This window comes from Urocampus carinirostris, chromosome 15 (genome assembly GCF_059441175.1).
Source record: "Urocampus carinirostris isolate Australia breed hairy pipefish chromosome 15, RoL_Ucar_1.0, whole genome shotgun sequence".
Lineage (NCBI taxonomy): Eukaryota > Metazoa > Chordata > Actinopteri > Syngnathiformes > Syngnathidae > Urocampus > Urocampus carinirostris.
This window is the reverse complement of record NC_142363.1, coordinates 3129989-3694296: the sequence shown is the minus strand read 5'-3', so window position 1 is coordinate 3694296 and position 564308 is coordinate 3129989. Positions and strand designations below refer to the sequence as shown.

Genomic DNA, 564308 nt, shown 5'->3' with positions numbered 1-564308 from the left:
CCTCCGGCCAATGACCTGGTAACTTCCCAATAAATCTGTGGGCTGGCTCAGCTCTTATTTAGTGCAGATCAGGGACGATTTAGGTTCAAAGTTTTGGGGGTGCTGAGCACCAACAGTGTCTGGCTGGTTAATGGTTTTTTTGTTTGGTTATTTTTTCTCCCCTTTTAATAGGTGATAAATGATAAAATAATACAGAAATAATCTCGACCTGTATTCTCATACACAAGCTGTTTTGTTCCCAGAAAGATACGAAATCATTATCATAAAAAATTGTATCAATTCATAACTTTTTAAAATTGTAAATGATTCATAGATTCATCAAAACATGGTGATAATGTGGGCAACTGATGAGGAGAAAATACATAATTCCCAGAATACATCTTAAATTTCATTTTGGATGTGACCTTTTCAAGAGGTGCTAAGAATAAGATGGATTGAACCATTTCAAGGCATAAGACAGAAAGTATGTGGCGCAACAAGGGTTGCTGACTAGTTAAAATGTTATATTTTGGGATTCATGTTGTGTAATCCGTATTTGACTGTTGGGGGAAGTTTATGATTATTTTTCAGGGTATTGAGTTGTGCAGTCCCCTCTTAATGTTTCCTCGAGTTGAGCTTTTCCTTGCCCTCATGTAGGTTTTAGATTAAGGGATGGTATAATAATAGCCTGCAATTTTCAATACTCTGTGGTCTGTGCAGCCCTTTGAGACTCTTTGTGATGAAGGGCTATACAAATAAACATGACTTGACTTGACTTGTATAGCATAAAAGGTAAGAGAAGTACCAGTATATCACCACTAGATTGCAAAGGCTCACAAGTCAGAGAAGGGTGCTTGGGCCAAGTGTCACGGGACCTCACGTGATTAAGTGAGACTTGCTCAACAAATGAACCTTAATGCCAGCAATTAAATTGTGTCGTGTGAGACTGACATTTATCATCCATTTTGCTGGTGAGATGTATATACTGGTAACACACTTACTGTGGGGATGGTAATATGTGAAAATATGTGTGGAAAGGTTGTTTGTGATGTCTGTAAACTTTACAAAAAGTGAAGTAGTAAGAGTGAGTTAGCCATTAGCATAAGCAACGAATAGGGCCTCGGGTGAGGTTTGTTATGCTCGACTGGGTTAAGAGTCTACTGTGATGTTAATTTGTATATTTTGATACTGAAGGATTTCATACATTTAACTATAAAGGATTTTATACGAGTGAATACAAGTTACATTTATTGAGTGCAATGAAGATTTTCACAGAGTAAAAAAGTATTCGGTTCAATGAGCAGTGAAAGTTCAGGGCACCCTGATCTGGTAGGAAATGTTGTTTACAGGAATGGCGGGAACAGGACGGGAGGCTGATAAGATAATCGTCACTTCCTGACGCAGAGGGGCCCTGATGACGTATGTTTGGACCATTCCAGACATCAAGGCGAGGTGGTGGAGCACACGAGGGGGCTTCCCTGGCACGCCCATGGGTGGAGCCTGCACACCAGCTTGCGGAAAGAAGTCGGCCGAGAGAAAAAGGCTGAGAACGAGAGAGGAGGCTTCACAGAGACTTGAGTGACACTAATTCGGCTAATTCGGCCATATTCGTTCGTTAAATTGTTTAAGAAATTAAATCTGCCCCGGTGTGGGAATGCCCTAGGGATACAGTGTTTTGCCCAAGGACACCCACACATATAACACGGAGGAGCCGGGAATCGATCCTGCGATCTCTTGATCCCAAGACGAGCGCTCTACCTCCTGAGCTAGGTAGGATACTTAAAAAAATGTCCCCTAAGCAAAGCACTGATCTCTGCCCATTTGTTGATGACAATGTAATTGTCTATATGTAACGGGTGTAATAATAACTTTTGTTTTATTGAAATTCCTGCTGAAATATGTGTATAGTTTTTGGTAAATGTCCTGCAATGATGAGTCCAACAGTGCCATCTGCTGGTATGGGGTGGGGTTTGGTTTTGGCTTCTAACATGTGACCAGGAGGCGGGGTTTGTTGTTAGTCTTACGAGAGAGAACTACAAAGGTAAGACCTATCTTTTGGTGCTCCACAAAAGAAGTTAATTTTAAACATTATAACCCCAGCTGACAAATCTCTCACCATGCATAGTAATGTGATTGATATTGTCAAGCTGTTTAGGTTTTTTTTCGTTTTGTTTCTGTTTTACTAAATTATGAATTCCCCTTGTAGAGATCAAAGAGATCAAAGCCAGCAGAAAAAGCTAATGTTGTGACTCATCCATTTGCAGGTAAATTGTACCCATTTTTATACTCATTATTGTTTTTATTCCTATTTTTTCATATACATTAAAAAGGGATGATGTTGGTTAAAATTCAGACTAAAGAAAAAACATGTTGAATTCATTGTAAACATTAAAAATCCACTATACGATCTCTTGTTAAAAGTATCTTGTTAAAATGTAAAGATGTAAAAATGTATTGCGATATTCTAAAATGTATTTTCTGTAAAGTGAAAAGAAAGCTCTTTGATATGGTTTGTTGTTAGTCTTACGAGAGAGAACTACAAAGAGATCAAAGAGATCAAAGCCAACAGAAAAAGCTAATGTTGTGACTCATCCATTTGCAGAAACTGTAATAATAAAAACCTCATCATCCAGTCCAGCGTGAATGTGGATCTTTGGTGGGACACGTACACGGCGGTTACATATAGACATAAGAATTTCCTTTTCAGTGTACATCAGCATAAAGACCGTGAGCTTCTTAGCCTGGTTTTCTCACATTTCAAAGTAGAGAGCTCCTCTCACATGCAGAAAAGGGTGAACAGGAACTTATATGCCAGGCCAATTACATTGTAGGCATCTGTAAGGAGGTTATTTAGTGATAGGATCTACTTTTATTCTTCTTTCTTTTTTGTGTCCTTTTTTCTCCTTTTGTTTCATTTTTCATTGTTGACTTTTTTTTCTTTTAAACTTTATTTGTCACCCAAAGGTAATTTTGTGTACAATGTTACATGCTAGTTTTTAATATGGGGATAAAAGCAACAAAAACAATCTGAAGAGGCTTTTGAGAGCCGAGAGCGCCAGCTCTTTTTAGTAAGCCTAGTCGAAACGCCACTTTTGAAAAAGAAACACAATTCTGATCACTACGAGCTGATTGAAAGTATTCGGTAATATGCAGTTTAACGCTAAATTCTGCCAACAAGTAGCACAACACACAACCTGGAACACACAGATGACGAGCAAAAATTGCAAGATGGGTGAAATGAACTATAACAGTCCTTCTATTTACGCACTTATTTTTCTGTTACTGTATTTTTGGCTCCACCTAGCAGCTTTCTTCCTTCCACCGTACCTGAATCAAATCATTTGCGCTATACTGAGTCAATTTCCCCCCTACAGAAGAGTGGTAGTGAGCCAACCAACTTAAAATTCTAAATTCAATTATTCTCTTGTTCGTCCCGATTGGTCACTCCGGCAGTGGTCCCTTGTTGTGAATGAGCAAGTGAGTTGTACTGAATGTCTCTGTGTGCCCTGCGACTGGCTGGCAACCATTTCAGGGTGTCTCTTGCCCACTGTCTGAATATAGCTGTGATGTGCTCCAGCACCTCCAGTGACCCTACTGAGGATAAGTGGTGAAAAAAAAATGATGGATGGATCGTTTGTTCTAGTGTTTGGACTTTTACGATTCAGTATTTTAACATAAACTCAATGTTTTGACGTTGACGTTTGTGGCCACATGAGGTCAGCAACGGTATTCAATGTTGCCTTACAAGTGAAAGACTGTACTTATTTTAATTTTTATTTTACAAATAAACAGGCAGTGTTTCACATTTTTAAGGGTCCAAGTATACTACTTGATTTTTTTAGGCAAAAGTTTACTATACAATTATGTATTTAGACTGGTAATGAAAATCAAGGTAAAACGTGTTTTCTTCTCCAACTGGTAACATATTCATGTCCCCTGAATGAAACTCGAGACTTTTCTGCATTCTAGCGGCGGTTTTTGATACTACATGAATGTTGTTTCAAAGCAGAAGCAGGTTCCACACAGAGGTACTTGGTTTCCTTTGTCTTAACTTGAGTGTTTTCTTGTGAGAAATCCAAAAGGAAAATATTACACTGTTCAAAAATGGTTCCTATATAAAGTGTATAAAGTTGTCTTAAGCATAGAGGGATATTGTTTAATTTGTTAACCTTCGTTCACTATTATCTCAGAGCTAGGCGAAGACAGTAAAAACAAGAAATACCGGAGCACTTTGCACCGTACACTTTTTGGCGAGTAATATCAGAAGCTGTCTTGAAAACAACTGCTGATGCTGCATAAAGCTAAAAGGTTAATGACATGCACGGATAAACAAAGGATGGTGCTAAAGCTTTAAGCCATTTGCTCTTTTTTTTCTCTTTTTTTCCCTCATTTTCCGCTTCCCCCCAAGTTATTATTTGAACAGTTCAAAGAGGTAAAAGCTGGTAGAGAAGATCTAAAAAGAAATGTGTGAATAATTGACACGTTGATTCTGCTTGTTTTTGTTTTTAATATTGGACACCTGCAAAGGAGATTGCATAGGATTCCAGTTCGTTATTTTGACTATGGTAGCTCATTGTTGGCTAATTTTGATTAGTGTTGTTCGTTGTTTTGACTATTATGCATTGCATCATTTACGGGTGGCATGGCAGCTGCGTGGTTAGCGCATTTGTGGCACAGTTCTGAGGTCATAGATTCAAATACAAAAACACAGTCTTGGCAAAGTTCAGGAGATCCAGTATAGATTTATGACAGGTATACACAGGCAAGAGATCGGAAACACGAGCCAGCAGCTTTTGCTATTAGCACAGACCATAAATACTTGGTTCCTGATTAAATTCGGGTGCTTTTCCAGCAAAGCAAATTTTATGATTCTAGCATGCATGGTTACAAAGTTATTGTCATCATTAGATTATGTTGTTTTTGAGCATTTCAGGCTGAGAAACGCAAAATAAAGCGCTATTTAGGCTGCCAGTCACACTTTTTTAAAAGTTTGCATAAAAAACTTTAACTTAGGGGCCGGTCACACAGCCGTTTGCGGCTGAATCGCGGCTAAAATTTTGCGGGTTTTTTTTGCCCGTGGTTGCCCGGGATGGAAAATGCACAAAATTGGCTAACCCGCTGTTCATCGGTGGTATGCCCGCAAAACAGACGCCGGCGACTGTTCCGCTTCCTCATCGCGTCATTTCTGCGTCATTTTCTCGTGTGGACCATGGGTATAAAAGCTCCCGAGCCGGTGTTGTGCCCAAATCCGACTCCTACGCAACACCCACACCGCCCCACCCCCTCGCGTGACTTTTTCATCCACGTTAACAAATGCATTTTGTAGAATACGATCGCACTTTATTGTTTAGATAAACGCGTTATATGGACTAGGATCTCCCAATTGTTATAATTAGCTCGCTTTATAGTTTTAATAAGCGTTTTATATAGAATACGATCGCTTTCGTTGGAAGCGCAGCAAAATGCACGTTCACGCGAGGGGGGGAGGATTTACTGTTCGATTACGTTCACAACAAAATCAAAGACGGGGTGGATTAAGTTGTATTACATTTCCAACAAATGCAAGACGATGTGGTTGTAGTTATATATTCGCCATTACAAGGGTGATTGTTCTATCTTCTTTATTCATTATCCAATATCGATCAGTTCTTAATACGCTACAGAGCTTAGGAGCCGGTACTCTTACTCTCAACCAAACGGCCAAGCTAAGGTTCCAGAATTAAAGCCTTGTTGCGAATGCACCGAAAGATTTATTCGAAATGAAGAGAAACTACGCTGACGGGGATCCATGTTCACCCCCTTGACGTCACGAGCACAAATGACGTGTGATCGGCAAATCGCGCTGTATATACGCGGAGAAAGGCGTTTGACTGTCACACGCGTAACACGCTAATTTCACGTAATAACACCGCGATACAGGCGCAGAACATGCTATTACCATGCTCCACCCACGATTACCCGCTGAAATTTCCCGTCCTACCCATGTGTAACCACGCCCTGGCCGCGGCCAGAGCACGTCGTTCCGCGTCATTTCCGCGTCATTACTTCGTGTTGACCACGTGTGCAGCATGCGGTTTAACACGTGCTCAAACTTTTGAGCAGCTCAAAAGTTTTGAACGCGGCCAACCACGTGAAAATTTCCGACCGCGAGTAAAGCACTGCTCTATCTCGTCTATATGGCGGTCTCAAAACGTCCAACAGCGCCCAACAGCATCTGCTTCCCGGCCAGTAATTTCAGGACGTGGTTCAGTCTCCCATCCAAGTACCGTGGTCCTGAAATTGTGTACTATGAATAATGAACTGTGGTTATGACCTTAGCTTGGCCTTTTGGCTGAGAGTAAGTGTCCCGGCTCCTAGGCTTTGTAGCGTATTATGAACTGACAGGTAACGGATAATGGATAATGAATAACGAAGATAGAACAATAACCCTTAAAAACCCCAAAACCCCCACGTGGTTCAGTCTCAATACGCTCGTGAAAGGCTGTGTACCCGCGCCCTGCCACCCGCGCGCGAATTTCCGACCTCGTGTTAAGCACCGCTGTATCTCGTCTGAATGGCGAACTCAATGCGTCCAATAGCGTCCGCCTCAAAGGCAGAAATTTCTGGCTGTGATTCAGCCGTAAATGTCTGTGTGACCGGCCCCTTAGGTACAGTTGCCTTTGTTTGATATTACAGAGGTCAAATGTTCCCTGTAGTTTTTCACCAGGTTTGCACACAGTGCAGGAGGGATCTTGGCCCACTCCTCCACACAGATTTTCTGTAGATCAGTCAGGTTTCTGGGCTGTACCTGAGAAACACAGAGTTTGAGCTCCCTCCGAAGATTATCGATTCGGTTCAGGTCTGGAAACTAGCTGGGCCATGCTAGAACATTGATATGCTTCTTACGGAGCCACTCCTTGGTTTTCCTGGCTGTGTGCATCGGGTCATTGTCGTGTTGGAAGACCCAGCCATGACCCGTCTTCAAGCTCTGACTGAGGGAAGGAGGTTGTTCCCCCAAATCTCACAATATACAGCCCCATACAACCCCAGTCATCCTCTCTTTAATGCAGTGCACTCACCCTGTCCTATGTGCAGAAAAATACCCCCAAAGCATGATGCTACTACCCCCATCCTCCACAGTAGGGATGGTTTTCTTTGGATTGTACTCTTCATTCTTCTTCCTCCCTAACACACTTTGTGGAATTATGACCAAAAAGTTCTATTTTGGTCTAATCTGACCACAAGACTTTCTCCCATGACTCTTCTGTATCATCCAAATGGTCATATGCAAACTTAAGATGGGCCTTGACATGTGCTGGTTTAAGCAGGGGAACCTTTCGTGCCATGCATGATTTTAAATCATGATGTCTTAGTGTATTACCTACAGTAACCTTGGAAACTGTGGTCCCAGCTCTTTTCAGGTCATTGACCAACTCCTCTCTTGTAGCTGTGAGCTGATTCCTCACCTTTCTTAGAATCCATAAGACCCCACAAAATGATATCTTGCATGGGCCGCCCCTCCGAGATTGATCGTCATGTTTAGCTTCTTCCATTTTCTAATGATTGCTACAACAGTGGACATTTTTTCACCAAGTGGATTGGCAATTGCTTCGTAGCCCTTTCCAGCCTTGTGGAGGTGTACACTTTTGTCTCTGGTGTCTTTGGACATTCTTTTGTCTTTTCCATGTTACAAGTTAGTCTTACTGATTGTATGGGGTTGACAGGTGTTTTATGCCGCCAATGACCTCAAACAGGTGCATCTGATTCAGGAGGATACACAGAGTGCAGGTGGACTTCTAATTGGCGGTGTAACAGGTCTTTCAGGGTCAGAATTGTAGACGATACACAAGTGTTCAAATACTTATTTGCAGCTGTATAACACAAATAAATTGTTAAAAAAAATCATACATTGTGACTTCTGGATTTTTCTTTTTAGTTTGTTTCTCTCAGAGTGGACATGCACCGTTGATGAAAAATTCAGACCCTCCATGATTTCCAAGTGGGAGAAATAGCAAAATAGCTGGTCGTTCAAATACTTATTTTCTTCACTGTATTTATATAATTTTCCGTTGAATTAAAATGGTAAAGAGTTTTTGTCAACTTTTAAACATATACCCGAATTTATTCCCACTAAAAATGAGAGCTTGCTGCTGTTCCATTCATTCAAATTCCTCTTCCTAAGTGGGCCGGCTTTGGGTATAAAACTCCCGGGCTGAAAAAGGGGCCCACTGTGGCCCTGGGCACAAGTGTACTGGAGCTCATCCCAGTGGGCACTGCACACCCTGGACCAGCTGCCAGCGAAGCACAGGGAACACGCATACAGACAATTATTAACTCAATCACTCATTCCTAAGGACAATCAATCTGCACTGCATATTTTTGGGAGGTAGAACATAAACCAGAGTGCCCAGAGAAAAGTCACTGAGGTTGGAGGAAACATGAACACTCTACACAAGAAACCTTGTAGGTGGAATTGAACCTAGGACCTCTGATTTGGTAGGTAAATGTGCTAACCAGTCATCTACTTTGCCCTGTACAAAGAATGAAATATATTTTCAAACAAATTCCTTCAAATCTCGACAATATTTAACTTGTTATTGCATTTGTTAAAAAAAAAAAAAGAGTGCTAAAAAGCACAGGGAAGATTGCAATCTACGGAAACTCTAAGTGACCAAACCGCACCGTTTTCCTTTTCATTCTTTGGCCAAGCCTTTTGCTAGTTTTGACTTTTTTGGGGGGGTACCCGTAGCAGAAAGATGACAAACAAGTATGCCAACCACCTTCTGGCAAGACTCATGTTATGTAAAGAGATGTAAATTTCTCGACATACAAATATGTATTTTTTTAAACTCACGTTAATATCAAAGTTAGTGTATTTTTGATTAATATTTAAATCAACATTTTTTCATTGAATGAAGTTTATTTTACGACTAGGATGTACTGAATATTACTGTCCTTTTTAAAGGCAATCTTTCAATGATGGCCACTTTAGGCATTTGATAACAGTATCGGTTACCACTGCAAATACGGACGTCTCAAAGCAACTGTGTGTATTATTTAGAGCCTTCCATTGGTAGGAAATATTTCATTCATTAAAAAAACAATAGTGATTTAATAAAATAAGCAAAATACATGAACTATGATATAAATATGTATTTTTTTTAAATACCAGTAGGTCAGGAAAATTTGCTTGTGGCTTGCAAAACTATTTGGCCCTCTTGAACTTTGCGACCTTTTGCCACATTTCAGACTTCAAACATAAATGTATAAAACTGTAATTTCTTGTGAAGTATCAACAATAAGTGGAACACAATCGTGAAGTGGAACACACTTTATTGGATATTTTAAACTTTTTTGACAAATAAACCACCTTTTGAGAGGATCATCAAAACAGCCCAGAGAATCGTCGGCTGCACTCTGCCCAGTCTGGAGGACATTGCCTGCTCTCGCTACCTCAGCAGAGCAGAAAACATCATCAAGGACTTTTCTCACCCCGGCCACCATCTCTTCGACCTGCTGCCTTCCGGCAAGCGCTACAGGTCACACAAAGCAAAAACGAACAGACTCAGAGACAGTTTCTTCCCCACAGCCATTACCACCCTAAACAGACACCGCACAAAAAACTAAAACTGTTGCAAAAAACTACCTCACACGTATGTAAATGGTACTCACGTACATGCTGTCTGCACTATGCTTGTTCACTGCTCAAACAGACACCGCACAAAAAACTGAAAACTCGTGCCAACACTACCTCATACGAATATAATGTTACTCATGTCTTGTTCTTGCACATGCCGACTGCACTACTTTTAATGCTCAAATTGCACAATGTCTGACCATTTCCTGTTTCTGCACTATGATGTCTATGTTTGCACCAATGCATATGCTGACTATTTTTGCACTATGATGACTTTGCACCAAATGCAATATTGCACAACCGTTACGATACCAACGTTATCACGACAACACTGTATGTAACATCCCACATGCCGACATTTCTTGTGTAAATACCATGTAAATTGTAACTATAGCCTTATCCCCCTTGTCTTATAACATTATCTTCTCTGTTCCTTTATCTTCTTGCTCATACCTCACTATGTATGTGTAAAACTGGAGTGTCATGCCCAATTTCGTTGTCACAATATGTTAGCCCATTTGTAGCAATGACAATAAAGGTATATTCTATTCTATTCTATTCTATTCTATTGATGCGATTACAGCTGCAAGTCGCTTGGGGTATATATTTGCCCATTCCTCCTTGCAAAACAGCTCAAGCTCTGTAAGGTTCGATGTTTAGAGGGAGCTGACATAATCGTTTGATATCTTGCTACTATGGGTACCCAAAAAAGACAAAAAGCTTGCGAAAGGCTGGGCAAAAAACTTAAGGAAAATAGTGCAGTTTGGTCAAGTTGAGTATCTTTCGTTTTTATCTTTCATCGTGATTTTTAGCAATTGCTTTCGTTGCTCTACACCAGGGCTCGCTGACTTTTTTCAATTTGAGAGCTACTTATTGTTACTAATTAGCACAAAGGACTCCCAGTTGTATATGCATTTCTAAAATGTTAACATATCATGTTATAACTATGCTTGTTACTACAGTATGTTGTCACCAGGCTATATATTGGAAGTAGGGATAAATAGACTCAGTCAACCACATTTTACTAGAAAATCACAATAACCCAGCACTGGTGAGATATTTTCAGAACAGGCCTGCGAGCACCACAGCTGTGCTTGGGTGGCATACTGGTTCCTGCGGCCAACGTGTTGGAGATTCATGCTCTACACCAGTGTTTTTCAACCAGTGAGACCTTGTCTAGTGTGCCGCTGGAATTTGCCCAATTTTATCTTTCAAAAAAATCATGACATTATTCTGTATTTTTGCTTTCTTCAGACGAGGAACTGTAATAGTCATCCATATCTGTAGGTGGCAGTAGATTTTTATATACTTTTTATATACTAATTATCTGCTCATGAGGTTGCACCGTACATTTAATAACTGAATTTGTTTAACAAAGCGGTTTAAGATTTTACTGTAAAAAAAAAAATACGTCACAAAATTCTTTTTTATTTTAAGTATTAATTTATTTTTATATACTAATTACCTACTTATGAGGTAGTACAGGAAATATTTGACATAACTTCATTTTCAAACATTTTCGACGGACGGTGTGGCTTGGAACTTTTTTAAAAATAAAAGTCTGCCTTGGTTCAAAAAGGGTTGAAAAAAACACTGCTCTACACGACACAGCAAGATCTAGTGGACACATTTCACACATGATCCGCTTAAAAATGGTTAGTATTGGCACCTATACTCACGATGGGTTCTTGCATACCTATACTTGTTAAATTTGACAATTTATAAAATGTTTACTTTCATGTGAATGTTATGCTGACCCCTAAATATCTGCAATAAGGAACTCGTTTTTTTTGTCATTTAATAAAGGTCCAGAAAAGCAAAGGAGAAATGTATTGAAGACCAACGCTCAGTGTTATAAGATTGCTTCAACAAGATAAATTCAATGAAAGCCTTCCAGATTGTCAAAGACCTCACGCAAACAACACTGGCAAAAGTCAGGAGCATTCAGGATGAGGCTTAATGAAGAAAACGAGATCATGAATAGATGGACAGAATACTGTTTCAAACTCTCCAACCATCCAACTCAGGATGACCCTAAGGTCCTTACAAACTCCAACACTCGGTAAAGTGACTAAAGAGATGAAGTAGAGGCAGTTAATAACTTGCTGAAGAATGGAAAGTCTTCAAGAATCGACAACATCCCATCAAAACTCTACGTAATGGTGGTAAACAAACTGTAGTCATCTTGAAAAATATGTGCAAAGGGATCTGGCAAACGGTACAGTGGCCGTGTGCATGGACAAAACTGCTAGTAATTATGCTGTCAAACAAAGGAAACCTCAAACTATGGTCCAACTACAGAACATCAGTGTCATTGGCTATACATGTAAATTATGCTGAAGGTCCTTCTGAACAGACTGAAACAGTGCGGTACTGATCAATGTTACAATTGGAGCATGGTTTCAGTTGGTGTGGGACCAGGCTGCATGACCGTAGCCCTGGACCAACATTAAAGTACAGACAGCATCGGAGGACACAACGGAACTGATTTCCGTTTTGCTGATGATATTGTCGGACTGGCATGAGAAGAACAGGAACTCAGAGATCTGATCAAACGCCTGGACAAAGCCTCAACCCAGTACAAGATGGAAATCACCAAAGAAAAGCAAACAAAATTAATGACCAACAACCCCCAAGGTATCACCCAAACATCACCATTAACCACCAAGAACGAATAATGCAGTGGTATGGTCACATCACAAGATCATCAAGACTATCAAAGATCATTCTCCAAGGCATAGTCCAAGGGTGCAGGAGGTGAACAAGACAGAATAAAAACTGGGCCAACATCAACAACATGGGGTGGCAGTAGCTCAGGAGGTAGAGCGCTCGTCTTGGGATCAAGAGATCGGAGTTCGAATCCCGGCTCCTCCTTGCTACATGTCGAAGTGTCCTTGGGTAAGACACTGAACCCCTAATGCCCCCAATAAGCAGGTTAGCGCCTTACATGGCTGCACGGCCGCTATTTGGAAATGTGAAGCACACTGTGAAGCGCTTTGGGAAGTCTTGACTTGAAAGGCGCTATATAAATGCAGATCATTTCATTTCACATCAAGAATTGGACTGGTTCCAAATTTGCAAGAATCCAAACTCAGGCCAGGAACTGCAAGAAGTGACGACAACTGTCCAAAGTTGGGTCCTAAGTGGTGCCGGATGACCAAGGCATTGAGGGATCCAAGAACTGTATATAATAAACTAAAATTTCTAATTTAGTTAATTTGTCATAAATAACCAGGTAGTTATCTTGAGTAACATTCAGCCCACCACAGTAAACATGCATAAAAGCAACCACAAAAAATACTATGTCCTGAATATGAAAAACTTTGCCTGCTGACCAATAGTGAATGCCGTGAATGCAGTCATTGGGCAGAAGCTGCGATCCTGTTACCAAATATGGCCATCTGTTCACAGGAAACAACGTTTGCGTGATTACACAATGTGAGCAAATGTGGTGGGCAAGCGATATGATGTCAAGTTCCTCCTCTCTTTCATCTGTTGTTCGACATTGTTGAAATAGCATCTGACAAATCGATCGGCCCAAAGTCGAGCGTCATCGCGTCCATTTTTAGACTCACTTGGCCCCTAAGGTCCTGCTTTTTCTCATTCCCTGGGCCCGAGTCGCCCACGCCATCCCTCAGATGGCAGCTTTTAGACTGCGGCTTCCACTCTTCTCTCACCCACTGACCCACTGGCTTAAAGTGTGGGGAGGCCATCTTTGTTGGAGAGATTACATTTAGTCTTCTTGGTTTCACTGATTCATAGAGGTGATACAAAGCACAAGCTCAAATATGTTATTGTAATTCTTTTTCCATGTCCTCGCTCCCATTGCTGAGAAACATCCATTTATTTATTTTTTGCTTGTCTTTTTAGTTTCTTTACAAGAACATCTCCATGGATACCAACCAGATCCTTTATTCTTGAATAGTCCTCAATGGCTTTGGATTCATTATTCTAAAAAAAGGTCTTAATTGGCATTAAAATGTCTTTAATCCAATTTTCGAGAGTCTTAAAAATAAAGACATTTTGTAAATAAAGGCTATATTAATAAATTTGGCTTGACTTGAACACTATCCATAAGATTTATATTTGTTTGAACTAAAAATATTTAGTAAGATTTATTAATTTTCTTTTTTATTAGTTCACCAATACACATTGCAACCTTGGTCCAAGACGTTTACTTTATTGTCTAGACGATGGGAAAGCGTAAATTTAATGAGAAGTGGCTTTTTGCCATGGCTACTAGCTGTGCCAGGTAATGTATACGAAGCAGAATTTATTGCATGCAAAAGTATTTGTCTTTTTCTATTTTGTCTGTTTCAATTGTGTTTTTATTTATTATTTGTCTCAAAATTTATTTAAAAAGACATCAAAAAGTCTTTAAAAGTCTTGAATTTAGCTTGCCTTAACTGTAGGAAGTGCAGTTAGGGGCGGCAGGAGGGCAGAGGGGCAGAAAACATGCAATTCAAAACATATTAAGTGGTTATATTTATTTAGTTCTCGAAGATGGAGAGTGACCTCATGCTTGTCATTGCATTTCTCTTTTAGTGTAGAAAGAAAATTGTAAAAGTAAGAAAAGGGCTGTTTCAAATACTGTGCAAACACCTACCGAAATACCAAAAAAGATGAGAAAAAAAGAGTGTGTTCGAGTCCAAGATATGCATTTTTGGGAATTAATTATCAAAATGTACCGTTTACCAAATTCTTCGAATTAGTTATTTGACTCCATTAGCCAAACACAACCTACATTCATCCAACAATGTATGCACGCTCGTTTCTTGAGAGAAAAAATGACCAGAAGGATCACACAGAGCAGATGTTTATTTTTCCTAACAAAAGAACTACGTGTACTCAGGAGACGGCCGAAGAAGTGACATTGGAGTGTGTGTGAAGCCATCTTCTGAAGTCCTTTAGCTTTCTCCTATTGGCCCACGTCTCCCCGCAAGATGGCGTCCTGGTTCCTCCCAAGCGGTTGTTTGCACCCAACGTTCTCACAACACAGCGCCTTGATGTCTAGTTTTCCCAAAACAACATCGCCTGCCGTCCTGCATCAGCAAATCCACGAGTCCTGTTATCAAAATTCCCTAGACAAAATATTATGCATTTTGAACAGCCTGCCCTGACCTTGTACATTGACCTAAAGCCCACTCAGTGAAAATCTTCATTGCATTAAACTGAGTCAATCGTATAAAATCCTTTATAGTCAAATGTATAAAATCCTTTAGCATGATGAAGAAACTGACTGATGCTGCGATCATGACTTTAAGCCAGGAGACGGCGGCCCAGAGTAACACATTTTCAAATTCTGGACAGTACCTTTAAAGGGACAGCATGTAAACTGTAGTTCCTCTAGTGGTACAAAAAGACTTCAATCAGTAAAAAACATGTATTTGAATAACAGGCGAAAATACATTAACTATCATTTTGATACTGATTTTTATAAATTGGAATTGGTCAAGAAAATGTATTTCTTTGACATAGCAGAATTCAAAACCTAGTTGTCGCTGTGCTTATTTGGCACTGGTTTTTGTTAGCAGCAGACAACACAGTGCTATTTAGTGGTCACATATTACACAAAGGTAAGACAATAAACCTTTTTATGCTACAGTTTGTATATTGCTTTATTGATCTGCAAATGAGATTATGAAAAATATATACGTTCACGTGACAGTTCAGATCGACCATTTAATTTATTCCTTTTTGAAACTATGCACATGAAGAGTAAAAGACTGCAGGGGCAGCACTGTCTAACTTGCCAACGCTGACTATTTGATTTATCAAACTTCTAATGCAGTTCATTATGGCAAAAGTTCACGACCTTTTTTTCACCAGAATGTAAAAACTTTTGCGTGATGTGCCTTCAATATTGCTTTGAAAAAATAAGCAAAAAATACACAAACTATCATATAAATGTGCACGTGTATGTCAAGAAATTTGCATTTGTTTTATATAACATGGGTCTCTTATGATTGCTTGTTGTAAGGGTACAACCAAAAACCTTGTGAAAGGCTGGTTAAAAAAATGAGAATAATTGTGAAATTTTGTCACTCTGTGTCTCGTTAGCATACCATTTTGTCGAAGTGTCCTTGGGTAAGACACTGAACCCCTAATGACCCCAATAAGCAGGTTAGCGCCTTACATGGCTGCACGGCCGCTATTGGGAAATGTGAAGCACACTGTAAAGCGCTTTGGGAAGTCTTGACCTGAAAAGCACTATATACTGTAAATGCGGATCATTTCATCTTTAACCAGCTCGATAGCCTAGATACCAGCTCGGTAGCCTAGATGGTAGGGCGCCCGCTCCGAGACTGGGAGGCTGCTGGTTCAAGCCTTGGCCGAGTCATACCTAAGACTTACAACATTGGTACTCATTGCCTCCCTGCTTGGCGCTCGGCATTAAGGGTTGGAATTGGGGGGATTTGGTCACCTAATGACTAAAATGGCTGCGCCCTGTATGCTGCGGCTGCATCGGCTCGCTTTAACTGTACGGGTCAGGTGAATCGACATTTCGTTCTGTGTGCATGATTACAAAGAATGACAATAAAAGTAAATTATATTCTATTCACTACACAATACATTAAGTTGTTCCTTTAAGTAAAGCTAGCTGCTAATATTGTGCCAGTTGCAGCCAGCAACCTTAAAGCAATGACAATACAGATAATAAAGCTACAGCTAACGTCTAAAGGTAAATATATTCTCACAACTTCGAGTAATTGTTTTTGCTTTGTATTATGTGCTTCAATTTTCAATTTTGCAATGCTTTTAGTTGAGGAGCTGCCTTAGTGACGATAGCCACAATTATTCAGGTAATGGTAATGGTCTGCATAGTACCCCAATAAGCAGGCAGGCGCTTTGCATTGCTGTCACCGCAATCGATGTGTGAGTGTGTGTGTGTGTGATTGGATAACTGACAGGTTTTTTGTTTGCAAAAGTGGGCTAAATATACTGCCCCCCCCAAAAAAAAATAAACATTTCTATCATTCAACTAAAATATTGAAAAAAATATATATAGTTGGATAGAAGGGCAGCACGGCAGCGCAGTGGTTAGCGCCTGTGTGGCACATATCTGAGGTCATGGGATCAAACCTTTCTGTGTGGAGTTTGCATGTTCTCCCCATGCTTGCGTGGGTTTCCTCCGGACACTCCGGTTGCCTCCCACTTTCTAAAAACATGCATGTCAGGTTAATTGGCCGGTCCAAATTGTCCCTAGGTGTGAATGAGTGAGTGAGTTGTCTGTCTCTGACTGCCCTGCAATTGTCTTAGCCAGTTCAGGGTGTCCCCTACCCACTGCCCGATGATTGCTGGGATGGGCTCCAGCACCCCCGCGACCCTACTGAGGATAAGCGGTGTGGCTAATGAGATGAGATGAGATGTCCAAACACATTATTTTGTAGTATACATTTTTTGTTCTGGTCACTTTATATATTCACACATTTGAAGAATCTAAAATTAAAAACTATAGAAAATGGGGGGACGCAGTGGTTAGCGCATGTGCGGCACAGTTCATGTCATGGGTGATGAGATGGCTGAAATGGGCTCCAACACGCCCGCGACCCTACTGAGGATAAGCGGTGAAGATAATGGATGGATAGTTAGATATAAATACAAAAAGTACAAACATTGACTAAGTATAAATGACACTTTCTTCAAGGACAGTTAAAAGAAATGTGCACCGACGTATATATAGAATGAGGCACATACCCTAGGAATTAGCAGTTTTCTTTTAATTATAAAACCATCTCTAAAAGATTTTTGGGGTGTTTTTAGTGGCATTTGTTTTATATTTGAGTCACGTCTCGACATGAAGAAATCAGTAGTGACGCTCTTAGTGATGGTGAATTGACGTCCCTAAGTACTCAACCTTGATTTATGTCACTGCAGTCAATTTCAAAAGTGAAATTAAAGTGCAATTACTGTCTGGCTGCTTTATTAGTGCACTCCAGTGTGGTTATCATCAATTGACGCGAATGACCTCAAAGAGAGCAAAAGATTTTCAGGGCAATTTGGAGGCTTTTTATTTGCTGAGAATTATGAGACGGGATGCAATTTATTTCATGAAACAAAATCATGTGGTTGCATTTACGACAAAAGGAATCTGTCTTCACGCCGTGAGCCGGACTGATCGAATGTTAAAAATGGAGTACGCTACTAATGCTGGTTGCTAATGTCGTTCAAGTCACAGCTAGCGACCCCCCCCTACAGCAATACTAGACAATACTGAAACTAACAGCTAACTCCTAAATATAAATATGTGCTTATGTGCTGTTGACAGTAATAGATCAAAGTAAAATAATATTTTATAAACGATAGGATGCAATAATTTTTAATTTCCTAACATTTTAATTGAAAAACGTGAGATACCAATCAGTTCAAGTTGTTGATGCTAACACAGTTTGTGGCAGCGTCTATGATGTCAGCTGCTCAAGTAAAGCTAGTTTTGCTACTCGCAGCTAGCGACCCCTAAAGCAATGACAATACAGATACCAAAGCTAAATATGTTTTGCGCATCATTAGTCCACTTAATTGTGGTTAGCATCAATTAACTCTAATCAAAAGAGAGCAAAATATTTTCTGGGCAATTTGAAGGTTCTTTATTTTTCTGAAAATTGTGAAATGAGGTACATACTTATTTGAAAAGCAATTTATTTTATGAAACAACATCACATGGCTGCATTTAAAAAAAAAATCTAGATTTAATCCGAGGGCTGAACGGATAGAAAGTTAAAAATGAAAAACGTTGCTAATGCCAATTGCTAATGTGTAAATCACACCTAGCGATCCCTAAAGCAATTCTAAACAATACTAAAGCTAACAGCTAACCGCTAAAGCTAATTATTCTGCTCAGTTCTGGCTGACGGCAGCCAACAATCAAAGTAAAATAATACTTGAAATAAGAAAAAAAAAATTTCTTTGCAGTACATTTGTTTTAAATTGACCAATGCTACTTGTTAATGATAGTTGCAAGTGCTAATACAGCCAGTGACAGTGTCTGTGATGTCAGCTGCTTAAGTAAAGCTATTTGCTAATGTTGCGCTAGTTGCTGCAAGCGAACCCCAAAAGCAATGACAATACAGATGTCAATGCTAACAGCTAATTGCTAACTCTACTGTTTATTTATTTACACTTCGTTTCCATAACTTTGTGCGAAGAAACATTATTCAGTTGTCACATTGACTGTTATAGTTTTTAAGAGCAATATCCTGGTTCAAGTACAATATTCCGGCTGTGTTCGGTTCTTATTTAAGATGTAAATACTGGTCTCTATATTGTATATTTTTTGCCAAAGAACAGGATATTGATAATGAAAAATGTATGTTCCTTCAAAATTATAAGACTGATCATTATTCTAATAGATCATTTGGCGGCCTTTATTGGAAGCCTAAGGTAATTGCAATTGGCAATAAGAAGTCTTAAAACAATTCCCTTCTAAACACAATACAAATACCGTTGCTACAGATAATGCTGACAATGTCCGTATATTAAATGATCAGTATGCCAGTGTTTTTGGCCGTGACAATGGGGTTTCACCCGACTTTCCCAGCAGAACTTCAGCTGTTCTAAATTCTGTGGAACTTTCAAAGGAGTTAATTCATAGATACTTGATAAAACTTCCCAGCAAATTTTCAGCCGGCCCTGACAAAATTCCAAATTTCTTGCTTAAAAAGCTAGCTGACTTTTTATGTGAACCATTATTTTACCTGTTCTCTAGATCTTTTGAGGATTCACAGCTGCCTGAGGACTGGCTTAGTGCTATTGTCATACCGATTTTCAAAGGGGGGAGCACAACAAGTGCAGCCAACTATAGACCAGTTAGCTTGACTAGCTGCGTCTGTAAAGTGTTTGAGAAAATTATCTCAGATGCCATATGGAAATGTATACAGGAGCACAATCTTTTTACGTTTAAACAACATGGGTTTAGGTCCGGACATTCTACCATGACTAACTTAATAGCTCATTTGAATAATATTACCAGTATGTTTTTTGTTCACAATATGGCTGGTCATGTTGTTTACTTAGACTTTTGCAAGGCTTTTGATAAAGTGTCTCATAACAAGCTTTTACAAAAACTGAAATGCTATGGTATTAGGGGAAAACTGCTTGAATGGATAACAGCATATTTGTCAAATCGTAAACAATGCGTAAAAATTGATGATGTTCTTTCAGCGTGGTCGGAAGTTTGTAGTGGGGTACCGCAGGGCTCAGTACTAGGACCATTATTATTTCTGTTTTTTGTGAACGACCTACCTGAGGCCATTCAAAGTAGTGACATCTCAATTTTTTCCGATGATGCTAAACTGTCGGCTTTCTTACCAAAAACCCAGGTGACAGGAACAATTGATTCTCTCCAAAATGACATTAAATCAGTTTTTCTTTGGTCCGAAAAGTGGCAACTGCAATTGTCATCTCATAAATGCTTAGCACAGTCGTTTTTACATGGTTCTGTTCGGCTGTATAACATTAATGATCATGATTTGCATGTTGTTACTGAACATAAGGATCTGGGTGTCACTCTTACTTCAAACTTAAAGTTTATCACGCATATCGCCAAAATTACCAACAAAGCCAATAACATAGCATCAAACATTTACAGAAACTTTTACAACAAGAACCCAGCATTCTTAGTTCGAATGTTTTGCGTTTATGTTGGACCCGGGTTAGAATATAACAGCGTTGTGTGGAACCCTTACTTACTCAAGGACATTAACCTACTGGAAGGAGTTCAACGACGGTATACGAAGCGGATACCTGGGATGCACAGCTTGTCATATCCGGAAAGACTACAAAGACTGAACTTGGGCTTTTTGGAGCTCCGTAGAATTCGATTTGATTTAATTTTTGTGTTCAAAGTACTGCATGGAATGATCGATGTGCCTTTTGATCAATTTTTTGAGTTCTGTCGTGTTGATGGTTTACGTGGTCACAGATATAAGTTACGGGTGCCTAGACCTACCAGCAACTTGCACGGAAACTTTATTTCTTTCAGGATACCAAAAATTTGGAATTTTTTGCCTGACCGGGTTATTAGTGCAAATACGGTGCAAACCTTTAAGCAAAGGTTGGCAGAAACAGATCTGTCAAATTTCCTTAGGGGAGGGGGCGTAAGGTGACCATATTTGGCCATGCTCACTCTCAGCATTAGTTTTTCTTTTTGCGTCATGTTTTGATTAATGTATCCAACAATACCTTCAATAAACATTTCATTTCATTTCATTTCATTTCACTACAGTACATCAGTGGTCAGAAACCACCAGTCCATGGGTCGATTGGTACTGGGCCACACAGAACTAAATACAATTTGCCATATTTTAGAAAAACGTTACATTAATTCCCGGCTCTTCCGAATTAAATGTCAAAGTGTCCTTGGGCAAGTCACTAAACCCCTAATGCCACAGATGAGCAGGTATGCATGGTCGTCGCCGCTATCGGTGTATGAGTGTATGTCTGAATGGGTGTGAAGCACATTACTTTTGGAGGTCTTCAGTGAATTGAAAAGCACTATATAAATGCAGACTGTTTACCATTTACCAACTGGAGTGCAACTGTAATCTTGTTGTCAAATACAATGATAAAAGGTCATTCTGAGTCTGATGTTCCGTCCCAAACAGCTTTGCTAAAAATGAGAAAAAAAACAGATAGGTGGGATGGAGAAAAATTTACAAGGGCTCTTTGAACTCAGTTGTACATTGTTAACGCATGTTTTATCGAGAACATATTCTACCATCAACTTTTGAAGTACAGCTCAAACGACGCACCCCACCCATCCATCCATCCGTTATCTGAACCGCTTAACTTAAGTAGGGTCCAAGGGGCGCTAGAGCCCATCTGAGTTATCTTCAGGCAGTGGGCAGGGGACACCCTGAGTCGCAAGGCATATAGAGAAAGACAACTCACTCGTTCATTCACACCTAGGGACAATTTGAACCGGCCAATTAACCGGACATGCATGTTTTTGGTATGTGGGAGGAAACCGGAGTAAACACACGCAAGCACAGGGAGAACATGCAGACTCCACACGGATATGCTGCAGTAGCTGGACTTGAGCCCTAAACCTCTGCACCGTAGGGCTGCACGCCAACCACCCAACCGCCGTGCCGCGACGCACCCCACATTTAACTAAAACCAGATCAATGGATTTTTCAGTGAGAACTTGCTGCCGATAAAGCATAAAAAACAACAGAGGGCAGCAGTGTCTCGTAGAAGGAGGCGATCATCTCAACTGGGAACGGGGGTGATGGGCGCATTATAGCAAATGCATAGTAGGATCACGACTATTATTACCCCATAATATTTTTTACACAGCACTAATGCAGGTTCAAAATAATCACAGTCACATCCAACAGCAGTTTATAGCAGGCTTCATTATTCAAAACAATAGAGAGCAGGGGCGTTACCAGTGAGGGTTCGTGGGTGGACATTACCTACCCACGAACACGCTGTTTGAAGATGTTGCTGGATGCGCTGTTGGTTATGTGTAACGTGCATAAATGCTGTGCAAATATATTTTCAGGGAAATAATAATGGTGCACCCCTCTCCTCCCATGCATTTCTAAAAAGTTTAAATTGTTTGTATTTTCCCCTTTTTTTTTTTTTTTTTTTTTTTTTATTTATTATTTTTTAATGTTTCCAGTGTTTTTCAGGGATGTGTTTTACGATTAGCTTTCTAAAACCCTGTTTAATTTATTCTTGTACTTTGTCTTTTAGTTGTTGCTGTACTTAAAAGTCAATACATTTTTAATTTAAATGTTTGTTCTTTCACGCAGGGATTCCAGTTACTTGACTGTAGCTTAGTATAAAAAGTTTCGAAGTTTACATGATTTTCTTCTTTTTTCTTTTTTTCCTTTTCCCTTTCGTTTATTTTTTCCCTAGCTTTGTACTTGTTTGTTTCGCTTTTTTTCTTCCTTTTTTCTTCTTTTGCTCTTCATTTTCTTTTCTTTTTTCCTTTTTTGTTAAATTTTTTGTACATCCACTTTTCTTTGGTCAGGCAAAGCGTATTTGTGGGTAGGTTTTGCCCATGTCTGGTCCCCTGTGGCAACGCCCCTGCTGAGCACCGTTCACAGGCCAACCTGAATGGATTCAATGGCGGCAGGTGGGCTACCATGTGCCACTTCCTCTTTCTCCTTTATGTCCTCTTTCTCCAGTCTTTCCTCTCTTGGTGCTTGCATAATTGCTGACGTTGCCTAGCGACCGGAAGCATGGAAACAGACGGTGCAGAGCTGGACTAAGCTAAATTGTCGGGGAGGGTAGCTGAATCAATCCAAACGTCTATATAAATACTAATCAATCACTTAAATCGGATCGCTACTTTTGTCCTGGGATTGATACTTCACTCCCCCGCCAATTTCTACCAAACCCCCCTTCTCTATGTAGGTAGGACAGCCCTTCTCTTTTTCACCTAGGACCCCAGGCCAATCTCTAAATTTATGCCTGTGTGAATGACAGGCACACATTTAGCACCTCTTTCTACATGGCCTGCTGTTGCATTATGTCTGGCTGGCAGAAGATGGGGCCTAATCTCTGCCCCAACCTCTACGAGAAGCTAAAATTGACAGAGGCAAACCAAAAGCGCAGAAAAGGAAAATGCCAGGTGTCATTTAAAACTCGAATTAGAATTGTGTTTTTAGTCATTGACATCAAAGTTGTATGCAACGAGATCAGACCGGGCACTCCAGGGTAAAACATGTAATACATACATTTTTCAACCTATGGGTTATTTATTTTTTTTTTTTTTTACGTGTGATTATATGACATTTCATGTGATTCTGCTAATCATTTAAATCAATATTGTTATTTAAACAAATGCAGGTTATTTTTTTACCACGAAGAGGAACTGGATAATACATACTCCTTAACCCCTTTAACGTTTTGACGGCCCGCCAGTGGGCCGCTGGACTTTTGGTTAACAAATACGTATCTGTACAATGTCACCAGTCACTGAAATACGTCATGCCACATTCAAAAAAAAGCTTAAACTCTTGGGTATCAAGATATTTCAAATGCATCATCACAAAAACATCACGATCTGTTGGAAACAAGATACCTAAAACTATAAAGCCGGCATAACTCAACCATTATGTCACCTGGTCATCATCAAATTCATGGAATGTATGCAAAAATGGCTTTGGACAATGCAGAAAAATCCAACCGTGTAAAACATTTTCTCTAAAACACACGACAATGGCGACAGATTAAAAAAAAAAAATCTGCCTGAAAGTATGTCTGCCTCGTCCAACATTCCTTCTTGTCATTCATTTTTTCGCTCCAAAACTTTCCTTTGAAAATAAACAGACTCGTAAAATTATTTCCAATATGGTAGTTAGCCTTTGACCTTTCGTTTAACACTACTTTCGGCCAATAGGAAGGAAATGTTTATCGTTGAAGGTATTGTTGGATACATTAATCAAAACATGACACAAAGAAAAAAAAAAAAGAAAAAAAAACTAATGCTGAGAGTGAGCATGGCCAAATATGGTCACCTTACGCCCGCTCCCCTAAGGAAATTTGACAGATCTGTTTCTGCCAACCTTTGCTTAAAGGTTTGCACCGTATTTGCACTAATAACCCGGTCAGGCAAAACATTCCAAATTTTTGGTATCCTGAAAGAAATAAAGTTTCCGTGCAAGTTGCTGGTAGGTCTAGGCACCCGTAACTTATATCTGTGACCACGTAAACCATCAACACGACAGAACTCAAAAAATTGATCAAAAGGCACATCGATCATTCCATGCAGTACTTTGAACACAAAAATTAAATCAAATCGAATTCTACGGAGCTCCAAAAAGCCCAAGTTCAGTCTTTGTAGTCTTTCCGGATATGACAAGCTGTGCATCCCAGGTATCCGCTTCGTATACCGTCGTTGAACTCCTTCCAGTAGGTTAATGTCCTTGAGTAAGTAAGGGTTCCACACAACGCTGTTATATTCTAACCCGGGTCTAACATAAACGCAAAACATTCAAACTAAGAATGCTGGGTTCTTGTTGTAAAAGTGTCTGTAAATGTTTGATGCTATGTTATTGGCTTTGTTGGTAATTTTGGCGATATGCGTGATAAACTTTAAGTTTGAAGTAAGAGTGACACCCAGATCCTTATGTTCAGTAACAACATGCAAATCATGATCATAAATAGATAGATAGATAGATAGATAGATAGATAGATACTTCATTCATCCCCTAAGGGAAATTCACATTTCCAGCAGCATCCCTGAGCCGAGAACAACACAATAACAAAGCCAAAAGAATACAATATACAAATACCCAGTGTGATGTGCAAATGCCCACCCCAGCATGTTATATAGAGTAACTAAATAGTGCCACACAGAATACACAATGCAGTAAGATTCGGTAATATCCAATGTAGGTGGTGTGGTTCAATGTGGGCCTTTACTCTGCCGGGTGGAGTTAAAGAGCCTCATGGCATGAGGAAGAAAAGATCTCTTCAGTCTGTCCGTAGTACAAGACAGTGACAGCAGTCTGTCACTGAAACTGCTCTTCTGTCCGGAGATAATGCTGTGAAGCGGATGCGATGGATTGTCCATGATTGACCTCAGCTTTTTCAGTGCCTGTCTCTCAGCTACTGTTGTTAGGCTGTCCAGCTCTTTGCCCACAACAGAGCTCGCTTTCCTAGCCAGTTTATTGAGACGAGAGGCATCCTTCTTCTTGACGCTGCCTCCCCAACACGCTGTCGCATAGAAGAGGGCGCTTGCCACTACTGTCTCATACTGTTATACAGCGGAACAGAACCATGTAAAAAAGACTGTGCTAAGCATTTATGAGATGACAATTGCAGTTGCCACTTTTCGGACCAAAGAAATACTGATTTAATCTCATTTTGGAGAGAATCAATTGTTCCTGTCACCTGGGTTTTTGGTAAGAAAGCCGACAGTTTAGCATCACCGGCAAAAATTGAGATGTCACTACTTTGAATGGCCTCGCAGGCTTTTTTTCACGATCTACAGAACAAAATAGCCTATACGGGCTAAAAAGGGAGATCACCTTCAGGAGGTCCTAATCAATGTTCCCTCTAAGCTGCGCGCGTGTGCAATGCGCACCGCCCGCACATTCTCAGCGCACAAGAAAATCTATCCAGCGCAATGTTCCCCCTAAGCTGCGTGTGTGCGCAATTGCGCACCACCCAAAGCTTTTCCGCGCACAAGAAAATCTAGCCAGCTCACAAAAATCAGGCCTCGAAATTGCTATTTAAGAAGCGAATTAAGTCAAAGTTACAGTGCATGAAGGTAAAAATACAAGGGTTCCTCTGACGTTGTGTTCTAAATGCGGTATTTTGAAGTCAAGGTCGAAGTAAAACGAAGTAAAGTCAGTAGAGTTTTTCGAGAAACTAACTAAAAGGAACCGACTCTTTTCGGGTCCTAAACGGCTCTTCAGGTTGTTTTTGCTTCTTTCATCCCTATATGACCAAATATTATGTAAAATTATGCACAAAATGACTTAAAGGAAGGGGGAACAGAACAAAAAAGAAAATAATGCAAAAATGAAAAAGTAGTGAAACGCTGAGATAAAAAACAAAAGGAAGAGAAAAAAGAAGGAAAAATTCAGAAAAAAGCCAGAATAAAAGAAAAGAAAGAAACCAAAAAAAAGTAAATAGAGAACAAAAAGAAAAACAGTAACAGCTAGGAAAAAAATAAACACAATGAGATTTTTTTTAAAGGAATGAAAAAAAAATAGAAAAAAACAGGGACAAAGAAGAAAATGTTTGTGTTGCATTAAAATAATTTTACTTCCTCTACTACTTAATTGTACTTCCTCTACGAAATGTGATCAAATACAGTTGTGTATCATGCAACCGACTAAATAAGCCCCCACAAATGTTAGTATTATGCTACAAAAGATACCAGGAAAAAAAAGAATTGGAAATCTTGTGAAAGAATTGTTGTAAAAACAAATGACGTTTGTAGGCCGTACAACCTTTCCAATAATACATTAGTCAATTAATTCAAAAGTGACATTTTTTTTTGCATTGCCGGAAACTCAGCTAAATGTAACGTGATGTCAAGACATGTTTGATAATGACTTTGTTGCCACACTTGGGATTGCTGTTGCTCACTGTTGTTTCAAGCGTTGCTCCACTTTGTGTGAACGCTCAGACCCGTAGAAAATTAGAGGGAACATTGGTCCTAATATTTTCAGCCAGTAGTAACCGATTCGCATGATTATTGACACATTGGTTAGCCAATGAAATTTCCAACGTAAATGTCAACAATTTTTCGATGTGTATTCAAATCACAGCTGAAGTGAAATATGCGCAAAGCAATTCATTTTCACTCGTCATTTTTACGCGCCATTATTACGTGTAAATGGCCACTTATGGAAACGCCTAAACCTCCATCCATCCATTATCTGCACCGCTTATCCTCAGTAGGGTCGCGGGGATGCTGGAGCCCATCCCAGCTATCTTCGGGCAGTGGGCAGGGGACACCCTGAAGTGGTTGCCAGCCAGTCGCAGGGCACACAGGGACAGACATACCTAGGGACAATTTGAACCGGCCAATTAACCTGACATGCATGTTTTTGGAATGTGGGAGGAAACCGGAGTGCCTGGAGGAAACCCACGCAAGCGAGAGGAGAACATGCAAACTCCACACAGGAGGTTCGATTTCATGACCTCAGAACTGTGCCGCACACCCGCTAACCACTGCGCCGCCATGCTGCCACACCTAAACCTATCCTTGGAAAATTGTGTGAAATCCCATTTTTAGATTTTCAGATTGTGGTCAAATTTAACTTAGTACCAGGTAAGGGTTCAAGCTATTGTCTCACCTGTTTTCCAGCCAAGATGCCCATGCTACACTTACCGGCAGGCATTTAATGGAAAAAAAAACATCAGGCGAGAATAAAAACCTTCTATTTCTGTGTGTTCCAACTCAGATTACTTTATGTTACTAGAATTTACAGAGATTAGCACTTGCAGGTTAGGACAAAACCTCAGAGTCTAACCTTTCAAAAGAGACCAAAACTGTCAACATTCTCCAAATGGTTCAAGGACAGCATTCAGTTTACTTTGGGTAGGTCTTGGATTGGAATTGTAGGAGAATTTTACAGGAACGATATAATGCGTATTTTGTAAATTAACAAAATGAGCTAAAATCTGCTACAATAATAGGAAAAAGATATAGCAATATAGTTTTTTTTTGTGTATATCCCAAGCAATATTTTACTCCACTTTTTTGGGGGTCTGTAGGTTTTCTCTATTTTGTCTTTTTCCCCAGTCCAATTATCAGCAAGCATGCTGGCATCCATAATTGGTCTCCCTTATAATTATAATGAATTTTTAATTTCCACATTTTCCTTTCCGATCAACACTTTTTATAAACTTCCTTCATTACAAAAGGTGAAGAGCAAATCACGTTGGTTGCGTCACAAAATTTTATGAACCCTATCCAAATTGCACAATCGCATATTGCAATTTCCTTTTTGTAGCTTTTCCATGGAAATACTACGTACCACACAGTTTCTGTTGTTATTAGTTTGCTCACAGAGGTTAATAGCAAGGCACGGTTTAGGTGGGAGTAAGCGCTCCTTGTCCCCATATGTGTAGTAGGAGGAGAATAACACTGTTGATGCTAACGCAATATTTGTTGTGCACACAAATAATACAAGACACTTCATTAATTCTTGTAATTGGTGGTTTGGGTAGTTTTACATGCCTGACCCCCCCATCCCCTATAAATTGTTATTTAAGAATAAATTAATATTTGGAGGAGCAATCCTGCCATATGCGGCAATAAATGCATGAATAAATAAATATCTTAAACTATATGCAATGTAAACAAATGAGCACATGAATATTTTAAAAAAAGATGAAATAAATGCAACATATTTATTTATGCATGCATTTTTTCATATATTTTGTTGTTTTTTTTGTAGTGAATTGCTTTGAGTATTTTGACATTAATTGCTTTGTATATTTCGTCATGCATTATGTTCTGTGTTCATTTATTTTGTCATGTACAGTGGAACCTCGGTTTTTGAACGCCTCTCAGTTCGAACAAATCGGTTCTCGACCAAAAATTTCGAGAAATTCTTGCTTCGCTTTTCGTTCAAAAAATCGGAGTTCAAACGCTGGTACGCTAGGGTGCGATGCTGAGCGGCGTACGGGTTTAGATTTCCCCCACCCCTTGTGAAGAACTGTTATGACGTGCGCGCTTCTTTTTGCTTTCGCTTTAGATATCGGTGAACGGAGTGTTTTAGAAGAAGAAGAAGAAGAAGAATTTACTTTAATTGTCATTCTTTGTAAATATGCACACAGAACGAAATGTCGATACACCTGACCCGTACAGTTAAACTGTAGCGTAGCCCGTAATTATGCCTCCAAAGAAGGTTGGTGCAAGCAGCAAAGTTGCTACAGGTGAAAAAAAGAAGGGTAGTGCGTACAACTATTGCATTTAAGAAAAAAATAATAGCAAAATATGAAGGTGTGCGAGTTTTCGATCTTGCTATACATACAGCATGGCTTCTGCTGAGCACCACAAAGGTAAGAAATCCTATTCATAATTATTTTCTTTATCCTTTAACCGCTCACCACTTTTTGTGGAGACCCAGGTGCTAAATGACGTGTAAACGACCTGATTTTTTTTATTTTTACACGTTCAAGTTAGCGTAATCTTTCATACGGAAGATTAGCCTGGGTTAGCTTTATGTTTACATTAAACATTCAAGGTAAACATTCAGACAAATTAAAACGATTTTACATTACTTTTAATGGGAAAAACGATTTTCGGTGATCGAACAAATCGGTTTTCGAACAGGGTTCTGGAACGGATTGTGGTCGAGAACCGATGTTCCACTGTATTGAATCAAGTTTTTGTTGTGTATTTTGTCATGTATTTGTCTATATTTTGTCGTGTATTTTGTCATGTATTTCCTTTGAGTATATCGTCGAGTATTTTGTCAAGGATTTTGTCATGTATTTGTTACGTATCATGTAATGTATTTTGTCCTTTTTTTCTGTATAAATGTTGTCATATATCTCGTTGTTTACTTTGTTTAGTATGTTGTTGTGTATTTTGTCATGAATTATGTCACATATTTTGTTGTGTATTTTGTTGTTTTTTTGGTCACGTTTTTGTCACGAATTATGTTCACATATTTTGTCACATATTTTGTTACGTTTACTGTCACATATTTATTTCTGTATTTTTATCGCCCTGTACTTTGTTGTGTTGCTTGTTGTGTATGTTTTCATGTACTTTGCCATGTACGGTATTTGTTTGTGTACTTTGTCATGTATTGTATTTTGTCTTTTATTTTCTCATGTATTTTCTCATATATTTTGTCGTATAACATGCTCTCACACATACCCTGCTATCACTGTGTCACAGTCATTGAGAGTATAGTTGTGCACAGAGGTGGTGTTGTAAAAGGATAGTGGGATGTTTGGATGTGTTCTAAGGGATGGGAAGGGCACCTGTTTGATACGGCAGGGGTAAACCAGTGAAAGCTGTTCGGGCCCTGCTGCTGAACAGAACAGTGTGTTGTGTCACCCTGACCCGAGTGACATGGCCGCTTTCTTGTGTGCCGTTCATCTGGAGGGACGAAAGCATGACCAACTTAGGTGCCGATGTGCCTAACTTGTTTGGGTGTTTGGGCATTTGCGTTTGCCATGGTCCTAAAATGTTTGTGTATGTTTTTTGCTACTTTTCCCCTTTTTATTTTCTTTGTTTTTGTATGTGTTTGTCTTGGTGTTGGTCACCCCTCTCGAGGGATATGATCAGGGTAGATAATTAGATAGATAGATAGACATTTACTCCGTTACATTTAATTGAGTAAGTTTTGAGACATTTTGTACTTTTAGTAGTATTTTTAAATCCCCATACTTTTACTTTTACTTGAGTAATTTTTTTTTAAAAAGTACTTTTACTCCCCTACATTAGGCAACATTGAAGCAGTTACTTCATTACTTAATAAATCCCCTCCAGGTCAGTAAGCGTCTGGCTGTCTCTGATATGGCGCTTTTATTTTGACTCAGAAATCCGCCAGGCACTACCATGTTGGGGCGGTAGTAGCTCAGGAGGTAGAGCGATCGTTTTAGCATTAAGGGATCCCAGTACGAATCCCGGCTTGTCCGTGTTACATGTCGAAGTGTCCTTGGGTAAAACACTGAACCCCCAATGCCCCCAATAAGCAGGTTAGCGCCTTACATGGCTGCACAGATCACGGCCGCTATTGGGAAATGTGAAGCACAATGTAAAGCGCTTTGGGAAGTCATTGACTTGAAAAGCGCTATATAAATGCAGATCATTTCAATTTCATTTCATTTCAATGTTTAACCAATTAATTGTAGCAGCCTCTTCACATGACCATTTTCGACTTCAGCGGGGAAAAAGTTGTCTACAGATGAAACATATCAAAAATGTAGCTTAGCAATACCGACTATGAAAAGACAGAAGAGGAGGAGCACCCCTGGCCTCTCATCAAAAGCATGTTCCCCTTAAAAAGGTTGCCAAACACCAGCGACAATGTGCAATGTCTCCTTTGATCGAGTTCATGGGCTCACTTGTTGTTCTGCTCGCAGAGCCTGTTAACATAAGTATTAGGGCTTTAAATGAGCTATTTGGTGTTACATGTGCTCAAGTTATTTATTTGATTTATACTATTTTTACTTTATTTTTTATTAAATCACTTGATTTTACGTTGAATATTTTCATCTACTTTTAAATAAAATGTATTTTTTGTTGATTGGATGGACTTTTTTTCCACCAATTACTTTTTTACTTTTACACAAGTAAGTATTTGGATGACTACTTTTACTTTTACTTGAGTGATATTATTCCGAAGTAACAGTACTTTTACGTGAGTAAAAATTTTGACTCTACCTACCTCTGGTTGTGCATGTGTGGGAGTAGGATGTTATATTTGAGAGTATAGTAGTATATGTGAGGAAGTATAGTATAGAATTTACTTTTATTGTCATTCTCTGTAACCATGCACACACAACGAAATGTCGATACACCTGACCCGTACAGTTAAACTGTAGCGCGCCGATGCAGCTGCAGCCAAACAAGGCGCCGCCATTTTAGACCCCACTGCTGTCTTGGGAGTCATTAGGTGACCAAACCCCCCAATTCCAACCCTTAATGCCGAGCGCCAAGCAGGGAGGCATTGAGTACCAATGTTGTAAGTATGACTCGGCCGAGGCTTGAACCAGCGACCTCCCAGTCTCGGAGCGGGCGCCCTACCATCCAGGCTACCGAGCTGGTATAGTATAGTAGTTTTTATGAAATAATATAATAAATCTGAAAGACAATGGTGCGCTACCAAGCTTGAGGTTTTCCGTCAAACCTGGTGTGACAACTTGTTAAAGTATAAAGCAGCCCTTGCCTCTGCAAAATCAGCCTATTTTTTGAAGGTGATTGAGGCACAAAAGAATAACTCCACACTGTAGCATCGCTAACAAGGCAACATATTATTCCAGATAGTTCTACCCATTCAGCCCATGACTTTATGGTCTTCTTTAATAAGAAGATTCAACGCTTATGGGAAGAAATTTCTAAAGACAATGTTAATACATCACTTATTAACGAAATCTATAGATGTGCGACATGGTGGCTGTCCAGGGATTTTTTTTCCCGATTTAGTGATCTGTCTCTTGATAATCTTAAACAGTTGGTGAATACGGCCAAACATGCTACTTGCCTGTTTGACCCGCTTCAGGGTTCGCTAATTAAAGGTCTTTTTGGGGTCCTTGGACCTTCATTTCAAAATATTATAAACATATCACTCTCCTCTGGTGTAGTTCCAGCAGATTTTAAGTCGGCTGTTATCAAACCTACACTGAAACGACCCATCCTTGATCCAGAAAGCTTATGTAATTATAGACCTGTGTCAAATCTACTGTTTCTTTCTAAAGTACTTGTAAAAGTAGTGGCACAGCAGCTGAATGATTTTATGTCCGAGAACAATCTTTTTAAATCCATGCAATCAGGATTCAGGGCTAACCACTAAACTGAGACAGCACTGATTAAGGTAATCAATGATCTCCTACTGGCAATGGACTCTAGCGCTTCATCACTTTTGCTGCTGCTGGACCTTAGTGCTGCCTTTGACACTGCGGACCATAATATCTTACTAGAACGGTTAGAAAAATTAATTGGTCTCTCAGGAACCGTCCTCTTATGGTTCAGATCCTACCTCTCAGATAGGACGCACTGTGTTAAATATAGTGAAATGACATCTGAGCCGTTTAGTGTTACCTGTGGTGTTCCACAAGGCTCAGTACTTGCCTCCCTTCTTTTCAGCATTTACATGCTTCCATTCGGTGATATCATTCGCAAGTATAATATCAGTTTCATTGCTAGGCAGATGACACTCAACTATATCTTGCTAAAATTCGCCCTATGCTGTCTCAGTCAGATGCGGGGATTATAATTCATTGCGTTTGTTACTCTCCGGTGTCCCGAAGTCTAAAATGAAGAGCCTTCATATGGCACAAAATGCTTCAGTGAGGCTTTTAACAAGGACAAAAAAAGTTTGATCACATTACCCCGATTTTAGCTAACATGCATTGGCTCCCTGTTAGCTTAAGATGTGATTTTAAGGTTCTGTTGGTAGTATACAAAATCATACATGGACTTGCTCCCTTATATCTTTCAGATATAATTTCCCCCTATGTTCCGGTCCGGAGCCTTCGCTCTGAAATTCCTGGTCCACTAGTGATCCCAAGAGCCAAGAAGAGATCCGGTGTCAGGATTACCAGAACAGAGCAGGAGACCCCAGAGCATTCGTACAATTCTTTATTTGGGGAAGCGTAAAGGGTTAGCGGGAGACGCGATGACCATCGAACGTCAGCAGCAACGCCGTGAAGACAACTTCGGAACCCGTAGCCAATCGTAGCGTGGGACAGAAGCAGGTCGAGTTTACCGGGACTGGAGAGAAGATCGTAGCGTGGGACGGAAGCAGGTCTGATCGGAGGCAGGCTGTATCAGGTAAACAGGTCAAGAAGGCACAGGTAATCGAGAGAGTCATACGGGGTACAGAAGTAATCCTCAGACGAAGAGGTCTCGGCGTAGCGTGCTTAAAAAGGGAACATAAACCAATCAGGAAGCGCATTCCAGTGCGCCAGATGATTACCCCAGGTGGCTCTACTTAGGTAATCACAACATCCGGAGGTTCGAGAGCATTCTCCATTCGGGCCCCAGTGCTGTGGAATACTCTTACCCCTGAGATTCGATCCGCAACCTCAGTGGAAATGTTTAAATCTAAGCTTAAAACACACTTCTCTTCCATAGCATATAAACAACCTATATTTTTTGTTGACAATATCTGTGTATCTGTGTATTATTTGCCCTCATGTAGGATTTAGATCAGGTGATGGTGTCATAATAGTCCGTGGTTTGCAATAATATGTGGTCTGTGCAGCCCTTTGAGACTCTTTCTGATTAAGGGCTATACAAATAAACATGACTTGACTTGACTATTGTTTGTGCATGGGTTTGACTGTGCATGTATGTACATAAGTAGTGTAGGGTTATATGATTTACCTCTCAAATGGCTTCTCATACACCCCCAAACCCTCACACACACACACATCATTATGGCACTATAAGTAGTCCCTTTTTCACCAAACCTTTAGTGTTGTCAAGTTAAGTTGTTTATCTGTATAGCCCTTAATCACAAGGAGTCTCATAGGGATGCACAGACCACAGACTATTGCAAACTACAGACTATTATTACGCCCTTCCCTGATCTAAAAACAACATGAGAACAAGGAAAAATTCAAAAACCTCAACATGAGGAAAATGAAGAAACCTTGAGAAGGGACTGCACATGAGGTAATCGCACTTCCAGGATGACCAGGCTGCAATGGATGTTGCAATTGCAAACAACAAAATAAAAAAATAAATATTAAATAATTAAAGTGTAATATAAAATAAAATTAAAATAAAAAGTATGACCAGGTGGCATGGATGTAGCATTAACAAACAATACACAGATATTGTCACCATGAAACATAGGTAATTCATAAGCCTTAGAATATAAGTGTGATTTAAGCCTAAATTTCAACAAAATGTCTGTCTTCACTTGTGTGTCTGTTCCAAGTATACTGCATACCACACTCTCCACCATTCACATTCCTCATTCCATCCAATCTCACTTTATTCTCGATGTGACCCCATCATGCAACGACCCCTCCTCCTTTCTCCCCTTTTCTCTATTGTCCTCCATCTCCAACTCTAGTGCATGCACAGCGGATGGTGGCAGCCCACTCAGTCCTCTCAGGGAGCAGAAGCTTTATCCCTTCCCACTCGGGCTTTGCGTCATGGAACACAGAGAAATAGAGACAGATGGGAGGAGGAAATATTAGTTGACGGTTTTATAATGTGTCCCTGAGGACGTCTACATTAGAGGAAGGACAAAAAATATTTTGTATGTCTGCCATTTTTTATGTTTTGGCAGACATCGTTATCAAATTTGTGGTGACACAAAAAAAAATATTTAAAAATAATATTTTACACATTGGCCGAATCCCATTTCCAACAGTGTACTTTTCTTTGTGCTGGGTGCTGATACCAGCATTTCCCAAGGCATCATTATTCTCCTATACCAATAAAAAGTATCGTATTGGTGCTGAATTACTGTCAAGGATCCCTTAACCACCCGGGTCGTTGGAACACCACTGAGGATGCCACTCTGGACTGATTTCTTCACTGCTGTCAGTTCTTGGCCTGTTTTGGGGTCGTGGCAAAATTATTACTGGTCAAATCCTTGAAGTTGTCAGCAAAGTTCTTCTTCTGTCTTCATCTCCACCTGCCCCGTTGGACTGTGCCCTGGAGAATCCTGTCCTGAGGATCTTGTGTAGTGACCACACCACTGCAGTTCTTGTCTGCGCGCAGTTAGAGCAGTTCTTTGTATGGTCGGCTGTGCCCTCTAATGGTGTTGCGCACTGTTTATTTTGTCACAAGGGCTATGTAGCTGATGCCTAAAAGTTTACTTTAGCATTGTTTCTCCATTGTCAGGATTTTCCCCTTCAGCTGTGTTCGAGAGTCCACCTTGGGATTGTTGGTCATTTCTTTGGTTACTCTGCGTTGATTTCTATCTAATACTGGGTTTATGCATTGTACAGGCAATTCACCAGATCTGATATCCTGTTGTCCTCCTACCATTCCAGCAATTTCAGCAGCAAAACAGAAAATAGCGAGGTTGTGTCCCCTAATGCGGACCTAACCTTTGAGGGTCCAGGGCTTCGGTCTGATGCATGAGGTCTGTGCCTTCTTGATCTTCTCGTGGCAAAAGAGGAAGTTCATCATGACCAGATTCTGATCGCTTCCCACATCAACTCCTGGATATGAGTGGGTGCCTGCTGGCTTTAATCCACTTTAGAATCATTGTAGGATCATAATGTATGCGACCTGAATGTGGTGGACTCCATCTGGGTGGTGCCATGTTCACTTTCTGGAGTTTTTGTGGTTCTCCAAGTGCGTTTGCCAGGATCAAGTCGATACCAGCCTTTTTAAGGTATCTTTACCCACAGTTACGAATAATAGGTGTTTCTATTGTTCCAGATTACAGCTTTTTTTCAAGGTATCAGTGCTGTCCCTCAACAAATGCAGGTATCAGTAGCTGTGCTGATAGATAAAAGAACAGAATTGTCCTCATTCATTTGTTTCTGAAAGGCAAAGTCAAGTCAAGTCAAGTCACATTTATTTACATAGCCCTTAATCACAAAAATGTCTCAAAGGACTGCACAGGATTACAATTGCACCATTACCTGATCTTAAACCAACATGCCAAAAGCCTCTTTAAGCACAATAAATCTGCAAAGTAGGCAAAATAATGGATGAGAATCATTTTCATTTTTTAATATGATCATTTGAAATATTTAAAAAAACAGTGATATAAATGACAGCATAATCGTATACATGGACAGCGACGTACATTTTAGCTACCTGCAATTTTTTGGGAGGGGGAGTATCTATTAGACTATTGGACAGTTATTTTCATAAAATGCCCAAGGACTTAAGTAACACAGACAGCGGCGACCAGATAATGAAAGCGGTGTATTTGAGTCGGATCACGGGGCTTATGCTTCGGTTGGTAACCATAGAAACTAGTATCTGTCAGGAAACGGACCGGGAAGCAGGAAGTCGGAACTCATATGCGTAGATGATCTGTCACTTTAATTAGGAAATAAAAGTTGTCCAACACACAAACGGACCAAAGACGAAACAAAACAGGTTCAAAGGCAATCCAAATTACAAACTAGGCATTACACAGATCAAACAGGCATGAACAGGTCTTCAACAAGGTAAAGCAATGGTCTGGCCACAGGCAGTCCCAAAAGGAGCGTTTAAGTACCCCACAAACAATCAGTTCAATGCGTCTCAGCCGGTGTCAAGCTGGATGCCATGACAACTGTGCAGGGCATGACAGAACCCCCCCTTAAAGGGACAGCTCCTGAGGTCCCAAAAGGAAACAAATACCTTGCCCCCCAGAATGGGTCGACGCTCCCGATGAGGGCAACCCCACTCCACCTTCCGAAAACGCAGGAACGGAGAGAGGCAGGAGCGGAAGAAGACGAGTTCGGCTGGCGATCGGCGGAGTCGGGCTGGCGATCGGCGGAGTCGGACTGGCGATCGGCGGAGTCGGACTGGCGATCAGCGGAGTCGGACTGGCGATCGGCGGAGTCGGACTGGCAAGCAGGGGAGTCGGACAGGCAAGCAGGGGAGTCGGACAGGCAAGCAGGAGAGTCAGACAGGCAAGCAAGGGAGTCAGACAGGCAAGCAGGGGGGGGTCAGGCAGGCAAGCAGGGGGGTCAAACAGGCAAGCAGGGGGGTCAGACAGGCAAGCAGGAGAGTCAGACGGGCAAGCAGGAGAGTCAGACAGGCAAGCAGGAGAGTCAGACCGATGACGGGCATGGAAGGTTGGCCGACAGGTGCGGCGTTGAGGGCGACAGGCGCGGCGTTGAGGGCGACAGGCGCGGCGTTGAGGGCGACAGGCGCGGCGTTGAGGGCGACAGGCGCGCCGTTGAGGCCGACAGGCGCGGCGCTGAGACCGACAGGAACCTCAGATAGCTCGGCGCCAAGTGTTCCCGGGAACCCCATTCGAGGCACAGCAATGGCCACGACAGGCGGGGCCGTGGTTCGAGTGGGCAGGGAAGGTGACGTCGCGGCCAGAGAAGGAGCCGCGGAAGGCGGGGCCGTTGCCGATAGGAGCTCATTCAGCAGACGAGACAGGGACTCAGTCCACTGAGCTAATTGCTCCATCTGTCGTTGCATGCGTTTGGCTTGCTCGGCCAGACCATTCTGTCAGGAAACAGACCGGGAAGCAGGAAGTCGGAACTCATATGCATAGACAATCTGTCACTTTAATTAGGAAATAAAAGTTGTCCAACACACAAACGGACCAAAGACAAAACAAAACAGGTTCAAAGGCAATCACAATTACAAACCAGGCATTACACAGATCAAACAGGCATGAACAGGTCTTCAACAAGGTAAAGCAATGGTCTGGCCACGGGCAGTCCCAAAAGGAGCGTTTAAGTACTCCACAAACAATCAGTTCAATGCGTCTCAGCTGGTGTCAAGGGGCGGGGCTAGCTGGATGCCATGACAACCGTGCAGGACATGACAGTATCTGTCTCATGTGTGGGAGCAAACCCCCAACCCTAAAACGGCTTGGAGAGAAATGGGCATCGCCAGGCTGTACTTGCCCAAAACACACAATAGGAAGTGGTGCCTCAACAACCCAGGCAATTAAGAGATCCATGAACTGTAAACTGTACCTTATTATTACTATTTTATTATTATTATTTTTATTAGTGTTGTTTTTGTTGTTTTTATTACAGTTAAAATTATTATCTTTTTTTAACTCAAAGATTATTATCATTGCGACCGTTTTTTTTTTTTTTTAATTTTGTTGTATTTTTCTTTGTTTATCTTTCTTTTTAATCATGTTGCAACAAACGTTACATCACAGAATGAACACATCACCTGAAAAGAAAGAAGGGATGACACGTTGAAGCCAAATGCTTATAAGAGACCCGTCCCCAAAATGACTTTGGACGCTTCTTCAATCAATCATGTAAAAAAATTATCATAGCCTACATGATTATAACAATCATTGGGTAATCCCTTAGAAAATAACCACTCCATTGAATCCCGATAAATAAAGTATTTTACAATTTCTAAGAAATGATTCTTTTCTCATCATATTCCTCCTCACGTTCTAAGAATTCCATCACGATGTTGCACACACCAATGTTGCTTCGATGAGCATACTGTACTGACAGGTTAAGATCAGTATTTTATCTTCTAGGGAGGCCAGTTCACGCTCAACACAAGGCCTGCTTCTGCCAAGCACCCACACTCGGTGACACAATCCAACCTCACCCCAAAAACAACAAGCTTGTCTAACCTTATCTTCAATTTTGTTTACAAAATTCTGTACAGCTTTTGTTTGTGTTTTTAAAGAAGCTATCTTGTTAATGTCCTTGAAACAAACATTTAGGCCCAATCCCATTCCTCTCACATGGCCCTGAGAACCCTCCAGTGAGGTTCCTCCATAGTGAAGTCCCCTCGGTCAGTTGAGTGCAAAGTGAAGATTTTCCCTTAAGAAATTGGACGGGACTTGCAAGGTTCCACCCCAGTCCAGTAGATGGCCGTGATACGAATTGGCTGTAGACCTCAGTGACGTATTGGCCTACCTCACATGTAAACAACTCGAGTCTCAACCTGCGGTGTGGCAATTGGAGAGTCCGTGCAACTTTAAAAATGCCCGCTAAAGCTGTGTTATTACCGATTGTCTGGAAGCTCATCACATTTTCCGTGTCTCCAATCAACGGAGGAGAAATGCGCGATATTGAAGACGGCAGATTTAAATAAAAAGAGTTGTCATTGGATATACAAAAATATCATTTCTAAATTTTTTTCATGATGCATACATCACAGTAGAAGCTGTCTTTTTCTTTTCTATGCCCACATTTATGTCTAAATTGTTTATCTTATCTGTTGTGTTCCAGAGTGGCCGTCCCATAAGCATGGACAGGTTGGACAGGAATGTTCCCATCCTGTGCTTATGGTTCGATGTGGAGTCAGAACTCATTCAAGACTTAAGGTTGAGCAAGAAGGGCATGTGGGCCCTGCAGGAGCTGCTGAAGAGGGAACAGGACCATGGCTGGAGGTCCTGTTCTACGTGTACTGGCTGGCCCACGGTCTGTCCTACCGTGTGGTGTCACGGGTCTTCAGTGTTCCCAGGTCCACCGTACACATAATTGTCCACAGTTAATATGGAATAAATTGCCCAAAGGCCATGTTTCAGGCTCTGGAAGTCAGACCCACATTTGCATCCTGTGCTTTTCTGCATTATTATTCAATAAGCGTCTTTATTTTGAGTAACACCTTGGTGGTTAATTTCATAATGATGTGAGATTCTGTGTGTGAACTATGTGACTGTTGGACAGAAAACAACTACAAATCACTCTGGGTTAAATAATAGTTTACTTTCAGAATAGCAAACTCACATTGGGCCGAAATACATAATAGTAAATAAATAATGTGTCACAAAATGTAACAAAAATATACCAATACTTCCATAAAACTGGAAAACACAAACTGGAACTTCATTGAGTTCTTAATAAAATAAAATATTTTCCTTTTATAAAACAAAGGGAAATATTGCAGAGACGTCACTGTTCGGGAAATTTGTCCACGAGCTTCCCAAAAAGGATCAGGAACTGCTCAGTTTTGGCTTCAGTTTCCTTGTACCTTTTCTTCACTCTGGCAGACTCCTCTTTCAAAAAGTCAAGGACTGTATCATGCTTCCTTTTTTTTCCAGGGGGTTTGGGGTCGGATTGGAAGATGCCGACGACGTGCCTGGTGGTGTGGATGGTGTGGTAATAATAATGCATTTTATTTAAAAGCGCCTTTCAGGCCACCCAAGGACACTGTACGGACAATGAAAAAATACAATTTAAAAAGTTGTAAGCGAAATAATAAATAAAAACAAGACATAAAATCATAAAAACACAGAGAGGTGTGCAGTTTTGGAGGTCCGGAGGTAGATTGTTCCAAAGCTTTGGAGCAGCGCGACTGAAGGCTCTGGGGTACACCTGTGGTGACTAGGCTGTGATGGTGGCCAGCTCTTCCACGGGACGTTCTACAGTGGCCTTTAGGTTGGGTGGAAAAAACAAGAATTACTTAATGCTGGTGTATTGTACAAAAACAACTATGCATAGGATGCTCAACAAGTTGACGAAATTATAGGATGTGTTCTGGATAATTATTTGAAGTGAATAGATACACAAACCTGACATGTTATTCTTATGGCTGTAAGAGCCTTCTATTGGCCAGCATCACATATGCTTTAGAATTGTCTCCACATTTGGACAACATTTTGAGAAGGTAATTAGTTTATTTAATATGTGTTTACAGAGAAGGCAGTGGACTATGTCATAGTTATTAGTTTCATCTGTATTTCCACGTGAAATTCGGAGACATTACTCATGATGCATAATGAAAACTAATGCATTCTGATCTCACATGAAAGAATCATATTGTAAATAAAACATGAGACCCGAAATTGTGTGCAGTAAAAAGGCGCATATATCCAGAACGTTATTGTGATTGTGCTGCTTTAGCGACTGGCCATGTAGATGTAAAAGCAAGACTCGTTAAAGATAAAAACAGGGATAGGCTGAACCGTGATTTTCTGCAGTTATCCAACTCTACGGTTTGTAGTGTGAAGATTTTTTTGCGGCTCCCTCGGTAGATTTGTGCACAGGATAAAGTAGCGGTTTTGCAATGTTCATGTTTCAATACGGAAATACGATTTTCTATTGCATTTATGTCTAACTAAGATATCTCAATATATTTCATTGCAAATACATGCGTAGTTGTGGAAAACTGCTTACATTTGTGCAGTTCCTTTCCAGCAATGTTTGTTGATATTGAGAATTCGCAAAGCCTTTTGGGTAGTCACTTCGCTCCAAGTGAGGTACCGGCTGAGTCCCATTCTTCGCACTTTCACTCGCTATGTGCCCTAGTCACTCGGTTTTGCGCGTTCACGTGAAAATGGGGTGTGTCCCGATACTCTCAAGACCAAAGGAGAAGTGCCCTCAAACCATGTCATAACCACTTCAGACCTAGGGAGCTCCCTACCTCACTTGGCGGTGAAGTGACTACCCAGAAGGCTTTGCGAATTCTCAATATCAACAAACATGCCCGGAAAGGAACTGCACAAATGTAAGTAGTTTTCCACAACCACGCATGTATTTGCAACAAAATGTATTGAGATATCTTAGTTAGACGTAAATGCAATAGAAAATCGTATTTTCGCGTTAAAACATGAACATTGCAAAATCGCTACTTTACGAAGTGCACAAATTTACCAAGGGAGCTGCCAAAAAAGAATATTTACGCTACAAACTGTAAAGTAGGATAACTGTGCAGAAAATCACGGTTCAGCCCATCCCTGTTTGTATCTTAAACGAGTCGTGCTTTTACATCTACATGGCCAGTCGCTAAAGGAGCATAGTCAGAATAACGTTCTGGACATAAGCGCTTGTTTACTGCACACAATTTCGGGTGTCATGTTTTATTTACAATATGATTCTTTCATGTGAGATCAGAATGCATTAGTTTTCATCATGCATTATGAGTAATGTCTCCGAATTTCACGTGGAAATACAGTTGAAACAAATTACTATCACACAGTCCACTGCCTTCTCTGTAAACACATATTAAGTAAACTAATTACCTTCTCAAAATGTTGTCCAAATGTGGAGACAATTCTAAAGCATATGTGATGCTGGCCAATAGAAGGCTCTTACAGCCATAAGAATAACATGTCAATTTTGTGTACCGGTATCTATTCACTATCAAATAATTATCCAGAACACATCCTATAATTTCTCACATCAACTTGTTGAGCATCCTATACACAGTTGTTTTTGTGCAATACACAAGCATTAAGTAATTCTTGTTTTTTCCACCCAACCTAAAGGCCAATGTAGAACGTCCCGTGGAAGAGCTGGCCACCATCACAGCTACCACGCCATCCACACCGACGGGCACGTCGTTGGCATCTTCTAATCCGGCGCCAAACTCCAAATCACCCAGAAAAAAAAGGAAGCACGATACACTCCTTGACTTTTTGAAAGACGAGTCTGCCGGAGTGACGAAAAGGCTCGAGGAAACTGTGGCCAAAACTGAGCGGTTCCCGTCCTTTTTGGGAAGCTCGTGGACAAATTTCCAGAACAGTGACATCTCTGCAATGTTTCCCTTTTTTTTATAAAAGGAAAATATTTTATTTTATTAAGAACTCAATGAAGTTCCAGTTTGTGTTTTCCAGCTTTATGGAAGTATTGGTATATTTTTGTTACAATTTGTGACACATTATTTATTTACTATTATGTATTTCGGCCCAATGTGATTTTGTTTTTCTGAAAGTAAACTATTATTTAAACTGGAGTGATTTGTAGTTGTTTTCTGTCCAACAGTCACATAGTTCACACACAGTATCTCACATGATTATGAAATAAACCACCAAGGTGTTACTCAAAATAAAGATGTTTATTGAATAGTAATGCAGAAAAGCACGGAATGCAAATGTGGGTCTGACTTCCAAAGTCTAAAACATGGCTTTTGGGCAATTTATTCCATATTAACTGTGGACAATTCCGTGTATGGTGGACCTGGGAACCCTGAAGACCCGTGACACCACACGGTAGGACAGACCGTGGGCCAGCCAGTACAGGCCCTCCAGCCATGGCCCTGTTCCCTCTTTAGCAGCTCCTGCAGGGCCCACATGCCCTTCTTGCTCAACCTTAAGTCCTGAATGAGTTTTGACTTCACATCGAACCATAAACACAGGATGGGAAAATTCCTGTCCAACCTGTCCACGCTTATGGGACAGCCACTCTGGAACACAATAGATAACAATTTAGACATAAATGTGGGCATAGATGATGTAAGCATCATGAAAAAATGTTGAAATGACCTTTTTTATATCCAATGACAACTCTATTGAATTAAATTCCTTATGAACTAAGGTTTTTGGGTCGTACAGGGAAGTTTGGTGACGATATTATGTCAGCTTAAGGGTCAGGTGGACTGTTCTTGTGTTTGTTTACTTTTCATCATGTCACACACTAAAGACCCCTACTATATGTCATAAAATGGCATTAAGATACTAATAAGTAGATTGCCATTTATGTCTACACAAACATAAGGTATTATGTGATCGTGCATTGTATGTTAACTTTTACTGTATTTGACCGAACGGGTCATTTTTTTTAATGAGTGTACGTACCTTGTAAAGATGAATCAGCACTACATAGCGCCGAAGCTGTCTTCAGTATAGCACATTTCTCCTCCGTTGATTGGAGACACGGAAAAGATGATGAGCTTTCAGGCAATCGGTAATAACACAGCTGTAGCGGGCATTTTTAACGTTGCACGAACTCTCCAGCTGACACACCACAGGATGAGACTCGAGTTGTTTACATGTGACGTAGACCAATACGTCACTGAGGTCTACAGCCAATTCGTATTACGGCCATCTACTGGACTGGGGTGGAACCTTGCAAGTGTCGTCCAATTTCTTAGGGGACAATCTCCACTTTGCACTCCACTCACGGAGGGCACTTCCCTATCGAGGGACCTCACCGGAGGGTTCTCAGGGCCAAGTGAGAGGAATGGGATTGGGCCACCGACCTCCCTCGATCTGAAGTGTTATGTCATGGGTTGAGGGCACTTCTCCCTCGGTCTTGAGAGTATTGGGACACATCCCATTTTTTTTGTTCTATCCCCCCTCCCTTTAAGTCATTTTGTGCATACTTTTACATAATATTTGGTCATATAGGGATGAAAGAAGCAAAAACAACCTGAAGAGCCTTTTAGTGAGCCGAGCCGAAGAAGCCGGTTCTCGAAAAACTCAACTGACTTTACTCAACTTCGTTCTACTTCAACCTTGACTTCAAAATACCGCATTTAGAACACAACGTCAGGGGAACCCTTGTATTTTTACCTTCATGCACTGTAACTTTGACTTAATTCGCTTCTTAATTAGCAATTTCGAGCCCAGATTTTTGTGAGCTGGCTATATTTTCTTTTGCACGGAAAAGCTCTGCGTGGTGCACAATGGGAACATTGCGCTGGATAGATTTTCTTGTGCGCTGAGAATGTGCGGGCAGTGCGCGATTGCGCACGTGCGCAGCTTAGAGGGAACATTGGTCACATGTGAGGTTCATTATGACTTGAATATTGACGTTAAGAATATTATTTTCACTTATTTGTTAATTATACGTTTACATTTTCATCAACACACTCATTTGTTGATTATACATTTCAGTTACATGTCAGTTAGATTTCATCATCACAATATCACATAAAAAGTCTCATAAAAGTCGTATAGGCTATATATATATATATATATATATATATATATATATATATATAATATATATATATATATATATATATATATATATATATATATATATATATATATATATATATATATATATATATATATATATATATATAATGAAATGAAATGTTTATTGAAGGTATTGTTGGATACATTAATCAAAACATGACAAAACTAATGCTGAGAGTGAGCATGGCCAAATATGGTCACCTTACGCCCCCTCCCCTAAGGAAATTTGACAGATCTGTTTCTGCCAACCTTTGCTTAAAGGTTTGCACCGTATTTGCACTAATAACCCGGTCAGGCAAAACATTCCAAATTTTTGGTATCCTGAAAGAAATAAAGTTTCCGTGCAAGTTGCTGGTAGGTCTAGGCACCCGTAACTTATATCTGTGACCACGTAAACCATCAACACGACAGAACTCAAAAAATTGATCAAAAGGCACATCGATCATTCCATGCAGTACTTTGAACACAAAAATTAAATCAAATCGAATTGTACGGAGCTCCAAAAAGTCCAAGTTCAGTCTTTGTAGTCTTTCCGGATATGACAAGCTGTGCATCCCAGGTATCCGCTTTGTATACCGTCGTTGAACTCCTTCCAGTAGGTTAATGTCCTTGAGTAAGTAAGGGTTCCACACAACGCTGTTATATTCTAACCCGGGTCCAACATAAACGCAAAACATTCGAACTAAGAATGCTGGGTTCTTGTTGTAAAAGTTTCTGTAAATGTTTGATGCTATGTTATTGGCTTTGTTGGTAATTTTGGCGATATGCGTGATAAACTTTAAGTTTGAAGTAAGAGTGACACCCAGATCCTTATGTTCAGTAACAACATGCAAATCATGATCATTAATGTTATACAGCCGAACAGAACCATGTAAAAACGACTGTGCTAAGCATTTATGAGATGACAATTGCAGTTGCCACTTTTCGGACCAAAGAAAAACTGATTTAATGTCATTTTGGAGAGAATCAATTGTTCCTGTCACCTGGGTTTTTGGTAAGAAAGCCGACAGTTTAGCATCATCGGAAAAAATTGAGATGTCACTACTTTGAATGGCCTCAGGTAGGTCGTTCACAAAAAACAGAAATAATAATGGTCCTAGTACTGAGCCCTGCGGTACCCCACTACAAACTTCCGACCACGCTGAAAGAACATCATCAATTTTTACGCATTGTTTACGATTTGACAAATATGCTGTTATCCATTCAAGCAGTTTTCCCCTAATACCATAGCATTTCAGTTTTTGTAAAAGCTTGTTATGAGACACTTTATCAAAAGCCTTGCAAAAGTCTAAGTAAACAACATGACCAGCCATATTGTGAACAAAAAACATACTGGTAATATTATTCAAATGAGCTATTAAGTTAGTCATGGTAGAATGTCCGGACCTAAACCCATGTTGTTTAAACGTAAAAAGATTGTGCTCCTGTATAAATTTCCATATGGCATCTGAGATAATTTTCTCAAACACTTTACAGACGCAGCTAGTCAAGCTAACTGGTCTATAGTTGGCTGCACTTGTTGTGCTCCCCCCTTTAAAAATCGGTATGACAATAGCACTAAGCCAGTCCTCAGGCAGCTGTGAATCCTCAAAAGATCTAGAGAACAGGTAAAATAATGGTTCACATAAAAAGTCAGCTAGCTTTTTAAGCAAGAAAATTGGAATTTTTAAGGGCCGGCTGAAAATTTGCTGGGAAGTTTTATCAAGTATCTATGAATTAACTCCTTTGAAAGTTCCACAGAATTTAGAACAGCTGAAGTTCTGCTGGGAAAGTCGGGTGAAACCCCATTGTCACGACCAAAAACACTGGCATACTGATCATTTAATATACGGACATTGTCAGCATTATCTGTAGCAACGGTACCGTCAGATGCCTTCAGGTTGGGAATAGATGCCCTAGAAATTAGTTTACGGTTGATGTATGAAAAGAATTTACGAGTATTATTAGCCTCTAAAACTTTATTTTCCTCAGCCACCCTTTCCCGCCTGATGGCCCTCCGCAGTTCCCTTGAAGCATCTTGATAACTTTCCAAGTATGCCAACTGATCACGTTTATAAAGCTTGTGAATAAACTGCTTTCGCCTATGCAATTCAGCTATATCACGGTTGACGTGAGGTGTAACAGCAACTGAGGGTACGTATACAGATATCAAAGTGTAAACAACAGATTTAAATATTGCCCACATTTCTTCAATATTCCCACAATTATCAAATAAGAGGTACCAGTTGACACTAGACAGAAAGTATCTCATGCCATGTAGATCACAGTCTTTAAAATTTATGTAGTTCTGAGCAGCGGTATCTTTTTTAAGAGCCAGGTTAAGTTGGAAAGTAACAGAATCGTGATCACTGGTAGAGAAACTCGGCCCAACGTCAATGTTTTAAATCAGATATCTGTCAGTGGAAAACACAAGGTCTAATACGTTGGACCCCCTGGTTGGTTTATCGACATGCTGAAAGAAACCTGCATTTGAAACCAAGTTTTTGAACATTGAAGTTAGATTAGTATCAGAATTTTGAAGAAAACTGTGGTGAAGGTCAGGAAAGTTAAAATCACCCATAAGTAGAATTTGCAATTTAGTATCAAAAATAGAATTCAGATGTTCGAACATAGCGACGTTGGCCTGAAAAGAGCTCAGACCAGAGCGATATACAAGCACTATTCTCAGCTTCACCCCAGAAATAAGAATATCACATCTCAATAACTCAATTCTATCGAATTGATAATTAGCGACAGAAAACACAGTTATACCATGAGAAACCATGAGCAGAACTCCTCCATGTTGGGCATTTTTACGGTCAGTTCTAATGAACTGATATTTCTCTATAGTTGGCCCTGTGTCACCAGCAGAGTACCAAGTTTCTGTAATTGCCAAAATATCAGGGGTGTAGAAATTGATGTACGAGACCAAGTCATCTGCCTTAGAAGTCAAACATTGGGCATTAATGAGATGAATCAAGGGGCTGTTCAATAAAGGCGAAGGCGCCCTTAGGCATTTCCCGGCTTGACAATAATTTTCCCGTCCCGTATAATAATGTTTACTTCACCTTCGTCCCGACGGCACTTAAGTTCGTCCTGTAGTTCCCTGTCTCGTTCCCTTTCTTTTGGTGTCATATCTGGACGAACAAATCCAGAAGACAACGTCGGGAAGGTACTTTTCACCCGATTGAATCCACGGAGAAACGCCAGCCTTGATCTTGTATTCCAGGATCGGATCTTCACAATCCTGGGTTTACCATCATTCCTCAGCCTTCCATCACGAAAAACTTCCAGAATGTCCTGTTTCTCTACTCCCGGGACTGCTTCGGCGACTTCCTGAAAGAGCTGGGTATCCTGGACAGCTTCCCCATTTTCTCGATGTGTCTTTGCTCCAACCACCACGAGATTATGCGTCCTAGCCTCCTTTGCTAGCATTTCCTCCATTAGGCTAGTCGACATTCTGGCAACTTCTGGCATCATCTGCGTCATGATCTCTCGGACCAAAGTTGGTACCATGGCCTTCACGGTTTCACGGACAGTGGAGACCAAATCAGCAGAGTTCAGGGCACCGCACGGCCCAGACGACCCGGATAGAGGTACCGGAGTGCTATCCACGTAGGTGAACACCGTTCCAGAGCTACTCAGAGAGGCGTAAGAATCCTTATCATCAGCGGATAAGCCGGGGACGCAGGACTTGCAGATGTAAGTAGCTTGCTTATCCTGTATCGCGAGGCTTAGGTCCTGAACTGACAGTCCAGAGCACTCATAGTGTATATAGAGTTTGCAGTGACTGCACTGGATCATTGCTCCATGGTCCATGGCACCGCAAAAACATGGTTTAGAAACTGCCTTTCTAGGCGCCATATCAAATAAATCAAAAACTCAGTTCAATTATTGAGTAAAACAGAACAAAAACTTCGACTCGACTTCAAAATACGGCATTTTCGGACCCGCCGCATTTTCGCGCGCTTGCGTGCCACTTCTGCTTCCGTATGTATATATATATATATATATATATATATATATATATATATATATATATATATATATATATATATATATATATATATATATATATATATATATATATATATATATATAATATATAATATATAATCTACATGCTACATCCCTCTCTCACCTGGATAGGGCTAAGGGGGCTGTGAGGATTACATTTTGGGACTTTTACAGTGCCTCCAATACCATACAGCCCCTGCTACTGAGTAGGAAACTGACAGAGATGGGAGTTAGCGCACACCTTGTAGAATGGATTACGGACTACCTGACAGGCAGACCCCAGTATGTGAAACCGGCGGGGCTGTACGTCGGACACTGTGGTTAGCAGCACAGGATCTCCGCAGGGGACCGTGCTCTCTCCGTTCCTATTCACTCTGTATACATCGGACTTTCAGTACAACTCTGAGTCCTGCCACGTGCAAAAGTTTGCTGATGACACTGCGATTGTGGGATGTATCAGAAGTGGGCAGGAGGAAGAGTACAGGAAATTGATTCAGGACTTTGTCCAATGGAGCGACGCAAACCACCTGCGCCTAAACACCACCAAGACCAGGGAGATGGTGGTGGACTTCAGGAGAACTAAAACTCACCCGGTTCCTGTAACCATCAAAGGAGAAGGTGTAGAATTTGTCCAGAACTACAAATACCTGGGTGTGCAGCTGGATAACAAACTGGACTGGACTGCCAACACAGAAGCTCTATGTAGAAAAAGGTCAAAGCCGACTTTACTTCCTCAGAAGGCTGGCCTCCTTCAACATCTGCAAAAAGCTCCTGAAAATATTCTATTAGACTGTTGTGGTAAGCGCCCTCTTCTATGCGGCAGCGTGTTGGGGAGGCAGCGTCAAGAAGGATGCCTCTCGTCTCAATAAACTGGTGAGGAAAGCGAGCTTTGTTGTGGGCACAGAGCTGGACAGCCTGACAACATTAGCTGAGAGACGGGCACTGAAAAAGCTGCGGTCAATCATGGACAATTCATCTCATCCACTACTCAGCATTATATCCAGACAGAAGAGCAGCTTTAGCGACAGACTGCTGTCACTGTCTTGTACCACGGACAGACTGAAGAGACCTTTTCTTCCTCATGCCATGAGGCTCTTTAACTCCACCCTGCTGAGTAAAGGCCCACATTAAACCACACCCCATACATTGCATATTACCGTACTTTTATTGCAGTGTGTATTCTATGTAGCACTATTTAAATAATCTATACAACACGCTACAGTGGTTATTAGCATGTCACATTGGGTATTTGTATATTGTATTCCTTTTGATTTATTATTGTATTGTTCTCAGCGAAGAGATGCTGCTGGAAATGTGAATTTCCCTGCGGGGATGAATAAAGTATCTATCTATCTATCTATCTATCTATCTATCTATCTATCTATCTATCTATCTATCTATCTATCTATCTATCTGTATATATATATATATATATATATATATATATATATATATATATATATATATATATATATATATATATATATATATATATATATATATATATATATATATATATACATATATATATATATATCCATGGGCAGCCCGGCAGCGCAGTGGTTAGCGCATGTGTGGCACAGTTCTGAGGTCATAAGATCGAACCTTCCTGCGTGGAGTTTGCATGTTCTCCCCGTGCTTGCGTGGGTGTCCTCTGGGCACTACGGTTTCCTCCCACATTCCAAAAAAAACATGCATGTCAGGATAATGTGCCGGTACAAATTTTCCTTAGGTTTGAATTACCAAGTGAGTTGTCTGTCCCTGTTTGCCCTATGACTGGCTGGCAACCAGTTCAGGGTGTCCCCTGCTAACTGCCCAAAGATAGCTGGGATGGGCTCTAGCACTCCTGCGACCCTGCTGAGGATAAGCGGTGCAGCTAATGGATGGATGGATGGATTATATATCATATAAAAAGAAAAAACAGTATACTTAACCACATCAAACTATTACCATTAACATTATTATAAAAGTTGAGCATTTTGTCAGATTTTCATGCACAACATACGGTTATTAAGGCATTCTTAGCATATAAAAGAAAACTAGGAAGAGCTTCATTCTGAAAGCATTGCTGTAACCATAGCAATCTAATGCGCATCATTAAATGACGTCACAGGTGACACAAATGCTCGCATTTACGCAAGCGAAAAGGACAAGTCACAATTTTCTTCCCGCTCTCCTTTGAATGCAAGTAAGGATTGCGCAAGGAATGTGGGTCAAATGAAATTTTCTGAATGTATATGTTTTGTACAATGCAAAATTAAATGGTTTTTAAATCATCATGCTGGATTTACATGTACAAAAGACATGCACATTTTTGCAGATTGAAAACAAGTGATTGGCTTTCAAAAAGGGAATAAATATAAAATGAATATCCCGTAATAGAAAACACGCTTTGTTCTGTCCGGTCTACTCAACTTGTTCCGCTCTCCGACCATGCTTCATTCTCCCGTCCCGGCTACCCGACTTGTTCCGATCCATGACCACACTTCGTTTTCCTGTCTTACCCGACTTGCCACCTGTCACCGGCCGCTAGGGCTTCCTGCTCCTCCTTCCCAGCGAGAGCCAGATTGCTGTCTTTTTCCTATCGCCCTGACTTCCCTGATCCTCTGACAAAGCATTGTGTTAAACGTTACGTACGCATTTGGGTCCTCTGCTTGTTCCGGTTGTGACAGGGGAAGGTACACTTTTTGAATGTGACTACTGCATTACTTAAATTGCTTGAATCTAGAGTTATGGTGTGACCTATAAACATCAAGTTGTAATATTTAAACTTGTCACTGCATAATTAGTCATGGTTGTATGAGTTTTCAGCAATTAACTTTTTTTCAATTTCATTCATTTGTACATCCTTCATTCAGTCATAAATAATGAACCTCATGATTACTTATAGAGTGTTATTCATTTTCATTATTCATTTTGAGATATAATCACTTGACTCCTTGATACATCCATTTATTCAGTTTTTACTCAGTCTTGACAGGGTTTCACATGGTGTTAGTAGTTAAAAAAGTCTTTATGTTTAATCAGTACCAGTAGGGTGCAGTCTGCAAAAAGGACTGGTGTGAAGCTGGGATTTGGGAGATTTTCCAGTGACTTAAGTTAAGTTTATGTCGTAGCCTGCGCAGTTTCTCTGGTATGCAAATGATTGCCAGCCATTTTGAAATTGCACTCGTGAAAGCACACATTCTTGTTCTTTACTCACGGGACTGATAAAAGAAAGATAAAAGCAGATAGGTGCAATGGAGAGAAAAAAGCACAAAGGCTCTTTGAACTCAGTTGGGTATTGTTAACACATACTTAATAGAGAAAAATGAAACTTTTTAAGGAGACCTCACACTACGCACCCCACCTTTTAGGGTTAGGGACACTACGGAATATTTGACCATTAGATGTCGCTGTATTTTCTATCGTATACCATTTTGCTTTAATTCAGAGTGTTTGAAACTAATTTGAGGAAAGTGTAAATTTATAGACAAATAAAAGATGAAATATAAGACAAGCATGCAGATGTTCCATAGTTACCGCAATCCATTTAGAAATGCACTTCATTACTGCTATTTAAATTTTGTTTTGTTTTTTTAAATTGGATATACATGCATTATCTTTTTTCCGCGGTATGGGACTGTATTAAAAGATGTTTACCCTCCTGGTCTGGCCCTTCTACCAAATTTTTGAAACCGATTTGGCCCTCCACTCAAGATGTTGCCCACCCTTGCTATTATTCCTTTATTTTGTATTATATTTATGTGCTAAGAACCACCCTTTAATGTCCCTTAGTCTCACTATGGCCACCCGCTTAATAAACTTTCCTTGCTCCCTCCCCTGGAAAGAAATATATATATATAAAAAAAAAAAAACTGAAACCCACAACATTTTCAATGGTAATCTACAGTATTGCAGAGAAAAATCTTGTGCTTCACCCAACGGGCTCATACAAGTGCATCGAGAGTGATGCTCAGGCTGGTAAATACTGGGGTGAGACAAAAAATGGATTCCTGTATATATCTTGCCTTTTTTTGAGCGATAGGTTTTTATACATTTCCTGGGAAAATGAATTCAAATGTCAATAGCAAAATTGCACATATGTTGTATTTCATTACCTTAAACCAGGGGTGTCAAACTCATTTTAGCTGGGGGCCACATGTTAGAAGAAAAAATCTAACGGAGGGCCGCCCGAGTAGATTTAATAGAAAGAAAAAAAGAACAAAAGAAAGAAAGAAAGAAAAAAGAAAGAAAGAAAGAGAAAGAGAAAGAGAGAAAAAGAGAGAGAAAAAGAAAAAAATAAGAGAGAAAGAGAAAGAGAGAGGAGCAAAAACAATAGATAGAGAAAGAGCGTGACAAAAAGAGAGAGAAAGTGACAAAAGTTAGAAAAAATAAGAGAAAAAGAGAAAGTGAGAGAGAGAGAGAGAGAGAGAGAGAGAGAGAGAGAGAGAGAGAGAGAGAGAGAGAGAGAGAGAGAGAGAGAGAGAGAGAGAGAGAGAGAGAGAGTGAGAAGGAAAAATACAGCTCCAGTTGCTTTGCAAGTGGCGCTTTGCTTCTGCGGCATCAAGGGGACATATTTAAAACTGCAGCTAATATTTATCCCGTGCTTCTCTCAACGTTGTCTCACATGCTGGAATCTAAACCTTAGGTGGACCTGATCTGGCCCGGAGGCCACATGTGCCTCAAAGCTTCAACTCGGACAGCAATGCTTTCAATTTGATATCTTACTGTTGTGCCTTTTTTTGTTTTAAAGGATTTAGTTTATTTTAGCATTTTGCAGTGTTAACTGTTAATAGGGTCATTAAAGGACCATATTTGTGTTAGTTGACATTTCAGTTTATTAAGGCTCCAAACCTGTCTCACAATGTACATGTTATGTTCTTATTGTCTCGGTTGAAATAAATGTCAGGCTCCGTACAGACTGACACAGATCGATGTGGATTGTTTGAAAATGATTCACAGTTTATTGTCCTAGTGTATGATTTAAGTTGCTTGTTTTTTAGGGGGAAACAATGAAATTGCAATCAACATTTGTAGCTTCCCAAAGATAGTGAGGGGCTAACTTTGCCAAGCCTAGGAATACCTTAACTCGGCACAAATTGGACCACTGATTTATTGGTGTTAAGATAGTTATGTTGCAAAATGGAAAAGTATAGAATTAGGGACAGCAAAGACAGAGGTACAAAATTTAATAGCACATACAAAAAAATTCAAAATGTAGCTAGGAGAAATAACTAATACTGTAATACATTAGGAATATGGAAAAAGATAGTTGGTAACTATAATGTGTAAAGGGAGGAAATAATTCTGAGCTTCTTTGATGACATATTTATTCCTGGACAGAATGACAAAGGGTTCCAACAATGGACATGCAAAGGTAGTACAGCAATATGTATGATTGTTGAACATGGCAAGCTGCAGACTTGTGTGGAATTGAAAAACGAATTCGGGTTACAGGAAAGTGACTACTTTTGTTACCTTCAATTAAGACTACTATCAAAAAGAAATAAAACTGGGGACAAGTCATAAAGCCATAAACATTTTTGAAGGAGCCTATAAAGGTAAAACTTTTGGAGCAATTTCCAATTTATATGAATGTTTGATGGCATGTCGTGGGCATTCATCACTCTATATTAAAAGGAAATGGGAAAAGGAGATAGATCCAAGATTAAGAGAAGATTAGTGGTGGAATAGTAGTAAAATACAATGCATATCCACTAGCTTCCGGAATCTGAGGAATTTCAACTGCAGGTTGAACAACATGCTGGAGAACAAGTGGAGAGGTAGACATTGACCACTTATGCATATATTTTGGCTTTACCCAAGAATACAAGATTACTGTGACAAATTATGGTTTGTTTAAAAGACAATATTGGGATATGGGATACCTAACACATTCAAGGTGCTCTATTAAGGCCATCTTACAGGGAAAAATGTTACAGAGAAAGAATGAATACCTGAGTAAACATTTACTGACAGCTAGCATAAAAGTAATAAGATTATGGCACAAACAAGATCTTCCCACCGTTGAGCAGAGGATGTGCACCGTGGAGGAAATATTTGTAATGGAGAGGACCGCATTTTGAATAAGAATACAGGAAACCCAATTCATGAAAAAATGGGAAAAATTGATACACTACAAGAATGACGTATTATTATACAAAATCATACATGGACTTTCCCCCTCATATCCTTCGGATCTGATTTCCCCCTATGTTCCGGCCCAAAGCCTTCGTTCTGAGAGTGCCGGTCTTCTGGTGATCCCAAGAGCCAAGAAGTGTTCCGCAGGTTCGAGAGCGTTCTCCATCTTGGCACCGATTCTGTGGAATGCTCTTCCCCCTAAGATCCGATCTGCAACCTCAGTGGAAATGTTTAAATCTAAGCTTAAAACTCACTTCTACTCTATAGCATATGAATAACCTAAACTGCTTATTTGTAATAACCTGTGAAGCCCTTTGAGACGCTTTGTGATTAAGGGCTATACAAATAAAAATGACTTGACTTGACTTGACTTAAACATAGAAGAGATTCCCCAACACTGCAATGTATTTTTTTATCTATTTAGTTTTAGCAACAAAAACCAAATTCTGCAAACAAGAAAACCAATGTATTTACATTTGGGGCCAAGGGAGTACGGTGGGAGTAATAATAACTTTTATTTTATTGAAATTCCTGCTAAAATATGTGTAGTTTTTGGTAAATGTCCTGCAATGCTGAGTCCAACAGTGCCATCTGCTGGTATGGGGTGGGGTTTGGTTTTGGCTTCTAACATGTGACCAGGAGGCGGGGTTTTTTCAGTTTTACCAGAGTACTACAAAGGTAAGACATATCTTTTGGTGCTCCACAAAATAAGTTAATTTTAAACTTTATAACCCCAGCTGACAAATCTCTCACCATGCATAGTAATGTGATTGATATTGTCAAGCTGTTTAGGTTTATTTTCGTTTTGTTTCTGTTTTACTAAATATTAATTCCCCTTGTAGAGATCAAAGAGATCAGACCCAGCAGAAAAAGCTAATGTTGTGACTCATCCATTTGCAGGTAAATTGTACCCATTTTTATACTCATTATTGTTTTTATTCCTATTTTTCATATACATTAAAAAAGGATGATGTTGGTTAAAATTCAGAGTAAAGAAAAACATGTTGAATTCATTGTAAACGTTAAAAATCCACTATACAATCTCTTGTTAAAAGTATCTTGTTAAAATGCAAAGATTTATAAATGTATTGTGATATTCTAAAATGTATTTTCTGTAAAGTGAAAAGACAGCTCTTTGATATGCTTTGTTGTCAGTTTTACCAGAGTACTACAAAGAGATCAAAGAGATCAGACCCAGCAGAAAAAGCTAATGTTGTGACTCATCCATTTGCAGAACTGTAATAATAAAAACCTCATCATCCAGTCCAGCGTGAATGTGGATCTTTGGTGGGACACGTACAACGCGGTTACATTGGTGCCGTGACCCGTGACTTCTATCAAACTCGCCGAACCGAGGACTGTCCTACCTGCCACATGAGCTCACAGTATTTGAAATTTTAGTTACATGAGCGATATTGTTTAGCTCATTACAGTGCAGTGTCACAGTGATACGAAGGCTGCTGATTTATTTTGTGATTTTGACTTATTTACATTTTTTTCTGTTAATCTTTGAAACATGTTTAATCAGAGCAATGTGTTAGCTCCACAATTTGACACACCTATTCACTTTGGCAGGGGCACGGGCATGTTTACCCCCATCCCCTCTGATAATAGTTCTACCCCAGGTGGTGCTACACATAGAGTAGAGGCAAGTTCCAGTGTGAGCACCCATAATGCAGCTGACCAACATGCTAGCCTACCTTCACCTCAGGTCAGACCCACATCTACGCCAAATTCCACGAGTGAAAATTCTGAGGGTTTAGCTGATCACATGACAAATATTATTCAGGAGATAGGACATAAATTGGCTGATAGCATATTCTCAAATATACAGTCACATAATATAGTAGCTCCTAACGCTGCTGCCACACAAGATGTAGCAAACAGATTGAGTCAGGTGGTTACGCAGAGAAAGGTTAAGGAACCGCCGTCATTTATTGGGGATGGCTCAGACTCAATAACAATACATGAGTGGGAAGATCTAATGAGGACATTTATAAAAAGGAGTGATGTGAGACTTGAAGAGCAAGCAGAGGAAATCCTTATACATTTGAGAGGAAAAGCTAAAGATGTAGTTAGGTTTAGCATTAGAAACAGTAATATAGACGTCTATACCCGCCCTGACATGATTTATAGTCTTCTCAGGAAATACTTTAGCTGTACCAAGTACTCTGCTGTCCCTTTAGCTGACTTTTATTCAACTTTGCCCAAAGACCAGGAAGACCCCTATGACTACTGGCTGAGACTAAACAGAGCAGCTGACCTTGCCTCTGAGTGCTTGAGAGAGCAGGGCAAAACATTTGACAACCCTGAAATAGAGGTTACTCGCATGTTTATTAGGAACTGCCCATGCAAGGAACTGGCACTCACTTACAGATCAAAAACTATCGAAAAGTGGTCAGCATGTGAGGTACTAGAGGTGCTGAATGAATACCACGCTGAGAAGAGCTACAAAGCAGATTCCCTACAACAACCTGCGAATAGAGCGGAAATTGCCGTACACAAAGCTGAGGTGAACCATGGTCCAACCCTCGTGCACGAGCCACCTCAGACTTCGAGCCCACAGTATGTCTCTCTAACGGACGTTATTAGTATGTTGGAGAAAGTTCTGATACGTGTTACCTCGAACCAGTTTCAAGAGAGAGGGGGAGCTCCAACCAGGCGACCTGGAGCCAGAATAAATGGTTTCACTGCCAAGCCATGTATCATTTGCAAAGAAGTCGAACACAGTGCTCTCTCTCATTGCCGAGACAAGAACCTTTGCTTTCACTGCCATGCCCCAGGGCATTCTCGACGTGATTGTCCAGTGACGAAAGTTGTCCCGCTGCCTCAGGGAAACTAACTGATCTGCGCTTAGGGGAGAACAGTGCAGATCAACTGAGTATACCTCCCACCACTAATGTGAAGCCTGACATGCAAGACAATAAATCAATTTATGAGTTGTATAGCAACAAGATACCTCCATCGAAGAAGCTGATCTTTCAGGGGTTTCAAAAAATAGCGGAGACTGACGAACTGTTTTACACACCTGTACTTGTGCAAGAAGGCCCCACTTTCAGAGCGCTGTTGGACAGCGGGTCGATGGCTTGTACAGTAAGTGAGGACACAGCTAAGTACCTCCTGCAGCAATTCCCTGATATGATGAGTTACACGGCCGATGATTATGTCATTGTAGGCTGCGGTGGACACCAAGTTTCTCCCAGAGATATGTACGACATTCACGTCACAGTTTACGGGTGCCAAATGATAATACCAGTAATGGTGGTGCCAGGCCAGACAGAACAGATGATCCTTGGCAGCAATGCCATCAAATATATTTTGACTCAATTGAAAAGTACTGATGGCTATTGGAGATTAGTTTCCACTCCTGACAACGGTCTGTCCGATAACCACAGTCAATTCCTGTCAATGCTTTCCAACACAGAGAGATGGAGAGGTGATTGCATTCCAGACAAGGTAGGGACAGTAAAGATCAAGAGTTGCGTGACGCTGAATCCACGGACCGAGTACGTTATTTGGGGCAAGTTACCTGAGTTGGCCGGGGCATCGGCGGGCAGCACAGTGGTCGTTGAGCCAACCCAATCTAAGGCTGCGCCCAGACAAGTCCTTGTCGGACGAGTTGTTACTCCACTCTGGGGAGATGGATGGGTGCCTGTTAAAGTCTTTAATCCCACGGACAGAGTTGTGGTGCTGAGAAGAAACAGGAAAATTGCAGATGTGTCTCCTTGTATCGCAGCGGAAGACCTGCCCAATGCAGAGGAGGTCAAGTGCAACGTGCAGAGTGTACAGAGCAAAGAGGTCCGACCCAGGTCAGAAGAGGACATGATGCGTGCATTGGAAGCTCTGGGACTGCAAGACATTGACCTGAAGTCATGTGAGGTTTCGCTGCAGTGTAAAGACAAGCTCCTTCATATCATCGAACAATTCGAGTCAATCTTTTCTCGCCATAAGATGGACTGTGGAGAGGCCAAAGAGTTTGTACATCGTATCCATCTTGTTGATGATAAGCCGTTCCGTCTACCCTACAGACGTATACCACCAAGTCAGTATGAAAAACTGAGGACGACTCTGAACGAGATGGAAGAGAAAGGAATTATTCAGAAGTCGACTAGCGACTATGCATCTGCGCTTGTTCTCATATGGAAGCGGAATGGAGAACTAAGGGTATGTACTGATTTCAGAAGGCTTAATGCAAGAACCATAAAGGATGCCTACCCACTACCGCATCAAGCTGATGCTTTGGCCGCACTTGGGGGAAATGCCTTTTTCTCCACAATGGATCTGACGTCAGGCTACTACAATGTCCCCTTGCACCCTGACGACAAAAAGTACACGGCATTCTCCTCACCATTCGGCCTTCACGAGTACAACCGGCTCCCTCAGGGACTTTGCAACAGCCCAGCAACATTTATGAGGATGATGATGTCAATATTTGGTGATCAGAATTTCATGAGCCTATTATGTTACCTCGACGATCTGATGGTGTTTGCCCCCACAGAGGAAGTTGCACTCCAACGCCTGCAGATGGTGTTTACTCGCCTTAAGGAACACAACCTCAAGCTCGCACCCAAAAAGTGTTTTTTCCTCAGACGGACTGTGAAATTTCTTGGGCATGTCATCAGTGAGGATGGAATTCGGACTGACCCCGAGAAAGTGAGAGCGATAAATGACGTACAAGTCGCTGATCTAATGGAGTCGGATGGCAAGACGCCATGCCCTAGTAAAATCAGATCTTTTCTAGGCATGGTGATGTATTTCCAAAGCTTCATTGAAGCATGTTCTGCGAAGGCAAAACCTCTGTTCAGGCTCACATCTGAATCTGGTGACAAGCATAAGCGCAAGAGAGCCCGCAAGAAAGGTCAAGTGAAGCTGACGCCTGCAGATTGGTCCGATGCATGCCAGAACGCCTTTGAAACACTGAAGCACGACCTCGTGACAGGTGTCACTCTGGCCCACCCAGATTTTGATGCGCCGTTTATTCTGGCTGTCGACGCATCCTTTGATGGGATTGGAGCAGTCCTGTCACAGCTGCCACCTGGTGGAAAAGTAGCCAGACCAGTCGCCTTTGCAAGTAAGACGCTCTCTCACTCCCAGCTCAACTACCCTGCACACAGGCTCGAATTTCTTGCCTTGAAATGGGCGGTATGTGATAAATTCAGCCATTGGTTGAAAGGAAGACACTTTACCACGTGGACCGACAATAACCCACTTACATACATTTTGACCAAACCAAGACTTGATGCGTGTGAACAGCGGTGGGTAGCGAAGCTAGCTGCATACAATTTTGACCTGAAGTACATTCCCGGCCCAAAGAACATCGTAGCCGACGCTCTGAGCCGTGAGCCATTTGTACGGTCATGTGTGGGTCATCGCCTTGTTACCGAGCCCTATACTTCTCTCTTGGACCAAGTCAACAGGGTGAACAACAGTACTGTGCAAGAGGTGTTCAGAGTATCCAACAATTGTCACGCTGTTGTAGACGAGAGTGCTGGGACATCAGACGAGTCAGTAAAAAGGGCAATTCCATCAGGCTCCAATGGTTCTGTGACATCAGAAGAGGTTGCTGCTGTCTTCAGTGCTCAGTCCACTGGTGGCGTGGGTCAAGTGATGGGAACAGATGCCAACTTCAATCTTCTGCAGAAGGGAGATCAGTCAACGGCACTCCCACAGAGTCAGCTTGTTGGTTTACAAGAACAGGACAACACAATAAGCAGAACCATGTACTTTGTGCATAGACACAAGAGACCTACCAGGCGTGAGAGAGCTGTCGAGTCGCCTAGTGTGATGAAACTACTGAAGCATTGGAGCAGACTCACCATACAGAATGGCATGCTCTACAAAATAAGGAAAGATCCTCACATGGCCAAGAAAATCTTCCAGTTTGTGGTGCCTGATTCATTGAAACAGAAAGTCCTTCAAGGTTTACATGACTCAGCAGGTCACCAAGGCCAGAACCGTACTTTGTCTCTGGTGAGGCAACGATTCTTCTGGAATGGCATGGAACGTGATGTTGTGAATTATGTCAAATCCTGTCAGCGCTGTGTAGTAGGGAAAACACCGGAACCACACAACCGTGCACCACTCAAGAACATAGTCACCTCTGAGCCTATGGAGTTGGTCTGTATAGACTTTTGGACTGCTGAGCAAGAGAACAAGTCTGTAGATGTCCTGGTCGTAACTGATCATTTCTCCAAGATGGCGCACGCCTTCCCTTGCAGAAATCAAACCGCCAAACAAGTTGCTCGCCGTCTGTGGCAGGATTTCTTCCTTGTCTATGGTTTCCCACGGCGTATCCACTCTGATCAGGGAGCTAATTTTGATAGCAAACTGATCAAAGAGCTTCTAGAGATGGCAGGGGTGCAGAAATCCCATACCACTCCGTACCACCCCATGGGAAATGGTATCGCAGAACGATTCAACCGAACATTGGGAGATATGATCAGAACCCTTCCCCCTCAGTCCAAAGCAAAGTGGCCACAAATGCTGCAGCAGCTCACATTCTGCTATAACTGCACAGAGCATGAGACAACAGGGTTTGCACCGTTTTACCTAGTGTTTGGTAGGATCCCTCGTCTCCCTGTCCATGTCATGTTTCAACATGCTAATACCAATGATGCTGTTGTCAGCTACTCCGACTTTGTACGCCATCTGAAGAAAGATCTACATGAAGCTGCTCAAATTGTACAGAGGAATACTCTCAGAGAACAGACTCGTCATGCCAAGCTGTACAACCGTAGGGCCAAAGGATCACCTCTCGTCGTGGGAGACCGGGTGTTGATCGCCAACAGAGGTGTCCCGGGGAAACGCAAAGTTGCAGATAAGTGGGAGTCAACCCCGTATGAAGTCATATCAGTCAAGCCTGATCTCAATGTCTACAGAGTCAGGGATTGTCTGAGAAGGTAGTTCACAGGAATTTGCTGCTCTCTGTTAGCTTCTTGCCCTGTGAGGATGATCTGGCCAGCGAATCTGAACACTCAGAGTCTGACGCTGCTATGCATGGAAGTGATGTATGCCCTGATTTACCTGACGCGGTTGAAGACAGTGATGTCCGTACAGTAAACTGGGTGATACAGGCAGGTGAAGAGCAAGTTCATCCAGAGGTAGAGGATAACTCACTAGACAGCAGATCTGATGCCCAGTCCGACTCTCGCAGTGTTGATACATCCAGTCGAGGAAGTCAGCACATCCCCGAACAAGATGTTGACCATACTTCAAGTGACAATACGGAAAGCCCATCACAGTGCTCTGAAAACATGATCCCTTTGGGTATGGGTCTCCCAGACGAGACCCCATTGAACACTGACCATCTGGACGCAGACTCCCCTGATACTGACTGTTTAGACTTGACTGCCCCAGACCTTCAAGCTCAGGTTATTTGTGCTCAACCTAACCGTTATGGTCTTAGGGTCCGCCAGTCCATCAGGCCTCCTAGTCGTCTTATTTGTCAGATGAATGACCATGTGGTAGGTGACAATCCTCTGTCCGCAATATCTGCAAGTTCCTAGTTTAAGTTCAGTAGAGATGCACTTTCAGTTTGAGTAACAAAGCTTGAGTAAGAAACAAGAATTGTGCCTATGTGAGCACTTACAACTACAGGAACAATGTTTGATATTTCAGAGATGTAACAGGCATCTTTGAGTCTGTGCTTAGTTAGGAGTTTGATCGCCTCCTTTCTTTTCACACTCCTTTTTGGGAGAGTTTTAGAACTGACATGCACTTCAGTTTGTTCCTTGTAATACTGTACCAGTTTTCGTGTCCTCTTTTTCATCAGTATTTGCCTTTTTGGCATGTGATTTTTTTTTTCTGTTTAGTGTAGCACTCCCATATTTAGCAGAATTTCAGGGGGGTGTATGTAACGGGTGTAATAATAACTTTTATTTTATTGAAATTCCTGCTAAAATATGTGTAGTTTTTGGTAAATGTCCTGCAATGCTGAGTCCAACAGTGCCATCTGCTGGTATGGGGTGGGGTTTGGTTTTGGCTTCTAACATGTGACCAGGAGGCGGGGTTTTTTCAGTTTTACCAGAGTACTACAAAGGTAAGACATATCTTTTGGTGCTCCACAAAATAAGTTAATTTTAAACTTTATAACCCCAGCTGACAAATCTCTCACCATGCATAGTAATGTGATTGATATTGTCAAGCTGTTTAGGTTTATTTTCGTTTTGTTTCTGTTTTACTAAATATTAATTCCCCTTGTAGAGATCAAAGAGATCAGACCCAGCAGAAAAAGCTAATGTTGTGACTCATCCATTTGCAGGTAAATTGTACCCATTTTTATACTCATTATTGTTTTTATTCCTATTTTTCATATACATTAAAAAAGGATAATGTTGGTTAAAATTCAGAGTAAAGAAAAACATGTTGAATTCATTGTAAACGTTAAAAATCCACTATACGATCTCTTGTTAAAAGTATCTTGTTAAAATGCAAAGATTTATAAATGTATTGTGATATTCTAAAATGTATTTTCTGTAAAGTGAAAAGACAGCTCTTTGATATGCTTTGTTGTCAGTTTTACCAGAGTACTACAAAGAGATCAAAGAGATCAGACCCAGCAGAAAAAGCTAATGTTGTGACTCATCCATTTGCAGAACTGTAATAATAAAAACCTCATCATCCAGTCCAGCGTGAATGTGGATCTTTGGTGGGACACGTACAACGCGGTTACATTTACATTTGGGGCCGAGGGAGTACGGTGGGAGTCAGAAGAGAGTGCTTGTGCTCTGTGCTTAGCCTTGCCCATCTCTACCGCTCACCCATTCAAATTGCTCTGGGTTCTGTGGGGACATATAGGGGTTGTTTGTTGTGTAGGTTATCATCATAAAGTGTCTCAACGGTGAACATGCAAACATAGATTATTTAATGAGCCTCCAAATTGTTAGGGAAAAAACTACATTACAAATGTATCGTTTACCAAATTGTTCGAATTAGTTATCTAACTCCATTAACCAAACACAAACTTCATTCTCCTAACAATGCATGCTCTTTTCTTAATTTAGGGAAAATATTGACAAGAGACCGGCATTTCCATACAGGGGCGGGTTTATTTTCTTAAAGTATTTTACTAAGTGAATTCCATCAAATTAGCCGAATTATTGTTGCTCGAGGCTTCCTCGAGCCTCTTTTTTCGATTGTCCCTCTCATTCTCCGATCTGATCTTCTGTCTTCTGTCTCTGAAGTTCTTTTTCACAAGCTGGAGCATTGGCTCCTCCCTCATGGGCTGGCCAGGAACTCCCCACGTGGCCCCCACCTAGTCGCCACCTCGTCTGACCGGTGCATCACGAAGGTGCCAGCTTCACCACCTCCTCGCCGAAAGGTACCGCCATGTCTAAAGGAAACTCATATCAGCTAAAAACAATGCCAAGCGTTTATCAAAACAAGGCCTAAGTCCTTCATCAGCGCCCCATTATCAAAATTCCCCAGCCAAAACATTCCACACTTGGAACGGCGCGACCTGTCATCGAACTTCAGCCTCTTCTGTGAAAAATCTTCAATGCATTCAATAACTGTAATTTGTGTATAAAATCCCTTATAGTCAAATATTACAATATAAAATCCTTCAATATAAAAGATTCCTTAGCAATGTAGAGCCAAAACGGGGTATTTTGTTGTGACACCTCGACTGTAAACCGTGGTAAAAAATGTGCAATATATATACTGGACAGCAATACCAGGCGGGCTAATCGGGAAGAACAGTAGATTTCCCGAAGGGGAAGCTCATATCAAAGTTGAATTTGGGCTGGCTTGATCAGTAAAATAATTTGAACAAGTATCTAAACTTAATTGCGCATTCATTCTCTAATCAACTATTTGGCCCAATTCAGGGTTGTTGTGAGGGTCAAACAGAGTTCCCGAATGTTTGATCTTACATTACACAGTCCAGCGTTTTTCCGAATTGCTCAGTCCAAGTACTGTTATCATTAATTTTACTCATCTTGCACTTTTTGGCTGGCATCTGTGTGTCCTCGATCGTGTGTTGTGCAACGTGTTTGCAGAAATTAGTAGTTAACTGCATTTACCTAGTAGCTCCTCTCACTTTAAATTAAGCTTGTGGTAAAGGGAATTCTGTCTTTTTTTCAAGAAGCCGTTATTTTCACCCAAAGGCTTCTTTAGTTGGTTTTTGTTGCTTTTATCGTCTATCTACTATCTACCCTGGTCATATCCCTCGAGAGGGGTGACTGACAGCAAGACAAACACATACACACACACAAAAACTATCCCACTATCCTTTCACAACACCTCTCCACTCATTCCTATCACCAACAAGAGCTCTAGCTTCCACTACATTGAGACCTCTGTCCTGCAGTGCACTCATAACACCATCCATCCATGTCAATCGCGGCCTTCCTCTTGGTCTCCTTCCATTTACTTCTGCTCTGTAGATCCTCTTCAACATTTGCTCCTCGTCCATGTGTCCAAACCAAGCGAGTACTCTCATATCTACATGAATGCTCAGTTCCACTACTACTCCAGTTCTGTCTCTCACAATTTCATTTCTCAATCCATCCAATCTTGACACTTTTTGCTTGGGGTTGTCCATCGATTCGATGATGACCATCTTCTTTTAATTGTGAGTCTGCTGATGTTTGAAGAGTCCGATCCTGGATCCACAGATGCGGCCACAGACAGAGCATGTGAAGGGGGTGATGGGGGGAGCAGGGGCGGCCCGGCAAGCATGTCTCCTTGCACGCTTTGCTGCACGGTGTTGCATGCGCTGTTCCTCCATGTAATCCACTCCCTGTGAGCAGTGGGAGCGCCAGAGGTCTCGGCAGGAAGCAAGTTCCTCCAGTGAGGAAGGGTTTATCCGACATCTCTTCAGGATGTTCTTCATTTGGTCTTTGAACCGCTTCTTCTGCCCACCAGCACTACGTTGGCCTAGATGTAACTGACCATAGAGGATACGGCGTGGCAGTCTGTGGCTGGGCATTCGAACAACATGCCCCAGCCACCTAAGTTGGCGTTGGGCCATAATGGATTCCATGCTGCAGCTGCCTGCCCTCTCCAACACCTCTGTGTGCGGCACTCTATCCCTCCATGTGATGCCAAGGATCTTCTGAAGACATCTTACATGGAAGGTCTCGAGGCTCTTCAGATGGCGGCTGTAGATAGTCCATGCCTCACATCCATACAGTAATGTAGTGATGCATACAGCTCTGTAGACCAGCATTTTGGTGTGGAGTCTAAGGTTGTTGTTTTGAAAGACCCTTCTCCTTAGTCGACCGAAAGATGCTGATGCTTGCTTGAGACGGCTCTGGATCTCATCATCCAATGAGCAGGTGTCAGACACTATGCTCCCCAGATATTTGAAGGTGGGCACCATGAGCAGGTGTTGCCCTGCTGCAGTGAGGATTATTGGATTTGGTAAGAGGTCAGCACTGGACTGACAGAGTACCTCTGTCTTCTGGGTGTTGATCGTCAGTCCCATTCTGGTGTATGCAGTTACAGCTGCCGAGAGAATGTTTTGCAGAGCCTCCGGTGTATGGGCAACCAGGGCACAGTCATCAGCATACTGTAGCTCAATGATGGTCTCTGAAGTCAGTTTGGTAGTTGCCTGTAGCCTCCTGATGTTAAACAGGTTACCATCAAACCTGAAGTTGATGGTAACTCCAGCCTGCTTCTCCATCCTTCTACGTAGCAGTGTTGTAACACAGACGAGGAAGATGTTGAAGAGAACTGGAGCCAGCACACAGCCTTGCCTCACTCCAGTTTTGACGCCAAAGGGCTCTGAGCTGTGTCTTCCAACTACCACTCTGGCTGTCATCCCTGAATGGAACTGTGCAAGAATGGTGAGAAACTTGGGTGGACACCCAAATCTCTTCAGGACTTGCCACAGTAGGTCCCTGTTCACTGTGTCAAATGCGTTTGAGAGATCGACAAAGGCGATGAACAAGTCCTTGTGCTGCTCCCGGCATTTCTCTTGGAGCTGACGTGTCACAAAGATCATGTCGACTGTTCCCCTGTCCTTTCGAAAACCACACTGTGACTCTGGGATGACGCGTTCCGATATTTTGAAGATGAGTCTGCGGAGCATGACCTTGGCAAGGACCTTTCCAGCAGTGGCCAACAAAGAGATACCCCTACTGTTGGAGCAGATGGATTTATCTCCTTTATTCTTGAAGATGGTCACAATGTTCGCATCTTTCCACAGTTGCGGGACACACTCTCGTCTCCACACCTCTGAAATGTATTGAAACAGTGTCCGTGTACAGAGGTAGCCTCCTACCTTGAGAAGTTCAGCTGGGATGTTGTCAGGTCCAGGGGATTTATTGTTTTTCAGGGTTTTGACTGCATGCAGGATTTCATTGAAAGTTGGCGGGAGGTCGAGGTCTGGCAATGTAGGATGTTCAGGGAGCTCTGAAAGGACAGTTGGGTCCACTGGGGTGGGCTGGTTGAGCAGGGTGTTGAAATGCTCAGCCCACCGCTCCACTATCATAGCCTGATCCTTGATTAGAGATGTTCCATCAGCAGATCTAACAGGTGCCAGGGAGCAGTTTCTGGGGCCATAGATGGTTTTTACTGCATCATAGAAACTGTGCATATCGCTTCTATCAGCGTGAGACTGGATTTCATTGGCTTTTGAGATCCACCACTCATCTTGCAGTTTTCTGAGAGTTCTCTGGGCCTCGGAACGAAGGGCTTGCCATAGCTTTTTATGGAATTGAGATTGTGGGTTGTTCAGGGGTGCTCTGTGCGCCTTGTGCATTCTGTCCAGGAGGGTTGAGATCTCTCCGGCATTCTGGTCAAACCAGTCTTGGTGTTTTTTAGTTTTAAAACCAACGGTTTGGGCTGCAGTGTCAAAGAGGGTGGTAGATATATAGGTCCACTTCTCATCCATCCCAGCCTCTGACATGACCAGCTGCTCAATGTTTGCCAGCCTCTCAGCTAGAGAGCAACGGAAGTTGTCAAGGGTGTCGCTACTGGAGAGTTTGGCACAGTTGAGTGTCTTCCTCTTTGAACCACCCTGACGTGCTAGGGGCAGGACATGCATTCTGACCTTTGTCAGAATCATGCGGTGGTCGGTCCAACAGTCTGCCCCACGCATAGCTCTTGTAATGAGCACGTCCTTCAGGTCAGCCCTCCTCACAATCGCGTAGTCGATCAGGTGCCAGTGTTTGGACCTGGGATGCATCCAGGATGCCTTATATTTATTCTTTTGTTGGAAGATGGTGTTTGTGATGGTAAGGTTATGTTCCGCGCACAGACTAAGAAGTCTCATGCCATTGGAATTAACTTTTCCAATGCCATGGGCACCAATCACACCATTCCAGTTTTGCAAGTTCTTTCCGACTCTTGCATTGAAATCACCAAGCAGCATGATTTTGTCATTCCTCGGGATGTGACTGAGGATGTCATCGAGTGCCTAGTAGAAGCGATCCTTCTCTTCATCATTCGATGGCAGTGTTGGTGCATAGGCACTAACTAATGTAACATGTCTGCATTTTGCAAGTGGGATGCGAAGAGTCATTAGTCTTTCACTGACACCCACTGGTGACTCTGTGAGCTTCAGCAGTAGGGTGTTCTTAATTGCAAAACCAACTCCGTGAAGATGGTGTCCGCCCATGGGGTATCCCTTCCAAAAGAATGTATAACCCTCCCCCTCTTCATTGAGTGAGCCTTCCTCAAGGAGTCTGGTCTCGCTGAGCGCTGCCACATCCACATTATATCGCTTCAGCTCATTGGCAATGAGTGCTGTTCTGCGCTGTGGTCTGTCCAAACTGGTGTCCAGGAGTGTCCTTATGTTCCATGCTGCAATTCTAAATGCTATTGTTTTTCGACCGCATAGTGGAATGTCCCGACAGGCGCGGTTTCCTGTCCGGGTACTGTGCTGAGTGGGCAATCTTTAGGCCACCTTTTCTAGGCCTTTCCCTAATTGGGGTGAGCAGTGCGGCCACTAAATAGTGCTGCTCAGACGCACAGGGGTCTGCCGGAAACAGCTGCCACTCAATCCCAGCTGCTAACGACCCTTGCCCTGTGCCGCTGACGTGCAGAGTTCCAGCTAAGAGCTTCCAGCTCATTCAAACCTGCTCCCGTCACTGGATACTCCATCGCCGCCAGACTTTTGTGGTCGGAGACTCAGGTAAAAGAGGATACCTGCGCAATGATGGTTTTTAAAGTGGCGTAAGGGGTGCGCTTTCCCCAACGCCACTATCTTGATTGTAAAGAAGATGGTTCCAGTGGCAAGGGAGACCCTAGACGACCGGCATCTTCCTACAACTGCAGGCGGCTGCCGGAATCCAGGTCTGTGGGAAACCGCCTCAAAGCGTGCCGCCACCAGCTTTTAGGATCACTCTTAGTCTGGACTCTACCCTTCGACCTGTTCGGCTTGGGTAACCCTGCCAGGAGTACGAGACTCCCGCCGACATAGCTCTAGGGGTCATGGAGACGCACAAAGTGCCCCACCACGATAAGGTGGTGATCCGTCGGGACACTGACACTTTTAACATACACCTCAAACACTTCATCTCAAAAACATTTAATTTCCTTCTCAAATCTGCGTTCAGGCTCCAAGTCTCTTTTATACACATGTTAAAAAAGTATTATGTTACATTATGCACAAAATTACTTTTAAAGCTACAACCGGAATAAGTACAACAATGAAAAAAGAAACAATAGAAGAAAAAAATAAAGGCAAAAAGAAAGAAAAAGAAGAAACAATAATAAGGGAAGAAAAAGGAAGTAAGAACCTAGGACAGGGGTCAGGAACCTTTTTTGCTGAAAGAGCCGAAAAAACCCAAATTTTAAAATCTAATCCTAGGAGAGCCATATGTATATTTTAATACCAAAAACAGCTAAATGGAAGAGGAAAATCAACGAGTTTATAGTATAATAAGACAGAATTTATTTTGAACAACATTGTAAGTTAATAACAAAAACTAACAATTATTTATAATTATAACAATCAACTGGTCTGCAGGCTAAGGTTTTATTCATATCTGTCCATGTTTACTTGCCCGCTCTGCTTGTTCACCGCTGTCTGAGGCCCTCAGGTCAGCAATTTCTTATCTAAATCGAAGAAGACCAACAATATATATATATTATAATAAGACTCTGTTATAACACGTTGTTCAAAATAAAATTAAAGGTATTTATTGATAAAAAAAGTACTTCTGACTTACTATTAATGCGACTTTTGGTGTTGCATGGTTTTGCTGATGGCTTTGTAGTCCGGTTGGTAGGTGGTGAGGTTCAGCTTCATGCAGGCGTTTAGGCTTCCATCTTTTAAGCGTGATCGCAGGTTGGTTTTGATGTGTTTTAGGTGTGAGAACGACTGTTCGCATGCATACGTAGATCCAAACATGGTCAATACAGCAAGACTCACACGCTGCAGTGTTTTGTACGTGACGGGAAGCGCGTTCCAGGTTTTGACAATCAGCTGGTCTGCGCGCTGAAGTCTGTCCATGTCTGTCCATTTGTGTTTGCCTGCCAGCTCTGCTTGTTCTCGTGCAAGGGTTTCCAAATCTTCATTCAGTGACTTGAACTTATTAACCCACATGTCTGTGGCCTTCAGGTCAGCAACTTCTACTTCAAAATCTCTGACAGAGACATTGGGGATGAAACTCAGGTTTACTTTGTCCAAATCACACTCGTGCGGATGAGTGATGAATTGAAAAAGACTAGTGTGCTCACGAAAGTCCCCAAAGCGTGCTTTGAATGACGTCAGGAGAGAAGATGTGAAAACTGCGAGCTGATGGAGATCAAAATGTTCAGGGGAGTCACTTGCTGTGCACTCATCTTTAAATACTTTCAGTTTTTCAAAGTGTAGTAAACGACCAGTCTCAATATCCGCAGTAAAGATTTCCAGCTTGTTTTGAAATGCAAAGACTGCCTGTTGAAGGGATAAGACTGTATTTCCAATGCCTTGCATTTTCACATTGAGATGGTTCAGATGTCCAGTCATGTCCACAAGATAATAAAACTTGAGGAGCCACTCAGTGTCCGCTAGCTGGGGATACTCAATGCCTTTCATTTGAAGAAAAGTCCGTATTTCGCTCAGGCAAGCTGCAAAACGGCTAAGCACCTTCCCTCTTGACAGCCAACGCACATTACTGTGCAAAACAAGACCGGGATAATTATTCTCCACTTCATCCAACAGTGCTTTAAACTGGCGATCGTTTAAAGCTCGGGCAACAATAAAGTTGACCACCCGAATGACCAGTGACATCACGTCATCAAGCTGCTTGTCACACATTTGCGCACAAAGTGCCTCCTGATGTAGAATACAGTGGAAGCTGAGGATGGGTCTGTTCTGCTCACGAAGCAGCGCTACAAATCCTCTGTTTTTCCCCACCATGCACGGAGCACCATCGGTACACACAGAAAAAAGTTTATCCATTGGTAGATTCTTTTCATTTGCAAACTCCATGAAAGACTTGAATAAATCCTCTCCTCTCGTCGTCCCTTTTAGTGGCAAAACGGCAAGACTTTCCTCACGCAGCGAGTCACCGTCAACATGGCGTGCAATAATACTGAACTGGGATAAATGACTGACATCTGTTGATTCACCCAAAGCGAGGGAAAAAAACTCTGCTGCATTTATGTCATTCACTTGTTTTTTCTCCACTTGTTTCGACATCATGATGGCACGATCGTGCACAGTTCTTGCTGAAAGAGGCATATCTTTTATCCGTTTGATTATTTTATCTTTATCCTTAAAGTCGTCAAAAAGCTCGTTGGCCACATCAAGCATGAATGATTTGGCATAATCGCCATCTGTAAACGGCTTCCCACTCCTCACAATTGCTAAAGAACCAGCAAAGCTAGCAGAGTTAAAATCACCTTGTTTGGCCCATACACGGAGCTGCTGCTGACTCGCCTGGACTGTAGAAAGTAGTTCTTGACAGGCCTTCTTTCTCTTGTCTCCCACTGGATATTTCGCTGAAAATGTGGCATGGCGTGTGTCGAAGTGTCTCTTTATATTTGACCGTTTCATCGAGGAAATGTTATCATTGCATATAAGACACACTGCACAACCTGCTCTCTCAATAAAGGCAAATTGCTCTGTCCATTCCTGCTGAAACGTACGGTAATCTTCATCGCTTTTCCTTTTCGTCATCTTGATTAGAAGGGTTCACCCTGCATAAAAAAAGCTAACCAAAAACGAAAGGAAATATTTCTTCTTTGCTTCAAAATGACTTGTGCAGATTGTTGTAAATTATCAATTAAAATTAGACTTTCCGGGTAGCGGACCTTCCCGCTCACCGGAGAACAGATTGGCTCTTCGCTGCGTGCCTGAACGAAAAGTTGCAGGTGAAAATATATATAAATTAAAATGTGTGTATTTATTTATTTATTTTTGACATGTTTTTTTCTGACTTTATTATTATTATTAATTATTTTGCTAAAGTAACATTATTAGTAAAATTTGTTTCGTTCAGAAATTTTCAGAGAGCCAGATGCCGTCATCAAAAGAGCCATATATGGCTCGCGAGCCATAGGTTCCCGACCCCTGACCTAGGAGAATCAAAAGGATACAAGGAAAATGAGAAAAAACAAGGAAAGAAAAGCAGGAAAAATAGAAATAAGAGCAAAAATGCTAGTAGAAAAAGTAAAAGGCTGGGAAAAAGAAACAAAAAGAAAACGAATAAGATGAAAAAAGGAGGTCATCTCACAATACAACCTACTCACAGATGCCTACTATGTCATTGTCCTTGCATATAAGTCTCTGTTGAACCTTTCCTGTACTCCGGTTGCAAGTGACCAGAGCTTCTCTGATTTAGAATGTGTAAAAACTAAGCCAAGAAGCTCACTGTCTTCATGCTGATGTATACTGAAAAGGACTTTCTCATGTCTATAGACAATGATGTTGCCATTAGCAAATTTGCAGGGAGCAGTTTTTTGCTTAGGTGGATTTTGATGTTTTAAGTAGCGTACATGGTGCAGTGGCTAGTTCATTTGCCTGACACTAAATGTCACTGCTTTGAGACCGGGTGGAAACACATGTTGGCCTGGAGAGGAATAGGCACCACAAGGCTGTACTCGCTAAAGACACACCACATGAAATGGTGCCCCCTATGAACCTAGTGGTTAAGGGATCCACTCAACCAAACAACCAACCAATAAACCAACCAACCAACTAAAATGTATGTAGTGAAGCTACTTCATAAGAGTTATAAAAGTTTTGTGTAAAGCCTAACAATCTGTTGGAAAAGGCAAATGCAGTTTTGATCTTTAATGACTGATACTGTACAGAGGTAACAATGTTTTAATATTTATAAGGATATTTATATAATTTTCCTTTTGGATTAAAATGGTAAAGTGTTTTCTGATAACTTAACATATACCTACATTTCTTCCCAATAAAAAGGGGTCATAAGAGCTCGCTGCTGTTCCATTCGATCAAATTCTACCTCTGTCAGAGACCAGAACAAGCACTCGGATCCAATAGCGTCAGTTTTATAATTTATTTGGACAAGGGTCGGTGGAGCAGGCTTGGGACGTCGTCTCTTGGTGGCAGAAAGTCTCTTTGGATGGAATGGCAGCTCCGTGGTGAAACGCGTGACGAGTAACGTAGCAGGTAAGTCGGTGGCCGGGGCGGGAGAGTAGATCGTAAACTTGTAACAGAAAAGGGTCAGGCAACGAAAAGCAGGCTTGGAATACACAAAGGGGTCGTGGGTACCTTGAATGTTGGAGGCTCACTCATGGAAATGAGGAGTACACTCGAACGTTCATCTCTGGACGCTGACAGCTTAAGTAGAAAGCTTCCACCAATCAGGAAAGCGCGTTCCAGCACGCCAGCTGATTACCTCAGGTGGCTCCATTTAGGTAATCACGACAGAACCCTCCCCCCTCAAGGGACGGCTCCAGAAGTCCCCCAGGGAAAAAAATAATCCAAAACACGTCACATGGAAACACCGGTAATCCGAGGGAACAAAAAGTCACAGGCCAGTTACGAATAATCCCCCAAAACCCAAAATACATCACCAATAATACAAAATAGAGGGTCCGGAGGTCGTCCGATGAACCCCAGAAGGTCAACATCACACCAGCGATCCCCGGGGACGGATAATAAATCCGTTAGCAGCGCACAAAAAAAAAATCCACAGGTAAACTGAGAACAAATAGCACAGTACCTCAGAATTCTTCCGAATGGATAGACACCCCTTCGTCCGCATCTGAAGGGGCGGTAGCGGGTGGGTCCGCAGGTGGAAGAGTAGCAGCGCCGGACCCACGACGACGACCACGGCGCGGCGCTGGTTGGTCTGGATGTAGTCGATGGAACTCTGCCACAAGAGATCGGTCCAGGATCTGCCTGCTGGGAACCCATGATCTCTCCTCCGGACCATATCTTTCCCAATCGACCAAGTACTGGAAGCCCCGACCCCTGCGTCGGGAGCGGAGCAGGCGGCACACTGTATAGATAGGCTCCCCGTCCAAGGAGCGTGGAGCCGGGGGAGGAGGTGGAATGGGTGCCAACGGGCTCTGGCTGACGGGCTTGATCCGGGAGACATGAAACGTGGGGTGCACTCTCATAGATCTTGGTAGACGGAGACGGACTGCTGAGGAGTTGATAATTCTTACAATAGGAAACGGGCCAAGATACCGAGGAGCCAGTTTCCTCGACTCAACCTTCAGTGGTAGATCAGCGGATGCAAGCCACACCTTCTGGCCCACCTGGTAATTCGGAGCAGGGCTCCTCCGTCGATTTGCCCCGACTGAATGTGCCTTGCCTGCCCGAAGGAGTGTGGCCCGAGCACGAGCCCAGGTTTGCCGACAGCGGCGTGCGTTCGCCGTAGCTGACGGGCAGTTAACTTCCTCTTCTTGACTAGGGAACATAGGGGGTTGGTAGCCATATACGCACTGGAAGGGGGACATTCCCGTGGAGGAGCTAACCAAGGAGTTGTGAGCATACTCCACCCATGCCAATTGCCGAGCCCAAGACAACGGTTCACTAGAGACCATACAGCGAAGTGCCGTTTCCAGATCTTGGTTCACTCGCTCAGACTGACCGTTGGATTGAGGGTGGAACCCCGTTGAGAGGCTGACTGAGGCACCCAACAGACGACAGAACTCCTTCCAAAACGCGGACGAGAATTGGGGGCCCCGGTCAGAAACAATGTCCAGAGGGATGCCATGGAGGCGGAACACGTGTTGCTGGACTATCAATGCAGTTTCCTTGGCGGAGGGGAGCTTCGGTAGTGCCACGAAATGGACCATCTTACTGAACCGGTCCACGATAGTGAGTACAGTCGTCATCCCCTCGGATACTGGCAACCCCGTCACAAAGTCCAAGGAGATGTGGGACCATGGCCGGCGGGGAACCGGGAGTGGATGTAACAGACCGGCCGGACGTTGGTGGGATGCTTTGTTCTGGGCGCACACTTGACAGGCGGAGACATATTCCCGAACGTCCTTGGCCATGGAAGGCCACCAGAAACGTCGGGACAAGAAACTGTGAGTCCGAGCCGACCCCGGATGGCAAGAAAAGTGAGAATTGTGCCTCCATTGGAGGACCTCGGACCGTAAGGGTTCGGAGACGAATAGTCGACCCTCGGGACAGGAGCTGGGACCCGCCTGATCGGGTAGTGCCTCTCTGACTCGGGACTCGATATACCAGGAAACTGCCGCCACCATACGGGAAGCCGGAAGGACCGTTGTGGGACCCTGAGGTATTTCATTGGAATTCTGGAATTGCCGGGAGAGCGCGTCGGGCTTCACATTACGAGATCCGGGTCTGTAGGACAGAGTAAAGTTAAAGCGGGTGAAAAACAGGGCCCAACGTGACTGGCGAGGGTTGAGCCGCTTGGCCGATCTAATATATTCTAAATTCTTGTGGTCAGTCCAAACTATGAACGGCACCATTACCCCCTCCAACCAATGCCGCCATTCTTCCAGGGCTAGCTTGACGGCCAACAACTCACGATCCCCCACGTCGTAGTTGCGTTCGGCCGGGGACAACCGTCGGGAAAAGTAGGCGCACGGGTGCATCCTCTGGTCCTTGTCAGACCGCTGGGACAAGACGGCACCCACTCCCACATCTGAGGCGTCCACCTCCACAACCAGTTGGCGTGCGGGGTCAGGTACCTGGAGTATGGGGGCCGTAGAGAAATGATTCTTTAAACAGTTGAAGGCTGCATTAGCCTCGGAAGACCACCGGAATGGCTCTTTAGGGCTGGTAAGAAACGTGAGGGGAGCTGCCACCATACTGTAGTTCCTGATGAACCTCCGGTAGAAGTTGGCAAAACCAAGGAATTGTTGGAGTTTTTTGCGAGACTCAGGGACAGGCCAAGAGATGACTGCTGATACCTTGGCCGGATCCATCTGAAGGGTCCCCTCCGCCACGATGTAGCCCAGGAACGAAACTGTCTTGGCATGAAACTCGCACTTCTCCGCTTTAACAAATAAAGAGTTCTCTAGGAGACGACGGAGAACCAGCTGGACATGTTTTCGGTGTTTCTCGAGGGACTTTGAGAAAATTAAAATATCGTCCAGATACACAAAAACAAAACGATTAAGCACATCTCGTAAAATGTCATTTATCAAAGATTGGAAAACGGCTGGAGCATTGGTTAATCCGAACGGCATTACCAGGTACTCGTAGTGACCGGTGGGTGTGTTGAATGCTGTCTTCCACTCATCCCCCTCCCGGATACGGACTAAGTGGTAGGCGTTGCGCAGATCAAGCTTAGTGAAGATCGTGGCCCCCTGTAGAAGTTCAAATGCAGAGGCAAGGGATAGCGATTTTTAACCGTGATTTCATTAAGGCCTCGATAATCTATACAGGGCCGGAGTGACCCGTCCTTCTTTCCCACAAAGAAGAACCCCGCCCCCGCTGGAGAAGAGGAGGGTCGAATAATACCAGCCGCCAAGGCATCGGAAATGTACTCCTCCATGGCCTTCCTCTCGGGAATGGACAGGGAGTAGAGACGGCCCCGAGGAGGAACGGACCCTGGCAGAAGATCAATCGCGCAGTCATAAGGTCTATGAGGGGGCAGGGAAGAGGCCTTAGCTTTACTGAAGACCTCCCGTAGGTGGTGGTAACAGGCTGGGACCTTGGACAAATTAGGTGGGGCCCTCGTGGAAGCAGGGTGATCCGGGTAAGGAGCGGCTCGCAGGCAGGTTTGGTGACAGTCCATGCCCCATTCTAGTATCGACCCAGTGCGCCAGTCGAAATGGGGGTTGTGTTGCACCAACCAAGGATGACCCAGAACAAGGGGTTGGCTAGGGGAGTGAAGTAAATGGAATCTGATCTTCTCTCTGTGATTTCCAGACAACTGTAGTTCTATGGGTTCAGTTATTTGGGATACGGTGCCTAACAGGTGACCATCCAAAGCCCGAGCTGATACCGGATTAGGAAGGGTTTTAACAGGTATCCCCATCTTGTGTGCGAGTGACAGATCCAGGATATTGGCTTCGGCGCCAGAATCGATCAGGGCATGTAAGGGCTGAGATGAACCGGAAAGAATGAGATTTGCTCGGAGAACAGGTCTATCAGTCTTGGGGAACGAAACTAAAGCCGAGCTCAATCGGACGTCCCCTATGTCCGACGAGCGTTGGCTTTTAACGGGCAATTGACCACCCTATGTCCCTGGCCGCCGCAGTAAAAACATAGCCGTTCGGAACGCCTTCGCTGGCGCTCTTCGACGGAGAGAGAGGTGCGGTCCACCTCCATCATCTCATGAGGTGTGGTAGAAGTGGTTGGGGGGTTCGGTACCTTACTCACGTCTTGACTTTGCCTGGTGATGAATTGGCTGGGATCTTCTCTCTCTCGGCGTCTTGCCTGGACCCTACGGTCGATCCGGGCGGTCAATTCGATAGCGTCGTCAAGTGTTACCGGAGGAGCGTGGGATACCAATTCATCCTTGAGATAACCGGACAAGCTATGGAGGTAGGCGTCGACCAGCGCCTCTTCGTTCCAGTGACTCTGGGCTGCTAGTGTGCGGAAGTCAATGGCATAGTCGGCAATGGAGCGTCTCCCCTGGCGGATGTTCAAGATTGAACGGGCAGCATCGACCGATGAGGAACCAGAATCAAATACTTTAATCATTTCCTGGCTTAGCAAACTAAAAGAGGTGCATGCTGTCGCCCCTCGTTCGTATTCTGCCGTTCCCCAAAGGCGGGCTCTTCCAGTCAAATGATTTATTACATAAGCCACCTTCGTCTTTTCGTTTACAAAGGTGCGCGGCTGTAGATCAAAAATTAGTCGGCAATTTATGAGGAAGGGGCGGATCTGGGCGGGCTCTCCACTGAATTTCTCTGGCGAACCTACTCGTGGTTCAACACTGCCGGTGCCGGCCTGATCGAAAAGAGGCGGAGCCGGATCTTGTGGTCGGGCTGCCAGGGAAGTGTCGCACTGTTGCTCGAAAAATTGTTGGTGACGTTGTACTTGCCGGACCAGTGTGGACACGTCATGGGCCATCTGTTGTACCGCGCCTTCGGTGTGCAGTAAGCGCTGTAGCGCGCATTGCTGCTCGGCGTTTCCGCATTCCTCGGAGGTGGGAAAAAACGTTGCTGGATCCATTTTTTGGTTCGAGTGTTCTGTCAGAGACCAGAACAAGCACTCGGATCCAATAGCGTCAGTTTTATAATTTATTTGGACAAGGGTCGGTGGAGCAGGCTTGGGACGTCGTCTCTTGGTGGCAGAAAGTCTCTTTGGACGGAATGGCAGCTCCGTGGTGAAACGCGTGACGAGTAACGTAGCAGGTAAGTCGGTGGCCGGAGCGGGAGAGTAGATCGTAAACTTGTAACAGAAAAGGGTCAGGCAACAAGAAGCAGGCTTGGAATACACAAAGGGGTCGTGGGTACCTTGAATGTTGGAGGCTCACTCATGGAAACGAGGAGTACACTCGAACGTCCATCTCTGGACGCTGACAGCTTAAGTAGAAAGCTTCCACCAATCAGGAAAGCGCGTTCCAGCACGCCAGCTGATTACCTCAGGTGGCTCCAGTTAGGTAATCACGACAACCTCTATACCTAAGTGAGCCGGTGTTGTGCCCAAATCCGACTCCTCTGCAGATTCCTCCCCCCCTCGCGTGAACGCGCATTCTGCTATTCTGCTGCGCTTCCAACAAAAGCGATCATATTCTATATAAAACGCTTATTAAAACAATAAAGCGAGCTAATTATAACAATTGGGAGATCCTAGTCTATATTATGCGTTTATTTAAACAATAAAGCGCGATATAACGCGTTTATTTAAACAATAAAGCGCGAAGCGCGATCGTATTCTACAAATTGCGTTTGTTGACGCGGATGCAAAAGTCACCAATGTCAATGTACGCTATGATTTCCGCGATCACAACTAATTGTACACAAATAATATTTATTTGATTTACTATAATATCCGTATGTAATGTCTTTTTTATTGTGAATGAAACCCTGGTTGCATTGGATCCCGCGGTGTAAACAAATTGTTGTTTTGTTTTTTTCATTTAAAATCGGACTTCCCTGTCTATACTGTTTGCAAAATAAGACACGCTTTAAACCTTATTATGCTCTTTGGTTTTGGGATCCAACTACAGAGGAATACCTCCACTTTGCGATGTGTTACTGAATAGGTGTTCGACCAATCTAGTTCGTTTTTATTACTACTATTAATAATAATAATAGTAGTAGTATGAGAAACGTCTGAAAGTTTTCAAATTCACTGTGCTGACATATTGATGCCACAGAAGGTTACTCTACAAGTTACAAGTCTGTATCTCCAACAGAGTCTGTTTTAGCAGGGAGGGGGGAGGATTTGGGCAGGCAAAATCCTCCCCCCCCTGCTAACTCCTGAATAAAAACTCCAAGTGACCCCAAATTCACTGTGATGACTTATTAATGCCACAGAAGGTTACTCTACAAGTTACAAGTCTGTATCTCCAACAGAGTCTGTTTTAGCAGGGGGGGGGGGGAGGATTTGGGCAGGCAAAATCCTCCCCCCCCTGCTAACTCCTGAATAAAAACTCCAAGTGACCCCAAATTCACTGTGATGACTTATTAATGCCACAGAAGGTTACTCCACAAGTTACAAGTATGTATCTCCAACAGAGTCTGTTTTAGCAGGGGGGGGGGGGGGGGAAGAGAATTTTGGCAGGCAAAATCCTCCCCCCCCTGCTAACTCCTGAATAAAAACTCCAAGTGACCCCAAATTCACTGTGCTGACTTATTAATGCCACAGAAGGTTACTCTACAAGTTACAAGTCTGTATCTCTAACAGAGTCTGTTTTAGCAGGGGGGGAGGATTTGGGCAGGCATTTTAATGCTGTTTGCATTAAATAGACAATTTATTGACTATAAAGTTGTGATATTGTACTTGGAATCTTTGAACCAATCCTTGTAATTTTTTAGAAAACTTCCAAAAAAAATTGTGTTAGCAGGTCAGATTTGACCTGTTATTCAAAACAGCCTGAAATTACTTTCAAATTAGTTACCTTTCAACATGTTTTCACCTCAGAGTTAACTTAAGATGTATTCATATCTATTGAAATATTTCACAAATTAAAATATGTTTGGCGCAATAGGTAGGGCGTGGGTCGTGATGAGAATAATATCACAGGTATAACACTTAACTGGTCCAGGACTACTTTCTGCGGATGAATATATGTCACGCATCAACCCCTTACCATTTAAAGTAATGTGCGTAAACTATTTTGTTTTTCTATGTACCACTCGTTTTATAATAAGATGTCTTAAAATCCACTGATAACATTTCCAAAAGTGAAGTGATAAAAATAGTGATTTTGTATTATATGCCATACAAAAGAATATTATAATACAGTACACCTTTTACGCACAGGAGTGATGCGTGACATATATTCATCCGCGAAACGTAGTCCTGGCCCAGTTAAGTGTTGTACCTGTGATATTATTCTCATCGCGACCCACGCCCTACCTATTGCGCCAAACATATTTTAATTTGTGAAATATTTCAATAGATATGAATACATCTTAAGTTAACTCTGAGGTGAAAACATGTTGAAAGGTAACTAATTTGAAAGTAATTTCAGGCTGATTTGAATAACAGGTAAAATCTGACCTGCTAACACAATTTTTTTTTGAAGTTTTCTAAAAAATTACAAGGATTGGTTCAAAGATTCCAAGTACAATATAACAACTTTATAGTCAATAAATTGTCTATTTAATGCAAACAGCATTAAAATGCCTGCCCAAATCCTCCCCCCCTGCTAAAACAGACTCTGTTAGAGATACAGACTTTAGTCCTTTGAGACATTTTTGTGATTAAGGGCTATATAAATAAATTTGACTTGACTTGACTTGTAACTTCTAGAGTAACCTTCTGTGGCATTAATGAGTCAGCACAGTGAATTTGGGGTCGTTTGGAGTTTTTATTCAGGAGTTAGCAGGGGGGGAGGATTTGGGCAGGCATTTCATTTTGCCTGCCCAAATCCTCCCCCCCCCCTGCTAAAACAGACTCTGTTGGAGATACAGACTTGTAACTTGTAGAGTAACCTTCTGTGGCATTAATAAGTCAGCACAGTGAATTTGGGGTCACTTGGAGTTTTTATTCAGGAGTTAGCAGGGGGGGGAGGATTTTGCCTGCCCAAATCCTCCCCCCCCTGCTAAAACAGACTCTGTTGGAGATACAGACTTGTAACTTGTAGAGTAACCTTCTGTAGCATTAATAAGTCAGCACAGTGAATTTGGGATCGTTTGGAGTTTTTATTCAGGAGTTAGCAGGGGGGGGGGATTTTGCCTGCCCAATTCCCCCACCCCCCCACCCCCCTGCTAAAACAGACTCTGTTGGAGATACAGACTTGTAACTTGTAGAGTAACCTTCTGTGGCATCAATATGTCAGCACAGTGAATTTGAAAACGTTCAGACGTTTCTCATACTATTACTATTATTATTATTAATAGTAGTAATAAAAACGAACGAGATTGGTCGAACACCTATTCAGTAACACATCGCAAAGTGGAGGTATTCCTCTGTAGTTGGATCCCAAAACCAAAGAGCATAATAAGGTTTAAAGCGTGTCTTATTTTGCAAACAGTATAGGCAGGGAAGTCCGATTTTAAATGGAAAAAAAAACAATTTGTTTACACCGCGGGATCCAATGCAACCAGGGTTTCATTCACAATAAAAAAGACATTACATACGGATATTATAGTAAATCAAATAAATATTATTTGTGTACAATTAGTTGTGATCGCGGAAATCATAGCGTACATTGACATTGGTGACTTTTGCATCCGCGTTAACAAACGCAATTTGTAGAATACGATCGCGCTTCGCGCTTTATTGTTTAAATAAACGCGTTATATCGCGCTTTATTGTTTAAATAAACGCGTTATATAGACTAGGATCTCCCAATTGTTATAATTAGCTCGCTTTATTGTTTTAATAAGCGTTTTATATAGAATATGATCGCTTTTGTTGGAAGCGCAGCAGAATAGCAGAATGCGCGTTCACGCGAGGGGGGGAGGAATCTGCAGAGGAGTCGGATGGCTCCGCTGCGCTTGCATTTTAATTGGCTTAGCTCTCACAAAGTAAAGGACGGCAAAGAGAAGATTTGTTTGGTCTGAGTTTTGGCTCTAAGCCAGATGTACTTATGAAAAGAGCTATATATGGCTCGCGAGCCAAAGGTTGCTGACCTCTGCCATAGAAGATAGCGCTTTTCAAATACAATAAAAGTGGCGTGAAGTGGCAGAAGGAAAGCACGGCTAACGTCCGGAGAGCTTTTTGAGTGCTGAATAAGTATGGAGGAGGAGGAGGAGAGTTGCAAGTGGTTGCAAGCCTAATTTTCAGAATTAACTCACAATGACGCAAGCTCCTTCACACATCCTGACAGCTGCCTGGTTCGTGCTCATTTCAAAACCGTCAGTGCCACTCACTCAGCACATGGTCGTATTTGAACACTTTTGATAAGGCTTAGTATTTTTTCTTTACACATTTTGATCACATGTATGCCGCAACATCTATCAATAGCAGATCAGGATACCAAAGGTCAAGTGACTAATTAGTTTCTTTTCCTTTTGGTTGACTATTCCTCTGGTCTTGACTGTGGAATAATACACTTTAAAAATCAACATGTACCTGTAGTACATACCTATGGATTTGGGATACCCATAATTGGAGAACATCTAAGTTGTGTTATTTTTGCTTATTTGATGAACCCACTTGTCATGCATTTGAATTATATTGGTGTAATAATAGTCTGTAGTTTGCAGCCCTTTGAGACTTCTTGTGCTTTTCTATAGAAATTAACATGACTTGACGTGAGCTACTTTTATTTCCGAATTAATGCAAAGAACACCCAGTGGCCTTTTGCATTTCTAAAATAGCTAGATGTCTTGCTAATTAGCGGAAAAGGTAGCTTGATGTTTAGCCAGAAAGGAACAGGTAAAACACTTAAAAGGAGCTTCATAACTAGCTTAAAGAGTAAAATTCCATCTAAAAAGCCAAATGAAAAGCTAAAAAAGGCTTGGATATTAGCTAGATAGCAGGCAAAAAATGTAAAAAGCTACCTAGATAACTTGCTAAAAATTTAAAAGGTAGAAAGATGACTGGCTACAAAGCTAAAAAGGGAGTGTTGGTGTAGACATTCCGTGTTATGCTGTGTCTTGTTTCCGTTACCAGACAGAGTATTTGGACGAAGGAAAAATAAAGCTAAAGAAGGCAGTTTAGTTGAGGACATTTATTTCAAACTTACAAAATAAAATAAAACAGAGTGAACCTCGGGCCAATTGTCCAGGAGAGCAGTCTCCTTCCAAAAAGCATGCAAGACTATTTCCCCCTCTGTCTTATAGGAAAAAGGCGTAGATTAGACAAATGGAAAACTTGAACTGCAAAGAAAAGACGTTTCATATTCACAAACAGACCTTTGTTGAAATTGTATCTAACTGACTTTTGCAGGTGTTCTGATAACGTATTCCAGACTCAAAGTCCCCAATTATTGGAATCATTGGAACTTCAAGTAAACACAAGAAGTGAATACCTTATTCAAATATGTGGATACGCATAAGGTGCCTTTATAACAACAAAATTGATAATGTGATTGTCAGAAGTAATGATGTGCTGATTGAAAAACAAAACAAATATAGCTGAAAACTCATGCGATAGTGACAACATACTTAGTGACACATTTTAAGAATCTAAAAGTAGCCACATAGCTAACTGAAAAAAATGCATTTTTTTCTCATTTGCTTTCTAAAACCGATGAATTGTTATTTAGTTTGTTGTATTTCCTGTAAGACAAATCAATAAAAATGTCATGTATGGCGCCGTTGCCATGGCGCCCAGCTGGCCCCGCCCGCCTTGCATTGAGTGATTGCTTCTTGACAGTATTTAAACACGTTCCTTTGAAGGGTGAGTTGCTGGATCGTTTGTAATACCTGTTAAACTTTGGTGAGACTTCTGTGAGATGTCTGCAATTTCTGTTTAATTCTGAGAAATACCTAGTCTGTAAATCTGCCTGCGTTTGATCCTGTTTTGTTTTCGGTCTGATCCATTTGTTTTTGGACATTCTTTTCTTTTGAGTGGATTTCTAATCCACTCCTGCGACCATCGATTCCCGGATCGATTGTGCGCCCTCCTCCTCTCCCCCAATAAATTGTGAGTACGTCTACATGATCCTTATTTCCTGTTCCCCGCTCCGCTACGTGACAAAAAAGATAAATAAATAAATGTGTTTGATACATAAATAGATTCTTATTCTACTCACTTAAATCATTGCTTAAAAAAATTACCAACACTTAAATAGAGTGTTTTTATAATAGAATATAGAGTGTTTTTAAAATAGAATTTATTTATTTGAGTTATTACTATGTTGTTGCTACATCACCAGGTTAACTATTAAAAAAATGTTTAAATCGACCGAGTGGTCAACTCATAAACACATCATTTAACTAGAAATTTACAATGACCCAGCACCGATGAGTTATTTTTACAATAGGTCCACGGGCACCTCAACTGTTGTCAGGGGCACCCTGGTGCCCAGAGGCACCACGTTGTAAACCCCTGCTTTATGCGCCAACAAAATGCTGTGTAATATTTAGTGCTTCCTAGTGGTACAAAATAACTTCGTTAGAAAAAAAACATCAATTTGAATATTAGGCAAGAACACATGAACTATGATACCGCGGTTAATTTTATTGAAAAAAAAAATGGTCGAGAAATTTGTATTTCTTTTACACAATTGAATCCACACTTAGGTCGCCGCCATGTTTGTCCAGCATCCTGCCACCATGCTGTGGCACTGTGGCAATTAGTAGCACTGGCCTTTGCTCACACCAGACAACACAGTGCCATCTAGTGATGAAATATTAGTGTCGGGCACGTCACTTAGTAAAAATTAATAAGGCAGTGTTTCAGTCTTTGAGGGGACTACAAACTTTGCTTGTCATCCGGTGTGTTTGGTTTGGGAAAGCCCTTATTCTTTTACTTGCTGTGACATTGTCTATAGAAGTTTTAAGACAAGAAAATACAGATTATGATTTTCAATTACCTTCTAGCAAGTCTCTAGAAACTAGAGTTGAGGGAGAACGCCTTCAGGCTATGCTTGCATTTTCCTTGTCAAAGGCTTTTATTTTCCATTCTGAGGTGTGTATATCTAGAATTGTTTTCCTCACGTTCACCTTTTCAACACCAATTTAATTACAGGACTAGTTCAGAAAATTTGAATATTATGATAACGTTTTTTATTTTTTGTCATGCTATTAAAAACAAAACCAAATTTGACATTCTGGATTCATCGCACATCAAATGAAATATTGCAAGTCTACTATTGTTTTAATATTGCTGATTATGGTATACAGCTTAAAAAAACCCTGAAATATCTCACCTCATGAAGCCACTGTTCACAGACCTGTCTTAGAAATGAGCTGCAATAGCCGTATTATCATGATCAAGCCACTTCTGAATTCAAGACAATGGAATGCTTCGGCTATGAAAAAGAAGCACTAGACAGCTGCAGAATGTTCCAAAGTCCTCTTTTCAGATGAAAGCAAGTCTTGTATTCCATTCAAAATCAAGGTGGTATAGTCTGGAAAAGGCTGGAGAGGAGCAAAAATGAAGTTGCTTGAAATCCTTTGTGAAGATCCAACAGTCAGTAATGGTTTGGGGAGCAATGTGAGCCGCTGTGTTTTATCAAGTCCAGAGTAAATGCAGTTGTGAACTAAGATATTTTAGAGCGCTACATGCTTCATTCCGCCAAGAAGCTCTCTGGCAGGGTTAGGGAACCGTTTTGACCCAAGGAGCCATCATAGCAAAATATACATTTTATTATATATTTTTGGGAGACAACCACATATATTTCAAGACTAAATTTAACAAAACCACCAAACCCTCTATTCAGACATAAGGCAATTATGTCACAGACCAGGAACGGAGACAGGACCTAATAGTATTCGTTTTACTCAGTTTTTATTAAGAAAGAGAGCAGTGCTTGCATCCACGATCCGATGATCGTCGGTCACGGGTAGCAGATGGCAGGAACGCGGAAGTGGCACTTCCGTGTCGAGTAAGAGTAGTCGTTGACAGCGAGAAAACAGGTCGATGGTCAGGACGGGTAGCAAAACAGAAACGGGTCCAGAAAAAGGTCGGCAACAGGTATCAGGCAGGAAATCAGGGCAGGATAATGTCGGAGAGTACAAAAAAGCTTGCCTAGCTGAGAGCATAGGTTCGCAGACGGTCTGACGGTTTGAAAGGAGACCAACAGCCAATCAGGTCCCGTGGCTGTTGGCGCCAATCAGTAATCACGACAAATTATTCTGCTCATTTTATTTCACTGAGTGATGTTTAATAATTTGATAAAAATTAGGAAATAAGAGTAATGGCAGAGCCCGCGTCCCATATCATCTAATATACCATTTTAAACTTGTGTTCCTCCCACAGTTACTTTAGATCATTGAAGCTCATTTGACTTTTTTTTGTAAGTAATATTTTCAAAAGAAGATGGAAAAAGTTATTTTGCAAAAATGTCACAAAATACTACAAATGAAAAGTTTCCGGCTGTAGAGTTATTCTTTTCAGCGTGTTGGGCGCGTGCAAGAGGGAAGGAAGAGTGCTTTGTGTGCAGAGAATCTGCCCACCACTCACCCAATCAACTTTGCCCATTCATACCGCTCACCCAATCAAAATGCACTGTGTTCTTGGCTGGCGTTTTGGGGAGTTTAACGTTTTTTCTGTGGGTTATCATCATAAGTTGTCTTAACAGATGAATTAAATTGTTAAATGAGCTTTCATAAAAATGATTTTTGGCGTCATACAGCTCAAACGGTGTCTGACACTTTGACTATAGACTTTAGTAGAAACTATGCCCTTTATAAAATGGACCGAACCAATTTATGAAGCGTCACTGCATTGGCTTTGCACGTATGTGTCGGTGGATTTGTTCAGACCAAAAACAATCGACTTTGGCCTGGACGGATCTATTGACAATAACAAAGATGTTATATAACGAAATTGTGAATATGCTTGATTGCTATTAAGATTTTCGAGAAGGGTTGTTCAAACCTCACATTGTGTTTGCTGTTAAACGTCATGTTGAAATATAATATTGTGAATGTGCTTGATTGCTGTTGAGATTGTTAAGATTGTTTTATGTTATTAGTGTCAATAAATTTGTTCAAACCAAAAAAAAAAAAAAAAAAAACTGTCGAGGGCAGATCAAAATTTTCATCTGTAAATTGTCTCCTGGCCATAAAAACCACAGTACCTCTACTTACAAGTTTAATTCACTCTGAGAGTAGCTTTGTTATCTGAAAACTCAAAAGTACAGTCTTATATTTTTTTGATAAAACACAAAAGAGCATCAGAATATGAAACAAATACACGTTAAAATTAGATTACCGCACAATAAACATAGAACGAGAGGCATATAATATAAAAACCAAAACAAAAATAAAGGAAATAATAAAAATATTTATTTACCTTTTTGCCTCGCGTTTATTGAAAATAGTATCCTATAACGTGCTCTTGAAGGCTTTTTAAAATCCGTCGGAAACGCGCGAGCAAATCCTGAGACTTCATGGAGTTTGCTAAAATGTCTTTAATTTTGGCTGATTGAATAATGGCTGCGTCCTCTTCCCCGCTATCATGCCAAAAACCCTACCCCTCCTTGTCACTGAACTATTAACTTTGACGGTGACATGACGAGCATGCTGGTAGCATGCATGTAAACCGGGTTGCCAGGCAGATTTAGAGTGATAGCCTTTTCTTTACGTCCGGGAAACTCTGGGAGTCCCGAACAGCAGCACATACTGTACTGTATCTTTGACCTCGTAACTAGAGGCAGCTTGAGGCAATATTTTCTCGTTCATATACTTCGTAAACCTGAAACATTTGTATGTAGGGACATTTGTAAGTAGAGGTACCACTGCATGGCCTGCAAGCCATAGGTTAGGACCCCTTATCCATGGAATGGGTGATTTTATTTTCCAGCATGATCTAGCACCTGCCCATCGTACCAAAAATGTCAGTCACTGGTGTACTGAGCATGGCATAACTGTCCCTGATGGGCCTGCCAATTCCCTGGACATGAACACCATTAAGAATTTGTGGGGTATTGTAAAGAAGAAGTTGGAAGACACCAGGCCCAACAATTTAAATGAGCTCAAGAATGGCATTAGAGTATTCTTGGTATAAATTACTCCTTAACAATGCTAGCAGGGGTTCCCACAGCTTAAGGCAAGTTACATTCAAGACTTTCCAAGACATTTTGAATGCCTTTTTAAACCAAAGAAAATGTTCTTGCACACAATACTTTGTGCCTCATACACATTTGCTGTAATCGCTTTTAGATATGGCGAAAACATTCGTTGGACAGCAATTTCACATTGTATTGACAATTTCTCATGGTCCAAAGTAAAATGTATATGTCCGAAGTTGCAATGTGTATTGTGGGTTGATCTAAGACATGCGTCTGTTCTAAAATGCTCAACTGAGACCACATCAACGTTTTGATAATTCTGTTATTGTGATCACACCATGTTTGCGACCAAGCTAAATTGGTAAATGGTTTAAAAAGACATCCATCCATTATCTGCACCGCTTATCCTCAGTAGGGTTGAGGGGTTCTGGAGCCAATTCCAGCTATCTTCGGGCAGTGGGCAGGGGACACCCTGAACTGGTTGCTGGCCAGACAGCAACCAGTTCAGGGTTGCTGGGACAGACAATTTGCTCACTCATTCACACCTAGGAGCAATTTGGACCGTCCAATTAACCTGATATGCGTGTTTTTGGAATGTTGGAGGAAACCAGAGTGCCCGGAGGAAAACAATGCAAGCACGGGGAGAACATGCAAACTCCACACAGGGGGTTCAATCTCATGACCTCAGAACTGTACTGCTCACATGCTAACCACTGCGCCGCTGTGCTGCCCCGTTTTAAAAAGACAATTAATGAATATTACTGAATGTTTTTAGTTCAAGAAACATAAACCGTATGTGGTCAGTTTTTAAGACTTTTGAATATTGTATTCAAGACATTTGAATGCAGATTAAGGCCTTATTTTTAGAATAATTAATTGAATGCCTTTTAAGACTTTTCAGGGATCCGCGGGAACCCTGGCTGGCTTATTGCCTCCGTGGTAAGCTGCATTAATGTAGTAATCCGTGCAAAAGTATTTGCAACCAAGTACTCTGTGCATTATTGAACATTTTCAAATGGTTGATTTTGCTTTGCTGTTATATCCTTTTTACTTGGTCTGAGGATAACATTTTTGAATTTGTAAGCCATAAGAAGCAATATTAAAATAATGAATGGCTTACATCACGGCGATTTTAGCTTTAGGGTTTTGTAGGTGCTGAGCATCCAGAATGTCTTATCTCTCTCTCTCCCGTTACACCAACAACCATATACAAACATAGTTCAGTCATCAATAATGTTAATCCAGTTATTTAACTATGTAATGAATAATAAACATTAAATAAATAATCTACTTCTGTGTTATCAAAAACAAGCTTTTTTATTACCTCGAAGATGATAATTCAACGTCATAAAATCAAATGGACTGAACCATTTCAAGGCAGTGGAGTATTTCCAATGCTGTGTTGTTTCCTTTTTTTCCTTTTTGATGATATCATACTCAAGCATATCCTGTACTTTATTATGGAAAATAGTTTTTAAAATGCTACACCTTTTGGGGATGCTTGGGTTGACTTTGGGGGTGATTAAGAGTCCCCCAAAACGGGCTGGTTACGTCCAAGGCTTCCAACATTCCGTTGATTTCTAATTAATCAAGAATGTATGACGTATTTATCCTTTTTCAAACGCAAAACAGAAAAAAAGAACTTTATCGCAATTTTTTAATTTTCAAATACTTTGACGAAAGGCAGCACGGCGGCGCAGTGGTTAGCGCTTGTGCGGCACAGTTCATGTCATGGGAACCTGTCGTGGGTTCAAATCCAGCTCCAGACTTTCTGTGCGGAGTTTGTATGTTCTCCCCGTGCTTGCGTGGGTTTCCTCCGGGCACTCCGGTTTCCTCCCACATTCCAAAAACATGCATTTCAGGTGAATTGGCCGGTCCAAATTGTCCCTAGGTGTGAATGAGCGAATGAGTTGTCTGTCCCTGTGTTCCCTGCGATTGGCTGGCAACCAGTTCAGGGTGTCCCCTGCCCACTGCCCGAAGATGGCTGGGATGGGCTCCAGCCCCCCCGCGACCCTAATGAGGATAAGCGGTACGGCTAATGAGATGAGATGAGATACTTTGACGAAATACTTTTTTTTAATTATAGTTGAGACGATGCATATTCCCCCCTTACAGTGAAAGAAAAACAAACACTTATTATTTCTACTTCATAACTATAACGATAAGGTGGGTTCATTTCTGGTTGAAACAAAATAAGGAAAAATACATGTGACTATAAAATACATTAGCGGAAATAACCGTGAGGTCACCCGGAAGTTTATGTTTCAATGTGACTTGCGAGTCGGCTGACGCTACAAATCATAAAGTAATAAATGCTACGCATTTAATTCCTATTTTCAAGTTTTCTTTCTCCGCGGAAAAAATGCTTCTCACCTCCGTTAACTGTAAGTATCAATGCCCGTTTTCCTGATGTTAAAGCTGTGGATAAACACACGTTGTTTTTATTTTATGGGGGAATAGTGTTATCTTCATAGCATAGTGCACTAGTACTACTACTAGTAGTAGTAGTAGTACTGAATGCTTTGAATGTTTACCTTATTTAAGCGTGAATGTCTTTCGCTTTATGCATTAATTGAAGGTTTGCGTTTTGAATAGAGATTTGTTGTTTGGAAAGAAGCTCTATGAATAGTCTGTAAATAACCATTTTCATCATCGATTGCTACCATCTTAATTGTTGCGAACTGGGTATTTATACTGTGTTCAGACCTCTGTTGTGTAAATTTAAATATATTCATTTGCACATGGATAATTGCACTACTTTCTATGTTACATTTAAATTCAATCTTACTTTTACTTTAACGACTCCATGCCCTTACAAACTGTTTTATTTTCCCTTACAAAATACAAAAAAATCTTACTCCATATTTTTTTTCAAACCTGTTTATTTATGTAGTTTAACATGTTATATTGTACTAGTGTTTCGTTATATCATTCTGTACATATTCTATTAGAAAAAAATCAGGAACAATTGTTATCAGTGTATCTAAAATATCCATTAATAACACTTTACATTTAAATTTGTAAATAAATATATTTTTTGGAGGAAAACAATAGTTGGCATTTCTATTTTGTAAACCAAACCACAATATCAATCATTGATGCTTGTATTTTAAATTGCAAACAGACTATTTAACAGGGACAGAAAAGTATTAAAGCCTTGTGAAGTGATCGACAACTGTTGGAGATTTGTTGTGCTCTGCGATAAAATGGCAAAGCATCACTTCTGCAGCTGTTGAGGAGTCTTCTAGTGTATTGCCTAATTTCGCCCAACCGCCCCCCCATTGCACCCCCCCCCCGCGTTAACGTGCATTCTGCTGCGCTATATAATGAGCTTATTAAAACAAATAAAGCTATTGTCGGAAGCGCAGCAGAATGCACGTTTACGCGATGGGGGAGGATTTTGCAGGGGAGTTGAAATTAGGCAGTACAGCGGCAGACGCATGTGCACAGTAGCATCAAACGCTCGCTTCGTTTGCAACGAAAAAAACGATACAGAGAATAGAGGCTGCCGCGGCGAACTGACTTGATTGATTTGCCGTTTCGTGATAGTTGGTGTATACCGGATGGTAACCATAATTGACAAATTTTCATTTCTCCGTACAGATTTTCTTGTACGTCGTACACGTCTTAAAATGCATAATAAACGTACTTTGTACGGCAAAAACGTACAGGTTGACAGGTATGCATTAAATTCTATGTGTATATGTGCACTTCATGACACTCTGTGTAATGACAATACGGAGATCGCTTCAATTTGAGTTGCTTTAAGCATTTGATTATTTGTTTTTCAGTGGCAAAGGCGAAATCAAAGTAAGGGACAAACGATGTGCAAGATTTTTGTTCCTTTTTTCTGGAGCAAGCCAGCAAGGTAAATGTTTTGTGCTTTGCCAGGGCCATCCTTGTGCAGATGATGAGCGCTGCTGGGACTGGCTACTGCTTCAACACTAAGAGAAACCGTCTGCGTGACAAATTGGTGCTACGCAAACATGATCCGTTTGGTAAGATTTGGCTGTGTTACACATGGAGGTGAAATAGAACGATTTTTTTGTTTAGTGTTTGTTCAGCTCAGCACACTGCAGCTGCTGGTGACCTACAAAGCCACACGGAGAGCATTCTGGCATACATCGCAATGCTTGGTATGCTGGAACCAACACAGTAGTGGACGGATGAAACACTGTCATCGTCAAAGCCCAGAAAATCATTGGCTGCTCTCTACCCAGTATGAAAGACATTGCCAGTTTATGATACCTCAGCATAGTATTCTTAAGTTGGCCACCACTTATTTGACCTGTTGACTTCTGGTGAAAGCTAAAGGTCCCTCAAAAATAAAGACTAACGGGCTCAGAAATGGTTTCTTAACCAGGGCCATCGCAACCCTAAACAACTTTGTAAGACTGTCAGTTGTATTGAAAAATGTCTCGAAGCACTACTTTGTGAATATTTTTGCCTATGTATCGTGACATTCTTTTTATCTTATTTTTTCATTTAAATCTTTATTACGTGTTTATCCTAGAGTGCCATGTCTAATCTTGCTATAAACAATGTTGTTATCAATGACAATAAAGACAAGTCAAATTATTGAAGTTCATTATTTAATGTGTAAAAGTGAGTTAGTTGATGTGAAAGACCTAAGCCTTTTTTTAAGGATTATAATTATTATTTTGAATGAATGAATGAAAACTTTATTCGAACATTAAAATAAAAACAGAGCAAAAACAATAACTCAACAACAAAATAATATTACATAATATGTTCGAAAGGGGTAGTCAGAAGCAAATGCTTATATTCCCTACACATTTTCATTGATAAAAACATAGTGAACATTGTTTACAACAATTTTAGAGATGGCACTTGAGAATAAATACAAAAAAAAACATAGATGGTAAAAAATATACAAGGTAGTGCATGCAGACTGGTTGTGAGTGCATCGTAACAATAGTGCAATTGAAAAGTTCTGCAATAACATAAAAGCAACATAATACCAATATTAGTCATACAATGAGATATGAATACTCATTTTCTATAGATAAGCAATATATATACATCTTTTCAGTCTTGTGAGCTTGTTTAGGGTGCCGATGGCCCTGGGGAAGAAACTGTAAACTTGTTAGTCCTTGTTTTAGGCGACCTGTAGTGTCTACCATACAATGTTGTTGGCCCTGCTGCCATGTTGTGATCAATGTCCTCCAGACTGGGCATAGAGCAGCCAATGATTTCCTGGGCTGTGTTGATGACAATGTATGTTTTTTTCTGTTTGCTGCCGTGCTGCCACCATACCATACTATGGCTATCTAATAGGATACAAACTGCTTTTGTCTGTTTTTCCTGAGCGCTCTCAGGAAGTGCAGTCGTTGCCTGGTCTTCCACAACCACAGCTCTGGTGTTGGCGTTTTATTCCCATTTTTTGAGCTTTCTCCGTCCATATAGAACCAATTTGGCAGTATGCTAATGCTGGAGAGCAAGGCTAAAAGGGATCTATTTTCTCAGGAGCAGCAAGTTGCTTCTTGTTTTACTGTCTATGCATAGCTTGATCTTTCACACATAATAAGTGCCTGTTATTTGGTTTGACATATAGCAAAATTTTGAATAAGAACTGCCAAATATAGTCTATTAAGCACTGGCATAAACAAAACAAAGTATCAAAGAAACAAATGTTTTGCTGTTCTAAGGTAGGCTAGATGGATTACAATAAATTCCAGACTATGAGCGCACCTGGTCAAAAGCTGCATGTGCAATCTTAGGGAGGAACTGAACTTTGTGTCTGTACACGCCACACCAGATTTTAGGCCACAGGCTCAAACAGCCATAAAAAATACCCATTCACATCTATTTCTTACAAAAGTCAATTCCATTGAAGTTGGGAAAAAGTTTAAAATGTCAGTAAAATTAGAATAGAATGACTTGCAAACCTTTTCTAACCCATATTTAAATGAATACACCACAAAGACAAGATTATCCATGTTCAAACTCATAAACTTTATTTCCATAAGCAAATAATGATAAACTTAGAATTTTATAATTGCAACAAGTGCCAAAGTAGTTGGGAAAGGGGCTTCTTCACCATTGTGTTACATCACCTTTCCTTTTAATAACACTCAATAAACGTTTAGGAAGTGAGGAGACTAGTTGTTGAATCGTTGATAGTGGAATCCTTTCCCATTCTTGCTTTATGTACAGCTTCAGCTGTTCAACAGTCCGGGGTCTCCTTTGTCTTATTCTGCGCTTTATAATGCGCCACACATTTTCAATGGGAGACAGGTCAGGACTGCAGGCAGGCCAGTCAAGCACCCGCACCCTCTTACTACGAAGCCACGCTGTCGTGAGACGTGCAGTGTGTGGCTTGGCATTATCCTGCTGGAAGAAGCAAGGGCGCCCATGGTAAAGATTCTGTTTGGATGGCAACATACTTTGTTCCAAAACCTGAATGTACTTTTCTGCATTAATGGTGCCTTCACAGATGTGCAGGTTACCCATTCCTTGGCCACTCATGCACCCCCATACCATCACAGATGCTGGCTTTTGCACTTTGCGTGCATAACAGTCTGGGTGGTTCTGTTCTTCTTTGGACCGGAGGACACGACGTCCACAATTTCCAAACACAATTTGGAAAACTGACTCATCAGACCACAGAACACTTTTCCACTTTGTATCAGTCCATTTTAGATGGGCTCGGGCCCAGAGAACCCTGCGGCGTTTCTGGATGTTGTTGATGAATGGCTTACGCTTTGCAACATAAAGTTTTAACCCACACTTACGGATATAGCGTCGAACTGTATTGACTGACAGTGGTTTTCCAAAGTGTTCCTGAGCCCATGTGGTGATGTCCTTTACACATTGATGTCGGTTCTTAATGCAGTACCGCTTGAGGGCTCGGAGGTCACGGGCATTCAATAATGGTTTACGGCCATGCCGTTTACGCACAGTGATTTCTCCAGATTCCCTGAACCTTTTCACAATATTATGGACTGTAGATGATGATATCCCTAAATTCCTTGCAATTGTACTTTGAGGAATGTTGTTTTTAAACTGTTCAACAATTTGCTCACGCAGTTGTTCACAAAGAGGTGAACCTCGCCCCATCCTTGCATGTGAATGACTTAGCTTGTTCGGGTCTCCCTTTTTTATACCCAGTAACAACTCTCACCTGTTGCTAATTCATCTGTTCACCTGCAAATAGTTGGTTGATTTCCATTCATCCACTTTCTGAGTAGTTATTGACACCTGTCCCAACTATTTTGGCACGTGTTGCTGTCATCAAATTACAGAGTTGATGATTTTCTCCCAAAACAATAAAGTTTATGAGTGAAGACAATAAATATGTTGTCTTTGCTGTGCATTCATTTAAATATGGGTTGAAAAGAATTTGCAATTTACTTGGATCAATTTTTATTTGCAATTAACACACTTTCCCAACTTCATTGGAATTGAGTTTTGTATATTAAAAAAAAAATCATCAGAGAAATGTAAAGAAAAGTAGCACATTGTGCCACCGTTAAGACACCCATCTGTGGACTTTTTCCAGAGCTGTCAATCAACTAGCGCAGCAGTCTATTCATTAAATTGGCATTAACATGCACAGGAGTGCAACAATCACATTCTCAAAACTAGATGTACTGTACTGACTATAATTCAGAAGCCTGTACGATCACAACAGTCTGTACACTTGATGTGCCATACAACTGATCTTAAGCTCTCCCATCCCTTGCGCACATAACAAAGTCGTAGAGAAGACCAAATATTGCTACTACTGCATGAAAAAAATCACTTTACATTAAAGCTGATTATTATAAAAACTATTGTCAGCAGGTGATTAATTATTGGGTATATTTTCCTATTGGGCTGAAAACTGACGTTATATTAAGCTGTTATCAGTCCGATAACTGTCAGCCTGATAATTATCGTGTACCCCTCCTTAGTTGTTAGTGTCAGCATGTATGATGATTGGAAAAGAAAAATGTATTGTAAGCCACAGTGTTTAACTCAATTAATGCCAGAGGTTTCTCTTAAATGGGAAGAGCCCGTGCCAGCCAATTTTTGCCATTATGACTCATTTTTTTAAGGCCTACAAAAAATTAGTTCTGTGGATAAATATGCATTTTTAAAAATTTGTTATACCTCCAACATCTAAACAATGCTTTCGATAAACACAAGAGCACTTAGCAAGAGCACTGAACTTATTCATGAACTTTAGAAAAACCTTAGGTTTCCAGTGTTTAAGTCACCGTGGCGAGCGCGTTCCTGCGGATATACAGTATTTGCTACTCTTACCACACTGCTCCACTAAGCCCATACTCGCCATACGGGGCCGCCTACTCACTTCAATTGCTGGATATAGAAAGCAAAACTAGGAAGTAAGGGGCTCCCTTGATGTCTGGACAAAGATCTGATCAAAGCCACTCTTGCCATCTAACTGTGATTTTTTTCCTACTGAAATTATCCCCAGAGCCTTGATATTTACTGATGAGTTGCATCCGACTTTACATTAAAATATCTTAAAGAATAAAAAAGTTTTGGCATTGGGGACAATGCTTCTGAAAACTTTATGTATACGTTATGGCACTGAATGAATTTAAATATAGAAATAAAGTACTATAGTAAGGAATTGACGGTACCGCGCTTAAAAAATAAGACATTTGACTGAAATTCCCTTTCTCTTAGTTTCTTTGAACCGTCCAATGTGTTTTTATAATCCAAAATTTCAAAATGTGTTTTTTTGCTGCAGTGAACAAGCACGTCCTATTCTTTGAGAAGAAGAAGATCCGATCTGTGTAAAGTGGACATCAGCACATGGACAATAAAAGTGCAAAAAGGCCTGGCATCTTAGTTCACAAAAGAATAAACAACCAAGGCGAAAAAGTGAACAACTTCTATTGTCAAATAAATTATTATTTATCAACAGGTCCATTTTGTTTTGATTCCTTGATGTTCATAACATAAATCATGATAAGTTCATTGTCAGTTGTTTGTACACATTATTAAACTCAAATACCTTTAAAAACAAATGCTTGTGTGCATTACTTCATCTTTGTGTTTCCAGCAATTTGTTACAGTTAATGGATGTACTGTATGTTTTGCAGTATAAGGCGCACCAGATTGTAAGGCGCATAGATTCAAAACTACTGTAAGAGCTACCATAGTTAGTCGTGTATAAACTTGCCCATTTTATATATTTACAGTATAGATTAGTTCAATGCTTAAACATTTGAAATATTGTCACTGACCAAGATTGCAGTATATTGCATGCAACAGGAATTAAACATGGGTTGCTGCGGTGAGATTGCCGAAAACTATTGGCTAGGCCAGGGGTTTCCAACCTTTTTCAAACTGAGAGTTTTTGCTACTATTTAGCACAAAGGGCCCCATGCTTGTAATGCATTTCTAAAATATAGGTTTCGTACGAGTGCTTGAAATCCATGAAAATGTTTGAATTATCAAGTCAAGTTTATTTGTATAGCCCTTAATCACAAAGAGTTTCAAAGGGCTGCACAGATCAAAGACTATTGCAAACCACAGACTATTATGACACCATCACCTGATCTAAAACCTACATGAGGGCAAATAATACAGATATTGTCAACATCATGTTGTTTTCAAAATTTGAAGAGTGCTAGAATTTTGGGTGAAGTTCTTGTAAATGCTTAAAATTGTTTCTTTCCCCGCATTCTGACTCGATAAACTACACATTAAATGAAGACAAGTAAAACAAGTCTGCTGTCAATGCTCTATTGCAATTCAAACAGATGAGTCCATCATGAATGAATCCATAGTTCTCCGCTTTGATGTAGTAAAGTAATGTATTATGTTAATACTACTGGAGAAAATGGCCATTAAAGTCCTTAAAAGTGCTTTAATTTCACTAAGAAAAAGCTGCACGGACCCTGAAAATAATGTCATAATGTAAAACGTCTTTGTGTTGTTACTATGGTATTACTATGTTTTTACCAGGTTCATTATTGGAAGAAGGGTTAAATATTCTCAGTCAACCACTAAAAAATGTATATATTTTGCAAGAAAATCACAATGATTCAGAACAGGATCAGCTATGGGCACCGCATTGGAGACCCCTGGACTAGACCATCAGTGATTTCAGACGACAAGGCATTGGATTTTATATCATTAAAGACTATTTTTACTCACTACCTGAAATGAATGTTGGAGAATGGGGAAACAAAGTTGTCCTTAAAGATATGAAAAACGGTTTGTATGGGTGCTCAAAATCCTTGAAAATGCTTGAATTTTAACGTGTTTTTCTAGGTTTGAAGTCATTTAATTTCGGGAGAAGTGCTTGTGAATGCTTGAAATTGTTGCCATGTTTCTAAACAGTCTGACTCGATAGATCAGTTAATCACATGTATCAAACAAGAGGCCCGCGGGCAAAATGTGGCCAGACACATCATTTTATGTGGTCAGTGCTAGTAGACGCTCAAGAGAAAAATGATTGCCAATCGATGACATGCAGTTTTACTTATTTCTTCAAGATGTCACCAAAGCCACTCCCAAATCTACTGAATACCATTAGTAGACCAGAGAACGTTGTTGAAACATCATTTTATTTTTAATTAGAAGAAGCCACAGATGCACTGTTTAAAGTAAAATAAAAAATAAAAAATAGCACCTCTTTGTAGAAGTATTAAAAAGCTTTATCTTTCTATAATATATAGGAAATCTGACAGAGGATCCCATTATCAGGTAAAAATAAAAAAATTAAAAGCAGTACAACATTTTAATCATCAAATCAATAGTTTAAAGGAGTGTGTGCTATTTTTCTTACGTTCCTCAAATTGAATAAAGAGTAGTAGAAATAAATTCAAATGTTGTTCAGCTATTTTTATTTTAATAAATGCACAGATGATAAGCACTACAAGAGATTAAATCTTAGTGAAGTCAAGAAAAATAATTGAGGAAATGAAACCTCAATAATCGTATACAAATCAAATCTTACATCCCTGAATCAGTTGTGAGTCTCCAAAAAGACCCCCAGCCCTCCAGCTAAGGCACTCTTTAATGCCACAGACTAGTCTGGCCCCGTTAGAATGTTTTTTTTACCAATTGGACCAAGAGCTAAATGAGTTTGACACCACTAAATTAAATGAAGGAAAATAAAAATGTCTGCTTTCCTTGGATCCCACCCACTTAAGATACATTGTTAGTGTTGGTGGCCTCAGTAGTAATAAAAATGATAGCACGAATAAATACATATTTTTATTAATTCATTCTTCTTTTAATGGTGCTGGAGAAATTGGAGATGGCTTTGAAAGTCCTTAAAAAGTGCTTAGATTAGGCTATGAAGAAGGTCTACAAACCCTGAAATAAATGTAATAGAATGGCGAGGGAAACTTCGGTGTATCTGATGACGAATCGGACTTTGCGGTTAAATCTTTCAGGGCGACTTTCTGTTTTCTCCATTCTCTAACATTTTATTCTGGCACTCTGAGTAAAAATAGTGTGATCATGAGATTAAATCGAATGCTTTTTCATACGTTATATAAGATTTCACCGCTCTCACCGCCTTTGCCAGGTTCAATTCTCATTGGGAACAATGTTTTGCAATTTTGGTCAAAGACATTATTACACAAACACGGTGGTATACCGTAAAACCTTGTGTAGTATCGCACACCAATAAATACTGTGTGCATTTTAAAACGTATCCACACATAAGGCGCACTTTCAATTTCTGGCCAATTTGGAGTTTTTAGGTGCGCCTTGTAGTCAGAAAAATACAGTATAATTGCCATTAATTTCTTGATCAGATGGCTCAAAATCACCACATTTAATAGAAGATCAAATTCACATGTCTTGTGAGACCCGAGTGGAATGGTTAACCCTTCTCAGAAGAGTTCAGTTGGCAAGTCGTTTTTGTGCGGGTACGAAGATTGCGTCCCCATGGACTGCACGCTCACTCTTGCCACCTGACCTGCTCTCCGGGCTGCCTCCTCCATTTGCATTGTGGAATACCGAGCCATGTAGTATGCCAGTGCTCCAATGAAGCTGTCTCCGGCACCCTGGAAACAAGATGTACACTTTATTTTAATTCTGAGTACTGTTAAAAAAACAAATCATCCTTTTTGTGTACTGAAGAATTTTATACATTTTATAAAGGATATTATGAAATTAACTACATAATAAGTACATGTACTCAGTTTGATGCAGTAGAGAGATTTACTGACTGTTTTTCTTCATGATACATTAGGTTAGGCTGTCTGGAATGCATCAGACGTATTTTGATAACAGAATTCCTGTGAGTGCTGACGGGAGAAGGCCAGACGCACAAGAACGTCAGGCATTGTTTTGATAAGCTCTGCTGTTGTGAGTTTTTCAGACATCGCGGCGCCCTTCGGCAAGGAGGTAGTGAGGCTGGCATCTGGCTCATGGGAGGAGTCGGCACGCCCATGGGAGGAGTCAGCACGCCCATGGGAGGACCCGGCACACCAGCTGGTGAAAAGACGTGGGCAGAGGAACTTCAGGAGATCGGAGGACAATCGAGAGAGGGGCTCGACGAAGAGCGACACTAATTAGGCTAATTCGATGGAATTCACTTAGTTAAATACTTAAAGAAATTAAATCTGCCCCCGTGTGGAAATGCCGGTCTTTTGCCCATATTTTCCCGAAAAGAAACGAGCATGCATTGTTGGGTAAATAAAGGTTATGTTTAGTTAATGGAGTCAGATAACTAATTCGAACAATTTGGTAAACGATACATTTTTAATAGTTTAATTCCCAACAGTACATACAGTGTAAATGGACGTAACAATTGGGATTCACTTGTGGATGGGTTAATTCAGGAGTAACTGAGCATTTTCCTCATAAGGCACACAAAAGCGCTTTACAATGTATTCCACACTTACATATTTACACACACTGACACACAGATGAATGCAACAACATTAACTGCCCGTTAGAATATATTTATTTTTTAACTAAATGTGACGTACAGTCAGATAGTTTGCCTGTTACAGTGATTCCTAGTGAGCTAAAGCTGACTCCTGTCACATAGGCACGAGTTGCTTCTGTTAACCATGGCAGTTTAATACAGCAAATGAGCACTCAGGTACCAGTACTTGCGAGTGGCACGAAAGTTAACACCCGTCCACGCCAACACGCCTTGTCTTAATTTATTGAAAGTAACGTACCGCTTTGGAACATCAGTAACAGAAACAGCGTTGTAATGGCGGAAACATTATGAGTTTGTTTACCTTGTTACCTAAAAATAACTGTTACATAATGACTTTATTTATAACAGCGTTATACCCAACACTGATAATATGAGACTTTGACTTTATAGAGTCAATTCTCGCCAATTGACAGGTATCATACTGAACTTTTTTGCAGCAGTAAGAAAAAAAACAAATTCTTTTAAATACCATACAATACATCTTGCATTGTGACTTCTGAAGTTTTGTTTTTAATGAAGTTCGACCTGGATAAAGAGCCCTTTTCTGTGTTTGTAAACAAGTGTGACATAGCTTAGTTGTGCATGCATGGTTGAGGCAGAACGGTGGAATTCAAGTCAGTTTATACCAGCCCATTGACAGAAAAACCGCCAAACACACTCTCCAAGAAAAGCTAATTTTTTGGCACATTTTATCTCACTGTGGGACTTTTGATGATTTCATCAAATGTATTAAATAATAATGCCAGAGCCTGTTTCCCATACAAAAAAATATATCACTTTGAACTTGTGTCCCTCCCACAGTTACTAAAGATTGCCAAGGCTCATTTTGACCTTCATTTTTCTCATACCTAATGAAGGTGCAAGCAGAGTTCTTTTGTAAAAATTTCACAAACGAAAAGCTTTCCGATGTATTTTCCTTCAGCGCAGAGGGCGCATGTGAGAAAGAGAGGAGTGTGTTGTGTAGGCAGAGGTCCGCCCACCCCTACCACTCATCCGATCAAATTGCTCTTTGTGGTTGGCTGGCGTTTTAAGGGTATTTTTCATTTGATCTCTAAATTAATATTATTAAAATTAGAATTGTCTTAAGAAATATAAATTTGGCTGGAGAGCCATTACCTTCTTCACACGTGCTCGCTGCCATCTAGAATCAAGTGTTAATCAATAAATTAAATGAAATGATCTGCATTTATATAGCGCTTTGCAAGTCAATGAAGACTTCCCAAAGCGCTTTACAATGTGCTTCACATTTACCCATTCACACACACTCACACACAAATAGCGGCCGTGCAGGCATGCAAGGCGCCAACCTGCTTACTGGGGGCATTAGGGGTTCAGTGTCTTACCCAAGGACACTTCGACATGTAACACGGAGGAGCCGGGATTCGAACCTGCGATCTCTTGATCCCAAGAGGAGCTCTACCTCCTGAGCTAATGCCGCTAATAGTGTCTCAACAGTGAAAATACGGGGCGGCAGTAGTTCAGGAGGTAAAGCGCTCGTCTTGGGATCAAGAAGTTACAAGTTCGATTCCCGGCTCCTCTGTGTTATATGTCGAAATTGCCTTGGTGTGTGAATGGGTAAGAGTGAAGCACATTGTAAAGTGCTTTGGGAGTTCTTCATTGACTCAAAAAGCGCTATATAAACGCAGACCATTTACACTTATATAAATACAGACCATTTACATTATTTAATGAGCTTCCATATACAGGATTCATTGGCGATGTAAAGCCAAAACGAGGTCTGTTGATGTGACACCAAACTGTAAACTGAAGTTGAAACTGTGCAGTTTATGTACTGTACCGAACCAAATGTATTTTTAGCACTGCTTCGGCAAGCACGCATCAAATTCGATTTCTGCGCTCAACAGGATTGAAACGGCGGTGCGGTGATATATAACCCTCAATAATGACACTCACTGTCTTTCATTGTCTCACTCACTATCAAGTGAATTTTCGTTTTGTGTTCAAGCACATTAGTGTGTTCATCAACTTTTAAAGAGGTTTTTAACCTTTGGGGCTTTGAACGTATGCTTGTCACCAACAGTTCCTATTTGGGTCAACTTGTACGGAAAAATAGAGTAGAACAAATTATCTATTGATAGAGAGGGGATGTGCTGTCTTTCTGGTGGGGGTTAGGGTTCTTAGGGGTTGTAATGATGGGAAAAGGCACAATGGCATGTTGTGACCTGCTTGTGTGAAACTGGAAATAAACCCCCCTCCCATTCCTCTCTCCCTTCCTCCATCTAATTTATCACAATTCCACTGGATTACTCATCACTTTGGCTTTCGAAAGATAACGCAGTCTCTAGTCTGGCATGCTCTGGCTCTGACCCGAGTTGTTTACATCACATTTTTTCGGATCATGTGACCATTCAAAATAACGATTACAAAGACGAGCACATATTCACTAACTACTGAAAGAAATTGCAAATGATGGCTGTGTTGCGTAAAATATGAGCCCTATATTCCTAGACAACAGCTCCAGGGCAACCATACTGTGAAGAATAGTGATAGACCGCAAAAGAGACGTAAGACCTCGTCTTTCAGTGTAGCAGTGTTACCTCGCACAACCACCCTTTCTCAAACCACTGCGTAACCCTTTCAAGGCCTCAAAAATAAAGACATTGTCTGTCTGGTGCGGATGATTCAACGACTAAAAACAGAACCGAGTATTAGAGGTCAGGGGTTGGGGACACGCCCCCCCCAATATTGCGACATAGACGTGAGACATCCTCTTTCTGTGTTTTTGTGATTAGCTAGCTTGCACTAGCTTTTTATTGCAATGGTGCGGTTGGATCACTTTGAGTCTCCGTAGTTTGTATTCTCCCTTGTGCTTTGTCGCACTTGTTTTCAGTTGCACTACACAATTCGGTAACATCTAGCGATCAAATATTACACAGTGTTCCCTCTAAGCTGCCCGCGTGCGCAATTGCGCACTGCTCGCACATTCTCTGCGCACAAGAAAATCTAGCCGGCGCACAAAAATGAGGGCTCAAAATTACTAATTAAGAAGCGACTTAAGTCAAAGTTACAGTCCATGAAGGTAAAAATACACGGCTTCCCCTGACGTTGTGTCCTAAATGCGGTATTTTGAAGTCGAGTCAGAGTAGAACGAAGTTGAGTAAAGTTAGTAGAGTTGGTCGAGAACCGGCTTCTTCGGCTCTGCTCACCAAAAGGAACCGGCTCTTTCGGGTCCTAAACGGCTCTTCAAGTTGTTTTTGCTTCTTTAATCCCAACATGACCAAATATTATGTAAAAATATGCACAAAATGACTTAAAAGAAGGGGGGAATAGAACAAAAAATAAAAAAATACCAAAGTGAAAAAGTAGTGAAAAGCTGAGAAAAAAGAAACAAAAGGAAGAGAAAAAAAGAAGGAAAAATTGAGAAAAAAGCCAGAAAAAAAGAAAAGAAAGAAATGTAGGAAAAAAGTAAACAACAACAACAAAAAGAAAAAAGTAACAGCTCCGAAAAAATAAACACAATGAGATTTATTTAAAGGAATTAAAAAAAAAAGTAGAAAAAAACCACGGAAAAAAATAAGAAAAAGTTTGCGTTGCATTCAAATAATTTCCAATTATATCAAGTGAATCTTGTTGCCAACATTGTACTTACACTAAAAAATGTGATTAAGTACAGTTCTGTACCGACTAAATAAGCCCCCCAAAATGTTAATATTATGCGACAAAATATATCAGAAAACAAAAATAAATGGATATCTTGTGAAAGAATTTTAAGAACAGACGACGTTTGTAGGCCGTACAACCTTTGCAATAGTATATGAGTCAATTCATTCAAAAGAGAAAAATAATTTTGCATTGCCGGAAACTCAGCAAAATGTAACTTGATGTCAAGTTTTGGACATGTTTGATAATTAATTATCTTGCCACACTTGGGATTATGGTTGCTCACTGTTGTTTCAAGCGTTGCTCACCGACCCGTGGAAAATTCGAGGGAACATTGCACACGGTCCTTTTAATGTAAGCGCAGCCCACGCAAATTATGGATTCCCTTATCAGATTTTTTTTTTTTAGATTACATTTTGTTTAGCAAATTTTAACAAAGTATTTTACAACAGTGGGATCTTTTTATCAAAGTTTTCCTAGAGGAACATAAAATTTGGCCCAACCTAAACAAGACGCTAGCTCTGGCGGCCCCCAGGTAAATTGAGTTTGAGACACTTGCCTTAAATGAAACGCTAAAAACGGTCAATAATTTGTAAGTAATTGGTCAAAGTAACAGCCCTAGGACTAGGGCTGATTCTGGAAACCTATTATTTTTTCGTACGAAGTTTTGATTAAAGAGGTTTTCTTCCATTTAAAAAAAAAATATAAAAATGTCTTCTATAAACTTACGACCCTACTGAGGACAAGAGGAGCAGATAAGGGATGGATGGATGCATGGATGATGTCTTGAACTCTTCTATGATAAGGGGCAATGAAATATATATTTCCTGTTGAGGCTTTGGGAAACTCTGAAATTTAGAGGCATTGAAAAAAATTGCAAAACAAATAGATAATCTGTTAATGGCTGAGATTTGGAAAAGTTTGTCTTTGCTGTCAACTGTTTCTTCCCCCGTGACTTTTGGTTAATAATTGTATTTATTGTTGATGTTGACTGTTTATTGTCTGATGATGCCCTTGCAACATGCATTAAAGACTGGTCATCCTGGAGGAGGGATTAGCCCATGTGTCCCCCCTTCTCAAGGTTTCTTAATTTTCATCTTGCTCAGTTTTTTTTTAGTTTTTCCTTGCCCTCAGGTATGTTTCAGATCAGGGACAAAAAGGTTGATGTCATATTAAGAAATATAAACCCAATAATTAGTCACCTGCTCCCACATTAAAATATTCAATCAGCCAACACCACTTTTGAAGTGAAGTCGCATTTATTTGTATAGCCTATAATCACGAAATGTCTCAAAGTACTGCACAGGCCACAAATATACCATCCCCTTATCTGAAGCAGACATGCGGGTAAGGAAAAACTCAAAACCTCAACATGAAGAAAATAAGAAACCTTGAGAAGGGGCTTCACAAGATGATCTGGCATCAATAGATTTTGCATTGGTTGACAATGCACACAACATAGTGAACATCAATATAAAAGCATGAGTAATGTGTAAAATTGAGCAAAAAGTCCAAGACAGCAACAACGCAGTTTCCAATCTCTGCCGGCTGGTCAATGCAGACGTTGACATGCAGGATGCAGGAGCTGTTAGAAAGATTAAAGCATTTTTGTAAAATGATTTTGTTGCACTCCTGTGTATGTTAATCCCAATTAATTAATATTGACTGCTGCGCTAGTTGATTAGGATTGATAGATGCAGACAGTCCGCATAGGAGTGTCTAATCCCTTGAGATGTATATTTACACATTTTGTCTTTTTGATGGTTCTGATTAGTTATCATCAAAGAAATAGCATGGATCAAAAACACTCGGGGGGCATGAAAAAAAGCATGCATGTACACATAGCTAGGGTCCCCCTGAACATTTTGAGTAGTTTGAAGTAAAAAAGGGGGCATGCTGCCGGACGGGGGAAGGAGTGCTGCTGCATCGACACGGATCCCTTAGCTTGAGATATCCACGTTCAAAGTCCCTGCCTCCCTGCCAACACTTTTGCAACCATTCGTCTCGCAAAAAATAAAAAACAAAAATGAGAACAAGCCGCATCTTTAAAGCCGTAGTGTTTAAAAGTAGGAAAAAAGTAATACATTTTAGTCTGAAATTAACAGTAACCAATAAGTCGTAGATGCAGCACTATTTGTACCTCCCTTAAGCAAGGTTATGTTATGAATTACAGCGATACTTCTACTTACAAATGTCTCTACATAAATAAGTTTCAGGTTACAGAGTACCTGAACGGAAACATATTGCCTCTAGTTACAAAGGGGTTTCATGATACAAATATACATTACAGTACGCACTGTCATTCGCCGCTCTCAGAGTTCTAACTGGTAACCGGTGCGTAGACGCGAATCCTGGCATCCCCTTCCCGCTACATAAACAGTCTACTGTATGGTACCGTCACAAAGAGATATCATTCATAAGAGACCACACAAAAGACATGCAGAAAAGTTGACAAAGAGAAAAGAAGAGGAAAACACTTTTTCTGGCCATCGAAACAAAGAAAGAAATAATTGATAGGTGCATTTAGGGAAAATTCCACAAAGTCTCAAAATTTGTGCAAAGAAAAAAGTGTTGATAGGTTGGGACATCGCTCATTATGATGACGTCTGCCTTGTGCATTTGCGACGTATTGTCAAAATGCAGCAAAAACAGACATCAGACAGACAGACATTGGATCAGTTTTTCAGGAAACGCCTGACAAAAAACACTTCTTTGAACCAGTAAACAAAGAGGCCAGATAAAATGTAAATTAATGTTTATTATTTTCTTTATTCTTTGTTTTTTTACATTATGTTCCTCTCATTTTAGGTTTATTGTGCGTACATATAATTTTAACATGGATTTGTTTAATGTTCTGATGCTTTTTTTTTTATCATCTATTAAAAAAATATAGTTTTGTCGAACAAATTAGGGCATTTACATTCAAAAAGAGTCTCTACTTACAAATGTTTCAGGTAACAAAAAATCTCTTCGCACCATTTTATTGATCGCAGCTAATGACGTCAAGAGTATGAGTATGGATGTTAAGAGGGGACTGTATTAGAGTGTGATTGTGCCGATTGTGTTGTATGGTGCAGAGACTTGGATCCTGAACGCAGATTTGAGAACGAAATTAAATATTTTAAGATGAAGTGTTTTAGAAGTATGTTAAGAATGACAAAATTGGATAGATTGAGAAATGAAATTGCGAGAGACAGAACTGGAGTAGTAGTGGAACTGAGCAAGCGTTTGGATGAGAGAGTACTCGGTTGGTTTGGACACATGGAGATGATGGATGAGGAGTGAATGTTGAAGAGGATCTACAGAGAAGACGTAAATGGAAGGAGACCAAGAGGAAGGCCACGATTGACGTGGATAGATGGTGTTATGAGGGCACTGCAGGAAAGAGGTCTAAATATAGTTGAAGCTAGAGCTTTTGTTGGTGATAGGAATGAGTGGAAAGGTGTTGTAAAAGGATAGTGAGATGTTTAGACGCGTTCTAAGGGATGGGCAGGACATCTGTATGATGTGGCAGGGGTAAACCAGTGAAAGCTGTCGGGCCCTGCTGCTGACAGAAGTGTGTTGTGTCACCCTGACCCGAGTTACATGGCCGCTTTCTTGTGTCCCGTTTCATCTGGAGGGATGAAAGCATGACCAACTTGGGTGCCGAGGTGCTTAACTTATTTGGGTACTTGGGCATTTGGGTTGGCAATGGTCCAAAGATTTTTGTGTGTTTTTTTGCTACTTTTCCCCTTTTTTATTTCTTTTGTTTTTTGTATGTTTTTGTCTTTCTGTTGGTCACCCCACTTGAGGGATATGACCAAGCTAGACAGATAGTTAAACAAAACTACTCGCAGAACTAATTACATTTATAAGTAGCTGTACCGCTGTATAATCACTTGAACCTTTATTTCTTTACTGTTTCAAACTTGAAGTCATGCGACGAGTGAACTCGCGTCCAACCTTTGTCCGCCCTGCTAACGTCTCGTCCTCCAAGACGACCATGTGAAGGGATTCAGCGTATGAAGCTCAACAGGGGCTGACAAGCGTTGCCCCCTTCAGCCCCGCCGCTGCTGCCCTCCACACACTTTGGTGAAGGTTAGATGTGGAGGCCTGTCAATCAAATGACACAAGCGCTCGCCGCGGATGAGCAGTGATGCTCGTGCCGGTCGCCTCCGTCCAACGCTGCTTGACCTTTTTGACTTTATCCTGCCTGCTCTCTGCTGGCGCTCAAACTTCATTTTGAAATTATCATGGCATATTTGATCGCGAGATAGTCAACATAGATTTCTGCACATTTGGTGGATTTTCGTACCTATTTTAAGTAGGTACGAGTGTTGTAACTAACGACTCCCCAGCAGGTGATAGATAGATAGATACTTTATTTATCCCCGAAGGGAAATTCACATTTCCAGCAGCATCCCTGAGCTGAGAACAATACAATAATAAAGCAAAAAGAATACAATATACAAATATATACCGTGCAAATGCCCACTGTAGCGTGTTATATAGAATAACTAAATAGTGCTACACAGAATACATATTGCAATAAAATTCGGTAATCTGCAATGTAGGTGGTGTGGTTTACTGTGGGCTTTTACTCTGCCGGGTAGAGTTAAAGAGCCTCATGGCATGAGGAAGAAAAGATCTCTTCAGTCTGTCCGTAGTACAAGACAGTGACAGCAGTCGCTGAAACTGCTCTTCTGTCTGGAGATAATGCTGTGTAGTGGATGCGATGGATTGTCCATGATTGACCGCAGCTTTTCCAGTGCCCGTGTCTCAGCTACTGTTGTTAGGCTGTCCAGCTCTTTGCCCACAACAGAGCTCGCTGTCCTAGCCAGTATATTGAGACGAAGGCATCCTTCTTCTTGACGCTGCCTCCCCAACACGCTGTCGCATAGAAGAGGGCGCTTGCCACTACTATCTCATAGAATATCTTCAGGAGCTTTTTGCAGATTTTGAAGGAGGCCAGCCTTCTGAGGAAGTAAAGTCGGCTTTGCCCTTTCCTACATAGAGCTTCTGTGTTGGCAGTCCAGTCCAGTTTGTTGTCCAGCTGCACACCCAGGTATTTGTAGGTCTGGGCAAATTCTACTCATTCTCCTTTGATGGTTACAGGAACCGGGTGAGTTCTGGTTCTCCTGAAGTCCACCACCATCTCCCTGGTCTTGGTGGTGTTCAGGTGCAGGTGGTTTGCGTCACTCAATCGGACAAAGTCCTGAATCAATTTCCTGTACTCCTCCTCCTGCCCATTTCTGATACATCCCACGATCGCAGTGTCGTCGGCAAACTTTTGCACATGGCGGGACTCAGAGTTGTACTTAAAGTCCGATGTATATAGAGTGAATAGGAACGAAAAGAGAACGGCCCCCTGCGGAGATCCTGTGCTGCTAACCACAGTGTCCGATGTACAGCCCCCCTGTTTCACATACTGGGGTCTGCCTGTCAGGTAGTCAGTAATCCATTCTATAAGGTGTGAGCTAACTCCCATCTCTGTCAGTTTCTTACTCAGTAGCAGAGGCTGTATGGTATTGAAGGCACTGGAAAGTCCAAAAATGTAATCCTCACAGCCCCCTTAGCCCTATCCAGGTGAGAGAGGGATCGGTGTAACATGTATACTATAGCATCCTCCACTCCCACCTTCTCCTGGTAAGCAAATTGCAGTGGGTCGATGGCGTGACGGACCTGTAGCCTCAGGTGGTGGAGCAGCAACCGCTCCATGGTTTTCATCACATGTGATGTCAGGGCGACCGGCCAGAAGTCGTTGAGTTCCTCAGGTCTTGATTTCTTTGGGACTGGGATGATGCAGGATGTTTTCCACAGCTGAGGGACCCTCCCCTGTCCAAGGCTCAGGTTGAAGATGCGCTGTAGAGGGTCTCCCAGCTCAGACGCACAGGCTTTCAGCAGTCGGGGGGATACTCCATCTGGACCAGCTGCCTTGCTGGTTTGCAGCCTTCTCAGCTCTCCACACACCTGGGCTGCAGTTATTTTTAGTGGGGGGATGTCTTCAATGCTAGTGTCCAGAGGGGGAGGGGGAAGGACAGCTGCAGTACTCAGGGGTGAGGATGAGGCGGAGTGGTCAAACCTGTTGAAAAAGTTGTTCAACTGGTTGACTCGCCCCACACCTATATCCACAGCCACACCCTGCTTGGTGCTGCAGCCAGTAATTGTTTTCATCCCTTCCCACACCTCCTTCATGTTGTTGTTCTGCAGCTTTTTCTCCAACTTCCTCCTGTACTGCTCCTTCCCTTTCCGGAGCTGGACTTTGAGCTCCTTCTGTACTCGTTTTAGCTCCTGCTGATCACCATTTTTAAAGGCCCTCTTCTTTTGGTTCAGAAGGCACTTGATGTCGCTCGTGATCCAGGGCTTGTTGTTGGCATAGCAGCGTACAGTCTTTATAGGAACAACATTGTCCATGCAGAAGTTAATGTAGTCAGTAGTGCAGTTTGCCATCTCCTCAATGTTCCCACTGCTGGACCCTAGCAGGACATCCCAGTCCGTACGTCCAAAGCAGTCTCTCAGAGCCTGCTCTGCCTCGGAGGACCATTTTCTAAAAGAGCGATAAAATACCACTCCTGTCACTCCTCTTAACCTGAACGCGCACTGTGGTTTTCCCTATACTTCTCAGCGATGCGTTTCTGACAGAACAAGTGTCACAATTTTAGTCTGTATAATGTGTTTTGGTAGAGGGTGGTAAGAATCTTCAGAGAAGTGGAAATTAGCCACAACGAGTCACGCCAAATACACTCAATGTAGCTACTGTAGCTAAAACAAAATAAACGATTTGAGCAGCTTTTGGTTACAATCGATTTAAGATTTAATGGCACCCTGGATAAAACACATTAGCATAAACAGCTAAAGTTAGTGTCTTACCCCTTGCGATAATGAGGTGCCTCTCCTCGTGAGTGAGCAATTTGTACCGGTAACCCAACCAGCTATGAAGAACTGGTAAGCATACAGACTTTTATAAACTTTTAGACGAGCACCAGTGAATGGGGAGACTGCATTTACGATATAGTGGTACATATGATGTGGACTGAAGTGGGGCATACCTGTAAATGTGTTTTAATGTGTGAATAGGTCAGGAGGTTAGACTGTAGTAGCTAGCACTGCTAATGCTACACTCATTTTCTCTTAATACCGCTCTTTCTGCTTTCGGACAAGGTGAGCCACCTCATCCGACAGCTGCACACTATTTGTTTAACTAGTCATTGCCAATGGTAAAGAATAGTATAACTCTTTTTTTGTCGTTGTCTACCGTTTATTTTCCTCGCCCTATGTTTACTACGGTTTATTTACATCTGTCATGGTGTCATCACGTGGTTAGTTTGAACATGTGCAAAGGATCAATTTATTATTATTATTTATTCGACAGGCCGATTATTACGTCGCTGATGCAGCCTTGCTACCCATCCCACGCCTTCTTATTTGATAAGGGACCGGGGGCGGAGCACCTGAAGCATGAACAGTAACACAGAATAGCTAACTCATCCCGACACACCTGTGGCTATGATAGAAATGTAACATGGTTGCGATTAAGAGATAGCGTAAAAAGTGTAGTTAGCTTGTTTTAGTGAGGAACGTTCAGGTGTGGACTGATATATTAGCTATTATCATAACACTTGGTCACCAATCAAGCGTATACGTTTGTGATTAGGAGAGAGCATAAAAAACAAGCTAAAGTGGAAGTGATTAGATCATAACAGGAGTGCCAACACTTTTCAATTCGCTAGCACCTTTGAAATTTCGATGCACTTTTTTTTTTAAGTTAATTTAAGTCATATTGGTTGTGTTGACATTTCTATTTCTTTATCAGACCTAAAAAACCCATATCGGTTGATCCCTGGTTTCTAGCTTTGCTTTGGCTTTCTATATGCTAAAATTGCGGCACTACTGATAAGATTTGCAAGGGCCATATTTGATCTCCTAGTAAAAAAGAAGTAAAAAAGACCCATCTGTTCTTGATGCCTGGTGTATACAATAAAGTTCTACCAAACTATAGCTACAAAGTTCGATTATTACTAGAGTTCATAAAAAAATTGCATTTGTAATTATCTCTCCTGATATGACAATTTTACTGCCTGATAGGAGATTGTATCCCACTGGCGACAGTTTTTCCCACCCTCCTGGGATGTGACTTCCCGTCTCTCAAAGACATATGGTGTAGACTCCCGAAGCTAACAACCTTTGAGAATTAAAGGCACCCTGGGTGGAGCAAAGACCAACTAAGGGGCAACACTGACTCACTGTGGCTTCTATGTCCGGAAGCTTCCAAAAAAGTAATGAGGGAGGAACTTCCCAGATCAAACAGACACTTAAGTGGACCTATTATCCCGTTTGCATCTTTGATCTGTTTGCGGGCTACATCTTGACAGTTGACTGTCTCACGCTTACTGCAGTGTTGGGCGCGTTACTGAAATAAAGTAATTAGTTACAGTTACAAGTTACTTGATTCCAAAAGTGAATGCGTTACCCCTCAGAGATAACTGACACCCAAAAGTAGCACATTACTCCTAAAGTAACTTTGTGGTTCACGGATCCCTTAACCGCCTGGCACCACTTCCTGCGATGTGCCATGGGCAAATACAGCCTGCCATTACCCATACCTCTCCAGGCTGTTTTTGGGGAGTAGGAGGTTACTCCTCCATATGAAACAGGATAACTCCTGATCTGACTCAAATACAGCGCCGTCATCATCTGGTTGCTGTTGTATTTTGGTTATAAATCCTGCTCAAATCTTGGCAGTCATGGGAAGCGGCCTGTGTGTATAGTTACAAATTACTGTATATACTCATATTAGAGTCGACCCTGCTAAAAGCGCTAAAATAAGTAACACTAACCTATGAAGTGTTGAAACTTTCATTAGTCTTGGCTTGTGCTATGTTTAAACCTTGAAAACGTACTTACCTTAACACGCCATATCCACGCAATGATTTCCATCTCCATGTTTGGGGCATGTCCAAGAGGTTTTTTTTGTTTCTTGGCATGGTGTACCACTTTGCCGTGACACACTAGTGTGCCGTGAGATATCGTCAGGTGTGCCGTGAGAAATTATCCAATGTCACTTTTTAAAATTTAATAAAACATTTATGAATCATTTTCTACACATATTATGTCATTGTCAAGTGTCTGTGCTGTAAAAACTGGGGGTATTATAAATTATTGTAACTAAACATACTGTTGAGTGTCCTTTTATAACATTTTTGGTTAGTGGTGTGCCGCAAACTTTTTCCTATGTAAACAACATGCCCTGGCTCAAAAATGAAAAACAAAAAAAAAAAAACAAAACACTGGTGTACAGTATTGCAAAAGAAGTTTTACAAATAAAAAGACGAAAATTTGACACTCTTTAACTGAAAATTCTCTACTCGCGTTTGCCCAGTTGATTTTGTTGTTCCTGTATAAGCCACACCCTACTCCGTGCGCTGCATACCATTTGCTACTGGTGACACACAACAAAATATGTGCACATAAACTGATTTGAGTTTTATTTTATTTTAAAGTTGTAAATAATGCTTAAATGTGAGTATAAACAGTAGGGAGAATATCTGGATACCTGGAGGGAGAAATTACGAGACCTCGTTCTCTTATTTGAGAAAGCACCACAGAAACTATAGTCGGTGGTATTTTTAAGGTACATATGAACGGCCACACTCTTATTGATTATTGTATTTTAGCGGACTGAGCGTTGTATATTATCTTGACAGTAGAACTGTCAAAGAAAATAAATGAAAAGCTTGAAATTCATTATTTTAAAAAAAGCAGTAACACACCGTGATGTAACGACAGTCGAGGAACAAAATGTGATTGATAATGCGTTACAGAACTCGTTATCAAGAAAAGTCATTGTGTTACGGGAACGTGTTCCTTTTGTAACACGTTACTCCAAACTGTAGGTAAGACCTCCTCTCTCTTAACATTTATGTTATGTTATATTTTATTTTTCCCTTACTTTTGTGGTCTGATCTGTATATTACCAACAATACTTTTATTCAAGTATTTTTTGGATAACTAATTTTGTACTTGAGTGATATTATTCTGAAGTAACTGTACATTTAATGAGTAACACACTTGGGCACACTCTGGGGCCGTGCGTATTCTGGCGCCAAAGTGCACACTTAATTAGAGGGACTGAGCCCAAAGTAAGCCCGAAGCTGCATCTCGGTGCTGCATTTCGGCGCCGCATGTTCTTAAGCCGAAGCATGCACTTTGGTGTCAAAGCACACACTTTGGTGTCAAAGTACACACTTTGGCGTCAAAGCACGGATGGTGCCAAAGTGCCGCTTCAGGTCTACTTAGGGCCTGGTCCCTCAATTCAAGTTTATCAGTCGGGTTCGGGGTTTTATACCCGCGCGCCGGGTAGGGTTGGGCTGGATATTTTAGGCCTGATCTTACCTCTACTCTAAACACTTCACAAGACACAATGTCAGTGACAAGGACCAACATCTGTCTTGCTGCACAGCAGCTGCTCTGTACAGATGTCCTCTATTAAAAGGTGTTGTGGCTGTTTTCTCATTGTGTCATCCTAACCCAGGCTGTGCTCAGTGCAGGAATGACAGCTCAGCGACGCAACTTCCAGGAAGGAATCATTCAGTCTTTTCCAGCCACAAGGGAAAAAAACCCAAACAAAAAACGGATGACTAGTTTAATTCCCGTGCTGCAGCTGCATCATCTGTATTATATGGGGTTGTCTACATTTATTTAGTCTTTTGAATTGGACCTCCTGGAGCCGTACATAAGAAACCGTGCGAGGCCACCCAAGTACTGTATGTAAGTGTGAGACATAACTTCAGACACAAAACTGCCCAGACTCGGAGCTCAGAGGGAGGAATGACTGTTTTTAATTTGTAAAAGGAGGCATTTGCTTTGACAACAGAAATATTCAGATTCACGACCTTAACTAAGGAATTATGGTACTTTTTTATCCTGTGCAAATATTGACATGAGCACAGCCTTGCAGATTTTATTAAAGCAAATGATATGCCTAAGTTTCAATAGTGTATGGAAGGATGAATGAATAGAGTTAAAAATATATTGAGATGAAGAAACTATAACAGTAGTAAGCTTGGGACACTGTTAACAATGTAGTAAATCCAGTTTTTAAATTGAAAATGCCTCGTCTAAAAGTGTTGTGTCGTATCTGCTTAATACAAAACAAGTTAAAAAATAGTAAAGTAAAAATATTTCCTAAAATAAGAAAAATAATCTGAACAACTAAAGGGCATATGTCTTTAAAACGGAAAATGAACAACAAGACAAATGAAAAGGAAATGGGAGGAAGTTGGAGTCAATGTATGTGAAAGAACTGTTCAAAATTGGCAAAAGGAAATGGGATTTTCATATAGGAAAGCTAAAAGGAAACTATCGTTGACGCTTAAACACAAAAGAACAAGACTGCAATGGGCTAAGGAGAGGCAATCATGGACTGTGGATTACTGGATAAGGTTATCTTCAGCGATGGGTCACAAATCTGCATTGGACAAGGTGATGATGCTGGAACTTTTTTTTGATGGTGTTCCGGTGAGATTTACATATAGGACTGCCTAAAGAAAACATCAAAATTCCTTCAGTCCTTAATGAAACGGGGCTGCATATTAGCAAAGGCACTACCGAGCAATTACGAAAAAGAAAAGAGTATAGGAATTAAAAAAAAGAGTATCCTAATCAAAAACCCACTTTTTACCAAGCATACTGAAAAATAACAGAACCCCAGATAACAAAATCGCTTGATTTGCCTCCACATCAGTAAACGGGTAAAGGCCTTTACTGGAAGAGGGATTACTTTGTCCAAAGGAGTTAAACGCCCCCTGAGTTATGGGCCCATCAAAGAACAGAAAGGGCTGTGTGAAAGCGTGTGCATGTGCGGTAAGAGATTGGGAGAATCCACAGCAGGCCTAACCGCAGTTAGGTTTGCACTCCTTTTTGCTGACTGATGCACACAGGCCCAAAAGGTGAGTCACACGAGTGCGTGGGGGGTACAAAGGGAGGGTGTAATGGTAGACAGTGAATAATAAGGGCAGTAATGTGTGTCTACATGCATGCAGAGACACAACATAGGTCACAGAGCATTCCAAAAAGTGAGCTCTTTGTTTTTCAAGTGCCAGAAGTGATTTGGCCAAGAGGTGACCCTCTTTCTCTAATTGCAAATATTTGTATGTACACTACCGTTCAAAAGTTTGGGGTCACCAATGCAATTTTTTGTTTTCCATGAAAAAGTCACACTCTTATCGGATAAGCTGTCCAATGTCCCCTTATTAATATCTTCCTTTGGTTGGCCAGAATCAGATTTGGCTTTTCCTTTGCCACTCTGCCTTGAAAGCCAGCATCTTAGTTACCTAGTCATGTTGACACTGCTGTTTTCCAGGTATTATTTAAACAAGCTGTTAGTTGAGGAATGGTATGGCATTTATTTCTCAAACTAGAGACTCCAATGTACTTGTCTTCTTGCTTGGCTGAGCCTACTGTGGTTATGGCCTGTTAGTGCTGTTTTCTGAAGAGAGTAGTACAAATTGATGTAGGAGAGCTTCAGTTTCATAGCATTTCTTAGAACAGAAATAGACTGTCGAATACCACACAAAGGTTCTCCATATTTGCCCATTCAAAAAGTTTAATCCCCCACACATATGATGCTCCAATTACTCGACTAGTTCAAAGGAAGGTCGAGTTATAGCTTTTCTAACAAGCTAAACGGTTATCAGCTGTGCTAATATCATTCCACAAGGATTTTCTAATCAACCATGAGCCTTACAACACAATTATCAAAAACAATATAGAATTAGAACACTGGAGTGCTGGTTGCTAGAAATGAGCCACTATACACCTTTTAATAGAGGTTGCATTAAAAAACAGACAATTCAACTAAAACAGTTATTTATGACATTAACAAAGTAGGAGCTTTTTTGAGTAGTTAAATGTTCTTCATAAAAAAAATAAAAATAAAAAAAAATAAACTTGATAAGGACATTTCTAAGTGACCCAAAAATTTTGAACAATAATGTACATATATATTTATGTATATAGAATAGTCACATTGTAAGACATTTGGAGTCCTGATTACATACACTCTAAGTGTAAAAGTGGATAAGTCACAAATAATCACAATTATGGTACAATAAATGTCTTGGTCCAAAACAAAAAATCTTGCTGCCCTAACGCCCGTAACATAGTTTTGCCATAAAATAAACAAAAAAGATAGTGACAAAGAAAAAAGAATATTAAAAAAAAAAAAATAAGGAATGAAACAATAAAATTAAGGAAAAAAAAGATGAAAGAAAAGGAAAAGGTTAAGCGGTATTAACAAAAAGACACAGATGACAGAAAAAGGACAAAGAAGGAGAAAGAGAATATAGACAAACATGAAGACAAAGATGAGAAAGAAGGCAAGAAAGAGGAAAACCATGAAAAAGAAGAACCTTAAGATGAGGAAAGAGAGGAAGAAGTCATGTTTATTTGTATAGCCCTTAAGCACTTAATTAATTAAAATGTATCATTTACCGACTGAAATGCAACACTAATAAGCAATTTAAGTGGGGAATTCACATGAATGTAAAAGTACCTCATACTTGTTATTTTCTCTGCATAGGTTGCTAGGTCAGACAACAGTTGCGAGAATGCATCTAAGAAAACAGAGTATCGTCACAGGGTGCGATAAACAATCACTACAAAAATTGGTGGTGACATGGAGGATGACCGCATGACAAGAGCCTCAAACGCCTTATATCTCTTAGAGGCACAGGAAGTAAATGTCCGTATACTTTCAGAAATAAGAACACCTCCCTTCTTAAAGAGAGTGCTGCCTGAAAGCTCTCATAGTTAGGGGGGAGGCCTCATTTAGTTGTAAAAACTCATTTGGTCTCAACCAGGTTTCACAAAGACCAATCAGGTTAAGATTGTGATCGTGAATAAGATAACTAAAAATAAAGCTAAGGAAGCATGAAATCTTATATTTAAAAGACCAAGTTTCAGCTGTGATGAGACTTTTAACTTATCTGGAGTCTGTAGTAATTGCCACAAGATTTTGCCATTAGAGCAGGGGTCGGGAACCTATGGCTCGCGAGCCATATATGGCTCTTTCTATGAGCACCTGTGGCTCAGAGACAAATTTGATTGCATGCAAATTTTCTCCATCTCGTTCAAAACTTGAGCCATTAATCCTGTTCAGATACACGCAAAGCCAAACCAAAGCTAAATTTTAAAGCAGTACTTCGCAGAATACAGTGTTCTCGTTTGCCCGCGTTTCTGCGTCCTAGACGCAACATTTTTGCTGGGGACGCATCGTCTCAAATCAACGTGCGTCCCCAGAATTGTCATTATTACCCGATTACTTTTTTTAACAAAGATTTACTGCACTCCAAACTTTTCGTCAGGCAGATCCGCCATTGTTGTTTTGGTCTCGCGGTTCGAGTTTTCGTCTGCACGCCAATCTCGGCCAACGAAATCTCGTCATTGTTGTGGTACTTGTCGTTGAGCGAAGGTTAAGTATGCCTCCGAAAAAAAGTTAGTATTAGGTGAAAAATCAACACAAAGTTGGTAATTTCTTCAGTGTCCCTAATAAGTCGAAACATATTGCAGAAAATGATAACGGCAATAATTCCGGCACAAAAAAAATTCAAATTCATACCTGTCAACCTGTACGTTTTTGCCGTACAAAGTACGTTTATTATGCATTGTAAGACGTGTACGACGTACAAGAAAATCTGTACGGAAAAACGGAAAATTTGTCAATTATGGTTACCATCCGGTATACACCGACTATCACGAAACGGCAAATCAATCAAGTAAAACGCGTTCGAGTTGTGTAGTGAAAAGAAGTCCGTCTTTTCTTAGAGAACCGGCTTTTTTGGCTCAACTCATTAAAGAGAGCAGGCTCTCAAACGGCTCACTTGCTTTGATGATTGATATTACGAATTATGTTGTATAAAGAAGTTAAGAAAAATAGGAAGTATAAAAGGAGAAAAGGGAAAAAAATACAGGTTTGTGGTTATCCCTTTAATCTGTATATTACCAACAATAATTTAATGCAAAAAATGAATTAATAATTTGATTATTAAAACTGAATGAATATATAGATTTATATTATATATTTGTCACCGATTTAAAATTTCAACCCCGATAACACTAACTTTTGGGGACCCATAGATCTCTGTTGGGACCCATAGATTTCAAGCATGCGAGTCCCCGCGACCCATCACTTTACAGAATTAAAATGAACACTGAGAATATATAGGGCACGTTTTTCACTACAATTTACAGTCAAGGTGTCACACCCAAAAAACAAAACAAAAAAAAACTCGTTTTGGCTGTACAACGCTAAAGAATCCTTTATATAAAAGCTCACTATATAATCTGTGTTCAGTATTCAGATACCTTCTGATGAATCCACAGAAACAAACTATAAATACGCCAAAACACCGGAAGAGAACTTAGTTATTTGATTGGGTGAGTGGGAGGGATGGGTGGAGCTATGCAAAAAGTGCAAACACTCCCTCCCATCTCTCGCTCTACGCCGTCTGCGCCAAAGGTAAGCACATCAGGCTCCCTGTTTGCAGAATGCTGTGACATTTTTACAAAATAACTGCTTGCATCTGGTTTTGAAACCAATATGTATGAAAAAAGGGTCAAAATGAGTTTAACTGATCTTGAGTAATTGCAAGAAAGAGACAAGTTTAAAGTGGTATGTTTGTTGATTTTGGGACACGGGCTCCGGCATTATTCTGTTTTCATAATTTTTATCAAATCATCAAAAATAAATGTGCTGAAGACTAAGCTTATGTCTAGGGCACGGGTTTAGCAGTTTAGTAAATTTGTCTCATATTAATGGTGTGGCTCTTTCCCAAAATAAAATTAATATATTTTGCTTTTATGGCTCTTTCTTTCAGTCAAAAAGGTTCCTGACCCCTGCATTAGACCATGTGTCTTGGACGATGGCAGGTGCGGTTGTAACTCCAAACAACAGGAATAATAATATCATCATCATGTACTTCTCCGCGGTTGCCAAAATCACTATTGCGGTCCTGTCATTGAGCTCCCATAGCTTAGCATCAAAGCCCAAACGGTAGCCTTGCTTCTGTTCACGATTGCTACACCGTCTGCACCGCTTTGTAAGTGGATTAGCCACACAGAGAGATCTCGTTGTCCTTTGAATTTCTTTTGGGACATCAAAGATGGCAAAAAAATTGCCCAAAAAAGTCATAATTCAGACTTCGGCCCAAACCTCCTGGCGAATGTAGGCATATTTGGCCAAGCATGTGTCCAGAAGAGAAAGCAAAACAGACAAAATAACATTAATAGAAAAGTAGCTCAAGAGCCATTAGCCGCTGCACCGATGCGCCGGCATGGCATCAACTTGCCTCTGCTAAAATAGCCTATTTCTTTAAGGTAACTGCTTCTCCTAAAAATAACCCCCAAGTACTCTCTGACACTGTAGCATTGGTAACGAGGAAAAAGATTATTCTAGATGGTTCTTCCCATCCAGGACTTGACATCAACATGAGGAAGAAGAGAAAGAAGAAAAAAAAACAACAAAGAAGATGAAGAAGAGGTAGAAAACAACAGCGAGAAAGACGAAGCAGAATCGTCGTCATCATGATCATTCTGTCAGTCTTGCATTGTGGAAAACCTGAAGTGTTATGTCCGCAGCAGTGAGTTCTGACTTAAGGATGTCCCACATTCTGCTCCTAATGACGCGTCATGCTTACCGTGCTGTCGACTGCTGTGACGGGCCTCGCTGGGACATGTTTGTAGGTGGACTCTTGTGCCTTGAGCACCACACATCCTTGGGATCCCAAGGTGATAATAACTGTACCGCATCCGCGCCTTAGCAGCTCCCGGCCGACGCTGCTCGCCTCCTCAGCATTATTTACTGGCGAGCCCGTCAGCAGCTCAGCCTGGACAGAGAAATGTATCGGTATTATTACCAGCTCACGTATAAAACAATTGGAGTGGAATACTGAAAGCATTAATATGTCAGTTTATGGCAGTCTTTGTTTTCTTTGGTTAATCTCTTTTGTGTGAGCTGTTCTGGAATGAATCAGCTTCTAATTACACCCAGTGTGCAGCCAGACTCATTTGTAGTCGAAGCTTTACTCAATATGTTGGTGACTACGCTACCGCATGGAAAACATGATGGAGACAAAGAAGAACTTGATTTCAGCGCAATCACAATTAGAGAAGCGCAAAATGTATTCAAATTACAGTTAGTATTATCATTAGATAACTGTCCGCCGCAACCAATTGCTTTCCTTTCAATGATTTGCAAATCACCTTTTTAAGTGATAACATAACCTTACAAACACAACACAGCACCTATTTACTCAGAGCAAAACAGACTATGTAGAATAAGGAGACAATAATAGTAATCTGTGATGACGTTGCTGTCTGCAAATAGTGATCGAGACAATCCGAATTACAGCCGACATGGGCAGAACAAGATCGGTCAGACAAAATAATAAGTCATTTGAAAAAATGATTCCATACAATGTTATGTAGTACACAATTTGAAATGTAAAAAAAAAATCTTCATCACTGTTGACTGTAACAAATATGCCACAAAAAACACTCAATTTTATAGCTATGTGTTTGACAATGATCATGAGAAAAAAGGGCTATTTTATCACTGAAGTTTATAGTTTGGTAGACACCCAAAATAAAGAGAAAATACATAAATTATTGTTAATACGCAAGAAGAGGAGAGGACTGTAAAGAAAATTCTCACAATGCCCAATTCCAAATCTATTCTGCTTGAGGCCTTTCCTTATATTAAATCTCCTAGGTTACAAAAAGAAGATCCACCCTAAAGGGTATCAAATTCAAAGAACAGCAACCTTGTTTGCCGACATTGACAATCATGCAAAAAGTGATTATGGACAAAATATTGTTTGCAAATTTATATTTTTTTTCTAATCTCTATGTTGGTGTTTTTCAACAAGGGTGCAAGGCCACACTAATATGCAGGGGCACTCTAGTGTGCTGTGACACCTTGTCTACTGTGCCGCAGAAAATTGCTCGATTATATTTTTGCAAAAAATAATGCCATTGTTCTGAATTTTAACACTAGCATTCATCCATATCAGTATGTGGCAACAGATGACTTTCTTATTGTTATATAGTACTTATCTCCCCAAAAGGTAGCACAGTAAATTTAATAACTTAGGCTACAGTTGTTTGAAATTGCATTAAAAAAAACAAAAAACAGTAAAATTATTTCATAGTTTAGCTATTTTTTTTTGTTTTACTAAAAATAATAGTTTTGGGTTCCACTGGCAGATAACCTTTGCTCATTTTAAGTATTTTTTAATTTTATTTACATTTTTCTATGAATAAAAACAAGATTAAAATATAGTAAAACCTGCAAAACAGGATAAAAATGTAATAATCCCAAATTACAGCAACATCAAGAACCTGAACAGGATCAAGACCCAAACTCGTGACGGTTCTCACGCAAGCCTTTTATTTTAAGGGAAATGGGGAGTCATGCACGTTAAGCAGCAGTCTGGCGTGAAATGATGGGAAGCCAGTGGCCGATGAGATCGACACCAATCGCCCGAGTAGATATGGGACAGATGGGGTTGATACTGGACAGGACGGGACAGACAGGATTGATAATGAAACAGGATATCGAAATAAAACAGTACAAACTAGACGGGAATAAAAACTGGAGAGAATAATGAACAGGACCAAAATAGACAGGAACAAAACTGGAAACCAATATTAAACAGGACAAAAACAAACGGGAACAATAACGGACAGGAAATGCCAACAGTGAACAGGACCGAGTCAAAATCCAAGTCTTGCGGGGCAGAGGTTCGTTGACGGACTGACAATTGAAAGCGAGAGCACTGAGCTTAAGTAGCAGGGAAGCCAATCTGTCAATGAGCCCCAGCTGGCGCCACACGGGCGGGCCAATTGGGCGCCATGGCAACCGTGACATTATTAACCAAAATTAATATCCATTGTTACCTTTTATGAGCCACAGTAATAAAAAAAAAAAACATCTTTAGAATGTTGATTTAAGCAACTTGATAATTTAAGCTTTTAGAAAACACAAAACTGGTTCTAATTAATCATTTTTATATATTCCTTGAAATATCTTTTTTTACGGTATGGAAACACTGCTTTATGGCAATGTAAATTCACAAATAGATTGGAAAACACTATGAATATAAGTTAGCTGCACCTTTTTATATTGTATTTAATGTGATGTATGATTTGCTATTTCGTTTTTGGGGAAAACTTCATATTTGCTGCTACGTGAAAAAATGTTGAATGTGAGATTTTTTTTTTTTTTTTTTCTACATAAAAGCATTTAGAAATTCAATATTGAAAAATTAAAAAGAAAAATTCTTTAGGTAAGCATATAAAACATTAGGGGAAGATTATTTTAAAAATAAACAAACACATTTCAGAGTTAATTTTATGCACATTACAGCGACATAATGCTGTAAGGACTCGACTAGAAAATTGCAGCTTGGTCAATGATAAAGCTTGTGTACAATACATCACGATTAGGGCTGCAATAAACTATGATATTAAATTCGTATTAATTGGTTAATTATTTTGTCAGTTGATTAACAGATAGGGTGAAATCTAAATTATTTATTTTAAAACAAATAGAAAAATATACCTCAATAATCTATAATTATGATGAGTTATCAAAATAGCAATTATTTCTATTATTAATTATAGTGGTTGAATAAGTGAGTAATTTTTTTAAACTTAAGTCATGAATAACATCATGAAATAAATATTTTTCTTTAATACTTAAAAAATATATTTTTATTAGAAGTCATCATTACAGATGCATGATTTATAAATGATTAAAACACGATTTACAGTATCACAATATTTTATTTAAAATCCATATTTCTCATGTAATTATTTATTTAGATATTTTAAACTTTACATTTTGGGGTTTTTTTATAGAAAGAAAAAAAACACTATAACTTTTGATGACTCATGGGAATGAAAAATAAATTGTGGCAGGCTTTGGCAGCGTTTAGGTTCATTTGAGCAGTTTATGTGGTGTAACAAATAGTCTGTGGGTTTCGTCCCAGATTGCGGAGGAAGAATCACGATGACTCGTAAAGATTGTGTCAGCAACTATTGAAATGGATTTCTGAGTTTGTAACCAAAATAGAAAATTACAAATATGATATGTTTTAAGTGACTTCCGGCAGAACTCTTCACAAGATTCAGGCAAAGTCTAAGGAGGACCAATACTGTCACATTTAAGAATAAGCCTATAAATAAATATCTAAAAATTAATGTATATATATATATATATATATATATATATATATATATATATAAGTGGGACGTTCGCTGGTTCAGAGCTTCGCGGGTCCAAAAAATAATAATAATAAAAGAAAAAAAAGAAAAAAATAAATATATATAAAACATTTTTAAAGCATTTTTGAAAGGGCGTCGCTATTTCACGGATTTTCACTTTTTGCGGGTGGTTTTGGTCCCCATTAACTGAGGGATTACTGTATATATATACATATATACACTTCGCGGGCCTAAAAAAAAATAATACATTTTTTTTTTTTTTTTAAAAAGCATTTTTCAAGGGGTGTCGCGACTTCGTGGTTCCATGTTCGAGGGTTCAGAGCTTCGCAGATCCCAAAAATAATAATAAAAAAAAAAATATATATATATATATATATAATTTTTTGGAAGGGGCTGCGCTACTTCGTGGTTCCACGTTCACGGGTTCAGAGCTTCGCAGGTCTAAATAATAATAATAGAATAAAATAATAATAATAATAATAATTTAAAAAAAAAAAAAAAAAAAAATATATATATATATATATATATATATAATTATTTTTTTAGCATTTTTTTTTAAGAGGCGTCGCTACTTTGCAGATTTTCACTTTTCGCGGGTGGTTTTAGTCCCCAAAAACTGGGTCTAAAAAAAATATATATATATATTATATATATATATATATATTTTTTTTTTTAAGGTGCACCGCTACTTCGCGGATTTTCACTTATCGAGGGTGGTTTTGGTCCCCATTAACCGCGATAACCGAGGTCCCACTGTGTATGTGTATATATTAAGCCTGGGAAAAATGTCGCGTTAAAGATTTGCGTAATAATTTTCAATTTAACGCGTGAAAATATATTAACTATTAAAATTACACCTTGGGCACGCCCCTGGGTGTCAAGCAGTGCTGTTCCAAGAAACGAAGAAGAGTCACTTTCGTTTCCTGAGGCTAACGTGGTGTTGCATGATAGTGATGGAAAAGAGAAACACGTTTAGGCGGACCATTTCGCTTAAAATATTGCCCGATGGGAATATTGACTGATTTAGAGGAGATTTTTGTGGAGGAGGTCCTGTAGTGTGTGCAAACCTGGTGAAAGACTACAGGAAACGTTTGACCTCTGTAATAGCAAACAAAGACTGCTGTACCAAACATTAACATCTATTTTCAAACACTTACTTGCAGCTATATCACACAAATAAATTGTTAAAAAATCATGCATTGTGATTTCTGAATTTTTCTTTTTAGTTTATCTCTTTCACAGTAGGTCTCCACCTACGATGAAAATTTCAGACGCCTCCATGATTTGTAAGTTGGAGAAAGGCAAATAGCAGGGTGTTCAAATACTTATTTTCTTCACTGTACATATATATCTATTCATCTACCCTGGTCATATCCCTCAAGAGGGGTGACCGACAGCAAGACAAACAAAGACACAAAAATACAGAAAAGAAAAAAGGAAAAAAGTAGCAAAAAAATAAATAAAATGACCATGGCCAACCCAAATGCCCTCAAACACTCAAACAAATTAAGTACCTCGGCACCCAAGTTGGTCATGCTTTCGTCCCTCCAGATGAAACGGGACACAAGAAAGCTGCCGTGTCACTTGGGTCAGGGTGATACAACACAGTCTTCTGTTCAACAGCTGGTCCCGACAGCTTTCACTGGTTTACCCCTGCCATGTCATACAGGTGCCCTGCCCATCCCTTAGAACACGTCCAAACATCCCACTATCGTTTCACAAAACCTCTCCATTCATTCCTATCATCTATCACCAAAAAGAGCTAATATACTGTATATATGTATATATATATATATATATATGATCCATCCATCCATTATCTGCACCGCTTATCCTCAGTAGGGCCGCGGGAGTGCTGGAGGCCATCCCAGCACCGAGACACCAATGATGACTCAAATTTCCACTGTTGACGGTTCCTGGCCTGTACTTGGGTCGTGACAAAGTTGGCACCAGGCCATTCCTTAATATTGTCGGCCCAGTTGTTTTTCGGTGTTCCTATCCTCCTGCCCCCTTGGACTGTGCCCTGGAGAATTATCTTGTTCAGTTCCTGATGATCTTGTAATGAGACCCTACCACTGAAGTTTCAGTCTGCGCACAGTTAACAGTTTTTCATAAGGTCCAATGTGCACTCTGATGTTGTTGCGCACCATTTCGTTTGTCACATGGGCTAAGTAGTTGATGCCTCGAAGTTTCCTGTAGCATATAATTTCCAAGGCTGATCCCTGTATATTCATGCATTTTGTCATTTGTTTTGTCATTTATTTAACTCAGTATATATTTAGTCATGTGTTTTGTCATTTGTTTTTTTCAGTATTTATTTGGTCGTTTTTGTCATTAATTTGGTCTTATATTTTTCTAAACGAGAGGGTCAAACTGACTGATTATTTCACTTATTGGTTGATTGGTTTAGTAGCCGATTCTTTCATCACTGATACACGACCAAATAAATAAGGGACAAAATGCAAAAAAAAACCCCACAAAAAACATTGCCTTCATTTCACAATGTATATTTAGGTATTCTGTGAATTAGTTGTGTGTTTATTTATTTAGATGTTATATATATTCGTAGGTAATGATTCATTTGTATATTTAATTTTCCAACTAGGCCTGAAAATATATAGAAACACAAGTTTTGGTATTTTAGCTGTTCACACAAACACATTTCGAAATACAAATATATAATAAATATGGGTTTAAACTGCACAATCTCAGCTGCAATTTGAGAATTTTTACACCCAAATCAAAAAAAAGGTTTAAGAATTATAGCCCTTTAAACCCCCTTTTTCAACGAAACAAATGTAATTGAACAATTGACTCTGAGGTCTGTTATTGACTCAGAAGGCTCCTCCCTTGATAGCCTATCATCAATCAAGTAGTGAGAAGGTCTTGAGTTGATTGTGTGTGTGTGGTTTTGTCATTTAGAAGCTGTGGTTGTTGTTGTTGTTGAGTCACTCAAGGCGCCTAAGGTAATCCTTAGTAGCGCTAGACTCGCTAGTGGGAGGCTCCGTAGTTCTCCGAAGGAGAGGGGGCTGCGACTGTCCTGTGCCGCCAGGCCTAACGGGGGTGCGACCCAAGCAGATGAAGCCTCTGAAGTCCTTAGTACGTTCGGACAGGCCGGTGCATGATTTATGGAATCCCTGTGGGCAGGTAGTACAGGTAATTGGGGTGTGGTTGCAGCGAATGGTTCGAAAGCACCACTGGCATATGGACTGGGGGCCAGGGTTGCTCTTGCAGTTGCCCGCCCTAAGAAGAACAGAGAGAGGAGAGTAGAAGAAGGAGAAAGGGAGGGACAGATAGAAAGAGAGAAAGACAGACAGGGTGAAACGCAAAAAGGGGGAAAAGAGAGTGAGAGAGGTGGGGAGAGAGTAGGAAAAAGAGGGACAGAGAAAATGAGAGACTAGAGTGTAAAGGGGAAGAGAGAAAATGAGAGACAAAGGAGACAGGACCAAGAAAGAAAGAGAGAGCGAGTCTGAGTGGATTGAGTTGGATTCGTAAGGCTCCCCCGGGAGAGAGCCCTTCGCAGGACACCACGGGAAGGTTCTTAGTCTTTGTCCTGCAGAAGCTGTGGTTGTGACCACAGATCATGCCTACAAAAGGAAGTGAAGTGGAATATTCCGAAACTTAAAACAGAAAAAGAAAAGATGCATTAGAGAATGATCGTTGAATACTCTCCATGGTAAAGAAAAATCAACTAAAGTGAAGAAAACTCTCTAGGAATTGGGTGTATCTGTCTCTATGTTTACAATAAAGAGAAGGCTTAATGAAATTAAATACGGAGGGTTATTAGGGCAAAGAAGTGGAATATTCTGCAATGGCCAAGTAAATCTCCAGATCTCAACCCAAGCAAGCATCCACTTGACGTGCTCAAAACGAGACTTAATGCGAAAAGACGGGCAAACAAGTGAAAACTCAAGGCTGCTGCAGTGAAAGCCTGGCAAAGCATCAAGAAGGAGGAAACCCAGTGCCTCAAAAGCATTTGCAACAAAATATTGACCACAAACCGTTTTTGTTAAGATTACGCTAAATTGTATTTGTTTTGATCCCCTGAAATGTAGTGTGTTTGGAAAAAAATCTATACAATTCATCCAGTTTCAGTCAGATGTAGTTATTTAAACCACTTGAATTAAACATTACCGTCTGTTCTTCAATTCTGGGCAAGATCTTTAATTTAAAATCCAATATGGTTGCATGTGAAGGCCAACTTGAGAAAACTGTGTGTTTGTCCAAAAATATTTGGGCCCATCTGTATGGCAGAATCCGTCCTCCATAAATCTTTGGCCATATCAAATCAATTAGAATATACTATTCAAGCATTTAAGTTTGTTTGTCTGATTTTACCATATTTAGTAAGACAAAAATATTTTTAAGAGGGCGCCGTCCCCTTTTGCCCTCAAATGAAATGCGAAAACCAACATGGCAATTTTTGATTTGCTTTTCATTAAATGGTGTCAGTAAGCTTATTTAGTTCAAGCAACAGCTCAAGATGAAGCGACGGGTTCCTCTTGGCCGTCATAGACTTTCTGGACTAGTTTACAGGCTGGGGGCGTCGCTGCTGTCATGCACTTCCCGGACAAGTTTTCAACATGTTACCTAGTGTTTACTATGTTTGTGTACTGTAATGCTAAATGTAATTCACCCTGGTCATCCTGGAAGGGGGATACCACTTGTGAGGTCCCTTCTCAAGATTTCTCTTTTTCCTCACGCTGAGGTTTTGAGTTGTTCCTTGCTCGCATGTTGGTTTAAGATCAGGTAATTGTATCATTGTAATCCTGTGCAGTCCATTGAGACATTCTTGTGATTAAGGGCTATATAAATAAATTTGACTTGACTTGGCAGGTGAGCTCTCACATGAGCGGCCTCCTCATAAAGGGCTTCAACTTACTTAATACGTGGCCTTGCCATAAAAGGAGCATCTATATATTGTCTTGCTTAATCCATCTACCACCTATTGCTCCCCCCGCAATCTTCACTCAGTTACAATGGGACCACACAAGTCTGCCGACGCACTCACACACGTGCAATGTGGCGTGCAATGTGAATGCCAGATAACCTTGCAGGAAAAAGTTCACGCATGTGTCAAATGGTGTTCAGAGGATCTGATCCCTCTTGCGTTTTTGTGTGATGTAGACAGAAACCTTGGATAACTTTGAAAATAAACAGCAGTTTATCAATGTTATAAAGCCCCAAGCTATGCAGTTTTGTCTGGTGCAATGTTAGTCATCGGCTTCATAGTGGTGCGCTAATCTAAACACTGGAATCCCTTCATGCACAAGAATAAGACTGGGTTTAAAAAGATTCCTCATGTTGTGCATCGATAGACAGACGCACATATAGACACACTACAGAGCACAGGTGGGTAGTAATTTACATTTACTCCGTTACATTTACTTAAGTTACGTTTTGGGACATATGTGCTTCTAGGAGTATTTTTCTACACTATACTTTTAACGTTTACTCCGCTAACTTGAGAAACGTTGAATCTGTTGCTTAAACCCCCTCCACGTAGGTAGGCGCCTGTCTGTCTCTGCTACGGCACATTTACTTTGTCAGACTTCTGCCACCTCAGTCACGTTTCTTTTACTTAGATTTGATCAGTTACCCAAACAACTACCAGGTGGCACTATTTTTTTAATCCCCAGAGGATTCACTCAAACAAACTGACTACACATACTTACAAGAGTCCCACAAAAGCTTAAGTCCTGTTCTTTAAATGATGTAAAAATCAAAGCCTTTACTGCCCCAAGGCGGGTAACACAGGCAATATTTGACAAGCGGGTGCCGAAATTTGTGTGCTATTTTCAGTGGTTGAGGTACCATCTTTCAAGGCTTTGATTGAAACTTTGCAACCTCATCCATTAATGACAAGAAGAACATTGTGCACAAGAATACAGTTGATTATTTTAATCTATTTTTGAATTTAATGTTACTTATTGTTGAATGGATGGACTTCGTTGAATTGATGAAATGAATCGGATTCTGGTTGTTTAAAAAAAAACAAATAAGACACTACAATAGTTACTTAGTACTTTAGTATTATTTTTCACAAATTACTTTTTTACTTTTACTCAAGTAATTATTTGGCTGACTTCTTTTTTTGTACTTGAGTTCTATTATTCTGATGTAACAGTACTTTCACCTGAGTACAATTTGTGGCTACTCTCCCCACTTCTGCTACAGAGGAGCATTTGATGGATAAACACACTGCAGAGGTGGACGCTTTCATGACTTTTATAGTTGCTCACTGTTAAGAAGTCTTTTTATTGTGTTTGTTTAATAGTTTTCAGTAGTTCTATTTTAGTGAGGAATATTTTTTTTATATCTCAATATATAGACGGGGCAGCACAGTGGTTAGCGCGTGTGCTGCACAGTTCTGAGGTCATGAGATCGAACCTCCTGTGAGGAGTTTGCATGTTCTCCCCGTGCTTGCGTGGGTTTCCTCTGGGCACGCTGGTTCCCTTCCCACATTCCAAAAACATGCATTTCAGGTTAATTGGCCGGTCCAAATTGTCGCTAGGTGTGAATGAGCGAGCTAATTGTCCGTCCCTGTGTGCCCTGCTGGCAACCTGCACACTGCCCGAAGATGGCTGGGATGGGCTCCAGCGCCCCCGCGACACTACTGAGGATAAGAGGTGCAGATAATGGATGGATGAATATATAGACGCATTTATTTTCTAATCAATTTTTGTGAGGCTGACATAAAGATCCTATAAAAGGTTATTTTAGAAGTGCACTACCTGCTATACAGTATTGCCTTTTGCCATGTTTGACAGTAACAATAAACATAACCAAAGTATACTTGAGATACATCCGAGAATCCATAATTCAAACAGTTAGATGCCAGTTAAGCATGATTCTTTACTGTCTCAATTCTTACTTGTCCCCTTTTGTAATTTCATCTTATTCGGGGCCGAGAACATTTTCAAATTCAAAACGGAAAGACTATTTGTGGCAGAAAGTCAAATATTCAATACATTCTTTATAGGAATTAATCAAAATTTATTTGCTAGTTTATTTAGGGAAGGGTTATCATCTAGGTACATGTTAGAATAGTTAAGAGTTCAACCGTGCTAAATAGGTCAAACAGCTCAGCAAGATTTATATTTATGAATAAACTGTCACTCCTTGCAATTCCCTCACATATTTAGCACTCTTGTTCAGTGCATTGTGGGTAGACCTAAAACATGCGTCTATTCTTAAAGGCCTGACTGAAATGCAATGTCACCACAAAAGTAAATCAGTGAATTATGAAAAGACAATTGATAAATCTTTTTAGTTCAAACAAATATACATCTTATTAACGTGTTAACGTTTTTAAGACTTTCAATAATTGAATTTAAAATATTTTTAATTCCAATTAAGGCCTTATTTTTAGCATAATGAATTCAATGCCTTTTAAAACTTTTCAAGGATCTGTGGGAACCATGCACATATTTTCAAGTAGACACTGCCCAACTTTATCAGTCTTTATTAAAGTAGCACTGATTATGTATTAAGTTGTATTATTCTGTTAATATATACTGCCATTTTCAAAATTCAAATGGACCATTTTTAATCTAACTTAAATGAAGTGAATGAAGTGTCATCATTGCAGTCTCAGTCAACTCTGACATGATGCACATGTAAGGACGTGCTCAAATAAACTCTTAATTTTGCATCTTTCTTGGGGTTTGAGTTGGTGTTCAGACATGAAGCAGGGCTTTTCTTACTTTCACCATTTTCATGCTACATGAAAAAATAGAAATCTGAAAAGAAACATGAGGGCGAGCATTACCCCTGCCCCAAATATAGAATTTATAATATAATAATGCAAAAAGGGGCCACAGTGAATTTTCTCGCAAACCAGATGTTGCCCGCAGGCCTTTATTTTGGCATTGTTGCACTATGACAACTGTGTGAATTCTAGCCCGAATAATTGCTTTGCTGACTGAAACCAAACCTAACAAAACCAAACCTCACAAAAACAAACCAAACAAAAACAAAACAAACTGAACTTGGTATTTCAGTATAAGTTAGTATTGAAAAGTTTTCCACCTCAACATTTTCCCATTTTACATGACTTTTGATTGCCTTTCATGTCTGCACACCTGGCCATACGTTGTTCTTTCTGCTCCACAACACGACATCAAATAGCATTTCTGCAAACCCCCACAGGGCAGCTGACTCAGCCCAAAACCACATCTGCCTTTTTAAAATTATGATTATTCCCGGCTAAGCACGCCCACTTTCACTCATCTGTCATCACCTGACAACCAAGTCTTGATGTACCATGACCGTAAAAGGGTGCAGGGACTTATTCCCACCACCATGCTGTAACGTTCGTGTAAACATTAAGTTTATTCATTAAGTTTTAAGTGATGTGCTAGATAGTCACGACTGAGATATACACTGTCGGTGAATCACCGCAGAAAGGTGTGCGTCTGCGTGGGGTATCATCTCGAACCACCCTGCCCCGCACAGGTCCTCAAATAGAGACCATATAATGTAAATTCCGGACCACAGAGCATACCTGATTAAAAGTTGCATGCTCAAATTTAGGAACGAAACTCAATCTTTTCTTTGTACAAGCCTCATCAGATTTTCGGCCGCAAGCTCAAACAGCCATACATAGTGTTTAAAGGGGTGAGGAGTGTGTGGAGAAGTTATGTACTGGTACACTGTGCAACCCAACAAATTATCTGTATCTTTAACATCTTGGCTGAATTTAGCCTCAAATCTCTTTAGAAAGACTAAAAGAGAAAGAGAGAGTGAAATAAATTGAGAACAAGAGAGACATGGAGAAAGAAAGAGAGAAAAAGAAAGAGAAAAGAGTGAGAGACAGAAAAACAGTGAGTGTGACAGAGAGGGAAAGAAAGAGTGAGAAATAGAGTAGCAAAGAGTATATGAAAAATATAGAAATAAAAAAGAAAAAAAAGAACAAGCTAGAAAAGGAGAGGTAGAAAGATAGACGGAAAGAAAAGGGATGAAGATAAAAAAAAAAAAGGAGAAAGAGAAATATACAGCTCCAGTTGCTTTGCGAGTGGCGCCTGGCTTTGGCAACATTCAGTGGACATATATAAAACAGCAGCTCATTTTTCTCTTGCACTTCTCTCAGCATTGTTTTGCTGGCTGAAATTCAGCTTGCAGGCTGCATGTTTGACTCCTGTGTTAGCCTGCTCCTGACCATGCTAACAATTAGGCAAATATTATATCAATATAATTTTAACACATCCCATTTCCTACAAGGCGACTGTAAATAAAAAAGGAAATTTGACTTTGAGGGCCGTTACTTGGAGTATTTTTTCACCAAAATCCAAAACAAGTGTTTCTGCCTAATTTGCCAAAAGACTGTGGCTGTTTTCCAAGAATACAATATTAAGAGGAACTGACAGACAACATGCTGACTACAACAAGCTAACTGGAAACTAACACTGTGAAAAGGTGAAGCAACTGAGGCTATTTTAACGGCAAAGCAGCGCTTTTTCACCGCAAGTCAAATGCTAATGCTAAAGACGCTGATTGCCAAGCACTGGGGACCTTTTCATGGATGTTGAATTTATTAAATACTGTTCAAACAATGCCAAGCTGAAATGTCGGCATTCACACATTTTCAGCTTACCAAAAAGCAGCTTGTAGTGCAGAATTTACAGTACATCAATTTGCACAAATACGTGCTGAAATAATGACTACATCAATGTGGGACCAACATTTTAAAATAGTCCAATGAGAGTTTTGCGGTTTTTCTCACTTAACTTGTTGCTTCATGGTTAAAAATAGAACATGGATAAAGTAGCATTTGTGTGATTCATCACCTCAGACTCGTTGCAGCAGAACACATCAGAGAATCGATAAAATTCCGGATCCAAGTCAGAGAGAGCGGGCGCCGGGTTGAATATTGTTTTTACTGCAACAAAAAACAGTCAACAACAGTCAGACGTTAATGTTATGGATGAAGGGTAAAATGTTTTTCTACCAGACAGCAAAAATATTAAAGTAGCTGGGACCCTATCCCAAGGGCGAGACACCTGCAGCTTTAGAGCTGCATGTAACTCTTTGGACCTGCCTAGTGGCTCCGTACAGATGTTTCTGAATTGTTTGAAAATGTCAAGAGATGGGGAAGGAAAATATATATGTATTTTTGAGTGTGATGGTTTTCTTTAGAATACTTATTATCCCCTTCACAATCCAGTAAAATTCCCTTAAAATTGCAATCCTAGATGTACTGAAAGTAAATTGAATGCTATTCTTGATCCGTTTGAAGAATATGGAGGCTTTTGGTTTCTTTTGAAAGGTTTGTTTCAAACTGAAAAAGTCACTGCAAGGGCTACCAATATTGAGTAATCTGAGTTGGAACACACAAAAATAAGTTTTTATTCTCACTTTATTATTTTTGCATTCAAATTCCTGCATGTAGCAGGATTGCTTACGGGTAGTAGCATGATCAACTTAGCTGGAAAACACGTGAGACAACAGCTTTAAGCCTTCCTGCTATCGTGTCAAATTTGATCACAATCTGAATAACAAAACATTGTATTTTACACATTTTCATAAGGGTACGTTTAGGCGTTTCCAAAAGTGGCCATCAGGAGACGACCAGTTTGCAAGACTAAAACCTTTGCAAATGTGTATTTTACTTCGGCCAATGTTTTAGACATTTTGAAAGAGTTATCAATGTTTGACTTCTCTTTCCAGAAGTCAGTCAATGATTGTGCACACTTGCACGTAATAATAGAGCGTAAAAATGGATCAGAGTTGCATTTGTGCACGTATATTTTTGGCTCTGATTTGAAAACAAATAACAAAAATTGTATACATTTATGTTGTGAATTTCATTTGCTAATCAATGTGTCAATGATCATTTCTTTCAGTTACTATCTAATGTTATTTGAAGCTGTGTTCTTGTTTTATCAATGCCGGCTTAATGGCTAATGGTGACTATGGACCATGATAAAAAGCCTGCAATTGCCCGAGAGTGGTGTCAATCAAAAGGACAGAAGCTAACGGCCATTTTGGTAATAATTTTACGAGGCTGTTTATTTTTGATGGGATGGCATTAGCTCAAGAGATAGAGCGCTCGTCTTGGGATCAAGAGATTGCAGGTTCTATTCCCGGCTCCTACGTGTTATATGTCAAAGTGTCCTGAGACTGTATCCCTAATGCCCCCAATAAGCAGGTCGGCGCCTTGCATGGCTCCCTCGCTATGACACAATTTACTTTTCACGGTTTCAACACTTCATGGATTAGTATTGTGCATTGTATTCTTCAAATTGATTGTATTATACATCTCCCTGTTTATTAGTTATTTGACAGTCCAGCAGTTACTTGTAAATAAAGATTAAAAAAGCATTTATACAGTACATTCTTTTGTTTGACAAATGTTTAGTTTTAGTGTATTTAATAGTATAATATTGAAAGAATAATAATAATAAATGTTTTTTACTTCACAGATTTTGCCTTTTTGGAACCCCTGGTAATGAACAATGGATTTTGAGTCAATACATTTTCCTGCAATAAAAATTAGTTCCTGCACATTCACAATTATTGTAAGGTCAAAACGTATTTTGTTTAATATCAACAGAACAAAACATAATTCATTACTGCTAGGGATTGCTCTACTGTAGAAAACAAAAGTGGAAAAGCTATGAAATGATTCAATTACCTTCAGAAAAAAGGACACAGGCTGGTAGGAAAACCTTGTGTCCTGGTGATGTAAACTAAGGCTGCAACAACTAAAAAATAACATGGATTATAACGCTGGAAACTAATAAGATAACTGATTTGTTGTATCACGTGATGCGTGGTCAGGCAGAGGGCGCCAAGACTGTCTTTATAAAAAGCTATCATACGTTTTTAAGTCTTTTTTATTTTATTGAACATCATTGCAAACAAAATTGTCAACTTTGTAGTGTTTGACCGTTTCATCCTGAAACAATTTTTTCAAGGGAACAAAAAGTGTTTTGTGCATTATTTTTCTATCTGCCTGTAACTTCAATATTTGAAGGAGGTAATTAGATGATGAAAACAATCGTTAGTTGCTGCCCTAATGTAAACTTTGAATTCCCAGGGCAGTGTCAGTGTGTGTGTATGACCCATACACATTTAAAAATACTACAGGCAAAACAGGAGTAAGCTCCACTGTGACCTTCTGTGCTAATATTGAAAAGCGCAGAGGAAAACTCTGTAATCCTCTGCCCGTGTTGAAAATCACAACCTGATGCATATTCATGAGGGGCAAGCATTAATGCATCAAATAGCGTGATTTCATTGTTTAGCCGAGGATAAGCCCAGCTCCACGAAGCGATTAATTTGTATAGCCCTGCAAACAAAACCAAAATCCTCATGCGAATGTGTGCACACTTATGTGTTGGGCTTATTATACACATTCGGAGCAGAAATAACAAAGTCGGCCCTGTGCGAGCATGTACGCAGTTTTGCGCGTCTGTTTGCGTGGGCTGTTGGAGGTCGTGTGGGTTTGCATTGGGCTTGGGCCACCTGGCACTTGAGGGGGATGCTAGGTGGGAATAACGGCTAGCACTTCCACCCGTCACGTCATGTATGATATGATATGGCCTTCAAAAATATTGGAAGAGTGAGTAGGTTACGAACATTTGAGTGGGACATTATCACATTTAGCGCCATTGACGGTATTGATGTCTGACCTCAATCTTTGCAGGTAATTAGTTGCGGTATATACTCGTAAATAAGTAAATGTCGGAACTATAAACTACAATATTGAAATTCGAGGGTTAAAATGAACACGAAGGGGCATGCTCTGTCATTCTCTGTCCTCATGCCTATAAGTCACTCTGGGGTGTCCGGATTGTGCTTAAGAGTGAATTCATCTCATTTTATTGTCATTTAGAGTGTTGCATTACCTATTTTGCCCATAATGATGGGTCTCAAGTTATAAGAGGAAGGAAAAGTGGAAAACAGTGACAATAACAATCGAGTCCTAGAAGGAAATTGTGTACGAGTCTCTCTCATCAAAGCGGTGCTTATTCACCACCATACGTTTCTCTTAAATCGGACGAGCTGGTGCCAGCCAATATTTGCCATTGTGACAAATTTTTAAAAGCCTACAGAACTGTAGCTATATTGACATATCATCTTTTTGTGAAAGGATGCAGTTAAAGCAGAACTTTGACTTTGTTTTTTTTTTTTTTTTTGCATTTGCAAAAGGCAATATCCAAACAATGCTTTCCATAGACACAGGGGCGTATAGCAAGTAACATAACATTTTATTGCAAAAACACGGAACTTTGCAAGAACCTTTTAGCGCCCAATGTTTCCAGAAACGAGATCACACGATCGTGGTCACCATCGCGATTGCGTTCACTCGGGCGCCCACGAAACGTCATTCCTCTCTGCCCTGACAATAACGAAGGTACTTTGGTATTCTTTTTTTTTTTAGAAAGAAAAATGTTCTGTTTAGCTGTTAACTGTTACTTATCCATATCTTCACTACCCTTACTACACTTTACCACGCCTACTTGGTGGATATGGGAGGCAACACTGGGAAGTGGGGCTTTCCCGATGTGTGGACATAGATCTGATCAAAGCCATCTGCAATCTTATGGTTATTCATCACACTGAAATAATTTACGGAGGCTTGATACATGTTGATGAGCAGAACCAAACAGTTTAAAAAACAAACAAACACATTTTTACGTTTTGGCACTCAGGGACAACATTTCTAAAAAAAAAAGTATTAATACGTTATGGCATTGAAGTGAGTTAAAGTTACAGAAATTGCTTTAAAACAGTGTTTTTATACTAATCTTTGTCATCTAAAAATGTAATTATCACTGTTTAGGTACAAGTTTCATTAATATTCTGAGTATGTGTTACTTTAGTATGTGGCTATTTTAAAGCAGTTTTAGATAGGTCAACCTAGATGCAAGTAAATACAGTTTTATCATTAAAAATGTGGAGAACCTGAAATGGAAAGCTGGAAATGTTTTTTAATCCGTGTGTGTGATAACGTCCAGTGATCAGTTTTGCAACATGAAAAAAGGTAAAACGCCACAGTTTAGGTTTACAAGATTTAATAATGGAGTAAAAGTGTTTATCATGCTTCTCCTCAGGGTTATTCATACAAGCTGCTTTAACTCTGCAGTTAAAACAGGTTAAGCTTTAATTCAGACATAAAGCTTTAGAGCTCAGACTTTTATTAGCTTAAGTTTTGTTAATTTACTACATAGAAGTTTTGGCTATATGAGTTTAGGAGAAAAAAACTTGTTTTAAAATGTTTTAAAAATGCCAGACAAGTCTCTTCTCAAAACTCACTGCCAGTGTGGTATATACAGCAAACATGAGGTAAAAAAAATATTCTGAAAAGCAACTTCATATCTAATCCACCCAGACATGGGACCAAGTCACACATGTGCAAGTCTCAAGTAAGTCTCAAGTCTTCACCTTCAAGTCCCAAGTAAGTCCCAAGTATTTTTTTCTTGGGCAAGTCAAGTCACAAGTCAAGTCCCGAGTCTTAGATTGCCAAGTCCAAGTCAAGTCACAAGTCATAAAAACAGCGACTCGAGTCGACTCGAGTCCAAGTCACTAAGTCTCAAGTCCCCATGTCTGAATCCACCTAAACTACTTTTTAAATCCAGATTTGTGTGTGTGTGTTTGTGTGCGTGCGTGCATGCCTGTGTATTTAACTTGTAGGTTCCGAAACAGCTTAAATATTTTTCTTGAAAACGTAGACGTCCACAGGGTATTTAGCTAGATTTCAAAGTACCACCAATGACTACCAACAAGCCGATAAACATCTGGCCTACTTATAGGTGCTGCAACTCTCGCCCGCCGACCACTCCAAGCCACCAAATTCAATCGTCTATTGACTCAGAAACGCCTGGCCATTTTGCTTGTCTTCTCAAATTGTAAAACTCGTGCAGTAAAACAATCTGGACAAAACTGCTCAAACTTAAACTCAGAGCATTTTTGACTGAAGCGATTAAAGAGGAAGAGTAAAAATCACCATATCACCAAACCATACTCTTACTCAAATTGAATGCTCATGGTTTCAACAGTTTTATCGTATGTAAGAAATCAAGGACAAAATCAAAGATGAAGTAATTTTTGTGTTTCCTCTATCTGTTCCTGGATCTTCCATCTGTGCTGTGATCACAGCGTTTACGGCCAAGTGTGATATTTCAAGCGCTGACGGCAAATAGTTGAGTTCGGCGCTCATCAAATGTGCTTGTAATCAGGAACTCAGCAGATTGACGCGAATCATTATGTAGGCAAGTGGCTTTTATGAAATACTAAATACTTATTCTCGTCAACTGATGTTGATATTTTATGGGGGAGCATGTTGGTCTCAGGTTGCTTAATACCGTGGCCGGTGTACAAACCGCAGACTTTTTTTCTGCTGCCTGCAGATGTTGAAATTGGGGGATGAACATCAACTGAGTCATGTCTGGAAGCTTTGTGTGCGTCAAAAGCTGTTCAGGAGGTGTGGCAAGCAATGCTGAGAAAATCTTTGAAGGAGGGGCAAGAGAGAGCTACTTGTTGTTGATTTTAAAACATTTGGGAAAGGGAAATGGGAAAGTTGAGTCATCATTAAGTATGTAAAATGTTTTTAATAGCTGCAATTAAAAATCTATCTATCTATGTATCAATCTACCCTGGTCATAACCCTCGAGAGGGGTGACCGACAGCAAGACAACACATAAAAAATAAAGAAAATAAAAGAAAATAAAGAAAATAAAAAGGGAAAAGGTAGCAAAAAAAAACACACACAAAAATCTTTGGACCATGGCCAGCTCAAATGCCCAAACACCCAAACAAGTTAAGCACCTCAACATCCAAGTTTGTCATGCTTTCGTCCCTCCAGATGAAACGGAAAACACAAAAGCGACCATGTCACTCGGGTCAGGGTGACACAACACACTCTTCTGTTCAACAGCAGGGCCCGACAGCTTTCACTGGTTTACCCCTGCCGCATCATACGGGTGCCCTGCCCATCCCTTAGAACGCGTCCAAACATCCCACAACACCTCTCCACTCATTCCTATCACCAACAAATTTAAAGAATCCTGTGGTGAGGGGCCCTCCCCCCTGGGAGGTGTGAGAATTCTCCCACCGTGGTCCGCTGCGTGTCTTAAGAGGTGACTAAAGTGGAGGGAGAGAGGGCACTGGGGATCATCTCCTCTCTATTTCTACTCCCTAAGAGACAGCAAGACAATTAAAATAGTGTTCATAATTACAAGGGGAGGGAAATTGGAGGAGGGAAGACTGCATGATGGTACAGAAATGAAGGGATACATACATTTCTGTTATTCAGGCAATTTAATGTGCATGGCACTTTTTTCACTTGTGACGGCCATCTCTGGTTTGAAGTGTTACTGGAGCTTATTATCATGCTGATGCATGGTGCCGCACCACCTCTCGCCCAAGGAAACTTTCGTCGAATCGTTCGCTTCAACACACTTGTTTTCCTTGCCTCCGCGATCTTCCGAAGAATTTCTCCATTTTTTCGTGCCGGAATTATTGCCATTGTTATCACTTTCTGCATTATGTTTCGAATTATTACTGACACTGATGAAACTACCAATTTTGTGTGATTTTCACCTAATACTAACTGTTTTTTCAGAGGCATACTTAACCTTCACCTTCCCTAGACGACAACCACCACAACAGTGACGTAATCTCGAAGCAACGAGATCTCGTTTGCCGAGATCGGAGTGCAGACGAAAACTCGAACCCCGAGACCAAAACACCAATGGCGGATCCGCCTGACGAAACGTTTGGAGTGCGGTAAATCTTTGTTAAAAAAAAAAAAGAAATCGGGTAATAATGACAATTTTGTGTCAAGCAAGTTGCGTCCCGGGGACGCACGTTGATTTGACACTATGCGTCCCCAGCAAAAATGATGCGTCTAGGACGCAGGGAGAACACCGTTTAAGAAACCATAACCTTAAATAGAAATGACCAAGAGACTTGCTCCTTTTTTTTTGACACACTCAGATTTTTATGGCGCTCCAGGTGTGGTACGTGCCTCGTATAAATGATGATGAACCTTGATCCAAGTTTTATCAGAGGGATCTCCCAAAGACTAACAAGCTATTCTAAATTGCAGGCGAAGGGAAATCATTTCCTAGTATCCAACATTTCCATATACTGTACATGCGTCAGTCGCACCATCAGGGTTCTTGTTTGCTTTCCTGTGTTACCTTCCTCCGCTGTCACAATGACCAGGTTAGCGGATTTGTCATATTTAACAACTTCCTATTATTAGAAGCCCTCAGCGTCATGAAGACGACTGGAGGGCTTCTCGTCAGGGCCCTCCACGAGTAATCTATCGCAGCATGCTGCCAGGACCCAAACGTCACAGCCATAGCTGTGTTGCAGATGGGATACCCAGATGGCCATGCTGAATGCCACCCGATTTTTCGCTGCCCTTCCCAACCTCCTCCTGATACCACGTGATCAGGCCAAGCGTGTGGCAGGGGAGAGATGGGAAAGCAAACATGCTTGGCAACCACGCCATTTTGACGTGGTGGCACAACGGCTTTGTGTAAATGGAATTCTCTGGAGAAGATGGGTGCAAATGGTTTTGACGCTCAAGATCTAATAATCGCTCGAAGTACGCAAATGTCGGTCGCTTAAGGCAAAATGGACTACAAATGCTAGCTTTTGGAAACCCTATAAGACTCTAAAGACAGATTTTTTTATTTTTTGGATAGAGGTACCATATTTATTCGTGTGTAACATGCATTTATTTTTACATAAGAAATGACTCAAAGTTTGGGTGCACGTTATAAACAAGATTTGATTAATCGAAAAATATTGCCAAAGAGAATCGCAAAACATAGGATGGAACAGGAATTGAACCTGGGACACGGCTGTGAGAGCACTGAATCCTAACCACTAGACCACCAGGAAAAAAATGTTGGATTTCATCTAATTTTCACACTATTTTTAGTCACGGTACCAATCTTAATAAATTAGAAATGTACTCCAACACACTGTAATGGTTGCCCCTTAAAATGGAAATTACCTCTTAAAATGGGAGAGGGACCCCTCCAAAATTAGTATTTCAACACCCTGCTATTTTGCTATTTCTCCCACTTAAAAATCATGGAGGGGTCTGCAATTTTTATTGTAGGTGCATGTCCACTGTGAGAAGGATAAACTAAAAAGAAAAATCCAGAGATCAAAATGCATGATTTTTAAAAAATGTATTTGTCTGATACAGCTGCAAATAAGTATTTGAACACCTGTGTATCATCTATAATTCTTACCCTGAAAGTCCTGTTAGTCCGCCCATTAGAAGTCCACCTGAACTCCATGTATCATCCTGAATCATATGCACCTGTTTGAGGTGGTTAGCAGCACAAAGACACCTGTCCACCCTATACAATAAGTAAGACTTTAACTTGTCACATGGCGAAGAGAAAAGAGCTATCCAAGACACTAGAGACAGAATTGTACACCTCCACAGGGCTGGAAGGGGCTACAGAGCAATTGCCAAGCAGCTTGGTGAAAAAAGGTCCACTGTTGGAGCAATCATTAGAAAATGGAAGAAGCTATACATGACGGCCAATCTCAATCCGAGTGGAGCCTCATGCAAGAAAATTAACTCGTAGGGTCTCAATGATTCTAAGAAAGGTGAGGAATCACCCTGGGTGTCTTGAAAATAGAAAACGCAAAACAAGAAAAATGAAAAGGAAATGGAAGGAAGTTCGAGTCAATGTATGTGACAGAACTTTGCAAAATCGCCCAAAGGAAATTGGATTTTCATAAAGGAAAGCTAAAAGGAAACCATCATTGACGCTTAAACAGAAAAGAACAAGACTACAATGGGCTAAAGAGAGGCAATCATGGACTGTGCATAACTGGATGAAGATTTTCTTCAGTGATGAGTCACAAATCATGCATTGGACAAATTTGATGATGCTGGAATTTTTGTTTGGTGCCGTTCCGGTGAGATTTACGAAGAGAACTACCTTAAGAAAACATCAAGATTCCCACATCAGGCAAAGGCACTGGGGAGATGGCTTTTGTCAAATCTGCAATAAATGCAAGTTTATATGGACAATTTGGACAGCGTTCTAATCCCTTCTATTGATAATATGTTTAGGGATGATGAACTCATTTTCCAAAATGACAATGAATCATACCACAGAGCAAAAACTGTGAAAGCATTCCTTGGAGAAAGACGCATCCAGTCAATGTCATGGTCTGCAAATAGCCCAGATCTCAACCCAATTGATAACTTGTAGTGGAAATTAAAAAAAAAATGTCCACAGCAAGGCTCTGAGCTGCAAAGATGATCTAACAACTGCAATCAAAGAGAGTTGGCACCAAATTGCTGAGGAATACTGTATGTCACTCATCAAGTCCATGGCTTAGCGACTGCAAGCTATCATAAAAGCTATAGGCGGTGTATATATACTGGACTGTCTCAGAAAATTAGAATATTGTGATGAAGTTCTTTATTTTCTGTAATGCAATTAAAAAAACAAAAATGTCATACATTCTGGATTCATTACACATCAACTGAACTATTTCAAGCCTTTTATTGTTTGAATATTGCTGATTTTGGCTTACAGCTGAAAAAAACTCAAAAATCCTATCTCAAAATATTAGAATACTTCCTCAGACCAAGTAAAAAAAAAAAATTTATAACAGCAAAACTAAATCAAACATTTGAAAATGTCCATTGATGCACTCAGTACTTGGTTGGGAATCCTTTTGCACGGATTACTGCATCAATCCGGCGTGGCATGGAGGCAATCAGCCTGTGGCATTGCTGAGGTGTTATTGATGCCCAGGATGTTTCGATAGCGGCCTTCAGCTCATTTGAATTTGTAGGTCTGGTGTCTTTCATCTTCTTCTTAACTATACCCCACAAATTCTCGATGGGGTTCAGGTCAGGGGAATTAGCAGGCCAATCAAGGACAGTGATGCCATGGTCAGTGCACCAGTTACTGGTGGTTTTGGCACTGTGGGCAGGTGCCAGATCATGCTGGAAAATGAAATACTCATCTCCATAGAGCTTTTCAGCAGATGGAAGCATGTAGTGCTCTAAAATCTCTTGGTACACAGTTGCATTTACTCTGGACTTGATGAAACACAGTGGACCAACACCAGCAGCTGACATGGCTCCCCAAACCATTGCTGACTGTGGGAACTTCACACTGGATTTCAAGCAACTTGGATTTTGCTCCTCTCCAGCCTTTCTCCAGACTCTGGCGCCTTGACTTCCAAATGAAATGCAAAACTTGCTTTCGTCTGAAAAGAGGACTTTGGACCACTCTGCAACTGTCCAGTGCTTCTTCTCCATAGCCCAAGTCAGACGCTTCTTCCGTTGTCTTGAGTTCAGAAGTGGCTTGACCATGGGAATACGGCTATTGTAGCCCATTTCCCGGACACGTCTGTGAACTGTGGCTTTTGATACCAGGACTCCAGCTTCAGCCCACTGTCTTTGAAGCTCCCTCAAATTCTGGAAGCGGCTCTTCTTCACAATTTTGTTAAGGCTGCGGTCATCTCTCTTGGTTGTGCAGCGTTTCCGGCCACATTTTTCCCTTCCAACAGACTTTTTGTGGATATGCTTTGAAACTGCACTCTGTGAACAGCCTGCTCTTTGAGAAATTTCTTTTTGTGTCTTACCCTCCTGATGGAGGGTATCAATGATGGTCCTCTGGACAGCAGTCAGATAAGCAGTGATTTAGTTTACTGAACCAAGCTGAGTGTTTTTAAGGCTCAGGAAACCCTCGCAAGGTGTTTCGAGTTAATTAGATGATTCAGGTGATTAGTTGAATAGCCTACTTGTATACTTTTTCATGATATTCTAATATTTTGAGATAGGATTTTTGAGTTTTCTTAAGCTGTAAGCCAAATTCAGCAATATTAAAATAATAAAAGGCTTGAAATAGTTCAGTTGATGTGTAATGAATCCAGAGTGTATGACATTTTTGTTTTTTTAATTGCATTACAGAAAATAAAGAACTTTATCACAATATTCTAATTTTCTGAGACAGTCCAGTATATGTGTATATACATACACACACACACACACATAGTATATAAATATATATTTGTGATTTATATTGTTTTTTATAACATTTGCTGCTGCTAAATGTTATTTCACTCATTTTCATTGCATTATTGTTACAATGCCCTATTCATTGCATTATTATTATTATAACTTTTCTAAGCACTACATTGTTTTTTTTTTGCCTATCCATTCTGATCTTTTTTTTCTTTCTCTTTAAAGTCTTTCTTACATATTTTATCCTGGAATTTCATGTCTAATTTCATGACATACAATGTTTTACAACATTGATATCAATAACAATAAAGGCAATTTTAATCCTGATTACTTTAGTTCAATGTAAATAAATGAATGCTTAGAATGCTTAAAATAGAGTAGAATAATAGAATCTATTGTCATTGTAACATGTGAAATGCACAATGAAATTAACATTCGTCTCTGCATCCATGAACAAAAATAGCGAGATATTAAAATAAAATATTCAACCATTTCCAATGTAATTTATTCCACTGATAGTCCAGTGGTTAGGATTTGCCTTTCCAACGCAGAGATCCAGGTTTGATTCCCGTTGTATCCAACTGCAAAGTTTGTGTTGAGAAAAAGTGAGACAACATTTGGAATTTTAATAAAAAATTAGGGACGCATGTTACATTACATACTTTGATTTTAGATGAATTTTATTTTAAATTGGATCAGTAAGCATTCGATAGACCACAGATCACATCTGTGATATGGTTGATAAACGTTTTTCGTCTTTAAAGTTTTAGCCATAAAAAAGAACATATGGAGGCGTCCACTGACCTTTATTCTCTCGAGCCATCCGTAAAGCCTGCAAAGAGATTTGGGGAGAAATCTCAAGCTGGCACACCAGCACTTTTGCAGAACTGATGGCTGGAAGAGCATCGTGAAGCTCCGTCTTGCTCAGCAGCATGTTGGCACCAGCCACGATTACAATGGCATTCTCACCTGTTTGTATAAAATATAGAAAGTCTTTACACCCCTTTTCAGGTGTGATGGTTTGGTGGGTTGAAGGTGCGTGTGGGTGGACCAAGTTTAGCTGACATGGACATTGACATAGAGGGAGTGAACAAAGTTTGCTCGTCTTCCAATGAAAGGAAGCAGCTACATTCCTCCCCGTTCAATTTCATTGCAGAAAAATGCTCCATAATTATGCCAGAGGTTGTTTTTGAAAATATAACAAAGATGACAATTTAGGGTTTGTACACATTTTTAACGGCCAGATTCATGGAAATTTTAAGGACTTAAAAAGCCAGTTTTGAAATTTCTACGGTACGATAAAAGAAAAATATCAGGTGTGAATCACGTATTTTGCATAGCCACAGATATATCTGAGATTTACATAAAGGATTTTGAGTCTTGTGTGTGCATTTATTAAGGCATAGGATTTTTAGATTTTTTTCAGTAAATAGCGAATATATTTGTTCTCCCCCCAAATAGGTGTTGGTGAGGTTAGTGAGGTAAAAATGAGTAATGTGTAGCTTATATTTTCAGTTGCAAGAATCTATTATTAAAATTTACCACTGGGAAACGCTCCCCTCTTTTTTTGCATGGCCAATAATAAATGTGTTTGATTTATACGTAGTCAGTGCACTAATACACATTTCATAGTGCCATGTTTAGGTGTAACATGCACCTGCTCTTTTAGGCGAGACCCGAAGTGGGCGATGGCGCTTCATAGGACAATGTCGTATGAACTAATGCTAGCTGGAGTTGATCACAAGAGAAAAGAAAATCCAACGGCAAAGTGAAACTACTGGAGAGCAGTGTCGGCGTCATTTTTTGGCAGATTTGGTGAGAAACATGGCACCAGCACTTTTCAATCCTTAAAAACACAACATTAAAAAAAATCAAGCATTTTCAAGGATTTCAAGCACCTGTACGAACCCTGAAAATTTCAATAATGCATTCAATACATTAATTTATGTAATTCAAAGGGACACAACAGCCACATTTCCACGGGACGCAGAATGAATTGGACCAAACCTAAATAATATCAAACAAAATAAGCCCCTGGGCCACAATTTAAACCTGCTTCTATCTACTCTTGAGTGGAATGGGAGTGATTATGGACTGGATAGAAATGCGCTTACCTGCATCGTTTACAATTATGGAGGCAACGCCAGTGGCTGCATTAGAAGTCTGTCCAACAAAACCTAGAGTAATCGAAAAGAAAGAAAAATAAAGCAGACTTTTAAAACACAATTTGACCAAATGTAGCTGCGACTTTGCTTATGTTGTCCTTTAAATATTGGTAGAATGCAACTAAGTAAATTATTCACTTGAAAAAAATAATCACCCTTACTGTACCTGTTTTTCAAAATATTTTTCTGTGGGGGTATTGAATTCCCTGAGCCTTTTTTGTACTTTTTATGATTTGATTATCCTTGTTTTCTTGAATTTTCTTTAAATGTGTTGTTGTTAAGTATTTTCGACTTTGGGGCATTATTTTTTTCACCTGGTCCATTTTTTAAATGTTTTCCCTATATTTTGTGACACAATATTTTACTTCATGTATTAGACATTTGTATAAAGTTGGGTGTAGATATCTTAGTGTTTTGTACTCAGGGTTGGGTAGAGTTACTTTAATCATAAGCCGCAGGGTTAAAAGTTTGGGGAAAAAGTAGTGGCTTATAGTCCGGAATTTACGGTACTTGTATTTTGCAAGCGTTTTTATTTCACCCCTGAAATATAGCATGCAGTTGAAAACAAAAGCTTATTGTTCAATGTTTACTGAGGAAGGGTTTTATAAGTTATCAGTAGTTAAAAACTGCTATCATGCATTTTTTAAAAAACATTTTTATATATGTTTGTAATCTGATTGGAAATTGCAGAGAAATCAACAATACAGTACATATATACATTCATTTACTGAAGCCTATGAATTACTTAAATTAAACCGGGGAGTTTTAAAGTTAAAAGGAGTATAAAGGTGCAAAAGATTTCTTGAACAACAACAAAACAAAATACATTTTGAGCATTTCCCCCACTTCCAAAAAATATTTGAGAAACTGTGGCTCTGACGAGTGTTTGAAATGTCAAGTAGCTTTGCCAAAATGTTTTACGCACAGCCTCTGCAGTGTTTTAATGTTTTTTTTAAATTAATTATTGATCATTTCATTTAATTGGAGTGGGGGAATGCAAGAATTTCAGGACTGTAGTTTTCAAATTCAAGTATATTTTTATCATATTTATTTAACTCAGGTTTTTGCAGTGTAGGCACTGTAGACCAATAGTTTGTGGCCTCTGTGTGCAACTCTTTGAAAAAAACAGTACAAAAACATATTTGAATTATAACTAGGTATTGTATTGTATTCTTTAACAAGTGCAATTACTATTATACCATTATTTTGTTCCTCACATCTTCATTCATCTTCAAACTTTGGCAGAAGCAGTTTTTTTGCAAACTTATAATCAACTTTGACCTTAAAATGTTAGATTCTGGACTCCACTTAGTCACTTAAATGATTCTGACTTCAAGTAAGAACAGGAAATAAATTACAAGCATACCTTTGTTGCAACTTAATTTTTTTTAAAATAATGGATGATTTTAATACACGGATCAATGTAAGAAGAAAAAATACAGAAACTGTAAACTAAAAGGCTGCAAAGTTGTCCAAGGATTTAGAATGTGAAAGCCCTAAACTCTCCTGCTTACCTGCATACACTCCATTCTCCTTGAAATTCTGAAGATAACTGTCTCCAAAGGAGTCTGTTCCAACCTAGAATATACAGAAGACAAAATGATTACAACAAGGAAGGTGTAAAGTGGGGTCGGACTTGGTGCGCAGTAACATTTTAAAATTGTAAACTTAAAGGTTTTCCCCATATTCTTAAACATGAAAGGAAATAGAACATATTTTTTGCATACAATTTATATATATATATTATTGGTAAATTTTAATTATTTTCCAAGATAATGCATTTTGAAGACAGCATGTCTTGTCTTTGTCATCCTGAGCTGTTACGTCAAAAAACAAGAACCCTACCAAGCCAGTGGCTATATTGTTTTACGTGTTAATCAGTATAAGACCTTACGAGTGTTTTCAGATAAGTTTTGGACTTTTTTGTGTCGCAGGTTAGTGCAGTGATGGTACAACAAAGGTTGAGCAGCCAAAAATGGGCTAACTGGCAAAAAACAGGTGGCTAAATGGGACCGAGCAACACAAGGCTGCTGCAGCTTTCTGGAAAAATGTGAGGCTGGCTGACCAGCCAGGCTAGCCGGGACCCAAAAAAGAAAAGTTTCAATGGCGATAAACCTGAAGCTGGCCAGGAATAAAACAAGTGACACGGAAAACCAGTAATTATGCCAGGCTAGCCGGCCATACAAAACACGGTGGGCAGCCAATGAGCACCGACCGGAAGCAAACAAAAACTGGAAAGCACTTAACAGCCCGAGCTAGCCGGACAAAATTATACCAACCGCAACATACGCAAAGAACATATAAAAACATACATATTTGCATAATTGTGAAGAAGAACACCACACGTTTTGTGCCTAATGGTAAAAAAAACATTCTGTTTGAGAATAACTTTCTCCAATGGAGTCTTTACCAACCTAGAATATACGGAAGACAAAAAATTACAACAAAGAAGGTGTCAAGCAGGGTCAGACTTGGTTAGCGGTAACGTTTGAAAAGTGTATACTTAAATCTCTGATGACTTGGATTTTCGTGTGCCCTGCCAGCATACTGGCATGGTGCCGCAATTGAAAATGCGTACAATATCGAACACACAAAAGTCAACAGAAGCGCGCACGCGCAAAGGCACGACCAGGTGCGCCAAGCCTCGAAGACACGATTACCCCGCCTTTACGCCTCTTCCTGCCCACCTCGCTCAGTTTTCCTTTCTTCAGTCCACATATGTAGCTACTTTGAGCTGCGGAGAGGGTCCCCACCTTGGCCTGAGGCACCTGCTTCGAACCCACGCTTTCCAAAAAACATGCCAAAATACGGGTACTTGTAACGTTTGTGATGATGGGTAGGACCGGTATTGGTTGCTTGACCCCATCCACTTTGATAACTGGCCTTCTGTCTTGGATGTTTTCGATAAACCTGAATGTCTATTTTGGGGTTCTCCCCATGCCCAGAGAGCTACTCCTGCACTGGCTTGTTATCGATCGGGTCTCTTTGTTCTGACAGAGGTGGGGCTCCGACGCTTTGGTGCTTGGGTTGAAAGGCCATACTATGCTTACTGATCGGAGACTTTTGGGTTGCGCCGTATGGGAATATGGTTGTTTGAAGGCAGGCGAGAGTGGGTGGCGTATGCACGGAGTCTGGTATTGATCAAGAGAAAACGAGACATGGGGAGTTTACACCATGAAATTAAGTTTTGGGTGTTGCGAAAAAGTTAGTGAGCTATAGCCGACTAAGTGATGCAGTGCGTTTATGGTTATTGTAACACACAAAGGTCTTTTTACTATTTATATATGATCAGACATAGATAACTGTAAGGCAGAAGAGAGGGCATTCTGAATAAAAACTAAAATTTCATTTTTAAGTCAATATGGACGACAACGATTTCAATTGATTTTACAGAGTAAATCTTACCAAACACACAATATCGAAAGAAGTGAAAAGCACGTACAGTGACGTTTTTAACTGCGCCAAACAACCCAACCCCCCTTGCCCCTGTTATTTGCCTAGGTGTTTTCGGATGATGTGGCCATTCAAGAAGGTGATTACAAAGACGAGCACATGTTGAGTAGTGCACGAGAAAAAAATGAGGATGAGGGCTGCATCACACAGACATGTCTTTCTGGGTTGTTTTTTTTTGTCATTGGTGGTTTCTGCGGTCATGGACCAAATTCCATTCACTTGTCATTGTTCATTGTGGATTAAAGGGAACTCCGGCAACTTGACATTGACGCGGATAATAAGGAGAGAGAAGTGTTGCAATTTTTACAGATAACTTCTACTGCTGTTCAAATCAAATTGTGAACTTGATGTGTGGGTGCAAAAGTCAAAATATTGTAAGTTGTAAATAGTCAAACTTCCCAGTTTGACTCTATCATGTATTATATGAATAATGTTGGAAAAAACATGGACTAGTTTCGCTTGAATAAATAATTCCAGACGTCACCGTGGTGTTTTGTATGCACATTTGTATGCTCTCCATTTTCTTAAGTATTGCTCAGCTATTTACACAAAAAGATAGTAAAGGTAAGAATTCAAAAAAAACAGGAAAAAGCCGCACTGTATTCAAAGTTGCAGTTTAAAATTTGGGGAAAAAGTTGCGGCTTGTAGTCCGGAATTTATAGTATTAAATGTCCTCCCGTGGTTTCTTGATTTAGAAAATTTGAAATAGAGATTTTTATTTCTCTAACTGCCTTTGTGGTTAATGGCACAATCTGACATCAGGAGGATGACAGACAGATAAGTACCGTGATCAAGTTTGTAAATAGAAGGGAAAACAGAGTAATTCATTCATCATGACCTAAATGTTGAAATCAAGGTGTTCCATATTACCAAAAAAATGTACGCATCATCAGACTATTAAGGTTTGTGGATTCTTAAAAGTAAAAACATCAAGTATTGTGTATCCATCCTATAAATTTATAGTCCTGGTGTGGTGAAAATTGTACAAAGTTCTGATGGTTTACACTACATACCTTTGCAACCATTGCTGTTTTAGCACCCAATCTTGCTGCTTGTATACACTGGTTGGCACCCTTTCCTCCAAAGCCAATGAAGAAGTTGTGACCATGGATGGTTTCCCCTTCTTTTGGAAGCCTCGGTGACTGGCTGAGGATGAAAACAAAAAGTGGTAGGTGCAATCAGGATGAAGGAATGTTGGGATTCATAATCACCTATGTAGACAGAACTTTTACCTGCTACAATACAGAGGAATGGCATTGCCTTGAACTCGCTTATTTTACCTATCCTTTTCACAAGATGATTATCGTTCAATATAAAAGCTCAAAATGCACAATATGTTGATAACAAATTGACTAAACAAAAAACATAAATTGTGATTGATATATTTTCAATGATTAGGCTTTTAAACAAACACAATCATCATTTTATTAGATTGTTCCATTATTTCACAGCACCTCTAACAAAATGGTGCTTCCCTTTTGGTCATTCAAGGTTTATAGATCTAGGAGGCAGTTCATGATACAAATTATACATTATCAATGCTATTTTATGACTCAATAATAAACCCAACATTTTCAGACTGCTAATAAATTGACCACTGGAAATCTTTCTATATGACTTTGACTTTAACCTCACAGCTCTTTTCTTTTTATACAATTTTGATCTTGTGTGAGTGTTATACTGTATTAAAAATAAATATATAAAGGATAAAAAAGAACACTTTATTCAATAAGCAATCATTTGGCTTTCATTTTGTAGATAATTATCTTTTTCTTAAACTTAAACTGTGCATACAAAGTATTTTAATCTTTCTCCTATGATTTACTATTTGACACAGTAGCATTTTTTCTGACCCTGGCACTAGCGCTACAATCTAGTATTGGCAACCCTAGCATTAGCGGTATTAGTGACATTGACGTCGATGACATTTTAAACTGAAGTCAAGCGCCATCAAATACAAAATCAGCAAAATCAAGGCCTCCTTATGAAATGATTACAGTCAATTTTATGACGACCAGTCATATCGTCAGGCGGTGTAGCAACTGTAAATAACTTAAGAATAAGCATGTACCAAGGCAATAATTTCTCTAAAAGAGTGTTAAACTAAGGCTAGTTTAAAATGAACTTAATTGTGATTTTAAGAAAAATGTAGCTGCAATCCTTTTCCTGACAGTACACCTATATAAGTGGTGACAGAAGGCATACAATTCATTAAATAAATTAATAAACAAATTAATAAACAAATAGAAGAATACACAAACAAATGAATGAACAAATGTATACATTAAATAATTAATAAGGGCATCTGGTGCTCTTCAGCAATGTTGTGGTTTTTTTTTCATCTAAAAGACCTCTTGCGGCACGACATTCTATGTGAATATAAGGACTTGACGATTTTGGTTAAAAATGAAATGTTGACGTCGGTCACGACTTTACACTTTTGATGGATTTTAAACAATTAAAAAAAAAACGTATTTATAAGTTTTAAAAAAAATACATCTTGCACTGAAGTTTTAGACAGCAATAAGTGGTTTTAAATCCGTTCAAACTTTCGTAGCCCATAGAAATAAAAAAGCTCCTAAAACCTTGTTAATAACTTGTTTAAATGACACAATTAACTAGTTGGAGGGTTTTGGGATAATCAGTAGTTTCAGATTACAAAGTACCTGAACGGGAAAATATTGCCTTTATTTACGAAGAGCGCATCAAGTTACGAAGATTGCCTCTAGTGACGAAGACAAAAATACAGTATAGCACTCACTGCTTTGCACCGCTCCCAGTTTAAAAAGAAACTGGCTATCGCTTCAAATCTGCCTGGCCACCAGTGCGCATGCCTGCTCCCAGCATGCTCTTTGTGACACTGTCACAGTTAAAAGGTCACTAACGAGAAGGAGGGTTCCTGGCAGGATAGCGGTTAGGAAGACGCAGCTATTCTTCATTTAGCTCAAATGAAATACATTTTAGCACATTTCCATAAAGTAATGGAAGTTCATGGAAACGAATCACCCTCAAAAAATGTTGAAGAATCGTCCAATTGCTACGTTTGCCTCACATATTTCCGACGGATTGTCAAAAGATGGCAAAAGCAGACATCATTGGAAAAACGTGAGGCAAAAAAGGTAAATTAATATTTTTATTAGTTCCCTTATTCCTGTTTTTTTACATTATGTGCCTCTAGTTTTATGTTTTTATGCGGTAATCTAATTTTAACATGTATTTGTTCAATGTTCTGATGCTCTTTTATGATTTATGTACTTTTGCAGGGCTTGGGACGGATAAGCGTATTTAAGTACAAAATCCGTCACTACTTATGAAGTTTTCAGGTTACGAAGCTACTCCCAGAACTAATTACAGTAAAACCTCGGTTATTGCGGTTAATGGGGACCAAAACCCATTAAAAGTAGCGGCAAATATAAATATATATATATTATTATTTTTTTTTTAAATTATTTTTTAGACCCGGTTAATGGGGAAAAAAAACCCAGCAAAAAGTGAAAATCTGTGAAGTAGCGACGACCCTTCAAAAAATTTTTTTTCATTAGGTTAGTGGGGACCAAAACCACCAGCTAAAAGTGAAAATCTGCGAAGTAGCGACGCCCCCTCAAAACAACAACAACAAAAAAAAAAAATCTCATCTCATTATCTGCACAGCTTATCCTTATTAGGGTGACTCGCTCCGTCGCGTGGCCCGGGACTGACCTGCAACAACCCCCCACCCCACTTCCCCTGTCCCATCAAGCCGGCCGCCTTATCCCGCGTCCGTTGACGTTCTGCCAAAAAAACCCGCAAAAAGTGAAAATCTCCGAAGCAGCGACGCCCCTTCAAAAAAAAAAATAAATAAATATATATACATATTTTTTTTTAACCATTACAGACCGCGAAGCTCTGAAGCCGTGAACGTCGAACGGCGAAGTAGCGAGGTCCCACTGTAAATTCGTAAGAGGTACCACTTTATTTTTCAAATAATGAATTAACTAAATGTATTTAACTTATTACCCAGCCCTTCATATAACCAATCAATCAATCAAGGTACTATGTTGTTATATTTAATGTTATCACTGTTCTATATTCTGTGTACAGCGACCTTGGCAGTCCTGAAAAGTGCTTCTAGATAAAATGTATTGTTATTATTATTATTAATTCAACATGGATCCCTTACCTAGATAATATAGCCACGTGCAAATAGTTTAGACACAACTGTTTCTATATTAAAGCACGAGTTTTGGAGGAACAGTGAATTGGGATATCTTAAAGGTATTAGAAGTATTTTCTTAGCTTAACTAACAGAAAAACTATTTTACACCAAATTAGACAAACAAACAAGCGTCTCCGAAATTGCAAAATAGAAAAAGCATAGTTAAATAGATGAGAGAAACATAATAACTGACTCGTGAAAGTTAGTTCACATAAAGTTCTCAATTTTTTTATTGATACAGTATATTCATTTTATCAACAAATGATTACACTCGGGTGGGCAGCACGGCGGCGCAGTGGTTAGCGCTTGTGCGGCACAGTTCATGTCATGGGAACCTGTTGTGGGTTCAAATCCAGCTCCAGACTTCCTGTGCGGAGTTTGTATGTTCTCTCCGTGGTTGCGTGGGTTTCCTCCGGGCACTCCGGTTTCCTCCCACGTTCCAAAAACATGCATTTCAGGTGAATTGGCCGGTCCAAATTGTCCCTAGGTGTGAATGAGCGAATGAGTTGTCTGTCCCTGTGTGCCCTGCGATTGGCTGGCAACCAGTTCAGGGTGTCCCCTGCCCACTGCCCGGAGATGGCTGGGATGGGCTCCAGCCCCCCCGCGACCCTGATGAGGATAAGCGGTACGGCTGATGAGATGAGATGAGATTACACTCGGGGCAGCAAGACAGTGCAGTGGTTAGCGCGTGTGCGGCACAGTTCTGAGGTCATGAGATCGAATCTCCTGTGTGGAGTTTGCATGTTTTTGACACGCTTGCGTGGGTTTCCTCCGAGCACTCCGGTTTCCTCCCACATTCCAAAAACATGCATTTCAGGTTAATTGGCTGGTCCTAGGTGTGAATGAGCGAGCGAATTGCCTGTCCATGTGTGCCCTGCAACTGGCTGGCAACCAGTTCAGGGTGTCCCCTGCCCACTGAATAAAGATAGCTGGGATGGGCTTCAGCGACCCTACTGAGGATAAGCGGTGCAGATAATGGATGGATAATGGATGGATGGATGATTACACTCATGAGCTCTTTCCTCCAATCATCAAGCAACTAGTAGGTGAGTTATACGGGCGAAGGACACTAACAGTATCTTGCCTGCATCAAATTGCGGTTTGGCCTCAGGCCACTGGTGTCACAGAAACAAAGGATCTGTTTTTTTTTTTAAATGTTTCCATTAAACTGTTTCTTCCATCATTATATTTTTCCCCATACATAGTTTTGTGTTGGCAAGCTTGTTTGACGCAGGTCTGCTATATTACAGTAAACTACCGTAAATTCCGGACTATAGAGCGCACCTGATTATAAGCCGCACCCATCACATTTTAAGGGGAAAACCGATTTTGTCCATACACAAGCCGCACCTGTATATAAGCCGCATGCACCCACATCAAATAAACACGAAATTAATCCAAGCCATACTTCAAGTCCCGCGATTGAAACTAAATGTCCTTCATTGAAGCACCTAGTCCAAAAAACACATCCGCCAAAATGAACGTAAAATGATATAGGTACTTAAAATTTGTTGCAGACTTGCAGATTCTGGGTGCCCGTTGATAGTAATCCAAGGAAAAAAAGTGTATATTTCCAAAGGTAAGGGTGGGAAAAATATATATTTATTATTGTCCGCCGTGTCCACAAAAACTCACCTTTTCCCATCAGCCCGCGTTTGCTCCGCCCCTCTTTTTTAATTTGCTCGTGCAGAATAAGTGTCTCAAATAAATACAAATAAATACATTAGAAAAATATACAGTTGCAAATACATATTACACATATTTACAAAGAAAGACGGTACATCGAGAGAGTTTTCAAAGCTTCAATAATAATAATATCACTTTCATCCTAAACCATGCCTTTGGGAGGTAGCCTCACACTATTAACAAGACGCTCGCATTGCTGCAAATTAATCTGTTAAGGAAATAATTGCCGTAGCCATTGGAATCAGGGAATGTGCTTGATTGCTGTTGAGATTGTCAAGATTGTTTTCTGTTATTAGTGTCAATAAATTTGTTCAAACCAAAAAAACAGGGCAGACAAGTGTCCCGGCTCCTAGGCTTTGTAGCGCATTATGAACTGACCGGTAACGGATAATGGATAATGAATAACGAAGATAGAACCATAACCCTTAAAAATCCCCCCCCCCATCGCTTCTTCCTCCTTGGTAATGACATCTAAGTTATCTTTCTCAATATCGAAAACGAACTTTATCATGATGACATTGTTCCACGCTCCTTTACTTCAATACACCCAAGCAATGTGCCCGTGTGCTTTTAACGTGGAAGCTGCGTCATAAGCCTTATTTTGTGCAATTTGCACGATGAGGGTATGTTTACGCTCAAAAGTTGTAATCTTCCTCGGCGCTTAGATTCCACTGGTCTAAATCTTACCTCTCATACTCGAGCGCCGCTGGCGGCCGTTAAAAACATTAAATAAATTGGCCGCATCTCTGAATAAGCCGCAGGGTCTAAAATTTGGGAAAAAAGTAGCGGCTTATAGTCTGGAATTTACGGTAACTCAATCCCTACTTTACCAGTAACAGACTGTGAGAATTTGGGAGCCTACTATTATTGGTGCTTTTGCATCGTCGTGTAAAAACACTAAATGCCAAATTTTAGAACAGGATGTAAGACCAGCAAGACTGTAATTCTGTGAGAGGGAAATGGAACAAAGGCTGAACATTTAGACACACACACATTCAGACATGCATACAAAACCTTATACTGCTCCTTTTTTATCACCTGTGCCGCCACTCTAAGAGCCATGCTGAAAAAATCCTATCAAAAAATAATTTCCTGTGAGAAAGGGACCCCAGGACATTTTGCTCTCAAACAAGAAATACCTAATGTGATCTGGCACAGTGATAACTACTTGAGAACCTCTGAAAGGAAATGCTTTGATTAGAATGATTTTGAACTTTTTCATTGTGAAACGTTGAGATTGTTCTATCACAAAACTTATATGTAGGACGTAAAACTCAGGTTCAAATTGAAATAAAAAAGGCATACAAATGTCTATATACATTGTGACGTTTTCACACATGAAAATAGGTCAGGGTTTAAAAAGGTGAGAAGGGTGTGGAAGAAAAAATTTTTTTTTTTATATAATACGCATCCCTATCTACCCATCCCAGCTATCTTTTGGGCTGTGGACACCCTAAACTGGTTGCAGACAGTCGCAGGGCACACAGAGACAGACAACTCACTCGCTCATTCACACCTAGGGACAATTTGGACCGGCCAATTAACCTGACATGCATGTTTTTGGGAATGTGGGAGGAAACCGGAGTGCCCGGAGGAAACCCACGCAAGCACGGGGAGAACATGCAAACTCCACACAGGAAGGTTCGATCTCATGACCTCAGAACTATGCCGCACACGCGCTAACCATCGGGCCGCCGTGCTGCTACGCACCCCTAATTTTTTATTAAAATCTGTAACAAATTTTGTTTGAATTTTTTTCAGCTTAAAATAATTAGCATTGAAAGAGACAAACATTGTTGAATACATGTAGAGATGATTCAAATTGTTACTATGAACACAATACCAACATAAATTTACAATGTATTAATTTTGTTTCCGTCAAAGTCTGGTTCATAATCAGATACACCAAAGTTTCCCACATCATACTTTTTTGTGTTGATCTATGTCTTTCAGGACGACTCTGTTTTCTCCACTGTCTTACATTTGAATCTGGCACCATGAATAAAGATATTCTGATAATGAGATAAAATCTATCTGTGTCATGTACGAATACATTCAGCTATGCTGCCTGCACAAACTACACTTATTTGAATTAAAACGCATCACCTCAAACCCTCAATTCACTCCGGGAAATCTCACAATACCGCCCAAAAATACGGACAGATATGACACTATTATATCAATTAAATACAACAAACAATAAACATGAAGGAGGGAGTATTGTAGGGCTAAACTAAATCTAGACATGCCATTTCCTAATAATGTACAGGGGGAGTGGGAAATAATTGGCTGCTAGTTAAAAGCTCCGAAAAATTCCTTAAAAACATTTTCTACTAAAAATGTGATATACAACCTCATCTCATCTTATTAGCTGTACCGCTTATCCTCATTAGGGTCGCGGGGGGCTGGAGCCCATCCCAGCCATCTCCGAGCAGTGGGCAGGGGACACCCTGAACTGGTTGCCAGCCAATCGCAGGGCAGACAGGGACAGACAACTGACTCGCTCATTCACACCTAGGGACAATTTGGACCGGCCAATTCACCTGAAATCCATGTTTTTGGAACGTGGGAGGAAACCGGAGTGCCCGGAGGAAACCCACGCAACCACGGAGAGAACATACAAACTCCGCACAGGAAGTCTGGAGCTGGATTTGAACCCACGCAGGAGGTTCTCATGACATGAACTGTGACGCACATGCGCTAACCACTGCGCCGCCGTGCTGCCCGATATACAACCTATACAACATAATTCAAAACAATTATGGAGAAGAAGCAAAGATTGAAAACTTCAATAAATCGTGCATTGTTAGTTTACGCTTTGGCAATTTGCGTTCCAACAAGGTAAATTGTAAATGACTCCCACCACAGTGTCCCCTGCTATATTAGTGCTTGATAATTTTCCAATCTTAAGCAACAAATATATTACACCCCTCAAAAAGAAATTATAAATGTGCCTAACACATTGTTGTCATTATTAAACTCCCTGCATAGATCGACAACCGGAGTACCACTTCCATCTACCTTTAGTGGATGTGCACCAGCACTTGTGTGACAAAAATAGAAAATATATTAATCATATGACAACAAATATTGCTGTTGCCCACACTACCCTGCAATAACTCCAACAAACATATTAACACCAAACAAAGGAGACAAGGCACTGTTGGTTGACATTAGGAATCACTATTACGTGTTTCTTGATTTTCAGGCCATCTGCATGAACAAAGTCGCTAGTAATTATGCTCCAAAAGAAAATAAACCTTTAAACTATGCTCCAACTACAGAACCATCAGTCTCATCAGCCATGCAAGTAAATGTATGCTAAAAGTCCAAGTAAACAGACTGAAACAACAAGCTGAAAACATCCTAGCCGAAGGCAGGTTTCAGAGAGGGAAAATGCACCACCAAACATGTTTTTTAATGTGTGCATCCTATGTGAGACACTACCAGAGAAACCTCTTTTACATTTGTTTATTTCAAGTAGATGTTCAACACTAGTATGGCTAGCCGCTTTCTGTGCCACCATGCGAAAGAACCATATGGGCTAGAAACTAGTTCAGGCCATTGAACAATTGTATGCCAATGCCAACATTGCTATAATGATCAATGGTACCAGTGGAGGTTTTAAACCACACTCTGTGTGAGACAAGGCTGCATTTATTCAACATCTTCCTGGAGAGGATCATGTCCGAAGCTCTGGAACAACCTGAAGGTAAAGTCAGTTTTAGAAGAGAAAAAAAAATCACTAACCTCCGTTTTGCTGAGGATATTGCCGGTTTGGTAGGAGACAAACAGGAACTCAGAGATCTGGTCAATTGCATGGACGAAGCATGGAAATCAGCAAATAAAAAAACTAAAGTAATGACCAACAACCACCAAGGTTTAACCACTAACATCCTCTTCAACCACAGAGAGCTAGAACCTGTCACTAAATTTTAATATCTTGGAGCTATCATATCAGACGAGGAGTTAGGACCAGAAATCATGGCCAGAATAACTGAAACCACAGAAGCACTTGCGAGACTTAAAACAATCTGGATTGACAAGAACATAGCAGTGAAAACCAAGATCAAGCTCAGGCAAGCGCTGGTTACTTCCATCTTCCTCTACGCTTGCTCGACATGAACTCTCAGTGCAAAATTCGACAAGAAAATCCAGACCATGGAGAAGTGATGCTCCAGGAAACTCCTAGGCATCAGCCACTTAGCCCATGTGACAAACGAAACGGTGCACAAGACCATCAGAGGGCACATTGGTTGTCAACTGTGCGCAAACAGAAACTTGACTGGCATGTTCACGTCACAAGATCATCAGGATTGGCCAAGATAATTCTCCAGGGCAGAGTCCAAGAGGGCAGGAGTAGGGGAAGACCAAAAAAGAACTGGGCCAACAACATTAAGGAATGAACTGGTGCCAACTTTACCAAGACCCCAAAACAGGCCAGGAACCGTCAACAGTGAAGAAAGCTGTCCAGAGTTGCATCCTCATGCGGTTAAACGATCCGTGAATTGTAATAAGGGATAAAAAAACTAAACCCCTGGTAACAAAAGTGGGTACACCCTTAAGTGAAAGTTCCTGAAGTTCAATATTTTGTGTGGCCAATATGATTTTGCTGAACCGCTTCAATCTTCCTGGGCATGGATTTCAGAGCCTCACAAATTGCCACTGGAATGCTCTTCCACCCCTTCATGACAACATCAAAGAGCTGGGGAATATTGGAGACCTTGTGCTTCTCTACCTTCAGCTTGAGGAAGCCCAAAGTAGTTCTATTGGATTTAGATCTGGAAACATGCTTGGCCATTCCATCCCCTTTACCCTAAGCCCCTTTTAGAAAAGCCTTGGTCATCTTAGAGGTGTATTTGGGATCATCGTCAGGCCGGAACATTGACCTGCTACCCAGTTTCTGGAGGAAGGGGATCATTTCTTTCTCCAGTATTTCCCAGTAAATCCTTGACTTCATGTTTTTCTCAATGAAATGCAACTCCCCAATTCAGGTTGCATCCATGCTTCTACAGACACCATGCTTGACAACACAAATATGTTTTTACTCCTCACCTGGTTGCCGCCACACATGCTTCCCACCATGAGAGGCAAATAAATTAATCTTTGTCTCATCAGACAGATGATAAAATTCCAATAAGCCATGGCCTTTGTTGACAGACTTCTTTTCATTGAGTCAAAGTAATTTTTCTTAAGCAATGTTCTATTAAACATTAAAATAAAATCTCTGCAGAAATGTGAGGGGTGTGCTCACTTGAGACATACTGTATTTGCGCCACTGTATCAATTAATCTAGCAATTTGACAGTATTCGAAATTGCGAATGAATGTGAACATATAACACTTCCAATGTGATTTTACTAGTCAGATTATTTGGAGGCAGGAATAAGAGCAGCAACATATTTTTATTTCAGGATAAAAAGTATATACTGTATGGTGCTATGAGTATTTGAAAATCTTTTCAAAAACAATAAACATTCCAACCATAATTTTTCAAATTAAAAAAAAAAGTAAAAATGGTGACTTCAAGCTACAGTTCAGAAACATTTTTTCATGCCTCACGAACACTTAATGAATGAAATAACAAACGAATTAAGAGTTGTGGGGCGGCAGTGGCTCAGGAGGTAGAGAGCTCGTCTTGGGATCAAGAGATCGCAGGTTCGATTCCCGGCTCCTCCGTGTTACATGTCGAAGTGTCCTTGGGTAAGACACTGAACCCCTAATACCCCCAATAAGCAGGTTAGCGTCTTACATGGCTGCACGGCCGCTATTGGGAAATGTGAAGCACACTGTAAAGCGCTTTGGGAAGTCTTGACTTGAAAAGCGCTATATAAATGCAAATCAAGAGTTAAAATGCGTAAAAAAATGGAAGCAATAATATTATAAAATATAATAAATATGTTCACAGATAAATTCTGCTAACATGTAGCACAACAGAAAACCCTGCATCTACCTGCTACTCCACCCTACTAGCTCAGGTCACGTCACGCCTAAATATGTCTATAGTCACAGTGGCAGAAGTAGAAAAATTGCACGGAAGCGTTATGCAGCCTTAACTACCCCTAGCTTCAGGTCGGTTTAATCAAGAAATCACTTAAATAGAAATTACAGAACTTGTCTGAGGAAACTATTTCTGCCAAAAAAAGACATAAAAAATGCTGCGGCTTTTTTGTGTGAATAGGAATTCAGGACCAATTGTTTCAACATATGCCACAACTTAAAAAAAGGATACAGAAAAAAAAAATCAAATTTACTGTATGCTGTTGGTTTTATATTTTTTTCCGATGAACACAGAGCTACGGGTGCAATAATATGTTGCTGAAAATTCCTGCAAGGATCAACAATTGAAGCACATCTCATGCAAATGAGCCATTGCTCCCTTACCAAGCACCACAGTCATTGTGCCAGCATCAGTATGCTTTTAAAGTTACCATGACGACCACGAAAATATCAATAGAAAAAAATGAAGTGGACAACAGAATTGCTTGCTTTCTCAGTTATTGTGATTGTGAAGATCCATAAGACTGCTTACGACACATCACCAAACAATTACATCAATATTGTATTCTCTTTTAACAATTTCACAATCACATCCGAGTCCATTATCTGAAATAAGTAAGCAACAAAGCTGAAGCTCATGTTTGCATTACATCTATCTATCTATCTACATCATGTTATTTTTCACACTGGGAAGGACAGAAAATGGCGGACGTAAAAATTGGATAGAATTGTCTTTAATGTCGTTGATATCAACGATGTGAAACATTGTATGCAATGAGATTAGACATGGCACTCCAGGGAAAACATGTAATAAATACTTTAAAGAGGGGAAAAAAAGATGATCAGCATAAAAGGCAGAAACAATATTTACAATGTAGCTTAGAGACTGGCTGTTCATAAATGAAAAAGAAGAGTGAAATAAAAAGAAGTGCAACGTTTAGCAGCAAAATAAATAAATAAATAAAATCCCAATGCATATATTTTCACATAATCATGCAATAACATTTAGCAGCAACAAAAAAGAAAAAAAAGAGAAAAAGTTGCAAGATATGTTTTCTCAGTTTTGTGCACTCATTAAGGGTGCACAAAATGGCACAATTACTGTGTTAAAATAGCACAATTGTAATAAACAAATCTAACTAAAATGGAAATGGGTCACTTTGGTTATATCTTACAAAAAGGATAACAACGAATAGAGCACTTTTATATTTGCTTTTAAAATTGTTGAGCAAATACAGAAAGTAGCCTTTAAAACTTCAAAGTGTATGTCAAATAAAATACATTGCGTAATAATAATGTGTTCTGTGCGTTCGCACTGGTCTAAGCAGTTTGTTTACTGAATTTGCAGAATATGGATTAGGCAGCAATATTTGCCGTATTTATTCATATATAATGCGCACCTCGAATTCTTGATTAAAAATAGTTATATTTTGTTTCACTATTTTTCAGCTCAAACTAAGCACTGTAAGTGACAAATGTTGTATAATACGCGCGGACATGATTGAAATCATTTAATGACAACGTAAACTATGAACTCAATGAAATGATCTGCATTTATATAGCGCTTTTCAAGTCAAAGACTTCCCAAAGCGCTTTACATTGTGCTTCACATTTCCCAATAGCGGCTGTGATCTGTGCAGCCATGTAAGGCGCTAACCTGCTTATTGGGGGTAATTAGGGGTTCAATGTCTTACCCAAGGACACTTCGACATGTGACACGGACAAGCCGGGATTCGAACTGGGATCCCTTAATCCTACAGTAAAACGATCGCTCTACCTCCTGAGCTACTGCCGCCCGACCAACATAAAATGTAATGTATTTATTTATTTAATGTCTTCAAATTCTAATTCATCATGAAATACACCAAAGAGTTGTTTCCCGTAGTCATGCCTTTTTTTTTGCGTTTATTTATATCTTTCAAGACGACTGTTTTCTCCATGCTCTAGCACTCGTCTCTGTTACCATGACCTAAAATAGTGTGATAACGAAATCAAATCTAATGCCTGTTAATAAGTCTGCTATATCACTAGTGGGCTAGTGGTTAGGATTCGATGCGATCACTGCCGCGAACCGGAGTCAATTCCCTTTGCATCCAACTTTTCGATTGATCAATCATTGCACAAATACGGTGACTTACTACTTCGTGTATAACGCGCACCAAAATGTTAGTTATTTTTAGGTTGAAAAATATGCTGATATACACAATAAATACAACTTATTTTATCCATTTTGATGCATGATCTTGAGTCAGATGACATCAGTGTACAGCATCATTAAAGGGCCAATTACAACTCTGCCTCATAAAAAAGGCTAACCACCATCCGAGCCCTGGGCAATTTTGAGCACATTTTTATTCGACCAGTAGAAAAATAGTCAACCTCCTGAGATGAATAAAATAAAAAGGTAAATCCTGCTTTTACCTCAAATTATATTATTACAAAGCTGTGTTAAAATTAACGAATGCTTATAAAACATATACATTTTAGCAAGAAAACCTTTTAGCATACTTCCACAGTAACAATCAGATTCAAACGATTAAAGGGACATTATCTATCATTAAGCCCCTACTAGTGGTAAACAAAATAAAAACCTTAAGAAATACAGATTTAAAATAACATGAACTTTCTACAACAGGTACTCCCCAGACCAAAAACCTCCAGAAAGGCTGAGCAAAAAAATGAAGAAAATGGTGTGGTTTGGTCACTTTAAATCTTTGTTGATTATAGTCTCCTTTGAGCTTTGTAGCAGGGCGATACGGCGACTGAGTGGTTAGCGCGTCTGCGTTACAGTTTTGAGGTCATTGGATCAAATCCAGCAAACATCCTTCCTGTGTGGAGTTTGCATGTTCTCCCCGTGCTTGACAGGGTTTCTTCCTTCACTCCGGTTTCCTTCCACATTCCAAAAACATGCATGTCAGGGTTATTGGCCTGTCTAAATTGTCCCTAGGTGTGAATGAGCAAGTGAGTTGTCTGTCTCTGTGTCTCTGGCTAGCAACCAGTTCAGGGTGTGGCCTGCCCACTGCCCGGAGACAGCTGGGATAGGCTCCAGCACCCCCGTGACCCTACTGAAGATAAGCAATGCAGATAATGGTTGGATGGATGTGCTTTGTAGCACTTGTTTTCTGTTGCACTACACAATACAGTGACATCTAATGGTCAGATACAACAGTGTCCCCTTTAACAACTTATTTCTTACATTAAATTACAAATAATCAATTTAACTCATATGATTTTCCTAAAACATTTTCTGTCAACTTAATGTATATTTTCCCTTGTTTCATGTATACATTAATCATTTTGCTTTTTAAAAAGTAAAGCTCTTGTTTTACTAAAACCGTGTAATTTGACAGGGAGCCTTGGCAGTAGGGGGAGCTGTATGTCTTTGACAATCTGTTTGACTCCTTGACTGACTGAATCTGTTCCTTCTTTTTGTAAGCAGCAGGACTTTTCATTTGACCCTACTTTAGACAACATAACCTTTTGTATTCAAACAAAGAAAGCACACACCAAGTCTGCAAATATGTGTGTGTCTGTGAGTGCCACTCGTTTACGTTCACAAACATCCACTGACTTTTCAAGCAAACTGCATATTTCCACTTCAAAGCCATGCATATCACTTTGAAGAACTTCAGATATACTGCATTCCTGCTAGCCTCTTCTATCCGCGGTCTGAGCTCCATCTATAAAGCTACATTAGCAACGAAGGTAATTCCACCTGTAATTGATATCTCCTGGCCCTGATAATGAAAGCGGCATACAAGGCAGAAACTGTGATGAAATGTTTTAATGAGGAAAAACAAAATATACTAATTTCAAAGAAAATATTTGATGTAAAGAATTGTTTGAACTCCTTAAAGGCACACCACAAGATGTCGCTGTATTCTGTAGTGCAACCGAAAACTAGTGCTGCAAAGCACAAGGAAGAATAAAAACTACGGAGACTCAAAGTCAACAAACCACACAATTGTTTTTGCCCAACCTTTCAAAAGGTTTTTGTTTTGTTTTGGGGAGGTACTTGTAGCAGAAAGTTGGCGGGCAATCATGTAAGCTCTCTCTCGGTGAGCCTAATTTTATGTAAAATACAGATTTCTCGACCTAGGAATATAAAAAAAAAAAGAAAAAAAATACATGAGAGTCCAAGTCATTTTGAGACTAAAAGGCGGAAAACAAAGGGTCCCCAAACTTTTAAGGGCTACATTACTTTTCCCTTCTCCGATGAGGGGTCAGCGTCAGCTTGTAAAAGAAAAAATGTGACGATTGCACAAGTGCCTAAATGTAAAAATGCGTTGTTTTCCAGAATACCACTATCAACTTTTCTCACAAAACAAAAGTTGGGAAAATCATCATAACACTGTTAATGAAATAAATGATGATCAAATGACCCTCTCTGGATGCTTCACAAAAGTCAGAAAATAAATAATACAGCTGTTTACGAAATAAAACGAATAACAAAATGACACTGACATGGGTTCTTAACAGAAAAAGGGCGATTCAACATGAACTTTCTGTTGTGCCGTGCAAATTTAACAGATCCAAGATAAGCTTATTTGTTGGAGCACAGGACCACCAGATGACTTGCGAAAAGGCAGTACTCTATCTCATTATCAGACTATTTTTTTCTTACTGTACCAGAGACGTATGTTGGTTTTGATGTGGGTTTTACATGTTACAAAGACAATGAATTTTATTTTACTCACAATGACTAATTTGTTCATCATTGTTACAGCTGAACTGCCCAATGAAATTAATTTCCTTCTCGGTGCGTGACTAAATATAGTGTGAGAATGAGATAAAAGCCAATGCTGTTCATATGTCATCTATACAACTGGTAGTTGAGTGGTAAGAGTTAAGTGCTCTTGCTGCAGCAAACCACCTGCAACCAAAAATGTGCATCCAGACTTTGAGTTCTTTATCAGGTAGAAAAAGACGCGTGTCAAAATTATCTTTGGTATTGTATATGACGCCAGACCAAATGTGGATGCAGGCCTTGTCCATCTGCACGCCGTAGTTTGGGGACACTGTGTTAAACAATACACAATGTCCCTTTAACACATTTAGTGCACTTGAAGGTGACATATGTCAAAATTAAATTTACAATTTATTCGGACTGGCAGCAAAACAAATTCAAATAATAATACTTCAAAATGTTCAACGTAAAAGCAATTTAAAAATGATTCTGTCGACCGACATTCGCTCTTTCTTCTTTATGACGTACAGAAATACGTAATTAGCCTTTATCTCTTGATCTCCAACCTGTCATAATCTTGTCAAAAGCCAGAACAATTTTTTGGTCACCAACCATTAAGACTACCTGGAATATACAGCTTATGGCAACAGACTATTAATTATGTCTATAAAACATAAAACACACATTTTTTCCAAGTAAATATCTGCAGACAGTTATTATTAATCTCCAACCCGAAGGTTATGAACTGAAAAATGTTAGTGATTTTAATTAGGAACTTCACAAGCTTTTAGGACAAACATTTACAATCCAGAAGCTGCAGTAACTAGGTTTCAAGTACTTTCTCATTTTTTATGGGAATACACTTCTGCAAATATTTTCCAAAGGCTTATAGAACAAGTCAAAAATAAAACTAATGGAAAATTGTGGTTAGTGTTATTCACAAGCAATGTTTTGAAAAGACTCCCCACTCATTGCCTCTGACAATGGAGCAATCACAAGCTTGAAACTTTGATTTTCACCTGATTTCGTATTTTTCCCTTGCTCACACATTCCTTCATTCCACAAAGTAAAAATTATAAATGCATGACTATTAGGGGTAAGATCTTGTGCCGCAGTCACAGGTTCCCATTACAATCTGAATTTTCCTGCGCTTCAAACAGGGGAAAAAGGTTTCATTGCTTCAGATTATTTCCCCTTTATTTCGGAGGTAAGAGCTACAAGTGATTTGGAAAAAACATCACTAACAACATTTTTTTAGTAAATGTTCAGTACATTTGAAGCTGACAGGCTTTTTTTTTTTACCAAACATTATCTAGACTTATCAAGTTTTTAAAACAAAACAGCCCTAATTGAATTACTATTCACATGTTTATATCTTAAAAGTATACTTACGTGATCTCATTACTGGTGGGGAATACTTTTATGAGGCTAAATCAAACTAAATAAGAGATTTTTTTATGACAATAAAGATCTACTTTCGAGGTAATTTTAAATAATTCATTTTTTAAAAAAAGTTATATTTAAAAATGATGCTCAACAGTTTGTAAAATAAACCATACAATTTAATGATGAGTCATTTCAATAAAGACATTTTACATAATGTAGTCGGTATTCAAAAAAATGCCATGCAAATTACTTTAAAAGATAAATTTTGATTTGCCATTGTTTAATTCAACTGGATTGTGACAATTTTGGCAAACAAACTGAACATTAAGAGCCCATGAAGTTGATGTATTAATTAAGAAATAATAAGTCCTTACAGAATTGACATTTAAACTAAATTGTGGGAAACAATTCATAAAACCTCAAATTTGAGAAGTTGTTTTAGTGCAGTGTTTACTTACCTAACCAAGTCAGTCATGCAAGACCCAACCACAATCACGTCAAAGGCCTCTTCAGTCATGACCTAATAACACACACTTTCAGTATGTTATTCTGGTTAAAATCACTTCATGCAATTAAATGTTTGGTGTGTGAATAATAGGGATAATCTTTGGACTTTAAGGGAGATATTTCAGGTAAAACAAGCAAACTTATTTCTTAAATAAGCATGAGCATGGGGGAAAAATCAAATAAGGTAAAAATAGAGTCTCCATCATTGGTGGACTTGGAAAGGATCCAGTCGTATTGTGTATGTGTGCATGAGTGGGGCAGCCGGTGGGGAGGCTGCCTTCCAGCTTCAATACCAGACTATACGTGAACGCAGCCCAGCAAAGTCTTTAATTAATTCAATCCTCAGTTTGTATCGGAGCTAATGCTAGTGTGTTAATCTTTTCAAATCTCTTCCTCGGCAGTGGAAGAAAGCCTGGCCGCTGGCTGTGAGATGTTTCATTTCTCTCTCTACACATTTCACAACATATTGTCTTTTTTTCCACACGAAAGCAATGCTAGAATAATACTGCTCAGATTTGCATTGTCTTTGTATTTAAAAAGGAATTATTTGCTGAATTTAATATTTATCTGTCAAAGATGACCAGCTTCATCAAAATGCATAAGGTTTACCTTATCCTCAGGCAGAACGCCACCATTGCCAAATGAATATATTTAAATAAAGAATCCCCCAAGATTTTATCGATCAGTTAAGTTACAAAAATGCCTTTAAACATATTTTTTTTAAAAATCCCATTCTATTTTTCTTATATTTTTTTGTATCATGATATTTGTCTTTTGTGCTCTATGCCAGTGTTTCTCAATTGGAGGATAACAACTGAAAGTGGGACACGGACCCATTTTCAGTGGGTCACGGGCCATTTCTTTGGGGCCTTTGCTTTGGTAAAATAATAATCAGAAAGGGTCATTTTAACTCTTTAACGGTAAATGATCATAACTCACAGCAAATGCAAGATGACAGTTTCATTTTACACCACAGAAAAGGATGGATAAAGTTTGTTAACACATGTTGAGCATGGCAAAACAAATATTTGGCGAATGATATACAGTATGAGATAAGGATTTTATCATCATGAAAGTCACTGATGTGAAGCGCTTTGGGTGTTATAAAAAATGCTGCTAATTGAGCATTAAAGGAAAAATTATTACTTAAAGTTGTTGAGGTTTTGCTGGCAATTTTCTTCATGTGACTATATTCTAATACGTGTGGTTTAAACTACACAATTATTTCATTAGATATATTTAAGAAAGTGAATTTTTTTCCCCTTGATTTGGGGTGTCGCTTGTAATTGGGTGCGATGGTGGGTCCTGAAGTCAGAACAGTTGAGAACCACTGCTTTGTGCAGTTAGTTGAGAATTTTAATTTAAACCAAAAGGTAACAGATTAAAAACTTAAAATCATACATTTAACACCAGCACCCCAAATCTTTCACAATTTTGAGCCATGCTTTTTTGATTTCTTAAACTAGAATGTGACCCGCTCGTCAAACACAACTTTGGGTTCAATGACATTCTAACGTTCAAAGATTGATGCTGAAGTGACCATTTAAAATTGCAATGACACGAGTTTACACTTTTTTGTTTTTTCTTTGTTATTATAGCTGTCTGCATAGTCACCATATTGTAATTAATTCACAAAAATACAAACAAATATTATAATTTAAAGTATTTGAGCAAAATTGATTGAAGGGTCAGTGTGTAGAATTTGACAAAAGAAAAATGATTGCTAATGAGCACAAGGAAGATTACAAACTATGGAGACTAAAAGTGATCAAACCGTACCTTTTTTTCCAAATATATTTGGCAAGCCTTCAGCAAGATTCTTGTTTTGTAGGTTACTGTAGCAGCCAGATGGCAGATCACTATGTCAGCTCCCTCTAAGTGAGGCTAATCTTATTGAAAATAAATACAAATTTGTCCACCTATAAGTATTTTAAAAAAACACACGTTTATGATAGTTCATGGTTCAAGTATTTTTTGCTCATTATTTGAATCAATATCTTCTTTATGAATTGAATTTTTTTACTACTATAATTTTCTAAAAAATACTCACTGTTCTTTGAAAGAGTGTGTCAATATGAATTGGTAGCCTTTAATATTATCAACATCTGAATATTAGCTCTCCCTTTCCAAAAGGGTATATTGTTTTTAGCAGTATGAATTTACTACAATAAACTGTGCACATTGTAATTAAAAACACTATTTTAGAAGGATTTCTAAATCAACAGGCAAAATATAAAGGCACCCCAATTTGTTCTAAAACATAAGAATATTGTTTGGAACTTATTTATTGGTAACCGTAACGGATTCAATTTTGTGTGCGATGAAATATGTTTATATATTAAAAAAAAAAAAAAACGTCAGTCCAGTAATCGAAACGTGGTTGACAAACAGCTGTTTGACAAAAACTATGAATGGATACCCATGATAGCATAAGTAACCATTCATTCAATATTATCAGAATGATAGCCAAAACATTGTATTACGTAAGAATGAATCTGATTGGGAAATCCAACAACTCTGCATTGCTGAAGAAGACACTTTGCAACAAGCTTAAAGGGAATATCATTAACATGGTACAGTGAGGTTGATTCATTTAGGTTATCAGGATTCTTATTATTAATGATAAAAGATATCTATTAATGTATTGAATTTTTTTTTACAATTCAAACCAATATTTGTTTGTCTTTTGCAGGTCTCTAGCCACCCTGACTGTCCATTCCGTGACTTTATCACCTAACATGTCGTCAAGAAAGGATTGCCATAAAGCTTATATGGACGGTTAATGTTCGCACACTTCTACAAAAAAACAATTCTAAAAGAATGTCAGGGTAGGAGTAGCTCTTAATCATGAGTAAATGTGGGTACACAGTGTTTAAAAATGTTAGTGCAACTGTTCCATGAGGCAAAACCCTGCAATTTATCCGGATAACATGTGGCCAAAACAATACATGTACAGCGCTGCCACTTCCAGGCTGAATATTACACGCCATCCTTGCTTTTTCAATAAGAAAGTGAGCCCAGTGGTACAACTAGTCACTGTACCAGCGCACCCACTCCACGTCTATAGAGGGCTCGGCGCTTTGTGCTAAAAATAGTAACACGGCTTCGTGCCGCCATCTTGGAAGTCTGTCGATTACAAGCGGTGATAGCGAGAGGAGCAAATATTTACTCAGTTTGTCTATTTATTTACTCAACTAGCTTCGTCTGTGTACGGATTTTGTCCATCAACACTATGGAAAACTACGTGGAGAGTTTAGACAAGTAAGCACGCGAGCGGTACGCTGCGAAGTTGCATTTTATTGGAAAAGTGGATCCCTACAAAATTAAAAACAAAGACTGGAAGTCTGATCCCGATTTGTTGCCGTGTGTGACTTACATCGAACTTGTTAACTATCTTATTTTCCACCAAAGTCCCTTTTGTGAACTGAAGGATTTTCAAAATTACAAAAGTATGGAAGCCTACGACAGATTTGTTGAGGAATCCTCTTACTGTGTTTGTCAAGGTTTGTGATGTGGCGAAAACATGCGAACATTGGATGATACTACACTGAAACTCAAACGCTATCCCGCCCCCCTCAGCCATTGTAAATTAAAGGTGTTAATTATGAGCCTTTCATCTAAACAAAGATTGAAAATAAATACAATTGCAAACAGCGCATACTTCATGTTTGTTTGATACATGTGTATGGTGAAGTAGTTATTTAATAATGTTATCCACTGAGAGAGAAGAAATATCTCATCAAAGTGGATGAAATGCACATTTACTATGTATTCTTGGTATATACTTGTTCAACATCTAGATATTTTTTCAGATATGTTACTCAAGAAGCAACACCTACAGTATTTAACCTAGCCATACATGAAGTACAAATGTCCCATAACCTTTTTAAAATTTATTTCTACATGATAAATAATTCAATTTACCTGTCAGAAAGTGGTCAGAACAAACACGAACACAGTCAAGCTTTGGCAAATTCGACCGGTTGATAGCTGCCAGCCACATTCGTCTTCGCCGTTCACTTTTCTCCTGAGCTTCAATCCCCTGATTGTAAACACACTTCGGAAGTCTAAAGAAGCCCTTCCCACCCTTTTCCCCTCGGCTACAACAGCCAACAATAACGCACGTATTCGGTATTACAATGTAAAATCTAACTGGTTCGCTGAACAATAACAATGAAGTGAAAAGCTTTGTGTACTTCCAAAATGGCCGCCAGCAATGCATTGTGGGTAATCTTAGGACCTCGAAGCACTCTATTCTTGAAACCATCGAGACTTACAGTTTATTTTCTCACTAAAGTAAATCCAATTAATGTACATAGCACGTTTTCTTGGCTCAAAAATAGAATTACATATAAAGCACAGTGCCACTTTGAACATCTACCTGTTTTCACAAACCAGCTCCCAAGAGTTTACTTTTCAATGCTCTTGCTGGTTAAAAATACAAATGACTTGAAAACATGATGGATATTTAGCTAAGTTAGCGGTTGATGGTGGACGCATCAGGTTAGCACTGCTCGTTCTATGCGTTTATACTGTCATTGGCGTCGGTATTAAGAGTATTGTTAATTATTAATTTTACAATTCTAACCATTTTAACATAGTTAGAAGTAAAGCAGCCGAGTCCTGCCATGGCCGGGCATTATACCGGCGGGCGGAGACGTAACTGCGTGAGATTCTTGCTCAAAGATGTTGTGGCAATTTCGGAGGGAATGTCAAGGACGGATTTTATTAACAAGTTTGTTGAAAAGATTCTGAAGTTTAAAAAGGAGGAGGTACATGCTGTCATAAAAATGACTTCTGGCAAAGGCTTTGATGTGAGTTTTGAAACGGCAGCTCTTTATCAAGAGTTTTGGAATCGCTTTGAGGGAGTGAGGTCCCAGTTTTCAGGATTTACAGTGGAGAAGCTGACTGATAATGCTAACAAGATTGTCGTTGTTAGAATGTTTAGTGAAATAATCAGTGCTGATGACGTCTGTTATTGGTTGAGTAGATACTGCTCAGTAAAAGGCCAGGCTATGAAGGTGAGGTGTGAGAAAGGCTATTGGAATGGTGCCTGGAGGGTACCAGTCCAACTACGGCAAGATCCTCAGGGCTTTCAGGGACTGAAACAAATTCCGTCGACTATATTCCTGGGGGAAAACCGTGGCTTTATCCACTATCAAGGGCAACCGAAACTCTGTCGCAAATGTGGTGAGCATGGGCATCTGGCTGAGGTATGTGATCGAATTTTTTGTGGAAAGTGCAGAACAATTGGACATTCCTTTGAGGAATGTATCAATAGCAGAAAATGCAATCTCTGTGGAGAAACGAATCACCTCTTTAGAAACTGCCCGAATTCGTTTGCTAACAAATTGAAAGCTAGGAAGGCAGTTAACAAAGACAACAAAGACAATGAAATGATGTCAGACATCATAGATAATGAAATGAATAAATGTCACAAAGACAATGAAGTGAATAAAGATAACAAAGACAATGAAATTAATAAAGTCATGGAAATACAAAATGAAAATGAACAAGAAATTGATGAAGTTATAGAAATACCCAATGAAGATGAACAGGAAATGAATAAAGTTATGGAAATACCCAATGAAATTGATCAAGAAATTCACAAAGAAATTGGACAAGACAAACAAATTGAAAAAACAGATGTACCTACCAATACCCCTGGAGCAGAGACCAGAGAATCAAAATTGAAACAGGAAGAACCTGGAAATTCTAATTCGATTTCTCATAAAATACCTGAATTTGGACATGACAAACGAATAGAAAAAGCAACTGCCACTCCGAAAACACATATTAATCAGGAAGGGCCTGGAAGAGAGTTCAAATTAGCAAATTTGTTTGTTACGCCATTGCCGGGATTTGGAGAAGACAAACAAATCGAAAAGGCGAATGACTCTCCAAAAACCCATACGGGCACTGGAAAGAGGAGTAAAAGTAAGACAAAATTGGGAGTGGTGAAAAAACCAGAAACAAAGATAAGAGATTTAGAAGAAAGCCGATTGCCGGTGAATAAGCCCACAAGGGAACTGTATGAAGTTGAGACGGAGGAAGTCGGGGAGGGAAAAAATCTGACCCTTTGTGGGCAGGGAAGTAAGAGACCCCTTGATAGGTCCTCTGGCTCACCCCCTAACCCAGAAAAAAGGGGAAGACCTGGAACCACAGACAGAGAGTCAGAGGGTCCCAGAGTTTTCCCCGGTGAGTCTCAAAATGAGGTACTACTCTTAAGTGATGTGTCTGACACAGGTGACACTCTCGATCTCGATGATCACCAAAGAATGGACTCAGATCCCCCGGTTTTGTCTAACTAGTTTTAATACTTTAACAACAATTATGAACATTACATTCTCTACTATCAATGTGAGAAGTGTGAGATCAAAGGTTAAGGCTCACAGTGTTTTATCGTTCTTAAAAACTATCAGAACAGATGTGTTTTTACTACAGGAATGCTGCATCCCCTTTCTAAAAAATTATAAACAGTGGGAAGAGATTTGGCCATATCCGTCATTATGGAGTGGCTCGAATGAAAACCGTAACGATGGGGTAGCCATTTTAATAAACAACCCTCAACTCATCATAAAGGGGAGTACTGTGATGAGAGACGGACGCGCAATCTTAGCAAGACTTTCTTATATAGGGAATGATTTTAACCTCATTAACATATACGGCCATGCCGACAGACAACTCAGGTACGAACTTTTAGAGGACATCCAGTCGCATATGCTAGGCCATCAACCACTAATCGTGGGAGGAGATTTTAATTGCATCCTAAGTAGGAAGGATAGAAAGAGGAACGATGAGGAGTTTAAAGTAGATAAAACATCAACTTTATTACAAGACATGTGCCGGACATTTAAACTAGTGGACTGTTTCAAATCCATACATCCAGGAGAGGAGGGCTTCACCTGGTTCAGTAGTGACAATGCCAGAGCCTCTCGAATAGACTACATATTTACGAGGGGTTTAGCACAGAGTGATGCAAGATTAATTCCAGTTTTTTTTTCGGATCACTTGCTACTGTCCTGCTCTTTCTCATTTCCTTCAGGTATGACTGTTGGGAAGGGTTTGTGGAAGTTAAACTGCTCCCTGCTGGAGGATGAGGCTCTAGTCGCACAATACAGGGAGCTGTACAAAGACTGGCAGACCCTTCAAGACTCGTATGATTCACGAGCACAATGGTGGGAAATGACAAAGAAACGAACACAGACCTTTTTTAAAAATGCAGGGAAAAACAAGAAACTTAAAGAGATGAAACGCATGTCGGGACTACAAAGAAGACTCCAACGCTATTTCATCCTAACAGAAAAGGGGATGGACTTTAATGATGAAATCAAAGAGACCAAACAAGAACTAAACGCTTTGGCGGAAATAAAGAGCAAAGGCATCATAATAAGAAGCAGAGAAAGAGAAATAGAAGAAGGGGAAAAATGTACACGCTACTTTTTAAAAAAAATTATGGGCAAAAATGAGGGGATTTTTAAAATTCAAAACGAAAACGGGCAAATAACAAAGGAAAGTAGTGAAATAACCAGATTGGTCGAAGACTACTACAAAAAATTATTTGAAAAGAAAGAAACATATGAGAATGAAATGGGGCATGTATTAGATCATATTTCAAGATCAGTCCGTCAAGACCCCTTTTTAACATCGGACTTTACCCAAGACCAAATGAATGATTGCATAAAGACTATGAAAAAAGGCAAATCACCCGGGGAGGACGGACTCAACCTCGAATTTTACCGGACTTTTTGGGATATTTTAGCACCAGATCTGTTAACTGTTTTTAACGAATTTTCCAGTCGAGACCATATGCCAGACAGTTTCAGAATAGGGATAGTTACTCTATTGCACAAAAAAGGAGACAAAATTGACTTAAAAAACTGGCGACCCATAACGCTTTTAAACGTGGACTGTAAAATTTTCAGCAAGCTTCTAGCAACACGAATGTCTGTTGTCTTGGGAGACTTGGTTGATCCAGACCAAACCTGTGCCATTGTGGGAAGGAAGATCAGCGACAGTCTCATGCTGATCCGTGACACCATTTGTTATGCAAGAGACAGAAACATGCGACTAGCGGTCCTAAACCCAGACTTTGAAAAAGCCTTTGATCGAGTCTCGCACCAATACCTGTTCAGGGTATTGCAAAAATGTGGTTTTCCCCAAAAATACATCAAGTGGGTAGGACTGCTATACCGAGACATCTACAGCAAATTCATGATTAACGGGAATTTATCGGAAGCAATCGAGATCAACTGCGGTGTACGTCAAGGTTGCCCTATGTCTCCCCTTCTCTATGTTCTTTGCATTGAACCTTTGGCACAAATGTTAAGAAAAGATAGATTTGTCGAAGGCATCAATATCCCAGGAAGTGGGGGACAAATTACCAAGTGTGTTTTGTACATGGATGATTTTAATATTTTGTGTACTGACCGCGCATCTGTTGAAAGAGCCCTTGACTTGACTGACCTGTTTGGGAGGGCGTCTGGGTCAAGGCTAAATAGAGAAAAATCACAAGTGAAGTTTTATGGAATGTGGAAAGAGACAGAAAAGGCAGGACTCCCGCTGACGGCGTTAAAGACAGACCAGAAAATCCTAGGGATAAAATTCAATGCGGATGGAGGAGGCGGGACCAACTGGGATGACGTGACAAGGAAAGTTAAGCAAAAACTTGTTTTTTGGTCACTAAGAAAACTGACAATAGAGGGGAAGGTCCTAATCATCAAAGCGATCATCCTCCCAATGCTTTTGTCAATCAGTTTAATTTTTATGCCTAAAAGAAACGTGCTGTTACAACTGGACCGAGCCATCTTTCGCTTTGTCTGGGGCTCAAAGTGGGAAAGGATAAAAAGAGATACAATGAAAAAGAAAAAGGAAAAAGGGGGGAAAGGAGTGCCTGACCTCCAGCTTTTCCTGGGAAGCAAATATGTCTCTCTCCACTTCCAAAACGCTGTAGGCCCACCCAACAACCCGAAAAGTCAAGCAATGACCCGTTTTTGGATGGGCTCATATTTGCGGAAGCTAAAGCTTGTACCAGACAATCGTTTGATTCCAGTTTCGTTTAACTTGCCACCAACACATCTCTTTATTCGGGATTTTTTGAAGAAGTTTGATTTGGAGACACAAGAATGTCACACTTTACAAAACCACAGGGCCCTTATTGCTATTGTGCAAGAGCGAGCTACAGTAAGCCCTGTGCGGGGGCTTGCGTTTGGCGAATCCACAACGGTTTGGAGCAACGTCAATCATCCTGCCCTCCCAAACAGACTACGAGACTTGTCATGGATGGTGGCTCATGAAGTTCTCCCAGTCAGAGCTGTAATGCACCACCGAGGAATGTCAGCGACTTCGACGTGCCCTCGACCTGGCTGTGGCGCCCAGGAGTCGGTGAGGCACCTTTTTTGTGAGTGCAGCGCTGCCCAGGTCTTGTGGACAATGGCCGAACAACTAGGAAAGTTCCCGGACTTGCCAGCAGGAGAGGTCCCTGATACACAGTACGTGCTTTACGGGGTGAGTCGGTCGAGGAGGCCTCGGAACGACTTTGCCAGGGTCTGGCTCACTCTCGCCGCCATCAAGGACGCCATCTGGACCTCCAGAAACCTGCTGGTATGGAGGTGCAGGCAGATCCCCCCCGTGGCTGTGCTCCAAATGGCTGCAGATACCATACAATCTGCGAGCGGCGGGCCTAGGACGCAGCCATAAAGAAGACTCGTCTGCACCCACCCGGAGGGGGGAGCCGGAGCTACACTGTGGGAGTCCCGGCAGCAACGGCCTGGGTTGTGGAACCCAGAAGGGAGAGGACCCACGCAGAAGGGAAAGGACCCACACAGAGGACTGGAAGAATGCTGCTTGGGAGGGTGGGATGGCACGAGCTATGCCCTTGCACAATAGTATTGCCTTTTACACGCTGGTTAACTACTGTTAAAAGAAAATAACTCTGAAATTGTTTAATTGATGTTGAAAATGTCAGGAAAAATGTTAAAACGTCATATCGTCACGTCATATTGTCAAATATAAAAAAATTGTGAATATGCTTGATGGCTGTGTTTTGCTGCTGTTGGTGTCGGTGGATTTGTTCAGACCGAGGACAATCGACTTTGGCCTGGACGGATCTATTGACACTAACAAAGATGTTATATAATGAAATTGTGAATATGTTTGATTTTCGAGAAGGTTTGTTCAAACCTCACTTTGTGTTTGCTGTTAAAAACGTAATATTGGAATATAATATTGTGAATGTGCTTAATTGCTGTTGAGATTGTCATGATTGTTTTCTGTTTTTAGTGTCAATAAATTTGTTCAAACCAAAAAAAAAAAAAATAATGAAATTGTGAATATGTTTGATTTTCGAGAAGGTTTGTTCAAACCTCACTTTGTGTTTGCTGTTAAAAACGTAATATTGGAATATAATATTGTGAATGTGCTTAATTGCTGTTGAGATTGTCATGATTGTTTTCTGTTTTTAGTGTCAATAAATTTGTTCAAACCCAAAAAAATACATAATACGCACCATACGCATGTCAAGAAGGTTAAACACGAGCACATGTGTTGAAAAAAGTACCAAGCACAGTTAACATGATTACACGTAAGTAGCAATATTCAAGTTGCAACCTCAACAATATTAAAATCAAAGACATGCTGTAATTAAATCAATGACAATAGTGGCCCCCCAATGCACTTTACCTGGTGTCTTTTCCACAAGAATCTGAGCAGAGTAGTGGACACTGGACTCTGATTGACCGCTGTACTATAAAATTATTGCCTGAATAGTAGTATTGTTTATCTAACAAAATAGCGTACCGGTAATTCAAATGATACCACACAATTTTAAAACATAAATTATTACTATTAATAAATTAAAAAAAATGTAGTCAAAATTAATATTCTTTATCACAATGTCGTTATTTCTACAAAGGCATTATGATGGCTCACTAAACTGGGTCCTTCGAAAGGCCTAAACAACATGTACCCGGAAGTAAAAGGGCACGAAGTGAACGCTCAAGTCGCAATTTAAGAAATTTAATTCACAGCTTTTTCAGGTATTTAAATTTATGTTTTCTGAGATTTGAATCATTGTTGAATATTTTAAATTGTATGCCTTAAATTGTTTTCCAGTTATTATAAATTACAACTTGCTGGACGTGCATGCAATTTCTCAAATATTATTTACCATAAGGTTATAGGCACTATAATGGCATATTTATGTAATTCCCAACAAATGATAAGGGACTGAAAATTAATAATCTCAGTGCTATTGTTTAATTGTATCGAAACATTCTGAAGCTCTATCACGAATCGTACTTACCCCGAAGCAGAACTTGTTATTCTGTTACAGTACTCATTTGCTTCGCCTGTTTATTTTTTTCTTTATCAATGATAAGGGACCATTATCCGTAAAATTTAAGTTTCAGTGCTGTTGTTTGATTGCATTGAACAATTTTGAAGTGCTATCGCGAATTGTACTGAACCTTGGTCGGGACTTGTTATTATGTTGATGATTTACTTACTTCCTTATTAGTGAAAAGGAACAATTGTCAGAAAACTTAAATTATCCGTGCTTTTGTTTGATTACATTAACACACTTTGTAATACCATCAATTAAAGTACAAGGCCCGAGACTGAACCAGTTATGCTGTTTATTTTTCCGTATTAATGATAAAGGACAATTATTCCAAAACTAAAAATCTCAATCCTATTGTTTGATTGCATTGAAAAATTCTGGAGTACTAACAGTATTATATTAAATCCGAGATGAAACTTGTTATTCTGTTGCTTGTTTATTCCTTTCAATATTAATGGTAAGGGTGTAGCGAGCAGAGACGGGAGTCGAAGGCAGAGTGTCAAACAAAGGTGCCAACGAAAGCTGCTTTAATGACATTTAAACTTGCAATCACAAAACAAACACGAGAGTGGCTCAAGCCGGCCGAATTCAGAGTCCCCCTAGGAACTCGCTAACTAAACAATGGTTCTGTGGGTGAATTATGTAAAACCCACTACACAAGCCCCCCCAGAATTCACCCATAGTCAAAGTCTCTGTGCCTGGTTGGGACGCTGACCCGGCCACTGCGGGTACAAGGAGCTGGAACAGCGGGGTGAGAGCTTGTGGACTCAGTTGGAGAGCCCACAGGTGCTGGGGGCAGAGGGTCAGAGTGGGTACCCACGGGGCCGGAGGGTCGTGTCGCAGGAGGACGGCCGCGCCGTGGGGCTTGGGCCAGTTCCAATGGCTTGGACATATCCACACAAACTTCTGGGCCACTAGCTTAATGGATGCTTTCCTGCCAGGATGAGACAGGCCGTGTATTGCCTCAAAAACAGCCCGACGCCAGCCAGCAGGGACAAGCGGCCTAGGCCAACCCATGGAGAGGTCACAACAAAGCTTGGCCCCTGAGTCTCCGACCGCAACCTCCTCCAGCCGCAAACCAGTGTCTGAGCTCTTGAGCGTTTGGATGCCGTTATCAGAAGCCTGGTCCACACTCATACTGGAATAATCAAGCCCCAATTGCACAGCGCTGATGGTTGCTCTGGACAGGCAATCCGCAACCACGTTGGACTTCCCAGCAATGTGCCTGATGTCAGTCGTGTATTCCGATATGAATGACAGCTGGCGCTGCTGGCGGGCGGACCACGGTTCGGACATCTTGGACATGGAGAACGTAAGAGGCTTATGATCAACAAAGACGATGAACTCACGGGCCTCCAAGATGAAACGGAAGTGGCGGATCGCCAACCAGATGGCAAGTAGTTCTCTGTCGAATGCACTGTATTTACGTTCTCTGGGGACCAGCTGGCGACTAAAAAAGGCGAGTGGCTGCCAAGCATTGTCAACCCACTGCTCGAACACGGCACCCACTGCTAGGTCTGATGCGTCTGTAGTCAGTGCGACTGTGGCTCCGGGAGCAGGGTGAGCCAGCATGGCTGCCTGGCACAGCGCGGTTTTTGTGTCCTCGAATGCCTTGGTCCTCTCAGCGGTCCATTCAACAGCTTGATTGGGTGACCTACCCTTGAGGGCCTCGTAGAGTGGGCGCATGACATCAGCGGCTCGGCGAATAAACCTATGGTAGAATGTCACCATGCCGAGAAACTCCCTGAGGCCCCGTGCTGTTGGCGGCAGAGGAAAGGTAGAGACAGCCTCTACCTTAGACGGTAGGGGGGAAGCCCCATCCTTGGTGATGAGATGCCCAAGGAAGTGGATGGAGGGTACGCCAAAAACACATTTCGCGGGATTTATAATCAGGCCATGCTGACTGAGCTTGGTGAAGAGGTCTCTGAGGTGCTCCAAGTGTTCCTCTTCTGAGGAGCTGGCAACAAGGACGTCGTCCAGGTAGACGAACACAAAAGGCATGTCCCTGAGCACTGAATCCATCAGCCTTTGGAAGGACTGAGCGGCATTTTTCAGTCCGAACGGCATCCTGAGAAATTCGAACAACCCAAATGGAGTTATCACGGCCGTCTTCGGTATATCTGAGGGATGCACTGGCAGTTAGTGGTATCCCCGCACTAGGTCCACCTTGGAAAAGAGAAGTTTGCCCGCCAGGTGTGCAGAGAAGTCTTGAATGTGCGGGACTGGGTAACGGTCGGGCGTGGTAGCCTCGTTAAGGCGGCGATAGTCCCCGCATGGGCGCCAGCCACCGCCTGGTTTCGGGACCATGTGTAGTGGAGAGGCCCAGGGGCTGTCTGATCGGCGAATGATGCCGAGACGTTCCATGTTCGCAAATTCAGATTTAGCAGCTGCTAGTCTGTCTGGATTGAGTCGTCGGGCCCTGGCATGAACAGGGGGCCCCTTGGTCTCAATGTGGTGCTCAACCCCATGTCTGGTCGTGGAGGCTGAGAAGGTGGGCTTCGCCAGACTGGGGAATTCAGCGAGGAGCCGGTGGTAAATATCACCGTCCAAGAGAGAGCTGGACAGACCCTCAAAATTCCCTTTGTCGCGGACACACGCGAGAGAGGAGAAATTCAATGCGTCAACGAGGCGGCCATTTTTCACATCGACGAGTAATCCATTGGCACACAGAAAATCTTTTGGCCTGAGATGGCGTCCCGGATGAACAGTAGCCGGTTTCTTGCGCCTGCACTCACGGCCGCTACAGAGTGCAGGCCTTGAAGTTTCCCGTCGCGTTGGAGGTGCAAGGGGGACGGCACTTCTTGGCCTTGGACCCAAAACGTGCATGGTAGTAACACAGACCTGACACCTTCTGATCGTCAGTGGCCGCGCGTGCCTTGCTGGCTGGGGGCGTCGCACTTGATGGTGTGTAGGTGCGTGTAGGGGCCAGCACCTCATGTATGTATATATGCGTGGCCAGGAAAAACCGGTCCGCTTCCTCTGCCAATGCACGCGGATCTGTAATGGTTGTATTCGCAAGCGCCGTCTGGACATGCGGCGGCATGTGACGCAGAAACAGTTCAATGAAAAGAAAATTTGGCTCTTCGGTGCCAAGCAAGTTTAACATCATTTCCGTGTGATCCGATGGCTTACTGTCTCCTAAGCCCTGAATAGCAAGGAGGCGTCGAGCACGCTCAGAACGCGACAGTTCAAAGATTCTGAGGAGATATGCCTTCAGTCCCTTATATTTATCCAGTTCAGGAGGGGATGTGATGAAACTCACCGCTCTGGCTGCAGTTGAGCTCCCCAAAGCAGACACCACGTGGTAATAGCGAGAGTCATCATTAGTGATTCCGTGCAGGGCGAATTGAGCCTCTGCTTGTGCGAACCACGTTAACGCCGATGACTCCCAGAACTCGGGGAGCTTGAGAACGGGCGCGTATGCCATGACGGTATGCTCAGTATTATGCACAGCCTCGGAAACTTCCACGAGACTAACGTCGGGGTCACCAATGTAGCGAGCAGAGACTGGAGTCGTAGGCAGAGTGTCAAACAAAGGTGCCAACGAAAGCTGCTTTAATGACATTTAAACTTGCAATCACAAAACAAACACGAGAGTGGCTCGAGCCGGCCGAATTCAGAGTCCCCCTAGGAACTCGCTAACTAAACAATGGTTCCGTGGGTGAATTATGTAAAACCCACTACAAGGGACAGTTATCAGAAAACTAAAACTAAATGTTTTTGTTTGATTGCATTTTGGAGAGCTATCACATATTGTACTAAACCCGAGTTTTAACTTTTTATTCTGTTGCACATTTATTCATTTATTTTTTGTTTGTTTGTTTGTGTATTTATTCATTTAGTCATGCCCCTGTTAATAATAAAGGACAGTTATCAGAAAACTAAAAATATCAGTGTTAGTGTTTGAATGCATTGAAACATTTTGGAGTTCTGTACTATCACGTGTTGTACTAAACCTGAAATGGAACTTTTTATTCTCTTGCTCATGTATTTATTGGATTATTTTTGGGGGTTGTTTGTCTGTTTATTCATTCATTCATTCATCCAGTCCCCTATTAATGATAAGGGACGATTATCAGAAAACTAAAAATCTCAGTGCTGTTGTTTGATTGCATTGATTGGAGTACTATGAGGAATCCGTACTAAAAGCGAGACAGATCTTGTTATTTTGTTGTGTTTAAACATGGCACAAATAATTTGATAAAGGTGGCCATAAATGGCACTCTCAGATTTTTGCTCTTATTTCCCATCTGTTTTTATAGCGCACTTAACAAATGATTATCTCAAAATGCAACACTGAAGTTATTTTTACTTGTTTTTTATTTTCATTCAGGCAAATAAAATGAACAACATATCACCAGACGTTGCATTGCACAGGATTTCACCGGAGTTGCGACCCATGCTATGCAGTGTGGTTCAGAATGGCGGTGTGGGATTAGACTCCACTAATTGCCTCCGAGTTACTGATCTTAAAACTGGGTGAGGTTTCTGCTTCATATTAATTCTTACAGAATTATGCTGTTGATATTATTTTAAAATGAACGATCACTTTTACTTTACAAAGACTTCTGCTGATTTTGTGCCACTGCCACTATCATGTGATAACATTTTACCAACAATATTTAAATTGACATCATGCAAAAATTAAAATCCGTGAAATCTTTTCTGTGACCTGCTTCCAGTGTTGGGTGCGTTACTGAAAAACAGTAGATAGTTGCAGTTATTAGTTGCTTCATTTGAAAAATAATTCTGTTACCCCCTTAGATTATTAACACCCAAAAGTAGCGTGTTACCCAGAAAGTAACTATCTAGTTTCAAATTAACGTATATACTTGCATTTAAGCCAACGTCCTAAAAGAGCCACATCCATGGAAGCAGTAGACCCTTGTCTTGTGCAATCCTAAAGCTGGCAATCAAACACTGTTGTATCTGGGCTCAAACAACTCAAAAAGTTCCTTCTCCATTTGAGAGTACCGTCCAAAATGTTTTCTTGTTTTCCGGGCATGTTGTATTGCAAAAAAAAAAAAAATTACAGGTAAAAAGATTATGCCGTGCCTATTATTTCTTACTGGTCACACAACAGAATATTCGCTTACAAATGAGCCCCCTGATATGTATATATTTTTTATTTTATAGCTGTAAGTACTTCTTTGATGGGATTATGTATGATTGGAAAAAGATGTCCATTAGGTGAAATTCAGTGTTTATAGAATCAGTCGCAAGTGCTACTATTACACTACCACCTCCATTTAAAATTTCAATATAAAGTGGCGTTATGATATGGAGTTCCGTACTGCATCAGAAGTTAAGTGTCATTGTTTAGATTAATATGAGATAAATTTACTTTTTGTGTTTTTGTGTTTTGAGGTGCTGTTATGAATAGATGTTAATGATAGCTGAGTAGTGGGTTATTGTGGGATTATTATTTTATCAGTATGTCAATATCTTTGATAAAACGTAAAGGTTTTCTTCAAAATTAAAATTTAAGATTTTTACAATGTTTGTTTGAATTGAATATGTTTGCCTTTCAACAATCCACTGTCTTAGCTGTCACTTCATGGTGTCCTTTACTCTACATTTTCAGCTGTACATCTTTGACCCCTGGTCCTTGCTGTGATCGCTTCAAGCTTCATATCCCCTATGCTGGAGAAACCCTCAAATGTATGTATATTTGAAACAAGACAGTATTTCTGTTCTGACTTCATTTTTAAATTATTATCTTAATATAAATTAGGAATGACAGTTGTCTAAATATTTCCAGTGACACAAATGAAAACAGCAATCTAGGTATTGGACTATATACACTGGAGATCAAAGTTCAAAAATAATTTATAAACAATTGAATAATTCCGAAAAATTGGGCATTTTGTTGTGTCTATAACATGCTACTTCAACACTTTTTCACTAAATAGTTAATTTCAACAAAAAATGTATTTTGCAAAAAGTGCACTGATGAAAATTTGAGAACACTTTCAGGTGCCTCCCACTTAATTGTGCTAATCCAGCACATGGTGCTAATATCCTTGATTCTTAGTCAAACCACATTTAACTGACATTCTAAATGCCAGTTTCACTGACTTTGCAGTATAATGGGCCGTTCAACAGTGACTGAAAGCCTCCGATGAAACAAAAGAGATGCTTGTTTTGAGCCATAGCAAGACAAGTTGAATGTTCCAAATCTGTGATTTCAAGAATATTGAATCTTTACAAAACTACAAACTTATTCAAGTCACCCAAGAAGGCTGGTCGTCCACAGAAGACAAATGCAAAAGAGGACCGCTCACCACTGAGGATGTCAATGGGTAATCGTTTCCACACTGCAGCTGGAACTGCTCGCCATTTTAGTGCTGAACATGGTAAGGATCTTTCATGCCATACAGTGTCTTGCTGTTTAAGAGCATTTGGACTAAAGCCCCACACTGCAGTGACTTAACCTCTGATACGCAATAAAACAACAACTAAAAGCTAGACTTAGCTTTGCCGAGGAGCATGTTGTGTGGACAGAGTAGAACTGGTCCAGAGTTCACTTCAGTGATGAAAGCAAATTCAATTGACTTAAGTTTGATGGAAAGACACATTGGAGAAAGACTACAGATGTTTAAGATAAAGCCAGTGAAAGGTGGTGGAGGATGTGTAATGGTTTGGGGCTTATTTTGTGTTGTAGGAGTAGGGCCTCTTGTACAGCTACATGGCAGAGTGAATGCAAGTGTGCATCAGAACCTTCTTCAACAGCACTTGGTTCCTTACTTGCATTTGCCCAATCAGCCTGCAGTTTTCAATCAGGAGAATGCTCCATGTCACACAGCAAAACAGGTGATTTCTTTTAAGGTGAAAATATTGGATTAATGGCATGACCTACCCAGAGTCCTGATTTCAACCCAATTAAGAACCTTTGGAAAATCCTTGGTGACAAATATGATCAAGAAACTGTGGGGGAGACTGAAGGAAAAAAGACCAAAATCACACCAGAACAGTGTGAGAGACTAGAGATATCCTGTGGTAGCAGATGTGCTGAAGTCATTCACTGTAGAGGCCTGCACACTTCCTCTAATTACTGGCTGTTGTAACCTTCAGATTTTTTTTCCATCCCAAAGTCATTGTTCTCTAACTTTGATCAGTGTGTTTTCTAATTTTGATCAGTGCCTTTTCTGAAAAAATATACTTGTTTGTAAAATGCCTAATAGTCATTTTGTGAAAAAGGAGTTCTAGTACCATGATATATACACAGAATAAATCTCCTTTAATTGTGGAACAGCTGGCACATATCTCCATAGATAAAACAAAAGATACATATTTCTGTTTTTATATTTACTGTAATTCTTTTTACCCCCATTTTTAAACAATTTCACCTTGTACTGCTCTCAATTTTTTTCTGTAACTATCACTACAAAGGTAATATCCGACTAACGACCAGGATTGGTTCCGACCAACCAGTAGTAAAGCCAATATAATAGCGGCATCAGCTGCAGAAATGATATCTAGTTACCAAAGTGCAGTGGTAGATTGCTGTGCCAGCCAGTTACCAAAATGGTGGCACACGTTGCTGGGCTACTATGCACTGCAATGCCAGAGAGTGTATTAAAAGAAAAAAGGTAATTTTGTAGAAAAAATAGCATTTGCCCTCTGTGCTCGTAAGTCGGATGTTACTTGTATAAGTTTGATCAATCTATCATTAACGTTTTAAGAATTATAGGCAGTTTAAACCAGAGCAAATAATCAAAAATATTTTGGTCTTGGTAAAAAAAAGTATCATAAGAGAAAATGCTTTTATTAATAAAATGAAAAAACTATACCAGTTAACCTGCCTTTACAATGTCATTGTTTTTGAATATCTAGTTATTTCTCACGGCGACTTGCAAGTAAACAGAAAACAGGTGATTGTCATTCCTCTGTAGCATGTGAAATCTGTGCAGTTGTGTGCACCTTCCTGTGCTTAAACCTGAGGATGAATTCTTGTTTAATCAAGGATACAGAGCTGCAGGTAGATGTCTGTTTAATGGCCGTTTCTAGTGTGCTAAAGCATCATTAATTCAAAGCTAACTACCATCCACGCCAACACTTTCCTGGTACAACCAAGAACAATTTGTACATTTTTTCTTAGGCATAGTTGGTCTCTTGACCTTTCTTTACTACCCTGTTGACAGTTTTTGGGTTATATACTATGGATAACACAAACATAGTAGTTTACCCTCGCACAACCAAAGTAAGCCAGGATACTGTATACCACAGGTTTAATGGCAAATGCCTATGACAGGGCGCAAATAAATGCATGTAGACAAAAAGTGTTGGACGCTGCGGTATTAACTGCTTAGGGGCCGGTCACACAGCCGTTTGCGGCTGAATCACGGCCAGAAATTTCTGCCTGTGAGGCGGACGCTATTGGACGCTTTGAGATCGCCATACAGACAAGATACAGCAGTGCTTAACACGCGGTCGGAAATTTTTGCGCTGCTCAATTCTTTAGAGCGCGGGTACACAGCCTTTCACGGGCGTATCGAGGCTGAACCACGGCCAGAAATTTCTGGCCGTGAAGCAGACGCTGTTGGGCGCTGTTGGACGCTTAGAGACCGCCATATAGACGAGATACAGCAGTGCTTTACTCGCGGTCGGAAATTCACACGCGGTTGGCCGCGCGAAAAAGTTTTGAGCTGCTCAAAACTTTGAGCACGTGTTAACCGCGGGCGGCACACGAGGTAATGACGCGGAACGACGTGCTCTGGCCGCGGCCAGGGCGTGGTTACACATGGGTAGGACGGGAAATTTCAGCGGGTAATCGTGGGTGGAGCATGGTAATAGCATGTTCTGCGCCTGTATCGCGGTGTTATTACGTGAAATTAGCGTGTTACGCGTGTGACGGTCAAACGCCTTTCTCCGCGTATATACAGCGCGATTTGCCGAGCACACGTCAGTTGTGCTCGAGACATCAAGGGGTGGAAATGGATCTCCGTCACCGTAGTGATCTCGTCTTAATCCATTTTTATTTCTTGACATTTCTTTTCATTTCATAACAAGATAATAAAATAAAAATGAAAAACTATTACAATATTAACATATTGGCTTCTTCCGTGCCATAGCTTGAAATCTTGATCTTGAGCGGTTATGATTTCTAAAGCCCGGTGTTATGCCGAGAAATACATCCCTGCCGAGATTTGCATCCCCTCGCTACTACAACCACTTTTACCTCGTTTTATCTCACTTTTATATCACTTTTAGGGAATGTAATGGCCAACATATAACCAAAACCACTTCGTCTTGCATTTGTTGGGAATGTAATACAACTTAAACCATTCCGTCTTTGTTTTTGTTGTGAACGTAACCGAACGGTAATGCACACCGTATATAAAATCCTCCCCCCCTTGCGTGAACGCGCATTCTGCTGCGCTTCCAACAAAAGCGATCGTATTCTTTATAAAACGCTTATTAAAACAATAAAGCGAGCTAATTATAATAATTGGGAGATCCTAGTCTATATAACGCGTTTATTTAAACAATAAAGTGCGATCGTATTCTACAAAATGCGTTTGTTAACGCGGATGAAAAAGTCACCAAGGTCAATGCACGCTTCCAACAAAAGCGATCGCAGCAGAATGCGCGTTCACGCGAGGGGGGGGGGTTGCGTAGGAGTCGGAATTGGGCACAACACCGGCTCGGGAGCTTTTATACCCGTGGTCCACACGAAAAATGACGCTGAAATGACGCGATGAGGAAGCGGAACAGTCGCCGGCGTCTGTTTTGCGGGCATACCACCGATGAACAGCTGGTTGGCCAATTTTGCGCATTTTCCATCGCGGGCAACCACGGGCAAAAAAAACCCCGCAAAATTTTAGCCGTGATTCAGCCGCAAACGGCTGTGTGACCGGCCCCTTAGGTTGCAACTTTGATAAGCTCTTTTACACTTGGATCCAACCAACAGATAATACATCTACAATAGGTTATGTAATCAAGGTTCAAAAGAGAGGTTTCTTGTTGCCGTTTACATTGCAATTTTGTATTAGAACACTCCCAGATGTTATTAACATATCTTATTGAATGCTAACTTGTTACTCCCATTCAGTACATGAAAATGAAGATGTCTCCAAACCCATTCATTTTTTGGGACTATTCCTTTATTTGTATCTGCTTTAGAACAGTGATGTTTTTTGAAACAGCACACAACCTGAACAGTTTGTGGTTGCACACAATTCTTTGATTCAATATTTTTTTCTTCAGCTCTGTGTTTAATCAGTCAGGGAACAAATGCTTCAAGGATAGTTCTTGAGCACTTAAATTATGTTCTTGTGTCCAAAATGTAATATTACCTTTAAATTATAGATTAGATGATTGCCTATAGCCCGCCATTACAACACTCTAATCCAGGGGTCAGGATCTTTTTTGACCCAAAGAGGCATTAAAGCAAAATTCTGGGATGCTTTTTTTTTCTCTAGAGCGCCACACCATATGTTTTAAGACAAGACAAGTCATGTTTATTTGTATAGCCCTTAATCACAGAGTCTCAAAAGGCTGCACAGACCACAGATTACTGTAAACCACAGACTATTATGAATAGAATAGAATATACCTTTATTGTCATTGTTACAACATGGGATATATTGTGACAACGAAATTGGACGTGGCACTCCAGCTCTACATTTTACAGCGAGGTTATGACACCATACCCTGATCTAAAACCTACATGAGGGCAAATAATACACAGATATTATCAGGATAAAATACAGGTTATTCATACGCTATAGAATAGAAGTGTGTTTTAAGCTTAGATATAAACATTTCCACTGAGGTTGCGGATCGAATCTCAGGGGGAAGAGCATTCCACAGTACCAAGGCCCAAATGGAGAACGCTCTCGAACCTGCGTATCTCTTCTTGGCTCTTGGGATCACTAGTAGACCAAAATTCAACAAAACTAATATATATATATATATACAGGACTGTCTCAGAAAATTAGAATATTGTGATAAAGTTCTTTATTTTCTGTAATGCAATTAAAAAAACAAAAATGTCATACATTCTGGATTCATTACACATCAACTGAACTATTTCAAGCCTTTTATTATTTTAATATTGCTGAATTTGGCTTACAGCTTAAGAAAACTCAAAAATCCTATCTCAAAATATTAGAATATCATGAAAAAGTATACAAGTAGGCTATTCAACTAATCACCTGAATCATCTAATTAACTCGAAACACCTTGCGAGGGTTTCCTGAGCCTTAAAAACACTCAGCTTGGTTCAGTAAACTAAATCACAAGTATGGGGAAGACTGCTGATCTGACTGCTGTCCAGAGGACCATCATTGATACCCTCCATTAGGAGGGTAAGACACAAAAATAAATTTCTCAAAGAGCAGGCTGTTCACAGAGTGCAGTTTCAAAGCATATCCACAAAAAGTCTGTTGGAAGGGAAAAATGTGGCCAGAAACGCTGCACAACCAAGAGAGATGACCGCAGCCTTAACAAAATTGTGAAGAAGAGCCGCTTCCAGAATTTGGGGGAGCTTCAAAGACAGTGGGCTGAAGCTGGAGTCCAGGTATCAAAAGCCACAGTTCACAGACGTGTCCGGGAAATGGGCTACAATAGCCGTATTCCCATGGTCAAGCCACTTCTGAACTCAAGACAACGGAAGAAGCGTCTGACTTGGGCTATGGAGAAGAAGCACTGGACAGTTGCAGAGTGGTCCAAAGTCCTCTTTTCAGACGAAAGCAGGTTTTGCATTTCATTTGGAAGTCAAGGCGCCAGAGTCTGGAGAAAGGCTGGAGAGGAGCAAAATCCAAGTTGCTTGAAATCCAGTGTGAAGTTCCCACAGTCAGCAATGGTTTGGGGAGCCATGTCAGCTGCTGGTGTTGGTCCACTGTGTTTCATCAAGTCCAGAGTAAATGCAACTGTGTACCAAGAGATTTTAGAGCACTACATGCTTCCATCTGCTGAAAAGCTCTATGGACATGAGTATTTCATTTTCCAGCATGATCTGGCACCTGCCCACAGTGTCAAAACCACCAGTAACTGGTGCACTGACCATGGCATCACTGTCCTTGATTGGCCTGATAATTCCCCTGACCTGAACCCCATCGAGAATTTGTGGGGTATAGTTAAGAAGAAGATGAAAGACACCAGACCTACAAATGCAAATGAGCTGAAGGCCGCTATCGAAGCATCCTGGGCATCAATAACACCTCAGCAATGCCACAGGCTGATTGCCTTCATGCCACGCCGGATTGATGCAGTAATCCGTGCAAAAGGATTCCCAACCAAGTACTGAGTGCATCAATGGACATTTTCAAATGTTTGATTTAGTTTTGCTGTTATAAAATTATTTTTTTACTTGGTCTGAGGAAGTATTCTAATATTTTGAGATAGGATTTTTGAGTTTTTTTCAGCTGTAAGCCAAAATCAGCAATATTCAAATAATGAAAGGCTTGAAATAGTTCAGTTGATGTGTAATGAATCCAGAATGTATGACATTTTTGTTTTTTTAATTGCATTACAGAAAATAAAGGACTTTATCACAATATTCCAATTTTCTGAGACAGTCCTGTATATATAAAATATTTAAAATGCCAGAGCCTAGAATATCAACAAATATACACAGCATAGAATGTGTCTCCCCCTGATGTAATTTAAGATCATTGTGGCTAATTTTAACCGTAATGTATTTTGTAAATAATTGTTTTAAAACTAGGTGCGAGAAGTATAAGGATGTATTTAACGTCTGCGCAGAGTGCACTGGTTGAGAGAGGGAGGGTGACGTGCTGTATGTGCAGCGGTCTGCCCACCCTGACCACTCACCCAATCAAATCGCTCTGGGTGCTTGGCTGGCGTATTCGGATGTTTACAGTTTGTTCTGTGGGTTTTCATCATAAAGTGTTTCATCAGTAAATATGCATTGTTTAATGACCTTCCATATATGTGATACCACAAAGATGTACAGCCAGACAAAACAGGGTATTTTGGGGGCGGACCGTATTTGCTTGGAACATTTTAAAATAAATATCAACAATATTGTTGCACACAATCAATCTTTTTAACAGCCAAAACAATTGTCACGCTGTCCAGCCCCCGAACCCCAACCGCACAAAATAACGTGAAAGATGTAACCACACAACTTAGACTTATGGAAAAGTGGGTGTTTATTGTTTATTTTTGATATCTTAGTCATTGTTTATTTCTCAGTTTTTTTGTTTTTAATTTTAAAGTCATAATTCAATATTTGAAATACAAAAACACAATATTGCAGCTTATTATTACAACTTTGACTTCCTCCATCAACAATATCCAAACTTTGTCTAAATATACTGTATCTTTCATCGTGACCCTTCCAAGAAGGCTTGCAAATTGCACAGTCCTTTAGGGGACTGTCTTTCAAATGAATAATCGAATTAATTTCATATTTATACTTTTAGTTTTGTTCACAATACATTTGGATATTGAATCATATATCCAAGGCACACTACAGATGTGGCCTTGTTCAGATACCTCACTAAAACTCTTCATTGGGTACCATATAAAGGGCCCTCAATGTTTGGAGATCTCTATTGTGGTTTCACTGATTACTTGCAAAACATTAGTTATACAACGCTCAACAATGATTGGTTCATGTTGTTCTTCACGACTGAAACTAGCTTCTTCAGTGTTCTCGTTTGCTCGCGTCCCTGCGTCCTAGACGCATCATTTTTGCTGGGGAAGCATAGTGTCAAATCAACGTGCGTCCCCGGGACGCAACTTTTTTGACACAAAATTGTCATTATTACCCGATTACTTTTATTTTTAACAAATATTTACCGCACTCTAAACTTTTCGTCAGGCAGATCCGGCAGATGTTGTTTTGGTCTCGCGGTTCGAGTTTTCGTCTGCACGCCGATCTCGGCCAACACGATATCGTTGCTTCAAGATTACGTCATTGTTGTGGTGGTTGCCGTCGGGTGAAGGTTAAGTACGCATTCCTGTCAACCTGTACATTTTTGCCATACAAAGTACGTTTATTATGCATTTTAAGACGTGTACGACGTTCAAGCAAATCTGTACGGAAAAACGCAAATTTGTCAAATATGGGTACCATCCGGAATACATCGACTATCACAAAACAGCAAATCAATCAAGTCAAACGAGTTCGAGTTGTGTAGTGAAAGTCCGTCCCTTTTTAGAGAACCGGCTTTTTCGGCCCAACTCATTAAAGAGAGCCGGCTCTCAAACGGCTCACTTGCTTTGATGCATTATATTACTATACGAATTATTATGTTGTATAGAAAAGTTAAGAAAAGTGTAAAAGGAGAAAATGAAAATAGACAGATTTGTGGTTATCCCTTTAATCAATATATTACCAAAAATAATTTAATGCAGAAAATGAATTAATAATTTGAATAAGAAAATGTATTATTCTACTTAATCATATTTGCATGTATTTTTTTCCTTCTACAGTGAACGTCCAAGCTACTTAATTTTTGAACTTTTTTTTTATAATAAACCTCATTCATGTCGAGCAACTCAGTGTCTCACAACAACATGTTCATTACAATATATGATATAAGGAAACACATGTACAATATAACATGTTAAACTACATAAACACGTTTGAAAAAATATATGGTGTAAGATTTTTTTGTATTTTGTAAGGGAAAGTATGACAGTTTGTAAGTGCATGGAGCCGTGGAGGTTGACAGGTATGAGTATGCCTCCGAAAAAACAGTTAGTGTTAGGTGAAAATCAACACAAAATTGGTCATTTCTTCAGTGTCAGTAATACGTCGAAACATAATGCAGAAAGTGATAACAACGGCAATAATTCGGGCACGAAAAAAGAGAATTCTTCGAAGATCGCGGAGGCAAGGAAAACACTTGTGTTGAAGCGAACGGTTCGACGAAAGATAATAAATAAAAGAATACTCCTAGCAAGAAAAGGACTTTTCTGCCAAAATAGACTAAATTATATTCCTGGTAACCCAATGAGGAGGATGATAATGGATTGGACCTTGAGAAGGCATTACAACTGTGGCGGGACAGCAAACCACGAAGAATATATGAACTGAAAAATCTGAAATGATAACTGCTTTGTATTACCAATTAACTGTGATGTTAAAAATTGCAAGAATATATAAACTAATATTTCAGCAATATTATTTTGTATAATGTACAATATTTTTGTGAACTGAAAAATCTTGAAGTGATAACTGATTTGTATTACCAATAAACTGTGGTGATAACACTAAAATATTGGGGACCCATAGACCTTTGTTGGGACCCATAGATTTTTGAGCATGCGAGTCCCCGGGACCCATCACTTTTCAGAGGTAAAATGAACACTGCTTCTTAATTAACAAAGATGTCATTGAATGGTTCTATAAACTAGTCCGTGTTAGTACTGTACAAGGTTTTGGGATATATTTCAAGCAAAACGGCTGAAATGTACAGTTAATTAGAGGCAATTTAAACGGTTACATTTGCAAGATGACCCTTATTTAAGGGCCCGGTCACGCAGCCGTTTGCGTCTGTATCGCGGGTAAAATGTTGCGATTTTTTTTTTTTTTTTTTTTTTTTTTTTTTTGGGTTGCCCGCGATGGAAAATGCGCAAAATTGGCCAACCCGCTGTTCATCGGTGGTATGCCCGCAAAACAGACGCCGGCGACTGTTCCGCTCCCTCATCGCGTCATTTCCGCGTTATTTCCGTGTGTGGACCACGGGTATAAAAGCTGCCGAGCCGGTGTTATGCCGAGAAATGCCGAGATTTGCATCCCCTCGCTACTACAACCACTTTAACCTCGTTTTATCTCACTTTTAGGGAATTTAATGGCGAACATATAACCAAAACCACTTCGTCTTGCATTTGTTGGGAATGTAATACAACTTAAACCATTCCGTCTTTGTATTTGTTGTGAATGTAATCGAACGGTAATGCACGCCGTATACAAACCACTTTTGAGCAGGTAACATGTTTATTTTGCCTTTTTCTATTCAAATCGCTCGTATTGAAACTGTTATGCACTCTACCATAAAGCTTATTTCTGCATAATAAGCTTTACGGTAGAGTGCATAACAGTTCTCAAAAGTGATTTATATACGGTGTGCATTACCGTTCGATTACGTTCACAACAAAAACAAAGACGGAATGGTTTATGTTGTATTACATTCCCAACAAATGCAAGACGAAGTGGATTTGGTTATATGTTCGCCATTACATTCCCTAAAAGTGATATAAAAGTGAGATAAAACGTGGTAAAAGTGGTTGTAGTAGCGAGGGGATGCAAATCTCGGCAGGGATGCATTTCTCGGCATAACACCGGGCTGTAGAAATCATAACCGCTCAAGACACAGTCCCGTGAAGATCAAGATTTCAAGCTACGGCACCGAAGAAGCCAATATGTTATTATTGTAATAGTTTTTCATTTTTATTTCATTATCTTGTTATGAAATGAAAAGAAATGTCAAGAAATAAAAATGGATTAAGACGAGGTCACTACGGTGACGGGGATCCATGTTCACCCCTTGACGTCTCGAGCACAACTGACGTGTGCTCGGCAAATCGCGCTGTATATACGTGGAGAAAGGCGTTTGACCGTCACACGCGTAACACGCTAATTTCACGTAATAACACCGCGATACAGGCGCAGAGCATGCTATGACCGTGCCCCACCCACGATTACCTGCTGAAATTTCGCGTCCTACCCACGTGTAACCACGCCCTGGCCGCGGCCATCGCACGTCGTTCCGCGTAATTTCCGCGTCATTGCCTCGTGTGTACCACGTGTGCCGCCCGCGGCCAACACGTGGTCTAAAGTTTTAAGCAGCGCAAAACTTTTTCGCGCTGCCAACTGCGTGTGAATTTCCAACCGCGTGTAAAGCACTGCTGTATCTCGTCTGTATGGCGATCTCAAAGCGTCCAACAGCGACTGCTTCACAGGCAGAAATTTCTGGCCGTGATTCAGCCTCGATAAGCCTGTGAAAGGCTGTGTGACCGGGCCCTAAAGTTTTGAGCAGCGCAAAACATTTTTTCGCGCTGCCAACCTCGTGTGAATTTCCGACCGCGTGTAAAGCACTGCTGTATCTCGTCTGTATGGCGATCTCAAAGCGTCCAACAGCGTCTGCTTCACAGGCAGAAATTTCTGGCCGTGATTCAGCCTCGATACAGACGCAAACGGCTGTGTGACCGGCCCTAAGATTTGGTATGCATCCACTACTTCTGAAGAAGTCACATAAAAGTTACCCTCCTTTTTTCAAATTGTCTTTAACAGATCAAAATTCACATGTATGCTATTCGTTCATGGTTTTGGCATTATTCATTTTAATTTAATGTTTTGCTTTCCAAAATATAATTTGAAAATAGTCATATTCAAGCTTGGGGAGTTACAGAATACATGTTATGGCGTCACATTAACAAAATGTAATTATTCTGTGAAAAAAAAACCCTGATGAAATTACCGGTAGAAGTAGTTAAAATAAGGATTCTTTTGCCAGATAAATTGTATTTAAAACATTTTTACATACAAATAATTAACTGATAGACGAATTGTGCCTATAATTTCAATGACTGACACTAAAGAGACAGGAGCCTACACACAACTTCATGTTTGTCACATCGTGTTGCAGGTAAAAGCACTTTTCTCTGCGTTTGTATTTTATTTCTTCTTCAACTAATTTTATTGATTTGGCTCAAGCCTGCACTCTGGGAAGCTTGCATACATTCTTCGTATGGGGACCATGCAGCGCAGTTGCGCGCTCGTAATGCGTTCAGTGACATTTAGGCCCAATCCCATTCCTCTCACTTGGCCCTGAGAACCCTCCAGTGAGGTCCCTCCATAGGGAAGTCCTCTCGGTGAGTGGAGTGCAAAGTGAAGATTGTTCCCTAAGAAATGGGACGGGACTTGCAAGGTTCCACCCCAGTCCAGTAGATGGCCGTAATACGAATTGGCTGTAGACCTCAGTGACGTATTGGCCTACGTGATATGTAAACAACTTGAGTCTCAACCTGTAGTGTGGCAGTTGGAGAGTCCGTGCGACGTTAAAAATGCCCGCTACGGTTGTGTTATTACCGATGGCCTGGAAGAACATCACCTTTTCCGTGTCAACGGAGGAGAAATGCGCGATATTGAAGACTGCTTTGGCGCTATGTAGCACTGATTCATCTTTACAAGGTACGTCCACTCATTAAAAAAAAAAAAAGAACCCCGTTCGGTCAAATACAGTAAGGGTTAACGTACAACGCACGTTCACATAATACCCTATGTTTGTGTAGACATAAATGACAACCTACTTATTAGTATCTTAATGCCATGTTATGACACAGAAGGGGTCTTTAATGTGTGACAAGATGAAAAGTAAACAAACACAAGAACAGTCCACCTGACCCTCAAGCTGACATGATCGTCACCAAACTTCCGTGTATGACCCAAACACCTTAGTTCATAAGGAATTTAATTCAGAAGAGTTGTCATTGGATATAAAAAAAGATCATTTCTACATTTTTTCATGATGTATACCTCACAGTAAAAGCTGTCCTTTTCTTTTCTATGCCCACATTTATGTCCAAATTGTTTATCTTATCTTTTGTGTTCCAGAGTAGCCATCCCATAAGCTTGGACAGGAATGTTCCCATCTTGTGCTTATGGTTCGATGTGGAGTCAGAACTCATTCAGGACTAAAGGTTGAGCAAGAAGGTCTTGTGGGCCCTGCAGGAGCTGCTGAAGAGGGAACAGGACCATGGCTTGAGGTCCTGATCTACGTGTACAGGCTGGCCCACGGTCTGTCGAACCGTGTGGTGTCATGGGTCTTCAGTGTTCCCAGGTCCACCGTACACAGAATTGTCCACAGTTAATATGGAACAAATTGCCCAAAAGCCATGTTTCAGGCTCTGGAACTCAGACCCACATTTGCATCCTGTGCTTTTCTGCATTACTATTCAATAAACGTCTTTATTTTGAGTAACACCTTGGTGGTTCATTTCATAACGATGTGACATACTGTGTGTGAACTATGTGACTGTTGGACAGAAAACAAATCACTCTGGGTTAAATAATAGTTTACTTTCAGAAAAAACAAACTTACATTGGGCCGAAATACATAATAGTAAATAAATAATGTGTCACAAAATGTAACAAAAATATACCAATACTTCCATAAAACTCGAAAACACAAACTGGAACTTCATTGAATTCTTAATAAAATATTTTACTTTTATAAAATAAAGGGAAACATTGCAGAGATGTCACTGTTCTGGAAATTTGTCCACAACCTTCCCAAAAGGGATCGGGAACCACTCAGTTTTGGCCTCAGTTTCCTAGTGCCTTTTTCTTCACTCTGCCAGACTCCTCTTTCAAAAAGTCAAGGAGTGTAACGTGCTCCCTTTTTTTTCTGGGTGATTTGGGGTTTGGCGCCGGATTGGAAGATGCTGACGACGTGCCCGGTGGTGTGGATGGTGTGGTAGCTGTGATGGTGGCCAGCCCTTCCACGGGACGTTCTACATTGGCCTTTAGGTTGGGTGGAAAAAACAAGAATTACTTAATGTTGGTGTATTGTACAAAAACAACTGTGTATAGGATACTGAACAAGTTGATTTGAGACACGAAATTATAGGAGGTGTTCTGGATAATTATTTGATAGTGAATAGATACACAAACCTGACATGTTATTCTTATGGCTGTAAGAGCTTTCTATTGGCCAGCATCACATATGCTTTAGAATTGTCTCTACATTTGGACAACATTTTGAGAAGGTAATTAGTTTTTTTAATATGTGTTTACAGATAAGGCAGTGGACTATGTCATAGTTATTAGTTTCATCTGTATTTCCACGTGAAATTCGGAGACATTACTCATGATGCATGATGAAACCTAATGCATTCTGATCTCACATGAAACATTTTCTAAATAAAACACAACACCCGAAATTGTGTGCAGAACGTTATATTGTGTCTATGCTCCTTTAGCGACTGGCCATGTAGATGTAAAAGCACGACTCGTTTAAGATAAAAACAGGGATAGGCTGAACCGTGATTTTCTGCAGTTATCCAACTCTACGGTTGAAGAGTTGTTTGTGGCTCCCTCGGTAAATTTGTGCAGTTTAAAGTAGCGATTTTGCAATGTTCATGTTTTATCGCAAAATACGAATTTCTATTGCATTTACGTCTAACTAAGATATCTCAATATATTTCGTTGCAAATACATGCGTAGTTGTGGAAAACTACTTACATTTGTGCGGTTCCTTTCCAGCCATGTTTGTTGATATTGAGAATTCGCAAAACCTTCAGGGTAGTCACTTCGCTCCAAGTGAGGTACCGACCTCCCTCGATCTGAAGTGGTTATGTCATGGGTTGAGGGCACTTCTCCCTCGGTCTTGAGAGTATTGGGACACATCCCATTTTCACGTGAACGCGCAAAACCGAGTGACTAGGGCAAATAGCGAGTGAAAGTGAGAAGAATGGGATGCAGCCTTAGTGAATTTGAATGATTGTCTTCTTTTTGTATTTTCCAGTTAACTGTTGTTCAAAATCCACTATACAATCACTGTGTTGTGATGTTGTGAGAATATTTTACCTAGCCTCGTAAATCTGAATATTGTCGAGAGGTTTGGCATCCTCATAAAATTGTAACTTGGACACAAGACATCACCGGGTTTGTTCAAAACTAAAACAACTGTAATTACGTGGTTAAAATTTGAGCACTTTCTTGTAGGATTTTTTTGGAGTATTATAAGCTACTACCTGAACTTGGTTTCCTCTAATTCTTTTTCAAGTTTACATTGTTCATTTATCTTAAGCAAAATGTTGTAATTTTTTTTTTACATTATATTCATTTTGTCTTTTATTAGATTATTTGGTATTGGAGTATTCCAAATGTTATCATTACATTATTGCAATGTTATAGTATTTGGATTTAATTTTTAACATGTAAGTAGTATCTGTATGTAATTACATTTTTATAGTACTCTGGGTGTATAGGCTTTTTATATCCACTGCTTGTTTGCTTGACTTCAAGCTTCCAATATATCGTATTCTGTTTTTAACCAATGGAAATTTGCAACCGAACAATAGTCTGTCTCTTCCTGCTTTGTCCAGGGTGACTAATAAAAGAGGAACTTAACAGATTTGTAGCACATGAATAGAATAGTACAATAATATATCAGAACATTGTGATCCTGCATTATCAACCCCTTATGTGATCGTGATGAATTTGTGTGATTTGTATTAGACCACATATTCTGTAAAATTTGTTTGAGAAATTGGTGTAATTCCATTTTATTTCATACTATTTATGTATGCATCCAGATTATTTTACCAGGGTTGGCTGTCTTCGTGTATAAATGTCAAGTTGGCTCATTACTTTAGGTGCCTAAATCAAAAAAGCCTATGGCTCAAATCCAAGTCATGCGGAAAAAACAACTTTTTAAAAATACATTTATGTCACTCAGCCGTCATGTTTAATGACCTTAATGTTGTTTTTGTTTTCCCTGTCAAAATCATTCATCTATTCATCAATTTTCAGCACCACTTACACTCAGATACACTTTAAATGCTCTTATTGAGATGTGTTATTATTCCATGTTATTTACACATCAGTTACCTTCTTTTAATCGGACAATTATCTTTCTCCTTCTAGTACCTATCATCTACCATACCGCACCAACTTTATTTAAACATTTTGTAATTTATTTAATATTCCCTTTTGTAAAGTACTCTTGAATTGTTCATTTTAGCTTTCAAGAGTTTCATTTCTTGCTTGAAAGAACAGCAATGAACAAGAGTTATGTTATCACCCCTCGGAAACGTTCTCCTGAAGCTTGAGATTATTGCCAATTTCCGTTTTCTAAGTTAAAAGGCAAAAAAAGAAGAGATTTCTACTCTATAAGTTCTTAAGATAATCTTTTTTCATCTTCTTTTCTCTCCCCAGGGGATATTATATTTAATGCCCACTATCCGGAACTGCCCCCAGATTTTATTTTTGGCGACGATGCAGAGTTTCTCCCCGAACCTTCAAAATTACCGGTGAGTAAACTCTTAGTGTTAGGTATGTAATCGAACAGAAACTTAGTTGTTTTTAATTGGTTTACCTCATTATATTCTATGACAAGAAATTTTCACCTAGTCAATTCAAGTCACATATATTTGTATAGTCCTCAACCACACAAAAGTATCAAAGGACTGCATAGGCAACAATTGCAACATCCCCGGATCCACTCTTTTATTCAAACTTGGTTCCAATTATTCTTGAATTATTTCTAGGAATGGAATCAATCATCCAAAAACAATCGGTTCAAGATTGATTCCCAAATGTTTTAAAAATAATTCAATGCAACAATGTTTTATTCATATTTTTTCATTAAATTAGCCTTAAATATTTGTTTGGTCAGTTTAGTTTAGTTTCTGGGACCAAAGTGTTGTTTTCCCCCATTTTAGTGGAGGGCTAGCAACAACTGACTGATTGCAGGTATTCATTTCCTACTTGGTTTCCCAATACACAGCTTTGCTAGAAGTGGGTGTTTTGCATTAGACTGGGCATCAGTTGTAAAAAACGTGATGACAGATCATTGGTGTGAGTTGCTTAGTGACTCCTTTCTCAGGTTTAGATTAATATACTTGTATAAGTCTCCTCTCAATTACCCAGTCTAAATGGTGCCCAGTATTTGCTATCTTCTTTTGTCACTCGCATGATTTTTTTTAAATGCATAAAAAATGCTGAACAAATCTTTATCAGTTGCCTTGTTTGTTTACCGTAAATTCCGGACTATAGAGCGCACCTGATTATAAGCCGCACCTACCACATTTTAAGAAGAAAAACGATTTTGTACTTACACAAGCCGCACATGTATATAAGCCGCATGCGCCCACATTAAACAAATGTAACACAAACACAAAATTAACCCAGACCCAACTTTAAGTCCCGCAATTGAAACTGAATGTCCTTCATTAAAGTACCCAGTCCAAGAATCACAGCCGGCAAAATTAACGGAAAATGATACCGGTACTTAAGGTTTGATGCAGACCGGCAGAGTCCGGGTCCCGTTGAAAGTAATCCAAAGAAAAAAGTGTATATTTCCAAAGGTAAGGGTGGGAAAAATATATATCCACTATTGTCCGCAGAGTCCACAAACACTCACCTTTACCGGTCCCCACTTCCCGTCAGCCCGCGTTTGTTACGCCCCTTCTTTTTATTTTCGCCCATCCAAAACATCAGAATAAGTGTCCAAAATAAATACAAATAAATACATTACATAAATATACAGTTGCAAATACATATTATACATGGTTACACATATTTACAAAGAAAGACGGTAAACGGGTCTGTGAAAAAAAACATACCGTACTTGTAAAAATCACGGTAAACCGTCCTCATCTTCCTCCTTAGAACTGAAGCCATCAAAGTAGTCTTCCTCAGTGTCGGAAAGTAACTTTGTCGTATAGATGTCGTCCCACGCTCCCGCAGCCAGTGTTATGCCGAGAAATGCATCCCTGCCGAGAATTGCATCCCTGTCGCGGGAGCGCACACACGTCACTCCTGCTACTACAACCACTTTTACGTACCTCGTTTTATCTCACTTTTATATCTGTTGATGATTTGACAGTTCGTTTCAGCATAATGAGCTTTATGGTAGGGTGCATAACAGTTTAAATACGAGCGATTTGAGTCGAAAAAGGCAAAATAAACACGTTACCTGCTCAAAAGTGGTTTATATACGGTGTGCATTACTGTTCGATTACATTCACAAAAAATATAAGACAGAATGGTTTAAGTTGTATTACATTCCCAACAAATGCAAGACGAAGTGGTCTTGGATATATGTTCGCCATTACATTCCCGAAAAGTGATATAAAAGTGAGATAAAACGAGGTAAAAGTGGTTGTAGTAGCGGGAGTGACGTGTGCGCGCTCCAGCGACAGGGGATGCAATTCTCGGCAGGGATGCATTTCTCGGCATAGCACTGGCTGCGGGAGCGTGGGACGACGTCTATACGACAAAGTTTCTTTCCGACACTGAGGAAGACGTATGGGTGCTTGAAAACTTTAAAAATGCTTGAATTTTAATGTTGTGTTTTCAGTGATTGAAATGTGCTGGAATTTTTGGTGAAGTGTTTGTAAATACTTTAAAGTATTGCCATGTTTTTCAACAAGTCTGCTTAAAAATTACGCCAACACTGCTCTCTGGTTGCTTCGCTTTGCCATTTCATTTCTTCTTTCCTTGTGATTAACTGGAACTGCCATTAGTTTGTATGGCATTGTCCTATGAACCGCGTTGTGCCCAAAAAGACAGGTGCATGCTACACCTCAACAGTGCACCATGAAATTTGTATTAGTACAAAGATTATGTAGCAATTATGGACATTTATTATGGGTCACACAAAATTAAGGTAGCGTTTCCCAGAGGTAAATTGTGATAGGAAGAACTGAAAATGAAAATGAAAGCTCCATAATACATTTTACATATGGGGAGATATTTGTCTCAAAAACAAATATATTTAATATAAAATCATATGTGATGACTTAAATGATTAAAAATATTACATGTAAATCGCAGATATATTTGTGGCTCTGCACAATACATGATTTAAAACAGATTTTGTTTTTTAATGGTACTGGAGAAATAGGAGAATTGGCTCTGATAGTCCTTAAAAAGTGCTTGAATTTTGTTATGAGAAAGGTATACAAACCCTGAATGTAGTCTCTTGTCATATTCTTCCCTTCATAATTTAACAAATATTTTTTAAATGGGGGCAAACCATTGCTTTTATGCATTTTTAGGTACTAACTTAAGGCTCAAAACAGACATAATTTGGGTTTTTTACTAAATAGTTGTGTAGTGATGCAAATTGTCTTTACTCAAGGAATTGTTTGCTCCTTGTGTGCAGCAATTTAATATTGGTATTTTAAGCCAGGAAAATATAGGTGTCATTCCTGTTTCTGCACCAGCCCAGCATAAAGCAGATAAATTCCCCTGCTTGTGTCAGAGTCTGGAAGAGAAAAGGGGAGTATTGCTCACGGTCTAATGAATCCAGCTGTGCACATAAGGGGAAGTACCTTTGCTGAGCCAATGCTTGGCAGCTCTATTTGTGTTTGTTTTACACATAGAGTATATTCCTGCAGTTTTCTCGCCATGTGTTTGTAATTTTGCTGCCAGAGCTTTTCTTGTCGTCCTCAACTCCCTTGCACTTTTAAACCTTACACTTCCCAGACAGTTAACACCCACAAAAAAGGAAAATATTATCCTTCACCTTCCCACCCTAGGTTTTAGACTCAACAAATACTGTTGTAATTACAATATTGATATTTTAAATTTGCATAAATTCCAAAACACATTTAAAAGAATATACATACATGTAAAACATGGCAAACAACTGGGTTGAGCAATGTCCGTAAAGTAAATATAAAACAATAATAAGATCCATACAATTTGAAGTTTTTGTGTGTTACACATACTGAGATTTATTGTTGCGAACATCCAGTGTAAAAGTTCAAAAATAAGTAGAATGAGGGACAAGACTGCAGCTAATTAGACGGTCATGCACTTCTTCACCCTGGGCACATACAGTAGGAATGAATACAGTGATCCTTCGTTTGTCGCAGGGTCACGTTCCAAAAAGAAACTGTGATAGGCGAAATCCATTCAATAAAAGACTTTGTTTTTGTTTTATTACAATTATTATACAATTACTCGATTATACACTGAAAGAACAAACCCTTTTCATAGGAACAAGAACTTTTATATACTTGTGTATAAACGTTTTTACAAATAACTACTATAACGTCAAATGATAATAAGCTAGGAAACTGTTACGCTATTCAGAATGAAGAACGCAATAGACGATGCCCAAAAATAGTAGTGAAACTGTAAAAATTAACTGCCTTATAGCCAGGGATTACTGTATAAAGATAATTTGAAACTCAAGATTTATTTATCTTCTGCAGCTATGTCAGGAGAACTACAAAGCTAAAGCATTATTGTGAAACCAAATGAAAAAAAATAGTCTGACATACAAATTTATGAATCTGTAGGATTAACTATATTTTCTAAGTACTTTAACTTTAAAATTGATTTGATGTTTACTTTTTAAATGGTTATTCAGAGGCACATGTCGGGGACCCAAGAGTTGTATTCAATGTGAGTAAAATTGGACATGTTGGTTAAGGCTGCCCCGCCGTTTTAGTTCAGTAACTGCCACACCAGTGAAAATGGATTTTCAATGTCTGTATTCCAATTTAATAAAAAAGTGTGTTTCGGCTGTTCATTTTTTTCTTCTATATTTTGCATTCATTGGACATTTTAATGGCAGCACAGCGGCGTAGTGGTTAGCGCCTCCGCGGCACAGTTCTGAGATCTTGAGGTCGAACCTCGTGTGTGGAGTTTGCATGTTCTCCCCCCTCCCACATTCCAAAAACATGCATTTCTGGTTAATTGGCTGGTCCAAATTGTCCCTAGGTGTGAATGAATGAGCAGATTGTCTGTCCCTATGTGCCCTGCAACTGGCTGGCAACCAGTTCAGGGTGTCCCCTGCCCACTGCCAGAAGATAGCTGGGATGACTCCAGCAACCCAGCGACCCTACTGAGAATAAGCGGTGCAGATAATGGAGGGATGGATATTTTATTACATCTCACTTGGCGTATTCATGGCGGCGCATACAATGGATGCTGCGGCTTGATGCTCTCCAGCAAATCTTCTATCTACTATCGTTCTCTTCTTTTTTGCTTTCTTTTTTGGACACATGCATGGCCAAAAATACTTACAGTAGGGACAAACTTATTCGATTGGGTGGGCGTCTAAATTTCGACTTTTCGGGCACTTTTTACACCGCCTATGATATCCCGAACGAGCTTCAAAGAGATCCGGCATCTTTGTGGACAACTATTCCTCCTACTAAACGACGACAAAGGCGCCGTAAAGACAGAAAACAGAAGCGTGGTTGCCGTGCGGGTAAATGTGTGAAGCGTGCGAAGTCGAAGGAGCAAGAAGGACGCGAAGATGTGACTAATTCCACCATTCATTCCTCGCCGGACAACCGACGCTTTAAACTCAACGCTCACGAACGGCGACATCTTGTGACGATCTCTACAAAGACTACAAAGACTTCAGCTAAGTCAAATGATTCAGCAAAGCTAAAATTTGGTCTTTTAAATATTAGATCGCTTGTTCCTAAAGCTTTACTTGTTGATAACATTATTCGTGATTATAAACTTAACTGTATCGGTCTTTGTGAAATTATGCTTCTCCCCCAGACTACGTGAGTAGCCATGTAGCACGCACGTTGAAGAAGGGTGGCGGTGTCGCGCTCATTTCTGAAAAAAACGCTCAAATTTAATCCTCGTACCACTAATAATTACAAGGTGTTTGAGGCTCTTGTGATGCGGTCCTCTCTATTGTCAATTTATGTATTAACTATCTATCGCGCACCTGGCCCATACACAACTTTTTTAGACGAATTTGCTGAACTTTTGTCTGAACTAGTAACCTATGCAGACAAAATTATAATTATGGGGGACTTTAACATTCATATGAACTCCCCACTCAGTTCACTTACTATTGCGTTTCGGTCTCTAATTGATGCATTTGGTTTTAATCAACTGGTTGATTTGTCAACCCATAAAGATGGAAACACGCTAGACTTGGTTCTGACTCGAGGAGTTTTAACCTCAAACATTATGGTGTTACTGTGCACTACCGTTATCTCGGATCATTATTTGGTTACATTTAAGGTGCTAGCTAAATGTAGTGCTAAAAAAGCTGAAGGATTTAGCGGACGCAATATAAGCACTGGCACAGTTTCTGAGCTCTCTGAACTCCTTCCTGGAGCAGTTGCGTCCTTTCCTTCATACAATGGCTCTATCGACTCACTCATGAATGAGTTTAATAACACCCTGGCTAGTGTCCTGGATTCAATAGCGCCCATAAAGCTTAAATCACGTCCTAAAAGACGCACGCCTTGATTTACTGATGAAACTAGAACCCTTAAACAAGAATGCAGGAAATTGGAAAGAAAATGGCGCGCTACCAAGCTTGAGGTTTTCCATCAAACCTGGTGTGACAGCTTGTTAAAGTATAAAGCGGCCCTTGCCTCTGCAAAATCGGCCTACCTTTCGAAGGTGATTGCGTCTCAAAAGAACAATCCCAAAGTCCTTTTTGACACTGTAGCATCGCTTACAAGGCAACAGACTATCGCAGATAGTTCGACCCACTCTGCTCATGACTTAATCGTCTTCTTTACTAAGAAGATTCAATCCATACAGGAAGTCATTGCTAAAGACATTATTATTACCACACATATTAAAGGGCTGAAACCTACAGATGCACGACAGGGTGGCTGTCCAGGGAATTTGTCCAGTTTTAGTGAACTGTCACTTGATGATCTCAAACAGGTGGTGAATGCGGCCAAACCGACAACTTGCCAGTTCGACCCGCTCTCAGGTTCACTTATTAAAAGTCTTTTTGGCGTCCTTGGACCTTCAGTTCTAAATATTATGAACATATCACTCTCCTCAGGTGCAGCTTTTAAGTCCGCCTCTATTAAACCCACACTGAAACGACCCAACCTTGATCCAGAAATCTTATGTAATTATAGACCTGTGTCAAACCTACCTTTCCTTTCTAAAGTACTTGAAAAAGTAGTGGCACAGCAGCTGAATGATTTCATATCCGAGAATAACCTTTCTGAATTTATGCAATCAGGATTCAGGGCTAACCACTCTACTGAGACAGCTCTGATCAAGGTAACAAATGATCTCCTACTGGCAATGGATTCTGGCGCTTCATCACTTTTGCTGCTGCTGGATCTTAGTGCTGCTTTTGACACAGTGCACCACAATTTCCTATTAGAACGGTTGGAAAAATGGATTGGTCTCTCAGGAACAGTCCTCTCATGGTTCAGATCCTACCTCTCAGATAGGACGCACTGTGTTAAGTATGGCGAAATGACATCTGAGCCCTTTAATGTTACCTGTGGTGTTCCGCAGGGTTCAGTGCTTGGCCCCCTTCTTTTCAGCATTTACATGCTTCCATTAGGTGATATTATTCGCAAGTACAATATCAGTTTCCACTGCTATGCAGACGACACTCAACTATATCTTCCGTTGGAGGAATCTGCCACACTAAACTGGAAATTTGGAGGCCTGCCTCATTGAGATAAAAGAGTGGATGTCACTCAATTTCTTGCGTCTTAACTCTGAAAAGACCGAAATGTTAGTCATTGGTCCATCTAAATGCCGTGACTTATTCTCAAAAACTGCTGTGAACATTGATAAATGTCACATCACACAGAGTGACTCAATTAAAAATGTAGGTGTCATATTTACCCCTTATCTATCCTTTGAAACGCATGTAAAGAAAATTACTAGAACCGCTTTCTTCTTAAAACTCACTTCTACTCTATAGCATATGAATAACCTACTCTTTTCGTTGGCTCCAGAGCAGGGGAATGTATGATAATTTTCTGAAAAATAGTCTGTGTAATATAGTGTAATAATCTGTGAAGCCCTTTGAGACTCTTAGTGATTTAGGGCTATACAAATAAAAATGACTTGACTTGACTTGTGTTAGCGGGTAAAAGGATGGTAGTGTTTTTGTGAATTTTCCTTGTTCAGTCCCTCACCTCCTAACTTTAATTAATGGAGTCATTTGTTGCTTTAATTTGATGCCTATAGTGCTTTAAATAGTTCATTACTATCACCCAAGAAAGCCGTAATATCCAATTATTCTTGGTCTTCAAATCACAGAATTTAAAAAAGGCTGTGATGTAGATGCTTTTCAGTGTTGCATGGGTGGAGTGGAGTGACAAGCTTTTTGGGAACAGAGAGGAGGAAATGATAAAGACAGAGGCAGTAAGGGAGTGGAGGTAGACAGTAGACCAGTTAAAATATCTTGCATAGAATAGTCTTGCATTACATATAAACAATTTTTTCTACCAAATTCAATTAAATCTTGCCTTTTCCAGCTTAGAAATAAGAGTGGTGTATTTGACTTCAGCATTAATCATACAGTGGTACGTCGCTACTTAACCATGATCAGTTAAGAATCTGTGTTCGACCACCTAATTGTTCAAGTACTGAAACATTTTTTCCCCCAAACGAATTAAAAGTATTTATTTTTATAGGTTCTTTCGCATTACAAATACCCAAATATTAACAAAAACTTAAAACTTAACTTAAACAGCATTAATTATGTAAATCAAATTAATTCTCTAATTGGTTTGGTGTGTTGCATTCATCAAATTCAAAGTGAACCGATGGGTACTGTGCATCAATTTAAATTTAATTTGTTTCTGTTTATTTATCATCTTATATGTAATAATAATAATAATAATAATATCCTTTGTATTGTCATTCTTTGTAACAATGTACACAGAACGAAATGTCGATACACCTGACCCGTTGTAGCGAGTCGATGCAGCCGCAGCCAACAGAGGGCGCCGCCATTATACCAATTAGGTATGTCTCGGCCGAGGCGCGAACCAGCGACCTCCCAGTCTCAAAGCGGGCACACTACCATCTAGGCTACTGAGCTGGTAATGTCCCAACTATGTCAAATTGTTTTATATTTCCCTACACTGTGTTAGGAATGTTTTCCTTAATGTAAGCAGGTGTTGCGTTATGTCTTTATTGGCTATCTATATATGAATTTGTCAAGCTTTACTCTTAATATTCAAATTATTTTAGTCCCTTACCCTATAATTCTGTCCTTTTGAGAGTCATTTTTTGATTTTCAAGCCTAGACATGGCATGGAATATTTATGGAGTTTCCCCAAAAGGTGTCTTTTTTTAAAACTAGCTTGTATTTAGCCCTATGGGTCTCTCTGAACCTATGTCAACATTTTTCAATTTAAAGGCCCCAGAGTCTTCTCTGATTCAGAGACGAGCTTTGTCTCTTTACTTCAACAGGACTTTTTGGTGTGAGGTAAATTTAAAAAAAATGTTAACAAAAATGATTTACTAAATAACACGGGCGGGAATCAAAGGGCCACCTTTCAAAGTTCCCATTTGTGAGGTCAGTAGTATTTGCTTTAATCGTCATTCATACACTATTGTCGAAGGTTGTTTATTTAAGAACATGTCTTTTGAGGCTAATAATATGCTGATGTTTGCGTAATGTAATTGTGTGAGACAATGTGCTCCCTAAAGGACAACATAATTGGTGTTTTGTGAAGCTAATCAAAGCATTCTTTCAGAAAGAAAAGGAAACACAATTTCACGCTACCCTCTGCTAATCTTAAATGCATGTATTTGTGAGGACTTCCGAACTGCTGCTGCCTTTGTCCCCTGGTACGGTTCAAACAATGGACTTCAAATGGCACGTAAAGTTGGTTCAACCTGGGCAAAGTATTCAAACGACTTCTTCTTTCTTGTTCGAATTGATATGCATTCCATATTTATTGGACTTTATTGACGGAGCTTGCTACCATCTGTGGGAATGTTTCGTGAAAAGAACAAACATAGGACAATCATCCAAGTCTGTATTGGTAATTGGCTGGAATGCTAAGCCAGTTCAGGAATGCATGCTATTTCTTTTTACAACTTAAATTGCATGGATCACGCCGAGGAAACACTGGCTTGAGAATGCCAAGTGTCTTAAACACATGACAAGAGCAATTTAGGATGATCTTAGACTTGGCAATCTCTGGGGGCGAAACAGGGTGTGAGCCCACTCTTGAATTAGAGACTAACAGATTAATTTAATACTTGGGAGTTGTTTAATGTCTCACAATTTTAAGTCACCAGAGATTTATTGGATCAGGTTGCCAGCATCTATAAAAATCACATTCAAGAGACAAAAACAAATCATTTCTGTTGGCCTATATAATTATCTTGGATTTTCAGATGCCAGCTCGTCTCCTACCGGCCCAGGATAAATATTGGATCAAAGATGGTACAAACGAATGGCACAGGAGACATAATTCTGTCAACTTGGGTCTATTATGCGTGAAAACACCAAATCTAGGTCTGCATGTTTCTTAAAGTGGTACATTTAGTCCCTTAATGCTTGAAAATAAAAAGTAACTGCTTACATATTGTTTACACATTTATTCATGCAAACTTTAAAATATTTGAGATCCTTTTCTACACTTCGGTTTCCCTTACAACAAGATGAGAAAATATCATTAAACTGAAATCAGAAAAATATCATGAGTATATTGGTCAGCTGATTAATTGGCCCTGATTTTTCCAGAATTTTATGGATCTATCCCTTATAAAACTGATCTTTTCTACCATTTTCCTATCATACAATTAGTATGAGTTTATTTTTATTTTTCAAAATAACCCATTCATGTTCCTATAAAAACAGCTATTTGATTGCTTTGCAGATATTCATTATTTAATATGAACAATTTAAAATATAAAGTTGTGTGCATTGGATGCTATAAAAGATTGGCAAAAATTAGGAACAACTAGTCTGACATCTTATAGTTCTGTGTTTAGTGATCGGCAGGGAAATTGTGATAATTGAATCCCTACTCAGTTTGATACATTCATAAGAAAAAAAAATAAAACAAACTTTTAAAACTAATCAAATGTTTACAACTCTTTTGTTAAATATGTTTAAAGTTGCCTCGCATATAATTTAATATGCGTCTAAACTGAAAAATAAAAAGTTGAGGATTAAGCACATGTATAAATTAGCACAGGTTTAAAACATTTTGATGTAAAATATAAAGCATCAAGGAAGATTGTAATGTATATATTCCACCCAACTGGTATTATATGCATGTAATTAGTTGGATAGTGGGATTGTGGACGTGTTTCTTAAGGATGGGCTGGGCACCGGTATGATGCGTCAGGGGTAAACCAGTGAAAGCTGTCGGGCCCTGCTGTTGAGCAAAAGAGTGTGTTGTGTCACCCTGGCCCGAGTGACATGGCCGCTTTCTGGTGTCCCATTTCATCTGGAGGGGGGAAAGCATGACCAACTTGGGTGCCGAGGTGCCTAACTTGTTTGGGCAATTGGGTTGGCCATGGTCCAAAAATTTTTGTGTGGGTTTTTTTTTTTTGCTTTTTATTTCCCTTTTATTTTCTTTGTTATTGTATGTGTGTGTCTTGCTGTTGGTCACCCCTCATGAGGGATATGACCAAGGTAGATAGATAGAAATTAGTTGGTGATATCAGATCAGATAAGAAACACGATTATTACACTGTTTTTCTGCATTTTCACTTCTTTGGACAATCGATATCTTGGCACAGGGAGCTCCATTCCCTTTCCTCTCCTTCAAACCTGATAAAAGCTGTGAAAATGTTGTTTTTGATTAAAGTGTGAACATATAGCTTATTTTAATTGCTAATTCTGTATCATGTTATTTGGTTGACTTAAGCCAGCAACGCCTGTTACTATGTTCAAATCTTGCTATTCTTTAAGGTATAGTTATGTTTTGTCACCATTTTAAATATATAATACTAAATAATATTATATTTTGATTTTAGAATATGAATTGAGCATTAGAACCCCCTAGTTTTCATCCAAAACAGGCAGCGGTCATTTCACCATTTGTTTTCAATGAATGTTAAAATAAAAGTTGCTAAGAACTCAAAGTATGTAATCCTGGTGATCAGTTCATAAAACAGGTGAGGTATGACAATCATGAGCAAATTTGAACGCATATTTAGTCGACAGATTGATCTTGCTTCTTAAAACATACGCTGCAAAAATTGAAAATTTGGTTAGAATATGCTGTTAGTATTTGTAGGGTATATAAAACATTTTCAAAGAGCATTTTGGGCTGTAGCTACAATACACATTTTGTTTACTGACTAATTGAAACTAACAGTTTGACAGTAAATAAACATAGCTAGCATACAATATAATTTGCTTTTACTCGAAAGTCTGCTGTTTTCTCCACTTTACTTTCTATATTTCTACATATATTTCTATATATAAACCAGCTCGGTGGCCTTGGGGGTATGGCGCCCGCCCCGAGACTGGGAGGTTGTGGTCCAAGCCTCGGCCGAGTCATACCTAAGACTTAAACATTGGTACCCGTTGCCTCCCTGCTTGGCGTTTAGCATTAGGGGTTGGAATTGGGGGGTTTGGTCACCTAATGACTCCCAACACCTCAGTTGGGTTGAGCGGGGGGGCTGGGAATCCCCTCCTCTAAAATCAATCTCCCAAAAAGAGTCAGAAATGACTCTAGGCACCTCCTACTAGGGGGATATGGCTGTGGTATATATACAGTAAGACCTCGGTTATCGCGGTTAATGGGGACCAAAACCACCCGCGATAAGTGAAAATCCGCGAAGTAGCGGCGCACCTTCCCAAAAAAAAAAAAAAAAAAAAAACCTTTTTTTTTTAATTTAATTATTTTTTAGACCCGGTTAATGGGGACCAAACCCACCCGCAAAAAGTGAAAATCCCCCCGCCCCCTTTTTTTTTTTTTTTTTTTTTAAATTATTATTTTTTTAGAACTGGTTAATGGGGAGCAAAACCACCCGCAAAAAGTGAATATCTGTAAAGTAGCGACGCCCCTTCCAAAAAAAAAAAATCTCATCTCAATATCTGCACCGCTTATCCTTGTTACGGTCGCGAGTGAGCCCCTAACCCGCGGCGCGGGTACTTTTGGGCGTGACACGCACGACACCGCGACAAGCCGAGCGGGTCGGGCGCCCGGTGCGGAGGCCGGCCTGTCGGAAGCGCAGCAGAATGCACATTCACGCGAGGGGGGGGGGATTTTTTACGGGAGTTGGATTCTGGCACAACACCGGCGCCCGGCGTCTCCCGCTCGGGCCGCGATGGCTCTACATGGCGCTACACGGCCCTCAATGGCTCCGGCCGACGGACGGGCGGCCGCAGGGGAAAGGGGTAAGGGGGGACCTTTGGGGTTAGAGGGGCGGTGAAGCGGAAGCCGCACCAAAACCGCCGTTCTCATTTCCCGGCGCGCCATGCTAGGGTCGTCGGCCGAGGGGGATTCCCGCAAAAAGTGAAAATCTGCAAAGCAGCGACGCCCCTTCAAAAAAAAAAATGTTTTTTTTTTTTTTTTTTTTTTTTTTTTAATAACTTTCTATATTTACAAATGCAGTTGCTATCTTCTAAACTAAGTTGGTTGTAGGATCATGTCTGCCTTACACTGGCTTTGGCCTACTTGCCTGAGTTCTTCAATACCCCCTTCTTATTTCACCCCTGATCCCGCCTCTCCTCCTCAGTGTAGATCCACTGATATTGTATGTCACAATCCTGACACAGCACTTCCTTCGTCTCCTCCATTTCTGCATGCCGCTGGCCTCCGGCGCTGACCGCCTGTTTTGGACAATGCCCATCCTTGTTTGCATCACCTCCTCATTTCGGGAATCCCGGCATTGCTGGTAACCACTGGTGGATCAGGACGATGAAGTCACTGTCTCAGTTTAGCATGTCAATGCCATTGCAAGGGAGTTAAGTCACATAACAATAGATGCTTTCTCTATTGGTGTTGTTCAAGATACCCGAGAGTCATTGAGACAAGCCAACCTGGCTCAAAACTGTCACTAACACCTTTGTGTAAAGCATTACATACTGAATAAATTCATCATACGATGTAGTAATATTAATTATATAACTGACAGAAGTCAGTATTTGCTCTAATTTAGGTTGTGTTTCTTTCGAGTGGATCTTGATTGACTATTATTTTAGGGCTGAAAGTAATGCAACAGCTAGTTCCACATTTAACTAGGAATCGCTGTTGATACTTGATTTTGGGGTTTTCCCCCTTAATTATTACTTCTTGCACTTCTTTTTGTGTTCGCTCAATGTTTGCTCAATCTTCTTCCGGAGTCTGTCTGTCTTACGGAATCTCATGGGAAACTTCAGGATTTTCACTTTCCTGTTCTGTCACACACATTCTAGTCAAGTCAAGTGAAGTCATATTTATTTGTAAAGCTTTTTTCACAAAAACTCTCAAAGGGCTCCTCTGAGATTATCTTCTAAATGAATTATGAAATGATTATTATAATGATTATAATTATAATGATGTAAGATATTATAATTCGATCAAACGATTGATAGAAGCGCAAAAAGTAATTTTGGGAATGGGTGATTTTTTCATTTTGTGATGTGATATTTGTTAAAACATGATTGGAAAAAAAGAGAAATACAATACAATACAATACATTGCTGTTCTTCTATCTACTTGGTCTTTTTCACATGATTACAGTTCTTAAAACAAGTTGGTTTATTTGATAACAATGATTTACAGGTGTGCTTTATGTAAGCCTTTGCGTGATGCAAAAACGCAGTTTGAGACAAATTGTGGTCTCTCGCTCTTATGCTCTTTCACATGCACGCACATATTGTTGCATAGGCACATTTTTACACTGCTCTTCCTCAATTTCTTGTGAACAAAAAATTTGCCATAAGAAAGTCAAAAAGTTTTTACAATAATTTTGTCAAAAATAAATATGTAACTACATTTCGTAATTTTCTCAAAAGTAGGTTTATCACTTTAATATTATGTTCTATTTTAGTCAATAAAGGGATATATATTTGCAATTTCTTAATATAAATTCAAATCATTATTCGAGCAAGAATGTACTAGTCAACTGTGATAACATTTGAAAACTGGACCTAAGTTATTTGCAATATATATTGGAATCACTATTGGCCAATCTCACTCGTGGATGATTTAAATGGGGATTGGCAGTATAAAAGGATCAAAAGGTAACACCCAAGTCAAATCAAGTCATGTTTATTTGTAAATCACGAAGAGTCTCAAAGGGCTGCACAGATCAAAGACTATTGCAAACCACAGACTATTATGACACCATCCCCTCATCTAAAACCTACATGAGGGCAAATACACATATAATACACATATTGTCAACATCAAATATAGGTTATTCTTATGCTATAGAATAGAGGTGTGTTATAAGTTTAGATTTGAACATTTCCACTGAGGTTGCAGATCGTATCTCAGGGTAAGAGCATTCCACAGTACCGGAGCCCGAATGGAGAACGCTCTCGAACCTGAGGATCTCTTCTTGGCTCTTGTGATCACTAGTAGACCAGCATTTTCAGAGCGAAGGCTCCGGACCGGAACATAGGGGGAAATTAAATCTGAAAGATATGAGGGAGCAAGTCCATGCATGCACCCCCCCTACATCATTATTTTAAGTGCTGAAAACATAACATTTTAACCTTTAACCATATAATTAAGTACAATGTGTAGAAGTTCCTTTCAAGTGTGACCCTTTAGATTTTAACTGAGAACTATGTCCACTTTTTTTTTTATCCCATAAACAATATAATCGGGCAGCACGACGGCGCAGTGGTTAGCGCGTGTGCGGCACAGTTCTGAGGTCGTGGGAACCTCCTGCGTGGGTTCAAATCCAGCTACCGGCCTTACTGTGCGGAGTTTTTATGTTCTCCCCGTGCTTGCGTGGGTATCCTCCGGGCACTCCGGTTTCCTCCCACATTCCAAAGACATGCATTTCAGGTGAATTGGCCGGTCCAAATTGTCCCTAGGTGTGACTGAGCGAGTGAGTTGTCTGTCCACGTGTGCCCTGCGATTGGCTGGCAACCAGTCCAGGGTGTCCCCTGCCCACTGCCCAGAGATGGCTGAGATGGGCTCCAGCCCCCCTGCGACCCTAATAAGGATAAGCGGTACAGCTAATGAGATGAGATCAGATGAGAAACAATATAATCCAGTGGATTTTATTATTCTGCATGCCACCAGAGTTGCATTACCGTAAATTCCGGACTATAAGCCGCTACTTTTTTCCCAAATGTTCAGCCCTGCGAGTTTTCCGGTGAAGCGGCCAATTTTTGTAAATTTTCTATCAGACGCTTATGACAAGGAAGACTTCAACTCCTTAGATTATGCAAAAACTGTCTATATGACATAGGTTCTTTCAGATTGCGAGGAGACGCCTTTTATAGCGACAGTTAAAGAGAGGAAGATGAGGACGGCACACCGTGGATTTAACAGTTTTGATATGTTTTTTTATCAGAGACGTTTGATACGTTGCGTGCGTGTTCATAGCAGCGTGTTGGTACCTTTCAAAGGTACGGTTTGGGATGAAAGTTATATTATTATTATTAAAGCTTTGAAAACTCTCGGTGTACCGTCTTTCTTTCTAAATATGTGTAACCATGTATAATATGTATTTGCAACTGTATATTTTTGTAATTTATTTATTTGTATTTATTTGAGAGACCTATGCTGATTTTCGCGAGCGAATAAGAAAGAAGGGGCGGAGCAAATGCGGGCTGATGGGAACTGGGGACAGGCAAAGGTGAGTGTTTGTGAACGCAGGAGACAATATTGGATATATATTTTTCCCACCCTTACCTTTGGAAATATACACTTTTTTTTCCTTGGATTACTTTCAATGGGTACCCCGACTCTGCAGGTCTGCATCAAATGATAAGTAGCTTGCTCTGTTCACCCCACGAATCGGTCCGGTATTGCAGTACCACCGGGAACGATGCAAAAGCACTGATAGTTTTTAGGCTCTTTGGCTAGGACCTTCATTCAGTTCCTTGGCTGGGAGCAAGTGTCTCGGCCTGCTTGCTTTGAAATGTATCATGAATTGACTAATAATAGATACTTGATAATTGATAGATAGATGGATAGATACTTTATTCTATATTTGGATATAGAATAAATAAATAAAAAGAAAAAAAAATAAAGAAATACATTTCAATAAACTTGTGCAAAATCCCCTTTCAACAGAATAGTTCATTTAAAAAACGTCCATTATATAATGTGGGCGCATGCGGCTAATACACCGGTTCGGCTTGTGTATGTACTAAGTCGGTATTCCTCCCTAAATGCGGTGGGTGCGGCTTATAATCAGGTGCGCCTTATAGTCCGGAATTTACGGTATATTGTATCTCTGGATAATTGTATTGGTATTTGTATCACATTGTGCCTAAAACGGAAATGTGCGAAGATCCATATCAAATCTAATACTTTAAAGGATATGAACATTGAGCTTATTTACGTTTTCTTCCTCAGCATTTGGTCCAATGGGATTCTGGCAACCCAGACAGTTTGCTCCAGCTTGTTAAAGAGCTCATCCAGCAGTACCACCATTACCAATGTCAGCGCCTGCGTGAGAGCTCAAGGCTTCTTTTTGAGTATGACAGCCTGCTGGAGGATCCCAACTATGGCCGTAACATGGAGATATATGCAGGGCACAAGAACAGTTGGGTAGGAACAATATGCACCCTTAAAATATGATGATGGAGAAAATCTCATCAAGAGACGAGGACAGTTAGGTATAAAATGGTTTCACAGTAGATGTAAGTGTGAACACAATTAATCTTCCCTTTAGAACAGTCACAGCATAAATATACATGTTTTCTTACTGGTAGTCAAATCATATTAGAATTTGAGAGCCACAATGTTAATTAATGTATTCCTTTTTTTTTATTTACAGCTAATCTAACTATTGTTTTGGAATCTATTTAGCTACTCATGAAAATGGTATAGTGAGACATGTTATTAAAACAATCGAAAATTGTATCCATTGAAGCAAACACATGATTCTACTTTTACAATGCTTATGTTTGAGTATATTGCCGTTAATAGGAACTAGCTTGTAAATAAATCAAAAGCTGCTCGTGATTTGTTGCATCTCGAGGCCTTCTTTTTTGTTGAGCTCAGCTCTGCAGTTATTTTAAGGAAGGGAATTTCACGATTGATTCTCAGAGGTGAATATTTGCTCTTTATTTATTATTTTATTTATTTGCATTTCAGACAGGAGAGTTTTCAGCTCGGTTTCTTTTGAAACTTCCGGTGGACTTTAGCAACATCCCGATCTATCTACTCAAGGTAATAAGCAAAACACTACAATTATTGACTATTGTTTACCAAGGATCCATCACTTTTTATATGTGTTATGATGTATCTTGTCCTTCAATGTCTTTCTTTATCTGCTTTATATATGCATACATGGATAAGGGGGATTTGTAAAAAAATGCATTCCATGCATATTATTGTGAATTCTGGTCTTAAGGGGCTATAAGCTGACTAATCAGCAAACAGTCACTTTTGATCTGCTCTGAAATGCGTCATTTCTGGAGGCTTAATCACTTTTTACTCAACTTCATGCTTTCTCTTTCGCGCTCTCTCTCTCCTCTCTTACCCTGTTTCTCACACTTGCTCATTTGCTCTGTCTTTGGATGTATGACGCAGCATGGGACACATTTTTTTCTGGAAATTATCCTCAACATATGATAAATAGCCACAAGTATTAGTCTAACCTCATCATTTTTCCTTACATCTCTCAGACCTGGAACTGACACGCTATGATCCGGTTCTTGTTTTGCCCCGCGCTCCCCTAATAATTTAAGGATCAGGAAATACTTTTTTTCTTGTTACCTGCATATTTTAAGAATATTTCTTACCTAATCTTTGTTTGCCACTATGTTATTTGCATTGTTTTTGTTTTTTTTTTTCAAACAAGCTGTCATTTGTTGTACTGGAAAACTTTTGAAATGATAAACGGTTCTGTTTACAGTTTACGCTGTGCTGTCTTAGTCAGGCAGGTACTAAACACAATAGTTATATATTCTTCTTTAATCAGGTAATTGTTTTGAAATGCTTTAGTCCCATGCATTTTAGTGCTATAGCTGTCAGTGATGTCATCATGGTTTTATCACTTAAAATTTGGAATAAGATTTAAAATTTGGCATTCGGACAAGTAATGCAAAATAAGCCTACACCCTGTCCACCTACGCTTAAAGAGGAATGGATAGTGTGGCAGATATCTTGGATTTTTCTGGATAGTTAATCCCCAAAAAAGGCTGACATGAGTCTTCACTTTGACAAGTATTGTGCAATTAATTTTGTCATTCTCAATGCGGTCGGAGGTTAGTTATTTTTTACTGTTTCACAACTTTAGATCACATTTGATAGCACATAATTGTTTCTGCTGGATACTTGAACTGCAATGCAACAAACGTTGTCCACACATCAAAAAAGCCCGGCAATTTGTTTTTACCATAGACTAATATATAAAGGAACGACTACATTTGTATTTTATCCAATACTAATAATTTTGGGTCTATCATAAGCCTCCAAAAGGTTTCTCTCTCTGAGTTTTTTGAATTCTAAGGTTATTATGGGAAATGCAAATTAAGAATTTTTTTCAACGCTTAAATGCAGAAAAATGTTATATACCTCGATTGATTTACATTTCCAGTTTCCAAAACTAATTCTAATTGAAGAAAAACTATTTTTTGTGTTTTTCATTATTGCAGCCACATAACTTTCTGCTTAGAAAAGAAATGTGATGTAGAGAAATTGTTTATTATAGAAGGAATGGCCAAAGTGTGTGATCCTTTTTACTTACCAGTAATTGAGCATGTTAGCACTGTAAACTCTTGAAATGCAAACTTTGAAACCACATTATGATTGAAAACACTAGTTACAACTTTTTGCATTCCTTGAAGGTGCAGAATTATGTAACACAGACTGTGTCTGTTTTATCTGAATTTTACATAATTCTAAAAAAAAATGCAGTACATGGATTATACATAGTGGTAAATACAAGCACAATTAATACATGATTAACCTATAAACCTAAGACTCACATTTCAAAAACCATTTTATAAAGGTATGATCGTTTTTTATTTTTTACACAGTACAGTTATGCCCTTGTTAACACCAGGCAGGGAAGCACGGCGGTGAAGTGGTTAGCGCGTGTGCGGCACAGTCCTGAGGTCATGAGATCGAACCTCCTGTGTGGAGTTTGCATGTACTCCTTGTTTGCGTGGGTTTCCTCCGGGTACTCCGGTTTCCTCCCACATTCCAAAAACATGCATTTAAGGTTAATTGGCCGGTCCAAATTGTCCCTAGGTGTGAATAAGCGAGGGAATTGTCCGTCCCTGTGTGCCCTGCGACTGTCTGGCCACCAGTTCAGGGTGTCCCCTGCCCACTGCCCAAAGAAAGATGGGATGGGCTCCAGCGCCCCCGCGATCCTACTGAGGATAAGCGGTGCAGATAATGGATGGATGGATCATACCAGGCTAAGCAATTACTCTATGAAAATAGTGAAAACCTAACTAATGACTTGCAAAATCCACTTTTAAAGCTTATAATAAATCAACTATATTAGTACATCAAAATTACTAGTAAAGTTATATGAAGAATATCCTAATCCATCAATACTCTGCTTAATACTTGAACAATAAATGTTTTGGATCCCACTCATCAAAATGTTAAATGACCTTGCTGGAGGACGATTTGTTTTCCAATAAAGCCCAAATGTGTTTCGACATTGGCAGAATTACACAGGTAGGAATTGTTGAGCAGCGTCTAGCAGCCGCAGTGCTGTGGAGGACAACCGCTACCTGAGGCCAAGCGTTTGTATGGTTTCACCTCACTACAGTAAACATGTTTGCCTTCTGCGTCTACTTGAAAGCCCTGGGCTGGGGTCTAGAGAAGGGATGCTTGTTGACTTATTGTTTTAAGGGGCTGTAGCCTGTCTTGGACAAATAAAACCAGTTGAGAGGATTTTGAGAATTGAAACGAGGGATGGCAAGTGAAATGGACACAATGTATGTTGACAGCCGTCTTTGCCTTTAAAGGGCATGTTGGGCCTCTTGAGCAATGTTAAAGTGTTTTTCTGTTTTTTGGGGGGCGGTCTGAACAACTACTGTTCTTTTTGTTCTTGCTTAGACATGGATGTGTCGTCCTATAAGGTAGGTTTCTTTTAACCAGTGTCTTTTTTCTGAGTACTTATTCATAGTGAGCAGTGATTAGCCATAGGGTGGACAGTCTAGGGAATTGGTCTCTAACATGCAGCCTGGGGGCCAATTGCGGCCTGCAGGGTGGTCATTTGATGCAGTTACCGTAAAATGAATGTTTAAAGGGACAGCTGAATTATTTGGCGCCTCCCAGGGGTTGATTAAAAAGAACAATATTGATTAAAAAAAAATTCAAAAGACACAAACGTGCATTTTTTTAAATACTCGCTGCTCGAGAAATTCACATTTATTTTACATAACATGAGTTAAATGTCGGGCAGCACGGTAGGGCAGTGGTTAGCGCATGTGCTGCACAGTTCTAAGGTCATGAGATCGAACCTTCCTGTGTGGAGTTTGCATGTTCTCCCCATGCTTGCGTGGGTTTCCTCTGGGCACTCCGGTTTCATTCCACATTCCAAGAACATGCATGTCGGGTTAATTGACCGATCCAAATTGTCCCTAGGTGTGAATGAGCGAGTGTGTTGTCTGTCTCTGTATGCCCTGCAACTGGCTGGCAAACAGTTTAGGGTGTCCCCTGCCCACTTCCCGGTGATGGCTAGGATGGGCTCAGGCACCCCCGCGACCCTACTGAGGATAAGCGGTGCAGAAAATGGATGGATGGAGTTAAATGTCAGCCATCTTGCTGCGGATCGTAATTAATTCCCTGTAATTTAAGTAAACCTAATGCAAATTATGGATTGATTCATACTTTTTCCACATTCATTTATTTATATTTTCACCTTAGTTCTTAATGTTTTTTTTATATCTTGTTATTTTATTTTAAATTCAAAAATATATTTGAGAACAGTTAAATTTTTTTATTCAGAAGTTTTATTGTGGAAAAATGCAATATATTTTTGGGGGTGCCTGAGCCCCTCTCAAAACAGGCTGGTTACGCCCATGGGTAAAAGTTTACTGTAGATTAAAAGATAACGCCATGGAGATTGCATCATTCAACTACACCCCACCCCTCCAGGCAACGTAGGAGAGTAGTGGCAATACAAAACCATGTTTATCGTGCAATCAACGATTCATAAACATGTTAATTAACTAATAAAGCAATTAAACCAAATCGCAAGTGAAAGGACAAAAACAGAAAGCGAAAACACCAGCGCGTTTGCTCCATCATAAAGTGCCATTCTAGTTGGCCAAACAGTCCATCAATCAAGTAAGAAATATTTAATCCTTGAAAAAAAACTGATGTATCTTACAATTACACAATCACACTATGGCACATCAAATAGATTTTGGTTAATTGTGCAGCCCTAATATAGATAAAAAAGCTTCCAAAACGGGTTACATACAATATGTCCTTTTGTAATGCTATCCTTTTATTTTATTTTTCCTCATCTGAGTATACATTACATGTTTATCCTGTAGTGACATGTCTAAACTCATTGCAAACAATGTTCATGTTAAATTTAAAGTTTAGTAGACACTCAAAATAGGGAGAGAAGGCATCAATAGATTTTGAACTTGCAAGGAAGATAGGGAGGGGAGGCCTTTAGATAAGAAAGTCCAACCTGTTCTTAAGGCCCTCCGCTGAGCCCTTTCTTTTTTATTACATAGCCTAGGTTACAGAAGCAGATCCACCCTAAAGGGTGTAAAATGATAGGACAGAAACATGATTTCAGGTGTCAAGTATTCGTTAGAATAAACTACTAATGGACTAAAATATCGTAAAAAATTAAAATGACGGCACAATTATTACCCATAATGAATAACCTGTATTAATAATAATAATAATAATTTCCTTTGTATTGTCATTCTTTGTAACAATGTACACAGAACGAAATGTCGATACACCTGACCCGTTGTAGCGAGTCGATGCAGCCGCAGCCAACAGAGGGCGCCGCCATTATACCAATTAGGTATGTCTCGGCCGAGGCGCGAACCAGCGACCTCCCAGTCTCAAAGCGGGCACACTACCATCTAGGCTGCTGAGCTGGTACCTCCTGAGCCTCTGTGACCACAAATAAGAGAAACTGAATTCTGTAGATTTAGGCAACGTGCTAATTTAAGGTTTAAAAAAAAAATTGGCGCCAGGAATTACTTTTGTGCCTCGACATTTTCTAATGAAAAAAATTGTGCCTTGGTTCAAAAATAGAAAGAATGCTATATGATGTTTTTTGTGGTTCTGATGCTGGAGACGAGGGAAGCAACACTTTAGATCATTCGCACCGGAACATTGATGACGGTGGGAAAAGATAACAGTGCTTCAGACAGAGAAAATGACATTTAATAATACATTTGATGTTTTTAAAAAAAAGAAACAGGACTTTTGGAAAAAAGGAAATTGCAATAAGAAATGGACCGCTTGATCGTATTCTAAGGATGAGTGATTTGCTGCTACTATTATTGCTACTAAGCCTAGCCATTCCCAGTATGTATGAATGTTACAAAGGGGAAATGTTATGGCATTTGGGTATCTATTTCAATACATGTGTGTTATTTAAAGAAGACTGGATAGAATTGTGTGAAAATGTTACCAATTTAGAATAGTTTGTGGTTACCCATCATTTTCAAATTAGCCCAATAGAGTAATGAATTGGCTGAGATCTAAATTGCAATTCATTTCTGACCTAAGGAAACAACAATTATCATTGATTTTGTATTCACTGTGATGCCAAATCACTTTATTCAACATGTGCATCTTTGGATTTGATGAAAAATTTCATAAATAAAACAGTAGCGTGAAGATTTGCAGTATGCCATTATCATTTATGCCCTTCATATATCATCATTTATTACAACTGTTTACTTCATACCGGTACCCCTGCTTTTTCCTAATTTGAGCATTAATTCAACCACAAGCACTGACTAATGACACTAACTTCATAGGTATTGTGTTTTGTGGGGTTCTATGTTTGTTTTTGTTTATACACCGAGATGCAGAGAAAATTTAATTAGCCTTTTTTGTTTATGACAATAAAAACAATCTTGAATCTTGAGTGTGGCATGTTTGTATATTGCATGTGTGTTTACCGTCTGTGTAAGTGTCACACGCATTTAATATTTTGATAATAAGCAGAGATTTGTTTCATTTTCGTTTTGTGCTCTCCAAAAACGACAATATTGAAATCTAAATATTTTCTTACTCTTCTTTTGGGCAGGCTGTGAACTCTATTGATCATAATTTAACATTAAGTTTGTTAGTAAAATATATAAGGTCTCTAAAACCTTACAAACCCTATAAACCTTATAACCTGACAGGAAAAAATGGGAGTGGTCATTCTCATTCGATACATGTTAGGCATGGTCAAGAATGGGCATCACTAACTTAAAAGTACATGATCAATTCTTCCAAAATATGATTTGAAATTTGTCTACACAAGGCATATGTTTTCGTGGTTGAATGAGCCTATTACAACCCAAGCTCCTCACAAAATAATAACATAGTAACAACATTGTAATAACATGATACGTTTTTATTTAAGAAATGCATATGATACTGGTAGACCTCCGCGCTATTCGGTAACAAAAAGGGTTATTTTTACTTAGAAAAATAGTACAATTATACTGGTACCATTATTAGTACTTGTTGCAAAACATATAAGGTAATGTTTAACGTCAGTATCTGTTTTGACCTTTATAACTCAATTTTCTGCACTCCTACTTCAGACTGTGAGATAATTTGGACTATGCAATGTTTGTAGATTTGATCATCCCACATCATTCAATTTACACACCAAAAGAAACTGCAATTTAAAATTGCAATCTGGAAAGTGGGGGACATATCAATGCACGATTTAAGAAATCGCTGAACATTCACCAAATCCCATCACAATTAATGGTCAAGACACTTTTTGCTTGAGAAAAAAGTAAAAGTGCAATTAATTACCTTATTTGATTGCACTTAGCACTTCATTTGACTATTTTCCTTTTGCGAGCCCATATTTAATTTAACAAGTGATTTGTCCTATATAAATTGGGTTGTATTATTGCTTTTTTTAACATTGCACATACGGTTTTCCACTTGTATGAATTGTCTAACATTTTCAAAATCCAGTTTCATCAACAAAGGCCCTTTATTCAAATGTTGAACAAAAAAATGCCCATCTTGAATTTACACACAAGCTCAGAAAGGGCAGAAAATAAATGCGAAAGATTGATGGTTGGGATTTAAACCCACAAACTTTTTGCTGTGATGTAAAATATTGGATTCACTTTCTAAACTCAACCTTAACCTTAACGTTGCGGTGTGTGCCGTCTGCCTTGACACGGCTCTCCCTTCTAGAAACATGGGTACAATTGTATTCATAGTTAAATAATATAGATGTGGTAAACTTTTAAAACATGATTTTATTTGTATCTGAAATATTTGTGTGTGGTCCCTTAAAAAAACAATGCTGGTGATCAGTTATTTTGCCATTAATAAAATCTGATTTTTTTTTTCTGTGTTTTCTCATGCCCTTGTTAGCTGTGCTTTTACACTGCAAATTGATGTGTTATATGCAGTCCACAACTGACCTGAGGGAGGTTTGCAAACTGCCCTATACACTGACTGCTGCTTCCTCACTAAAACATTAGCATCAAATTACTTTTACCTTGTGTAATTTTCAATCTGGGCAGCATGGTGGCTGACTGGTTTGCACGTCCTCCTTGGATTTCAGAGGTTTTGGGTACAATGGCCACTATAGTTTTCCCTGCGTGGAGTTAGCATGTTCTACCCCTGCCCCAATGGGTTTTCTGTGGGCATCCCGGTTTCCTAGCATGTCCTTAAAATATGCTTTGCAGGTTTATGAGTACCTCAAATTGTCTATGGGTATGAGTGTGGATGGTTGTCTGTGTGTGTCCTGCGTTTGGCTGGCAACCGGTCCCTGCCCATGAGGCTGGAATGAGACCCAGCATCCCTAAAACCCTTGTGAGGAAAACGAATTAATACATTTTGAATTTAATTGTCTCCTATTTAATCAAATTCAAACTCAGTAAAACCCATAAAATGGTTTGAGAAGTCAAATCACATTTATTTGTAAAGGCCTTGATCACAGGCTACAATTACACTATCCCCTGATCTGCAACCTGCATGATTTGTAAACAGTTTAAGCCTGACCTGAAGTTTAAAACCGAGTGCTGTAAGCCAAATTCCCTTCCGACTCGTAATAAATTGAAATGGATTATCATCAGCTTTGTCAACCAAATAATGTGTTTATTTGCTGTCTGTTGTTGCATTATTCATAAGACTGTTTTGTAAAACATTCACTACAAGGCCATTCGGACACAGCTGTGGTTTGTCTTTCCGGTTGCCACATAATTATCTCCTCTTTCTCAACTACTCATGGCGATTGGCTGTTGTGGTATTTTAGTCCAGCTATTCTCTCTTATTGTGTGACGGTTAAACTTTTGGAGAAGTCGTCGCTTGAGACAGTGGATTTTGTCAACAGTCTTTCACATTTTTTTCTGAGATCTCCTTAACAACATTTTAAAGATACAAAAATTTCAAACATGCCACATGCCACAATTGGATGCATTGCAGCTCATGGAATATGGCTCTTAGACCCTTCATTAAAGCTGTTGTTGCTGTGATTAAACCTTAGTCTGCTAAAGCAGCCTCGTTTCTTGTTTTAGCGATTTACTCTTTCTTGCGTCAAGTCAAGTCATGTTTATTTGTATAGCCCTTTATCACAATCATTCTGACATAAAATGGAAAACTTCCAGACAAAAATGTGTTATTTGTGCCGAAATTTACCAAATGTTCTCATTGTTCAAAGCACTTATTTTGTGACAAGAAAACTTGCCCCTTTTTTCTTATAATTTGAGGGCTTGCCATGCCCAAGGACCATAAACAGTGACTCAAGGGCTCAGGAATCTTAAGAGCTATAATATAATTGTAGGTTCACCCCAAATGTCCCTATGTGGCTTGTTGGCTCAGCCCTGCATTCGAAGCAACACAACAAGTTGTTTTTGCTGCTGAAATTGCTCTGTTAAATTTACTACTGCCCTTGAGTCTATTCATTGATGTTGTTATATCCTTGACAAAGATAAGTGTGTCTTAGAGTGAAGGTTAAGTGTTGCTTAAAACTGGGATGTTTATTTTTCAGAAAGTTTAAAATATTTCCAGTTATCAGTAAAATCAATCACCAAAGGTCTATGCTGAAAGCCATAGGTTTCCGACCCCAGGTTTACAGTACCTATTGTACCGAAATTTTCACTCATTAACACATTATTTGTGTGTGACATTAAATATGTTTGTCCTTGAAATTTATTCCAGTATTGCTGTTTTGGTCTTTTTGCCAAGGTTACAAATTTTCGGTTTCATTTTGGTGCATCCATGTATCCTATTATTATCAAATGGCAATTTACTGCAAGTTTTGTAAGAACTCATTTTTGGTTGTGTCTGCTATAGCTTGCAAATGTAAAAAAGAATATTGTATGTTGTCAGAAACCATTCATACGTTTTAGTTAATACTAGCTTGCAGAATACAAAGCTTCATTGTGAACAAATGAGGGGGGAAATCAAATGTATCAAGCCACAGTCATTTTGATTTCAGAGAGCTTTTGAAAGTCCTGTTGCCGAGTGATGGCGTGTCGGCTGAGCACTGCGACATGGCATTTAGTAGGGAAGCAAGTTGCCCAAAAGACATCGTCAAGTAATTGCCAGTTTAGGCTTCACTAATGCAGTGTAAGACGGAAATCTGAAAAGGCCAGCCAATGCTTCCACGCAGATAAACAATTATAAGGCTTCTTAATGAAAGACGTCGTATATGTGGTATACCCTTGAAGATTAATTTAAATGTCACGCATGTCTGAAACAAAAACGGGAAGTGGGTGTTAATTTAAAATTTTTACTCCAAACATGTAATTCTTTTACTGACATATGTGTTACTAAATGCCTAAATATTTTCTCAGTTGCCTTTCTCCAATGTCTAAATATCATATAATGTGTACACTATAATGCAAATTTAATGTGTTAAGTCGTATTTAGTTGTATGGCATCGACTGTAAAACAAATGGATTTGCTGATACAGCCAACTTAGACTCTGCAGTTGTATTAAAGGGGAACCAATGAGTTGCGAGACGCGGGTTTCATAATTATTTAGTTGAGTTGAGTGGTTTATTGGGAATTTCCTCTACTTGATTATCATACAGGGTACCTACAGCTTAAGGAAAGTTAAATTTAAGACTTTCTATGATTTGTAATGCCTTTTGAAATCAAATTCAAGACCAAGTCGACCAAAAAAAAAAAAAAACACTATTGAATCAAGCAAAACTCAAATACTTCTTGCACACAATACATCATACCTTGTACACATTACCTGGCACAGCTTTTAACCAAGGCGACATTTTTTTGTCGGATATCCGCTTCTCATGAAATGTACACTTTACCATGGTCCAAAGTAAACGTCTCTGTCTGAAGTTGCTATGTGTACTGTGGGTAAACCTAAGGCATGCATCTACTCTGAAATGTCTGACTGAAATGACATCACCGTGTTGATAGTTACGTTATTGTGGTCACGCCATAGTGCCACAAAAGCAAATTGGTGAATCTTTCAAAAAGACAATTGATAAATGTTACTAAATCTTATTAATTTGTTAATATTTTAAGACTTCCAAAAAATGTATTCAAAACATTTTAATAATGATGAATTTAATGCCTTTTAAGTCTTTTCAAGAATCATCCCAAAACTAGTTTTTATGGCCCAAGATCATGGGTTTATCAGCAACATGTATGAACAACAGTCAAAATGTTCATGACTTCGAAATATTCCTAAATTGAAACCTTGAAATTCAACAACTCGCTGTACATTGAAGTATTTTCAAACATTGTGGCAATTTCTCAAATTGACTGCCTGAAATAAAATCTCACGCACCCAAATAAATGCTAGATGCTGTCTAAGGAGCTGACGAAAGGCTAGTCTAACCCTCCTTACATAAGCTGCCATCTCAGGAAATCAACCGCAGATAACCAACATAAAATGGATTGATTTTCTAAGTTTCGTCCATTCTCCTGTGCTCTTGAAGATTCCGTCATGGGTGGATGAAAACACGTTCTACTAAGACCATCTCAACGTAGTAAACAGTTTGCAAGTTCCTATTTTGCAAATTTTTCTCCTAAGAAGTTGGTTTTAAAGTTTTCGTCCTGAGATTTGAAGTGTTCTTACCTATACAAAAAAATCCTGTACTCTATATTGCAATTGTAAATAACTCATGATTTGGAGTCAAGAGGAATGATTTCCAATGGAATCACTGTCCAATTTATTACTCACGTACTAATATATAAACATATCTGCTGAATGTTTGTGCTTTATTTAAGAATAGCTTATCGCTCTTTGTGTATATCTGTACTTCAATTTGACAACCTAGCTTGTTGACATTAGAACTGTCTTATCAGAACCTCAAAACTTCAGGCATTTAGTATAAGAAACTGTTTGAGAAGTAAATCATACTTGCGCTCACATATTACATCATACTCTCACACATGCACAACTATACTCTCATACAGACGCAGTCATACCAATGCACAAACATACTATTCCCTCTCAAACACACACTACTATACTCTCTCACACACTATTGTACTCTCATGCACAATATTATACTCTCTCATGCATGGTAATATTCTCACATCCACCAACTGACTATGCCAGGGGTGGCGAACACGTGGCTCTAGAGTCTTGGCCAATAAGAATGCGGCTCTTTGCCTCATCATATTTTCTGTATACTGTGTCTATTTGCCTTGTTTCATGTTTATTTTTTATTTTTTTGTGTGTATTGAGGGTGGACACTTTCCTTGAAATCAACACAAGAACAATACTTGTTGTATTGTAAGGAGAGGAGTGTGTTATGGGAAATAATGTGTGTGTCTGTCTGTCATGGCAGGTCAGTGCGTGGTGTGGCTCTTTGACTCTCACAGTTAAAAATGTCGACTCTGTGTCAAACTTGTTCGCCACCCCTGGACTATGCCATACTCCCACTCAAACACTACTATAAACTCACACTCCTATGCTCTCTCACATAAACTACTATACTACCCCCCACACACATTACTATAGACTCTCTCTCACACACACACACACACACAATAGGTTTTTCTCACCTAGTGTATTGATCACCTCACCTTTCACAATTGTTTTACCTTGGGCACTTTTGGTAATCAAGTTTAATGTCTTACAATACTGTACAACCTCAAACCGAAGCTCCCTGTATCGTAGGATGTGAGGAGTAAAGTAGTGTGTGAGAGTATAGTAGTGTATATGAGAGTACAGTATTATTGATGAGAGAGAATAGTAGAGTTTGTGCATGGGTATGACTGTATGAGGGTTTAGTTGTGCAATTGTGAGAGTGTTACATACAAATATAGTAAAATTTATTTCTCAAACAGCCACTCATAATCTAGTGGATGTTGTTTGCTGAGCATGTTTTGTAGCCTCATTGCACTCATTTCTGGGTGGTCTAGCACCTAGTGGTTCACAGTTCTTTCCTGCTGAGAAAATGTCAGTAAATGGGAATCTTTAATTGGAGTGCAACTAAGGCCGCATGGAACATTAACATGTTTTAATCTCATGGGACCACTGTCTGACCTATTTTAATTCAAAGGACACCTATGACTGGCATGTGGAATAAATTGCAATTGATTATTTATCTGGAATTTTCAATGCAAATGTCTCATTTTCAAGCCCTTTTTAAAAAAAAACATTTGCAGAGCTTCATCAAGTACAAAAAGTGCCAGGCTATATCATCATTAAGGTTGTGTTCACGCAAAGCTGGGGAATATTAGCAAGAATTAAACAATATTTCACCCAAATCGCACAATATATTTGTATAAAAATACAAAATACTTAATTATTTACATTAAATAGAATTCAAATGCATTACCATGCATTCTTGGAGACCAAGATGGAAAACGAACACAAAAGTCATGGTGGGCCCCACTACCCTTCTTAAAATTTGATAGCGCTTGTAAGTGTACAATTTGGAATTGAACACAACTTTTTGGGTAGCTTTAATATTGTTTTTCTTTCGGTCAATTTTCGACAAGGTGTTTCATGACAAAAGTCTTAAAAGGGAAAACATTAATACAGTATCAGTGGAAATTCAATGTGATTAATCTGGGAAATATGTTCGAGTCAATTCTCTAGAAAGTATTTACATTTTTTAAAAATGATTAATGAAGGATTTTCTTCTCCACCAGTTTCCCAGAATCAACAATGGTGGCCATAATTCACACATTTAATACTAATTAATGCCACATATTATGCAGTGGAAGTGTAATCCTAATGCTCATCATAAACAAGATCACTTGGTCCATAACTACCAAACACGTCATGAATCTTTGGATTAAACCATTACAGTGGGACCACGGTTATCGCGGTTAATGGGGACCAAAACCACCCGCGAAAAGTGAAAATCCGCGAAGTAGCGGCGCCCCTTCAAAAAAAAAATATATTTTTTTTGTAATTTTTTTTTTAATCATTATTATTTTTTAGACCCGGTTAATGGGGACTAAAACCACCCGCAAAAAGTGAAAATCTGCGAAGTAGCGACGCCCCTTCAAAAATGCTTAAAAAAAAATCATGTTTTTAAAAAAAATTATTATATTTTATTATTATTATTTTTTAGACCTGCGAAGCTCTGAACCTGCGAACGTGGAACCACGAAGTAGCGACGCCCCTTCAAAAATGCTTAACAAAATTTTTGTTTGTTTTTTTTGTTTTTTATTATTATTTTATTTTATTATTATTATTTTTTAGACCCGGTTAATGGGGACCAAAACCACCCGCAAAAAGTGAAAATCTGCAAAGTAGCGACACCCCTTCAAAATGCTTTTAAAAAAATATATATATTTTTTTTTTTCAAATTTCTTTATTTTATTATTATTTTTTAGACCTGCGATGCTCTGACCCCGCGAATGTGGAACCACGAAGTAGCGAGGTCTCACTGTATCTCGAAAGTGTTCGAGAGTGTCTCAAATGAGTTTTAATTTTCATTTAAAAATCACATCAGGTGAATTAATGCTTTTGTAAGATGAGGCTCCTTTTCATTATGCCCCAAATGACCAGCGCAGCACTGACAGACATGTTATCTCAAAGGCCGTATCCCGAGGTGTAGTAGCCAGTCATTTTCCTTTTCATTAATGTGACACATTAGTGGTGCCACTAAAAGTTCACAGCATGAAGTGAAATTCCTTAACATAACATGTAAGACACCTAACCGTTGTCTTTGTATCGTTCTCTGATTTATAGTAGTTACTGTTGAGGAATTTACTTTTTCTTCCTCCCTGTGTCTGTTGAAGTACCTTGAAATGTTTTATTCGCAGAATATTCCGGACACAAATGACTTAAAGATAAAATGGCTTACCATCTTTATACCTAAACGGTGGTCCAGAAGCTAAAACGAAACCGAAACTTTCTGTACAACAGTGGAAACTTTCACTGAACAACAAGTCTCTGTCTAAACAGGTTTTAGCAGGCAATGATATGATGATGCTCAAGGCCACACCTGGTCACAAACACAGGACAACGAAAAGAGTAATTCTGCATTTCATCCAGAGTGATCATGGACCTCTTGGCTTCATCTCCGATGAGTTTTCTCCTTGTATGAGCTGAAAGTTTAGGGGGACGGCCCAATCTTGGTAGATTTGCAGTGGTCTGATACTCCTTCCATTTCAATATTATCGCTTGCACAGTGCTCCTTGGGATGTTAAAAGCTTGGGAAATCTTTTTGTATCCAAATCCAGCTTTAAACTGATTTTTTTATTTTTACACGTTCATGTAGGGCGTAATCTTTCGTACGGAAGATTACGATAACGCGAACGTACGATTAGCCTGCGTTAGCTTTATGTTTACGTTAAACATTCAAGGTAAACATTCAGGGTGTTGGAACGGATTAAAACGATTTACATTGTTTTTAATGGGAAAAATGATTTTGGTGATCGAACAAATCGGTTTTCGAACAGGGTTCTGGAACGGATTATGGTCGAGAACCGAGGTTCCACTGTGTATATATAATATATATATATATATATATATATATATATATATATATATATATATATATATGGGGGCAGCACGGCGGCGCAGTGGTTAGCGCTTGTGCGGCACAGTTCATGTCATGGGAACCTGTCATGGGTTCAAATCCAGCTCCAGACTTCCTGTGCGGAGTTTGTATGTTCTCCCCGTGCTTGCGTGGGTTTACTCCGGGCACTCCGGTTTCCTCCCACGTTCCAAAAACATGCATTTCAGGTGAATTGGCCGGTCCAAATTGTCCCTAGGTGTGAATGAGCGAATGAGTTGTCTGTCCCTTTGTGCCCTGCGATTGGCTGGCAACCAGTTCAGGGTGTCCCCTGCCCACTGCCCGGAGATGGCTGGGATGGGCTCCAGCCCCCCCGCGACCCTAATGAGGATAAGCGGTACGGCTGATGAGATGAGATGAGATATATATATATATATATATATATATATATATATATATATATACAGTGCATCCGGAAAGTATTCACAGCGCTTCACTTTTTCCACATTTTGTTATGTTACAACCGCATTCCAAATTGTGTTAATTTAATCTCTTATCTCAAAATTCTAGACAAAATACTCCATTATGACCATGTGAAAAAGTTTTTTTTAAAACTTTTTTTTTTATTTATCAAAAATAGAAAACTAAGAAATCACATTTTACATAACTAAATCTTAAAGACGGGAACCACCACCCCAGTCTGCCAGTCCAGAGGCACTGTCCCCGATGTCCACGCGATGTTGCATAGGCGTGTCAACCAGGACACGCCCACAACATCCAGAGCCTTAATGAACTCTGGGCGGATCACATCGAACCCCGGGGCCCTGCCACCGAGGAGTTTTTTGACCACCTCAGTGACTTCAACCCTAGTGGTACGAGAGCCCAACCCAGAGTCCTCAGGCTCTGCTTCCCCAGAGGAAGATGTGTCGGTGGGATTGAGGAGGTCTTCGAAGTACTCCGCCCACCGATTCACAACGTCCCAGGTCGATGGCACATCGAACTACGGCCTAGGGTGTCCTGGTGCCAAATGCACATATGGACACCCTTATGTCTGAACATGGTGTTCATTATGGACAAACCCTGATGGGCACAGAAGTCCAATAACGAAACACCACTCGGGTTCAGGTCAGGGCGGCCGTTCTTCCCAATCACGCCCCTCCATGTCTCACTGTCATTGCCCACGTTAGCGTTGAAGTCTCCCAGCAGTACGAGGGAGTCCCCAGGGGGCGCGCTCTCAAGCACACCCTCTAAGGACTCCAAGAAGGGTGGTTACTCCGAACTGCTATTTGGTGCATAAGCACAAACAACAGTCAGGACCCGTCCCCCCACCCGAAGCGGAGGGAGGCTACTCTCTCGTCTACTGGGGTGAACCCCAACTTACAGGCGCCGAGCCGTGGCGCAGCTAATATGCCCACACTGGCTCTGCGCCTCTCACCACGGGCAACTCCAGAGTGGAAGAGAGTCCAACCCCTCTCGAGAGGACTGGTACCAGAGCCCAAGCCGTGCGTGGGGGTGAGTCCGACTATGTCTAGTCGGAATTTCTCAACCTCACACACCAACTCTGGCTCCTTCCCTGCCAGAAAGGTAACGTTCCATGTCCCGAAAGCCAGTTTCTGTAGCCGGGGATACGTGTATATGTATATATATATATATATATATATATCTCATCTCATCTCATTAGCTGCACCGCTTGTCCTCAGTAGGGTCGCGGGGGTGCTGGAGCCCATCCCAGCATCATCGGGCAGTGGTCAGGGGACACCCTGAACTGGTTGCCAGCCAATCGCAGGGCACAGGGGGACAGACAACTCGCTCGCTCATTCACACCTAGGGACAATTTGGACCGGTCAATCCACCTGAAATGCATGTCTTTGGAATGTGGGAGGAAACCGGAGTCCCCGGAGGAAGCCCACGTGAGCACGGGGAGAACATACAAACTCCGCACAGTAAGTCCGGTAGCTGTATTTGAACCCACACAGTAGGTTCCCAAGACCTTAGAACTGTGCCGCACACGTGCTAAGCACTGCCCCGCCGTGCTGCCCATGTATTTATATGAATATTTGTACATATATATATATATATATATATATATATATACCAACTTACAGGCCTACCAGGCAAGTCTTGAACTTGCCTGGTAGGCCTGTATATGTATATGAACATTTGAAGGTGAGAGAGAGTGATGCAAAGGATATTTTCATTGGATGCCAGTTCCTTATTTCGTCTATTATTGCACGTCAATTTTTTGACGTCATTGTCAGTATGGGCCAATCATGTTTCTATTCTTTGATTGCACACCCATTAGGGCTTATATTTTTCGTATCCTTGAAGTTTCAATCTAAAGAGGAGGCTCAAGGGGTGAGGCGGCAGAAATGGGAAATAGGATTCTCCTATCTGAAGGCCCCTCTCCTTGTTTCTCTTTGAGAATTAAAATCAATTGCCGTCTTTTCTCCTTATTTTGAGTGTCTACTAAAATTTAAACTTAACATTTGGTCCTTTGAGCCTGATTTAAACAAGCGACCTAAGGATTTGCAGTATCATGAACAATCTTTTCCAAAACATCTGACTATCAGTAAAACTTTTTAGACAAATGTATGTATGCTAGATGATGCAAAAACACAGAAACAAAATAATCCAGTACATGACCTCATCAAAGCTCAGAGGTACGATTGGAATCCTTGGGACTCGTTAAAGGATTTTAAATTGATTAAAAAAATAGCCTGGCTATTGAATTTGACAAAGAGAGGGTCCTATCCTAATACTTCAGTCACCTCAACATGACATCCCCGTACCAAAGGTCATGAGCTACTTCTGTCTCCCTTGATGCTTTCGATCCAATGCCACCCTCTCCCCCTTAAGCCACCCACGCTATTTCTCCACATGGACCTTCCCACCTACCTCCTTGAGTCTGAAACCCCTGCAGAGATGTAGAGTATTGTCAGGAGAGCTTCCCCGTTTCCCCCACCCCTTATTCCTGCTCTTCTTCCTCTGTCCCCAACACTATTCTATCCCCCACACACACAAACATGCACTTCCTTACGCCTCCATGGAATTACTTCCATCTGGCCTACTTTCTGCCCTTGCTGTATATCAAGTTGTATATCTCATGTTGTGTTTTTACACCACCTTCAAATGTTCATCCTCTATGTTGTTTTCTTTTTTTTCAACACTTGGGTCATCTGGCTTTCCTTTACCTTAAAAAAAAACCTCCCCTTTTGTTTTTTTGTAGTCTTTCTATATATATCCATCCAATAATACACTGCCAAACAAACCACATAAAATCCCATATTCATTGGTACCTCTTTAAACGACCCCCCTCTAAACATGAGAACTTCGGTATGCAATTTTTTTTCTTCAGCAAAAAATATCTCTATACAAAGGAAAATTCTATTCATGAGCAGTCCTAGTGGCTACTTCTAGAAATCAGTCTAGACCACTCACCGCTCGTGACTGCTAACTGCCAGCATTGTCCAGTTTGTGCATGCAAACTACGATAGGCAAAAATGTGCTGTTATTTTTGTGTTTGTACTTGCTTTTTTAAAGGTACAGTAACTTGAATTTTCAGTGTACAGTAAGTGCTTACGTATGATCAACAGTTCCTTGCAGTCCAGTCCCTACATTCCTATCTTCGCTATTTGCGCCTCTTAAAATGTTTGCAAATCCTTCTTATTAAACCTTCCAGACACAATGTGGAACCTACTCACAGCAAGATGGAGTATGTAGAATACCACCACAATATTTGCAATCTAAGACGATGCTATCATCTTCTACCAGTGAAAGACACTATCTGGATTTGATCTGAAATGGACTGGACGACATCAGTCTTTTTGAAAAATAAAAATAAAATCCTGTCTTAAAATTGTTGTTTGTGTACACAATGTAAAATGATCAAAAACGTATGTAATGTGCTGATTTCCGTTACTCCTCTTTGTAACTGCGCCCCCTTCCTCATCCGCACGCATACACATTCGTTACAGCGCTCATAATAAACATTTTATTTTGTTAATATCTTTTTTTTTAAATCGTATTACTGAATTTTTTATGTTTAGTTACTATGTATTACTATTTATTACTATTCGAATGTGTTTTTAGTGATCGGGAAAATGTGTTTCATAGCTATTTGGGGTTCACTCGTATGCTTTGGGAAGACAGTAGCAGACCAATTAGTTTTTATTATTTCGCTTATTACACGAGCAATTCGGGCTGCAATCATAATCATGGAAGGAATTAACCTTGTAATAAGAGGTACCATTGTATTACCTTTTTCTGTGTTCATGAAGTCAAAGCTAATTTGCCTTGAGATGATAGCAGAACAATTCTAAGCAATGCAAAATGATTGTTTTGTGTGTTCTTTCGTTATTTTTCTTGGGTACCTTAAGCTTATGTTGTATCCAATAAGAATATATGCAGGGCTTTTATTAAAGGATCCTCATCTTTCTCACACATACTCACTGGTTGTGAAAAACAATGTCTGCTCTGTATAGGTCAAATATAGTAGCTACACAATTACCTGTAGTTCTTTAATTTATAGTCATGATAAAAATGTGCATTGTTTGAATGTATTTATTTGCACCTAATACATGGTTTTCATCAATATTTGTGAATACACAGATTGCTGTTAAGAGGAGTCTACATTGGGGTCGTCAGCATATTTTACTTTCAAAATGTCATTGGGTTATTTTAAATTGTAGTTTAGAACCAGAGCCATTTTCCCCAAATAAAGGGATAAATGGTTGCATTGGTCCCAAAAAAAGCTGAATAATCTAATTAACGGTGCAATCGGACAAAAACACCCTGCAACACTGTCAGCAAACCATGATTAATGCAATTACAATTCTGCCTTGAGAAATAACACTCAAAACAAACTATTGCGCCACTGTCTTCATTTTAAATTTCATGTTTCTTCATCATATCCGAAGTGTCCATCAATGTCCTCATTGGAACGTAGACATGAAAGAACAATAGCATCTAAAACAGTTTAAGATTAGAAAACGTCAGAAATAGTTGTCAGATGAGATTGTATCAACCTTAAAAAATAAAAGCATAGGAGCTACTTGTTCACTCCCTGAATCACAAAATTCATTTTATATTTCACATGCTACAGATCATACTTTAGTCACCCTTTGCGGCCAGATGCCCTTTCCTCACACCCTTTTACATATGCACAGACAACAAAAGCAATGCTATCAGTGACACATTCGTGGCACTTGGCCACAGTCACTGTAGTGACTTGTTACAGTGAAATATGATCTGCTTACATATCAATGACACATCCATCGGTCATATTGAACTTCTTCCAAGAGCTTTTATTTTGACCGCTTTCCCTTCTTGGTGTATTTGACCTGTTGCAGTGAAGTCATTTTTTTTTTTTGGGTGTACAATCATGGGCCATGGATAATTGGGCTCGGTTTAATAAGTGATTGATCAAAACTTTGTTTTTCTTCTGGCCATGTGATCTTAATTATAAAAAGACAATTATTTTATTTTATTTTTTTCATTACATTATCATCATCAGAATCTTAATTTCAAAGAATGCTTTTTGTTAGATTTTTCAATCCACTTTTTCTTTTTATTTGCTTAAAATGGTGCTAACACAAATCTCAGGGTATTGCACTTGAAGGCAGCTTAGAATTGTTATGTAAATTAGTTTTAGGTTACACCAAAAAATGAGAAGAAATTTGACAGATTCAGTTTATGAGATCTGAATCGGAAACCTTTGATTGCTTACTCCCTCCACATAATCACTTTGGAAGGGGTGGACTTGAAGTGCCTGTACTGAAAATGCTACTCAAATTCAGTTCAAATTAAAATCTGTTTGAAATGAATGCTCTTCACACAGTTCTTGGGACACATGTGTTGACTTACAGGTAGAGTGTGTGAGTGGTTGTGCATTGGGTTCATGACGAAATTCTTCCTTGGCTTTCATTACACTTTTGAGGCAGCCCAGTTAATCATCCACAAACTTGTCACACCACAGTTTAAAGTCAAAGTTATGAGATGAGGGTTTGTTTGAAAGGAGTGTTTAAGGAGAAACCGGAAAAGGCAAATACTTGAGATGAGGACATAAGCTTCTTTTAGATATACTTTCTATTTGGCTTGTGGTGATTTGTACTTGCTCTAGCATGTTTTGTAATTTGTGATTGAGGGTGCAGAATTGTAATTGCCCCTGGGGTGCACCTCCGCCTTACTCCTCCCTTGCCCACAAGCGTCAGCGCCACCACATCGTTAGCCATCATATGCTTAACTTTCTTTCTCAATCAGAACATTTCATGTCATGGAATGAAGCGTTTTGGAGGCTCCCCCTTGACCTTGAATATCATGTCTCCTTTTGGGCAAACAACTGAGTAGATTAGGGAAGCTTTATTAAACATGCAACATTCTCTGACCATTTGCAAAACACAGAAAGAAATATGTATTCACCTAATTCACAGCTGCTGTTCAAAAATACATGTGCACTCATACAACAATATGATTTATTATATATTTCGTTTATTGTGCAGTAAGAAGCACTTTTGATTGTTTTTTTTTTCTTGTGCAAGTGACATAGTAGGCAACCAGCAATCAGTCGTGCATTTTTCTCAGTCTGCAGAGGGTCCTGTGAACAAAAAGACTGATACAGCAACAGCGCATTTTTGTAACTTCCTGAAATGTGTGTAAAAGTGTAGGGACACGCCTGAAAGTTCAGGGATTGCTCAAATTTACCCAAGGCTTGAAAAAAATTTACCACACGATGAGCATGGAAGAATAGCGTCCTGTTGTGCAAGATAATGACCCAAAACAACAAAGGATACAGAAAAAAAGGGGGGGGGGGAATAGGGGGTTATTTTTAAAAATAAAAGGATACAATATATTAATACAGGTCCTCAAATATTTTTATGTGAGAGTCAAACGCAATAAATATTGACTCAGGGACAGCAAGGACCGATTTGTTTTTATTATTGTAGAAGTTTACGAAACACATAAAAATCACAGTTTTCTTTTAAGTCAATCGCTTCCAAAACATTGCATAAGGGTAGTTTAATGTTTTACAAAAAGTATCAGTTTCGAAAATATTTAGAAAGTATTTATATATATTTACACATGCAAAATTCCTATTGATATCGTTCTGGATCAAATCTGTATCGGACAGTACTCTCATCTGCAATATAACTTGTTATCATATCAGAAAAGAAAAATGACACTCGTACAGCTGCTTAATAAAAGGCTAATGGACTTTTTTCCCTTGAAAAAAAAATAAGCGGCAGCACTCATATTCATCCATCCATCCATTATCTGCACCGCTTATCCTCAGTAGGGTTGCGAGGGTGCTGGAGCCCATCTCAGCTATCTTTGGGTAGTGGGCAGGGGACACCCTGAACTGGTTGCCAGCCAGCAGGGCACATAGAGAGACAACCATTCACTCGCTCATTCACACCTAGGGACTATTTGAACCAGCCAATTGTTTTTGGAATGTGGGGGGAAAATGGAGTGCCCGGAGGAAACCCAAGCAAGCACGGGGGAGAACATGCAAACTCCACACAATGTCAAGTTCAATACCCTGAATGTCTTCTTTAAATGATTTCATTTCGTTTTACAATGTCAATATCTTGTTACAAAGAATATCATTCATACACTTACTGCTGAACTTACAGCTGGCCAAGGAGCTGGGGATGTCCTTGCACGGCAAGTGTGCTGTCAGTCAAGCCGGCCCATTACATCAGGCATGACATTTAAAGTTGGGCGAAGGAGGCGGACGCTCTCTTTACCTCCTCCGTTCTTGGCCTGGAGTTGCGCCTCTGCCTTGCCTCTGCGGATGAACGTGTATTTGTATGTTTTGACTTTGGCCAGGCTTGGTATGGCATAAGGACAGCTGTCACATCTCCAGCCTGTCACTTGAGACATGGAGGAGATGCTTGAGGCCAGGGCATGAGGGAGATACAAGGACGGATGTTAAGGAGTGAGCCCTCCCCCCGTGCATGTGCGCCCATGTGTCCGAAAGACGAACAGGGGATGGCAGACATGGGGTGGCGGCCAGGGAAGGGCTTGACTGCGAGGCACCCTCTAACCTTGATGTCCACACAGCACTGTGCATTATTCACCCACCACTTTTTTAAATCCAGCCCTCTAGGGGTTGAGTCAATTCCTCTATGGGCACGTAGTAAATACTTCTTTAACGTACGACCATATGACTGGCAGGACAACTGCTTTTTCCTCTTTTTTTCGCCTCTCAATTTTTTGACAGAGTTCTCAGTGCTCATTACTTTCCCAAAAAGTTGTCTTAATTAATTAAGGCTCTGTGATGTAATTTTTTTGTTGTTTTTTTTTGCTCAGCAAGCAGCAGTTGTTCCTTGTTTTTGTTTTTTCATATAATTCAGGAGTCTGAAACTTGCGTCTCCCGGAATGAGCGGTTTAGGCCCCACCTTATTATAAAAGTTTAAAGGACAGTGTGTATTTTTTGACCAATAGATGTATTGTGTAATGAAACCTAAAACGAGTTCGTGAAAGCACCTAGAAGCTATGAAAACTCAAAATGACCTTAAAGCATATTTTCTCTTCTCATGTTTTGCCCAGCCTTTAGCAAAAAAAAAAGCAAAAGTTCAATATATGGACAACAAAGAAAAAAGGAAAGAAAAGGGGGAAAAAAGAAAAAAGGAAGGGACAATTTATTTTTATTGTTGTTTTCTTAATAAGCAAAGTTTACCACTATTAGGCGCTAAATAACACCCCATTTTAGTGCACACACGAAGATTGCAGATTTATTCTTGTTATTGCACTTCTTTTCTTTGCACTTTTGGTACAATGCAATATTATTTTTTCATTCACGAAAATTGCAGTATTATTATAACTTAGGCCAGGCTCTTAAGCACAGCATTGTAATTTTTTTTCTGCCTTTTATCCTGAAAGTCTTTTATTTTTTTCTCTTTAATGTCTTTATGACATGTTTACCCTGGAGTGGGGTCCCTTTACCACTCGGTTTGTAGTGACCCTGGAGTACCATGTCTAATCTTGTTGCACACAATGTTTTACAACATTGAAATCAAAGGCGACAACGACAATTGATTTCAATGTATTATCGATTGATTGATTGATTTTCATATCAAATTTTTATGTTTTTTAAAATTTTAAAAGTTTTTTGTATCAAATCTCTATCTAATCTGAACTACTTTATAAATCCCGATTTGTGCGTTTGTATGTGGCTTATAGGCTCAGAAATGGCTGAACCGATTACCGTGAAAATTTCCTATGTTGTAATTTAGGCCTATGCGAGTGTCTTTAGCGAGGTTTTGTATAAAGGCACCAGGGTGGAGCTTATTCGACCAATATTTTTTATTTTGTGTATTCTTTTATCTTACCCCACAAAAATGTTCCACTTCCACCAAAAACTACACAGCAGAAGTTTCAGTCATGTAAGTCGATATTTAGAAGTAGCTCAATCACGGTATAAATTTGGATTAGCACCCATTAAGCCGGTTACACACACAAAATAATGATGGCTTAGATACATAATACAGTAAATAAGAAAAACTCAGTCCTTTATTAGAGTCTCTTTACGGCTGTCAGGAAAAGTTTTGCCGTTTTTTTTTCAGCAATTTGCAGCAGATGCTGCAGATCAGTTTCATCTTTTGTGATATGACCACAGAATTCATGAATCAATTACAAATGTAGCTTTTCCATCAGACATCTTGGTGAGATCTAAAGCAGCAGCTAACTCTGGCATTTACGTTTTTCATGCCTCTTTTACTATTTGAGATGCCAACATCTGATATGTCATGACTTATTCTTGGTTTATCATCTTCCGAACTGCCGTAAATTCCGGACTATAAGCCGCTACTTTTTTCCCAAACCTTCAACCCTGCGGCTTATTCAGTGATGCGGCCAATTTATGTAATTTTTCTAACAGCCGCCAACGGCGCTCGAGTACAAAAGGTAAGATTTAGACCGGTAGAATATATGTGCCAAGGAAGACTGCAACTTCTTGTTTGTGCACAAATTAAATTAGCGTAGACATATCCTCATCATGCAAATTGCAAAAAGAAAGGCTCATGACGTAGCTTTCAAGCTAAAAGCAAACGAGCAGTCCGATAAAAAAGGAAACAGAGCTACTGCACTTAAACTTCACTTTGCGGGCATGTTGCTAGCGTGTTTTTGAATAAGGGAGCGTGGGACGACTCTTTCCCATACTGGGGAAGACGACTTTGATGACGTCAGTCATAAGAAGGAAGATGAGGACGGTTTACCGTGGTTTCTACAAGTACGGTATGTTTTTTTAACAGACCCGTCTACTGTGTTGCGAGCGTTTTGCTAGTAGCGTTTTGCTACCCTTCACAGGCACAGTTTGGGATGAAAAATATATTATAATTAAAGCTTTGAAAACTCTTGGTGTACCGTCTTTCTTAGTAAATATGTGTAACCGATGTATAATATGTATTTGCACCTGTATATTTTTTTAATGTTTTTATTTGAGAGACTTATTCTGATATGTATTGCGAATTTAAAAAGAGGGGCGGAGCAAACGCGGGCTGACGGGATGTGGGGTAAAGGTGAGTGAGACCTGTTGTCGTGGCGGACAATAGTGGATGTATATTTTTCCCACCCTTACCTTTGGAAATACAGACTTTTTTTCCTTGGATTAGTTTCAACGGGTACCCGGACTCTGCAGGTCTGCATCAAATACTGGTATCATTTTCTGTTCAATTTGATGACTGTGGTTTTTGGACTGTGTACTTTATATTCAGTTACAATTCAGTTACAATTGCGGGACTCAAAGCCGGGTTTGGGCTAATTTTGTGATTGTGTCACATGTTTTAATGTGGGCGCATGCGGCTTATATACAGGTGCGGCTTGTGTACGTACAAAATCGTTTTTCCTCTTAAAATGTGGTGGGTGCGGCTTATAATCAGGTGCGCTTTATAGTCCGGAATTTACTTTACTACTGCTACATGATAATTGAACTGACTCATTCGCAATTCTTTGCTCAGCATCAGATTCTAGGCGTCCTTTCAAGGTCTTTCCTTGATTTTCTTCAAGTCTTTTTTCTTTCTCTGCTAATTTTTTGGCAACACCTGTCATTGACCCCTTTCTTCCCTTTGCTCCTTGAGCCAACAAAAACTCTTTGTCTTCTGGAATTGTCATAATGTTGAGAGCATTAGCATGAGCAATGTCAAACAAGTCATCAAGTTCTTTTTTGAATTCACTTTCCTGGGCTTTTTGTATTGCTGTTTGTCGTCCTTTGTTCTTTTTTAGAAAACACCATGCTTGAAAATGTTTTTCAAGTTTAGTCTGACAAATTTCTGGATCTCAAATTGGAATTCTCGCTCCATTCCAAAATTATGACATTTGTTTCACTGTCACTGCGGAAGACGCTCTGATAAGCGTGTGCAATTCCAAGTGTTGATAAAGAAAGAAACCAAAAGCAATGCAAACTGATGGTAGCTTGCTTCCAGTGAGTTCAGACACATAAGTACCAAGCAGATACACTTCTTTCTTTGATCTAGTTGAAACAATGTACTGAATATTTACCTGATGCTGATCTTTGAATGTCAATCACTTCTTGGAGGACAAAGAAGGTCTGCTGGCCTTGTCTTCAAAAGTAGGTCAAGGGAAATATACTAGTTGAATTAGACTGATTTGCTGAGCAATGACTTGTGGGTAATAATTGTTTGAGAAATAAACTTACACATATGTGGCTTATCCCAGCGTCCATGGAACTCCCATTTAAGGAAAATGATAGAAAACGCCAAACTTCTCAGCAATTGAGCTACCTCTAAAATGTATTTTATTTAGACCAAACTGCACAGCAATTGTTCTTATGTGTAATGGAACACAATTAGGGGGTAAGACAGTGACTTTTTGCAACTTTGAAAATAAGCTCCACCCTAGGCACCCCCAATAAATACCAACAAAATCAATAAACCTCTGCTTTTGTGTAGTCAGCCAAATAGAGTACTGCAGCCTTTTACCACCCAAAACTTCAAGCAGCCAAACGCAATCTTCTTTCCATTTAGCAAAGGGGAGCCATTTTGCTTGTTTTAAAAACATTTTGTAGAATAGTAGGAATGTTTTCATCAGCACTTTTTTTGTGGTGGAAAACCCGATTTGGCCTAACCTCGCCCAGACCCTAGCTCAAGTCAATTGAGTTTGAAACCCTTGATACAATCACTCTTGAAGTACATACAGTGCATCCGGAAAGTATTCACAGCGCTTCACTTTTTCCACATTTTGTTATGTTACAGCCTCATTCCAAATTGTATCTCTGTAATCTCTTATCTCAAAATTCTACACAAAATACTCCATTATGACAATGTGAAAACGTTTTTTTTTACTTTTTTTTTTTAATTTATCAAAAATAGAAAACTAAGAAATCACATTTACATAAGTATTCACAGCCTTTGCCATGAAGCTCAAAATTGAGCTCAGGTGCATCTTTTTTCCACTGATCATCCTTGAGATCTTTCTACAGCTTAATTGGAGTCCACCTGCAGTAAATTCAGTTGATTGGGCATGATTTGGAAAGGCACACACCTGTCTATATAAGGTCCCACAGTTGAGTGTGCATGTCAGAGCACAAACACAAAGCATGAAGTCAAAAAAACTGTCTGTATATCCTGCGAGACAGGATTGTCTTGAGACACAAATCTGGGGAAGGATACAGAAAAATGTTTGCTGCTTTGAAGGTCCCAATGAGCACAGTGGCCTCCATTATTCATTAATGGAAGACATTTGGAACCACCAGGACTCTTCCTAGAGCTGGCCGGCCTTCTGAACTGAGCGATTGGGGAAGAAGGGCCTTAGTCAGGGAGGGACCAAGAACCCGATGGTCACTCTGTCAGAGCTCCAGCGTTCCTCCGTGGAGAGAGGAGAGCCTTCCAGAAGGACAACCATCTCTGCAGCAATCCACCAATCAGGCCTGTATGGTAGAGTGGCCAGACGAAAGCCACTCCTTAGTAAAAGGAACATGGAAGCCTGTCTGGAATTTGCCAAAAAGCACCTGAATGACTCTCAGACCATGGGAAACAAAATTCTCTGGTCTGATGAGACAAAGATTGAACTCTTTGGTGTGAATGTCAGTCGCCATGTTTGGAGGAAACTAGGCACTGCTTATCACCAGGCCAATACCATCCCTACAGTGAAGCATGGTGGTGGCAGCATCATGCTGTGAGGATGTTTTTCAGCAGCAGGAACTGGCAGACTAGTCAGGATAGAAGGAAAAATGAATGCAGCAATATATAGAGATATCCTGGATGAAAACCTGCTCCAGAGCGCTCTTGACCTCAGGCTGGGGCGAAGGTTCAGTTTTCAGCAGGACAACGACCCAAAGCACACAGCCGAGATCTCAACAGATTGGCTTCAGAACCACTCCGTGAATGTCCTGGAGTGGCCCAGCCAGAGTCCAGACTTGAATCCGGTCGAACATCTCCGGAGAGATCTGAAAATGGCTGTGCACAAACGTCTCCCATCCAACCTGATTGAGCTTGAGACTTATTGCAAAGAAGAATGGGCAAAACTGCCTAAAGATAGGTGTGCTAAACTTGTGGGATCATATTCAAAAAGACTTGAGGCTGTATTAGCTATCAAAGGTGGATCAACAAAGTATTAAGCAAAGGCTGTGAATACTTATGTAAATGTGATTTCTTAGTTTTTTATTTTAATAAATTCAAAAAAGTAAAAAAAAACGTTTTCACATTGTCATAATGGAGTATTTTGTGTATAATTTTGAGATGAGATTAAATTAATACAATTTGGAATGAGGCTGTAACATAACAAATCGTGGAAAAAGTGAAGCGCTGTGAATACTTTACGGAGGCACTGTACCTATCTGTTTTAACATGCCTATGACAAATCCAAGAATAAACCTTTTTTTTCCTTTGCCTTTTCCTCATTTTGTTTGGTCACACCTATTATCCTTTAAGAATAAACTCGTCTCATCCAATTCTTCTTAGTGTCAAATTTAGCTTGCCTTCATGCCACCTAGACAAGAAAGGAATTAATTTGCTTTTTCACTTCTGGGCAGTTTCATGCCATTTTAAAGCCACTCAATCAAAATCTATATCAGTGATTAATACACATATATGTGTATACAAATATATATATATATATATATATATATATATATATATATTAAGATATAGAGAGAGAGAGTGAAGAAAATTAATATAGCAAAATAGCAGGGTGTTCAAATATCTCCTACTTAGAAATCATGGAGCGGTTTAGGTGCATGTCCACTGTGAGAGATATAAACTAAAAAGAAAAATCCAGAAATTACCATGCATACATTTTTAACGATTTATTTGTGTGATATAGCTGGAAATAAGTATTTGAACACCTGAGAAAATTAATGTTAATATTTGGTACAGTAGCCTTTGTTTCCAATGCAGAGGTCAAACGTTGCCTGTAGTCTTTCACCAGGTTTGCACACACTGCAGTCGGGATCTTGGCCCACTCCTCCACACAGATCTTCTCTAGATCCATCAGGTTTCTGTGCTGTTGCTGATAAAACACGGAGTTTGAGCTCCCTCCAAAGATGTTCAGGTCTGGAGACTGGCTGGGCCTTGACATGTTTTTTACGGAGCCACTCCTTGGTTTTCCTGGCTGTGTGCTTTGGGTTGTTGTCGTGTTGGAAGACCCAGCCATGACCTATCTTCAATGCTCTGAGGGAAGATGGTTGTTCCCCAAAATCACAACCCCATTATTTTTACTACTGTGATTAGAAACCCCATTAATCATCCAAATTAATCCAAAATGACAATTCTTACAGGCACATTCTTCATGCGCTGCAAAAACTACCATATGTAAAATTAAAAAATTAAAATGAATCGAAGGGTTTGTTCTTGTTTTTTTGTTTTGTTTTGCAGTAATGCTATGTAACTTGTGGCAGCTCTTTGCTGTCTGTTTGAATGAGATGAGTCTGAATCATCACATGAAGAATCTCCCCTCAGAAGAACTGGATAATCTGATAGTCGCATGAAGGGTGTTCACAAGCAGGCTCATGTTCCATCTCTGGCCTTCTCACCTTCCTGTTAGTTCTTATCTCTATCTGATCTCTGTTGCAGTAGAAAAAAATAAACCCTCCATTAAATCACCTTTAAAGACAACTGGACTTGACAGCTACAAACTGGAGCAAAATAATCCCGAACCGCACCAACCACTGCACCCCCACATTTCCATGCCTGTTCCTATCTGTCCCATATATTTAGCGGCAGAAGCTGCCGGCGCTGCTGTGAAACGCAGAGCATCCCTTGTTTACTGATGCAGACTATATTGATGTGAGCTGATTCCATCAAGCGACACTTTTGGATTTCACATACCCAGCAATATTTCTCAGCTTCCTTTCTACTGCTCATGGTTTTAGGCCTAAATATACTGGACTGTCTCAGAAAATTAGAATATTGTGATAAAGTTCTTTATTTTCTGTAATGCAATTAAAAAAAACAAAAATGTCATACATTCTGGATTCATTACACATCAACTGAACTATTTCAAGCCTTTTATTATTTGAATATTGCTGATTTTGGCTTACAGCTGAAAAAAACTCAAAAATCCTATCTCAAAATATTAGAATACTTCCTCAGACCAAGTAAAAAAATAATTTTATAACAGCAAAACTAAATCAAACATTTGAAAATGTCCATTGATGCACTCAGTACTTGGTTGGGAATCCTTTTGCACGGATTACTGCATCAATCCGGCGTGGCATGGAGGCAATCAGCCTGTGGCATTGCTGAGGTGTTATTGATGCCCAGGATGCTTCGATAGCGGCCTTCAGCTCATTTGCATTTGTAGGTCTGGTGTCTTTCATCTTCTTCTTAACTATACCCCACAAATTCTCGATGGGGTTCAGGTCAGGGGAATTAGCAGGCCAATCAAGGACAGTGATGCCATGGTCAGTGCACCAGTTACTGGTGGTTTTGGCACTGTGGGCAGGTGCCAGATCATGCTGGAAAATGAAATACTCATCTCCATAGAGCTTTTCAGCAGATGGAAGCATGTAGTGCTCTAAAATCTCTTGGTACACAGTTGCATTTACTCTGGACTTGATGAAACACAGTGGACCAACACCAGCAGCTGACATGGCTCCCCAAACCATTGCTGACTGTGGGAACTTCACACTGGATTTCAAGCAACTTGGATTTTGCTCCTCTCCAGCCTTTCTCCAGACTCTGGCGCCTTGACTTCCAAATGAAATGCAAAACTTGCTTTCGTCTGAAAAGAGGACTTTGGACCACTCTGCAACTGTCCAGTGCTTCTTCTCCATAGCCCAAGTCAGACGCTTCTTCCATTGTCTTGAGTTCAGAAGTGGCTTGACCATGGGAATACGGCTATTGTAGCCCATTTCCCGGACACGTCTGTGAACTGTGGCTTTTGATACCTGGACTCCAGCTTCAGCTCACTGTCTTTGAAGCTCCCCCAAATTCTGGAAGCGGCTCTTCTTCACAATTTTGTTAAGGCTGCGGTCATCTCTCTTGGTTGTGCAGCGTTTCCGGCCACATTTTTCCCTTCCAACAGACTTTTTGTGGATATGCTTTGAAACTGCACTCTGTGAACAGCCTGCTCTTTGAGAAATTTCTTTTTGTGTCTTACCCTCCATCAGGAGGGTATCAATGATGGTCCTCTGGACAGCAGTCAGATCAGCAGTCTTCCCCATACTTGTGATTTAGTTTACTGAACCAAGATGAGTGTTTTTAAGGCTCAGGAAACCCTCGCAAGGTGTTTCGAGTTAATTAGATGATTCAGGTGATTAGTTGAATAGCCTACTTGTATACTTTTTCATGATATTCTAATATTTTGAGATAGGATTTTTGAGTTTTCTTAAGCTGTAAGCCAAATTCAGCAATATTAAAATAATAAAAGGCTTGAAATAGTTCAGTTGATGTGTAATGAATCCAGAATGTATGACATTTTTGTTTTTTTAATTGCATTACAGAAAATAAAGAACTTTATCACAATATTCTAATTTTCTGAGACAGTCCAGTATGTGCTGTGACAAGATGGACTTTGCTCCATGAGTATAAAGCCACTTGATTTTTGGGAGAGAAAAACAAGTTTTTGGACTTCTACTTTGTTGCTTTGTTTTAAGAGAACAACTTCAACGGGCAATTTCAAATTATTTTATTTGACAGCATTTTGACATGGTCAAAAAGCAAATCTACACACAAAACAGAATATGATTCAATTTTCTAGGTGGAAGTCTCCACAGAAAAAACACACGAGAATTGCTTGCGACCCGAAGGAAACTTCGCATAACTAGCAGTCCCAGTTGATAACACTAGACACCGCTCACCGCTCATGACTGCTCACTGCCAGCATCAGCTCGTCCAGTTTGCGTATGTAAACTACTACACGCTATAAAACCCTGCTATCCTTTAAAGCTGCAGTTGTTAAAGTTAGCACGATTTTGAAAAAAATAAAATAAGCGCTTATGAAGAGGCACAACTGTACTACTTTTTGAAAACATTTCAAGGGTTATTTGTTAGTAATATTGAAGTTCTGGAGCTTGCTTTTTCCCCAAAACCAATACTAAGTTATGATTGATTTTGGAGTGTGCTGTTTATCCTCTTTCCAATCTAGTTCATCTAATAAACTTTTACGAAATGAATTTCTTCATCAACCACATTTTTCCTTTGGAAGCAGAATAGTTTCCTTTTGTGATCAGCAGACCAAAGTATGTTCAATTATCTCATGAGTCTGTTCCCATTGAAAGCCCCCTTGATAAAAACTGGTTGAACTGTGCCTCCGTCCAGTATGGTGGTCGAATTTCCCCTCACCATAGCATACAGCAGCAATTATAACAATTGACTGAGTTCAAACCATCTGTAAGACATTTGATTATCACCGCAAAGCCTTTGTCAAGACACGGAGTGAGCGAGGCCATACGATTTGATGTGAAATTGCTCTAATGACAGTGGCCATGCTCTAGGAAATAAATCTCATGACATGAGGTTGAACCTCTGAGAGGCAGATGAAGATTTTAGCACGCATATCCGGGTGGCCTCAGTAACCATCTCACACATGACTTGATTGGTGCTCCTAGCCATCAGCTCAGACTCATGTTGCAGATGTTGAAACTAATATAGAATGAAATGAAACAGTTGTTTATTTCGGGTGTCTTTCCTTGATTTTTTTTTAGAGTCAGACTATTTAAATATTTTTGTTATAGAGATTGTTTTGAGTTTTATTTGGTAGGAAAAAAATATTTAATAAGATACCTTGGCAACATAACATACAATATTTTAGAGGTGGGTTCAGAATATCATTACATGAATATTTATGGTTCTTAACAAAAACGATAATGTATTAATTTTACTTCTGAATATTAGGACTACTAGTGCCCGCCACGGCAGTTATTATTTGCCATGCTAATAATTAGCATTTTTGCTAGCGTTTCAAAGTCAAAGAAAGCCGCTTTTTTTTTTGACCTGCATAATGAGATACAGACTAGTTTTATTAACGCGAGCCATGCACGAAAGCCATACTCATTTTTTGGTGCTTGCAGTAACAGTGGAACAGGAGGTATCTGGGATTTAGCTGGTGGAACAGTTAGTGTCCCAGTAAGGGCCAGCAACGGAATGTGCAACCTGATTGAGTAGAACTTTGTTTTCTTAGCGTTGGATGCAAAAAAAAAAAACAAGTTTATCTTCATGTTTTATGCAGGGCAGTAATTGTTCTGTTGCAATTTTGTTCGAGCAGACATGCTTGTGTTTTGATAACACCTTAGTGATTAGCTGCACTTGCGACATTCTTTACTTACCTATGTTTTGTTCAACCTGTTCTAACGGATGAAAATATCACTTTTTGATTGTTTTTTTAATGGACTGCAGCTATTAGATTGTGTAAAGTAGCATTTTGAGTACAGACATGAATTTCAAATTCATTTTAATTAACCCTAATCAGTTAGCCTGTGCCATTGTACAATGTATTTGTCTTAATTTCTGCTTGAACCTTTTTAACATTTTTTTCTTCACTAAACTTAAGATACACGTAATTATTTGTGGATGGTTAATATCAACTAATCAGGGGTAAGCCGTAAAATATATTTGGGTACCATGTTGGATTGTGTAAAATTGCTTTGAATGGTATCAAACATATTGCAATGTGCTTGAAGTATGACTTGCTTCTGTGTTATTGAACACTGCACAAAGACATTGGCTCTATTCGTGCATTACCTTTCATTGAATCGTCAAAAGTTAATGATCCTGTAGTTTCCACTGCTTTGTGTGTTTACACTGAGAGTCATTTTTTTTTACTAAAAGTAGACTCAGAATGCCTCGGCAAGATTTCAGGCATCTCCCTCAAATACTGTATAAGTGCATGTGAATTAAGAGTTTCCTATTTTCCATAGGACACAGCACTGGACCCTGGAGAAGACGTGGCTCTCCTCTCTGTGAGCTTTGAAGATGCTGAAGCTACTCAAGTTTTCCCTAAACTCTACCTTTCGCCTAGTATTGAACAGTAAGTGCCCCATTTGCAACCGTGCCGATGTGTTTGCTTTCTAGCTATAGAACTATTACTGGCGTGTGCATTGTAATTAGTGCTGACTTTCTATGCTTCAGAGCAACGGTGAGTGTGATAAGCAGATCAAGAAAGATCTATGCAGTCCTTGAGTGAAGCGATACGGGATGAAAAAAATATCACGTTTAAAAAAAAAATCACAATCTTTGTTTTTTCCCGACTTTTAAAACAGATTTTAATTTGAACTGAGTTTGAGTAGTGCTAATTGTGTAAAGTATGCTTTAGCTCGGTGGCCTTGGGGGTAGGGCGCCCGCCCCGAGACTGGGTTGCTGGTTCAAGCCTCGGCCGGGTCATGCCTAAGACTTACTCATTGCCTCCCTGCTTGGCACTCGGCATTAGGGGTTGGAATTGGGGGATTTGGTCACCTAATGACTCCCAACACATCAGTTGGGTTGAGTAAGGGGGCTGGGAATCCACTCCTCTGTATCAATCTCCCAGAAAGAGTCAGAAATGTGAATATGTTCTTGACTCTAGCCACCTCCCACTAGGGGGATATGGCTCCGGTATATATATATATATATATATATATATATATATATATATATATATATATATATATACGGCTGTAGATTAACAGTAACCTCCAAAATGAATGCAAGCAGTTTTTGCTCACTGCACTTGATTTGACCGATAATGGATAATTGATAAAGAATATAGAACAATAAACCTTACATAATCCCTCCCCCCCTTGAGCACACGCTACCTTCAATCTACCAATAAGGCTCCTTTTTTATGCTTAACACCTCCCTACAAATAGAAACATATCAAATGCCTCAGTTGATGATGAATGTACTACTAATTAATAATAATAAAAGCAAGTATTATAATATAATGATTGGCATGACGATAATACTGCATTTTGTTTACCGTAAATTCGGGACTATAAGCCGCTACTTTTTTCCCCAAACGTTCAACCCTGCGGCTTATTCAGTGATGCGGCCAATTTATGTATTTTTTCTAACGGCCGCCAGCAGCGCTCGAGTACAAAAGGTAAGATTTAGACCGGTGGAATATATGCGCAGAGGAAGACTGCAACTTCTTGGCTGTGACTAGCGGCGAGAAATCTTTCACTAAAACTGGCCGCATGCGAAAGGCAACTTTTTCGCAAGTCTGCCAGTGGATCCTGACAGCGTGGGGCAGCAACAAAAAATCCACCATCACCAACGGGTTCCGAAAAGCCGGTCTGCTGCGTGACGGAGAGGAGGGCACAGAATCAGGAGTGGATTGGAGCGTGGGACGACGTCTATATGACAGTTTCTTTCCGACACTGAGGAAGATGACTTTGATGGCTTCAGTTCTAAGGAGGAAGATGAGGGACGGTTTACCGTGATTTTTACAAGTACGGTATGTTTTTTTAACAGACCCGCTTACTGTGTTGCTAGCGTGTTGCTACCTGTCACAGGCACCGTTTGGGATGAAAGTTATATTATTATTATTAAAGCTTCGAAAACTCTCTCGGTCTTTCTTTGTAAATATGTGTAACCATTTATAATATGTATTTGCAACTGTATATTTTTGTAATGTATTTATTTTAGAGACTTTTTCTGATATGTTTTGAACGGGCGAATCAAAAAGAAGGGGCTAAAACAACGAGGGCTGAGGGGAAGTGGAGTAAACGTGAGACATGTTTGTGGACGTGGCGGACAATAGTGGATATATATTTTTCCCACCCTTACCTTTGGAAATATACACTTTTTTCCTTGGATTACTTTCAACGGGACCCGGACTCTGCAAGTCTGCATCAAACCTGAAGTACCGGTATCATTTCCGTTTATTTTGCTTGCTGTGAATTTTGGACTGTGTACTTTAATGAAGGACATTCAGTTTCAATCGCGGGACTTAAAGTCGGGTTTGGGGTAATTTTGTATTTGTGTTACATTTTCTAATGTGGGCGCATGCGGCTTATATACAGGTGCTGCTTGTGTAAGTACAAAATCGGTTTTTCTCCTAGAATGTGGTGGGTGCGGCTTATAATCAGGTGCGCTCTATAGTCCGGAATTTACGGTATATCTTTGATGCACGCAATTAAGCATTTTTCATGATATTCGGTGTAGATTGTATGGATTGGAATGAAGGCTTTGAGAGACAAAGATGGACAGGCCTGACTCCAATGATTTGGACACATTCAGAGAAGGCATAGTGAGTTTTAGGGTGGAAGAGTGCGTGTTGAGGATAAAAGCTTGAGGATAGAGAGAATTGATAAATAAAGTGAGAGAATAAAAAGGCAGCAGTGTTAAGAAGATTCTTTGTATATGCTTTGCTGGAATGGATAGTCAGTCTTGGTGGTAGTTTGCCATATAAAACCTACACTCACTGTTATTCTCAAGAAGCATTTCCCAATTGAAAGACCTCTGCTAAGTTTTGTTATCTTGCATGGATTCTAACAGCACTACAAAAATGTTTCTAAATACCTAGCATTCCATCAGCCAACGATAAAATATCTATAAATGGATAAAGTAATCCAGTGTTGCAATGCTAGGAGTGGCCGTCCCGTAAAGATTGCTGCGAAAGCACAGTCACCACTGTTCAGAATGTTCAACATATTTAGACAAACCCAACTGCCAGCTTCCCGTATGAGTACAAACTGAACTTTTGCTGCTTTACAAACAAATGGAATGCAACATTAAATAGAATGGATGTTTTTTAGAGGACAGCATTGGCGATACTAATGGCTGCAGGGTTGACATTTGGACAAAACAGCTTACATTTTGCATAGCAACACTGCATTTATTACTTGAACAGATAAACTAATGAAACTAAGTCAGAAGGAGAGAAGAAAAAAATGTAAACTGCTTTGGGAGGGTACAGCACACACAACTAAGAGGCCTTCACAACTGTGAATGAATGAATCTATGAATAAATGGATGGATGGATGGATGAATCTATGAATGAATTGATTAAAGGCCTTTATTGGTACAGTATTCATTTTACCTCTGAAAAGTGATGGGTCCCGGGGACTCGCATGCTCAAAAATCTATGGGTCCCAACAGAGATTTATGGGTCCCCAAAATTTAGTGTTATTGAGGTTGAAATTGTAAATCGGCGACAAATATATAATATAAATCTATATATTCATTCAGTTTTAATCATCACAGTTTATTGGTAATACAATTCAGTTATCACTTCAGGATTTTTCAGTTCACAACAATATTTTACCTTATAGAAAATAATATTGCTGAAATAATTATATTAATCTATATTCTTTTGTTTATTTTCTTTCATCGAATCGTTGGCTTCAACACACTAGTTTTCCTTGCCTCCGAGATCTTCCGAAGAATTTATCTGCGTTTTTTTCCTGCCGGAATTATTGCCGTTGTTATAACTTTCTGCATTATGTTTCGACTTATTACTGACACTGAAAAAATTACCAATTTTGTGTTGATTTTCACCTAACACTAACTGTTTTTTCGGAGGCATACTCATACCTGTCAACCTCCACGGCTCCATGCACTTACAAACTGTCATATTTTCCCTTACAAAATACAAAAAAATCTTACACCATATATTTTTTCAAACGTGTTTATGTAGTTTAACATGTTATATTGTACATGTGTTACCTTATATCATATATTGTAATGAACATGTTGTTGTGAGACACTGAGTTGCTCGACATGAATGAGGTTTATTATAAAAAAGTTAAAAATTAAGTAGCTTGGACGTTCACTGTAGAAGGAAAAAATACATGCAAATATAATTAAGTAGAATAATGCATTTTCTTATTCAAATTATTAATTCATTTTCTGCATTAAATTATTGTTGGTAATATACTGATTAAAGGGATAACCACAAACCTGTCTTTTTTCATTTTCTCCTTTTATACTTCCTTTTTTTCCTTAACTTATTTATACAACATCATAATTCGTAATATAATGCATCAAAGCAAGTGGGCTGTCTCTCTTTAATGAGTTGAGCCGAAAAAGCCGGTTCTCTTCGTTGATTTGACACTATGCATCCCCAGCAAAAATGATGCGTCTAGGACGCAGGGACGCGGGCAAACGAGAACACTGTTGTTATTATACAGGTACAACAAAATTGGAGGGCTTTTCCTTTCAGTGAGAGTAAAACATATTACAAAAGTAAAAATGTGCAAAAGGATGAAAACGTCAAAACTAATATTTTAATGATCTATAATAAATATGGGCATATTCACAGTGGCAAATGTACAGAACATTATGCTCATGAACGCAGTAGATGGTTTTGTACCAATGCGCAACTTGAGATGCTGTTGAAGGCGGGAAGTCAGTCAGAGGGGACTTGACTTACTGTAATTTTGGACTACAGCAACATATTTGAAGGCGCGTCAGTGGTTTGTTTAAGAAATTAAGGTTACACTTGTTTGAAGTCAAAGTTATGAATAAGAACCAGTCACAGCTCAGCTTGTGAAGCAAGAGACATAGGTTTGGTCAACTTCAATGTCATGTACACTGTATACCAATTGTCAAAATGACTGCCCCTTAGTTGCATAAAAAGAGGTGCATTTTTATGGTTAATTCATATTCTGAAATGTTGTAATGGTTGCAATGCATTATTCCAGGGCAAGTCATTATTATAAAAACAAAAACTCCACTTTAAGGTACCAATGGTAACATAGTTTTAAGTGTTATGTTTATATTTGGGATAACAAAAAAAAGAATAAAAGAGAAAAAATACAACTGTAGTCTATTTTGTTAAGCAAGTTTGCCCATTAACTAAAACCAAGGTTCAGTAGAAATTACAGTATTTGTATACAGAGAAGACCCCTCTACCTCGTGCTTCGGTTATTGCTGGTTCACTCCCCCGTGGAATTTTATTTGAATTGTCATTGATATCAACCTATCGTTCATTGTGTTCAGAGAGAGCACAGAGAAAGTGCTCTCCGGGTACTGGGTGGACGTACATGTACTGTTCGCATGTACAACTCTGAGGCTTGTGTATGCAGTCAGACAAACAGTCGGTGTGGGAATGCGCAGTCATAGTTACTGATTAAAACAATCTGGAAAGCATAGCGGCAAATTGCTTTTAGCGGCTCCTTACATTGAAAAGAAATTTGTCAATTACATCGGACACTGAGGAAAGTCTGAAGAACGCAAAGAAACGGCTGATCATCACAGGGTCCTTCATAGACTGTTATCGGGTCCAGGAATCGACTGAGGCGTCGTCAGACAGGAGAGCAATAGCTTGGCTGCAGGTCCAGCCTACTGCTACGGTTGAGCTAACAACCCTCAAAAGCTATCCCTGCAGAGCCTGTATTTCAGCAACGCCACCAACATTTTGGACTCTTTTACTTTATTCATCACAGAAACTTGGCTCGAATTGAGGAAACCCGATGTTAGCGCGCAGCTAGCCAGACACTATTTAAATTGCAGTCTTACACTTAAAGGGGAAGCCCTGCAATCTAGTTTTACTTTTGTATAATGACAATAAAACCATCCAGAAGCATTTCCATTTTTATGTTTTTCTTGTGCTTACCTACTCTAACCATTGTGTCCAGCATCCACTTTTTTTCATCACTGTATTTTCCTGGGTTGCCCAAATGCTCTTATATGATGTAAGATTTTCAAAGTCCTCTGTTCTTCCAAAACATATTTTTTACCAATGTGTGCTCCAAAACATAAATGATCCGGACAGATCACAGATCATGACCCGTTCCTTAAGTGCTGTTTAGTTTACCTACGAATGCATTTGTCTATACGTGTACTGAAATAAATACATTCTAGTGGGTTTGCTATTGTGAATGACTGTCTCCTTAATTTTGTCTTTGTCACTTTGAAATTCTTGTTTGCGTGTGCATGTGCACGTGTGTGTGCAAGAGATACAGCGCCAGGTACGGGCCCACTCTGACCCCGGGGCCTAACGGCCTGGGCTTTCGTGCTTAGAATAATCTCAACCTGATGTTTATTTACAAGCACACGCCCCGTCGCACCAGGTTAACAGACCTCTGCCCCTCCTCGTGCGCTTCTCTCGCTCTTTTTCAGGATTCTCTCCACTTGTCTCTCCCGCCTGTATTTTGTCCACCTCCATTTTTTTTTCTTCTCATCAGATGCTTCCTCTTCATTTTTGACAATTCCTATATTGAACTTTTTTTCTCATTTGAATCACTAGACCAGAGGTCTGCAAACTTTTTGAGTAAGTAGCACATTGAGTTAAACAATTTGGCAATAGTCTGTGGTTTGTGCAGCATTTTTACTATACAAATTAACATTGCTTGACTTGACAAAAGGGCCAGGAGGGGAAAAAAACATTGACTTTATTTTTTATTTATTTATTTATTTATTTATTTATGCTGCTTTTACCTCAGCAATATGTGAGGGGAAATTATCATGTAGGTCTATCCATTTTGGCTCATATTGTCACGTCCATAAAAAAAGTATCTCAATTTTTTTCTTCTTCTTTTTTTTTTTTTTTTTTTGCATATTCTATTCCTACAAAAATGAAAATGACAAAAAAAAAGGAGATTTTTTTAGAATAGCATCAACAATAAATTCCTTTTTTGTTAATAAATAAGCAATTTGATGAAATTAGTTTTGTAATGCTTCGTATTAAAGCAAAGTAGGATATTGAAACTCAAAATTGAACAGGGCTTGCTCAATTTTTTTTTTTTTTTAATTAATTTGATCAGCATCTGTTTTTTAAATATTTGATGGAAATAGCAAGTAAAGGAAAATGTATACAGCTTTTTGAATTTTGGGGACACTAGGGACAAGAGTGACACCAAATCAACATATTTAAATTATTGCTTTTTTTTCCCCTGTTTTCAAAATATATTCATTATTTCCATCTGAAAAAGCCTGAAAAAGGCCATGATCCCCTCAGGCCATAGTTTTACCCGCCCCTGCACTAGCTGAACTATTTAAATCTGGCAAATCCAGGATGATTGGATACAGATCCCGAACACAATCAAATAAAAATCAGTATAAAAAGTATACCTATTTTTACTCAATTATTTAAGGACCACATTTAACATTTTGTTTTTTGTACTAGTCAAGAACTAATATACTTGTATATATATAAACACTTACATAGATATTTAAACTAGTCTCATAAAAATCTTGACTACTTCACATACTGGCCATATTTATGTTTTTTATTCTATTCTCCGTGTTTTAATTCAATTTTTAAGCACTTCAAAAATATATGCCGTAAAATATAGTTATTTTTGTCTTACACAGACACCGATGAATCACTCAAAGTGTGCTTCTCTGTTCCGTCTCCATTTGTGTTTTCTTTTCCTAGAGACGACTTCTTAGTGGTTGCTGTCAAAAGCATGAACTTACACTATACATGTATTGTATCTATTCACCCTGTGGCTTTTTTTGTCATTTATTCAGAAACTAATGTGGACATTTGGATTAGAAATCAATAAAATCAAGTAAGGCTTGATAGTTGAACAACCTACACAATTTTTGACCATCCATGTAGTCACAGTGCATGCTAAAAGCGTGACAGTGATATTGTTTGCATTATCGTGCCTGGAGCATAGTGTTGGTGATAGTGTAGGGAAAAGCAGGACAAGCGTCTGTCCATTAGGGACAATCTGCTGTCACCATAGCGGCACAGGTCGTTTTTGTAGTTATGGACATGGGTGGCTGATTTCTTCTCAGAAAGGCTAAATAGAGGTCTCAACAATGTAACTTTTGTTTGAAAACATGTATTAATAACACTTTTTCCACATTTTTTTAATCCGGTATGTGTCCCAGTCCAGTGACGTACGTGTGTCAGAAATCACAACGAGCAGCCGTGTTTTGTTAAATAATTTGTAAACTTTGATAGGATTATAACACCTAAAATATAGAAATTTGCAAACAAGAATACAAGCATACAGACTTGGCATTTGTCTTTATTTTTTGAAGGACGGCCATTGTTGCATAAATGAGCATTGCTGACTTACGTACAAAGTAAGGACATTTTGTTTGAGCCATCAAATGGGTACTTTTGGGAAGCATCAAGGAGGCAAACATAGTGCTGCCACATCTCCACAAAACTTATATTAGAAGTTCAAAATCCACAGGAGATTGGCTGAGTCATTTCACTTTACTTATTATCTAATTATTTATTTATCTAGTTAAGGCTTTCCTGACATTACCAAGTAGTTGTAGTATGTGTCACACTAAGACAGGACAACCAAAAATTCTGACTGGCCATCATTTAATTGAAAAGGTGGTGAAGCATCCCAGATGCCAGATAACCAATCGTCATCACATGCCTCCCTAAGTAGAGCAATTACTAGGCAGGACGATTATTTGCAACGATATTTGGGAATTTGATGGATATCTGTATCAGTATATTTTTTTCATTCAACGAGCCGATTTTTAAGTCTCATGCAGCCAAGACTCTCCATCCTGCTACCCACCTTGCGCTTTCTTATTGGATAAGCACCCGGGGGAGGAGCCACTAAAGCAGGAAATAGCTGCAGCTTAGCTTACATGCTTGCGTCTGTGAAAAAATGACGTGTTTGTGAGTAAGAGATGGCGTAAAAAGTGTAGTTAACTTGTTTTAGGGAGGTACATTCAGGTGGAGACTGATACATTAGCTCTTATCATAACATGAGTTTGTCAATTTGGCTATGTAACAGGAGTGTCCACACTTTTCACTTTGCAACCTCTGTTGAAATTCTGTACCACCATTTGTTTGAAGTTAAGTTGTGTTGGTTGTATTGTATTTTATTAAGACTTGTAAAACGTTTCAGGGAGCTATTTAGGTTTATATGTGCCTTTATACGAATTGCTGCTAAGTTAGTTTTTGGTTTAAGTGAAAGATTAGTCTTGTTAGTTTTGTTGAAATTCTAATTTATTTACTGTTCATGTGTTTGAATTTGTAACAAATATTCTTACTACATTTCTGGTAAATTGAAAGAATAACCGGAATTCTTGTTTTATGTGGTGTACGAATAGGGTAATCCAGCTGTCTTAATCGGGTTAGAAACCACCCAAAAAACATGTGTTTCTGCACATTTGACATGCTATTAACCAACTTGAATAAAACTAAAGTCATGCTTAGACAGGTTATTGACATCATAGCCAATGTCTTGCTTCAATGGTAACTGATGTAATGGGTTGACATTTAAATTAAAAAGTCTGGTTATGAATGGGGTAATTTACGAAGTGGTATCTTAGCATTTTACTAAAAACAGCCTTACTTAGAGCAAACCTTCCGGTTTTAATTACATCCATATTTTGGTCTGGTCCAGCTCTAAGTTCTGATTTAAATGTGCATTTTGCTCTCACTTTTTGCATACATTGTGTATGATACTTTTTTGCAGTTTGTCTCAAGCGTCTCCTCTCTTGCCAGTTACATGAGGAGATGAGACAGAAGGAGGCTAAAGGCAGTGGATGCAGTATTCAAACAGAAGAGCACTGGCGCAGACGTATGAAAAGGGTGGTTGATGGTGCTGCAGCAGGAGGCGTACATGTGGTGTTGATAAATGAGGAAACGCAACAGTGTAAATGCAGAAGCTCCAGAGTAGCACTTTGAGCCACCCTCCTTTTCCTGCTCAATGTTCTCCAAATACATTTGCACATATGCATATCAAGGCCCTCTCTGAACATACCCCTTTACATGCTTTTGTGCACCTTTTGTCAGCTGTGTGGGAGTGTGTTAATTCATGACCCGAGGCAGCCCCTTCGCTGTTGTTTCAAAACAAATGCATGTGTGTACGAGTTTGTGCATGATTGCATTTGCGGTTATTCATCATGGATGCGTCTTAATTTCACAGGGGAATGTGAGTTAGCCCGCCTTTTACCCTACTTGTCTTAATGCAAATTGCCTTGCCCTCTTAGTTTCCCGGCATGTCCTTGCTGACCCCCTTTAGTCGGGTGGCATGCTCATTATCTCTACATTGGCTCTGCTGAGGAGGAAAATTTGTCCGGATGCTGTGTTTTTGATGACAATGACATCGAGCATTTACCAAAGTTGCTGTGAATTTGAAATTGTAAATCTTAAAATCTCCTTAAGCCAGTTTCAAAATTGTCCAAAGTGGCTATTATACTGCCGTTCTCATTGAGGCCTTTGTCAGTATCAGTTTGGACTTCATCAAAGCTGGACAAATCACTGGCAAAAATGGCAGTGGTCTTGTGTCTTGCGGACAATGTGGTGGCATTTTTTTCCATTTTCTTTTACTAGAGACCAATGCACAATTTATTTAAAGCAGGCCATTATTTTTTAAAACGGTGACTTATTTTTACATGCAGGAGATAATGACCCTTTTAAAACCAATATATTGTTTGCAGAAACCAGAATATGCCCTTATTCTTTTTCTTTTTTTAATGTACTCTCCTTACCCTTTTCTGAATCGGAATTAGTGTTAATTCAACATTATGAATACCTTGATTTAACCGAGGCAATATTATGCGTTACGCTCATGCACCATTCTTCTTTTCTGTTACCAATACTCTTCGTCACTTATGTACTGTACTTGCTAGGAATCTTGGTCTTGTAGTTCCGGGACCATTTATTCAGACTAATGCCGTCCCACTCACTCAACAAGTCTTACTTGATTATGTTAATTCTATTTTCACATTACATTCAGCCTTTACTGCAAAATAAGCCTCTATGTGTAATAGTGTATTTCTGCCTGTGTCATATAACACCCGGTTTACGTGAATTTTACAGAGCTAATAGCATTTATAAACTGTCTAATATACAAAGGATGTGTACATTTTGTGTTTAAATTGAGCTATTGTTATGTTCATTTTTTTCCAGCTCCCTTTTTAATCTTTTTTTTTTATTTGTTTTAATCCATTTATGGCTTTAGCTAGCTTCTGAAACAGCTTCCGTTTGAAATAGTTTTCTTGTTTTGTCAATGTAATTTTTTTAACTTCATCAAGACAAATCCGCACAGGCCATCCAGGAATAAAAAATTACCCTTCCGAACGCCTTCCAAAGGCCAGATAGAATATACACGTTACCGCATCCCTTCCATTGATGGTGTTTATTAACACAAATATTTTATTCCCTGTGGTAACATTGATCAAATTTTTTTCACTATTAAAACTTAATACTTAAGTGACACCTGCATTATATTGTCTCTGTTTGCCTTCCGACGTGGGACCCTCTTCCAATGGGCTCACCACCTGTAGGAGGGGCCAAAGGGGTCGGGTGCGCAGAGAGCTGGGTATCGGCCAAGGGAGGGGTTCTTGGCGCGACGATCCCCGGCTACAGAAACTGGCTTTTGGGACATGGAACGTTACCTCTCTGGCAGGGAAGGAGCCCGAGTTGGTGTGTGAGGTTGAGAAATTCCGAATAGATATCGTCGGACTCACCTCTACGCACGGCTTGGGCTCTGGTACCAGTCCTCTCGAGAGGGGTTGGACTCTCTTCCACTCTGGAGTTGCCCGTGGTGAGAGGCGCAGAGCCGGTGTGGGCATATTAATTGCTCCACGGCTCGGCGCCTGTACGTTGGGGTTCACCCCAGTAGACGAGAGGGTAGCCTCCCTACGCCTTCGGTTGGGGGGGCGGGTCCTGACTGTTGTTTGTGCTTATGCACCAAATAGCAGTTCGGAGTACCTACCCTTCTTGGAGTCCTTAGAGGGTGTGCTTGAGAGCGCGCCCCCTGGGGACTCTCTCGTACTGCTGGGGGACTTCAACGCTCACGTGGGCAATGACAGTGAGACCTGGAGGGGCGTGATTGGGAAGAACAGCCCCCCTGACCTGAACCCGAGTGGTGTTTCGTTATTGGACTTCTGTGCTCATCATGGTTTGTCCATAATGAACACCATGTTCAGACATAAGGGTGTCCATATGTGCACTTGGCACCAGGACACCCTAGGCCGTAGTTCGATGATCGACTTTGTCGTCGTTTCGTCGGTCCTGCGGCCGCATGTTCTGGACACTCGGGTGAAGAGAGGGGCGGAGCTGTCAACTGATCACCACCTGGTGGTGAGTTGGCTTCGATGGTGGGGGAAGATGCCGGCCCGACCCGGCAGACCCAAGCGTGTTGTGAGGGTCTGTTGGGAACGGCTGGCAGAATCTCCTGTCAGAAGAAGTTTCAATTCACACCTCCGGCAGAACTTTGCCCATGTCCCGAGGGAGGCGGCGGACATTGAGTCCGAGTGGACCATGTTCCGCGCCTCCATTGTCAAGGCGACTGATCGGAGCTGTGGCCGTAAGGTAGTCGGTGCCTGCCGCGGCGGCAACCCTCAGACCCGTTGGTGGTCACCGGCGGTGAGGGATGCCGTCAAGCTGAAGGAGTCTTATCGGGCCTTCCTGGCCTGTGGGACTCTGGAAGCAGCTGGCAGGTATCGGCTGGCCAAGTGGAATGCGGCTTCGGCGGTTGCTGAGGCAAAAACTCGGGCATGGGAGGAGTTTGGCGAGGCCATGGAAGCCTACTTCCGAACGGCTTCGAGGAAATTCTGGCCCACCATCCGGCGTCTTGGGGGGGAAGCGGTGTGCCATCGACACTGTGTATAGTGCCGATGGGGCGCTGCTGACCTCGACCCGGGACGTTGTGAATCGGTGGGCGGAGTACTTCGAAGACCTCCTCAATCCCACCGGCACGTCTTCCTCTGGGGAAGCAGAGCCTGAGGACTCTGGGTTGGGCTCTCGTATCACTGGGGTTGAAGTCACCGAGGTGGTCAAAAAACTCCTTGGTGGCAGGGCCCCGGGGGTCGATGAGATCCGCCCGGACTTCATTAAGGCTCTAGATGTTGTGGGCGTGTCATGGTTGACGCGCCTCTGCAACATTGCGTGGACATCGGGGACAGTGCCTCTGGACCTGCAGACTGGGGTGGTGGTTCCCGTCTTTAAGAAGGGGGACCAGATAGTGTGTTCCAACTACAGGGGAATCACACTTCTCAGCCTCACTGGTAAGGTCTATTCAGGGGTACTGGAGAGGAGGGTCCGCCAGGAAGTCGAATCTCGGATTCAGGAGGAACAGTGTGGTTTTCGTCCTGGCCGTGGAACACTGGACCAGCTCTATACACTCTGCAGGGTCTTTGAGGGTGCATAGGAGTTTGCCTATCCGGTCTGCATGTGTTTTGTGGACTTGGAGAAGGCATTCGACCGTGTTCCTCCGGAGGCCCTGTGTGGGGGTGCTTCGGGAGTATGGGGTACCGCACAGTCTTATCCGGGCTGTGCGGTCCCTGTATGCCCGGTGCCAGAGTCTGGTTCGCATTGCCGGCAGTAAGTCTGATTCGTTCCCGGTGAGGGTTGGGCTCCGCCAGGCTGCCCTTTGTCACCGATTCTGTTCATAACTTTTATGGACAGAATTTCTAGGCGCAGCCTTGGCGGGGATGGAGTCCAGTTTGGGGGCCTCAGCATTGCGTCACTGCTTTTTGCAGATGACGTGGTGCTGTTGGCTTTCTCAGGCCGTGATCTTCAGCTCGCGCTAGAGCGATCCGCAGCCGAGTGTGAAGCGGCCGGGAAGAGGATCAGCACCTCCAAGTCCGAGGCCATGGTTCTCAGTCGGAAAAGGGTGGTATGCTCCCTCCGGGTCGGGGAGGAGGTCTTGCCCCAAGTGGAGGAGTTCAAGTATCTTGGGGTCTTGTTCACGAGTGAGGGTAGGATGGAACGGGAGATCGACAGACGGGTCGGTGCAGTGCCTGCCGTCATTCGGACCCTGTACCGGTCTGTCGTGGTGAAGAGCCGAAAGGCAAAGCTCTCGATCTACCGGTCAATCTACGTTCCTACCCTCACCTATGGTCATGAACTTTGGGTCATGACCGAAAGAACTCGATCCCGGATACAAGTGGCCAAAATGAGTTTCCTCCGCAGGGTGACTGGGTTCTCCCTTAGAGATAAGGTGAGAAGTTCAGTCATCCGGGAGGGACTCGGTGTAGAGCCACTGCTCCTCCGCGTTGAGAGGAGCCAGTTGAGGTGGTTCGAGCATCTAATAAGGGTGCTTCCTGGACGCCTCCCTCGGGAGGTGTTCCGGGCATGTCCCACCAGCAGGAGGCCCCGGGGGCGGCCCAGGACGCGTTGGAGAGACTATGTCTCTCGGCTGGCTTGGGAACGCCTCGGGGTCCCGTCAGATGAGCTTGAGGGGGTGGCTGGCCCCGCGACCCGACCTCGGATAAGCGGAAGACAATGGATGGATGGATGGATGTTTGCCTTCCTTTTGAACAGGATATGCAGATTTTTAGCAACTACTTATAAATGGTAGTACCACATATACACATTTGCTTTTCAAGTGTTTCAGAAACACAGATTCTGATTTTAATCTGAACATTGCCTGCATGGAAACATATAGGATAACCAGGAGTAATCAGAAGCAGAGGTAAGATCAGGCCTAAAAAAATCCAGCTTGACCCCACCCAGGCCCGCGGTTATTAAAGCCCAACTCAGCCCTTCCTCAACCAAATAACTAGATTTGCAGGACAGCCCTGTCGGAGTTTATAAAGATATAAACCCATTGCTGACCATAGTATTCAGAGAAAAGTATTAAAATAGAGTTTAACTACTGCGCAAATGTATTGAGCCCGGCCCGCCAGTCAACTTGCTTGGCTGCCTAGGCCGTTCTAACCACATCCGGTTCAGCAGACGTTTTTATTGAAAGGTCACGCATGCGCAGTTATATACAATGGAGTCGCGCATGTGTGTTACATTGCAAACAATGGAAATAAATTAAGTGTGGAATCAGTTGTCCTCCTAAGGTATCTTGTCCTTGGGGCTACACTCATCAAAATTCCAAAACATCACTCTGCTTAAAATCTCAAAAATGCCAAATGGAACTCAATGTCAAAACTTTTTAATTGTCATTTCCTCTCTCTATAATCTTAATGAATCTTCTCTCATTGATTCAATATAAAACAATGCACACTTGTCACTTATAAATTATCTTGTTGACTCACATTTATATTATTTTATTATCATAATCTTTGTTCTGTGCAATAGTCTTTGTTCTGTGCAGCTCTTCGAGATCCTTCGACATTAAGGGCTATACAAATAAACATGACCTGGCCTGACTATTAATACTTGTGTATTTCATTCAGTGACTGAAACAGCTTCAGCTACGTTATTAATCTGATCTCAAATATTCTTTTCTGTGTTTATACGTCGTTAGTTACAAACTTATTTAAAAATTTTGATTATTTGAAACGATTCAGATCACCTGCTCTTTTGTGTGCAATATTCTATTGAGAGTAATCTGTTATTGAATATGGGTAAAAACTAAGGAAAAAATATATTTCCGTATTACGCCTCTCCCAAACTGGTCCATTTACGAACGAACGAGAAAATGGACACTAAAATTATGGACGTTCCAAGTCACCGTCTTTGCTTTATTAGTCTTTGCTTTATTAGGAGCAAAACTACATGTCTTAGGAGTTTTTACCCTTCCGCTATTCGCATGTCCAACGATAAATGATTAGTCTTGTTATTTACATATTTTTTCTTTCTTAACTATTCTGTATAATTACCTTGTATTATACACTCAGTGTTCTCGTTTGCCCACGTCCCTGCGTCCTAGACGCATCATTTTTGCTGGGGACGCATAGTCTCAAATCAACGTGTGTCCCCGGGACGCAACTTTTCTGCCACAAAACCGTCACCGTTATCTAATTACTCTTTAACAAAGATTTACTGCACTCCAAACTTTTCGTCAGGCATATTCGCCATCGTTGTTTTGGTCTCGCGGTTCGAGCTTTTGTCTGCACACCGATCTTGGTCAACGAGATTACGTCATTGTTGCGGTGCCTGTCGTCGAGCGAAGGTTATGTCCGTCTTTTTTTTAAAGAACCGGCCTTTTTAGCTCAACTCATTAAAGAGAGCCGGCTTTCAATCGGCTAACTTGCTTTGATATTACAAATTACGAATTATGTTGTATAAAGAAGTTAAGGAAAAAAGGAAGTATAAAAGGAGAAAATGAAAAAAGATCGTTACATTACCAACAACAATTCGATGCAGAAAATGAATTAATAATTTGATGATTAAAACTGAATGAATATAAAGATTTCTACTATATATTTGTCACCGATTTACAACCTCAACCTCGATAACACTAAATCCTGGGGCCCATAGATCTCTGCCGGGACCCAGATCCCCAAGCATGCAAGTCCCCGGGACCCACCAGCCCTCAGGGGCAAAAAAAAAGTGTATATATATATATATATATATATATATATATATATATGAGTATATATATATATATATATATATATATGTGTATATGTATATACTGGACTGTCTCAGAAAATTAGAATATTGTGATAAAGTTCTTTATTTTCTGTAATGCAATTAAAAAAACAAAAATGTCATACATTCTGGATTCATTACACATCAACTGAACTATTTCAAGCCTTTTATTATTTTAATATTGCTGAATTTGGCTTACAGCTTAAGAAAACTCAAAAATCCTATCTCAAAACATTAGAATATCATGAAAAAGTATACAAGTAGGCTATTCAACTAATCACCTGAATCATCTAATTAACTCGAAACACCTTGCGAGGGTTTCCTGAGCCTTAAAAACACTCAGCTTGATTCAGTAAACTAAATCACAAGTATGGGGAAGACTGCTGTCCAGAGGACCATCATTGATACCCTCCATCAGGAGGGTAAGACACAAAAGGAAAATTCTCAAAGAGCAGGCTGTTCACAGAGTGCAGTTTCAAAGCATATCCACAAAAAGTCTGTTGGAAGGGAAAAATGTGGCCGGAAACGCTGCACAACCAAGAGAGATGACCGCAGCCTTAACAAAATTGTGACGAAGAGCCGCTTCCAGAATTTGGGGAGCTTCAAAGACAGTGGGCTGAAGCTGGAGTCCAGGTATCAAAAGCCACAGTTCACAGACGTGTCCGGTAAATGGGCTACAATAGCCGTATTCCCATGGTCAAGCCACTTCTGAACTCAAGACAACGGAAGAAGCGTCTGACTTGGGCTCTGGAGAAGAAGCACTGGACAGTTGCAGAGTGGTCCAAAGTCCTCTTTTCAGACGAAAGCAAGTTTTGAATTTCATTTGGAAGTCAAGGCGCCAGAGTCTGGAGAAAGGCTGGAGAGGAGCAAAATCCAAGTTGCTTGAAATCCAGTGTGAAGTTCCCACAGTCAGCAATGGTTTGGGGAGCCATGTCAGCTGCTGGTGTTGGTCCACTGTGTTTCATCAAGTCCAGAGTAAATGCAACTGTGTACCAAGAGATTTTAGAGCACTACATGCTTCCATCTGCTGAAAAGCTCTATGGAGATGAGTATTTCATTTTCCAGCATGATCTGGCACCTGCCCACAGTGCCAAAACCACCAGTAACTGGTGCACTGACCATGGCATCACTGTCCTTGATTGGCCTGCTAATTCCCCTGACCTGAACCCCATCGAGAATTTGTGGGGTATAGTTAAGAAGAAGACGAAAGACACCAGACCTACAAATGCAAATAAGCTCAAGGCCGCTATCGAAGCATCCTGGGCATCAATAACACCTCAGCAATGCCACAGGCTGATTGCCTCCATGCCACACCGGATTGATGCAGTAATCCGTGCAAAAGGATTCCCAACCAAGTACTGAGTGCATCAATGGACATTTTCAAATGTTTGATTTAGTTTTGCTGTTATAAAATTATTTTTTTACTTGGTCTGAGGAAGTATTCTAATATTTTGGGATAGGATTTTTGAGTTTTTTTCAGCTGTAAGCCAAAATCAGCAATATTCAAATAATAAAAGGCTTGAAATAGTTCAGTTGATGTGTAATGAATCCAGAATGTATGACATTTTTGTCTTTTTAATTGCATTACAGAAAATAAAGAACTTTATCACAATATTCTAATTTTCTGAGACAGTCCAGTATATATACATACACATATATATATATATATATATATATATATATATATATATATATATATATATATGCTTGCTTGCTTGGGGTTGTCCATCGATACGATGATGACCATCTTCTTTTAATTGTGAGTCTGCTGATGTTTGAAGAGTCCGATCCTGGATCCACAGATGCGGTTACAGACAGAGCATGTGAAGGGGGTGCTGGGGGGAGCAGGGGTGGCCTGGCGAGCATGTCTCTTTGCACGCTTTGCTGCACGGTGTTTCATGCGCTGTTCCTCCATGTAATCCACTCCATGTGAGCAGTGGGAGCGCCAGAGGTCTCGGCAGGAAGCAAGTTCCTCCAGTGAGGAGGGGTTTATCCGACATCTCTTCAGAATGTTCTTCATTTGGTCTTTGAACCGCTTCTTCTGCCCACCAGCACTGCGTTGGCCTAGATGTAACTGACCATAGAGGATACGGCGTGGCAGTCTGTGGCTGGGCATTCGAACAACATGCCCCAGCCACCTAAGTTGGCGTTGGGCCATAATGGATTCCATGCTGCAGCTGCCTGCCCTCTCCAACACCTCTGTGTGCGGCACTCTGTCCCTCCATGTGATGCCAAGGATCTTCTGAAGACATCTTACATGGAAGGTCTCGAGGCTCTTCAGATGGCGGCTGTAGATAGTCCATGCCTCACATCCATACAGTAATGTCGTGATACATACAGCTCTGTAGACCAGCATTTTGGTGTGGAGTCTAAGGTTGTTGTTTTGAAAGACCCTTATCCTTAGTCGACCGAAAGATGCTGAATGCTTGCTTGAGGCGGCTCTGGATCTCATCATCCAATGAGCAGGTGTCAGACACTATGCTCCCCAGATATTTGAAGGTGGGCACCATGAGCAGGTGTTGCCCTGCTGCTGTGAGGGTTATTGGGTTTGGTAAGAGGTCAGCACTGGACTGACAGAGTACCTCTGTCTTCTGGGTGTTGATCGTCAGTCCCATTCTGGTGTATGCAGTTACAGCTGCCGAGAGAATGTTTTGCAGAGCCTCCGGTGAATGGGCAACCAGGGCACAGTCATCAGCATACTGTAGCTCAATGATGGTCTCTGAAGTCAGTTTGGTAGTTGCCTGTAGCCTCCTGATGTTAAACAGGTTACCATCAGCCCTGAAGTTGATGGTAACTCCAGCCTGCTCCTCCATCCTTCTACGTAGCAGTGTTGTAACACAGACGAGGAAGATGTTGAAGAGAACTGGAGCCAGCACACAGCCTTGCCTCACTCCAGTTTCGACGCCAAAGGGCTCTGAGCTGTGTCTTCCAACTACCACTCTGGCCGTCATCCCTGAATGGAACTGTGCAAGAATGGTGAGAAACTTGGGTGGACACCCAAATCTCTTCAGGACTTGCCACAGTAGGTCCCTGTTCACTGTGTCAAATGCCTTTGAAAGATCGACAAAGGCGTTGGACAAGTCCTTGTGCTGCTCCCGGCATTTCTCTTGGAGCTGACGTGTCACAAAGATCATGTCGACTGTTCCCCTGTCCTTTCGAAAACCACACTGTGACTCTGGGATGACGCGTTCCGATATTTTGGAGATGAGTCTGCGGAGCATGACCTTGGCAAGGACCTTTCCAGCAGTGGCCAACAAAGAGATACCCCTACTGTTGGAGCAGATGGATTTATCTCCTTTATTCTTAAAGATGGTCACAATGTTCGCATCTTTCCACAGTTGCGGGACACACTCTCGTCTCCACACCTCTGAAATATATTGAAACAGTGTCCGTGTACAGAGGTATATATATATATATATATACACATACATATATCAAAAGTCAGGTTGAGGCAATGGGTCAAAGTCAGTATACAAACACAGATCTTTATTGTTTTATTTATTTAAGCGCAGCTCCTTTTGAAACATTTGGTTTACTTGATTAGCAATCAAATTGCGTCCATTTTTTGTTGATGTTTTGGCTATTTTTCTGTCTACAGTAATTCAGTTTCCTGCAAATGTGTTTGCCTTTGCTTTTCTTTAAATTTGCACCTGATTTATTTTTCCACCCCTATCATCCGCCTCACCATTTTTTTTTCTATGTCTGCTACATGTTTTCTCACTCGCCATGGGTCTCCGTTTTTCATCAATCTTTTTTCTCCGCTGATCCTTCTGGCTGATCCTCAAAGGAAAATGAGTGATTGAGTGGGACTTAAAAGCAGAAAAAGCTCCACACTTTATCCAGCAAGGTCATTGCTCACTCTACGCAAACAGAGCATAAACATGTTTCCATACATATATGTGTATATCTATATATATATATATATATATATATATATATATATATATATATATATAAATAACTAAATCCACACACTGGAAAGTATCTCTCATCACAACTGAGTTGTTTGATATCTTACTTTTATTTTCCTTCGGTTTGGGCCAATATCTAAGTGTGCTGAACGAAACTTGGAAGACACCACCCTGAGCTACAGTATACTTGTGTTTCTTTTCCCGCTGGGCCTTTTTTTCTCGTTTTCTTTCTTCAAACAGACCGTCGCCGTAATGTTTTAGGCCTCCCGGTAAGGAAAGAAAAATATGTCGAAGTGCCCCCGACAGACACCCACAGTTTTACCAGTGCTGCATTATTGTATGTGACCTTGTGCATCTGCTTGTCTTTTTGATCCGACTGTATGTGTTGCTTTTTCTGTAGCAATTATTGATTGTTAAAAGTTTCAAAAAAAGCATTGCTAAAGATCCATTTGTTATATAATGTTTAGAAAGCAACTAGAAGGACCTATACACTTTGCAGAATGGTACTCATACTGGGAACCTATAAGAAGATGTTTTATTTAGATTATTAAAATAAATGCAAGCTGCTCTATAGGCTTCTTTTATCATTTTTCTTTTAAAGTAAAGCTGACAAATATGATAGGTGCTCAGAAGTGAGGAACTTGAACCTCTCACATAAGAATATATCACTTTACAAAAATGCACATGCACAAATCCATTGAAGTTGGGGTGTTGTGTAATAAATCGTAAATGGTCTGCATTTATATAGCGCTTTTCAGGCCAATGAAGACTTCCCAAAGCACTTACACTTACACACTCACACACACACACACCAATAGCGGCCATCCTTCGACATATAACACGGCGGACCCGGGAATCGAACCTGGGATCTCTTGATCCCAAGACGAGCGCTCTACCTCCCGAGCTATTGCCGTAATAATAAATTAGTACTGAAATCAATGATATGCTAATCTTGTATCAATGTATACTTGTACACTTAATCATTATTCTTATGAATACCATTTTTTGCCCATTTTCTTTTCTTTCTGTTTTGTTTTACTTTTTACATGATATATGTAAAAAGTAAAACAAAACAATGATGGTGGAAGGAAGATGATGCTCTTTTTCAGTAAGTCCGTTTTTAGTTTGTGCCATATTTAACCAGACATTTCCGATTCGTAGGAATAATCAATTTTTGTTTAGTGGAAGGTAACAGTCAGGTCAGCAGTCTTATCTCTCTTTTAAACACCATCCATTCAGATTTTACCCTGTCTCTTTTGTATTGTTCAGTTATCAATGCTAGAACCTTATGATATCTTTGACAAAGGAGGCTTAGCAGTTTGACGGATTTCTTTGTATCTTAAAGAGGTCATTTTATCCTGCTAGCCACTACCTGGAATATCAACCACGGTTAAAGGGTTTTAGCCATTTGCCGCTTATGTGTTTTTGGTTGCCCCAATTTTAAGAAATTCCTTCTTAACGGGCCAGATGTAGAAGTGTTAATCCTTTTATTTCTCATCAGTTTGGACATTGTTTCGTTCATGACATTTTGCTATACCTTTTCAGTACAGCAAATATACTTTAAATAAATGCGAATTGATTTGTCAAATTAGGGTGTGGTCACTCAACTATTATTTCAAATGAATATACTGAAAATAATCTTAAAAGATTCCCAATGTGTCGAAAATTCTTGGTAGGCCTACAGAATTGCAGAGGTTATACGTAAATTAGTTTAAACATTTAAATTCTACAATGCTTAAGTCTCAACAAAGCATAGGTTTAGTTCAGCAGTCTTAAAACTCTTAAATTAATTTAATTTGAACAAACCATCGATCTATTTTACCTGATTGTCCAATGCCTAAAAATTGAGCTGATACATCTCTCCTTCCCCCATAAAACCTGCTGCATTGCATAAAAGAATCGAGTGGGCACCGTCTCTGCCCCCAAACCAGATTTAGGAGTCCAGAAACCTCAACACAGAGAGACAGTTTTAGGCTGCGGTGCACTAATGTTTGCGTATCTGCATTTGCCTTTAGGTGCCGGCTCGCATATTTGTGTGTTCTGGATGCTGATGTGTGTGCATGTTTACGTATACAGGAATGTGAGTGGGTGAACAGTTTTTTGTATCCCTTCTCAGGGGTCTGTCGAGGTGTTCTACCGCCTTTTAAAATCAGTGCATTTTGATCAAGTATTTTTCAAGGTTTTGTCAACATCCTGATGGTCTGAAATGCTGTCTGACAGAATCCATTTTGTGCTAACCTGCAAAGCCATATGACACTACTTAATGCTATTCCAGACACTTATCTTAGTCTCAGCCACTCAAGTCACCCGATGACCTTGTCTCCTTGAGAACTTTTGAATTATGCTTTATTTAAGTGGGTTTCCACTTACTGCTTTCACTGTATCTGTACTTAGTAAAGCAAACGCCATTTATCAACAACACCAAGAAACGCCGCTGGCCTCTCTGGTCCTAAGCTTACCTTGGATTGATGCAAAGTGGAATAGTGATCTGTGGTCTGATAAGTCCACATTTCATATTGCTCTTGACCAAAGAGAGAAAGAACAATCAGAAATCAAGCGACTTTCTATGGACGCAAAGTTTGCATACACAACTGCATACTTGATTTTGATGGGCCACCCTAGTACAGTTTTGTTCCGAATTGTAAGGCGCACTGGATTACGAAGCGCACCCTCAAATAAAGACTTTTGGGATAGTTTATTCATACATATGGTGCACCAGACTATAAGACGCATGGAATTAAAACTACTTTAAGGGCTGGGGTTGCACAATAAACAAAATAAGTACCGTATTTGCGCATTGTTTAATCAATCAAAATTTCACTAATACAGTTCCATACACTTGCATGATATTGGATGCAACAGGAATCACACTCAGATGGCATGGAGCGCGTTGGATCCAATCCCCTTGACTACTAGAGATACAGACGAGACATGAAAAGGCATTGGGTCTCATGTCATTATCACACTAGCCATGAGAACATTGTCAAACATAAACCAGTTTGTGCGACAGCTGACTCGCAAAGTCTTTACGAAGCGCACAAAATTCTGAACTGAATGACAAGAAATGCATAGTAGTAATTTTGTCCTCCTGAAAGATGTAAATAGATGCATTGTTGCACATATTCAAAACGTGTGTTGCCTACAATGCTTGGGTTGAGCTAGCAGAAAGTGAATAAAACATTCTCTCTAACATATCTGGTACCTTGACTAAAATTTGTGTGATAACATAAAGCCTATTGCCTTTTCATGAGTTATCTGTATCCATAGTGGTCTAGAACAGGGGTCAGGAACCTATGATGTGCAGGCAGTGTATGGCTTGAAGATAGAATAGGACTTGCGCAAATTATATTACATTGCTCCATGCTGAGCCAATTGGTATATGTGCAAAGCAGAGACAGCACTAATGTTCAATGGGTTCAGATCAGGGATATATAGGACACAATTTTAACTACAGTTTACTGTCAGGGTGTAATACCAGCAGTCTCTGGTTTAGTTGTCTCTAAGTACTTCTTTACATGGTTGCTCATTAAACAATTTAGGTTCACTATTTGAACACTCTATGATGAAATCATACAGAACAAACTTTAACCCATAACAAACATTTTACCCAGAAACTCTGGCATAGCACCTAGCGCATTTTGATTGGGTGAGTGGTAGGAATGGGCAGAGCTATACACAGGGCAGGATGTGCGCACTATTTTTCCTTTTCCCATCATTTTCTGCACTCAAGTTAAATACGTTGTTTTCCTCGTTTGCAGTATTTTGTGACAATTTTACAAAATAACTTTGCCTGCATCTTGGGCTGAAGATGTAGCTTTTGTCTGGAGAGTTGGGTGTGTCGGTTTTGTTGACTTTTGTCTTAAAATATATGGTGGGGCTCTCTCCACAAAAATTGTTTTAAATATTTTTGCTTTTATGGCTTTTTAGGTTAAAAATGTTCCTGACCCCGGGTCTAGAAGATAGGATCCGGCGCACTCCCTGCCGCGATCATGGTTCGATTACCATTGGGCTTCTGGGTATGCTTTATTGTCCGGAAAATATGGTATATTTTGAAAAGATAAAGATGACCGAAATGATAATGTAACTGCTTTGAAGCATTGTTGACATGACTCTTTTGCATTATTTTTTACGTTGATTGATTTGTGATCTATGTCGGCCACATCTGCAACTGAGCATTTTACCACTCTCACACTGCGACTGTATGCACACATATGCACACGCACAAATCCCCTTATAAACAAACAAGCTGAGCCTCGTCACCATCCACCTGAGTCACACTACATAATCTCTCTGGTTGATGAAGTCACAAGCAGCCCTGTCACATTGAGCTAAAGAGTGTGTTTGTTTTCATATGTTCATGTACACTGTTAATGTAAATATGTCATACAGTACGCCGCATTGCTCAGCGGGGTCAGGCCAAGCATCACGAGAGTCCTGCCACCAGTCAAGACGAGTGGGGACTCCTGTGGCACTGCTTGTAAAACAACCTTTTTATCCTCATTCAAAGCACTTAAAACATATTTCTTCTTTGTTTTTGATTTTCGGTAGTTGCTAACTTACTTTGTTACCATTTTTCAATGGTTATTTCATTGGTTTTTAGACACTTCTTTTTTCAAACATCAAGCTTTTGATGTGAAAAATCTTTTGACATGCAAGCTATCTGAATATATTAGCTTAGTTAGCTTTTGATTACTGTTAACTGAGCCCTAAGCAACCCTAATGTCATTTTTGGTCGACAGCTGGTAGCCAAATGATTGTCCTCAACATGAATACAAAACTGATATTGCTGCTTAGTTCATCATATTTAACGGGTTGGGTCATATTTCATAGTTAAAAAATGAAAGGTTGAATTCTGTTTTAAAGTGCCATTTGAGGAGGTGACGATTGGCCGTCATCTCGATGGTCTTTATGTATAAATAATCTCAGCGTGAGCATGAAACCCCAATAAAAAAAAATTGTAATTCATCAAGTTTTCTGTTTTTACATTTCACCCAATTCAGAACACCCACTTTTGGCCTTAGGCATATTATTTCTTGGTCTCACCTGAAAATTGCCACGAAAGACAGAATCAAGCTGGTAGATTGTTCATACCTTCATCTTTTTGTTTCATCTCGTGCTTTTTTAAGCTGAGGCGTACTTTTTTATTGATTGGGACAAAGGCTTTTTTTTTATTATGCATTCTAAAATGACAACATATCATATTATAATTATGTTGTTACCATGCTATTGCCAGGTTGTAATTATGACATTTTGAGTTGAAATAGGCTCAGTAAACCATTGAAACAATCCCAGTTAAAAATTAAATTTCCTGGAAAATCACATTGAACCATCACTGGTGAGCTATTTTCCGAGCCTGTTCATTGTTCAGACACTTTATGCTGAAAAGCCACCAAAAAAGTCAACTCTGCAAATAACGAGCCCGCATTCAGGGCTGAACAGATTAGCTTCAGTTTGTTAGCAATAATTCAGTTTCCCACAGGCCAAATCAACTTCCGTGTATCTTTTCATGAACACATATGGCTCAGAGATAAAATAGAGGTTGTGCAACCTTTTAATTATATTGGTTCATACAGAGCCATTTGCCACACATGCAAAGCCAAGACGATACTGACTGCTGACAAGGTTCAGTCCAGTATCAATAGGACACAATTTTAGCGACAGTTTATTCAAGGTGTCACACTGACGTACCCCGTTTTGGCTTTAAATTGCTCAATAATTTTTTATATGCAAGCGCATTAATTTATGTTCCTTGTTCAGACAATTTATGATGAAAAGCCCCCCAAAACACGTGAAAACCAGCTATACACACAGTCCGCTCACTCTTTTTCCTTTGCCCATCACCATCTGTACTGAAGTCAAATACAGTATGTTGGTATACTCGTTTGCAGTACTCTGTGACATTTTTGCAAAAGACTTTGCATCTGGTTTTAAAACCATTATTTAGGAAAAAAATTACAAAATGAGCCTTAAAACTCTTAAGTAACTGTGAGAGGGAGACCAATTTTAAGTACCGTAAATTCCGGACTATAAGCCGCTACTTTTTTCCCAAATTTTCAACCCCGCAGCTTATCCAGAGATGCGGCCAATTTATGTAATTTTTCTACCGGGTTGCCAGCGGCGATCGAGTATGAGAGGTAAGATTTAGACCGGTGAAATTTATGTGCCGAGGAAGATCACAACATATGAGCGTAAACATATTCTCGTCGTGCAAATTGCACAAAATGGGCTCATGACGCAGCCACTACGTCAAAGGCAAACGGGCATATTACTGGAAGGTATTGAAGTAAGGGAGCGTGGAACGATGTCATCATGACTAAATTTCTTTCCGTCATTGAGAAAGACAATCTAGAAGTCTATACTAACAAGAAAGAGGCGGGTGGTCCGCTGTGATTCTTTCGATTTCTGCTTTTATTTCCTTAACAGACTAATTAGCTGGTATGTGAGCGTCTTTTTAGTAGCGTGAGGCTACCTCCCAAAGGCACGGTTTAGGATGAAAGTTATATTATTATTATTAAAGCTTTGAAAACTCTCAATGTACCGTCTTTCTTTGTAAATATGTTTAATATGTATTTGCAACTGTATATTTTTGTAATGTATTTATTTGAGACACTTATTCTGCACGAGCAAATTAAAAAAGACGGACGGAGCTGATGGGAAAGTGGGGACCGGTAAAAGTGAGTTTTTGTGGACACGGCGGACAATAATGGATATATATTTTTCCCACCCTTACCTTTGGAAATATACCCTTTTTTTCCTTGGATTACTATCAACAGGAACCCAGAATGTGCAGGTCTGCAACAAATTTTAAGTACCTATATCAATTTGCGTTCATTTTGGCGGCTGTGATCTTTGGACAATGAAGGACATTGACCCTGTATTGCAGTACCTCCGAAAACGGTGCATTCGCACTGATCGCTGCTTGGCTCTGTGGCTAGGACCTTGACTCAGCCTCTTGGGTGAGAGCAAGTGTCTCGGCCCCTTGGCTTTGTAGCGTATTATGATTTGACCGATAACGAATATAGAACAATAAACCTTACAACAAAATTAATATTTAATAGATTTTATTAAATCATCTAACATCACACAGTAAAATGTGCTGGCGAATTATCTTTTGTCTGGAGAGCGGGTTTAGCTGTTTTGTTGAATTGTGTCTTAAAATGAATGATGTGGCTCTATCTCCAAACAAACAAGATAAATATTTTTTGTTTTATGGCTCTTTGGGTCAAGAAGCCTCCCGACCCCTGCTCTACATGATTACTTGTAAATAAATAATTATTTTAAGACCAATCAAGCAGAACTGTATAATTTCCTATTGCACACCTATCGCCCTCCAACAGCGACACAGTGGTTGTGAATCACTGTATGGGACGTGTAACCATGAATCAGTCTTATGGTGTGTGTCAGATGTGCGTCACAAAAGATACATTTCAAACTATAACAACATACTACAGGTTTTACCCGTCAACATGGGCAAGATGATTAGCCGGCAACCCCGCAAAGTTATCTTGTGGTATTCTGTAGACAAGAATAGGTGAGTTCTGGTAGAATAATTTGACCTAGTTCCTTGCAAAGACGAACATGGCCTTGCTTTAGGGTTTTTAAGTGGAACTATTTTTGATGATAAAAATGACATCAAGTTGGGTTTGACGAAGAAACTGCTGGAGCAGAATTAAGAATTTATCGAAGCATGGCAGGGTCTAGGAATTTTTACTGGACTGCAGAATAAAACACCATGTAGTTTAAATATAAAATGTACACCATAAATTGTCACTAATCTTTCTAATACACCTCATGCAACACTGAAACAATTGATTTGCATTGTAAACCTTTCTGAGTGAATATAATTCTAAATTTTACAATCATTGAAATATAGTTTTCTTTCTTCCAAAGTGACGCCAATGCAACAAAAATCTATTTTCTCCATCTGTGCAAATTAGTAGGTGCAGTTTTTGCAGCAGGAGATCACTGTAACAATGACGTGACCATTTTAATATCCACTTTTCTAAAATGACAGGTTAAAATTACACAATTCTTCCATTTGTAACCTGAAATGACTGATGATGAGTGAAAAACTGCTTTCAAGACGTCAGAATATAATTTATGTTATAATTAGAAAGTCGTTTTAAGTGTTTTACTTTTTATTTTCCCAGTGCAGAAGCCCAAAATTTAAGTGTTTTTTTTTGCCATGAACTTATTATAAGAGAGCAAATGTGCATTATTTTTAAATATGTTTTGGGTATGTATAGATTGTGTCTTCTTTTGCAAGATGGTTGTAAAATCCTTTGCCACAAATGAGCAGCAAACAAGTGTTTTTTTTTTTTTCCCTAGGTCTGAATTTCCATTTGAATGATGCAACGCTATTCTTGGATCTGTGGGTGGATAGATGGGCATTATTTAGATTTCCCCTTTCAAAGGCTTGTCTTTTCACTGCTGTGAGCAATTTCCAATCGAATGCCTGTTGGTGTATGGTAAATGCACAGGCTAATGCTAATTATGTGCACAAAGACTTGTGTTTACAAATAACGTCCTTGAAATGTGCTTCTTGTGTGTGTTGACGCCGAAAGAAATGTGGCCTTCGGTTGCAAACAGGTTAAACTGCTGTGTGTGATGTGACGTTCTCATGAGAAAGTAGCAGATGAGCAACCAGCAGTTTTGACAAAGGGGAGTATTCACGGTAGCATCATTGCTGACCTATTGCTGAATTCCGTTCGTTTCAACACGTTTCCCATAGATTTGGTTTATGACGTCAAGGTAAAACAGATGATTCTGTGCTCCCTCCCTGTTACTCCCTCACTTGTACTTTATTTTTCCTACTTTGCAGTTTTACTTGAATTTTGGCTTGACCTATGGTTTACGGTCATTCAAGATTAGATAATAATGTGGAAAATTCCTGTCATATGCCTTTATATTGCTCATCTTGGAGAATGTGAGGGGTCATTTGTGTTTAGCTTGACTATTGTTGATTTTTTTAACATTGGACAAAAAATCAACATTGCTCAAGATATATTTGAGATGACATTTATCCTCATGTTGCACATTGTTTTATTAATACATCCCTCAATGGATCTTCTGCCACTGTGTTTTATAAATTGAATATCATCTTTAAATGGCCAATGACCATTCTACGATAATGAAGAAAGATGAAAATAGCAGCAGCAGAAAATGCAATAAAAACCAATGAGCAGCTCCCTCAGACCTTTAACTCGTCCTCGGGGTATTCCACTTTTATTTAGCCCCGGATGAGAGAAAAATGAGGGAGTGACAGCCTCGGTTGGTTAGTCATTGGGAAACTGCGGCAGCAGATTTCCTGATTAAATGAGCATGCTCTGATCGCTAATGAAGACATAGATATAATGCCACTGCTAAAAGAGTGCAAAGGTAGAAACCCAAGTTGGTATGTTATCTATGATGTTTACAGGCAATATTTATCTGAAGAATATTTAGCAAAAGGCCATGTCAATGTGCTTCAACTGAAAAGTCCTGAATTTAGGTTTCTAATGAATTCATTGACAGTTGACATCGGTGTTCCCTCTAAGCTGCGCGCGTGCGCAATTGCGCACTGCTCGCACATTCTCAGCACACAAGAAAATCTAGCCAGCGCACAAAAATGAGGGCTCAAAATTACCAATTAAGAAGCGACTCAAGTCAAAGTTACAGTGCATGAAGGTAAAAATTCACAGGTTCCCCTGACGTTGTGTCCTAAATGCGGTATTTTGAAGTCAAATCGAAGGAGAACGAAGTTGAGTAAAGTTAGTACAGTTTGTCGGGGAACCGGCTTCTTCGGCTCAGCTCACTACAAGGAACCGGCTCTTTCGGATCCAAAACGGCTCTTCAGGTTGATTTGCTTCTTTAATCCCGACCTGACCAAATATTATGTAAAATTATGCACAAAATGACTTAAAGGAAGGGGGGAATAGAACAAAAAAGAAAAAAAATACCAAAATGAAAAAGTAGTGGAAAGCTGAGAAAAAAAGAAACAAAAGGAAGAGAAAAAAAGAAGGAAACATTTAGAAAAAAGCCAGAAAAAAAGAAAAGAAAGAAATGTAGGAAAAAAGTAATAGAGAACAAAAAGCAAAAAATAACAGCTCTTAAAAAATAAACACAATGAGATCTTTTTTTTAAAGGAATTTTTTAAAAAAGTAGAAAAAAAACATGGAAAAAAGAAGAAAAAGTTTGTGTTGCATTCAAATAATTTCCAATTATATCAAGTGAATCTTGTTGCCAACATTGTACTTCCGCTAAAAAATGTGATTAAGTACAGTTCTGTATCTTACAACCGACTAAATAAGCCCCCAAAAATGTTAATATTATGCGACAAAATATATCAGGAAATAAAAAGAAATGGATATCTTGTGAAAGAATTGCAATAGTAAATGAGTCAATTCATTCAAAAGAGAAAAATAATTTTGCATTGCCGGAAACTCAGCAAAATGTAACTTGATGTCAAGTTTTGGACATGTTTGATAATTAATTATCTTGCCACACTTGGGATTATGATTGCTCACTGTTGTTTCAAGCGCTGCTCACCGACTTTGTGTGAACGCTCAGACCCATGGAAAATTAGAGGGAATATTGGTTGAGATCCTTCTTTTTTTCTAAACAAAATTATCGTTCATGCGTATCTGTTGCCAAAAGCAAATAATGGATTTCTTTTTCTAATATTTTGCTTCCTAAACGGTGATCTATAGAATCTTTGTCTTGTAGAAAGAAACACATTACACAGATCAGCGCTGGCTAACTCTTGCAAATGTTGGTTTCCCCAGGATATTTTGGTTTTATTTTTTGTCACTATGGTAAAATGTCAGTATAGAAATTTCCTATAAATAAACCCTTCTGGCAAGCAATATATGACGTTATAAACACAGGAAACATGGCAACAAAGTACACTTTTAGATTGAGGCGCAAATGACTATTTCAGTGATTGTGATGTATAAGATAAATAAAAATGTGTTTTATTTAATGTCAAAAGTTTAATATGGAAACGACATAATTGCGTAATGTTGCACTCATGCTTTGCCCCCTTCTGATTTATTTATTCCTCAAACGCTGTGTGTATGGCCAGCTACCAATTAAAACTTTTTCAGTGAGTGCTTGTCTGATTGTTCAGCGAAGGTTATTGAATCAACAAAGAAATCCTGTGTTTCCCTTTTTGTTTTAACAGTGCCTTGGGTGGTGCCTCTGCACTTCATATCCCGGCATTCCCTGGCGGGGGATGTTTGATTGACTATGTCCCACAAGTATGCCAGTTACTCACCAACAAGGTAAACATGTTTTCTGTTTCTTTCTTACGCAACCACTAGGGTCGTAGGGGCACCATTTCCTGTGGTGTGTCTAGGGCAAATACAGCCTGTTTGCGCCCATCCCTCTCCAGGCCAACAAATGTTTCCACCCGGTCACAGAATACCTAAATTAGTCGAAAGATTGCCTTAAATAAAAGGAAAAGCTTATGGAGGTGTTCTTTTTTTCACATGGTTTTTCTGTGTCTCGCCTTTTTTAATTACACCTGTGGTTTTCATCCCCCTGGGGGGTTGCGAGGCTCATTCAAGAGGGGCGCCGGTGCTTTTTACCTAAGGGACTTTTTTTTTTTTTTTTTTTTTTTTTTTTTTTTTTTTACTTTTCCAGAATCGAGTGCGCGAGACGATGTCTTCTTTTGAAGGGGCAGTGACAGGAAATAATTGAAAAGCACTGGATTACACCAATAATGTTCACAGTAAATAGTTTTGCTTTTCTGTGTTACAAACGGCTTTTAATGAAGTAATTCCTCAAAATATGTGTCCAATCACAAGTTTTTTCTGTGGTGCCCGTGTTGGGCCTTTTTTGCGTTCATGCACATGTGTCCATCATTTGCCCGTGTGGGCGTTCTGGCCAACATCCACGGGCCGTCTGAGCGCTCCTTGGTCTCTGTAGGTTGACAGGTAGGTCTGCCGTGTAGAATGCATGTAATGCCATTTATCCGGAGGGGAAGTCAACACACTTCCCCGCCTAATCATATTCCTTAAACACGCTAACACATAATAAACATTGCCTCAGCTGCATCCTCTGAGGGAGTCCCCAAATGACCCCAGTCCTTTCGGCTGTTTATGTCCAGCGGCATTCTAATGGATCAAGAGCGCAGAATTGAGCCTGTTTGGAGCATTTTGTTATCTATTTTGCAAAATTGAAGAAAAGCATACCATAAAGCAGGGGTCGGGAAACTATGACCCAAACTATGACCCAAAGAGCCCTAATTTGTGTTTGTATATATGTAATGTATGTATATATATATATATATATATATATATATATATATATATATATATATATATATATATACTGGACTGTCTCAGAAAATTAGAATATTGTGATAAAGTTCTTTATTTTCTGTAATGCAATTAAAAAAACAAAAATGTCATACATTCTGGATTCATTACACATCAACTGAACTATTTCAAGCCTTTTATTATTTGAATATTGCTGATTTTGGCTTACAGCTGAAAAAAACTCAAAAATCCTATCTCAAAATATTAGAATACTTCCTCAGACCAAGTAAAAAAATAATTTTATAACAGCAAAACTAAATCAAACATTTGAAAATGTCCATTGATGCACTCAGTACTTGGTTGGGAATCCTTTTGCACGGATTACTGCATCAATCCGGCGTGGCATGGAGGCAATCAGCCTGTGGCATTGCTGAGGTGTTATTGATGCCCAGGATGCTTCGATAGCGGCCTTCAGCTCATTTGCATTTGTAGGTCTGGTGTCTTTCATCATCTTCTTAACTATACCCCACAAATTCTCGATGGGGTTCAGGTCAGGGGAATTAGCAGGCCAATCAAGGACAGTGATGCCATGGTCAGTGCACCAGTTACTGGTGGTTTTGGCACTGTGGGCAGGTGCCAGATCATGCTGGAAAATGAAATACTCATCTCCATAGAGCTTTTCAGCAGATGGAAGCATGTAGTGCTCTAAAATCTCTTGGTACACAGTTGCATTTACTCTGGACTTGATGAAACACAGTGGACCAACACCAGCAGCTGACATGGCTCCCCAAACCATTGCTGACTGTGGGAACTTTACACTGGATTTCAAGCAACTTGGATTTTGCTCCTCTCCAGCCTTTCTCCAGACTCTGGCGCCTTGACTTCCAAATGAAATGCAAAACTTGCTTTCGTCTGAAAAGAGGACTTTGGACCACTCTGCAACTGTCCAGTGCTTCTTCTCCATAGCCCAAGTCAGACGCTTCTTCCGTTGTCTTGAGTTCAGAAGTGGCTTGACCATGGGAATACGGCTATTGTAGCCCATTTCCCGGACACGTCTGTGAACTGTGGCTTTTGATACCTGGACTCCAGCTTCAGCCCACTGTCTTTGAAGCTCCCTCAAATTCTGAAAGCGGCTCTTCTTCACAATTTTGTTAAGGCTGCGGTCATCTCTCTTGGTTGTGCAGCGTTTCCGGCCACATTTTTCCCTTCCAACAGACTTTTTGTGGATATGCTTTGAAACGGCACTCTGTGAACAGCCTGCTCTTTGAGAAATTTCTTTTTGTGTCTTACCCTCCTGATGGAGGGTATCAATGATGGTCCTCTGGACAGCAGTCAGATCAGCAGTGATTTAGTTTACTGAACCAAGCTGAGTGTTTTTAAGGCTCAGGAAACCCTCGCAAGGTGTTTCGAGTTAATTAGATGATTCGGGTGATTAGTTGAATAGCCTACTTGTATACTTTTTCATGATATTCTAATATTTTGAGATAGGATTTTTGAGTTTTCTTAAGCTGTAAGCCAAATTCAGCAATATTAAAATAATAAAAGGCTTGAAATAGTTCAGTTGATGTGTAATGAATCCAGAATGTATGACATTTTTGTTTTTTTAATTGCATTACAGAAAATAAAGAACTTTATCACAATATTCTAATTTTCTGAGACAGTCCAGTATAAGTGTGTGTGTGTGTGTGTGTGTGTGTGTTTGTGTGTGTTGTGTACATATATATGTATGTGTGTGTGTGTGTGGTGTGTACATATATATGTATGTGTGTGTGTGTGTGGTGTGTACATATAAATCTATGTATGTGTGTGTGTGTTTGTGTGGTGTGTACATATACAGGGTGTCTCAAAAAACTGTTCTCACTCTTGACGAGAAAACTTTTATTTATGAACATAGAGTGAAGTGAAATAGCATCGAATACATGAGACAAATGTAATTGAAGAATCATGTTCGCAAATGTTCAAAGTGATGACCATTATTGTCCAGACAACGCTGATAACGCGCAAACGTCGCAAAACACATAAAAAGAGTGATTACATTTTTCTGAGACACCCTGTATACAGTATAAGTGTGTGTGTGTGTGTACATGTATATATATATGCGTGTGGTTGTGTGTGTGTGTGTGTACATATATTTGTACACATATATATTTGTATATATATATATATATATATATATGTGTATGTATGCATATGTATATATGTATATATATATGTGTATGTATGCATATGTATATATGTATATATATATGTGTATGTATGCATATGTATATATGTATATATATATGTGTATGTATGCATATGTATATATGTATATATATATGTGTATGTATGCATATGTATATATGTATATATATATATGTGTATGTATGCATATGTATATATGTATATATATATATGTGTATGTATGCATATGTATATATGTATATATATATATGTGTATGTATGCATATGTATATATGTATATATATATATGTGTATGTATGCATATGTATATATGTATATATATATATGTGTATGTATGCATATGTATATATGTATATATATATATGTGTATGTATGCATATGTATATATGTATATATATATGTGTATGTATGCATATGTATATATGTATATATATATGTGTATGTATGCATATGTATATATGTATATATATATGTGTATGTATGCATATGTATATATGTATATATATATGTGTATGTATGCATATGTATATATGTATATATATATGTGTATGTATGCATATGTATATATGTATATATATATGTGTATGTATGCATATGTATATATGTATATATATATGTGTATGTATGCATATGTATATATGTATATATATATGTGTATGTATGCATATGTATATATGTATATATATATGTGTATGTATGCATATGTATATATGTATATATATATGTGTATGTACATAGATACATGTATATACAGTATATGTGTATATATATGTATATATGTACTATTACATACACTTCTAATCAGTGCAACTTCCGCAGTCACTCGAACAGTGACTGTAGCCTTCAACCAGGAGAAGATGTCTTTAGGTGGTGTCCAACAGTCACTGGGCGTTTCGACCCTTAACCACAACGCCCCGAGTTGGCGGGCCGGCAGTGATGGCCAGTCACTGCCCATCTTCTCCTGGTCCCCAGCTAAACTCCTCTCTCCTACTCCAGAGCCAACAAGAGGCTCTCGCCGTGGCTTCCCCCACCCTTTTGGCAGCTGCCTTTCTCTCCCTTCCACTTATTCCCAGAGCTGTTAATGTGTCCCATACAGACTGTGCTGGGAAGCCCCTGCACCCGGCCTCCACTGGGAATAGCCAGGTCTGCCATCCCTTGTCCCTGCACTGTTGGACCAGCTCTTGATATTTGGTGTTTTTCCTTTCATGGGCTTCGCTGCATCCTTCTTCCCATGGTACAGTTAGCTCAATCAGGATGATTTTTTTAGCCTCTTCTGACCAAATCACGACGTCTGGCCTCAAGGAAGTTTGCTCTACCTGGGGAAAGTGTAATTTCCTTCCCAGGTCTACCTTCATCTCCCACACTGGTGCTGTTTGCAGAAGGCTATTTTGGGTCTTCTTGGAGGATGCTAGTTTCTCCCCTTCCCTGACGAACTGGATGGAATGTATTGGACTCGGTTGACGTTGGTGCTTCTTCCGCCTTTCCTGCTCCAAGATGTAAGCCAGTGCACCGAGGACCTTGTCATGGCGCCAACGGTATCTGCCCTGGCTAAGAGCAATATGGCATCCTGCCAGAATATGCGCCAGTGTCCCTCTCACACCACATAGCCTGCACGTTAGGTCCTCCCTCAACCCCCACCTGTACAGGTTGGTTGGTGTTGGAAGAGTATCGTACACTGACCGGAGCAAGAAAGAGATCCGGAATGGTTCCAACCTCCAGAGTTGTGGCCAGGTGATCCTTTGCTTTGGTAGGTCCCACTTCGTCCAGGCTCCTTGGACTCCAAGCTCCACTGCCCTGGACCACCTGCCTTCCTCCTCCAGTTGACGGACCTCGGCCTGCACCATGTCTCTCCTCTGCCTTGGATCAGCTTTTGACCATTGCTGGAAATGAGTAGACCCTAATCCCTGACGCCCTACGCATGCATTTCCGATGAGATCTTTCAACCTCAGCCTGCCTTCTGCCTGATGTACTTGGCTATCTGCTGCCCATTTACGCCCAGATCTTGTAATGATGCGCGCGCCCCTAACCATCTCGTCGCTAGAATCTTTGAGCATCATGACCGCCCTACACTTGGTCACCTTGAACTCTTCCACTACCGAAGACAGGGGAAACTGCAGCTGCCCCGACCTGATGTAAAGCTCTAATGATGTGATGCTTGGTGGAACACCAAGCCACCTGCGGAGATGTTTATTTGCCCTCCTCTCTATTCCTTCGACCGCCGTCATAGAGATTTCATAGATCGTGAGCAGCCACAGCAGTCTTGGTAGCAGACCGTACTGGAACAACCAAGTCTTGAACTTGCCAGGTAGTCCTGATCGCTCAATCCTTTGCAGCCACTCATTAGCCTGCTCCACTGTCCTGAGAACGCTGCCCCTCTCGCCCAGAGATGAATCGTACCACTTTCCGAGGCATTGTATTGGTTATCCTTGATTACAGGTATGTTTTCTCCTTGGATTCGAAGTTGGAACCTGCTTTTGACCTTCCCGCTCCTGATCACCATGCTTCTTGACTTTCTAGACTTGTTTTTCTTCCGAGCCCAGGTTGCTACCTCGTCCAGTGCCTTCAGGATCCATCTTGCTTGCACATGGGTCACTGTTGTAATAGTGAGGTCGTCCATAAAGCATCTCAACAGAGGTTGACATATGCCAGACCTCGTCGTCGGCCCTCTGGTCTCCTTCACCGCGGCAGTGATGAGTAGATTCATGCCCATAACAAACAGGATGGGGGAGATGGTGCACCCCGTGACGATCCCCTTCTCCAAGTCTTGCCACTGGGTGGTAAACTGGGTGGTTTGGAACCGAAACATGAATCCACTGAAGAAGGAGGTGATCTTTCCCCTTATGTGCTGTGGGATATGGTAATGCTCCATCGCAGTGTTGATGAGATCATGGGGAATTGACCCATATGCAATTCTGTTAGGTCTCCTTTACTTTCTTTGGCCTCGCGGATCAACTGGCTAATGATGCTTGTGTGCTCCAGACATCCAGAGGACCCTGGGATGCTACCTTTCTGGATTGATGTGTCGATATATTTGTTCTTGACCATGTACGTTGTCAGCCTCTGTGCCAGGACTGAGAAAAATATCTTACATTCAACACTTAGTAGAGAAATGGTTCGGAATTGGTTTATGTCAGATGAGTCCTTTTCCTTGGGCACAAGGCACCCATCCGCTCTCTTCCAGGATGTTGGGATTACGCCCTTTATCCAAATTCTCCGCAGTAGCTTCCACAGTCTCCGTAGAAGTAATGGACATCTCTTGTACACTTTGTAAGGTATACCGCTGGGTCCTGGGGCAGATGATGACCGGGCTTTTTTCACAACGTCCTGGAACTCTCTCCATGATGGCTCCTTAGTGTTGAGCTTCTCTTCCGGGGTTTTGCTGCTTCCAATCCTTGGGTGGATGTCCAAAGCTTGGCTTCGAAAGGTGTCGCTGTGACTTTCTTTAAGGAAACTTTCTACCATTTCTTTAGTGCTGGTCAGTCTCCCAGATCTTGCTTCCCCCAACAAGGTTTGGGTGAACTTGTACGGGTTTTTAGTGAACTGTGCACGTTTGACCTCCTTTTCCTTTCTCAGTCTCCGAGACCTCTCTGCCCTTCTTAGTCTGCACAATTGTCCTCGAAGTCCAGTGGTCAAGTCTTTTATGCCCTCCTTCTCTCTGGGATTGGCATGTTTGTACTGCGAGTTGAGAGCCTTGATTTCCCTTCTCAACTTCTTGATCTGTTTTTCCCTTCTGTTGGGCTGTTTTGCAGTTGCTATATTGCTGCCTTTCTTATCCTCTGTACCAAAACGCTCCTTGGCCATGGAGTAAGCACAAGCAGCCATGCTGTTGATTTTCCTTTTTGCTGATCCTGCCAAAGTGGCCTCTAGGACTCTATCAATGTCCTGGTGAAGTTGGTTCCATGCAAGGTTGTTGTTTGCTGGAGGCCACTTCACTCTCTCCTTAGGGGGTTGGGCGCCTGGGGTAGTGTGAGGGTGGACCCTATGGTCGAGGAGTATAGCAGATGCCAAGAGGTCTCCTCTACTGTGGGGTGCTTCCTGACTGGAATCCGCCTGCGTCTCACTGAGTGTCTCCACTATGCGCTGCATCTGATTTACCCCTTTCCCACAGATGGTCTTGGATTGGTGTATCTTAAGTCCCTTTGCGTTTTTACAGATTTTTCCGCAGTGGCACTTTGCCTCAAACACGTCCCCAGTCAGTGTGGTTTGGGTAAGTCGTCTTTGTCCTTGCCGTAGCCGTTACCAGTGAATCTGTCCTCTCTCGGGAGACTCTGGGGGTATTGCTCATTGTTTCGTTTCGTACCAATGGTTGGTGCCCTCTTGCGAGTACTGTAGGTGGGGTTGCTAGCCCTACACACCCATGCCAGTTTTTTCTGGAGGTCATCTGTCTTTCCAGCGTCACCAATCTTCCTTGGTTGCCATCCAGCCTTTCCTGGAAGTCACTGGTGATCCAGCGTCAAAACTATTACATACACTTCTAATCAGTGCAACTTCTGCAGTCACTCGAACAGTGACTGTAGCCTTCAACCAGGAGAAGATGTCGTCAGGTGGTGTCCAACAGTTACTGGGCGTTTCGACCCTTAACCACAACGTCCTCGAATTGGCGGGCCGGCAGTGATGGCCAGTCACTGCCCATCTTCTCCTGGTCCCCAGCTAAACTCCTCTCTCCTACTCCAGAGCCAACAAGAGGCTCTCTCTGCGGCTTCCCCCACCCTTTTGCCAGCTGCCTCTCTCTCTTTTCCACTTATTCACAGAGCTGTTAATGTGTCCCATACAGACTGTGCTGGGAAGCCCCTGCACCCGACCTCCACTGGGAATAGCCAGGTCTGCCATCCCTTGTCCCTGCACTGTTGGACCAGCTCTTGATATTTGGTGTTTTTCCTTTCATGGGCTTCGCTGCATCTTTCTTCCCATGGTACAGTTAGCTCAATCAGGATGATTTTTTTAGCCTGTTCTGACCAAATCACGACGTCTGGCCTCAAGGAAGTTTGGACTACCTGGGGAAAGTGTAATTTCCTTCCCAGGTCTACCTTCATCTCCCACGCCGGTGCTGTTTGCAGGAGGCTCTTTTTGGTCTTCTTGGAGGATGCTGGTTTTTCCCCTTCCCTGACGGACTGGATGGAATATATTGGACTGGGTTGACGTTGGTGCTTCTTCCGCCTTTCTTGCTCCAAGATGTAAGCCAGTGCACCGAGGACCTTGTCATGGCGCCAGCGGTATCTGCCCTGGCTAAGAGCAATTGGATCTGGCCTTGGATCAGCTTTTGACCATTGCTGGAAATGAGTAGACCCTAATCCCTCCCACCACATAGCCTGCACGTTGGGTCCTCCCTCAACCCCCACCTGTACAGGTTATACACATATATATATATATAAACATATATATGTGTATGTATATATGTACATATATATGCGTATGTGTGTATATATATATATATATGTATGTATGTATGTATGTGTATATGTAAATGTATAGAAAATGTCTATATATGGATATATATAATGTACTTTAAACTTGTTTCCCACGCCACAATTACTTAACATCCTTGAGGCTCATTTTTACCTTCATTTTTTTCCTAAATAACAGTTCTGGTCAAGAGAAGACGGGTTCAAAACCATTAATGTACATGGGTCCATTCATTCTTTCAAAGTTGAAAGTTAGAGAATTATGTATATGCCCCTCAGGTAAATTGAGTTTGAGACCCATATATTAATGTATGCTGCACCAACATTTTAAACATGTACATTTTCGTCATGTATTTATTCTCTTTATTAAATATAATTATCAAATGTCATGAAAAAAGACCCACCTTTTTATTTATGCAAAGGTAATGTTTTAAAAAGGAACATAATATATTAACAAGAAAAATAGTATTTAATTTCAAAATGACTAATTTTATGCGTCCCTCCAATTGCACACGGAAAAGTTTTGAAACAGGTGCCATTATTGGATAGAAAAGAAAAACATCAATGCGTTGTTCAAGAGATAGGGTGGGGAAATTTAGTTAACAATAGCGGGTGCAAACGCACTAATAGGTCAAAAACAGTGTTTCCCAATGTATCTCAAGGAATTTGTTTATTTCCTCATTGGAAACTGGAGACTTCTGCACCTAAGCAGCACAACAACAAAAAACAAAGAAGAAGAATCGCGACCTTCTGATTGCGAGAAGCAATTTCATTTTGGCACAGTTGATCGCTATGTCAACAAATGCAAGTCAAATACCCAACCAGATAAGGCACCAGTTCGGTTTTCCAACTTTCATCAGACAAGGAGATGATTCATTATGAATCAATTGTTTCATTTAATGATTGATCATTGACAGTTTTGCTTTCATTTTTTTACCTGATTACAATCCCTGCACATGCATGGGTGGAGGGATATATTTAAGTAATGTTGCAATGTATTGCTTCCAAAGTTTACTTTTAGATTGTATTTAGATTTGGAAAACTGTTTAACACAGTAGTTCTCACATCCCTGGAGATACTTGTCCTTTATGGTTTTAAAATAAAAAGTATTAGTCATAAAAAATGTGATTCATCATAAACCATTGGCATACCATTTTGGCAATTTATGTCTTAAGTTATTATTAAATTATAAATCATTTATATATACAGTGTTCTCGTTTTCCCTGCGTCCTAGACGCATAATTTTTGCTGGGGACGCATAGTGTCAAATCAACGTGCGTCCCCGGGACGCAACTTTTTTGACACAAAATTGTCATTATTACTCGATTACTTTTTTTTAACAAAGATTTACCGCACTCTTACTTTTCGTCAGGCGGATCCGCCATTGTTGTTTTGGTCTCGCGGTTCGAGTTTTTGTCTGCACGCCGATTTCGGCAAACGAAATCTCGTTGCTTCGAGATTACGTCATTGTTGTGGTGCTTGTCGTCGAGGGAAGGTGAAGTATGCCTCCGAAAAAATGAGTACCAATGTTGTAAGTCTTAGGTATGACTCGACCAGGGGTGGACCAGCGACCTCCCAGTCTCTGAGCGGGTGCTCTACCATCTAGGCTACCGAGCTGCATTGGTAAACATAATGCAGAAACTTATGACGGCAATAATTCCAGCACGAAAAAACGGCATAGAAATTCTTTGGAAGATCGCGGAGGCAAGGAAAACAAGTGTGTTGAAGCGAACGATACGACGAAAGAAAATAAACAAAAATACGAGCAAGAAAAGGACTTTTCTGCCAAAATGGACTAGATCATATTCCTGGTGACGCTATGAGGAAGATGATATTGGATTGGACCTTGAGAAGGCATTACAACTGTGGCGGGACAGCAAACCACGAAGAATATATGAACTGAAAAAACGGAAGTGAAAACGGCTTTGTATTACCCATTAACTGTGATGATTAAAACTGCATGAATATATAGACTAATATTTCAGCAATATTATTTTGTATAATGTACAATATTTTTGTGAACTGAAAAATCTTGAAGTGATAACTGATTTGTAGTACCAATAAACTGATGATTAAAACTGAATGAATATATAGATTTATATCATATATTTATCGCCGATTTACAATTTCAACCTCGATACCACTCAATTTTGTGGACCCATAGATCTCTGTTGGGACCCATAGATTTTTGAGCATACGAGTCCCCGGCACCCATCACTTTTCAGAGGTTAAATGAACACTGTGTGTATATATATATATATATATATATATATATATATATATATATATATAATATATATATATATAATATATATAAATGGATGGGCAGCTGGCAGCGGCGCAGTGGTTAGCGCTAGGCTGCACAGTTCTGAGGTCGTGAGATCAAACCTTCCTGTGTGGAGTTTGCATGTTCTGTCCGTACATGCGTGGGTTTCATCTAGGCACTCCGGTTTCCTCCCATATTCAAAAAAACATGCATGTCATGTTAATTGGCCGGTCCAAATTGTCCCCAGGTCTGAATGAGCGAGTGAGTTGTCTGTCTCTGTGTGCCCTGCGACTGTCTGGCAACCAGTTCAGGGTGTCCCCTGCCCACTGCCCGAAGATGGCTGGGATTGGCTCCAGCACCCCCGTGACACTACCAAGAATAAGCAGTGCAGATAATGGATGGATGGATGGACGTGAATGGATCTGCCTTTTAGTTTTGTTGTAAAATATAATAGATTTGGTGTAAAAGGTAAGAGAATTCTCCCACCGTGGTCCGCTGCGTGTCGTGAGAGGCGACGAAAGTGGAGGGAGCGAGGGCACTGGGAATCCTCTCTTCTCTAACTCTACTCCCTAAGTGACAGCAGGGCAAAGAAAGGGGGGTGAGAGACAAAAAGGTCTCATAAACCCTAGTTATGGGGTCACTAAATGTGAGAGGATGTGGAAGTAAAGCACCTGAGTGGAAGAAAGAGGAGCTCGGAAGGATGATGACTAAAAGGAAGGTTGATGTGTTAGCCTTGAGTGAAACAAAGATGAAAGAAAAGGGTGAAGTACAGCTTGGAGGTATGTATGGTAGAAAGTCTGGAGTTAAGGGTGGACATGCTAGAGAAGGAGTGGCTGTGCTTGTGAGTGAGGAAGCAAAGGAAAAACTGGTGGAGTGGAAAGAGATATCTTTCAGATTGATGTTGGTGAGGTTAAAGTGGGGTGTAGAGGTATGTATGTTTAGTGCATATGGACCTGGTTCAGAAAGAAGTGCTGAGGAGAGAGAGGAGTTCTGGAAGGATTCGTCTGACTGTGTGGCAGATACCTGAATGCTAAAGTGGCTGATGGAACGGTTGAAAATGTGATTGGTAGATATGGAGTACTAGGAAGAAATGAGAGTAGGAAGAAATTGATTGAGTTATGTGTGGAAAATGAGTTGGTGATTGGAAATATATTGTTTAAAAAGAGGGACATGAATAAGTGTACCTTTGTCAGAGTGGATGGTGGTGAGATGGTGGACAGAGCATTGATGGCTATGGAGTGTTCAGGAAAGGGATGTTAAGTAGGTGCATGTTTACAGGAGGGAAATGAGTGTCTGATCATTTTTATGTGGAAGGAAAACTGAGAATAGATGGATCGTGGAGGGCTAGTTTTAAGAAGAGTACTAGGGAAGAGGTGAAATGAGTTGAATAAGGCAGAAAAGGAAAGAGAGTTTAAAGGGAGGATAGGGGAAGAGTATGAACGGATTAGTAGAAAAAAAAGTGGAGAGTGTGGAAATGGAACGGAAGTGGTTTAAAGAGACAGTGTTGAGGAGTGCAAAAGGAGTGTGTAATGAGAAAAGTTGGTTGAGGTATTAGGAAAGGAAGTGAATGGTGGAATGATGAGGTATCCGAGGCTGTGACAGTGCCTTTTGGCTGCAAGATAAGAGTGGTGATGCGTATGAAAGGTATAAAGTGAAGAAAGGGTTGGTAAATGATGAATGGTGTCAAAAGATAGGAGTGAACTTTGAGGAAAGGAGAAAAGTGTTCTGGAAAGAAGTGAAAAAGGCAAGAAAGAGCGAGTCTGGAAAGGAAGAGAAAGTGAAAGATAATGATGGTAGATTGCTGGTTAGCGGTAGTGCAGTCAGGACGAGATGGGTAGAGTATTTTGAGGAGTTGCTAAATGTGGAGGACGAGAGAGAAGTGAGAGTCGAGGGGATCGATTGTATGGAGAGAATGCCCGTGTTGGGTGATTTAAATCTGAAGCCTGTGGAAACATGGGAGGTGCAAGAGGCAGTGAAAGAAATGAAAGGGGGGAAGGCATCTGGGATGGACGGTTGTACTGCTGAATGCTTGAAAAAAGGTGGCACTACTATGATTGACTGGTTAGTACGCTTGTTGAATGAATGCTTTTTAAGTGGTGTGGTTCCTGTTGATTGGTGTAGTGCATGTGTGGTGCCATTGTATAAGGGTAAAGGTGATAAGTATGAATGTAGCAATTCGAGAGGTATCAGTTTGTTGTCTGTGCCGGGTAAGCTGTATGGAAGAGTCTTGATTAAGAGAGTGAGAGGAAGAACGGATGAGGTGGTGATGGAGGAGCAGAGTGGTTTCAGGAAAGGAAAAGGATGTGTGGATCAGGTGTTTGCAGTACGACAAGTGTGTGAGAAATATTTTGCAAAAGGTAAGGTTGTTTATTTGGCTTTCATGGACTTGGAAAAGGCATATGACAGAGTTGATAGAGAGGCGTTGTGGCAAGTGATGGTAATGTATGGAGTGGGTGGAAAGTTGTTGGGAGCATTGAAGAGTTTTTATGTGAACAGCAGAGCATGTGTAAGAGTAGGGAGTGAGACAAGTGAGTGGTTCCCTGTGTTGACTGGTGTGAGACCGGGGTGTGTGATTTCACCATCGCTGTTTAATGTGTACGTGGATGGCGTGGTGAGAGAGGTGAATGCGAGAGTATTTGGCAGAGGTGTTGAGATGATCGATAACAGTGGAACGGTGTGGCAGTTAAGTCAGTTGTTGTTTTCAGCTGACACAGCGCTTGTGGCTAATTCTAAGGAAACATTGAGAAGGTTGGTAATGGAGTTTGGAAGAGTATGTGATAGACGTAAGTTATGTGTGAATGTTGGGAAGAGTAAGGTGATGAAGTGTTCACGTGATGGAGTGGCATGGCGTTAGAAATAAGGTTGCATGGACAGGTGCTGCATGTAACTTTGATTTTAAAGTTTGGTTATATGTGGTCTCTTTGTGGTTTTATTCATCTAGAACCTACATTGCCCAAACCTTTCCAAGGGCAACATGTTTGTTTACTATCTTTATAACATTGTATATTGGGCTGCAGTTGATCATTCTCTGTGCTGATTGGCTTTGAGCGCAGACATTTGGCTTGATTCATCCTCCACTGTATGATCCGTGTTTCGAACATGACAGTTGCACAGTCCAACAGGCTACTGCGCCCGCCCGTGAGATCCACGCGGATTTTAATTCAAACGAACCACACTGAAGCCGTGGTTCAAGTTCACTCTTAACGTAGCTGTGTCAGTAAAACAGTACTCGGCAAAAAATAATTAAACTAACCTTACTTTTTGGCCTGGCCCTGTACCAAATGACCCGCGGCCCTGTACCGTTTACGGCCTGAGGATTGGGGACCCCTGATCTAGCAGACAAGTCTTTAGGGTGTAAATAGACATGACTGTGTCAAGTTACTTGCTGTCCATTTAGTACAGTGATATTTTAACTGGCAAAAAATAAAGGATGTCCTTTGTCACATTTTGACATTGAATATCACGGAAACTATTAAGAATTCAAAAACACATCGGGTAAATTCTGAAAGCTAGTAATCTCAATGTTTACATGGAATGTTCATAGTTGTTCAATGTGCGCACCATTGGTCAGTGGACACACATCCAGCCAATAGTCAAATTCTTGCCAGAAGCTTTCCAGCATTGTCAATGGTTGCAACAGCTTCTGTTATTTGTGCCTTCAGCCTATTCACATCTCTTGGAATAGGGGGGACACAGACCAATACTTTCACCATTCTCCACAAAAAGAAATTACATGGTGTGACATCTGGGTGGCTAGGACGTGAGATCATTCTGCCTAGACCGTCCGATCCATCTGTCTAGCAGTGTTGTTTCAGAAACTGTCTAACCCTGAGGCTCTAGTGTGGTGGTGCCCCATCCTATTGGAAAATCAAGTCACCAGACTCTTTCTCACTCAATTCATCCATTTTTTGCAAAATGCTCATTGACCAGCAGCCCATAATTCAGTCTATACAAATTCAAACACACAATACACATTTTCTTGTTGAGTGAACGCAATTCATGGGTCTGCAACAAAATTTAAAAAAATCAATAGCCTTTCAAAAATCTTAATATAATTAGCTTTAAAACTTGTATCTTACTACCATGCATAAAGTAGATATGGGCACTTAAAATGATCCTAAGACTTTTTGAACACCCTGTACATGTTTGAATCATTTATATATGTCAAATTCATCTTGGGTTTATATATATTTTACAAGATCTCATTCACATATAATCGCTGTGTTTTCAGCTATTCTGTTGAGCTTTATTGTATAAAAAGTGTCTCTGTCGTTCTCCGCCATGTCTTCTTTGACAGAGAACTGGCTTTATCTTAAAGTAGGGAAGCACTCACGGTGATCTCATCTCATCTCATTAGCCGTACCGCTTATCCTCATTAGGGTCGCGGGACTCACGGTGATGTTACCTCTAAACACCTGCACGCACCAAGTGCAAACAGCACAGTGAAAATAAACGTGTGGTGGAGAATTGATGCGTGTGGGCAGACTAAAATACCTGGGGAACAACATCACCTACATTGCTTCACGCTAAACTGGAGGCAGACAATAAATCAACAAATCACGGTGAGGCGGAGGTAGGATTTTTTTCCCCCTTTTGGAGTATGAATTAAAGTTTAGTTAGTCATTTTCACTTCCTTGGAAGCACCCAGGTCAAAACCAATATTTTTAAAATGAGACAAAAAGTTAAAATTAAGTTTTTCCCGTGTTTTAAAAACTATTGATTGAAAAACGGTCTCATTTGGAGTAAGAGTTCTATAGCATGAAACATGATGTTGCATTATACATTATGTTGCAATATTTGTCCACTCTTTTAAAACAAATTTGTCACATTGTGAAATTTAAGGCATCCCAATTCCAAAGTGCCCACGGATGTTTAATCAGAATTATAACTCAATTACAAAACTTTATTCACCCGGCAACTTTAATAAATCATTTTATTTTTTAAATGTTGACTCAAAACAATAGTAATGATTGTTTCGCAATAATCTTTTTCACATCAAACTCAATTCATTGTAAACCGCAAACCAATGAAATAATAAAAGCTTCCAACTTCCATTTTTATGATATTTAGAAGGATCAAAATGATCAGCTAATTTTACTATATTTTAATTTGATTTTCTAAACAAATTTAAAAAAAATCAATTTGAGGGTTAAGATCATTTTAAGGATGATTTTTATCTTACCCGTAAAATACAGTTTAAATATGTACTAACAAAGAGCAAATTCACCTGTAAATGGGAAAACATTTTTAAGGGGAGTGTAAAAGTAAACCAAATGCTCAGATTTTAGAATTAAAATTACCTTTTAGGATTTTGAGATTAAGAATTTTAAATTCTCACGAACCGCTTGATTTGCTTTGATGTATTCCCAGAGCTGTTGGTATCACCATTTGAGAACCACTACAGCAGTGGCTTTTTCATCACGGTCTGCCAAATAAAAAATTCTAAATATAATGAGAAAGTGTATCAAATGGTAAAAGAAAAAAAGTACTCAAGGAAATATGTTGATTTTGATATCACTCTTGTCCCCAAAATTCAAATCACTGGCTACCCCTTTCTTTACTTGCAATTATTGCCATGTATATATTTTCTTTATCAAGAAATGTATCAAATTTAATGAAATCAACATTTTGAGCTAGCCAGCATTTTAATGTTTTATGCATATTATCAAATTTTGTGATTTAAAAAGAGACATAATTCATTACTTTGCTTTAATTCTGAGTGTTTCAAAACCATTTTTATTAAATGGTATATAACAACAACAAAAACAAAAAGAAATATAACATGTATTTGTTAATTCTGCATGATTTTTTATTCATCAATGCATGTAGTCGCCGCTATTCTAAAAAAAAAAAAGACTCTTCTCCTTTTTTTTGTCATGTTTTATTTTTGACTTAATGGAACGTGCAATAAAATAAAAATGTAAAAAATATCCCAAAACATAGATATCGTTTTGACATAAGAAAAAAATGAATAGGACTATATTACCGTCACATATTGCTGACATATTATATTCAACACCTATTTGGTACATACAAATAAAATTAAAGTTTTTTTTCCTCCCGGCCATTTTGCCAATGTTTTCAACCAAATGCGGCCCGCCCTGCACTATTTATTATGAAGGTTTTCACTTTGGGCGTATTCCTGGTTATTTTGAGCAATGCAAAAAAAAAAATACCCTTTTGAAAAAAAAAATTTGCTTAATTTCAGCATATTTTATAATTAAACTAAGCATTTTATGCCATATAAAATAAGAAAACCATCCTAAAAATCTCTTATCACGCAGATGGTAGATGTTTATGCTCATTTTTCAATATAAAATCAAATACCAAAATAAAGTGGTCTCAACAAACTGATAGATAATACTGTTGTTAAAAGATAAAATCGAAAAAATTATACATAAAACGAGAAAATATTTCCGCCAATGGAGTATGATTTCTTGTTTGCATTGTGTTTAGTGTCTAAAACAGTTGCCTTTTGGTCTCATTTGTATACAGTATACCCCTAAAAAAATGATATTTAAACCGATTATTGAGAATGCAGCCGTGCTGCTTCTGACAAAAGCTCAACGTCTGTCTGTGTTGTATCTCGGTCGGTAAACAATGGAGCTGGGAGCTCAGTCAGGCAGCATTTCTGTGTTCCAACTTCTGCAAAATAAGACTCGTCACATACATTCGCAAATCAGAGCTTAGCGCTACAAAACTGCGTTATCCGTCCCGAGTGCTAAATAACCATACACACACTGAGAGCCGGACGTGAACCAGTCTATGGCTCCGATATTTTCCTTGACTGACCATTTAAAGCACTGTTATTCTCACTTGTGTATATTCGTGGAAATATTTTTTTCTGTGACAAATTGTATATTTTCCTTATCTTTAATTGAGTAATGTGTAGGAGATATGCTATATAAACAAAGTTGCCATTTGTGTGTTTTTTCAGGTACTGTGAAAATACATGTTGCCTACTATTAGTTTTTCTCTCAGCCAAAACATTATTAACATTCTGGGCATGCTTACTCCGAAAGGCTTCTAAGGTTACATTTTTCTTTGAGTTGTCAAACTCATTTTCACTGAGAAACACAAAAGCGTAATGGTTTTCTCAAAGGGCCTGATGTAAGTTATAAATGTGACTACAGTAAATGTAATCAAATGGTATGTAAGGTAAATGTAACAACTTCTTCATTTTAGAAAAAAAAGGATCGATTATTGAGTCACAGTTTCATGAAAAAAAAACCCTACACATAGATGATATAAAGTACCACAAAACTTTATTTTGGGGACATTTCATTTCTCAAATTTACTTGTCATCATAATGGAAACACTGCTGTGTAGTGATGCTGGGCAGTCACTTTGAATGTATCGTAGTCAACGGGTATTGTCTTTTAACTCATTCATTTTTAGACGGTCAGAAATATTATGCATATTAAGCTCTCATTGGTCACATAAAAATATGTAGCGGGCCAGATTTGGCCCCTGGCCCATGAGTTTGACACATGTGATTTACCCAATTGGTTAAACTTCACAACCCCCAAGGAAGTGTTGTAGTTGACAAGTTTATTGTGCTTCTTTCTGTTTTAATATTGGACACCTACAAAGGAGATTGTACAGTATGTTCATTATTTCAAATATAATTCCATGCTCTTGTTCTGAAATTTGACTTGTATGACCTTGTTTGCAGCCACCAATGTTGCTGCCCTTTGATTTTCAAACTATTTACAGCGGATCTGTTTTTTTTAATCCAAGAGATTTAATAAGAATTTTTTTTTAACGAGGAACCTTTAAAATAGATTAGGAATGTTGCGTCCTGAGCAGTTTTTGTACAGTCCTCTCCTGTATTCCTTGCAAGTTCATTATTCATGGATGTTTTCTTTCCTTATTTTTCTCTGAACTTATCATAGGTTTTAGTTTCCCCTCACCTCTTACTGTCACTTCAAAGAGAAGTAATGTTCTTGAACCTGGTCATAAAAATGTCCTTTTAATGGATAGAAATTTTTTAAAGCGAAAGATTTCTTGGAACATTACGTTCTACCCCATCAGTGCTGATTTTTATGCTCAGTGCAAAATGTTCTCCTAAAAAAATATATTTGCAGCTTAGTCAGTCAAGAGAGGCTAACAACCACCAAAATTCTAACTACTCAGGTCAAAAAATTCTATGGTGGTGAGATAAATGTTTGACTCGTTAGGCTAACTTTGTTATTGATGTATGTCAACATTAGTTTCACTAATTTGTGCTAATTTGAAAGATGTGCTGTTGCAATACTGAGTGTCACAATTACACTTCCACACTTTGCTGCTCAGTGTGAAATACGGCTGCTCTCTCAGCATTCTGTTGTCACCATGTTCCGGCTTTTTGAACCAAAAATTGGCGGTGCGCCTGCTTCCACTTCCTTTCCTTGCATTGAGGATGTAAGCTCCTCTTACTTGTGTAAGTCTCGCTATAAAGAAAAGAAAACTGTCATAGAGAAAGTTTTAGACTTGTAGGTAGTCAAAATAAAAACTTGTTTTCCTGTTAGTTACCAGAGATTTAACAAAACAAGACTATATATCTTGGTATTCAAATTGTCACTCTAAAAAGGAATTCCTTCCCGCCCTCTCTCCTTAAAAAAATGGATTTAATGGTCAAGGTAATACTAAGGTAATAATAAATAATATATATAAACTATTATGTTTTATATAATAAAGGGTACTGCTTCCTGATAATGCCAATTTGAGATTCAAGTCTAGAACATGCAGTTGTTTGTTTTGATTTATTTTAAAAGTATACAAATCGGAATTTAGTGCTTGTATTTTTAACAAGTGCCGGTGTAGAACCTTTTGTAGCAGAAAGCTTATAGTTTTTTACTATTTACAGTCCTTCTAAATGCTATGAATCTTTCATGGTTTATTACGGCAGTTTATAGCAATTTACGGATTACACATTTTCGTTTAAAACTACGAAAGTCAGGAAAAGACATCATATGCTCATTTTTTTTATTGTCAATGTTGATTGTTCCGCTGTCATGTTTGGTGCATTAGTGCAATATGCTTGATACAGCAATAGAAGGTTGCTTTTATGTAGTAACATTTCTAAGAAACACTTTTTACTTTAACTCTCGCTTCGACGGAAAATATTCAAAATCTGTACATTCTCCATCCATTCTCAAATATTATTTTCAATGTCTGGCTGCTCTGTTATTTGTGAAAAGAGTTATTAGGTTGATATGATTTCTGAAATATTGTGATAATTACCATGAAATTTATTGTGTTATTTTATCCCCGGTACTTACTTATTATCGATATACTGTTTGCTAATCCCCTGTTTTGCCCCTGGTATGTATTATACGAATACATAGTTCTCACTTCTGGCACCTCCACCAGCTCACCATTGATTCATTTATGCCAAGTTTACAGACCGCAGCTCAATTCCCTTCTTCAAGTGCCAAAGTGATCATTTCTAACTTTTTTTCTAGGATTTTCCATGTTGATGACTGATTTGCAATAACGGAAGTTGTGATTAATCACACAATTTATTTGGACCTCCTTGAACTATTCATTCATTTTATGGATCTAATGTTGCAGGGCAAAATCTTTTCCCTGCTGAAGAAAAAAAGAGTAAGCCGCACCGTAGTTGCAGCTGCAATGCTTGAAATGTAGCACAACAGTAGCGCTAAACTTACAGTAAACATTTTATGTGAGATGGTTTTCTTTGAAAATAAAGAAAAAGATCAAATGTCATATTTTTTAATGTGATCATAAAACAACTTCCTTTCAAAGGACAGAATTCTGACCAATATAATTCTGGTCTATATAGCAATGTTTTGTTTTGTGCGTGTGCAGGTGCAGTACGTCATACAAGGCTACCACAAGAGGCGGGAGTACATTGCCGCATTCCTCAGCCACTTTGGAATGTGAGTTAACAAAAGAAGACCCAGTCTTTTTCTCAAGGCTCTGGCGGCCATTCATTTGTCTCTGCCGCTAATCTTTGACCGTATGTGTAATCAATCACTGCAGGGGAGTGGTAGAGTATGACGCCGAGGGTTTTACCAAGCTTACCCTTCTCCTAATGTGGAAAGACTTTTGCTTCCTAGTACATGGTGGGAGCGTCACGGAACGTAGCACATTTTTGTTAATGCATTTTCTAGAAAACTGATGAATTGTGTTTTTGTTGTCTTTCGTAGTGGATCTCCCACTGTACTTCCCCAGGGACCAGCCTACCCTCACCTTCCAGTCGGTGTATCACTTCACCAATAGCGGGCAGCTGTATTCCCAAGTTCAGAAGTCGTATCCTTACAGCCCTCGTTGGGACGGCAATGAAATGGCCAAAAGGGCAAAGTAAGGAAATTATTTTTGATGATTGTCACTTGGATCATCAACGCTCTTTTTCATTCTCTTCCGCAGGGCTTACTTCAAGACCTTCGTCCCTCAGTTCCAAGAAGGAGCCTTTGCCAATGGGAAACTCTAGTTCCCTGCGGCTCTATTGACATGCTTGTGCTCCCGTGAATGTGTTGTTACACGCTGTTAATGTATCTGTGAACAATCCCATGTACACTCCTGTAAAAATTTCTGCACATTTTTTCCTGAATGTGGCGGGGACGCTATGTTAGAATAATAAATGCCGTCTTTTGCCATAAAAATGCTTACTATTTTCAGACCAACATCATCAGAAAAATTCCTTTATTTTTAACAACTACAGTCGCCGTATTTATTCGTGTATTACACGCATTTGGTTATTACCTAAAATATGAAAGCTACAGGTGATGCAATACTTATTGTGCAATGTAAATGTAAACAAAACAGGCCTATTTAAAATTTCGGAACAGAATCATCCTTTTTTTTCTCTTAGTAATTGTTTGAAACAAAATTACATTTTTTCCCAGTGATTTTAGACATGAATTAGTATCGTCACACGCATACCAGAAGGCTCTGGGGGCAAATTGTGCCATGATGGGCTGTAAGAGAAGTACTCGCTGTGGCCGCTGCCCGTCAATGCCAAGGTTCCGCTCATCTCTGAGGAGCTGAAGTACACTTTACACCAGGGGTGTCCAAGCTTTTCAGAAAACGGGCTGGATTCGGTAAGGTGGAAATGTGTGGGGGCCGACTATTAAGTCTGTCGTTATTTGAACAGTCTTTGATAAATTCACCCTCCATGAAAGTTTTGCAGTGCTTGGTGATCGGCGTCGTGTCCTTGTAGCTCACCTTTGTAGAATTTCCATTTGACTCGCAGGGTCTCATGAAAAAGCGCTTCTGTGCTGTTAAAACAGCTTCCAGTTGCTTCACCTTTTCAATGCATTCGTTTTTATTCAGCTATTTGTAGTCAGTGTGTTTTGTCTGGCAGTGCCTCTTGATATTATATTTTTTGAAAACAGCCACACTCACTTGGCAAATTAGTTGTTTTGGATTTCGGTAAAAAAAAAGGAGACACTTTAAAAATGTACACTTGGCATGGATGCGGCGGCCCTCACTGTCAACTTTCGTTTATTAATTTACAGTCGCCATGTTGGAATGGGGTAAGCTAAAATTCTCACAAAAAGCCAAGGGCACGGTGGCCAATGGGCTACTGCTATCAACTGGTGAAATGGTGATTTTTTTTTTACACCAACAATAACCACAAACAGATAGAATAGAATAGAATTTACTTTTATTGTCATTCTTTGTAACTATGCACACAGAACGAAATGTCGATACACCTGACTCGTACAGTTAAACTGTAGCGAGCCGATGCAGCCACAGCCAAACAGGGCGCAGCCATTTTAGTCATTATGTGACCAAACCCCCCAATTCCAACCCTTAATGCCGAGCACCAAGCAGGAAGGCAATGAGTACCAATGTTGTAAGTCTTAGGTATGACTCGGCCGAGACTTGAACCAGTGACCTCCCAGTCTCGGAGCGGGCGCCCTATCATCTAGGCTACCGTGCTGTATTTGATTCATGACAGGAGTATTTTGGAAACCAGTACTCTCTGTTTCATGTGGATGAGCAAATCACCTACAAGTACCAAAAAAAACCGTCCTTGAGAGAAAAGTGCACTTGGCTGTACTTGCCCAAGAAACACCACAGGATGTAGTGCCCCTATGCCCTAGTTGTTCAAGGGATCCAAGAATTGATTTTGAGCAGTTGAAGGTGTGTTATTGCGGATTTACAGCCTGTTGGCCCAGCCTAGCCAACCACCAAGTCAAGAAAGTGGCCATGTTGGCAAGTGCAACCTACAGTTTTCTTGCCATTCTCACAAGACTTTAACCACCCTAGAGTAAGGTCACTATAGACACACACCAGGTTGTGTCATGTGACATTACCTAGTCAGATCAACTGATTTATGATTAGAAAGCTGAGATCATTATCTTTTTGAGTATACTAGGAAACTTTTTTTGACATGTGGGACTCATTTACTGCATATACAGGTAACAACTAGCAGGTGGACTGAAAGATCAGGCAAAACTAGTTTTAGCTGGTCATAAACAAAAATGGGTCTCCGGTGTATTTTAGACCGTGTCTGAAATTTGACTGCTATTCATACCAGTGTCAAGCAATTTTGTTTCCATTGGGCTATAAACTGGATGATGTGAAGGATCATCATTGGTAGTCCTTCTCTGAGTTAATAATTTAGTTTACACTCAAAATAAGGAGATAATACATCAATGGATTTTGAACTTGCAAGGGGAACAGGTGAAGACTACAAACAACCCTCAAGGTACAAAAAATCCAAATCTGTTCTAAAGGTCCTCCACTGAGCCCTTTCTTTTAAATTCAATCTCCTAGGTTACAAAAACCAGATCCGCCCAAATGGATGTGGGTATCAAAGAACATTAACATTATTGACCAACAGTTACAATTATGTAAACATTGAATAGTAGTCCAAATAACAAACAACAGTGAATTGATAATAGTCAAAATAATGGACACATTGGCATCCTATGCACTGTCCTTTGCAGGTGTCCAATATTAAAGACAGAATTAAGAAGAATTCTTAATTCTTTGTCATCTGTTTGTGGCAAATATGTGTAATTACAAAAATTACACATACTTGTGTAATTTTGATGAAAAATTTTTACCTGTAGAAAAAAACATAGAAGAGGGTGGCGACAAACAGTTGTAAATTATGAACAACAGTCCATGCTATTGCATTGATCAGCGACCAAACACGTGTTTTAAAGGGAATACGAAGATACTGTGTTATCTTTGAATGGAAAGACGTAAATTAACAGAGAACAGAATGACTCTGCAAAGCAGGGGTCGGTAACCTTGATGGCAAAATGTGTTTATTGTTTTTATTTTTTTGGGTGGGGAGAGCTGAACCATATATTTTAAGACAAAATTCAACAAAACCACAAAACCCGGTCTCCAGACAAAAGCTAATTTTTTAGCGTATTTTCTATGTGTGACCTTAAATGATTTAATATAAATTATGAAATAATAATAATAATAATGTCAGAGCCTCAGTACCATGTCAACAAATAGACCCATTTAACCTTGTCTCCCGCCCACAGTTATTTAAGGTCATTGAGGCTCATTTAAAAACAAAGTGCAATCAAGTTCTTCTGTAAATATGTCACAAAAAACTGCAAACAAAAAGTTTATGGATGTATCTCCTATCAGCGCAGTGGCACGTGTGAGAGGGAGAGGGGAGCGTGCTGTGTTACATAGCTCCGCCCTCTTCTACCGCTCACCCAATCAAATTGTTTTGTGTGCTTGGCTATAGTTTGTGGGTAATAACAGTTCGTTGGGTGGGTTTTTATCATAAAGTGTCAACAGTGAACATACATTATGTAATGAGCTTCCATTAAAATGATTCCTTATCGATGTACAGCCAAAACGGCGTCTGTTAATGTGACACCTTGATTGTAAACCGTAGGTAAGACTGTGCTTTATAAACCGGAACGGATATTTTCTGTTGTTGTAATATGTTTGGTTTCGCATGCTTCGAACCCGACATTTAGCTTATGAAATTTGGAATTCTATGGAAGAATTTGCCCAGTTAGCATTTTTTTCACTGAGCCATATGTACTCATGAAAAGTGCCATAAATGGCTCGCAAGCCTTAGGTTCCCAAACCCCTCCTGTAAATGTAGCACTAAATCCCTGCGTATTTAACAATCCTAAAGAATCACTTGACCTCAAAACTCTTTTAGTTAAAACACACTAAATTTGACATAAACAGAAGTGTGTAAAAAACAAGCTTGAGGAACAAGGTATCGGCACAAAAAACTAATTTGGTGGTAAAGACCAAATTTTGACTGGATAACACAGCAACACAAAAGGACTTGGCGCGACAAGTCGACATGACAATGACGCCATCAAAAAACTGACAGAAGCCCAGGGAATTAATACACAATGACGAGCACAACCAACAAAATATACCTGGAAAAGCCAAAAAAGGCCGTTCTGAAATCGGTTCCTGCCCATCGAGATATCCTACCAAAGCCCAGTGCGCAGGCCCAAGCACAACACAATAGCGATTTAACTTCTTGCAATTTATGTTTTTAATTAGTCTTATTTGATTCACTGCTTTAAAATAGTGTTTTTGAGAACTATTAAACCTGGTGTGAGTTTTGGTGGTAGCTTTCCAGCATGGTGGGTTTTTTTTTTACCAAGGTAATCACGCATTGTATGTATGCATGCTAACCCCAATTTTATATCATAAGTAAAAGTTCTGTTTCTAATAATTCTGAGTTTTAGGGTTACTGGTTTTACTTGATTACAAAGAAAACAAAACTGCTGCTGTCGAGGACGTTTTCTGTTGAACTCCAGGTAAGATAATAGGCCAACACAATGAAATGCAGTGAGGCACAAACAGATTAAAAATAAATGTATGTTTATGTTATTCATTATTTGATTGACTGAGCAAGAAAGCAATATATAAATTAGTTCAGAAAAAAATATGGTCTTATAGAAGAAAGTCAATGTGTTGCTCCTTCTGAATAAAAACATCAATAGAAAGATAATCCTCCATTTTGAAAAAAAAAGTCAATGCAAAGAGAAATTTATAAATATGGATGGCTTGATGCTGCTAGCTTAGCAATACTATTGCTAGTTCTATTGTTCGGGCCTGAGGTGAATGCCAAATCTGAATCCTTGCTCTCACTAGCACCTTGTGCCACGAGGCAAGGGAATTATGTGCCTCACTCTGCATTGGCAGAAACAAAGCACAGTACCGTAAATTCCGGACTATAAAGCGCACCCGATTATAAGCCGCACCCACCACATTTTAAGAGGAAAACCGATTCTGTACTTACACAAGCCGCACGTGTATATAAGCCGCATGCGCCCACATTAAAAAAAATGTAAACACAAACACAAAACTAACCCAAACCTGACTTTAAGTCCCGCGATTGAAACTGAATGTCCTTCATTAAAGTACACAGTCCAAGAATCACAGCCGGCAAAATGAACGGAAAATTATATTGGTACTTAAGGTTTGATGCAGACCTGCAGAGTCCGGGTCCCGTTGAAAGTAATCCAAGGAAAAAAAAGGGTATATTTCCAAAGTTAAGGCTGGGAAAAATATATATCCACTATTGTCCGCTGCGTCCACAAACAGGTCTCACTCTTACCCCACTTCCCGTCACCCCCCGTTTGTTTCGCCCCTTCTTTTCATTCACCCATGCAAAACATATCAGAATAAGTCTCTAAATAAATACATTACAAAAATATACAGTTGCAAATATATATTATACATGGTTACACATATTTACAAAGAAAGACGGTACACCGAGAGAGTTTTCAAAGCTTTAATAATAATAATATAAATTTCATCCCAAATGGTGCCTGTGACAGGGCAGTTAATGGTAGCAACACGCTCTCAACACAGTAAACGGGTCTGTTAAAAAAACACACCGTACTTAAAATCACGGTAAATTGTCCTCATAGGTCGCTGGTTCGCGCCTCGGCCGAGTCATACCTAAGACTTATAACATTGGTAAAATGGCGGCGCCCTCTGTTGGCTGCGGCTGCATCGGCTCGCTACAACGGGTCAGGTGTATCGACATTTCGTTCTGTGTACATTGTTACAAAGAATGACAATACAAAGGAAATTATTATTATTATTATTATTATCTTCCCCTTAGAACTGAAGCCATCAAAGTCGTCTTCCTTAGTGTCGGAAAGAAACTTTGTCATATAGACGTCGTCCCACGCTCCCTTATTCCAAAACACGCTAGCAACACGCTCGCAAAACAGTAAACGGGTCTGGTAAAAAAAACATACAGTACTTGTAAAATCACGCTAAATGGTCCTCATCTTCCTCATGTGGTTCGTCATGTGCTTTTCTTTTTGCATTTTGCATGATGAGGGTATGTTTACGCTAATTTAATTTATGCGCAAGCCAAGAAGTTGCAGTCTTCCTCGGCGCATATATTCCACCGGTCTAAATCTTACCTTTTGTACTCGATCGCCGCTGGCGGCCGTTAGAAAAATTACATAAATTGGCCGCATCACTGAATGAGCCGCAGGGTTGAAAGTTTGGGGGAAAAAGTAGCAGCTTATAGTGCGGAATTTACGGTAATACAATTCATACTAGTTATATTGATAATATTCAATCCATCCAATATCTGCATCCTCATTCAGGTTACAGGGGTGCTGGAGCCCATCCCAGTTATCTTCGGGCAGTGGACAGGGGACACCCTAAACTGGCTGACAGCCTGTCGCAGGGCACACAGAGACAGACACCTAGTTCGCTCATTCACACCTAAGGACAATTAGGACCGGCCAATTAACCTGACATGCATGTATTTTGGAATGTGGGAGGAGACTGGAGCGCCTGGAGGAGACCCACGCAAGTATGGGGAGAACATGCAATCAGCAATCCTAAAGTTTGTTAAATGGTGACGAACATAATGTAGATATAAGCATTTCATATATTTTTAATTTTACATTTCCAGTATGACAGACGAGGCTCAACGTCACTGGGCCTAGCAATACACAAGTGGACCCTTTACTAAGTAACGACAATAAGAAATGCAAGGACACAGTACATAACAGTAAATCCTCGTCTTCTTCAGTTTTGCTCCTTTGAAAATTTTAATCTTGCACTTGTTTAAAGGTACACTTTGGTGCGCACTCTAAAATCCAAGCGACATGAGTGGAGGACTGTTCTTTTCAAGCCCTCAAGTGCATTTCTTTTAATAAGGGGCCGTGACGGCAAAGTTGTGTGCGTATGTGTGTGCCACGTGAGGCAGAGTTGTTTTCGTCATTAAATATGAGGGTCATAGTTAGGGGTCTTTCCTGTCCTTAGGCACAGCCTTTTGCTATATTTATTGTTGGTAATGCCGCAACTGTCAAGTCTAATTGAGAACTATAAGCTGAATGTTTCTGGGGCATTTATAGCATCAAGGCTCTTAATAAAAGAATTAGAAAAGTAAGATCGTTTTTTTTTTGTCTTTTGGACTGCCCTGTTCCATGTTTCTCCCGCTAACCTATTCTGACCCGCTTAAAAAAAACGCTGCTTTTGTCAGCCGAGGGACAACTGGCCCGAGTGGGCTTTGCCACTGGGGGCAGAGTTCGGCAAGGGGTCAGGATGATCTGGAAATGAGTTTGACTTCAGATTTGGCGGGTTTGTTCTCATAAGTCGCTGCCTGCTGAATCAAAGTCTAGAGCAAGGGTCTTGAACTCAATTGAGTTGGGGGCCGCTGAAGCTAGGATTCGGGTGAAGTTGGGCAAATGGGGTTTTCCATTAAAACAGCGCAGATAAAAACATTCTGCTATTCTTAAAGGTGCAGTGTTTTATATCTGTCCACTAGATGACGCTGTAATGTGTAGTGGAACCAAAAATGATTTCAAAGAAGATTACATGCTACGGAGACTAAAAGTGAACAAAAAGTACCCTTCTTCCAGTTTTTACCCAGCCTTTCTCAAAGAAAACCAAAAAGTAGGGAAAATGTTTATTTTTAAAGGAATTAAAAAAATAAGCAAGAAGAAATAAGACAAAGAAAAAAAAAGTAAGAATAACAATTAAAGTAGTGGAGAAGAAAGCAAAACAAAGGAAAAAGAAAGAAAATGAAAAATATATTTTTTCTTTTCATTTTTTTTCCCATTTTTTATTTTTGTTTTTATTTTCGTTTTCATTTTTTTCTTAACTTTTACTTTTGTAATTTCCCTATTCTTTTTTCTTTTTTTTGGTTTTGTTTTTATTTTATTTTTTATTCCTTTTTTTTATCATGTTTTCAAAAGTAATAAGGTATGTTTTGGTCACTTTGAGTCTCCGTATTTTGTCTTCTATCGTGCTTTTAGCACTCATTTTGGGTGGCACCACAGAATACCGCGACATCAAGTACAGGAAAATATACATACTGTCCTTTTAACTTCCATATTAAGGCGGGGGCCTCAACTATCATCCTGGGGGCCGCAATTGGAGACCAACGGTCTAGAATGACATGGTTCACCTGGAGTTGGTGTCGGAACTAATATGTTACAAAGGAACACAAGTACTGTATTTTCCTAAAAGGCGCACCTAAAAATCATAAATTGGACAAAAATTTGCTAGGTTGCTGATGATCTTCACATGACGTCGCAGCTCAGGAAGTCAAGGACGAGACAGACTGCCTTCAAAATGCATTGCCTCGGAAAATAGTTGCAATATACCAATGACATGTAAATCAGCGTCTGAAACTCATGACAAAAAAATACCGGACACCAGGGCAGACAACTTTGAAAAGTTGCCTGCCCAACCATAAAGTTTTTCACAACTTGAAACACAATAAGATGACTAATCGCAAAAAAAACCTATTGTTGCAAAATATTAAGGATTGATATTCAGAATATATAACAGAACAACACTTTAAAATTAAGTTTATTATAAATCTACTTATAACATTTATTGCATGTATATGACATCGCTGTTTTCCATCTGCCATCAGTATGTACCTGTATTTACTCATTTTCAATCATGCAATGTTTGTGTTGCGTCCTCTGCTACAAGCCACGTGACCTCCTCTTTCTACGATGCTTTTAATGTACGTTTAGTTTTTTAGCCTCATAAATTTTTTTAGCTTCTTAGGTTTTGTCTTGATTCCTAACCACTTATACATTTTTCTTGTGTTCTCTGTGCGTCTACTTTGGAAAATGATATCCAAATGCACAACCTTATAACGCTCAGGAAATCGGAAACCACAAAGTTATTCGATGCAGGCTTCTGATTGGCTGCTGAAGATGCAAATTGCCAACAAACAGAAATTCCCAAACCGAACGAAGATTTAGAAATCAGAAAGAAAATGTTTGATTTGACAAACTGGTTTACTTTTTAAATGAAGTTACTGTAACTAACAACTGTTTTTCAGTCACATGCCAAACACAGTTAGAATTCTATACGAGATCAGAGTCCATACAAGGGTTTTACTATATGCTGGACTGCTCCGGACCTAAGGAGTTCTTTAGATACCGATTGACATTATGCTGAGAAGTTTGTTGACCTAGTTTGTTTGTCAAGGGTGGAGGGCTGAGATGGTGAATTCTCTCTTAAAGTTCATTGCCATGTTTGACGTTGAACCAAGTTGACATAATCCCTTTAAGTAACGTGTAAACAATCCCCTCCAAAGTGTCTTTAATTATGTCACCTTTACGCCGCTTAAGTCACGTAGACTTTACCCCCCTCTTTCCACCTCGGATCACCTTTTATGCGAACCAACAGGGATTTGTTCTTCGTCGTGATCATGCTGAGGTGCTGCTCAAAAGTCACCTTTTGAAGATCCGTCCGGAGGTCTGCCAGCCCTCCTGGCTAATACTGCGCAAATCCGCTTATCCATACCTTAATGGCAGTCGGATGGAATCATTAAAGGCCGGAATAATTAACTTGGGATCTTTGGACGCGTCCTGATTAAATTGATGAGTTTACAGTATGTGTGTGTGGCCTGGCACACTTCACGCATTACTGGGCCGTTAGATGCGATTTGGAAGACTTCCTCTTGTGTTTGGCTCGAGGTGGGGAAGGAGACGTTTGAGCTAACCGAAGCTACAGCTAATTAGCGAGCGATGGTGTGCAGCCCAGAAGCAGGTGTTCTTTTGGCTGGAGGCAGCGAGCGAATGGGAACATTAGCATGAGATGAATTTTAAGTGCGCTGGTGACAGCACTCTAAGCAGCTAGCTTGGAGGCACTAAGGACCTGCCAGCCCTGAGTAGTGACAAGTGTGTGAAACAGGATCACTTAAAGCTCGAGAATGAGTCACGGTGCGTGCAAAACTCGGCGACTTTTGGCGTCGCTCACCCCCTTTTCACCTCTGAAGTTTGTGAGGACCATCACATGTGTAGGAATGATGCCCTCAGACGGCTCCACCCACAGAACTGCCCCCACGGGAAGTGACTGGACTCTCAGCAGTGTAATGAAAATTTGAAGAACCCTGTTTATATGTAATCAAAAGATTAATGATCTGCATCTGTGTGTCATGTTTATGCCAGGAATTATTTTACTGCATGTCTAAAATGAAGTTTTATCAACAATTATAATTATTATATTTTACTATAATCAACCAATTGGTGAACTTTATTATGAAAAGCATCAACAGGAACTCACCAATAACAGGGCCCGCCTCCGTTGACAGTGACCTCATCATACTTTAAAAGAAACGTGCAAACAGCTATTTTGCTCTCCACCAACGCCACCTGCCGTCCGCACGCACCCCTGCCCCAGAGGCCCTAAAAGAGTGGGGGCGCCTTGATCAGAATGGCTTGAGGCCGGGCCACGCTAGAACCACAAGGCTTGGGGAGCCCATAGATCACCCTGTACCTGTCGCCTGGATAAGGACAACTGCTGTAAAGTCCAAATCAACTGCAAAGAGAAACCTGGCTTTATTCAGCCCCTTTATTCACACCCCTGCCCCCAAGAGCCTTCCTTTGTTCTCAGGTATACAAGAAAAGATAACGCAACAACCTGTTTTTGGTGCCGGGGCAAATTGTTTTTCATTCCCGACACGCTATAAAAAAAATTCCTGATCATTTAAAATAGATGATTAAGATAAAACACAGGTTAATTGATCATTACTTTTATTATTGCTACATAATTTCTCCCTCCTTCCCATTTGCTAACACTGTGAGTGCTTGTGTCAACAATGTGCCTATTCTTTCATTTGATTAAATCTTCCTTTTAATGTAAATCAAACATAGTTTGTTTTATTTACATTATTTATTTGTGTCTTTATTATTTTTCTGCTGGACTCATCTATCATTATATCAATGAACTGAAAAAAATCAATGATTTAAAACTAAAAAGAAGATATTTTTTTGTATTGCTTCCTCATGATGAATGCCAAACACAATATGACGTTATGTCAAATTAATTTGGGTGGGAATCCATGAGCACTACCTGCTGGCCTATTTGTAACCACCGAATTATGTAATTTAAAGCTATTTTATCTACATATGACAGGACTTGATCCCTGGTGGGCTAAAAGTGTAATCCTAATGCTAGCCTGCTGCCTCACACATTCTACACACATTTAAATTCTGAATTTGCTCAGTTGAATAATGCACAGTCATCTTCGGTGTGTTAGTATTAATTCATTCATCACGTACGCTGGGGGAGGGGGGGGCTGAATTTTGCTGTTCAGAAACCCATCGAAAATGACCAGCATTCATGCAGCTGAGATCCATTATCCCCGATTGATTGTCGGCGCGGCTTGGCTCCAGCAATTTTTTGGTGGGACAGATGGCTAAAATTTTACGTCCGAAACCCGCAAGATATAACCTGAATCCATTTTCCCCATATCGACTCAAAGCAAGTGTGCAACCTACACAATACATTCTTAGTGGGTCGGGCTGCTGAACTCTGCTGTTCTGAACTTGCCTAAAATGCACTGCACTCCTGCAGCTGGGATCCCTTTTCCTCCATCGACTTTAGATTTAGAATTAAAATTGTCTTTATTGCCATTGAAAACTACATCTCAGACATTGTTTGCAAAATCAGACACGGAACTCCAGGATAAACACATAATAAAATCACAACTTAAAAAATATTTCAGGATAAATAGGAAAAATATTTTAAGGCTGTGCTTCATGACTGGCCTAAGTTGTAAGTGCTTCGGAACACTAGTGCAACGAAAAGTATTGCAATTACATTCGGCAACTACATAATTCCAAAGTAAGTTAAGAAATAAGAGCAAGATTCTGTATATAATTTTCACAGCCATGTGTGCTTGTTTGGGGTAGTGATGGCCAAAGCCATCACCAGTTGAATTCAACTAAAGCACCCCTAAAAATTACAGCATTTTAAATACTCCCTTTTCCATAATAAAGGGGAGGATAGGCTTAAAAATGATCTTTATTTTTTCTAAACGGCAGATGCTTTTTTTTTAAAAGTGAAAGTAAAGAAAAATGCGATCAACGCAGTGTCGGATATACTCCAGTGCCTTGAGATAGTTCAGTCCATATGATCCCTAGCATTGCTCTCGTCCCCTCCCCACAAATGGGAATTAAATGATCCTAGATCACTTAAAGTGAAATGAAATTTTGTTTTAGCAAGCCAGACACTCTAAGTGCACAGCACCCCCGAAGCTCTGAACTTAAAATCGTCACTGGTAAAGGCCCGGTGGAGAAAACTGTCTCTGAGCCTATTAGTCCTTGTTTTAAGGGACTTGTAGCACACACCAGAGGGCAGCAGGTCAAAGAGGTGTTAGCCGGCGTGAGATGTGTCCTTTGTAAAGTTGTTGCCTCTGCTGTGGTATTAGAAGCCTGCAATGTCCTCCAGACTAGGCAGAGAGCAGCCAATTATTATATGGGATCTGTTGATGACTGACTCTCTGTATTTGCCTATATTGTTTTGTTTTCTTATTTTTATCCTCCCTTGAGGCATGATTATTTTGCTGTGCAATTGTGGAATGAAAACATTTGAAACACTCAGTTGAAACTCTGCAAGTTTGAGTAAAATTCCTGAATACACATCATAGAAGGAGGTCATGTGCAGGAAACGGGACAAACCCAAAAGAAGATCCTATACTTGTCCACTCAATCTCTGTGATTTCTTCTTTTGTACCTTGTCACCACATCCAGGAAACCTGCTTATTTTTTTCCACTTCATTTTTGCTTATCGAGAAAAGACAAAAAAAACTTTAGATAGGCTGCAATCACAAACTCCACTGACTGCTGACGGCTACTTTGGGTTTGGTCTGAATGTACAAATTTAGAGTGACATATGGGGAATATTCTTTCCCCACTCAGCCCCCCTCATCTTTTTTTTCCCTCACTGAAGAGTGTGTGTGTTTCTATAAGGCGGGTTGTATTACTGAGGCTATGTTGCATTTGCCATGCAGCGTAGGGTTGTCGATTTGAGCCATGTTGAGGATGATGGAGCTGAAAGGCTTAACTAATTTTGGAAAGAGAGAGCAGAAGGAGGTGGGGGTAGTAAAGAAGGGAGATTTGGGCTCTTTTGTTGCTGTCTTTTTGATCGGGAAACATGAGGAAAAAATGGCCCAGAGATGTCATGAAAATGAGAAAATTACTGCGCGTGTCCCCTCACTCTTCTTTTTAATCAAACTCAAGTAGGGAAAAGTTTAATGCGCTCTCAAGTCAAGTCAGTCTTTGCTCTCAGATAAAAGGTGATTGGAGCTTAATCCTGCCACGTAATTGCTAATTACCACGTGTGCATGTGGATCCAGGAGAGCTCAGTTTGCACTGGATGTTCTCGCAATTCCGCGAGATCAAGACAGGATTTTGAAGTGGATGCTGGGGTGGGTACGGTTCTTTCCTCAGCTTCCCCTTGAGAGGGATGGCGGGCGCTCCAGTACAAAATGATTATGGGTTAACATAAGCACGTCCTAAAGGTGTATATTTTCTCCTCTTTCAAGAATGCATCAGTCTCGCTTGATTTTCATAAAGATGGGATTTTGTTTGCTCAGAAATGCATTTTTGCTTAATATAAATGAAAGAGTTTAAATATGTATTCTGATTTCATCCATACGAGTGCTCGGTCTCAATAATCTCGTTTTGATTTTTAAATGCTCCTTTCTCCAAAGGGATTTTTTTTTTTTAAATGAGGTCTGACGACTAAAATTGCATTTTTAAAACAAAAAAGTGATACATTTTTCCTTAGGAGTTCAGTGTATCAGATTTAAGATAATTTCTCCCTTTTCACTATAAAACGTCTTGGCCATTTCCGTGTATTTTCATATCGTAGCTGAGTCAAGTAGTCCGGAAACCAGCAGAGGTAAAATACAGATGCAGCAGTGTGATACCCTCCTCCATCCCCATCAAAACAACTCTCTGAAAAAGGCACAAAAGAAGTGGGGGCGGGGGGCTTAGTTGTTTGTCAGGACGTGTACAAAAATGGTGCAGTTTGGTCACTTTGAGTCCCCGTAGTTTGTATTCTTCTACATGATTTTTTTAGCATTTGGTTTTGGTTGCATGACACAATACAGAATCTAGTGATCAAATATAACACACCGTCCTTTTAAAATTTGATTGCTATTCCTGTAATTTGAGGTACCTAATTGTTAATTGGTCACAGAAGGGCATCTGATACATGTATTGGCTAACCCTCACGAGTACAGTTACTTGAAAAATGCTAGATCAGGGGTTGTTTTTTATTTTTGAGAGAGCCATACCATATATTTTAAGACAAATTTAAGAAAAACCGTCAAACCTGCTCTCCATACAAAGTGTAATTTTTCAGCGCATTTTATTTCACTGTGTGATGTTAAATGTTTTGATCAAATTTATGAAAAAGGAATAACGCCAGAGCCTGTGTCCAACTTTAAATTTCCCTCCCACAATTACTTAAGATCGTTGAGGCTCATTTTGACCTTGATTTTTTTCCCCCATAAATAATAATAATAAAGCAAGGTGCAAGCAGTTATTTTGTAAAAATGTCACAAAATACTGCAACATATTTACCTACGGTGCAGCCGGCGCTGGGTAGACAGAATTGCGCAGAATGCGACCCTACCACTCACCCATTCAAATTTTTCTGTGTGCCTGGTCGGCGTTTCATGCGTTTTACAGTTTTTCTGTGGGTTTTTATCATTAAGTGTCTTAACAGTGAAACAAAATTGGTTAATGAGCTTCCCTATAAAGGATTCCTTAACGACGTACTGCAAAAGGAGGGAGAGTGGAGAGTATACTCTTTTTATACCCGACAGAACCATTTATATTAATAGCACTATACCTGTCTCTTATCATATTAGTAAAAAAAAACTGGGTAGATTTGTAAATAATTTTTTACGTGGATTTTATTTGCCGCACTTGTTGAACTAGCATTAAGGATTGGCTAAATAATCAAGATAAAAACATGCTAACACTGCTCTTATTTAGTTATTCTTTATCTTCTGCGAAGAACAGCATTTATCAGAAACAAATGACATTCATGTTTTGATTCAGTGGCGTCCGAACTAGTATTGACGATTCGCTGAATAATAAATGATGCTAACTGCATGCAAATACTCCTCATCTTCTGCTAAGAACACCTTGTATCGGACAGAAACTAATATTTTAAATCAACCAACCCTAACAATGCAAGTGTAACAATTTTAACCAGAGCATTTTATAAGGTACAGTTTTTTTTTCTTTTTACTTTATTTGTTGAAATAGACATTCCTTATAAAGTCAAGAAGTGTTGTTGGAATAAATACATGCATGTAGTGTTTGTGTGCATTTAAAATCCCAAATGATATTTGGTCAATATTTTGAATAGTATCATTACATTATCAAGAAATAGTTTTCAGAATGATACTGGTTTACCTTGTAACTTAAAAAATTATCTACGTCAATTGAGTTGTTTTATTTTTTTTGTGTCGCTTTTTATCACTCCTCAAAAACGAAAGACCGAGACACACCCCCCATACACACCGCCCACACACCTCGTCCTCGTACTACCTGAGGAGCTGTCAGTCTGGATCGAGGGGCTGTCGGTTCAACCTGTCAGGCTGAGGGACGTGTTCTGATCAGCCGTGGACACTGATAGACCTGTCAGGTGAGATGACAGCCGCAAGTAGAGACGCGCTACGACAGGTACAAATAATGTGACAAGACTCCTGCAGCCCTGTAACAAAACATAACCCCCTCCTCGTCTCTCCTTCCGAATCCTAAATATCCTCGCAAGTAGTTGCTGAGGAGTTGAGAGTAACTTAAAAAGTGAGGCCACGTGAATCCAGCAAACACGTTCCGTTGATTAGTCCCTTTAAAGTTGACACGTTAATATGGGATCAGCGACAATGTTATGGACCGAGTCCTTCAATTTCCATCAATCAGCTCTTCTGCTCTCTCGTGTTAAGTCTCTTGGGTCTGTTGAGAGGTGGGCTTTTAGGGTCTAGCAAGCATCCTTCCACCAGAGGACCCCAACTAGGTCTGGAACTGGGCACAAGGGGTGTCAACTCTACACAAAACTGCCCCGAATCACCCATATATGCGACTGTCTGGACAAGCATACCAGGTTTTTTCATTTTCACTTCCACCCTTATGCCAGTTTTGTTTGTCTTTGTTTCTGGCCTTGTTACTTTTCTCCGTGAATTTTCCAGTTCCAGTTTTGGTCTTTGTTGCTGGTTTGTTACCTTTCCTTGTTCTGTGTTTGTCACTCGTACCCCCTTGTTGTTATTAGATGCAATCCCTCTTTAGAACACCCTAGCCTCTGCCTCTCCAACATGGGTCAATCACCCACAAAAACCATAACGCGAGCAGTCCGTTAATTCTGTCAAAGGTAAATCAGTCTTTCAGGAGTTAATCAATCCCTTGAGTGTTTGGGTCATCGGAGCACCAATGAGAATTCTATTCTGGAAAGCTCTCTCCACTGCTGACAGTTCCTGGCCTGAGTTTGGGTTATGGCAAACTAGGCATTTGTCCATTCATTGACAATTTCTATATCTGTTTTCCTCTCCTCCTTCCCCCTTGGACTGTGCCCAGGAAAATTATCATGGCCAGTTCTGATGATCTTGCCACATGACCATACCACTGCAGTATTCCTCTGCACACAGTTGACAACAGTTCTTTATTGGGTCCAAATTGCCCTCTGATGATTGTATTTGCCACATGGGCCTTGTAGCTGATGCCTAGAAGTCCCCTGTAGCATCGCATCTTCATGACCTGAATTTTCCTTTCCAGCTTTGCTGTGAGAGTTCATGTCTTGCAAGCGTATGGGAAGTTGGAAGTAACCAGAACTTGCATGAGTATTAATATTGTTTTGCATTCCGATTATGTAAAGTAATGTAAACACAAACAATCAGTAAATCAATATATATATATATATATATATATATATATACCGGAGCCATATCCCCCTGGAAGGTGCCTAGAGTCAGGAATTGACTCTTTCTGGGAGATTGATACAGAAGTGGGGATTTCCAGCCCCTTCGCTCAACCCAACTGATGTGTTGGGAGTCATTAGGGGACCAAACCTCCCAATTCCAACCCCTAATGCTGAGCGCCAAGCAGGGAGGCAATGAGTACCAATGTTGTAAGTCTTAGATATGACTCGGCCGAGGCTTGAACCAGCAACCTCCCAGTCTTGGGGCGGGCGCCCTACCCCCAAGGCTGGTATACTTTTGTATATATTCTTATGAAACTTTGGCCACTCCCACATATTTTACATCCCTAGCAGACTCAAGCGGTAATGAAACCAGCAGAGAGGAGAGGCCGATGAAGCAGTGTAATACCAGACCCCGTCCTCATCAACTCAGCATTCTGAATAAAAAGCACAAAATAATTGAGCGGGGCTGAGATGAGTGGTCAAGTAGCAGTACGTTCAGCCAAGATCTATAATCTGTATGATATTGAAACTGAAAGATATCATAAAAATTTCAAATCCACCAAGAGCGTGACTGTTCTTCACAAATTGAGAACCAACATTCATGAGATGAAAATAATTCTGTTGTTGTGGATAAGCGACCAAGAGCTAGCCGGAGATACCGTCAAGAGAGCATAATTTCCGATCTTTCTTCATTATAAGTGCTAATAATAAACTCACATTTTATTTCATTAGTGTTATTTTATTTATCTTGTCACTGTTTTTTATGTTAATTACAATTTGAATAAGTGTGAAGAAGTGTTTTATACTTGTTTAGGTTTTGCTTGCATAATTTGGAAAGGCTGGGAACAGACTTTATTGGTTTTTTGTTATTTCATATTGAGGAAATTTTTTTAAAGTAATGAGAAATTCTAGATGCAAGCGTGATATGGGAACAAATGAAACCCCTATGTAGAGGAGCCACTGTATGTGAGCTGTGTACTTCTATTTTCTTTCCTCACCCATATGTAGGAGCAAAGCCTAATAAACCATATGTACTCCTTCTAAATCAGTATTATTAGTGTTTGTGAAATGCACAGCACAGCAGTAACTATCACGGCCACTCATGGTGGTGCATAAACACAGAATCGAACAGTGGCTTTTATTTCAGCCGGGGTTTCGGCAAACAGGAGTCAGGTATCGAGGCAATAGTATCTAAATCAACGGAGGGAGCACTCCAGGTTCAATAGGCCGTCAAGGGGTCGGTCTTTCAGTAGGCAGCAAAGGTGGAAGTTCAAATTATCAGCAGGCAATACTTGCCAGGCGATTGGTCGATACACTGTAAAGAAAAAGTCTGTGACAACAAGACTTGGGATGTGACAAAAGAGGCAATGAACAAGTACCTAGCTATGAAAACGGTTTAAATAGTGAAGAGAGAGAGGTGTGATTGTAAGGTAATCAGGACAGGTGACACCAGGTATCGGGTGGAAATTAGAGCCAGGAAGTAAGTGAGCAAAAGAAATATGGGTAAGCAAGAGGAATAGAGTGAAACAGGGGAACCCAAACCTGAGAGAAGGATTATGACAGTAACAGTGTGCGAAAAAGAAGAAAATCTTTTTTAATTAAAAAAAATTGTGCACATGGCTAAATATTTACAGTGGTTTTCAAAAAGAAACCATCCAGACTGCCTAGACTTGCCTCCGACAAATGTGTTCATGTCCGGTCTGCTGCATCTTGGCAAAGCCTACGAATAATGAGAGCGGCATCTGTGGAGTCGCCATAAAATCAAAGGAAAACAAAAAAGTCAGCCTAATTTGCTTGAGCCTCTAATTGAACAAATAGAAATAGTTGCAGATTCTTAAAGTTTCCAACCTGTTTTTGTGAACTGCTGGGTCATATCCCCAAGAGAGGTTATAGGGGAAATACAAATAAAAGGCGAAAAAAAGGCCAAGGGTGAGAGAGGACCAAGGATGGTAGTGGTAGTAGTGGGGGAGGGACAAGGGGGATGGCTCGTGCCAAGTGACACAAACCCCCCTTGGCAGCCTAATTAAATTTTCCACTTTTCCACACTCACATTAAGCCTCCACCGAGCTGGAAGGAATGGACGCAATGAAGGAGGCGACCCCGTAAAAAAGATCAAGCGCCTTTTGCCTGCCCTCTCCTCCTTGCTTGTCTTATCTTTTCATGAATTTTTGCTTTAAATACTCAGATAACACAAATGTTTGCTGTGTCTCAAACATAGAAACCATATTAACTGGTGCAATATACAGTAGATGTGTCATCGCAGTCTTAAGCAGTGTGTCAGCAGTGTGTCAGCATATATGGTTTAAGTGTGGAATTGGCAAGAAAAGTAGAGCTAGTCAACAGACTAGCTGGGTGCTAAAGACAGCTTATCGGGAATGTTCGACGGAAAAACGGGAGGCTGGCTGACCGAAAACGTGCAGTTAGCTGCCAGTCTACCCGGGAACCAACAACAAAAAACGCACACGGCCACAAACATGAACCCTGCCGGAAATAAACCAAATGAACACTGCAAGCTAATCGGGGGCTAAAGAGAGATAACCAGGAACATTCAGCAGAAAATCATAAGGCTTGCTGACAAAAGACAGAGCCAGCTAGCCGACTGCTAACGGGACTAACCTAGACCAGACAAAACTGGAAGCTTTTTTTCAGCTAAGATGTTGACGGTGAGATATCTGCACAATATCATACCAATTGCAAGACGCTCAGTGAAAAAAAACAAAGGAAAGGCTACAAATGCCAATCTAAAGGGTAACGAAGAGAAAAACGAATGCGCACAGTGATGGCAACAGGAAAACTTACCTCACACAGCTTTTGAAGATCGAAGCGCAATTCGGAGAAAACATTCACAAGTCCCCTAGTGACACGTTCAGCAAAACTAGAAAATCTCCAAGCAAAAATTAACTGCATGCAATCACTGTTCACTACAATCTGTCTGTTTTGGTCGTGTGTCATATGTTATTTCAACGAGATGCGCCATTGTTAAGAGTTGTCTTTGTCCAGTGACGTCACAGCTGTAGAGGTAATATGCCAAATCAAACAACTTTGGGAATAAATTTCTTGAATCCTCCGCTGTGTGGAATATTTTACAACCTGTCTGCATGATTTTCTGGAGGTACTCTACATGTTCTGTGCATAATTGAAAAAACAGGGCTTTTATAATCCTTTACATATGAAGAAGTCATCAATACCAAGTACAGAGATCGATAGCTGGTTCTTGCTTCGGTTATCGTTGGTTCACTGCTTTGCAGATTTTGAATTGTATGGAATTGTTTTGACATAGAATAGAACATAGCACCACAGATGCAAATTTTCTTTTGTGTATGAGTCACTTTAGTAGATAAATCTCAGCCAAACTTTTAAATCCAGCGCAATTTATAGTCCCAAAAAATACTTCCAATTATTAGTTCCTGGCTGAAAAGTTAAAGCCACAGAAAGCAGGTGATTTGAATGGAGAAGTGCACAAGCTAAAGCAATTAACATTCCAAACTGCGAGGCCCTCAGAACAACACGCTCCGAAATGACACGGTCCGGCTTGTTTACGAGACTAGCTCAACTCGCCTATTGTGTGCCGGTCGCGGCTGCGTCATCGGCCAATGTTATTCCTCTCATTGTTGCCAGACAAACACGAGACAAACAAAACGGTGAAAGTAGTCGTTTACATTCTGGTCAGGAAACCTTTTTTTTTTCTTCCTTGTGTTACATGCTGAGAACAAGCATTGGGGTCTTTTGGGGGTACTTTGACTTCGCAGGTGGTGATGCCTACTGCACGGAAGCTCCTTAGAAGTACCACAACCTACCGCCGGGCTTTTATCTGTACTTCGTGCACATTCTTCTAAATTTCCTTCTTCTCTTACTCCGATCCAACTCTCCATTCTTCTTTGTCTCGATGCACATGTGACACACGTCCTGCCATTGTTGCATTAGCCTTTTTCTTGTCAATTCACTGGTAAAACCGTGAAGGTACCCACCACATGTATTGTATTTTCTGGACTATATGGCGCACTTCAGTATTCATAGGTGCGTATTAGTACCCAAACCTTTATGGTATACTATTGCAATTGTGCAATGATTGATTAAATGATTGACATCGCAAAACATTGAATGCAACAGAAATCGAACCCCGGTCATGGCAGTAAGAGTGATGACTGTTTACCATTAGACCATCAGTGATACATATGACATACCAAAAGTTATTACGTTAATCTCATGTGCAAATGGAAATACTGTCCACGGAGCAAATAATTCATTACAACGTTTTTCGTGTGATCGCGTTTACGGATTTCTCATGCGATAATGGCCTTACCAACATGCAGTCATACCACTATCATAGAGCAGGGGTCAATAACCTTCCCAAGCTGAGAGCTATTTTTTATTATCAAGTAGTGCAACGGGCGCCCAGTATGATATGCATTTCTAAAATGACAACTTGTTACCCATGTTATTACTATTTTGTCGCTAGTTTACCAGGTTGATTATTGGAAGTAGTGTTGCATAGAGTCAAACACAAAAAAAATAATTCTACTTTAAAATCACAATGACCCAGCACTGGTAAGCTTATTTTCAGAACAGGTCCTCGGGTACCTTAGAGGTCCTTAAAGGACGCCATAGTGTCCAAGGGCATCTCATTAGAGACCCCTGACATAGAGTTTTGTTGAGACAGTCTTCTTACCTCCTATGCATAAAAAATTTGACAAAAGAAAATTAAGTAGTGTCACTTTTGCATGAGGTTGAGAATTAAGGTTTATCTCATTATCAGATTAGTGTCACTCACAGTGCCAGAAACAAATGTTGAAGAATGGAGAAAAGTATCCAATATATGAAACGCAATGTTTGATTCATCATCAGATACACCAAATGGTTGTTTCCCTCGTAGTGCTTTTTGCGTGTATTTGTAACTTTCAGGACAACTCTGTTTTAATCATTCTGTAACATTCATTTCTGGCACTGTAAGTAAAATATTGTGCTAATGATAAAATATATAATGCCTTTTCATACTGTATGTCATCTGCATCACTAGTGGTCTAGTGATAGGGTTTCAGCGCTCTCTCTAACTCGATTTTCTTAACTGCTCCATTGCTGACGCTTTAGAGCAAACGAGCCGTTTGATTATAAATCTTGGCTCCATAGAGGAACAAGACGCAAAACTGGCGCCCCAGATGAGGTCACCAGGTTTATTTTGCCACCGCGGCGTCCGATGAGCAAAGACACATTTTGACGCCACATGATGACCCTTAATAAGATGTTTCTACTCAAAACCTCCCTGCTTACAACAAATCCAGGCCTGCCCGTTGCTTATTATGGTTTTAGTGCAACATTTATGCGTTGTTCCCGAAAGTCACGGCTCTCCCCCTTATGTCACGACCCATCCTAGCTTTGTTTCTTATGATCTGTAATGGAATCTGTGCCAGGTGCCAGGTAGGAAAAGGTTCAAGAGCAATTCAGGCCATGGTTTTATGGGACGGCACTGTTTTCTGTGGTGTGGAGACATTATTCACATAGTTTCGCCGTGCTCTTCCTCCAAAGTCCTTCAGTACATTCTTATGTGCATATCTTATCTTTAGGGCTGTGGATAAGTTTCATTTTCATGTAGTATCCCAAATATTAGACTGTGTTTTATAAGGTACTTGTAAGTACAGTACACTGCAGGGACATGCAGTGAGGTTCATATCTGGTGAGTCTTATTCATCACTTTGTTGGCAGAGAAAGATAGCAATATATAAACTGTAGAATAGGGGGGGAAAGGACTGGATGGTTTGCCTTGCTTTTAACTCGCTAATACTATCACAAATCTTATTTTTTGAAGCTTACGTGTGCGACAAATCAAATTCCTTGGTTTTTCTGTTATACATTTGGACTAATTGTACTAATTTAAACGCGTGAAAACTGTTGATTTTAAAAAATAAATTCTAAATATTGAAGTTAAACAAGAAAGAACTTTAACGCTGAATCAACATAGTGATTTAATATACAGGTTGTACAAAATGTACACACACTTTGACATTTGAAAGCCAATATATACATACAATTGTTTCAGATTTTATTTTGGAATAACAATAACGGATTTCACACACAGATGCCCGGACACGTCTTTTCACTTCAGCTATGTTTTCACATTTCCAGAATGTTTTCAGAACCATTTTTTTGCACAGTGTATCTGCCATTTTTACTTGTTCATTAAACAGATCTGTTTTTCTTTTCAAAATCGAGAAATAAATAAATATAATATGATATGTTGTTGGATTTCTAAAAATATATGGTGTTGCTCTCTCAAAACATATACATATATTTTTGCTTTTATGGTTCTTTTGGTCAAATATGTTCCTGACCCCAGCTAGTCAATGGTCCACAGACCAAATTAGGAAAAAATTTCATTTGGCAGGATGTCAAAAGCGATCAGCAAACTGATGACGAATGTTTTATTGCCTAAATGGACTTAACTGACTGATTGCTCAACAGTATAATAATAACGGTTATTAGCTGGCTAAACAACCCCCAAAAATGCGGAAACGTGGCTGAAAAAGACGAAACTGACATTTGTATTTCGTCACTCACAATGCCACTTGAAAATTCCTCCAACACTAGTACAAAAAACCTCCACTTAGCATTGTTACTCAAATAAAAAATATGTAGAAAGAAGTACACAATTGAGTCATTGTCATTTGCTACTGTTCTCAGTTTCACACACTTGTCTAAAGAATAAATGTGTTCTTTTTTTCCATACCTTTTATTTGTAACACAAATCCAAGGTATATTTTTTGTGGATTTTGACTCAAATATTATTTTATCAGCAATAGAAGCAAGCTAACCTTGAACATACTTGATTAGCGTGAAGAGATGTGTACTGTACAGTATATACTCGAATTTACTGTAAGTTGGAATTGCATTTTAGCCGACTAAAACGGCAAAGACCAACCTATGGAAGCAGTGCACCTTTCAAGTTTTACGGATTATTTAATTTTAAGAGCTTGCCAACAAACAGTTAGTCCAGACACTCCATATCAATTTTTGTCTTTGGGCTTTGTTGAGGAAAGGCTTTATCTTCAGTGTGTTTGTTGGTCCCGGATACAGAGATGGCAGGTTTTCAAAATATTGGCTAAAAAACAAATGAGCAGTTTTATTACAGTATAAATTCTCTGAATAAATGAACTATGAGACAATGACTGTAGCAATTCACAGGTGAAAAGTCTGACATATTTCAAATCAATCATATACGAAAAGAGCAGTCCATGATTTGATTGGAAATGTATTACAAGTTAAACATTAAGTTGAATAGAGCACTACTCTACTGGTCACTGCCTCATCATCATTTGGTAAATGTTACTCAAGCTGTTCAACCTTTAATGAGGGAATCAATATTCTCATCTCATCTCATTAGCTGCACCGCTTATCCTCAGTAAGGTCGCAGGGGTGCTGGAGCCCATCCCAGCAATCATCGGGCAGTGGGCAGGGGACATCCTGAACTGGTTGCCAGCCAATCGCAGGGCACACAGGGACAGACAACTCGCTCGCTCATTCACACCTAGGGACAATTTGGACCGGCCAATCCACCTGAAATGCATGTCTTTGGAATGTGGTAGGAAACCGGAGTGCCCGGAGGAAACCCACGCAAGCACGGGGAGAACATACAAACTCCGCACAGGAAGTCCGGTAGCTGGATTTGAACCCACACAGGAGGTTCCCAAGACCTTAGAACTGTGCCGCACGCGCGCTAACCACTGCGCCGCCGTGCTGCCCCGCAATCAATATTATTTTGTGTAAATGGACGAAAGCTGGCCTTGTTTTGCCTGATCTACTTAGGAATGTGCTTGTTTAGACATCTGCTCATGAACTGAAATTGATGTTTCTTATGTTTAATTGTTTTTTCAATCAAAGAAGTAAGCATATATTATAAAATAAAACACAACTGAAGTTACATGATTTGGACTAAATAAATTAAGAAGTTGTAAATGAAGAAAGAGTATAATCATGGCTAAATAGTGTCAGTGACATATTTTAATACTACAAAAATCCTGCTTTGAGATTTGAAAGAGTCTGACCCAATAAACGAAGAACATTTCCAATAACCAGGATTGTTAACAGCTTCCTTATGAACTGATAGTTTGTATCACATTAGTGTAGTGCAGGGGTGTCAAACTCATTTTAACTTGGGGGCCACACGATAGAGCAAACATTTTGACGGGGTCGGACTAGTAAATTAGAGAGAAACAAAAAAAAGAGAGAAAGAAATGAGAAAGAGAGGAACGTAAAAAAGAGGTTGGGACAAAGAAAGAGAAAGGGAGAAAGAGAAAGAGAGAAAGAGAGAGTGTGAGGAACAAAAGAGATAAAAAGAGAAACAGTGAGAGGGGGGGAAAGAAGAGAGGGAAAGAACGAAATCCAAAGAGAAATAGAGAGAAGGAGATAAAAGAGAAGGGTAGAAAGAGAGAAGGAGAGAAAGTGAGATGGAGAAAGCAAGAGAGAGGTAAAGAGAGAGCGAGAGAAAGAAAGAAAAGAGAGAAAGAAAAGAGAGAGCAAAAGAAGGTTAAAAGATACAGAAAGAGACAGAAAAAAGGGAGCCACAGTGTGAGAAACAATAGGGATAAAAAGTAAACTAGTGAAAGAGGGGGAAGAAAGAGAAAGAATGAAATCCAATAAGAAATAGAGAGGAAACGAGAAGGGGAGAAAAGAGAAAGAGCAGAGATAGAACGGGAGAAAGAAAAAGGGAGAAAGTAAGAGAGTGAAAGAGAGAAAAGAGAGAGAAAAGAATAAAAGGAAGAGAGAGGAGGTAAAAAGACACAGGAAGAGACAAAGGGGAACAAAGAAAGAAAAAAAGATACAGAGAGAGTGAAAGAGAGAGAGAGAGAGAGAGAGAGAGAGAGAGAGAGAGAGAGAAAGAGAGAGAGAAAGAGAGAGAGAGGGAGAGAAAGAGAGAGAGAAAGAGAGAGAGAGTAAGAGAAAAGGGAGGAAGCGAGAGAAAGAGAGAGAGAGAAATAAATAAATACAAGTATGGCATTTGTGAGAGGCACCTGGTTTTGGCAACATGAAGTGGATACATTTCAACCTGCAGCTAGTTTTTCTCTTATGCTTCTCTGAGTGTTGTCTCACGGGCCGTCTGTTTGACACCCATGGTCTAGTTGTTGGCGCTATACATTAATATAACTCTATTGCTGGCAAAAATATTCAAGCTGATACATTTATACAGTTTTTATCTACTTCCTGAATGTTGAGAGGAGGGCCCGGTCGCCATCTTTGGTCGGCTGCCCGGGCCGAACTGACAACATCCAGTCAGTAGGCGTGGTTTATTGAAAAGTCGCACATGCGCAGTGAATGGAAAAAACGTATTCAAAAGAATGGAATTAGACTGAAAATATGGATCTTTGAAACGTGACTATATGTGTGTGTGTGTGTGTAATGATTGCTTGCATATTGAAAATAGGAAAACAGGTTAAACAAGTTGATTTCATAGCATAGGAGTCTGAGAAATACACAACTAAAAGTAGCCTACTTTACACTAGTGCTTCTCAACTATTTTCTATCCCACCCCTCTCGGAAAAAAAAATCGTCTCATGACCCCATCCCCCCAAAGATTGATCTTTTTTTTCGAGTGATCACACAACATTGGCGGAGACACAACAAAGATTGCTCGATATTGATGTCAACACTTCACCTGCGTCTATGCCAAATCTACGCCTTTTGGCCTGTTTTTGCAGAAGAAAAACTCAGGCGTCTTATCAGCATGATTAGGTTGTAATACCGTTGAGTTACAGCTTAATAGCAAGCACACAGGACTTTGCTCATCCCCTTCCAAGGTCGTAGTGCAGTGTTACGGGAGGACACTTTTGTTTGTCTCTTTACCCCATCTCTCTCTGCCTTTCGTGTTAATTTTTTTTAATGAGGTCACTTGATGGTCTGCTACACTTAGTGCCGACACTTCATACTCAATTATTATACTCTGTGCTTAATGCACTGCGTGGAGGCTAAATGGAAACAAAACAGTGTGCCACTGAGAACTGCACTGTATTGTAGTGGAAGTGCAAATGTATTTTGTTCAGGGAAAGTTACAAAAAAAACTTTCCTAAAGTCAAACGCTCCCGCAACTCCCTTGACGGAGCTTCTAATGGTAGGTCTTGGCGTTTCCGAAAGTGGTGATTTGGAGACGACCGGTTTACAGCCCTAAAAACTTTGCTACGGTATATTTTTCTTTGGCCAATTTTGTTTACATTGTAGAAGAGTTGTAAATATTAGACTTCTTTTTTCCATAATTCAAATAAATTATTGTGCACACTTGCACGTACTAATGGTGCATAATGATGAATAACAAATTGCTATGCGCAGGTTTAATTTCAGCTCTGATTTGAATACACATTAAAAAATTGAATACATTTCTGTGACAAATTTAACGAGCTAGCCAATATGTCAATCATCATTCGAATTGGTTACTACTGGCTGAAGATATTCGAACCTTTTCAAGGCGATATTGGTTTTATTAAACCAGCCCGTCCGTATAAGCTAATGCGAATGGTGAACCGTGATAAAAAGCCTGCTATTGGCTGAAAGTAGTGTTAATCAAAAGGTCAGAGGCTAACTAGTCAGAGGCTTCCCCGACGCCGCAGTCCAACAGCAGGACGCACGCTTCACCAGCACGAAGGAGACGGAGACTCCGGTAAAAACAGGGGTGGGGGACTATGCGCTACAATACCAGCCAAATCATTGACACACACTGCTCACTCGATATAGAGTTTCTAGCCTTATCGTGTAGACCCTTCTATCTACTGAGAGAGCTAACTGTGGTCATTGTGCTTGCTGTTTACGTTCCACCGGATGCTAACGTTCCACCGGATACTAACGTTAGCATAGCGCTAAATCTCCTGCCCGCTGCTATCAGTAAACAGCAGCTTGCACACCCCAACGGAGCTTTTATCGTCGCCAGCGACTTTAATCGGAAATGTTTAAGGACTGTACTTCCTAAATCCATTCAATACGTGGACTGAGCAATTAGGGAAAAACACTGGACCGTGTGTACAGTAAAATCAAATATAGTTGGATCCGGCCATCTCTGTCCTTCACCCCCTCATACACCCCCTCTCCGGAGGAAAACAAAGCCTATGCAACAAGGACAGTACAAGCATCTTCTTTGTTCCTTTATCTCTTTGTTTTCTTTATCCTCACTGTAAAATGTGGAACAGGAGTGCCACGTCCAATTTCGTTGTCAAAATATACTCAACCCGTGTTGTAACAATGACAATAAAGGTATGTTCTATTCTATTCTATTCTAACTACCATATTGGGAATAATTTTACAAGTCTGTTTATTTTTATCCATCCATCCATTATCTGCACCGCTTGTCCTCAGTAGGGTCGCAGGGGTGCTGGAGCCCATCCCAGCTATCTTCCGGCAGTGGGCAGGGGACACCCTGAACTGGTTGCCAGCCAGTCGCAGGGCACACAGGGACAGACATTTCACTCGCTCATTCACACCTAGGGACAATCTGGCCCGGCCAATTAACCTGATAATGCATGTTTTTGGAATGTGGGAGGAAACCGGACTGCCCAGAGGAAACCCACGTAAGCACGGGGAGAACATGCAAAGGCTGGTAGCTGGATTTTAACCCATGACCTCAGAACTGTGCTGCACACGCGCTAACCACTGTGCCGTCGTTTTTTTTTTACTCCTCCATGATCTGCTACCTTATCGTGGTGGAGGAGCTTGTGTGTCCCAATGATCCTAGAAGCTATGTTGTCGGGGGCTTTTCGTAGGGTCACCCATGGCAAACAGGTCCTAGGTGAGTGGCCAGACAAAACGCAGATCAGAAGACCCCTTATGACGAGCAAAAACGTTGGTCCGCACGCAGGTTACCGGGGCCCCCTTCGGGAGCCAGGCCTGGAGGTGGGAACCGCTGGTGAGCGCCTGGTGGCCGGACATTTACCGGCCGGGCACAGCCCGAAGGGACGACGTGGGACCCTCTTCCCATGGGCTCACCACCTGGAGCAGGGGCCAAAGGGGTCGGGTGCGCAGAGAGCTGGGTAGCGGCCAAGGGAGGGGTCCTCGGCGCAACGATCCCCGGCTACAGAAACTAGCTTTTGGGTCATGGAACATTACCTCTCTGGCAGGGAAGGAGCCCGAGCTGGTGCTTTAGGTTGAGAAATTCCGACTAGACTCACCTCTACACACGGCTTGGGCTCTGGTACCAGTCCTCTCGAGAGGGGTTGGACTCTCTTCCACTCTGGAGTTGCCCGTGGTGAGAGGTTCAGAGTCGGTGTGGGCATATTAGTTGCTCCACGGCTCGGCGCCCCATCGACACTGTGTATAGTGCCGATGGGGCGCTGCTGACCTCGACCCGGGACGTTGTGAATCGGTGGGCGGAGTACTTCGAAGACCTCCTCAATCCCACCGACACGTCTTCCTCCGTGGAAGCAGAGCCAGAGGACTCCGAGTTAGGCTCTCCCATCTCTGGGGTTGAAGTCACCGAGGTGGTCAAAAAGCTCCTCGGTGGCAGGGCCCTAGGGGTCGATGATGTCATGGTTGACACGCCTCTGCAACATCGCGTGGACATCGGGGACAGTGCCTCTGGACTGGCAGACTGGGGTGGTGGTTCCCCTCTTTAAGAAGGGGGACCGGAGATTTGTTCCAACTACGGGGGAAATCACACTTCTCAGTCTCCCTGGTAAGGTCTATTCAGGGGTACTGGAGAGGAGGGTCCCTCAGGAGGTCGAATCTCGGATTCAGGAGGAACAGTGTGGTTTTCGTTTTGGCCGTGGAACCCTGGCCCAGCTCTACACACTCTGGAGCAGGGGTCGGGAACCTTTTTTGCTGAAAGAGCCGAAAAAAACCCAAATTTTAAAATCTAATCCTAGGAGAGCCATATGTATATTTTAATACCAAAAACAGCTAAATGGAAGAGGAAAATCAACGAGTTTATAGTATAATAAGACAGAATTTATTTTGAACAACATTGTAAGTTAATAACAAAAACTAACAATTATTTATAATTATAACAATCAACTGGTCTGCAGGCTGAGGTTTTATTCATATCTGTCCATGTTTACTTGCCCGCTCTGCTTGTTCACCGCTGTCTGAGGCCCTCAGGTCAGCAATTTCTTATCTAAATCGAAGAAGACCAACAATATATATATTATAATAAGACTCTGTTATAACATGTTGTTCAAAAAAAATTAGAGGTATTTATTAATAAGAAAAGTACTTCTGACTTACTATTAATGCGACTTTTGGTGTTGCATGGTTTTGCTGATGGCTTTGTAGTCCGGTTGATAGGTGGTGAGGTTCAGCTTCATGCAGGCGTTTAGGCTTCCATCTTTTAAACGTGATCGCAGGTCAGTTTTGATGTGTTTTAGGTGTGAGAACGACTGTTCGCATGCATAAGTAGATCCAAACATGGTCAATACAGCAAGTGCCTCCTGATGTAGAATACAGTGGAAGCTGAGGATGGGTCTGTTCTCCTGCTCACGAAGCAGCGCTACAAATCCTGTTTTTCCCCACCATGCACGGAGCACCATCGGTACACACAGAAATAAGTTTATCCATTGGTAGATTCTTTTCATTTGCAAACTCCATGAAAGACTTGAATAAATTCTCTCCTCTCGTTGTCCCTTTTAGTGGCAAAACGGCAAGACTTTCCTCACGCAGCGAGTCACCGTCAACATAGCGTGCAATAATACTGAACTGGGATAAATGACTGACATCTGTTGATTCATCCAAAGCGAGGGAAAAAAACTCCGCTGCATTTATGTCATTCACTTGTTTTTATCTCCACTTGATTCGACATCACAGCACAGTTCTTGCTGAAAGAGGCATATCTTTTATCCGTTTGATTATTTTATCTTTATCCTTAACGTCGTCAAAAAGCTCGTTGGCCACATAAAGCATGAATGATTTGGCATAATCGCCATCTGTAAACGGCCTCCCGCTCCTCACAATTGCTAAAGAACCAGCAAAGCTAGCAGAGTTAAAATCACCTTGTTTGGCCCATACACGGAGCTGCAGCTGACTAGCCTGGACTGTGGAAAGTAGTTCTTGACAGGCCTTCTTTCTCTTGTCTCCCACTGGATATTTCGCTGAAAATGTGGCGTGTGTCGAAGTGTCTCTTTATATTTGACCGTTTAATCGAGGAAATGTTATCATTGCATATAAGACACACTGCACAACCTGCTCTCTCAATAAAGGCAAATTGCTCTGTCCATTCCTGCTGAAACGTACGGTAATCTTCATCTTTTTTCCTTTTCGTCATCTTCTTGATTAGAAGGGTTCACTCTGCATAAAAAAGCTAACCAAAAACGAGGAAATATTACTTCTTTGCTTCAAAATGACTTGTGCAGATTGTTGTAAATTATCCATTAAAATGAGACTTTCCGGGTAGCGGACCCTCCCGCTCACCGGAGAACAGATTGGCTCTTAGCTGCGTGCCTGAACGAAAAGTTGCAGGTGAAAATATATATAAATTAAAATGTGTGTATTTATTTATTTTTTTGGGCATGTTTTTTTCTGACTTTATTATTATTTATTTTGCTAAAGTAACATTATTAGTAAAATTATTGATTGATTTGTTTCGTTCAGAAATTTTCAGAGAGCCAGATGCCGTCATCAAAAGAGCCATATATGGCTCCCGAGCCATAGGTTCCCGACCCCTGCTCTGGAGGGTCTTTGAGGGTGCATAGGAGTTTGCCTGTCCGGTCTGCATGTGTTTTGTGGACTTGGAGAAGGCATTCGACCGTGTTCCTCCAGAGGCCCTGTGTGGGGGTGCTTCAGGAGTATGGGGTACCGCACAGTCTTACCCGGGCTGTGCGGTCCCTGTATGCCTGGTGCCAGAGTCTGGTCCGCATTGCCGGCAGTAAGTCGGATTCGTTCCCGGTGAGGGTTGGACTCCGCTAGGGCTGCCCTTTGTCACCGATTCTGTTCATAACTTTTATGGACAGAATTTCTAGGCGCAGCCTTGGTGGGGATGGAGTCCGATTTGGGAGCCTCAGCATTGCGTCACTGCTTTTTTCAGATGACGTGGTGATGTTGGCTTCCTCAGGCCGGGATCTTCAGCTCTCGCTGGAGCGATTCGCAGCCGAGTGTCAAGTGGCGGGGATGAGGATCAGCACCTCCAAGTCCGTGACCATGGTACTCAGTCGGAAAAGGGCGGCATGCTCCCTCCGGGTTAGGGATGAGATCTTGCCCCAAGCGGAGGAGTTCAAGTATCTTGGGGTTTTATTCACGAGTGGGGTAGGATGGAACTCGAGATCGACAGATGGGTCGGTGCAGCGTCTGCCGTTATTCGGACCCTGTACCGGTCCGTCGTGGTGAAAAGGGAGCTGAGCCGAAAAGCAAAGCTCTCAATCTACGGTCGACCTACGTTCCTACCCTCATCTATGGTCATGAACTTTGGGTCATGACCGAAAGAACACGATCCTGGATACAAGTGGCTGAAATGAGTTTCCTCCGCAGGGTGTCTGGGTTCTCCCTTAGAGATAAGGTGAGAAGCTCAGTCATCCGGGAGGGACTCTGTGTAGAGACACTGCTCCTCCGCATTGAGAGGAGCCAGTTGAGGTGGCTCGGGCATCTGATAAGGATGCCTCCTGGACGCCTCCCTCGGGAGGTGTTCCGGGCATATCCCACCGGCAGGAGGGCCCGGGGACGACCCAGGACACGCTGGAGAGACTATGTCTCTCGGCTGGCTTGGGAACGCCTCGGGATCTTTTCGGGATTTTTTACACGGTTGGATTCTATGGATTGTCTTTCATGTAAGGAAGTCATTTTTGCGGAATTTTAAAGGGTTTGATGACAGGCAGGGAACGTAATTGGGTGTAATATAGTATAGTATAGTATAGTATAGTATAGTATAGTATAGTATAGTATAGTATAGTATAGTATAGTATAGTATAGTATAATATAGTATAGTATAGTATAGTATAGTATAGTATAGTATAGACGCTGCCCAACCTACGATTGTTCGTAAGTTGAATTTGTTGACAAGTTGCTTCAGTGCTATATTTTGTATGTTTAAGGTTTATATAAGTATCTTTAAGGCTTGTATAAATAACATGGATTATTTTGTACAAAAAATAAACCTTTCATAAAATAATATGCTCTGTAAAGATAAATAAAGTGAAGTTTAACTTACTTTTGGGAGATGCTTGAGGGTCAGCCAGTCAAACGAACTTCTGCCCCACAAGACGTGGGTTCTGTCCTGTTTTCCTATAATATCTGCAGTCCGGTACTGTTCCCGTTTATTTTTGTACTGTTTAATTTCGTGTTCCAGTTTTGTTTTCCGTCTATTCTTGTCCTGTTGGTTAGTTTCTCCAGTTTTGGTTCCCGTCTAGTTGCTCCTGTTTATTTTAGTTACCCTGATTCGTCATCTATCTCGTCGGTCTCAGGCGTCCTGTCCTTCCACGCCAGACCGGCTTCGTAACGTGAATGACTCCCCATTTCCCATAAAATAAAGCTTGTGTGAGAACATCACGCGATTGGGTCCTGTATCTGTTCTGGTTCTGACAATGGTTTGGTTTTCTGGTACATTGTTTCAGATCGTGGTAGGTACATTTTAAAATGGAATAGGAAGAAGCATATGCCTATTTAATCCTACCCCCAGACTTCAAAGGGGGTTAAGGTATTAAGGAAGTTTTTGTTACGAATAACTGAAAATATTGATGAGCAAAGCAGTTTTGACACCATTGTACCGTGACAAAATGAGACAGTAGTTTGACGCTTCCTGTTTAAAGGGATAGATGAAATCCAATGTGACCAAAAGAGTTCTAACATCTTCATTTAACACCCCACCAGACATTTTCTAAGTGTCCACTCTGTCTTGGGCGCACGCAAATGCCCACAACATGGCTGCATATTCCTCATCGCTCCACAGCGGAGGTCAGGCGGGATCAAATGATCTCCCTGGCATTGTGTTTGAGTGCTTTACACGCGTTGCCGTGGCAACCGTTTTCATTTTCTTCTCGGGAGCCGTCTGCCAGTCTGGCGTGGGCTGGCTGTTCAAAATGATCTTCCTCAGTGGGTATCCCCGTTTAAGTGCTCATCAAGGCTTCTATTTAAAAAAGATTTAACACAAGAGGAATTTATTGCGTTTCACTGCCACACACACTCACAAGTACACACACTCACAGGTACTTGTTGCCTTGACCCTCTTTTTGTCTAAGCATTTAGGTAACACGTCCCATGTTAGTGGGTCCATGGTGACCGATAACTTAAATCAGCTGCGAAATACAGTGAAGTCTCGGTTATCGCGGTTAATGGGGACCGAGACCACCCACAAAAAATGAAAATCCGCGAAGTAGCGGCGCCCGTTCAAAAATGCTTAAAAAACGTATACAGGTATACAGTATACCCCCCTGTATACAGTACAGCATATAGAATACAGGTAGAAAGAGAGAGAGAGAGTGAAATTCATGTTATAACAAAAAAAACCTGTAAAATATTTTGTCTGTTTACAATAACAATTGAGGGTCTAGAACACTGTTCTACTGAACAATTTACTTACGAACAACCAATTACTGTTATCAGCTTTCAAAAACAAGCAAACACTACAATTAGCTAACATAATTAGTCCGTCGTTTTGCGCAACGAATTAACATTTATAATTTCTATTTCTGGGGGTTTAATATTACAGTAATACCTGTACATGAATAAAATTGTACCATACCATATAGAAAATGGGTGTAGAGAGAAAGAGAGATTCGTGTTAAACAATCAAACAATCAAACAATAAAACATAATAATCTCAAATATGTAGTTTCTAATTTTAATTTAATATTCTTCATTATTATTGATTTTTTTATATTTTTTCATATTTTTAACTTTTGAATATTTTTTAGACCCGCTAAGCTCTGAATCTGCGAAAGTGGAACCGCGAACTAGCGAGGTTCCACTGTATGCTAAATGTCACAGACCAGAAGCGGACACAGGACCCAATAACGCTCGTTTTCTCAGTTTTTAGTGATGAAGAGGGAGAGTAAGCTTGCTTCCACGATCCGATGGCTGACGGACAAAAGGAGCGAGCGGTGCGGAAGTGGCACTTCCATGTCTGGCAAGGAGGATCGGAGACAGGCAGGAATAGCAAGTCGTTGGCCGGGACTGGAGATCAAAGGCGGTGTCGAGTTCGTAAGAGAGGTTGGTAGCAGGAGGCAGGCAGGTAACGGGGCAAAACAGGTCAGGTAACAGGCAGGCAGAACGGGGCGAAGTCAGGTCCGGAAACAGGTCGGCAACAGAGATCAGGCAGAAAAAATGAGGGCAGGAATGGGGTCGGATGAAATGGCTTACTGAGCTGGAGGCAACAGTTCGCATAACGATCTGACGGCTTCCTCTTAGAAGCCGGGGGTTTAAAAAGAGCGTATCAGCCAATCAGCTGCCCAGGCTGTTAGCGCCAATTAAGTCGTCGCAGCTGCGCTCAATCAGCAATCATGACACTAAAAACAACTACACATTAGTTTTTCATCTCTTACTTACCTTGTTGGGATTCCTTATCCATGCAAATAATTGCTTTTTCTGTTTTTGGTGTGGGTCCCCAGGTCCTATTTCTGCCAGTACACCCCATTTTTACAATTTTTTAAAAAGTAAAGTGAATCTCAACACATATTTATTTAGAGAAAAATCAAACAGAAATATATCACATACTTGTAAATGTCTGTCTCTTTGACATGTTCATTCTGTTTTAATATTAGACACCTGCAAAGGAGATTGCATGGGATGCATACCTGTCAACCTCCACGGCTCCATGCCCTTACAAACTGTCGTATTTTCCCTTACAAGATACAAAAAACCTTACACCATAAATTTTTTTCAAACGTGTCTATTTATGTATTTGAACATGTTATATTGTACATGTGTTTTTGTATATCAAACATATTGTTAATTAACATTTTGTTGTGAGATACTGAGTTGCTCCACATTAATGAGGTTTATTATAAAAAAAGTTAAAAAATGAAGTAGCTTGGACGTACATGCAAATATTATTGAGTTGAATTTTCTTATTCAAATTATTTATTAATTTTCTGCATTAAATTATTGTTGGTAATATACTTAATAAAGGGATAACCACAAACCTGTCTTTTTTCATTTTCTCCTTTTATACTTCCTTTTTTTCTTAACTTCTATTTACAACATAATAATTCGTAATATAATGCATTAAAGCAAGTGAGCCTTTGAGAGCTGTCTCTCTTTAATGAGTTGAGCCGAAAAAGCCGGTTCTCTAAAAAGAGACGGACTTCCTTTCAATACACAACTACCACGGAATGATGCATGATGGGAAATCCCCAGACGGAAGACGCATGCGCACAGTTTCGTTTGAAAGGAAAAAAAAAAAAAATACAGAGATGGAGGCTACCGCGGAGAACTCGTTTCGTGATAGTCGGTGTATACCAGATGGATCCCATAATTGACAAATTTGCATTTTTCCGTACAGATTTTCTTGTACATCGTACACGTCTTAAAATGCATAATAAACGTACTTTGTACGGCAAAAACGTACAGGTTGACAGGTATGAGGATGCCAGTTAATTATTTTGTGTATTATACCTTGCTGTTCTTTGTTATTTTTGAGTATTTTGCACTGTTTCCATCACTGTCACTATCGACAAATTATGTCGCTGCTCCTTGGTTTCCACACACTTTAGGGCTTCAAAACTGTATATAAAATAACGGAATATAAAAATGATAAAATCAATGATAATAAACCTAATATTAATAATAATACTACTACTAATAATAATAATAATACTTAAAAAAATTGTAATACTGTATTAAATTAGTTGCTTAAGTCAAGTACAAACTCCCATTCACCAAACATTTGTTTCACTTTGCTCTTAGTAATACTGTAATAATAATATAATAATATATTATCATTATTATATTATTATTATTATTATCATTATTATTATTATTATTATTAGTATTATTATTATTATTGTTATTATTATTATTACTTATAGATAGATAGATAGATAGATAGATAGATAGATAGATAGATAGATGGATGGATGGATGGATAGATAGATAGATAGATAGATAGATAGATAGATAGATAGATAGATAGATAGATAGATAGATAGATGGATAGATAGATGGATGGATGGATGGATGGATGGATGGATAGATAGATAGATAGATAGATAGATAGATAGATAGATAGATAGATAGATAGATAGATAGATAGATAGATAGATAGATAGATAGATAGATAGATAGATAGATAGATAGATAGATAGATAGATAGATAGATAGATAGAAAAATCAATAATTCTTTCCCTCCCGGGCCTTTCAGAAAATTTGGTACCCAATGCGACCCGCAACACAAAAAGTTTGCCTACCTCTTCTTTTCAGCATGTGTTTCATATCAAACACATGCTAAAATTGTTATTGCCGCATTGCATCGGAAATGTAATGTATTGACTGTTAATATGCCACAAACAAAACAACTCCACCTGTCAGTCATCCTGATAGTTCTTTAACCGGCTCACTATTCCCAAGTCAGCATTTTGTTGTTGTTGCACTTGAGCTGACAGATTAACCACACTGATCCTGTGATACTGTTATCCGGGATACTTTGTTATTAGGCGAGCACTAATACCATGTATGAAAATTAGTGCAGATACCAGCCATTTTAAAGGTATTGGTGCTTGATACTGATTTGTAGTGGCCATTTAACAAACAGGAAGATGACATTAAAGATTGAGTAAATTACAATTAATTTGACAACATTTTCTAGAAAACTATTTTGTCAGGGTTTGAAGCTGTTTCGTTATCCTTTATCTAGTCTACATTTTAAAAGCAGAAGAACTAGAGAAAATGGATAACTGGAACAAGACTTTTTGACTTAGTGAGTGAGAAAGTAAGAAACCTAAAGTTTTTCATAAAATACTTGTTTTTACTTGTTTACATCGTAACCTACCGTGAAGTACATGCTTTAAAACAAAACCATAAATGCACAACTAATACACAGATAAAAAAACACACATTGTAAGCATCCAAAAACAAAAATATATGAAATGTTTTCATAAAAACAGTCAAGCAGTGACAACATGTTTGATGGCCGGGAAGTTTAACAAGGTCAACGAGAGATTAGTATCAAATCGGATGCTAGCTTATTGTTTTTGGTGAATTATATCGCTCACTTCAAAGGACATTGTGTAATATTTGACTTTCACTCGATATCAATGTATTTTGTAGAGCAACCGAAAACAAATGCTACAAAGCACAAGTAAGAATTCAAACCATGGAGACTCACAGTGACCAATCTGTACCATTTTTCTTCTCGGTTTTATGCCCAGCCTTTAACAAGGTTTTTGTTTTTTGGGGTACCCTTAGCAGCATGGTGGCAAACAATCATATCTGTTCCCTATATTTGAGTCTCATGTTATGTAAAATAAATGCAAATGTCTTGACCTATGAGTATTTTTTAATAAATATACATTCATTGTTGTTGTTATTATTTTTTTTTAGCATTATTATATTAGTGTTAGTATTCACTATATTTTTATTACTATATTATTACTGACATGAGTTTTTTCCACCACGCCAATGCCACATAATGCATCACAAGACGTAATTATGAATGTGCTATGCAACCTTGTTAGGCAGGTTCTTGAAGGCATCATGAGGTCAGTCGGTCCACTTTAGTCTCCAGCAGTCGAAGCGGGTCAGGGTGAGCCATGTAATCCACTTGCTAACACAGTTCGAATGAGGTTTTCTCTTAGGAGGGGATGCCCTATGTCACATGCTAGTACATGAAGGCACTCCGGGGGTACGTGATATTTTCGAATAATTTTCCCCCAATTTTTTTTTTTAATTATTCAAATTGAATTATTAATCAGAGCTATTTTAAGTGGTGTGGTTCCTGTTGATTTGTGTAGTGCATGTGTTGTGCCATTGTATAAGGGTAAAGGTGATAAGTATGAATGTAGCAATTCGAAGTATCAGTTTGTTGTCTGTGAGAGAGAGTGAGAGAAAGAACAAATGAGGTGGTGATGGAGGAGCAGAGTGGTTTCAGGAAAGGAGGAGGATGTGTGGAGCAGGTGTTTGCAGTACGACAGGTGTGTGAGAAATATTTTGCAAAAGGTAAGGATGTTTATTTGGCTTTTATTGACTTGGAAAAGGTGTATGACAGAGTTGATAGAGAGACGTTGTGGCAAGTGATGGTAATGTATGGAGTGGGTGGAAAGTTGTTGGAAGCATTGAAGAGTTTTTATGTGAACAGCAGAGCATGTGTAAGAGTAGGGAGTGAGACAAGTGAGTGGTTCCCTGTGTTGACTGGTGTGAGACAGGGGTGTGTGATGTCACCATGGCTGTTTAATGTGTACGTGGATGGCGTGGTGAGAGAGGTGAATGCAAGAGTATTTGGCAGAGGTGTAGAAATGATAGATAACGGTGGAACGGTGTTGCAGGTAAGTCGGTTGTTGTTTGCAGATTACACAGCACTTGTGGCTAATTCTGAGGAAACATTGAGAAGGTTGGTAATGGAGTTTGGAAGAGTATGTGATAGACGTAAGTTATGTGTGAATGATGGGAAGAGTAAGGTGATGAAGTGTTCACGTGATGGAGTGGGAATGGCGTTAGAAATAAGGTTGCATGGACGGGTGCTGGAAGAAGTTGAAAGCTTTAGGTACTTGGGTTGTGATGTGGCTGCAGTTGGTGGAATGGATTGCGAGGTATTACACAGAGTAAATCAAGGAAACATGGTTTTGGGTGCTCTGAGGAGAGTGATGAGCAACAAGAGTATGAGTATGGATGTTAAGAGGGGACTGTATGCGAGTGTGATTGTGCCGACTGTGTTGTATGGTTCAGAAACATGGAGCCTGAACGCAGATTTAAGAAGGAAATTAAATGTTTTTGAGATGAAGTGTTTGAGGAATATGTTAGGAGTGACAAGATTAGATAGATTGAGAAATTAAATTGTGAGAGACAGAACTGAAGTAGTCGTGGAACTGAGCAAGTGTGTGGATAAGAGAGTACTCGGTTGGTTTGGACACATGGAGACGATGGATGAGGAGCAAATGTTGAAGAGGATCTACAGAGCAGAAGTCAATGGAAGGAGACCAACAGGAAGGCCGCGATTGACATGGATGGGTGGTGTTATGAGTGCCCTGCAGGAAAAAGGTCTAAATCTAGTGAAAGCTAGAGCTATTGTTGGTGATTGGAATGAGTGGAGGTGTTGTAAAAGGATAGTGGGAATGTTTGGGCGCGTTCTAAGGGATGGGCAGGGAACCTGTATGATGCAGCAGGGGTAAACCAGTGAAAGCTGTCGGGCCCTGCTGTTGAACTAAAGAGTGTGTTGTGTCACCGTTCCATCTGGAGGGACGAAAGCATGACCAATTTAGGTGCCGAGGTGCTTAACTTGTTTGGGTGTTTGGGCATTTGGGTTGCCCATGGTCCAAATTTTTTTATGTGTGTTCTTTGCTATTTTTTCCCTTTTATTTTCTTTGTTATTGTATGTGTTTGTCTTGCTGTCGGTCACCCCTCTTAAGGGATATGACCAAGATAGATAGATAGATAGATAGATAGATAGATAGATAGATAGATAGATAGATAGATAGATAGATAGATAGATAGATAGATAGATAGATAGATAGATAGATAGATAGATAGATAGATAGATAGATAGATAGATAGATAGATCTAGAAATAAGGTTTCTATCTAGAAATAAGGTTTCTATCTATCTAAGGCCCGGGAGGGAAAGAATTATTGATTTTTCTATCTATCTATCTATCTATCTATCTATCTATCTATCTATCTATCTATCTATCTATCTATCTATCTATCTATCTATCTATCTATCTATCTATCTATCTATCTATCTATCTATCTATCTATCTATCTATCTATCTATCTATCTATCTATCTATCTATCTATCTATCTATCTATCTATCTATCTATCTATCTATCTATCTATCTATCTATCTATCTATCTATCTATCTATCTATCTATCTATCTATCTATCTATCTATCTATCTATCTGGATACCAGAAAGATTGAATTCACAGCTATGGAGCCTTTATTCAGCATGATCTAAGATAGTGCCCAGTCTTATACTGTTTTACCAGCCCACACACGCAGCAGGGGGATGGACTCAACTCAATATGAGACCCAATGGTTTTAATTCATTCAAAATCGATAATGCGTGCAAGTGTGCTTTTACATAAAAAGACGACAAGCAAGAAAGTTCACAGCAACCTAGCGGACCAGAGAGGCCAAATCTAACCTTTACACAACCTGCTATTGTCGTGATTGCTAACTCGAGTCACCTGGAGCAATCACGTGGACGCCCTCTGATTGGCTAATTTCCCCCTTCTTAAGCACGCTACGACCAGACCTCTTCGTCTGAGGATTACGTTTGTACCCTGTATGACTCTCCTGATTACCTGTTCCGTCTTGATCTGTTTACCTGATTCTGCCTGCCTCCGATCCGACCTGCTTCCGTCCCACGCTACGATCTTCTCTCCAGTCCCGGTAAACTTGACCTGCTAGACTTCCGCACTCCGATTGGCTATGTGTTCCGAAGCTATCTTCCCGGCTCCGCTGCTGACGTCCGACAGCCATCGCATCTCCCGCTAGCCCTGTACGCTTCCCTAAATAAAGAACTGTAATGAACGCTCTGGGGTTTCCTGTTCTGTTCTGGTCCTTCTGACAGAATCCTCAGACCAGAATGGACCCCGCGTTCGTACATGTGCCCCCTGACGACTACGAAAGCCAGAACCAGCAGCGCATTCCCCCATCCGAATGTGCAGTTCGGCAAGTCGCTTCCGATGTGGCGAATCTGGATCAGCAAGTGAGTCAGCAACGGCTCGAGCTGGATCTGTTGGGTCAGGACTGGTCCTATCTCTCCCAAATAATGGTCCGACAAGCCACTTCATCGGTGCCCAACACTGACAGTGCTCCTTTGGCCTTTCCCAGTTCATTCGGTGCAGAATTCGCTGAGCCGCGAGTGGGCGCGCCAGAGAAGTTTGGGGGAGATCCCACTCAGATCCGCCCGTTCATAGTAAATTGCAGGTTAATATTTGACCTCCAGCCCTGCAACTTTGCTACTGAAGCAGCTAAGGTAGCGTTCGCCATTAATCATCTCACGGGAAGAGTGCGTCTTTGGGGAACGGCCGCCTACGAGAGGGGTGCTATGGTGTGCACGTCATTTAACCTTTTGGCTCAAGAGCTGACAAAGGTATTTGACTCGGGTTCTTCGTCGGTCGATTCCTCCCGGTCGCTTCTAAACATTCGCCAGGGTAGGCGCACTATAGCAGATTATGCGATTGATTTCCGTACGCTCGCGGCGCAAAGCCACTGGAACGAAGAGGCGCTGGTCGACGCCTATTTACATAGTTTGGGTGACTATCTCAAAGACGAATTAGTGTCACACGATACCCCGGGTACGTTAGATGAGACGATTGAGTTAACCGCCCGGATTGACCGCCGGGTTCAGGCTAGACGACGAGAGCGGGGAAGTCTTATACGTATCGTTACCCGCCCGTCTTCTGAAGTGGGTAACGTACCGGAACCCCCGGATCCCGGTCACCCCCATCGTAGAAAAGATGGAGGTGGACCGGGTCTCTCTTTCCCCCGAGGAACGCCAGCGAAGGTTCATTGAACGATTATGTTTATACTGTGGTGGCAAGGGACATCGTGTGGCCACCTGTCCGGTAAAAGGCCAACGCTCGTCGGAAATAGGGGGCGTCCGATCGAGCTCAGCCCTCGTATCTGCTCCCAAAAACGCTAGACCCGTTATAAAGGCTTCTCTTTACCTCTACGATTCTACTCAGACATTCCCGGCCCTGATTGACTCTGGCGCTGAGGTAAACATTCTCGATCTGTCCCTCGCCCGCAAGTTAGGTATACCTGGTAAGACACTACCTAGTCCTATCTCGGCACAAGCGTTAGATGGTCACTTGCTAGGCACAGTCTCCCAAATAACACTCCCCGTCGAATTAAGACTTTCCGGTAATCACAGAGAGAGGATTTGTTTTCACCTGCTGCACTCCCCCAGTCAACCTATAGTTCTTGGCCACCCCTGGTTGGTCCAACATAATCCACACTTTGATTGGCGTTCTGGCTCGATTTTGGAGTGGGGTATGGACTGCCATCAGACCTGCCTGCGTGCGGCGTTTCGACCAGATAGTTCAGTTTCCCCGAAGCCTCCACCCGACCTGTCCCAGGTTCCGGAGTGCTATCATCATTTACGGGAGGTTTTTAGCAAGGCTAAGGCCTCTTCCTTGCCACCCCATCGGCCTTATGACTGCGCAATTGATCTCCTGCCCGGGTCAACTCCCCTTCGGGTCGGCTCTATTCCGTGTCGGCTCCCAAGAGGGAGGCCATGGACAAATACATATCAGATGCCCTGGCGGCCGGCATCATTCGACCTTCTTCTTCGCCAGGGGGAGCAGGGTTCTTCTTCGTTTGGAAGAAGGATGGATCCCTCTGACCTTGCATCGATTACCGGGGACTCAACGAAATCACGGTAAAGAACCGTTACCCGTTACCATTACTTGCTTCTGCCTTCGAGGTAATTCAAGAGGCTACAATATTCACAAAAATTGATCTCCGTAACGCCTACCATTTGGTCCGAATTCGGGAGGGAGACGAATGGAAGACGGCGTTCAACACCCCCACCGGCCACTACGAATACCTGGTAATGCCGTTCGGGTTAACCAACGCTCCCGCTGTCTTCCAAGCTCTGGTTAATTACGTGTTACGAGATGTCCTGAACCGTTTTGTTTTTGTATACCTGGATGACATCCTAATCTTTTCCAAGTCCCAAGAGGAACATCAGAAACACGTCCAGCTCGTCCTCCGTCGCCTCTTGGAGAACTCCCTGTTTGTCAAGGCCGAGAAATGTGAGTTCCACTCCAAGGTTGTGTCATTCTTGGGCTACATAATAACCAAAGGGAAGCTAGAGATGGATCCATCCAAAGTATCATCTGTCACTTCCTGGCCCGTTCCGGAGAATCGTAAGAAGCTCCAGCAATTTCTTGGTTTCGCCATTTTCTATAGAAGGTTCATCCGTAATTACAGTTCAGTGTCGGCTCCCCTCACAGCTCTTACCAGCCCTAAAGACACTTTCCGGTGGTCCCCCGCAGCGGATGAGGCCTTGAAAAGACTTAAAACTTGTTTTTCCACGGCCCCTATTCTTCAGGTACCAGACCCCGCACGGCAACTTGTGGTTGAAGTGGACGCGTCGGATGTGGGTGTTGGCGCTGTCCTGTCCCAGAGATCCTCAAAGGACCAGAAGATGCACCCGTGCGCCTTCTTCTCCCAGCGGCTATCCCCGGCTGAGCGCAACTACGATGTGGGGGATCGTGAGTTGCTTGCCATTAAGTTAGCGCTAGAAGAGTGGCGGCACTGGCTGGAGGGGGTGACAGTGCCGTTTATTGTCTGGACTGACCACAAGAATTTAGAATACATCCGTTCGGCCAAGCGACTAAACCCACGACAGTCGCGTTGGTCTCTGTTTTTTGCCCGCTTCAATTTCACCCTCTCCTACAGACCCCGCTCCCGCAATGTAAAACCCGACGCCCTCTGTAGACAGTTCCAGAAACCAGAGGACCAACCCCAGGGTCCAGCTACCATTCTCCCAGCATCACGCATGGTTGCAACCGTCACATGGGACATAGAGAGGCGAGTACTTGAAGCACAACGAGACCAAGCCGGTCCCAGCTCCTGTCCCGAGGGCCGATTATTTGTCCCAGATCCCGTACGTTCGGGTACGGGTTTCGCCTCCATGGCATCCCTACTGACATTGTCTCTGACCGGGGTCCTCAATTTTCATCAGGGTTTTGGAGAGAATTCTGCCGTCTGCTGGGGGCATCAGTCAGTCTCTCATCAGGGTTCCATCCCCAGTACAATGGACAATCGGAACGAGTCAACCAGGACTTGGAGACAGCACTGCGCTGCATGGTGTCTCGGGAACCACTCTCTTGGGCCAAGCACTTACTTTTGGTGGAGTATGCGCACAACTTCCTGGTCAGCTCCTCTACGGGAATCTCTCCCTTTCAGTGTGTGAATGGCTCCCAACCTCCCCTGTTCCCCAGCCAAGAGGGAGAGGCTTCCTGCCCGTCTGCGACAGCGAACGCTCGGCGCTGCCGACGTATCTGGGCCCAAGCTAGAACAGCACTCCTTCGAGCAGGCAAGTCCCATTCAACTGGGGCTAACCGACGTCGAAGGCCCGCTCCGGAATATCAGGTGGGCCAAAGGGTTTGGCTCTCCTCCACCGACCTACCGCTGAGGGTGGAATCCAAGAACCTGGCGCCTCGATTCCTTGGCCCATTCACTGTGGAGAAGATCATCAACCCCTCAGCGGTCCGTCTCCGCCTGCCAAGATCAATGAGGGTTCATTCCACCTTCCATGTATCCCGGATTAAGCCCGTCCGCCAGAGCCCATTGGCACCTGAGACTCCTCCTCCGGCCCCACGCATGATGGATGGGGACCCTGTCTACACTGTTCGTCGCCTGCTCCGCTCCCGACGCAGAGGACGTGGACTCCAATACCTGGTCAACTGGGAGGGATATGGCCCGGAAGAGAGGTCGTGGATCCCCACCCGGCAGATCCTGGACCGTTCCCTCGTGGGAGAGTTCCACCAACGACACCTGGATCAACCAGCGCTGCGCCGTGGTCGTCCCCGTGGGCCTTCTACACGGTCACCTCCGGACCCTCTGCCACCCCTTCTGATGCTGATGAGGGGGCTTCTGTCCATTCGGAGGAATTTTAGGTACTGTATTGTTTTGACTCTCTGTTTTTTGTTTTTTAAGTTGCCTTGTGTCTCGTCACTGTTCGTTGGATTGTTTATTCCTTTTTTTTGGGTTGTTGGAGACGTGCCTGTGGATTCAGTGACTGCCAAGGACTTGCCTTGGTTCCCTCTGGGTGACGTATTGGAATTTTTTTTTTTTTTTTTACCTGTTTGGATTACTTTTGACTTCTGGTTTTTGCCCTTGGAATACCTGCATTTTATTCTGATTTTCCGTTTTTTTCTGGAATACCTGTCGGCCTGCCCATGGATTACTTTTTGATTTTGGGACTTCTGGAGCCGTCCCTTGAGGGGGGTTCTGTTGTGATTGCCAACTCGAGTCACCTGGAGCAATCACGTGGACGCCCTCTGATTGGCTAATTTCCCCCTTCTTAAGCATGCTACGACCAGACCTCTTCGTCTGAGGATTAGGTTTGTACCCTGTATGACTCTCCTGATTACCTGTTCCGTCTTGATCTGTTTACTTGATTCTGCCTGCCTCTGATCCGACCTGCTTCCGTCCGATCTTCTCTCCAGTCCCGGTGAACTTGACCTGCTAGACTTCCGCACTCCATTTGGCTACGTGTTCCGAAGCTATCTTCCCGGCTCCGCTGCTGACGTCCGACAGCCATAATAAAGAACTGTAACGAACGTTCTGGGGTTTCCTGTTCTGTTCTGGTCCTTCTGACAGCTATCTTTAATCCCAAAATTTAGTAACCTATCATCAACAAACCCAAGATATGGTTCATTTAGTTTAAAATCACTACAAAAGTCTAGAATATTGTGTTTTAAACTAGACATATTCATATTTATAGGGCTGCCCTATGTATATATATGTGTATATATATATATATATATATATATATATATATATATATATATATATATATATATATATATATATATATATATATATATATATATATATATATATATATATATATATATTATATACACCGTAAATTCTGGACTATAGAGCGCACCTGATTATAAGCCGCACCCACCACATTTTAAGAGGAAAACCGATTTTGTACTTACCGTATTCTCCGCACTATAAGGCGCACCGTGTTATAAGGCGCACCTTCAATGAATGATATATTTTTTTAAAAATTCCATACATAAGGCGCACCGCATTATAAGGCGCTATAAGTGCATGCTGGTTTAAGATCAGGTAATTGTGCAATTTTGTAATTGTAATCCTGTGCAGTCCTTCGAGACATTTTTGTGATTAAGGGCTATATAAATAAATGTGACTTGACTGGACTTGGCTACAGTAGAGGATGGAGTTATGTTATGCAACCATTAGATGGTGCCGTGCTAAAGGGAATGTCAACAAAACAGTTAGATAGGTCAGTCAAACTTTATTAATAGATAACAAACAAGCTTTCCACAACTCCATTCACTCCCGGAATGAATAAACAGCTGTTTTATTATTTTCTCTGAGGTAAAGCATTTTCGTGACCCATCTTTAACATCTTTGAACAACAGCAAGGCATAACATTTTACTTTTCCTCCATTTAGTCAACACGCAAAAAACCGTCTGATACTGTTATGGTAAATTAAATATTAGTGCAATCGCAATATAGTGACACTCATAATGTGCAAAAACAATAACAAGTGCAAAACAATAACAATAAAGCAATAACATAATAACTGTAAAATGTAAAACATAAACAGCTCATCCTCATGCTTCTTCCACTTCCGCAACATGGATTCATTAATGTTAAACTCTCTTGATGCGGCTCTATTTCCGTGTTCTACTGCGTGACTGATCGCCTTGAGTTTAAACTCTGCGTTGTAAGCGTGTCTCTTAATAGGAGCCATTTCAGGGTCTTTATAGAAACGCACAAATAAAAGAGAATCGTTGTTTAATATTTCCCAGTATGCACAGCGCACTTCTTCTACGTAAAAAATGGAGTCGGTGGATGCTTCTCTTAGTTGCGAGACCTTGCAATTCAATATTGATCCATATATAAGGCGCACCGGATTATAACGCGCATAGTCAGCTTTTTTTTTTTAATCTGTATATAAGCCGCATGCGCCCACATTGAAAATTGTAACACAAACACAAAATTAACCCAAATCCGACTTTGAGTCCCGTGATTGAAACTGAATTTTTGGTTTTTTGGTTTGAAGAATTTTATTGACACTATTAACAGCAAATAAACAATGTGAGGTTTGAACAATTTTTCTCGACAATTTTAACAGCAATTAAGCATAATCACAATTTCGTTATATCTGACAATTTGACGTTTTAACATTTTTTTCCGACATTTTTAACAGCAATTAAACACAAAATTTCATTATATCATATCCCAACAGTATGAGTTTTTATCGACACTTTAAAAAGCAATTAAATACGTTCACAATTTCATTATATCATATTCTAACAACATGAGGTTTGAACAATTTTTATCGACACTTAACACTAGTTAACCAATGTGTAAAGGGCAATACTATTGTGCAAGGGCATAGCTCTGTCTTCTCAAGTGGGATTCCATCCCACCCTCCCAAGCAGCATCCTCCAGTCCTCTGCCCGGGATGCTCAGATGGGTCCTCTCCCTTCTTACTTCTACCTTCCACAACCACCCGAATAACCAGGTCGTTGATGCCGGGACCCCCGGTTCCCTCCTCCGGGTGGGTGCAGACGATTCTTCTTTATGGCTGCGTCCTAGGCTTGCCCCTCGCAGATTGTATGGTATCTGCAGCCATTCGGAGCACAGCCACGGGGAGGATCTGCCTGCACCTCCTTACCAGCAGGTTTCTGGAGGTCCAGATGGCGTCTTTGATGGCGGCGAGAGTGAGCCAGTCCTTGACAAAGTCGTTCCGTGACCTTTTCGACCGACTCACCCCGTAAAGCACGTACTGTGCGTCAGGGACCTCCCCTGCTGGCAGGGACCTCCCCTGCTGGCAGGGACCTCCCCTGCTGGCAAGTCCGGGAATTTTCCTAGGTGGCCGGCCATTGCCCACAGGTCCTCGGCAGCGCTGCACTCACAAAAAAGGTGCCTCACCGACTCCAGTTTGAGGGCATGTCGAAATCGCTGACATACCTCGGTGGTGCATTACGGCTCTGACTGAGAGAACCTAATGTGCCGCCATCCATGACAGGTCCCGTAGTCTGTTTGGGAGGGCAGGATGATTCACGTTGCTCCAAACCGTTGTAGGCTCGCCAAACGCGAGCCCGCGCACAGGACTCACTGTTGCTCGCTTCGGCACAATAGCAATAAGGGCAATGTGATGTTGTAAAGTGTGACATTCTTGTGTATCTGAATCAAATTTCTTTAAAAAGTCGCGTGCTGGTGGCAAGTTAAAGGACACTGGTATCAAATGATTGTTTGGTACAAGCTTTAACTTCCGCAAGTACGAGCCCATTTAGAACCGGGTCATCGCTTGACTTTTCGGGTTGTTGGGTGGGCCCATAGCGTTTTGGAAGTGGAGAGAGACATATTTGCTCCCCAGGAAGAGCTGGAGGTCAGGCACCCCTTTCCACCCTTTTCCTTTTTCTTTTTCATTGTATCTCTTTTTATCCTTTCCCACTTTGAGCCCCAGATAAAGTGAAAGATGGCTTGGTCCAGTTGTAAAAGCACGTTTCTTCTGAGCATAAAAACTAAACTGAAAAGCAGTGGGAGGATGTCCTTCTTTTTGGTTTTAACAATTTTATTGACACTATTAACAGTAAATAAACAATGTGAAGTTTGAACAATTTTTCTTGACAATTTTATCAGCAAGTAGGCATATTCACAATTTCGTTATATCTGACAATATGAAGTTTTAACAATTTTATCCGACATTTTAATGTACACAGTCTAAAAATCACAGCTGACAAAATGAACTGGAAATGATACCGATACTTAAGGTTTGATGCAGACCTGCAGAGTCCGGGTCCCGTTGAAAGTAATACAAGTAAATAGGTGTATATTTCCAAAGGTAAGGGTGGGAAAATATATATATCCACTATTGTCCGCCGCATCCACAAACACGTCTCACCTTTACTCCACTTCCTGTCAGCCCGCGTTTGCTCCGCCCCTTCTTTCTCATTTGCCCGCGCAAAACATATCAGAATAAGTTTCTAAAATAAATACAAATAAGTATATTACAAAAATATACAGTTGCAAATACATATTATACATGGTTACACAAACACATTTACAAAGAAAGACAGTTCACGGGAGAGTTTTCAAAGCTGTAATAAAAATAATATAACTTTCTTCCCAAACTGTGCCTGTGACAGGGCAGTTAATGGTAGCAACACGCTAGCAACACAGCAAACGGGTCTGTTAAAAAAACATACCGTACTGTAAAAATCACGGTAAACCGTCCTCATCTTCCTCTTTAGAACTGAAGCCATCAAAGTCGTCTTCCTCAGTGTCGGAAAGAAACTTTGTCATATAGACGTCGTCCCACGCTCCCTTATTCTAAAACACGCTAGCAACACGCTCGCAACACAGTAAACGGGTCTGGTAAAGTTTACGTGCATTAGCTCTGTTTCCTTCTTTATCGGACTGCTTGATTGCTTTTAGCTTGAAAGCTGCGTCATATGCCTTTCTTTTTGCATTTTGCATGATTAGGGTATGTTTACGCTAATTTAATTTGTGCACAAGCCAAGAAGTTGCAGTCTTCCTCGGCGCATATATTCCACCGGTCTAAATCTTACCTTTTGTACTCGAGTGCCGCTGGCGGCCATTAGAAGAATTACATAAATTGGCCGCATCACTGAATAAGCCGCAGGGTTGAAAGTTTGGGGAAAATTATCTCATCTCATCTCATTAGCCTCACCGCTTATCCTCAGTAGGGTCGCGCGTGTGCTGGAGCCCATCCCAGCAATCATCGGGCAGTGGGCAAGGGACACCCTGAACTGGTTGCCAGCCAATCGCAGGGCACACAGGGACAGACAGCTTGCTCATTCACACCTAGGGACTATTTATATATATTTATATATATATATATATATATATATATATATATATATATATATATATATATATATATATATATATATATATATATATATATATATATATATATATATATATATATATATATATATATATATATATAAATAGTCCCTAGGTGTATATATATATATATATATATACATACCGTATTTTCTGCATTATAAGGCGCACCTAAAAGTCTTAATTTTTTTCAAAAGCTGACCATGCGCCTTATAATACAGTGCGCCTTATTTATGGATCAATATTAAATCGCAAAGTCTTCCAACTAACTTGCAGCCGCCGACTAGATTTTCCATGAACGCCAAGTAGTCCGCGGTGTATGCTGGGATTTATTTACCGGCATTTCATTGGCTAACCAATGTGTCAATCATCATTTGAATCGATCACTATTGGCTAAAGTTATTTGGAGGTCAAGGGGCGGATCCTTTTTATCATTTACAGGCTGGCATAGGCTTAAGCTGTAAAACAAAGCCTGCAATTGGCCGAAAAAGATGTGTCAATCATCAGTTGAATCGATCACTATTGGCCTAAGTTATTTGGAGGTCAAGGGGCGGATCCTTTTTATCATTTACAGGCTGGCATAGGCTTAAGCTGTAAAACAAAGCCTGCAATTGGCCGAAAAAGATGTGTCATACATTAGTTGAATCGATCACTATTGGCTCAAGTTATTCGGAGGTCAAGGGGCGGATCCTTTATATCATTCACAGGCTGGCATAGGCTGAAGCGGCAAAACAAAGCCTGCAATTGGCCGAAAAAGATGAATGCGTATAGCATGTGGTTGACGGCATACAGAAAGCATTTTTTTACTATTCTGTATTTGTAAATATTTTATCCTCCTGGATTTACTAAACTCACGGATATAAGAGGACCATGGCTGCACATTATTATTGAACACAACGACTTCGGTGAGCCTCTCCGGCTATATATTTTCCCTGTATCTTGTTTCAGACTGAACTCGATGTTTCTGTGATAAGCGGTGCAGATAATGTACGGAATGGAGTGTCTATTTTTAAATTAAACTCAATTCAAAATGTTTATTGTCATATGCACAGTAAAGTTGCGAGCGAAAAAGAAAATAGAAACTAAGGAATGGTTGGCATCTCTTGAATCCCAAGACTTTAACCTTCCGAATGATGGAACGATGCATTTGAGTGACATCGTACGGACACCGCATCCGCACGTGTTCTCGACACGTATTTGCGTCTTTGCAAGCTTTGGGAATGTTAAGGTGGTAATAAGTTTGACTGAACTATCTGACAGTTTTGTCGACGTTCCCATTGTAGCGCCATATAATCCGGTGCGTCTTATGTATGTCAAATATAGGGCCAAAAACGATTTTTTCAGGGTACGCCCTATAACCCGGTGCGCCTTATAGTGCGGAAAATACGGTATCTATATATATATCTATATCTATATATATATATATATATATATATATATATATATATATATATATATATATATATATATATATATATATATATATATATATATATATATATATATATATATATATATATATATATATATGGCTGTCGTTCAGGAGGTAGAGCACTCGTCTTGGGATCAAGGCATCCCGGTTCGAATCCCGGCTCGTCCGTGTTACATGTCAAAGTGTCCTTGGGTAAGACACTGAACCCCTGACACCCCCAATAAGCAGGTTAGCGCCTTACATGGCTGCAAGGCCACTATTGAGATGTGGAGCACATTGTAAAGCGATTTGGGAAGTCATTGACATGAAAAGCGCTATATAAATGCAGATAATTTCACATATATATACATATATATATATATATATATATATATATATATATATATATATATATATATATATATATATATATATATATATATATATATATATATATATATATATATATATATATATATATATATTACGTCAACTCCCAATGTTATGTCAAATAAACACAATCTTCTGCAAATATTTTCTTTTTCAAGTATGTTTATATGGTAGTTCATTTATTTTTGCTTAACATTTAAATCACTATTTTGTTTTTATCAATGAATTTTGTTTTTTTTACCACTAAAAGACACTTGATAATACACACTGTCCCTTTAAAACAAGCCTATTTTCTAACAATTACAAAAGTAAAAAACTAAAGTAATTTAAACCTTACCCCTGTAGTGGATTAGATTATCATTACTATTATCCTTCACCAATTATACTTGTTTAGGGTAATGGACTTAATGGATATTTTTTTCACAAAACCATTCTTAACATTTGATGTTGTTGTTTTTTTTAGAGGAAGGGAAAGGGGCGTCATATTGCACACTTTGTTTGGTCATGGATGGACATATTGAGTTCTTTTTTAAATGGACCAGTTGGGTGTTTTTTTTCCCGACCAATTCCTACCAACACTGAACAATAGGTGGGCCGTGTTTACGCATGAGATGACTGGGAAAAATGAATCAGAGGTATTGCTGAGATGGCTAAAATGGTGTTTCACATTAAAATGACCTACGGATGAGTTATGGATCATGATTTATTCATTGTCACTCACTTGACTTCCACGAAGGCACTTGCGGATTTGCATTCCACTCGGTGTGATCGAAACAGTTGTTGCTGATGAACTGGAGACCAGTCCAGGGTCCCAGTATGATTATTCAAAAAACCAAAAGGAATCATCTTCAGTATCCCACTCTCAGATTCCAGTAATCCCAACCAAGAGTGCAGTTTACTTTTTAGAGTTTCGTTACCTTACTGATTTGCGTGGTGCATTGTGTTCTGCAATCTGATTGGCTAAACCAGGGGTCTCCACCATTTTCAAGCCAAAAGCTGCTTTGTTGTTACTAACTAGCGTAATGGGTATCCAGTTTTATATATGTATATCTTTTTTAATGTATATATTTTTTAATGACTGCCGCTAAATGTTAGTGTACTTATTTTTATTGCACTATAGTTATGATGCACTATTCTTTTTCATCGCATTATTATTATAATTAGGCGCTTTTTTTGCCTATTAATCCTGATAGTCTTTTATCTTTTTTTCACTTCGAAGTCTTTATTACATGTTTTATCCTGGAGTTTTAGGTTTGGATCCCTTAACCGATAGGGTCCTGGGGGTATCGTTTCCTGTGGTGTGCATTGGGCAAGTACAGCCTGGTGACGCCCATATATATATATATATATATATATATATATATATATATATATATATATATATATATATATATATATATATATATATATATATATATATATATATATATATATATATATATATATATATATATATATATATATATATATATTTATATATTTATTTGTCATGATTGCTAACTCTGGTCACCTGGAGCAATCATGTGGACGCCTTCTGATTGGCTGATGGTTCCTTCTTTAGCACAATCGTATCCTTCGTCAGAGGAAACGATTGTAACTCTGACTCTCCTGATTACCTGTTTCGCCTAGAACTCTGTTTATCTGTTTCTGCCTGCCTCCGACCCGACCTGCTTCCGTCCCACGTTACAAACTTCTCTCCAGCCCCGGTAAACTTGACCTCTTTGACTTCCGCACTCCGATTGGCCACTTGATCCGAAGCTATCTTCCCGGCTCCGCTGCTGACGTGTGACAGACATCACGTCTCCCGCAAGCCCTGTACGCTTCCCTAATAAAGAAATGTGACGAATGCTCTTGGGTTTCCTGGTCTGTTCTGGTCTCTTGATATATCTTGGTGGTTAGCGCGCAAACCCACAGTGCAGAGGAACAGGGTGCAAGTCCAGCTACCGTGGAGTTTGCATGTTCTATCCGTGCCTGCGTAGGTTTACTCCAGGCACTCCGGATTGGTCCCACATTCCCAAAAACATGCATGTCAGGTTAATTGGCCGGTCTGAATTGCCCCTAGGCGTGAATGAACGAGTGAGTTGTCTGTCTCTGTGTGCCCTGCGACTGGCTGGCAACCAGTTCAGGGACCCTAACCCTAACCCTAACCCTAACCCTAGAAAATACTCCACGGAATTCCAAGGTACAGAGGGTCATTCTGTCAGTCGGAATAAACAACAAGGAGCAACAACCTAAGAAGACAGAGGTGAAACAACTCCAGATGATGGTAAAAAACACCAAGGCTACCTTCCCAGCAGCTGAAATCTGGATACCGCTGATCAACTACTCACAGCATTAATTCCATAAATTCAACTTGGAGCAAATCAATGACCACATCTCCAGGAACATGCCATGCCTACCAAAACTCCCAGAACGGGACTTCCACAACACACAGGACGGAATCCACTGGACAGGTAAGACGGCCGACAAGATGTTAAAACACTGGCTACACAATTTAAACTGAACACCCCCACAAGCCCAAATAGGGAGAGGGATAAGAATATCATTCTACTAGCTCAGAACTTCACACCCACACAAAATCAGATTAGTCTACTAGAAAAGGGCTTATCATTTGTTCCCACGGTAAATGTTCGTAAAAAACAAAAGGAAATTCTGAGAGGAGAAATCCAAGAATTCCACCGAAAGCTTAAATTAGCAGCCTTCTTCAACAGATCAGAAGATTCAGAACAAAAACATTTCATACCAAAATCAGATTGGGAACCAAGAAACAACCAAATCCCTAACATAATAACACAAGTGATTAAGGATAACCAAAGCCTAATCAACACGCTAAACCCACAGTCTCAAAGAGACAAAGATAACCTTAGCAGAGGAGAATGTGAAGCTCTTTTTCAACTAGCTAACAACAAACAGATCGTTATTAAACCAGCAGACAAAGGTAGTGCAATAGTTATCTTAGACAGAACGCAGTACATACATGAAGCATACAGACAACTCAACAACACAACACATTAAAAGAAATTAACAAAACCGATATACCCAGAAACAGCCCAGAAAATAGAAGATATCATACAAACACTACTAGAAAATAAATATATTAGCAAAAAACAAAGCCGCTACATAATGGGAGAAGAAGAAGCCTGACCCCGTAAATTTTACCTGCTACCTAAAATCCACAAACCACCATTATCGTGGACTATACCATATGAAGTCCCAGCAGGAAGACCAATTGTCTCAGATTGCAACAGTGAATCCTACAGGACCGCTGAATACATAGACCACTTCCTCACTCCACTATCCACAAAACATAATAGCTACATTAAAGACACATATGACTTTGTAAACAAAATAAAACAGATTAGAATAACGCAGGAAACAATCCTATTCACCATTGACATAGACAGCCTCTACACAAACATAAACACAGTCGCAGGGTTAACAGCAGTAAAGCGCTGGATGGAAAAATACCCGGACGACAAACGCCCAGACACAGAATTAGTACAACTCCTAGAAATTAACCTCACTAGAAACGACTTTGAATTCAACAAGGAATTCTACTTACAGATTAGTGGTACAGCCATGGGCAAAAAATTTGCACCTGCATATGCTAACATCTACATGGCACATTGGGAGGGGACAGCTTTTGAAAAATGCGCCAAACTACCCAACAATTATTTTAGATACTTGGATGACATTTGGGGAACATGGACACATAGCACAGAGGAATTCAACCAATTCATTCAAACCCTCAACACACACCATTGTACAGTCAAACATTACACAAATGAACACCAGATAGATTTTCTAGACACAACCACTTACAAAGGACCCTCATTCACCCAAACACAAACTTTAGACACTAAGGCCTTCTTCAAAGACACAGACACACATGCGCTCTTACACAAAAACAGCCTACATCCAAAACACACCTACAGGGGCTTAATAAAATCACAGTTGCTCAGATTTCACAGAATCTGCTCACAGAATACGGACTTTGAAAAGGCTACCCAAACCCTTTTCAAGGCACTGAGACCAAGAGGATACTCTAGATCTTTCCTCAGGCAAGTCCGTAAAACATTTTTAACCACAGGGCAACGGGACACACAGAAAATCATCCCCCTAATAAGCACCTACTCAGCATTTAGCCAAACTGCTAATAGAAAAAATAGACAAAATATAAACCAGACACTACAGAACACAGACATAATCCAAGATTACAAAATCATCTCAGCCTTTAAAAGAAACAAAAACCTCAAAGATTACTTAGTAAAAAGTAAATTACCGGAAATCAACGTAACACGAACACAGGGCCCCACATTCTACAAACAAGCCACCACAGTTAGGAACACCGTCACCAACACAAACTACCTAATCAAACAAACACTCACACCTAATACGGAAAACTGTATATATGTCACACTGGATAATAAAACTCATCACTCTCTTTCCAGATGGACTAAACAAACGCAGGTAAGACAAGAAAAGCTCCAGTTTCCTGAATGGCCAGTGCAAAAACTTACTTTCCCAAGGGCCTCAGATTTAGGGGACCTTGGGAAAGAAAGATTGCTTCCTAACCTAACCCTAACCCTAACCCTAACCCTAACCCCCTGCCCACTATATATATATATATATATATATATATATATATATATATATATATATATATACTGTATATATATATATATATACTGTATATATATATATATATATATATATATATATATATATATATATATATATATATATATATATATATATATATATATATATATATATATATATATATATATATATATATATATATATATATATATATATATATATACAGTGCATCCGGAAAGTATTCACAGCGCTTCACTTTTTCCACATTTTGTTATGTTACAGCCTCATTCCAAATTGTATTAATTTAATCCCTTATCGCAAAATTCTACACAAAATACTCCATTATGACAATGTGAAAAAGTTTTTTTTTTAATTTTTTTGAATTTATTGAAAATAGAAAACTAAGAAATCATATCAAACATAAGTATTCACAGCCTTTGCCATGAATCTTAAAATCAAGCTCAGGTGCATCTTTTTTCCACTGATCATCCTTGTGATCTTTCTACAGCTTAATTGGAGTCCACCTACAGTAAATTCAGTTGATTGGACATGATTTGGAAAGGCACACACCTGTCTATATAAGGTCCCACAGTTGAGTGTGCATGTCAGAGCATAAACACCAAGCATGAAGTCAAAAGAACTGTCTGTAGACCTGTGAGACAGGATTGTCTTGAGGCACAAATCTGGGGAAGGATACAGAAAAAATTCTGCTGCTTTAAAGGTCCCAAATGAGCACAGTGGCCTCCATTATTTGTAAATGGAAGACATTTGGAACCACCAAACTCTTCCTAGAGCTGGCCGGCCTTCTAAACTGAGCGATCGGGGAAGAAGGGCCTTAGTCAGGGAGGCGACCAAGAACCCGATGGTCACTCTGTCAGAGCTCCAGCGTTCCTCTGTGGAGAGAGGAGAGCCTTCCAGAAGGAAAACCATCTCTGCAGCAATCCACCAATCAGGCCTGTATGGTAGAGTGGCCAGACGAAAGCCACTCCTTAGTAAAAGGAACATGGAAGCCCGTCTGGAATTTGCCAAAAAGCACCTGAATGACTCTCAGACCATGAGAAACAAAATTCTCTGGTCTGATGAGACAAAGATTGAACTCTTTGGTGTGAATGCCAGGCGCCATGTTTAGAGGAAACCAGGCACCGCTCATCACCAGGCCAATACCATCCCTACAGTGAAGCATGGTGGTGGCAGCATCACGCTGTGAGGATGTTTTTCAGCAGTAGGAACTGGCAGACTAGTCAGGATAGAAGGAAAAATGAATGCAGCAATATATAGAGATATCCTGGATGAAAACCTGCTCCAGAGCGCTCTTGACTTCAGGCTGGGGCGAAGCTTCATTTTTCAGCAGGACATGGACCCAAAGCACACAGCCAAGGTCTCAAAAGATTGGCTTCAGAACCACTCCGTGAATGTCCTGGAGTGGCCCAGCCAGAGTCCAGACTTGAATCCGATCGAACATCTCTGGAGAGATTGAGACTTATTGCAAAGAAGAATGGGCAAAACTGCCTAAAGATAGGTGTGCTAAACTTGTGGGATCATATTCAAAAAGACTTGAGGCTGTATTTGCTGCCAAAGGTGGATCAACAAAATATTTAGCAAAGGCTGTGAATTCTTATGTAAATGTGATTTCTTAGTTTTCTATTTTTAATAAATTCAAAAAAAGTAAAAAAAAAAAACTTTTTTACATTGTCATAATGGAGTATTTTGTGTAGAATTTTGTGATAAGAGATTAAATTAATACAATTTGGTATGAAGCTGTAACATAACAAAATGTGGAAAAAGTGAAGCGCTGTGAATACTTTCCGGATGCACTGTATACTGGGTGAATAGGAACGGAGAGAGCACAGTCCCCTGCGGCGATCCTGTGCTGCTAACCACATTGTCCGATGTACAGGCCCCTTGTTTCACATACTGGGGTTTTGTACATGTTTGCCAGTCCATTGTCATTATTGTCTCGTTTTAGTGTTGTCACAGCCGTGTATTGTTTTCAATTTACTGAATCTTTGCTTTACCAGGAATTCTGCTTGAAAAACATTTGGACTGTCTCTTTCGCCAACGTGAGTTTGCCAGATCACTGATACTTTGCCTGCCCCTGCACTTCGACAATTGTCTCTGGTGATCAAGATACTGTTGCCTCGATGTTCTGTCCCTCCTGTGTACCAAACCTGGAGCCAATAAACGAGTTGCGTTTATCTGTGCTTCTGCATTGTGCCTTTGGGCTACCCCAAACGGGTCTTCAATACATGGGTCGCATGTGGCTTGCGGGCTGTGGTTTGCACACCCCTGCACTAAATATCCCAGTGACATCTAGTGGTCAAAAATTATACAGTGTCCCTTTAAAGAAATAGGCAAAAGAGGAAGGTGTTAGGGCACGTCTTAAGTCCATCCCAATTGGTAATAATTTAGTAATAACATAACTTTTTGGTTTTTGTAATACTAGCTTCTCATGTTAATCATAAACAAAACGGTATCTCTTAGCTTTAAGCCCCAGTGTGTAATATTTGACCATTAGATGTCACTGTATTGTCTAATGCAGGGGTCTCCAAATCGCAGCCAGGGGGCCAATAGTAGCCCGCAGGATGATAGTTTGAGGCCTCCGCCTTAATATGAAGATTTAAGGGATAGTGCGTATTATTTGACCACTGGACATTTCTGTATTCCGTCGTGCCACAGAAAAAAAGTGTTTATAGGATAACGTAAGACAAGATACGGGGACAAAAAAAATTCAACATTTCACCAGATGATTCCTATAGCCTTTTAGCCACCTTTCTGTGACAAATTTTAGCCCACCCCATATCTGACATGGCAACCATAAATAAAAGGAAATTCCCATTTTTTGGGGGGCAAAATCCACAACTACTGCGTTTCCCTAATTTGCTCAGAGACTGTGGCTGTATTCAAAGAATGTAGGTTCAAGAGACACTGCCAGACAAAACATGCTGACTGCAAAGGCTAACTGGAAAAGAAAACTGAAAAGATGAATCAACTGGAAGCTGTGTTACCGGCATAGCATCCCTTTTCCACGGGTTACGAGTTAAATGAAAATGCTTCAAAGGCAAGCTACGAGGTTGTGATGCTGAACGCTAAGCACTACAAAACTTTACCAGAAGGTGAATTTATTAAAGACTGTATGAAAAATGCCAGGTTGAATAGTAGGACCTCACACATTTTTAGCTTAGCTAATCAGACCTGCTTTCTGAAAGGTTTGGACACCCCTGTGCTAGGGCTTTATTGGTGGGAGCCCAAATAACCGTTAACCCCCAGCCTCCCATTACGCCGACGCAGTTAGGAACATCAATTACATAGCTGATTACATTTCTCCAAACCTTAACTGCGTCGCCTAGCAACGGAAAATCTGCACCGCCGGCACAGGATAAATCATTTTCATTAATTAATATCATTTCACAAAAGAAAGCCGATTGAACATGGGCTTTTAAACTCAACGCCCAAGGCACAAGGGTGACAAAAATGACACACTGGAAAGTTTTTTTTTTTTTGCCTTAGCAAGAGACGCTTTCTGGTAATGAGGACTTTTCAGCCACCTAATTATACACCCCCGCACTCCTCATGTTGATTATTGGAGAACTTACCCCCCTTGCTGCAAAAACTTTCTTTTTTTTTTGACAACGGAGTCTGGCATTGACGGTGAACAGCTTGAAGGGAGCTGGGCACAACCAGTAGATTAGAAGAGGAAGCATAGCCGATTGGATTACACTTAATGCGCCATTTCGCGGAGCGTAACATGTCATTTTCTGGGCGTCATTCCCTTATTTGTATTTGCCCAATTAGAATTTAAAGCAAATTGAGTGCCTTTACAAACTAACCCTTTGGCTCTAGTAACACTAAAGATGGCCGGACCAATCGAAATGTTGATATTATTGATACTAACCAAGTATTTGGATAAGATCGATTCGATTGTCTTGGGATTCACACCGTCTTTACATTTTAAATATCCCTATTCAGAAGCAGTCGGTAACCTTTTTGACTCAAAGAGGCTCTTTTTAGAGTACTGGCTTTTTAGACTCAGCTCACTAAAGAGGGGTGGCTTATTTGGCTCTAAACTCTTTTTAAGATTTTGTTGTTTTGAATGGTACATTATCAATAATAATAAAATATAATGTACCAAATTATTTAACTTTGAAAATGTATTGTACTATTATATTTGATTAGCCTTTATTATTTAGATAAACAGTTAATTTTTGCCTAATATAAACTCTCAATTTGTTGATACGAGGCCGACAACAAAGAGAGGACCCCACCCTTATCAACCAGTCGAGAGAGATAGGAAGAGAGAGAGAGAGACATAGAGAGATGAAAAGCAAGAGAAACCGAGAGAAATAAAATGTGAGAAAGTGAGAGAGAAAGAGAAAGGAAGAGAGAAGAAAAGAGAAAGAAAGAAAGAGAAGGAGAGAGAGTAAGGGGAGAGAAAGACAAAGACAGTAAGAGCGAAGAGTGAAAGAGAGAGAGAGAGAGGGAGAGGATGAGAGTCAAAGAAATAGAAGGGGAAGGGAGAGAGAGAAAGATGGAGGGTAAAAGATTGAGAAGGTGGGAAAGGGAGAGAGAAAGAGAAAGAGAAACTGAAAGAGAAAGAGGAAGAGAAAGAGAGCAAAAGAAAACTTGAGAGAGAATGAGAGAAAGTAAAAGAGAGAGAAGGTGAGAGAGAGGGGGAGAGAGAAAGGGAGAAGGAGAGATAGAAAGGAATTAGGGATAAAGATAGAAAAATAAAGGGAAAAGAGAGGAGGAAATGGAGTAAGTGAGAGAGAGAGAGAGAGAGAGAGAGAGAGAAAGATAAAGGCAGAGAGAGAGAGAGAGAGACAAAAAGTAAGAAAGAGTGACTTTCGAAGAATGAAAAAGAGAAAATGAGAGCGAGCAGGTCAAAGAGAATGGGAGAGACAGGGGGAAAATAACACAAGACAGAAAGCGAGAGAAAGAAAACTGGAGAAAGTGAGAGAGAAAATGGAGGGAAAAAAGAAAAATAAAGAGAAACAGTGAAACCTTGAAAATGGAAAATGATAGAGCGGACATGAAGGAAAACGAGAAAGAAAGAAAGAAACAAAGGAAGAAAGGAAGGAAGAAAGAAAGAAAGAAAGAAAGAAAGAAAGAAAGAAAGAAAGAAAGAAAGAAAGAAAGAAAGAAAGAAAGAAAGAAAGAAAGAAAGAAAGAAAGAAAGAAAGAAAGAAAGAAAGAAAGAAAGAAAGAAAGAAAGAAAGAAAGAAAGAAAGAAAGAAAGAAAGAAAGAAAGAAAGAAAGAAAAAAAGAAAGAAAGACAGGGAGTATGACCTTGAAAGAGAGAAAGAAAAGACAAAAAAAGGATAAGAGACGGATAGAAAAGACAGATAAATGGAGAGTTTTTAAGGGAGCCAGCTCCTTCTTGATGGGGAGCCTGCTCTCGTCGGTCAATCTAAAGAGTCGACTCTCACAACCGTTTCCTTCTCGAACGACCCATCACTGACTGGTTCACTAATCTGTTTGTGTTTGGTGCTTGTCACGCGACTCTCCCTTTTCTACAAGAAATTGAAAATGTGGTCGAACGAGGTGAATTTGGACCGTGTATGTTCACGTGCAAGTTCGGAGAGCAGATCATCTCAACAGTGGGAGGGAATCCCTCCAGTACGCCGCGCTGTTTCCTTTACCAAGGAAACCCACACATGGGGTGCGCTTTCTGACGCAACTGCCCTTTTTAGGAAACATGCGTCAATGGAGCGAATCAAGTGCGAAAATGCAAGTGTGGACCTCACAGTTGCCTCTGACGTCCGGAAACCAGCAAAACAATTATTTGACGTTTTAGATGATTCGTTCTTGGTTTCATCCACTGAAGGGCCGCTGTCACAAATGAGGCAAATTGACGGGGGAGAGGACATAACTATTTTAACCCCCAAATATTTTTTCCACTGCGCTGCTTCCAGTATTTTTCATAGATGTGTTTCAGAATTTGCGTGTCTAAAAGTGTACAGCTTATTCTTGTATTTTGTAGTTCATTTGTTGTTGCACTAAAGAGACAATATGTTTAATAGACATTTTGTTGTGTCATGCAGGGATTACAGTTTAAAGTTGCTTAATATAAATAAGTTTAAATGAGTTTATGGCAGGGCAGCACGGCGGCGCAGTTATTAGCGCGTGTGCGGCACAGTTCTAAGGTCTTGGGAACCTCCTGTGTGGGTTCAAATCCAGCTACCGGACTTACTGTGCGGAGTTTGTATGTTCTCCCCGTGCTTGCGTGGGTTTCTTCCGGGTACTCCGGTTTCCTCCCACATTCCAAAGACATGCATTTCAGGTGGATTGGCCGGTCCAAATTGTCCCTAGGTGTGAATGAGCGAGCGAGTTGTCTGTCCCTGTGTGCCCTGCGATTGGCTGGCAACCAGTTCAGGGTGTCCCCTTTCCCACTGCCCGTTGATTGCTGGGATGGGCTCCAGCACCCCCGCGACCCTACTGAAGATAAGCGGTGAAGCTAATGAGAGAGAGAGAGAGATGAGAGTTTATGGCAAATGGAGATAAACAAAAGTTATTTTAATATAGTAGAATAATAGATATTTTAAAATATATCAAAGTATTTTGTGAAGAACATTACAGGTGCGGCAGTAGCTCAGGAGGTAGCGCGCTCGTCTTGGGATCAAGAGATCGCAGTTCGCAGTTCGAATCCCGGCTCCTCCGTGTTACATGTCGAAGTGTCCTTGGGCAAGACACTGTACCCCTAATGCCCCCAATAAGCAGGTTAGCGCCTTACATTGCTGCATGGCCGCTATTGGGAAATGTGAAGCACACTGTAAAGCGCTTTGGGAAGTCTTGACTTGAAAAGCACTATATATAAAATGCAGATCATTACATTATTATAAGTAATATAGTATACTGTTTTTTTTCTGCTATCTTTTGAATTACTTGTTATTACGTTTTTTTCTTGTTTATTTTTTACTGATTTCTTTCTTTGTATATTGTTCTTCTTTTCCCCTTTTCTTTTATTATGTTGTTCTTTTTTCCTAGTTTTTGCCTTCTTTTTCTTGCTTTTTATATTGTTCTATCGCCTTTTTTCCATTTATCATTTTTTTTGTTTCTTTTTTCATTACTTTCTCTTTGTTTCTTGCTCTTTGCTCATTTTTCCTGTTTTTTTATTTTTTTCTCTCTTTTTAGTTTTTTTCTTTTATTCTTTTTGTTTCTGTTTTCCCAACTTTTTAGTTATTTTGGGGGGCTTTATTATTTCTTCTTCTTTTAAAAAAACATTTTCCTTTTACTGTTTTTCTACTTTTGTTTCTATAATTACTATTAAAAAGAAAATCCAGGCTCCTCTAACCACCTCATCCAGTTTTCTTGTCCATCCATGGTTGGGCACTGCCCACTTTTGCCATCTCCCCCAAACCCCGATAACGCCCATGATCCACGCTGTAATTCTTATGGCAGTGGAGGAAGCTTTCTAACTGCACAGCGTGTTCCGCCACTTTTTTAGAAAAAGAAAAAAAAGCCTCCCCTCCCTTCTCTTTCAGCTCAAATTGCACCGCCCATGCGCGTGACGTAAGTTCTTTCGTCGGTGTTGAAAAGCAGTTGCACTTCTCCATAGTGCCATTGAAGTGAGTCATCTCTAGGAAGTGAGGTTAAAAAAAGAAAGAAAAAAAACAGAAGAGGAGGGAAAAAACTCGCATCGAAGTGTTCCGCGAACGCCGCGTGGAAAAACACTAGGACCGACGCGCAAAAAAAAAAACCCGACCGTTAAGTGAGTGCCACCTTGTAGGGATCTCAACTTTAAGGTTAAGTTTGCGCACCTTGCACCTTCTTGAGTAGCAGACGGACAATCGCCTCCCTTATTTAACGTCACCGCGATGTTGCACCTTTAACCACCTTTTTGCCTGGAAAACTAGCGAGTATTAGCGAGTATTCCAATTGGTGATTTTTTGAACACCGTGTTGGTGCCTTTGGGGATTCGCCGCCCTCAACTCTACGCACAAGTCTCCTTATACCTTTATTTTTTTCCTGGATCATGTACCAGGACTACTCCGGGAATTACGACACCTCGTCCCGCGGCAGCAGCACTTCTCCGGCCCAGCCCGAGTCTTTTACGAGCGGCAGCAGCACGATCGGTAGCCCCATCTCTACCTCCGCCTACCAGGTAAATACTCTTACTTTTTTGTCGACAACCGTCATTTTCCCTCTGTGTAAACGGTTCAAGAACCATATGAAAAGTAAAAAATTGCCCCGCTTGTTTTTGTATATAATCCCATACCCTCAATTTAAGAGTATAAATCAATAAAGTTATTTTATTCACTAAATGAAGCACATTGGGTACATAAACGCAACAGGAGCGTAGTTTTGGCATGGACGTGTCCCTTTCAATATCGAGAAATCCATTTTTGGTCCATATGGGAAGTAAAAAGGCGCCTCTTGTCTCTAATAACACCCTACATTCTCATTTCAAGTGTAGATTCCCAGTTATTCTACAAATTAAATAAAGCACATAAGCGCACCACGTACGCAACAGCGTAGTTTTGGCATTGACTGATGGGACATGTCCCTAACACTGTATCGAGAAATCATTTTTCTGTCCTAATGAGAAGTAAAAATGCACTTCATGTATTTAAATCCAACCGCATTCCTTTAATTTACGTGTATTATTGCGGCCATTTTACACACTAAATAAAACATTGGGTACAAAGTGCAACAAGGGCTCAAGAGCGTGATTTTGGCATTGACGGTGGAGACGTGCCCCCACTAATAATGAAAAATCATCGTTTGGTCATATGATAGGTAAAAAAGTGCACCTCTTATCTTTTTATACAACGCCGTACCCTCAATTTTAGTGTATATTCGCATTTATTTTAAACACTATTTAAACTACTGATGGTACATTGGGTACACGAATGCGCAAGCGCATAGTTTTTGGCATGGACGGAAGGTGTCTCCACCAATCTCGAGAAAATCCCAATATAATGTGATTACTTAAAAATGTGCTATATTCCCCACCAGTATCCAATGATCATTGTTTTGTCCCCGCCAATATTTTGAGATTACTAAAAAAATGCGTTCTGTCCACAACCATTGCAAAACCAAACACCCTTGGATAAATTCGGCGATTAAAAATTGAATTGTGCATACCATGGAAGCTGCATTTGCCGTTTCTGAACACATTTAAATGGACACATGAAGAATATGATCAGATTCTGTCTTGCTTTAAATAAACAAACTAATAACGGTATCGGTGAGCGCATAGCAACAGGCGTAACCGAGTGGTTTCGTCATACACCGAAGAAATCTTTTATTTCTAAGGAAACAGAGAAAAAAATCAGATTAGGATTTTTTTCCAAGTAATTACTGGTGTTGCGTAAATTGCAAATACGAATCTAATCTGTCATCGGCGCATTCGACGTGCGTAAAAATGCTGCGCTGCTTCCCGGTTTACTGGAACTGACCGGGTTTCGCATGCACCCAGCAAATGAGTCACCAGATCAACAAAAAGTTCCACAAGACTGCCGGGATATCCGACGGAAGGTTGGGAATAACTGGAATAGAAGGACGTGCGTAAATAACAGATGGGGGGGGGGGGGGTATGTAGCCTCCCCCTTTTTCATACCTGTCAACCTCAGTCTATTGCTCCCCTTAATTAATTATCGCAATTTCCCTTATTAAGCGATATTAAACTTACAAAGACCATTGGCTCACAGTAAAATATACTATGTAGAATTAAAAACAAAGATAACCTGTGTAAACAAGTTTTATTTTAAGCTACACAAACTATTCTTTCAGAATCTTAGTTCACTTGCAGTACATTTATTATTGTTTTGCTTAATGCTTGTTATACGTACGTAACAGTGCAGGATTTAGCATTGTTCTATTGATGGGCTTACTTTGTAGAAACTGTAACAATTTAGTTATCTTGAAACCAAGATGTCTGAGTATTAGTTCCCATTGTCTTTCTACACACTGTATGTGCAAGGCGTTTTAAAAAATAATATCCTTTGAATATTAAAAAAACTAATTATTATACTGAATACTGGATATATATATATATATATATATATATATATATATGTATGTATGTATGTATGTATGTATGTATGTATGTATGTATGTATGTATTAGCATGTCTTTCTCTTGAGCAGATAAATCATAAAATAAAATACTGTACCCAAAATATACTTCAGCATGTTTGGCAGGATACCGACTTGGTGTGGATATTTGAACAATTGTAAAATCGTTCTCATAATCCACATGCTTTTGAATTTGGAAGAATAAATGTTATGATAGTCAACATTATGCTGTTTAGCAATATCATTTGTCTTAATTGTGTACGTTCTGTGTTATTGACGTCACAGAAGATATTAAATTTTTGAATAACCCCATATTTTCCTCTCATGTCAAAAAACTTTTAGGAAGGCAAAGCAATAAAATGACAAACAAATGATTGAGATTTCTAGTTTTTCGCGAAATATTAGCATCCTACGATGACGTTGTCGTCTGCTACAAGTGGCCAATCCGTATTCGAGCCGAAAAAGGGAAGCCAAGATTGGTCCAACAAAACCCAAGTTTTCTTTTCATACAAAAATTGTTACACAGCGCACACAATCGCAAATGATAAAAAAATGTATAAAATACGGGAATAATGTACAAGTTGACATGTATGCTTTTCCTCTGTCAGCCAACACTTGTTCCTAGCACCTACTTGTTATTATTTAACTCTGAGTTTCTGTGGTGAAGATAACGGGGCACTACGGGATTCCCCGCATGATTCACATATTATGTCACTCTTTCACTGTGGATTGAATCATGATGAGCTAGCTATAAAAATGTGCTAACCACAACCTATTTTGCTTTTCTCCTCCTACACAGAAATATAGGGTTGACATGCCCGGCTCCAACAGTGCTTTCATCCCTACCATTAATGCAATCACGACAAGCCAAGATCTTCAGTGGATGGTGCAGCCAACAGTCATCACGTCCATGTCGAACCCTTATTCGCGCTCGCACCCGTACAGCCATCACCTGAGCAATGGGCAGGGGCTTCTGGGCCACAACCCCCTGGCCCGACCTGGGGTCATCCGCTCGGTTGGGGACGCCAGGGGCAGACGCAAGAGGGAAGAACAGGTGAGGTTTTAAAAGTTAAAAAAAAAAAAATACGATTGAGCTGCTAGTAACTTCCTTTGTGTTGATTTTAACATGGGAAATTGGAATGGAGGGATTTTGAAGTATTACTAATTGGAAGTTTTTAATTTAAAGGAAGAAAATAGATGAAATTCAATGCATACAAAAAAACCCATCCTAAACCGATTGGTTTCTGCGCCTAGATGCAAGGGCATTATTTAATTCTTTAAAGATTATCTAACCACTTAAAGTTCCTGTAAAATTTACCTAAAATCCCAATTCCAACGTACCCAAAGTAAATTGAATGCTGTTTTGAACCATTTGGAGAATATACTGTTTTTTTCTCTCTTTTGAAAGGTAACACTCTGACGTTTTGTCCCAAACTGAAATCATCACTGCCAGTGCTAGTAATATTCAGAAATCCGAGTTAGAACACACAAAAATAGAAGGTTTTTATTCTAGTCTGATTTTTTTTTTTTTTTTAAGAGTGCAGCATGGGTATTTTAGCTGGAAAACAGGTGAGACAATCGCTTTAAGCTTTACCTGGTACCTTGTTAAATTTGGAGACGACCAGTTTACAGCCTAAAATCTTTGCAAACATTTATTTTACTTTGGCAATTTTTTTAGACATTGTGAAAGAGTTATAAATGTTTGAATTCTCTTTCCGGAAGTAAATCTATGATTGTGCACACTTGCGCGTGATAATTGCATGTAAAAATGGATCCCGGGTTGCCTTTACACACTTATATTTTCCGCTCTGATTTCAGGACAGCCTGTAAAATTGAATAAAATTAATTTGGGAATTTCATTGGCTAACCAATGTGTCAATCTACATTTTAATCGGTCACTATGGGCTAAAGTTTTTTTCCAACACAGGCCCTTGGAGGTTGTCACAGGCTAAGGGCCGTGAAAAAAATCTTGCAATTGGCCAAGAGTGGTGTCAATCAAGAGGTTAGAGGCTATCAGCTATGTCAGAAATAATCTGACAAATCTGTTTTTTGAAAAGGGAGTGTTAGAGCGAAACAGTTTACAACAAGGATCAGCAAACGATGCAGGAATGCTTTTAGGTGTAATGACGCTCATCATATTTTGAATCCCAAGAATTTAAGCTTTCCTATTAAATGTGGCATGACCATTGACTGGTGTCATCACAAAGACTTTGTTTATCAACTGTGAGGTGGGCCGTCAGACCCATAAGGAGTTAGTTCTTATTTTATATTTCAACTTAATTAAATTGAATTACGATTGACAGAGAGGTGCTCGTAACATCCTTTTTGGTTTTTTCCTTTTTTCTTTTATTTTCTATTTATTTCTTCTTTCATTATTTATTTTCTTTTCAAAAGTAATAAGCTGCACTGGTAGTCAGTGTTAGGCACCATACTTTAAAAGCGTAATTTTAGTGACTCACTACTAAAAGGTGACTGCGTTAGTAACTGAATTACTCTATAGTAAAAGTGACTAGTGTCTTCCGTTGTGCTTTTAGAACTCGTTTTGGTGGCACAACAATATACGGCGATGTCTAGTGGGCAAAAAATACACACTGTCCCTTTAACTTTCATATTAAGGCACGTTCCTTAAACTATCATCCTAGGGGGCTGCTATTGGCCCCTGGGGCCACAAGTCTAAGGCCCATGCTAAATGTTTAATAGACTATTTAATAAATAAATGAATTAATAAAGGTTTCTATTTCGCGGAACCTTTTTGGAATGCAACCGCCAGTGAAAAGCAAGGGAATTCTTTATTACTTGGCTTTAATTCTGAATGTTTCAAAACCAATTGGATGAAATTGTCTACTTATGAACCAATATAAGATGAAATATAACATGTAAATGTAGATGTCTTCATGCAAATTTCTTCGTAAATACATGCGAGAAAAAATACATACATTATCCTTCTTTCTTATATTTTTCCGAGGTATTGAATTGCGTATTGGCTGATAAGAAAATCCAATCAATCAATAATTCATCAATCAATCATTTTTTTTCCCTCGTAGCCCGGCCCCTTAGCTGATTTTTTTTCTTTTTTAACCCAATAAGGCCCACGACTAAAAAAAAAAAAGGCCACCCCTGCAGAACGGTATTTATCTTGTCTCCATGCAAACACATTTGTCTTTGCATGATGCCTTCAGGCTCGAAATATCGCACAATGCATGCATGTTAACGACACACTGGCACATTTTTTCCCTCAGCTCACCCCAGAAGAAGAAGAGAAGAGGAGGGTGCGGCGCGAGAGGAACAAGTTAGCCGCCGCCAAATGCCGCAACCGCAGACGCGAGTTGACGGAGATGCTGCAAGGGGTGAGTAAGAACGTTTTGGACAATGCTGCATCACAAAAACTGACCATCTGGTCTTTATATTTTTAGCATCCTGTGTAAACACTGCATTATATATAGTGAATATTTATTGTCAAAGACCAACAAAACTTTGTTTGGAGCATCCATTTATCCAATCATTAAAAGAAAATACAAAATCCACAGGGGGGGGGGTATTGGGTGGACATATCTATTCTACACTGCGGTCAACATTACTGGTGGGCTACATTATTGATTATGACAGAGGCCACTCGTCAAGTTTGCACATGCAAACTACTACAGCCCTAAAAAATGTTATGCTGCAATAATAATTTGTGTGTATGTTAATTTAAAATTACAGTAACTTCAATTTAAGTGTACAGTAAATGCTTACGTATCATCAACAGCCTCTCGATCTCATACCAGTCAACATCCGTCAATTACTCCACTGAATAAAAATCCTTTATATTAAGCGAAGATAAACCTTAAAAACACAATGTGGCATTTGTTTTCTCTCAGCAAGACGGACTATGAAGAATAGCACGATAATATTAGCAATCTATGATGATGTTGTCGTATGCTATCATTGACAGAGACTGATTATGGTTGAAATGGGCAGGACAAGATAGGTCCTTTTTAAAAAAAACATTTTTCCCGCATAAAAATTGTTATACGGCGTACACAATGTGAAATGATCAAAAACTGTATGAAATAACAGAAAAATGTATACGTTGACAGGTGTACGATCTCTGTGAATTGAGTTTTGTAGGACAAAATTAAACATAGAACATGTTATAAAATTAAGTAAAGAGTATTCAAATTAGTAAGAAAATGAATAAGTTAATAATGAATGAATAAATTCAGCAAGTAAGTTAGTAATTAAGTAAATTTTCTACACCAGTGGTGAACAATTACCGGGCTGTCGATAGATACCAGGCCCCGCAGAAAGAAAAAGAACACCATTTTTATTAGTGTTAAATAAAATGAAATGATCTGAATTTATATAGCGCTTTACAAGTCAATGAAGACTTCCCAAAGCGCTTTACAATGTGCTTCACATTTACCCATTCACCCACACTCAGACACCAATAGCAGCCGTGCAGCCATGCAAGGCGCCAACCTGCTTTTTGGGGGCATTAGGGGTTCAGTGTCTTACCCAAGGACACTTCGACATGTAACACGGAGGAGCCGGGTTTCGAACTGCGATCTCTTGATCCCAAGGCGAGCGCTCTACCTCCTGAGCTACTGCCGCCCCTGAGTTTACACATTTGGTTGTTTTTTTTTAACCCAAAACAATACTCAAACTTAGGGTGTATGTTAATCTTAGGTTTTACGGTAGTATATCTTTGTATTGAACAAGGATTGATCAGTCCACAAATATCACTGACCTCATTTGCACAGAATTGGATGCAACGGGAATTGAACCCAGATCGGGGGCCACTGGGATTGTAGATGACATAGAAAAATACATCAGATTTGATCTCATCATCACACTAAATTTACTCACAGGGTCATGTTGTACAATTTGGTAATATAGCACTATGAGAAAGAGTTCAGCCAAAGCAACGTTGTACAACGTGGTACTGTGAGTAGAAATAGTGTGGTGAGATAAAATTTAATTCATTTAGTCTCTCATGGTCCAGTGATTACACAATGAATTTGGGATTGTGATTATTATTGTTATTATTATTATTATTACCAATGTGACTATTGGGCTGGACCACAAAAATATAGTTAGACATTAAACAGGTTGCTGAACACCTTTCTACAAGAAATAAGATCTGAAAAATAAAAAATAGGGATCAATATGACAAATGACTAAATAAATCACAAAATGCATGAATAAACTGAGTGAATACAGTACATGACAGAATACATGAACAAGTACACAACCACACGACGAAAACATGACAAATAAATATTATTTACCTGTGCATTTATTTCTTCATATGGCAGGATCGGTCCTGCATAATTGTCGGCTAACACGGGAAAAAAAATATTATTTTGAAAGTGTTTTCATTTATGCCATTGTCAGAGGACACTTTTTGCATCTAGTTTAGGAAAATGTTGATTGTGAAGCTTAAGATGTTTGCAAAGAACTGCTGCAGACAAGACAATGATGCAAGCTGCCCTCAAGCCTGGCAGCCATACAATAGTTTGACGAGTGATTGTACTCCACCCTCAGGTTGCAACCCTGCAATACTGGTTTCAGTTTTTGAGCCCCTTGCTTATAAAAAAAACTGCCAGGAGCACAGTTTTGCAGTCTGAGACAAGGAATGACTCACAAAACGAACCAATTACCTCCATTTTCAATGAGCTTAAGCTTGTCGAGACTTCCAAAACTGCTAGGAATGGAATTCTCCGCCGGCAGAACTCTCAGCAGCAAGTAGTGACATACCTGTCAACTTATACATTTTCCTCGTATTTTATACGTTTTTATTATCCTTTCAAATCGAGTAAGCTGTATACACTTTTAGTATGGGGATTTTTTCCTTTTAAACTCTTATTTTTTGTCAAACCTTTCTCATCTTGTTAGCCACAAGGGTGAATATTTCTATTAATGAATGAATGAAAACTTTATTTCGAACATTAAAATAAAACAGGACCAAAAAAAATGAGTCAACAACAAAATAATGTCACATAACGTGTTCAAAAAGGGGTATATGTATATATATGCTACTGTTGTTAGCGTCTGGCATACCTTCAATGGCCAGAGGGCTCCAACTGGCGTTTTGAATTGGGAAATTATCACACACCTGTGCCCATTCACCCTGAACCCATTAAAATGACAATTTTGTTCAGCAAACTCTGTCGGCTCTTTTTAAGTTCTTCTGTCATCCTTAGTTCCATCTTCACCACCACGCCAGGTTTGTTTGTTTTCTGTTTTTTTGTCACTTTGATCCTTGCATTTTCCATTTCCAATTTTGTTGTTGTTGCTAGTTTGAACTTTGTCAAGTTTGTTTTTTGTTTATATTTTATTTTTTGACATTTTGTCAGTCTTTTAGTTCCCCGTTGTTTGTTTCTTTGGTCTTGATTTTTGTAAATAAATACTGTCCTTTACCAGACCTTTGCCTGCAGTATCTGCCTTCCCCAGATGGGTTCATAATCACTACTACCAAAAAAAATAACAACAAAATAACAAAAATGTCCTTTTAAAGACTTCAGGATGATTGGGCACAGGTTTGTGGTACTTTGACTCACCTGTGCCCAGTTCAAAACGCCAGTTGAAGCCCTCTGGTGGCTGGAGGTATGTCAGACCCTAACAACTCTACAAATATTTCACAACAAATGTTAGCAGTTCAACAATAAAATACTCAACAGAGTGTGTTTTACACTGCAGTGTAAATCTGACTTTTCTGTACTTTTTCCATTATGTATCCAGCCAACCAGACTATCCTGCCCTTTCTCAAACCAGTGATTGGATCTGAGGAGCAGAAGTTTATCAAACCTGGAGTCAGATAGCTTGTTCCTCGACACAAAAGACACTCCAACCGAGGGTTAACGACAAACCAGTTTTTGCGTAGCGCGGCTTAGCTTAGTGGTCAAAAAAACGTTTGCCCTTCCGGGATGAATACATGCCTCACAACAAGCACAAAAACTTCTTTTTAAATGGGTGATTCAAACAGAAAAATTAGTCTTTTTATATTTAATATATTGTTTGAAAAACAAAAAAGAAAATCATCACACACATTATTACATATAAATTTCCCTACCTCATGGTTTTCCACTTACAAACATTTTTGAAAAATCTCTAGGGGGCCACTAGGGCTCGGGTCGACAACGAGCTGGTCCTGAGCTGCATGCGGTTCTTTGGCCTACCTATTGGCTCCTTGGCACCTTTTCCAAAATGTTTGACAATGGCATAAACATTATTATTATTAGGGGCGGCATTAGAGAGCGCTCGATTCCCGGCTCCTCCGTGGTATATGTCGAAGTGTCCTTGGGCAAAACACTGAATCCCTAATGCCCCCAATAAGCAGGTCGGCGCCTTGCATGGCCGTTATTGGTGTGTGACTGTGTGTGTAAATGGGTATGTGTGAAGCACATTGTAAAGCGCTTTGGGCGGTCTTCATTGACTTGAAAAGCGCTATATAAATGCAGACCATTTACCATTTATTAACGTTTTTCAATTAATATAGATATACAGAATACAGTATAATACAGATCGACGGAAATGGGTTTTTCAGGGCCGATACCGATTATTAATATTAGAGGAGGCCCGATCACCGATATCTGCAGCCGATATACATTTGTTGTAAAAGCTTAAAAATTGTCGGAAGACATCTTTAATAATGTAAAAAGAAACATGGAATATTTGTTTTATATTCAAATAAAAGATTAATGGCGCAATAGATTTTTTACAGGTCATAAATTAGAATTTCAAAACAACAAACATGACTACTGTTACACATTCACATGACTATTAAGCGTGTTGGTTTACACAAGGAAATACAATAAAACCAAGGTCTCAATCGCCATTGTACCCTGGTCACAGCTATCACTGAACAACTAAAAACAATAAACATGCATTGCAATAAGGCTATCATAGCACATGGCTAATATAGTACTCTATATAAAGCCTACTTGTGTACTAATAGTCGTGGTTGTGAACATTGGTGTAACCAAACCGTTTTTGGGGGGGCTCAAGCACCCCCTAAAAATTGTAGCATTTTTAAAACACTCTTTCCCCCAATATAGGACAGGATAAGCTTAAATATGATGAAAACGCTAAATATTTTTTTTTCTAAAAAGGTAACAAAACACAAATGTGAACAATGCAGCGTTGGAAATACTCCCCTGCTTTGAAATGGTTCAGTCCATTTGATTTGTTGCATGGCATTAAGATGCATTCTGATAATTATGTATTTTCTCCTCATCAGTTAACCAAATTATCATCACATTTTGATGGATTACCCATAAACCATTCACTATAAAAGAATATTATTTGATACTGATTTTTATGACAGTTCTGAGGTTATGAGATCAAACCTTCCTGTGTGGAGTCTGCATGTTCTCCCTGTGCATGTGTAGGTTTCCTCCCAAATTCCAAAAAACATGCATGTCAGGTTCATAGGCCGGTCTAAATTGTCCCGAGTGTGAATGAGTGAGTGAGTTGTCTGTCTCTGTGTGCCCTGCGACTGGCTGGCAACCAGTTCAGGGTGTCCCCTGCCCACTGGCCAAAGATAGCTCGGATGGGGTTTAGCACCCTGCGACCTTGAGGATAAGTGGTGCAGATAATGGATGGATGGATTTTTATGATTCTGAATTCTTATCTTCTTGGTAATAAAACAGCTTGTGTTTGAGAACATGTAGGTTGATTATTTATTCATCTAATATGTATTCGTTATTATATGACTGAATTAACATGTTTAATGACTGAAAAATGTTGTATCTGGATGTTGGTGTAAAGGTAAAGTGAAATGACACTCTGGGTGCTTAGCACACCCAATGCTCTGAACCTAAAATTGCCCATGGTCGTGAATATTAAAGTGTTAAGCTACATTGGGTCGCCTCCAGTGTGAGTGACGTTCGCACGAATGTCTTAATAAACTCATTATACACACAATTATCGTTTTTTTTTTTTTAAATCATACCAATCAATATTTCTTAATAAACACATTATAAAGACTACGCGTGTGAAACTCGTACTATCGGAAACGCAGCACTGAGAAGCAAAAGAAAATCTCGAGTTTGCATTCACTTAAAGGGGAGTCAGATTCTGCAAGGGAGTCGGCATTAGGCACAACACCTTTGTTTCCTGCTTCCGTGTGTGCGTTGCTGCACGTTGACGACATTTACTCAGCATATCAGTCAAAAAGGGGGCAGAGAGAAGAAAGACACTAATTGCAAATGTGAAAGGTATTCACAAATATGAAAAATATTTGCGAGAGCCTTAACTTTGTCTTCAGTCTTGTGTCTGCAGACAGTGCAAAGTGGGGACTTCTAGATTCAGAGGTTATTCCCGTTTTTTAATGCAATCAGAAGGCGCGGAGTGGGTGGTGTCAGAAACAGAAGGCAGGAGAGAAAAAAATGGCTCGGGCCTGCTGTTGCTCCGTGTTGAGCTTAAATATCATAACATCGCGATACCGATATCTGTCAAATTCCCAAACATCGGTGTCGACAATCGGCCTGCCTGATAATCTGCCGACCTCTACAGTATATGTTTATATACACTATGTGATGCCTTCTTTATAAGGCTTGTATACACCTTTATATTTGTGTGGCTTCAAACATATTTTTGTGGGTGTGGTTTTTTTTTTTGGTCCAATATGGCTGTTTCAACATTTCGGGTCGCCAACCTCTAGGTTGGTGAAAATGCACAAATGTTGGATAAAAAGCATTGACTAATTTCATTGACATGTTCACTAACAAGCCAATATGTTACATTTGTCTGCAAGGTTTAAAAGCTATATATCAGGGATATAATTTCAGCACAAGCACAGCAACAACGCTCAAAACGACCTGAATTGCAAACCTTTCTTTTAACCCTCTACAACCCTTGTTTAAGGGACACTGGGTAAAATTTGACCACTAGACAGGGATCAGAATTTTCCGCGGATCCGCGGATTTCCGCTTTTTTTGAACCCCAAAGGCATTCCGACTTTTTCTCTTGCGTAGCAAACAAATTCAAAATCCGACTGTCTCACTCTTTCCTTTATTGCTCTGGCGCACCCTGGCGGCCGTTAGAAAAATTGGCCGCTCTCCGCCCTGCTATATTCCTGGACCCTGGCTATTTCAGCTGAAAATGAAAATCTCCATTCTGATCCCTGACTAGACCAGATGTAGCCTTATTTTGTGTTGCAACAGAAAAATAGGTCCTATGAGCAGGGTTGAGTAGGGTTACTTTAACTTGATTACCTTCAATTAATTTTGGATTACTCCAATACCAAATATGCTAATAAAAGACAAAATAAACTAAATATGAATAAAATTATGACTCACAACAAGTGGTAAGCTTTCTCTCCTGGCTTTGATCTCTTTGATCTCCGGCAAAACTAACATAAAATGCGACAGAAACCAAATGAAAGTAAATCCAAACAGCTTGCCAACATCATTTTTGCCATTCCATGTATTCCGTTACTCCCCAAGCCTGCACAAAATTTTGTTATTTTATTCATATTTAGTTTCTTTTGTCTTTTATTGGCATATTTGGTATTGGAGTAATCCAAAAGTAATTGAAAGTAATCAAGTTAAAGTAACCCTACCCAACCCTGGCTACGAGTATGTTTTGTTTTTTCTTTTTCGGTTCAATACGTCTCTTTTAACATTTTTGGTTGCCAACCCCTGCACAAGGGCAAATAGCCACATGAGGCTCTATAGCTGCAAGTTTCTGACCCCTGTCCTGGATCAAATATTTAGATTAACAATGTGTTGCTCTGCTTTTCATATCACCAACCGTGAGAGAGTTTTCAGGAATATCAGGAAAGTATATGCAGAGTACAGGAATGCAATGGTCACTGATACTCTGACAGGTTTGGCTCAAATTAGACTAAATTGAGACAGTTTCTGTTACAGAATAAAGCCATCTGTAGAACAGATGGAGTCTGCAACACCAAATTTACTGTAAGTGGGAGAAGAAAGTGCTGAAAGAATTGTGTGTGTTGTTTATTTGGTAAATAAGATAAATTTGTTTACACAAATTGTTTTTGTTCAACACAGTCTCTTGCTGTGAGTACACGGATGCTGTGTTGTGTTTGTTAGGTTTAAGGAAAATTATTTTATTCAATTATTAAAAGTGGGGTGCTTAGTTTGAGGTGTCCTTAAAAAGTTTAAAGTTACATATTTTCTCTTTTAAAGATGGGGTGCCCGATTTGAAAATGAAAGACTAAAATCATGACTTTTGGCCGCAGAGTAACACATGATTTCCGTGCAAGTACGTTTCATTTTTTTGATTCCCTTAAATATACTCTTCTTTTTTCATTTCATTTAAGGGTTTTGATCCGCCCTGAACATGTCTGATAAAAGTCAGAAAAAAGAAGATAGGAGTAATGGAAAATAAAGCACAAGGGCTCTTTGAACTCAGGAGGTCATTGTTAACACATACTTAATAGAGAAAATATCAAAGTTTTAACTTTTTAATGACTGTTCAAACTACACATCCCACCATTAGGAATAACATACTTAATACATGCTTAATAGATAAAGTAGGAACATTTCAACTTTTTAAGGACAACTAAAACTACGCACCCCAATTTTAAGATGAAAAAAGAACAGCCTATTCGAGCGCCATGTACTTGCACGCAAATCATGCGTTACTCTGCCACCATCCCATGGCTTCAGGTCATGATCGCAGCATTAAGTTTTCAAATCGCACAACTCACTTTTAATAATGGGAGCCATTGCTTGAGCACGGTTCTTGCTTGAAAAGTCTTAAAAGGCATTGAATTCATTATTCTGATCGCCTTGATCGCCATTAAAATGTCTATAATCCAATTTTCAGAAGTCTTAAAAATTATACACAAAATAAGATTTATATGTGTTTGAACTAAAAAGATACAGTAAGTTTTATCAAATGTATTCTTATTAATAATTTACAGATTTACATTTGTGGCAACAGTGTGTGACCACAATAACGGAACTATCAAAACGGTGATGTGGTTTAAGTCATCCATTTAAAAGCAGGCGCGTGTCTCACATAGCAACTTCGGAGCATGGCAGCGCAAGTGTAAATTTAACGATAAGTAGCTGTTTGAGGAACGTTTTCCGCCACGGCGGTCAAGTGTCCAAGGCGTGATGTATTGTGTGTGTTATTTTGTTTTGTTTGTTTCAACTGTGTTTTATCGACTTGGTTTTAAAAAAAAAAAAAGCAAAATGTATCAAAAAAACATTGAATTTAACTTAAGCTGTCGAAGTTGACGTAAGATCTTTTCGCCAACCTGAAATGTTGATACTTTCTCAGGAATGTTGAACTTTTCCATACCTGTCAACCCGTACGTTTTTGCCGTACAAAGTACGTTTATTATTTATTTTAAGATGTGTACGACGTACAAGAAAATCTGTACGGAAAAACGCAAATTTGTCAATTATGGGTACCATCCAGTATACACCGACTATCATGAAACGGCAAATCAATCAAGTCAAACGAGTTCGCTGCGGTAGCCTATAGCTCGGTATCCTTTTTTTTTTCGTTGCAAACAAAGCGAGCGGTTTGATGCTACTGTGCGCATGCGTCTGCCGCCTCGGATTTCACGTGGTAGTTGTGTGGTGGGAGTGAAGTCCGTCTCTTTTTAGAGAACCGGCTTTATCGGCTCAACTCATTAAAGAGAGACGGCTCTCAAACGGCTCACTTGCTTTGACGCATTATATTACGAATTATTATGTTGTATAAAGAAGTTAAGAAAAAAAGGAAATATAAAAAGACAAAATGAAAAAAAGACAGGTTTGTGGTTATCCCTTTAATCAGTATATTACCAACAATATTTTCATCCAGAAAATGAATTAATTTGAATAAGAAAATGTATTATTCTACTTAATTATATTTGCATGTATTTTTTCCTTCTACAGTGAACGTCCAAGCTACTTAATTTTTGAACTTTTTTATAATAAACTTCATTCATGTCGAGAAACTCAGTATGTCACAACAAAATGTCAATTAACAATATATATGATAGAACAAAACACATGTACAATATAGCATGTTAAACTACATAAGTAAACACGTTTGGAAAAAAAATATGGTGTAAGATTATTTTGTAAGGGAAAATACAACCGTTTGTAAGGGCATGGAGGCGTGAAGGTTGACGGGTATGACCTTTCTCACACAAAAACAAAACTCATAGTCGCCTCCACTATGAAAATCGATGTCCAAATATGGTCATGTCAGTTCCGAGTCGCGCACCTTGTCTTTTGCGAGCACTTCCTTGGAAAACGACTTCCTCATACCTTTGCACATGAGTCAAAGTTCTCAGACAGCTCAGTCATCTTATTTTCTTTGTTTCGTATTACTGGTGAATTGGATGCTATGGTAACTGTCTCCCCCACACACAAAAAAATCGAGTTAATTAAAAAAGAAGTTGGAGGAACCAAACATAAAGCCAAACGTCGGGGCAATACTGCCCTCGTTTGGCAGACTTGCATAAATCCATTTCACATTAACTGGTAGCTACAGAGACAGTACGAAGAAAAAAATATTAGGATAGAAATTGCCTCTATAAATCGTCATGAAATTCTAGTGTATTTCCTATAAAGACTAGAGAACAAATTTTTAGGTAGCTATTGCTATCATTTGGAGCATACTGCATGAACCTTTTGCACAAATTCCAGCTACTACTTATGTTTATTGTTGACTATGTTTTATCTATTGGTACTCATGCAACATCCAATGCAGCCTGGTAAATCTACAAGGGGGTTTACCTCATGTGCAGCCCCTTCTCAAGATTTCTGTGTTATGTTTGACCACTAGGTGTGGCTCTATTGTTTTATTTATTGCACCCAAAACGAGTACAATTTCCACAAGTGTTGTGATTTTGATTCAGGCTGAAAGGATTTATTTCTAAGCCCAGAGTGTAATTTAAGTTTTCCATGAATATCACAACCGTTTGATCAAGCTTCATTAGGCCATCACTGTGAGCTCCATAAATATCTAGAGCTGGCTTGTAGACCTGAGTTTGGCTCATGGGGCGGAGCCAGAATTATTGTTCTCAGGTTCGCCGGATCAATAAATAAATGTCAACGCCAAATATTTACATTTGTTTTTCAATAGTATGCCTTATTATTCAGCCTATATTGGTTGCCTACCCTATATATTATAATCGCGGATTAAAAGATCTTCTCTAAGCACAACACATTTATTCACAAACAATGTAAAAACCACTAAGTTTCATGTTTGGTATTGAATGTGTTAACAAATAGTTTATCTTAACAGTTGAATAAATACAGCTTTACATCTTGAAAAACTCACCATACTAAACAAACTCAAGTGGGATCTTTGAATTAAAGTGGTATACTGCTTGGAATTAAATGAAAAAGAAATAAAAACTTAGAGTTTTAGCAATGAACGGGCAGTAATATTAGATACAAATACCAGACTGGGCCTAACAAACTTGCGAAAATACTGCCCTCAATATGAAACCAGACAAATCTTATTTTTAATGATTGCGCAAAATAATGCCCATTTTTCCATAGATTTTCATGTCATTGCACTTTATAGCAGAGGTGATCCTGATTGAAAGAGGTTTATATAGGAAACAATTTTGACTACAATTTAGAGTCAAGGTGTCACATCAGCAAACCCCGTTGTGGCTGAAAAACGCTAAATAATCCTTTATATGGAAGCTCATTGCGCAATTTATGTTAATTGTTTCGATACTTTATAATGAAAAGCCACAGAACGTGCTTAAACCCAAAACAAAAGTTTTACCCAGAAGCTCCAAAAAATAATTAAGAGCAATATGATTGTGTTAGGGGTACTATTGGGCGGAGCTATAACATCCTTTGCTCAGCGCCGTCTTTAGTGAAGGTAAAAACGTTGGTATCCTCGAATGCAGTATTTTGTGACATTTTTAAACAAAGAACTTTCCTTGCACCTTGTTTTGAAACCCTTATCGGGGGCAGAAATGATAGACATAACGAAACTAAGACCTCTAAAATAACTGCAAGAGGGAGACTAATTTTAAGTGGTATATTTATGTTGATATTGGACATAGGCTCTAAAATAATTATAATTTCATAGATTTTATCACATAATTTGACGTCACACAGTAAAATAAATGCGCTAAAGAATTACCTTCTGTTTGGAAAGGGTTTGGCGGTTTTGTTGAATTTTGTCTTCAAATATGTGGTCTTTGCTCTTATGGCTCTTTAGGTCAAAAAAATGGTTTCCGACACCTGCTAGAGACTTCCATCTATTTTTGACATCCTCCAAAATTTACGGCGGGCCAGATAAATCCATTTACTGAGCCAGGAATTGACCACAAGCCATATGTTTGACATGGCTTATCTTGATTGATTGATAATTTTTAAAGTTGCATTATCATTGATATTCAATGATTTAATTATTCACTCCTTATTTTCCCATCAGGAGACCGAAAAGCTGGAAGAGGAAAAAGCAGACCTTCAGAAAGAGATTGAAACCCTCCAGAAGGAGAAAGACAAACTGGAGTTCATGCTGGTGGCCCACAATCCGGTGTGCAAGCTGCCTACCGACGATCGCCACCCGCCTTTGGCGCACCACCAGAACCAGCACCACCACCAGCAGCACCAGCAATGCGCCCCCCTGCCCTTGACCATGCGCCACTGCGTGCCGGCCCGGGCACACGTCAACCACGTGGTGGTGAAGCAAGAACCCGACGACGCGGCAGACCCAGCGGCCGGCAAACCTCAGCATTCAGTCATCAAGCCCATTTGCTTGGGAGGGATGTACTGCACAGACGGCGACAGCCTCAACACGCCGGTAGTGGCGGCATCCACCCCGGCCGCCACGCCAAGCGCCCCCAACCTTATCTTTACCTACCCCAGCATGCTAGAGGCCGACAGCCCCTCGCCCTCGCCCGAGTCCTGCTCCAAGGCCCATCGCCGGAGCAGCAGCAGCGGTGACCAGTCCTCTGACTCCCTTAACTCGCCTACACTGCTGGCTCTGTGAGCCCACGAAAACCTTGGGACTGAGCCCAACCCGTGAGACGTGAACCCTCCCCTTTAAATCTGGGCAGGGAGATGCTACAAGGGCTATGCTTGCGTCTCTCTTCCCAACTTGTTTGTTTGCAATTGTTTTGCCAATTCTGGTGTCGACTTGTTTACTTGCAGTAACTCCCTTCAAATCTGTCCTTGAGGAGTTTGGATCAGTTCCGAACCAGAGGTAAGATCGAGCCTAAAAAGTTCCTCCCTGGCCCACGGGTATTCAAGCCAAACCCAGCTCAAGCTCGATCAATTATGGAATTTTCTGCACATGAAGGTGCGCGGGATTTATGAGGCGCACCCTAAAAAATAGTATTTTGTGACATTTTTCATATATAAGGTGCACCACACTTTAGGATCGCAGGGGAAGTAATTCGGTTGTTCTGAACTAAATAAAGAGAAGGCATTGTGGGAAGTAATTCAGTCAGTTTGGTAAATATAAATGGTCGTATGGCTGCACGCAAGTCATGTCTGTCACTTACATTGCTTAGTTTAAGCTGAGAAAAAGTGAAACATCATTCTCTCTACTCTAACATATCTGAGACAGTGACTAAAAATAGTGTGATAATGAGATAAGACATAATGCCATTTCATGTGCCTTCTGTATCCCTAGGTAAACTGTTGCACACCACGCCGCGATCTGAGTTACATTCCTGTTGCATTTAAAGTTTTGCAATGGTGAACGACCATCCATGTTACTGGCGGCTTGGTGGTTAACAATCGGTGACGACACAATTGCTATCCAATTCGATCCTCGCGACAAAATGCATTTCCAATTTTTTCCGCATATAAAGTGTACAGGTTTATTAGGTACACATTCAATTCTTGGTCGATTTAGGGGTTTTTTGGTGCGCCTTATAGGACCGAGGCCGGAGCAAACCCGACATTTCATGTTTTGTTTCTGAGGACTCAAAGAAGAGGTGATTTGTGATAACACATTTAAGGCGGTCTTTTTGTTGTCTGCATTAAATTAACAAAACATTTTCCGTCATTGATGAAATGAAATGATTTGCATTTATATAGCACTTTTCAAGTCAAGACTTGCCAAAGCGCTTTACAGTGTGCTTCACATTTCCCAATAGCGGCCGTGCAGCCATGTAAGGCGCTAACCTGCTTATTGGGGGCATTAGGGGTTCAGTGTCTTACCCAAGGACACTTCGACATATAACACGGAGGAGCCGGGTTTGAACTGCGATCTCTTGATCCCAAGACGAGCGCTCTACCTCCTGAGCCACTGCCACCCCAATTTCTGAAGAGATGACGGGAAATGTTTATGGTCGTTAAAACTTGAGACATAAACCACTGCAGCAGTACATCCTTAAGAATCTAACACAGCACTTTAAGAGAGAGAGGCAGGGCCAAAGAAGAGCAATGACCAGTGGATAAATAAAAATGTGTTTAAAATCATTGAGAGAAAAACTCGACTTGAACGTAATGATTGATATTTCAGACCTGGCCCGAATTTCAGGTTGCGTCGGACTCGGGCTTGGGCTTTAAGATCTTGCCTCTGCTTCAAATCTATCCTATGGGGGAGTTCAGATCTGTTCCTAATGTATATCTATATAAATCTATTTTTGAAAAGATTTAAAAGCCATGACTGCTTGCACTCTGCCGAGACAAATCCACAGATCACAAAGAAAGAGTTCAAAGATGCTTGCTCATCTTTATTTGTGTCCTGTTCAACGATCTCAAACCGTGATTCATTCCCGACTGTATTTATGCGCTTCAAAAATATGATATGTGTTTTAGAGACATTCTCTTCTCCCTGGTCTGCCTGTATAGAAGCATTTTGGTATTTGGTGTTACAAGAGGATGCTTGTTGAGGAATCTTTTTTACATTGAAAATATTGCATTATCCTGCAACGCAGTGTGATCATCTCGCCACAGAGATCACATCAACGACCGAGGCTGTTGCGCAACATCAGGAATTTTCAAACATTTGAAAGACGACGTCAAAGTTCTTTCTTATCCTTGTCAACACTGCCACTCGGGCAGGTCAGGTTCAACAAAACCAAAAAAAGTGTTGCTTGACACTTGTAATCCTTTTATTTGTTCATCTTTGTTTGGAAAAAATAGGAGGGATTTTTGCTTTGATATGGAGGAAAAAAGCCACTGCGGCCGAACAGGACTGTCACCAGCTGCCAATGATGTCAACCCTTGTTTAAACTGTGTTTGGAAAGCAATCTCTTTTTTAGTAAAACAAAATGAGAAAGAAAAAAATCAACATCAAGGAAGACTGAATGGCTGACAACAAACAAAACAAAAAGAAAAGTTATCATTTATCTGGCCTGGGGTGATACGCAAGCACCGTGTGCGGATTATTTCCGTTTTAAACATGTCTTACTTAAAGAGACACTGTGTAATATTTTTACCACTAAATGTTGCTGTATCGTGTACTGCAGGGATGTCAAATATCCAGCCTGCGGGCTGGATCAAGCCCGCCGAGGGATCAAATCCGGCCCACGTGACAACACAGAGAGATGTGCGAGAAAAAAATGAGCTGCAGTTTTAAACATGTCCACTGGATGTCGCCACCCACACAGACACTGGAGCTGTTTATCTTTTGCTCTCTTTTCTCACATTCTCTCTCACTTTTTTATTTTCTCTTTCCTCTTTCATATTCGGTGTCTTTCTCTGTTTATCTCTCTCTCTTTTTCTTTTCTCTTTCTCTCCCTCTATCTATTTTCTCTCTCTCCTTTTCTATCTATCATTTTCTTTCTCTCGTTCATTCTGCCTCTCCTCTCTCTCATCAACAATTCCAGCCTGCGTGAGAGTTTTTTTTACCATGTGGCCCCAAACGCAAATGAGTAAGACACCCCTGGTGTAGTGAATCCAAAATCTTGATAAAAAAAACAAGGACACATATTACCACGGAGAATAAGACCAAAACGCACCATTTTTCTCTTTTTTGTTTTTGTTATTGTTTTTTTACCCTAAGCAACAAGATGACGGACAATCATATTAGCTCCCGCTGTGATCCTTAGCTTTTGTACAATAAATAGAAATTTCCCGACCGGCGAGTATTTAAAAAAAGCATGTTTGGATGATTGTTTATGTACTTTTTGTTATGTTTAAATTGCAGCATTTTTTTTACCTACAGGAGGCGCTAAATAATACACAATGTCCTTTCATAAGATTATTATGGTGATTGCACTGAGAAGCACAAGTCGGCAAGAGTCGGCATTATAAATCTATGCTTCAAAAATTCCTCAAAAATGTCGAGTTGAAAGTCAAGTGATCATGCGCTGGATGCAGAAAAATTAAATTAGAAAATACATATATACATACCGGTGTATGTAAAGTGTGTGTGCATTTTCTATGTGTTTGTGTGTGTGTGTGTGTAGTATGCTGCTACAAATGCGGAATTGTTGTTTTTGGCAATACGTTTCACACAGATGCAAGAATTAATCTACACCTGTGTGACGAGTAAAAAAAAAAAAGAAGAAAAAAAAACCTCATTGCCAAAAAGAGTCTGTTTGTATGTTGGCATTGTCTGCAGCTCCTCAACACATAAAAAAAGCCATTGACGCAAATATTCTACTGTACATGTCATCTACTGTCTATTGCCCGTTTTCAACAACTATTGCATATTTTTCATATGCTTTAACAAAATATTCAAAATAAGAAAAAAACAGCAATATGTAAATAGCAGTGTTTGTTAATTTAAATAAAAAATAAAAATAATTCTTAAGTTGGATGTTGTTTGTTGTTTCATTCATTTGTTTTGCTTTGTTGAACACAAAAGAAAAGAAAATCGTCAGCTTCGGGATAAACATTGGCATTTCAGCAGGTGTCTCTCAAACTTGCAGCCAGAGGACCAGCTGCGGCCCGCGGAATGATATTGTGAGGCCCCTGCCGTGGTATGTAAGTTTAATGGAAGAGTTCGATACCGATACTCCCTCCAGGGATGAGATGCTCTCAGTTTTTGACCTGAAGCTTAAAGGAATGGGTATGCACCTTGCAAATTATTTTTGGTGGGTTTCTGTCGTGTGTTAAACTTGTTTTATCAGCTAAATAATTGTTATAAAAACATGCTATATTTGTTTCGTCATACGTCACAGTAGTTATATATTTATAAACTGAAGCTTAAAAGGCCAGCATGTACCGTAATATTTAGCTATCATGTCAATGTTATTTTTTTATAAAGAAAAAAAACCCCAAGACAAATCAAGACATTTGTATTTCATTTCCACAGTGGAATCCCTCCTGGTAATTTGCCACCATGTTTGTCCACTGCTTGCCGTGGCAGTGGATTTCGGTCTTATTAGACTACAGTGTCATCCTCTGGTCAAACATTCTTCCACGTGTTAAACATGTTTAATCTGCTTAATCATGCTTATAAAAAAATTAGGCTGTGTTTCCTTTGTCACACACGGACGTTAATTATTTTGCAAGAAGCCAACTTCAGAACAGATGGTATTCGGAAAATTAAAGGCAAAAGGCATACTTCACAATCCGATTATAATAATTCAATATTTCGACTCAGGTAGTCGAACATACCACTAGGAGGGGGCACCATGAGACTGGAGATAGGTCGGGGCACAAAGCAGAGTCACCCCTTTTCTCTGGAAATTTGATTTATGCTGCTTTTGTACAGGTATTGCATACCTTTCAACCTGTACGTTTTTGCTTTTTCGGCTCAAGTCATTAAAGAGAGCAGGCTCACCTGCTTCGATGCATTATATTACGAATTATGTTGTGTAAAGAAGTTAAGAAAAAAAGGAAGTATAATCAGTATATTACCAACAATAAATTAATGGGGAAAATGAATTAATAATTTGAATAAGAAAATGTATTATTATTATTAATTATATTTGCATGTATTTTTTCCTTCTACAGTGAACGTCCAAGCAACTTAATTTTTGAACTTTTTTTATAAAAAAACTCATTCATGTTGAGCAACTCAGTACCTCACAACGAAATGATATATATATATATATATATATATATATATATATATATATATATATATATATATAATAATAATTTCCTTGTATTGTCATTCTGTGTAACAATGTACACAGAACGAAATGTCGATTGCACCTGACCCGTTGTAGCGAGCCGATGCAGCCGCAGCCAACAGAGGGCGCCGCCGACCACTTTTTAAGTCTTAGGAATGACTCGGCCGGGGCGCGAACCACCGACCTCCCAGTCTCAAAGCGGGCGCCTTACCATCTAGGCTATATATATATATATATATATATATATATATATATATCATCTCATCAGCTGCACTGCTTATCCTCAGAAGGGTCGCGGGGGTGCTGGAGCCCGTCCCAGCAATCATCGGGCATTGGGCAGGGGACACCCTGAACTGGTTGCCAGCCAGTCGCAGGGCACACAGGGACAGACAACTCACTCGCTCATTCACACCTAGGGACAATTCGGACCGGCCAATTCACCTGAAATGTATGTTTTTTTTGAATATATATATATATATATATATATATATATATATATATATATATATATATATATATATATATATATATATTGTCCCTAGGTGTGAATGAGCGAGCAAATTGTCTGTCCCTGTGTGCCCTGCGACTGGCTGGCAACCAGTCCCGAAGATAGCTGGGATGGGCTCCAGCACCCCTGCAACCCTACTGAGGATAAGCGGTACAGATAATGGATGGATGTATGTTACAATATATGTTACAATATAGATGATATAACGAAACACATGTACAATATAACATGTTACACTACATAAATACAGTAAACACGTTTGAAAAAAAAAATAATGGTGTAAGATTATTTCGTATTTTGTAAGGGAAAATACGAAGGGCATGGAGCCGTGGAGGTTGACTGGTATGGTATTGTTCAACCCTATTAACAAAAGTATTAACACTTTTTTCATGACCCTAATTTTCTCTAGTGCTCTCCAGGGCACTTGATGCCCTACGCAATGCGCGTTATGTGCGTTTGCGGGTTACGGCCCTGGTCGGACTCCCTCTCCCCCGAAACGGTGTTTATTCATAAATTATTGGCACACTGTGTAATATTTGACCATTAGATGTCAGTGTATTGTGTAACGTGAACAAAAACGAATACAAACTGTCCAAAAGTGTCCAATATGCAAAATTTTACTTCTCATTTCTAGCGCAGGATTTTTGATGTTTTGGGGTACCCGTAGAAACAAGATGGCGGACAATTATTGCAACTCCTTGAGTGTTGTGTAAAATTAGTAGGATACTTCATGTATTTTGCGTATTATTTAAACATAATACATATTTTTAATGAATTACATATTTCCCACTACGAGGCGCTAACCAATACACCCTGTCCCTTTAAAGGTATTTTTTTACCACTTGGAGGTGATAAATAATAAACACTGTCCATTTAATAAACGCAATTCTACTGTTTGTCCTCTCATTGGACATAGTAAATGGGACTGCATAACTTCCGTAATATAGTTTTTCCGACCACGCAGTTGTGAAGACGATTTCAGGTCAATGATGCATTCAACATAATAAAGCAAGGACAAAATGAGTAAAAAGTTAGCAGGAAATAAATAAGAAAAAGCAAGAACAACGAAGAAAGAAAACCTAGGGAAAAATATACAAAAGAAGAAAAAATAAAGAAAAAATAAAAGATTCAAGACGTAAACCGCTAAAAAAACAAAGGGAGAAAACTGGGGGGGAAAGCAAGGAAAAAAAAGAAAAAGGGGGAGAGACATGTTGAGCGATACACTAAAAAGAAAAATCCAGAAATCACAATGCATGTTTTTTTTCACAATTTATTTGAGTGATACAGCTGCAAATAAGTATTTGAACCCCTTAGAAAATGAATGTTAATATTTGGTACTGTAGCCTTTGTTTGCTATTACAGAGGCCAAATGTTTCCTGTAGTCTTTCACCAGGTTTGTACATACTGCAGGCGGGATCTTGGCCCTGTCCTCCACACAGATCCTCTCTAGATCAGTCAGGTTTCTGGGCTGTCGCTGAGAAACATGAAGTTTGAGCTCCCTCCAAAGATTTTCGACTTGGCTAGGCCATGCTAGAACCTTAATATGCTTCTTACAGAGCCAAACAACAATTTAATGCATTTCCACTAGAATGTATTTAACTCAGGGGAACTCATGCAGAGTGGCGAGGAAAAAAATGCATACAAACACTATTTAAAAGGATTGATTTAATGATTTAATATTTCTTCTGCTTTTTGTTTCTACATTAAAATGTTTACCTGATTATGAGAAGTTTGCTGTTATGTTTTCTGTTATATTTCATTTATTAGCAAATTGGCGCTTGGCTTAGGCAACATCCAGTGGACATATTTAAAACTGCAAGTCATCGTTTGACACAATGCAGCTAATTTTACTCTTGTGCTTCTCAAACATTTTTTGACATATGTAGTTTAGAGCAGTGTTCCTTAACTGGCAGGTCCCGACCCAAATGCAGACCTTCTTTCTGTTGGTTGCGGGCCTTTGCCTTGGCAAATAACTGAGGGTCAATTACACTCCTTAACAGTGGATGGCGATAAAGTCCACCCTGATTGTGTTTGAGAGGGACTACATAATAATAATAATAATAATAATAATTTCCTTTGTATTGTCATTCTTTGTAACAATGTACACAGAACGAAATGTTGATACACCTGACCCGTTGTAGCGAGTCGATGCAGCCGCAGCCAACAGAGGGCGCCGCCATTATACCAATTAGGTATGACTCGGCCGAGGCGCGAACCAGCGACCTCCCAGTCTCAAAGCGGGCACACTACCATCTAGGCTACTATTGTGATTTTGGTGTTTTATTTCTTGTTTTTGACCATAGTAATGGGTCCCAATAAAGTTAGTAGTTATGTAATGTGGAAAGGAGTGACAACAACCATCAAGTTGAAGAAGGAAATGATTGCAAATTACGAAAATGTACTAGTGTACTAGTGTCCGTCATTAAACTACTGTTTTAACGTACAGTAAGTGGTTTAAAAAAGTATGTTTTTAGCTTTTGTTAATAATCTTCAATATCTACATAAATAATGTTGTTGTACATGTCTTATGAATATTTTTTGTCTGTATTTCTTTTAGTATGTGTGTATTTTAAAGCAGTTGAAGGGGGTCGGTCAGTGTATATGTAATCTAGGCTTATATGTGAGTATATATGGTACTTTAAGTATTTTTGGTTTTAATGGTTGATTTTTGAAAAAGAAAGGTAAATATATTCTACTCTTTCTGCTTCAAATGGCACAATCCTTTCAATTGATACATTTCAGAAGTGGAATTTTTTTTTCCGACTTGGGTCGCAGCTTGTCATTAGGGTGGGTCAGACTAGTTGACGACCCTGGTTTAGACTCTTAAAATAGAAAAAATACCCTCAGTAAGAGATCACGAAGCCCGCTGAAAGTCCCTCTTCCCTCCCGTCTTACTGAGCAGCTTAATATCTGTAATGGTGATGTCATGGCTCACGGCCTTACACATATCATAAACAGTCAGCGCTGCCACAGAAACTGCAGTCAAAGCTTCCATCTCAACACCTGTCCTGCCGGTTGTGCGACAGGTCGCCGTGATGACTACCAGGTTCTTCTGCTTGTCCAGGTCCAGCGTGACTGAGGTGTGGTCCAAAGGGAGCAAGTGGCAAAGCGGGATGAGGGTAGAGGTCTGTTTGGAGGCTGCAATTCCGGCTAACTGGGCCACGACCAGGGCGTCGCCTTTGGTAATGTGGTTTTTCTGCAGCAGCTCGAAGGCAATGGGGCCCAAAAGGACAGACGCACTAGCCATTGCTGTCCGACGCGTCAGGGTTTTGTAACCAACATCCACCATGCATGCTCGGCCTTGGGCATCCGTGTGCGTCAGTTTGGTCTCGTCTTGGATCTCCGACTGTGACAAGGAGGGTTCCTTGCTGAAAGTTGTGTTGTGATATTGTCTAATGCTGTGTTGAGAAAAGTTAAATTTGGACTCAATTACTAAGTGTCTACCTAATACGTGGTTTATGTTATCTCTAGTTTGGGAGTTGTTATTTTGGAAACTATTAAAATCAAACATGTGGTGTTGTCCTTTACAAAAGCGCAATGTCTTTTCATCAAGACTGGAGCCACAATTATTTGTATTTGATAAGCAGCAGTCATCCCCAACTTGTCCTGAAGTGTAGTCTTGAAGGCACATGAGGTCCAGTCTCCTAAGAGCTAGTTGTGCGTTTTGCTGGCAAAAATTCAATGTTTTTCCAATATGCTGAATGAAAAGGGGGAAGCACTTTAGGAAGCCTTTTGATGTGATACCTGGAACAGAAGGGACAACCAGTTTCAAAGATACTGATAAGTGTATTCATTTTTTATTGGACACCTGTAAAGGAAAATTGCATTAGATTCTAATTCATTACTTTGACTATTATTGCATACTATTTTTCATTGGTTTGACAATTACGTACTGTTAACATCATTGTCAAGCTTAAATCAGAGTAGATGTTACAAAAATAAAGATAGAAGACATCAATGGATTTTACTTGCAGGGAATGCAAGTCTTAAGATAAGGGATTCGAAGCCCTGCTCTCCTGCTCCCCCTGAACACCCTCTTTTTTATTTCGAACTTTAAGGATACAAAAACCAAATCAACCCTAAGCGGTGTGGGAATTAAAGCATGGCAACATGATTGGACAATAGTGAAATAGCGCATATTAAGCAAAACAACAAACCATAGTCTGTAATAGACAAAACAATGAACAGTGAGCCAAAATAACAAGCAACTGTGCACAATGATAATAGAAAAAATAATAGACAGCCACGGCAACCACGTTATTTGCGAATGTAGTAAAAATAGCAAAAATCGGTGGATTAGTAGCAATGGAACATACAATAAATGACTTCCTTAACAATCATTGTCACTATTGGTCAATCATGTTGCCCTTTAGTGTGGTTCTGCTTTTGGAATCTAGTAGAGTTCATAAAAAGAAAAGGCTCTGGGGAGGACATAAACAGGTTCAAATCTCCTATCTGAGGTTTGGGCTCTCTTCCTGTTCACCTTCCAAGTTAAAAATCCATTGATGTCTTCTCTCCTTATTTCTTACATCTGCTATTCTTATCAGATACCCAGCGACAGAGATAGCTGCAATGAGTGAAATCGACACACTCAACATGCAAAGGGCCATCACCACCCTAAAGTGTGCAAGGCTGTGAAAAATATACATCTTGCCAGGTGTAATGGGTATTGTAGAGAACAATGGGGACTCATATCTTATTTATCGACTTATTTGGGAGTTTTGTTAATGGTAAATGTTATTGGACTGCTTATCATTGCACTATTGTTATGATGCAGTCTTTTAAGGCCAGATTACAGCCATGTCCAAAGACCAGCCTGGGGGGCAGTTATGGCCGTGATTACATTTTTACTGGCCGGCGGCCTATATCACAAAATGAATAATATGTTGCCTGCCATTAGGGCATCGCGGTGGTTAGCGTGTGTGCGGCACAATTTTGAGGTCATGAGATCGAACATTCCTGTAGGGAGTTTGCATGTTCTCCCCGTGCCTGCGTCGGTTTCCCCCGGGCACTCCTGTTTCCTCCCACATTCCAAAAACATGCATGTCAGGTTGATTGGCCAGTCCAAATTGTCAATAGGTGTGAATGAGCAAGTGAGTTGTCCGTCTCTGTGTGCCTTGCGACTGGCTGGCAACCAGTTCGGGGTGTCCCCTGCCCACTGCCGGAAGATAGCTGGGATGGGCTACACCACCCCCGCGACCCTACTGAGGATAAGTGGTGCAGATAATGGATGGATGGATGGGCCTGCCATTAATGTTGACGGCAGTATAAAATACATTTGAACCAAAAAAAGGGACCATTCCACCAGCCTTTTGGTCACCTTGCCCATGGCTTTCTGTGAGAACTTTAGCCCACCCAATTTCCGACATGGCGACAATAAATAAAAAAAGGAAACTTGACTACAAGCCAGTATGAGATTTATTACGTACAGCTGTATTATCACCCACCGATGAGGATCATGGGCCTGTTCTTCATTTGGGAGATGTTGAACATACCTAAAAAGCCATCACTCTGTGAATACTTGGAGGCAAATAAATGTTCTTTAAAAGAATGAGCTTACCTGCATGCTGTTTCTTTTTCCTGCTCACAGCAGCTCCAATTATTTGCAGCAAATCTTCATCGGACGCGCCAGAGCGCAACACATCTCTGAGGGACACTTCAGAGTTGCCGAACAAACACACCTGTGGGTGCAAGAGGGGGGAGTTTTGTGTATAGGAGTAAATCATACTTGTTCTCTCTTTTAACATCATAGACACACGAATGCACAACTATACTCTCAAACACACTACTATACTCTCTCACACACACTACTACAGTCTCATACAAACAACACTATACTCTCACAGATATTACCAGTACTATACCTTTCATACACACAGTACTATACTCTTTTAACGAAACTACTATACTCTCATACGCCAACTACTAAAATCTCACACATGCCACTGTACTCTTTCACATATGCCACTATACTCTCATGCACATACTACTATACTCTCTTGACACACTACTTACTATACTCTCTTACCCCCATTACTATGCCATTATACATACACTACTATACTCCAGAGCTACAACAACGAATAGATATAATTGATTAAAACCAATTATTAAAAACAAATGTTATCATATATTCGTTGTGTCATGCGATTAACAAGCTGGTAGTACAACTTTGATCCAACAGCGGGTGTCTCAAGACTACATTTTGTTGATCTTAGATAGATAGATAGATCGATAGATACTTTATTCATCCCCTAAGGGAAATTCACATTTCCAGCAGCATCCCTGAGCTGAGAACAGTACAATAATAAAGCCAAAAGAATACAATATACAAATACCCAGTGTGACGTGCAAATGCCCACTGTAGCGTGTTATATAGACTAACTAAATAGTACTACACAGAATACATATTGCAGTAAGATTCGGTAATATCCAATGTAGGTGGTGTGGTTTAATGTGGGCCTTTACTCTGCCGGGTGGAGTTAAAGAGCCTCATGGCATGAGGAAGAAAAGATCTCTTCAGTCTGTCCGTAGTACAAGACAGTGACAGCAGTCTGTCGCTGAAACTGCTCTTCTGTCTGGAGATAATGGTGTGTAGTGGATGCGATGGATTGTCCATGATTGACCTCAGCTTTTTCAGTGCTCGTCTCTCAGCTACTGTTGTTAGGCTGTCCAGCTCTTTGCCCACAACAGAGCTCGCTTTCCTAGCCAGTTTATTGAGACGAGAGGCATCCTTCTTCTTGACGCTGCCTCCCCAACACGCTGCCGCATAGAAGAGGGCGCTTGCCACAACTGTCTCATAGAATATTTTCAGGAGCTTTTTGCAGATGTTGAAGGAGGCCAGCCTTCTGAGGAAGTAAAGTCGGCTTTGCCCTTTCCTACATAGAGCTTCTGTGTTGGCAGTCCAGTCCAGTTTGTTGTCCAGCTGCACACCCAGGTATTTGTAGGTCTTCTACACATTCTCCCTTGATGGTTACAGGAACCGGGTGAGTTCTGGTTCTCCTGAAGTCCACCACCATCTCTCTGGTAATCTCTCTGGTTGATCTGGAGACGAACTTTTAATAGCAATTGTGTATGGAAGAAGGCCCCCCAAGACTGTTTTCATTTAAAAAAGTACCTAACGAATCTGCAAGTAAATAGCATACGTTTGTATGTATTTTTGTTTGTTGTTAGGTGTTTTGACAAATACTTGGATATTTTATTGTTTTACTATTGTGTGCGCTATTTTTCTATTCATTCAAAACTTAATATTTTAACCAAGAGTCCAGTAAGTAAAGCAACAGGTTTTACCTACTCTTTACAGACAAGGTGTCAAACCAATAGACCACGTTTTGGCTGTACATTGCTGAAGAATCTTTTATATGGAAGCTCATCGAGTAATGTATGTTCACTGTTAAGACACTTTATGATAAAAACCCACAAAAAACTGTAATTACCCACTAATGCTAGCACACAGAAAAAAATGATTGGGTCAGTGGAGCTGTGCAACACATCTTGCTTGCCTCTTTCTTACATGCACCCACTGCACTGAAGGGAAATACATCCATTAACTTATTGTTTCTAGTTTTTCTTGTCATATTTGCAAAAGAACCCTGCTTGCACTTTAACGTGTAAACCATTATTTACAAAAAAATGAAGGTCAAAATGAGCCTCAATGATCTTAAAGGGAAATTGTGTAATATTTAGTGCCTCCTAGTCGTCCAAACAACCTTTTATCCATAGATATGAGAACTGGGCAAAAATACATGAAATATTATACCAATGTTAATTTTTATAAAAAATCATCGGTTGAGAAATTTGTATTTCTTTTTGTACGGTGGAATCCCTTCTTGGATCGGCGCCATGTTCATCCGGCATCCTGCCGCAAAGCTCTGCCGTGTATCATTGACCCTTACTTGTACCAGACAACATGTTGCCATCTAGTGGCCAAATATTACATACTGGGGCTTTAAGTAACTGTGGGAGGGAGACAAGTGTTTTTTCTAATTTCATAAATTTAATAAAATACTGCAACGTCACACGGAGAAATAAATTGCGCTGAAAAATTAGATAGATAGATAGATAGATAGATAGATAGATAGATAGATAGATACTTTATTCATCCCCGAAGGGAAATTCACATTTTGTCTGGAGAACAAGTTTGGCAGTTTTGCTGAATTTTGTCATAAAATATGAATGGTATGGCTCTTTCTCTCAAAAAAATATAAATATGTTGCTATTACTGCTCTGCGGCTCAAAAAGGTTCCCAACCACTGCTCTAGTATTATAGTATGTGAAAGAGTAGTGTTTGTTCATGGGTATGACTGTGTCTGTACGAGAGTATAGTAGTGCATGTGTGACAGTATGTTAAATGTGAGAGCAAGTATCATTTACTTCTCAAACAGCCTCTCATAGTTGTATATTAATAGTTGTAGTATTTTACCTTAAGGTTGCCATCTGCAGTGATGCGTAATCGGTTGCAAGATCCACAGAAATGGTCTGACATGGAGGTGATGAAGCCCACATGTCCTGCAAAGCCTGGCACCTTGAATGTCTGTTCAACATGCAGTAAAAATGTTAAAGATGATTATTGTGAAAATACTTCCAGACTACAGGCTAACCGAAGGGGAAGTTAGCATTTGTGCATTACTGTTCTAAGATTTTTTGGTTGTTTGATTTAATGCCCAGAATATTCATTTTTACTTATTTTATGTCTTATGGTAAAAACGACCCCGGCGTTGATTTGAACATATGGAGGAAGATAAAGTCTGTCTTCTTCACTTGACTTAATGTTAAATGAGTTAAAATATTTCGATTTAAAAGCTGTTTTACTCAACCAGTATTAACTTTACAGTTACAATCTTGTTTTTCGAGTTGAAGCTTTAAGTAATAGATCAATAGTGTAGAGCAGGGGTCAGGAACCTTTGACCCACAAGCCATATATGGCTCCTTTCATGACTATGTATGGCTTGGAGACAAATTGTTTCCATGCATATACAGTATTCTCCATGTTGTTCCAAATTTGAGTGATATATTGTATATTGTAGTGCACGCAAACCCGAACCAAGACTAAAGTTCATAGCGGTACTATCCAGTATATACAGTGGTACCTCTACTTACGAATGTCTCTACATACGAAAGTTTCAAGTTAAGAAGTACCTGAATGGGAAAATGTTACCTCTAGTTACAAAGGCATTCAGGATACGATGTCAAAAATACAGTACGTTACGTGCCGCTCTTACAAAGTTTCCAGAACGCAAACAGACTGGCTATCGCTTAAAATCTGCCTGGCAATCTGGTGCGCATTCATCATCCCAGCATGCTCTTTTGTCACTGTCACAGTTCAGAGTTTGGATTTCAGAAACAAGGAGGAGAAGGGATTACGGCAAGATCGCAGGGAGGAGGACACAGCCCAAATTAATATTAAAGACATTTTAGCAAAAATACAGTCTTAAAATTTGTGGACAACATTCACTGTGAAAAAGTGTTGACAAGTCTCTCAATATGACGTCTGCCACGTGCGTTTCCGACGGATTGACAAAAGCCGGCAAAAGCTGATGTCATGGATCAGTCTTTCAAGAAAGGCGAAGGCAAAAAGGTGAAATAATATTTTTTAAATTAAGTTAATTCTTTGTTTTTGTTTTTTTACATTATGTGCCTTTTGTTCTATGTTCATTATGGAATAACAAAATGTTAACATGTATTTGTTTCATGTTCTAATGCTCTTTTATGATTTATTAAATGATCATAATGTACTTTGGCGGGTCTTGGAGCGGAGAAGCGCATTTCCATTCAAAAAGCATCTCTACTTACGAAGTTTTCAGGTTACGAAGCTACTCCTAGAACAAATTAAATTAGTAAGTAGAAGTACCAGTGTATAGGACACATTTTTAATCATGGTTTAGAGTCAATGAATTGCACCAAAACAACTCATTTTGGCTGTGTATTGCCAATACATTGTTTATATGGAAGCACATTAAACAATCTGTGTTTACTGTTGCAACAACTTGTGATGAAAATACACATAACAAACTGTAAATACGCCAAAACAGCACACAGAACAATTTGATTGGGTGAGCGGGTGGGAGGAGTGGAGCTATGTAACACAGCACTCAACACAGCGCAAACACTCCTTCCTGTCTCTTGCCCTGCGCCGTCTGCTCGGAAAGTAAATACGGCGGATCCTCGTTTGAAGAATGGAGTGACTTTTTACAAAATAACTGCTTGCACATTGATTTGAAACAATCATTTATGAAAAATATGATGGTCAAAATGAGCCTCAACTATCTTAAGTAATTACGGAGGAAACACATGTTTCAAGCGGTATATTTGTTGATATTTGGGACGCAGGCTATTATCTTATTTCATAAATTTTATCAAATCATCAAATGTAACAAAAGTAAATAAAAAGTGTTGCGGAATAAGCTTTTGTCTGTAGAGCGGGTTTTGTGGTTTACTTGAATTTTGTCTCAAAATATAGGGTGTGGCACTTCCCCAAAATAGAATACAAATATTTTGCTTTTATGGCTTTTTGAGTATAAATGGGTTCTCGATTTCTGCTGTAGATGTTTATTTGACAACACAATAAGAGGATTGAGATCATTTTTGGAACACAAACCTTTGCTGTGTCTGAGTGTCCATTTTGAAGCGTTTGCAAGTCGGGCCACTGCTGCCTGATACAATCCAACATTTCCTGATAGCTCACCATCTTTTTAAAGTTCCATTTGTTGCCTGACACACAAGAAGACACACATCTGGGGTTATTGTTGGAATGGCACATCCAAAACACATATTGTATTAAACACCCTGAACTACTTTTTAAGTGATTAATCTAACTATCTATCTATATACCGAAGTCATATCCCCTTAGTGGGAGGTGGCTAGAGTCAAGAGCACATTCATTCCACTTTGCTCTTCCAAACCTGACACCGAACATTAAGACCACAGCTCAACAAGGGGTGAGTTGCCGTGCCAGGCAACCCTTATTCAGCGGTGAGGCCTGACTTCACACACTGGTTAAGCCCCTCCGTATCATATGCGTTGATATCAGTCATTCTGAACTATCCTTCCCTATTTTCATCTATTCTCAACACACATTCTAACATTTATTATATTGACCAACTTCATATCCGGCGCATGATTCATTCCATCCATCTAACCATATTTGGGTTTTCCTCTTTAAAGAGTTAGTTGAATATTTTTATGAGAAATTTTCCTGTGGAAAACCCTATTTGGCCAGACCTAACCCAAACCCTTGTTACGGCGGTCCCCTAGTAAATTGTGTTTGAGACCTCTGGTGTAAAGTCTACTAACCATCGAATGGCATATACTCGATGAAACGCACTTCCAGGGGCTTCTTCTCTGTCAGAGCCACAAAATCCAGCAGTTCGTCTTCATTGAGGCCTCGCATGACTACGCAGTTGATCTACAACAAATAATATGATGATAAAATGCAACCTTATAATTAAAACGAGAAAACATAAAGTGCATTCATTTACATCTTTCAGGAAGCCCAAAACACTTCCCACAATGCCTTTCTCTTCATTCAGTTCAGAATCTCGTGTGCTTCCTAAAAACTTTGCAAGTCGGCGATACAATAAAGACCGGTTCAATGTCTGACAATATTCTCGCAGCCTGGCCCAATGATAACATCAACAATTTGGTACAGTGAATAAGAATACTGTGATGATATAAAACTCATGTGTAGGGTGTATCTGTTGTGACCTAGTGGATAGGATCCGTAGTGCTCCCTGCTGCAATCTGGGTTGGATTCTTGTTGCATTGAATCATATGCAATAGTGATCAGTGATATATTCTGATTGACCGCAAAAAAAAAACGGTACTACTTTATTTTTTTATTTTCATGCAACCTTAGCCCTTACTGTAGTTTTAATTCCCTTTGCCTTATATATGAAAAAATGTCACAAAAGAGTATTTTTTTCAAAGTGCGCCTTATTATCCAGTGCATTTTAAAGTGCGGAAAATACTGTATTTTCAGATTATTATCACTATTTTTTCACTTGATCTCTCAGAATCCATCCGATACAATAAGAGGCTTCAAGATACCTTGACTGGGTTGTAGCCCATTTCGATTGCCTTGTCAATGCCTTCTATGACCTTGTGGAACCCTGTGAAGAAGAATGAGGCAGTTTAAATGTTTTGGTAAGTTTTGTACATGTGTTACTATTCCAGCTCATCTGAACCTTGCTCTGCACTGAGTTAACCTAGTTAACCTTTCAATGATTAAACAAGGGAGCCTTTTATTCCCCAAAGGTGGCTTTGTCCATTAGCCATAACTTTCTCTCTTCTCCTTTTTTCCTAATCTCTTTCACTCCATCTGTGCATTCCTCAGCAACTTCTACAGCTCCATCGTGGAGAGCATCCTGACCAGCTGCATCATTGTTTGGTACGGCAGTATCACAGCCATGGTCCGCAAACGCCTGCAGAGAGTGGTTAAAAACGCTCAGAGGATCACCAGGACTCCACTGCCCCTTCTGCAGAGCATATACCACCGCAGAGTCCACAGGAAGGCTGCCTCCATCATTCAGGACCCCACCCACCCACAACACGGACTGTTTACACTCTTACCCTCAGGACGGAGGTACAGGAGTGTGAAATGCAAGATAACCCATATAAAGAACTCTTTTTACCCCTCTGCTATCAGAGTCTTAAACGGCTGCTGATCGAACAATACATCACAGACACGGTCAGCACACTACAATCACTTTCAACTGTGTTCTATCTTATTTTTATCTTGTTACCTTAACTCATCTTGAGCTAATCTTGTATTTTCATCTTTTGATGTTCGAAATATTATTTCATGTATACATGTATATAGTATCTTAGATTTATTATGCTGGCAACTGTCCGGACAGCAAAGTAGGAATTTCATTGTGCAGCGAATTGTGGTTCTGTACTGTGCATATGACAATAAACACTTTGAATCTTGAATCCATACGCCCACAACTGGGCCTGCTGTCACTTTGTCTCCTCAAAGTGAGACAGATCCACGTCAGCCAGTCAAGGCTTATATGGTGTAGACCAGTGTTTTAGCAACCAGTGAGCAAGGGGACAATAGTGTGCCGTGAGACTTTTCTAGTGTGATCACTTGAAAAAAATGTGCTATGTCCCATACAATACCAAGACCAAAACTTCCCCCTTTGTATATACGGGTGTATGTAGATATATATCTTTTAATGAAACAAATAACTATAAAATAAATCAAAGTAAAAAGCTTGCACATAATTTTCCTGATTGTAATTATTATTTTCTTGTTTTACTAAAAAAATAAAAATAAAATCAGAGTAAAACTTTTTCTTATTCCACTGGCAGATACAGTATGTCACAAAAGTTAGTATACCCCTCACATTTCTGCAAATATTTCATTATAATGTTTTATGGAACATCTGACAAAAAGTAGTATGTCAACAAAGGCCATGGTTTATTGGAAAGATGTCCTCTGGACTGATGAGACAAGATTGATAAATTTGTTTCAGATGGTATATTGCATGTGTGGCGGCAACCAGGTGAGGGGTACAAACATGTTTTTGTCGTGCCTAAAATCAAGCATGGTGTTGGGAATGTCATGGTTTGGGGCTGCATGAGTGCAACTGGAATTGGGGGGAGATGCATTTCATTAAGGGAAACACAAACTCAGGAAAGTACGGTGGAATACTGGAGTACAAAATGATCCCTTCCCACCAGAAACTGGGTCGCAGGGCAATGTTTCAGCCTGACAATAACTTCAAATACGCTTTAAAGATGACCAAGGCCATTCTAAAGGGGCTTAGGGTAAAATGGATGGCCTGAACAAGCATGTCTCCAGATCTAAATCCAACAGAACATCTTTGTGGCATCCTCAAGTGGAAGGATCTTAAATATCCCTCAGCTTAGTCATGTTGTCATGGAGGAGTGTAAGACCATTCCAGTGGCAATTTGTGAGGCTCTGGTAAAATCCATGGCCAGGAGGATTAAAAAGGTTCTGCAAATTCATTGTGGCACACTAAATATTAAACTTTAGTTAACTTACTTAAGGATGCACTCACTTTTGTTTCCAGTGGTTTAGCTCCTATGACTATATTTAGAGTTATTTGAAGGAAAAAATAATTTACACTGCTATATAAGCTTTACACAGACTACCTTTTAATGTGTCAATGTTGTTTCATTGTTGTTCAATTAAACATTATGTTGAAATCTCTGCAGAAATGTGAGGGGTGTTCTCACTTTTGTGACATATTGTAGCTTTTGCTCATTCAAAGTCGTATTATAATTGTTTTTTTTAGGAAACCAAGAGCCCAAACCCTTAAAAAACATGTTAAAAATATTTCAACCTATTAACCAAATTGAATAAGCTGTATTACACCCTGACGAATGGGGACTGAAAAATAAATTACTGTACTGTTAATTTAAAACTCATAAGCCGCGGCTAAATGAAGCCCGCCACATAATTTTTCGTGGCCTGCGAAATTCTTAAATATGAAAGCATCTAAAAATTAATGGGTTTAAAGGCAGATTTGACCAAAAAATTTAATTTACCACAATGCCTGACCACTACAATACTCACGATACTGCTCAGCATCACTACACAGTGGTGTTTCAATATAAATACCAATGATTGGAATTGAGAAAGACCTTTTCCAAGAAATATCCAAGAAGATTTCAACATATTTAGTTTATATCTTATATATTTGTATGAACATTTTTTCAATGCTATTGCTGCTTGTTACTTAATGATTATTAAATTCAGTTATTTTCCATGGAGAAGTAGTAACATTTATTTACAAACCATTCGAGTATAATTAGATACATTAATAACTTACATTAATCCTCTGAGGACACCTACTACACCTATGTGGGCCTCTGTTAAAATGAGTTTGGCACCCCAGATTTAGGCAATATGCAGATCATTTAAGTTTTAAAGGGACAGGGTGTGATAACTGTAGCTGTATTGGGTCATGCAACCAAATATGAGTGTTTAAAAAGCAAAAGGAAAAATATAAAGTACGGAGACTAAAAGTGACTAAAGCGCACCATTTTACTTCTCATTTTTTTGCCCAGCCTTTTTATGGGTTTTTGTAGCAGCAAATGTTGGACAATTCCGTTAGCTCCCTTTAGGTGAGGCTTATGTTATGTCACCTAAATGCAAATTTATTGACCTACATGTAATATTAAAAACATGTTTGCATGATAGTTCTTGACTTTTTCTTGAAAGAGACATCTCCTGGATGCAACTGGGACGCATCATCAGTGATGTAGTAGCAAATTCATTGAGTGTTTCCAGTTTCGCAACATCAGACACTCTCGCCCAGGTGACCCACGCCTCAACTTGCGTAGCAGCCCACGGATCTGCCTTTTTGAGCCAAAGCCACCTGGTGGTTTTTGTCTGCAGCTTCACTAGCGGATTTAATGGCTTTCTTATTGGCTGCCCCTGTCACACCCAACCGTCTGGATTTTGCAGTAGGATCGTCCAGCAAAACCCCTGCAACCGACCTCTATTGGTTCAAAGAAAACTTTCCAGCCCCTGCCCCAATCCACCATCTCTTGGTACTTTGCACGTTTTCTTTCATTGGCTTCCTCAATGCGCTCTTCCCACTGTGAGTTCCAGCGTGACCATGTTTTGAAGCCTCAGAGATGATTATCATGTCTGGTCGGAGTGATGTTGCTGATATGTGCTGGGGGAACCTTAGTTGTTTCCCAAGGTCGACGTGCAATCAGGGGGAATGTGGAGGAGTCCTGTGGTTGTCTGTGCACAAGCCCTAGGTTTTTCTCCTGCCTTAATGAAATTGACTGTCTTGTTCGGGGGCTGATAGTATTTGCCCGTGTTGATTGCAAGGACGATGCTCTCAGTAACTGCTTTCAGAACCTGGTCATGGCGCCAGCGATAGCAACCATCAACCAGAGCCTTTGGGCAGCTGCTGAGGAGGTGTTCCAAGGAGCCTCTTCCAAAGCAAAGGGGGCAGGAGGGTGTCACGCTCTTTCCCCACACATGAAGGTTCACTGGGCTTGGTAGGACATCTTAAACTGCCTGCACAATGAACCGGACTACGGAAACGGTGTAAATCTGCTTGAATGATGTTTGACCAAGTCACTTTGAGCTGTAATGTGTTCTTCCACTTTGTCCATGCTTCCAGCTTCTAGAGTCCGACTGCCTTGCTCACCCGCTCTTCCTTCACACCTGCTCAGAGCTCTTCCTGGTAAAGATGGTGTTCCTCCTTCCCTCTGGCCTGACTCACTTTTGTCTTTGGAAAGAAGCCCAGACCTGCTCTCCCCAATGCCAGGACCCAACCAGTGTCTTCTGCCTCAGTGTCTTCCTTTTGAGCTCTCCACTTCCTTCTGGTTGTCACTTCAACCCCAGCTGATAACCCCTATACTCAAGAGCCTCTCTAGTAGGTGCCACCTTGAACTCCACAGTGAGCCCGCTGAAGGATAGCTGGACGATGTTGCTTGTCCTGTACAAAGCAGCGCTGGTAAGGCTGTGGGGAAGTCCCAGCCACTTCCGGAGAAAGCCACTGATCGCCCTTTCGAGGATCTCCACAGTTGATGGCGGTATTGATCGAAAACCTGAACTTATCCACCAACTTCCCCCTCTTCAGAACTATGGATCTTGACTTAGAGGGCTTAAAGCTCATCCTCGCCCATGTGATGAGTCTCTCCAAACCTTGCAGAACCATCTGCTCCCAGGGACAGATGTTGTTGTGATGGTAAGGTCATCCATATATGCGTTTGTGGGAGGCTGGCTAACACCTGATCTGGATATTGGCCCTCTGCATACCACTTCTGCACCTTTGACTACCATGTTACAAGGGTAACTGAGATGCTACAACCCCTTATTATGCCTTTTCCCAAGGTGATGCCAGTCTGATGTTACTGACCCGGAAGTGAATTTAAGCCTGAAGTTGTCATAATAATCCAGGAGGAGGTGCTTGATCTTGATGGGAACGAGGTGGAGTGATTTTTTTTTAATACAGCTAGGAGCTAAATGATAATCAATGTCCCTTAAAAAAAAACATAAAACCTATGCCGGAATTAATATTTTTTAAACATTTTTGACATAAGGTGTGCCTCGAGATTTTTTTAATGAAAAAAGTGTGCCGTGGTTCAAGAAAGGTTGAAAGACACTGGTCAGGGCTTGTACACCTTTTTATGGCCAAATTCAAGCACTTTTCACGCTTTTTAAGAGCCAATTTTTCCAGTACCTTCAAAGGCTGATCAAAAGAATGTTTTTTTTTGTTTAGTTTGATGACTAAAATAAAGTAGCTATCTTGATTCTAGAACATATTTTATGCGATCTTGAGCTGTTCATATCTATGATCTACAATCATTTGTGTCAGTGAGCTTCTATAAATTGACATGAATTCTGCCATTATGCTTCAGCAATGTATACGCAGCTTGGCTATGTCGCACTTGTTTACAAACACGGAAAGGGCACTATAGGTGTTGGGTATTAATGGAGTTCAATGCGGAAGACAAAAAAGAAAGGAAGTACTGTATGCATAAAAACAGAAAAATGAGCTGAATTTGGCCTTATTTTATTGACCTTGATTGCCCCCAAGCAGACTGCATTCAATCTTTTAATTGACTAGTGATCCTTTACTTTTTTGGTTTACTTATTTTATTTTAAATTTTTTGCGTTTTTTTCAGAGGATCTGTGTCTAAATTGGTGAAAATAGTGAATTGTTGTGCATTTTATCATGTATTTATAACACCGATGAGTTAATATTTTCTATTTACATTGTTTTGATTCGCATTTTCACGCATTTTGTGGTGTTCGATTTCAAATCTGCAAAAAAAGTTTGCATTTTACAAAACCATTTTTGTAGATCTGTGAAAATTTATATTTATATTTCAAGTGTTTTTTACACAGATCCCCTGTAAAACATGTGAAATGACTAATTACTTAATAATTTGGAACAATTTCAAGTATTTTCAATTGCTTCTCCCAAAATGTAAGCATTTTCCTGTCCTTAAAAACACAACATTAAAATTCGAGCATTTCCAAAGATTTCGAACACCTGTACAAACCCTGACACTCAGCTAGCTTACCCTAAGCTCTGAACGTTGAAAACGAACAAGAAGTCACACTTAAGTGTTTCCAATTGTATCTTTTATGCTTCCGTATTCTTACGCTTGACCTTTACTGTTATGCAAAACTTCCTACCTTTTCGCCTGACAATGAACTCGAATTTAGCAGGTACAAGTGAATCCAAACTGATATTGATCAAGTCTAGACCCACATCTTTGAGTTGAGGCAGTAGTCCGGCCAAATTCATGCCATTTGTTGTCACCGCCATTGTTTTCAGACCTTCCAGCTTTCGCAATTCAGCTACAAAGAAGCAGACAGAAAAAAATTGAAATTTAAAACGACCAAAAAGGACCGTGACCATAGGGAATGAGTAATGGAAACTTTAATTTCCTTCACTGGATGGTGAAAACTGCAACAATACAGTGCATTAAGACAATGTGCCGATATGTCCACGAAAATAAAGTACATAAACTTTACATTAGATAGATAGATAGATAGATAGATAGATAGATAGATAGATAGATAGATAGATAGATAGATAGATAGATAGATAGATAGATAGATAGATAGATAGATAGATAGATAGATAGATAGATAGATACTTTATTCATCCCCGTAGGGAAATTCACACTTCCAGCAGTCTACCCTATTGTTTATTAACAGATGAACATGATGCCCTAGGGGTGCTTGTAGCGAAGTGGATGACGTCACGCCAGTCCAAAATTTCGACATCCCTGCGGCAGATGGAAAACTTTTCTTTGTGAAAATCCAGGGATACACCACCTCGTGTAGTAGTCCAAATTACAACAAAATATAGTCGTTTAGACTTAAGTCAAGTCATGTTTATTTGTATAGCGCTTAATCAGAATAAGTCCCAAAGGGCTGCACAGACCACAGACTATTACAGACTATTATTACACCATCCAAGTCAAGTCCAGTCAAATTTATTTATATGGCCCTTAATCAAAAAATGTTTCAAAGGACTGCACAGGTTACAATTACACCATCCCCTGATCTTAAACCAAGATAAGGGCAAGGAAAAACTCAAAACCTCAACATGACGAAAATGAAGATACCTTGTGAAGGGACCGGACCGCATATGAGGTTCTTATATTATGTAAATTAAAAAAAAAAATGTCAATGAAGGGCAGCATGGTGGCACAGTGGCTAGCATGTGTGCAGCACAGTTCTGAGGACATGGGATCGAACCTCCTCCTGTGGAGTTTGCATGTTCTCCCTGTGCTTGGGTGGGTTTCATCCGGGCACTCCGGTTTCCTCCCACATTCCAAAAAAAAACATTTTAATAGGAAAGATGAATACTGGTCTACTAGTGATCCCAAGAGCCAAGAAGCAATCCGCAGGTTCAAGAGTGTTCTCCATTCGGGCCCCGGTGCTGTGGAGTGCTCTTCCCCGTGAGATTCGATCTGCATCCTCAGTGGACCTGTTTAAATCTAGGCTTAAAACACACTTCTATTCTATAGCACATGAATAACCTAAATTGTCTCATCTCTCATCTCATTAGCTGTACCGCTTATCCTTATTAGGGTCGCGAGGGGGCTGGAGCCCATCCCAGCCATCTCCGGGCAGTGGACACCCTGAACTGGTTGCCAGCCAATCGCAGGGCACACGGGGACAGACAACTCACTCGCCCAGTCACACCTAGGGACAATTTGGACTGGCCAATTCACCTGAAATGCTTTGGAATGTGGGAGGAAACCGGAGTTCCCGGAGGAAACCCACGCAAGCACGGGGAGAACATACAAACTCCGCACAGTAAGGCCGGTAGTTGGACCTAAATTGTATGTTGACAATATTTGTGTATTATTTTTATGTATTTTTATTTTTTGTGTATTATTAGTTATTGCAACATCCATTGCAGCCTGGTCATCCTTGAAAGGTTTTTGAGTTTTTCCTTGCCCTCATGTAGGTTTTTAGATCAGGGGATGGTGTAATGATAGTCGTGGTTTGTAATAATCTGTGGTGTGTGCAGCCCTTTGAGAATCTTTGTGATTAAGGGCTATACAAATGAAGGGACTTAACTTGACTTTACAACATTCGCTAATTAGATTTTGTACTGAGATATTTAACTGATGCAAGTCTACCAGAGCTCCACTAGAGGGTGCACTTGTACCTCACTGCACAAACACGTCTCCCGTTAAAAAAATCGTATTTTCTTGGTTGTAAACATCTTAATATAACAGGTGATCGAATGATTATATGCCTAAATGCTCAAAATAGGATCCCCCAAAAGTATATAGACTACAATTTTGAAGTTTGGGGTCGCCAAGACAATTTTGTGTTTTCCATGAAAAGTCACACTTATCTTTATCAAATGAGTTGCAAAATAAAAAGAAAGTGTAGTCACGACATTTATAAGGTTAGAATTAAAGATTTTAATTTGAAAGAGAAAATGTAACCCTTCAAACTTTGTTTCAGTCAAGGAATGCCCCATTTACTGCAATTACAGTGTTGAAGACATTTGGTATTCTAGTTGTTATTTAGGGGTGGGCGAGAGAGAAAGATAGAGAAAAATACGAGAAAAAGAGAAAGTGAGAGAGAGAGAAAGTGAGAGAGAGAGAGAGTGAGAGAGAGGGAGACAGACAGACGGACAGACAGACACTCTTACCTTTGAGAAAAGACCAAAACCGTCCATATCCTCCAACCGGTTTAAGAAGAGAATTCAATTTACATTGGGTACGTCTTGGATTGTGATTTGTGCCAATTTTGCAGGAACATTAAAGTGGTCAAGGAATCCGATTCATCAATTAATCGGAAAAATAATCGGATGATTCATCGATTATAAAAATAATTGTTGGTTGCAGCCCTTGACTTTGTCAGAGAAAGGTCTATTTTATAGCTTCTCTAACCAGCTAAACCAGGGGTCGGGAACCTATGGCTCGCGAGCCATATATGGCTCTTTCTATGAGTATCTGTGGCTCTGAGACCAATTTGATTGCGTGCAAAATTTCTCCATCTTGTTCAAAACCGGAGTTGTCTATCCTATTCAGATACACGTAAAGCCAAACCAAAGCTAAAGTCAACGGTTACACTTCGCAGTATATATATAGGGCACGTTTTTCACTACAATTTACAGTCAAGGTGTCATACAAAAAAAGGGGGAAAAAACTCGTTTTGGCTGTACAACGCTAAAGAATCCTTTATTTAAAAGTTCACTATATAATCTGTGTTCAGTGTTCAGATACTTTATGATGAATCCATAGAACTGTAAATACGCCAAAACACCAGAAGAGAACTTAGTCATTTGATTGGGTGAGTGGGAGGGATGGGTGGAGCTATGCAAAAAGTACATGCATTCCCTCCCATCTCTCGCCAAAGGTAAGCACATCAGGCTCCCTATTCTCAGAATGTTGTGACGTTTTTACAAAATAAATGCTTGCATCTGGTTTTGAAACCAATATGTATGATAAAAAAGGGTCAAAAGGAGTTTAACCGATCTTGAGTCATTGCAAGAAAGAGACAAGTTTAAAGTGGTATGTTTGTTGATTTTGGGACAGGGGCTCTGGCATTATTCTCTTTTCATAATTTTTGTCAAAAATAAATGTGCTGAAGATTAAGCTTTTGTCTGGGGCGCGGGTTTAGCAATTTAGTAAATTTGTCTCATAATATATGGTGTGGCTCTTTCTCAAAATAAAATTAATATTTTTTGCTTTTATGGCTCTTTGAGTCAAAAAGGTTCCCGACCCCTGAGCTAAACTGTTTTCAGGTACGCTAACATCATTGCAACAGGTCTCATAAATCATCAATTACTCTTCCAATGCAATTAGCAAACACAGTGTAATTTACAACACTGGAGTGCTGTTTCCTGAAAATGGGCTTCTATAAACCTATGTTGCTTTTTCAAAATTTAGCCTAATGTTATTCGTTGAAAAAAACAGTGCTTTTCCCTCCAATAAATGACATTTCTATGTGACCCCAAACTTTTGAACAGTAGTCTATATTATTGAGATATAGAGGTGCTACATACCTCACTCTATGTATTTATTCTCATAACAAATTAAATATTTTTTTATCAAAACTGACCGACATTTTGTTGTTGTGGTTATCATTAAAAGAATGTAGGCAGTGACGTAATCGCTTTAGTTATCAGTGTCCTTTGCTACACTTTAGCAGAGAGAATCAGAGTGCTACACAATTCTTTGAGTTTGACATGAATGGTCTTCATTGACACACAAACACGGCTGACTAAATAGATGATCTGCTTCTAGTTGTCCTTACATGCTCCATTTCCTCTATGGGCATTCCTAGTTAAACCAGTTACGTTTTGATGTCTGATACTCGTGTCTACAAACCCATAATCACACTTGTGAATCAGACAATTGAAATACTGTACATTGAGACTAATCCAGGCGTGTCAAATATGCAACCGGCCAGCCGGATCAGGCAGCGCATAGACAACTCCGAGAAGCGCACGAGATAAATAAGCTTAGGTTTTTGATAGGTCCAGTTGATGTCGCCGAAACCATGCGCCACTCGCAAAGCAAATGTGGCTGGGTTTCTTTTGTCCTTTCTCTCATTCGTGCGCATTTACTCCCTCTTTCTGTGTCTCTCTCTGTTTCTCAAAATTTTTGTCTTTTTTTTCTTCTCTCTCTTTACTTCTCTCTTTCTCATCCTATTTTTTTCTGTCTCTCTCTCTCTTTGGTCTCTCTATTTCTCTCTCTCTCTCTCTTCCATGTCAACTTCAGTCTTTATTCCTCACTTTCTATCCTTTCTCTCATTCTTTCTCAGTCTCTCGTCTCTTTAGTTCTTTCTTTTTTTTCTCAATTTCTCTCTTTCGCTTGTTCTCTTTTTCTCCCTTTCTCTCTTTCTATCTTTAGTTCTCTTTATTTATTTTTCTCTTTATGTCTCTCCTTTCTTCTTCCTTTTTCTACTTTTCTTTCTTTTTCTTTATCTCTCTCTGTCTCTATCACTCTCTCTCTTTTTTCTGTTTTTCTCTCTTTTTTTCTGTTTCTCTTTTCTTCATTCTTTCTCTATATTTTTTTCTCTTTTTCTCTCGTTTTCTCTCTTCTTTGTCTTTCTCTCTCTCTCTCTCTCTCTCTCTTTTTTGTCTATCTCTCTTTTTTGTTCTAATTTTTTCTGTCTTTCTCACTGTATCTCTTGTTTTCTCTCTATTTTCTCTGTATCTTTCTTACTTTCTTTCTCTTTCATCTACTACTCAGTAGCATGAGGCCCGTAAGCTCAAATTAGTTTGACACCCCTGGACTAATCCGTCCAGTTCCTCTAACTGCTTAGAGTGTTTCCAAATTATTTGCAGTCACGCGGTAGCTGCATGGAGTTGTGTTACCGATGATTTCTAGAACGTCGGGTCTGATGAGCGGCTCTCCTCCAGTGAGACGAATCTTCTCCACGCCCTCTCGGACAAAGAGGCGGGATAGGGTCAAAACTTCAGCGGTGGACAGAAGCTGCCCACGTGGTGAAAGCTTCACACCTTCCTCCGGCATGCAGTATTGACCTGAAAATGACCGTCCAAAGAAAGAGACACAAGGGGAGATGAGTTTTGAAATGGCACAAAGTACCATGAATTCTGGACTACAGAGTGCACCTGGTTAAAAGACGGATACTCAATTTAAATAAAACTCAATTTTGTCTTGGTACGAGCTACACCATATTTCAAGCCGCAGGCTTAAAGTGCCATAAAAATGAAGTACCGTATTTTCCGAACTATAAGGCGCACCTAAAAGCCTTTATTTTTTTCAAAAGCTGACCATGCGCCTTATAATACAGTGTGCCTTATATATGGATCAATATTAAGTCGCAAAGTCTTGCAACTAAGGCAAGCAGCCGCCGACTAGATTTTCCCCCGAAGGCGAAGTAGTCCGCGGTGTATGCTGGGATTTATATACCGGCGTTTCATTTCCTAACCAATGTGTCAATCATCATTTGAATCAGTCACTATTGGCTAAAGTCATTCGACGGTAAAGGGGGCAGATCCTTTTTATCATTTACAGGCTCGCATAGGCTAAAGGGGCGAAACAAAGCCTGCAATTGGCCAAAAAAGATGAATGTGAATCACATGTTGGGGGGCACTACGGCATAGAGAAAACATTTTTTACTACTCTGTATTTGTAAATACTTTACTCTCCTGTATTTACTACACTCACGGTTGTAAGAAGACCATGGTTACGTATCATTATTGAACATGATGGCTGCAAGAGAACTTAGGTGAGCTATGCGGCTTTATATTTTCCCGGTATCTTGTTTTAGAACGATCTTAATGTTTCTGTGATGAGTCTATTTTTAAACTAAATTCAATTTAAAGTGTTTATTGTCATATGCACAGTAAAGAACCCAGTTTCCCTGCACAATAAAATTCTTACTTTTCTGTCCACACTGTTGCCAGCAAAAAATAAAATGGAAACTAAAAAATGTTTGGCATTTCTTGAATCCCAAGACTTTAACCTTCCGAATGATATTTGGAATGATGCATTTGAGTGATTGGTGACATCGTACAGACACTGTTTCCTTACATGTCTGAGACACGTATTTGCTCCTTTGCAAGCTTTCGGAATGTTAAGGGGGTAATAAGTTTGACTAAACTATCTGACTGTTTTGTCGACGTTCCCATTGTAGCGCCTTATTATCCGGTGCGCCTTATGTATGGAAAATATAGGACCAAAAACCATTTTTTGGGGGTGCGCCCTATAACCCGGTGCGCCTTATAGTGCGGAAAATACGGTAATTCATGTCCATTTCTTACATTTTAAGCCCTGGTGCACATCTGACGCCACCCAATTCAGGAATATGCGCCCGCACACGCAACGTGTTCTCAGCTATGTTGTTTAATAGTTCTGCTACGACTTGTTTATGTTATGTTTTTTCAGATCACGTGACCATTCAACATGGCGATTACAAAGATTACCGCAAACAAACAAAAAATGAAAATACAGGATGGTAGTCTTCCTGCTGGGCATTTCTGCCTGACGCGCCTCCTCCGGCGCCTTTGGAATGCTTGTGTGCCCTGAACACTCTGGCCTGACTGGGTCATCAGCTGGGGACCACTGATCATTGATGTTTCGCTCCTTTAACCTCAGGACATCTCCCGGTGGCGGAGCGATGGCTGGGAAATCTCCCTGCCAACCCCACTGATGCCCTAGGTGTTACTTGAAGGCCCCCAGTTCCTGTCATTCCTCCGCAGCCACAGCCAGAAGCTGCCCTTTTCCGCCTCTTCTGACAGCTCTTTAGTTGCTCTGCGGTTGCCCGCTCCTGAGCATCAAAGGTCTCTGAGCAAGCGGGAGGTTGAGGGGCCCACAAAACCCCTGCAGCCCACCTCCACTGGGCGTACTGTTGTTTTCCATCCCGCTTCCCTGCACTCGGCTGCCAGGTCTTCATACTTCGCCCGTTTCCTCTCGTATGCTGCCTCTATTCCCTCCTCCCAAGGGACAGTGAGCTCAACCAGGAGAACCGCCTTGCTGGCTACAGACCACAGGACAATGTCTGGCCGCAATGATGTTTCTGCGATCTCCCTGGGGAACTGCAACTGCCTTTTGAGGTCAACTTTCATTCTCCATTCGCTGGCGGGCGAGAGGAGCCTTCCAGAGTGTAGCGGGTGAGAGGCATTGGTGTTTTTGCAAACGTTGTTGCCAACCCTTGCAAACTGGATGAGGTGATTTGATGGAGGAGCTGGCTGACTGTTTGCCTTGTGCCTTCAACCTTCGACTACCTCTGCCAGCTTCTTTAGGACGGAATCGTGCCGCCACCTGTAGCGGCCTTGGGAAAGTGCCATGTTGCAGCTTTAGAGGATATGCTGAGGGCTCGCATTGATGGTACTACAGAGGGGGCAGATCGCATCAGTGCCGAACCACAGATGTAGATTTTGGGGGCAGGGTAGTGTGTTGTACGTTGCCCGGATCAGAAAGCTGAGCCTGGCTTGAGGGATCTTCCACAGGTCGTGCCACGACAAAGGCCTGTCCATGACCCCTTCCCAAGTTGTCCAGATGCCCTGTCTGCTCTGGGAAACCGCTTTGATGGTATGGCGTTCCTGCTCAGTCCTTATCACTTCCGTCACCACCATCTCTTTCCTCTCCCGCCTGGAGGCCTTTGACCAAAAGAGGGGCACGTCGCTCCAACCAAGACCTGCTCACCCTACTTGGACTCTGCCGACCACTTCGCGATGTTTTAACCTGCCGATTGCCTGGTCAACCTCTTCTTCTGCCTTCCACCTTCTTCCTGTTTGAACTTTGGTGCCCGCTGATCTAACAAGATGATCAGAGGACTCTCTCAACTCCAAAACCATCCGGGCCTTCTCCTTCTTATATCCTAGGCTGATGGAATGCAGCGGCAGTTGGAGTATGTTCCGACCAAAGAGGCCCACGTCTGAGAAGCATCTTGGCAGCCCCAGCCACTTCCTAATATAAGAGTTTGCCAGCCTATCCAGCTTGCTTGCCAGTGAGGAGGGGACCTCACTCACCTTCAAAGGCCACATCACCTGATGTTATAGTATGTGCTGGTAACACCATTCTTTGTATTTGCCTGGGAGCTGGCTCTGATTAATCTTGGCTAGGCCATGCAGTCTGGCGTGTGGAAGAAGTCCAAGGCGAAGCTGATCAGCTGGTGCAGGACGGACCCGTACGCATTGGCAAGATCCAGCCACACAACATGGAGGTCGCACTTCTCTCTCCTTGCCCTTTGTATTTGCTCCCAAATTATTGTCGAGTGCTCCACACACCCTGAATATCCTGGGACACCAGCCTTCTGGCAGCTGGTGTCTATATAGCTGTTACTTGTGAGGTAGCTGGTCAACCTCTTGGCCATGATGGAAAAAAAGATCTTTCCTTCCACGTTCAAAAGTGCAATGCTCCTGAATTGGCCGATTGTGTTAGAGTTCTGTTCTTTTGGGATGAAGATCGTAACCGCTCTCTGCCACTGAAGGAATGATGTTCTTCTTCCATGCCACCGGCAGGAGTTTCCACAGGATTTTCAGGACGCCCAGGCAGTACTTGTACAGCTTGTATGATATGCCGTTCTGGCCAGCGGCTAAAGCTGCTCTTGATTTCCGAACCCCCTCCCTAACTTTACTCAGTTTGGGGGGAGCAGTGTTGAAGGGGATGACTAGGGGAGCTGGCTGGGGAACATACCCCTGGGATCCCAGCGGGATGGCTTTTGCTGTATCGCTGAATTGTTCTCTTATATGCTCCTCAAGCTGTCTTTGAGATCTCCAGCTTTCCACTCCTTTTGTCTGTCAGCAGTTGTTTTGCATGCTTAAAGGGGTTCTTGAAAAAGTTGATTCTCTCCTTCTCCTTCCTCTTTCTGCGACGGCTAATCCGTTCTGCTCTTCTCAAGTTGGTAAGGCTGCCCCTCACCTCCTCCCACAGTGACTTCAAGCCCTCTTTCTCTTCTTGTCTTGCCCTCCTCCACTGCTTTCGGAGTTGGCGCCACCTCCACATCAATTGCTCAATCTCTCGTTCTCTCCTCCCTTTCTGCTTGGGCGCTTCTCTTACACCACCCTAAAACGGCTACTGCATTCCTCGTACAGGATGTCTCCTAAGGTTTTAAGCCTTGTCTCTACCTGGCCACGGAGAGAATGCTCCAAAAGTATGGTTATATCAGTGTCCAACTTCTCCCAGACTATAGACTCATTGGCTCTTGGCCACTTGATGGCTTGCCTTCGTCCCGGTTCTTCTCCTTGCTTTTGGCTGCTTGCTGGTTGTTGCTTGTTGATGTTCCGAGTGTGTTCCTTGTTCCAACCTCCTCGGGGCCCCCCCTCCACAACCTGCCTTTCCTCCTTCTGCCTTTCTTCAGCAGCACTGGATCCTTTTGCTCTGTGGTTTGAGACCTGGCTTTTGGTTCCTAGAGTCTGACTTGCAGATGCAGTGCACTGTTTCTGCTGATTCCCTGATGGGCACCTCATCTTTCCTTGTTGGATTCGCAGACCCCTGAAAGACGTTACCTTTTCCCACCCACACCTGCATTTCCTCAGTATTCTCAAATCTTTGTCAAATTCCATTCCAGTCGTTGCCGTGAGGTCTGTCCGTTTTGGCCCTTCTTCCACCCCGCCTCTCGGAGGGCCGTCGGGTTGTTTTCCTTTATTTTACTTCGTGGTGCGTTTACTACTGCGCCGACAGAAAACGCCAATAAGAGGTGCGTCGCATAAAATGTGAGCCCTTTATTTCTAGAAGACAGTGCAGTTATTTTGACTATCATGCACTATTTATATCATTTTTACAATGGGCCAATAATATTGCTATCCAATTATTTCTAATGATTTTTGTAACCAAGGAAAATGAAATAAAAGAAAGGTCTCAGTGAAGCTTTTAGTACACATTTGGAATTCAGTATTGTGAGGGGTTTTCTGTACAGTCCTCTCACGTTCTTCTTGCAAGTTCAAAATTCATTCATGCGTTATAATAAGTGTCTACTAAACTATAAACTAATCAATCACGCATTTTTCTGCATGCTACATGCAGACGCTGCTGGATAGAAGAACTGAAGTGGAAACTGAAATCGACTACTTGTAATTGAGTACTGATTTTGAAAGTTGGACACCAATATGGAATAAATTCAATATAATCCAATACTGGTTTTGGACTGATGTCAAATCAGGGCACGGCCAATTGATTGAGCAGTGGCAGCCTGTATTAACATAGCGTTATGTCATTTTTAATTTGAAGTTCCAAAGGTCATTTATGTAAAACAAAACAACATATTTAATAACAAGAATAGGCAAACAACTTGCACTTTTTCAGATTCAGATTCAGATCTACTTTATTGTCATTCTAGTACACGTGTATACAGAACGAAATGTCGATACATCTGACCCGCACAGTTTCCTTGAATGTACAGATATAAATAAAATGTTGTATTGAGTTGTAGTATTGAGTGCTAATAATATACTAAATAATTATGGCTAATAATCAAAATTGTATTTCTTGGTAAAGTAAAATCCATACAAATATGGCAAGTATACTCACAGCGCAGGTTACATTTCTCAGTCAGGGAGATCCGCAAGTAATTGTGCCGCCGACCAAGTTTGTCTGTCAAGAATGATGAAAAGGGAATGTTGTCTTCCTTAAGCTTCTCCTGTAAAAAAAGACTGGGAAACTAAACTTGTTCCGGAAACTGTAATTATACATATATATATATATATATATATATAATGTGTGTGTATACATTTGTATGCTTTTTTTTATGCCAGCAATGCTCAAGAAGGGTGAGCATTGTACAGTGAATACACGAATACAGTTATGGTGGCTCCGTCTCAAGCACGGAGTACGAGGACGCTGAATTTCTCCTGTGAATGAGCGAGCGAATTGTCTGTCCCTGTGTGCCCTGCGACTGGCTGGCAACCAGTTCAGGGTGTCCCCTGCCCACTGCCCAGAGATGGGCTCCAGCACCCCCGCGACCCTACTGAGGATAAGCGGTGCAGATAATGGATGGATGGATATATTCACATCCAAGCGAAATGTACAACTATTGAATATAATACTAAACCAGGGAGCTTATATGCACATATTTGGTTAGGTGTCACAAGTAGCGAATGTTAAGCAGTGTGTGCGGTGGGGGGCGTGGCTTATACAGGGAACAAAAAAAAACCTCAATCAATAGGGTGTTGTATGCACAAAATATATAGTAACAGTATGCAGAATCTTTTTATTTGTGAAAATATTTTGCAATACACCATGCGTGGAGAAAAAAAGAAAATGCTTGGTGAGTACCGGGAAATGGAGGAGACTTTCAGGTGTTGGAAGCCCAGAAACAAAATGAGCATGGAGTGTCTCTGCTAAGAGCTTGTTTGCAAGCTCTCTAGATTACACAGGCCAATGAATATGAAGAGTTCAGTGCTTCCACAGGTTGGTGTACATGGTTTCTTCCATTTCTTATATCATGTGGCTATTTTAAAGTAGTATTAAGGGTAGTCTTCTATGCGAGTATATAGAGCAATTTGTAACGAGATAGCACTTTTAGAGTAACTGGCTACTTTTGGGTGTCAGTATTCTGGGGGTAACAGAATTACATTTTCTAAATTAAAAAAACGGGCACTGTAACATATTACTGTTTTTTCATCCAAGTAACGTGCCCAACATTGGTCATGTTCGACAGCAAGAATATATTTGATCCTTGGCCATGTCTCCAATAAATACATAAAACACTGTTGCTGTTGTTTGAAACAGAAAATGTCACTTGCTTTTATGACAAATAGCGGAACTAAAATGCTAGCTAATCATTTTGATTCAGGGAACAGTCTTCCTGAGTGAGTCACATTGCCTTCATACATGGGTCCCATGCAATGATTATGATGACCTTTGCCTGCAATTTGTTGTTCTGCTGTGTTCAGAATGCGCAATACTTGCCTTTTGGCCATACACTAAAAAACGTGGGCTTTTAAAGTTATTGTCTCTTTTGTTAATTAATCTGGTGTCCCAAAGTCGTTTTGAATATTGAGTTGGTCTGCAAAAGTAAAATGAACTTTCAAGTTCAAATATGAAAGTGTCTTTCTCAACCATTTTTGAGCCAGACTTTTTTTTCATTTAAAATCCTTGAGGCACACTGTTGATTATTAATGTTTAGAAATGAATTACCAGTGCCAATTTTATGTTGTTGTTTTTTAACTTTAAAATCATTATGTTTCCTATATTGACAGTACAAGGCTTTTCTTATCATTTGCGGTCACTGAAGCACAGGAAGTAATATAGGTTATTTGGTTAGGAATAATGATGTAATTTTGAATTTGACTATATTTTAAAACGTTTTTTTAAAGTTTTACAATATTTTGTATTTCATTTAGAACATATGTGAGGTTTCTTCATTTCGTCATACTGAGGTCTTTGAGTTTTTCCTTGCCCTCTTGTAGGTTTTAGATCAGGGCATGGTGTAATAATAGACTTTAGCCTGTACAGACCTTCGAGACATCATGTTATTCAGGGCTATGCAAATAAAAATGACTTGACTTTCCCTGTTTTTAAGAAAAACAAAAACAAAATCACTACGTAAAATGAGCAATTATTATCTGAAGCACGATGGCCAACAAATGTGAGCACCTTCTCAGCGGGGCACACATAAGTACATTTAAAAATGCACATTTTTATGATAGTTTAGTTATTTTTCTTCGTTATTTGAATCACTATCGTTTTTAAATGAATAAAGTTGTTTTTTAACTGCTCAGAGGTGATTAATTGTACACACTGTCCCTGAAATGTGGGTTAAATATCAACCAGAATGTTGCCCAATGTTATACAATTGTGAGATATCACTTATTGTTATAATATTATTATTGTTGAACATGGTTATGTGGTTTATATATTTTGGACTGTAAAGAGTTGAACTAGGAGGAAAGTTGTAAATTAGCAACTGCTAAACTTTATATACTGAACATTAGCTGCAAACCATGCATTTTAAATACTGTCATTGTAAGTATATTATTGAAAAATTAAAAATTTCATCTAAAGATACGGGAACTTGTTTGCTAATAGGGTACCAGTGTACATCATGTCATATCAGTGTAATAGAGATTTGTGTAACAGTATTAGTTTGAAAAAACATGTATCAAACATTGGTAGTAGGTAACCTTAGCGATGTCTGTCCACTATTGTGAAAAATGCATGTTGAATAAGATCAGTTGTTATAATTGTAGTAATAGTTAATTACCAGTCTTGTCAAGACCTTCGCAGGTGCGTTTAAGTCCAGTGACGGTGAAGTGGACTTCCTAAAATCAACTTCGTTCTCCGTGTGAGTGGCACTGGAGAAACGTCTCCGCCTCACTCCACAGAGGCACAGGGCGAAGAGTTTCCTGAAATTCAGAACGTTCCTGTGTGTGTCTTGTAAGACACAGCATAGGTTCGAAGCCATGTAGTTATTTTTCTTCTAGACCAAAATGTTGACAGAACTCTTAATAACTGCTTGGGAGACATCAACACATCATGCCAATGAACTAGAACGGAAGAGCAAAGGGCGTTATCTCAGTAGCCAATTGGTGTGAGCTACGTTTTTTACTAGTGCACCGCGGGAAGTGCAGTCCACAGACTCTTCAACGCACACTGCAGTATTATGTTAGTGCAGCACCCTACAATGAAGTTGAGTACTGTACTATAATTGGTGTAAACAGCCCGGTTTTGGGGTTGCTCAAACACAAGATAGGCTAAAATATGAAAAATCCCAGGTAAAAGTTATAAAAAACAAAAATGTGAACAAAACAGCGTCGAAAATACTCTGCATCATAGTATTTCAGCAGTCGTATTTTTGTAGTATTTACAAAGTAGACTCTTTGTAGTATACATACATATATCTTTGTAGTATAAATGCATAATATATAATATACATAATATACAATAATATACTATATATATCTCATCTCATCAGCCGTACCGCTTATCCTCATTAGGGTCGCGGGGGGGCTGGAGCCCATCCCAGCCATCTCCGGGCAGTGGGCAGGGGACACCCTGAACTGGTTGCCAGCCAATCGCAGGGCACACAGGGACAGACAACTCATTCGCTCATTCACACCTAGGGACAATTTGGACCGGCCAATTCACCTGAAATGCATGTTTTTGGAACGTGGGAGGAAACCGGAGTGCCCGGAGGAAACCCACGCAAGCACGGGGAGAACATACAAACTCCGCACAGGAAGTCTGGAGCTGGATTTGAACCCACGACAGGTTCCCATGACATGAACTGTGCCGCACAAGCGCTAACCATATATATATATATATATATATATATATATATATATTATATACACATATAAAATATATATGCAAACTTTTGATGCTAGACATTGGGAGACCAGAGAGCAATACATTACAGTGATAAAGCCGAGAAGTAAAAAACAAACTATAATCTCAGCATCTGATTGAAAAAGCATCGTTACAGAGGTGGAAGGAAGCTATTTTACTGATATTTTTCACATGTAACTGAAACGATTGATTAGGATCAAGTATAACACTAATATTTTTGACTGAGTCACCATGGGTGGTATTACATACAGTACTGTTAAGACATGTAAAAACAAAAGGACACTATGAACAATAACAACAACAACAATCATTATATGTATTTTCATTATATTTTGACTATTTTCATTTGTCAGGCCTGATTAATAGCCTAAAAGGTTGCATGTGGCTTGCAGGCCGTAGTTTGCCCACCCCTGAGATGGACTCTGCTTGTATAATTTTTAAAATAAAATACGGAATTTTGCACCAGTGTCTAGGTCAGTTTGTCTGCAATAATTACAGGAATTTGCATTTTTTTCCCTTTTCTCTGCAAATTAATTAAAAATCTTCTTGTTACTGTTTACCTGACTTGTTAACCTGAATGCCTGGTTAGCTACTCCTCTTGCACTATCGGCACTATGGTAAAATACTATACGTAGCCATAATACAATACAACTTTTACTTATATCTGTACATTCGAGGAAACTGTGCGGGTCAGATGTATCGACATTTCGTTCTGTATACACGTGTACTAGAATGACAATAAAGTAGATCTGAAATCTGAAATCTGAAATCTGAAATCTTCAAAGATATTAAATACACGTGTTTGCAGCTTCACAGTAATTGACTGGAGAGTTTTTTTCACTGCGGGCTGAACTTTCACGTAAGCCCTTTACTTCAAGAAACGGAACCGCTTCTCACCTTTTCGCTCCCAATTTAGTTGCTCAAATGCCTCCAGTCATGAACACTTCAACCAGGCAGCAGAGCATAAAATCACCGCTGTTTGTAAAGTGCACCAATCAAACCGATTTTTTTTTTTTGTGAATCACAATTTTTATTGATTTTTTAACAGTATTTCATGCAAAAATAAATCAAAAATCCCATCCGAAACCAATCAAAAGACAGACAGGCAAAGAAACAGTTCATCATGTGGAAAATAGAGAGAGAAAGTGAAAAAGAGAATCAGTACACTTACTCCAAGTGTGGTATACACTATGCCACGTTACAGCAGGGACCGGGAACCTTTTGCACCCAAAAAGCCATAAAAGCAAAAATATTTTCATTTTTTTTAAACACAGCCACATCAGATATCTTAAGACAAAATTCTGGTGTGGTTGCCAATTTGTTCATCAATTCTGCCAAACTCCCTCTCCAGACAAAAGCTAATTCTCCAGCGCATTTCATAAATCTATGAAATAGTATTTATGCCCGAGCCTGTGTCCCATATGAATATAAATATACCACTTTGGTTTCCCTCCCCCAGCTACTTAAGAGTTTTGAGGCTCATATTTATCCTAGATAATGGTTTCAAAACGAGGTGCAAGCAAAGTTATTTTGTAAAAATGTCAAAGAAATACTGCAATCAAGGATACCTACATATTAACCTTCAGTGTAGACGGAGCTGGGCAAAGGAGAAAGAGTGTGCACACGCTGTGTATAGCTCCGCCCATTCCTACCACTCACCTAATGAAATTGCTCTAGGTGCTTTGCTAGAGCTTCTGGGCAAAACGTTTGTTTTGGGTTAAATATTGTTCTGTGAGTGCTCTGCGGCATGTAACCACAGCCACATGGCAGTCTCATGGCCTTAAAGCGTGCAGTTGCCTGAAAATGTGTTGAGTAAAAATAAAAACAACAGTCAGTAAGGAGCGAGATTCTAAGTACTATTTTGAATATGATATTTTCATTATAAAGTTTCTCAACAATCAACCTAAATTGTTTGATTATATTCCATATAAAGGATTATTCAGCGATTTTCAGACAAAACAGGCTCAGCTGGTGTGACACCCTGACTGTAAACTGTGGTTAAAATTGTGATTTATACATACTGGACCAATGAAAAAGTACTGACCTGGCTTTGCATGTCTGACAATTGGCTCGGACTGACGCGATAAATTGGAATTTGCTTACTCCTTTTTTTTTTTTAATCTCCGAGCCATTTGTACTCATGAAAAGAGCCATGTCTGGCTTGTAGCCGTAGGTTCCCAACCCTTCTTCTAGGTTAAAATTTTCTTTAAGTTTATTATAACAGGGCAGCACAGCGGAACAGTGGTTAGCGCGTGTGCTGGACAGTTCTGAGGTTCATGAGACCGAACCTTCCTGTGTGGAGTTTGCATGTTCTCCACATGCTTGCATGGGTTTCCTCCGGTTTCCTCCCACCTTACAAAAGCATGCATGTCAGGTTAAATGGTCGGTCCAAATTTTCCCTAGATGTGAATGAGTGAGTGAGTTGTCTGTCTCTGTGTGCCCTGCGACTGGCTGGCAGCCAGTTCAGGGTGTCCCCTGCCCACTGCCCGAAGAAGCTGGGATGGGCTCCAGCACCCCCGCGACCCTGCTGAGAATAAGCGGTGCAGATAATGAGTGAATTAATTAATAATGTATCATAACAAACAATATATCAACCTTCAAATAAGTCACTTATCGTCTTGATACCTTTTCTTAACCATTCATGCCAGTAAACAGAGTGTCCTCCAATTTTCACTTTGTTGTTACGCCATATTGGTGCATATTTTTGAATAAACTCATGCCAGATCATTTTTGAGTGTTCTAAAGTAGGATTTATTGTTACTTATTCCTTATTTTCAGAAGTTTGTGAAATATATTCTATTAGCTTTTAAGGAGGAAGTAATCTCCCGCTTGATAAAAATCCAATCCGGTTCAGCATTATTTCCAATGCAATGTTTTACACATTTCAAGAGAAATACTATTATAATTAGGGTTAGGCAGCACCAATCCACCCCTCTTCTGCTTTTTTTTTTTGGGGTGTGTTTTACTTGTTTTTTTGTCACATAAATTTACATTTGATCGGTTGTATTATTGGGAGGAGTTTAATGCCATCACTGTGATTTTGGCAGCAGAAGGCCTCTCCCGGTAAACAGGTGGCCTACGTCTGTGAGACTATTTTGGCGTTAGTCATCAGCATTTGTTATCCCATTTGGGTTTCATAGTGCCTCTGCAAGTTTCCATATGTACTTTTAGAAGACATTTGGAATATTCAAGTAAAATGCCGACTTTAAAGGTGAACAAATGGAAATAATGCATGTGAATCTTATACTAGCAACAAGCAATGAGGAGTAACGTTCATCTAACACAAAATTGTATACTGTCTTATGTAACCTTATAAATGAAGTGTATGCACTGCTCCTTATGAATAAAAGTATCAATATAAACATAATCCTTTATTATGAAAAAAAGTCCATGCAACGAGGAGAAAAATACTGGATGGGTTGACTTGGCGTGAGATTGCTAATACTATTACTAATTCTATTGTTTGAGGTTGAGGTGTGCTCCAAATCAGATTCCTTCGTATCACTATCGCCCTCTGCTATGAGACAAGAGAATTGCCTGCATTAAAATGCACCTGCAAACTCTTGGCACAGTAAAGCATTACATCAAGCTCCATTTGAATAAAAACTTTCATAGATATGAAAAAAAGGTTTAGGCATTGAGAAAAAAAAATACTAGATGGCCTGACATGCTGTAAGCTTGCTAATACTCCCACTATTTTTTTTGTTTGGGGCTGATGAGTGCACATTATCAAAATGATTGGTCTCACTATCATCCTCTGCCGTGAGGAGTGAAAATTGTCTGCCTTGCTCTGCATCTGCAGATGCTCAGCGCAGAGATACGTTACATACCAATTGTATTACAGGGGTACCTCTAACCATGTATTTAACTCGTTCTGAGATTAGCTTTGTATGTAGAGACTGTAATGTAAATGAGCTAATCCGTTCTAAGCCCCGCAAAAATCTGATATTATTTATAATGAATCATAAAAGAGCATCAAAACATGAAACAAATATATGTTAAAATTAGGTTACCGTACACCAAACATAAAATGAGAGGCACATAATGAAAAAAAAACAAGGAATAAAGGAAATAATAAAAATATGAATTTACCTCTTAACTGGCCTCTTTGTTTACTGGTCCTCAGAAGTGTTTTTTTCATCTCGTTTCTTAAAAAAATGATCCAATGACGCCTGCTTTTGTTAAGTTATTGTGGCATAGATATATTACGGCCACATTCTTTTGCTAGCTCACAGAAACACTTCCCCTTTTCATACCTTGCTATTATCTCTTGCTTTGTTTCGATGGCCGGAAAAAGTCTCATCCGCGTCCTTTTTCCTTGTCTAATTTTCTGCATGTCTTTCGTGGGATCCAGAATAAATGACAGCTTATCGTAGCGGTATTATACACTGGACTGTTTACTGAGCCGGAAGAGGATACAAAGAGCATGCCGGGAAGGGGACACAAAGAGCATGCCGGGATTCACGCATACACACTGAATGGCCAGGTGTTTCCAGAACATGAAGGGGACACGAAGAGCATGTCGATATTTACACATATGCATCGGTTTCCCAGGTAGTACTCTGGGAGAGGCAAATATAAGCGCGTACTGTATTTTGGACTTCGTAACCAGACGCACTCCTCGTGACTAGAGGCAATATTTTCCCATTCGGGTACTTTGAAACCTGAAACTTTTGTATGTAGATACATTTTCAAGTAAAGGTATCACTGTAATAATATTCATAAAAAATATGTAATTTCAGTGATTTTGAAAAAGAAAATTCAAAAAATATGAAGTTAAATGAGAAAGAACTCTAACACTGAATAAATTTAGCCAGTTCACATTTTTTAATGTTTTACTTCCGCGATACAGGCGAGGCAGTGCCTAATCTGCCTCCGCTGACAGCACATCATTAGTATGAATGGTTTGACCTAAATCACCCATTGCGTTGAAACAAGGAGATTTTGTTTTTCATGAAGCTTGTTTGTAAAGTACAGTACATGTTTGTGGAGATGGGACAATCAAAATCTTAAGGAAATCTGAACTATATTATAGGAGTTACAGACAACCAAAGTAGACATTTTTGGCAAAGAATTGACAAGCAGCTAAAATGTTTTTTTTTTTTTTTTACTTATAATTCAACTGTTTTGTTTTGTTTTGTTTTATGTTCGATGTCACCCATAGTCACTAAATTGCTAGCCTTACTTCTTCTTATAGAGTTCTCAAATGATGGTATGTGCAACCCAGGGTTATGTGGGATCTTGAAATCAATTCAAAGCAATTGATGAACAAACTGGCAAACACACCTGTCAACCAATAGTTAAATAGCTCAGCCACTTTGACCTGCCTCCTCATTTGAATAACAAAATAAATGTAAAAATAAATGACAAAACAAATTACAAAATGCATACATATATTTACAAAAAAATAAGTCATATACTATAATTCATCTATATAGCATTTTTTGTAAGTCATTTTTCATTAACACATTTATTTTTACATGTGGCTGGATTCGTCCTCCATATTCCCCACGTAAAGTGTCCCGCAAAGTCTGATTAACCTTTTTCCAACTACACAAAAAGTAACAAACCAGCGGGCTGGAAAATTTTACAAAAATGCAGTCATTTGCTGTGAATGTGACCTTTACATTCTTTCTAAAGTACACTTGCGACTTGCATACCGCTGGGAGGATTATCTTCGCTTTTTATTCACGAAAAAAAAATGTACCATATTATCTACATCATCCAGAGCTTTAACATTCTACACTACTGGGACACTTTGTTCTTAGTTGATATTCAGCTTTAGCTGAAGGACATGTAGACCCCTTGCAAACGACGTGCCGATCTTCGAGTTAATCCTCGGGCTGCAATCAATTCTCCACCAGTGAGGGCGTAAGCCACCGGGGAGGGCTCAGAAACAAAAGGAAACAGAAACACATTCAACCACAGGAACGAAGAAGCATTGAACATCAAAAATAGCAAAGGGTCATATGGTATTGTCTATGTAGTGCTGCAAATTTGTTTTGATGAAATTGTCTTGATAAACACGTTTTTGAAGCAGACCTGGACATTTTGCAATGCAAAATGGACCAAGTTCCACGTGGCAGCTGAAAATGGCATGCCTGCAAAGTAAAGAACAGCTGAAAAATTGCACAGATTTGTTCTTTTTCAACTAAAACTTTAATATACCAGGGATCTTTAACCTTTTCCAAGCAAAGAGCTACTTTTTGTTACTAACTAGTACAAAGGGCATCCAGTTTGACATGCATTTCTAAAATAATCACACAACATGTTATTACTATATTACTATATGTTATTATGTTTTATTGTGGTCTTACCAGGTTAATTATTGGAATAGGGTTGAAAAGACTCACTCAACACCTAAAAACATATTTTAATACAAGAAAATCATTATGACCTAGCAAAGTAGTTAAGCCAAGCCACATTTAAGTTGAAACAAAGTCAAGCCATTGTCAGTTTAAGCCACATTCATAGCAGGTCAGTGGGCACCACAACTGTTCTGTGGTCATGAGATCGAACTTCCTGTGTGGAGTTTGCATGTTCTCCCCGTGCTTGCGTGGGTTTCCTCTGGTCATTCGGGTTTCCTTCCACATTCAAAAAAAATGCATGTTAGGTTAATTGGCCGGTCCCTAGGTATGAATGCGCGAGTGAGTTGTCTGTCCCTGTATGCCCTGCAACTGGCTGGCAACCAATTCAGGGTGTCTGCCCACTGCCCGAAGATAGCTGGGATTGGCTCCAGCATCCCTGCGACCCTACTGAGGATAAGCGGTGCAGATAATGGATGGTTTTGACTTGAATGTGGCTTAAACTGACTATGGCTTGACTTGACTTAGGCTTGACTTTGTTTCGACTTGAATGTGGCTTGTCTTGACTATCTTGACTTAACTGTGTATTGAGTTGATTTGACTGTGGCTTGACTACCTTGACTTGACTGAAGCTTGGCCAGACTTGACTGGCTTGCGGTGACTGTGGCTTGTTCTGTAATGTAATACATTACAGAACAAGCCACAACAAGTGACTCGGTTAGACTACCTTGACTTAACTGTGGCAGTCAGGTAAACAACTCAGGTAAACAGTAACAATAACACTGTAACAATAACACTGTAAGTACAATAGTGCAGAGAAACAGATGTGCAAGGAGTGGCTAGCTATAAAGAACTGCCAGTAGTGCAAAAAGTCAAACAAAACCAACTGATGTACAGATTAGCAGCAGTTTAGACTTACTATGTGTTTGATTGACCATTTAACAGTCTAATGGCCAGGGGGACAAGACTATTGTGGAACCTGGTGGTCCTGCACCTAATGCTTCTGAAATCTGCTCAGAATTACTTGCTAAATCTCCCTCTATAGCGGGAGGTGAACTGATGCGTAGTAAATTACAGTCCCGGGACTTTGGAAGGAGATGTCTATGATGTAAACATTAAAAGTGAGAATTAAGAAGAGTGCTTTAAATAAATGTCACTCCATACTACATAGTTCCCTTAATGCATACTGTTGAGAACGTGTTCACTTTTTCCTTCACTTTCTATATACAAATAGTTGCATTCAGTTCTTTCTCTATGCACAATGCCTAAGATAGTGTACAAAGAATTTCATCAGTCAACCATTTGACACAAATAAATAAAAGAGCAAGTGTCACAGACCAGAACGGACACAGGACTTAATCGCGTACGTTTCTCAGTTTTTATTTTAAAAGAGAGGGAGAGTAAGGCTTGCTTGCTTGATCCGAGGACTGACGGAAAACAGGAGCGAGCGAGGTGGGAGTGACACTTCCGTGTCGGACGAAGGCAGGAGGGAATAGTAAGTCGTTTGGCCGGGGCTGGAGATCAGAGGCGATGTCGAGTTCGTAATCAGGGTCATAGGCAGGAGGCAGGCAGGTAATGAGGCAAAACGGGTCAGGTAACGGGGGGGCAGGCAGAACGGGCGTAATCAGGTCCAGAAATGGGTCAATAACGAAGATCAGGCAGGAGAAAGGTTTAGCAGAAATGGAGTCGGACGGGAATGCTCATGGAGTGGAATACAACAGTTCACAACGATCTGACAATCACTGAGAGGATGCCGGGGGTTTAAAAAGGGAGTGTCCAACAATCAGCTGTCCGGGCTGTTGGCGCCAATCAAGCTGCCGCAGGTGCTCCAAATTGGCAATCACGACAGCAAGATAGTTTGAGGTAAGGCACAAGTTCCTAAATTAATCAATGCAGGCGGAACACAGAATCATTTTCGATTGAAGACTTGAGAAATGAAAAAAAATCCTTGATTTCGTTTTTTGTTGAATTCATGTATTTGATAGTTACAGGGCCTTTGCTGTGAACAGCCGCAGGGTATTGCGATCTGAAGCGACAGCTGCGTCCCATCCAGGTGGTGATGCAGCTGCTACTGGTTTCTTTCTGGGGTCTTAGTGTAGGTTTGTCTGGATGGGGAATAGCTAGTACACAAAACGTTACTCAGCTTCCTTCGCCAGTTGATGAGTGGTAGGAGAAACCTGAACCTGATCTGTTGGAGTTTTACCTCTCTACTCTGTGGCTTTTAATGCTTTTTCCCCCTTATTGGAATAAAAATAAAAAGAAGTACAGGGACCCCTCAGAACTTTGAATTTTAGTGTATTTATTGTCATTGATATAAACATATCATGCAAACAGCAAATGTTATCAAGAAGGCAGGCTAGGGACGGCTTTGTGTGTTGGGTGGACTCTATTAGGCTGGTGTATGATAGATAGATAGATAGATAGATAGATAGATACTTTATTCATCCCCGTAGGGAAGTTCACACTTCCAGCAGTCTACCCTGTTGTTTATTAACAGATTAACATGATGCCCTAGGGGTGCTTGTAGCTTAGTGGATAACGTCACACGCTAGTCCAAAAGTTCAACATCCCTGCGGCAGATGGAAATCTTTCGATGATTACGGATGGTACCGAAGACTTATAACGCCGCTAGCCGCTTAGCTAGCTCCGACTCTTCTTCCACGATAGGCCCCTTCATCACGCCGGCATGAGAATTCTTCAGGGCAAGGAGTTGATTCCTTTAATAAACGTATTTTTGTGCGCTAAAACCCATGTCCATAGGATAGAAGTAATCCATAGTGTAGTTGTCAAAACGGGAAGAAAAACCCCGAAGATAGAAGCAGACAATAAAACAAAAAATCACAAAGAGTGAGAGATAACAGGGGAGCTGCTGGAAAGGCAGCCGCTCGATGGCGACGCCGCTTTTATGCTGTCAGTCAAATACCATGGTGGGTGCACAAGTCAATGAGTCCAACCAAAACAATCAGCGCCAGCTAGCTTTTAGTCGCTTGTTACATTGAGAATAAAATTCTTAATTAAATCGAACCCTGAGGAAAGTCAGAAGAACACAAAGAAATGGTGCTCACCCACAAGTGCTCTGTAGATGATTATATGGTCCAGGTAGCACCTGAGGCACTGTAGGGTGAAAAGACAATCACAAGGCTGTAGAACTCTCTGTATCCCACCCACAACAGATCCATTACTAATAAAACGGATGACCTGGAGTTACAAGTCGTGGGAAACCACCACATTCGGGACTATTGTATTTTGATCATTGCGGAAACCTGGCTTAACCTGAGGTTACCCGATGCTCGCGTGTATTCAGCAAGCTGCTTTCTAAATCATTTTCTTTCACAGAAAGCCCTCTAATTTCATTGTAATTTTGAATCATGACAATAAATGCCATTCCATGAACTGTAATTCTGTCTTCTGAGTTTATATTTGTTGTTAATTTGTTACAGTCATATACTCTCATTCAGTGGGATTGTCATCATGAGTTTGACCCTTTATTTCAGTTTCGGCGGTAGGATCTGGTCCCCATTGATGGTGATAACTGAGGGATTACTCTACATGCAGGGTAGTGTGTTGGCTGAGTGGAAAGCGCAGGTTTCAGGAAACTTTTTGACTCAAAGAGCCATGAAAGCAAGAATATTTTGATTTTTTTTCTTTTGAGAGAGAGCCAGACCATTTATTTTAAGACACAATTCCAAAAAACTGCCAAACCTGCTGTACAGACAAAATGCCAATTCTTTAGTGCATTTCATTGTGTGACATTTGATGGTTTCATAGAATCTATGAAATAATAATCATGCCAGAGCCTGTGTCCCATATCAATATAATTATCACACTTAGGGTTGTTTTGAGACCTTGTTTGTTTTTAGTTGTTGTTCCTTTTTTGTCATTAATACCGCCCTTTGTCCCGCAGTTACTTAAGAGTGTTGAGGCTCATTTTGATTGTCGTTTTTTTTTTCATAAATAATGGTTTCAAAACAAGGTGCAAGCATAATTCTTTTGTAAAAATGTCACAAAATAGTTAAAATGAGGATACCAACGTATTGATTTTCAGTGTAGACGGCGCTGGACAAATGAGAAAGAGTACACATGTCCTGTCATGTGTATAGTTCTGCTCATTCCTACCGCTCACCCAATGAGTTTTAGGTGCTTAGGAGCCATATAAGGCTAGCAAGCATAGGTTCCTGACACATGGGTGCGGAGAACCAGGGTTTGATTCCAGCTACCGGTGTCACGGACCAGAAACAGAGACAGGACCCAATAGCGTTCGTTTACTCAGTTTTATTGATAAAGAGGGAGAGCAGGGCTTGCTTCCACGATCTGAGGATCGACGGACACAGGTAGCAGGTGGCTGGAACGCGGAAGTGGCACTGCCCTGTTGAGCGAGGATAATCGTAGACTGCGGGGATACTGGTCACTAGCCGGGACGTGAGTGAAAGGGCAGTATCGAGTTCAGAGAAGAGGTTGGCAACAAGTATCAGGCAGGAAACGGGGCAAAACATGCCCGTTGTCGGGATGGCAGATCAGGGGAGAAACGGGGCAAAACAGGTCCAGAAACAGGTCGGCAACAGGTAATCAGGCAGGAGAAAACAGAGCAGGAGATTGTCGGACGGAATGAGCTTGCCTAGCTGGGAGGAAACGATCTGACGGCTTCCTCTTGAAAGCCGGGGCTTTAAAAGGAGTCTCAGAACCAATCAGCTCTCAGGGCTGTTGGCGCCAATTGGGCAGTCACGACAACCGGTCTCCCTGTGCAGGGTTTGCATGTTCTCTCTGTGCCTGTGGGGGTTTCCTCGGCACTCTGGTTTGCTCCCACATTTCAAAAACAGGCATTGCTGGTTCATTGCGACTAACTGGTAACCGGTTCAAGGTCCCCTGCCCACTGCCCACATAGCTTGGATGCGCATCCCCGTGACCTTAGTGAAGATGAGCAATGCAGAAAACATATGTATGAATGGATGGATGGACAGGTAAACCTTTTTTTCATTGTTTTAGAAATTAATTACCTCTGTACAGCGGTTTTCAAATAGTGGGGCGTGTTTGACCTCAGGAAACATTTATTTTTAATCGTCCTCAAAGGGGCGTCTGCTAAGCGCAAGGAGGGGGAAAAAGTGTCAGGATCTGGCATGCCACCTTCAACAGGGGGTGTCAACCAAGGGGTGTGGAACTGGGCACACTTTTCTCCCCACAACCGACCGCTGACTGTGATTACCCTGACTCCTTATAATGACTGTTTGGACAGCAAACTGGGTTGGTCAGTGCCTTTTCCATGAGTCTTCGATCCTGTCTTCTGTCATCATGTCAGGTTTGTTTTTTTGTTTCTTGTTTGGACATTTTGGTAGTTGTTTTGAGACCTTGTTTGTTTTTGGTTGGTGTTCCTTTTTTGTCATTAATACCACCCTTTGTTGAGCACACCTGGTTTCATTCTGGCTTTCCTGCATTCAGGTCCAACCGTTTAGAAAACGTGACAAAAAGGGTGCTTGCGTTTGAATATTTGCTCCTAAAAGTTTGAATAGTGATAAACAAACAACTTATGCAGCCCTTTTGAATAAAATTTTACTCTAAATTGTAAAAGTCTTTTGAATTGTGTTTTATCATTGTCCTTATTGACTTCTCTAAACTAGCACCACCCAATGCTTATTTGTGTACAACGCTAAAGTAATATGTCTTTGGTCCCTTGTTGTCTCATTGGTCCCTTTCTTTTTCTTTGTCACACATATGCCACAAATATAAAAACAGAATAGTAAATGAAATACTTTACAGTAGTAATAATAATGACACAATATATAATAATAACATTAATAATCATAATCCCTCACTACTTCACTCTCTGCGGCTTGAAAAATAATTGCTGTGGGGTCTGGTCCCCATTAACCGTAAAAAACAAGGGATTACAGTACTAGACAACATAGATTTCAAAAATAATCGAACACTTACCCACCTAAACTCAACAAATTTTCCTATAATGAAATGAAAATATTGTTCTCAGTTCACATTTGTTTGTGAAGAATATCTTGTGTGGGACTTCTTATGGGGCAACCATAAGCGGTACTTGCTAAGGTCCTGATCGTACAGCCACAAATGCACGAACCGAAAATGCCCGATATCAGTCAAGGTTCATACCAAATAATTGTATTTGTGGAAGTATATGGATTAAGATCTTTTTTTTTTTTTAAATGGTGACATTTCCAAATTAAACAAACTAAGATCCCAAAACATTACTGCTTTTGTTTATATTTTAAATTTTCTATATGTCATTCATCAGTTTAAAAAGTACTTGCTGGGAGGTATTTGAACACCATGACCTCCAAAAATTCACTGACACTGTATTATCCTACGTTCGATACTGCACGGATAAAATCACAGTAAATAAAAAAATCAAGGTCTACCCAAACCAAAAACCCTGGATGTCCAGCGAGGTGCGCACCCTCCTCAAACACCGCAACACCGCCTTCAGGTCTGGAGACAAGGCTCTTTACAGGGTGGCCAGGGCTGACCTGAAGAGAGGCATCAAGAAAGCAAAGACAGCCTACACGAGGAGGATCGAGCACCTCTTCGCTGGAAATGACCCGAGGAGGATGTGGCAGGGTCTTCAACACATCACCAACTTCAGAGGCCACAACCTGGCAACTGTTGAGGCTGACGCTTCACTAGCTGCGTACCTTAATCAGTTCTTTGCTCGCTTTGAAGCTGAAAGGCCACAAACAGCCACATCACACCCACCAACAACCAGCAGCAACACACTCACATTTCAGGAGCACGAAGTTAGGCGTGCGCTGAAAACTATAAACCCCAGGAAGGCAACTGGCCCGGATGGAGTACCAGTACTCAGGGACTGTTCCTATCCGCTGGCTGGGGTTTTCACCACCATTTTCAACCGGTCCCTGTCACAATCGACCGTCCCACCTTGCCTCAAAACCTCCACCATCATTACCATCCCCAAAAAGTCAGCAGTGGAAAGCCTCAACGACTACAGGCCTGTCGCTCTTACGCCTGTGGTCATGAAGTGCTTCGAGAGGTTAGTGTCCCAGCACATCAAAAACTCCCTGCCACTCACACTGGACCCCCACCAGTTTGCCTACAGGGCAAACTGCTCCACTGACGACGCCATGAACACAGCACTTCACAGCGTGCTGAAACACCTGGACCACCGGGGGAGCTACGTCAGAATGCTCTTTCTGGACTTCAGCTCAGCCTTCAACACCATTATCCCGGAGATCCTGGTGGAGAAACTCACACACCTAGGACTCTCTCCCTCCATCTGCCTCTGGCTAATGGACTTCCTCTCCAACCGCCCACAGTCCGTGAAAATCGGTAACCACGTCCTTCCCACCCTAACACTGAACACTGGCTCACCCCAAGGTTGTGCACTGAGCCCCCTGCTTTTTACCCTCTACAGCTCCGACTGCTCACCGACCCACCCCACAAACACTATCATTAAGTTCGCCGAGGATATCACCTTGATCGGCCTTATCTCTGAAGGGGACGGGGTGGCATACAGGGATGAGGTGGAGTCACTTTCAACGTGGTGTTCGGAAAACCACCTCATGCTGAACACCACAAAAACAAAAGAACTGATACTGGACTTCAGAAGGAATGGCAGGAATCCAGAACCACTCATCATAAAAGGAGACTGTGTAGAGCGAGTCCACTCCTTCAAATTCTGGGTGTGCACATCTCCGACAACCTCTCCTGGTCTGCAAACACCAGAGCGGTGGTAGAGAAGGCCCAGCAGCGACTGCATTTCCTGAGAGTGCTCAGGAAAAATAATCCAAAACAACAGCTGCAGGTGTCCTTTTACAAAGCCACAGTGGAGAGCATTCTAACATACTGCAAAACAGTGTGGTATGCTGGGTGCACAGCAGAAGACAGGAAAACGCTACAGAGGGTCATCAAAACAGCCCAGAAAATCGTGGGTTGTTCTCTGCCCAGTCTCTCGTTACCTCAGCAGAGCAGAAAACATCATCAAGGACTTTTCTCACCCCGACCACCACCTCTTAAACCTGCTGCCTTCCGGCAAGCGCTACAGGTCACACAAAGCAAAAACAAACAGACTCAGAGACAGTTTCTTCCCCACAGCCATTACCACCCTAAACAGACACCGCACAAAAAACTAAAAAACTCTTGCAAAAACACTACCTCACACGAATGTAAAATGGTACTCAAGTCTACGTTCTTGCACATGTTGACTGCACTATGTCTGTTTACTGCTCAAAACAGACACCGCACAAAAAAAACTGAAAAACTTGCAAAAACACTACCTCACACGAATGTAAAATGGTACTCATGTCTATGTTCTTGCACATGTTGACTGCACTATGTTTACTGCTCACCTTGCACAATGTGGACCTTTTTATTTTATTTTTTCTGCACTATGATGACTATGTTTGCACCAATGCATATGTTGACTATTTTTTTGCACTATGATGACTTTTGCACCAAATGCAAAATTGCACAACCCTTACGATACCAACTGTATTTACGATACCAACTGTATGTAACATTCTACATGCCGACATTTCTTGTGTAAATATCATGTAAATTATAACTATAGCCTTATCCTCCTTGTTTCGTTGTCACAATATGTTAACCCATTTTGTAACAATGACAATAAAGGTATATTCTATTCTATTCTATTCTATTATATTATATTCTGATCTATTCTATTCTACATGGTTTTAAGATTTCAATGGTTCTGATGACAAACTTTGTCGTCCCTGCTTTGTCCCTAATACAACCATCTCATTTATTACATTGGAATGACCTTATATTGTCATTGCAAAGATGAAGTGTACTCAAGATTTTTATTGTACTTCATTGTGTAAATACTGATATAGAGTACATTAGCAAAAACTATTGTAGGTATGAACCATTTTTTAGACTTCACAGTAATAATATTTCAATCTATGAAGACCAGCCTTGTCATATGTTCTGGATTTAATGATATGTAAGCGCTCCAGTGGCACTTCATCACATTTTAATCACAAACCATCATTTTACATTCAGAAAAGAATTCATTTAATGAAAAGAAATGATTAACTGAAAATCATTCATTTCATTTATTTTAATACATCTCTGCCTTCCACTGCTTCTTCTGACGAATGGCTGGTTCAGTCCGGAGAACCTCAGTTTTCCACATGAGTAGGTTGGTTTTTCGTTGATCCCGGGCAGGTTGTCTGCTCGGTCACGGCCTGCTTCCTTTTGAAGTTGCTATTATTAAGTTCTGCACAGGTAAAGAACCTTTTTATTTTTCTGAGATTAATGAACACGTAGTCAGCGAATAAATAATTCAAGTTTATCGTCTTGATTTATCGCTGAACCCTCTTTGGGTACAGAATTCCTCAGTCGCTTTGCCTTTCAGCTTCACTTGATTGTCGAGCTGCAGTTTGGGGGAAATGTTTTTGTAGCACATACTTGTGTAATGAATAAACCATGAAGACAAACAGAAAAGTTTACAAAACTGCACCAGGACAAGAATTTTAAAGATTTCCCTCCAGCATGCGTGAAAGCAATCTTTTGACCATTTGCCCTTCATTTTTAGGTTGTAACCCATGGCTAATTAGAATTCAAAGGCATGCTGAGAAAGCAGTTATGGAAATATTTATAAGCCTGTTCAGCTTTTCATTTAGCTTTTTGTTCGTTTTCCCATCAGGGTTTAGTGCAGGCGAGGGTCATTATAATGCTGCAATGCCTGTAACTTTTCCATGACCTTGTCATCAAGTACAGCCATCAGTTACTTAAGTAATTTCACACCCTGTTACAAGCCGACACTTTCACCAGAAAAGCAATTCTTCATAAATGATAAGTTTATATTTTAGTCGACAGCTGTGTCTGGAAACATCAGGCATGTTGCACACCATCTTCAAATAACTTAAATGATACGTTTATAGGTAAGCAAACAAGCAATATATAGCAGAGGACATTATTGAATTTCAAACGTGCAAGGAGAACAGGAGAGGACTGTACAGAGATTCTAAAGATAGGAAAAAAAATCCAATCTGTTCTAAAAGTCTTTTCATAAGCACTTTTTCTTAATTAAATCATCTAGGTTCCAAAAAACAGATATGCCCTAAAGGGTGTGGATAACAAAGAACAGCAACATTATTGGCCAATAGTGACAACGATGTAAACAGTGCACAATAGCCAAAATAACGAACAACAGAGAGGAATAATAGTCAAGTTAACGAACAACCCTGGTATCCTATGCAATCTTCTTTTCAGTAGAGATGGGAATTCTGGCAATTGTTAGAGAACCAGCTCTTTTGGCCCATCTCACTAAAACAGTCGGCTCTTACGCCTCAAAAACGGGTCTTTAGATTTGGGTCTACAGTTTTAGTTGCCTGTGGACGTTGTTGGTAAACCCGGTTCGCTGTGATATTTTGGTTTTGCAGACGATATATTCAGCTTGGGAGCCAAGTCAAGTCACATTTATTTATGGAGCCCATAATCACAAAAAGTCTCAAAAGACTGCACGGGTTACAATTACACTATGCCCTGATATTAAACCCATATGTGGGTAAAAACTCAAAAACCTCAGCATGAGGAAAAAGAGAAACCTTGAGAAAGGTCCTCACAAGTGGTAATCCCCTTTTCAGTATCAATACGGTGCAATAGATTTAGCATTGGGTAATGTTAGGGTTAATATTTTCGTAATAGGTTAAACTGGAGTGATTAGTAAGAGAGGCAAATGTAGTTTTAGAATTTATTCACTGCAGTGGGCAGACGGATTCAAAAAGTCTCACCGTCTCACAAGTTTCCCGCGTTGCAACCGGGTTTTGTTCAAAAGCGTGCGCATGCGCAGAAAGTATCAATGACGTCACACATACGTCTACGGTTCAAAGTTCGCACATGCGCAGTAATAACCAACGACGTCATATATATCTTTCGGTTCAAAAATGGTACAAAACAGCAGAAAACGAGTTGTAATATAAGTCAAGCTCATCAGGATTATTTGTAACATAGAAGACAGAGAAATACACAATTAACTAAATATGATTAGCTTTGACATTTCCCCCCTGTTGTGGATTTCGAAAGACATCAGATATTACATTTGTCAAGGTTCAAAGCAGTGTTTGAGAACAAATCACAACAACGGCTGGACCAACAATCAACATCTCGTTTTCTTTTTGGTTAAGGCGCATAAAATTAAGTGACATCCATCTTTGTATCTTAGTAAGGCAAGCCTCCAAATTTCCAAAACTTAATTGAGCAGTTGTGGCACTCCAGGGGCAGATACACTTGAGTGTCATCTGCAAAGCAATGGAAACTACCGTGAATTCCGGACTATAGAGCGCACCTGATTTTAAGCCGCACCCATCACATTTTAAGCGGAAAACCGATTTTGTCCATGCACAAGCCGCACCTGTATATAAGCCACATGCACCCATTTCAAATAAACACGAAATTAATCCAAGCCAAACTTCAAGTCCCACGATTGAAACTAAATGTCCTTCATTGAAGCACACAGTCCATACATCACAGCCGCCAAAATAAACGTAAAATGATATTGGTACTTAAAATTTGTTGCAGACCTGCAGATTCTGGGTGCCCGTTGATAGTAACTCAAGGAAAAAAAAGTGTATATTTCCAAAGGTAAAGGTGGGAAAAATATAAATCCATTATTGTCCGCCGTGTCCACAAAAATTCACCTTTACCGGTCCCCACTTTCCCATCACCCCGTTTTTGCTCCGCCCCTCTTTTTAAATTTGCTCGTGCAGAATAAGTGTCTCAAAAAAATACAAATAAATACATTACAAAAATATACAGTTGCAAATACATATTCCACATATTTACAAAGAAAGACGGTACATCGAGAGAGTTTTCAAAGCTTTAATAATAATAATATAACTTTCATCCTAAATCGTGCCTTTGGGAGGTAGCCTCACGCTCCTAACAAGACGCTCGCACACCTGCAAATTAGTCTGTTAAGGAAATGAATACCGTAATCGTTAAATTCATGGCAGACTATCCGCTTCTTCCTCCTAAATAAAGACATCCAAGTCGTCTTTCTCAATATCGGAAAGAAACTTTATCTTGATGACGTCGTTCCACGCTCCCTTACTTCATTACACCCCTGCAATATGCCCGTTTGCCGCCAGCCCTACTCGTCACCAACAGTTTTTACAGCTAGCATAAGTAAGCATAGCATCAACCTCTCATCGCTAATACTTGGGCTGGCTATGCCATCCCAACTAATCACCAACAGTGTTTACAGCTAGCTTGCAGTAATGCTTGGGCTGGCTATGACAGCCCAACACTTTGCTAGCGGCGCACATAGCTGTTAGCATCGTCTTGCTAGCATACACTCTTTGGAATTCACCATTTACCCATGGTTAAAGGTAATGTGGGTCTGGCCCCCTCAAGCCACCCTGGACAGTCCCTGATTACTATGACTGACCTCAGGAAAGCCCTGGTTGCCATGGCTACCCATTGATTTGTATGGGCCCATGTATTCCGGATGGGAGATTCTCAGAACCCATTATTCCGGATGGGGACATTTTTTGGTCTCCGGGGCCCCGGAGACTCGTATCAATAATCTGTATTGTCGCACGAGAGTCCTGATCGGGCCGGAATTTTTGGTATATGGATCGTTGGGCTACTCCAAAAGCTCTGGGAGGAGTTCCACAAGGAATTTTGGCGGAAGAAGATAGATGTAATAATAATATCTCGGGGGATTATAATAGTTGCTTCGCAAGCACAACTACATTGCCCTGTGCTTACAGCACTTGGCAATGTAGTCGTGCCTTGCTCAATTACTTGACCTTAAACCATAAACACATTCCAAACACATTCCACATTCCAAAAACATGCATGTCAGGTTAATTGGCCTGTCCAAATTGTCCTTAGGTGTGAATGATCGAGTGAGTTGTCTGTCTCCGTGTGCCCCTGCAACTGGCTGGCAACCAGTTCAGGGTGTCCCCTGCCCACTGCTCGAGAATGGCTGAGATGGGCTCTAGCACCCCCCGTGACACCGCAGACAATGGATGGATGGAGTTTGCTGACCCCACAGAAAATGCTGTAATTGGCTTTACATTCAACAAGTTCCGCCCCATAAAGTGCTTCTAAATCGAGGATCAGCAACCTGTGTCTCCATAAACCTGAACTAGTGGCTCCCCGGAGCTTTTTCAAGCATGCCTGGAAAAGCAAAAAGGCCTGCAGAGACCCTGAAGGACTCCTTATTATCGTTAGACAGAACACAATAATTCCATAATCTTTACATCTGTATTTTGAAACTCAAAAAATTCTCACTCAATTCTTTAAGGTCGATCTGGGACCAAGATCTCCAAATCCCAATTTCTGATAAGCAATAGGACCAAATACTAAATCTCGTCCACTCTTCATCTACTTGTCAGACACCAACTCCTCCAATGTAAGAAGCCACCTCACCGACACAAAATTAGCAAAATCTTTCCCAAAAAGGCTAGACTTTTGCAACGCATGTAAACAATCACCAGCCTGCATATGTTGTCTAGTCCCAAAAGTAATGACCTATGACTTTCAATTTTTCATACCTTCAATAGAGTCCTCGGTTTCCCAATAGACCCAGACTCTTTTCGGAGTCCCGCCACCACAGCGCCAATCTAGACCGTCACATACTATCAGGTTCTTTTCCACCCCTCCAACACACAAAAGATGGATTAGGGCAATATTAAAAAATATGAAGCTTGAAAAAAATCAGATTTCAACAAGACCTTTTTATCACTCCTAGAAACCCTGCAGTTTGACATGGGTGATCATTAGTTCAAAGCTGAACCTGCGGTTTTTTTTTGCTTCTTTTATTTCTATCCTTTCACAACACCTCTCCACTCATTCCTATCACCAACAAGAGCTCGAGCTTCCACTATATTTACCCAAAACCAATACCTCGCACTCCATTCCACCAACTGCAGCTACATCACAACCCAAGCACCTAGAGCTTTCAACTTCTTCCAGCACCCATCCATTAACCTTATTTCCAATACCATGCCCACTCATCATGTGATCATTTCATCACCTTACTCCTTTCTTTTCTTTCACCTTCTCTTGCATCTTCCATGTTTCAACAGGCTTCACATTTAAATCACCAAAAACGGGCATTCTCCCCATACCACCGATCACCTCGACTTTCACTTCCCCCCATCCTCCACATTCAGCAACTTCTCTAAATACTCTTCCCATCTTGTCCTGACTGCACTAACTAGCAATCTACCGTCCCTATCTTTCACTCTCTCTTCCTTTCCAGACTCGGTCTTTCTTACTCTTTTCACTTCTTTTCAGAACACTTTTCTCCTTTCCTCAGAGTTCACTTCAATCTTTCGACACCATTCATCATTTACTTTCCTTTTCGCTGCATCCACTACCGCTTTTACCAACCTTTTCTTCACTTTATACCTTTCATGCGCATCACCACTCTTATCTTGCAGCCACTCCTCAAAGGCACGTCTCCTCTCTGTCACAGCCTCTGAGACCTCATCATTCCACCATTCATTACCTTTCCTGATACCTTGGCCAACTTTTGTTCCACACACTTCTTTCGCACTCCTCAACACTGCCTCTTTAAACCACTTCCATTCCCTTTGCATACTCTCCACCTCTCTTCTACTAATCCGTTCATACTCTCCCCCTATCCTATCTTTAAACTCTCTCCTTTTCTGCCTTATTCAACTCTGACATTTTAACCTCTTCCCTCACACTCTTCCTATTACTATCCCACCACGATCCATCTATTCGTAGTTTTCTTTCAACATAAAAATGATAAGACATACCACTCATTTCACCTCTGTAAACATGTGCATCCAACTATCTACTTAACATCCCTTTCCTAACCACTACATAATCCATCAGTGCTCTGTCCACATCTCACCACCATCCACTCTGACAAAAGTATACTTATTCACATCCCTCTTTTCAAACAATGTATTTGCAATTACCAACTTATTTTCCACACATAACTCAATCAATTTTTCCCACTCTCATTTCTTCCTGGTACTCTATATCTACCAACCACATTTTCAAACATTTCATCACCCACTTTAGCATTCAGGTCACCTAGTATTATCACTTTCCACCCCTCTTTTGTCATTCACCCTATTCTTTCATCTTGGTTTCACTCAAGGCTAACACATCAACCTTCCTTTTATTCACCATCCTTCCGATCTCCTCTTTCTTCCACTCAGTGGCTTGCTTCCACATCCTCTCACATTTAGTAACCCTATAATTAGGGTTTGCGAGACCTTTCGGTCTTCCACCCCCTTTCTTTGCCTTGCTGTCTCTTAGGGAGTAGAGATACAGGGAGAGAGGGCCCCGCACCACAGGACTTGGAATCAACAAACCAGAACAGACCAGTGGACCCCAGAGCATTCGTTTTAGTTCTTTTATTAAGGAAGCGTTCAGGGCTTGCTGGAGACGTGATGGCCGTCAGACGTCAGCAGCGGCGCCGGGGAGATAGCTTCGGATCGAGTGGGCAATCGGAGTGCGGAAATCAGGCAGGTCGTGTTTACCGGGGCTGGAGAGGAGATCGAAGCGTGGGACGGAAACAGCAGAAACGGGTAAGCAAAGTTCTTAAATGAACGGGATATCAGGAGAAACACACAGAGTTACAAATGTGCACTCGGACACTGAACTCTGGGCGCAGCGCGCTTAAGAGAGAAGTGCCAGCCAATCAGAAGGCGCCCACATGATTGCTCCAGGTGATCAGAGTTAGTAATCATGACACTTGGAGGAAAACATGCATTTTAAAATCTGGTTCTGTCGGAAGACAAACACAAAACAAACATTCTAAACGTTTTTCAAGGCTGAAAAAATGGTTAGAGTATTAAACGAGTAACTTCTATGAATTAATCTCGTTTTAAATTTTATTTTTTGGAAGGTTTTTTACCGTGGCTCCAGACATTATTGTTCTTTGTTTTTTTTGGGGGGTCAGTTATGGCTCTTTTAACATTTTTGAATGCTGACCCCTGTACTTTCCAATAGCACTGTGGATGGAATACGCAGTGACTCATTCCAAAGTGAAGACTGACATTTCAAGCAGACTACTTTTGCTGCAACAAAAGTGGAGTGTAAAATATCCTGTGATTTCTCGACAACAATCATAAAGATTACATAAATCATTCTTTGTAATCTTTCCCCCAGCACAATTCAGTAAATTGCATCTTTGAGAAAAAGAAGAGCTTCATGCCCAGAGTTCAATATGTGGCATACAGTAATGAGCACGTGGGCCAAAGTGAAGCTTGAAATAAAATAGTCCCCTGCTGGTCGCAAGGTAAAATTGGGCCCGAAGCCGCCCTGGAGTCGGTGACATTTCAAAGAAGGTAGGAAAGAAATGAAAAGAAAATGAAGCCCTCTCAAGCATATGATTGACTCATCCCCTTCTCTCCCTCCCCAATGTCCTTAAAGCTCTCCCTAAAACGGTCTTTTTATGCTGACTTTAGGAGGACAGCACAGAACAGTTCACCTATGAAAACCCTTTGTCAAAGTTAAATTGATGTATTAGTAAGAGCAGCAAGGCCACTCACTTTTTTTTATTTGCGAGTATCACCTCTCACCCAATGTCTCCTACAAGGGCTTTTTTCCCCAACTGACCTCTATAGGCTAAGCTAGATAAAGTACGAGCGGATGGCATTTCATCCTCACAAAGCCAGCCATTAAATAAGTTCTTCGCATCGCCACATATTGATGCAATGGATCAAAAGATCTAGACCCCTAGCCAGCTGCGGCTTTTGCGTAAAGATGATGCAGTATTGACCGGCAAGCACGTTGTGAAACTACCGACGTGAAACACAAAGAGGAAAAGGAAAACCAGCTGTGAAGGAATCAGTGCCTGGAGGTGATACAATGCAAGCAATCCTTCTGATCGTGAAGCTGAGTGCTCGCCCGGCGTCGCACCGGCACGCTGAAAAGATTGTGACCTTTCAAATGTCGCAGTTCCACTGTCGCTGCTGCGATTTATTTTATTTTTTTTTTTTTTTACATAAGTTCGATTGTTACGCTTGCTGTTTGTGTTATGGTATGGCGCGCCTTCGTTCCCCAGAAGGGCGCCTATCAGTTTGTAATTAGGACAGGTGTCTCCAATCCCCTCACACCTGTCCCTAATTAGCCTGACCCTTCATAAAAACATTTTGAACAGCACCCAGTGTCGGGTGATTATGTTGTGATTTGGCCGTGGACCCAAACGAAGGAAGCCGTAAGCGTGGCAAGGTGCCCAGCTGATGGCATATAATAATAAAAACATAATCTACAAAGTAATAAACAAATGGTGAATTAACAATTAAACTATCCAAACCAGAAAACAAATATCAAACCTCAGAAACAAAAATAAAACATTTGTAACAGTGCTGGAGGAAAATGAAAGTGGAAAATGAAAAATTACCAGACACTTGTTTAAAATGTTCTCATGGAAGGTCAGGGTAATTAGGGACAGGTGTCGGCGGGCTTTTGATAAACAAATATGTGTCTTCATAATGTCACCAGTCACTGAATATGTCATGCCACATATCATTGGAAAAGTTCAACGCTTGGGATTCAAATGTACTCATCACAAAAACATCACAAACAGTCTGAAACAACATAGCCCAAAAACTGTAAAGCGAGCATAGCTCACCGATAATGTGCTCCGATAGTTAGCAATTCCCTGCATACATGGTCTGGTCACATTCAGGACGGTCCAGCAAATTCAACCGTATATAATAATTACTCCAAAACACATGATAATGCCGAAATATTTAAAAAAAGAAATCCGCCTAAAAGCATTTCTGCGTCATTTGACGTTCCTTGTTGTAATCCTTTTGAGGTCATTTCCAATATGGCCGTTAGCCTCTGACCTTTTGTTTGACACCACTCCCAACCAATTGCATGCTTTTTTTCCACAATCCTTAGCCTGCCATAGCCTTTTAACAGCCTGTTTCGTTGTAAAACGTTGACTTCTCTGGAAAGAGAAGTCAACGTTTTACAACTCTTTCAGAACGTCTAAAAACTGGCACAAGTAAAAAACACAGATTCAAATTCTAGAGCTCTAAACTGTTATCTCGAAATGGCCACTTTTAGAAACGCTTGACATACCTTTGTAAAATGTGTAAAATACAAGGTTTCATTTTTCCGATTGTGATTAAATTTGTTCCTGCTCTTGTCCCAGCTGTTTTTCTTCAGCTGAGATGCCCATGCTGCACTCTTTTGGAGGCATGCCATTGCAAAAAAAAGTTGCGTGTCTGTCGGCCTCGACGCCGTGTCTGTCGGCCTCGACGCCGTGTCTGTCGGCCTCAACGCCTCGCCTGTCGGCCAACCTTCCGTACCTATCTATCGGTCTGACTCTCCTGCTTGCCTGTCTGACTCTCCTGCTTGCCTGTCTGACTCTCCTGCTTGCCTGTCTGACTCCCCTGCTTGCCTGTCCGACTCCCCTGCTTGGCTGTCCGACTCCCCTGCTTGCCTGTCCGACTCCCCTCCTTGCCAGTCCGACTCCCCTGCTTGCCAGTCCGACTCACCTGCTTGCCAGTCCGACTCCCCTGCTAGCCAGTCCTACTCCGATGGTTGGCAGTCCGACTCCCCTGCTTGCCAGTCCGACTCCCCTGCTTGCCAGTCCGACTCGTCCGCCTTCCGCCCCTGCCTCTTCCCGTTCCTGCATTTTCGGAAGAGGGAGTGGGGTCGCCCTCATCGGGAGCGTCGACCCATTCTGGGGGGTGAGGTGTTTGTTACATTTTGGGACCTCAGGAGCTGTCCCTTAAAGGGGGGGTTCTGTCATGTCCTGCACGGTCGTCATGGCACCCAGCTGGCCCCGCCCCTCGACACCGGCTGAGACGAATTGAATTGATTACTTGTGGAGTACTAAAACGCTCCTTTTGGGACTGCCTGTTGCCAGACCATTACTTAACTATGACGGAAACCAGTTCATGCCTGTTTGTTTTGAGTAAATGCCTTGTTTGTAATTTTTATTGCCTTTTAGCCTGTTTTGTTTTGTCTTTGGTCCCTGTGTGTTGGACAACTTTTATATTCGAATTAAAGTGACAGACAGTCTACGCTTTTGAGTTCACACTTCCTGCTTCCTGGCCCGTTTCATGAAAGTTTCCTTTCGAAAAGGGACCAAAATGTCTATATTCTCCACACGGTTCAATTAACTTTGAGTACGTCTTGGATTGGGATGTTAGGGGAATTTTACAGGCTTGTCAAGGGGTTATAAATAAAAGTACTATATTTTATAAACTTATAACAAATACATTTTGCACTGTCAAATTATAATTTTAAGTTGTATCCAGCTGCTATATTGCACTGTTGATTCATGACATGTCTCCTTTTTACTTCAGATGATATTTTGTCTCAATCATGTTGACGTTACTGGAAGACAAAAATGTGGTGTAAAGATGTTAACGTGCAAAGATTCAAAACACAAATAAAAATATTGTTATTATAAACGATGTTCTTTACAAATATCTTCTGGACTGTCAAATTATAATTTTGAAAATAACCTTGCTGTAATATTGCACGATTGATTCAGTACACTCTCACTTTTTTTTAACCTAAGATGATATTTTGTGGCCATCATGTGGACATTGTAGAGCAAAAATGTGGCATAAAAGTCTTTACATTTGGGCCTGACCTGAGGTGCTTTTGAACGTCTGGACTCTAGAGCATTTTGTTTACCTGATTGTTTTTGGAGTAACTCAAAATTGAAAAAGCAACTTAAACGGCAACATTATTGATGGACAGGCAGACACTGGCCAATAAGGGGCGGGCCGACTATTTCGCCAATCAGAACGCAGAACACAATACACAAGAAAAGTATACCGCAATACAGCGAAGGTTTACTCTATCCTATTACACAAACTATAGAACAAACCTTATTTACAGGCATAAGCATTTCTTTGAAAAATAATGATACTGTACAGTTTTTGGTTAATAACTTCTGTACTTTCAAATAATATTCTTTTAATGTAAAGTGACGGCTTCAAATTGCAGAGTTTATCGCTGCCCACCATGACCCAAGCAATTGGATTGAACTGGAGAAAATGAAAAATGACTTAGAAAAATACCAACTCCAGTCAAATAAATAGTGACTCGGGTGTACAGTATGTTTGTGTGTGTATGAGCTGTAGTAATAATAATAATAAGGGAGAGAGCTGTAGCGTATGCTCAAGTCAACCGTATTGAACTCCCGCATGTGTGATATGAAGTCCACATCACAACACTGCCCCGTATTGAAACAACCTTCTCGTGGTGCCGGGGGAATCATTGAAAGGGGAATGAATGGATCCATATTACAATGAGATTTCTTCATCATTTTTTCCTCGAACAGTCTCGTAGCGAGTGAAATGGGACGAAAACAGCGACAGAAAAAATTGCATTGCTTATAAACAACAATCACAACACTGCCGCTGGGGCATACAATTGCACAACGCTGGCTGCAAAGACTTCATGGATTTTTTTTGAAAGGTTTCCAGTATAGTGGGACCTCGGTTATCGCGGTTAATGGGGACCAAAACCACCCGTGATAAGTGAAAATCTGCGAAGTAGCGGCGCAACTTAAAAAAAATAAAAATAATAATAATATATATATATATTTTTTTTTTTTATTTTTTATTTTATTATTAGCATTTTTTAGACCCGGTTAATGGGGACCAAAACCACCCGCAAAAAGTGAATATCTGTGAAGTAGTTGCTACTACTTCAAAAATGCTTAAAAAAGAAATTAAAAAAAATATATATATATTAAAAAAAAATAATAATAATATATATATATATATATATATATATATATACATATATATATTTTTATTTTTTATTTTATTTTTTTTATTTCTTTTTTAGACCTGCGAAGCTCTGAACCCGCGAACGTGGAACCACAAAGTAGCGACGCCCCTTCAAAAATGCCCAAAAAAAAAATAATAATAATAATAAAATTGTATTTATTTATTTATTTATTTTAATTATTTTATTTTATTATTTTTTTTAGACCTGCGTAGCTCTAAGCCCGGGAACATGCAACCATGAAGTAGCGACGCCCCTTCAAAAATGCTTTAAAAAAAAATATATATATATATAAATATATATATATATACAGTATATATATATATATATATATATATATATATATACATATATATATAATAATAATAATAATAATAATTTCCTTTGTATTGTCATTCTTTGTAACAATGTACACAGAACAAAATGTCGATACACCTGACCCGTTGTAGCGAGCCGATGCAGCCGCAGCCAACAGAGGGCGCCGCCATTTTACCAATGTTATAAGTCTTAGGTATGACTCGGCCGAGGCGCGAACCAGCGACCTCCCAGTCTCAAAGCGGGCGCCCTACATATATATATTTATATATAAATATATATATATATATTTTTATTTTTTATTTTTTTATTTTATCATTATGTTTTAGACCTGCGAGGCTCTGAACCCGCGAATGTGGAACCACAAAGTAGCGACGCCCCTTCCAAAATGCTTAAAAAAATAAAAAAATAAAAAAAATAACAATTTTTTTTTTTATTATTTGATTTTATTATTATTATTTTTTAGGCCCACGAAGCTCTGAACCCGCGAACATCGAAGCGCGAAGTAGCGAGGTTCCACTGTATTCCTTGCAATTTAATACATCCAGTAGTATTTTAGAATGAATTTCCTTTCTTTAAAGTCAAGTCGGGCTGCTATCACTCTGTTCAATGGTATCAGTCTATTCAAAAATAATAACTGATTCCTGCTAAAATGAGTATACATTTTTAAGAGACACCCTATATATTGCTTTCTTGCTCTGTCAATCAAATGATGAACAGTGTTGGGAATAACGTCATGATAAATATTATATTTCAGTAACGACATAACTTACTCATTGTTTTTTTCCACCAAGGTAAAAAAACAGTGCGTTACTTTAAATAAATTGAGACGAGGCGTGTTGGCGCAGACGGTTGTTTACTTTTGTGTCAATCGCAAGTACACGATAACATGCAATTGTAAAAATTAGGAGACACACTGCGTATGTTCAGTAACAATGTGGCATTATGGGTAATGTACTGTAGGTCTTATGTCATTAAGATAGAGAGAGGGATTGGATAGTCAATTTATATAGTTTTGTTGTTGACTTTTGTTGCGAACAAGATATTCGAAGTACAGTTGCATATTTCTATTCGACCAGTGTATCAGGTTGTGAGAGTTTGATTTATTTATTTTAAACAGACATGTTAAATGCACTTTATATTGTTGAGCGGTTTACTTATGTTGTGTGAAAATACTTGAAGTACAGTTGCATATGTCTACTTGACTAGAGATTGTGATTCATTCGATAGAGTGAAACACACTTTAAATAATTTTTACAGTTGGCTATGTCTACTTGACCAGTTGTCAGAGGTTGTGAGAATTAGATTTGTTTTTTTAAACTCACTTTATAATGTTTACCGCTGATTGATATTTCATAATATTTTTTTCTGTTTATTTTTGTTGCACTTCAAGTGTGCAGGGTTGGGTAGGGTTACTTTAACTTGATTACTTTCAATTACTTTTGGATTACTCCAATACTAAATATGCTAATAAAAGACAAAAGAAACTAAATATGAATAAAATTATGACTCACAACACGTGGTAATCTTTCTCTCCTGGCTTTGATCTCTTTGATCTCCGGCAAAACTAACAGAAAATGCGACAGAAACAAAATGAAAACAAATCTAAACGACTTGCCGTTCCATGTATTCCGTTACTCCCCAAGCCTGCACAAAATTTAGTAATTTTATTCATATTTAGTTTTTTTTGTCTTTTATTAGCATATTTGGTATTGGAGTAATCCAAAAGTAATTGAAAGTACCGTATTTTCCGCACTATAAGGCGCACCTAAAAGCCTTTATTTTTTTCAAAAGCTGACCATGCGCCTTATAATACAGTGCGCCTTATATATGGATCAATATTAAGTCGCAAAGTCTTGCAACTAAGGCAAGCAGACGCCGACTAGATTTTCCCTTGAAGGCAAAGTAGTCCGCGGTGTATGCTGGGATTTATATACTGGCGTTTCATTTCCTAACCAATGTGTCAATCATCCTTTGAATCAGTCACTATTGGCTAAAGTTATTCGGAGGTAAAGGGGGCGGATCCTTTTTATCATTTACAGGCTCGCATAGGCTAAAGGGGCGAAACAAAGCCTGCAATTGGCCGAAAAACTTGAATGTGAATCACACGTTGGGTTGCACTACGGCATAGAGAAAACATTTTTTACTATTCTGTATTTGTAAATATTTTACTCTCCTGGATTTACTACACTCACGGTTGTAAGAAGACCATGGTTACGTATCTTTATTGAACGGGATGGCTGCAAGAGAACTTAGGTGAGCTATGCGGCTTTATATTTTCCCGGTATCTTGTTTTAGAACAATCTTGATGTTTCTGTGATGAGTCTATTTTGAAACTAAATTCAATTCAAAGTGTTTATTGTCATATACACAGTAAAGAACCTCGTTTCCCTGCACAATAAAATTCTTACTTTGCTGTCCACACGGTTGCCGCAAAAAATAAAATGGAAACTAAGAAATGTTTGGCATTTCTTGAATCCCAAGACTTTAACCTTCCGAATGATATTTGGAACGATGCATTTGAGTGATTGGTGACATCGTACAGACACTGTTTCCTTACATGTCTGAGACACGTATTTGCTCCTTTGCAAGCTTTCGGAATGTTAAGGGGGTAATAAGTTTGACTGAACTATCTGACTGTTTTGTCGACGTTCCCATTGTAGCGCCTTATAATCCGGTGTGCCTTATGTATGGAAAATATAGGACCAAAAACTATTTTTTGGGGGTGCACCCTATAACCCGGTGAGCCTTATAGTGCGGAAAATACGGTAATCAAGTTAAAGTAACCATACCCAACCCTGAGTATAGGATAGATATGTTGCTGGTGAGGTGCAAAGAGTAATTTTAATTCAGTTATTCAGTTACTAATTCAGTTACTTTTTGGAAGAAGTAGTGAGGTACTACAACTACAACTAATTACTTTTTCAATGTAATGCGCCCAACACGGATGATGAAAAAGAAGTAGGTTAATTTATTTGTAAATCTGAATGTGCCTCACTAGACACGAACATCACCACATGTCACTGGTACAAAGATGCTACCATATAAAGATTGTATGAAGAATTCGATGTGGAGGGCTTTGTCAGTCTGCCTATGCCATAGACAGGTAGATCAAGTCCACATTATACCTGCACTGAAATGACTGAAATCTTTTTGTTTTTTTTCACCCAAAATAATTCACACTGCAAAATTCACACGATGCGACTGGATTCAACATTAAAATAAAAGTGCAACCAATTTTTCACAAAACACAAAGAAGTCTCTCAAAATACAGCAACTTGTGTTCACTTATCAGAAATCTCACTCACATCCAAACCAGTGTTAAATTGCCAGACCTGAATGTAAAAAGTGAAAAAAAAGGGTTCAAGTCACCGTACTTTATTCATATGCTGTGATTAATTAGACATACGCCTATGTGACGTAAAACGAAGGAGAATCTCCATGCATAACTCAGACCTTGGTTGCATTTGGCGTTGTCTCTATACATTTATGCACTGTAGGCATTCAATAAAACATTTGTAACCTATTTCATTAAAAAGGATTTTAATGGCACACATTACAGGTGATTGATGGATTGTTGAGCAGAAACAAGATTTGGTTGCCCAAAATAGTTCATGTTTATCTTTTTTGTTTTTCACCAGTTAATTTGAATTTGGTTTGTCTTTATTATTACTGATGTTGTGAAACATCATATACAACTAGATTAGACATGCTACTCCAGGTTAAACATGTATGTCAGAGCCAGAACAGGAAATAGGACCCACTCACGAAACGTTACTCACAGTTTTATTGGGGAAAAAAAGATTGTTGATCGCGGGGAGTAGGTTGCTCAGCCGCGGAAGTGGGACTTCCGTGGCGAGCGATGACGATGTTGGGAGCGGAAAAAGTTGAAATCAAACAGATCGTGGCAGAAGAAAAACTAGCAAAAACACAGAAAAAACAGAGATTCGCAGACGGACCGAGAAAAGGCGACTGTCAGGACAGCGTTTAAATACTGACAGGGAGCCAATCTGTCAACGAGTTTCAGTTTTCAGTTTCAGTTCTAGTTTCAGTTTCCAATTGGGCGCCAAGGCAACCGTGACAGAAGCTGGCGCCACATGGCGGGGGCCAATTGAGCGCCACGGCAACCGTGACATTGTAATAAAGATCTGTTGGGTTAATGTAAATTTCTAATGCATATAAATATTGAGCTTGATTAAATTATTTTCTTACTTCATAGAGTGTTATCTTCCTATTTTAAAGAGTCTAACCTTCTTGTTCTCTACTAAAGCCAATCAATCATTTGCCTGTGGAGTAAAGCTGCATTATACTGTTTGATTTACCCTGTGTACAACGGCGTGTTCCTTTGTTCTTTCCAACAACTTCCTTCCCCCCAACTATTCTGTGACTGAGCAGTAATAAAAAAAGAGAAATTGTTGAGGTTTTGGTCAGATGAGAAAACAGGCCCTGAACCTATTACATCTCCTCATGAGCTGAAATTAATATCTCGTCTCTTTGTGTGTTTTATTCAGAAATGTAAAGTTATAGGCCTAAAATGACTCTAAAGAGGAAAAAAATAAAAAAGACTATCTGTCAGGATTGCCAAAGTGAAGTCACGTGGGGGCAATCGTTTGGCGCGCTCTCTGATTGGCTGACGTTCTCCTCTTAAGCGGTCAGCGTTCAAAGGAGGACATCAGACCGTACTTCTGTATTCCTGTGTGTTTTGCCAGATTACTAAGTACCAATGACTACTCTTGCTTGATTCCTGTCTGCCTTCTGTTTTTGACCTGTTTCCGTTCCATGTTTTCGACCTGCTCTCCCGCCCTGGCCATCGACCTGCCTGCTAAGCGGTATCGTACCACCTACCTGTCACGGAACTGCCATTCCGTCCGAAGCAGCTGATGGCGTCCAAAGCCAGTTCCGACCACTCTCTCTAATAAAGATTCTTTTGAAACAAACGCAATTGGGTCAGAGATTCCGTCCTGGTTCATGACACTATCATGGTGAATAGGCAAAAAAGATTTACAACGTAATGCCTAGAAACTGGCCTAAGTTATAATAATATTAATGCAATGAAAAACATTAGGGTATCGTAACAATAGTGCAATTAAAAGAAGATAAATAACTTTTAGCAGCAACAAAATAAAACAAAAAGTCACAAGGGATATATTTTTACAGTTCGTGCAATAATATATATAGTTTTACGGTCTGATTTTGCAGCAAGAAAATATAATATACATTTATGACGTATTTGATTATCCTTTTTATCATGACCGTATGGCACCAGGTTTCTGCTAATGAAGGCGAGCAGAATTGAAAATGAATGAAATTATCTGAATAGACGTGGACTCGGCCATTTAGGTAGGTGTATTTTTTCAGGTCTACTTCAACATCACCTGTAAACATCAGCTGTGACTCATTCTGGAAATGTGCACGGGAAAAATGTTTTTGTTTCGCTGTCAACTTTATCAAAAGGAAAGTCGAAGCGCATTCTATGTGGGAGTCCATTTTAAAAGCGAGCTTGAGTTGAGACGGAATAATGAGAGAGCGAGACTGTTATTTAAGGTTGGTGCCATGACAACTGGGACCACTGTGGCTGAAAGGGATATTAATGGTGCTCTTTTGGGAGAATAGGAGAAAATCTAAAAGAAATTGTTGTACTTCAAATATATTAAATTGTTTCTTAAGGCATTTTCCAATTATAAGCTTTTTTTGACGCCGTTCATCGTTTGCTGACATAATTGTCTTCTTCTCACTGGCTTTGTTTGGATTTGGATTAGCATATTGATGCTTAGCATGTGTGATGACAGACATGTTGCACATTGACATTCCGTGAGAAGGTCTGAAATCTGGGCTCTAACAACCACATTGCATTTCATAGACAGTTAACAGTAAAATAATTAATTTGTGCATGTATTTTCTACTCAAGGAATTACTTATTTACTTTTAAAAATGGCTTTTGGAACACACCACCTGCCGGCTTCCTTGAAGAAACGATTTAATTACATTTTAATAGTTGTTGTTATTTGCCTCTCTGTCTTGTAATAATTGCTGATATCAAGTGGCAAGCGAAAGTTGATGGTAGATGATGCTACTACTCCTACCCTCTTTTTTGTGTGTATTATTTAGCACCTCCTTGTAATAAATACAAAACCTTAATGCATTAAAAAAAACAATACTGATTTGAATAAAAAGCATGATATTTTACCCATCATATAAATGTGCATTTTTTAAATACTCATGGGTAGAGAAATTTGTTTTCACATAACACGAAGCACACCCTGAGGGAGTTGTCTGTAATCTTGCTGCTACCAGTACCACCAAAAACAAATACCTTGTGAGAAGCGGGGCAATAAATACAATTTTTAAAAATTAAAAGAAAATAATGTGTTTGGTCACTTTGAGTCTATGTAGTTTGTCTTTTTCCTTGTGCTTTAAATCACTCGTTTTCAGTTGCACTACACCAACCTTTTTCAAGCTGAGAGCTACGTTTCGCTATGAACTAGCACAAAAAGTCACCCAGTTTGATAGGCATTTCTAAAATAATAATTTATCATGTTATTACTATGTTGTTACTATTTTATCACCAGATTAATTGCTTAAAGTTGGGTTAAACAGACTCAGCCAACCACTTTAGTAATAACTTTATTAGAAAATCACAATGACCCAACAATGGTGATCTATTGTCGGAGCTGGTCCGGGGCACCTCAGTTTGGGTGGTAACCTGGTGCCCGTGGGCCCAAAATTGACCCTGATAAACACAATACAGTGACATCTAGTGATTAAATATGACATAGTGTCCCTTTTTAAAAATTCAAGATAAAACTGACTTTTTCTTATGGTGGTCCAAAAAAATGCTGACTTCGTTGAGTGCTGTGTGTGGTCAGAAAGTGTGTCTCTTGTCTCTGCAGTCCTCATTAGTATCTCGTAAATCACTTATAATATACCTTTTTGAGTTAGACTACTAGTCTCGAACAACACCGACATAAGTAAGAACACGCTTTAAAAGTGTTAACAGGTGCTTTACCTCACCATTGGGTACTCAGTCCAAGTGACAGTTGTTTGCAAACATAAAAGTGATCTCGAGAAGGGGTCTCCACTTGAGTAGCTCGCGGACTGGTTCTGAAAATAGCTTACCAGTTTTCTTTTAAATTTGATTCCTAAATGGCATGAAAAAATGATCAGTGTCATTGAATATAATGTATTATTGGTTGACTGGGCTTATTTTAGCCCTACTTTTAATAATTACAACCTATATATTAGTAACTTAGTAACATCAGAAAAATAGCAAAAGTTGCTCATTTAAATTAAAACGTGTAGCCCTTCAAGCTAATCAGTATCAAAAAAGGCTCTGAGCTTCAGAAAGGTTGGTCACCAATGGTCTGGAGTGCCTCTTTCAAATTTCCTTGTAAATTAGTGTGCCACACCAAGATTAATGACCCGCATAACATTTTTTTCATATCCAACAGAGCTATAATTTTACACCAGTCCAAATATACAACATGGATATACATTTTAATATTTATTTATTATAATATTAATATTTATATATTATAATATTTATAAAAAAGTTCCGAGGCACACTTTGAAAATGTTTGAAAATGAAGTTATCTCAAATATTTCACTCTTCTACCTCATAAGCAGATAATTAGTACATAAAAAGAAGAAAATAATACTTAAATACTTATGTTTTTATTTTTTACAGTGCAATCTTAAACAGTTTTGTTAAAAAGATTAAGTTATTAAATGTGCTGTGCTACCTCAAGAGCAGATAATTAGTACATAAAAAGTATATAAAAATCTTCTGCCACCAACTGATATGGATGACCATTACAGTTCCTGGTCTGAAGATTGCAAAAATACTGAATAATGGTCGGATTTTTTGGGAAAGATAAAATTGGGCAAATTCCAGCGGGACACTAGACAAGGTCTCACGGCACACTCACTTGTAGAACTGACCAATTTATCTTCCACAATTCTTCATCAATCAACTAAAAAATGAATGTGAATAACAAGTGGAAAGGCCTGTAGCCATCCATGTCTTTTTGCCACAAAAATTAACCAGAATCAACCATTCTTCATTAACAACGAACTACAATCAAAAAACAAGTGCTTTGGACAGCTACCATACCATTCATCAATGATATCTTGTTGCAGAAAATATCAAAACTTGAAATAACAGCAGAAGGCAATCGCACGTACACACACATACGCACACACACACGCTTCTTTAAAATATTCACCATCAGTAAATGGTTTTCTGTGCTTTGCTATGCAGTGAGCAATGTAATAGCTTGCTTCAGTGGTGGTGTTTTTAGCTGTGACAATGGTTTTCAGGGTCTGTGTTTGTTTGCCGTACCTGGACACAGCGCGTTTTAATGTCTCCGCCTTGTCAGACTCATCCTTGAATTCATGTTAATGTTTTGTCTTGTAATATGACGTTTAACACTTGCCTTGCGAGGTACAATGCTCTCGAGGCAAAATACACAAAAGATCATGGTGTTTTTTTGCACAAAGCCTTATTCGTCTGTCCACGCTGGCTGGAAAATAACGAGATGTTTTTGCTCGAGGAACCCATTAACGATGCTTTAGCTGAGGCAAGAGCCGTCATGATTCGTTCATTTATCGCGCGTGTGTGTTGGCTGGGTAAAAACACGGATCTCTCATCCTCTCCTCAGCGCTGCGCAGACACACGCTCACAAACAGAGCAGAGGAGGAGGAGCGCTAACGTAAAGCCTCTAAATAACACTGCGCGCAACTGAAAATCTCTAAATTTTAGGTAAAAATGCGCGTTTTAAAAATATGATCATTATTATTTTTCCTTTCGCTCGCGTGCCACTGGTTAACACCTCGCATGCCGCTGCTCCCACGCGTGTCATAGGTTGCTGACCCCTGGTCTAGTGAAAATGAATTTTCCTTTCCAACTTTGCTCTGAGAGTCCAGCGTAGAGGAAGATGAAGTAAGAACTTGCTGGTGATGTCTGTGGCGATACCTCTTGTGTTGTTGGTCATTACAATTTTTCTGTGCTAATTTCCATCTTATACTGGACTGATCTTACTCAAGGCTAACACATCCACCTTCCTTTTAGTCATCATTCTTCCGATCTCTTTCCTTCACTCAGTCACTTTACTTCCACATCCTCTCACATTTAATGACCTAATAACTAGGGTTTGCGGGACCTTACGGTTTTGATTGGGATGCGCAGAATAAAAATCTGTTCTGTTATGCTCCTTCTCTCCTTGATATCTGCCTGTTTATCGGCTAGGATTTTTTTTCAGTCTGCTCAGCAATACCTTTAGCACAACTCTACCTGCATGGTTAATGAGACTGATGAAAGTATGAGCTCTCCTTTCCTCGGTAGCATAATTAGTAGCGATTTTTTTTCCATTCAGAAGGCCACTGTCCTGTTTGCCAGATCCTGTAGAAAATCTTTGTCAAGATGTAACTGATACCTTTAAAAGGCTGTTACCAACACCAATACCTGATATCATTATTGGCCCCTCCCTTATAATTTGTTCTTTACAAAGTGTGCTCTAGGCTCTAGGTTTTGAAAGTACCTTTTGATGACCACAAAACCACCCACCACATTTTATTTATGACCAGTGGGAAGTAATTATCGGAATTTACACTCCCAGACCCGCATCCACCTACACACGTAATGAGACTCTGACAATCGTGGGAGCTATCTCCTATGAATCTCCAAGCCTCTCCATTGCAGCCCGTTATTGACAAGTGACTTTGATATCTTTGCTTACAGGTTGCCATTGATTGAATGACCACCCGAAAAAAAGCACCCTGGTGAAATCTATAAACTCACAAGAGCACTGTTACCAACAACCTATGTGTGTCTGTTTCTCACAGTAAAGGAGTGACTCATCTCTTATGGTCAGTGATGCATAGCATATGAAGCACTATATTTGGTTCCAGTCAATCATCCTCACACCGGTGGCTTCTGCTTGAGTGTGAATGAGCAAACCTTTATTTAAGCTTATCTGTCTCTTCATGTTATGTGTCAAAGGGCGTGATGCAATTCATCCATGTCCATCCTGTATTCTTTACTTATCATGCAGCCAAAGCAGGTAGAATGGTGTTAAGATGTGGTAAGTGTGTGGGTGTGTGGAATTCCCAATGGGGACGGCAATTTCTATCACCGTGTTGCCTCACTGGGTGTGACACGCGAGGTACCATCTTGGATATACACATCCACTTTGAACTATATCAACAGACAGCTGCAGAGGCTCAACTGACAACTCTGTAATCAAAATTAACATTTTGGACATTTCCAGAGGTGAGCAGGGATCCTAAGGCCCTTAAGCAAAATGAGATTGGAGGCAAATGGCGTGTGGGTTAACACTAGGCTCAAAGGACAATGACTGATTCGAATGTTGATTTAAAAATTGTGGATTTGTATATTAAAAGGACACTGTGTAATATTTGGTGACTAGATGTCGGTGTCTTGTGTAGTGCAGGCATGTCAAACTTAGTTTGGCTTGGAGGCCTGATCCAGCCTTTATGTTGAATGAATGAAAACTTTTTTCGAACATTAAAACAAAAACAGAACAAAAACAATAACTCAACAACAAAATGATATTACATAATATGTTCGAAAAGGGGTAGTCAGAAGCAAGTGCTTATATTCCTTACCTCTTCATCTTCCCTATTAAACACACCAATTATATAACAACAACCGTAAAATTATTAATATAACAACAGCAACAATAACACAAAGTTAATCATAGTTCTAGACGCACTATTCCCAATCTCTCTTATCACTCAGACCCGATTTTCTTCATCTCTGTATTCCGCCAGGAATTGTTTTTGTATTTGCACATTGTTTGATCTCATCTTGCAAACCGTTCCAGAGCTTGACTCCACACACAGACACACACAAACTTCTCCTGGTGATTCTCACCTTTGGGTTTATGAATTCACTACAGCCCTTAAGTTATAATTTCCTTCTTTCCTAATAAATGTTTTATGATTGTTTTCTGGCACTATGTTTTTGTTGATCTTAAATAGCAGTTGTGCAGTGAAAAATTTTACTAAATCATCTAATTTTAATAATTTGGACTGCAGGAATAAAATAGTATGATCTCGACATCCTACCCTGTGTATAGTTCTAATTGCACGTTTTTGAAGGATAAAAGGGGGCTGTATTGAACTTTTGTAATTATTGCCCCAGACCTCTGCACAATATGTTAAGTATGGCAGAACTAGAGAACAATATAATAAATACAATGCATTATAGTTAAAAATGAATCAAGTCAAGTCATATTTATTTATATAGCCCTTAATCACAAACATGTCTCAAAGAACTGCACAGGATTACAATTACACAATTGCACAATTACCTGATCTTAAACAAACATGCGGGCAAGGAACAACTCAAAAACCTCAGTGTGAGGAAAAAAAAGGAAACCTTGAGAAAGGACCTCACATGTGGTAACCCCCCTTCCAGGATTGACCAGGGTGAATCCCAATTAGCATTACTGTACACAGTATAGTAAACACTAGGTAACATGTTGAAAATGTCCGGAAATTGCATGACAGCAACGACGCCCCCAGCCTGTAAACTAGTCCAAAAAGTCTATGACGGCCACGACGCAGCTTTCCATCTTTGCCAGCTGGTAAATGCAGGGGTTGACATGCTTCAGGTCAGACGCTGGTCCGCTGACTCATCTCAAATCGTCCTTCTCCTTCGTATCACCACCAGGCAGACAGTCGTAAAAAGACAGGACAATACAGAATATGAGGTGGGCATCAATCATAAGCTTTGGAATAGTGTGTCTTAAGCCTCGATTTAAAAACTTCCGTTGATGTTGCAGATCTTATTTCCGGAGGCAGGGCATTCCATAACACCGGGGCCCGGATGGAGAGCGCTCTCGAGCCTGCAGACTTCTTGGCTCTCGGAGTCACAAGTAGATCGGGATTTTCCGAGCGCAGACTCCGTGCAGGAACATAGGGGGAAATCAAATCAGAGAGATAAGAGGGTGCAAGCCCATGCAAACATTAATAAGAGAACCTTAAAGTCACACCTTAAGTGGACTGGGAGCCAGTGCAAGTTGGCCAATACAGGAGTAATATGCTCAAACTTTTTGGTCTTAGTCAAAAGTCTAGCTGCCGCATTCTGAACCAGCTGCAAACTTTTAATGCTAGACATCGGGAGACCAGAAAGCAATACATTACAGTAATCAAGCCGAGAAGTAATAAACGCATGAATTAAAACCTATGCATCTGATTGGGACAGCATCGAACGAATCTTCGCAATATTACGGAGGTGGTAGAAAGCTATTCTAGTAATATTTTTCACGTGTGACTGAAACAACAGATTAGGATCAAATATAAAACTTGGATTTTTGACCGAGTCACTATGGGTGATATTACATTTTCCTAGGTTCAGGGTAGTGTTTGAAAACAACTGACAACAGTGAGCTGGACCAATAATCAACATTTCAGTTTTTTCTGGGTTAAGGCGTAAAAAATTAAGTGACATCCATCTTTGAATCTCAGTAAGGCAAGCCTACAGATTTCTACAACTCAAATGTCCAGTTGTTTCCAGTGGCACATACAGTTGAGTGTCATCTGCAAAGCAATGGAAACTAATATTATACTTGCCGATAATGTCACCAAGCGGGATCATATAAATACTAAAAAGAAGGGGGCCAAGTACAGAGCCTTGAGGAACACCACAGGGGACATTAGATTGTTTAGAGGTCAGATTGCCATAGTTAACACATTGCATCCTGTCTGACAGGTAGGACCTAAACCACGAGAGTACAGTTCCTAAGATACCAATGCATTCCAGACGAACCAGTAATATGTTGTGGTTGACAGTATCAAAAGCAGCGCTGAGATCCAGCAGCAGTAACATTGATGAGGCATCGGAATCTATTGCTAAAAGGAGATCATTGGTTACTTTAGCCAGGGCTGCCTCAGTAGAGTGATTTGCCCTAAATGCTGACTGGACAGTTTCAAAGAGGTTATTTTCTGACATGAAGTCATTTAGCTGCTGTGCAACGACCTTTTCAAGTAATTTTGCAAAAAATGGCAGATTTGACACTGGCCTATAATTACTTGGGCTTTCTGGGTCAAGGTTAGGTCGCTTAAGCGTGGGTTTAATGATGGCAGACTTGAAGGCTACAGGAACAATACCCGAGAATAGGGATATATTAATACTATTTAAAACCGATGGTCCTAAGATCCCACACAGATCCTTTACCAGTGAAGCTGGAAACGGATCGAGCAGGCATGTAGTTTGGTTGGCCCTACTGACCATCTGTGTTAGATTATCAAGGGACAAATCATTAAAACTGGAGAATGTTTCTGAACAACCGCCGACACGGTCCTTACCTAACACCTCCACATCTTTGAGATAGGAGGAGGATACAGAGCGTTCTTTTAAAATTTCATTACTGATTAGTTGAATCTTTTTATTAAAAAATTCCATAATGTCGTTAGCAGAATAAGTACAACTATTTGGGTTAAGTTTTTGTCTGGTAAGTTTTGCCACTGTGTCAAACAAAAATTTCGGATTATTCTTATGTTTACCAATAATCTTAGAGAAAAATGATGCTTTAGCTGAGGCAAGAGCTACTTTATATTTCAGCAAGCTGTCACACCAGGCAAGTCGGAAGACCTCCAGCTTAGTAGTGCGCCAAGTTTTCTGCAACCTTGTTTGAGTAACCTGGTTTCTTCAGTAAACCAAGGTGTATTCTTCTTAGGTCGAAATGTACGCCTTTTTTATGCAATTTTTGGCTTTATTAATTATTGAAATGCTTTTAGATACTTTAGTTTGTATGTGTCGGATGTGTGTTTTCCAGCTTAATTTATTGTCCATTATGACCCCTAAAAACTTAATTTCTGATACACCGTCTATTGCAGCACCATCCATTTTTACTTCTAAATCTTTATTTGTCTTGCAATTACCAAAAAAATAGTACTTTGTTTTTTTTCAAATTTAAAGATAATTTATTTATATCCATCCATACTTTTAGGTCACGAATAATACAGGTTACCAAATCAATATAGTTATGATTTAAATAGAAAATGTTAGTGTCGTCTGCAAATATTACTATTTTCAATAGTTTTGAAACATTAAAGATATCGTTGATATATAAATTAAATAACTTTGGACCAAGGATAGAACCCTGTGGTACTCCACAACAGATGTCCAAGTATTTAGATGACACCTCTCCCATTTTTACATACAGTAATCCCCCGGTTATCGCGGTCAATAGGGACCAAAACCACCGCGAAAGGTGAAAATCCGCGAAGTAGCGCCGCCCCTTCAAAATTGCTTAAAAAAAAAAAAAAAAAAAAAGTTTTTTTTTTTAAAGCATTTTATTTTATTATTATTATTTTTTAGACCTGCGAAGCGCTGAGCCCGCGAACGTGGAACCACGAAGTAGCGACGCCCCTTCAAAAATGCTTTAAAAAGAATTAAAATATATATTTTTTTAAGCATTTTATTTTATTATTATTATTTTTTAGACCTGCGAAGCGCTGAGCCCGCGAACGTGGAACCACGAAGTAGCGACGCCCCTTCAAAAATGCTTAAAAAAGAAAAAATATATATATATTTTTAAGCATTTTATTTTATTATTATTTTTTTGTCCTGCGAAGCTCTAAGCCCGCGAACGTGGAACCACGAAGTAGCGACGCCCCTTCAAAAATGCTTAAAAAAAAAAAGCTAAGTATTGCTTTCTCCCTGTCAAATAACTTTGAATCTATTGCAAAGCCAAACCCCTGATGCCATATCTTTCCATTTTTTAATAGTATATTATGATTAATGGTATCAAATGCTTTTTTTAAGTCAATAAATACCCCGACTGCATATCTCTTTTTTTCTATGCTATGGGTGATTTCTTCTACTGCATCAATAATAGCGATTGTTGCTGATCTGTTTGCTCTAAAACCATCTTGATTTTCATTAATCAATTTATGTTTATCTACAAATTGTTCGAGTCTATTATTGTGAGGTTTCTCTAATGTTTTAGAGAACTGAGGAAGCAGAGATACCGCTCTATGGTTTGTAGAAATGTGCTTGTTTCCATTTTTGTATATTTTGGTATAACTTTTGCTATTTTCATTTGATTTTAAAATTTGCCTGTTAGAAATGATAGATTACATATGTAAGTCAATGGTTTCACAATGCTATTTATAATTTGCTTAACTAGTACCATATCGATGTCAAAACAATCCATAGACGTTTTTGTTTTTACAGTTGTTAACCACATATATGTATATATATATATATATATATATATATATATATATATATATATATATATATATATATATATATATATATATATATATATATACAGGGAGTGCAGAATTATTAGGCAAGATGTATTTTTGAGGATTAATTTTATTATTGAACAACAACCATGTTCTTAATGAACCCAAAAGTCTCATTAATATCAAAGCTGAATATTTTGGAAGTTGGAGTGGGGCTTTTTTAGTTTTAGCTATTTTAGGAGGATATCTGTGTGTGCAGGTGACTATTACTGTGCATAATTATTAGGCAACTTAACAAAAAACAAATGTATACCCATTTCAATTATTTATTTTCATCAGGGAAACCAATATAACAGCTCAACATTCACAAATATACATTTCTGACATTCAAAAACAAAACAAAAACAAATCAGTGACCAATATAGCCACCTTTCTTTGCAAGGACACTCAAAAGCCTGCCATCCATGGATTCTGTCAGTGCTTTGATCTGTTCACGATCAACATTGCGTGCAGCAGCAACCACAGCCTCCCAGACACTGTTCAGAAAGGTGTACTGTTTTCCCTCCTTGTAAATCTCACATTTGATGAGGGACCACAGGTTCTCTATGGGGTTCAGATCAGGTGAACAAGGAGGCCATGTCATTAGTTTTTCTTCTTTTAGACCCTTTCTTGCCAGCCACGCTGTGGAGTACTTGGATGCGTGTGATGGAGCGTTGTCCTGCATGAAAATCATGTTTTTTCTTGAAGGATGCGGACTTCTTCCTGTACCACTGCTTGAAGAAGGTGTCTTCCAGAAACTGGCAGTAGGACTGGGAGTTGAGCTTGAGTCCATCCTCAACCCGAAAAGGCCCCACAAGCTCATTTTTGATGATACCAGCCCATACCAGTACCCCACCTCCACCTTGCTGGCATCTGAGGCGGACTGGAGCTCTCTGCCCTTTACCGATCCAGCCATGGGCCCATCCATCTGGCCCATCAAGACTCACTCTCATTTCATCAGTCCATAAAACCTTAGAAAAATCCGTCTTGAGATTTTTCTTGGCCCAGTCTTGACGTTTCAGCTTGTGTGTCTTGTTCAGTGGTGGTCGTTTTTCAGCCTTTCTTACCTTGGCCATGTCTCTGAGTATTGCACACCTTGTGCTTTTGGGCACTCCAGTGATGTTGCAGCTCTGAAATATGGCAAAACTGGTGGCAAGTGGCATCTTGGCAGTTGTACGCTTGACTTTTCTCAGTTCACGGGCAGTTATTTTGCGCCTTGGTTTTTCTACACGCTTCTTGCGACCCTGTTGACTATTTTGAATGTAACGCTTGATTGTTCGATCATCACGCTTCAGAAGCTTGGCAATTTTAAGAGTGCTGCATCCCTCTGCAAGATATCTCACTATTTTTGACTTTTCAGAGCCTGTCAAGTCCCTCTTATGACCCATTTTGCCAAAGGAAAGGAAGTTGCCTAATAATTATGCACACCTGATATAGGGTGTTGATGTCATTAGACCACACCCCTTCTCATTACAGAGATGCACATCACCTGATATGCTTAATTGGTAGTAGGCTTTCGAGCCTATACAGCTTGGAGTAAGACAACATGCATAAAGAGGATGATGTGGTCAAAATACTCATTTGCCTAATAATTCTGCACTCCCTGTATATATATAAATGAATTGTGAGGGCAAAAGGACATTTCGATGTCTCGCCGCGTGTTCTTTTCCTAGAGCAGACCGAGTATTCGGACTTTGAAAAAATTAGAGCTGGAGAAAAGCAATGCATATGAGGACATTTATTACAAAGTTTCAAAATAAAGATAAAATCAGAGTGCATTCAGGACCAGTCAATGGGAATCGCCCTCCCGCCAAATGTCCAGGAGTGTGCTCCCCCCAAAAGGCATGCAAGAATGGCTCTCCGTTTTATACGGAAAAGGCGTGCATTTGACATAACAGAAAATGAAACTCTAACAGGTTCTCCTGAGAAATCACATTACAAGAATAAAAAAAGGTTCTCAATGAAAAAGAGACTTTTGTAAAAACTACACACAACTAAATCTTCAAAGTTGTATGATAAGACCATTGCTGTGAAGAACTCCCTCTACAAAATTAGCACTGAACATTGCTGACACGTCAAGGTTGTATACAAGATAAGGGCGGAAGACCATTGCTTCACTAAAATATAAGTATTATGTGAATTTATAACAACTAAAATTAATAATGTGATCATCAAAGCAATGATGTGATGATTAAATAATAAACTTCATCTAATAAACTTAATATTGCTGAAACATACTCGGTGACCTATTTCAATAATGTTACAATTAAGACATGCCTAAATGCAATATTCTGCTCATGCAAATGAGGGCCTGGTTTACAATTATTCTTCCATATTTAGTGGTTCTGAAATGGGGGTACCCGCACCACTGGGGTTCGTAAAGGCACTCCAGGGGGTATGGTACGCACCGCCATTAATTTCTGAGTATGTCAAAAAAAAATAAACCAGTTAAACGTGGGAAGCGTAGTTTCAGGTGTCCTTAGTAAGTGTAAAGTTAGATATGTTCTCTTTTAAGGGTCTACTAACAATGCCCAACTGAGTTCAAATAGCCCTAATGCTTTATTTTCAATTGCGCTTATCTTCTTTTATGTCGCTTTTTCAAGCCTGTTCAAGGCAGAACAAACCCCCCAAAAGATTTTTTTTTTTAAATAATTTTTTCAAGTGTGTCTAAAAAATAAACGTAAAACATGTGTTGCTCTGCTGCTATCTCCTGGCTCATAGTCATGACTACAGGCATACGTTTTTAAATAACGCACCCCACTTTTAACATATTAACTGCCAAACATTAAAATCTTTTTCCCCATTGTTTGTGAATAAATGTGTTGTGTTTAGAAAAGATCCCTTGTCACCCGTAATTATAATATTTATGGTAGGTTACAAATGTAGGCTAAATCATAAAGCATAATAGTGAAAAAAAAAAAGCTTAAAATGTAGAGTCGACATTCTTGTACTGATCCGACCAGCCTGATAACAGAAAGTCTGGATTTGGCCCCTTAGTCAAACTGAGTTTATGATCCCAGGTTTTACCTGTATTAGAGCCGTGTCAAAGGGTAACAGTGAGAAAAAGCAAAGTTAAAAAAAAATAATATTAAAAATATTAAAACAGCCTACAAAAAGTAGTGAAGCAGTTAATTTTTTCTGTCATATGCGGAATGAAAAAGGTTCTCTTTTTGCAGGTTACACTTGAAAAACGGAATCAGCAGGTTGACAACATGATGAACTGTTGGATTTCTAATTTCTACAATACAAATTTTCTGTTTTTTAAATTTAAATGCAGCAAACTTTATTTTCTATTCTTAAACTAAAGCTGACTTGATTAAAGCTTGATGCAACTTGTTGCACTGCTAAAATGCAGCATCTATCAACCATCATTTGCATTAGAGACAGGTGCTTTCATTCATATCATACGAAATATCTTCCTGATTGTTTTACTTTACAGACTCGTTAATATTGTAAATAAAGATGAAATGGTTCCAGCTACAAGTGAACACAAAATCAAAAAACACATTGGTCTTTTTTGTTTTGGCATTCAAGTCCAAGTTTTGCAGGTCAGTGTATATTGATCAGTATAAGTATATAGAGTTAAGCAAGGTAGTATTGAGACCTATGACTGATATCGGTGCTGATACCAGCCTAACATTAAGGTATTAGTACTCGTGACAGTGGCCAATACCAGTTTTGGCTGCCCTCAGTGAGCGTTTTACAATCTACAAAAATAACTTACAGGAATATTATAATGTTATTAATGTCATACAATTTTAAGGAAAAGATAAGCTTAGGCATTTGGGGCTTTTCTTTGGAATATCAGTCATTTTTGTGTGATGAATTTTACGTAATAATGACAGGGTATATATATGAAATTGAATTCTTGATCTCTAGTCTTTAAGAATGTTTTAGCATTTAGGTATTATTCCATTTAAAAATGTATCAAATTAATTCTTTTTTCAGTAGTTTGGGACATGTGTTTTATACAAAAATAATCAGAATTATTTGTATTTTCATTTAAATATATGTAATAATGTACTTTTTACAAACATGTATTTTTACATCTTGTTTTCTTTACCAAAATAAACATTATTAATGAATTGCAATCGAAGTTTATGTGAAAAAAATGTACCTTTTAAAAACATGTATCCTTACATCTTTTTTTCTTCACCAAAATAAGAAGGATTATTTGCATTACAATCCAAATATACGTAATGATCTACTTTTTAAAAATATGTATTTGGAAATATATTTCACCCAAATAATCACGAGTATTTGATTAATAATCAAAATATGTGCATTCTTAAATACATGTATTTTTACTTGTATTTTCTAACCATGAAAAACAGGAGTATTTGTATTATAATCCAAATAGCTGTAACTGTGTACTTTAAACCATAAATGAATGTATTTTTAAATGTTTTTCAAATAGTGTTAGAAATGGATCTTAGGATTTCACCTCAAATTAAAGCATAAAAGGATGATATGAAACCCATAGTATGAATTTAAAAGAGTTTAATGTGTGTTCCATGTTTGATCTGTGCTGAAAATTGCTGGGCAATAAAGTGTCATCGTAAAAAAATAATCCAGATTTTAGGTGGATCAGCAAACAACCCCCACCCAAAGGTTTGGTTTTGGTGCATGTGAGGGCATAGCACATTTTCAAAGAGATTTTTTTAAGAAATCACATAATATTGGTAGAAAAAGAAACAACAATCGCTCAATATTGGTGGGGACATAGCGCATTTTTTAAGCTATCACGTAAGTTTTGCTGGAGAAAAAAATAATAATGCGAAAGCTAAGCCCTTGCCCTTACTATTTATATACACGCCCCAGCACCAAACAGTAGCAGACTGTCATATCCATTTTCAAAACAAAAACGTAAAGATGAAAAATGAGTGTTTGTAATGCTCCTTGTTTTAGGTGTCATCCTTGCCACTGTCTTTCCTACGTGCTTCTCCCCCAGATTTGAGCTCCATCAGCTCCACTTCATGCCTGGCAGCTGTCTCCAACACTTGCTGCTTGTTGTAGAACACCACAAAGTTATTAATGATAGGGTGTATGGGCAAAGCGATGGCAATAACCCCACACAAGAAACTAACAGCCGCGTTGCACTTGCCAAGCGTGGTTTTGGGATAAATGTCTCCATATCCCACTGTCGTCATGGTGATGATAGCCCACCAGAAGGATTGGGGGATGCTCCTAAACAAAGTATCTGGGTGGCTCTGCTCCATGGTGTAACCCAGAGCGGAGAAGACGAAAATCCCCACTCCCATATACATTAGAAGCAAACCTAGCTCCTTGAGGCTCCTTTTGAGCGCATAGGTGAGCGTCTGCAGCCCCGAGGAGTGGCGCGCCAACTTGAATACACGCGCAATGCGCATTATGCGCAGCGCCTGCACCGCTTGCTGCACGTTGCCCAGTTCCATCATTGAGGTGCTGCCGAGGTAGGTCAAGCTGAGGACAACATAAAAGGGCATAATTGCTAGGAAGTCCACCACATTCATGAAGGAGAGCGCAAAGTGTAACTTGTTGGGCGAAGATGCCAAGCGCAGCAGGTACTCGGCGGTAAACCACAACATGCACGCCGTCTCAATGGCTTCCAAAGTCGGGTGCTCCACAAGCTCCCCCTCGGCGTCCTTCACCTGAAGTTCCGGGATGGTCCCCACGCACATAACAACTGCCGATACAAGAACGGAGAGGAAGGACGCGATGGCGATGACGCGCGCTGGGAAAGAAGAACCAGGTTTCTCCATGAGCTTCCACAAGAATCGCTGACATCTTTTGTAGCCGGTGGCGCTCTCATCCACGTCCATGTCCTCCAAAATAACCTTCACTTTATTCGCAATTTCCCTCAGTTCGCCCTCCTTCTCGCTCAAATAACTTTTGCAGCACTCGTCCAAAACACTTTGATCAATTTTCCAGAACTCCATCTCTTTAATAAAACAAATGGGGCAAATGCCGCGTTTGATGTGGATCTCGTCGAAGTAATAAACATCGACGATGCACTTGAACGCGTCTGGATCGCGGTCAAAATAGAACTCTTTCTTTCCAGGGTCAAAGTCGTCGCAGAGAGAGCGTGCATATTCGTCGTTAATTTGTGCTGAGAAGCAGTTTGCCAACTCGGCAAGTCGGCTCTCCGGGTAACGGTTCAAAACATCCCCAAAAAGAACCACTCGGACCCCGCCGATGTTCACGGTGATTTCGGGATCATGAGAACTGGGTCGGTATCTGGGCTTCGGGACGGTCCACATGGTTCCAATTGGTTCGTTTGCGATAAAGAACTGCAGTCTTGCCGGAAGGGCGACACAAGATCGAATGAATGCTCAATTTTAACGTGCAACATGTTTTGTGGCGTGTCTGTCTGTTCGTGTCAATACCCTGAGCACTACCAGCGACAAAGGGAGAGAGAGAGAGAGAGAGAGAGAGAGAGAGAGAGAGAGAGAGAGAGAGAGAGAGAGAGAGAGAGAGAGAGAGAGAGAGAGAGAGAGAGAGAGAGAGAGAGAGAGAGAGAGAGAGCAAGAGAGAGCAAGAGAGAGAGAGAGTGAGAGTGAGAGAGAGAGAGAGAGAGAAAATCAACATGGGCGTAACCAACCCAAACTCTTTTTTAAATAAAAGACAAATTGGCCTAAATCTGGTGAAAACGCTTGTAAATGACCTTTAACATTATTAATAGTATTGCTATGAACATGTTTCTATGTTTATTTAATTTAAGGGGTGTCCAAATACTATTTAACAAGGTTTGAGAGAGGTTTGCAGTGCTTGGCTACCTGCGTCACAACCTCGTTGCTCGCCTTTGTAGCATTTTCTCTTGCCATGCCTATAAAGTTTTGTCTGTCAGTATTCTCTAAATTATATAATTTGAAAACAGCGACAGTCTCTTAGCTTTGATTTTTGCAATCCGGAGATGGAATAAGAGATTGCTCTGTCCACTCCACGCATCGGCCCGGTATTGCAGTACCTCCGGGAACGGTGCATTCGCAATGTTCGCAGCAAGGCTTTAGGGCTAGGACCTTAACTTTGCCTTTTGACTGAGAGTAAGTGTCCCGGCTCCTAGGCTTTGTAGCGTATTATGAACTGACCGATAACGGATAATGGATAATGAATAACGAAGATAGAACAATAACCCTTAAAAACCCCTCTTAGCAGATAGGCAGACGCATCTCCTCTCATCTCATTAGCCACACCGCTTATCCTCAATACGGTCGCGGGGGTGCTGGAGCCCATCCCAGCAATCATCGGGCAGTGGGCAGGGGACACCCTGAACTGGTTGCCAGCCAATCGCAGGGCACACGGGGACAGACAACTCACTCGCTCATTCACACCTAGGGTCAATTTGGACCGGCCAATTCACCTGAAATGCATGTTTTTGGAATGTGGGAGGAAACCGGAGTGCCCGGAGGAAACCCACGCAAGCACGGGGAGAACATACAAACTCCGCACAGGAAGTCAGGAGCTGGATTTGAACCCACGCAGGAGGTTCCCAAGACATGAACTGTGCCGCACATGCGCTAACCACTGCGTCGCCGTGCTGCCCTAGGCAGACGCATTTGTTTCAAAATTCAGTTATAAATACTCCCAAAGTTTGGAAAATTTCCACTTGTCCTAGATAGGGCTGGCCTCACAGTCAACTTTCCATTTTTCATTTACAGTCGCCATGTTTGGAATGGGATGGGCTGAAATTCTCACAGAATGCCAAGGGCAAGGTGGTCAAAGGGCTACGGGTGAAATGGTGATTGATTTTTTATTTTTTTGTACAGATGTATTTTATACTGCGGTCAACATTACCGGAGGGCCATATTTCATTTATTTTATGACATAGGCTGCGGGTCAGTACAAATTTGATCACAGGCCGTAACTGACTTTTTGTTACGGATTCGAGCAAATACATCAAATCAGTTAGAAATCAAAATTAAAAGAAAATCGCAATGACTCATCTGGTGAACTATTTTCAGAACCTATTCTGTGGGCCACTCAGGTGGGCAGTCATGATTGTGCGAGTTCTTGATTTATAAACTTTTATATGCTGTACTTTCTGGACTTAAATGTGCACCTAAAAACCTCAAATTGGCCAGAAACTTGAAAGTGGGCCTTTTATATATCGGAAAATATGGTCGGTGAAATTAGAAATGCTACAATTAAATGATCCTGCACCTTGTAACTTTGAGAAACATATAGAGTGGTCTTCAAGTGCACTCTTTTTGTTAACATGTTAACTGTTTATTGCTAGAAGGAAACAAAAGATAAGCGTACAACAATGACGGCAGCTCAGACGCTAAGTTTTAAACACTGGATGCAAATCATTTTTTTTTTGTCCGCAAACATGAAACCTATTGTAATATTGTAAAAATGAAGACTATTGTTTATGGTAGTGTTTTGTACAAAATTACATTTTCTTGTTTTAATTATTGTTAAATGATACTGCATAGAGTAACTGTTCAGACTTTGATGGATATAGAGAATGGTCTTTGAGTACCCACTCGTGGTTAACGTGTTAGTTTTTTGTTGCTAAAATTAACTTTAGTGATAAAACCGAATGTCATCAATTTTAATTTATGTTCTCTGAAATAAATTATGCCCTGTGACTGGCTGGCAAGCAGTTCAGGGTGTCCCCTGCCCACTGCCCGAAGATAGCTGGGATGGGCTCCAGCGCCCCCACAACCCTACTGAGGATAAGTGGTGCAGATAATGAATGGATGGAAATAAATCATTGTGATTCAATTGTATTTATTTTATATGATAAATATATATTGTATAGGGCAGCACGGCGGCGCAGTGGTTAGCGCGTGTGCGGCACAGTTTCCCCTCCTGTGTGGGTTCAAATCCAGCTACCGGACTTCCTGTGCAGAGTTTGTATGTTCTCCCCGTGCTTGCCTGGGTTTCCTCCGGGCACTCGGATGGGTCTGGCCTTGATGCGGCGAGGGGGCTTGCGTGTTCCAGTGACCCTGGAGAGCGATACCGTCGGGAGCTTGCTCCTGGTAGGGTCACCCATGGCGGGCCGGTCTCCGGGGTAGGTTCCAGACAATCAAAGACCCCAGCGTGTCGGTACGCTGTGAGGTGGCAGCCCCACCAACCGACTATCCTGCGGAGGGCTAACAACTCACCCAGGAGAAACCCACTTTGTTATGAAACTGACCAGAGAAAGAAGCCGGACTGACCAACACGGTAACGGACCCCAGCCTGCCCCCGACCAACGAGTATGGATCGATCTTCGTCATAAGACCCGTGTCGCCACCTGGAATGTCCAGACACTCCTTCGCCCCGGAGCTGCCACCCTGCTGTCCCGAGAGCTCTGTCGCTATAACATCACCATGGCAGGGCTCTGTGAAGTACGATGGCAAGGCAATGGTGAAACAAGAGCTGGCAACCATTTCTACATCTGGAGTGGCCCCGAGAGTCGGACCGGCCTTTACGGTGTGGCTCTTGCCATTCCAAAAGCCCTCCGGAGGTCCCTCATCAGCTGGACACCAATAAGCGACAGACTACTGTCTGCTCGATTCCTCCACCATCACGGCAAGATGACAGTGATCGTCGCCTACGCCCCCACCGATGTCGCTGATGAGGATGCGAAGGACGCGTTCTTTGACCAACTCCACCAGGCTGTCAACCAAGCCCCACCACATGACGTCACCATCATCCTCACTGATGCCAACGCCACTCTATCCAGCAATGATCGGTCCCCCGGCTCACCTGTCGGCACCACCTTCGTTGACAGCACAACAAACGACAATGGCAACCGCCTCCTCCTCCTCTGCCACCAAAACAACCTTTGTGTTGCTGACACCTGGTTTCCCCGGAAATGCATCCATCATTGGACGTGGTACAGCCCAGATGGAAGAACCAGGAAGGCATTGGACCACATCCTGATATCACGACGCTGGAAGTCGTTTGTAACCAACTGCCGGGTGTTCAGAGGAGCACAGCTTGGCAACACAGACCATCGTCTGCTGGTGGCCCAGCTCAAGCTAAAGCTCCGAGCCAACCAGCACAAGACTCTGCCTCGCCCCGACTCCTCCCGACTCAGCGACCCCAACATCGCCAGAGACTTCAGTTGCTCCATCCGCCGGTCTCTTGATACCCTGGCTCCTGACAAGCTGACAGACTGGGCGGCCTTCAAGGAAAGTGTCCTCCAGTCTGCTCACAATGTCCTCGGACGCCCGCGATCCTCCCCGAGAAAGCCCTGGATATCAGAGAGGACACTAAACATCATAGACCAGCGGCGTGAGGCCCGACTCCGAGGCGACCTCACGGAGTATCGGAGACTGAATCGCCTGCGCAATGTGGCCATTGCTGAAGATAGGGAGAGGTTTTGGCAGGCAGAAGCCCAACAGCTTGAGTCCGCGGCCAACAACAACAACATGAGCCGCGTATTCAGTCTACTACGCCAAGCCCGTAGCGGCCCACACATAAAGACAGCCCTGGTAAACGACTCAGACGGCAACCTCATCATGACAGAAGCCAACTGCCTCGAGCGCTGGAAGGAGCACTTTAGCCTCCTCTTGCAGCACAGCACCATCCCGGCTGATCCCACCCTCCTAGGGGCTGCGAGCACAGCACCTCCTAACGACACCTGCTGCACAGACCCTGTAACACCCGAGGAAGTGAGAGCTGCTCTGAAGAAGCTGAACACCAAGAAAGCCCCCGGCATCTGTGCCATTACCGGCGAGATGCTCAAGGCCGGCGGTGATGGCATGGTGGAGTGGCTAACCTGCCTATTCAACCAGGTGTGGGAATCGGAGCAGCTGCCCACCGACTGGACCAGAGGAGTCATCATGCCCTTCTGGAAATGCAAGGGCGACAGGCTTGTCTGTGGAAACCACAGAGGCATAACCTTACTCTCCATCCCGGGCAAGGTCTTTACCAGGATCTTGCTCAGCCGTGCCCTTCCAGCAATCAGAAGCTGCCGCCGTCCCCAGCAGGCTGGCTTTATGCCCAACCGCTCCACAACGGACCACATCTCTGCCGTCCGTTTGCTGATAGAAAAGACCCGTGAATTCCGTAAAGATCGCCATCTATATATCGGATTCATTGGTCTGAAGGCCGCCTTTGACACCGTCTGCCACTCTTCACTGTGGAACATCCTCCAAGCTCTCAGAGCACCACCCAAGATCATAGCCCTGTTCAAGCTGCTCTACAGCAACGCAGAGAGCTGTGTCCGTATCAACGGCATTGACTCCGACTGGTTTGCTATTTCCAGCGGCGTTCGCCAAGGCTGCGTGGCTGCTCCCGACCTTTTTAATTGCATCATTGACCATCTGATGTTCAGGGTTAGTGAGCGCATCCCCGGAGTGTCTTTCGGCAACTACCACCTGACTGACCTGGAGTATGCTGACGACACCATCATTCTCAGCACTTCCTACAGCCAGCTGAGAGACGCTCTGGGCATTTACAGCGAAGAGGCAGCGCGGCTTGGCCTGCAAGTGAGTTGGACGAAAACCAAGTTCATGTATGTCGGTGATGGACCAGATCCACCTCCCATCCAAATTGGTAGCGACATCGTAGAGCCTGTCAAGAGCTTTGTATATCTGGGGTCCATGGTGACAGACAATGGGGACCTAAAACCAGAGATTCTCCGCAGAAGAGCCCTGGCAGCATCTGCTCTGCAGTCTCTCTGGAAACCATTTTGGCGGCACCAGACCATCGCACGCAAGACGAAGCTCCGCATTTACAACCTCGCCGTACTCCCTATCCTGCTTTATGGCTCAGAAACATGGCCCCTGAACGACACCCTGGCCACAAGAATCGACGGTTTTGATAGCAGGGCTCTCAGAACCATCGAGAACATCAGGTGGCCCCAGCGAGTCTCCAATAAAGAGCTCAGAGCCCGCACGTGCCAGCCCCAAGCATCTTCCTTGGTCGCACAACGCCGCACCCGCTGGTTTGGCCATGTCCTTCGTCTACCACCAGACCATCCGACACGAGCCATTCTCCAGTTTGACCCAAAGGCCGCAGGCTGGAGACGACCACGAGGGAAACCCCGCACTCGATGGCTCGACGTCGTTGCGGGCGACCTCCAACAACACGGAGTTGCTGTAGAGGATGCAGAACAGCTGGCACAAGACCGCCAGCATTGGAAAAACCTGGTTCATCTGGTCGGCTCAACGCACAGGGACGGGACCCCCCGACCTTCGCTGGAGCAAAAAGTAAGTAAGTAAGTACTCCGGTTTCCTCCCACATTCCAAAGACATGCATTTCAGGTGGATTGACCGGTCCAAATTGTCCCTAGGTGTGAATGAACGAGCGAGTTGTCTGTCCCTGTGTGCCCTGCGATTGGCTGGCAACCAGTTTAGGGTATCACCTGCCCACTGCCCGATGATTGCTGGGATGGGCTGCAGCACCCCCGCAACCCTACTGAGGACTAGCGGTGAAGTTAATGAGATGAGATGAGATATTATATCCCTGTGCGCCTCATCAGTACTTTAGTCATTTATATTTCCTTTATTGATATAGCCGTTGTTCGTGCACTTCCTGATTATTTATATAATTGGGTCTTATTATTTACACCAGACTCTCTGATATAGCCATTCATTCTGGTTTTTTGTTTTACATTGTTTTATATGGTGTTTTTTAGTTTGCAGATAGGACACCTTGTCTTTATCAGCATGTGCCTAGCCCAGTCTCTAAAGTGGGCAGGTGGAAAGGAGAGACTTTGCCACCTCCTCTAATAAATAAACATAAAAGTACTGTAATTGTTTGCCATTTTGTAAGCGCATTTTGTGAATCCATACAGCCTTGTTCTTTACTCACAAGCCCAAAATATTCAGTTATTGATGATTTTGCAATCAAAACCTCAACAGAACTGCTTTCTCCAGCATTTGTCAAGCGTTTGCCTCACTCATCGCATCTCGTGAACTGGATGGTAAACAACATGCATTGTAAGAAAAGTCTGTCCTCTTGAGATTATTATATCTGAGAAAGTCCTATATAACCATTTTGATTATTTAAAAACTGTCGACTAAAAGTACAAGTGCAGACCTTGAATATGGGAAATAATTTTCTTTATAATAGATTCTTTTCAATTGCCCAGATACTGTAAGTAAAAAGGGCCTTGACTTTGTAAAGGCGTGCGCTGTCATGAGTAAACGAAAAAGAACAATGACAACCCCCACAATGCAACTTTCAATTTATAGAAAAAAAACAAACGTATGTATTTCTTGTAATTCAATAAAAGTTTTTATTTCTGAGTCTCTGAGCCTCTATTAAGATTAAATAAGAACAGCAGTTAAAAGAGCCTTCGCTCTATAAAATGCTGGCTTGCTAGTGATCCCAAAAGCTAAGAAGAGATCCGCAGGTTCGAGAGCGTTCTCCCTTCGGGCCCCGGTGCTGTGGAATGTTCTGCCCTCTTGGATTCGATCTGCAACCTCAGTGGATCTGTTTAAATCTCGGCTTAAAATACACTTATATTCTATTGCTTATGGATGACCTATATTTAATGTTGACAATATCTGTCTATTGTTTGTTATTGCAACATCCGTTGCAACCTGGTGATCCTGGAAAGGGGATTACCTCATGCGCGGTCCCTTCCCAAGGTTTCTTCATTTTCCTCATGTTGAGGTTTTTAAAGTTTTCCTTGCCCTCGTTTAGGTTTTAGATCAGGGTATGGTGTAATAATAGTCTGTAGTTGGCAATAATCTGTAGTGTGTGCAAGCCTTTGAGACTCCTTGTGCTTTAGGGCGTCACAAACGTGACTTGATATGACTTAAAGTTCACATGTTGTTTTGTATGGCCTCTCGCTGAAGCTGTTCCTTTTCCTGTGCCCACTTAAAGGGACAGTGTGTATTGTTTAGCACATCCTAATTGTAAAACAACTCTGATTTAAGTAATAAGCAAAAATAGATTTAGATTTAGATTTTTTCCATTGTATAAAAGTGCATTTTCAAACAATAGGTTTCCTCCGGGCACTCCGGTTTCCTCCCACATTCCAAAGAAATGCATCTCAGGTGAATTGGCCGGTCCAAATTGTCACTAGGTGTGAATGGGCGAACGAGTTGTCTGTCCCTGTGTGCCCTGCGATTGGCTGGCAACCAGTTCAGGGTGTCCCCTGCCCACTGCCCGATGATTGCTGGGATGGGCTCCAGCACCCCCGCGACCCTATTGAGGATAAGTGGTTCAGCTGATGAGATGAGATGAATAGGTCGATAAACATTTATTAATTTTACATACCACTAGCCTCACTTAGAGGAAAATAACATAATTGTCATCTTGATGCTACGGATGCCCGAAAACCAAAAACTTCACGAAAGACTTAGTAAAAATAGCACTAGTTTCCGGTTACATGACACAATACAGTGACATCTGGTGGTCAAATAATACACAGTGCCCCTGTACAAATACTACACAGTGCCCCTGTAATGTTTGACCCTATTACATTATTTATTCTCTTATTGGTTTTATGCAATTTTAATGTCAATACTGCCATGAAGAGTTTATAAGATAATCAAAAGCTTTTTTTCAACATGTCGCAATAGCCAGCGATGAAATTATGCAAACGTTTAAATAATGTTTTTAGGGGATGGTTGTTTTTCTCTGCTTTATTTATATATTATTTTGTTTCATTTTTGTAAAACAATGTCGGCTTGAACCGGTGGCACAGCGGCTGGGTCGTTGCAGAGGTTTAGGGTTCCCCGTGTGGAGTTTGCATGTTCTCCCCGTGCCTGCGTGGGTTTCCTCTGGGCACTCTGGTTTCCTCCCACATTCCCAAAAACATGCATGTCACGTTCATAGGGCGGTCTAAATTGTCCTTAAGTGTGAAAGAGTGAGTCAGTTGTCTGTCTCTGTGCGCCCTGCTGGTTTGCAACCAGTTCAGGGTGTTCCCTGCCCACTACCCAAAGATAGCTGATATGGGCTCCAGCACCCTCGCGACCTGACTGAGGATAAACAGTGCAGATAATGGATGGATGGAAATAAATCATTGTGATTCAATTATATTTATTTTATATGATAAATATACATTATTTGATGAATATATATTATATTCCTGTGCGCCTCATCAGTATTCTTGTCATTTATATTTCCTTTAATGATATAGCCATAGTTCGTGCACTTCCTTATTATTTATATAATTGGATGGAATGTCCTCTTAGTTCTAAACCATTTTGCTGGTTTTACCAGTTCTAGTTTTCTCAGGTTTGTTCTGTCTAGTTATTTTAAGTAGAGAGTGTATTCTCCTGCAATTTAAAGTTCCCTTTTGGCTTCTTAGCCATTAAGACATTATTTTAATATTTGTTATCTGCAGGCTTGATAAGACCTTTGACATAATTTTATGATCAATAATTACATACTTGACCTAAATATTCAAATAAGTTCCAGGCAGCCAGGGACTTCCAATTATGCACCAAAACTTCAAAGGCTAAGAACTCGTTTTTTCCAAAAATGTTAAAACTGATTCTCATGAGGGCCACATGAAGAACACTTAAAGGACAACACAGCAACTCTAATGTCACTGTATTATTTTTCAAATAGCATCCAAATTAGGTTTTATTTTTTAAACAATCCTTGAGGTTTATTATGGAATTTTATTTTTGGGGTGATGAAAGAACCCTTGGGCAAAATATCCACTTCTATACTAAACAGCACCATATTCTATTTTCAAAAGGAGCCTATTTTAAGCAATTATTTTGGATTTTTCACATAGTATGTTGCAAAAAGCATCAGCATCTGTTTCATGAAGAAAAATACAGTACATATGGTAACAGATTGCTTCTTTGCACACCCTTCACAGAACTTTTTTTTCATTTTCAGTTTATGCTGTAGACCATTGACAAAGGGTTGGCAGGTTATCAATTGGTTTCTGGGCTTTTGGGGGATTTGCGGCCCGGATTTCAGCCACTATTGGCGGGCACAAGTCCCCCAACACTATCCCAGTTCTCAGCCACTAGTGGCGGGCACAATTCCCCAAACACCGGCCCGGTAATACTCGCGCAAATCCCCAAACACCGGCCCAATAATACGCGCACAAATCCCCAAACACCGGCCCGATAATACACGCACAATTCCCCAAACACCGGCCGGGATTTCAGCCACTATTGGCGGGCACAAGTCCCCCAACACTAGCCCGGGATTCAGCCACTAGTGGCGGGCACAATTCCCCAAACACCGGCCCGATAATACGCGCACAAATCCCCAAACACCGGCCCGATAATACGCGCACAATTCCCCAAACACCGGCCCGGATTTCAGCCACTATTGGCGGGCACAAGTCCCCCAACAATAGCCCAGTTATCAGCCACTAGTGGCGGGCACAATTCCCCAAACACCGGCCCGATAATACGCGCACAAATCCCCAAACACCGGCCCGATAATACGCGCACAATTCCCCAAACACCGGCCCGGATTTCAGCCACTATTGGCGGGCACAAGTCCCCCAACAATAGCCCAGTTATCAGCCACTAGTGGCGGGCACAATTCCCCAAACACCGGCCCGGTAATACGCGCGCAAATCCGCAAACACCGGCCCGATAATACGCGCACAATTCCCCAAACACCGGCCCGGATTTCAGCCACTATTGGCGGGCACAAGTCCCCCAACACTAGCCCAGTTCTCAGCCACTAGTGGCGGGCACAATTCCCCAAACACCGGCCCGATAATACGCGCAAAAATCCCCAAACACCGGCCCGATAATACGCGCACAATTCCCCAAACACCGGCCCGGATTTCAGCCACTATTGGAGGGCACAAGTCCCCCAACACTAGCCCGGGATTCAGCCACTAGTGGCGGGCACAATTCCCCAAACACCGGCCCGATAATACGCACACAATTCCCCAAACACCGGCCCGGATTTCAGCCACTATTGGCGGGCACAAGTCCCCCAAACACTAGCCCAGTTCTCGGCCACTATTGGCGGGCACAAGTCCCCCAACACTAGCCCAGTTCTCAGCCACTAGTGGCGGGCACAATTCCCCAAACACCGGCCCGATAATACGCGCACAAATCCCCAAACACCGGCCCGATAATACGCGCACAATTCCCCAAACACCGGCCCGGATTTCAGCCACTATTGGCGGGAACAAGTCCCCCAACACTAGCCCAGTTCTCAGCCACTATTGGCGGGCACAAGTCCCCCAACACTAGCCCAGTTCTCAGCCACTAGTGGCGGGCACAATTCCCCAAACACCGGCCCGATAATACGCGCACAATTCCCCAAACACCGGCCCAGATTTCAGCCACTATTGGCGGCCACAAGTCCCCCAACACTAGCCCAGTTCTCAGCCACTAGTGGCGGGCACAATTCCCCAAACACCGGCCCGATAATACGTGCACAAATCCCCAAACACCGGCCCGATAATACGCGCACAATTCCCCAAACACCGGCCCGGATTTCAGCCACTATTGGCGGGCACAAGTCCCCCAACACTAGCCCAGTTCTCAGCCACTATTGGCGGGCACAAGTCCCCCAACACTAGCCCAGTTCTCAGCCACTAGTGGCGGGCACAATTCCCCAAACACCGGCCCGATAATACGCGCACAAATCCCCTAACACCGGCCCGATAATACGCGCACAATTCCCCAAACACCGGCCCGGATTTCAGCCACTATTGGCGGGCAAAAGTCCCCCAACACTAGCCCAGTTCTCAGCCACTATTGGCAGGCACAAGTCCCCCAACAATAGCCCAGTTCTCAGCCACTAGTGGCGGGCACAATTCCCCAAACACCGGCCCGATAATACGCACACAAATCCCCAAACACCGGCCCGGATTTCAGCCACTATTGGCGGGCACAAGTCCCCCAACACTAGCCCAGTTCTCAGCCACTAGTGGCGGGCACAATTCCCCAAACACCGGCCCGATAATACACGCGCAAATCCCCAAACACCGGCCCGATAATACGCGCACAATTCCCCAAACACCGGCCCGATAATACGCGCACAAATCCCCAAACACCGGCCCGATAATACGCGCACAATTCCCCAAACACCGGCCCGGATTTCAGCCACTATTGGCGGGCACAAGTCCCCCAACACTAGCCCAGTTCTCAGCCACTAGAGGCGGGCACAATTCCCCAAACACCGGCCCGATAATACACGCGCAAATCCCCAAACACCGGCCCGATAATACGCACACAATTCCCCAAACACCGGCACGGATTTCAGCCACTATTGGCGGGCACAAGTCCCCCAACACTAGCCCAGTTCTCAGCCACTAGTGGCGGGCACAATTCCCCAAACACCGGCCCGAAAATACGCGCGCAAATCCCCAAACACCGGCCCGATAATACGCGCACAATTCCCCAAACACCGGCCCGGATTTCAGCCACTATTGGCGGGCACAAGTCCCCCAAAACTAGCCCAGTTCTCAGCCACTAGTGGCGGGCACAATTCCCCAAACACCGGCCCGATAATACGCGCGCAAATCCCCAAACACCAGCCCGATAATACGCTCACAATTCCCCAAACACCGGCCCGATAATACGCGCACAAATCCCCAAACACCGGCCCAATAATACGCGCACAATTCCCCAAACACCGGCCCGGATTTCAGCCACTATTGGCGGGCACAAGTCCCCCAACACTAGCCAAGTTCTCAGCCACTATTGGGGGGCACAAGTCCCCCAACACTAGCCCAGTTCTCAGCCACTAGTGGTGGGCACAATTCCCCAAACACCGGCCCGATAATACGCGCACAATTCCCCAAACACCGGCCTGGATTTCAGCCACTATTGGCGGGCACAAGTCCCCCAACACTAGCCCAGTTCTCAGCCACTAGTGGCGGGCAAAATTCCCCAAACACCGGCCCGATAATACGCGCGCAAATCCCCAAACACCGGCCCGATAATACGCGCACAATTCCCCAAACACCGGCCCGGATTTCAGCCACTATTGGCGGGCACAAGTCCCCCAACACTAGCCCAGTTCTCAGCCACTATTGGCGGGCACAAGTCCCCCAACACTAGCCCAGTTCTCAGCCACTAGTGACGGGCACAATTCCCCAAACACCGGCCCGATAATACGCGTGCAAATCCCCAAACACCGGCCCGATAATACGCGCACAATTCCCCAAACACCGGCCCGGATTTCAGCCACTATTGGCGGGCACAAGTCCCCCAACACTAGCCCAGTTCTCAGCCACTAGTGGCGGGCACAATTCCCCAAACACCGGCCCGATAATACGCGCACAATTCCCCAAACACCGGCCCGGATTTCAGCCACTATTGGCGGGCACAAGTCCCCCAACACTAGCCCAGTTCTCAGCCACTAGTGGCGGGCACAATTCCCCAAACACCAGCCCGATAATACGCGCACAATTCCCCAAACACCGGCCCGATAATACGCGCACAAATCCCCAAACACCGGCCCGATAATACGCGCACAATTCCCCAAACACCGGCCGGGATTTCAGCCACTATTGGCGGGCACAAGTCCCCCAACACTAGCCCGGGATTCAGCCACTAGTGGCGGAAACAATTCCCCAAACACCGGCCCGATAATACGCGCACAAATCCCCAAACACCGGCCCGATAATACGCGCACAATTCCCCAAACACCGGCCCGGATTTCAGCCACTATTGGCGGGCACAAGTCCCCCAACAATAGCCCAGTTATCAGCCACTAGTGGCGGGCACAATTCCCCAAACACCGGCCCGATAATACGCACACAATTCCCCAAACACCGGCCCGGATTTCAGCCACTATTGGCGGGCACAAGTCCCCCAAACACTAGCCCAGTTCTCGGCCACTATTGGCGGGCACAAGTCCCCCAACACTAGCCCAGTTCTCAGCCACTAGTGGCGGGCACAATTCCCCAAACACCGGCCCGATAATACGCGCACAAATCCCCAAACACCGGCCCGATAATACGCGCACAATTCCCCAAACACCGGCCCGGATTTCAGCCACTATTGGCGGGAACAAGTCCCCCAACACTAGCCCAGTTCTCAGCCACTATTGGCGGGCACAAGTCCCCCAACACTAGCCCAGTTCTCAGCCACTAGTGGCGGGCACAATTCCCCAAACACCGGCCCGATAATACGCGCACAATTCCCCAAACACCGGCCCGGATTTCAGCCACTATTGGCGGGCACAAGTCCCCCAACAATAGCCCAGTTATCAGCCACTAGTGGCGGGCACAATTCCCCAAACACCGGCCCGGTAATACGCGCGCAAATCCCCAAACACCGGCCCGATAATACGCGCACAATTCCCCAAACACCGGCCCGGATTTCAGCCACTATTGGCGGGCACAAGTCCCCCAACACTAGCCCAGTTCTCAGCCACTAGTGGCGGGCACAATTCCCCAAACACCGGCCCGATAATACGCGCAAAAATCCCCAAACACCGGCCCGATAATACGCGCACAATTCCCCAAACACCGGCCCGGATTTCAGCCACTATTGGCGGGCACAAGTCCCCCAACACTAGCCCGGGATTCAGCCACTAGTGGCGGGCACAATTCCCCAAACACCGGCCCGATAATACGCACACAATTCCCCAAACACCGGCCCGGATTTCAGCCACTATTGGCGGGCACAAGTCCCCCAAACACTAGCCCAGTTCTCGGCCACTATTGGCGGGCACAAGTCCCCCAACACTAGCCCAGTTCTCAGCCACTAGTGGCGGGCACAATTCCCCAAACACCGGCCCGATAATACGCGCACAAATCCCCAAACACCGGCCCGATAATACGCGCACAATTCCCCAAACACCGGCCCGGATTTCAGCCACTATTGGCGGGAACAAGTCCCCCAACACTAGCCCAGTTCTCAGCCACTATTGGCGGGCACAAGTCCCCCAACACTAGCCCAGTTCTCAGCCACTAGTGGCGGGCACAATTCCCCAAACACCGGCCCGATAATACGCACACAATTCCCCAAACACCGGCCCGGATTTCAGCCACTATTGGCGGGCACAAGTCCCCCAAACACTAGCCCAGTTCTCGGCCACTATTGGCGGGCACAAGTCCCCCAACACTAGCCCAGTTCTCAGCCACTAGTGGCGGGCACAATTCCCCAAACACCGGCCCGATAATACGCGCACAAATCCCCAAACACCGGCCCGATAATACGCGCACAATTCCCCAAACACCGGCCCGGATTTCAGCCACTATTGGCGGGAACAAGTCCCCCAACACTAGCCCAGTTCTCAGCCACTATTGGCGGGCACAAGTCCCCCAACACTAGCCCAGTTCTCAGCCACTAGTGGCGGGCACAATTCCCCAAACACCGGCCCGATAATACGCGCACAATTCCCCAAACACCGGCCCAGATTTCAGCCACTATTGGCGGCCACAAGTCCCCCAACACTAGCCCAGTTCTCAGCCACTAGTGGCGGGCACAATTCCCCAAACACCGGCCCGATAATACGTGCACAAATCCCCAAACACCGGCCCGATAATACGCGCACAATTCCCCAAACACCGGCCCGGATTTCAGCCACTATTGGCGGGCACAAGTCCCCCAACACTAGCCCAGTTCTCAGCCACTATTGGCGGGCACAAGTCCCCCAACACTAGCCCAGTTCTCAGCCACTAGTGGCGGGCACAATTCCCCAAACACCGGCCCGATAATACGCGCACAAATCCCCTAACACCGGCCCGATAATACGCGCACAATTCCCCAAACACCGGCCCGGATTTCAGCCACTATTGGCGGGCAAAAGTCCCCCAACACTAGCCCAGTTCTCAGCCACTATTGGCAGGCACAAGTCCCCCAACAATAGCCCAGTTCTCAGCCACTAGTGGCGGGCACAATTCCCCAAACACCGGCCCGATAATACGCACACAAATCCCCAAACACCGGCCCGGATTTCAGCCACTATTGGCGGGCACAAGTCCCCCAACACTAGCCCAGTTCTCAGCCACTAGTGGCGGGCACAATTCCCCAAACACCGGCCCGATAATACACGCGCAAATCCCCAAACACCGGCCCGATAATACGCGCACAATTCCCCAAACACCGGCCCGATAATACGCGCACAAATCCCCAAACACCGGCCCGATAATACGCGCACAATTCCCCAAACACCGGCCCGGATTTCAGCCACTATTGGCGGGCACAAGTCCCCCAACACTAGCCCAGTTCTCAGCCACTAGTGGCGGGCACAATTCCCCAAACACCGGCCCGATAATACACGCGCAAATCCCCAAACACCGGCCCGATAATACGCACACAATTCCCCAAACACCGGCACGGATTTCAGCCACTATTGGCGGGCACAAGTCCCCCAACACTAGCCCAGTTCTCAGCCACTAGTGGCGGGCACAATTCCCCAAACACCGGCCCGAAAATACGCGCGCAAATCCCCAAACACCGGCCCGATAATACGCGCACAATTCCCCAAACACCGGCCCGGATTTCAGCCACTATTGGCGGGCACAAGTCCCCCAAAACTAGCCCAGTTCTCAGCCACTAGTGGCGGGCACAATTCCCCAAACACCGGCCCGATAATACGCGCGCAAATCCCCAAACACCAGCCCGATAATACGCTCACAATTCCCCAAACACCGGCCCGATAATACGCGCACAAATCCCCAAACACCGGCCCAATAATACGCGCACAATTCCCCAAACACCGTCCCGGATTTCAGCCACTATTGGCGGGCACAAGTCCCCCAACACTAGCCAAGTTCTCAGCCACTATTGGCGGGCACAAGTCCCCCAACACTAGCCCAGTTCTCAGCCACTAGTGGTGGGCACAATTCCCCAAACACCGGCCCGATAATACGCGCACAATTCCCCAAACACCGGCCTGGATTTCAGCCACTATTGGCGGGCACAAGTCCCCCAACACTAGCCCAGTTCTCAGCCACTAGTGGCGGGCAAAATTCCCCAAACACCGGCCCGATAATACGCGCGCAAATCCCCAAACACCGGCCCGATAATACGCGCACAATTCCCCAAACACCGGCCCGGATTTCAGCCACTATTGGCGGGCACAAGTCCCCCAACACTAGCCCAGTTCTCAGCCACTATTGGCGGGCACAAGTCCCCCAACACTAGCCCAGTTCTCAGCCACTAGTGACGGGCACAATTCCCCAAACACCGGCCCGATAATACGCGTGCAAATCCCCAAACACCGGCCCGATAATACGCGCACAATTCCCCAAACACCGGCCCGGATTTCAGCCACTATTGGCGGGCACAAGTCCCCCAACACTAGCCCAGTTCTCAGCCACTAGTGGCGGGCACAATTCCCCAAACACCGGCCCGATAATACGCGCACAATTCCCCAAACACCGGCCCGGATTTCAGCCACTATTGGCGGGCACAAGTCCCCCAACACTAGCCCAGTTCTCAGCCACTAGTGGCGGGCACAATTCCCCAAACACCAGCCCGATAATACGCGCACAATTCCCCAAACACCGGCCCGATAATACGCGCACAAATCCCCAAACACCGGCCCGATAATACGCGCACAATTCCCCAAACACCGGCCGGGATTTCAGCCACTATTGGCGGGCACAAGTCCCCCAACACTAGCCCGGGATTCAGCCACTAGTGGCGGGCACAATTCCCCAAACACCGGCCCGATAATACGCGCACAAATCCCCAAACACCGGCCCGATAATACGCGCACAATTCCCCAAACACCGGCCCGGATTTCAGCCACTATTGGCGGGCACAAGTCCCCCAACAATAGCCCAGTTATCAGCCACTAGTGGCGGGCACAATTCCCCAAACACCGGCCCGATAATACGCGCACAAATCCCCAAACACCGGCCCGATAATACGCGCACAATTCCCCAAACACCGGCCCGGATTTCAGCCACTATTGGCGGGCACAAGTCCCCCAACAATAGCCCAGTTATCAGCCACTAGTGGCGGGAACAATTCCCCAAACACCGGCCCGGTAATAGGCGCGCAAATCCCCAAACACCGGCCCGATAATACGCGCACAATTCCCCAAACACCGGCCCGGATTTCAGCCACTATTGGCGGGCACAAGTCCCCCAACACTAGCCCAGTTCTCAGCCACTAGTGGCGGGCACAATTCCCCAAACACCGGCCCGATAATACGTGCAAAAATCCCCAAACACCGGCCCGATAATACGCGCACAATTCCCCAAACACCGGCCCGGATTTCAGCCACTATTGGCGGGCACAAGTCCCCGAACACTAGCCCGGGATTCAGCCACTAGTGGCGGGCACAATTCCCCAAACACCGGCCCGATAATACGCACACAATTCCCCAAACACCGGCCCGGATTTCAGCCACTATTGGCGGGCACAAGTCCCCCAAACACTAGCCCAGTTCTCGGCCACTATTGGCGGGCACAAGTCCCCCAACACTAGCCCAGTTCTCAGCCACTAGTGGCGGGCACAATTCCCCAAACACCGGCCCGATAATACGCACACAAATCCCCAAACACCGGCCCGATAATACGCGCACAATTCCCCAAACACCGGCCCGGATTTCAGCCACTATTGGCGGGAACAAGTCCCCCAACACTAGCCCAGTTCTCAGCCACTATTGGCGGGCACAAGTCCCCCAACACTAGCCCAGTTCTCAGCCACTAGTGGCGGGCACAATTCCCCAAACACCGGCCCGATAATACGCGCACAATTCCCCAAACACCGGCCCAGATTTCAGCCACTATTGGCGGCCACAAGTCCCCCAACACTAGCCCAGTTCTCAGCCACTAGTGGCGGGCACAATTCCCCAAACACCGGCCCGATAATACGTGCACAAATCCCCAAACACCGGCCCGATAATACGCGCACAATTCCCCAAACACCGGCCCGGATTTCAGCCACTATTGGCGGGCACAAGTCCCCCAACACTAGCCCAGTTCTCAGCCACTATTGGCGGGCACAAGTCCCCCAACACTAGCCCAGTTCTCAGCCACTAGTGGCGGGCACAATTCCCCAAACACCGGCCCGATAATACGCGCACAAATCCCCTAACACCGGCCCGATAATACGCGCACAATTCCCCAAACACCGGCCCGGATTTCAGCCACTATTGGCGGGCAAAAGTCCCCCAACACTAGCCCAGTTCTCAGCCACTATTGGCGGGCACAAGTCCCCCAACAATAGCCCAGTTCTCAGCCACTAGTGGCGGGCACAATTCCCCAAACACCGGCCCGATAATACGCACACAAATCCCCAAACACCGGCCCGGATTTCAGCCACTATTGGCGGGCACAAGTCCCCCAACACTAGCCCAGTTCTCAGCCACTAGTGGCGGGCACAATTCCCCAAACACCGGCCCGATAATACGCGCAGAATTCCCCAAACACCGGCCCGATAATACGCGCACAAATCCCCAAACACCGGCCCGATAATACGCGCACAATTCCCCAAACACCGGCCCGGATTTCAGCCACTATTGGCGGGCACAAGTCCCCCAACACTAGCCCAGTTCTCAGCCACTAGTGGCGGGCACAATTCCCCAAACACCAGCCCGATAATACGCGCACAATTCCCCAAACACCGGCCCGATAATACGCGCACAAATCCCCAAACACCGGCCCGATAATACGCGCACAATTCCCCAAACACCGGCCCGGATTTCAGCCACTATTGGCGGGCACAAGTCCCCCAACACTAGCCCAGTTCTCAGCCACTAGTGGCGGGCACAATTCCCCAAACACCGGCCCGATAATACACGCGCAAATCCCCAAACACCGGCCCGATAATACGCACACAATTCCCCAAACACCGGCACGGATTTCAGCCACTATTGGCGGGCACAAGTCCCCCAACACTAGCCCAGTTCTCAGCCACTAGTGGTGGGCACAATTCCCCAAACACCGGCCCGATAATACGCGCACAATTCCCCAAACACCGGCCTGGATTTCAGCCACTATTGGCGGGCACAAGTCCCCCAACACTAGCCCAGTTCTCAGCCACTAGTGGCGGGCAAAATTCCCCAAACACCGGCCCGATAATACGCGCGCAAATCCCCAAACACCGGCCCGATAATACGCGCACAATTCCCCAAACACCGGCCCGGATTTCAGCCACTATTGGCGGGCACAAGTCCCCCAACACTAGCCCAGTTCTCAGCCACTATTGGCGGGCACAAGTCCCCCAACACTAGCCCAGTTCTCAGCCACTAGTGACGGGCACAATTCCCCAAACACCGGCCCGATAATACGCGTGCAAATCCCCAAACACCGGCCCGATAATACGCGCACAATTCCCCAAACACCGGCCCGGATTTCAGCCACTATTGGCGGGCACAAGTCCCCCAACACTAGCCCAGTTCTCAGCCACTAGTGGCGGGCACAATTCCCCAAACACCGGCCCGATAATACGCGCACAATTCCCCAAACACCGGCCCGGATTTCAGCCACTATTGGCGGGCACAAGTCCCCCAACACTAGCCCAGTTCTCAGCCACTAGTGGCGGGCACAATTCCCCAAACACCAGCCCGATAATACGCGCACAATTCCCCAAACACCGGCCCGATAATACGCGCACAAATCCCCAAACACCGGCCCGATAATACGCGCACAATTCCCCAAACACCGGCCGGGATTTCAGCCACTATTGGCGGGCACAAGTCCCCCAACACTAGCCCGGGATTCAGCCACTAGTGGCGGGCACAATTCCCCAAACACCGGCCCGATAATACGCGCACAAATCCCCAAACACCGGCCCGATAATACGCGCACAATTCCCCAAACACCGGCCCGGATTTCAGCCACTATTGGCGGGCACAAGTCCCCCAACAATAGCCCAGTTATCAGCCACTAGTGGCGGGCACAATTCCCCAAACACCGGCCCGATAATACGCGCACAAATCCCCAAACACCGGCCCGATAATACGCGCACAATTCCCCAAACACCGGCCCGGATTTCAGCCACTATTGGCGGGCACAAGTCCCCCAACAATAGCCCAGTTATCAGCCACTAGTGGCGGGCACAATTCCCCAAACACCGGCCCGGTAATAGGCGCGCAAATCCCCAAACACCGGCCCGATAATACGCGCACAATTCCCCAAACACCGGCCCGGATTTCAGCCACTATTGGCGGGCACAAGTCCCCCAACACTAGCCCAGTTCTCAGCCACTAGTGGCGGGCACAATTCCCCAAACACCGGCCCGATAATACGTGCAAAAATCCCCAAACACCGGCCCGATAATACGCGCACAATTCCCCAAACACCGGCCCGGATTTCAGCCACTATTGGCGGGCACAAGTCCCCCAACACTAGCCCGGGATTCAGCCACTAGTGGCGGGCACAATTCCCCAAACACCGGCCCGATAATACGCGCACAATTCCCCAAACACCGGCCCGATAATACGCGCACAAATCCCCAAACACCGGCCCGATAATACGCGCACAATTCCCCAAACACCGGCCCGGATTTCAGCCACTATTGGCGGGCACAAGTCCCCCAACACTAGCCCAGTTCTCAGCCACTAGTGGCGGGCACAATTCCCCAAACACCGGCCCGATAATACACGCGCAAATCCCCAAACACCGGCCCGATAATACGCACACAATTCCCCAAACACCGGCACGGATTTCAGCCACTATTGGCGGGCACAAGTCCCCCAACACTAGCCCAGTTCTCAGCCACTAGTGGCGGGCACAATTCCCCAAACACCGGCCCGAAAATACGCGCGCAAATCCCCAAACACCGGCCCGATAATACGCGCACAATTCCCCAAACACCGGCCCGGATTTCAGCCACTATTGGCGGGCACAAGTCCCCCAAAACTAGCCCAGTTCTCAGCCACTAGTGGCGGGCACAATTCCCCAAACACCGGCCCGATAATACGCGCGCAAATCCCCAAACACCAGCCCGATAATACGCTCACAATTCCCCAAACACCGGCCCGATAATACGCGCACAAATCCCCAAACACCGGCCCAATAATACGCGCACAATTCCCCAAACACCGGCCCGGATTTCAGCCACTATTGGCGGGCACAAGTCCCCCAACACTAGCCAAGTTCTCAGCCACTATTGGCGGGCACAAGTCCCCCAACACTAGCCCAGTTCTCAGCCACTAGTGGTGGGCACAATTCCCCAAACACCGGCCCGATAATACGCGCACAATTCCCCAAACACCGGCCTGGATTTCAGCCACTATTGGCGGGCACAAGTCCCCCAACACTAGCCCAGTTCTCAGCCACTAGTGGCGGGCAAAATTCCCCAAACACCGGCCCGATAATACGCGCGCAAATCCCCAAACACCGGCCCGATAATACGCGCACAATTCCCCAAACACCGGCCCGGATTTCAGACACTATTGGCGGGCACAAGTCCCCCAACACTAGCCCAGTTCTCAGCCACTATTGGCGGGCACAAGTCCCCCAACACTAGCCCAGTTCTCAGCCACTAGTGACGGGCACAATTCCCCAAACACCGGCCCGATAATACGCGCGCAAATCCCCAAACACCGGCCCGATAATACGCGCACAATTCCCCAAACACCGGCCCGGATTTCAGCCACTATTGGCGGGCACAAGTCCCCCAACACTAGCCCAGTTCTCAGCCACTAGTGGCGGGCACAATTCCCCAAACACCGGCCCGATAATACGCGCACAATTCCCCAAACACCGGCCCGATAATACGCGCACAAATCCCCAAACACCGGCCCGATAATACGCGCACAATTCCCCAAACACCGGCCCGGATTTCAGCCACTATTGGCGGGCACAAGTCCCCCAACACTAGCCCAGTTCTCAGCCACTAGTGGCGGGCACAATTCCCCAAACACCAGCCCGATAATACGCGCACAATTCCCCAAACACCGGCCCGATAATACGCGCACAAATCCCCAAACACCGGCCCGATAATACGCGCACAATTCCCCAAACACCGGCCCGGATTTCAGCCACTATTGGCGGGCACAAGTCCCCCAACACTAGCCCAGTTCTCAGCCACTAGTGGCGGGCACAATTCCCCAAACACCGGCCCGATAATACACGCGCAAATCCCCAAACACCGGCCCGATAATACGCACACAATTCCCCAAACACCGGCACGGATTTCAGCCACTATTGGCGGGCACAAGTCCCCCAACACTAGCCCAGTTCTCAGCCACTAGTGGCGGGCACAATTCCCCAAACACCGGCCCGAAAATACGCGCGCAAATCCCCAAACACCGGCCCGATAATACGCGCACAATTCCCCAAACACCGGCCCGGATTTCAGCCACTATTGGCGGGCACAAGTCCCCCAAAACTAGCCCAGTTCTCAGCCACTAGTGGCGGGCACAATTCCCCAAACACCGGCCCGATAATACGCGCGCAAATCCCCAAACACCAGCCCGATAATACGCTCACAATTCCCCAAACACCGGCCCGATAATACGCGCACAAATCCCCAAACACCGGCCCAATAATACGCGCACAATTCCCCAAACACCGGCCCGGATTTCAGCCACTATTGGCGGGCACAAGTCCCCCAACACTAGCCAAGTTCTCAGCCACTATTGGCGGGCACAAGTCCCCCAACACTAGCCCAGTTCTCAGCCACTAGTGGTGGGCACAATTCCCCAAACACCGGCCCGATAATACGCGCACAATTCCCCAAACACCGGCCTGGATTTCAGCCACTATTGGCGGGCACAAGTCCCCCAACACTAGCCCAGTTCTCAGCCACTAGTGGCGGGCAAAATTCCCCAAACACCGGCCCGATAATACGCGCGCAAATCCCCAAACACCGGCCCGATAATACGCGCACAATTCCCCAAACACCGGCCCGGATTTCAGACACTATTGGCGGGCACAAGTCCCCCAACACTAGCCCAGTTCTCAGCCACTATTGGCGGGCACAAGTCCCCCAACACTAGCCCAGTTCTCAGCCACTAGTGACGGGCACAATTCCCCAAACACCGGCCCGATAATACGCGCGCAAATCCCCAAACACCGGCCCGATAATACGCGCACAATTCCCCAAACACCGGCCCGGATTTCAGCCACTATTGGCGGGCACAAGTCCCCCAACACTAGCCCAGTTCTCAGCCACTAGTGGCGGGCACAATTCCCCAAACACCGGCCCGATAATACGCGCACAATTCCCCAAACACCGGCCCGGATTTCAGCCACTATTGGCGGGCACAAGTCCCCCAACACTAGCCCAGTTCTCAGCCACTAGTGGCGGGCACAATTCCCCAAACACCAGCCCGATAATACGCGCACAATTCCCCAAACACCGGCCCGATAATACGCGCACAAATCCCCAAACACCGGCCCGATAATACGCGCACAATTCCCCAAACACTGGCCCGGATTTCAGCCACTATTGGCGGGCACAAGTCCCCCAACACTAGCCCAGTTCTCAGCCACTAGTGGCGGGCACAATTCCCCAAACACCGGCCCGATAATACACGCGCAAATCCCCAAACACCGGCCCGATAATAAGCACACAATTCCCCAAACACCGGCACGGATTTCAGCCACTATTGGCGGGCACAAGTCCCCCAACACTAGCCCAGTTCTCAGCCAATAGTGGCGGGCACAATTCCCCAAACACCGGCCCGAAAATACGCGCGCAAATCCCCAAACACCGGCCCGATAATACGCGCACAATTCCCCAAACACCGGCCCGGATTTCAGCCACTATTGGCGGGCACAAGTCCCCCAAAACTAGCCCAGTTCTCAGCCACTAGTGGCGGGCACAATTCCCCAAACACCGGCCCGATAATACGCGCGCAAATCCCCAAACACCAGCCCGATAATACGCTCACAATTCCCCAAACACCGGCCCGATAATACGCGCACAAATCCCCAAACACCGGCCCAATAATACGCGCACAATTCCCCTAACACCGGCCCGGATTTCAGCCACTATTGGCGGGCACAAGTCCCCCAACACTAGCCAAGTTCTCAGCCACTATTGGCGGGCACAAGTCCCCCAACACTAGCCCAGTTCTCAGCCACTAGTGGTGGGCACAATTCCCCAAACACCGGCCCGATAATACGCGCACAATTCCCCAAACACCGGCCTGGATTTCAGCCACTATTGGCGGGCACAAGTCCCCCAACACTAGCCCAGTTCTCAGCCACTAGTGGCGGGCAAAATTCCCCAAACACCGGCCCGATAATACGCGCGCAAATCCCCAAACACCGGCCCGATAATACGCGCACAATTCCCCAAACACCGGCCCGGATTTCAGCCACTATTGGCGGGCACAAGTCCCCCAACACTAGCCCAGTTCTCAGCCACTATTGGCGGGCACAAGTCCCCCAACACTAGCCCAGTTCTCAGCCACTAGTGACGGGCACAATTCCCCAAACACCGGCCCGATAATACGCGCGCAAATCCCCAAACACCGGCCCGATAATACGCGCACAATTCCCCAAACACCGGCCCGGATTTCAGCCACTATTGGCGGGCACAAGTCCCCCAACACTAGCCCAGTTCTCAGCCACTAGTGGCGGGCACAATTCCCCAAACACCGGCCCGATAATACGCGCACAATTCCCCAAACACCGGCCCGGATTTCAGCCACTATTGGCGGGCACAAGTCCCCCAACACTAGCCCAGTTCTCAGCCACTAGTGGCGGGCACAATTCCCCAAACACCAGCCCGATAATACGCGCACAATTCCCCAAACACCGGCCCGATAATACGCGCACAAATCCCCAAACACCGGCCCGATAATACGCGCACAATTCCCCAAACACCGGCCCGGATTTCAGCCACTATTGGCGGGCACAAGTCCCCCAACACTAGCCCAGTTCTCAGCCACTAGTGGCGGGCACAATTCCCCAAACACCGGCCCAATAATACACGCGCAAATCCCCAAACACCGGCCCGATAATACGCACACAATTCCCCAAACACCGGCACGGATTTCAGCCACTATTGGCGGGCACAAGTCCCCCAACACTAGCCCAGTTCTCAGCCACTAGTGGCGGGCACAATTCCCCAAACACTGGCCCGAAAATACGCGCGCAAATCCCCAAACACCGGCCCGATAATACGCGCACAATTCCCCAAACACCGGCCCGGATTTCAGCCACTATTGGCGGGCACAAGTCCCCCAAAACTAGCCCAGTTCTCAGCCACTAGTGGCGGGCACAATTCCCCAAACACCGGCCCGATAATACGCGCGCAAATCCCCAAACACCAGCCCGATAATACGCTCACAATTCCCCAAACACCGGCCCGATAATACGCGCACAAATCCCCAAACACCGGCCCAATAATACGCGCACAATTCCCCAAACACCGGCCCGGATTTCAGCCACTATTGGCGGGCACAAGTCCCCCAACACTAGCCAAGTTCTCAGCCACTATTGGCGGGCACAAGTCCCCCAACACTAGCCCAGTTCTCAGCCACTAGTGGTGGGCACAATTCCCCAAACACCGGCCTGGATTTCAGCCACTATTGGCGGGCACAAGTCCCCCAACACTAGCCCAGTTCTCAGCCACTAGTGGCGGGCAAAATTCCCCAAACACCGGCCCGATAATACGCGCGCAAATCCCCAAACATCGGCCTGGATTTCAGCCACTATTGGCGGGCACAAGTCCCCCAACACTAGCCCAGTTCTCAGCCACTAGTGGCGGGCAAAATTCCCCAAACACCGGCCCGATAATACGCGCGCAAATCCCCAAACACCGGCCCGATAATACGCGCACAATTCCCCAAACACCGGCCCGGATTTCAGCCACTATTGGCGGGCACAAGTCCCCCAACACTAGCCCAGTTCTCAGCCACTATTGGCGGGCACAAGTCCCCCAACACTAGCCCAGTTCTCAGCCACTAGTGACGGGCACAATTCCCCAAACACCGGCCCGATAATACGCGCGCAAATCCCCAAACACCGGCCCGATAATACGCGCACAATTCCCCAAACACCGGCCCGGATTTCAGCCACTATTGGCGGGCACAAGTCCCCCAACACTAGCCCAGTTCTCAGCCACTAGTGGCGGGCACAATTCCCCAAACACCGGCCCGATAATACGCGCACAAATCCCCAAACACCGGCCAGATAATACGCGCACAATTCCCCAAACACCGGCCCGGATTTCAGCCACTATTGGCGGGCACAAGTCCCCCAACACTAGCCCAGTTCTCAGCCACTATTGGCGGGCACAAGTCCCCCAACACCGGCCCGATAATACGCGCGCAAATCCCCAAACACCGGCCCGATAATACGCGCACTATTTCCCAAACACCGGCCCGGATTTCAGCCACTATTGGCAGGCACAAGTCCCCCAACACTAGCCCAGTTCTCAGCCACTAGTGGCGGGCACAATTCCCTAAAACACCGGCCCGATAATACGCGCACAATTCCCCAAACACCGGCCCGATAATACGCGCACAATTCCCCAAACACCGGCCCGGATTTCAGCACCTATTGGCGGGCACAAGTCCCCCAACACTAGCCCAGTTCTCAGCCACTAGTGGCGGGCACAATTCCCCAAACACCGGCCCGATAATATGCGCACAAATCCCCAAACACCGGCCCGATAATACGCGCACAATTCCCCAAACACCGGCCCGGATTTCAGCCACTATTGGCGGGCACAAGTCCCCCAACACTAGCCCAGTTCTCAGACACTAGTGGCGGGCACAATTCCCCAAACACCGGCCCGATAATACGCGCACAAATCCCCAAACACCGGCCCGATAATACGCGCACAATTCCCCAAACACCGGCCCGGATTTCAGCCACTATTGGCGGGCACAAGTCCCCCAACACTAGCCCAGTTCTCAGCCACTATTGGCGGGCACAAGTCCCCCAACACTAGCCCAGTTCTCAGCCACTAGTGACGGGCACAATTCCCCAAACACCGGCCCGATAATACGCGCGCAAATCCCCAAACACCGGCCCGATAATACGCGCACAATTCCCCAAACACCGGCCCGGATTTCAGCCACTATTGGCGGGCACAAGTCCCCCAACACTAGCCCAGTTCTCAGCCACTAGTGGCGGGCACAATTCCCCAAACACCGGCCCGATAATACGCGCACAAATCCCCAAACACCGGCCAGATAATACGCGCACAATTCCCCAAACACCGGCCCGGATTTCAGCCACTATTGGCGGGCACAAGTCCCCCAACACTAGCCCAGTTCTCAGCCACTATTGGCGGGCACAAGTCCCCCAACACCGGCCCGATAATACGCGCGCAAATCCCCAAACACCGGCCCGATAATACGCGCACTATTTCCCAAACACCGGCCCGGATTTCAGCCACTATTGGCAGGCACAAGTCCCCCAACACTAGCCCAGTTCTCAGCCACTAGTGGCGGGCACAATTCCCTAAAACACCGGCCCGATAATACGCGCACAATTCCCCAAACACCGGCCCGGATATCAGCCACTATTGGCGGGCACAAGTCCCCCAACACTAGCCCAGTTCTCAGCCACTAGTGGTGGGCACAATTCCCCAAACACCGGCCCGATAATACGGGCGCAAATCCCCAAACACCGGCCCGATAATACGCGCACAATTCCCCAAACACCGGCCCGGATTTCAGCACCTATTGGCGGGCACAAGTCCCCCAACACTAGCCCAGTTCTCAGCCACTAGTGGCGGGCACAATTCCCCAAACACCGGCCCGATAATATGCGCACAAATCCCCAAACACCGGCCCGATAATACGCGCACAATTCCCCCAACACTAGCCCAGTTCTCAGCCACTATTGGCGGGCACAAGTCCCCCAACACTAGCCCAGTTCTCAGCCACTAGTGGCGGGCACAATTCCCCAAACTCCAGCCCGATAATACGCGCACAAATCCCCAAACACCGGCCCGATAATACGCGCACAATTCCCCAAACACCGGCCCGGATTTCAGCCACTATTGGCGGGCACAAGTCCCCCAACACTAGCCCAGTTCTCAGCCACTATTGGCGGGCACAAGTCCCCCAACACTAGCCCAGTTCTCAGCCACTAGTGGCGGGCACAATTCCCCAAACACCGGCCCGATAATACGCGCACAAATCCCCAAACAGCGGCCCGATAATACGCGCACAATTCCCCAAACACCGGCCCGGATTTCAGCCACTATTGGCGGGCAAAAGTCCCCCAACACTAGCCCAGTATGCGATAAAAATAGTATTGTTCTGTTCTGTCTCGGCCTGCTGTGAAAATTCAATTTTGAAAATATTATTTATTCGAAAAAAAAAACCTGTGTGGTTACTTGTCAGACTGCATCCATAAAAAGGAGAAAATCCACCCTAAAGTGTGATTGGTATGTGAAATTAAATACAAACTTCATTTACAACATATTTTTTGTATCAGACATATTTAAAAAAAATCAATGGCTAACAATCTAATACGATTAGTTATTGTTTCGATCAGTACTAAAAAATGATTAACGTACCGTATTTTCCGCACTATAAGACGCACCTAAAAGCCTTTATTTTTTTCAAAAGCTGACCATGCGCCTTATAATACAGTGCGCCTTATATATGGATCAATATTAAGTCGCAAAGTCTTGCAACTAATGCAAGCAGCCGCCAATTAGATTTTCCCCCAAATGCGAAGTAGTCCGCGGTGTATGCTGGGATTTATATACCGGCGTTTCATTGGCTAACCAATGTGTCAATCATCATTTGAATCAGTCACTATTGGCTAATGTTATCCGGAGCCTCGGATAGGCTAGAGGGCCGAAACAAACCCTGCAATTGGCCGAAAAAGATGTGTCAATCATCCGTTAAATCGATCACTATTGGATGAAGTTATTCGGAACCTCGGATAGGCTAGAGGGCCAAAACAAACCCTGCAATTGGCCGAAAAAGATGACTGAATAGCAAGCTTGCTAAAGTACGCCATAAAGAAACATGTTTCATTAGTCTGGATTGACTTCACTCACGGTTGTAAGAAGACCATGATTGCGTATCATTATTGAACGTGAAAACTTGGGTGAGTTATGCGGCTTTATATTTCCCCGGTATCTTGTTTTAGAACGATCTTGATGTTGCTGTGATGAGTTGAGTGAATTCAACTCAATTCCAAGTGTTTATTGTCATATGCACAGTAAAGTTGCGAGCGAAAAAGAAAATAGAAACTAAGGAATGGTTGGCATTTCTTGAATCCCAAGACTTTAACCTTCCGAATGATATTTGAAACGATGCATTTGAGTGACATCATACGGACGCCGCATCCGCACTTGTCTACGACACGTATTTGCTTCTTTGCAAGTTTTGGGAATGTTAAGCGGGTAAGAAGTTGGACTGAACCATTTGACTGTTTTGTCCACGTTCCCATTGTAGCGCCTTATAATCCAGTGCGCCTTATCTATGGAAGATATAGGACCAAAAACTATTTTTTGGGGGTGCGCCCTATAACCCGGTGCGCCCTATAGTGCGGAAAATACGGTACATTAGGAACCTGTTTGGACTTGACAAATGATCTGTATGTGTCCTCTCATGGTGGAGTGTTAGCTGGAGTCCAGCACATTGATTTTAAAACAAATGTGGAAGTACAGTGGAACCTCGGTTTTTGAACGCCTCTCAGTTTGAACAAATCGGTTCTTGACCAAAAATTTCGAGAAATTCTTGCTCCGCTGTTCGGTCAAATAATCGGAGTTCAAACGCCGGTACGCAAGGGTGCGATGCTGAGCGGCGTACGGGTGTAGATCGTTTAGATTGCCCCCACCCCTCGTGAAGAACTGTTATCACGTGCGGACGTGTTTCATTTTGCTTTCGCTTTTAATATAGGTGTACCAAGTGTTTTAGCCCCTAATTATGCCTCCGAAGAAGGTCGGTGCAAGCAGCAAAGTTGCTACAGATGAAAAAAGAAGAGTCTTACGTCTTTCTTATTGACTCCTGTCAGTTTGAAACAGAAAAGCCTGATAGTTGACAGGCAAGCCATATCTGGGGGCATACATCATACAAGGGGACTCAAACCGCAAATGAAGCAGAAAATAACCTGCGATGACTCACTGACTCCAGAAAGACTCTCGTTGTTTCGGGTGAATCCAGGCTATAACATTTGTCTTCTTTAAGCCAAAGCATGAACTTGCCCTGCAAAAGAACTTACACCATTAATACGTTAGGTTTAGGGTTATAAGGTTATAGGGTTAGGGTTATAGGGTTAGGTTTAGGGTTATAGGGTTAGGGTTATAGGGTTATAGGGTTAGGGTTATAGGGTTAGGATTATAGGGTTAGGGTTAGGGATTTTCACATCCCATCTATTTTTTGTAACTTTGAAGATTTGCTAAAAAGAAGGGGTTTAAGCAAGCGCTTTAGGAAGGGATGGAATTTTCTTATTTGACAACCCCTCTACTGTCAGTCTTTGCTAGTTTAAAGTCAATGAATGTCTTCTTTCCTTCTTTTGAGTGTGTACTGAAGTCTAAATTTCTTCTAAATTTTGATTTACCAAGTTATTTTCACTACAAAAATAAAAATGTAGTTATATATAAAAAAACAAAAAACTGTTTTTATATAAAGAATATATTTTTTCTTGTTTGTAATTTCAGCTTGGTTTTGTATGCGTATAGGACTTATTTTCTAATTTCAATTCCTTTTTTCTTCAGGAATGAGAGAAATATAAACAAGTTATCTCATTTTAAGAATTTTCTTTGAAATTACTTCACTATATCATCCATCCATCTGTCCATCTATCTGTTATCTGCACTGCTTATCTTTAGTCGGGTCAAAAGGATGCAGGAGCCCATCCCAGCTATTTTCGGGCAGTGGGCAGGGAACACTTACAATTGATTCATATACAATCAGTCATATCGCTGTGCTTTGCTGTTTGTACATTCCTCAAAACATGAGATACAAAGTTGTTTTAGTATTGTTTGCGCGAAGGGGGACATTTAATGCCGGGGGGACAATTTTTGCCACAACACTGGCCAATTAACCTGACATGCCTCCCGTTGGAATGTGGGTGGGAACCGGATTGCCCGGAGGGAACCCACACGAGCACGGGGAGAACATGCAAACTCTGCATAGGAAGGCTGGTAGCTAGATTTTAACCCATGATCTCAGAACCCATGACCTCATCACTGTGCTAACCACTTAGCTGCCATGCTACCTGTCTTAAATAGATTTATTGTAAAATAAGAAAAACTGAGAATTTTTTTTCTTCTTTATCAAATCTTCGTAGAAAATATTTTTAAATAAGGAAGAATATCCACCTTTCACAAGATTTTATAATTTGAAGCATTTTATTTATTTCATGATTATTAATATTTTTCTGTTTTTCTAGAAAATTAACTTCAACATACATGTCATGATTTGTTCTTATTTTACCAGGAAAAAACAAGTTCAAAACATACAATACAATTTTTCCTATTTCACGTAAGATAAACAAGGTGAAACACAATTGTTTTTGTCATTTTACTAGAAATACAACTTAAGATAAAATAAAAATAAATTTAAAAAAATTCAATAGAATAAAAAAATTAAAATAACAATTGTCGAATATTTTTTTTAATTGCTGCTATGGAGTTAGGACTTGTATTTAATAAATGCATTGCTAAGCTGTTATTTTGATGATTAACTTAGGCCAAAATACACTTGCCTTTTCTGAGTTACTGATAAGTTCTTTCTGTTTTTAATTTTGCACACATGTAAAAAGATGGAATAGATAGATAGAGAGAGAGAGAGAGAGAGAGAGAGAGAGAGAGAGAGACAGAGAGAGAGAGAGAGAGAGAGAGAGAGAGAGAGAGAGAGAGAGAGAGAGAGAGAGAGAGAGAGAGAGAGAGAGAGAGAGAGAGAGAGAGAGAGAGAGAGAGAGAGAGAGAGAGAGAGATAGGATGCCAGTTTATTGTTTTGACCATCATTGTTCACCGTTTACATCAACTGTTTACATCATTGTCACTATCGGCCAATCAAATTTCTGTTATTTGATTCCACATCCTTTAGGGTGAATCTCCTTTTCTAACCTAGAAGATCTAATCAAAAGAAAGCTCAGAGAATGGGTTTGAGGACAGTTGGAATTTCCTATCTGATGAGTGGGCTCTCTACCGCGTTTTCCTTGCAAGTTTAAAATCCATTGATGTCTTCTGTTCTTATTTTGAGTGTATACTTAACTTTAAAATCATCAGTTGCTCAAGAAATGTTTTTGATTATCGTACTTGGTTTATTTTTTCATATGACCCTAAAAATCCGTACTGCCCTCAAGTGGTGGATTTATGTCTCCTGTGAGTACTTAAATGTAATGTTGACCATGAGACAGTCTTGTTTGAAATTCTATGGTATCAAAGAACTATAATATTTGGGAAATGCCAAAGAAGAAGCATTGTGTATATTGCGATTTAATGTTGTTCTTGTGAGTATTGTACCACTCACATTTTGTTGTTTTCTGTGAACAGAGAGCTGCACCAGTAAGGTTGTGCTACAGTGTAAAACCACAAGGTAAAAAAACTAAGGCGAATACAGAATGTTTCAAAAATTTACAATTTGTCTGAACTATTAATTTATTTGATTATGTTTTTTTTCTTGCAGCTAAACACTGTAAGACGTAAAATTAATATCAGGCTTGCACAATAACCTTTTTTTCCTTCCGATAAAGATAACAATTACAATTCTGCTTCTAGCTGATACGATAACCTTTTTTATTTTAAACTGCTATATACATATGTATAAAAATATTTACAAATGAAAGAAAGACACACACAAATTCCCATGATCGTAATGTGTGTCTTTCTTTTTGTTTATAATTACAATAGCATTATACAGCTTAGGGTAACACGTGTCCAAAGTACTGATGGAGAGACTAGAACTTGACTTTATCAATTGATCAATACTTACTTTGTTCTTTAGAACAATAAAGACCAGAAGATATTGTTATGAGCACCATATCGCAGACATTTAGATACAGCAAAAAGTGCACTTGATTGTTGGTAAGTTCTTTATATGAAAATGTGTCACTTCTAAACGTTATACAAGTTCCTCAATACTTAATGTCACAAATGCCTTGGTTAGGAAAAATATATCACACACTTATTAAGTGGCATTATCTTGGCTGTACACATTAGCAGCTACAATAGACAGAAATAAATATACTAATGCCGTTGCAGGAAAGGAAACTACATCTGGAAAATGTACTGTTTGCCATCTTTCATAGTTCTCTCATAGTAGAAACGACAAGGTCTTCTTTCTCGACCATGCCATTCAAGTTGCACGTTTGCAAACTCCGGAAAACACAACATAATTCACATATCCATGTACTTTACCATACGACATGGAACTTACGTGAAAGTGTGCTCAAGGCATTGTAAGCTTACATCCAGGCTGTTGCATGCCACAGCTCGGGGTTTTATTTTCAGCTCCACCTGTGAAACTCGCGACACACACGTAATTTCCTCTTAACAATACAATGAATTCAATTTGCTGTTAGACTTTTTTATGGTTTACTGTATTTAGAAGGTGGTTACAGATCTTTGGTTATTCTACCTACAGTCATTTCAATTGTGTACTGAGTGGCAGGTAAATTTAATTTCAATCCTGGTTGATGGCCGCTCTACTACTTCCTTGAAAGGCATAATCATGTAATTAAAATCATAATCTCATCTCATCTCATTAGCTGCACCACTTATCCTCAGTAGGGTCGCAGGGATGCGGGAGCCCATCCCAGCAATCATCGGGCAGTGGGCAGGGGACACCCTGAAGTGGTTGCCAGCCAATCGCAGGGCACACAGGGACAGACAACTCTCTCATTCACATCTAGGGACAGTTTGGACCAGCCAATCCACCTGAAATGCATGTCTTTAGAATGTGGGAGGAAACCGGAGTGCCTGGAGGAAACCCAAGCAAGCACGGGGAGAACATACACACTCCGCACAGTAAGTCCGGTAGCTGGATTTGAACCCACACAGGAGGTTCCCAAGACCTTAGAACCGTGCCACACACGCGCTAACCACTGTGTCGCCGTGCTGCCTGAAATCATGATAAATGTTCATATCATTTTTAATTCTTCAATTAAAATTTAAACTAGACAAAGCTTGTTCTAACTAGTTTTAATAATCTCAAAATGAAATCTGTCTAAAAGACCAGCATTATCGTAACCTTGTTAAATAGGTTAAATACGACATTGGAAACAACTCATTAAGTATTGTCTAGAAAAACTTCTGTCAGCCTTGAGAGACAATTGCAGTTATGGGGGAAACACATTGAGTGGGTCACAAAAGTCATTATAGAACGGTAGAATGTTCTCTTGTGTAAGCTTCAGAACCGGGTTCACCGACCCCTTAGGAACGCTAAGTTCTTAAGATTGCTCATTGCTAAAATGATCAGTTTTCTAACATGTGTAATCAATTCTAAACAATAACTATAATGTAACTTTTAAGAATCAGCATGAATCAGTAACAAAGAAGCAGCTCTCAGTTTCACAAAGGTTGCCGACCCTTGGTTTAACACAAATGTTGTATGGTTATGATTCTTTATTCATATTGGTCTGCTTAATGTTTTTTTTTAAGTTCCAAAATTGGTGTGGGATACTTGGCCTTTTCCCCCTGGAAGCCTGTCAAATAACCTATCGTGTACACTGATATAAATGATTTAATCTCCAAAAAAAGCTGTTAGTGTAATTAATTGAATCGGTGGTACATCTTGCAGTTAAATAAATACCTCTCAGAGATTTCATGTAACACTCTATTGGGGAGTGAATATAGTGGGTCCTCGCTACTTCGTGGTTCCACGTTCGCGGGTTCGGAGCTTCGCGGGTCTAAAAAATAATAATAATAAAATAAAATAATTAAGCATTTTTGAAGGGGCGTCGCTACTTTGCGGATTTTTACTTTTGGCGGGTGGTTTTGGTCCCCATTAACCGCGATACCCGAGGGATTACTGTATCTCTTTGCTTCATGGTCCGGGCTGCTGGTGCATTGTAAGGCATTAGACAAAAATTAACATTAATGTGCTTGTCGGGCCTAACAGTTATTTGCACTGATTTATGAAATTACAGCATAAGCTCCAGATGGCAAATGTGTGATCGCATACACCTAGCCATCACAATGCAATTATTAGCGCCTTTTCAGCATGTCGGTGGCTGCGTCTGAATCATCCCCCATTGGCTGTGATGTTTCCAGCTGTCTCCATCACCACCCTCAACACTGGTATGTTTTATTCAAAACGACACAATTCCACCCACCTTAACATCCAGAACAGGACGTGCTTGTGTGGGTTTACTTCGGGCGCTCCAGTTTTCCCTACATTCCAAAAACATGCATGTAAGGTTAATTGGCCGGTCCAAATTGTCCCTAGATGTGAATGAGTTGTCTGTCTCTGTCTGTCGCTGTCTGTCCCCTGCCCAAAGACAGATGAACTGTATGTATATATATATATATATATATATATATATATATATATATATATATATATATATATATATATATATATATATATATATATATATATATATATTTGGCTTAAACTGATCGAAGGAAGTAGTTCTCCTGTTTTTTGCATGTCTCCTGAATTTTGGTTTATGAGAATGTTGGTAGAATCAGTGGCTGGAGATGAACTATTTCTATGTTATATGCTTTTAATGACAGAATATTGTGGATATAATTGTAATATAGACAAAGGCTAAATTCTGGAATAGTGCGGCAGTGATAGTTGAAGCAAGCTTTTCATACTTTATCAGAGATGTTGCAAAACTGCTGCTGAAGTCCTGTTTTTTTATTGTAACATCAACATCCTCCTTTAAGCCACTATGACATTTGTTTTTTACCTTTGTTGATCAATGTCCGATCTTTTCATCAGCTCGCCCCTGCATACCAGTCAACCTCCACGGCTCCATACCCTTACAAACTGTCGTATTTTCCCTTACAAAATACAAAAAAATCTTAGACCATATTTTTTTACCCAACATGTTTATTTATGTCTTTCAACATGTTATGTTGTACATGTGTTTCATTATATCATTCTGTACATATTCTTAATAATAAAATATGAAATAAAATAAGAAAAAAGTCAAAACATCAGGAACAATTGTTATCAGCGTAACTAAAATATCTGTTAATAACACTTTAAATTTAAATTTGTAAATAAATATATTGTTTTGAGGATGAAATTATTAGGCAATTCTATTTTGAAAACCAAACCACAATATCAACCACTGATGCTTGTATTGATTTCAATCAGACAATTTAACAGGGACAGAAAATACAAACTTTTGCAGCCTTGTGACTGGAACCCATGTTTTTCATAAGCCTTGAGAAGTGATCGACAACTGAGGTATGTTTTGCTCTGCAAAGAAATGGCAAAACATTACTTCTGCAGCTGTTGAGGAGTTTTTCGGTGTAGTGGTTAATTTCGAGGCCCCTCGGACAGCTGGCCTCAAATGAGTACTGTATACTTTTCCGTTTTTGAGAAGAACGAGGCTTTTTGATGGAAGATGTGACGAGTATTTGGTGATAGAGGGCGGTAATGCACCAAAGCGATAAATGACAACCGCCGTAAAACCTGAAGAAGAAGATGATAGTAGGACCGGGGGCTGTGATGGTTTTTTGTCGGACACATTTGTACGACGTACGTTTGCTTCCGGATTGGCGGCAGCGAGGCAGCGTGGGTCCCGCGTGATGTTTATGTCCACTTGCAGCATTTTTAGAGTAGAAACATGCAGATATCAAGTGTGAACGATGTTAAGATTTACAACTTAAGCCATGGAAAGTCCCTTCCTGAGGTAAGAAGCACGCTTGGATATTAATTTAATGACACTTCCTCATCTACATAACTCGCTTAGTTAGCTAAGCAGCTGTACATTCTTGATAGGACAGTGTAAATGCATTTATATGGCGCTTTTCGTGTCAATGAAGACATCCCAAAGCGCTTTACAATGTGCTTCACACTTACCCATTCACACACACTCACACACCGATAGCAGCCATGCAAAGTGCCAGCCTGCTTATTGGGGGCATTAGGGATTCAGTGTCTTGCCCAAGGACTTCGACATACAACATGGAGGAGCCAGGAATCGAACCTGCGATCTCTTGATCCCAAGACGAGCGCTCTACCACCTGAGCTTGTATTAAAACAATATTTCTTTTGACCGTCCAGTGGCTGTCCGACCGTAAGAAGAGACAACTTCAAAAGAAAGATGTTGGTAAGTTCTATATCTGGTTATATATATGTAGTTATGACTGAATCTCTGGCCAAATAAATATGAGTAATAATGAACAGATAAATATTTCAGCAAAGAAATCAATGTTATTGGAAAAGAGGGGTTATGATCCTGTGTAGTTTAAGGGTGATTCTTGTCATTTAAAATACAGAGCATGCTGACAGTCCTTTTTTGCTTAAAAATAACGTGATCAGTGGAAATAATGAATACCTCAATAAAATTCATCATAATTATTGTTTCTTAAATACTTATGTGGGTCCTATAAGGTCCTCTTTGGCATTGGGCAAATTGTACCTGTTTTTGTTTACCTCAAATTCCTAAAAAAACTATAGATATGGTATGTTGATAGAATTATGTTGCTACTAGATGTCATTGCACTACTATTTTTTGCATTATTGTCTTGATGCACTTAAAACTTGGGTCAGTCTACGAGCACTACCATGTAATTAGTTTTGCCTATTTATTCTAACATTCTTTTTTTATCCTATTTTTTTTCTTTTTTAAGTTTGTATTACATGTTAAACGCAGTCCAAATCCAATCATGTTCATTTGATTGTAATCATTCACAATGAAGACAATTGTAATTCCAATACTTTTTACTTCATCAAATTTACATTGGTATGCTTTGTGTTCAGAAACATTTAAGTAAATCATAAGTCAGTTCCTTGTATTTTTCAGACATTCAGCGCAGGATTGAGCTCATCCAAGACTTTGAGATGCCCACAGTGTGTACATCTATAAAAGTGTCCAGGGATGGACAATTCATCTTAGCAGCAGGTAATTGTTACAAAGTAACGGTTGGTGGTTTTGTTCAATTAAAATGGAATCAAATCTCTAAGTTATAAAATGTACTGTCCAGGCCTTTAATTGGATTGTACATTTTGACGTGACCTTTAAGAGAGATGAGCACCGGGTTTAAATCAATTTGATGTTTTTGGTATTGATCCTTTTTAATTTTCAATATACAGTGACTCAATACTACCATTAATCTTGCTTTTCACTAATAGGAACTCAACCCTACTGTTTTGTACATTCACTTTTTCACATGTTTTCTAATTGTATGGTGTGAAGTTAAAAACAAAATCAAAAATTACATTTCCAGTTTGTTGTTACTTTATCTATTCATCTCTGTAGGGACTTACAAGCCAAGGGTTCGATGTTACGACACCTACCAGCTTACATTGAAGTTTGAGCGCTGCTTGGATTTTGACGGTAAATATTGATTTACAGTAAATATGAAAATCATCTTGATAATACTTGTCATTAACCCACCTGGTTTTATCTGCTTTTCTTTCTCTGCATAGTCGTGGCCTTTGACATACTGTCCGATGATTATTCAAAGGTATATTTGGTATAATCCATTGAAATTTTGTTTGAATATTTTCATTCTTACATTTATGAAACAACATTTGCCAATGATGGCCACAAAGCATCATCTAAATTTCATGTCGTGATATGGGAATGTCTGATATCTGTGATTATTTTTACTGCCGATTAAAAAAAGTTCAATTTTGAAGCTCATTGCAGATATTTGCAATTTTCAAACATTTTAAGCAACCAAAGATAAATAACTGCATTGTATGAATTGCTGCAATGCGCACATCTGAGCAAAAGTTCTAAATCAAAATCTTTGACTCATCTTTTTCAGATTGTGTTTCTGCACACTAACCGTTATGTTGAGTTACATTCCCAACATGGTTTCTACTACAGAACACGAATTCCAAAATTTGGTCGGGACTTTTCATACCATTACCCATCTTGTGACTTATATTTTGTGGGCTGTAGGTAAGAAAGGACATTTTTAATTTGTTAGATATGAAGAAACTCTTCATAAAAATGGAAGTGCATTTCTCACGTTTTTACTTCTTAGTTCAGAAATCTACAGACTGAATCTTGAACAAGGCCGCTTCCTGAGCTCAATTGAGACCGATGCTGTGTAAGTGTACTAAAGCATTTTTGAGTCATTTTCCTTCACTAGATATTTAAGCGACAATGCTTTTTCTTTTTGTTGTTGGCTTTTAATCTACTAGGGAGCATAACGCATGTGATATCAACCCTATCCATAATTTGTTTGCTAGTGGGACCGGCGAGGTAAGTGCCATGATATTCTACACTTACACTTGTACAATATTATATCCTAATAAATTATGATATCTCACGGGTAAGTCTTCAGTTGAATAAAAAAAAAATCTGAAGTTGCAAATGATTTCAAAACAAAGTGACGCTTTTCAAACGGAACTTTAACACTGACACTTAATTTTTGTAATCAATCTATTTAAGGTATCATATTTTTATTTTTTCATTTTGATCGTACACAAAATTTTCATCAACCTGTTTGTTTGCTAGGGGAAAGTGGAGTGTTGGGACCCCCGTGTCCGGAAGCGAGTGGGCCTTCTGGATTGTGCGCTGAGCAGCCTCACAGAAGGAACAGAGTACGAAGCAGTCTGTTGCTCAGAAACACACTTTTTATATAACTAATTTATCACCATTTTATTGTCTGCTTTATTTCATTAGATATTCAAATTCAGCTGCTCTAATTTTTTTTTTATTGTGGTGATTGCAGAGTTAAGAGTTTACCCTCAATAACTGCACTGAAGTTCAATGGTTCGCTCATGATGGCAGTAGGCACCAGCACTGGTCAGGTAAAAAAAGCACTGATGAGGACTCAACATGAAAATAATTGTGAAAAACAGAAGTTTTGTAAGTTGTTTTTCAAAAATTATGTGCTTGTTATGGTAGGTGCTCCTGTATGATCTTCGCTCCAGTCAGCCGCTATTGGTGAAAGACCACTTCTACAGCCTGCCTATCAAGTCTCTCAATTTCCATGATCAAATGGACCTGGTGGTGTCATCTGACTCCAAAATATTAAAGATGTGGAACAAGGACACGGTAAGGCTAAAATTTGAAAAGTAAATTTTCATAATGGTTTTGTTGGAATTACCAGTACCGTATTTTCAGCACTATAAGGCGCACCTAAAAGTCTTAATTTTTTTCGAAAGCTGACCGTGCGCCTTATAATACAGTGCGCCTTATATATGGCTCAATATTAAATCGCAAGGTCTCGCAACTTACCCAACAGCCGCCGACTCGATTTTCCCCCGAACGTGGAGTAGTCCGCGGTGTATGCTGGGATTCGGTGGTTTCCGCCCTGGTTTATTCCTGGACCCTGGCTATTTCAGCTGAAAATGAATATCTCCATTCTGATCCCTGCATAAAGAAACATGTTTCATTAGTCTGTATTTGTAAATATTTTACTCTCTTGGATTTACTCACTCACGGTTGTAAGAAGACCATGATTGCGTATCATTATTGAGCATGAGAACTTAAGTGAGCTGTGCGGCTTTATATTTTCCCGGTATCTTGTTTTAGAACGATCTTGATGTTGCTGTGATGAGTTGAGTGAATGAAACTCAATTCCAAGTGTTTATTGTCATATGCACAGTAAAGTTGCGAGCGAAAAAGAAAATAGAAACTAAGGAATGGTTGGCATTTCTTGAATCCCAAGACTTTAACCTTCCGAATGATATTTGAAATGATGCATTTGAGTGACCTCGTACGGACACCGCATCCGCATGAGTCTACAACTTGTATTTTCTTCTTTGCAAGCTTTGGGAGTGTTAAGGGGGTAATCAGTTTGACTGAATCATCTGACTGTTTTGTCGACGTTCCCATTGTAGCGCCTTATAATCTGGTGCGCCTTATCTATGGAAGATATAGGACCAAAAACTTTTTTTTGGGGGTGCGCCCGTTGCGCCCTATAGTGCGGAAAATACGTTATCTTAAATGTGTTTTTTTCTTTGCTTACCACAGGGCAAAGTGTTTTCTTCCATCCAGCCAGAGAGCAACATTAATGATGTTTGTATGTACCCAAACTCAGGTCAGTTGCTCATTTAAGAGTCAAGGTTATGAACTTAGGATATCTATCCAATGTGCGTCACAAAAGACACATTTTTCAGTATCTAAACCAAATACCAGAGCGCTGGGTGACTACTATGGCGCACGGCAGCTTCTGTAGTTGTAAAAAATTACAATGCAAATTAACATCTATAACCAAGAAATATTCTATAGCTTCTCAATTTTCTTCGCCAGATTAATGTAGTTTAGATAGTGAGAAATACTGTAATATCTTCTCTATATTTTTCTATCGCCACTTGATGGCGCCATGTGCGTTTGTGTCTTTGCCTCGAATGACTGCCTGAATATTTTGTTCAGTTGAAAGTCGTTTAAGACTTTTGTGTATACTCTTTTGTGATCATGAAAGAAAGTTTAGATTTCAGAAAGATCCCCGAAGAAGTTTAACACGCAATGCATCTTTTATCCTCAAGGACTGGTGATTCTGTTAACATTCTTCCTTTCTTATGTGTTTTCTAGGTATGCTGTTCACTGCAAATGAGGATCCAAAGATGAACACATTCTACATCCCGGTGAGTAAGGTTCTGTGTGTGCCAATTTCAAGCTCAGCAAACACTTATTGCTATGAGGGTGGCAACTAACAATTATTCTAATAATCGACTAATCTCAAAATATATATTTTTTTTATTTATAAATAAATCGGATAACAAAAACACATTGATTTCCTTTTTATTCAACTATTTACATATTGTGAAATAAGAAAATAGTGCACAAAACAGAATATTGTGCAATATTGAAGAGCAAAAAATCAGTGTCGAATAACAAACAAAATGCATACAAATGTACGCTATACTCACTCACCTTTCTATTGTAAATTTGTAATTCAATTAAAGAAATGTGAACATGTCAATGAGGATCATGTTGAGGATACTCTCCGTGATGACTGGTGCATGTTGTAGCATTCAAAATGTCTATCTCATCATGAAGCTTGTCATTGTACGTTGGAGATATTTTAACTGTTACTGTATATTTCTGCAAAAATATGTGAACAATAATATCCTCTATAATTTAGATGTTGGTGAATTTGATGTTTAATTTTTCTTTATAGATTTATATTTTTTCTTTCATTTATTGAGTTAGATCATTCACCAATTCACAAGTTCACAAGACTCGTTTATATGACTTCAGGCTCTGGGCCCAGCGCCTCGTTGGTGCTCCTTCCTTGACAACCTGACAGAAGAGCTGGAGGAGAGCCCAGAGAGCACTGTGTATGACGACTACAAGTTTGTTACCCCAAAGGAGCTGGACAATTTGGGTTAGTGATTATGGTGTACAGTTCTTATTCATTATCCTGGTGTGAGTACTTAACAGACGAAAATGTTTAACTATACATAAAGGATACATGTTATGAACGGTTCCAAGGTGTTTTAGTTAGTTTAGGTCTTGTGACATCTAAATATACAAAGGATAGGATTAATGTTCACACACCAGAATTCTGCTGCATTTTGCATGATATCAAACAGTTTTGTCGGTAATGGTGTTGTTCATAATAATACTGTATTACTGTAATACTGTTTACTCTTACCCAAAGGTAGTTTTTGCATGGAGCAGCTGTTTATTGTTCATTTTTCCGCCTAGAAGTAAAAACTGGAGATTGCCTTCAAAGCAGGAGCTCTGCCAAGCTTTTACCAACAGGACATTTTCTCCAAAGTTTGTGTGTCCTCTACCTCCATGTTTTTGGTAGCCACTACCTGGACTTTGACTATTGTTTACATGCTAACACTTTGTCATACACAAAGTATGTGTTTACTTTCAGTCCCTTCATCCCCAGAGTCGATCTGCTTGCGCTTATCTATGTGTGAAGAAAATTAAATATACTTTTTTTATTATTATTTTACTTTGGCAAACATGCGATAGTAATTGCACCAACTGTCCTAACATCATATTAAGTTCTCCTCTTCTTCTGTTTTCTTGCTTACACGTCTGTCCCTTTAAAGGTAAAATGGCCCAATATCATGTGCTTTTAAAAAATGAAGACTGTTCATGCAGTAGCCACTAACTTTCTTAGTCAGAGCAAAAAAATGTATTTCGTGTTTACGTATGTTTTTTTTAAGTTAAGCTTTTCATATTTTTGGTCTTTGAGCTCAAAATTTTCCTTTCAGAATACCCTCACCTAGTACTGAATTTGAAGTGTCTTTTCTAAATATGCCGCATTCACTTTATGGATTTTCTCCTAATGATTTATTTTAAGTAATACATAATTCCAAAACATGGATTCCTACATATTGGAAGGTGGTTCTCTAACTTCATAATCACATTGCGTAGTGTATGTAATTTTGAACAGGAATAACTGGACCCAGTTGTTTTAATGTTGTGTAATCTGTACAATAATCTCAAAAAGTACATTTCCTTATTCAACCTGAGTGTATTTTTTTTTGATGATTCATTCACAGACCTTATGTCGAAGAATTTAAATGTGTGGGGGAAGGGTACTGTTGGGTTTGGGGGATTGTACTGCTTTGGATGGGTTGAATGAACATCGGAATGCAAACTCGGCAGTAAAGAGATCAAATTACTAGAAGCTAAAAAAAGGTTGGCTACTGTCGAATAACTGCAGCCAGCGGTAGTGTTGATTTACAGACGCTGTGTAACTTTCCCTGTTATATAACCTTAAGTAAAGAACGGTTGCAGATCATTATACACTCAGGGACAATTAAGAATCGCAATTCTTGGAGTGAGTCATCTTAGAGTGGGAAGTCTTCATTCACGTAGGTTGAGATGTGTTACGGTACTGTAGTTAGCTGCGTGTGAATGGCTAGAAGGGTCTGACTTATCACAATAACTCATAAAAGGATTTAGTTCAAATGCCACCAGCATCGGCTCGCTACAACGGGTCAGGTGCAATCGACATTTCGTTCTGTGTACATTGTTACACAGAATGACAATACAAGGAAATTATTATATTATTATATTATATGTCGTTACATCTTATTGACCCTGCCTAGCCAGAATGTTACTTCGAAAATCTAGTTATCAATGCAACATTTTTAAATAATTTCTTACATTGAGTTTAAGGCTGTTTGCCTAAAACTTAATTTTAACACTTAAGTATTTTATACTTGTGTTGTTTTTTTAATGGTAGGTTTGTCTCATCTGGTTGGATCATCTCTCCTGAGAGCTTACATGCATGGTTATTTTATGGACATCAGGCTGTACCATAAGGTATGTTGTTACCTTGCAAATGCAGCAGTTCACTCCGAAAATGACGCCAAATAGCTAAGATCTAAATGAATGTTTTTATTTCCCAGGTCAAAAGCATGGCAAATCCTTTTGCATATGAAGAGTATCGCAAGGATAAGATTAGGCAAAAAATTGAGGAGACAAGGACACAGAGAGTGCAGGTCAAGGTGAGAAATTCCAACACCAGTACATGATTCTTCCAGTTAGATTTCAGAGTTGTGGCACATTGTTGAGGAAAACGGTGTTCGATTTGTGTCTTAAGGGAAAAAAAATAAGATGAAACAATTTGGATTCTTCTTCTCAACTTAATTAGTACTCTGCATGAGATGAAAATAGGCCACTCTAGTTGTTACATCACTCCACAAAAACAATGTTATTAAGACAATGAGTGATTTAAATTAAACATTTATTTTTCTTTTCATTCACTGACATTGAACATTATATATGGCAAAGATTGTTTATTTACTCTTGTGTAAATAAACCCGAAACCTGATCAATTCATATTAGACTTAAAACAGCATTTTATTGAGATGCTGTTGCCTGCAGTGATTGTTTACTTTGTGAAGTTGACGTTTATTTAAAAACATAAATAATGTGGCCTTCACAAAACTGAGCATTTAATAACAGCTGCCAACGTAGGTTTTCAATGTAGATTATAATTAAATTTTGAATATGTAGCCCAGGTTATAAAACTTAAAAGAAAAGAGTGCCCCTAACCAATACAATATTTTTCAAAATGTACAATTGTGAATCTTTACATAGTAATGCTGAACAAAGACAACATTTATTATATGACTCAAGAGTTGCATGTGTATATACTTTTAATGTAATATTTAATTTTGTTCTGTGTTAGACATTGCCCAAAGTCAACAAGGAGCTGGCTCTCAGACTGATTGAGGAGGGTGATGACAAAGTGGAGTTTAATTCCAGGAAGAAGAAGGGCAAGGTGGGCACAAGTGGATTTGCAACAATTGCCACTTTGACCAAATTGTCATTCTTATTTTGCTTTTTAAATCGCAGGCCCTGCCCACCATTTTAGGTGATGATCGTTTCAAAGTGATGTTCGAAAACCCTGACTATCAAGTTGACGATAAGAGCGAGGAGTTCCGCCTGCTCAACCCCATAGTCTCCAAAGTCAGCCAGAAGAGAAAGAAGACACTGGAGCTACTTACTCATGATGCTGCTACTCGGGTAATGTCTTTAGTAAACAATTTGTCCAGAAATATGACCACTCAAGAATGTGAATGACTCTGCCACTTTTTTACAGGACGCCCAAGAAGAAGAGGAAGAGGGACGAGCCAGCTCTGAGGAGGAAAGCTCAGATGATGACAAAAGCTGGGTGGAGGAGGTCAGGGAGCAGCGGAGATTGATCTGGCAAGAGGAACGAGAACGTCGGCTTAAGGGGAGAAAGGACGCTGACCGCAACACGGTCTTGCTAGAAAGCAAAAGTAGTGAAGGGCGGAATGACTCCATCGCCACTGAGAATAAGACTAACCAGCCTCAGTTCTATCAAATTAAAAGCGGGGAGGAGTTTCGTGGTTTTAACGATATCTCCCGAAAGCAAAAACTTCAAAAGTAAGTTTTATTCTTTCAAATGTTTAAATGGGGTCACTGTCTATTTTCCTAGCCTTGTGCTCAATTAAAATGATTTCATTTGGGCTCAGGGCATCCTTGGAAGAACGGCTGAAGTTCGAGGAGAATTCTGGAGCCAGCAATGTAACTGACACTACAGTTGGCAGCAAACAGCTTACATTTACACTCAAAAAGGTAGAGCGCTCATCTCACTCTCAAATATAAAAGACGCCACAAAATCTTCTTGCAATGACTGGCCACGACTGTGTTGAATTAATTCAAATCTTTTTAAGAGAGGATTTTATTTGACTGGCACTACTTTAGTGGCAAAGGCCAAACAACCAGACCCAGAGGACCATCTGGCTTTCACTTGTCTTTGCCTACATCTGCCAAGCACTCAAATTAAAAAACAAACAAATAAGCATGCAACAGATCTAATAATATTGTCACTTGTGTGTGCAGTCTGAACAGCAGCGGAAGCAGCAACAGGCGGAACAGGACCACCATGAGGAGAGGAAGAAGCTGAGGCGCTCGGCTGGGCACCTGAACCGCGGCCGTGGAAGAGGATGGACTGGGGGCAGAGGAAGAGGACGGCATTGACAAGGGAGATCAATCTGCTGTTGCCTCGAGTCAGTTACACCAATTAGGACCATGTCCTAAATAGTTTAAGTTTGTTATTTTAAGAAGTGGCCAAGGCTAAAACTGCAAACAGATGGCTCACCTCCACACCACCATTGTAATTGTTTTTTATTTATTGAGACTACAGAAGTGTATTTTGTGGTTGGGATGGGCAAGAACTGTGCAAACACCAGCTGTTTTAAGGTATTAAAACCTGTGATATTGGTTTATATCAGTATCAGCTACCTTCTCATGGCCGTCAACACCCAGGAACCTAGTTAAAGGATTGAATTGATTAATTTAAACAAAAATCATTAATTAAATGAAATGTAAAGGATAATTATGTTAAATGTTAGCTGCTAGTAATATCCATGTACATGAAAACAGATGAGGTATCAAACAGCCTTTATTTGTAGTTTTTAATATAACATTGTGTAAACCCTCCTCAAATCTCAATTTATTGAAGGTAACTGAATTTATAGGATAGTAATTGGGCAATGTTCCCCCTTTTTTTCCCCAGGCGGTTGTGATCAGTTACTGTTTGTAGTTTGTATCTGACGTACCTGTTTCTTGCAAAGTCCCACATAAAAAACGTTTTTATCAGTTGTCAACTTGACCTGTGAGATACAGAATGTCACTTTGGTTGGTGTCAAAATATTTTTATACAATCATCGAATCTTTTGTACATCACACTTTTTACCAAGGGCAGCACGGCGGCACAGTGGTTAGCGCTTGTGCGGCACAGTTCATGTCATGGGAACCTCCTTCGTGGGTTCAAATCCAGCTCCAGACTTCCTGTGCGGAGTTTGTATGTTCTCCCCGTGCTTGCGTGGGTTTCCTCCGGGCACTCCGGTTTCTTCCCATATTCCAAAAACATGCATTTCAGGTAAATTGGCCGGTCCAAATTGTCCCTAGGTGTGAATGAGCGAGTGAGTTGTCTGTCCCCGTGTGCCCTGCGATTGGCTGGCAACCAGTTCAGGGTGTCCCCTGCCCACTGCCCGATGATTGCTGGGATGGGCTCTAGCACCCCCGCGACCCTACTGAGGATAAGCGGTGTAGCTAATGAGATGAGACTTTTTACCAAGCTTCTCTAGCCTCTGCACCAGTGGTCACATATCTTTTTGAAGCTGAAAGCTACTTGTTGTTACTGATGGACACAAAGGGCTGCCAGTGGGATATGATTTCAAAAACAACAATTTTGTTACTATGTTATTACCAGGTTGTAATGTTTAAAAGTTGTGTTAAAACGAGATCATTCAACCACTAAAACACCACGCTAGTTGGAAAGCAAATTTACTGGAAAATCGAAATGATCCATAACTGGTAAAATACTTTCTGAAACGTTGGAGACGCCTGCTCTACTCAATACCCACTGTAATGTATATAGAAAAGCACAGAATCTATTAAAATCTTTAGAATTGTTAATACACAGTTTGCAACACGAGAAAAGGTTACGATGAGTTACACTACAGAAATAGCTTTACTCGTTGCATTGAACTTGAGAAATGTAGAGATCCTCACACAACTACATAGGGAAATATGAGCTAATAGAAGACTGGGTGCTGTCATGAAGGTTTTAGCTTACGTCAATACAGATATTGGGCCAATATGCTTTACTTTTCAAACTTGCTGCCACTGGCAAAGAGTAAGTGAACTCATTGCTAACCTCAAACAGAACTTTTGGGAGAACTTTTCATTGGTTTATGTTTTTCGTCAGTGGATAATTCTAATAAAGGCATGACAAAATGGCAAGAACAAGTGAAAAGCTTGTCATAAATCCAAATGCTACAGTGCCTAGAAGGTAGCTTATACTAGGGCATTTCCAGGCTAGGTTCAAAGTGGATATAGATAATCCAGAAGACAAATATATAATCGGATGAACCCCGACAAGGAACTTTTTCATATTGACTAGAACCACCGACTGTGCTTGTATAAAGAAGAATGATGAGTCGCTTTAGAAGAAAGAATGACACTATGAACGGTGGAAACATTTTAAAAGGGGGAAGGAGGCACATTTCTACCATGCCGACATGATGACTGAACTGTATTGGGAGGATAAACGGGCCCATGTAATCGTGAAAGCCATTGGTACAGAATGGGTTTTCTAGTGTGACTGATTCCAAAAGCTGCTTGGGGGACAAAAGACTTGTCTGTCGATATGCATTACGTGTTGAAAAAAAGTGCCTTATGGTAAAAAAATAAAGAAGGGAGGGTTTGATTATATCTGGGGTTGAAGTTACCGTTTTTGTTGTTGTGATTTATCTAATACAAACTGATCACTCAAGCAGTCATTTATTTCCTAGTACAAGGGTCACTAACGTACATGTGATTTCCAACTGGCATTTGAAATCAATGATGTGATCAGTGTCTTTAGATTATCGATTCTTCTAAAACTTTTTAAAATGAGCCTATATTTTATGTATGTAAATCACTCAATGCACTTAAACAAGGCAGATGCTTTTAGCAGTTCATTAACCCTAGATTAACCCCATTTTAAATAATTATGACCTTGCAATAACATAGAAACAACAATAATAACTTGTTTTAGAAATACATTACACACTAATAGGCATTTGCAGTAACTAAGTAGCTCTAACAGAGCAGAAGTCAATGGAAGGAGACCAAGAGGAAGGCCGCGATTGACGTGGATGGATGGTGTTATGAGTGCACTGCAGGAAAGAGGTCTAAATATAATGGAAACTAGAGCTCTTGTTGGTGATAGAAAGGAGTGGAGAGGTGTTGTAAAAGGATAGTGGTATTGTGGACGCGTTCTTAAGGATGAGCTGGGCACCCGCATGATGCGGCAGGGGTAAACCAGTGAAAGCTGTCAGGCCCTGTGTTGTGTCACCCTAACCCGAGTGACATGGCCGCTTTCTGGTGTCCCGTTTCATCTGGAGGGACGAAAGCATGACCAACTTAGGTGCCGAAGTGCCTAACTTGTTTGGGCAATTGGGTTGGCCATGGTCCAAAAACTTTGTATGTGTTTTTTTGCCAATTTTTTTTCCCTTTTATTTTCTTTGTTATTGTATGTTTTTGTCTTGCTGTCGGTCACTCCTCTTGAGGGATATGACCATGGTAGGTAGATAGAAGTAGCTTTTTAAAACTAACATCCTTAAAAGTACATAAAATGACTGATATTGTTAAAGATATACTTTTTAATCCCCCCAAAATATTTTTTTCTTAAAACTGCATTATATCAATGACAATGTCATATTCCACTGGTTTCTAGTTGTTGAATCTCGTACCTCAGAATATGGCTAGTACCTGTACCAATACCTAATAGCAGTACAGAAAATATACCAAAGCTATTTATCATATTTACAAATAAGGACAACTTAGGTACCCACTTGATAGCTAAAATTTGCCATTTTAAACTATATTTCATCTCCTTTTTGAATGTACAAACATGAAAAGACATATAGAAAAGATTAAAACCACAGCAAGAGAATTTTTGACCAGAAACTGATGCTGTAGATCAGTGGTCCCCAAACTACAGCCCGCGGGCCAGATACGGCCCGCCTCCACATTTGGTCCGGCCCCCTGAACAATACCAGAAAGCATTTTGATTTTTTTCTTCATATATGTGTATTTTTATTTGATAATAAAATTGGACTTTTGCAATAAAATGTTCCTTAGTTATGAACTATTTTCATTATTAACTATTAGTAACTATTTTAGACGGCGCAGCAAGGGTTGTTGACTTGTTAAAATGTTATATTTTGGGATTTTGGTGTTTTGTAAAACAGGAAAAGTGAAGTACCAGTATATCACCACTTGATGACATAGTCTCACGGGTCAGGGAAGGGTGTTTGGGGCAAGTCTCACGGGACCTCACGTACCGGTAATTTAATGAGATTAGTTCAATAAATCACTCTTGATGTCAACAAGTAAATGGTGTCGTGTGAGACTGACATTTACCATCTATTTTGCAGGTGAGATGTTTATACTGGTAACACACTTACTGTGAGGAGGATAATGTGTGAAAATATGTTCGTAAAGGTTGTTTGTGATGTCTGAAAAGTGAGTCGTCTGTTAGCATAAGCAACAGAGTGAGGTATGCTACGTTGTGCGGGACTGGGTTAAGAGTGTACTGGGATGTTAATATGTATATTTGGTTACCATATAAACACAAAGTGAGTTGTTTTGGAAGGTACAGTTATGGTGTTTTTGTTAAATGATTCTTGAAAAGTACCAATTGATGGCAATGTTATTTTGTATTTATTTGTTAAAGGGGATCTCACGTAATTTAATGAGATTTGTTCAATAAATCACTCTTAATGTCAACAAGTAAATGGTGTCGTGTGAGACTGACATTTACTGACATTCTATTTTAACAACAAGAACAAATATATATATATATATTTATTTATTTAACAAATGAACCCAAAGAGGGTTATTTGGTTATTATTTATTTCATAAATAGTGTTATTTCCTGGCTTTTTTTGTGAAGAGCCTAGAGAGGGTTATTTGGTTATTTATTATTTCATTAATAGTGTTATTTATTTTCTGGCTTTTGTTATGTGAAGAATCCAAAAAGGGTTATTTAAATGTGGCTTTCTGGAAAAACATACATTTTTACATTTAGGCACTCCTGCAATCATCACACTTTTCCTGTTACAAACTGACCCCGGCCCCTCATCAGAGAAGGGAAAAGTTATGTGGCCCTCACAGGAAAAAGTTTGGGGACTCCTGCTGTAGATTATTTTGCTTACATAACTTGCATTTACTATAATAAAAAAAAAAGTATAACATTTTTTGTAAACAATCATTTCTCAGTTTGTGCACAAAACAGCAACAGCAGTTGCCTCTGATAAATTCCCAATAAAATGGTTCAAGGCTGCAAGGTATGTTGTATTCATGATATCAAACACTGGAGGAATTTCTGTAATTGAGTTGTCCCCAGGAACTTCTAAATACAATAAAATTCAGGCATCCAGTATGACCCGGTGGCCCACTCAAAGGTTGCCTCAAGGCCACATGTAGGCGGAGGGAATAGTATTTATACTATTGTTCTTTGTTACAACAATTCCTGCTGAACGTTTGATTAAACTTTGAAAATATTCTTGCCTATTCTTCGTGCTAACTCGAGCTGGCATTGTTTGCATCAGCTAATCACCTACTTGCGTCAGCACTAAAAGAAAGGGAAAAATGTGAGTGTTTTTCTTCCCTCTCTTCCCCCGCCAACAACTGCAGTTCTTCGAAATGGGACTGCTTGTCTTCTCCCCCTTCTCCCTTCACCAATGGGATAAATGGTGTGAACCCCCGACTAGAAACCATTGATCTAGGCAAACGTTTGGAGGGGATTTTAAGAGCAGCGGCACCATATAGCTTGCTCAAACTCACGTCACCTTTCCATCACATTTGTAGGACCGTGACTCCTCAAGAATGAATCAAGGAAAAGAAAATTATTGGGAAATGTGGCCTGTTTTCCTTTTCGAATCCCTTGCCATGACAACAAGACTATCTTTCGGGATTGGGTCAAGCAACTCTGACACAAAGAATATGGGAATAGAGGAGGTTTCCACTGGAAATTAGAAGTGCAGTGTCATATATTTATGAACCTTAGCTAAACTGAAACAACAATAACAACATATTGTGCTATGACAGCATGTGATTGAGTTTTTCCCAACCTTAAATGAGACGAGGCAAAAATTGGCCTTTTACAAGATCCAAGACAGCCAAGTCTGTTGTATAAAAGACAAATTAAGAGTAGCCTCTGGCAATGATAGATGAACACAAATACATCGGATATTTTATGACACATTAAGTGGAAATTATGAGAGCACATTGATGCCTTTTTAGATAGCCCACTGGGATATCACCAGAATCACTGATCGAGTGCAGGTATTCTCTTATAGGGGTACAGCTTACTCTCCAACACTACCGTTTTATGTATTAGACTACCGCTTTTCTCCCCCTAAAAATGCCTACAGATACACACAAATATATATATATATATATATATTTCAATTATATTATATTTATATATATATATATATATATATATATATATATATATATATATATATATATATATACAGTGGCTTGCGAAACTATTTGGCCCCCCTTGAACTTTGTGACCTTTTGCCACATTTCAGACTTCAAACATCAAGATATAAAACTGTAATTTCTTGTGAAGAATCAACAATAAGTGGGACACAATCATGAAGTGGAACACACTTTATTGGACATTTTAAACTTTTTTTAACCCCCCAAAAAAAAGTGGGTGTGCAAAATTATTCAGCCCCTTTTCTTTCAGTGCATCAAACTCTGTACAGAAGTTCAGTGAGGATCTCTGAATGATTCAATGTTGATCTAAATGACTAACAATGATAAATGGAATCCACCTGTGTGTAATCAAGTCTCTATATAAATGCACCTGCACTGTGATAGTCTCAGGGGTCTGTTTGAAGCACAGAGAGCATCATGAAGAACAAAGATCACACCAGGCAGGTCCGAGATACTGTTGTGGAGAAGTTTAAAGCTGTATTTGGATACAAAAAGATTTCCCAAGCTTTGAACATCCCAAGGAGCACTGTGCAGGCAATAATATTGAAATGGAAGGAGTATCAGACCACTGCAAATCTACCAAGATCGGGCTGTCCTCCTAAACTTTCAGCTCATACAAGGAGAAATCTGATCAGAGTTGCAGCCAAGAGGCCCATGATTAATCTGGATGAACTGCAGAGGTCTACCGCTGAGGGGGGAGAATCTGTCCATAGGACAACAATACTGCACAAATCTGGCCTTTATGGAAGAGTAACAAGAAGAAAGCCATTTCTTAAAGATTTCCATGAAAAGTGTCGTTTAAAGTTTGCCACAAGCCACCTGGGAGACCCATTAAACATGTGGAAGAAGGTGCTCTGGTCAAATGAGACCAAAATGGAACTTTTTGGCAACAATGCAAGACGTTATGTTTGGCGTAAAAGAAGCACAGCTCATCACCCTCAACACACCATCTCCACAGTCAAACATGGTGGTGGCAGCATCATGGTTTGGGCCTGCTTTTCTTCAGCAGGACAGGGAAGATGGTTAAATTTGATGGGAAGATGGATGGAGCCAAATACAGGACGATTCTGGAAGAAAACCTGATGGAGTCCGCAAAAGACCTGAGACTGGGACGGAGATTTGTCTTCCAACAAGACAATGATCCAAAACATAAAGCAAAAGCTACTATGATATGGTTCACCAAAAAACATATCAAGGTGTTATAATGGCCAAGCCAAAGTCCAGACCTCAATCCAATTGAAATTGAGAATCTTTGGAAAGAACTGAATATATATATATATATATATATATATATATATATATATATATATATATATATATATATATATATTATTATTATTATTTTTAAGCATTTTTGAAGGGGCGTCGCTACTTCGCAGATTTTCACGTTTCGCGGGTGATTTTGGTCCCCATTAACCGCGATAACCGAGGTCCCACTGTAATACCAAATAAGGGGAATATTAAATGAGGGAGGAGAAGAGCATAAAATATCACTGTTTGCAGATGACTTGCTGAAATGCTGAAAGAGCCCTCTTCATCAATACCTCCACTGTTGGAGAACCTTAAAACATATGGAAAAGTAGCAGGGTATTCAAATAATGAGAGCAAATCAGTAGCATTGATGATATCAGGAAAATAGATAGACGATAGAAAGATTTGATTTCAAATGGACAAATAAAGGGTTTAAATATTTGGGGGTGACTATTACACCACATTCCACACAGCTGTTTGATGCAAATTATAGAAAGTTGGTGAAAGAAATAAAGAAGGATTTGGAAAGATGGGAAATTTTGCCTTTAAGCCTTATCGGAAGGGTAGAAAAAATTAGAATGAACATATTACCAAGACTATTATTTCTGTTTCAGTCTCTTCATATTCTGATCCCAGCATCCACATTTAAAGTGTTAGCTTCCAAAGAAAAAGAGGGCCTGCACGTACCCAATATTAGATATTATTATTGGGCAGCTCAAATTGAAGCTCTTATTCTGTGGATTATCAGAGACAAAGATACAATATGGGTGGACATGGAGCAGCAGTCTTGTGCAAATGTGCCGGTGGAATCATTACCATTCATATTAGTAATGATGTGGAAGAAGTTAAAACTCCAGAATGAATGGATTAAGGGAACGACTAAAACATGATCAACAATACAAAAAAATTAAAATATCAAGGTCTGTGAATAGGGCTACAAAAGTAGCTAAAAACCCAGATTTTAAACCTGGGGTTATGGACGTAGGATTTAAAAAATGGGCCCAAAAAGGATCGATGTTGAGGAATTATTGATATCATACTCAAAAGGGCAATCAATAAAGTGGGTTATCTGAAATTTGTATAAAGCTCTGCAAATTGATCGCAGTAATGATGAGATGGTGGTTAAGGAAAAATGGGAACAAGAAGCTAATTTAGTGATAAAAGACGACTGTGAAAAAACTTTGAAAGAGGGACACAAAATAACCAGCAGTCCGACATGGAGGGAGTTTGAATGGAAATTAAAAATGCGTTACTTCTATACACCCTCTATCACTTCAAAATATAAGAATACATCCAATTTATGTTGGCGTAACTGTGGGAGGGTCAGAGATTTCACGCATATTTTCTGGAATTGCCCTGTGATGTTAAATTTCTGGAGAATTATTCAGACAAAAAATAATAATTATTGGTTGGGAGTTACGGTTGGAGCCAGTGACCTATGTATTGGGAATTTTGCCAGAAGAATTATTGACTGGTCAACATAAATATGTACTAAGGGTTATTCTTCTAGTAGCAAAGATAAGGATCACAGCTTCCTGGCTGAAACCACAACCTCCTGACATAAAACAATGGAGAAACAAATTAAAGCAAATGTATGTTATGGAAAAAAAATCACTGCAGGACTTCAACTGAAACTAGATCAGTTCAAGAATAGATACAAGCTTATCACACAATTTTTACTTGATGTCTAAACACCTCACCTTTTATTTTATTTCTTTTATTAACATTTTTTTGTTGTTGTTTCTTTTGTTATTTATGGGAATGTCTATTGTATATATTTTTGTTTGTGTTGCTGTATGATGGGTGACCCAACCCTCTTTCAAATTGTGTGTGAGAAATAAAAAGTTTAAAAAATAAAATAATAATAATCACACAGGCACTCAAAATGAGCATTTTATCATACTACCAAAAAAATTAAATAATTGTAAATGAGAAAAAAAAACTTAAAATGAGCATTGTATTTTGTATCAAAAAGTACATTAGAAATAAGATCAAAAAAATATGACAAAACGAGACAGTTTAGTGTTTTTTATTAGAAATAAACGTTTAAAAAAGGCATTGCAAATAAGATACTAAAATTGCTGGAAAAGGAAAAAACAATTAGATTAAAAGAGAACTATTTTGAGGGGCTTTCTCAAAAGACATCCAATGAAGCCCTATACAGGGAGGTACTAAAATATATAGGGGGGTAAAAAATATATTTCAACCAAAAAACACTATTACAGTCAGTGAATCTTTTTATTGCACCTCAACAGGCACTGCCAAGCAAGTCAAGTCATGTTTATTTGTATAGCTCTTTATCACAAGGAGTCTCAAAGGGCTGCACTGACCACAGATTATTGCAAACCACAGACTAGACAGACAGTTTTTGATAACAAGTCACGGCATTTAGATGGATCAATAATTAACATTTCGGTCTTTTTAGGGTAGAGGCGCAAGAAGTTGAGTGACATCCATCTTTTTATATCGGTGAGGCAGGCCTCCACATTTCCACAGTTTAGTGGGGCAGATTCCTCCATCGTAAGATATAGTTGAGTGTCATCTGCGTGGCAATGGAAACTGATGTTATACTTGCGAATAATATCACCTAATGGAATCATGTAAATGCTGAAAAGAAGGGGGCCAAGTATTGAACCCTGTGGAACACCACAGGTAAGGGCCCGGTCACACAGCCGTTTGCGTCTGTATCGTGGGTAAAATTTTGCGTTTTTTTTGTGCCTGTGGTTGCCCGCGATGGAAAATGCGCAAAATTGGCCAACCCGCTGTTCATCGGTGGTATGCCCGCAAAACAGACGCCGGCGACTGTTCCGCTTCCACATCGCGTCATTTTCTCGTGTGGACCACGGGTATAAAAGCTGCCGAGCCGGCGTTATGCCGAGAAATGCATCCTTGCCGAGATTTGCATCCCCCTCGCTACTACAACCACTTTACCTCGTTTTATCTCACTTTTATATCACTTTTAGGGAATTTAATGACGAACATATAACCAAAACCACTTCGTCTTGCATTTGTTGGGAATGTAATACAACTTAAACCATTCCGTCTTTGTATTTGTTGTGAATGTAATCAAACGGTAATGCACGCCGTATACAAATCACTTTTGAGCAGGTAATAACATGTTTTTCTATTCAAATCGCTCGTATTGAAACTGTTATGCACTCTACCATAAAGCTTATTTCTGCATAATAAGCTTTACGGTAGAGTGCATAACAGTTCTCAAAAGTGATTTATATACGGTGTGCATTACCGTTCAATTACGTTCACAACAAAAACAAAGACGTAATGGTTTATGTTGTATTACATTCCCAACAAATGCAAGACAAAGTGGATTTGGTTATATGTTCGCCATTACATTCCCTAAAAGTGAGATAAAACGAGGTAAAAGTGGTTTTAGTAGCGAGGGGATGCAAATCTTGGCAGGGATGCATTTCTCGGCATAACACCGGGCTGTAGAAATCATAACCGCTCAAGACACAGTCCCGTGAAGATCAAGATTTCAAGCTATGGCACCGAAGAAGCCAAAATGTTATTATCGTAATAGTTTTTCATTTTTATTTTATTATCTTGTTATGAAATGAAAATAAATGTCAAGAAATAAAAATGGATTAAGACGAGGTCACTACAGTGACGGGGATCCATGTCCACCCCTTGACGTCTCGAGCACAACTGACGTGTCCTCGGCAAATCGCGCTGTATATACGCGGAGAAAGGCGTTTGACCGTCACACGCGTAACACGCTAATTTCACGTAATAACACCGCGATACAGGCGCAGAACATGCTATGACCGTGCTACACCCACGATTACCCGCTGAAATTTCGCGTCCTACCCATGTGTAACCACGCCCTGGCCGTCGTCACGGCGTCATTTCCGCGTCATTACCTCGTGTGCCGCCCGCGATTAACACGTGGTCTAAAGTTTTGAGCAGCGCAAAACTTTTTGGTGCGGCTAACCGCGTGTGAATTTCCGACCGCGTGTAAAGCACTGCTGTATCTCGTCTGTATGGCGATCTTAAAGCGTCCAACAGCGTCTGCTTCACAGGCAGAAATTTCTGGCCGTGATTCAGACGCAAACGGCTGTGTGACCGGGCCCTAACACTAAAGGGCTCACTACTATGGCAAAAAAAAACACTAATTGCAGTGTCAAATTGTTCAATTTGGCATATATCCTGTCTCATCAATCAGACTTTGAGTTCTTAAATATATAGTTAATTCGAAGAAAATCGTCTGCATATTCAATTATAAAAGACGTTCAAACCTCTTTCGGGTAACTAATACCAATGAGCCATCCAAATTCCAGAGCAAGGAACCTATGTCATCATATGTGGGTGCGACAATGGTTTTCCCCTCATTTACTTTTTAAAGCCCCTGCTGTTTAAAGTGAAGCAGCGAGTCTCCGAGTCAATCTGTGTTTTCTTTCTCTAAAAGGATCAAAGGAGTCAAATGTGCTGACTCAACAGTTTACGGGTCTGCCCCAGAAGTCCTCAAAATGTTTGTGAAAATGTTATCACTTTTTTTTCACTTTTGTGTTTTAGTAATGCATTACCAGGCAAATTTAATGCTCAAATGTGATGTTTTGCAGCATAAGTCATCCACGTAAACCCACAAGTAGTATTCTGTATTTCATGGTTCACCGATCCCTTAACCGCCTGGGTTGTCGGGGCACCACTGAGGACTCTGAACAACTCTCTTAACTGCTGATAGTTCCTGGCCTGAGTTTGGATCTTGGTAATGTTGGCACCTGTCCATTCCTAGATGTTCCTTTTCTGTCTTTCTCTCATTCTACCCCCTTCAACGGTGCCCATGAGAATGATCTTGTCCAGTCCTGATGATCTTGTGAAGTGACCATGCCATTGCAGTTTTCATCTGGTCTCTAACGTTGTTGTGCACTGTCATTTGTCACATTGGCTATGCAGCGAATACCCAGAAGTTTCCTGTAACGTCGCATCTCCAGGTCATGGATTTTTCTTTCAAACGTTGGTGTTAGAGTTCATGACTCACAAGTTAACAGGAATATGGAAGTAACCCGCGCTTGCATGATGATTTTTTTTATTTTACTTCAATGTTCTTGTCTCCCCAGATGGGTTCAAAAGTGGTAAGTGAGGCTGTGTTTTAGGTTACCCTGGCCATGATTTCTGGTCTTGACCCGTCTTATGATATAATAGCTCTTATATACTTAAATTTGGTGACAGGTTCAAGCTATTGGTGTTTGATGGAGATGTTTGTGGTGATACCTTGAAGGCTGTTGACCTTTTTTTTCTGTGCTGATTTCAATCCCATACTTGGTAATGATTTGTCCAGGGAATAGACCAGATTTTGGAGGTTAATGATGTTAAGTCCCCCAATGCTGACTGTCCGTTCATATTGGTCCAGGGCTTTGGTCATGACCCTCTCCAGGAAGATGTTGCATAAGGTTGGCTAGAAAATTCAGCCTTGTCTCACACCGACTATGGTTTGAAACCACTTTCCAATTGTGCCATTTATCAGTAGGGCATTGGCGTATTGATTGATTTGATTATTGCTCCAGCGAAGGTCGGGGGGTCCCGTCCCTGTGCGTTGAGCCGACCAGATGAACCAGGTTTTTCCAATGCTGGCGGTTTTGTGCCAGCTGTTCTGCATCCTCTACAGCAACTCCGTGTTGTTGGAGGTCGCCGGCAACGATGTCGAGCCATCGAGTGCGGGGTTTCCCTCGTGGTCGTCTCCAGCCTGCGGCCTTTGGGTCAAACTGGAGAATGGCTCGTGTCGGATGGTCTGGTGGTAGACGAAGGACATGGCCAAACCAGCGGGTGCGGCGTTGTGCGACCAAGGAAGATGCTCGGGGCTGGCACGTGCGGGCTCTGAGCTCTTTATTGGAGACTCGCTGGGGCCACCTGATGTTCTCGATGGTTCTGAGAGCCCTGCTATCAAAACTTGGCGTACCACTGTTAAATAGTCTGATCAAGTTTCTAGCCCATTTTCTACTTCTGCATGATGGCCCACTAGGCGGCTTGCCATACTCTGTCAAACCCTTTATGTAATTCTGTGTTATGTATCCAATTTGAGGTAAATTGAAAAATGATTTAAGGCTGCTTAGCTCTTGTTCCAACAAATGCTATATCAATCTGAACGAATTATGACAAGTTTGTGATCAGCCTTATTTTTTGGGGTCTACTTTTCAGTTTTTTAAAATTAGAAGTTAAGATGCAATGGATGAGCGTGCATCACTTTTGTACTGTACGGTGCTTTTATAAATAATGCAGTGTTCTTGTTTGCCCGCGTCCTAGACGCATTATTTTTGCTGGGGACACATCATGTCAAATCAACGTGCGTCCCCGGGACGCAACTTTTTTGACACGAAATTGTCATTATTATTTTTTAACAAAGATTTACCGCACTCCAAACTTTTCGTGAGGCAGATCCGCCATTGTTGTTTGGGTCTCGCGGTTCGAGTTTTCGTCTGCACGCCGATCTCCAGCTCAAGTTGTGTAGTCAAAGTCCGTTTCTTTTCAGAGAACCGGCTTTTTCGGCTTTACTCATTAAAGAGAGACGACTCTCCAACGGCTCACTTGCTTTGATGCATTATATATCACGAATGATTATGTTGTATAAAGAAGTTAAGAAAAAAAGGAAGTATAAAGGGAGAAAATGAAAAAAGACAGGTTTGTGGTGATCCCTTTTAATCAGTATATTACCAACAATAATTTAATGCAGAAAATGTATTAATAATTTGAATAAGAAAAAATATTATTCTACTTAATTATATTTGCATGTATTTTTTTCCCTTTACAGTGAACGTCCAAGCGACTTCATTTTTTAACTTTTTTTTAATAATAAACCTCATTCATGTCGAACAACTCAGTGTCTCACAACAAAATGTTAATTAACAATATATATGATATAAGGAAACACATGTACAATATAACATGTTAAACTACATAAATAAACATGTTTTAAAAAAAAGGTTTTTTTTGTATTTCGAAAGGGAAAATACGACAGTTTGTAAGGGCATGGAGCACACTAAATTTTGGGGACCATTAGATCTCTGTTGGGACCCATAGATTTTTGAGCATGCGAGTCCGGGACCCATCACTTTTCAGAGGTAAAATGAACACTCATAATGTTCTGATTTTGATTTTATTTTACTTTACAAATAAAAATCCAAATACAAGGTCACAATGAATTCAAAAATCCCAACTTCATGAACCAATTTAGAAAATAGAAAGAACAAAAGGGCTGTCTCCTTGACAGTCAAAACCCTTTTAACAATAATTCAATCAGGGTCGGTTTGAGATAACACAAATAGTATGAAAAGCGTCCTTCTCGTTTGAGATTTTGAAATCAAATGTTGACAAAACAAAAAACAATCAGTACAAAAAACGTGAGCACATCCAGTAGCTTAGAGTGGTCATTTTGACACAAAACAATTACATATGTGAAACAAAAAATGCCAGAGCTATGGTACTTTGTGTCAAAATAGCAAAATAACAACATCATCCCTTATTTAAAATTGTAAAATCAACCGATTTCAAATGTGTAAAACATACTACTGGTCAAAAGCTTGCTGTCACGGATTTTTTTAGTTTATCTATCCGGGTGAAGTTTTCTGTATTCTGAGAATTTTCATTCAATTAAGTTATTAATGTGTCAACTTGCAGCTTGAGGCTCTGCAAGCAAATTATCTATTTGGTTCAAGATGAAAAATGGATTTTGGTCAAAGATGTGAATAAATACTCCAAAAGGAATAGCAGACAAATGGTCGTAAATGGAGTTGTCTGAAGCAGGTGACTCTTTAAGTACTTTGAGGTCAAGACTTCCTGGGTTTTACCAGCTAAACACCTTTAACTTATAACATCTGACCCTGTGAGGGATTTAACAGGATAAATGAACAATTACCCATCTGCAGCAAGCTCTATAGATTGTAAACCTGTACTGTGACGAAAATGAAATTAAATGAATGATAATTTGGTGACACTTTTAATGCTGGCATTACTGGTCTTTACTTTTTGAATATTTTGAGTGAGTGATTTTGCATGTCAAATGTATTAAAACCTGTTGTTCAATACAATAAAACAATAAAATTTGGACTGATTTAACTAATATTACATTGACACGTAATGATTTGTTTTTCATGTTCGTCCCCTATGAAAGTCGTCTTCTAAATTAATGTTCACATAAGTTATGTTAAGTCATATATTTCTGTGTCGGCTTTAACCACAAAATGTCACAAGTGGCTGAACCTTAAACCTACGGAGGGCTAGGAAAAACTCCAAAAGTCTCAGCAAGAGGATAATTAAGACATAGAAAGACAAAAGATATGTATAAAAATTAGAAAAGCTGTCAGAGAAATGCTTGATCCTGGCTTTTGTAATTTATATTACTGCTGGTCTTGTGATTTGCACAAAACATACCAAAGATACGCTTGCAAATTAATTATTTCACAATTGTGGGCTCACTTCCTGGCTTGCGGGCTTGGCATAGCATCAAGTTTGAAATTAGCAGAGCCATACAAAGACAAAATAAATCACCAATGTGTTTTATAAATGTGACAAGCGCTGTTTAACAATTTTATTTTTCATCTGGCTAAAAAGAGGTACCGTATTTTCCGCACTATAAGGCGCACCTAAAAGTCTTAATTTTTTTCAAAAGCTGACCATGCGCCTTATAATACAGTGCGCCTTATATATGGATCAATATTAAGTCGCAAAGTCTTGCAACTAATGCAAGCAGCCGCCGACTAGATTTTCCCCCGAACGCGAAGTAGTCTGCGGTGTATGCTGGGATTTATATACCGGCGTTTCATTGGCTAACCAATGTGTCAATCATCATTTGAATCGATCACTATTGGCTAAACTTATTCGGAGGCAAAGGGGGCGGATCCTTTTTATCATTTACAGCTCGCATAGGCTAAAGGGGCAAAACAAAGTCTGCAATTGGCCGAAAAAGATGTGTCATTCATCAGTTGAATCGATCACTATTGGCTAAAGTTGTTCGGAGGTAAAGGGGGCGGATCTTTTTTATCATTTACAGGCTCGCACAGGCTAAAGGGGCAAAACAAAGCCTGCAATTGGCCGAAAAAGATGAATGTGAATAGCAAGTTTGGTTGTCTACGGCATAGATTCTGTATTTGTAAATATTTTACTCTCCTGGATTTACTACACTCACGGATATAAGAGGACCATTGTTGCACATTATTATTGAACGCAACGACTTCGGTGAGCTACTCCGGCTATATATTTTCCCAGTATCTTGTTTCAGAGTGATCTCGATGTTCCTGTGATGGGTCTTTTTTTAAATTAAACTCAATTCCAAGTGTTTATTGTCATATGCACAGTAAAGTTGCGAGCGAAAAAGAAAATAGAAACTAAGGAATGTTTGGCAGTTCTTGAATCCCAAGACTAGATAGATAGATAGATAGATAGATAGATAGATAGATAGATAGATAGATAGATAGATAGATAGATAGATAGATAGATAGATAGATAGATAGATAGATAGATAGATAGATAGATAGATAGATAGATAGATAGATAGATAGATAGATAGATAGATAGATAGATAGATAGATAGATAGATAGATAGATAGATAGATAGATAGATAGATAGATAGATAGATAGATAGATAGATAGATAGATACTTTATTCATCCCCTAAGGGAAATTCACATTTCCAGCAGCATCCCTGAGCTGAGAACAATACAATAATAAAGCCAAAAGAATACAATATACAAATACCCAGTGTGACGTGCAAATGCCCACTTTAGCATGTTATATAGAGTAACTAAATAGTGCTACACAGAACACATAATGCAGTAAGATTCGGTAATATCCAATGTAGGTGGTGTGGTTTAATGTGGGCCTTTACTCTGCCGGGTGGAGTTAAAGAGCCTCATGGCATGAGGAAGAAAAGATCTCTTCAGTCTGTCCGTAGTACAAGACAGTGACAGCAGTCTGTCACTGAAACTGCTCCTCTGTCCGGATATAATGCTGTGAAGCGGATGCGATGGATTGTCCATGATTGATAACCTTCCGAATGATATTTGGAACGATGCATTTGAGTGACATCGTATGGACACCGCATCCGCACATGTCTACGACACGTATTTGCTTCTTTGCAAGCTTTCGGAATGTTAAGGTGATAATAAGTTTGACTGAACTATCTGACTGTTTTGTCGACGTTCCCATTGTAGCGCCTTATAATCCGGTGCGCCTTATGTATGGAAGATATAGGACCAAAAACTATTTTTTGGGGGTGCGCCCTATAACCCGGTGCGCCCTATAGTGCGGAAAATACGGTATATATTATTTATTTGAAAACTTAAAAGAAAAACACCTAAATTTTTGTTAATTTTGATTGTGGTTGAATACCTTACAGAAGCTGCTTTTAGGTCAATATCCATTCCCAACTCATATTTTAATTCTTGACCTTCTATCTTATTTCTCAACTCATTTTGGGATTATATTGCTGCCAAATGTCATTGCACTACTTTTTTATTGCACTATTGTTCTGATGAATTTACATTTTAGGCCAGTCTCCAAGCGCTACCTTTTAAATATTGTTTCCTATTTATTATCATTTTGAGTCTATATTCAGCCTGGAGAGGGGTGGGCGCCGCCTGGCAGGAATTGGTACCCCTATGACTTAGGTCGTTAAGGGATCTGTGAACCATTACGTTTTTATTAAGCGCTTGTACTGGAGTGCTATGTCTAATCTCAGTGTTCACAATGTTGTTATCAATGACAGTAAAAACGATTCTTATTCCCAGGGATCAGAATGGAGATTTTCATTTTCAGCTGAAATAGCCAGGGTCCAGGGGCCGCAGGCCCCGGCCAGGTCCAGGGCGGAGCCCGGTGGGGGGCTCAGTGGGGCGAAGCCCCCCTGAAGCCAACAGCATTTATCTTATTTGGTATGTGAAAATTGCACTAGAATGAATTAAATCCAACAAAACAGAAACCATGTATTTTTTTCAGTTATAAGATGTTTAAAACAATTGGGGGATTACAATGTTACAACCATCACCATTGTTGTTGTGTTTTGATGATGAAGATGGACCTTGTATTTAGCTACTAATCAACAATATATATGAAAATATATACATTAATAACCATTCATCATTAATTTGAAAATAGAATGCACAAACTGAACATGCTTAAAGAAAATACATGTCAGTCTGTGACAGTCTTCTCCAGCCATGACCACTTAAATTTATTCTTGATTCCTTTATCAATCTCGGAGACAAAAGCCTCGTCTTCTTTTCTTAGTATTTTCATATTTACTTTTTCAAACACTCATTTCACCGTTTGAAAAGACCGGAAGGAGCGCCATGTTTGAGAAAGCCAATACTCTGAACAAAAGCTCCGCTGATTGGTTATCAGCGAACCTATCGACCAATGGTAGGAGTCGATCTATTTGTTGTGTTATAGATCTAATGCGCTGCGCTTCTTTTTGCCGATTTTTCTCGCGATCTCTAACTGCTAACTTGGGATGATGAAACAGTCACGTATCATACCTCACCCCCCCAAAATATTTTCTCATTGAATTTAGACGATTTACGGGAATGACCTTTGGGGTTCAAAAACAGTGGAAAGCGGAAAATTCTGATCCCTGTATTTCAATGAAATCAGGACCTGTGTAAAATCTGTGATCACTTTATTTCAAAACACAAATATCCAGTTAGTGTACAATGACTTACGTATTTACACATTTTGCACGGCAATTAAAGATTCATCATTTGTTTTCGGCAAAAATTAATACTGTACTGCAATTTACATTTTAGGAATTTGAACTCCCATCTCTACTGCCTTTTCGTATTTCGTATCGATTCAGTCAAAATCAACAAAAAAAGTATAATTTTTTGGTTTGAACAAATTTATTGACACTAATAACAGCAAACAAATAATGTGAGGTTTGAACAACCCTTCTCGACAATCTTAACAGCAATCAAGCATATTCACAATTTTCGTTATGTAACAACTTTGTTAGTGTCAATAGATCCGTCCAGGCCAAAGTCGATTGTCACCACCATCACAAATTATTTTAATACACACTTACAAACAGATTGAAGAACTTGGACTACATATAAAGGCACTGTGATAATAAGTCAATGACACCATTTCCTACGAGCCGTATTAGTCATGACCTCATAATATTACCTCTGATGGCTGTCGTGTGCCAGGTACACACTGTTGACAGCTTGCTGTCTGACACATGGCACATGTGACTCACCTTCCTTAATCTCATAAGGATCGGCAAGAACTTGGCTGTCGATCAGAGCTGCAGTCTTTCTGTAAGAACCGCAGAAACACGGAAGCATATTATTGTTAAGAAACAACAAATCCAACCCGTACACTCAAAAAGCTCATAAATAAAATCTGATATACAAACAACCGGATAGATTATTTTTTTCTTTGTGGTCCAAAATTCCTGATAATCACCTCTTACATGTGGCAAGATATTTGGATTCAAGAGTTTGATTGACTCAAAGGAGGGATTTGAAATAAATATGTGGAAAACACAAAAAACATTTCAGTATTCTTCCTTGTGGTTTTAGGTGTTTTGGGTTGCACGACACAATAGGGCAACATCTAGTGGCCAAAGAATACACACTGCCCCCTTAGTTAAGTAGCAAGGTGGTCATATTACATGTCAAAAATTACCGTACTCCACAAATTGATGGTGTTCCTGGTTAACTTGATATAGTCTTTGCATTTAAAATTAACAGTAATGATATTGTGCTGATTTCCTTAATTTTAAAACATCTTATTGAAATTGTATCTAGGCCAAAAGTTAAGCACTGATGCACAAATTATTACTTTGTCAGAGGCAAACCTTCATAGAAAACAATTTGTAACGTTGTTTCTGACGTCTTCACCGAACACATTGATGGAGGGACATTGGGACAAGTCCAAACCGGTTCTTACGTGGATGGGAGGCCGGTTTTAGCTGGCTACGTTGCTGTGGCAACGGGTTTCCTATAAAACCAGGACAGGACATTTGCCGCATTCACTCCAGTTTCAGTCAAGCCGGGCGGAGAAACCTTAGACGGGGTTCCTTTGTTTAAAGAAACCCCCTCCCAGTCTTTTTTCACCCCAGAGTTTGGGTCTAATGGACAAACTTTTTGTAAATGCTTTTTAAGGTAAGGCGTCCGTTTTTATGTTATTTCGGGAACCGGTTACTTAAAAAAATGCTATCCGACGCTCGCCAGAATCTTCTTTTAATTATTCCACAGTTAAGTTCTTGTGGGGTCTGTTCTTGACGACATTCGTAAGCACGAAATTCGAGTACATTCTTTAAGTAAGCGTGTCATCAATACGATCCACTGCAGTTGCTAGCTAGCTTGTTGCTCTGTGTTAAGCACATTGTGAATTTGCCACCTGACGTTAACCCGACGATTTTTTTTTTAATATTCATTTCTTAAAATTGTGTTGATCTTGCCACGTCATGTCGCTGAATGAGTTCTCCTAAAAAACAGATCTCGTTTTGAGTCTGTAGACCACATGGCAGCATGAACGGAACCGGCTAACTGGCGTTACGTAATCTTCTCCGTCCATTTGTCGGTTTTGATGCTGTTCACAGAAGTTGAAGGAGTTTCTTTCAGGCGATTGGAGGAAATCTCTCCTGGGCGTGCCTTTTATACATTGTTGCCAAAAATGGTGGCTATCAAGTTTTCCTGACTCTGTAAAGTGTTCCTTTTTATGTGACGTTCCACATCGCACTAGAGATCTGTTAGCTTAACATTAGCAATAGCATACATTTAAGAAACCGTACATGATCAATGGAAAAAGTTACGTTTTATGGCCTTTTAATAAAGTGATGCAATCATTTTAACATCTCGCTGCTTTTATCAGAGTCATCAACCCAGGAGAATACACTCTACCTGCCCTGGCCTAGAGGCTTATTTAAAGGGGTTTAACTTCACTGGTGAGCCACCTTGGATCTCCTGCACCTGAGAAACTTGCATTTCAACCTCTCTTTAACCTGGTAAATACAACTCTGTCTCCGTTTACAATCCAAGTACAATATACATTCTAGGTGTAACATTTTGAGACACTATTTCAGTTCAACACCTACAATTTCAACCATGAATATGGCTGGGTTCTCTTTCCTTGAAGAAGGCTTTTCTGCCAGAGATATTGTCGAGCAAAAAATAATTGAATCATCCATGACTGTAAGCTCTTTGTTGGGATGAGGGTTGTAGTGTATTTTCCCTTTTGTGTTAAACTATTGTATTCCGTCTGTCAGGATGACCGAGATGCCTTCTATGTTTGTGATCTGGGTGATGTCTTGAAGAAACACTTGCGCTGGGCAAGGTTGCTTCCTCGCGTCACTCCTTTCTATGCTGTCAAGTGTAACGACAGCAGGGATGTTGTGATGACACTGGCATCACTGGGAACTGGTTTTGATTGCGCAAGCAAGGTAAGGATACCAAACATATGGCCTGCTTTTAATAGATTTTTTAAATGCTCATGGTTGCATTTTGTCACCTGCAGACCGAGATCCAGCTCGTTCAGTCTCTGGGAGTAGATGCAAGTAGGATCATCTATGCAAACCCGTGCAAGCAGGTCTCTCAAATAAAGTATGCATCTGCCCACGGGGTTCAGATGATGACCTTTGACAGTGAAATGGAACTTATGAAAGTGGTTCGCCATCATAACAATGCAAAGTATGTTTTTTTTTTTTTAAACAATAACTATGAGAGCTTTTGCTGAGTGTGACTTGCTGTTCTCACCTGAACTACTTTTGTTTTCCTAGGCTAGTGTTGCGTATTGCCACGGATGACTCGAAGGCAGTTTGCCGTCTGAGCATAAAGTTTGGCGCTCAACTTAAAGCTTGCAGAGGCCTTCTGGAGAGGGCAAAGGAATTGGGACTGGATGTGATCGGTGTCAGTTTCCATGTTGGAAGTGGTTGTACTGATGCAGAGGCCTTCAAGCAGGCGATTACAGATGCCCGCTGTGTCTTTGATATGGGGGTTAGTAAAGACTGTCATTTGTTACATCATTTTTTTTCATCAATGGAAGTTTATTCATCCAAGTGACCTACCATTTTCATCAGCACGATCTGGGCTTCAGCATGAATCTTTTGGACATCGGAGGAGGGTTCCCTGGTTCCGAAGCTGCAGAGCTCAAATTTGAAGAGGTAAGTTTCATTTGTACAGTCCCCTTGAAGGCCCTTTTTTATTTCTATTTACCTGCCAATTTGTCCTTATTCAGATCACTGCAGTTATCAACCCTGCCTTGGACAAATATTTCCCAGGTGACAACGGTGTAAGGATTATTGCTGAACCAGGTCGCTTTTATGTGGCCTCTGCCTACACCCTGGTTGTAAACATTATCGCCAAAAAGGTGCTTTTGGATGACGAGTCAGCCTCCGATGGTGAGGACACATTTTATTTTTCCTACTGGCTATACAATGACTCCTCGTATGTGAACTGGGTTTGTTTTCATTACAGATGAAGATGAAGGAATGGGCGACCGAAGCCTCATGTATTATGTCAACGATGGCGTTTATGGGTCTTTCAACTGTATTTTATATGACCATGCTCATTGTCTGCCAACCTTGCACAAAGTAAGCTTCAAATGTTACTGATAAAATGAAAGGCAACATGATATCTAACAACCGTTCCGCCTTATTTCCTAGAAGCCCAAATCAGATGAACCAATGTATCCCTGCAGCATCTGGGGTCCAACATGTGATGGCCTTGATCGTATAGTAGAACAGTGCAACCTTCCAGACATGCATGTGGGTGATTGGCTGCTCTTCGAAAACATGGGTGCTTACACTGTGGCTGCCTCTTCTACGTTCAACGGCTTCCAGAAGCCTGACATTCACTACGTCATTTCCCGGCGAGCTTGGTTTGTACATGTTACTTTTTTGGGGGCTTTAATGTTTTCTGTGCGGTTAAAGAACACATTTAATTTGGCTGTGGTGTTTGATTTAGGCAACATGTACAGCAGATCTGCTCCCAAGGGATTCCAGTGGTTGTGGAGTCTTGCTTGCAAGAGGTTTCAGCTTGTTGCGGAAGAGAGAGCAATCTGGAGATACCTGCTAAGGCCACTCAAGCCAATGTGGTTTGATGCAAACACCACACAGCATGATGGATCATTGTTCTCATTAATTTCAAAAGCAGCTCGTTTTTTTTCATTTTTGTTCTGTTAATAAAAATTGGCCAGTTATCCGAAAGGGAAAGTGCTACTATATATATGTATGTGCACGATTGCCACATTGTATTTAATCTATCAATTGTCTATACATCGACATGAAACAATACTTTCCACCTTACTGAAAATGCTACTTTTCATTCCTTCGTCAAACTGATATTGTTAGTTTTTTTTGGTGGAAAGTATAAACACTTTTATATGCAGGGACTATAGGTTAATATTGATTTCCATTAATTTTTTTCGTGGTTTTATTGTAAAGGAAAAGTTGAACATAGAGTATGGTAATGAAAAGATGGTTTTGCTATATAATGCTTTCCTATGAAGTAGTTTTTGTATTTTTTTAAATAAAGTGGCGAATAACTAAACCACGTCTGTTTACTCTGACTTCTTATGAAATGAACAGTTTTTTTTTTTTTTTTTTTTTTTTTCTCCCCCCCCCCCCCCCCCCCAACTGTTGAACAGCGCCACTCAGCGGCTATAAATTGTCCGGGGAAAACTGTTTTGGTGGGGATTTTATGAACCTAACATGACTGGTTACAGCATTTGTTTTCAGCCTGACTAGTGCATTTATCTGAACTCGTGTAAACTCTTTAGACCAGGTGTATCAAACTCATTTCACATGGTGAGCCACATATGGCCTCGTTGGATGTCAAGTTGGCCGGACTATTAAAATTATACCACACATGCTATAAATAACCAAAATATGTCTTGTTTTGGTGTCATGAAGCACAAGAACAATAGGACAATGATTAAATTTAATGAACTGGACTAATGTGCAATTTACTTTTATCATTCACATTTATGCATTGCAACCAAAGGCGCAAAACTAAAAATAAATTTGGTATCGAAAAAATATAATGCACTTTATGATTAAATAAGATTTATAAAGAGATTTTTTTTAAAACAATTCGCACATGTGCATATAAAATCTACATTTAATCCCTGTCTACACCTGACAAACTGGGGATTGATGTTAAATTTGTGTCCACATTTCCTGTAAATGTGTGAACTTCATACATATAATACATACTGAAAATATATGAAGTTGCATGAACAGTAGAATGCTTTTATGTAGTGACACTGCTGACTAACATTAAATTGCCAATTTTTAAAATCATGGCAGGGATTCATATTCAGAGTTATATTCTTCATTCTAAGGCAGCATTTTAAAAATGTTATTTTAGTCTGGACTTGTTTTGGTTCCTGATATCTGGCATGATTTAGCATGTACAAATGCATCAATACCAGCAGAGGCGTGTTCAGGAGAGTGAGTGATTGCTATCGCGAGCTATCGCTATCTTCTGAACGGCCAGTGATTATTGAGCTCTCGCGTGCCCGAGTAATCACGGGAGAAAGACCGCTAACTTTGATTTCCAACATGGCGTCGACAGTGCAGAAGATGGAGGATCTCACCCTGACGAGTGCTGTTGGCGATGTAATATATCGTCTTACATTGCCTGGTAATGTTTGTGAACAATGCAAGACAGCACTGCGTTTAGGATAACCTTAACTGTGTCAATATGCGAACTGTCGCTCATATCAGCCAACTCGCTCAAAGCAAGCTGTAGAACGAAATCCATTGTACTGTCGTCGGCCATTTTGGATCAGTAAGGCAATCACAGTGAGCGATTACAACCGTTCAGCAGTGCGCGGCAAGCGATTAACAAGAGACTACGGCTGAGTCCCATTCTTCGCACTTTCACTCGCTATGTGCCCTAGTCACTCGGTTTGCGCGTTCACGTGAAAATGGGGTGTGTCCCGATACTCTCAAGACCGAGGCAGAAGTGCCCTCAAACCATGTCGTAACCACTTCAAGACCGAGGGGACTCTCGACCTCACTTGGCAGCGAAGTGACTACCCAGAAGGCTTTACGAATTCTCAATATCAACAAACATGCCCGAAAAGGAACCGCACAAATGTAAGTAGTTTTCCACAACCACGTATGTATTTGCAACAAAATGTATTGAGATATCTTAGTTAGACGTAAATGCAATAGAAAATCGTATTTTCGCCTTAAAACACGAACATTGCAAAATCGCTACTTTACGAAGTGCACTAATCTACCAAGGGAGCTGGCAAAAAAAATCTTCACGCTACAAACTGTAAAGTAGGATAACTGTGCAGAAAATCACGGTTCAGCCCATCCCTGTTTTTATCTTAAACGAGTCGTGCTTATACATCTACATGGAGCATAGTCAGAATACCGTTCTGGACATAAGCCCTTGTTTACTGCACACAATTTCGGGTGTCGTGTTTTATTTACAATATGATTCTTTCATGTGAGATCAGAATGCATTAGTTTTCATCATGCATTATGAGTAATGTCTCCGAATTTCACGTGGAAATACAGTTGAAACAAATTACTATCACACAGTCCACTGCCTTCTCTGTAAACACATATTAAGTAAACTAATTACCTTCTCAAAATGTTGTCCAAATGTGGAGACAATTCTAAAGCATATGTGATGCTGGCCAATAGAAGGCTCTTACAGCCATAAGAATAACATGTAATTCTTTTGTATCTATTCACTATCAAATAATTATCCAGAACACATCCTATAATTTCCTGTCTCATATCAACTTGTTGAGCATCCTATACACAGTTGTTTTGTACAATACATCAGCATTAAGTAATTCTTGTTTTTTCCACCCAACCTAAAGGCCACTGTAGAAAGTCCCGTGGAAGAGCTGGTCACCATCACAGCTACCACGCCATCCACACCACCGGGCACGTCGTTGGCACCTTCTAATCCGGCGCCAAACCCCAAATCACCCAGAAAAAAAAGGAAGCACGATACACTCCTTGACTTTTTGAAAGCGGAGTCTGCCGGAGCGAGGAAAAGGCTCGAAGAAACTGTGGCCAAAACTGAGCGGTTCCCGTCCTTTTTGGGAAGCTCGTGGACAAATTTCCAGAACAGTGACATCTCTGCAATGTTTCCCTTTGTTTTATAAAAGGAATTTTTTTTATTTTTATTAAAAACTCAATGAAGTTCCAGTTTGTGTTTCCAGCTTTATGGAAGTATTGGTATATTTTTGTTAAAATTTGTGACACATTATTTATTTACTATTATGTATTTTGGCCCAATGTGAGTTTGTTTTTCTGAAAGTAAACTATTATTTAAGCTGGAGTGATTTCTAGTTGTTTTCTGTCCAACAGTCACATAGTTCACACACAGTATCTCACATCATTATGAAATAAACCACCAAGGTGTTACTCAAAATGAAGATGTTTATTGAATAGTAATGCAGAAAAGCACATATGCAAATGTGGGTCTGACTTCCAGAGCCTAAAATATGGCTTTTGGGCAATTTATTCCATATTAACTGTGGACAATTCTTTGTACGGTGGACCTGGGAACCCTGAAGACCCGTGACACCACACGGTAGGACAGAGCGTGGGCCAGCCAGTACACGTAGATCAGGACCTCCAGCCATGGCCCTGTTCACTCTTTAGCAGCTCCTGCAGGGCCCACATAACCTTCTTGCTCAACCTTAAGTCCTGAATGAGTTCTGACTCCACATCCAACCATAAGCACAGGATGGGAACATTCCTGTCCAACCTGTCCACGCTTATGGGACAGCCACTCTGGAACACAATAGATAACAATTTAGACATAAATGTGGGCATAGAAAAGAAAAAGACCGCTTTAACTGTGATGTAAGCATCATGAAAAAATGTTGAAATGACCTTTTTATATTCAATGACAACTCTTTTGAATTAAATTCCTTATGAACTAAGGTTTTTGGGTCATACAGGGAAGTTTGGTGACGATATTATGTCAGCTAAAGGGTCAGGTGGACTGTTCTTGTGTTTGTTTACGTTTCGTCATGTCACAGATTCAAGACCCCTACTATATGTCATAAAATGGCATTAAAATACTAATAAGTAGATTGCCATTTATGTCTACACAAACATAGGGTATTATGTGAACGTGCATTGTATGTTAACTCTTACTGTATTTGACCGAACGGGTCATTTTTTTAATGAGTGTACGTACCTTGTAAAGATGAATCAGCACTACATAGCGCCGAAGCTGTCTTCAGTATAGCACATTTCTCCTCCGTTGATTGGAGACACGGAAAAGATGATGAGCTTTCAGGCAATCGGTAATAACACAGCAGTAGCGGGCATTTTTAACGTTGCACGAACTCTCCAACTGACACACTACAGGTTGAGACTCGAGTTGTTTACATGTGACGTAGACCAATACGTCACTGAGGTCTACAGCCAATTAATATTACCGCCATCTCCTGGACAGGGGTGGAACCTTGCAAGTCTTGTCCAAACCATCTCCGCTTTGCACTTCACTCGCGGAGGGCACTCCTCTTCGAGGGACCTCACTGGAGGGTCCTCAGGGCCGAGTGAGAGAAATGGGATTGGGCCTACATGTCTGATCACTCTCCTGAACACGCCTCTGGTCTCATGTTCTAACTAGCTGGCACTTTCAGAATGCAATTTAAGTTTGTGAGCTTTGAACACACGTTTATCGATATTCATTACTGAGAAGATAATTGGCTCTCTAAATCTGCTGATAGGTCAGACATCCTCAACAGTATTCTTCGTCAGGCTAAAATTGGCAAATGTGTGTCGCTTCTCAGAACAGCTGCCTTAAAAATACGTCGTTTAACAAAGTCACTGTCGGAATCTGGGTTTGATGCTAATGCTATTTCGCTGACAATTAGATAACATGCTTTCACTGCTTTACTGACTTTTTGGCTCTAGTTGAAAGTTTTATTACTGTTTCCTCAGATCCGCCAGCAAATAGTCGACCTTGCCTCTTCTAAGTTGTCCTTGCAAATTGTCATATTTTTTGCTATGATGAGTCTTGTAGTGGCGTCGAATATTATTTTCCTTCAATACCGAAACTTGTTGAAAACACACCAAACACAAAGGTTTCCCACGCATCTCTGTAGAAAATATGACGTGGTCCATTTTCATTGAAAATTCTACACTTCGTATCTTTTTTTTCCGTTTGTATAATGACATTTTGACTAATGAGGTTGGTATTGGTAAAGCTCAGAGACCGCTGTTGAAAAAAACACCGCTGTTTTTTTCTACGCTGATCAAAACAGCCCCACTCTGCCTTTTAGTGGTCAATCCGTAAATAGCACGAATTCCTCGTCGTTTGTACATTTTCTCCACTTTTAAATTATCCTGCGGGCCTGATCGAATCTCTTTGGTGGCCAGTTGCGGCCCGCGGGCCGTACGTTTGGGACCCCTGCTTTAGAGTGAGCAAACGAACACGTTCTGAGACTCTGTAATCCATTTTGTTGGCTTCAAACCACTATATTTGCATTTCTGGGTAGTGTTTTTTTCTCCATGAATGGTTGGTGTCTTGCAAAAAAAAAAATCACAGATAAAAGGACTAAAATTTAGTCAACTTTTACCATAAATTCCGTGGTCAGGTATGCCCCATTTGAATTGTTGTTCCCATACCGGTCAACCTCCACGGCTCCTTGCCCATACAAACTGTCGTATATTCCCTTACAAAATAATCTTACACCATATTTTTTTCCAAATGTGTTCATTTATGTAGTTTAACATGTTATATTGTACATGTGTTTTGTTATATCATACATATTGTTAATTAACATTTTGTTGCGAGATCTTGAGTTGCTCGACATGAATGAGGTTTATTATAAAAAAGTTTCAAAAATAAAGTCGCTTGGACGTTCACTGTAGAAGGAAAAAATACATGCAAATATAATTAAGTAGAATAATACATTTTCTTATTCAAATTAATTTTCTGCATTGAATTATTGTTGGTAATATACTGATTAAAGGAATACCCACAAACCTGTCTTTTTTCATTTTCTTCTTTTACACTTCTTTTTTCTTAACTTCTTTATACAACATAATGATTCATAATATAATACATCAAAGCAAGTGAGCCTTTTGAGAGCCGGCTCTCATTAATGAGTTGCGCCGAAAAAGTCAGTTTTCTAAAAAGAGACGGACTTCCTTTCACTACACAACTACATGAAATCCAAGGCTGCATGCGCACAGTAGAATCAAACCGCTCACTTCGTTTGCAACGAAAAAAAAACGATAGAGATAGCAGCAAACTCGTTTGACGTAATTGATTTGCCGTTTCGTGATAGTCTGTGTATACCGGATGGTACCCGTAATTGACAAATTTGCGTTTTTCCGTACAGATTTTCTTGTACGTCGTACACATCTTAAAATGCATAATAAACGTACTTTGTACGGCAAAAATGTACAGGTATGTGTTCCTGTATAAGTCACGCCTCCTACTCCACACACTGCCTGCCATTCGCTACAGGTGACGCACAACAAAATGTACACATGCAAACTGACGCCATGATTTCAGTATTTTATTCCTTAGATCAGGGGTCGGGAACCTTTTTGACTCAAAGAGCCATAAAAGCAAAAAATATTAATTTTATTTTGGGAAAGAGCCACACCATATATTATGAGACAAATTTACTAAATTGCTAAACCGGCGCCCCAGACAAAAGCTTAGTCTTCAGCACATTTACTTTTGATGATTTGATAAAATTTATGAAAAGAGAATAATGCCAGAGCCCCTGTCCCAAAATCAACAAACATACCACTTTAAACTTGTCTCTTTCTTGCAATTACTCAAGATCGGTTAAACTCCTTTTGACCCTTTTTTCCATACATATTGGTTTCAAAACCAGATGCAAGCATTTATTTTGTAAAAACGTCACAACATTCTGAGAATAGGGAGCCTTATGTGCTTACCTTTGGCGAGAGATGGGAGGGAATGCTTGTACTTTTTGCATAGCTCCACCCATCCCTCCCACTCACCCAATCAAATGACTAAGTTCTCTTCCGGTGTTTTGGCGTATTTACAGTTCTGTGGATTCATCATAAAGTATCTGAACACTGAACACAGATTATATAGTGAACTTTTAAATAAAGGATTCTTTAGCGTTGTACAGCCAAAACGAGTTTTTTTCCCCTTTTTTTGTGTGACACCTTGACTGTTTATTGTAGTGAAAAACGTGCCCTATATATACTGCAAAGTGTTACTACAAAGTTTAGCTTTGGTTTGGCTTTACGTGTACCTGAATATGATAGACATCTCCGGTTTTGAACAAGATGGAGAAATTTTGCATGCAATCAAATTGGTCTCTGAGCCACAGATACTCATAGAGCCATAGGTTCCCGATCCCTGCCTTAGATCGTTGTGAAAGGATAGCGGGATTTTGGACGCGTTGACCAAGGTAGATTGATGGATAAATAGATAGATTCTTTAGATCCAAGTACCTACGGTGGGGAAAACATCAGATATATATTTTGCAGGAATTCAGTGTCCTCCTTGTACTCTGCTTGAGATGCCAACTGTAATTCTGTTCAGCTGTATTTTGTAGGTAAATGTAAACACACCCACCCTAAAATTTTTGCTGTCAGATTGATGGTTGCATACCTCATCATGTGTGAAGGAGGAACTGATAACTATCAGTGGTTGTCAAAATCCATGATTGTAATAAGTAGCACAGTTGAATTACAAAATTTTATTTATAACGCATTACAGTACTTTTTACAGAGAAAAGTAATTCTGTTCCATGAACGCAGTCCTTTGTAACGCGTTAGGTCCCAACATTGGTCACTGAACAACAGATATGCCTTTCCTCTCATAATACTTCCTGATGTATTCAACGATTGCTTTCTCATCATTTCTTTCTTTCTTGAATAGCATGATATAACACTTGGGTGCCAAGTGACAGCAAAGGATGCTGTAGCTAGATATGAGAATGGCAGCACTTTCAATGGCTTGTTTGTAAGCGCCAAACAAATTAATGTAGATGGGAATAAAGAGGATCCAAATGATCATATAAAGCGACATACCAACCGTTATTAAACTAGCATTTTTGTATAGATCTGGCAACTGCTTCCCTTTGAATGCAAACAGGAAACAAACCAGAGCCAAGAGTGCATTATAAACTAACATAGCAATGAAAAACTGAGTGGAGCCTTTATGGCACTGCAACAGTATTGTTGACCTTGTTAAACTTTTGGGTTTTGGTGATGGGGGGAAAAGACAAAGCCATGGCACACACAGAGCCAACTGGATTCCGCAAACCACACCCACGACGACCACTGGCTGGTTGACCTTATTGAAAAAGGATTTGGTTTTTACTTCGAACGTGAATCCCACTAAGATTTGCAGCAGGTTGGCTAAAATGCAAGCGATACATAGAGAAAAAGCTATACCAAAGAGTGGCATGCCAATCATGCAAGAGATCGCCGTGGGTTTTCCCGTGAAGCTAAATGTGACGCTGAAGCACGTCAGCAAAGAGAAAAGCTCCAAAAAGCACAAGTAGCCTCCCACGGCCTTCACAATGGGAGTGCCACGATAGATGCCGAACACGGCAGCAAAAAGGAGTGTCAGAAGAATGCCCAAGGCCTCCAGAACACTCAACATCACAATGAAAGGATCTGACCAGCCTAAGAACTCAATTTTTTTCTTCAAACATTCATTCCTTTGAGTACTTGAATATTCATCGTCTGTGCAGCGATTGCACTCTGCACCTGAAGGAGCAAACATACGCATTTATCAGTGACAAGCACTTGAATGCAGAACACCAACATTTAGATTACTTTATTATATGCACCTTTACCAAAGAGTTAAAGCATTTCAATGATTACAATACATTTTTGCTTTATTCATTTATAAATGGATATTAATCACACTATCTATTTTTGACTTCAGATGAGCCTTTAGCTCAGGGGTTTGTAAACTTTGAGTGAGGCTGCCTTGGGTTAAAACAATTGGCAAAATGTCTGAGAGGAAAAAAGGATTGATTTTGATTTTTGTATCCGCGAATAGTACAATAATCGGATACCTCAAGATTTTAGAAGGAAAGCGATAATTTAGGCATATCTATTTATTCTCATATCGCTGCTGCCATTTAAAAATACGTTTGTCCACATTTTATGAATAATATATACACATACAAACACATCATACACACATATATATATCCATCCATCCATCATCCATACCGCTTATCCTCAGTAGGGTCGCGGGGGTGCTGGAGCCCATCCCAGCTATCTTCGGGCAGTGGGCAGGGGACACCCGGAACTGGTTGCCAGCCAATCACAGGGCACATAGGGACAGACAATTCGTTCGCTCATTATCACCTAGTGACAATTTGGACCGGCCAATTAACCTGACATGCATGTTTTTGGAATGTGGGAGGAAACCGGAGTGCCCGGAAGAAACCCACGCAAGCACGGGGAGAACATGCAAACTCCGCATAGGAGGTTGGATCTCATGTCCTCAGAACTGTGCCGCACACGCTCTAACCACTGCGCCGCCGTGCTGCCCCCCACACATTATATATATATATATATATATATATATATATATATATATATATATATATATATATATATATATATATATATATATATATATATATATATATATATATATATTATTATTTATTTGGCAAAATAATAAAATACTTCAAATTCTTTCCACTAGCGTCAAAGACTTTGAGAGTGGAATACAACAGCTTTATACAGATGTAACATAAAAACCGAGCCATGAAATAATCATACTAAAATCCAAAGTTATCAAACATTAAATAATGTAACAGTTTACCCAAAAACATTGGACTTGCACAATTATTTTGTGCAAGCGTAAAATGCTCACTGTTTACCTTCTCCTTTGGAATGTTCTCCATCAGCACAAGGAACACAATCACTGCAACATCTAAACTCTGCATTCTGCTTCTTTAACTCTTGCCCAGGTTTGCAGGTTTTAGAGCAGTTGTAAGCAGTCACCTGTTTAAGAACCCAGAAGAAAAAGATAGCAGGACGGCTAGTCGTGAATTCTGCTCATATTAAATGCTCACCTACATATGACACAACTAAATCAGAAAGATTAGAGAGGGCATGCCTTCTTTTCTTTGCTGTTACTGCTTTATCAAAGAAAAGCAACAGCCACACAATGAAATGGAGCCAATTAAAATCCGATATCATAAAGCAGGTGATTTGGAGCAATGTGCTTGTCTCAATGATTTAATCATTACAGGAGTAAAAATTTAGCCTTGCGCTAGAAAGACTAACACAAACCAAAACATCGAGACATGGGCTCAACAGGTGATTTCTTAACCCAGAAAATTAAACATAACTGTAAATGCCAAGTTCTGCAATTATCTCTTATCGGGAGGACCACCATCTGTCTTGCTATGAGTTTCCAACCAATTGGAAAAGCTAAATGATTGATAAATCCAGGTAGGCCACCCTCCACCAGAGGGCGCCAACCCGGTGTGGAACAAGACGCACATGAGCCCAATCTCCACACACCTGTCCTTAATTATCCTGACCCTTGATAACGACTGTTTGGACAGCACACAGGGTTGGGTGATTCCCATTGTATTCCTTGTTGCCATTCTTATGCCAATTTCCTCTGGTGTTCTTGCCTGCTTTTGGGTCCACCCCCATAAATGTAACAGATCCTAACAGAACTACGCCTTCTAGTTCCTGTCTCGGGGGCTAAGAGAAAGCCCCTCGGTCGCTTCTGGTTCCTATCTCGGCGGCAAGAAAAAAGCCCTTCAGAGGCTTCTGGTTCCGGTCTTGCGTAGGGAAAAGCCCCCTGGCCGCTTCAGGTCCTTTGGCTGCTTCTGGTTCCTGTGTGGGTGGCGAGGACAAAGCCCCTCGCCTGCTTCCGGTTCCTGTCTCAGTGGCGACGGGAATTACGCTGGGATCTGTTACGTTTGCGGGGGTGGACCAAAATAGAAGAAAACCAGAACGGATGCAGGCGTGCTCAACAAAAAGTGGTGTTTAAATAAACAAAACGGGAACAAAAAAAAAAACACTAGGAAAGTGTCCAAAACACAAACAAAAACAAAACCTGACCTGATAACAGAAGCCCGGATAGAAGTGGCATGGAATGGCAACAAGAGGCGTGTTCAGGAGAGTGATCAGACATGTAGTCTCTTGTTAATCGCAAGTTGTAATCGCTCACTGTGATTGCCTTACTGATCCAAAATGGCCGACGACAGTACAATGGATTTCGTTCTACAGCTTGCTTTGAGCGAGTTGGCTGATATGAGCGACAGTTCGCATATTGACACAGTTAAGGTTATCCTAAACGCAGTGCTGTCTTGCATTGTTCACAAACATTACCAAGACGATATATTACATCGCCAACAGCACTCGTCAGGGTGAGATCCTCCATCTTCTGCACTGTCGACGCCATGTTGGAAATCAAAGTAAGCGGTCTTTCTCCCGTGATTACTCGGGCACGCGAGCGCTCAATAATCACTGGCCGTTCAGAAGCTAGCGATAGCTCGCGATAGCAATCACTCACTCTCCTGAACACGCCTCAGGTTGACATTTGTAATTACTGGACCCTGTGTGCTGACCCAACAGTCATTATAAAAGGTCAGGAAAATTAGGGACAAGTGTGTGGAGACTGGGCTTAGGTGTGTCTAGCTCCATACCCGATTGGCGCCCTCTGGAGGAAGGTGGTGTGCCAGATCTGAACACGTACAAAATTATTTTGTATTTGGGTTTTTGTAGGTCTTTGACTTTAACCTGTCATTCCTTTTTTCTTTTCAGGTAATATCTTACCTTTGTGATGTTATGTTAGCTGCAACATTATTGAAAGGCAGAAATGAACAAGAGATAAAATACCTTCACACTCTGCATTTTACGCACAATGTCCTCCGGCACGTTCATATTTCCATTTGGCCAGTATTCTCCAATGACTTTGATGCATTCGTGGTGCGTCTTGGCTTCTGTGTCCCAATATAAAATGTCATATCCTAAACTGGGGTCCCCGTTATCATCAAAAGATACATGAGTGCTGTCCACAGTGAAGTTGACCTTCTTTATTTCCATGAAAAGCTGAAGAGGCAAATGGAAAATGGTTTAGACCAGTGGTTCTCAACTGGTCTGAGTGCTGGACCCACAATCCAACCCTGATTGCAAGTTCCGACTCAAATCAAGAAATAAATGACCGCTATTCAAATGTAATGAATAAAAGGGATTGAGAGAGAGAAGAGATAGTAGACTATATTAACTTATTTCTGGATTTTTTTTAAGCTTATCTCCCTCACAGTTGACATGTACCTACGATGATAATTTCAGACCCCTTCATGATTTTCTAAGTGGGAGGAATAGCAAATCAGCAGGGTGTTTAAATACTTATTTTCTTCAATGTATAAAAATATATATACATATATACAATGTTCATTTTACCTCTGAAAAGTGATGGCTCCCAGGGACTCGCATGCTCAAAAATCTATGGGTCCCAACAGATCTATGGGTCTCCAAAATTAAGTGTTATCGAGGTTGAAATTGTAAATCGGCGACAAATATATAATATAAATCTATAAATTCATTCAGTTTTAATCATCACCGTTTATTGGTAATACAAATCAGTTATCACTTCAAGATTTTTCAGTTCACAACAATATTGTACACTATACAAAATAGTATTGCTGAAATAATTATATTAATCTATATTTTCATTCAGTTTTAATCATCACAGTTGATTGGTAATACAAAGCAAGTTATCACTTCAGATTTTTCAGTTCATATATTCTTCGTGGTTTTCTGTCCCACCACAGTTCTTCTCAGTCTTCACAGCTTTCTCAGTGTCCAATCCATTATCATCCTCCTCATAGCGTAACCAGGACTATATTATTCCATTTTGGCAGAAAAGTCCTTTTCTTGCTAGGAGTATTCTTTTGTTTATTTTCTTTCGTCTAATCGTTCGCTTCAACACACGTGTTTTCCTAGCCTCCGCGATCTTCTGAAGAATTTCTCCGCCGTTTTTTCATTCCGGGATTATTGGTGTTGTTATCACTTTCTGGATTATGTTTCGACTTATTACTGAGACCGAAGAAATTACCAATTTTGTGTTGATATTCACCTTCACTCGATGTCAACTACCACAACAATGACGAAATCTCGAAGCAACGAGATCTCGTGGGCCGAGATCGGCGTCCAGATGAAAACTCGAACCGCGAGACCAAAACAATAATGGCGGATCTGCCTGACGATAAGTTAGGAGTGCGGTAAATCTTTGTTTTAAAAAAAGTACGGTAATCTGTTAATAATGACAATTTTGTGTAAAAAAAGTTGCGTCCCGGTTGATTTGACACTATGCATCCCCAGCAAAAATGATGCGTCCAGGATGCAGGGACACGGGCAAACGAGAACACTGCATATATACACATTATATATATATATATATATATATATATATATATATATATATATATATATATATATATATATATATATATATATATAATGTTTTTCCTACGCATAAAAATCAGGGATCGAAATTATGAAATAAAGGAGTTTGTAGTTTTTTAGGGAAGTGTCTCGTTCAGCTCTGCTCACTAAGAAGAGCCTGGTCCTTCGGCACCCACTCTGAGATGGTTTTTGTTGCTTTTATCCATATATTACCAATTATTATGTAACATTACGCACAAAATTATTTTAAAAGGGGAATATGAAGAAAAAAAATGTATAAAAAAATAAAACAAAAGGAAAAAAAAGAAAAAAAGAAGAAGAAAAGGGACGAAAAAATGAAAAAAAGGAGAAAATAGAGGGATGAAAAAAAACAGTACCACAAACTTTCCGCAAATATATTAGCCAATAAATTCAAATCTGAAAAACTAACTCATGTTTCTGGAAAGCCAGCAGAATGTAACTTGATCGAACGTCAGGTTTTAGACAGCTTTAAGAATGATTTAGTTGCCACACTTGGGCTTGATGGTGCTCCCCATTGTCCTAATGGACACTAACAGACTGTGTGATTGCTCAGAGCCATAGAAGCGCACAAGGAACATTGCCCGTGACCCACTTTTGGATCCTAAGCCACCAGTTGAGAGACACTGGTTTAGATAAAAGGGTCAAAAAAGGGTAAAAAAAAAAAGGTGATCTTACCTCCTGGGTTGTAAAGTCACCACGGCGATGACACTTTTGATGGTCGCATTTTAGCAAACGTCTGATCCCTTCAACGATGACCTCTACAGCTAAATAAATGTTGTAACTCTCATCTTCATCCATGTGACTGGCCAAGCATTTTAAGTCAACACATAGACTCGGCCCCTGGATCGTGTTTGTCAATTTGCAATTGGCGCCGTTGTCTTCCCACGACCAAATAGAGCAAAGCGGGTAATGAGCCAAGTGATAGTTGAGGATGGCGTTGGTTGTTCCGTTGAACATCGACATGACGTAATCTTTAAATCCTGGAACTGCAATCAACTTTGAATTGAATCCAAATACCTGCCCGGCCATCTTTATACCAGGCAAAGTAGCAAGTGTTTTGGAGGTGGCCCACGAATCACTTGCGATCCAAGTTCTGTTGAGCTTGTACTTGATAGCAGCCTCAATTATAATATCAACGTTGGAGCCTTTAGTGAAAAGCACAATGGCTTCAGCAGTGCTTTTATTTATATTGTCCACAAGGTCAGCCAGCCTAATGTGGGTTTTGGAATGATTTTTGGAGAAGTAATCGGGCAGAATATCAATGAATTCAACGCAGACGTCTTTCATCTTTTGAAAAAAATCTGAGAGGCGATCACTGCCGTACTTGCCGTACTCGTCATCGCTTCCTATGATGGCCAATGATTTCCAGTTGAACTGTTTCACCAGTTCAGCAATGGCCTTTGTCTGGTATTCATCGCTGGATATTGTTCGCAAAAATGTAGGGAACTTCAACTTCCTGCTTAGCAGCTCACTTGTTGATGCGTAGCTTATCTGTGTCATGCAGGGATGAGGGCTAGTTAGTGGAGCTGCGGTGTGCACAGGCTGAGATTTGGTGGGACTGGGGGTCCTGCACTTTCACTTTGTTTAAAGGTATTTCCAAATTCTTTAACATGCAAAATGTGAAGAAATGGTACATTTTATTTCACAGAATCTAATTCTCTCTCTCTCATATATCTATCTAATATATATATATATATATATAATATATATATATATATATATATATATATATATATATATATATATATATATATATATATACACACATTTATATATACATATATATATAGATACACACACACACACACACACACACACACACACACATATATATATATATATATATATATATATATATATATATATATATATATATATATATATATATATATATATATATATATATATATATATATATATATATATATATATATATATATATATATATATATATATATATATATATATATATATATATATATATATATAATTGCTTAATGAGTTTTCATATGAAGGATTATTTAATAATTTACAGCCAAAATGGGTACCGTATTTTCCGCACTATAAGACGCACCTAAAAGCCTTTATTTTTTTCAAAAGCTGACCATGCGCCTTATAATACAGTGCGCCTTATATATGGATCAATATTAAGTCGCAAAGTCTTGCAACTAATGCAAGCAGCCGCCAACTAGATTTTCCCCCAAATGCGAAGTAGTCCGCGGTGTATGCTGGGATTTATATACCGGCGTTTCATTGGCTAACCAATGTGTCAATCATCATTTGAATCAGTCACTATTGGCTAATGTCATCCGGAGCCTCGGATAGGCTAGAGGGCCGAAACAAACCCTGCAATTGGCCGAAAAAGATGTGTCAATCATCCGTTAAATCGATCACTATTGGCTGAAGTTATTCGGAACCTCGGATAGGCTAGAGGGCCAAAACAAACCCTGCAATTGGCCGAAAAAGATGACTGAATAGCAAGCTTGCTAAAGTACGCCATAAAGAAACATGTTTCATTAGTCTGGATTGACTTCACTCACGGTTGTAAGAAGACCATGATTGCGTATCATTATTGAACGTGAGAACTTAGGTGAGTTATGCGGCTTTGTATTTCCCCAGTATCTTGTTTTAGAACGATCTTGATGTTGCTGTGATGAGTTGAGTGAATTCAACTCAATTCCAAGTGTTTATTGTCATATGCACAGTAAAGTTGCGAGCGAAAAAGAAAATAGAAACTAAGGAATGGTTGGCATTTCTTGAATCCCAAGACTTTAACCTTCCGAATTATATTTGAAACGATGCAT

General features: G+C 40.6%; 10 protein-coding genes, 2 long non-coding RNA genes and 2 pseudogenes across 20 annotated transcripts in view; 6 read left to right on the top strand and 8 right to left on the bottom strand.

The window, feature by feature from the left end:
* Positions 1-70019: 70019 nt before the first annotated feature.
* LOC148351353 (general transcription factor II-I repeat domain-containing protein 2A-like) lies at positions 70020-71442 on the bottom strand. Its single transcript, XM_088354600.1, has 2 exons — positions 70215-71442; positions 70020-70101 (listed from the first exon to the last, which is right to left on the bottom strand). The coding sequence occupies exon 1, from the start codon at positions 71429-71431 to the stop codon at positions 70217-70219; it is 1215 nt and encodes a 404-aa protein (XP_088210726.1). The 5' UTR covers positions 71432-71442; the 3' UTR covers positions 70020-70101; positions 70215-70216.
* A 19430-nt stretch (positions 71443-90872) lies between these two features.
* Positions 90873-97630, top strand: mrpl33 (mitochondrial ribosomal protein L33). The gene is made up of 4 exons (XM_088353738.1): positions 90873-91012; positions 92420-92438; positions 92520-92626; positions 97351-97630. Exons 1-4 carry the CDS (start codon positions 90991-90993, stop codon positions 97398-97400), a joined length of 198 nt encoding a protein of 65 aa, XP_088209864.1. The 5' UTR covers positions 90873-90990; the 3' UTR covers positions 97401-97630.
* On the bottom strand, positions 97334-181187 carry rbks (ribokinase). 5 transcript variants are annotated; one of them, XM_088353734.1, is made up of 9 exons: positions 181136-181187; positions 170407-170468; positions 153009-153141; positions 150057-150120; positions 148492-148554; positions 147182-147346; positions 135192-135283; positions 121815-122003; positions 97334-100630 (listed from the first exon to the last, which is right to left on the bottom strand). In XM_088353734.1, exons 2-9 carry the CDS (start codon positions 170463-170465, stop codon positions 100457-100459), a joined length of 939 nt encoding a protein of 312 aa, XP_088209860.1. In that variant the 5' UTR covers positions 170466-170468; positions 181136-181187; the 3' UTR covers positions 97334-100456. The 5 variants fall into 5 exon arrangements, with proteins under 5 accessions (XP_088209860.1, XP_088209859.1, XP_088209861.1 ...); XM_088353733.1 differs by lacking the exon at positions 181136-181187 and adding an exon at positions 180963-180986; XM_088353735.1 differs by lacking the exon at positions 181136-181187 and adding an exon at positions 178922-178948.
* Positions 181188-181389: 202 nt separating this feature from the next.
* On the top strand, positions 181390-308482 carry babam2 (BRISC and BRCA1 A complex member 2). Its single transcript, XM_088354212.1, has 12 exons — positions 181390-181491; positions 186127-186272; positions 187378-187454; positions 203659-203753; positions 220656-220850; positions 221400-221474; positions 255657-255766; positions 286943-287042; positions 307686-307756; positions 307860-307942; positions 308027-308180; positions 308247-308482. Exons 2-12 carry the CDS (start codon positions 186136-186138, stop codon positions 308308-308310), a joined length of 1161 nt encoding a protein of 386 aa, XP_088210338.1. The 5' UTR covers positions 181390-181491; positions 186127-186135; the 3' UTR covers positions 308311-308482.
* Positions 308483-337977: 29495 nt separating this feature from the next.
* Positions 337978-338916, bottom strand: LOC148351349 (uncharacterized). Its single transcript, XR_015852908.1, has 2 exons — positions 338187-338916; positions 337978-338076 (listed from the first exon to the last, which is right to left on the bottom strand). It is a non-coding gene; the product is annotated as an uncharacterized LOC148351349 (long non-coding RNA).
* Positions 338917-372617: 33701 nt separating this feature from the next.
* On the top strand, positions 372618-394704 carry fosl2 (FOS like 2, AP-1 transcription factor subunit). The gene is made up of 4 exons (XM_088354596.1): positions 372618-373139; positions 375854-376108; positions 378294-378401; positions 390415-394704. The coding sequence occupies exons 1-4, from the start codon at positions 373011-373013 to the stop codon at positions 390973-390975; spliced, it is 1053 nt and encodes a 350-aa protein (XP_088210722.1). The 5' UTR covers positions 372618-373010; the 3' UTR covers positions 390976-394704.
* A 3024-nt stretch (positions 394705-397728) lies between these two features.
* mocs1 (molybdenum cofactor synthesis 1) lies at positions 397729-428354 on the bottom strand. 3 transcript variants are annotated; one of them, XM_088354750.1, is made up of 11 exons: positions 428077-428354; positions 425403-425511; positions 419780-419947; positions 414613-414777; positions 408522-408583; positions 407769-407880; positions 407074-407186; positions 404899-405009; positions 402037-402157; positions 401924-401971; positions 397729-400220 (listed from the first exon to the last, which is right to left on the bottom strand). In XM_088354750.1, exons 1-11 carry the CDS (start codon positions 428275-428277, stop codon positions 399331-399333), a joined length of 2100 nt encoding a protein of 699 aa, XP_088210876.1. In that variant the 5' UTR covers positions 428278-428354; the 3' UTR covers positions 397729-399330. The 3 variants fall into 3 exon arrangements, with proteins under 3 accessions (XP_088210876.1, XP_088210877.1, XP_088210878.1); XM_088354752.1 differs by having other exon boundaries at positions 400072-400220; positions 401906-401971; XM_088354751.1 differs by lacking the exon at positions 414613-414777.
* Positions 422228-422917, bottom strand: LOC148351347 (uncharacterized; annotated as a pseudogene).
* A 45108-nt stretch (positions 428355-473462) lies between the features above and the next one.
* kcnf1b (potassium voltage-gated channel, subfamily F, member 1b) lies at positions 473463-478089 on the bottom strand. The gene has a single exon (XM_088355068.1). It carries the CDS (start codon positions 477976-477978, stop codon positions 476644-476646), a length of 1335 nt encoding a protein of 444 aa, XP_088211194.1. The 5' UTR covers positions 477979-478089; the 3' UTR covers positions 473463-476643.
* Positions 478090-478580: 491 nt separating this feature from the next.
* LOC148351344 (U2 spliceosomal RNA) lies at positions 478581-478707 on the top strand (annotated as a pseudogene).
* A 36261-nt stretch (positions 478708-514968) lies between these two features.
* On the top strand, positions 514969-525558 carry nol10 (nucleolar protein 10). The gene is made up of 21 exons (XM_088355272.1): positions 514969-515162; positions 515537-515582; positions 516279-516377; positions 516735-516812; positions 516905-516942; positions 517249-517385; positions 517471-517536; positions 517631-517691; positions 517947-518032; positions 518164-518242; positions 518340-518489; positions 519411-519477; positions 519972-520024; positions 520641-520767; positions 522595-522674; positions 522761-522859; positions 523546-523638; positions 523713-523883; positions 523960-524267; positions 524357-524459; positions 524727-525558. Exons 1-21 carry the CDS (start codon positions 515097-515099, stop codon positions 524862-524864), a joined length of 2145 nt encoding a protein of 714 aa, XP_088211398.1. The 5' UTR covers positions 514969-515096; the 3' UTR covers positions 524865-525558.
* Positions 525559-534155: 8597 nt separating this feature from the next.
* Positions 534156-544900, bottom strand: LOC148351342 (uncharacterized). The gene is made up of 3 exons (XR_015852968.1): positions 544778-544900; positions 544269-544400; positions 534156-534684 (listed from the first exon to the last, which is right to left on the bottom strand). It is a non-coding gene; the product is annotated as an uncharacterized LOC148351342 (long non-coding RNA).
* Positions 544901-545083: 183 nt separating this feature from the next.
* odc1 (ornithine decarboxylase 1) lies at positions 545084-548638 on the top strand. Its single transcript, XM_088355273.1, has 11 exons — positions 545084-545251; positions 545964-546096; positions 546175-546283; positions 546358-546531; positions 546606-546778; positions 546868-547084; positions 547168-547251; positions 547326-547488; positions 547565-547680; positions 547753-547967; positions 548054-548638. The coding sequence occupies exons 3-11, from the start codon at positions 546197-546199 to the stop codon at positions 548187-548189; spliced, it is 1365 nt and encodes a 454-aa protein (XP_088211399.1). The 5' UTR covers positions 545084-545251; positions 545964-546096; positions 546175-546196; the 3' UTR covers positions 548190-548638.
* Positions 548639-553957: 5319 nt separating this feature from the next.
* LOC148351340 (G protein-coupled receptor family C group 6 member A-like) overlaps positions 553958-564308 on the bottom strand; it is a 13987-nt gene continuing 3636 nt past the window's right edge. The window contains exons 3-7 of one of the 3 annotated variants that reach the window (XM_088355077.1): positions 562829-562995; positions 562180-562714; positions 559912-560124; positions 557931-558054; positions 553960-556794 (exon numbers count right to left, since the gene is read on the bottom strand). In XM_088355077.1, coding sequence (XP_088211203.1) covers positions 555869-556794; positions 557931-558054; positions 559912-560124; positions 562180-562714; positions 562829-562995 — 1965 coding nt within the window. In that variant the 3' untranslated portion in view covers positions 553960-555868. Of the gene's footprint in view, positions 556795-557930; positions 558055-559911; positions 560125-562179; positions 562996-564308 lie in introns of all 3 variants that reach the window. The other 2 variants (XM_088355076.1, XM_088355075.1) reach the window with 2 other exon arrangements.

Excerpts from the sequence above, each read along its gene's own strand:
- nol10 (XM_088355272.1), top strand. The coding sequence starts at position 515,097 with ATGCAGATATCAAGTGTGAACGATGTTAAGATTTACAACTTAAGCCAT. Across the intron at positions 515,583-516,278 it reads ACTTCAAAAGAAAGATGTTG|ACATTCAGCGCAGGATTGAG; the intron begins GTAAGTTCTATA and ends TGTATTTTTCAG. Across the intron at positions 518,033-518,163 it reads AGCCTCACAGAAGGAACAGA|AGTTAAGAGTTTACCCTCAA; the intron begins GTACGAAGCAGT and ends TGGTGATTGCAG.
- fosl2 (XM_088354596.1), top strand. The coding sequence starts at position 373,011 with ATGTACCAGGACTACTCCGGGAATTACGACACCTCGTCCCGCGGCAGC. Across the intron at positions 376,109-378,293 it reads GACGCAAGAGGGAAGAACAG|CTCACCCCAGAAGAAGAAGA; the intron begins GTGAGGTTTTAA and ends TTTTTCCCTCAG. Across the intron at positions 378,402-390,414 it reads TGACGGAGATGCTGCAAGGG|GAGACCGAAAAGCTGGAAGA; the intron begins GTGAGTAAGAAC and ends TTTTCCCATCAG.
- LOC148351353 (XM_088354600.1), bottom strand. The coding sequence starts at position 71,431 with ATGGATAAACTTTTTTCTGTGTGTACCGATGGTGCTCCGTGCATGGTG.
- mrpl33 (XM_088353738.1), top strand. The coding sequence starts at position 90,991 with ATGCTTCTCACCTCCGTTAACT. Across the intron at positions 92,627-97,350 it reads ACGCAAACATGATCCGTTTG|TGAACAAGCACGTCCTATTC; the intron begins GTAAGATTTGGC and ends TTTTTGCTGCAG.
- rbks (XM_088353733.1), bottom strand. Across the intron at positions 148,555-150,056 it reads GGAGAATGGAGTGTATGCAG|GTTTTGTTGGACAGACTTCT; the intron begins GTAAGCAGGAGA and ends CGATTACTCTAG. Across the intron at positions 147,347-148,491 it reads CATAATTGTAAACGATGCAG|GTGAGAATGCCATTGTAATC; the intron begins GTAAGCGCATTT and ends TTATACAAACAG.
- mocs1 (XM_088354750.1), bottom strand. The coding sequence starts at position 428,277 with ATGGCTTCGAACCTATGCTGTGTCTTACAAGACACACACAGGAACGTT. Across the intron at positions 407,881-408,521 it reads TGGGCTACAACCCAGTCAAG|ATCAACTGCGTAGTCATGCG; the intron begins GTATCTTGAAGC and ends TATTTGTTGTAG. Across the intron at positions 401,972-402,036 it reads GAAAAAGAAACAGCATGCAG|GTATGTTCAACATCTCCCAA; the intron begins GTAAGCTCATTC and ends ATGGCTTTTTAG.
- babam2 (XM_088354212.1), top strand. The coding sequence starts at position 186,136 with ATGAACAACATATCACCAGACGTTGCATTGCACAGGATTTCACCGGAG. Across the intron at positions 186,273-187,377 it reads GTTACTGATCTTAAAACTGG|CTGTACATCTTTGACCCCTG; the intron begins GTGAGGTTTCTG and ends CTACATTTTCAG. Across the intron at positions 307,757-307,859 it reads TTCCTCAGCCACTTTGGAAT|GGGAGTGGTAGAGTATGACG; the intron begins GTGAGTTAACAA and ends CAATCACTGCAG.
- kcnf1b (XM_088355068.1), bottom strand. The coding sequence starts at position 477,978 with ATGTGGACCGTCCCGAAGCCCAGATACCGACCCAGTTCTCATGATCCC.
- odc1 (XM_088355273.1), top strand. The coding sequence starts at position 546,197 with ATGAATATGGCTGGGTTCTCTTTCCTTGAAGAAGGCTTTTCTGCCAGA. Across the intron at positions 547,252-547,325 it reads CAGAGCTCAAATTTGAAGAG|ATCACTGCAGTTATCAACCC; the intron begins GTAAGTTTCATT and ends GTCCTTATTCAG. Across the intron at positions 547,968-548,053 it reads GTCATTTCCCGGCGAGCTTG|GCAACATGTACAGCAGATCT; the intron begins GTTTGTACATGT and ends TGTTTGATTTAG.